Source organism: Moschus berezovskii, chromosome 8 (assembly GCF_049115385.1).
Source record: "Moschus berezovskii isolate FMDL1 chromosome 8, NW_MosBer_1.0, whole genome shotgun sequence".
Taxonomy (NCBI): domain Eukaryota; kingdom Metazoa; phylum Chordata; class Mammalia; order Artiodactyla; family Moschidae; genus Moschus; species Moschus berezovskii.
In genome coordinates this window covers 97,802,705-98,302,041 of record NC_142467.1, presented here as the reverse complement: position 1 = coordinate 98,302,041, position 499,337 = coordinate 97,802,705, and the positions used below count along the sequence as shown (strand labels likewise).

Sequence of the window (499,337 nt, the reverse complement as noted above, 5' to 3'; positions counted from 1 at the left end):
AAGCCATCTTATCCGCTGTAGCACCAGGGAAGTCCCCATCATTACATTTTGTTTAGTGAAACATTTTGGGTGGGATTCTGTTTGCCAGTGAGACTCAGCCCATCCTGCTTCTGGGAGCTTACTCTTTAGGTGGGATGCCTGCCCTCGTGAGCAATGGTGCAGGAGGGTATTTCTCTCAGCCGTTGCTTGTAAAAGTAGACGAACAAACCTGCAAGCGTTAATTCAAAAAAACCGTTGGTGAAATAAATGCTGAGACGGGCACAGACTACCAGAGTAGAATGAGGAAGTGCTGATGGACTGATAAGGAAAGATCTGCGGGGTCACAGGGTTCAGCAAAAAAAGCAAGCTGCCCCACTGACTGCAGTGTGTTATGCTTTGTGTAGAAAGGAACGGAAGGGATAAGATTACATTTGCTCTTACAAAGAGAAACCGTGGAAGGAGTCACAAGACACCAGAAACAGTGGGTTCCTGTGGCTGGGGGCAGGAAACCGGATTTTTTGTTTTGTTTTTGCCTTGACTTGCGGCATGTGGGATTTTTTTTGTGTGTGTGGCTGTGCTGGGTCTTTGTTGCTGTGTGGGCTTTTCTCCAGTTGCAGCAAGGAAGGGACTACTCTCTAGGTGCATTGCCTGGGCTTCTGACTGCAGTGGCTTTTCTTGCTGCAGAGTACAGGCTCTAGGTATACCAGCTTCAGTAGTTTCAGCGCACGGGCTCAGTAGTTGCGACTCCAGGGTTCTCACAGGCTCAATGGTTGTGGTGCATGGGCTTTGTCACTCCGTCGTGCCTGGTCAGTCTTCCTGGACCAGGGGTTGAACCCTGTCTCCTGCACTCTTTACCACTGAGCCACAAAGGAAATGGGGCATGTGGGATCTTAGTTCCCCAACCAGACACGGGAGACCTACACCCCCTGCAGTGTAGGCCCAGAACCTTAACCACTGGACTGCCAGGGAAGACCCTTTACTGTGTACCTCAATTATCATGTGATGTTTTAAATGTTAAACAGTGCTAGGGTGAGGTACGTGTGGCATGAAAGCAAAGAGGACACCAACTCAGTAATCAAGATAAATATTTAATGTAATATTTTCCAAAAACACCATTAATGTGAAAAAAATCCATGATGAACAAAATATTGAAAATTTAAGTCAAGAATCAGTAACATCAGTGCTGAGTTGTACTGGAGGCCGAGGTAAAAGGAAATACCAGAAATACAGATTCTACCTCTGAAAGTTTTCATGGTAAAGAATTAACAAGTTCACAATTTTGAATTGATCTCAGATGAACAAGGTTTAGGAGGGTCTCCCCAATCCTCCCCAGATCCCCCACCTGCCATTTTAAAATACTTTTAAAACCTTTATTTTTCAGCCATGTATGTGGCGTATGGGATTTTAGTTCCCGGACCAAGGAGTGAATCCACCTCCTTCCCGCCCCCAACTGGAAGCAGAGTCCTCACCATTGGACCACCAGGGAAGTTTCTGCCATTTTAATCTATATGAAAAGCGTCAGGCAACACCACTTGTTTGCAGTTCACGGTTGCCCTCTGGTGGCAATCAGCTTGGGCACAAAGGCATTCGAGGGCCAGAATCCGTGAGGGTCCCTGGGATCATTTTAGGACCAAGACTCAGTTTGTGTCCGGATGGTGCTCACAGCATAAAGGAGACAGCGATACACAGGCTGGCAAAGCCAGGCAGGTGAAGAAGTAGCATGGCCGGATGTGAGGGAGGACTCAGAGGGCGGGTCAAAGGAGGCTTCCAGGAGGAGGCACCAGAGCTCTGGTCAGACTGAGAAGCACCTGCCAGGTGGTGGTATCCCTCAGAAGAGGTGGGTAGCGGGCTTCAGCTGGATTCTTGATTACTTCAGGTCTTAAAATCTGTGTTCTTGTCTATCATATTATTCTTTAAATCTTTCCTGGGGCCCAAATATTACTTTGTAGAGGCAGACTGCAGGGAAGGGTGTTCAGGGTGAGGGACAGGGACATGCCGGGGCCCAGATCTTGAGAATCTGAGTACCAGGTGCTATGCGCACCTGCTCATTATCTCACTCACTCCTCATCACAACCCTGGGAAGAAGGCACGAACATTTCTATCACTATACAGATGAAGGCTGAGGCTGATTAAGCTACCCAAGGTCACACTGATAAGAGAAGCTTAAAGTGTTCAAGAAGCAAAGAGGAAGGAGTTGGCGGAGGGGCAGTGGGAGGCCACGAGGTGTTGAGGGCAGGGAGGGGACCAGGCAGATGGTACAGGGCCCAGTGAGCTGCAAGAACTTAGGCTTCTGCTCTGGGGCAGGATGTGTCAGGACTCTTGTGTTCATAGGCACTCCCTGCCTGTTGGGGTACAGTGAGGGGTGGAGGAGAGGGGGAGGAGGCTAAGGGCAGGGGTCCAGGCCAGAGGTGATGGGACCTGGACCAGGGTGGAGAATGAAGGGCAGTGGACAGACTCAAGATCAATCTTGGAGGCAGAGCTGGCCCTGTGGAAGGTGAGACACAGTGGAGGGTGATGCTCCCCAGTGGATGGTGGGAGGGGCTTAGGGGAATGGGATGAGCCAGAGACTTCATGGGGGTGGGGTGAGAGCTCTGATCCAAAGGTGACCTGAGGAAGGGTTCCAGGTAATGGAAGAGTCTGGAGTGTGGATGGCGGACATAGCCCATTTGCTGGAGGGCAAAGCCAGGGGTGTCACGGGCCCAACCACCAACACTCACAGGTCCCTTCCCACCCCCCAGAGAAGAGCTGTGCCCACAGCCCTTGTGACGCCCCACAGAGCATCTGAAATCCTTTATTGGAAGATAACTGCTGTTTACTATATAGAAGACTTGACGCGGGCGAACAGTGAAAACAGAGCCCACAGTGACTGGAGCAGGCCCCTTGGCTGGGGACCCACCCCTACCCCATGGACCAACCTGGCAACCTCTGCCCCTCCCTGGATCCCCGGGCCTTTGGCTTAATGCTGATGGGGGGCTGCAGGCAGTGAAGCCCCTTTGACTCAAAGCAAAGACTTGGATGAGGGCTGGGGGAGAGGGGCGCGGTGGAAGGGGGGTGGGAGGGCCCCTCCGGGCTAGGTTGGGCAGCAGCAAAAGCGGAGGAAGCCAGGACCTGGGGAGATGGCATCTATTTCTGTTTTCTGAAAAGGGGGCACAGGGGCCTGCGGCGGCCGGGGCAGGTCACACGCTGACATCCTTCTCGTCGCCTGACTTGGAGGTGGCTTCCAGCAAGGGGTCCCCGGTACCCGCCTCCTCCCCCTCCTTGGCCTCGCTGGACTTGGAGTTGGGGACCCAGAGGCCTGAGTCGATGCAGCGCTGCATGTGGTACTTCGCGTCCTGTGGGGAGAAGGGTGGGTGGGTGAGGCTGGGCTGCCGCCTGCTGGTGGCACAGCCCCAAGCCCACTTTCTGTTCCTTCTACATCAGAGCTGTCTGGGATGAGGGAAAACAGGTCTGTAATCTGTGCTATCCAACATGGCAGCCACCAGACATGGGTGCCTACTGAGTACTTTGAATGTGGTTGGTGCAAGGCAAGGACAGAGCTTGAAATTTTACTTTATTGATTTATTGGCTGAGCTGAGTCTTAGTTGTGGCATGTGGGATCCAGTTCCCTCACCAGGATCAAACCTGGGCTCCCTGCACTGGGAGCGTGGAGTCTTAGCCACTGGACCACAGAGAAGTGCCTGAATTTTACTTAACTTTGATTCAAATTTAACTTCCCAGGTGGAACTAGTGGTAAAGAAGTGAAGTGAAAGCCGCTCAATCATGTGTGACTCTTTGAGACCCCATGGACTATATAGTCCATGGAATTCTCCAGGCCAGAATACCAGAGTGGGTAGCCGTTCCCTTCTCCAGGGGATCTTCCCAACCCAAGGATGGAACCCAGGTCTCCTGCATTGCAGGCCGATTCTTTACTGTCTGAGCCACCTGGGAATCTGAGTGGTAAAGAACCTGCCTGCCAATGCAGAAGACATAAGAGACACCAGTTCAATTCACAGGTCGGAAAGAGTCCCTGGAGGAGGAAATGGCAACCCACTCCAGTATTCTTCCCTAGAGAATCCCATGGACAGAGGAGCCTGGCGGGCTACAGTCCATGGGGTCACAGAGTCAGATGTGACTGAAGCAACTTAGCACGAACAATTCAAATTTTTAAAGTGTAGGTCTAGAACAAGGGTCAGCAAACTTTTTTAAAAAAATAAAAAGCCAGACAGCAAATATTTTTGGCTCGCAGGTCCTGTGGTCCCTGTCAAAACCTCTCACTCCATCACACCTCAATTTTATGGCTGCAGCGCACAATCAACTACAGAGAAGAAAAAATAAACCAGCTCAGCTGCTGCGGCTCCAGCAAAAGTTTATTTACAGACGGGCAGTGGACCTTTGAGCCAAACTCTCTGAAGACCCTTGGTTTACATGCTTATCCCCATAGAAGCTTCTAGAAACCGAGCTGGTCTAGAGACTAGATCCATTTTACAGACGAGGGAACCAGTGTGGCCAACCAGTGAGCCAAGCAGCAGGAAGGGGCTTAAACAGAGGTTTATTAAGACTCAGGGTACTCATCCACCAGCGCTGTTACTGCTCCAAAGAGCTGAGGTTCACCAATGCCAACCACATACTTGGCCCTCCTCACAGATTTTGTGAGTTAATGTTTTTTGAGAGAGTCTGGTTTGATGAGGTAACTGAGACTGTGGAGTGGGCCACTCTAGAGTTGCTGGCAAAGGTGGAGCCAGCTGGGTGCGCTCACAAACAGCCCACAGGGACAGGGGTGCTCAATCGAGATGCTGGGCACATAGCAGCTGCTCAATAAAAGTGAGAAGCATGGGGCATGAAGCCTGGCTGTCTTGTGTGCCAGCCACACGGTGACAAAACCTCCCTGGCTCTTTTGAGAAGCCCAGGAGGGACACGGCCAGCAGCAACGTGGTCAGCAGGGCTGGAGGAGGTGGGGGAGACACACTGCCCCCCAGTGTGGTGGGCTTGGGTGTGTGGTTACTCACGGTGGGGTCCATCTTGCTGATGGCGTCTTGGAGCATCTGTACATCCTTCGCGTCAAAGCATTTCTGAAGTTCCTGTGGGTGCAGGGGGCGGGGTCAGGGCTTGGGTCCCAGGGATCCCGCTGACAGCCCACCTGCCACCTGCCGGGGTCTGGGGAGCCTCACCTCAGGGAGGGACTCGTAGACCTCAACGGGGTCCAGGCCGCCAGGGCCAAGCCGCTTCTTGCGCTCCTCTTCCTCGTATTCCTTCATGGCCTTCTCAATGCGCAGCTTGGCGCGGCCCCGCACACGGTCTTTGAAAGCCTCTAGCTCATCATTGAAGCCCTCCATGTACTGGCGGTCGGCAGTCTGCAGGGGAGGGAATGTGTTCACCAGGGGAGACTGGGGAGCCCAGGACCCCTCCAGAGCAGGTCCTCAGGGACGCCCCAGGGCTCCCCACAGCTGGTCCTGAACTAAAGGACGGGTACTTTGGGGCTCAGTCCTCTCCTCTGCTCTGTCTAGCCTCCTCCGTCTTCTCTGAGCTCAACCTTATAGCCCTGTGCTTACAATCACCTGACTGAATGTCCCCTTACACTGCAGACTCGTAACACCCACCTCCTCCACATCCTCCTGTGGAGTCTCGAAAGCACCTCAAACTCAACACAGCTGCCCTCAATCATCCTGCGGTCTGCCCTGAATCTCCCCCAGCTCTGCTCTTCAGGTGTTCAGGTAAGACACCCACAGGTGCCCATGACTCTGGCCCTCACCTAGGTCGGGACTTTCAGCACGTCCTGCCAGCTTGGTTCTCCAAATCTCCACTGGAGCCACCCACTACCCAGCTCCTCCGCGGACTAACCCTCTGCTGATGGATGAGATCCTGATCACAGGGGCTTGAGTCTGAGTGGACCACAGGTTGGATCCCCGAGGAGGACCACCTCCCTACCTTGATCTTGGTGAAGAACTGCCGGAAGCAGGCACGGGGGTCCACCTTGAGGCTCTTGGCCAGCTCCAGGATGAACTGCATGACGATGGTCTGGTGAGCCACCTGCTCCATGAGGGCGCATTTCTGCCAAGGAAGGACATGGCACGGCGTCACCGAGTGACAGGCTCCTTTCCCCAGCCCTCATTGTGTGAAAACACAACTTGCACTTAAACCTTATCCATGGCTTACTTGGACACTGGTCTTAATATTTAACTTCATTGTAAAATTAATGCCCTTTTACCCCTAAGAGATAATGGTATGCCTTCCTATATTAGACTCCAGACAGTTTAAAAATGCATTCTTTTTCCCTTCATGCCTACTGTAATGTTCTGAACAAACATGAATGATGAAAAGAAAATTTTAAAAAATAAGAGGAAAAAAAGGCAGTCTTTCGGGCCCTCCCAACCCCCTGCCCGGCAGTCTGCACGCACCTCCTCCACCTCTAGGTCAATGCACCAGATGACCAGGTAGTTGGCTGTCTCCTCGCACACCAGGTGGACGTTGTCCGACAGGTACTTCTGGCTGTCATCCCAGCGGCGCAGCATGCCTGCCGAAAGGCGATAGCGAGGTGCTCCAAGGGCCCCCCGGAGGCAGAGGGCCAGCCCTCTCTCAGGCGCACCACCCACCTGGGGCCCAACTCACCGAAGTGTTTGATTTGTTTCTCATGCTTTTCCACGAAGGTTTTGTGTTTCTGCTCCCTCACCTCTTCCGACTCCTCCTCCGCCTGCTCAGGCTTGGTGTTGACCATGCTCTGTGGTGAGGCGAGAAGGGGAGTGGGATGGGGCGAAGCTGTGGCCGCGGGGCGCCTCGAACGTGGCCGGGCGGGCCGCGGCCGCAACGCCCATCCCATCCACAGCGGAGGAGGTGACGGCGCCGGGCACATCGGTGTGGCGGGAGCGTGGGCGTGGCAGGTGTGGCCTCGGCCAGGGGCCTTCGGGCAGATCAGAGGGAGGGGTACTGGTGGGGTGCCTCACAGGCCGGGCCCCCACCTGCTCCCTTCCCCTCCGGCACTATCCCCCTTTCGGCCAGCATCCATCCATTCCTGGACCTGCGCATTGCTCCCCGCCCCCACCCACTGCCCGTCACGCCCAGGCCCCGCCCACCTTGCTGAAGCCATCCTTGCTGAGCGTGTCCACGTTCCAGGGCATGCTCTTCTCCTTCTTGCGCATCTCCTCCAGCTTTTGCTCCCAGCTCCGCTCCTCCTTGCGCAGCTGCTGCGCCTCAGCCTGCAGCCGCTCCAGCTCGGCCTTGCCGCCCTCGCCCTCGGCCACCTCCAGCTCCTTCAGCTTCCGCTGGCACTCGGCTACCTTGCGCTTGCACTCGCGGCAGCCCCTGTCCAGTTCCTCCTTCTCTTTCTGGAACTGCTCCATGCGCTCCACCCGGGCCTGAGGGTTGGGCACGGCCCGTCACTCTGGGGAACAGCCTGGCCCTGACCCCGGCCCTGGGCTCTCCACAGTCGCACCTGGGATGACCCCAGAGAAGGTCCACACCAACCTCCACGCACTGGATTCCCGGCTCCTGCTCTCACCCCTAAGGTAGGCCTGAGCTAGGGTGGGTCCCTTCTCTGCACAGAAGCTTCTGTGGCTGCTGTCCCCAGCGGTCCAGTGGATAAGAATTCGCCTTCCAATGCAGGGGAAAGTGGTTTGATCCCTGGTTGGGGAACTAAGATCCCACATGCCTTGGGCAACTAAGCCGTCGCGTCACAACTAAAGAGCCTGTGTACTGCAATACACAGGATCAAAGACCGTGGGTGCCACAACTAAGACTCAATGCAGTCAAGTATATAAATATTTTTGAAAATAAGAACCTTCTATGACTCCTACCTAACTCTGAGCAAAGGCCTAAGTCCTCCCCGGAGCCCACGAAGCCAAGCACAACCTGTCCGGTCTCCTCCACGGCCTCATGTCCTCCTGCCTGCCCCCTCTCTCCAGTCACACTGGCTGCTCACCTTTTCCAGAACTCACTTCAAGCCTCAGGGCCTTTGCACTGTCTATGTGTTCCCTTGGCCTGGAATGCTCTCTTCAGATCCACCCCACCTCCCCAAACCCTGCATCCTCATTATCTTCAAATGCCTCTTACAGGGAATTCCCTGGTGATTAGGGCTCTGACGCTCCAGTGCCAGGGACCAGGATTCAATCCCTGGATGGAGAACTGAGATCCTGCAAGTCATGCAGTGCAGCAAAAAAAAAAAATGTCCCTTCCAGGTGAGGCCTTCCTTGATACTGCTGAGGATCACCACCTCCCCCTTCTGCTCTGCGTGATCCTCCTCCTCAGCACGTGTCACCTGACAACATGCTGTGACAGCTCTCTCTCCCATTCTGGGTGCTGTCCACCGCCAAGGAGGCTGGCTCCACAAAGGAGGGGATCTGATCACTCTTGTGATTCCAGAGCCAGGAACCTGGTGCACAGCAGGGACTTAAGAAAGACTTGTTGGATGTAATATTTACACGCTGGAAGAAGGCCTCCCCCCTCCCCAGGGTCTCAGGCTCCCCTTCTGCCTGGAGCACTCTTGGTAACACTCAGGCACCCTACCCTGGCCACATGGTCCTCCAGCCACTGCTGTCTCAGTGTCTTACAGGCACCACCAGCTCTGTGCCCAAGACTGAACTCCCCACCTGAGCGCCCGCAAACCTGTTTCTCTGCTGTGTCCTCCCTCAGAGAAGACCCTCGCCCCGCTCCTGCCCCAGCTGAGGCCTGCTGTGAGCCACCCCCTCCCTCTCTGCAACCAAATCACCACGCTTTTCCTTTCCAGTCGTTCCTCTAATGTGCTCCGCCCGCGTTCTGCACCTGGGTCCGCAGGGCCCGCTCAGCTCTGTCTCCAAGCCAGCATGCCTCTGGCGCCCAGCGTGGTACCCACCAGACTCCTGTACACCCCCATCCTAGACACTGCTCCTCAGAACTCTTCTGCTGAACCCCAAGCTCAGTGACGGCACGTCATCTCTGCTTCCTCATCCAGACCCCTCATTGGATCGCGGGGCTCTGTCACTGTCCACCCCTGCCCCAGTTGCCCATCACCTCCCCCAGCTCCCTGCGATGTCTGCTCAACCCAGAGTCACACACTGGACCCTGAGAGATGCCATCACCATCCCCCCAATCCAGGCTCAGAAGCTGCCAGAGGAGCCCTGGAAACGCACCCATCTGACCACAGCCCTCCCTGTTCAGAGGGGACCCCAAACTCCTGCTCCAACCTGCCCAGACGGCACCAATGTTCCTTGGGGGGCTGGGTCTCAGACCAGTGCTGGCCCTTGTGGCTCCGCGAATAAACCAGCTCTCTCCTGCCTCTTAGCCTCTGCACATACTGTTCCTCCCTGCTGGAACTCCCCTCGCTCCATCTGCTTTATCCACAAGTCTCAGCTTCAATAAAGCCTTCCCAAAGTGGCGAGACCCCTAGAGTCACTGAGCCCCAAAGGCCCCTCAGTGATCATCAGGTGACGTGATGAGATGCTGGTGGAAAGCCTTGAGACCCCAGACCCAGGGTCATATCCCACAGCCACCACATAATGGCCGGGTGTCTCTGGGCCAATTCCCAAACCTCAGTTTCCTCATCTGTCAGAGGAGGACAACAGTGCCAACCTCATGAGCTTGCACTGGAAGACACAAAAGAGGTTGTACAGTCCAGAGCTGTGCTGGATGCTCAGTCAGCCCATTACCACACGGGCTACTGTCATCACTGTCTGTCCAACAGGACAGTCTCCCTCTCTGGGGATGGTACTGGGGCTCAAACAAGAAAATGCACTTCAGGTGCTTAGCTCGATATCCAGTACATGCCTGGTAACTGGGAGCAGTTGCTACTGCATCAGAGCACCCAGCTCCACACCTACTGGCAATGTGACCTTACCAAGGTCGCTTACACCTCTCCCTGCCTTGGTGTCCCCATCTATGAAATGGGTGTGTGAAATCGCTTCAGTCGTGTTTGAGTTCTTGGGACCCTATGGACTGCAGCCTGCCAGGCTCCTCCGGATTGCCATCTCCTTCTCCAGGGGATCTTCCCGAACCAGGGATCGAACCCGCAACTCTGGTGTGTCCTGCATTGGCAGGCGGGTTCTTTACCACCGGCGCCACCTGGGAAGCCCTATGAGATGGGGCCTCACAGGGTTGTTGTGAGGACTGAATGAGTTACCTCAAGGAAACCGCTGCAACATGGCACTCGGTCTATGTGTCCTACTGTCCTCACCATTGTCACAGCCAAGGTCACCAGAACGGTTTGCGAACTTGCTTCTGTGCTTTACCCTAGGTCGTACCTCCAGGCTCCAGCACAGGACCAGGCGCACATGGGTAAGAACCGGGAGACCCGAGCCCTTCTCTCACACCCCACTGGACTGACACAGCCAATCACGCATCTCACTTTTCCCATTTGGTTAAGGGGTGAACAAGACCCTTAAGGCCTTGCAGCCGCTGCTGCCTCCCTTTCTTCACGATAGGCCTGTGTCCTTCTGGAACTTTCCCCCTGCCTTTACAGGGGCTATTGGTGGTCGGCGTCACCACTGGCCTCGGCAGGCAGCAAGAACCTACCATACTGCTGGTGTCTGCTGGGCGGCCATCAAAATCCTCCGGCATCCTCTGAGCAGCCGCCAGGGAGGCCAAAGCTAAATAAAGGCCTCCTGGAGCTGCTGGGGGTGGCGGCCTGCCCAACCTGGGCTTTACACCTCCAGGAGGGGCTGTGTCAGGCTGGGCAGGGCAGAAACCTCAGTGACGAGAAGGGGCCACAGGTGTCCCTGTTTCCTGCCTTACACAGAGAGGGGGGACCCGAGGCTCACAGAACCTGGATGCTGCTCGGCTCACTGGAAGGAGCCACGAGAAACCAGGATTGGCAGCTGTTTCTGGGCAAGGGAGCCAGGGAGCTGGAACTGGGAAGACTCACTTGTCCCCTTCTGGAACCTTGGGATTATTTTTTATTTTTTACCATGAGCATGAATTATCCAAGCAATGATGATGACAGGAGCTAAAGCTTCCACAAAGCTTATTACGTTCCAGTGCTGTCCTGCAAGCAGTACACATGTCAAATTCATAAGGTGGCTCTCACAGCAAGCCTATTGGGTGGGTACTATTAAGACCACCAACTGGGGAAACTGAGGCACACAGCGATCAAAACTCACTTCAGGGGACTTCCCTGGTGGTCCAGTGGCTAAGACTTTGTGCTCTCAATGCAGGGGGCCCCAGTTCGATCTCCGGTCAGGGAACTATTAATAGATTCCACATGCTGCAACTAAAGATCCGGCACACTGTAACTAAGACCCTGTGCAGTCAAATTAATTAAAAAACCTCACTGGGGACCATGCAGCAAGTCAGTGATATTCAGAAGGAGCAGGATATGAACCCAGTCGGGCAGGCCTGCGCTCACAAGGGTACCAGGCTACCTTTTGGCTAATCCCCTCTTCCACTCTAGATATTGCTTACTCTTTTCTCCCAGGCCCCAAGCCAAATTCTTTCCAGATCTAATTTCATTTCATTTTCATGATGGTCTCATGGAGGCAGGGGGCTCGCTCCCCCAAAGCAGTGATGGTCCTAAGGCAGGGCTGGAGTCCAGGCTGCTGGTCACTGGCAGTTGACCCTCGTGCTGGAGATGCCAGGCTCCCTGCCTCCACTCATCTCCACAACAGCCCCGGGCCCTCAGCGGTTGGACAGGAAAAGGTTCTGCGCCAGAAGGGAGCAGGGCATGGTGGGAGGAGGATGCTGTATAAGAGTGGGCATGGCCTCCCAAACCAGCAGGACCAAACCTGGTGCGACAGACCAACAACAGGACAAGAATAGGTGTTCCAGAGAACGGGCTTCAGAGCTTTGCGGACAGCTTCAATATTTCATCATAAAATGCCACACATGGCAAGAGAGAAATGCTAGAACTTTCTTTTTCCACTCCAGTGGCTTGCCCACCAGGTACACTAGCCAGGTGAAAGGGTCAGTCACTCAATTGTATCCAACTCTTTGCAACCCCATGGACTGTAGTCCGCCAGGCTTCTCTGTCCATGGGATTCTTCAGGCAAGAATACTGGAGTGGGTCACTAGTCCCTACTCCAAGGGATCTTCCCCACTCAGGGATCGAACCTGGGTCTCCTGCACTGCAGGCAGATTCTTTACCATCTGAGCCACCAGGGAAGCCATAGCCAGGAGGCTGCTGCTTTAAGAAATGGGTTGGACCCAGAACTGGGACCAGATGGAGGCACGGATACTGTGTCTCAGCAGGATGAGGAAGGGTGCTTCTAGGAGTTTCTGGATAAACAACTGCGAGCTGATACATGGAAAGATAGAATGAGGCCTTCATAACTGTAAGGTTCTAGGAGGTATATGCCATAAGTGTGAGAGCACAGCAGGCCCTGGAATGTGGGTGCAGGAGCTCTGAGTTGGTGGAGCAAGAAGTTAGCACACAAGGTCTCAGGAGAGTCATTCTGTTGGCCAGTGAGCACAGGTGGGCGGCTGGGGGGGGTGTGTCGAAAGAACACACAGACTTGTGATTCTAGGGGTCTGTATTTTGGGAGAAAATAGATAAAGGAAGGGGCAGTGAATCTGGAATCAGGATGGGAGGGTTCCTGGTAACAGCAGGGTCATTGTGGGTATCTGGGAACAGCACACCAAGTTTGGGTCAGAAGGGAGATGGGGTGGGTTTATCCTGGACTTGGGTTTGAATGAGGCATTCTGAAGCTGGCAAAGGTTCCCACGGGAAGTCTGTCTTGGGGGTGGGCGGGGACTGGGTGTGCGGTACCAAGAAGGGGCAGGGGTTCTGGCTGGGCAGGAAGCCACGTGGGTAGGGTTTCCTGATGTAATGGGAAATCGGGTCTAACAGTACTGGAGGTTGAAGGAGAGCCTCCGGAATTGGAGGCTCCATCAGAGTGGAGGTGGTGGTTCATTCTGAATGGGACCCAGGTTTCAAAATTCCAGGCCTAGATGAGACTGAGGGCCCTGGGGGGAGGGGGTACCAATCTTTGTTCTAGGGGAGGGGTCCTGGGTGTGGGTTGGAGTCCCAAGCCAGGAATAGAAATCTCAAAGGAAGACAGAATTGTTTTATTCAGAGAAGTAAGACTTCTGGATCTGAACCACAAGGATGCAGAAAAGCAGGTCGCAGAATAGACTTAAACTATTGGGAACTCTAGGGTTTTGGAGGGCTTCCGGAAGGGGCCAGTGGTAAAGAACCTGCCTGCCAATGCAGGAGACATAGAAGACGCGGGTTCGATCCCTGGATCGAGAAGATCCCCTGGAGAAGGAAATGGTAACCGACTCCAGTATTCTTGCCTGGAGAATCCCACGGACAGAAAAGCCTGGCGGGCTTCTTCAGTCCATGGGGTCACAAAGAGTTGGACACGACTGAAGCGAGACTGAGCACAGGGGTTAGGAGGGGCAATGGAACAGCCAAGATCTTAACTGGGTACCCGACTAGGTTCAGGATCGATTCTGAGGTAGAAATCTGGGTGTAAATGGAAGATCCCAAGCAGGATTGGGAGGCACGTCAAAAGCTTGTCATGGCAGTCTAAAAAGATGCCGTACAGGTCAACCTGGAGTTTCAAGTAGAAATTGGAAGTGGGGGGGTGGGGGCGCCGGCATCGCGAGCAAGGAACTCAGAGGTCCCGGCAATTCTATGGCCCCGGAATTGAATCGATGAGCCCTGGGCTACTCGGAAAGATCAGGCTGTAGGGGGCAATCCCAGGTATCAGTGGCTGGGCCCCCCGGCAGTATCAGGGGTCAGAACTCTGAAGCGGAGTCCCGGGAGTGGGGGAAGGGGCTGGGCGCGCGCGCTCTACCTGGTGCCGCCAGCGGAAGAGGCTAGCGGTGTCGATGTTGGGGTGCGTCTCGTCTTCATCGTCAGACACCTCGATGTGGTCCCACACGCTGTAGTCCACCATCTTGCCTCGGGGCCCAGCCCTCCCGGGCTCTGGTGGCGGCGGCGGCGGCGGTAGCACTGAGACTCAGCCCGTGGAGCCCCGCCCCTTCCGCTTCCGCCCGGGCGCGCCCGCCCCGCCCGCGTAACTAGGGTTACGTCACATCCCTAGTAACCGCAGCAGCGGCACTAGCGACCGAGTTCTTAAAGAGCCCTGCGCACGTGTTCCGGCTCTCAGGAGTCCGCTGAGACCTCATCCCATCGGGCTTCCGGCCTCCACTAGGCCCCTCCTGGGGACTTACGGGTGGGTTCTCCAACCTCGAGCCCCCCTCATCTCCCGCTGCCCCACGGTGGGCGTTTACTGCAGCCTTGGGGGAGGGGGCAGTTGGTGAGACTGAGAAAGAGGATTGTCCTCTTAGCCACCCCACAGTGACGTCAGCCTGAGCCCACTGCTGGGACTCGGCCTCGGCGAAAAGACCTCGCTCCCGTCTCTTGTGAAGAGGGACTTAACTTTGTGCTGGAGATGGTGCCTCATAGGAAAGGACCTTCCCAGTCCAAGGAGTACAAGGCCCTGCTCTGGGAGGGTCTAAGTGAAGGAAGATTGTGACTCTGCCCTCGAGGAGTCGAGATGGGGGCGATGTGGCCCTGCCTTGAGAATCGGTATTTCCCTGACTCGGACCACAGCTTCCTCTCTCACCTCCCCCATCTTCTGCAACTCCTTAGCGGGGATTCGCTCATACACGCCACTTCTGGAATCACCCGACCGCACTTAACGGGCCTCGGGAGCCTGTCCACGGCGGCTCCCCATTCGTCCGCTGGGTGTCGCTGCTGTCTAACTAGCGGCCAGTGCTGGTGGCTCCGCGCCAGGTGGGGGAGGGGTGGAAGAGCTTGGAAGTGCGCACGCAGGGGGTCTTTCTCCGTCGAGGTACTCTGGGACTCCTCGCAGTCCCTCCCCCTTTCGTCTGGGATCCCCTTCCTCGTCCCGGACTCTTAAGAACTCCATTACACTGAGCTTGGGAGACCTCAGCCACACATTTTCATATATCTCTACCCACGCTTTGATACCGGGATAAAAGGCTGCGTTGCAGCCTAGGGCCAGGATTATCTCAGATTAAAGGTTGCGGGGCGGGGGACAGGGAGAATGGGAGGAGATTCAGCCACTTGAGTGAAGGGCGCCTCTTCCAGACTCCCCCCAACCAAGCAGCCGTTTGGGGGGGCGCTGGAGAGAAAGGAGTAAAGGTCTTTAAATGGGTGGGGTGTGGGGGATTCCCCGGCCCCGGGAAGGGGTGGGGCTGTCCGGACAAAGGCGCCCGCCCGCTGACGCCCCTCCCCCTCCTGGTCCATTCAAACCGGCGAGTAGGCGGGCGGGGGCGGGGGAGTCCCCCTTTCCTCCTCCTCCTCCAGCCCTGGCAGTTCAGCATCACAGCGGCCGTCAAGGCCCGGGTACGCGCGCGCGAGAACCTACATCCCAGCTGGGCTCCCGATCTCACACATACACACACACACACACACACACACACACACCGGCAAACAAAGGGTCTGGACACCCCAGTCCCCTCCCGCCCCCCAGGCCGGAGAGGGCGGGGCATCCCCTCCCCAGCCCCCCTGCAAGGTAAGCTTTGGACTACGACTGCGGCCGGGAGGGGGACTTGGCTCCCGGGAGGGAGGGGCTCCGGACGGGGAGGGGGGAATTCCATCGCCCCCCAAGAAAGTCAGGGCCCCCCACGTAGCCGGTTGAGGGCTGCAGGCTGGCCTCCAGGCTGAGGGTGTGTATGGAGGACCCCGAATCGGGATTCCCGGGTAGGCGCGGGGAGGGGGGGGTAGGGGTTGTCTCTACCTAGCTTCGGAGACTGGAGCTGCCTGGCCCCAACGAATCAGGGTCCCAGGAGCCCCAGCTCCCAGAATTGGGGACAGGGCGCCGGAAGCTCCCTCATCAGCGCCAGGCTTTTACTAATCTGCCATCACATCATCTCCACTCCTGGGGACTGAGACAGAGACCCCTGAGTTGCTTCACACTGTCCCTCGCCCTCCAAACCACCCACCCCCCATCAGCGCATCTCCAGCTGGATGTGTGGTATCTGTGGGGTGGGGGTAGGGGGCTGGGAATGCTCCTCTGGGCTCCCAAGCTTCCTCTGCTGCATCCCACAGCCACACACTGCTTAGCTGCGGTTGTGGGACTGGGCAAACGGCTTTGCCTTCCTGAGCCTCAATTTCCTCATCTGCAAAGTGGGTAATGACTCACCCAGGATTAGGGGAGGTCTTGTTTTCGAGTCTGCATTAGTCCATCATTTATTTTCATGCTCATTCCACACGTATTTTCCAAGTGCCTACTGTATGTCAGGGCCCTGTGGCTGGGTGGTTAGACTACAGCAATCAGAGACCAGCTGGGTCCCGGCTTGGCTGACCCTGGAGACTGCTGAGAGAGCAAGATCAGTATGTGAAAAGAGAAATCCCCTCGGTGATTTTAGACTGTGAAGACTAAAATTCCATGAGGCATGGAGAGTGATTTCGGGGAGGGTGTTCAAGATTCAGTGAGATTTTATGATTTGTACCTGCCTTCATCATTCACTTTCTGCTCCATGGGGGCAGGGCCAGTCTAGAAGAGTGCCTGGTACACAATAGGTGCATAATAAATATTGAATTAATTAAAGAAGGCATTTGATTGAAACTATTTTCATAGTGCTTTAGGTCAGGTAGGAGGCTAGTCATGAACCAATCCATCCTCTCTCCCATGTTACAGATGAGGCAAGTGAGTCCCTTAGACCCAGAAAAGGGGAAAGATATCATCAAAGGCAGTACAGGAAGTTGATGGGATGTTGTCACTCCCATACAAGTGAGGATGGCTGAAGAAATGGTTGTGAACAGCCGGGAATGGAAGAGAATAGAGACCACAGACTTGAGCACAGGTTCCTCCAGGAACCCATGACATCTATCAGCCCCTCTCCTCATACCACACAGACACAGCCCTATGTTCATCCATTCAAAGGGTATTTACTCAGTGTCTACTCTGTACCCAGTGCTCAGCACACAGCAGTGAACAGAACAAAACCCCCTACCCCGATGGAGCTGACATTTAGTAATCAGTGAAGAAACAACATAAATAAATATATAACAACAAACTGTGCTTCCCCGGTGGCTCAGTGGTAAAGAATCCTCCTGTAATGCTGGAGGTACAGGAGACAGTTTCCATCCCTGGGTCAGGAAGATCCCCTGGAGGAGGAAATGGCAACCCACTCCAATATTCTTGCCTGGAGAATTCCAAGGACAGAGGAGCCTGATAGGCTGCAGTCCAGGGGTCGCAAAGAATGGAACCCAATTGAGCGACTGAACAATTCAATTCACAAAAGAGAAAAATTGAGGAGTCCACTTTGGGATGGGTATCCAGGAAGACCTCCCAGAAGAGTTGTATTACTCCTCAAACACACACGCATTGATCCAGACAAACGTAGTCATGCAAACACCATATACAGGCTGGAGAACCAAAAGTATCTGAGGCTGCATAGCTACTGGGTGGCTGTGCAAAAAGCTGAACCCAGAATCCACATTTCTGACCAGTGTAAAATGCTGCTTCCTGCTGCATCCATGTGCATGCACCCTCCTCCCCTGTGTGCGTACACACGCACACAGAGCCAGCCTCATGCCCACATAGACAGATGTGGTATCACTGTGTCACATACACACATCCCTGCAAGTATGGTCTGATCTCATCTACACAATACTCAGACTCCCAGAGAGTTCTGCCCGTCCAGTTGCAAATGGACAGCCATGTACAAAGTCTCATGTTCACATACAGGCATGTGCACACACACATATGCCCCTTGGGGAGGGGGTGGAGCTGAGCGTCCTTCCCAGCTCCAAGGCATGGAGCTTGGGTAGTCACTGTCCCGCCTTAGGCCTGAATGATCTGGGCAAGCTGCAGACAAGGGCATTTATCCTCATCTCCACCCCTCTCTGGCCACCCATCGCCATGTCATCCTGAAGGTGGTGGGGGCTGGGTGAAGCCAGTGCTCCTGTCAGGCCAGGCCAGGAGCACTGAGTAGCTGGATGAGTCAAGAGGCCCCTCCTCAGCCTGAGCCTACTTGGCCATCTGTACCCCCTCCCCAGTGGGCTGCTGCCCAGGGTTGGGGGAAGGCAGGTTTAGCGGCTCCCCCTCCACCTGGGCACTCAGGCCAGTTTCTGAGGACCTGCCTGCCATGCCCAGGTTTCTGCCAGGGCTGATTTCTCCAAAGATGCACAAAGATCCACTGCTCCAGGCAGTGGCGGTATGCGTGTGTCTCCACCTCCACCCCCTGGCCTCCTCCACTCCTTCCTTCATTCCACAAATCCTTGTGCACCTACCACGGGCTGTTCGGGGCACTGAGCATACAGCCAGAATCAGCTACAGAATTTTGCAGAGCCCAGAGCCAGATGAAAACGCAAGACCCCTGTTTATTATTAAGGGATTTCTCTGGCAGTCCAGTGGCTAAGACTCTGAACTTCCAATGCAGGGAGAGTAGGTTCGATCCCTGGTTGGGGAACTAAGACCCCACATGCTGAGTGGCCAAAAATTATTTTTTAATTAAAAAAAATTTTTTAATGTAAGAATTTATACCACGACAAGACCACGACAGTAGCACATTAAACCTTCTAAGCATGGGGCCCTGTGTGACTGCTCAGGTCATGTGTCCATGATGCTGGCCCTAGAACAAGACAGAAAAATCCCCTGACCTCATGGAACTAAGGGGTAGGGCAAGCAAAAACATAAATATATAATACCCCAGGGGCAATGAATGCTGAGGAGAGAAACAAAGCTGAGTGAGAGGCAGAAGGATATGGGGTAGGGGGAGGCATCCATGTAGGGAAGGCCTCTGAAAAGAGCTAACTTTGAGCAGAGAGGTGAAGGAGGCAAGGGAGTCAAGCAGGTTTATTCAGCCACTCAAGAGACATTTGTTGAGCACTTGCTGTCTACCAGCATTGTCCAAGATCCTGGAGATTTAGCAGGGGTCAAAACAGACCAACATATTGACCTCATGTCTTAATCAAAGGACAGGCAATAGCTAATAAAAGAATAGGTAAATTATATATCTTGTTAGAAAGTCATAATTCTAAAACAAAATTAAGGCAGATTCAGGGAGATTGGGGGTGGGAAGAGCACAGGATATCTAAGGTGGTTTTCCAGGGGAGGGAAGATCAAGCGTAAAGGCCCTAAGATCAAAATATGCTCAAAGTGTTTGAGGAACAGGGAGGAGGCCAGTTGGATGAGGGGGAGGATGGGAGGAATCTCTCTTAATGTGCTGTTGAGTCGCTTCATTTGTGTCCAGTTCTTTGGGACCCTGTGGTCTGTGGCCCTCCAGGCTCCTCTGTCCATGGGATTCTCCAGGCAAGAATACTGGAGTAAGCTGCCATGCCCTCTTCCAGGGAATCTTCCTGACCCAGTAATCAAACCTGCATCTGTTATGTCTCCTGCACTGGCAGGAGGGTTCTTTATCACTAGCGTCACCTGGGAATATGTCCATAGCTCCACTGAATCAACAAAGGGGTAATATTATTATGACAGTGGCTGCTGTTCAGTGAGCAGGTCCTAGGAACCAGGCACTGTGCTCAGAACCTTACACGCATTGCTCCACCTCATCTTCACAACGGCCTCCTCAGGTAGATAGGAATACTATCCCCATTTCACGATGCAAACTGAAGATCAGGAAACTGAAGCTCAAAGAGGCTGGGAGACTTGCCCCCAGATAAACAGCTAATGAGGAGTGGTACAGTCAGGATCTGAATACAGGTCAGTGTTAACACTGGAGCCTAAGCATGGTCCTTACTACGTGACCCTTGCTCTGCCTCTCTGAGCATATGTGTCTGGTCTGTCTACATACAGAGGGGAGGGTGCCTTTTTCTCTTTATGCTAATTTGTTCCCTCATTTATTCTTTCAGCATTCATTGAGACTACATGCAGGGGACCATGATGAATGGGTACCATTTCTTGCCCTCACAGAGCTGTAGTGGGGAATAAAAATATAACCTCAGATGATGAGTGCTTTAATAGGGGCAGAATAAGCAGCAGTGGGAGCCCAGAACACCAGCTGATTGAGTCTGGTAGAGAAGTGAAGGTGACCTTTGAACAATATTCATACATACATCCATTTGTTCAACAGTTGTCTGTCATGAGCTTGGCTAGTGCTAAGCACTGCATGGGTGAGATGATGTTTATATTCATTTCTACCAGTTGACATTGAACTGAAGTGATATAGCTAGAGGTATAAGCCAAGAAAAAGTAATAAGAGCCAAGGTAGGGAGTAATGTGGCCAGTCCATAGTAGACTTGCTAGGAACTTAATAAATATGCTCTTGAGTCCTCAAAATAATAACCAGACATTGAATAAAAACTTATTAAGAGACTACTATGTTCCAGATTCAGTTCTAGGCACTGAGTATATAGTAATCAATAAAACAGAAAATGTATTTGTCCTCCTGCAGCTGATATTCTAGTGTAGAACAAGACCAACAATACATGTAATAAGTAAATTACATAGTATGTATTTAGGTGATAAATTCTATGAGAAAAATACAGCAGGATAAGAAAATTCAGGAATCCTGAGGGGCTAGCAACTTTAAACAGCAGTGGGGAGGCGAGAAATGCTGAAAAGATGAGATGTTAACAAAGACCTGAAGGATGTGAGGGACCTGTGGAAATTTAAGGCAGAGGGAACAGGAAGTGCAAAGGCTCTGATGCTAGAGAATGCCGAGTGTGTCCAGAAGCAGTCAAGGGGCCAGTGTAGATGGAGCAGAGTGAGCCTAGGGGAGAGTGGGAGGGATGGGGACAGACATTGTGCAGGACTCTGTGAGCCTCTTGTTGAGGACTTTGATGTCTCCTCTGAAGAAGGTGAAAGCCATGGAGGGCTCTGAGCAGAGGAGGGTCATGATCTGATGTGGGTTCAAACGGGCTCCCACAGGCTCAGATACTTTGGCCACCTGATGCAAAGAGGCGACACTCTGGAAACGACCTGATGCTGGGAAAGACTGAGGGCAGGAGGAGAAGGGAATGACAGAGGATGAGATGCGGTTGGATAGCATCACCGACTCAGTGGACACGAATTTGAGCAAACTCTGGGAAATGGTGAAGGACAGGGAAGCCTGGAGAGCTGCAGTCCACGGGATCGCAAAGAATCAGACAGGACTTAGCCACTGAACAGCAGCAGGCTCAGATGTCAAGAGCATTTATTAAGCAATTACTGAGTGCCAGACAGTTCTTCAAGAATTCAATATGGTCTGATCTCATTTCATTCTCGTAGAGAACCTGTAAGAATTATTCCATTTCACAGAGATGAAACAGGCTCAGAGAGATTAATGCACTGACCTATGGCCACATAGCCATAATTTGCAGCGCCTGGGTGCAAAGGTAGAGCGAGCAAGGCTTCCCCTCCCCCAAGCTTTTAGATAGGGATTGCCGGCAGCAGAGCGCACTCATCACCCGGAGTTGCGTCTGTGTCCCTGTCTGTTTCTATTTCCACGCGTCCCTGTCTGTCTCCGCGCGCCTCTGCCTGCGCGTCCCCCATCTGTGCCCAAACCGCCGTCTCGCTGCGCCCGGCCCCCGCACATCGGAGCTATTTCGGGTTTAGGCATAAAATCCCAACAGCTCGGAGGAGACGCTTCCTCCGGCCCCCAGCTCAGACCACGCGCCACACGTGGCCGGCTCTGGGAGCTCCCGGTCTTCTCTGAGGGATCCCCAGGCTGGGGAAGCCCCCGCAGGAGGACCGATGGGGGCTGGTGCGACCCGGGCCCGAGGCTCCCGGCCCCCCAGTGGCCAATCTAGGCATTGACACGGTTCAGAGCCCGGCCGTGCGTCAGCTGTTGCTCTGGCAACAGGCGTGTGACGTCACCAACAGGCAGTGCGTCAGTCACCCGCTGACGTCACGCCCCGGGAGAGGCAATTGGCGAGGGGCGGGGGTGGATTCCATGCTCAGCCCGCAGGGGGAGCCCCAGGGCGCTAATGGCAGACGCCTTTGGCCTGGTTCTGTAGGAGGCACCAGCCAGGGCTGACATGGCCGGTGAAGCAACCGAGGCGTGCTAGTTTGGCAGAATGAAGAGGAGTCGCAGTGTCCTGTCGGTGGCCGGAACCGGGGAGGAGGTGCGAGGGGCAGGGCGGGGCTGGGGACGAGGTTTGGGTTGGGTTGGGGGTCGGGAGCCGCCTAATGACCACAGCTGCTCACTAAGCCTGGCTCCACTTCCTCAAGGCAGCAAGTCTTGTCCCCTCGTGCCTCAGTTTACTCCCTTGACTTCATTATTCTGCTGCTGCCCGGATTAAGAGGCTCTTAGCCCAGGGGTAGAAGGCAGGGTCTTCCAGGGGTTTTCCCAACAGGGAGAGGATTGTAGGGTGGGTGCGGGGAGTTGCTGGGGTTGAGGTCTTGAGGGTCTCAGATGTAAGGAAGGGAGGAGGCCACATACATCTAGACCAAGAAAGGGCTTGTAGACGTGGAGAGTGGTGATGTGTTAGAAGGGTTTCGTGGTGAGGACGGACTACAAGCATGAGGGCCCAGAAGCCCCAGGATGGAGACATCAAAAGGGAACCCCACAAAAATTATGGCTGAGAAAGGGCACTTTTCAGATGTAAGAGCTGGGAACGCCCCCTCTGTTAGAAGGATGCTAAGATGGGAGCGGGGCACAGAAGCCTTAATCCCCATAGGCGACTCTCCCAGATGGCCAGGGAGGCACGTTACTGCGGGGAGGGGCTCAGAGCTGCCTGACCAGGCTGTACCCCTATCCCACCCTTGTCTCACTTCAGAGGCCTCGAGAGACCCCCGAGCCGGGCCGAGCCAGCATGCTGGGGTCTGACCTCCGACGCCCTCGCCGACGCCTCTCCACGGGTCCAGGCCTAGGCTGGGCTGAGCCGGAGGCCTTGGACCCTGGGGTCCCTCTGCCTCCCCGGCCCACCACTCTGCCGCTGCTGATCCCTCCGCGTATTTCCATCACCAAAGCTGACAGGTAGGCGGGAGGTGGACCAGGCTGGGAGGTGGGATGGAAGAACAGGGCCAGCTGGGCTAACTCCAGCCACCAGCCCTTTCCTTTGCTCCAAACCAGCTGAAACTTCTCCTGGAGCCTGGTGGATCAGGTTGTGACTTCCCACCGCCCCCAAGTGGCACCTCTTGCAGCCTTTAGAGGAATCCCTTCTTCCATTTTGCAGCTGCTTCTGCCAGCAAGGGGCAGGGTTTCAGAAAGGGTTTGGACGCTCCAGTCTGCAAGAATGCTCCCGTTATCAGAAAGCTGGGCCAGGTTAGGGAGTACAAGTCCCACCAATCCGTGTGCACCTTGATTTCCCTTTCTAAGAGGATGTCGTTTCTTCAAGGACAAGGGGAAGGGATGGTGGGACTGGAGGCAGTCTGGACTGGCATTTTTCTTTCTTCTGAGCCTAGCTTTACACTGAACTTCCTTGCTCTTTCTCATCTGGGGTCCTCAGAGGGTACTTCAACCCTCTTCTTGGCCCAAGGATGAATTTGAAAGCCAGACGACAGAACTAGTTCTGGCTGCTGGCGGGCCCTGCCCTCTTTGGGCCACTATTCTCTGCAGCCTCAATCTCCCCACCCACCTCTTTGTCTACTCAATCAGAGGGCTCCAGGGTCTCTGCTTGGATCATGCTACAATGATTCATTTCCAGATGAGGGAAGAAGTGACTGTCATTCTCTTCTCCAAATGGCTTAACGAACAACCCCCGCCCCCAAATCCCTCTAGCCTCCTTCAGGCCACAGATCCAGTTACCTGCTCTGGCCCACTGCCTTGGGCCTTCCTTTTTCTGCCACCGCCCCCTGTGACCTGACCCCTCCCACCAGCATTTACCCCACGCTGAGCTTTGGCCAACCCAACAACACCCCTGACCCCAAGAATTTGGTCCAACCCAAGACTCTCAAGTGATCTGGGGAGGACCCACAGCCCTTGTGAATCCCGTAGAAGCCTTTTTTGGGTATACACTTGTGGGGAGGGTCCCCGAGAGAAGTGGGGGACACAGTTCTGGCCTCTGGGACATTCAGCGGCTGCTAATGGCAGGGCGGTTCTAGCTCCGCGTTCGCCCACGCCCGGAGCCCCCTCTGGCAGGGAGAAAAGCGGCTGTGGGGGTTGGAGCTTTCTCTCTCTCTTTTTTTTAATAAGAACAGTGCGGAGGGAGGGCGGTGGCAGACGGCAAGGCCTGCCCGGGGGAGCCCTTAACGGGGTCGCACGGGGGCGGGGCCTGGTTTCGTGGACTGGCTTCCGAGCTCCTTAATCCGAGCGCGCGACGGCCGGGGCACGGGCGGGGGATGGGGCACAGGGTTGTGTGCACGGCCCTCTGCCCCGCAGCCTCCTTTATCAGGGCTCGGCCCCGGGCCGGGGCGGGGGGAAGGGAGGGCTCTCGGATCCCGCTAGCTCTTTGCTCGCTCGCGCTTGGCGCGGCGCTGGGGGAGGCGGGAGCGTGAGTCACGGCGACTCCCGATTTAGGTGCCGGAAGGGGGGCTCTGCCGGCGGGGGCAGCGGGGAGGAGGCGCGGCTGTTTACTCGCCTGAAAAGGGCACGCGAGTGCGTCCCGCGGCTGCCCGGGACCTGCCTCAGTTTACCTCCTGCAGAAGCGCTTTAGAAGAGGCAGCGACGCACAGAGCGGTGGGCGGGCAGTCGGGGTATCAGCCCCCGGGTATCCTCCCGGAGCCACACAGAAACCAAAGGGAAACACCTCAAAGTGGCCCCAGGTCGACCACATACACACACACCAACACACGTTGACTCTCTCAGACACCAGTCAAACAACAGAGGCAGAGTCGAGTGCAAAACTCCGCAAGCGCGGACCGATCACAGTACACACCCAATCGCGTGGGAACACAGGCACAGCTCCCAGGCCACCAGAACAGACCCTGTAGAGGCGCACACCCTCCTAAGAGGCAGCACACGTGCACACACTTCCTTCAGACACAGACACGCAGATACACGCACAGCGAAATCCAGATAAACAGGCAGATCGCAGCAGCCAACCACGTGCGCGCACACACTTCGAGCAGACAGCGAAAACACAGACAAACGCGAGGAAGAGGCCACGTGCGCGCACATCCCGCCCCGGGCACACACCATCGCCATCCCCCGACCCACCAACCGGAGACTCCCTGAACACCGTCGCAGCCCGCTGCAGGGACCGCGTCCGTATTACCGGGACCACTCCTCACCAGCTCCCCCTGGCCAGGGGTAGCGGCGAGGACAAGTCCGCCCTGGGCTCCGCCCCCACCATGATGGACAGACTGACTGACACACCGGCAACCAGTCGGGTGTCTCCTTCATGATCGGATTAACCGTTTAACTCTTTGGTACCCGTGTGCACCACGGCTAAGGCAGGGCGCTCTGGAGAGAGCCGAGTTCCGGCTCCCCCTCCCCGCGGGGAGCGGGGCTCTGCGTGGGCGGGAAGGGCCCCCTCCTTGGGTGGCTGCCCCCCACTGGCCGGGACGGAGGAGGAGGGGGGCGGTGCTGACAGCTGCGGCGGGCTGGGGGCGGAGAGAGGAGGGACGGGGCGGGGGAGCCTGGGCTGGCTCTGAGCGGGACGCTGAACGCCGAGAGCTCTGCTGAGCATCGAGCGGAGAGCCAAGGCGCAGACAGGAAACCTCCGCGCCCCGCCCGGGGGCGATAGGCCCGCAGCGCCCCCGGGTCTCTCCCCGGGACGCCATGGCCCCACCGAGGCCAGGCGCACCTGCGGGACCCCGGGCGCATCAGCTCGCGCGCAGCTGAACAGGGTGCATTTTGGAGAGGCCAGGGCCCCCTGGGGTGCAGGTGGGGGCCGGGGCCATGGAGCCCCCGGCCGTCCCCTCGGAGAGGAGCCTGTCTCTGTCTCTGCCTGGGCCCCGGGAGGGGCAGGCCACCCTGAAGCCGCCCCCCCAGCACCTGTGGCGGCAGCCGCGGACCCCCATCCGTATCCAGCAGCGCGGCTACTCGGACAGCGCGGAGCGCGCTGAGCCCGAACGGCCGCCACACCGGCCCATAGAGCGCGCCGACGCCGTGGACACCGGCGACCGGCCCGGCCTGCGCACATCCCGCATGTCCTGGCCCTCGTCTTTTCACGGCAGCGGCAGCGGCAGCGCGGGCGGAGGCAGCTGCAGGCGGTAAGACTCCGAGCTGCGGACGCGCGCGGAGCGGATAGGCGCGCAGAGAGGACGCAACTCTCGCCACTGACCGCAGGGGGGCGCTGTGCTGCGGGTGGGGCCAGTGTGACTGACGGGGACCGAAGGAGAGTTCTGCGGGGGCGTCCAGGACCTGGGCCCCCTGATCGTGCACCGCAAGCGAGTTGTCCAACTGAAGCTGATCCTGGGGTCAACTTAGGAGGCGCCATACTGCGTGTGTTGTTAACAGCGATCTTAGTTGAAGGCTGCAACTTTAGGTGTCTGCGGTGACAGAGCAAAACGACGGCTAGGCTGGGAACCCCTTGACCGGGCTTTCCCGGGGATGCTGTTTTAAGGGCTAGATTCACTGTGTCTGGGGAACTCTGTAGCGGGGGGGTCCCTGCTAGGATCACAATGTTTCCTGCAGACTGGCAAGCTCTCAGAGTCCTAGAGCCGGCAAGAGCCTACTGGGAGCGGGATTCCTGGACTTGCATTGCAGCTGGGGTCAGTAATCTAAAGGGGGCCTCTGAGGGAGCCCTGTTTGGGAGCTGTGCGCTATGTGGGAGCCCCTTCTCAGGGCAGGAACGTTATGGCTCAGTAGCTGCCTAGAGGGAAGGAGCAGTGTTCAGGGGGCGCATAGTCCCAACATAGGGTGAGGGAGTCCCTGCCTCCTCTGGTGACAGCGATGAAGTGTTGGCTACCCTCTCACTGACCCGAGTTGGTCATCCAGCTGTTGGGAACAGCCAGTCGTGGCTGCCTGGGTTTCTGGGGTCCTGTGACTGTCACAGCATAACTGTGCATGTTTCCAGGATAGTGCAGTTTGTGACATGCTGACTGCGTGCTCCCAGGACAGTGATTGTTGTCTGTGTGACTTGTGTGCTTCAGGGACATGGTGATGGGGAACCCTATGACTCTGTGTGCTTCCGGGTCTGTGCTTATGTGACTGTGTGCTTCTGGTACAGTGACGGTGACGGGGACCTCACGTAGCCCTGGGGCACAGTGACTTTGCAGGGTGACTGTGTGTGCCCCTGGGATGCTGTGATTATGACAGCATGGCTGTGTGTGTTACTGGAACACTGTCATTGTGCCAGCATGGCTGTGTGTGCTCACAGGACGTTGCGATTGTGTCATTGATTGTGCGTGCCCCTAAGACATGGTGACTGTCACAGAGTGACTGTGCTCCTGGGACAGTGGTCATGACGAGGTGATGGTGAGTCTCTGGGGCAGTGATGGTGACAGACCCAGGACAGACTTCTGGGACCGTCATTAAGACAGAGTGACTTAGGGCAGCGATTGTGACACAGTGTCTCTGGGATGCAGTGATGGTTGCCCTGTGATATACTCCTGGGGGCGGTGTGGTTGTGTCAGCAGGACTGTCTGTGCCCCCTGGGACCCTGTGACTGAGACACTGCTCTAGGCTGCTTGTGTGCCCGTGTCTGTGTGTTGGTGCTGTGACTTTTGGGGTGTGCTTCCGACTGCCTGGCATGCCGAACTCTAACTACCTAGTGTTCCTATGATGCTCTGGTATCTGACTTTGTGCCCTGGTGACATGTGTGACTCATGGCTTTGACTGTGTGCTTTGTCTGACTCCCATGGGAGTTTGGAACATCACTGGGACAGTCAGATGTGGGTCTCTCCCAGAGTTCCTGAGGGAGGCCCCTCTAGGCTGGGACCCTCCTATTCTGGCCTTCTCTGGGGACCTCCAGCTGGCACCACAGCCTCTAGATCACCCACCCACCTCCATTCAGGGCACACCCCAGCCTCAGCATCCCTGACCCCATCCCAGGCAGCAAGTGTCATGGATCCAGTCCTCACAGCCTGCTATTTCCCGGAGGGAATTGAAGGAAAACAAAGCTGGAATCAACAGGAAATGCCAAAGACCAGGGGCAACTTGCCAAACTGGCTCAGGTCACTGTCCTGAGACACCCACAAGGGGGTGGGGTGCAATAGGAACAGAGCGTTATTCCCTTTTTAGGCCCCAGAGATTCCGCCTACCCTGGTCTCTGGGGTGCTGACTCTCTTGGGACAATGATTGAGTGATAATAACCATCATTATCTTGGTGGCATCCAACTCATAATGGCTTGCTCTTGGGCTCCCTGCCGGGAACTTTTCCACACTTCATCTCCAGTGACCCATGAGGTGTTCCTGTTGGACACATGGGAAGCAGAGGCACAGAGGGGCAAAGCCTGTTCTTCCTACCCAGGTTCACACAACCAGGAAATGGCAGAGCTGAAATTCATGCCTACGCAGGTCCCCTCTGATTCCTGTGCATCCTGGCACAAGTGTCGTGCCCGCTCTGAGCCCCAGTTTCCCCATCTGTACAGCGAGGCTGTTCCTGGACCTGCCTTGTGGGAGTCATTTGAAAACAATACACTTATTTATTTTTGGCTGCTTCGAGTCTTAGTTGCAGTGCAAGGACTTCTCTATGGTTGCGGCTCTTGGGCTTAGTTGCCCATACAGCATGTGGGATCCCAGCTCCCTGACCAGGGATCAGACCTGTGTCATCTGCACTGGAAGGTGGATTCTTAACCTCTGGACCACCTGGGGTCATTTAAAAGAAATATTTAATTAATTAATTTGGCTGTGCTGGATCTTAGTTGCAGGATTTGGAATCTAGTTCCCTGCTGCTGCTGCTAAGTCGCTTCAGTCGTGTCCGACTCTGTGTGACCCCATAGACGGCAGCCCACTAGGCCCCTCTGTCCCTGGGATTCTCCAGGCAAGAACACTGGAGTGGGCTGCCATTTCCTTCTCCAGTGCATGAAAGTGAAAAGTGAAAGTGAAGTCACTTAGCCGTGCCTGACTCTTAGTGACCCCATGGACTGCAGCCTACCAGGCTCCTCCGTCCATGGGATTTTCCAGGCAAGAGTACTGGAGTTGGTTGCCATTGCCTTCTCCGCTAGTTCCCTGACCAGGGATTAAATCCAGGCCCCCTGCATTGGAAGTTCAGAGTCTTAGCCACTGGCCCACCAGGAAGGTCCCCTGTAGGGCTCATTTTGAGAGTTCTGTGAGACTGGGGATGTGTGTAAAGGAATTAACACAGCAAGTGCTTGGTAGATAGTCACTCAGGGACCGGGATTTGGGAGAGGAGCTGGGACCTAGGTAGACCCTGCTCCTCTAGTATGTGTTAGTTGTTCAGTCATATCCGACTCTTTGGGACCCCATGGACTAGCCGACCAGGATCTTCTGTCCATGAAATTCTCCAGCAAGAATACTGGAGCTCAGTTGCCATTCCCTTCTCCAGGGGATATTCCCGACCTAGGGATCGAACCTGAATCTTCTGCCTTGCAGGCAGATTCTTTACCATCTGAGCCACCAGGGAAGCTTGCCCCTCTAGTATGGGAGGGAAAAACAGGAACCTCAACCACATCCCGGCAGGGGCTCAGGTTTCTGTTCCACTGTGGGCCTGTGCAGCCTCCGGTGACTGGAGGGAGGGCACTGGTGCCAACAGCCTCCCCCACCCCCAGGCAGAAGGAAGAAGGGGAAACTGAGAGGCGGCCAGTGGGAGCTGCACTCGTTTGAAATGGGCATTCAACCAGCTCAGTTCCCCAGAAATGGTACACACATGCGGGATTCCAGTACTACCCACGTTAGAGTTCATGCAGCCACTGAAAAAGGGATCCGGAGAGCCCTTTAGACTTGAATCACAGGAACCTCCAAAGAGAGGGCACTCCATCCTCCATCTGAGATGGCATGCGCAACCCCCCTCCAGACCTGGGAATGTAAGAGCCTGCGCTCCCGGCGCCCTGTGGGGCTGAGTCATGGCACCACCACGATCTGTCAAGAAGCAGATGGAGCGGGAGGAAGAGGACTCTGGTGGTGAGGTGGGGGATCTTGTCGGAATTGGGTGCGAGGCCAACGTAGAGACACCCCTTTTGAGTACCTCCAGACGCTCCCCGCCGATAGGGGCGCTGCCTGGTCCCAGGAGGGGTTGGACGAAGCCGGATTGGGGTCTCTCTCTGGCCGGTGGTTTCCACTGGGGGCTTCGCCTCCCCCAGTCCCTGGCGCCCCCACATCCCTGCGTGTGTGTTTTGAGAGCAGGTTTCTCCTCGCGCCCCGCCCTCCGCGCGCCCTCTGCTGGGTGACAAGGGAGGCACAGGCTGAGTATGAGCTCCGTGTCCGGACCTGCCCCCGGGACTCTCGTCCCCCAGAGTCGAGCAAAGTCGCCGCCGCCGCCGCCGCCGCTGCTGAGGAGCCCCCGGATTATTATTGCATGTTTATTGAGCGCCCCAGAGAGCGGGCGCCAGGCCGGCTGACCGCAGACTCGCGAGTGAGGTCCTCGCCCACCCGAGATTGGGACCAGGCTACCACCTCCATCCTCCACCCCGGGCGGAGCGTGGTGGAGAAAGCCGCCTGGCGGATGCAGAGGAATTTGGCGGCGAAGTTGAGGACGCGGAGTTCCCGGCTCGCCCCCGCGCGCCCTGGCCCAAGCCGATGCCGATGAGACAGCCTCCCAACACCAACCAGCGTTTTAACTCCCGGCATCTTTGGCTTTGCAGTCCTGCCGAGGAAACCGAGAGATAAGTGATTTGCCCAAGGTCACGGGCAAGGCAGAACTGAGGTTAAAAACCAAGTCTCCGAGACTCCACACCAGTAGGTGAGATTCAGATTGTAGCCCTAACCGCTGACTCGCTGTGTGACCTTGGACCAGCATCACGGCTCTCTGTGCCTCAGTTTCCCGGTCAGTAAACGGGGGCTGAAAAAGATCTGCCCTGGGTAGATCTGGGTAGGGCTGTGGTAAGGCTGAGCTGGCTGACAGTGGGGCCATGCAGTCTGGAGCTGGTGTTTTGAGAACTTGCACTTCCTCAAAACGCACTTCCTCAGTAGAGAGAGAGAAAGGGGGCATCCCCCAAACCTCAAACCCTGGCTGCCAGGGTGCCCCCTCTCTGACCAGCAAGCTCCTCTGAGTTGGAAGAAACTAGGGCCTTGGGGAACTGCAGATTTCAGAGTGAGGAGAGAGTTTGGGGGGTACATCAAACTCTGTTTTCTTATTCCTAAGAGCCCAAATCCAGCCTTTGCCCTTGACTTGCTGTGTGACCTCAGTAAAGGATTTCCCTTGTCTGAGCCTCAGTTTCCTCATCTGCAACAGGGCCGTTCATTCCATAAACACTGATTGAGCATCTTCAGGCTGTGGTGAAGAATGCAATGAACCCAGTCCTGCCATCCTGGAGTTCTCAGACTAGCCAGTGAGGAGGAAATCGCACGGAAAGGCATTCAGTAATTTCAGATGGTGACAATGGGACATGAAGAGAAGAGGGATCCTGAAGTCAGGGAAGGCCTCTTTGAGGAAGTGACTTTTGAGCAGAGACCTAAATGAAGTGAGAGAAGATGCTTTAGGGTAACAAGCAGAGGGAACAGCAGAGGTTCTGAGGTAGGAACCTGTTTTACATGCTGGAGGAAAAGCATGGAGGGCAGGTGTGACTGGCACGGAGAGAGCACGGGGTGCTGGAAGGAAATGAGGCGGGAGGTGATGAGCAGCTCACGTAGGGCCTTGTAGGTCAGGGTCAGGGTTGGCTTTAGACCTGTTTATTTTGAATATTATTAGTTTCTTTGGCTGTGCTGGGTCTTAGTTGCAACATGTGGGATCTAGTTCCCTGACCAGGGATTGAAGCCAGGACCCCTGCATTGGGAGCATGGACTTTTAGCCACTAGACCACCAGGGAAGTCCCTAGACCTTAGTTTATATCTGACTTCCTAGGAAGGATCAAAGATCAAAGGGCTGGAAGGAAACTGAACCATGAAGGCCCTGTTGGGCAGAATTCCAGTCTCCGAATCAGACCACTCAGCACATAATCGAGGGAATTCCCTAGTGGTCCAGGATTAGGATTTGGTGCATTCACTGCTAGGGACCAGGGTTCGATTCCTGGTAGGAGAACTAAGATCCTACAAGCTGTGTGGTGTGGTAAAAAAAAAAAAAAAATCATAATCAAGCTGTGCTTCTTCCAGGCTGAGTGACTCCTGCCAAGTCACTTCCCTTTCTGGGGCTTGAGCTTCCCCATCTCTCTCTTTTTAAACACTTGTTTTTATTTGATTTCACCAGGTCTTAGCTGAGGCACACAGGATCTTTAGTTGTGGCGTGGGGGATCTAGTACCCTGACCAGGAATTAAACCTGATCCCCCTGCATTGGCATTGCAGAGTCTTAGCCACTGGATCACCAGGGAATTGGTGGGCTTGACTTCCCCATCTCTGAAATAGGCCTAGTGTGAACCCTATTTTCTCAAAGTCTGATTTGAAGAATCAGCAAAACAATGCAGGGAACCCTGAGGGCAGGTAACTATGAAGGCCCTTCATTTTTGTTTGTACCTGGACTGAAGGGTCCTGGTGGCCAGGGCATGGGTCTTAGTGGGTTTAGAGCAACAGTTCCAAACCAGGGGCAATCTGCAATGGGGACATTTTCGTCTTCGTGACTGGGTGTGGGGCTGCTACTGGCATCTAGTGGGGAGGCGCTAGACGGTCTGCTGCTGCTACTGTCTCATAGGACTGCCCCCCAGGACAAAGAATCATAGGTGCTAAATGTCAATAGTGTCAAGATAGGGAAACCCTGCACTCTCAACAAGGTGACATCACCTCCAAGGGGGTTAAATTTGGTTCTTGGAGCGGATGTGTGAAAAAAGCATTATGTATAAAGCCTGGATATACACCCAGTATATAAATAGATATACAGCATATCTATGCCATTAACATTATTGCATGGAGGAGGCAACTGTTGGGGGAGGGGAGCATCTAAAAAGACACTCAGGAGGACTTCCCTGGCAGCAACCCACTCCAGTATTCTTGCCTGGAGGATCCTCATGGGCACAGGAACCTGGCGGGCTACAGTCCATGGGGTTGCAAAGGGTCAGACATGACTGAAGAGACTGAGCACACACAGCACCAAGGGTGAGGAATCCACCTGCCAATCCAGAGGACACAGGTTTGATCCTTGGTCCAGGAAGATTCCACATGCCGCAGAGCAGCTAAGTCTGTGTGCCACGACTACTGAGCCTGTGATCTAGAGCCTGTGAGCCACAACTGCTGGGCCCTGGTCTAGAGCCCCTGCTCCGCAGCAAGAGCAGCCACAGCAATGAGAAACCTATGCACTACAAGTAGAGAGTAGCTCCCACTGACAGCAAGTAAAGAAAGCCAGCACGTGGCAATGAAGCCCCAGCACTGCAACAACAACAAAGACTCCATGCTTCCAGTACAGGTGGCACGGGTTCAATTCCTAGTCACGGAACTAAGATCCCACAGGCTATGCAGTGTGGCAAAAAATTATAATAATAATTAAATAAAAATAAATAAAAAGGCACTCCGGGGGCAGTCATGAAATAAAGAGAGACAGCCACTGACCTAGAGCCTGGCTCAGCCACTCATTGGGTGTGTGACTTTTAGCAGGTTGTTTTTCTCCAAGACTGAGATTTCCCATCTATAAAATGGGACACTAGTGTCACTTCATGGGTGTTTTGTGGGAATTAAATGAGATCATAGCTAGAGGCAGTGAATGCACAGGAAGCATTCTGAAGATTAGCTGCTATCTCATCATTATCACAATAACCATTGTCTATATCCTCTGGTTAGTACACGGCTTACACATCATAAGGTCTCCATAAATGTTTCTCCAATAATAATAATCATTGCTAGATGGTTCTTTGGGGCATGAGTTAACTATCCTCTTGGCCTGCTGACTTTCCAAATAATGTCGATATTTCTTGCCCCAACAACTCATCTCTTGATTTACTGGGCTGTTGTGTGATGAGGAGTCCAAGGTTGGACTCGGGAACAAATTTTGATGTGGGCCGTCACGAGCCTTGCTGCCCTGGTGGAGGAATTTTTGGGTAAGGCCCTACCAGCTGCCAGGACCGCTTGTTCTGAGGATCAGCCCTTCAAAATTCCCTGAAGTGTCACCGGCTGCCCCAGTGCTTGGTAGTTGGAGCAAATTTTTAAAAAGAAAAAGTAACTAACATTCAGTGAGTGCTTATTATGTCCAGACACATCTCTGAGCCTTTTACATGTCCATCCTTGAGGTGTGTCATGTTATTGAACCCATTTTACAGGTGGGGAAACTGAGGCTCAGTGAAATGAAGTGACTGGCTCAAGGTCAGATGAATAAGAAATACTGGAGGCCAGACTCAAGCCTAGGTAGTCCAGCTTTGGGCCCCCTGACTTGGGAGCCAACAGATAGAAAGGGGAGAGATTCACAGAGATGATTTAGATTTAGAGATTTGCCCCATTTTCTTATTTTAAACAAACTTCTCCCCCTTCCCTAACCCCAAAGAGTCACAGACAGGAGGGGTAGGCATTGGAATTATAACTAGTTAGCTGATTTTCAAGCTTCCCAGGTGGCTCAGTATATAGAGAATCTACCTGCCGATGCAGGAGATGCAAAAGACCTGAGTTTGATCCCTGGGTCAGGAAGATGCCCTGGAGAAGGAAGTGTCAACCCACTCCAGTATTCTTGCCTGGAGAATCCCATGGACAGAGAAGCCTGGCAGGCTGCAGTCCATGGAGTCGCAGTCGGACATGACTGAAGCGACTGAGCAGACTGAGCAGAGCTGACTTTATTCAAGAAGCTTCACCTCTCTAGTCTCAGTTTCCTCATCTGTGAAAGGGGATAATATGCCACCACAACAGAGTCACAGTGACTGCACATGCAAAGCCACCACCACTGGGCCCCATGGAAATCAGTGCTGAGGGGCGGTCAGGTCCTTGGAGCCACCTCATGAGCTGAGGGGGCCCTGATTCTAAAGAGTACCTCAGAGAGTCTAAGGAGTGGCAGGACTGGGCGAGCCTTAGGAGTGTCTGGGGCTGTAAGCAAACTCGGAGTTTCTGGGGGTGTCTTAAGAGTTATGAAGCATGTCTTAGAGGCTGTGGGGGGTATTCTGGGGCTGCTCCAAGGATTGTGGGTACATCTTGGATTCCAGGGGTAGCACAGGGTTTCAGGACTGTCTTAGGAGCTGTAGAGGAATCTAGTTGTGCCCCTGGGGTCTATGGGGCACCCCAGGATTTTGGTAGCATCCCCATAGTTATGGAAACATCCCCTGAATCCTAAGGCATCCCTGAGTTTATGTTGGGGTCTCGGCACTAGAGGCATCTCAGGGGTGCTATGGAGCTATGGGGGTGGGAAATCTGAGGGACTGTGGAAACATTCCTGAGGTCTGTGAGGGACCCTGGGATTTGGGAGGCCTTCATGGAGATCTGTGGGAATGCTCTAGCTCTGGGTGTTTGGAGGGTCTCAGCATGATGCAGGGTTGGTGGGAACATTCTAGGGGGTTTGGTGGGCATTTGAGGAACCATAGAGATTGTCCTGGGATCTGAAGGGGTTTCTCCTGGGCTCTCAAAGCACCTCTGATATTTATGGGTGCATCCTGGGATTCTTGGGGTGCCCCTGGGCATTGTGGGGATGTCTCAGGAAAAAAGAGCAGACATCAGGGGGGCTATGAGAGTGTGTGTGTGGGTCTATGGGAGTCTCTCAGGGCATCTCTGGATATTTTTGGGGGACCCAGGAATTTGGGGGTATCTCTGGGTTGTGTGGGGACATCTCAGGGATAGTAGGGGCACTCCCTGGGATAGTGGGGCTCTCAGTCTCAGGCCCCTGAGGTCTGTGGGGCCTCTCAACATCGTGGGAGGTGTGTGTGAGTGCACCCCAGAAATCTAGGGGGCATCCCCAGAATTTGTAGAGACGCTTCCGGAGATTATAAGGACGTCAGGGGAACTGCCGGGGTCCCCGGGGTGTGTGGGGTGTCCCGGCCGCGGCCGCGTGAGGGCCCCTGGCCCGCCCCGCCCCAGGGGCGGCCCCAGAGCATAGCCGGAAGGGCCGAGGCGGCCGGGAGGGGAGGGGCCCGTGGGCCCCAGGGTAGGGCGGCCGGCCTGCGTGGGCCGCGCGGGGCGGGCGGCGCTGCTGTCCAGCGCCCGCCGAGGCGGGGCCGCCCCGCGCCCCCCTGGCCATGGCGCGGCCGCGCGGCCTGGGCCGCATCCCTGAACGCCAGCTGGAGGCCTTCCCGGCGGCGGCGGCGGCGGCGGCCACCGAGGACGAGGCGTTCCTGCCCGAGCCCCTCGCCCCGCGCGCGCCCCGCCGCCTACGTTCTCCGCCTGCCTCGCCGGTCTTCTTTGCCAGCCCGTCCCCAACTTTCCGCAGACGCCTTCGACTTCTCCGTAGCTTTCAGGATTTGGGCCGCCAGGCGTGGGCCGGGTAAGTCCGGGTCGGTGGCTGTGGGTTCGAGTCCCCACCTTGGCCATCAGGCGCGAGCCGCGGTTTGGGGGGTTCGCAGCTAGCTCGCTCAGCCTCACTTTTTCCTCTTCCGTCACAGGGCAGGGATAAAAATCATCTCTGCCCGTCAGGGTTGCCGTGGAGACATCTGATAAGGCATGCAGTAGGCACTCAGTAAACGCTGTGTGCCTCCCACTTCCTGTGCAGACCTGAAGTTGCGGTCGGGCTTTGGAGCAGAGTGGAGCCCACCTGCCACCCAGGATGATCTGGGGACGTACGTTGGGTTGTGTTATCCTTAACTGGATCGGCCTGTGAAATGGGGCCAGCGCTGCCCTGTGGTGGCTGCCTTGCCAGGAGGCACAAAGAGGGCAAATGAAAGTGCCCTTCGTACCCAGACCCAGGGTGGGCCGCGGCGACGGGAAGCCTGCGGGGTGCGGAGCCGGGAGGCCACATCCGGTGTGACTCTCCGGTGTCCCGTTTATCTTGGAAACTGCAGATCAGCGGCCCCGAGGTAGGCGCGGGACTTACTCTGGGGGGCTTCTCCTGAGCCCCCATCCTCCTCCGTACTCTCCGGCCTGCAACTTGTTTAGCACCCGAGTCCGGGGACACGCTGAGGACACCGCAGGGATAGGAGGCAGCCCGGCGTCTGGACTTGGGGAAGAGATGGGGCGGGGAACGATTCGGAGGAGGGGTCGAGGTCCCCGGGAGCCTGGCTTGGGGATGGAAAGGGTTGTGGGGGGCGGGCAAACAGTGCCCGTCTCCGGTTTCTGTCTGTGTCTCTATCTTCACCTCTGCTCCGCCCCCGAAGCCCCCAATTCTTCTCCCCCGCATCCATCGCCCCTCTCCCGGGTTTGGTCACCGGACCCTGTACTGCACCCGCGGGCAAGTCGTTTCCCCCCGGAGACACGCGGCGTTCAGAGACCTCCAGCGGGCCCAGCTCGACGTCAGGGAAGCGGGAGAGAAGGCGGGGTCAGAGGCGGGCTCGGAGCCCGGGAAACCGGAGCCTGGGGCACCCTCCGAGGCCCGGGGGAAGGGAGACAAGCGGGAAGTATGCGCAGAGTTCCGCAGGGCCCCCCGCGGGAGGAGGCAGGCGCGGAACCCGCCCCGGCGCCGCGGACGAGGGGACGCCCGAACGCCCGGGGACGTCCCTGGGGGGGTCACCGGGAGGGCGGGTGTGGAGGCGGCGCCGGCAGTAGCCGCCGCAAACACCTCGGGCCTGGTGAGCAGTGCGTGCCACCCCGCCGCGCGGTCGTCCCCATGCGCACGCCGTCGGCGCTTGGCACTCATGCGCTCCAGTGCGGCACCCCGGGTCCGGCCCCGGCCCCCTGCCCTGGCACTGCCTCCCGCGGGCCCTGAGTCACTGGTCCACTTCTCCTTCAGCGAAGAGGACATCTGTTGGTACCCTCCAGGCAGATCTGTCAGGTGGGTGGCCCGCGGCCAGTCCCCTCCTTTGCCGCTGGAAGGCTCTGACTGCTTTGTGTGTGTGGTGGGGGGGGGGGGTGCAGGGGGCAGTCTGCCTTGGGGGAGTCCCCAAAGTCGTTCTCAGTTTCTGCCTAGAGCCTCACCCTCTTTCTCTGGCCCGAAACTGTCTGGGTGCTGCCTAGGGCTTCCTGCAGGTGGTGGCCCCCAGAATGGGTGCTGAGTCCTGCCCCCTTCCCACCTACCCAGAATTCCTCCACGCTCCTTGTGCCCCTAAACCTGGGCTTCTGGCATTCACTCTGGCAGCAAATATGGGTGTCCCGCGTCACCTGGGCTCCACTCCCAGGCCACTGGCTTCGAGCCAGGTCCCTCCGGCCCTGTCTGCTCAGTGCCTCCAGCCTTACCCTCTCCTTCCTTGCTGGGGCTGCCAGGCTTGAAAACCAAGTTCGGTGGGGGTGGGGAGGAGGTTCCTGCTGGAACTCCTCGGGTAGGGGGGCATTTCGAATCTGCTGGACAGCACTGGGGCAGAGAAGTGGTCTCTAGGTTCTCAGAATTCTCAGAGTACTCCAGTCGTGTTCTTGCTCTGCTGCATCAACCCCTTCAGACACCCAGACACACACATGCTCTCCCACATGGATGCACACACTCCACAAATGCAGCCACGTAAGACACACAGACACACCCCCACACAGGGTAATTGAGGTCACCGGGTGTGGTCTGTGCAAGGCATGAGCCTTGTGGCTGATGGAGCACAGGTGAGCCGTGGCCGTGGTGACAGACACACCACAGAAACCCAGATCTCACACCCCCTTGCGCTCACTACACTAACTGTGGGAGCACACTCGCACTGCCACACACACTCAGGACCGATTTCCACCTGCCCTCTGTTCCACACAGGAGAATTCATGCTCATCCCCCTGAAGAGTCGGGGCCAGTCACAGCACACATGCAGCACACAGGTACCCTCTCCCAAGGTCACACACACTTAGACACACAGATGCACGCAGACTCCAACACAGAGACCCCGCACATACACACAGATCCACACAAACAAGTGTATGCACATGGGGGCTCCAGAGCATGCACACACACCCCTGGACTCCCACATATACAGACCCCCCTTACAAACCAGCCCCACAAACTGCCGTGTCACCTGGCACCATGCGCCGGCCTGGCAGACACACACCACCGCCTGCCCCCAACCTCCGTGTGACCTTCACAAAGCAAATGCCAGGCCTTCCCATGAAGGCTGCCTGGCACCTCTTGCAAAGGAGTCAGGTGGAGTGGGGCAGGGAGCCCGGGGAGACGCCAGGCCGGGCAGCAGCCTTGTAGCCTGGTGGCCCTGGTTCAAATCGTGCTTTACCATGAGCCAAGTTACTTATCCTATTTGTGCCTCAGTTTCTATCTGTGGAAAATGGGGCATGAGGACCCGTCTGGGCATACCAGAGTGCCTAGCATGTGACATTTGATAGCAGTTGGCTACTGTGATTGCTATGAGTCTGACCAACGGGGACGTGTCTCCTCTCCTGCCCTCTCTACCTCCATTGCTTGTTTGTTTCGTATCGGCCTGTGCGGCAGAACTCCAAAGCCTGGATCTGTCCCTGGGCTGCCCAGTCCTCCAGGGGCCCAATTTGATGCTCCAGGAGCCCAGGTGGGTGGGCCCAGAGCCCTCAGAGGAGCAGAGGCAGGTAGCAACTCCATCTGAATGCCATCTGAATGTCCAGCCTGTCCAAAGGAGAGACTTGGGCAAGTCATTTCCTTTTTTCTTTTGGCCTCACTGTGCAGCTTGTAGGCTCTTAGTTCCCCAAGCAGGGATCAAACCTGCGCCCCCTGCATTGGAAGTCTTAACCACCAGACCAACAGGAAAGTCCCTGAAGTCCTTCAGTTTGCTTCCTGATGAAGTGTCTGGGTATGTGCCTGTGAGGTCAGGGCCTGTTGGCTGCCCTTGATTCATGTTTGTGGCTTTGGGTCCCATTGGGACATCACTGGAGCCACCTCCAGCCTGACTTTGGCTACTGTGAGCAGTGGCAGGTCAGGGAGGATTGAGTGCCGACAGCTCTGGGTCTGATTCTGAGGGGTGGCTGAGACACCTGCCCCCATCCCTTCCACACACACACACTCTCTTTCTGTCCCTCTCAGGCTGCTGTTCAGCACACCTGATCTCTCCTCTGTCCTTCCACAGCCCAGGGGACATTCGCTCCTGGAAGCACAAACAGCAGGGCCCCAGAGAACCTCTTCTTCCCATCTGGGCCTCTGGGCTCCTGCTTACGTGAGCTGAGTCCCCATGGGGCTGTGGGATCTGCCCACAAGTCTAGCTGGGTGTCCTCTGGGCTTGGGTCTCAAGTTTCCCCAACTGCAGCTTCAGTTCCTGGGGTGGGGCTGAGGTCCTCAGGATGGAGGTATGTGTCCCTCTCCTCCCCTCCCCAGTGGCACTCAGCAGAGCACCAAAATCCAGGCGGAGCCTTGGGAGACAGGACCTCATTGGCAGGCGGGAAGGCCACCAGCCCCTCGCTCCCTCTCTGCACCTCAGCCTCCATATTGACCCAGGACATTAATAGAACCCGACTCACAGGATTGGTGGGAGACCTGATTGGGTTCATGTGTACAAAGCACTTCGATGGTACCTGGAGGGACTTCCCTGATGGTCTAGAGATTAGCTCCCACGCTTCCAATGCAGGGGCATGGGTTTGAGAACTAACTGGTTGGGGAACTAAGATCCCACGTGCCATGTGGTGCAGCCAGAAGACAAAAAACAAAACATTGACAAACACACAAAATTACAGATAGTACCAGACACAGAGCAAATACTGTGGGGCAGATATTATTGGGGCTTCCCTGTTGGCTCAGGGATAAAGAATTCGAGTGCCGCTGGTTCGATCTCAGGGTCGGGAAGATCCCCTGCAGGAGGGTATGGGCACCCATTCCAACATTCCTGCCTGGGGAATCCCATGGACAGAGGATCTTGGCAGGCTATAGTCCAGGGGGTCACAAAAGAGTCGGATACAACTGGGCAACTAAACAACGACCTTATTATTCTTATAAATCTAAAAGGATCTAACCTGGCACTCAATACACAGCAGGTGCTCAATAAATGGGCATTATCATCAAAGGCCCAAGCTCATGATCTAAGAGTATTTTTACTCCTGTTTTTTTTTAATTGACTTTAAAAATTAACATATAGTAAAATTCGACTTTTTTTTCCCCTTCGGCTGTGCCCTGCTACTTGTGGAATCTTAAATTCTCTGACCAGGGATTGAACCCAGGCCCCTGGCAGTGAAAGCACTGAGTCCTAACCACTGGACAACCAGGGAATTTCCAAAATTCAACCTTTTTAGTATGTGTTGCGTGAGAGGTTTTTTTTTTTTTAATTGTGGTAAAATATATGTAATAAAATTTACTTTAACTTGACTGTACAATTTAGTGTCATTAAGTACACACACACTGTTGTGCAACTATTCCCTCGCCATCCATTGCCAGGACACTTTCATCTGTCCCCATGGAACACTCACTCCCATTCCCCTCCCCCAGCCCCCGACCCCTTCCATGCTACTTTCTTTTTTCTATGAATTTGACTCCTCCGGGGACCTCATGTAAGTGGAATTGTACAATATTGTCCTTTTGTGTCTGACATTTCATTTAGTGTGATGTTTTCAAGGTTCATGCACATTGTAGCCTGTGTCAGAATTTCCTTTCTTTTTTAAAAAAATTATTTATTTGGCTGCACTGGCTCTTAGTCGCCACATGCTGAATCTTTTAGTTGCCACATGTGGGGTTTAGTTCCCTGACAGGGATCGAACCCAGGGCCCTTGAATTGGAAGTGTGGAGTCATAGCCACTGGACCACCAGGGAAGTCGCCAGCTTTCAATTCTTTTGGGTATATGTACTTGGAAGGAGTATAGCTGGATCACATGGTAGTTCTGGACTTAAAAGTTTTTGCAGAGCTGTCAAACTCTTTTCTACTGTGGCTGCACCTTTTTATATTCTCACTAGCAGTGTATAAGTATTCTAGTTTCTCCAGATGCGCACCAACACTTGTTATTTTCCTTTTTCTTTTTTTAATAATAGCCATCCTGATGGGTGGTATCTCATTGGGGTTATTTGCATTTTCCTAATGACCAGTGATGCTGAGCATCTTCTCATGTGTTTATTGTCCATATGTATGTCTTCTTTGAAGAAATGTTTAAGGGTTATACCCATTTTTTTTTGCCATGCCCATGACTTGTGGGATCTTATTTCCCCAACCAGGGAATGAATCCAGGATATCAGAAGTGAGAGCTCCAAACCCTAACCACTGGACCACCAGGGAACTCCCTCCCACTTTTTAATTAGGTTGTTTGTTGTTGTTGACTTTTAGGAGTTCTTTATATAGTCTGGACATTGCTTGTGTGCTTGGTTGCTCAGTCGTGTCTGACTCTGTGATGCTATGGACTGTAGCCCACCAGGCTCCTCTGTCCATGGAATTCTCCAGGCAAGATCACTGGAGTAGCTTGCCATTTCCTTCTCCAGGGGATCTTCCTGACACAAGGATCGAACTCAGGTCTCCTGCATTGCAGGAGTTGCATTGCCTTCTTGACAGTCTGAATCATCAGGGAAGCCCAGTCTAGACATGAATTCCTTATCAAATATGTTATTTGCAAAAATCTTCTCCCAGAAATTCCCTTGCAGTCCAGTGGTTAGGACTCCCAAGTTTCCATTGCAGGGAGCACAGTTTCAATCCCTGGTCAGGGAACTAAGATCTCATGTGCCCCATGATGCAGCCGAAAAAAGATAAAAAGGACTATTAAAAAAATATTCTCCCATTCTATGGATTGCCTTTGTACTCCCTGAATAGTCTTTTGATGCACAAAAGTTTTTAACTTTGATGAACTCCCTAATTTATTTTTTCTTTTGTTGCCCATGCTTTTGATGTCATGTCCAAGAAATCACTGCCAAATCCAATGTCATGAAGCTTCTAAGAGTTTAATAGTTTTAGCCCTTATATTTAGATCTTTGATCTACTGGTGGTTAATTTCTGTATATGGTATAAGGTAAGGATCCCACTTCATTCTTCTATAAGTGGGTAACTAGATTTCCCAGCACCATCTTTTAAAAAGACTGTCCTTTCTCCATTGAATGGTCCTGGCTTCCTTGCTGACAGTCATTTGACCACATATATGTGAGGGTTTATTTCTAGGCTCTCTATCCTTTTCCAATTTATGTATTTATTTTTGGCTGCACTGGGTCTTCGTTGCTGCTCAAGGGCTTTCTCTTGTTGCGGCAGTCAGCGACTGCTCTAATTGCAGTGCACGGGGCTTCTCCTTGTGGTGGCTTCTCTTGTTGCAGAGCAGATGCTCTAGGGTGCGTGGGCTTCAGCAGTCACGTCACAAAAGCTCAATAGTTGCGTCCTGTGGGTTCAGGAGTACAGGCTCAGTAGTTGTGGTGCTTGGGTTCAGTCGTCCCGTGGCACGTGAGATCTTCCCAGACCAGGGATCCCCTGCATTGCAAGGCAGACTCTCAACCACTGGACAACCAGGGAAGCCCTCGGCTATCTTGATATTTTCAATTTACGATGGGTTTATCAGGACATATCATAAGTCAAGGAAATAACTGACTCCTCTCCTTCATCCTATACAAATAAATCATAAATAAATCCCTTAGGTTTTATTTTAAATATATGTTCCAAATACAACCATTTCTCAGTAACTCACCACAACCATCTTAGTCCAAGCCACTAATAAAACACCCCGTTTTAAAAAGTCAAAGAAGGTCTGTAGTTTATTTTTGTGTTTTTTTAAATTGCTGAATACCCTTGTAGCTCAATCAGTAAAGAGTCTGCCTGCAATGCATAAGACCTGGGTCAGTTCCTAGGTCAGGAAGATCCCCTGGAGAAGGAAATGGCAACCCACTCCAGTATTCTTGCCTGGAGAATCCCTTGGACAGAGGAGCCTGGCAGGTTACAGTCTATGGGGTCGCAAGAGTTGGACACAACTGAGCGACTAAGCATACACACATTCCACGGCATGGATCTGCTACCATTTATCCATTCATCTGTTGATGTATGTTTGGTTTGGTTGTTTCCAGTTTTTGGTGATTATGAAGAGAACTGCTATAAACACTAGGCAGCAGGCTTTTATATATATATACTCATTTTGGCTGTGCTGGGCAGGTCTTAGTTGTGGTATCCAGGATCTTAAGTTGTGGCATGTGAACTCTTAGTTGCAGCATGTGGGATCTAGTTCCCTGACCAGGGATTGAACCGGGGCCTCTGCATTGGAAACGTGGAGTCCTAGCCTCTGGACCACTGGGGAACTCCCTAGTCAGAAAGTTTTTGAGCAGACATGTTTTCATTTATCTTGGGTAAAGATATAGTAGTGCAGAGGTCAGATTGTACAATTAGGGTATGCTCAATTTCATAAGAAACTAACCACCTGTCTTCCAGAGTGGCTGTACCACTTGGCATTCCCATCAGCAATGAATGGGCGTTCCAGTTGCTCTGAATCCTTATCATCACTTGGTATCCTTGTCAGTTTTTGTTTGCTTAGCATCCTAGTAGGTGTGAAGGGATAGTCCATGGTCTTAATTTGCATTTCCCTGAGGAGGAATGATGTTTCCTGTGCTGATGTGCCATCTGTGTCTTCTCTGGTGAACTGTCCATACTTCTGCTCATTTTTCATTGAGTTGTCTTCTTTTTAAATTTTCATTTATCTGTTTTTGGCTCCACTGAGTCTTGGTTGCTGCACAAGGGCTCTTTCCAGTTGCTGTGCGCGGGCTTCTCATTGCAGTGGCTTTTCTTGTGGATCATGGACGGGCTCTAGGTGCGTGGGTTTGGTAGCTGTAGCTCATGGGCTTAGTTGCTCTGCGGTTTGTGGGATCTTCCTGGATCGGGGTTCGAACCTGTGTCCCTGCATTGGCAGGCAGATTCTTAACCACTGTACCACCGGGGAAGTCCAAGTCGTCCGTCTTATTATTATGGAATCTTCAGAGTTCGTTATGTATTCTGGATACCAGTCATTTGTCAGACATTTTCTCCCAGTCTGTGGCTCATCTTTTTATTCTCTTAACAGTGTCTTTTGCAGAGCAGTGTTCAGTGTTTTAAAAATGTTTTCTGAAGTTTGTTTTCAAAAGAAGTTTGAGTTTTCAACTATTTAAAATTTCCGGTTTCTTTCCTAAAATTGGAATCCAGGGCCCCCAGCCCCACTCTGCTTTTTATTTTGGCTGCCTGACCCCTGGAAAAATTTGCTCTAATGAGAGGAATGTGCTCTGATGGGGGTCGTCAACAGAGGGCAGCAGTTAACATATTTTGATCTGAGGAGTCCAAGACTTGGGGTAGGATTCTGACTGCACCATGACCTTGCCGTGTGACCTGGAACCAATCATCCTCTCTGAACGTTAGTTTCTTCGTGTGTAAAATGGAGGCAGTGAAGGGCCCCCCCCCCCCATCCTCCCCATCCCAGGGCTGGCCCAGAAAAAAGAGTCCATGTATAGAAGCTGGTATTGCTGTCCTTCCTGGTCTAGGAGATGTCAGATTTTTTTTTTTTTTGACCAGGCTACATGGCATGTGGGATCTTAGTTCCCTGACCAGGGATGGAACCTGGGCCCCCTCCGATGGAAATGCAGGGTCCTTACCACTGGACCGCAAGAGAATTCCCTCAGATTTATTTCTTAGCAGAGGGAACATTCAAATAAAATCTTAGACCGACGTTCAATAGTAGGACCAGAAAGTGCGGGAATAGTAGGACCAGAAAGTGCGGGGAGGATTCTATTTCCTCTCTCCCTACCCGGGTGTACTCACCAGAGCACAGCCTGAAATCTGCTGACCAGTCTACCACCCTCATTTTAACAGTCACAGACCAGAGAGGGCAGTGACCTTCTCAAGGTCACACAGCATGTCACAGGCACACAGCTCCCTACACTCATCCTCAAACCTTCGTATCAGTTGCCTAGCTGAGTTCCCTCTCCAGGGATACTGATAGATTTACAGTTGGGGGGGCTGATAGATTTACAGATGGGATCGATAGATTTACAGCTGCCAGTGTCTCTTGAGCTCCGTGTTAGGCACCATCCTGAGCACGTTACCTGTGTTAACGCTGGTTACCTGGATGACCTGAGGCAGGCAGTGGTTGCCTCCATATTGCAGAAGAGGAAACTGAGATTTGGTCTTTTCCCCCGAGTTGTACATTTGGGAAGTGGCATGGTCAGCTTTTCCCTACCTCATCCAGAGGCTCTGTCTTGCCAGTGCCAACAGGATGGAGTCCTGCTGTATCCTCTGTGTAGCTGTGTCTCTGTTATCTGTCTATATCTCCACTCCAGTGACACCAATTTCCTTGCTGGTCCTCCAACAAAAACCAGATTCTGCCACAGGGCCTCTTCACTTACTGTTCCCTCACCCTGGAGTGCTTTCTCCCACCTCCTGATCCATGGCCTGCTCCTTCTCATCCTTCAGGCCCTGCTCAGATATCACCTCCTCAGAGAGACCTGCCTCCACCACAACAGCTAAAAATCACCTTTCCAGCCGCCCACCTAGTTTTAACTCCCTGGATGGCACCATCCAGCCTATATATTCATTCATTCATAGATTGATTCATACAGTAAACATTTATTGGGCGCCCAGGCCATGTTCTTAGCCAGAGATTCAGCAGTGAACAAAGCAGACAGAAATCCTTGCTCTGTAGAGCTTAGTTCTAGAAGGGAAGGCAAACAGTGGAGAAGTAAAGCATAGAATGTGTCAGGTAAGTAGTATTTATTTTAAGGAAGGGAAATATGAAATATAAGGGCAGGGGATGACATTTCAGATGGGTTGGTTGGGGGAGGCCTTCCTGAAGAGGCGACAGTTGAGAAGAGGCCCGAAGGAGGTAAAGGGGAAGCCACTGGAGATCTGGGCCAGGGAGACAGCCTGTGCAAAGGCCCTGAGGCAGGAATGTTTCTGGAATATTCAGGGAACAGCCAGATAGCAATTATGTCTGCAGCAGAGTCCATGAAGGCCAGAGTGGGTATGGGGCAGGGCCTTGTGGGCCACAGCAAGGACTTTGGCTTTGGCTCTGAGTGAACTGGGAGCCATTGAAGGGATGTGACCCAACTCAGGTATTCATAGGCTTCCTCTGGCTGCTGAGAGAAGCAGACAGGGGTGTAGACAGAAGCTAGGGGCCAGAACAAAGACAAATGTCCTGGCCCAGGCAAGTGATGATGGGGAGGCTGGCCAAGGAAGGGGTATGAAGCAGACAGATTACTCTTCAATAGATTTGATTGCTTTGAGGTGCAAAGGAAAGAGCAGAGCAAGAAGGACCCCACAACTTTTGAGGATGTGCGGTGCTGCTCAGTTAGCCTGTTTCTAGACCAGCCCTCCCGGTGTCATGTCTGTGAGGGGCACAGATCATGGTCTGTCTTGGTCACGGCTGTGTCCTTTAGCTCTGGCAGCAAGACCAGGCACACAAAGGTGGCCTCTCTAATTTCCTGTCTCCCACCTTTTCTGAGGTGTCTGTCTCTCTTGTCAGGAATTTCCCGGGTCCCCTTATTCTTCTTGACCTCCCCCATCAATGTCATCTCAGCCCCCTGACCCCTCTTCCCGCCCACCCCTTGCAGCTTGGAGGCGGAGAATGGACCAACACCGTCGCCAGGCCGCAGCCCGCTGGACTCGCAGGCGAGCCCGGGCCTCGTGCTGCATGCCGGGGCGGCCACCAGCCAGCGCCGGGAGTCCTTTCTCTACCGTTCAGACAGCGACTATGACATGTCACCCAAGACCATGTCCCGGAACTCGTCGGTCACCAGCGAGGCGTGAGCACCCGCCATCCCCACCCCCCGGCTGGCTCTTCCAGGCCTCCTGGCCCCAGCAAGGGGGGGCGGGGGCTGCCCAACCCCCACCCCGCCCCATGGTCCTCGGCAAAAACTAAACAGCACCCTTATTCCCTATCAAGGACTCAACCCCTTGTAGCATACCCCCCCAGTGAGGCATGAGTGCCCACCCTGTCTCTGCCCCGCCACCCGGCCACTCTCAGCCCAGGCCCAGCCCCACCCCTATCCCTACAGTGCCCACCCACCCAACCTGCCCATGCTCACTCCTGTCCCTTGGTTTCAGGGGCCTGGCCCCACCTTATCCCATCTCTCCAGCAAGAAGGGAACCCCACTTGAGCCCCTCCTGGCCACCACTTCCAGAGGGTACACCTCGGCTGACCCTCTTCTTCCTCCCCATGTCTAGGCTTCCCGAAACCGGCCCCCCTTATCATGACCACCTATAGTGGTGTGTGGAGAAGGAAATGGCAACCCACTCCAGTGTTCTTGCCTGGGAAATCCCATGGACAGAGGAGCCCAGCAGGCTACGGTCCATGGGGTCGCAAAGAATCGGACATGACTGAAGCAACCGAACAACAGCATAGAGGTGTGAGCACCTCATCTCCTCAGCCCTCCTCCTCACGGAGTCCTGTCCCTGCCCAGTGAGGCATCCATTGCACCCCTTCCCCCCAGCTCCTTCCTGTGGAGCCCCCTCCCCACTCCTAGTTTCTCCAAGCTCAGCCTCTGCGGTGTGTTCACTGCCCTCCTTTTGTCTCTGCAAACCCCCCACCCTGCCCCACCTGAACCCTTCTCCCTGACCGTTTCCTTCAGAACGAGCCCCTGCACCGTGGCCATCCTTGTGAGGTATGAGCACCCCTTCCCCACCCCACAGAGCCCCCTTCCTGTCCACCAGCCTCCCGGGGCCCAGCCCCCCACAGAGTGACACCCTAGAGACTTGCTTTTCTGGTAGCCCCAGCCTGTGTCCACCCCAGACCCTTGGGAGCCCCACTGTGAGGACCCCTGACCTGCCCCTGTCCTTGCAGGCATGCAGAGGACCTCATCGTCACGCCGTTTGCCCAGGTAAGACTCTCCCCCACACTTGGGGACAAGGGCCCAGCCCCAGCTCACCTCTCTGGGTGGACCCCTCTCCTCACCCTGGCTCCCCCACCCAGGTGCTGGCCAGTCTCCGGAGCGTTCGCAGCAACTTCTCCCTCCTGACCAATGTGCCCATTCCCAGCAACAAGTAAGTGGAGGCTGGGCCCCAGGGCCTGTGTCATTTGACTCAGCACACCTGGCTCCAACATTCACAGCTGCTGTGTGACCTCAGGCAGGCACTTGACCTCTCTAAGCCTCTGTTTAGGCAGCAGCTGCCACTGAGCCAGTAAACCATTGTGATTCAAATTCTTAAGTCGGGGAAACTTTTATAAATAAAGATGGAGGGGTATGGACACTCAAGGCTGAGGTCATGAGTGGCCAGCCCCCCCCAGCCTCTGGGCCACTCCTGGCAGTGATGCCAGCTTCCTAGGCAATTAGCCTCCTGTGTTGCCTCTGTCAACTGGAAACCGCTGTAAGAAGTTGAGAAGGTGATGTATAGAAAGTGCTAGAATATTGCCCAGCACATAGTAAGTGCTCGCTGAATAGAAGTAGTTCTTATTTGGCGGAAGGGGTGAGGCTGACAGCTGCTGGTTCCTCTGGGACCCCTGTGGGGGGACAGAGTTATCCTGGGATTCAAGGAACTTGGGGGAGGGATAGTCAGGGAAGCAGGGACTTTGGAGACATGGGGTCTAACCCAACCAGCCATAGAGTCTTGAGGAAGCTGGCTCCACCTTTGTGAACCTCAGTTTCCTCATCTGTAAAATGGGTTTTTGTGAAGCTCTGTGAGAGGCAGCGGGCAGAGTAAATGGCAGCATGCCTGGGACACACAGAGAAAGCTCATAAAGAAGAAAGTCAGTACTCTTCATGGAGAGAGGGAGGTAGAGATGCGGAGAGAGCCAGGCTGAGGTTGGGGCCCGATTTTTTTGCAGGCGGTCCCCGCTGGGCGGCCCAACCCCCGTCTGCAAGGCCATGCTATCAGGTAACTAAGCCCAGGAGCATGAGAAAGGCCCCTCGTGGTGCCCCAGTGTGGGGTCCCTCACCCCCTTTCCCAGCACCCTACTCACCTGTCAGGCCCCAGTCACCTCTGGGGGTCTCCATGCGAATCCTCGCAGTCACCGCCCCGGCTGCCCCTTCCCCAGAGGAGACATGTCAGCAGTTGGCCCGAGAGACACTGGAGGAGCTGGACTGGTGTCTGGAGCAGCTGGAAACCATGCAGACCTACCGCTCCGTCAGCGAAATGGCTTCCCACAAGGTGTGTAGGACCCGCGGGGTGGGCCAGTGGCTGGGGGCGGGGTTAGCTATGGGGCGTGGTCAATGGGCCTGTGATTAGAGCCTGTGGGGTCGGGTTAGACCCTGGGTGTCAGTTATGTGTGTGTGTGTGGTCTGACTTTGTATCTCCTGGAAACCTGGTGTGTATGTGTGTGTGGTGTGTGTGTGATCTGACTTCGTATATCCTGTAGACCTGGTGTGTGTGTGTGTGTGTGCGTGTGTGATCTGACTTTTTATATCCTGTAGACCTGGTGTCTGTGTGTGTGTGTGGTGTGTGTGTGTGATCTGACTTTGTATCTCCTATAGACCTGGTGTGTGTGTGTGTGGTGTGTGTGATCTGACTTTGTATCTCCTGTAGACCTGGTATGTGTGGGGGTATGTGTGTGATCTGACTTTGTATCTCCTGTAGACCTGGTGTGTGTGTGGCGTGTGTGTGATCTGACTTTGTATCTCCTATAGACCTGGTGTGTGTGTGTGTGTGAGATCTGACTTTGTATCTCCTGTAGATCTGGTGTGTGTGTGTGTGGTGTGTGTGTGTGTTCTGACTTTGTATCTCCTATAGACCTGGTGTGTATGTGTGTGTGGTGTGTGTGATCTGACTTTGTATCTCCTATAGACCTGGTGAGTGTGTGTGTGTGTGAGATCTGACTTTGTATCTCCTGTAGACGTGTGTGTGTGTGTGTGTGGTGTGGGTGTGTGTTCTGACTTTGTATCTCCTATAGACCTGGTGTGTATGTGTGTGTGGTGTGTGTGATCTGACTTTGTATCTCCTGTAGACTTGGTGTGTGTGTGGTGTGTGATCTGACTTTGTATCTCCTGTAGACCTGGTGTGTGTGTGTGGGGTGTTTGTGTGTGTATGATCTGACTTTGTATCTCCTGTAGACCTGGGGTGTGTGTGTGTGTGTGTGTGTGTGTGGTGTGTGTGTGATCTGACTTTGTATCTCCTGTAGACCTGGTGTGTGTGTGTATGGTGTGTGTGTGAGATCTGACTTTGTATCTCCTGTAGACCTGGTGTGTGTGTGTGTGTGTGTGATCTGACTTTGTATCTCTTGTAGACCTGGTTTGTGTGTGTGTGTGTGCTGTGTGTGTGCTGTGTGTGTGAACTGACTTTGTATCTCCTGTAGACCTGGTGTGTGTGTGTATGGTGTGTGTGTGAGATCTGACTTTGTATCTCCTGTAGACCTGGTGTGTGTGTGTGTGTGTGTGTGTGATCTGACTTTGTATCTCTTGTAGACCTGGTTTGTGTGTGTGTGTGTGCTGTGTGTGTGGTGTGTGTGGTGTGTGTGTGATCTGACTTTGTATCTCCTGTAGACCTGGTATGTGTGTGTATGGTGTGTGTGTGTGATCTGACTTTGTATCTCCTATAGACCTAGTGTGTGTGTGTGTGTGTGTGGTGTGTGTGTGATCTGACTTTGTATCTCCTGTAGACCTGGTGTGTGTGTGTATTGTGTGTGTGTGAGATCTGACTTTGTATCTCCTGTAGACCTGGGGTGTGTGTGTGTGTGTGTGTGTGTGTGGTGTGTGTGTGATCTGACTTTGTATCTCCTGTAGACCTGGTGTGTGTGTGTATTGTGTGTGTGTGAGATCTGACTTTGTATCTCCTGTAGACCTGGTGTGTGTGTGTGTGTGATCTGACTTTGTATCTCTTGTAGACCTGGTTTGTGTGTGTGTGTGTGCTGTGTGTGTGCTGTGTGTGTGATCTGACTTTGTATCTCCTGTAGACCTGGTGTGTGTGTGTATGGTGTGTGTGCGTGATCTGACTTTGTATCTCCTATAGACCTAGTGTGTGTGTGTGTGTGTGTGTGTGGTGTGTGTGATCTGACTTTGTATCTCCTGTAGACCTGGGGTGTGTGTGTGTGTGTGTGTGTGTGTGTGTGTGTGTGGTGTGTGTGATCTGACTTTGTATCTCCTGTAGACCTGGTGTGTGTGTGTATGGTGTGTGTGTGAGATCTGACTTTGTATCTCCTGTAGACCTGGTGTGTGTGTGTGTGTGTGTGTGATCTGACTTTGTATCTCTTGTAGACCTGGTTTGTGTGTGTGTGTGTGCTGTGTGTGTGCTGTGTGTGTGATCTGACTTTGTATCTCCTGTAGACCTGGTGTGTGTGTGTATGGTGTGTGTGTGTGATCTGACTTTGTATCTCCTATAGACCTGGTGTGTGTGTGTGTGTGTGGTGTGTGTGATCTGACTTTGTATCTCCTGTAGACCTGGGGGGTGTGTGTGTGTGTGTGTGTGTGGTGTGTGTGATCTGACTTTGTATCTCCTGTAGACCTAGTGTGTGTGTGGGATGTGTGTGTGTGATCTGACTTTGTATCTCCTATAGACCTGGTGTGTGTGTGTATGTGATCTGACTTTGTATCTCCTGGAGACCTGGTGTGTGTGTGTATGGTGTGTGTGTGTGATCTGACTTTGTATCTCCTATAGACCTGGTGTGTGTGTGTGTGTGTGTGATCTGACTTTGTATCTCCTATAGACCTGGTGTGTGTGTGTGTGGTGTGTGTGATCTGACTTTGTATCTCCTGGAGACCTGGTGTGTGTGTGTGTTTTTGTGTGTGTGTGTGAGATCTGACTTTGTGTCTCCTGTAGACCTGGTGTGTGTGTGTGTGTGGTGTGTGTGATCTGACTTTGTATCTCCTGGAGACCTGGTGTGTGTGTGTGTGTGTGTGTGTGTGATCTGACTTTGTATCTTCTGTAGACCTGGTGTGTGGGGTGTGTGTGTGATCTGACTTTGTATCTCCTGGAGACCTGGTGTGTGTGTGTGTGTGTGTGTGTGAGATCTGACTTTGTATCTCCTGGAGACCTGGTGTGTGTGTGTGTCCCTAGGTGACCTTCTCTCCTGGGGGGCGCAGGTGGTATGTTAGTATGGTCTATGAGTGTGTATCTGTGGCTATGTGTCTGTCTGTTGGTTACACAATTGCAGTGCTGGGCAGGGAGGAGGGGAGGGGAGTGGGGGTACCCCAATAAGATCCATCAGGAGCGGCATGCACAAGTGTATCTATGGAGGGCGTAAGGGATTGCACAGCTGACAGTGTGGGGGGCTGTGCCAGGGGGGGTGTGTGTCTAGAGGTATGAGTTAGTCCAGGTGTGAGTCTGAGTGTGCATCTCCATGTGTCTGCGACTCTGTGTGTGTGTGCACTTGCAGGGCCACAGGAGAGAGTGCACGGCATCCGTGTGCAGTTGTGCTGACTGCGCACTGCACAACTCCAGGGGGCGCCATTCAGAAAGCAGGCAATGTGAATGATGCCGCCTGGAGTTGTACAGCTTGGTGGGAGGATGCCTGTCAGGAAATGAATGTGCAGGTGGGGGCGTCTGTGTTGGGGGGTGCGCACACCTGTGGGTGGAGGTTTGTCTGGGAACATGTGAGTCTGAGGGCAGTTGTGTCCCTGAGGGTATGTGTGGAGCATCTGAGACTGTGACTGTATCTGAATGTAGGTCTGCGGGTGTATTTCTGCGATGGGGTGTGTGCGTGTGGAGCTGTGGGTGTAAGTGTGCGTATTCCTTATAGATTAGTCAGGGCACATCTGCGTCTGAGGCCGTACGGGTATTCCTGTTTGTTTACAAGTGTGTCTCTGAGTGTGTTGAGTGTGTCTGCAAGTGTGTTCAGTATCTGGGTGTTTGTCCCTTAGTGTGTGCCTGCACTTCTGGTTGTGAGTCTGTATTCTGGGAACGGGTGTCTAGAGGTATTTGTACTCTGCTCAATTTTATACCTAGAAAGGTGTTGAACAACAGAATTGTGACTGTGTGTGTGTGTTTGTGTGGTTAGCGTAGGACTGAAAGCATTTGGGTGTCAGAGTGTGGTCAGGTGTGTCAAGTGTCTGACTGTAGTGGTGTGGAGTGGAATTTGTGTCTGATTGTGTGTCGGTGTGTGGAGCATGTGGTTCTGTGTGTCTGTGGCTGTGTGTCCACGGCGGAGCGGGGGCATGCCCTCTGCCGGGTGTGTGTGCCTCCCTGCCCGTCCCTGGCAACCTCACCTGAGTCCTGCCTGAGGCCCGTGGGCTCCAATGCCCCTTTAACGCCCCCCCACCCCCAGCACCACCTGACATTGCATGCAGCCTGCCAGTGCTGCAGTGAGCACGCACACGCACACACACAGGCGAACACACGGAGCCCAGAGCCTCTGAAGCCTCCTCCCAGGACCCTCGCCCTGCACCTTCCCCACATGGGCAGGGATCCCCGGCCACCTCCAGCCACTGCTGCTGCCGCAGGGGGGCCCAGCGGGGCCCACAGCAGGCGGACCATGTAACCAGGGCTGCTGCCGGGAGCGCGGAGGGGAAGGGAGCCCCCCAGCCCTGCTGGGCCGGCCCGGGCCCCTCCGCGGCTCCCCCTTCCACTGCCCAGCACCCCACCCCCCTGCCACAATAGCTGCTAACCCCGGGACTCCCCAAGCCCAGCCTCTGTGTGCGGCAGCCCTGAGCGGGGCCAAGACTCCACGATGCCCTTGGTGGATTTCTTCTGCGAGACCTGCTCCAAGCCGTGGCTGGTGGGCTGGTGGGACCAGGTAGGGGAACTCAGGGTGGAGGATGGGCAAGAGACCCAGCTCTGGCCCTCCCACCTCGCACCCTCCAGCCCCCGGTCTGGGCTTGTGTGTGCATCTGTGCACGTGTGTGGCCTGGGGATGAAGCCTGGTGACTGTGTCTCTATGTGTGGCCCGGGGCTGGGCGTGGAAGGTGGGTGGCTGGGGGTGTGGGTCTCTCTCTGGGTGTGACCATCAGCGTGCATGTGTGTGTGTTTGGAGTGGTGGGGGGCTGCCTGAGGCCCATGGGCTTGTGTGCCTAGGTCATGGACTGGGGGATGGCCCTGGCCAAGATCACATGGTTCTGATTGTGGTGGTGTGTTTTGGGTCATGTTTATGAGCCCAGAGCTGCATGATTTTTCTGGGGCATATGACCCTGAGTTCAGTGACTGCTTTATTGTGTGTGCTCCTTGATGTGTGTGTCTGGGGGCTGTGTAGCACTGTGTAAGTGGGGGGGGTCTGTGACTCTGTATGCGGTTGTGTGACTTTGTGAGTCCATCTTGTGTGTAGATGTGTGTCTCTCTGTGGGTGCTTAGGGCCTCTGGCAGCCCTGGGAGGAGTGACTGCCCCTCCCGATGTGGGCCGGGCAGGCTCACCCTTCCTGCCAAGAGTCCCTCCTGCCTTTCTGGACAGTCGGCTCCAGCTCAGGGGGCACTTTGGTGGAGCTTGGGGGTGGGGAGCCGATGCCCTTTCTCCTCATGCACAATGTCACAGCGGCTACTTGTGTGAAGAGAGATGGGGAGACCCAGAGGAGCCCCCAGGCCTGGTTCTAGGCATCCCCTGTCCATCTGTGCATCTGTCCATCTCTCTGAGGTTGGGGGAGAGGGGGCTATGATGGGAACCCCCCCTCCCCTGGTGACTGAACTAGGGTTTCCTCTGGTCACCCTTCTCCCTGCCCCGACCAAACATCTTCAGCCAGAATTTCAGGACTGCATTCCTTCCTTCCAAACCAGGCTGAGGGCTGGGGGGCCAGGACCCTGGGGTGTGGGGTCCCTGTCTGTGAAGACCTGGGCCAGGGGTAGCTCTGGGAAGGCAGGGGTTAAGGGGCCCACGGCCTGCCCCCTTTTCCCCAGCGCAGCAGCTGGTTGGAGGGGGAGTTGCTAAGGAGACTCCCATCACCATGGTGACGGGATTCTTCTGACACCCCATTGGCTCCCTGATAAGCGGAGCCCCTCCCTTCCACAGGTGCCCCTCTGGCTCCTCCTTGGGGGCAGAAAGAGGGAGTATGGTGAGAGGAAACCCCCTTCCTCAGAGAGGGAGGGCTACACTCCCCACGCCTGGGGACCCCCATCGAGAGTTGGGAGGAGAGGAAGGACTGACCCCTCCCCTCTCACAGCCCGCTGAGGGCTGTGTTGGCTGAGCAGAGAAGTGAGAGGGGCTCATGAGTTCTTCAGGGGTTTCTTGGAAAGGCCTGATCTTACCCCCCCAACCCCTGCCATCACCCCATCATGCCTTCCTTCTTGCCTCCTTCACCTTAGTTCAAGAGGATGCTAAATCGTGAACTCACACACCTGTCAGAGATGAGCAGGTCAGGAAACCAGGTCTCTGAGTACATCTCCACCACATTCCTGGGTGAGTGAAGGGCAGCATTATCTGTGTGTGTGGAGGGAGAGGGATGCATAACTGGACTGTTGGGGGGCACCCTAGACCCTGGGTCTTGTTGCACACATTTGCCCAAGGGACCCTGACTCACCTCCCCAAAGGTGAAAGTCACCATGCTCAAAAGTTCCTACACTCTGATACCCTCCAATTTAGTGAGACCCCAACTCCTGTAGAACCCCTTCATTTAAAGCTGCAAAGTCCCTCCAAACTCAGTGGGACCCCATTGGAACTCTCAAACTCAAGGACCCCAAGAAACCCCCAAACTCAAATAGAACTCAAAGACTCCCAAAATTCAGTAGAATCTCCAACTTTGAATTTCCTTGCCCCAACTCAGAAGATGCCTCAAACTCAAAGAGAGATGCCCGGACTCAGTGGGATTCTCAAATGTAAGGGAATTCCTGCCCTTACAAGCCCATAAAGACCCCCAAACCTTTAAAAATCCTCCAAGCTGAAATCTCCCCAATTCAATAGAATGCCCAAACTTGGTTCAATCCCTGCAAATTCAGTAGACCCCCAGACTTTAGATACCCAAATTCAATAGCATTCTCTTGCTTAGCTTAAACCTATACAATGATTCCCCAAACTCTGGAGAATTCCTTAACTCAGAAACTTAAAGGTAGAATACCCCAGATTCACTGGAACCCTTCAACTCACAAGGACCTCCACGGTCAGCCTTCCCCTCATCCTGAAGCCAAGAGTTTTAACTGAGACTATCCCTGACAAAGTCAGGGTAATTTCACCTTCAGAATTGATCACCAAAGTTCCCCAATTCAAGCTACCTGCCCCCCCAACCAATCTGGAAAGAAGGTTTCAGAGTTTCAAACATTCCCGCCAGTGAGTGTGTGATGTGCCTGAATGCCGAAGACCCAGCCAATAAGAGCACAGCATGCAAATGAGCCCTCTTAGGCCCTGTCATTGACTGGTGGGACCCAGGTCACAATGGGTGGCCCTGGCTGGACTCTGGAAGGCCTAAAGAGCTCAGGAAAAGAGACTTCTGGGGCTGGCCCCCAGGCAGGCTGATGTCCAGGGGGTAGGGGCGGGCCCATGGAGCCAGAGACCACCCTTCCTTCCCGCCTCCCAGTGTTGTCCACCCCCACCAGCCCTCTGGGTCACCACGGGGCTGTCTTCCCAGCCCGAGAAGGGTCCTTGCCTATCCGAGGCAGGCAGAGGCCCTCTTTAGCACCCCCACCCTGCCTCCTGACTTCCCATGCCACCCCCTCGCCAAACTTGGTGATTGGACTGGGGCTACCCCACAGCTCTCGTCTGGCCCTGGGGTCCCCATTCCAGCCCACCACCTCCCAGAAGAATTCCTACCTCCGCTCTGGTTTCCAGTCTATAAGCAACCAACAGCATGACACCAGGACTAGGTCTGCTCTCCTGGGTGAGAATTTTCAAGTCTTGAGGGGTAAGGCAGGCACGGTCTGAGAGCCAGATGAGGGAGCTTCAGTGGGGTAATCATGCTTGCCTCTCCTCTGTATTCCGCAGACAAGCGGAATGAAGTGGAGATCCCATCACCCACGATCAAAGATCGGGAAAAACAGCAAGCGCCACGGCAGAGACCTTGCCAGCAGCCCCCGGCCCCTGGGCCACAGCTCCAGCCCATGTCTCAGATCACCGGGGTGAAGAAGCTGGTGCATAGCAGCAGCCTCAACGATTCCAGCATCCCCCGCTTTGGGGTGAAGACAGATCAAGAGGAGCTCCTGGCCCAAGTGGGTGGGGCCTCAGCGGGGCGGGGCTGGAGAAGGAGAGGCAGGGTTCTGGGGGCGGGGACAGTGAAGGACTGGGCTTCGCGTCAGACTTAGATGAGGATTCCGGTATACCTGCCTTTTGTGACTCTCAGGAAAGAAGGAGTGAAGGAACCAGTATGCGCTGTGTGCCTGTCCATGGGATTCTCCAGGCAAGAACACTGGAGTGGGTTGCCATGCCTTCCTCCAGGGGATCTTCCTCACCCAGGGATCAAACCCGAATCTTCTGCGTTGATAAGTGGGCTCTTTACCACTAGCGCTTTCTGGGAAGTCCAGGAAGCAGTTTAGGAAGGAGCTAATGAGCGAAGAGGCGAACCACCTTGAGGCAAGCCTGCTGGCCTATTTTTTTTTTTTTAATTAGTTAATTTTTGGCTGCACTGAGTCTTCGTTGCTGTGCACCGGTTTTCTCTAGTTGCAGTGAGTGGGGGCTACTCTTCGTTGTGGTGCGTGGGCTTCTCTTGCAGTAGCTTCTCTTGTTGCAGAGCACAGGCTCTAGGCACACGGGCTTCAGTAGTTGTGACATGTGGGCTCAGCAGTTGTGGCACCTGAGTTCAGTAGTTGCGGATCTCAGACTCCAGAGCACTGTCTCTGCAGTTGTGGTTCACAGGCTTAGTTGCCCCGTGGCAGGTGGGATCTTCCCAGACCAGGGATCAAACCAGGATTGGCAGCAGACTCTTATCCACTGTACCACCAGGAAAGTCTTGTGCTGTCTGCACTGGCCTCTTGTCATTGATTGGAGGCTGTCCCCAGGGTGAATGCCCTCACCCTCTCTACATAGCTGTAACGCAGAAAGAGCAGTTTTGTGGAGTTTGTTGTTTTTTTTTTTTTTGGCCACACCACACAGCACGTGGGATCTTCGTGTTCCCCCCAGAGCAGGTTTTTGAGAAGGGACAGCTGTGAGAATGTATAACCGCTCCAGCAGCTGGGGGACGAATATGCTTACCAGTGGAAGGAATCTGCACAGAATCCAACAGCATCCACTACAGACCAAACCCGGATTTGCCTCCTGGCTTTTCTGTGAAATCTTAGGCCAAAGGATTCCCACATTGATTTGTACAATAGACTTGACACAAGCTCAGCGGCTCACTCAGCTGACTTTTCTTGTAACCCTCCATGTGCCAGCACTGGCCAGTGCTATAGTGTTAATTAAGCACTTACTGTGTACTGGCACTTTTTTTCTGGCCAGTAGGGCATAAGGGATCTTAGTTCCCTGACCAGGGATTGAACCCACCCTCCCTGCAGTGCAGAAGTGCAGAATCTACTGGACCACCAGGGAAGTCCCTGGCACTGTTCTGAATTCTGCAAAGACATGAAGAACTAGCCCATGTTCCTTTCCTCCTGGTGCCCTAGAGCAGTTTAACTGAGGCTGAACCATGCTTTTGGGTCAGCCACACTGTGTTCACATCCCAGCCTTGCCGCTTGTGAGATGTAAGGTCTTGGGTAAGTCTTGTCACTGCTTGGAGTTTGGGTTCCTTCACCTGCCATGTGAAATCAAGCACTTAGTGCAATGCTGGGTAGCTTATAGGCACTAAATAGACACTGGGGTTGCTTTGTTATTTTCTGGCCCAGTAAGACCTGGGTGGTAAATTCTATACTGCTGAGCACTTCACCCACTGGTTGAGTGATAATGGTCCTACTATTCAGACCAGGGTTCTGAACACCTGGCTCAAATGGTAAAGCATCTGCCTACAATGCAGGAAACCGGGTTCAATCCCTGGGTGGGAAAGATCCCCTGGAGAAGGGAAGGGCTACCCACTCCAGTATGCTTACCTGGAGAATTCCATGGACAGAGAAACCTGGCTGGCTACATACAGTCCATGGGGTTGCAAAGAATTGGCCAAGACAGAGCACCTAACACCTCTGAACTTCTAGAAAAGAGTCTAGAGGGTCCTGGCCTCAGGGGCTCCTGACCTGTGGCCTCCGTCTCCACCAGGAACTGGAAAACCTGAACAAGTGGGGCCTGAACATCTTTCGCGTGTCAGATTATGCTGGGGGCCGTTCCCTCAGCTGCATCATGTACACGATATTCCAGGTAGGGTGAGATTCCTGGTAGGGCGGGCTGAGTGGGGCCAGCTGCGAGGCAGAGGGAAGGGTGAGGAGCTGAGGGCCAGAGAGGGTCACTGTCCCCCGACCTCTGGCCCCAGGAGCGGGACCTGCTGAAGAAGTTCCGCATCCCGGTGGACACTATGGTGACATACATGCTGACCCTGGAAGACCACTACCACCCGGATGTGGCTTACCACAACAGCCTGCACGCGGCCGACGTGCTGCAGTCCACCCATGTGCTGCTGGCCACACCTGCGCTGGATGTGAGCACCCCCTGGGCACCCCGTCTCTCCAGCCTCCTCTCCCCCACTTTCCCTCTTGAATCTCCTGTTTATCTCTCTGACCCTGGGTCCCTGACCTCCATCTCTCTCTGACCCTGTTCCTCTCTCTCCTGACCCCCATCTTTCTTGACTCTCCCATTTCTCTTTTACCCTGTCTCTCTGACTCCCCATCTTTCTAACCCCTGCCTTTCTCTGACCCCCTTGCTCCCCCCGCCCAGGCCGTGTTCACGGACCTGGAGATTCTCGCTGCACTCTTCGCGGCGGCCATCCACGATGTGGACCACCCTGGAGTCTCCAATCAGTTCCTCATCAACACCAGTGAGCGGCCCTCCGTGAGGGCGGGGCCTGCTGGGCTGGAGGTGGGGCCCGCTGGGTTGGGGGCGGGGCCTATGCTGGCCCCTCCCCGCGGGGGACATCCTGGGTGGGTCATCTCTTCCTCTGACTGCCCCAACCTGGCCTGGCCCCCAGATTCGGAACTGGCGCTTATGTACAACGACGAGTCGGTGCTGGAGAATCACCACCTGGCCGTGGGCTTCAAGCTGCTGCAGGAAGACAACTGTGACATCTTCCAGAACCTCGGCAAGCGCCAGCGGCAGAGCCTGCGCAAGATGGTCATTGACATGGTGGGTGGGGACAGTGCGGACGGTCGCCTTTGGGCCTAGGGGAATTTGGAGGGTCTGGTCTGAGTCTGGGATAGACAGGCCCGGAGTAGGAAAGCCCTTTGGGAGGGGGTTGTGGGGGTTGGAATTTTTTTTTGCCCCATCCCCTGCATAATGTGGAATCTTAGTTCCTTGACGGGGAGTCAAATCTGTGCCCCCTTCAGTGGAAGCTGAAGGGGTGTCCTAACCACTGATCTGCCAGGGAATTCCACAGGGGCTGATTGTGCTCAGTGAAAACTTTGGGTTGGGTGGGTACAAAGGGTGGCCAGGCTTCAAGGACCCCCATGACAAGTCCTTGCCCACAGGTGCTGGCCACGGATATGTCCAAGCACATGACCCTCCTGGCTGACCTGAAGACCATGGTGGAGACTAAGAAAGTGACCAGCTCCGGGGTCCTCTTGCTGGATAACTATTCCGACCGTATCCAGGTGCCCCACACACACCATATAAGGACTCTTTCCCTGCCTTAGGTCTGGATTGTTGCCCCTCTGCCCCCAGCTCCCAGGTTGCCCATCTTCCTTGTCTTTTCTCTCCTCTGCCATCTAACCCTTTCCAACTCCCATCTCCCCCATCTCACCCAGTTCCCTCTTCCCTTTCTTTTTTTAAGGTAATGTGGTTTTTTAAAAAAATTATTTGTTTATGGCCATGCTGGGTCTTCATTGCTGTGCAGGTTTTTCTCTAGTTGCGGCAAGTGAGAACTACTCTCTAGTTGCAATGCACAGACTTCTCACTGTGGTGGCTTCTCTTGTTGCAGAGCACGGACGGGCTCAAGGGTGCACGGGCTTCAGTAGTTCCTGTGGCATGTGGGCTCAGTCGTTGAGGCTCCTGAGCTCTAGAGCACAGCCTTAGTAGTTGTGATGCACGGGCTCAGTTGCCCTTCAGCATGTAGGGTCTTCCCAGACCAGGGATCAAACCTGTGTCTTGAGCACTGGCAGGTGAATTCTTGACCACCGAGCCACCAGAGAAGCCCCCCTTTTCCCTTTCTTCATCAAGCCCTGTCTCCACTCCTCCCACACCTCTGTCTCCCCCACTGCCTCTTTTCCCTTCCCTCCTTCTGCCCTTTGCTCATCAGTCATCTCTCATCTCTCCCCTTCTCTCCCCCACTCATCTCCCTTTTCCCTCACCTCCTCCTCTTCCCTCCATCTACCCCCTTACCCAGCCCCTCCCCCGCCCCCCCACTCCCCCACTCCCGTCCCCTACTCTCTTTCCAAAGGGAAAGTAAGAAAGCCTGGGGCCTGAAACTGGGTCGGGGGCCATGGCCTCTAAAGGTCCCCCCACCCCACACAGGTTCTACGGAACATGGTGCACTGCGCAGACCTTAGCAACCCCACCAAGCCGCTGGAGCTTTACCGCCAGTGGACCGACCGCATCATGGCCGAGTTCTTCCAGCAGGGGGACCGCGAACGTGAGCGAGGCATGGAGATCAGTCCCATGTGCGACAAGCACACGGCCTCAGTGGAGAAGTCTCAGGTAGAGTCTCGGGGTGCTGGAAGGGAGCAGGTAAAGCCCCCCCACCTCACATCCTGGCCTCGAGCTCCAAGGCCCCCAGGAGGCCCTAAGCTGCCCATCCACAATGTCAAGTTTTTCTTTGTCTTTACCTTCTCTATCATGATGAGAAATAGGTAACACTTTCTGTTTCACAGAACAACTGAACTGAGCCTCCAGCTCCTTAATTTGTAGATTTGCGCCCAGACAGTTCTAACTCATTTGTTGCAACTGCCGTAACATCAGTAATAATATTCGTCTGACCATTAGTTACAGACCTCATTTCCATTCAGCCTCTTGGTTTCCCTGTGCTCTGGCCACTCATTTTGGGCCTGAAATTTGGTGGATTTTTTTTTTTTTTTTGTCACATGGGTCTTCATTGCTGCTTGTGGGCTTTCTCTAGCTGCAATGAGCAGAGGCTACTCTTCATTGAGGTGTCTGGGCTTCTCATTATTGTGGCTTCTCTTGTTGCGGAGCACGAGTTCGAGGTGTGTGGGCTTCAGTAATTGCAGCACACAGGCTCAGTAGTTGTGGCTCATGGGCCCTAGAGCCATGGACTCAGAAGCTATGGTGCACCAGCTTATTTGCTCCATGGCGTATGGAATCTTCCCAGACCAGGGATCAAACCCATATCCCCTGCATTGGCAGGCAGATTCTTATCCACTGCGCCACCATGAAGTCCTGATGGATTCTGAAATGAAGTGAAATGACTCAGCTTTGTCATCTGCCTATTTAACAAAAGGGACAGAAACACAGTCTTATAAAAGACAACACTTTGGGGACTTCCCTGGAGGTCTAGTGGTTAAGATTCCATTCTCCCAATGCAGGGGGGATGGGTTCCATCCCTGGTCAGAGGACTAGGAACCCACATGCTGCACAGCTGGCCTAAAAAAATAAGAAAGATAAAGCTTTTGAGCATGAGAGTTTCTCACTCTCCCTGCTTCTAGCCCCTTCCCTGGTGAGATCTCCTCTTCCTGTCTTGGTGTGTGTATGTTTCCCATGCAGGGTTACCCAGCCTCAGCACTACTGAAGTTTGGGGATGGCTCATTCTCTGTGGTGGGCCCACCCTCTACATTGTAAGGTGTTGAGCAGTATCCTTGGCTTCCACCCATGGGATGTGAGGAACACCCTCCCTTTCCTGTGGTAATAGCCAAAACTGTGTCCAGACACTTCCAAATGTCCCTTGGTCATCCACATAGCCCCCTAACCCCTGATGAAAACCAGATTTATTTGTTTTGTTATGCATTTATATGCACAGGTAACTTAACAGGAATAGTTCGTGGGCTTAGCTTTGTTAAAAGTATAAATTGTATTAGTATGTACTTATTTTTACATAGCTTACCTTTTCTTCCCAACAGTGACTTGGAAATCTGTCCACCTTATTACACATAAATTAAGCTCATCCTTTTTCACTGCTGTGTAGTATCCCCATGGGCTTCCCAGGTGGCTCAGTGGTAAAGAATCCACCTGCCAATGCAGGAGACAAGGGTTTGATCCCTGGGTTGGGAAGATCCCTTGGAGAAGGACATGGCAACCCACTCCAATATTCTTGCTGGGAAAATCCCATGAACAGAGGAGCGTGGCTGGGTACAGTCCATGGGATCTCAAAGAGTTGGACACAATTTAGCAACTGAGAATGCATGCATTCTGGGAACTAAAATCCTGCAAGCCACACAGTGAGGCAGAAAAGAAGGAGGGTGGGGCTTTCATGAATATCTGTGATTTACCACCATTTTTAAAAAGCAGTTCCCAACTGATGTATATATAGAGGTGTTTCCAGTTCTTGTTTACATCTCATATGTGATTTTTTCCCCTCTTACTTATACAAGCGTTTTTCCAGGGATGGATCTGGAGAAGCAAACTTGCTAGGTCAAATGGTATCAGTGTCTCTTATTTTTATTTAGTTTTTGCTGCACGGCATGGCATGCAGGATCTCAGTTCCCAGATCAGGGATCGAACCCTGTCCATCTCCCATGGAAGTGCAGAGTCCTAACCTTACCTGGATGGCCGGGGAAGTTCCCTGCATTGGCATCTTTTAAATTTTATCAGATCCCACAGCATGGTGGTGCCATCTGTGGTTTCTGCTTCCCTCCCGCTGCCTCAGGTGGGTTTCATCGACTATATCGTACACCCGCTGTGGGAGACGTGGGCTGACTTGGTCCACCCCGACGCCCAAGAGATCCTAGACACTCTGGAGGACAACCGGGACTGGTACTACAGCGCCATCCGGCAGAGCCCCTCGCCACCCCCTGAGGAGGAGCCTGGGGGACCGGGCCACCCCCCACCACCAGATAAGTTCCAGTTCGAGCTGACACTGGATGAGGAAGAGGAGGAGGAGGTGTGCACTGCCCCGGGTGCAGTCGCAGTTCAGGAATTGTACATGCCCCAGGATGCCTCCCCACCTGAAGACCCTTTGGAGGTTGATGGCCAGGATCCATCTGCGGAGGTGGAGATAGAGGAAATGTACTTGACCCGGCAAGTGGATTCCACAGGTAGTGTGGCAGCTGGCCAGGATGTGTCCGTGTCCCGAGGCGCATCCGTGGATGTCTATGTGGGCTGCCGCAACATCCCTGCCCTGTCTCCTAATAGCCTTGCTCCACTTGCCTTGAGGACACCGCCCCCTCCAGAGGACGACCCGGGCCTTCTGGGCCTCCCCTCCATGGCAGCCGAGGTGGGGGCCCAAAAAGAGCATCAGGCTGCCAAGAGGGCATGCTGTGCCTGCACGGGGACATCCGGCGAGGATCCCACTCCTGGAGCACTTCCAGCTCCCGGAGGGTGGGGGTCAGCTGGTGGCCCTACCTGAGCGTCAGCCCCTGTACCCGGTTGGCCTCCAGGCCACCCGCCACCACCACCACCATCACCCCCTGACCTCCTCCACTGCCTCAAAGACTCGGGCCTCCTGAGAAAAAAGAAAACAGAAAAGTGGTTTTTTTTTTTCTCTTTTCTTTTTTTCCTCTTTCCCCCCGACCCCCACCCAGGGGCCTCTTTTTGGAGGTGGGGGCTGGGGAACCAGGGGCTGAGGTCCCGGAAGTGATTTTATTTTTGGAATTTTAATTGTTACATTTTTAGAAAAAGAAAAAAAAAAAAAAACAGGATGAAACACAGCAACTGTAGACGCTCCTGTTCCCGGCTCCCCTTGTCCGGTTCCAGCCACCCCCCGACCCTACCTCGCCAGCCCCCCACCCTCGCCACCATCGCCTAGGTTCCAGGCTTAGTCTTCCGGCCTCTTGGGGCTCTTTGCCTGGTGTAGAATCTCCCTCCAGACTTCTGAATTTTAGGAGGGTCTCTAGAGCCCAGCCAGGAATAGCCATTCTGGGTGGGGGCTCTAGGGGTGGGGAGGGGTCGCCCAATGTAGGGGGGGCCCCAGCTCCAGTCCTGCTCTGGCTTTCTGCCCTCCCCTCCCCAGAAGTCTTCCGCCTCATTTTGCACAAACCTGGCAATACTGACTCGGAGCCGTGGGGCTTCAGGAGGCAAGGGGAGGGTGTCAGAGGGACATTCACACCACCAACCTGGGGTCTGAGGTTTGAGGAGGGCCTGATCCCACTGCCCCCTCCACCCTCACCCCTTTCCTCTTCCACTCTGGGTTTCAGTTTGAATTTTCTCCATTTGGAGAGGGGGGATGATTTGGAGCCGCCCCCCTTCCTTCCAGCTGCTTCTCCTCTTGTTTCTGCCTTAATGATTCCCACGGCCATAGGAGAGGGGGTTGCAGTGGCTCTCACTTGCACCTTGAGTAGGGCGGGGCCAGGCCCAGAGTTCCCGTCCTGGGTATGCCCCCTCCCCAGCATCCTCCTGCCCTCCCCCAACTCTTTGCCCTAGGAGGAAGCAATAACGGTGTACACCCACATCCCCTTTCTGGGCAGCCCACCCTACCCTGGCATCAAAGTCATTTCTCCTTTCATCCCCCACCTCGCCAAGCCTCCCCGTCTCCCCATAGCTGTTCCCTGGAGCAATACAACGGACAGATGCAAGGCCATTTTTCTTCAAGCCATGGGGGGACTATTTGGAAGGAAAGACCCCCACTTCCCCCACCCACTCTGCCCCTCAGCTTGGTTCTGCAGCTGGGCAGGACCGGCCTCTCTCATCTTCCTCCCCTCCGATTCTGAGCACACGGTACTGTAGCCCCCGGCTGCCCCCAGCCTTCTGTCTGTCTGTCCTTCCCTGTGGGGAGTACGGCCCCTTCCCACCCCCAGGATGCTGTACAGGGTTCATTTTTGTAGCGAAAGTAGTTTCAGTCCCAGCCGGCAACCGGAGGGGGCCTTTTCTTTTGGTTCTCTTTCTTTCTCTTCTTTTTTTTTGTACATACTGTAAGGTTGGTTTGTAAATTATTCTACAGAGGCAAAAAGGGAAAATAAACTTGCCCTTCCCCCACTGACTCAGTCAGGGGAAAAGAGGGGTGGGGGTCTCCCAGGGGGAGTCTCCATTCCTGCTGTATTATACAAACTGTACCATAGACCCCCAGAAGTGTGGACTCAGTGCTGTTTAACAGGGAGTCATGTGATCAGAGGGGGAGGTGAGGGCTGGGCAGCACCTGCCCCTCTCCCTGTCCCCAGGGACCCAGGGGAAGGGAGCCCAGGACGACCCCCCCCCCACCCCAGGAGCTGCTCAAGTGTTGTCCAGTTTAATGATCAGTCAGTCAGTCCGCTGATCGATACTCAACCCTTCGATCTTGTCTCCAATTAAACCAAGGCTTTCACCGATCTTCATGACTGATGTGGCTTCTTTTTCCACCCTGTTTCTCAAGGTGTGTCTTTCGAGTTGTCTGTCTGGGGCCAGGTAGCAGTAAGAAATGGACTCAGTCCCTGCCCTTCCCTGGGCAGATAGAACTTGAGGGGGTTCTGACAGCTTGGCAAGAGGCAGCTCCCAGGCCTGGGCCAGGTCCAGACACAGAGACTGCTGCAGGTTATAAAGTGTGGGTTCAGACCACACAGTTTTTGGAGGCTAGGAAACCCAGGTAAAGAATCCATCTGCTAGTATGAGAGACAAGTGTTTGATCCCTGGGTCAGGAAGATCCCCTGAAGGAGGGCATGGCAACCCACTCCAGTATTCTTGCCTGGAGAATTACATGGACAGAGGAGCCTGGCAGGCTACAGTCCATAGGGTCACAAAAGAGTTGGATGTGACTGAGCACACAGACCCAGGTAAGCCTTGTTTCTCTGAACGTGCAGCGTATCTGACACAACTCGGGTTCTTCTGGTACAATGAAGTTGTTCCTGGAAACCTAGAAGATCTGATTGACCACGCCTCCAACATCTGGTAACCAGGTCATGATAAAAGATCTTGGGTCAAATTCTGCTGTGAAGACAGTAAACTTGATGCACCAGCACAAGAGAATTGACATCTGAAAGTTCCATGAATTCTAGCCACTATGGTGTTGCAACCATCAGTGTTATGGTAAGTCACTTCAGTCGTGTCTGACTCTCTGTGACCCCATGGACTGTAGTCTGCCAGGCTCCTCTTGTCCGTGGGGATTCTCCCGGCAAGAGTACTAGAGTGGGTTGCCTTGTCCTTCTCCAGGGGATCTTCCCAACCCAGGGATTGAACCCGAGTCTCTTATGTCTCCTGCATTGGCAGGTGGATTCTTTACCACTAGTGCCACCTAGGAAGCCCCCCTCAGTGCTGCATTAAAACAAAACAAAAATTAATACCCTAAAGCCTGTGAACCTTATGCTGTGTATTAGGCAAGCTGAATCCTCCCAAGTTCACACAGGACCGGCTCGGCATTTTAGCTCTTTTTTTGTTTTTTTAACTTTTTATTTTGTATTGGGGTGTAGCCTATTACCAATGTTGTGATAGTTTCAGGTGGACAGCACAGGGACTCAGCCATACATAGCATCTATCTTCCCCCAAACTCCCCTCCCATCCAGGCTGCCACATTTTAGCTCTTGTTTTTCTGGTGTCTTCATACAAGGTTGGGAATGAGTGAGTCTCAGATATATTTTAAACAATCCGCATGTTTAAATACTGTTAATCCCACCCATGGGAGCCCATTTTCCAACCTTTATCAGGGTAATTAAGAAGCCCCGATTTCACAAGTAAAACTAAGAGTTTCTGCCATCCATTATGCTAACAAGCAAAACTTCCCTTGTGGGTAAAGACAGAGGAAGTGTTTGTGATGCAGGCTTTCAGGTTAGAATACTGGCTGCCTCTGGTGTGCAATAAACACACACACACACACACAGTGCTTAAGCCATTAAGCACGGTGGGATCAGTATATATTCACAGCATGAATCTTCTGAAACAAAATGATGGCAGCTTCCCTGGATTTGAGGAAAGATCGACAAGCCTCCCTGGTGACTCAGTGGTAAAGAATTCACCTGCCAGTGCAGGAGATGCAAGAGACGGGGTTCAGTTCCTGGGTTGGGAAGATCCCTTGGAGGAGGAAATGGCAACCCGCTCCAATATTCTTGCCTGGAAAATTCTATGGACAGAGGAGCCTGGAGGGCTATAGTCCATGGGTTCACAAAGAGTCGGACACGACTGAACGACTGAGCATGCACGCATGACCACCTACTCTGCTAGTTGTCTCTAGTGGCCAAGGACTAATTTGAACCTCAGCTCTAGCTGTGTGACCTTTGGTGTGATCTCTCTGACCGTCATTGGTAAAATGGGAAGGACAAAAGTTCCAGACTAGAGAGAGCTATCCAGTGAAACTTCGTGATGGTAGAAATGTTCTGTGTCTGCAGTATCTAACAGGGTAGGCACTGAGCCCCAGGTGGCTCTTAAGGACTTCAGGCTAGTGTAATCAAATTGGAGTTTTAATTTTCTTTTACGTTAAGTAGCCACATGCAGCTACTGGTTCCTATATCCGAATGTTCCTTATTGGCACTTAAGCAAGAGTTAATGTAGAGGATGGAATGCACACAAAGCTTTGCCTGCTTCACTTTGGCTTAAAGATTCGTGTAGATATCATGGCCCAGAGGAGCAGGGACCAACCTGGACCCAGAGGGGAGGAACGAAGCTGGAAAACTAGGCAGAAGTTGCCAGGGAATCTGAATTTTGCGCAAGAAGCTTTGAGGAGACATGGATGTTTTCCCGAGGGTGTTCCAAAAGCAAGCAGAGTCGGGGAAAGGGTGTCAGGCTGGGGGTCAGGAGGCGACAGTATCAATCCCAGCCTGCAGCAGTTAGCAACTGGCTGAGCCTCCTTGTGCCGGGCCTCAGTTTTCCCAAGTGTAAGAGGGTAGGTGTGATGTTCCATATGCCTCCTGAGTTGGGACTTGGTGACAGTCTGAGAATGTGGGTCAAAGGACAGAGGTAGCATATGACCGTCAGCTGCCTCTTTAAAATTCTCCTGTTGGGGAGTTCATCTTTCCTTGGGGAAAGATGAGCAAGGTCAGAGAAGCTCTGTAATCTGAACAGGACAGGGGCCCTGGCAAAGGGTGGAGTCAGTTCATTCTCTGAAGTTGACATCAGCCACTTGCAGGCTACAGGGTTCTGGGGCAAATGGCTCTGCCTTGCCCAGCCTGTACAGGGCCCTGCCTTATGCTCAACTCAGACTCTTCTATCAGCTTTCCAGCTGTCCTTGAGATGCACACTGTCATTTTGCAGATGAGGAAACTGAGGCTGAGACATGATCTCACCGTGTTGAGAAAATTAGGGGAAATAAGGCGGGGATCTTACTTCACCCAATGCCTGTTTGACAATGATAGCTACCTGATGTGTGCAGTCATGTCCGACTCTTTGAGACCCCATCGACTGTAGCCCACCAGGCTTCTCTGTTCATGGGATTCTCCAGGCAAGAATACTGGAGTGGGTTGCCATGCCCTCCTTCAGGGGATCTTCCCGACCCAGAGATTGAACCTGTGTCTTTTCATATCCTGCACTGGCAGGCAGGTTCTTTACCATTAGTGCCACCTGGGAAACCCCAGCTGCCTGGTACTTTTATATTACTATCGCTATTTGAGTTCACATGCACAAAATCCTGAGGTGTGGGTAATATTTCCCCCTTTCTCAGCACAGAAAACATGAGGAAGTAAAATGAAGAGTTTTCTTTTTTCACTTATTGGCAAATAATGAAAAGATGGACCATCCGGGGGGTGGGTGAAGCACTTTCATAGCTCATTAGCGCTGGTAGAAATTGGCACACATAGCTTTCTGGGAATGGTCTGACAATATTTATTAAAAACGTAGCTGCATGCATTCAACACAGATGTTGCACTTCTAAAACTACTTATCCTAAAAAACCATCTGTACCTAAAATTGCAGGTACCAGATGCCCATTCTATTGTTTTGATCAGAATAGAAACCCAGATGTCCAAACTTAGGAAGTCATTAAGGTATGTTTCCTGTATGATGGAGTAATATTCACTTATTAAAAACAATGAGTTGGGTCTATATTGAAATGACAAGATGTTCACAGTGAGAAGAGCAGGCTTCAAAATGTTCTGCATCATACCATCTTACGTATGTGCATAGAAAAGACAGTTTGTTCACCAAAATATTAAGTGTCTCCAGTGATAGGATTAAAAGAGTGTTTTCTGTTGTGTGGTCCTCAATATTTTCTGAATTTTTGCAATGGGCATGTATTACTTTTATAATCAGGAGGAAGTTATTTCATAATCATAGGAAAGAAATAGCCAGTAATTGTAATCGGGAGCCACAAAAGCATGGTAGATAAGCACACAGACTGGATTCTGGTTGCCACTGCCAGTTAATGACTTAGTTTTGAGCATATTACTTACTGTTTCTGTGCCTCAGTTTCCCTCGCTGTAAAATGCAAATAATAATCGGTTTGCCAGGCGGTTACTTTGTGCCAGGCACTGTTTATTTTACATAAATCATTGCACTTAATACTCGCAACAGCCCTTCAAAGTGTGTGCTGTTACAAAATGGGTCACAGGCGAGGAAGGAGGTAGGACTGGGCGCTAGAGCCCCGTGCGCCCCCCAGAGTGGGCCTCAGGAACTACAGCAGGCAGAAAGGTGCGCACGCGCCCACTGGGTAGGAGGCGTGGCAAGGACGCGCGGGAGGTTTTCTTCCCCAGCGCTACGATTGACTAGCTAGTTGTCAAGAAATCAGCCAACGAGAAGCACGACCGCTTAGCTTTTCGCACCTGAGGACTGAGCAGAGCTGAGGAGCTTGGACCCCGGCAGGTGCGAGAAACCCTGAGGGAACCTGGCGTCACTCCCTGCCTACCTTCCTGGGAATGACCCCTGCGCCGTTCCCACTTTCTTAGGGGGACCCTGGCATCATTCCCCTCCTCCTGAGGGGGCCGCAGCATCCTCTCGCCCTCCTGAAGTGTGAACCCTCACATCTCTTTTTTCTGAGAGCGATGCCAGGGTCTTTCCAACTTCCTTAGGGAATCCTGGTGTCGGTCCCCTCCCTGGTGTCGGTCCCCAGTATTATCCTTCCCGAGGGAGACCGACCCTGGCATCGCTCCTCTTTTTGAGGGGCCCCCTTCCATGTCATCCTTTCCTAATGGTACCCCTCAGGGTCATCCACTCCCTTCCTAAGGGTCCTCATTGCTTCTTCCTGAGAAAGGGTTTGGCATTGCCCCTCTCGTCCTGATGGTTTGTCGTCATAGCCATCCCCACACCCTGAAAGGACCCATAACCCCCTTCCCTCTGAGGGTAATCTCATCCTCCCTTGCAATTCGAGAAGGACCCTTTCAAGGGCTTCCGTGGTCCCCATACATAAAAAGTTCCAAAGCTCCCTCCTGCGCCTGGGGAGAGAGGGAAGGCAAGACTCAGTTCAGTTCAGTTCAGTCGCTCAGTCGTGTCCGACTCTTTGCGACCCCATGAATCACAGCACGCCAGGCCTCCCTGTCCATCACCAATCCCCGGAGTTCACTCAAACTCATGTCCATCGAGTCGGTGATGCCATCCATCCATCTCATTCTCTGTCGTCCCCGTCTCCTCCCGCCCCCAATCCCTCCCAGCATCAGAGTCTTTTCCAGTGAGTCAACTCGTCGCATGAGGTGGCCAAAGTATTGGAGTTTCAGTTTTAGCATCAGTCCTTCCAATGAACATCCAGGATTGATCTCCCCCAGAATGGACTGGTTGGATCTCCTTGCAGTCCAAGGGACTCTCAAGAGTCTTCTCCAGCACCACAGTTCAAAAGCATCAATTCTTCGGCGATCAGCTTCCTTCACAGTCCAACTCTCACATCCATACATGACCACGGGAAAAACCATAGCCTTGACTAGACGGACCTTTGTTGGCAAAGTAATGTCTCTGCTTTTTAATATGCTACCTAGATTGATCATAACTTTCCTTCCAAGGAGTAAGATTCAAATCACCCTCAAAATATATGGGGGGAGGGTGAAATTAGATAAAGGAACTCACCATGTACCCTGAGAAATTTTTTAAGGAACTGGAGCTGTTTCTCCTCAAATGGGAGCTGGAGGAAGGATCTAAAGTTGCCTTAAAATATTCGTCAAGAGTTTCTCATGGTTCCTGACGTTATCAGCAGGTACTTACTGAGCTGGATGTGCTGGCTGCTACCTGAAAGAGTGATTCCTCTGTTCCATGAAGTTCCAAGGAATCTGATGGTAACGATTAAACAAAGGTCAAAAGGACTTCTTGGGTTGAACTAAAATCAGAATAGGCTAAGTAGTTCTACTCTGGCACAGAGTTGGTGAAATTTACCCCCTTGGAGACCTCACCAATTCCATTCACAAATATTTCTTATACATCCATTGTGATCAAGAATTCATCTACTTGGGACTTCCCTGGTGGTCTAGTGGCTTAGACTCAATGCTCTCAATGCAGAGAGCCCAAGTTCAATACCTGATCAGGGAACTTGATCCCACATGCCACAGCTGAGTTCTCTTGCCACAACTAAAGAGCCCATGGGTAGCAACTAAGATCTGATACAGCCAAATAAATAAATTAAATAGATATGCTGCTGCTAAGTCACTTCAGTCGTGTCCGACTCTGTGTGACCCCATAGATGGAAGCCCACCAGGCTCCCCCGTCCCTGGGATTCTCCAGGCAAGAACACTGGAGTGGGTTGCCATTTCATTCTCCAATGTGTGAAAGTGAAAATTGAAAGTGAAGTCGCTCAGTCGTGTCCGACCCTTAGCGACCCCACGGACTGCAGCCTACCAGGCTTCTCCATCCATGGGATTTTCTAGGCAAGAGTACTGGAGTGGCTTGCCATTGCATTTTTAAAAGAATTTACTCAGCGTTCAAATATGGGTGAAGCTCTTGTTGTGTGCCAGTAAATGACATAGTTAACACGATGAAGAATAGAAGAATAATCACGGATACAAGGCCAAAAATACCTTGCTTATGACTTCTGCAAGCTACTTTCTCCTAGGCACTCTTCTAGGACAGTTTCTGGTTGTACATTAATGAAATGCAAAAACTCTCCACCACCCACTCACATTGACCACAGGCTGTGTGTTTTAGTTGTTCAGTTGTGTCCAACTCTGCGACCCCATGGACTGTAGCCTACCAGGCTCCTCTGTCCATGATATTTCCCAGGCAAGAATACTGGAGTGGGTTGCCATTCCCTTCTCCAGGGGATCTTCCCAACCCAGGGATTGAACCTGGGTCGAAAACCATGTCTTCTGCTCCCAGTTGTATCTACACAGTGTCTGGAACGTGGTTAGTACTGAAATATTTGTTGCTCCTGCCTCATCTCTTCACCAGGTGAATCCTTAGAAGAACTGGAAGATGATAAAAGGTGAAATATGATCAGTAAGCAGAAGACATGGACTAGAAATGAAAGAGACTCCACCTGCAATCAGTCAGTCAGTCGCCCAGTCGTGTCTGATTCTTTGTGACCCCATGGACTGCAGCACGCCAGGCTTCCCTGTCCATCACCAACTCCCCGAGTCAACTCAAATTCATGTCCATCGTGTTGGCGATGCTATCCAACCATCTCATCCTCTGTTGTCCCCTTCTCCTCCTGCCTTCAGTCTTTCCCAGCATCAGGGTCTTCTCCAATCAGTCAGCTCTTCCCATCAGGTGGTCAAAGTATTGGAGTGTCAACTTCAGCATCAGCCCTTCCAGTGAATTTTCAGGGCTGATTTCCTTTAGGATGGACTGGTTGGATCTCCTTGCAGTCCAAGGGACTCTCAAGAGCCTTCTCCAACACCACAGTTCAAAAGCACCTGCAATAGCTGAGTCTTAAGAGACCAACTCCTTGCCTAATACTATTAATCTTTCCTGATCCTAAACCTGAGAGCCAGTGAAGGCAAAGAGGTAGCTGACATCAGCACTGGGCTGCAGTTTCAAATTTCCCACAATGTTGTCTAAATCAGCTGGTGAAATCCTAGAGGATCCTGGGATGTATAGCCTGAAAAGTATCCCTGGGCGTCCTGCTTAAAATTTGGTGGTCTTCCCAGTGGCTCAGAATCCGCCAGTCAATGTGGGAGATGCAGGAGATGGGAGTTTGATCCCAGGGTAGAGAAGATCCCCTGGAAGAAGAAATGGCAACCCACTCCAGTATTCTCACCTAGAGAATTCCATAGACAGAGGAGCCTGGCGAGCTATTATCCGTAGGGTCGCAGAGTCGGACACGACTGAGCATGCAGGCACAGTACAGCAAAATCAAAGTTACAACCCTGAGGTGTGAATTTGGTACTGGGGCTCACAGGAAGGAGAGCCCTTCACTTTTTAAAAGAACTTTTTATTTTATATTAGAGTATAAAATCAACAGTGTTCTGATAGTTTCAGGTGGACAGCAAAGGGACTCAGTCATACATATAAATGTAGGAGAGTCCTTTATTTATTTATTTAATGTTTTTTACTTGCCTATTTCCTTTCCTTTTACTGATTTTTCATTCGAGGATAATTGCTTTACAGTGTTGTGCTGGTTTCTGCCTCCCTCTGGAAACTCCCTCCCACCCCCCCACCCCATCCCCCGCCCCGCCAGGTGGTCACAGAGCAGCCCTGGTTGAGCTCCAAATTCCCACTGGCTATCTGTTTTACATATGGTAATATATGTGTTTCAATTCTACTCACTCGTCTAGGAGAGTCCTTTAAATAGGTAACTTCCTGGACATATTTGAAGTTGTTTTTCATTTATAAAAATGTAATTTTCCCAGAGGTTTTGAAGAATCCTAATTTGAAGAAAAAAAAAAATAGGACCAAGACAAGTTCAGGGCATTCTACCCTCTGGGGGTCGTCCAATCTTGCTTGTGTGTTCTCTGTAAATAGTTTCTCTTCTCACTAAGGGACCACAAGAGGGAGCTGTTCTCTTTTAGACTACACTTCTGTATCAGCCCGGAGGGTCTTGGTGGTGGTGGTGGTTTAGTTGTTAAATCATGTGCAACTCTTGGGATCCCATGGACTGTGGCCCTCCCGGCTCCTCTGTCCATGGGATTCTCCAGGCAAGAATACTGAAGTGGGTTGCCATTTCCTTCTCCAGGGGATCTTCCCAACCCAGGGATCGAACCCCGGCCTCCTGCATTGCAGGCAAACTCTACTGACTGAGCTGAGGGTCTTGGGGAGCTGCAAAACCAAAATAAGATGGGTAGATTGGTGGAAGCACTGATTTTTCACAGGTTATGAGAGCCAGTGAGGAGTTTTAAGTAATGCAGGTATAATGCACTGAGGTCATTACATGTCATTCTTTTAAAAAAAGTATTTGTTTTAAATTGGAGAATAATTGTTTTATGACATTGTGTTGGTTTCTGCCATACATCAACAGGAATCAGTCATAGGTAAATATATGTCCCCTCCCTCTTGAACCTTTCTCCCACCTCTGCAATCTAACTTTCAGTTCGGTTCACTTGCTCAGTTGTGTCTGACTCTTTGCAGTCCCATGGACTGCAGCACACCAGACTTCCCTGTCCATCACCAACTTCCAGAACTTGTTCAAACTCACATCCATCCAGTCTGTGATGCCATCCAGCCATCTCAGCCTCTGTCATCCCCTTCTCTTGCCTTCAGTCTTTCCCAGCATCAGGATCTTTTCCAATAAGTCAGGTTAAAGTTAGCATTTCAGGTTTCTAGTACTCACCTCGTTCCTATTCAATACGATTATATTCATTGTTATATATTGCCAGGAGAAATATCAATAACCTCACATATACAGATGACACCACCCTTATGGCAGAAAGTGAAGAAGAACTAAAGAGCCTCTTGGTGAAAGTGAAAGAAGAGAGTGAAAAAGTTGGCTTTAAACTAAACATTCAGAAAACTAAGATCATGGCATCTGGTCCCATCACTTCATGGCAAATAGATGGGGAAACAGTGACAGACTTTATTTTTCTGGGCTTCCAAATTACTGCAGGTGGTGACTGCTGTCATGAAATTAAAAGATGCTTGCTCCTTGGAAGAAAAGCTATAACCAACCGAGACAGCATATTAAAAAGCAGAGACATTGCCGACAAAGGTCCGTCTAGTCAAAGCTATGGTTTTTCCAGTAGTCATGTATGGATGTGAGAGTTGGACTATAAAGAAAGCTGAGTGCCGAAGAATTGATGCTTTTGAAATGTGGTGTTGGAGAAGACTCTTGAGAGTCCCTTGGACTGCAAGAGATCCGACCAGTCCATTCTAAAGGAAACCAGTCCTGAATGATTCATTGGAAAGACTGATGCTGAAGCTGAAACTCCAATACTTTGGCTACCTGATGGGAAGAACTGACTCATTGGAAAAGACCCTGATGCTGGGAAAGATTGAAGGCAGAAGGAGAAGGGGACGACAGAGAATGAGATGGTTGGATGATATCACCGACACGATGGACATGAGTTTGAGTTGGCTCCGGGAGTTGGTGATGGACAGGGAAGCCTGGCGTACTGCAGTCCATGGGGTCACAAAGAGTCAGACTCGACTGAGTGACTGAACTAAACTGAACTGATATTTATTGTTTTCTTACTGTGTGCTTCCCTGGTGGTCCAGTTGGTAAAGAATCTGCCTGCAGGAGACCTAGGTTCAATCCCTGGGTTGAGAAGACCCCCCTGGAGGAGGAAATGGCAACCTCCTCCAGTATTCTTGCTTGGAGCATTCAGTGGACAGAGGAGCCTACAGTCCGTGGGGTCACAAAGAGCGACTAACACTTTCACTGTTCCAAATGTTAAATTCTGTTACTATTTCCCGTCTTAGAGAGGAGGAAGACGAGGCCCAAAGAAGATTAGCACCTAGTAAGTGACATTGCTGGGTCTTAAACCTAGCCTCTTTTCTCTATTGTTTTTTCCTTTAATTTCTCTTAAATTTTACTTTCTGCAATACTATATATTCCCACTACCATTTTATTTTTAAATTTAATTTTATTAGTTTATTTTATTTTTGGATGTGCTAGGTCTTTGTTGCTGCATGGGGCCTTTCTCTAGTTGCACCAAGCAGGAGTCACTCTCTAGTTGTGGTGCAAGAGCTTCTCATTGTGGTGGCTTCTCCTGTTAGGGAGCACAGACTCTAGGGCTCACAGGCTTCAGGAGTTGCAGCACGCAGGCTCAGTAGTTGTGGCCCACGGGTTTAGTTGCTCTGAAGCACGTGGGATCTTAGTTCCCGGACCAGGAATCGAACCCATGCCCCCTGCATTGGCAGGTAGATTCTTAATCACTAGACCACTAGGCAAGTCCCTAACATTTATATTTTAAAACCAGGATCCCTAATATTCTTCCTGTGGCAAGTTATAAATCCCTCCTTTGCCTGATTAAAAAACAACAACCAAAAAAAAAAAAAAACCCAAAACACCAGAATACACTCCCAAAGGAGAAGATTAGTCTTTGAATTGAAGGCACATTGTACTGCACAAAGCAAGATACTTTAGCATCCAGAACTATAGTGGCCGTCACAGAGCCGAATGGTATCCTCGCCATTGCCCAGCTAATTCAGAGTGGGAGGTCACTTGCTTGTCATCACTACGAGTGCATTCTGACCATCATTGTCATTTTCTCCTTCTATCCTGGGACTTCCCCTCAGTTATAGACACACTCTGTTTTCTGAATCTTAAACCCCAAGCCCTCCCTGAAGCCCTCGTTCCTTTCTAGCTGTCATGCATACGCAGGCATACTTTTTTTTGGCCTATTCTCACCCAAATGTCTCAAAAGAGATGTTCCTTTTTTCAGCATCCTTCACTGGTTCAGTGTTGTTTCCTTGGCAACAGTGCCTGTTCTAATTTTTCTTTCTCTGCTGTACATCCTCAGTCATGTCCAACTCTTTTGTGACCCCCCTGGACTGTAGCCCACCAGGCTCCTCTGTCCATGGGATTTCTCAAGTGGCACTCAGTAAATGTTTGCAAAATTTATTGCTTAACCCTCACAGTTCTACCAAAAAGGCTCTTAGTAAAGTTACTGTCCGAATGCCAAATCCAGTGAGCAATTGAACCTCTTTGTATTATTTTTTTAAAGATTTTATTTATTTATTTTTGGCTGCACTGGGTCTTCATTGCTGTGTGTGGGCTTTCTCCAGCTGTGGCAAGCAGGGGCTATTCTCTAGTTGCGTTGCCTAGGGCTCTCATTGCAGTGACCTCTCGTTGCCAAGCACACGCTCTAGGCATGGGATGTAGTTGTGATGCACCGGCTTAGTTGCTCCAGAGCACATGGAATCTTCCCAGACCAGAGATTGAACCCACCTGTGTCCCCTGTATTGGCGGGTGGATCCTTAACCACTGGACCATAAGGGAAGTCCAGCCTCTTTGTATGCAATGTGCTGTGCTGTGCTTAGTTGCTCAATCGTGCCCGACTCTTTGTGCCCCCGTGGACTCTAACAACCCGCCAGGCTCCTCTGTCCATGGGATTCTCCAAGTAAGACACTGCAGTGGGTTGCCATGTCCTCCTCCAGGGGATCTTCCCCACCCAGGGATCCAACCTAGGTCTCCCACACTGCAGGCTGATTCTTTACCAGGGAAGACTCTTTGTATTCAATAGTGTGATTCTTTTTAACTTTTGTGCTCGTTTTTCACCATTTAGCTTCTGTGACACTGTACTTTTCTTGATTTTTCTCATAATTTTATGCTGCTGTTGAGTTTCTATCAGGACTTCTTTTACTTCCCTCTACTCCTTGAATGACTTTCTCAGAATTTGCCTTTAACCCATTGTTCTTGTTCTACACCAGTGTTTCCAAATATGGTTCCTGCACAAGCCGCATCAGCATCAACTGGGAACTTGTTAGAAATGTAGTTTCTTGGCATCCAACTACTGATTGAGAGATGTCCAGAAAATCCAACATCCATTTATAATTAAAAAAAAACAAAACTAGATATGGGGCCTTCCAGGTGGCACTAATGGTAAACAACCCACCTGCCAATGCAGGAGATGTAGGAGACGCAGGTTCAATTCCTGGGTCAGGAAGATCCCCTGGAGGAGGGCACGGCAACCCACTCCAGTATTCTTGCCTGGAGAATCCCATGGACAGAAGAGCCTGGAGGGCTACAGTCCATAGGTTTGAAAAGAGTCAGACATGACCAAATCGACTTAGCACGCATAAAGCAAGGGGGAGCTTCCTGAGCTAAAAGTTTCCAGCAAAACTTAAAGCATGGATTACAGAAAATCAGATTGAATGGTGGAACATTAGAAATAGTAACGTTATAGTCAGAAATAAGACAACAATGCACACTATTACCCTTACTCATCAACAGTGTACTGAAAGTCTTAACTGGGACTTCCCCGGTAGTCCAGTGGTTAAGAATCCCCTGTGTAATGCAGAGGGTTAGGGTTCAGTCCCTGGTCAGGGACTAAGATCCCACATACCAACGAGCAACTAAGCCTGATCACTGCAGCTATGAAGCCCCAGCACTCCGGAACCCACGTGCCACAACTAGAGAGTCCGTGCACGGCAGCTAAAGATCCCATGTGCAGCCACTAAGACCCAAAGCAGTCTAATGCGTTTTTTTAAAAAGCAAACAAACAGAAAAGCAGTGCATAAACAAAGCTTATATTTTAAAAATATATTTTTCAAAATTTCTTCTTACCTCTCTATTAGTCAGGATTCTTGGTTCTAACAGAACCAAAGAAAACTAATTTTGGTTAACTTAGGCAGAAGCAATGAATTTATGGGCAGGAGACAATAAATTAACAAGTGAGTAGGAAGCTGCAGAAAAGGTCAAGATAAAAACGAACTTTTTTACGCCACAAAAAGAAGCATCAAGAAAAAGAGTGATATATTCGATTGTGTGTAGATTTTTTTTAATTAATTTTTATTTTTGGCTGTGCTAGTTCCTCTCTGCTGTGGGTGGCCTTTCTCTAGTTGCAGTGAGCAGGGGCTACTCTCTAGTTTCATTGCATGGGCTTCTCATTGTAGTGGCTTCTCTTGTTGCAGAGCACAGGCTCTAGGGTGTACAGGCTTCAGTAGTTGTAGCTCCCAGGCTTTGGCGCACCGGCTTAGCTGCTCCATGGCATGTGGGACCTTCCCAGATCAGGGATCGAACTGGTGTCACCTACATTGCAAAGCAGATTCTTAACCACTGGACCACCAGGAAACCCTCTGTGTGTAGATTTACAAAGAGCTTCTGTGAATCACTGTGCTGCACTCTGAAATTAACATGATGTTATAAATCAAATACACCTCAATTTTTAAAAAATATGTAAAACTTAAAATTAAGTTTAAAAAAGAACTTGAAGAAATAGCAGGAATAAAAGGACTTTGGAGGGTCAGCTGCCAGCATCTAGGAAAGCTGTGCTTACTCCATGACCTAGTGAGTTCCACCTCCTAGCATCCATCTGGAGAAAGGAGTCATGATTAAGAGAGGGTGTTACTGCCTTATCTGTAATTCTGAAAACTTAGAAACAACCTAAACATCTGTCAATAGTGAAAGATAAAACAGAACATCCAGTAGCTGGTAAAAGGAATGTGACATCACAGACAGAGCTTACTGAGAAAGGAAAAGCAATACTCTATATTGCAGAGTAATACAGGCACATTATGCCATTTTTCTAAGGAACTACATAAAACATACAATACTGAAGACTGCTAATTTTTTTTTTTTTAAAGATTTAGGGGGAGTAAGACTTCAGCTTTATTTGTAATGTTTTACCTTTTTAAAAAAGTATTTATTTTTGGCTGTGCTCGGTCTTCGTGGCCATGCAGGCTTTTCTCTAGTTGCAGTGCTCAGGCTTCTCGTTGCAGTGGCTTCTCTTGTTGCAGAGCACCAGCTCTAGGACACACAGGCCTCAGTAGCTGCACCTGAGCTCAGCAGCTGTGGTCCCCGGGCTCTGGAGCACAGGCTCAATAGTGGCGCACCGGCTTAGTTGCTCCACGGCATGCGGGATTTTCCCAGGTCAAGGATCAAACCCTTGTCTTCCACATTGACAGGCAGATTCTCAACCAGTGAGTCACCAGGGAAGCCCTGTAATGTTTTAACTTTTTAAAAAAGGCAGCATTTAGTATTTAATGAAAATAATGTGGCACACTGGGCTTGCACGGTCTGTCTCCCTCACCTCTGTTAAGCCTCTTCTGACACCATGTTCCTCCTTCCTCTCAGAGCTTCACCTAGACTTGCTTTTCAGTGCCCCAGGACAGATGGTTCCTCTGTCCAGAATCTAACCCCTCTTTTCCCTCACCTAATTTACACTCTGAATTTCTGTGAGAAAACCACTTCCTCAAGAATGCTTTCTCAAGGCATCTGACCTAGGTTGAGCTCGTCCTTCAGAAAGCTCACCGAAGAAATTAATTACTTATACTCAATGTGATTATTTTATTGTTGTTTAGTAACTAAGTCACGTCCAACTCTTTTTCGACCCCATGAACTGTAGACCGCCAGGCTTCTCTGTCCGTGGGATTTCCCAGGCAAGAATACTGGAGTGGGTTGCATTTGCTTCTCCAGGGGATCTTCCTGACCCAGAGATCAAAGTCTCCTGCATGGCAGGATTCTTTACTGCTGAGCCACTAGAGAAGTTGGATTATTTTATTAGCTCTATGAAAACGGGCCAGTGTCTGCTTGCTCCTCATTGTGTCTGAATACCTCACTTCATGTCTAGCACAGAGCAGCCATTCAAGCGCCATTTGTTGGAAGCATCAAAGATTGAGGGTTTGAAAAATCTGATTGAGTACTTTCCAAAAACAATTGTATCTTGAGATCACAAACCTAACACACTCCAAACCATCGTCATTTCCTTCTGTAACAGCAGATTCCTCCAAGGACCCTTCCACTTGGCTTCTTAAGCTTCAAAACCACCCAGGAGCATTCCTGATTATTCATCCATCCTATCTAACCAGTCTATTCACCTGTAGACTCTATTTTATTCCCATAGCCACCTGCCTGATTCACACCACCGGCCTGTCACCTGGCTACTGCGCCAGCTGTTTAACCTTTCCCAGTGTACCTCTATCCCCAGCCATTTCCACTTAGCTTCCAGAGCTATCAGATGCAAATTTAATCATGTCTGTCACTCAACACCGTTGTTAATATTGCTTCAGCATCTGGTTTACCTGGAGAGTAGCCAATGAACCTGGTTTACTGGGACTAAATGGTTCCTGGGATGCCAGCCTTTCAGCGTTCAAACTGGAAAAGTCCCAGGCAAACTAGGACAATTGGTCACCCTACTATCCCACTAGGCTGTAATTTCCATGAGGGCAGGGATCTTCTGGGGCTTGTTCACTGTCGGTCCCAATGCCTGGCAGAGTAAGGCATAAAATCAAGTTGTTTTTTGCAGAGATAGAAAGTGAACATAAATACTCACCTTCGGAAGTATCACCTCACACCGATCAGAATGGCCATCATCAAAAATCTACAAATAATGAATGCTGGAGAGAGTGTGGAGACAAGGGAACACTTTTGCACTGTTGGTGGGAATGTAAATTGATAGAGCCACTATGGAGAACAGTATGGAGATTCCTTTAAAAACTAGGAATAAAGCCACCATATGACCCAACAACCTCACTGCTGGGCATATAACTTGAGAAAACCGTAAGTGAAAAAGACACGTGTCCCAGTGTTCCCTGCAGCACTGTTTACAGTAGCCAGGACATGGAAGCAACCTACGTGTTCATCGACACATCAATGGATAAAAAAGTTCTGGTACACACACACAATAGAATATTACTCAGCCATGAAAAGGAACACATTTGAGTCAGTTCTAGTGAGGTGGATGAACCTAAAGCATGTTACACAAAGTGAAGTCAAGTCAGAAAGAGAAAAACAACCATCATATATTAACACATATATATGGCATCTAGAAAAATGGTACTGATGAAACTATTTGCAGGGCAGGAATAGAGATGCAGACATAGAGAAAAGACTTTGGACAGCAGGGGAAGGAGAGGGTGGGATGAACTGAGAGAGTAGCATTAAAGCATAGACATTACCATATATAACAGGTAAAACTAATGGGAAAATTTGCTGTAAAATTCAGGGAGTTCAAAGCGGTACTCGGTGACAACCTAAAGTGGGGTGGGGGAGAAGTTTAGGAAGGAGGGGACCTATGTGTACTGATGGTTGCCTGATTCATGTTGTTGTATGGCAGAAGCCAACACAATAGTGTAAAGCAATTATTCTCCAATTAAGTTTTTAAATTTTAGTTAAGTTTTTAAAAAATACTTTGTTGGTCTAGCAGCTCACATAGGGTCTAGTGCCAAGCAGGCATCCAGGTACTGTTTTTCCAGATAGGAAACTGTTTACTTGACTTTTAAACTGTTTACCCAAACTGCCTTACTGAATCAGGTTGACTTGACATCAAGACCACGGCTCTAATGCTTCTGAAGGAAACAGCACCCTGGGGTAGGTTGTGGGGCTTCTGGCAACCACATTACATGTAAATCCCTCTTCCAGATTAGATCGTCGTTTCTGGCTATGCACACTGATCCCACAGGACCTACTTACATATCTATTTATTTACTTAGGCTTCCCTGATGGCTCAAGTGGTAAAGAATCTGCCTACAATACAGGAGACACAGGAGACGTGGGTTCAATCCCTGGGTCAGGAAGATCCCCTGGAGAAAAGAATGGCAACCCACTCTAGTATTCTTGTCTGCAAAATCCCATGGATAAAAGAGCATGGCAGGCTACATATGCCTCCATAAGGTCGCAAAGAGTCAGACATGACTGAGCACACATGCTACAGTTTATTTACTTACTTATTTTAGCCGAGTTGCATAGCATGCAGGATATTAGTTCCCTGACTAGAGACTGAACCTTGAACCTGTGTCCCCTGCAGTGGAAGTGCAGAGTGAGTCTTACCCACAGGACCTCCAGGGAAGGGCTGCCATGGGACCTCTGTCACATCCCCTTTGACAAGCACACAGGTGGAGCAAGTTGTGGCTGAGAGGGACTGCTTTGCGGTACTGCACAGGTCAAGTCTGTGCCCCGCCACTTGGGCAGGTCACTTCTCTGAACCTCTTCTTCTCATCTGTAGAGTTCGGGGACTTCCCTGGTGGTCCAGTGTCTTAAGACTCCATGCTCCTAATGCAGGGGATCCCAGGTTGGATCCCTGGTCAGGGATCTAAATCCCACATGCCACAGTTGAGTTCACATGCCGCAACTAAAACATCCCACATGCCTCAACCAAGATCAGAGATCTTCCACAACCAAGATCTGACATGGCCAAATGCATAAAGGTTTTCAAAAAAGAACTCAGGCTTGCCCTTCTTAGCTCACAGCACCATTGAGGATCAAATAATGTGTAGAAATACATTGCAAATGCTAAGACTATCTAGATGTGTTTACAAATTCTAGTTTTCCCCATCCACTCAATGCAACCAACATTTTTTTTTTACCTCACCACATAGTTTGCAGACTGTTAGTTCCTGGACCAGGGATGGAGGCTGGGCCCCAGCAGTGAAAGCCCTGAGTCCTTAACCACTGGACTACCAGGGAATTCCCAGATTTATTTTCTTGTTCCATAAAAATCTTAGGGCAAGGACCAGAGAAGTGGGCAACTCAAGACAACAATTAAGACAGCCTTTAGGTGGATTGAGTGAAGCCACAGAGATGGGAGGTGAGATGTTTTTGCTGGCAGAGAAAGAATCAAATGTTCCCTCACTAAGCTGTTTGGAAGAACCTGTGAAATCCCCAACAGTTGAGACCATTCTTTTTTCCACTCCCCCAGCACAAATAGAGTTGACAGGCAGAAGAAAAGATCCAGGCCACATAATTCCTTCACACAGGCTGTTCAGAAGGAGCCAAGCTATCAAGCCCTTTGCCTAAGAAAACTCCTAAGAGCCCCTTTGTCTTTTGAATACCTAAATAAAATATTTAGGCACCTAAATAAAATAAAAGCCTCGGTCTGTGTTACTGAAGTGCATAAATATGACCTGATGGACTTTCACTGAATTTGGAAGGCGTGTTCGGGATAGTTATTGTTGAGACACTCAATTGCGACTCCATGGACTATAGCCTGCCAGGCTCCTCTGTCCATGGAATTTTCCAGGCAAGAATACTGCAGTGGGTTGCCATTTCCTTCTCCAGGGGATCTTCCTGACCCAGGGATGGAACCCACATCTCCTCATGGCAGGCGGCTTCTTTACCACAGAGCCATCCGAGAAGCCCATGTTGGGGTCTTCTGCCTTAATACAAACTGTGAAAATATAATAATATATACTGTGAATATATAAACTGTGCATGTGTGCAATTAATCTCGCAGAGCCCTAGGAGAGGTGTCAAGGAGTTGGGTCATTGTCTTCAAAGCAGTTAAAAGTGATAGACAAAGTGAGCCCTGTGTGGCTTGCTCATGGGGAGAAAGATGCCCTACAAATCAAAATTCAGCGGGGCTGAGATAACAAACTGGTTTCAAATCCAAGCCTTAAATCAAAAGACTTGAGTTCATTTCAGGAGAAGGGTCCTTTCTGTCCCCACAGGTTTGAGATCTCTGGCTGAAAGCCCAGTTGGAAGACACTAGTTAGTTTGTTCTTTATTTTCATCTCAAAGTTACAGGGCTATTTATCAACAAAATGACTGTCCGGGCAGCAAAATCCAGTGGTTTCTATGTACAGGCCCATCCCTGGGGTCCACACCTCTGGAGGGGCCTCCGCCCCCAAGGCCTCAGTGGGCTTCTTCCCAGGCCTCTAGGAAATAGTCACAAAGACACAGGGGATGAAAACCAGCCTGTCCCCGGCACCTGCTTTCATCCCACAGGGAGGTGGCGGCTGCTGGTGGGGGACCCAGGCCTAGCCTTGGGGTAGCGGGTGTAGGGGGGGCCTCTCTCTGGGGAGCCCGTCCTTCTTGCGCCCACCTCCTGGGTAGGCTCTCGTTGGACATTCCTGGGACTGCTCTGGCGGGCTCATGAGTTCCCACTCTAGCCTTCTTTTCTTTCACGTCGTGATTGGAACACCGCAGTGTCCCAGCCTCCCATTCTGGAGGCCACGATTTACGCTGTGGAGCCTCTTCATTTGTCCCAGATTTTTTTTTTGTACAGAAACAACAATACTCTGGATCGGATCTTTTTTTTTCCCTCTGATCAGGAAACAGAAGCGGCTCAACAGGTACAGTTCTGCTGGTCAATCTGCTTCCGGCAGGGTTCCATGGTGACGGCCACGCCCACCCCACTCCGGCCAGAGGTCATTCGGGTCACCTCGCTCCAGGTGTCCGTGTCTGGGTCATAGCACTCCACGCTGTCCAAGAATGTGTGACCATCGTAGCCCCCTGCAGGGAGGGCGGGAGGGATGGTCGGTCACTACTCCAAGGGGGTGGGGGTTGGGGGGGTAGGAAGGAAGGAAGCATGTGAAGCCCTCCTGCTGAAAGGGGCTAAGTGGGCTTCTCCGCCCAGGCCTCACCAAGAACGTAGATCCTCCCCTGGTGTACGGTGATTCCCAGGGCGCTTCGCCGATGCTTCATGGGGGCTACGAACGTCCACATCTCAGTCTCCACATCGTAGCGCTCTACGCTGTTGAGCTGGTCCTGGCCATCGTAGCCCCCTGCAGCATAGATACAGTTGTGCAGGACGCAGACTCCTAAACCAGACGACACAGAGAGAGGGTGACTCCAGGGCCTGGCCTTGGGGGCCCCAGCCATCACCTTCTTGGGGGGACACCCTCCCCTCTCCCGTCTCCCTTCCTCCCCTCTCCTAAGGGACCCTGTAGAAACAAAGCCAAGAGCAAGGAGCATGAGCTTTGTGAGTTTCACTCCCAGGGTTGGGAGGGTGCCCCTTCTTGCTCCCCTCCCCGCAGACCCCTCCCACCTGCTCCGCTTCGGATGGTGTTCATGGGTGTGATCATCCGCCACTCGTTTCTCTCTGGGTAGTAACACTCGGCTGAGTTGAGGCGGTTTGTCCCGTCGAAGCCCCCGACCGCGTAGAGCAGACGGTTGAGGACGGCCACTCCCACCCCGATCCTTCGTGTCAGCATTGGGGCCACCAAGTGCCACTCATCCCCCTCCGGCTCATACCTGCCACAACAGAGTAGCAATGACAACAGCAGCCCCAGCCAACCTGAGACACTGACCCCCACTGATATTCCACTGTGTTGTTTTTTTTTTAATTTTAAAGATAATTTTATTTGGCTATGCTGGGCCTTCTTGGCTGCACAAGCTTTTCTCTAGTTGCGGGGAGAAGGGGCTACTCTCTAGTTGCGGTGCACAGGCTTCTCACTGCAGTGGCCTCTCTAGTTGTGGAGCGTGGGCTCTAGAGCAGGTGGGCTTCAGTAGTTTCAGCTCCAGGGCTCCTAGAGCACTGGCTGAACAGTTGTGGCGCACTGGCTCATGGGTGCTCTGAGGTATGTGGGATCTTCCTGGACCGGGGATAGAACCCATTTCTCCTGCAGTGGCGGGTGGATTCTTTACCACTGCAACACCTGGGAAGCCCCTCACTTGAACTTTTCAATTCTCACAAGGATTCCCTACAATGCAAGTTATCAGTAGGTCCGTTTTCTAGACGAAGAAACTGAGGCTCACGGCCCTCATCTGCTCCAGGTCACCTGCACCTCTGCTGGACTCAAATGGCTCCATCAGACCACCGCCTAAGCTAAGTGTTGTATGAATGCAGGAGACACAGGGGACACCAGTTCAATTCCTGGCTCAGGAAGATCCCCTGGAGGAGGAAATGGCAACCCACTCCAGTCTTCTTGCCTAGAAAATCCCAAGGACAGAGGAGCCTGGCGGGCTATACAGTCCATGGGGTCAGAGTCAGACACACTGAGTGAGCACGCAGCAAAGACAGGGTCAGCACGCACAGCTGTACTGGACACGACTGCGCACTGCACGGGGCGCCACATCTAAGGGGGCCCCTTCCACGTTAACGGACCTCATATGTGTGCTTCTTACAACCGTTTGTGGATACATGGCAGTGAGGTGTCATGTTTTAACAAAATTAGCATGCTAACATTGCGACAGTTTCAAACTGATGGAACTTTTTCCAAATCTGCTAATAGTCATTGTATCGGTATCTGATGGCCCTGTAAACAGTTCCCAGGCCAAGACACATCATCCAGGGTCATGACCATACATCCCCCAGGGGTTTAGCTTCACCTTGAGGCTTCCACTCCCTGAAGGCAAGGCACAGAGAAAAGCACTCAACAATTGAGGGAAGACTTCCCTGGAGGTGCAGTGGATAAGAATCCACCTACCGAGGCAGGGGACATGGGTTTGATCCCTGTTTCTTCAATCAGGAAGATTCATGTGCCGTGGAGCAATTAAGCCTGTGCCACAACTACTGAGCCCACCAGCTGCAACTACAGAAGCTGGTGGACTGTGCTCCATACAAGAGAAGCCACGGCAATGAGAAGCCCGGGCATCACAACAAAAAAGGAGCCTGGCTCACAGCAACTAGAGAAAGCCTGCGTGCAGCAACGCAGACCCAGCACAGACGAAAATAAGCAAATAAATATTTTAAAAGAAAGACAGGAGGAACCCCCAGATCCCAATGGCAGGGGACATGTTAGCAGCGGAACCCCCGGATCCCACGCCTCCTGCCCCCGCCACTCACCTCTCCACACTGTTGTGGTGGATACAGCCGTGGGAGCCGCCGACGGCATAGATGTGCCCATCAATGACGCCCACCCCAATTCGGTTGCGGGGTACGCTCATGGAGGCACAGGGCGACCACTGGTTGGTCATGGGGTTGTAGCAGTCCAGGGCGCTGGAGTCGGTGTTACCATCAGGCGAGTTGTTGCGGCCGCCCACGGCATACAGCAGCCCGCCCACCACACAGCCCGCCAGGCCGCTCCGGGGCACCTGCAGGTCCGCCAGCCGGAGCCAGGTGCCATCGCTAGGGTTGTAGGCCTCCAGGTAGCTGAGCGACTGGCGGAAGTAGCCGCCAGCTGTGTAGATGAGGCGGCCCACCTTGGGCGCCCGGCAGGGCATCACCTGTGTGGGCTTGTGTAGGGTGAGCTCCTGGAAGATCTTCACCAGGTAGTCCTTGCAGCGGGAGTCTGACTGCAGGATCTCACACTTCTGCAGCTGCATCTGCAGGAAGTGGGGCGTGAGCGAGTGGCAGCGCACAGCCCGCAGCAGCGCCTGCACGTAGAAGCGCCGCTGCTCGCAGTCATACTTGACCCAGTTGATGCAGGCGTGGAAGACCTCGGACTCGCAGCGCACATTCAGGTCATCCCGGCTGATGAGGGTCGCCAGCTGGCAGTGGGACAGGTTGAAGAACTCCTCTTGCTTGGCCACCTGCAGAGGGTGACAGTGTCATGGGCTGACTTACAGGTCTCTCTCCACTCCCACCCCCCAGCCCCTCGCCAAGCCCCTGCTAGGACCCTGGACAAGACCCTCAATCTGCCTCTGCTAATCTCAGCTTCCTCAGGTGTGAAACAGGCATTCGAGGGACTTCCCTGGTGGTCCAGTGATTAAGAATCCACCTGACAGTGCAAGGAACATAGGTTTGATCCCTAGGCTGGGAAGATACCACATGCCTTGGGGCAACTAAGCCTATGTGCCATAATCTTGAGCTCTTGCTCTAGAGCCTGCGCTGCACAAGAGAAGCCACTGCACTGAGGAGCCTGCACAGCGCAATCAGAGAAAGGCCCTGCTCACTGCAACTAGAGAAAGCCTGTGAGCAGCACCGAAGACCCAGCACAGCCATAAATAAATAAAAATTTAAAGAAGAAAAGAAACAGGCATTTGAATAGTATGAAACTCTCAGTGTGCGAGGATTCAATGAGTAACACTACATGCCAAGCATATAGCAGGTAAATACATAAATGGGAAAAAGAAACAACGTACCTCTTAGGTTTTGTATCATTTTGTATCTGAACTGTAAGAATGTTACCCTTTTCTTTTTTTAATGAAATTATTTTTTCAAAAGAGCAGACTGACTACAAAGGAAATAACAACAGAATATGTTAGAAAGAAAAAAAAATTCAGGCTTGAAGAAAGCAGCCTGAGTTGCAGTGTTGGCCCACGACCGTCTAATTGTGCCACCTTGGGCAAAAATCTGAAACACTCCGTGCCCTGGTTTTCTTCCTCTATAAAAGGGGGATTATATTAATTGCTAACTCATAGCAGGGTTATTGCTAAGGTAAATGTTTCTTGTCTGGCACTGGTCTGTATAAATAATTTCAGTTACCCCACATCAGCAGGATCCCAGCTTCCTGTTAGCCCAAGCCAAGGCAACCCCCTGACACCAGTGTTGGGCAGGTCAGTGGCACAACCCTGCTCTTGGGCCACCATCCTGGAAGCTATAAGTCCTAATGTCAGAGCTTCTTGGGGCATCTGGTCAACCCCCAAGATGGTAGAGAAGGAGAGGCACGGAGACCAAGGGTAGTGTCCACCTAGCTGGTCCCAGCCACAGGAGGATGATTTTAAAAATTTCCAGGAAAGGGGAGTTCCCTGGTGGTTAGACTCAGCGCTTTCACTGCGAGGGCCAGAGGTCAATCCCTGGTCGGGGAACTAAGATCCTGCAAGCTGTGTGGTGTGGCCCAAAAAAGAAAAAATTCCAGGAAGGTGCTCCAAAGCATACCTCCTAGGATAGCTGGGAAGACTCAGAGATTTAAAGGCTAGAAATCACTTAGAACAGAGGCTGGCCCACACCAAGTGCTCAACAAGCACTCATTTTCTCTATTCACAACTTCCTCCACTTGATAATGAAACAAAGATTAGTGTGAGCACAATACTCTGTGGACTAAAGAAAAACGTGTAATGGTCACACTGGCAGTTGACAGCATGTCACGGTGTTCAATAAATATTTACTGACTGCCTGGAACATCAGGCCCTGCTCAGGGCAGCCTAGGGTGGAACTGCTGTCATAGTCACTGCCCTCTGTCCCCGCCTTTGATCCCAGGGAGCCCAGAGACCCACGAAGGTCTCATTTTCTTCACCTGTTTCCCAGATTTGTCACAGATATGTAGACTGGGAGCTCAACCCTATTTTTCTCCATCTCCTTGCCTTGACCCTTCACCTCTCAAGGGGAGACGGTGATGACCACCTGTCTGTTCCCTGGTCCTCCTAAGGCTGCTCTGAAGCCCTGGTGCCATGTCCCCTTCCCTCACTCACCTCCCCAAAGTGCATGTAGATGTATTCCCGGGCACGCTGGTGCAGCTCCGTACAGCCGATCTGCTCGGCGAAGTTGGCGATGCCGATGGCATTGCTGGGATCCAGCTGCTGCACCAGGAAGTCGCTGCAGGCACGGACCACGCTGTCGATCTGGTACATGACAGCGCCGTTCATGACATGGAGCACACACTTCTCCCCCATGGAAATGGACGCGGTGTAGGCGAACTCAATGAGCCGCTCCATGACTTTTGGGTGGATGCCCTCAATGGACACCACCTCCATGCCCTGCTCCCGCAGCCCGTTGGTGAACATGGCCTTGAAGACGGGGCTGGACGAGGCCAGCACCACCTTGTGGGCCATGAACTGGGCGGCGGGCGCGTCCTGGTACTTGACCTGCAGTGTCACGTCGCATAGTTGCTGGCTAAGCCGCAGTTCGTTCATGATGCCAAAGGCCTGCTTGGTGTGGTCCTCCAGGGTGTAGCTGAAGGTGCGGTTGCCATGCTGGGAGGGCGTCACCTCGGCCTTGCACTCAGTGGAGGCGTACATCACCGTGTCCCCTGCCCCCTCGGGGCGCTGTGATCTCAGGGGCAGGAATTGGGTATGGGCCCCGGCCCCGCTAGGCCTGGGTTCCGGCTGCATGGGGTTCCAGGTGACAAGGGACAACACCACCACTGGCACTCAGGGGCCTGGAGGGGGAGAGCACAGGGCTGGGCACAGGGCTGGGCACAGGGCTGGGGGCAAGGCCTTCTTTTCTAAAATAAAGTGACTCCTAGACCAGTTTTCCTTTCCATGCCCGGGTAAAGCAGTGTTTATTTGCGCTCCCTAACTGCCCCATGGTCCCACCAGTCCAAGGGCCCACCTTAAATCGTAGGTCACATGGTGCCCTTCCCCTGCTCAGAATCCCCACCACCACTCCCTGCGGCATGAAGAGTAAAACCAAACTCTTCAACGGCCTGCAAAGCCCTTCAGTCAGCTCCCGTCCACCTATTCCCTGTGCCTATTCTGTTCCAGCTCTCTGGGGCCCATCCCTTCTCACAGCATGTCCAACTCATCCCTTTATTCACCCCATCAACATTTCTCGGGCATGTCCTGTGTACCAGGCACTGTTCTAGGCACCAGGGACACAGCAAGGAACCAGACAGACACTGGAGCCAACACTGGGGAGGAAAGGGCTATAAGTGAAATAAGCAAGACTTTGGGGTCATGCAGAAAATGACAGCAACACTGTGACAGTGTGGCGTGCAGGTGTTTATTTAAAATCAGGTAGTCCAGGCCTGTCTTGGAGCTGAGACTAGAAGGATGAATTTATGAAGTTGGGGGGGGGGCGGGTTGTTAGCCTTCCAGGCAGAGGGAACAGTGAGTGCAAAGACTCAGAGGCAGAATGAGAGCCGACCTGGAGAATCAGGGTAGAGTGTGAGGAGAGAGAAAGTCTAGTGAAGGGAGGGTGTCTGTGAACCCTGTGGAGTCTGGAGGGTCAGGGCATGAGCTGGGTTTAAAAAGTCAAGCAAAGAGAAGGCAGGGGATCTACAAGAGGTTTTTCATCTTATTGTTCCCTGGGCTCCCCTTAGAGTCACCTCCTCTCTGTTTTATTTCCATCACACCACTTGTCAGGAGCGGAAATTAGCTCCTTTGCTTGCTTGCTGATGGATGAAGGGTCTCTCTGGCCCTGAGCCCCAGGATTCAGAGGGCAGGTAGCCCTGTGTAGGTCAGTGCCCTGCCCACCCTCTCCTGTGCCTCCCCTGCAGTCCGCCTGGGGCCTGGCACCACGCAGGGGTCAGTAAGCTGAGGCTGGCTGACTGCCCACTCCACTGTGCCTGCCAGAGCACCCTCCTCTTCCACCGTGCCCTGGACACTGCTTGGCCGCCTCTCCCCAGCCGAGGCCCGGGCCTGCCTCTTGGTCTTTAGCCAAACGGTCAACGGTGCCCCCTGGGCACTGGACACTTCTCCCCCCACCCGCCAAGAAGCGGTAAGTGGGGGACTGCGCATGTCCCGCCGGCGCAGCCAAGGCCTAGAGAAGGGAGGAAGTGACCCCGCCGCGGCCTTTCCATCGCAAGCCCCGGGGCGCAGACCAAGGTCCCCCCGCCACAAACGCCCCGGGATCCCCGGGCTTCCGTCCGAGCGACGCTTCCTGGGCCTCTCGCTCCAGGAATCACCCGCCGGTCTCGCCGTCCAACAAAAGATCCGGACTCGAGCCGCGCCCTCCTGGCCCTCCACGGAGCCGCGGGAGAGCCCGAGGCGGCCGGGCCCCGCATCGCCCAGTGCTCCGGCCCCCGGACACGGTCGCAGAGCACTCTAGACCCTCGGTGCCCTCGGCCCGGGCGCGGGCCGCTTCACTCACCCCGCCATGGCCGCGCTCGGGCTCCGCCTCCGTCGCCCAGGCCCGGGCGCCTCCATCGCAGCTCGCAGGGGGGAGGCGCGGAGCGCGCGCAGGTCACCGTGACTAAGCAGAGCCGGGAGCCGGCCGTGTCAGAATAAAAGTCCCCGCGGCCCCAGGCCTCGGGCGGCGGAGGCGGCAGCGGGCCGCTCCCCGCTTCCCCGCCCACGCTCGCTGTTGCCCAGTTGCGCTGCCCCAGAGCGGCGGTCGCAGCGCCGGCAATCGCGGCGGGGCCAAGGACCCAGCCCTGGGCGCACCCAGCCCGTGTGGTCCGAGCCGCCTAGAATCAGAGCCCCAGGTTCGAGGCCCAGCGCTTCCCTGCACCCGGGATCACCGGATACCCCTCCCCGCCGCCGCCTGCGCGTTCACCTGCGTAGCCTCCAATACTCTCACCGCGGGGTGGGGATGCCAGGGGGCGCGGCGGTGGCTCCGGGCACGTTGGTGCCACCCGCGCACCGAGCTTCCGGAAAGCCCGAGGGGCCGTGGCCTGGCCCGGGGGCGGCTCCCGCCTGACTTTCGCTGTTGCAGACCCGCGAGCGCTTCCACCGTCCGGGGCGGCGGGGGAGGGGGTTGTGGCTGGGCACCGGGGCGGCGGGGCCTACGGGGTCGCGGCCGTCGAGTAGGGGGTTAGCCTCGGGACGCCCAAGAAGGAGGCGGGGAGAGGGCGGAGAGGGCGCGGCGGGGAAGAAGTCGTGATTCCCCGCCCTTCCCTCAGGTGCCCGGCGCCCATGGGCGAGGAATGGGGCGGCGGGCAAGGGCGCACAGCTAAGCCCACCAGGCCCGTGCCCCCACCCCTTCGCAGTCCCTTCCATCCGCCGGGTTTTGTCGTCTCAGCGCGAGTCTGCTTCCCACCACCTGCTCTTCTTTTAACTCCACACGGTGCAGGCCTCACGTTCAGATGGCCGAAGGATCCAGGCAGAGCTGTCTACCTACCTACTGGGATTTTCATTGTTTTTATTTTTTATCTCCAGTCTGGAGGCGCGAGGAGCTCGCAGTTGGGAATTCGAACCTGGCTCTGCCACTCTCTAGCTCTGCGAGGTTGGACCCATAATTTAACCGCTCCATGCTTCAATTTCCTTCCTCGTAAAATGTTAATAGGGCTTCCGTGGTGGCTCAGCGGTAAAGAGTCCTTCTGCAATGCAGGGGACACAGGAAAGATCTTTGGGTCGAAAAGATTCCCCTGGAGAAGGAAATCGCAACCCATTCCAGTATTATTGCCTGGGAAATCTCATGGACAGAGAAGCCTGATGGGCTACAGTCCATGGGGTCTTAAAGAGTTGGACACCAGGTAGCAACAGATGTTAATAATACAGGCACCTACCTGGTATATTATTGGGAGAACTGAGAATGCTAGCGCTCAATAAATATGAAGGATTGTTCTTTTTCATGGAAAGTGATATTGATTTTCCATTTATGCTCTTTGTTATACAAAGTTAACTTTTAAATGTATGGGGGTTTTGTTTTTTTTTCTTTTCCCTCTCTCTTTTTCTAAGAGTCCGTCTGTATGAAACAATAGACTGAACAGATACTGGTCCAAGAAAGGATTCTGTCTGCCCCCGGGGTGAATTTGTAAGATTCTGCCTCCCTGCTCTGGGTTTGGGGTTAATCCCACGCGGGAGAAGGCTGGGGTGGGGGTTCCTTGCATCTCCTGCCATGCCAGTGGCGGTGGTGAAGCTGTGGTTCTGAGTGACTCCAGAGGTGGCGCCATAGCATAACTGCCAAACACTGTATGGGGAGTGCCTGAGGCTGTGAGCAAACCCACACCTTTATCCACATGCCAAAGGAAACCTCTGGTATATCTCAAAATTAACATCTACAAGCCCTGAGACCCAGCAGCGACATATGCAGTAATTTATCCAAGGTACCCTTGCATACATTTAGGAGGATGTATGTACACAGATGTTTATTGCAATACTGTGTTTAAATGCCAAGTGTTGGACTCAGCATGTGTGCATCCCTAGGGCCCTGGTGTAATCTGTGCTGCGAAATACTATGCAGCCAGTAAAAAGAAGCCATTAGCTGTGTAAATGTTTACCTCAATATTTTTAAATGTGAAAAAAAGTGCTCTGTAAAGCAATTATTCTTCAATTAAAAAATAAAGTAACAAAAAATGTTATGGTCTGTGCCCCCTCCCCACCATCATATATTGAAGTCCTAACATAAGAAGATGATGATATTTGGGTTTCCAAGGTGGCACAGTGGTAAAGAATCTGCCTACCAATGCAGGAGACTAGGGTTTGATCCCTGGGTCAGGAAGATCTCCTGAAGAAAGAAATGGCAACCCATTCCAGTATTCTTCCTGGGAAAATCCCATGGACAGAGGAGCCTGGCAGGCTACAGTCCATGGGGTCGCAGAGTCAGACACAACTGAGTGACTAAGCCCACATATAAAAATAAGTGATGTTATTTGGAGATGGGGGCTTGGGGAGGTAGTTAGATTCAGATGAGGTCATGAGGGTGGGGCCCTCATGATATTAGTGCCTTTATCAGAAGAAACACCAGAGAACTTAGATCTTTTTCTCCACCATGTGAGGACAGAGCCAGAAGGCAGCTGTCTATAAGCTAGGAAGAGAGTTCTCACCAGAACCTTACCACGCTGACACCTTGATCTTGGACTTCCAGCCTTCAGAACTATGAGAAATAAATTTTGGTTGTTTAAGGCACCTAGGCTGGTCCAATTAACACAGTACAAAATCTAGACATGCAACAATTTCCAAGATGATACTATTAAAAGATCAAAGCAAGGTGGAGAGCAATGCTAAAGTTGTGTAAAAAGAGAGAAGATGTATTTACATTTCAGCTCATTTACCCACAGAATGGCTCTGCAAGTTTCCCAAGTGTATATATCCAGGAGTGGGGACAGGTGCTTTTTGAATTTTGTAGGATGTGAACAAGTAAATAACTCTTTTGCTATCACACCATCATCAAACAAGTGAGCAATGGGGTGGGGTGGCTCAGGTTGCCCTGGAAGATTACAGGAGCCTGGGGGTACTGGAACCAGGTAGGAAATTAGAATCAGTTCTCAAAGCGCACTGGCATGTTACCCCAGGCTCGAGTGTTTGTGTTCCAGGAAATAGGTTGGTTTTCCCAGTGCTTACAGCGTGCAGGGACGGTGTGAGCATGGCCCATGGGAACTCAGGTCCCCTGGCTGGTCAGTGCCCCTCACCCCCACCCCTACACACCGCGTACTTTTCAGCTGCCTGCAGTTCCACTGTGTCCAGCAAGTGGTGTGCTGCAATCTGAACCCGAAGCCCCAGGCCCTTTCCCCAAACCCACCCTGCCCATCTCCAGCCTGCTCTCCACACTGAGGTTAGGAATGTGCCTGGGGACAGCTGGGAGCCTGAGACAGCTAGGAACTGTGGTCAGGACACCTGGAACCTTTCATGGGCACAGCCGGGGCCCTAATATCACCCCTGGCTGAAAATGCAGACCCTTGAACAAGGCAGTGTCGGTCTGGACTTAACAGACCTCTTGGAACCGTGGAGCCTAACCTCCTCGGCTAATATCCTGGCTCAGAAAATAGGACAAAATACTCAGTTCCTGGATTCTCTTCATCTGTCAAATGGAAGTGAGAAAACCTACCTTACAAGATTATAGGAAAGGTGAGAAAAAGACATGTCCCAGGCCTAGAATACTATGGGAGTAACTGTGCTGTTGTGTGCTTAGTCGATCAGTCGTGTCCGACTCTTTGTAACCCCATGCGCAGCCCACCAGGTTCCTCTGTCCATGGGGATTCTCCAGGCAAGAAAAATACTGGAGTGGGTTGCCATGCCCTCCTCCAGAGGATCTTCCTAACCCAGGGATGGAACCCAGGTCTCCCACATTGCAGGAAGATTCTTTACCATCTCAGCCAAGGGTAAAACCAACTGTAATTACTCTTATTATTCAATTATATTTTTATTCTTTTATGAAGGATCTGATACCACTTTCAAAAAATCTTGTTTCACAGAGGAACAGGCTGAGTCTCCTAGAGTCAAGTTTTGGGGTGCTCCATCTTTGGCCTCTACTCTAAAAGTGAACACTTGTCCTTGACTCCTTTCTCCCCCACACTCAATTCCTCAATAATTCTGTCCAATCCCTCCCAAGTCTGTGGAGAATCCATACCATCCCAGTCCTTGTCATCACCCCCCTAGGCAGTTACCATCACCCAGTTCTCCTGGCTTCACCCTCTACAGAGAGCAGAGGCATGTGTAAATACCTGAGCCTGATTAAGTCCTTCCTCTGCCTAGAACCTTCCAGGAGTACTACTTCACTCAGAGCAAAAGAAGTTTCTCCCCTGGGTCCATAAGGCTTCGCCCCCCCCCGCCCCATTCTTTCCCCGTCTTTGTTTCTTCTCTGCCTCTCCATCCCTGCTCCAGTGGCACTAAGATCTTTGCTTTTGAGAGAACACACAAGCATATTCTAGCCTTAGGACCTTTGCACCTGCTGTTCCCCCATTCTGAAATGCTCTTCCTTCAGAAGTTCCCAGGACAGGGAATTCCCTAGCAGTCCATTGTTAGGACTCCCTGCTTCCACTGCAGGGGTTGTGGGTTCATTCCAGATTAGGGAACTAAGATCCCACATGCCAAAAATAAAAGTTCCCAGGATAATAACCACCTCAGCTCACATCACATGTCACCACCTTTTCAAAAAGGCATCACCTGACCACCATCGCATCACTGTATTGTCACCGGAATCACCTCCACACTTCTTCACTCCGTTGTCATCTCTGAGTCCGACACAAGAACATCAATTCCACAAAAGCAGGGATTTTTGTCTGTTTTGTTCATTGCTGTGAAGTTTAGCGTCAATAAAATATATTTTCCTAGGTCTTTTCTGCCTCCACCATCTTCACCTTTGGCTGCTTTTTCCTATAAATTCCTTTATTAAAAAGAAAGTCTGCAAAAGAGCTCTTAGGGAGGGCAATGGCGGTCAAAGGGCGTCAGTCTGTAGCTGGCGGGGTGACCAGGGTCCCGGCGACCGTGGGTGCACCAGGGCAGCCTGTGGAAACGCTGGTCTCTAACCCATCCCGCTGGGGTGAGGAGCGCTCGGAGCGGCTGGAGCTGCCATCCAGGCCGGGAGGCAGCCAGCGGTGCAGGTCGCCCGAAGCCCCAGGGGCGCTTCCCGACCGCCGGGAGGCACCTGGGTCTCGGCAGCAGGGGCCCCGGCCGCAGCAGACGAGGCGCAGGAGCGCGTGACGCAGGTCGCGGTTGGTGAACGTGTAGATGATGGGGTTCAGGAGCGAGTTGGCCATGGCCAGGCCCAGGAAGGGGTCCGCTTGCAGGAGCACAGGGCAGGCGCGCGCCGGGCACGCCACGTCCAGCAAGAGCAGCAGGAAGAGGGGGCCCCAACAAGCCACGAAGGCCACGAGCACCACGCTGAGCGTGCGCAACAGCGCCAAGGACCGCGGCGTGTGGCGTGCGCGCATCGAGGCGCCCTCGCCAGTCCTGGGGTGCGCCCGTAGGCGCCGCGCTTTGGAGCGCACCTGGCAGTAGATCCGCGCGTAGAGCGCACAGATGGCAGCCAGAATGCCAAGAAAGGCGAGCACGCAGAAAAGCACGTAGGCCTTGGCGTAGAGCGGCAGGACCGTGGAGCAGGCCTCCAGACGGCCCAGACAGTTCCAGCCGAGCGCCGGCAGTAGTCCGAGGAGCAGCGACAAGCCCCAGGCGGCGGCCGCCAGCGCCAACGTGCGCCCCCGACGGGCGGCGGGCGCGGGTCCCCGACGCTCCATGGTGAGGAGGCGCTCGAGTGCAATGGCCAAAAGGCTCAGCACGGACGCGGAGAGCGCCACGAAGACGCCGCCCTCACGGGCGAACCAGAGCGCGGGCGACAGGCGCAGCGTGAGCGGCCCCGACAGCAGGATGTTGGCGGCATAGGCGGCGCCGGCCAGCAGGTCGGACAGCGTGAGGCTGCCCAGAAGCAGGAACATGGGCGCATGGAAGCGCGGGTGGCGTCCAAGCACGACCAGCACGGCCAAGTTCTCCAACACGATGAGCGCGCACACGGCCAGGCACACGACGGCGTCAGCACGCAGTCCCGCGCCAGGCTGGTAGCGCGCACCGCGGAGCTTGCCGGTGTAGTTGTAATGCTGGACGATGACCTCGCTCACCGGCGCGGGCCGCAGCAGCCCCAGCTCCATGGGCCGCCCGCCCCAAGGCTGCGGAGAGGTTGGGAGCAATGTCAGGCCTGATGCGCACCATCGCCGGCGGCCTGGAAAGGCAGGCATAGGCGGCTCCTGACCTGGGAAGGGGGTTCTAACCCCCTACTCCCTACCCTACACGCACGCCGGCCCCAGAGAGAATCTGTCCATGGAGACAGGCTGACACAAAGAGACAAATCATATCAAGAGAGGACAGGGTAACAGAGGCCCACATGAAAGGGACACTAATACTTCACACACAGGCACGGATATCCAGAGGCATCTTAGTCAAAAACAGAAACAGCCACACAGAGAAAGGGACAAACACATCGACAAGGACATGTGCACAGATAGTCACAAACTAGGGCAAAATGCGCAGTTACACCCTCTCAGGGAACCATGAAAGTACGTTCAGGTCTTCCCTGGTGATCCAGTGGATAAGAATCCACCGCCTGCCGGTGCAGGAGACAAGGGTTCAATCCCTGGTCCGGGAGGATCCCACAGGCGGCAGAGCAACTGAGCCTGTGCGCCACAACTATTGAGCCCACGCACCGCAACTACTGAACACCCAGCACCCTACAGCCCGTGTTCTGCAACAAAAGAACCCACGCGAGGAGAAGTCCGCGCCGGGCAACTAGAGAGTAGTCCCCACTGAACTTTTAGAGAAAAGTTCACGCAACAACAAAGACCCAGCACAGCCAAAAATAAATAAAAATGCTTTTTAAAAAAGAAAGCACAAAAATAAATTTTAAAAAAGGAAGTACATTGACACATGGACAAGGGGACACTGAAAGAGATATACAAATCCCCACACACACAGACAGGATCTTATGCCTAGTCTCACAGGCCACAATTTCACAACCTCCACCCACCCCCTGGGACCCAGAACCCCACGATCTACACGCCTCGCTGCAGAGAGGTTTTTTTCCTGCAAACTCCCCCATTCATTTGCTGCAAAACCCCAGTGAGAAGGCAGAGAAAACTCCACCCATTTTGCAGGGCCAGAGCCTGAGGGCAGCAGACGGAATTCACCTCTCATAGACTCTTGTAGAGGGACATACACGTCATTAAAGTATAATAATACCTCCCAACTGTGACTTCGCGCTAGCATACCCTGAGCGGCTCTCCCCTTAACCCCAATTTTCAGACGAGGAAACTGAGGCTCAGACGAAGTGTCTCGCAGAGAAGCAGACACAAAGATTTTCATGCTCCACACAAACACATCCACGCAGAAACTGAGTCACAGTCACGGAAGTTCCACTGAACAGATGAGAAAACCAGGGCCTGGGGAGGGGAACGGATTTAATTGGACAGGGCAGAAACAAATGCCTCCCAGACGGCTTGAGCTGCGCACAGGGAACCAGGCGCAAATACAGACTCACAGCGAGTCACGGGCTCAACCATGCTGGGGGGAAGGGGACACCAAAGACACGCAGATGAGGGTCACCCCAGGGTCACACTCCCTGCGCTGGGGACACTGCGCAGTGGTTCGCAGCCTGCGTGCCTCCCACCTCTCCTCCTTTTGCCTGGGGACAAGGGTGAGGTAGCGAAACTCGCAGTGGTGTGTCTGGGAGAGGACGAGGCGAGGGGATTCCGGGTGCCTCCCACCCTCATCCCGGGTCCCAGCATCCAGTCCCGAAATATCAGGTTTTCCCCTTCCAAGAGCCTTCGGGAAAGGCCCGAGAAATCCAAGCCAAGGGGACAAGGGTGGTGGCCAGGACAACCCCCACCCCCGGGCCGGGACGAGCCCCGCGCGCGAAAGGACCCAGTGGTGGCACTCACCCCTGCGCCCAGGTATGCGCGCTCGACAGTCGCGCGGCCGGGAGCGGAGAGCGCGGCCCCTGCTCGGGAGGCGGGGCTGGGGGCAGGCGAGGGGGCGGCCCCCAAGGCAGAGCGCTGGCAATCGCCAGCAGTTGCCCCCTCCTCCTCTTGGGGTACGGGCTGCCAGCGCGTGTCTGCCAGCCTGTACCACCCGCCGCGGCAACGGAACGCGCCCTCGGCGCCGACTGGCACTGGCCAGCCCTCGGCTCCCCCCTCCGGGCCCAGGCGGCCCTCCCAGGGACGCTCCGTCGCGGTGGGAGGATCCGGAGACACGAGCAGGGGGAGGGTTCTTCAGCCCGGGCGGCCGCAACCTGAGCTTTTTTCCCCCCAGCCCCCCCCCCCCCCCGCGCCAACACCTAATAGATGGGTCCCCTCTGTGCTCTGGGCACTGATCCCTCCTCTTTTACCACCTACCTTCTGATTGAACCTCCTGGGCTGCACCCCAAGGACGTCCAGTCGGCGGAGGAGCCCTGGCAACCCGGGTTAAGAGGGGTCTTTAGCAGCCGCAGCCTCAATTTCCCCCCCTCCACTACAGATAGAGCCGTCGGCTTCCGGGCGCAGGCCCCACCCCCTTTCCCCGCTCCCATCCCGAGTTTGGGGCGGGTGGGGGAGGGGCAGGCGCCGTCTAGATGCTGGTGGGATTCTTCTCCTCCCCAGATCAGAGGAATCTGGCTCGTAAGTCCCCCTGGTCGGCCCGCTTTCCCCACCCCGTATGTCTCGCCCTTATCACTGTCGACAATGTGATCTACTCGGTTATCAGGTTTCTGGGCTGTGTCCCCACCAGACAGTCGCCCCACAGGGGCAGAGATTTGCGTCTGCTCCGGGCACTGCCTGGACAGAAGCCCGTGCCCAATAAGCAGCCGCGGAGTGAGTGACTGAATGAATGGCTGTCTCCCTCACTTTCTTCGTGGGGGTCTCCCTTCTGATTTCTCGGGGTCTCTCCGTCTCTGTTTCTCCCCGTCTCTGTGTGTGTGTCTATCAGTCGCTTCTTTGTCTTTCTCCGTCTGTCTCTCCCACGCCTCTCCCAGGCCTCAGCTCCTCCAATGGGCCAGTCCCAGCTGGCCCCGTACCGCCACCCCCACTTCCCAGGAGCTTCCAAGCCGCGAAGCTCCCTCCGATCAGAGGCCACAGCCGGGAAGGGGGGGCTGGGCCTGGCTGCTGCGACCTTTGCTAGGACTGTGCCCTTTGCACCGGCCGCCTCAGGTTCTGCCTGCCTCGGCCTCCGGTGGGGTGAGGGCGGCCCAGAGACGATCAGAGATCAGCGGATGGATCAGATGGGTCAGAGGGGCGGCCCCCGGGAGAGAGACCCTTTGGGGCGCCCGGGCTAGGTTGCATCCTCCTGTCGCCTCTTAGGGATCCCAGTGGCTCCAAATAGAACCACTCTTCCCTGCTCCTTCCCCGGTGGGTCAGACGGTAAAGCCTCTGTCTCCAGCCTCTGCCTGGAGACCTGGGTTGGGAAGATCCCTTGGAGAAGGAAATGCAACCCACTCCAGTACTCTTGCCTGGAAAATCCCAAAGATGGAGGAGCCTGGTAGGCTGCAGTCCATGGGGTCGCAGAATCAGCAGAACTGAGTGACTTCTCTTCTCTTTGCCTGCTCCAACAGATCAGGCACTGTGGCAACGCAGCCAGGGAAGCCAGAGTTGGGGGAGCACAGAGATGGTTGTTGGGTGGGGTGGGTGTGGTAAGATTTGAGTGCTGGAGCCCCCAGCCTCCCCCACCAAGCCACTGATGATGAGCCCTGAATATTCCCCAAAGTGTCAGGGCCATGTGCTTGATAAATGACCCCCTTCTGCAAAGGGGAAGCCACACCCTAGGGTGGGAATGTGGCTGCTTCTCACCTCCCAAGTGGCAATCTCACCTCCCACAGGCCCTATATACAGTGGAGGGGGGCTTCCGGCCCCGGTCCCCGGCCCAGCACCCCCAACTTGTGCCACCTCGTGCATGAGATCCCACAAGATCACAGCCTTCTTCTGCTCCAGATGGTCCCATGGCTCCGTATGTGGCTCAGAGTAAAAGTCCAAATTCGAAAAATACCAGGCCCTCAAGGCCCACAAGGCCTGGCACAGTATCTCCCCCTTTTATCTCCGTTCTTCCTATTCCAGCCCCTCTGTCTCCCCTCAACACACATCAGTTCCTCACACTCTTTAAGACCTTGGGACTTGGGGATCAGTGTGCCCGGAGCACCCTGTCCCCAGCCCTCCCCAGGTGGTCACTTTCTCAGAGAGGCCTTCCGGCCTGCGTTCCCCTCCTCCGCAGTCTCACACTGCAGTCAGTACCGTCCGAAATGACCTTCATTATTTACTGATTCATGTGGTACATCGTATGTCTGTGTCCTGGACTCCCAGCTCCAGGAAGGCAGGGGCCCTGTCTGTCCTTCTGCCCAGTCATTGAGTAAGGACTAAGAGCTTGGAGTCTGGAGCCAGGTTCAGTTACTTTGTAACCTAGGACTCCAGACACTCTCCTTGGAGCCTTGGTGGCCTCTTTTGTAAAATGGATAATGACAGTTTCCACTCGGAGAGATGCCCTTGAGGTGGAAGGGATGGAATGGAGCTTCCAGACACAGGTGAGTGTTCAATAAATGTTGGCTAGGGCTCTAGTGGGAAAGAACCTATCGGTCAATGCAGGTAGACTTGAGAGATGGGAGTTCAATCCCTGGGTTGGGAAGATCCCCTGGAGGAAGCCATGGCAACCCACTCCAGTATTCTTTGCCTGGAAAAGCCCATGGACAGAGGAGCCTGGCAGGCTACAGTCCATAGGGTCGGGCTACAGTCCAGAGTCGGACACAACTGAAGCAACTCAGCACGCATGCACAGGTGCTACTGGGCACCACTGTATCCCCGAGAAGGAATTAGAAAGAGTTCAGCTCAGGCCCCACCCGCCCCACGTACCACCACCAACCCAGCCCGCCCCACCCCTTGCCCCCCACCCATGCCTGGTCTCTTCCCAGGGAAGGGCACCCCTGCCACAGCCTGCCCGCCTGATGCATGCCTGGGCTGGCACACTTGCCTGGCAAGTTCTGCTGCCAGGGCTGTCACCCACAGGGGCTGCTCCACCCAATCTGTACCCATTCTCCCTGAGCTGTGGCCTGGGCTCTAAAAGAGCAAAATGCCTCCCACAGCCCCCTCACACCTCCACCCATCCAGAGAGGCAGAGGGCTGCAGCACGACTTCCCATTCCCCCATCTCTATCTCCCACCTACCAGTTCTGAGGCTCGAATGTGGCTGCAGGGAGCTGCAAACTGACAACTTTCCCACGACCAAAGACCAGAGCAGTCATGCTTCCGCAAGGAGGGGAGGGGGTGGTGTCTGAAACTGTAGGTCAGAGGGCCAACTCTGCCTCACAACTATAAGATTTGTTTGCTTGGCCTCGAGGTTTCCCATTCAGATGTCTGAACTGTATAGAAACACTGTACTCGGGTGGATTAGTTTATGTCTCACAGGAGTAGAGCTTAACTTGGGAATAGCTATGTACTAGCGTTGAACAAATAAGTACATAGATTCTAGATACTGACAACCAGTTTCCATACTGTTGGAGAGGAAGCTGCAAACAAGCAATGTGGTGCTCGATGGAGTTATCATTATTAACTGTTTAATAGTTAGAGATGAACCCATTTGCAAAGTGAAAATAGAAACACAGAGACAGAGGACAAGCATTTGGATGCCAAGGCAGGGGAAGGGTGGGTGGGATAAATTGGGAGATTGAGACTGACATATACACTATTGATACTGTGTATAAAATAGATAACTAATCAGAACCAATGAGCACAGGGAACTCTACTTAATGCCCTGTGGTGACTTCAATGGGAAGGAAATCCAAAAAGGAGTAGATATATATACATAGAGCTGATTCACTGTGCTATACAGCAGAAACTAACTCAACATTGTAATGCAGCTATACTGCAATAAAATTTTTAAAAATAAATATAGGTTTGAGTGTGTACAGATTTCCTAGCTCTGCCGTGTGTCCAGAATCAGTGACACCCTAGAAGCAATGAGTACACTCAGCATCCAGATCTGGTTTCTAAATACCATTTTCCAGGAGGAGGAACCAGGGCTCCTTGGAGAAATGCCTGCTTCTAGGATTAGGGCAGAGAAGATGCACAAGAACACTGGAGCATCTTCTAGAGCCAGAAGTGGAAAAATAAAAAAGGCAAAAGGATAGGAGCCAGCCTGAAGAGAACTCCCGCTGGCCAAAGCCGGAACAATTTGAACAAACTAGACAGCAATAGAATTGAATTATAGCCCAAAGAATAAATAACCACAAGTCCAAACTGATTTAAATACATGAGTGAGTCTATTTTAACATGAGGAAGAAGGAACAACTCTTCCTGATAGAAAATTCCAATTAAGAAAAGTATAATGAGGGGCTTCCTTGGTGATCCAGTGGTTAGAACAAAGAGCTTCCATTGCAGGGGTCATAGGTTCAATCCTTAGTCAGGAAAGTAAGATCCCACAAGCTGTGGGATGCAGAAAAAAAAAAATCACTGTGCACTTTGGGTGATAATGATGTGTTCATGGGTCATGTAGATTCACCAGTGGTTCAAAATACACTACTGTCGTGTGGGATGTCCATAGAGGGAGAGGTCTGGGGGTGGAAGAGCTGGGTGTATATGGAAAATCTCTGTACTTTCTGCTCAGTTTTGTTGTGAAACTAAAACTGCTATAAAAAAATAAAATTTATTAATCAAAAAAAGGAGGGGGGATAAATTAGGAGTTTGGGATTAATATATACACACTACTATAGACGAGTTGACTCACTGGAAAAGACTCTGATGCTGGGAAAGGTTGGGGGCGGGAGGAGAAGGGGACGACCGAGAATGAGATGGCTAGATGGCATCACCGACTCTGTGGTCATGAGTTTGAGTGAACTCCGGGAGTTGGTGATGGACAGGGAGGCCTGGCGTGCTGTGATTCATGGGGTCGCGGAGGGTCGGACATGACTGAGTGACTGAACTGAACTGAACTGAACTATAGATAAAATAGATAATTAACAAGGACCTACTGTATAGCACAGGGAATTCTACTTAATATTCTGTATGGGAAGAGACTCTGGAATGGATATAACTGAATCACTTTGCTATACACCTGAAACTAACACAACATTATAAATCAGCTATGAAAGTGAAATGTTAGTTGCTCAGTTGTTTGTGATTCTTTGCGACCCTGTGGACTGTATGCCCCCAGGCTCCTCTGTCCATGGAATTCTCCAGGCAAGAATACTGGAGATCAGAGCCATTTCCTTCTCCAGGGGATCTTCCTCACCCAGGGATTGAACCCAGGTCTCCCCCATTGCAGGCAGATCCTTCACAGTCCGAACCACCAGGGAAGCCCAAATCAGCTATAGTTCAATATAAAATAAAAATTTTTAAAAAACATAAAAAGCATTTGCCTGAGAAATCCTTGGGTGGATGTGTGCTCCCAGGTCACGCTGCTGGGTGGCTTTGGGTATTTCTATTGCCAGCCTGGCCTCTGAAGGTATGTGAACTTGAAATGCCTGACTGTGCTGTCAGGAGCACAGTTTTCTTTTTTAATGTTTATATTCTTGTTTATTTGCTGGGCCAAGTCTTAGTCGAGGCATGTGGGATCTGAGCTGGGATCCAACCCAGGTCCCCTGCACTCAGAGCCTGGAGCCTTAGCCACTGAACCACCAGGGAAGTCCCTTCGTGTTTCGCTTTTTTTTCTTTCGTTTCGTTTTATGACTGAGTAGTGACACAAGGGACAGCTTACTGTTTGCCAAATTTCTTAATTCCACCTCTGGCCAGAGGGCCTTTCCCCGAGGCCTTTGCTTTTAGCTCCCCCAGTTTCTTCTGCTGCTCCTTCTGTTTCTCCTTGAATGTCTTATCTTCTTCGTCCGTCTCCTTGACTTGCTTCCTGGGCTGCTTCAGAGGCTTCTTCTTGCTACCTTTACAGCCCAATATGGTGCCTGCTGCCCCTTCCCCAGACCCTGCCATCGGAAGTGCTAAAGATTTTAAAAGGCTCTGAGAAGAGGCTTTGAGTTGGGAGGAGGAGGGGAAGAGAAGGCAGCTTCGCAGGGATGGGGGTAGGAGGGAAATCACCTCATCCCCAGGTGCTGGGCACAAATTGGGCAGAGCCATGCTTTTCTCACCTGCTCACTTCGGACCTTGTGAGCTGCCCAGGGGAAAATCTGACCTCACCCTCCCGCACATGTGTCCCCAGTTACTGCTAGGATTAAACCCAGGCCAAGGGAAGGGACGATCCCCTGGAGGAGGAAATGGCAGCCCACTCCAGTATCCTTGCCTGGGCAATCCCTTGGACAGAGGAGCCTGGCTGACTAGAGTGCATGGGGTCTTAAAGAGTTGGATATGACTGACTAAACAACAACAAGGGCTCCAAAAGCTGCAGGTGTGGATGGGGGAACTGCGTCCCCTGGAGGCAGAGGGGACAGGGGCACCCCTCCGTGCATACCTCACTTCCAAATGAGCCTTGAAACTTAGAGTCAGAACCTTCTCTCTCTCTCTCCACCTTTACACTTAGACATTCATTTCACAAACTAGGTTGTGGAGGGGAAGGGAAAGAACAGCTGGGCAGAAGGATTGAGTCAGCGTATGCAAAAATCTGGAGACTGGAAAGAATGTGTGAGTAAAAGAAATAGAAATCAGGTCAATAGGGCAGAATTGTGGCAAAAGGGAAGGAAAGAGCAGGGGTGGGGGGTGAAGCTGGGGGCGGGGCAAGGGAGGATCTGTGGACCTCAAATATCAGTCCTCTGCTGTCTGATCATCATTTTGCTGTGTGACTTGCTTAACCTCTCTGACCTCAGTCTCCTCATCTGTAAAATGAAGTCATGAAAGTCTTTTTCGTTCTCACAGTGATCTTGTGATACGAGCACCCTCATTGGTGTAAAGAGCTAACACATCGCCCAAACCCGGAGCTTAACCACTTGATAAATGTCAGACATTATTTATTTTTAACAACTTTACTGAGATATAATTCACATACCACACAATTCACCCATTTAAAGTATTCAATTCTGGGGAGATCCTTAGTGGTCCAACAGTTAAGACTAAGTGCTTTCACTGCAGGGGACCTGGGTTCAATCCCTGGTCAGGGAACTAGATCCCACATACTGCAACTAAAGATCTTGGATGCCTCAACTAAGACCCAGTACGTGTGTGTGTTAGTCACTCAGTGTGTGCATGTGTGTGTGTGTGTGTGTGATTCAGTTGTGTCTGACTCTTTGCAACCCCATAGATTATAGCCCTCCAGGCTCCTCTGTCCATGGGATTCTCCAGGCAAGAATACTGGAGTGAGTTGCAGTTTCCCTCCTCCAGGGGATCTTCCCAACCCAGAGAGCTAACCCAGGGGTCTCCTGCACTGAAGTCAGATTCTTTACCCTCTGAGCCACCAGGGAAGTCCATGCAGTCATATAAATAAATAGTTTTTTAAAAAAGAAGCATCTGGGGAAAAAATAAAGATACACATGTATGTATAACTTATTCACTTTTCTGTATATCTGAAGCTAACCCAACGTTGTAAATAAACTATACTTCAATTAAAAAAGAGTAAAAAGAAAGCTCAAGCAAACCAGGCCATTGGCAACTGGCCCTTGCCTTCCTCCCCACTCCTCATCATACCATGGCCTATCTCTGAATCTTCAAATGTGACACACTGTTCCTCATGACCAGAGAAGCAGGACTTGGGGTCAGACAGACGTGGGTTGGAATTCTGTCTCCAGTGATCAGCAGATGGATTCATTTCTGTGAGCCTCCGTTTCCTTATCAGTTAAATAGGAATCCTAATTATTCCCTCTCTCACAGGGTTCAATGAGATTGGTCATGTCAACTCTTTTTTTTAACTTGGCTACACCAGTTCTTAGTTGCAGCAAGTGGGACCTTTAGTTGTGGCACGTGGGATCTAGTTCCCTGTCACTGTTGTGCGGTCTCCAAGTTGTGTCCAGCTCTTTGAGACCCCATGAACTGCAGTACTCCAGGCTTCACTGTCCACTATCTCCCGGAGTTTGCTCAAACTCATGTCCATTGAGTCGATGCCTTCCAAACATCTCATCCTCTGCTGCCCTCTTCTCCTCTTGCCCCCAATCTTTCCCAGCATCAGTGTCTTTTCCAGTGAGTCGACTCTTCCCATCAGGTAGCCAAAGTATTGGAGCTTCAGCTTCCGCATCAGTCCCTTCAGTGAATATGCAAGGTTAATTTCATTTAGGATTGACTGGTTTGATCTCTCTGCAATTTAAGGAACTCTCAAGAGTCTTCCCCAGCACCACAGTTTGAAAGAATCAATCTTTTGGCACCTAGCCTTCCTTATGGTCCAACTCTCAGATCCATTCCTGACTACTGGAAAAAACCATACCTTGGGCTATTTGGATCTTTGTCGGCAAAATGATGTCGCTGTTTTTTAATATGCTGTCTGCTGCTACTGCTAAGTCACTTCAGTCGTGTCCGACTCTGTGTGACCCCATAGACGGAAGCCCACCAGGCTCCCCCATCCCTGGGATTCTCCAGGCAAGAACACTGGAGTGGGTTGCCATTTCCTTCTCCAATGTGTGAAAGTGAAAGTGAAGTTGCTCAGTCTTGTCCGACCCTTAGCGACCCCACGGACTGCAGCCTACCAGGCTCCTCCATCCATGGGATTTTCTAGGCAAGAGTACTGGAGTGGCTTGCCATTGCCTTCTCCGAATATGCTGTCTAGGTTTGTCATAGGTTTGTCCTTCCAAGGAGCAAGCATCCTTTAATTTCATGGCTGCAGTCACTGTATGTAGTGATTCTGGAGCCCAAGAAAATAAAATCTGTCACTGTTTCCACTTTTCCCCATCTAGTTGCCATGAAGTGATGGGACCAGATTCCATGATCTTAGTTTTTTAATGTTGAGTTTTAAGCCAGCTTTTTCACTCTCCTCTTTCTAGTTCCCTGGTCAGGGAATCAAACCTGGGCTCCCTGCATTAGGAGCTCTGAGTCTTAACCACTGGACCACCAGGGAAGTCCCTCATGTCAACTCTTTAGCGCAATTCCTGGCACTGAGTAGGGGCTGTATTTATCAGGATTTGTTGAGCTGAAAGTTCCAGAAAAAAATTAAGTCCAACTCAAAAACAACTCAAGCATGGAGGCTGTGGTTAGGAATGAACTGACTCCTGTAGCTGAAAATCTGGGGATCTGGGAGTTGGGTTAACTTCAGGGATGGCTGGATCAAGAAGCTCTGATAGCATCAGGAATCCAACTCTCTCTTGACTCAGCTGAGCTTTCATCGCATCAACCTCCCCTTTGGGTGGCAGAGAGTCTTCCTGGTGCTACAGATTCATTATTCCCACTCAGTAGCAACTTGGAAAGAGATATCCAATTGCTCTAGGGTTCCACCAGAAGTTCCAGTACTGAATCTCATGGGCCTTTCTAGGATCACAGGTCATAACTTAACCCTTGCCCGGGGTCAGGGTGAGGTGGGGATGGACCACTTTGATTGGTCAGGCTGGAGAATGTGGGCGGGGTCAACCCAAAGTTGCTCTGAGCCTGTTCATGTGGGCCATTAGGAGTCCCCAAATCTTGCTAGGTTGCTTTTCAGGAATCTGAGATAGGAAGGTCATGAAACAACAGAAAAGGCAAAAGTTAAATTCTGGGAGTTCAGTTTAGGGCCAGTTGAGTTTGAGATGCCTCCCAACCATCAGGTGGTATCACTGAGTCATCAATTGAATATGAGACATGCATTTACCTGGTGTCTTGGTGGCTCAAGTTGTTTTTATTGATTTTATGGAAATATAATTTAATTTCCTTTTGAAGGATACTCTTAAGAAGTGTAATTATTATGATATATAATTTCTCCACTGGAGTTAATCTCCTTTTTTTTTTTTCCTTTGGTTCTCTTTCTTAGAAGTTCTAGCAATTTATCTCAATTCAGCTTTCCAAATGATAAAATTCATCCAGTCATCTAGAGGTGAATGTGTGCCTACTAAGTCACTTCAGTGATGTCCAATTCTTTGTGACCCTGTGGACTGTAGTCCTCCCAACCCCAGGCTTCTCTGCCCATGGGATTCTCCAGGCAAAAACACTGGAGTGGGTTGCCATGGCCTTCTCCAGGGGATCTTCTGGACCCAGGGATTGAATCCATGTCTCTTATGTCACCTGCATTAGCAGGCAGGTTCTTTACCTTTAGTGCCACCTGGAAAGCCTAATATAGACGTAGCATTCTCTTTTCATCCTGGTTTCTTTTAGTTGGGGATTTCTTCCTGTCACGATCCTAGGAATTCTCTTTATTGTTTAATTGTTTTTTTTTTCCCAATCAGTTAATTTATTTTTGCTTGTGTTGGGTCTTATTTGCTCCTTGAAGGATGTTTGTTTCACAGCATGGGCTCCAGAGTGCTTGGACTGAGTAGTAGGTGCTTGGACTTAGTTGCCCCAAAGCAGGTGGGATCTTAGTTCCCCCACAAGGGATGGAACCTGAGTCCCCTGCATTGGAAGGTAGGTTCTTAACCACTGGATCACCAGGAAAACCCGCCAGGAGTTCTCTTTATCCCTTTCCTAAGTTAGAATTCTGTCCTCACTCTCATGTCTTCTCTGTTTCTTTGTTTATTCTTCCATTTTTTGTGGACTGCTGCTACCGTGCTGTGCTCAGTCGTATCTGACTCTTTGTGACCCCATAGACTGTAGCCCACCAGGCTCCTGTCTCCATGGGGATTCTCTAGGCAAGAATACTGGAGTGGGTTGCCATTTCCTCCTCCAGGGGACCTTCCCCACCCAGGGACCAAACCCGAGTCTCCTGAATCTCCTGCACTGGAAAGTGGATTCTTTACCACTGGGCCACCTGAGAAGCCCTTTGTGGAGTTCATCCCACAGTAAATTTCCGAAAACATAAGAGCATGAGAGAGAACATTTTTGAGCCCTTCCATGTTTTGGAATGTCTTTACCTGCGCCTCACATTTGATTGACAATTTGGCTCTATTTAGTGATCTAGATGAAATATGGTTTTCTATCAGAATTTTGAATCCATGTCCCCATTGTCAAAGTCTGTATAGTTAAAACTGGGGTTTTTCCAGTAGTCATGTATGGATGTGAGAGTTGGACCATAAAGAAGGCTGAGTGCCAAAGAATTGATGTTTTTGAATTGTGGTGCTGGAGAAGACTCTTGAGAGTCTCTTGGACAGCAAGGAGATCAAACCAGTCAATCCTGAAGGAAATCAACCCTGAATATTCATTGGAAAGACTGATGCTGAAGCTCCAATACTTTGGCCACCTGATACAAAGAGTGGACTCATTGGAAAAGACCCTGATGCTAGGAAAGATTGAGGGCAAGAGGAGAAGGGGAGGACAGAGGATGAGATGGGCATCACTAACTCAATGGACTTGAATTTGAGCAAACTCTGGGAGATAGTGAAGGACAGGAAAGCCTGGTGTGCTGCCGTTTATGGGATTGCTAAGAATCAGACACGACTTAGCGACTGGACAACAACAACCCGTTGTCTCTTTGTTTCTGGTGTCTTTGAATGTGTTGTTTGTTCTACCAGGAATGCACTTCCTTCCTCTCTTTTCTTATGTATTTATTCGGCTGTGCTGAGTCTTCATTGCCGCATGTGGGCTTTCTCTAGTTGAGGCAAGTGGCAGCTACTCTCTGGTTGTGGGGCTTCTCCTGTTGCTGAGCACCAGCCCTCAGGCATGTGGGCTTCAGTAGTTGCAGCGCTCGGGTTCTAGTGGCTGGGCCCAGTAGTGGTGCTGCACGGCCTTAGTTACTCTGCAGCACTGTGGGATCCTAATTCCCGGGCCAGGGACTGAACCCATGTCCCCTGCATTGGCAGGCAGATTCTGATCCACTGGCCCACCAGAGCAATCCCCCTCTCTTTTTCTAATTCCCACTGTCTTTTAGCTCCTATGATAAACATTTTTAGAGATCACTATCTTCATTTTTTTTTTGAAAAGGCAAAATAGCTTAAAGCACTTAATATCTAAACAAATGAATCCGTTAATTATAGTAGTCACAAAATATGCTTAATATAGAAACCCACATTTATGTCTTTAAGAAAAAGGGTAAATTGTAGTTTACCTCAAAACATAAATTAACCCACTTAAAGAATCTGCAGAGATCAAAATCATGGTGAATTTCAAACAATCTCAGAATAAAATAAACAAGTATTTTACACTATTTATATCTAAAAAATGCTTACAACTTCTCATAAAAATAGTCTGAGGCAACTATTTTCTCTTTTATTCTTTAACAGACATGTTCAATATTATGGGCGACATAGATCACTATCTTCTGAATGAAAGACAACTTCAATTCGGTGACTCTCTTGACTATTTCTGGCTATTAAAATGTGAGTAGAATTGACACATCACTTCTGTATGTCAGTCACTTCTGAGGAGGCATGAAAAGCCCCATACAGGCTTCTCCATTCTCTCTCTTGTCCCTTCACGGCAACTGAGACAGTGATTTCCTCCTGATGGTGCAGCTGCAAGATGGTGGTTATCTGGTCAACCTAGACCCCAGCACGACTGTTTGGAGCTAAGCCCCTGCAGCTCATGTAGGATGAGTAGTAACACGAGGGAGAAGTAAACTTTCGTTGAGTTGAACCACTGAACTTTGGACTTGTTTGTTACTGCAGGGAAACTTGACCTTTTCTGACTAATGTCAGCCTCTTCTGACTAATAGGCTTCCTCAGAAGTCTTCCTGAATCACAGCCCTCCAACTATACTATTTCCCACCATGGCAAGCTTTAATTTTCCTACATGACCCAGATTGTAATCATTAACTATGTAATTATTTGTGTAATGAATTCAACATCTGTCTCCTGGGACTTCCCTTGTAGTCCAGTGGCTAAGACTCTCCATTCCCAAATCAGGGGGCTGGGGTTCAATCCCTGGTCAGGAAATTAGATCCCATATGCTGCAACTACATCTCAGTACAGAAAAAAATGAAAGAAAATAAAGAAAACATCTATCTCCTTTAACTCACCTCCAGAACCCCAAGAGGAGACAAAGATGTTTTCGTTCTTGTTAATACCTAGCACAGAGCTTGACGCACAATAAATGCTCAGGATACACTTGTGCTTTTTTTGGGCTTTGTTTTCAGGGTTTTCTTTCATAGCATTGTTTTAATTTTTATTTTAATTAAAATTTTTATTGATGTAGAGTTGATTTACAATGTTGTGTTAGTTTCAGAAGTACAGCAAAATGATTTAGTTATATGTCTATATATGTATGGGCTCAAACGATCAGTCATGTGTATATGTATTCTTTTTTAGATTTTTTTTCATCATAGGTTATTACAAGGCATTGCATATAGCTCCCTGTCCTCTTCAGTAGGCCCTTGTTGGTTGTGCTGAGTAGCTCAGTCATGTCTGACTCTTTGTGACCCCATGGACTGTAGCCCGCCAAGCTCCTATGTCCATGGGATCTTCCCAACTCAGAGATTGAACCCCAGTCTCCTGTGTCTCCTGCATGGGCAGGCGGACTCTTGACCACTAGCGCCACCTGGGAAGCCCCATTTTATTTATAGTAGTGTGTATATTTTAATGTCAAACTCCTAATCTGTCCCTCCCCCCAGGATACATTTGTTGAATGAAAGAAGAGTTTGGCATTCTTTCAGCCAAAAAGGGGAGAAGGCAATGGCACCTCACTCCAGTCCTCTTGCCTGGAAAACCCCATGGACGGAGGAGCCTGGTGGGTTGCTGTCCATGGGGTCACTAAGAGTCGGACACGACTGAGCGACTTCACTTTCACTTTTCACTTTCATGCATTGGAGAAGGAAATGGCAACCGATTCCAGTGTTCTTGCCTGGAGAATCCCAGGGATGGGGAGCCTGGTGGGCTGCCGTCTGTGGGGTTGCACAGAGTCAGACACGACTGAAGCGACTTAGCAGCAGCAGCAGCAGCCAAAAAGGCAGCTGTAAACAGAGAGCTTCCCTGGTGGCTCAGATGATAAAGAATCTGCCTGCAGTACAGGAGATGCAGCTTCGATCCCTGGGTTGGGAAGATCTCCTGGAGAAGGAAATGGCAACCCACTCCAGTATTCTTTCTTGCCTGGAAAATTCCATGGACAGAGGAGTCAGTCATGGTACAGTCCGTGGGGTCACAGAGTCGGACATGACTAACACACATATACAAGCAGAGTTCATTTCTAAAACATTCTCTCATGCAACTCTCATGTAGAAGCATTAAAGACAGGACAAGATGGCTCCAACAAGGCAAGGAAGTTTGATGAGCAAAATGATCTCTCATGAGAAAGCATCTTTGCTCGTATTTGTGTTTCTTTCAAGAGTGTGTAATTTAGTCAGCTCAGCCTGGGGGGAGTTATTGTACAAAAGGGCATGGGAACTGGGTGGAGAGACACAGAAACATTCCAGAAACATTCCTGGAATTGCTAAGGAACCCAGGATGAAAGTCATGTGCTGACGCCAAAATTTAGTCACCAGAAGACAAGCCTACCTCATTGGATTCCACTCAAATGCAATCTTGTTCTTGTGTCTTAACATTACCATAGTGATTTGTTCCTTCAGCTTTATTGGGGTGTCACTGACATACAAAAAACTACTCCACTTTTTTCTTTTTTATTTCATTTTTTGCCTGCATTGGGTCTTCATTGCTGAGAATCGCCTTTCTCTGGTAGTCCGGCTCCTCCTTTCAATGGCTTCTCTGTTGCAGAGCACAGGCTCTGGGGCGTGTGGGCTTTAGTAGCTATGGCTCACCGCCCGGGCTCTAGAGAGCAGGCTCAGTAGTTGCGATGCACTGGCTTTAGAAGCTCTGAGCGGTCTTCTCAGACCGAGGATCGAACCCGTGTCCCCGGCATGGACGGGCGGATTCTTATCCACTGCACCACCAGGGAAATCCTCGTCTTTCTTTTTCTTAATTGAAATGCAGTTGATTTAAAATATTAGTTTCAGATGTACAACATAGTGATTCAGTATTTTTGTAGAATACTCCATTTAAAGTCATTATAGGGGGACTTCCCTGGTGGTCCAGTGGTTAAGAATCCACCTGCCAATGCAGGGGACAGGAGTTCAATCCCTGGTCAAGGAAGATTTCAAATGCCTTGGAGCAGCTAAGCTCACGTGCCAGGATTACTGAAGCACATGCGCCCTACAGCCTGTGCTCCACAATGGGAGAAGCCACTGCAATGAGAAGCCCACACACTACAACTAGAGAGTAGCCCGCACTTGCTGCAATTATGGAAAAGCCCACGCAGCAGTGAAAACCCAGTGCAACCAAAAATAAATAAGTATACAAAGTCATTGTAGGGGATTCCCTGATGGTCCAGTGGTTATGACTCCATGCTTCCACTGCAGCAGGCATGGGTTCAATCATTCCTTGGGTAATTACTACATAAGCCACGTGGTGCGGCCAAAATATTTCTTTTAAAAAGTCCTAACTCATTCTATGAGGCCACCATCACCCTAATCCCAAAACCTGACAAAGATGCCACAAAAAAAGAGAACTATAGGCCAATATCGCTGATGAACATAGATGCAAAAATCCTTAACAAAATTCTAGCAATCAGAATCCAACAACACATTAAAAAGATCATACATCATGACCAAGTGGGCTTTATCCCAGGAATGCAAGGATTATTCAGTATCCGCAAATCAATCATGTAATACACCATATTAACAAATTGAAAAATAAAAACCATATGATTATCTCAATAGATGCAGAGAAAGCCTTTGACAAAATTCAACATCCATTTATGATCAAAACCCTCCAGAAGGCGGGAATAGAAGGAACATTCCTCAATGTAATAAAAGCTATATATGACAAACCCACAGCAAACATTATCCTCAGTGGTGAAAAATTGAAAGCGTTTCCCCTAAAGTCAGGAACAAGACAAGGGTGCCCACTCTCACCATTACTATTCAACATAGTTTTGGACGTTTTGTTCACAGCAGTCAGAGCAGAAAAATACATAAAAGCAATTCAAATAGGAAAAGAAGAAGTAAAACTCTCACTGTTTGCAGATGACATGATCCTCTACACAGAAAACCCTAAAGACTCTACCAGAAAATTACTAGAGCTAATCAATGAATATAGTAAAGTTGCAGGATATAAAATCAACACACAGAAATCCCTTGCATTCCTATACACTAATAATGAGAAAATAGAGAAATTAAGGAAACAACTCCATTCACCATTGCAACGAAAATAATAAAATACTTAGGAATATATCTACCTTAAGAAACAAAAGACCTATATATAGAAAACTATAAAACATTGGTGAAAGAAATCAGAGAGGACACTAATAGATGGAGAAACATACCATGTTCATGGATTGGAAGAATAAATATTGTGAAAATGAATATATTACCTAAAGTAATTTATAAGTTCAATGCTATCCCTATCAAGCTACCACGGTGTTTTTCACAGAGCTAGAACAAATAATTTCACAATTTGTATGGAAATACAAAAAGCCTCGCATAGCCAAAGCAATCTTGAGAAAGAAGAATGGAACTGGGGGAATCAACCTGCCGGACTTCAGGCTCTACTACAAAGCCACAGTCATCAAGACAGTATGGTACTGGCATAAAGACACAAATATAGATCAATGGAACAAAATAGAAAGCCCAGAGATAAATCCACACGCCTATGGACACCTTATCTTTGACAAGGGAGGCAAGAATATTCAATGGAGAAAAGACAATCTCTTTAACAAGTGGGGCTGGGAAAACTGGTCAGCCACTTGTAAAAGAATGAAACTAGAACACTCCCTAACACCATACACAAAAATAAACTCAAAATGGATTAAAGATCTAAATGTAAGACCAGAAACTATAAAACTCCTAGAGGAGAACATAGGCAAAACACTCTCCGACATAAGTCACAGCAGGATCCTCCATGACCCACCTCCCAGAATATTTGAAATAAAAGCAAAAATAAACAAATGGGACCTAATTAAAATTAAAAGCTTCTGCACAGCAAAGGAAACTATAAGCAAGGTGAAAAGACAGCCTTCAGAATGGGAGAAAATAATAGCAAATGAAGCAACTGATAAAGGATTAATCTCAAAAATATACAAGCAACACCTGCAGCTCAATTCCAGAAAAATAAACGACCTAATAAAAAAATGGGCTAAAGAACTAAACAGACATTTCTCCAAAGAAGACATACAGATGGCTAACAAACACATGAAAAGATGCTCAACATCACTCATAATTAGAGAAATGCAAATTAAAACCACAATGAGGTATCATTTCATGCCAGTCAGAATGGCTGCTATCCAAAAGTCTACAAGCAATAAATGCTGGAGAGGGTGTGGAGAAAAGGGAACCCTCTTACACTGTTGGTGGGAATGCAAACTAGTACAGCCACTATGGATAACAGTGTGGAGATTCCCTAAAAAACCGGAAATAGAACTGCCATACGACTCAGCAATCACACTCCTGGGCATACACACCGAGGAAACCAGAATTGAAAGAGACACATGTACTCCAATGTTCATCGCAGCACTGTTTATAATAGCCAGGACATGGAAGCAACCTAGATGTCCATCCGCAGAGGAATGGATAAGAAAGCTGTGGTACATTTACACAATGGAGTACTACTCAGCGATTAAAAAGAATACATTTGAATTAGTTCTAATGAGGTGGATGAAACTGGAGCCTATTATACAAAGCGAAGTAAGCTGGAAACAAAAACACCAATACAGTATATTAACACATATATATGGAATATAGCAAGAGGATAATGATAACCCTGTATACGAGACAACAGCAGAGACTTGGATGTGTGGAGCAGTCTTTTGGACTCTGTAGGAGAGGGTGAGGGTGGGATAATTTGGGAGAATGGACTGAAGCATGTATATTATCATATGTTAAACGAATCTGATGTGGTTGGGGGCTCCCCACCTCAACACTCTGTGGATTTAAGAGGCCGTTTCTTCCAGAAGTATATAAATTAGCCTGGGATAGAATCTGCATGCTGAATTTACTAATTAAGAAATGAGAAACCAGAACTATAAAGGTGGCATAGAAATACAAGAAATTATTCTTAAGTAATTTTTTAAAACCTTGAACAGAGTTACAGATTTTGCCATTTGTTATAAACTTGTATATGTAATTTAACCAGAACCATGAGAAAGTTGGTATTGTGTGAATTCTGAGGCACTTTCGACATGTTGTAGGAGTGATGTGGACTTTTTTGAGTTTTACACATTCATAAGTGAATGGTCTGTATCTTGTGCCTTTGTTGGTTTTCTGTGAGCTGTAGTTTCTGGGAAATGAGCAGCTCTCATTCCTGTAACTCTTGTAATCCAGTCATTCGTGTGCCTCCTTTATGAGGATTCAGTGCGGTTGTGGTGCTGTTATCCCTCTGATAGGAATTCTAACTCGGTGTAAAGCCCCAAAGGTCTGTTAACTTATTTTTATTTTATATTGTACTATATTTTATTTATAGTGTTGTGTTTGTTTCAGGTGTATAGCAAAGTGATACTGTTATATATATATATATGAATTAACAAAAGCAGTTCCTGTCTTTTGATGGGGAGTTCGTGGTTTATAATATAAATGGCATTATTTTGAGAGAGGGATAACTTAGGTAAGGCACTGGGTTTTTTTTTCTTTTTGCAGCTTGAGGCAGTTGTAAAATAACTTAATGTAGCTTTTGCAACTGTGTATTCTATAGTATTTTTTTCATTTGGTGATATTTTAACTGTTAAGTTTATGGCATTGTGCTTTGTACCATTTATTAAATTTTATAAATAAAAAAAGTCATTATAAAATATTGGCTATCTTTCCTGCATTGTACAATGTATCCTTGTAGCTTATTCATTTTATAAGAGTAGCTTATACCTCTTACTCCCCTATGCCTATGCTGCCCTTCCCCTCTTCCCCAGCGCACTGGCAAGCACTAGTTCATTCTCCATATCTGTGAGTTTGTTTCTGTTTTGCTATATTCATTCATTTGCATTGCTTTTTTAGATTCCGCCTATAAGTTTTTGTCTTTCTCTGTCTGATTTATTTCACTAAAGCCTGATACCCTTCAGGTCTATCCATGGAGTTGCAAATAGCAGAATTTCATTCTTTGCCAGGGATGTTCTTGAAAGAGTAATGGAGTTAGGACCACTGTGATTCTTGTTATCATGGAGCTTCTGCTCTCACGGGAGATGCTCGGATTAATAAGCAATGACACAGTTGATTGTAATGATGTAAGGTGTCTCAGCAGAGAAACAATCTGCCTGCAATGCAGAAGACACAAGTTCAACTCCTGGGTCGGGAAGATCCCCTGGAGAAGGAAATGGCAACCCACTCCAGTATTCTTGCCTGGGAAATCCCATAGATAGAGGAGCCTGGCAGTCTACAGTCCATGGGGTCGCAAAGAATCAGACACGACTTAGCGACTGAAACCATCACCACAATAATTCATTTGTGTTCAGGAGGATCCTGAGAATAAAGAGAGCCTGGCCCAAGCTGGAGGTCAGGGCAGATCTCTAAGAGCAGGCGATGGGCAAGCCAAGACCTGATGAAGAGAAGGGATAAACAGGCTGCATTGGTTTCCTAAGGATGCTATTCCCACAGACCGTGTCTTGAAACAGAAGTAGATTCTCCCACAGGGCTGGGAGTTGGAGGTGCAAAGTCAGAGTTATCGGCAGCGCTAAGCTCTCTCTGAAGGCTTGAGGGGAGAATCATTCCTCATCCTGTCCTAGCTTCTGGTGATTACTGGCCTTCTTTGGTTTGCATGCAACTGCATCACGCGAATCTTGGCTTCTGTTCACATGACCTCCTTCCTCTGTGTCTGTCTGCATCTAGGTCTTCTCTTCTTATAAAGACAGCAGTCATATTGGACTTAGGACCCGCTCTAGTTCAGTATGATCTCATCTTAATTAATTACATCTGCAAAGACTATTTCCAAATAAGGTCCCAACCATAAGTACCTGGGGTTTGGATTTCAACACATCTTTTTTGGAGAAACAATACAGCCCAGAAGACAGGCTGGTCTGTGACAGTCATTGTTATTTGGAATCTGAGGTAGTGGCCCCCAGGTGGATCCAGACAAGCCTGGGGTGGCCTAGTGGGGATGCCTGGCATCTGGTTTGCTTAAAGCAGTGGGACCTTGCAGGAGGAGGGAAAAGGGGAGAAGGGGTTCAAAGAGCAGAGTCAGCACCTAACTGACTCTGTTAGAACATCTCAATTCGGACTGGCCATATTTCAAGTTCTCCATGGCCACATGCAGCTAGTGGCTACTGTCTGAAGGTACAGATGAGGGCATTTCCCTGGTGGTCCGGTGGTTAAGAATCCACTTGCCAATGCAGGGGACACGGGTTCGATCCCTAGTCTGGGAAGATCCCACATATTGTGGGCAACTAAGCCTGAGTGCCCCAACTACTGACCCTGAGCACCAGAAATACTGACGCTCATGCATCCTAGAGCCTCTGCTCTACACCAAGAGAAGCCACTGTCATGAGAAGACCTCTCACTGCAACTAGAGAGTAGCCCCCACTTGCTGCAACTAGAGAAAGCCTACACACAGCAACAAAGGCCCAGAACAGCCAAAAAATTAATAAATAAAATTTTAAAAAAAATGAGCAGTCAGCACTTTTGAAGATACAGCCTGGGTGCCAACCCTATACCAGGTGGTCCACCCTGACACAGGCAGAGGTTGTCTGGGGACATAGAGGGAAGAACCCAGGGTTCCAACTGTATCTGGCATGTTTCCTGTCATCACCTGGGCTGTAGTTGTATTTTCTGCACGAATACAGTAGCCACTAGCTGCATGTGGCCATGGAAAACTTGAAATATGGCCAGTCTGAATTGAAATGTTCTGTGGTTGTAAAACACACATGAAATGTTATCAGACTTAGAGAACACTACCAAAAAACGATAAAACAGCTCCATAATAATTTTTTATACTTGTTACATGCTGAAATGATCATATTTTGTGTATATTGGGTTAAGTAAAAAGTATTATTGGGAATTTCCTGGTGGCCACTTGGTCAGGACTCCATGCTCTCACTGCCAAGGGCCTGGGTTCAGTCCCTGGTGGTGGATTAATTGCTAAGTCATGTGCACCTCTTGCGTCCCCATGGGCTGTAGCCTGCCAGGCTCCTCTATCCGTGGGATCCTCCAGGGAAGGATCTTCCTGACCCAGGAATTGAACCCAGGTCTCCTGTATTGCAGGCAGATTCTTTACTGACTGAGCTACAAGGGAAACCCGCAATCCCTGATTGGGAAACTAAGATTCTACAAGCCATGTGCTCCTTCCCCCCAAAAAATAGTATTAAAATTAATTTCACTTCTTTTTAACTTTTTTATAAAGTTAGAATTGACATGTAACACTGTATTCATTTTTAAAGTATTTAAGTATTCATCAGTACGATTTGCTACATGTATATAATCTGGAGTGTTCACAATAAGTTGATCAATCCTGGATGTTCATTGGAGGGACTGATGCTAAAGCTGAAGCTGCAATACTTTGGCCACCTCATGTGATGAGTTGACTCACTGGAAAAGACTCTGATGCTGGGAAAGGTTGGGGGCGGAAGGAGAAGGGGACGACGGAGAATGAGATGGCTGGATGGCATCACCGACTCTGTGGACATGAGTTTGAGTGAACTCCGGGAGTTGGTGATGAACAGGGAGGCCTGGCGTGCTGTGATTCATGGGGTCGCGGAGAGTCGGACACGACTGAGCGACTGAACTGAACTGAACTACATATTCAGACTTCCCTGGTAGCTCAGCTGGCAAATAATCCACCTGCAATGCAGGAGACCCAGGTTCAATTCCTGGGTCAGGAAGACCCGCTGGAGAAGGGATAGGCTACCCACACCAGTATCCTTGGGCTTCCCTGGTGGCTCAGACAGTAAAGAATCCGCCTGCAATGTGGGATACCTGGGTTCAATCCCTGGGTTGGGGAGACCCCTTGGGGAAAGGAACAACTGCCCACTCCAATAAGGGGCTTCCCTTGTACCTGCCTGTAATGCAGGAGAACTGGGTTCAATTCCTGGGCCAGGAAGATCCCCTGGAGAAGGAAATGATAACCCACTCCTCTTCCCTGGAGAATTCCATGGACGGAGGAGCCTGTCAGGCTACAACCCATAGGGTTGCAAGAGTCAGACATGACTTAGCAACTAAACCACCACATATAGTTCAGTTTTTTTTCTTGTGATGAAGATTTTTAAGAACTACTCTCTTAGCAACTTTCAAACACTATACAGTATTATTAACTATAATCACCATACTGTACATGACATTCCCTTGACTTATTTGTCTTATAACTGGAAGTTTGTACCTTTGACTCTGTTCACTGACTTCATCCACCACTCGTTGCCTCTGGCAACCACTTATCTGTTCTCTGTATCTGAGTTTGTTTGTTTGTTTACAATTCTACATATAAGTGAGATCCTGCAGTGTCTTTCTCTGTCTGTATATTTATGCAATATAAATTTATACATATAAATATATTTATATTGTTGTTGTTCAGTCGCTCAGTCGTGTCCAACTCTTTGTGACCCCGTGGACTGCAGCACGCCAGGCTTTCCTGTCCTTCATCGACTCCTGGAGTTTGCTCAAACTCATGTCCATTGAGTCAGTGGTACCATCCAACCATCTCATCCTCTGTCATCCCTTTCTCCTGCCTTCAATCTTTCCCATCATCTTTTCCAATGAGTCAGCTCTTCACATCAGATGGCCAAAGTGTTGGAGCTTCAGCTTCAGCATCAGTCCCTCCAGTGAATATGCAAGGTTAATTTCATTTAGGATTGACTTGTTTAATCTCCTTGCTGTCCAAGGGACTCTCAAAGTCTTCTCCAACACCACAGTTCAAAAGCAACAATTCTTCAGTGCTCAGCTTTCTTTATGGTCCATCTCTCACATCTGTACATGACTACTGGAAAAACCTAGCTTTGACTATATGGACCTTTGTTGGTAAAATAATGTCTCTGCTTTTTAATATGCTATTTAGGCTCGTCACAGCTTTTCTTCCAAGGAGCAAGTGTCTTTTAATTTCATGGCTGCAGTCACCATCTGCAGTGATTTTGGAGCCCAAGAAAATAAAGTCTGTCACTGTTTCTGTTGTTTCCCCATCAATTGCCATGAAGTGATTGGATCAGATGCCATGATCTTCATTTTTTGAATGTTGAGTTTTAAGACAGTTTTTTCACTCTCCTCTTTCACCTTCATCTTTAGTTCCTCTTTGCTTTCTGCCATAAGGGTGATGTCATCTGCATATCTGAGGTTATTGATATTTCTCCTGGCAATGTTTCTGCTAACTGTGAATCATCTAGCCTAGCATTTCGAATGATGTTCTCTGCATATAAATTAAATAATCAGGGTGACAATATACAGCCTTGACATACTCCTTTCCCAATTCTGAACCGGTCTGCTGTTCCATGTCCAGTTCTAACTGTTGCTTCTTGACCTGCACACAGATTCCTTAGGATGCAGGTAAGGTGGTCTGGTATTCCCATCTCTTTAAGAATTTCCCACAGTTTGTTGTGATCCACACAGTCAAATTTATATATTAATATATACATATATATATAACTTTTTCCCCATGCTTCTTGGCTTGTGGAATCTTAGTTCTCTGACCAGGGATCACACCCATGCCCTGGAATGGAAGTGCCAAGCTCTAATCACTGGACTGCCAGGGAATTCCCCTATATCACATTTTCTTTATCCATTCATCCATTAGTGGAAATTTATATTGCCTGCTTCCACATGCTGGCTACTGTAAGTAATACTGTAATAAACATGAGGGTGTGCATATCTTTTTGAGATAGTGACATCATTTTTTTCAGATAAATATCCAGAAGTAGTTGGATCATATGATAGTCCTATTTTTACTTTTTTGAGGAACCGACATAGAGCTTTCCATAATGGCTCCACTAATTTGCATTCCTACCAACAGGCCTGAAGGGTTCCCTTTTCTCCACATTCTCACCGACACTTGTTATCTCTTGCCTTCTTGATAATCGTCATTCTAACAGGCATGAGGTGCTATCTCATTGTGGTTTTGGTAAGCATTTCTCTGATGATTAGTGATGCCAAGCACCTTTTCATGTACCAGTTAGCCATGCATATGTCTTCTTTGGAAGACTATCGATTCGGATCCTCTGCCTGTTACTGGAAAACCTGCCTCTTGGTGGGTGTCAAGCCCAAGGACACAACCAGGGATCTTTCTCAAAGCAGCAAAATTGGGGACCTTTTATGCTAAGATTATGTGCATAGGCATAAAGGGGCTTGAGAAAAGGAGAATTCAGCATAGAATTTGGACAAAGGTTAACAGAGTCCAAGCTCTCAAAGTGAAAGTCGCTCAGTCGTGTCTGATTCTTTGAGACCCCATAGACTATATAGTCCATGGAATTCTCCAGGCCAGAATACTGGAGTGGGTAGCCTATCCCGGATCTTCCTGAGCCAGGGTCTCCTACATTGCAGGTGGATTCTTTACCAACTGAGCTATTAGGGAAGCCCTAGTCCAAGCTTTAGTTATTTGAAATCAGGAGGATTAGAAAAGATCAACGTTATTATTCCTTCAGTTCAGTTCAGGTCAGTTGCTCAGTTGTGTCTGACTCTTTGTGACCCTATGAACCGCAGCACGCCAGGCCTCCCTGTTCATCACCAACTCCTGGAGTTTACCCAAACTCGTGTCCATTGAGTCGGTGACGCCATCCAGCCATCTCATCCTCTGTCGTCCCCTTCTCCTCCTGCCCTCAATCTTTCCCAGCATCAGGGTCTTTTCAAATAAGTCAACTCTTTGCATCAGGTGACCAAAGTATTGGAGTTTCAGCTTCAACATCAGTCCTTCCAATGGACACCCAGGATTGACGTCCTTTAGGATGGACTGGCTAGATCTTTGTGCAGTCCAAGGGACTCACAAGAGTCTTCTCCAACACCACAGTTCAAAAGCATCAATTCTTTGACACTCAGCTTTCTTTATAGTCCAGCTCTCACATCCATACATGACTACTGGAAAAACCATAGCCTTGACTAGACAGATCTTTGTTGACAAAGTAATGTCTCTGCTTTTTAATATGCTGTCTAGGTTGGTCATAACTTTCCTTGCAAGGAGTAAGCGTCTTTTAATTTCATGTTGACAAAGTAATGTCTCTGCTTTTTAATATGCTGTCTAGGTTGGTCATAACTTTCCTTCCAAGGAGTAAGCGTCTTTTAATTTCATGGTGCAGCCATGAAAATGACTATCTGCAGTGATTTTGGAGCCCCCCAAAATAAAGTCAGCCACTGTTGCCACTGTTTCCCCATCTATTTGCCATAAAGTGATGGGACCATATGCGATGATCTTAATTTTCTGAATGTTGAGCTTTAAGCCAACTTTTTCACTCTCCTCTTTCACTTTCATCAAGAGGCTCTTTAGTTCTTCTTCACTTTCTGCCATAAGGGTGGTGTCATCTGCATATCTGAGGTTATTGATATTTCTCCTGACAATCTTGATTCCAGCTTGTGCTTCTTCCAGCCCAACGTTTCTCATGAGGTACTCTGCATATAAGTTAAATAAGCAGGGTGACAATATACAGCCTTGACGTACTCCTCTTCCTATTTGGAACCACTCTGTTGTTCCATGTCCAGTTCTAACTGTTGCTTCCTGACCTGCATACAGGCTTCTCAAGAGGCAGGTCAGGTGGTCTGGTATTTCCATCTCTTTCAGAATTTTTCACAGTTTATTGTGAGTCACACAGTAAAAGGCTTTGGCATAGTCAATAAAGCAGAAACAGATGTTTTTCTGGAACTCTCTTGCTTTTTTGATGATCCATTGGATGTTGGCAATTTGATCTTAGGGTCTAGTTAATCTGGTGGCTGAGTGCTTGAGGGAGGTTTGAATTTTGCAAAATGCTTCAAGAAAGTGCTTCAGGCTAATCTTTACCACTGAAACAGAACTGGAAGTCTTTACAACTAATTTATTACCTTCACTGTTGTTTCTTCTCTTGCCTGATAACAGTTGTTTCTCTATCTTTCCTTTCTTTATGATCATTAATTACTGAGACTTGAGCAAGGGCAAGCTTGTAGCCAGGCTTAGATCACAAAATGCCTTAGGGTAAAAAAATATGGCTTCTCTTATGTCAAAGGGCTTCCCTGGTGGGTCAGATGGTAAAGAATCTGCCTGTAATGCGGGAGACCTGTGTTCAGTTCCAGGTTGGGAAGATCCCTGGAGAAGGGAATGGCTACCCATTCCAGTGTCCTACCTTGGGAAATCTCATGGACAGAGGAGCCTGGTGAGCTACAGTCTCTGGGGTTGCAAAGAGTAGGACATGACTGAATGACTTTCAGTTTCACTTTTCTTATGTCAAAAAGGTATGTTTGGTTCTTTTCCTCCAGGGATCTCTACCCTGTCTGCTTAAAGCCCACTTAATTTTTTTTTTTTTTTAATTTAGTGGTAGCGGGTCTTCCTGGAGAAGGAAATGGCAACCCACTCCAGTATTCTTGCCAGGGAAATCCCATGGACAGAGGAGCCTGGTGGGCTACTGTCCATGGGTCTCAAGAATTGGACACGACTAAGCCCTTGTCAGCAGCAGTGGGTCTTAGTTGCAGCATGCAGGATCTTCATTCCTTCACACAGCATCTTTTGCTGTAGCACTCGGGTTCAGTTGCCCCAGCATGTGGGATCTTAGTTCCTCATGCATGCATGCTTGCTGTGTCACTTCAGTCCTGCCAGACTCTTTGCAACCCTATGGACTGTAGCCTGCTGGGCACCTCTGTCCATGGGATTCTCCAGGCAAGAATATTGGCGTAGGTTGCCACTTCTTTCTCCACCTAATTCCTCATCCAGGATCAAACCTGTGTCCCCTGAATGGCCAGGCAGATTCTTAACCACTAGACCACCAGGGAAGTCCCTCATGCCCACTTTTTAATCCAATTATCCGCATTTTTTTTACATGGCTACTAGAATATTGAAAAATGTGCTTCATATTATGTTTCTATTGAACAATGCTGCTCTAGATTTTTTTGTGTGTGGTGGAAATTGTTCAGGAAAATAATGTTATATATAGGTATGTTCCTAGGACTTCCCTGGTAGTCCAATGGCTAAGACTCTGAGCTCCCTATGCAGGGAAGCCAGGGTCTGATACTTGATCGAGGAACTAGATTCCACATGCCGCAACTAAAGACCTCACATGCCACAGCTATCAATAATAATAAGTGAAACAAACCTGCTTGCCACAACTAAAACTCCCACATGACCCAACAAAGATCAAAGATCCTTCATGCCACAACTGAGACCCAGTGCAGCCAAATAAAGACAGAAATATTTAAAAATAGTTTCTTCCAACTGTTGTGTGGATTTGAAGGGTCAACGATGGCATGCAGGAGGCCAAGAAGGATGCAACAGTGGTGGTGGGGGCCAGACCTCGGAGGGCAGTGGTGGGAGTAAGAACGACAATAGCAGTAACAATTCACAATAAAGAGCTAGTTGCTGTGTTTTAAGCATTTTGCATTTTCATTTCATTCTTCTCCAAAGCCCTTGGAAGTAGGAACAATTACTACCCCATTTGGCAGATGAAGAAACTAAGGTATAGAGAAGCAAGGTCATCTATTTAAGACACCTGGCTGCAGCCTCTGCTCCTTTGGGGACATGAGGACAATTACGGACAGATTAGTAGGTGGACTGACAGACCGGGGAGGGAGACAATGAAGCCTGGGTATGGGGGAACCAAGGGCATGGGAGGAAAAGCCAGTGGTGGTGAAAGACAGGATCAATTAAGGGTGCACCAAACCTGGGGAGCCTGGAGGACCTCCAAGGGGGATACAAGTGGCAACTGGATGCTGGGTGGGGACAGACACCAGGTGGACAGCTGAGGTTGTGGCTATACTTGCATGAAATGAGGGTAAAGGGAAGGAATTGAGGGTCACAGTAAATCACTTCCCTCCTCCAGGAGGGAACTGTTGCAGGAAGGAGGACCCCTTCTGGGGCCCAAGAATGGGCTCTTGTCTAACACTTGGAAATGAATTGTCTGAGAAGATTATTGGCAAGGCATGCCCAGACAGAGAGCAGCAGGGTAAGGGAACTCAGGAGAATTGCTCTACCACGTGGCTCGAAGTCTCACATTTTATGGTGATGGGGTTAGTTTCCGAGTTGTCTCTGGCCAGTCATCTTGCTTGGCCCGTATTTGGTCTGACTCAGGGTCCTTCGTGGTGGTTCGAATCTCTCAGCCAAGAGGGACTTCAGCGCAAAGGATCCTGGGAAGTTGGTAGGACATATGATGGACTGGCATCTCCTCCCTCCTTTTGGCTCCTCCGGAATTCTCCTGGTTAGTTTTGGCGGCAGTGCTGTATTATTTATTGGAATCTCCTGTTGTGAGACCACGCATGCCAGTGGTTATCATCCTGCCTGGCCAAGGTGGGCAGTTTCCATCAACAGTGGTGGCCGTGGTGGGAGGGGGTCCAGGCAGGAAATCAAACAGAAGGGGGTCACCTGTGGCCACCCCAGTCAGTTTATAGCCCGCCCCCGCTCCCCGAGAGGCTATAAACTCTCCTTTCATCCCACAAGTTGCTCGAGCACCAATATATGCCAGGCCCATGCTGAGTGTTGAGGAGTCAGCAGTGACCAAGATGCACAGAGATATGTCTGCCCTCAAGGTGTGGTGGGGACAGTGCTGTAACATAATAAGAATTATATACAAATAGAAGATCAGTGCTTTGATCTGAAAGTTTGTGTCCCCCCCTCCCAAATTCATATTTTGAAATCCAGCTCCCTTATGTGAAGTTATTAGGAGGTGGGGCCTTTGGGAATTGATTGGGGTTAGATGAGGATTTGAGGGTACAGCCCCCATAATTAGATTAATGCCCTTACGAAGAGGAAGAGAAACAAGGTATTTCTTTCTGTGTGCAATGCACCAAGGAAAGGCCATGTGAGGATGTAACCAGGAACAGGGACTTCACCAAGAGCCCTGCAGCGCTGGCACCCTGATCTTGGACTTCCACCATCCAGAAGTATGTGAAATAAATGTCTGGGAATTCCCTGGTGGTCCAGTGGATAAGAATCTGCCTGCCAATGCAGGGGACAGGAGTTCAATCCCAGGTCCAGGGAGAGCCCGCATGCCATGGGTCAACTAAGCCCGTGGGCCACAGCTACTGAGAGCCTGCGTGCTGCAACTGCTGAAGCCCATCAAGCCCTCGGGCCTGCAGTCTGTGCTCTGCAACAACAGAAGCTACTGCACTGAGAAGCAGCAATGAAGACCCAGTGCAACCATTAATAAATAAAGAAATGTCTAAAAATTGTTTAAAAAGAAATATGTCTGTTACATAATCTGCCCAGTCTGCCCTATTTATTATAGCAGCCCCAGCTTACTCAGACAATCAGTTTATGATAACTGCTCTGGGAAAAAAAAAATGTAGCAGGGAAGGGAGAAGGGTCCCAAGGGCAGGGATGGGGTGGAATTTTGAAGATGGTCACACTGCAGGTATGACATGTGAGTAAAATCCTGAAGGAGGCTGAGGGAGAGCCATGCAGATATCTCAGGGAAGAGAGGTCTAGGCAGAGGCAACAGCAGGTGCAAAGGTCCTGAAGTGGGGTGGCACCTATCGAATTTGAGAAAGGAGGCAGGTCTGCACATCACACACCCTTGTCCAGATCCTTCTTCCAACTTCCTTCAGCCGGCTGGGCACACAGCCCTTGAGCTGGCCACTAGAGGCCACCCTCTCTGTGGTTTCCAGGGTCACTACACTCATTCTGCCTGTGAGGTCACGGTTGGCTTTCGCTGAGCCCTAACTGTGCCTCAAATGCCATACTAAGCACTTTAGAGAGATGAACTCAGCTGTCTTCCAAACGTTCCTCTAAGTTAGATGCATTGAAAACATTTACTGCAGTTTTATTGAGTATAAGTGACATACAACAAACCACACACTTTTAACGTGTACAATCCGTTGAGCTGGAAGCAATCACCATAATCAAGATATTAATACTAAACAAATCCTAGTTCTTTTTTTTAATCCCTCCCTCCCACGTCTCCCCACCCAACCCCCAGGCAACCACTATAGATGAGGTTGCATTTTCTAGAGTTTAAATAGAACCATAGAGTACATACTTTAAAATTTTTTGGTCTGGCGTCTTTTCCTCAGTAAAATTAGGAAGATTCGTTTGTGTTGTATTTTCGAGTCCCTTTTTGCTCCTGAGGAAACTGAAGCACGTAGAGATGTGGCTTGAAGGGGGATTTTGGGTGAGTGGGTGTCACGCACAGATTGGGCCCCCGGTGGAGGCGGTCCTGGCTGCGCAGCTCTCGGAGGGGCACTCTGATCCCTCGGGGGACGCAAGCAGGTGCAAACGGCAGAACGGTGGGTGGTCAGCCCCTCTGCGCCTGGAGGGGGCGGGGCCGGGGCCGGGAGGGGGCGGGATCGAAACCGGGGGCGGGGCGGGGCCGGGCAGGGGCGGGGTCGAAACCGGGGGCGGGGCGGGATAGGGGCGGGGCATCCCGGCTCTGGGGCCTCCGATAAGTACCTGCAGGGGCTCGGTCGCTCCTGGGCGCCGCGATAAGGCGGGCGGCGGTGGGGGTCGCGTGGCGCTGCTGGGAGGCTCCGCGCCAGGAGGCCCCGGCGCCGCCACCCGGGACCGGGGCCGGGGCCCCAGGCTGGGGGCCGGGCCGGGGCGGGGCGTCCGGCTGTGTCACGCCCGCCTCCCTCCAGGGGCCAGGGCCGCTAAAATGGCGGCGGCAGCGGTGATCGTGTCCCGCACCGGGCCCGGGGGCCTGGTCGCCGCGCCGGGGCCCCACTAGCACTTTCCTGGGCGTCCGCGTCCCGGCCGCGTCCTGGCCTCTGGGGCGCTCGCGCGCGGCCCACGGGGCCCTCGGTCCGCCCTCCCGGTGAGCCCATGAACTCCGTGTCGCCGGCCGCCGCTCAGTACCGGAGCGGGAGTCCGGAGGACGCGCGCCGCCCGGAGGGCCGCAGGCCGCGGGGACCCCGAACCCCTGACCCCAACGGCCTGGGGCCCTCCGGAGCTAGCGGACCCGCTCTTGCATCGCCCGGCAGCGGCCCGGGAGAGCCGGACGAAGTGGACAAGTTTAAGGCGAAGTTCCTGACCGCTTGGAACAACGTCAAGTACGGTGAGGAGGGGGCGGGACCCGGGGCTTTGATACTGACGTGAGAGTGAGCTGAAGTTCAGGCGGGCAGGGCTAGGAGGTCGGTGGGAGTCAAGGAGACCAGGACCCTGCCAATGCTTTATTTCCCTCCTGTGAGTCACCTGTGAGTCGTCTCCCGCCCTGCCCAACCCAGGGCGGGCCGCTGGCTGGCAGGTCCAAAGGGAAATGTGTTTTCAAGTCTCAGTCGACTCCTCAGTGTGACCTAGGACAAGGTTTTTTTGTTTCCCTGTGCCTCCATTTTCCTCCACTGTAAAATGGGTACAATAATCCAACCCGCTTTGATTCATCCTGAAATTAATGGCAGACATGCATGTGGCTTCCCAGGTGCCGCAGTTGGTAAAGAATCTGCCTGCCAGTGCAGGAGACTCAAAGGACATTGGTTCTCTCCCTCGGTGGGGAAGATCCCCTGGAGGAGGAAACGGGCAATCCACTTCCATGTTCTTGCTTAGACAATCCCATGGACAGAGGAGCCTGGCGGGTTACAGTCCATGGGGTGGTATAGAGTCGTACATGACTGAGCATGCACAGGCAATACATGTGGCTGTTACTAGGGGCCCTGCCTCCATCTGAGAGGAATGTAGCACAGATTCCCCAAGAGCCTACCCTGACATAAGAACTAGGAGAGTCCCCGTCTCACACATGGGGGCATGTAAGCACTGTTGCTGTCCTGTTAGGGTGTGTGTCTGCCAAGCAAGTGCTTCATCTTGCTGGGGGCTGCCCTATTTCTCCCCAGGTTGGGCAGTCAAAAGCCGGACCAGCTTTAGCAAGATCTCCAGTGTCCATCTCTGTGGCCGCCGCTACCGCTTCGAAGGCGAGGGTGAGCTGGTGGCCCCTGACTAGGGTTGGAGGAGGCCCCAAAGGGGTGTTTCTGGTGGTAGCTAACAAGCCTGCTCTTGCAGGTGACATCCAGCGTTTCCAGCGGGACTTTGTATCCCGCCTGTGGCTCACATACCGCCGGGACTTCCCACCCCTCGCTGGAGGCAGCCTGACCTCAGACTGTGGCTGGGGGTGCATGTTACGAAGTGGGCAGATGATGCTGGCTCAGGGCCTTCTGCTTCATTTCCTGCCCAGAGGTGAGCGGTGGCGGAGGGGGAAGGGCACAGTAGGAGTATAGCGCCAACCCCAGTTCAGCAGTGTTAGAATGGTTTGTAAACCAAGAATTTCAAGTCCTGTTAGACTTGTGTGTAAAGTTAAGTTTGGGGATGGAGTGAGAGTTGTTTATACAATAAGTTTAAGGGGGCTTCTCTGGTGACTCAGACAGTAAAGAATCCACCTGCAATGTGGGAGACATGGGTTTGATCCCAGGTTGGGAAGATCCCCTGGAAAAGGGAATGGCTACCCACTCTAGTATTCTTGCCTGGAGAATTCTGTGGACAGAGGAGCCTGGCAGGCCCCAGTCCATGGGGTCGAAAAGAATTGGAGATGACTGAGCGACTTTCACTCACTCCTGGTGGCCCAGCGGTTAAGACTCTATGCTTCCATTGCAGGGGGCTAGGTTCAATCCCTGGTCAGGGAACTAAGCTCCCACATGGCATTAGTGCAGCCAAAATGTAAAAAATAATAGTAAGTTTAAGGACTGTGAAAAGTGTAGTTAAACACGAGGTTTCTAATGGAGCATGAGTGTTGTGTGTGAATCATGGGAACTGCCCCACCCCTCACACCATCGCTATTTGACTATTTGCTGCATCCCTACCAGACTGGACGTGGTCCCAGGGCGCAGGCCTGGGCCCCCATGAGCCGTCAGGGCTGGCCTCTCCCAACCGGTACCGGGGGCCTGCCCGGTGGATGCCACCGCGCTGGGCCCAGGCCCCTGAGCTGGAGCAGGAGCGCCGGCACCGGCAGATTGTGTCCTGGTTCGCTGACCATCCCCGGGCCCCCTTCGGCCTACACCGGCTGGTGGAGCTGGGGCAGGGCTCAGGCAAGAAGGCAGGCGACTGGTATGGGCCATCTCTGGTGGCACACATACTCAGGTGAGGGCTGTGGCAGGGGACGTGGGAGCCCCTGGGTACCCCCCGGGGAACTCAGGCCTTTCCTCCCATCCCCAGGAAAGCAGTGGAGAGCTGCTCAGAGGTCACCCGCCTGGTGGTGTACGTCTCTCAGGACTGCACAGGTAAGGGCCTGGGGGCTGAGGTCATGGGGTTCTCACCCTGAGCCAGTCACTGCCTCAGCCACCTCTTAGGACCCACTTTCCTCAGAGGCTGAAAGAAGTTCTGCAGCAGAGGGACCCTTGGAAAGGACTGGAGGCCCACATTGGGTGGCGGGGCGCTGCTCAGGATCCCTTCATTCTCTCAAATCAGGAGAGGAGACTTCAGGGGCTTCTCTGAGTAATAGAATAAAGGACAGAAGGAATTCCTCTCTCAGGTCCAACTCACTCTTTTTTAAAAAAGAATTAATGATTATTTACTTTTGGCTGCACTGGGTCACTGTTGCTGCGGGTGGGCTTTTCTCTAGCTGTGGTGAGCAGGGGCTACTCTTGAGTTATGGTGCATGGACTTCCCATCACTGTGGAGCACAGGCTCCAGGCACTCAAGATTCCGTAGTTGTGGCGCACAGGCTTAGTTACCCCTCGACATGTGGAATCTGCCCAGGCCAAGGATCAAACCCGTGTCCCCTGCATTTACAGGCAGAGTCTTAACCACAGGACCGCCAGGGAAGTCCCCAACTCATGTTTACTTTGTAAACAGTGCTAATGCCTACAAAAGTCAGGTCTCTCCTCTGCCTCACAGGGTGTTCATGAGGATTAAGTGAGTCAGTGATAAACATAACTCTTAGTTGCTTCCCTGGTGGCTTAGTGTGCTAAAGAACCCACCTGCCAATGCAGGAGGGATGGTTTTGATCCCTGATCCAGGAAGATCCCACATGCCGCAGAGCAGCTAAGCCCATGTGCCATAACTACTGAGCCTGTGCTCAAGAACCAAAACTATTGAGCCTAAGGGCCACAGCTACTGAAGCCCTCACTCGAGAGCCCGTGCTCCACAACAAGAGAAGCCGCTGGCTATGAGAAACTGGTGCACCGCAACTGGAGAGCAGCGCCTGCTCTCTGCAGGTGGAGAAAAGCCAGAGCGCAGTGAAGACCCAGCACAGCCAAAAACAAATAACAGTTTTAAATTTAAAAAAAAGTAACTTTTAGAACAGAGCTTCTCATAATAGTAAGTATTCACTCAATACTAGCTCTCATTGACTGAGTGAAAGTCGCTCAGCTGTGTCTCTTTGTGACCCCATGGACTACACAGTCCATGGAATTCTCCAGGCCAGAATACTGGAGTGGGTACCCTTTCCCTTCTCCAGGGGATCTTCCCAACCCAGGGATCGAATCCAGGTCTCCTGCATTGCAGGCGGATTCTTTACCAGCTGAGCCACAAGGGAAGCCTAAGAATACTGGAGTGGGTAGCCTATCCCATCTCCAGTGGATTTTCCCAACTCAGGAATTGAACTAGGTTCTTCTGCATTGCAGGCGGATTCTTTACCAACTGAGCTATCAGGGAAACCCCCCTCATTGTTATTATGCCCTCCCTATCAGTTTAGAAAGGGAGCCTTCGTGGATTGGTATCAAGGAATCTACAGATCCTATACATTTTAATGAAAAAATATAGGTGTTTGGGGCAAGGTGTAATTTTTCACTGAGAGCCTCTTTCTTAGTCTGTTAGGGCTGGTATAATGAAAATACCATAGGCCAGGGAATTCCCTGGTGGTCCAGTGGTTAGGACTTGGTGCTTTCACTGGGATCTGGTTTTGATCCCTGGTTAGGGAAATCTGATCCCACAAGCTACACAGCATAGCCAACAAAACAAAACAGGCACCCACAGGCTGGATGGCTTGTAAACAAGGTGTTTATTTTTTATAATTCTGGAGGCTGGGAAGTCCAGGATCAAGGCACTGGCTGTTTTGGTGTCTGTCGGGGGCCTACTTCCTGGTTTGTTTCTCTGTATCTTCAGGCAGCAAAATGGGCAAGCATGCTCTCTGGGGTCCCTTTTACCGGGGCAGTGATGTCACTCATGACCTCATGACCTCCCACTTCCTCATTCCATCACTTGGTGGGGGGGTTAGAATTTCAACATATGAAATGGGGGAAGGAGCCTTCCCAGGTGGCGCTAGTGGTAAAGAACCTGCCTGCCAATGCAGGAGATGTTTAAGAGATGTGGGTTCCATCCGTGGGTCAGGAAGATCCCCTGGAGGAGGGCATGGCAACCCACTCCAGTATTCTTGCCTGGAGAATCCTGTGGACAGAGGAGCCTGGCAGGCTACAGTCCATGGGTTCACACAGAGTTGGACATGATTGGGGCATTCAGACCATTGCAGCTTTTCTCTTCAGGAAGGATTGAATGTACTTTTCTGGGAGTCAGGAGGGGGTTACATAGCCACGAGGGAGATGACAGGAAAGCAGAGACCAGCGGATGGAACTTGAGGAGGGACACAAAGGGACATCCAGCTGACTGCTGAACTGCTTGGTGCTCCTATTTCCATCTCGCAAACCCAGGTGCCAAGGAGGGGAAGACTAGTCAGGCCCGGATTGGGCAGGCACTCTGGGCTGTGGGGAAAGCTCTTCACCTCCCTCCTGGCTTTACACTCTTTGTCATAATCTCAGGACCTCAGTCGCCCTCTCTGTGAAATGGAGGTGTCCATACTTGCCTGGTGTGCCTGGGATTGTCTGAGGGAGTTTGGGGCGGGGGCTGGGGAATGCTGGAAAGCTTTTCTGCCAGCAACAGGAGTGTCATCCAGGGAGGTTGCTCAGGTGAGGTTCGTACAGTGAGACTTGATGGGCAGGTGAGAACGTGACCTGCTGCCCTGTCCTTGCAGTATACAAAGCGGACGTGGCACGCCTGGTGGCCCGGCCAGACCCCACGGCTGAATGGAAGTCCGTGGTCATCCTGGTACCAGTGCGGCTTGGTGGAGAAACTCTGAACCCCGTGTACGTGCCCTGCGTGAAGGTAGGTTCTGCCAGGCTCCCCCGTGCCTCCCCGCAGCACCCCCCTCACTGGAGCCCTGCAGACATTTTCAGCTTGGGTTAGGGGTTTATGCTTCCTTTGTCTCTTCATTGGATTATCCAGTAGTTATGAAGCACCTATTAGGTACCAAAAACCCTCTCAGCTGCTGGGGACTCAGAGGTGAACAGGCAACAGTTCATGCCCTCTGGGAACTGACATTCTAGTGGGGGAGTAACAGGCAGTAGGTGTGGAACCAAGTTGACAGCTGTGGCATTGCAACTCGTACTCTAAAGGAACCAAAACCAACATGATGAAGGGCAGGTGGGGGTGGCTGCCCAGCCTCGGAAAGCCCCTCTCTAGCCAGAAGCAAATGAGAAGCCAGGGAAGTAGTAGTCCAGGCAAAAGGAACAGCAAGGCTGCAAAGACCCCGGTGTGTTTACACTCAGAACAAAGGCCAGTGATCTCCCCACAACCCACAAGGCCCTCTACCATCTGCCCACACACTCCACCTCACTTCACTCTGCCCCAGCCACACAGGCCTCTTTTCTGTTCTCAGAAAACACCTGCCTCAGGGCCTTTGCACTTGCCATTTCCACCACTTGGAGTGCTCTTTCCCAAAACCAATTCTGAACTCCATTAACTGCTGAAACGTCATCTCTCAGTGAGGTCTTTCCTGACTCCCCCTGCTTAACACTGCAAAGCCGTCTTCCCTCCTTTTCTTCTTCTCCAGAGCACCCACCTTCTGACACACAACAGAATGTACTCCTCTTGTTCTTCACTCTCCCACACTAGAACATAAGCTCCATGGGGACAGGGTTTTGTCTATCTTGGTCACTGCCACCCCCCGGGGCCCAGCACAGGCTTGGGTTTGCACACATTGGGCCTTTGTCTTTTTTTTTTTTAATGATTTATCTATTTTTGGCTGTGCTGGCTCTTTGCTGCTGAACAGGTTTTTCTCCAGTTGCAGCGAGTTAGGGCTACTCTTTTTTGGGCTGTGCAGGTTTGTTATTGCAATGGCTTCTCGTTGGGGAGCACAGGCTCTAGGGCATGGGCTTCAGCAGTTGCAGCTCCCAGGCTCTAAAGCACAGGCTCAGTAGTTGTGGTGTATGGGCTTAGTTCCTCCGTGGCATTGGGGGGGTCTTCCCCAAGCAGGGACCTAACCCGTGTCTCCTGCATTGGCCAGCGGGCTCTTTACCACTGAGCCACCAGGGAAGAAGCCCTGGGGCTTTGTGAGGCATTTGGGTGCCTGACAGCACTGCCCTGGGCCCTCACTCCACCCCCTTTCCTTCCCGCAGGAGCTCCTTCGTTCAGAACTGTGCCTGGGCATCATGGGGGGCAAGCCCCGCCACTCGCTGTACTTCATCGGCTACCAGGGTAGGCCCACACCATGCTGCTCCATCACACCTCCACCCCCCTTTCCACTGCCACCCCTCCCTCACACGTCCTCCCCTGCAGATGACTTCCTGCTCTACCTGGACCCACACTACTGCCAGCCCACCGTGGATGTCAGCCAGGCTGACTTCCCCCTGGAGGTGAGCGAGTTGGGATCCCCAGGGTGGGGTTGCAGGCATGTGGAGGGAACCCCCGAGCCTCCCTCGTCTATCCCCCCAGTCCTTCCACTGCACCTCACCCCGCAAGATGGCCTTTGCCAAGATGGACCCGAGCTGTACCGTGGGCTTCTATGCTGGAGACAGAAAGGAGTTTGAGACGCTCTGCTCAGAGCTGACCAGGGTGAGCCGGGTGTGCTGGGAGGTGGGGGGCAATGGAAGAGGAACAGAGGCCATGAGGCCAGCAGACCCGGCCATGTTGTCAGGATTATTATCCTGCAGGAGCCCTAGAGGGTTTTTCAGCTTGGGTTAGGTCTGATTAGAAAGCCCAGCTCTGATTAGAGCAAAAAGCATCATGAAATGAAAAATTTAAGGGAACAGCTGGTCCCCAGAGGCTGAAGTGGCAGGACGTGCCTTGTCCTTTGGTTCTGTTTTTCTATCAGGGATTTACCCTTATGGTGGCAAGAAATGGCCACCAGCTTCTCTGGGTATGCACACATCCTCAGTCATGTCTGACTCTTTGCAACCCCATGGACTGTAGCCCGCCAGGCTCCTCTGTGTATGGGATTTCCCAGGCAAGAATACTGGAGAGGATTGCAGTTTCCTTCTCCAGGGGAAACCAACCCAGGGATCCTGGGATTCTTTATTGCTGAGCCACCAGGGGAGCTGCCCCACCCCACCCCCACTATCTAATTCAGTGAAAAGAGTCCCACATTCTTAGAGAAAGAAAATCCCAGGGCTGTGGTTCATTGGTTGCACAAGGTCATATGTTCATTGCTGAGCCAATCACTGTAGCCAGAGCATGGAAGGTGCTGATTGGCTGGTCTGCATCACTGCCCTGGAGGGATGGGAGTTGAGTTCAGGAAGCACCTGATAAATATGACTGTTAAAATAATTATATCTACTTGGATAATTATCATGGTTTCGGGACTGAGCTGCTCTCTCTCCTCCCACCAGGTCCTCAGCTCCTCCTCAGCCACAGAACGCTACCCCATGTTCACCCTGGTCGAGGGCCATGCTCAGGACCACAGCCTGGATGACCTCTGCTCCCCGCCCTCCCAGCAGACACTGCGGCTCCCTCGCAGTGGCCGGCTCCTCAAGGCTAAACGCCCAAGCTCTGAGGACTTTGTGTTTTTATAAAGGGAGGAGATAAGGGAGAAGACACGACACTATTTATTTTTTAATTTATGTCATGTTAGGTGTGGGAGCTTGAACTCCCCCCTGACAAGTGCAGCTGAGAGACCAGTCCAGGAAGCCTCTGGGCTGGGGCCGTTCATCCAGGAAGAGAGCCCGCACACCTGCCTCCCACCAGCTGGGCCCTCCTCATGGGGCAGGGAGGGAGGCCCCCGGGCACCCACTCAGGGCCTGACTCCGTACTGTAGTTTGCACTGGACCGTCCATGCCCCTCACCAGTCACAAAGCCCCTATCCTGCCAAGAGCTGGTGGGAGGGAGGAGGGGCCGTGGCTGCTGGGGGCTAATAAAGCCGTTTGACTTGACTGTGGCTGTTGCTGAGCCCAGCATTTGAGTGTGTCTTGAGGGGAGGTTCCCCGAGTCATCTGGGGAAGCTTGTTGAGTAGGCCTCAGCTTCTACATCTCTTAAGATGGGAAGACTCCCTGGCCTATAGGTAGATGTGGGGGAAGGGGCCCCTGCAGGCTCCCTTGAGCTCAGTGGCTGCCCTTGGGCCCCTGCTGCTTCCTCCGCTGTCTGCCCAGCTGCCGGAAGTGCAGCCGTTTGGGGTTGAGGCCAAAGGCCAGCAGTCTCTGGCGGCTGAACTCACGTCCCCCGAGTGTCACTGTGGGGCCCAGGAGACGTGCCTTCTTGCCCCTCTTCCGCCTGTGGGGGGCCAGCTTCTCCGTGGGTGTCACAGGCTCTGCCTCTTCCTCTGCTGGGGTACTCTCAGGCCGGGACCGCTTGCCACAGGCCCCATCAAGTGCCACCAGCTGTCCCGATGAGCCAGCTCTGTCTCTCTGTGGCTTCCCTGTGGCTTCCGTGGGCATCTCTGCCCTGGAGGAAGAAAAGTCATGGATCAGCCCAGGCCGGTCACAATTTTTATAGGCCCGTTTTTACAGATGAGAAAAGGGGCAGCTCAGAGAAGTGGCCAGAACAATTTGGGGGCCTGCCTGCGCTCAAACACAGGTCTGAAACCACACTGGGATTTTTCTACTCTGAAGCCGGAGTGGATGACTGATGCTCTTGATCACTGAGCCTGTGCCTACACTAAGCTCTTCACACAAACTAACTCATTTTAGCTTTATGTCAACTCTGTGAGCACTCCTGATTTATAGATCAGGAAATAACAGGCATAGTAACAGTAACAAGAGCTAATAGCTATCCAGCATTTATTGTTTTAAGCACTTTACATGAATTGATTTACTTAATCTTCAAAAAACAGAAAAACCCAGCAAGAAGTGAGCCATCTGTATCTCCATTTTGCAAATGAGGAAACAGGCCCAGAAAGGGAAAATGAGTTGCCCAACATCATACAGCTATGGCCCAGCTAAGACCTGATGCCCAGGTACTGGAAAGGAAACCCTACCCCCAAGGTCATGTGACAAACAGCTGACAAAGCATGACTCAAACCCCGGGCCTGACAGGGCTCCAAAGCCCACCCCTCCACCAGCCATACTCACTCCTCTGGGCAGAGTGACTTGAAGATCTGCCGCTTTTTCCATACGTTCCGGGCCTTCTGGCTGTACGCCCTCTTGTCCTGCAGTTCCTCCTGCTCCGACCTGCGGGCCCCCAGTGGACACATCTGTTGCTGGGTGGCCTGGATGGGGCCCATGCTTGCCTGCCAGCCTGCTTGCCCCTCCTCCCGGGGCACCCGGCCCAGCCCCACCCCATCACCTGTACATGCAGGTCTTCTTCAGGGAGCACCACCGATTCAGCTCCTTGTCGTCAGCAGCGAGGATCTGCAAGGGAATGGAGGGTGAGGTCCTGCTAGTGACCCTCGGGGGGGCCCTGACTCAGCCTTAGTCACCTCATGGGTCAAAGCAAGGTAACGCTAGTTCCACTGAGCAGCAGTGTCACAATGGTGAGAAAGAACTGATTTCTGCAGAGGCCAATGGAGGTTTTCTTGTTGGGGGCGTCAGATGGGGAAACTGAGGCCCAGAGGAGGGGATCCTTACCTCAAGTCACAAGGCCAGGAAATGGCTAATGTCAGATTACAATCTGGGCCCTGACCGGTACACTGTGGTCCCAGCAGACTCAAACCAGGGGAGGAGTCTCTGTGCCAGTGACCAGCTTTGCTAATACAGATAAGACCCAGGTTCCCAACCTTAAGACCTTAAGTCTCCTCATTTAGGAGTTGGGCATCCCCCCTCAGAACCTACTGGAAGGTTTTCAGGATGATGAAGTGAATACAGATGGTATAAGCTCAATCATCATTGGCTATTTTTACTGTCAAGCATCCACAGCCATCATGGCTAGAGCACAGTGACATTCAAAGCACATTTGTTTCACATCCAGTCATAAGGTGGGGCTGTTATAAGACCCATTTTACAGATGGGGAAACCAAGTTACAGAGCCTTAAGTCACATGTCCAAAGTTATACAGCTGGTGAGTGGCCCAGTCAAGATTTCAACTGGTGCCAAGTCTTAATGGCCACGCTGCTGCCAATATACAGAATTAAAACATATTTACTGGGGCTTCCTGTGGGCAGAGCACTGTTTGAGCCCCTGCCTCACAGAAAACCTTTGTGGCAGGCAATATTACTAATATTATTATTAGCACTGTTGGTCCTGTTGTTTTGGAGATAAAGAAATAAATAGGCTGTGTCACAGCATGGCCAGTTCTGGGCATCCCCACTTGCTTCTGGGGTACCCCAGGGTCCCACCTCCTCAGTGCTTAGTCCAAAGTCGCAGGGCACCACCGTGCGGTACTTGAAGCAGCAGGGCAGGTCATCAATGATGTCCTCGTAGTCCAGCCGGTAATACTCGTCCAGGTACTCCTCGAATGTCTTGTGCCCTGAGTGGGGACAGAGCCAGGCTATCGGGGTGTGCTGGGCCCCAGGGAGCCCCTGCCCACCCACCGGCACCCGCCTGGGCCTCACCGGGGTCAAACACAGGCTTCTCCTGTCCCACAGCCGCAGCGAAGGGCGATTTTCGCTTCTTCTTGCCCAGCGAAGGGGCCTCTCGCTGCTTCTTCCGGGGCTGGCTGGGGTCATAGTCGGCGTCCATCTGCCAGGACACACAGGTCAGGCCTGCCGTGGGACCCTCTGAGGCACCCCCCGCAGGTTCCCATGCCCAAGGCACCTACATTGAAGTCGGGGTCCTCGCAGTGCAGCTCCTGTTGGCTCCAAGCTCCACCTTGCTCCGGCCCAGCCCACGTGTCCCAGTTCCAGTCGTCTGGTTCAGGCCAGACAGGCAGGGGGTGAACAGGGCATCAGCAGGCCAAGCACCCCCACCCCCAGCCTGGTACCCCAAGTGACCTCACCTTCCAGCCCTTCTTCTTCCTCAAACTGCGGCTTCTCCTCCTCCATGGCGCCGTAGAACTCGTCCCCGAAGCACTTCTACAGGGTCGGGGCCGGGAGGGTCAGCAGGGCCCATTCCGCGCCAGACAGTGGTGCTCCTGCACCTTCTGTGACTCCCCAGCACCGCCCCCCAGGACCCAGCTCCTGATGTGGGTTGAATCCTGTGTGTCCAGGTCCCTCCACCCCCGCTTCCTAGCTCATCTTGCCCCATCGACCCTCCCGCTCTCTGCCCCCCTGTTCCACTGGCTGGTGAAGGCCAATATTGCCAACTGTGCCACTTATAAACACCTACGACATGCCCAACACTGAGCTGTGTCTCACTGCATTCTCACAAGCACCCCAAAAGACAGAAACGACTAACAAACACAGAACCTGGAGCTCAGGATTAAGGTTTAACTTCAACTGCACAGCACCCACCCACTCCACTTTTCACCTGGCCCATCTAGTCATCCTCACTCTCCCTTCCATAAACCCCCAGGCTGAGTCTGGGTCCACTTTTTGGTGCCTGGGGTCCCCACTGCGGCTCCCATCCAGGACTCATTGCCTGTTTCCATGGTCTGAACCTGTGTTCCCCCTCCCAATACAACAATCAACATTAATGGCTCAATAAATGATTTTAAAGGAAATACAGCGACCCATGGTTCCTTAAGCATTTACCAAACGAATTAGCATTTAGTATTTCTCACAGCTCTGAGGTAAATGCCTCAGTTTGGACCCACTTTACAGACAAGAGACACAGGATTAAAGAGGTCAGGTCATTTCTCTGAGCCAAAAAGGGACTGCTCACTCCAGAGCCATACTTGGAGCACTCAGTTGCACAGCCAGACTGGGGCTCTGGGGCTGCACCTGCATGAGCTGGTCGTGCCGGGCAGGGTCGAAGTCATCCTCCAGGTCCTGCTCTTCAAAGCCCAGCGTCTCGTTGCCCGTGACCTGCCGCAACCTCTCCAGCTTGGCCAGGATCTCCTTCCTCTTCAGGTTCTTCAGCTGCTTGAGTTCCTCCTGCTTCCTCGCTTTCTCCTGCAGGCGGCAGGTCAGGGGGTGTCAGTAACGCCCCAACCCCTGCAGGCCGCACAGCCCCCCAAAGGCCACCCCAAAAGTCACTCACCCTCTTCTTCCGCTCCCGTGTCTCCTCCCTCTTCTCCTTCCTGCGCTCATCCCTTCGGCGCACGGAGGAGGCGATGCTCCGAGGGTAGGTCTTGACCTGTGGGCGCCAGAGAGGATTCTGGGTTCCTTTCCTGGCCTGGGACCCTCCGGCCAGGTCCTCCCCAGCCCCCGGTCCGGCCACCCACCGAGGCAGAGTCTGGCTCCTCAAAGCGGAAGTTGTACTTGAGCTCAAAGTCCTCCTGCTTCTTCAGAAACAGTTCCCCCTCGTCTGAGGAGTCGTCCACAGCCAGCTGGACCGGAGGACCGGGGACCCTGAGGGATGAGATGGGGTGGGGCTGGGGGGTCAGCAGAGCTCCTGCACTCCTATGTACCAGCATGTTCATGCTGGTTCACAAGAATGCTTGGCTAGGGAGCCACCGTTACCCCATGTTACCGATGGGGAAACCGAGGTATGGAAATCCAGAAGCAGGGCCCCCTGGCTCCAGAGCCCACACTCTGGGTCTCTTCCTCAAGAAAGGCTGATTCTGGGGACTACCCTGGTGGTCCAGTGGTTAAGACCTGCGCTTCCAGTGCAGGGGGCACAGGTTCAACCCCGGTCAGGGAAGTAAGATCCTGCATACCGTGTGGTGCAGCCCAAAAAAAAAAAGGCTAACTCGGCTGCTGTTGTTCAATCGCTAAGTTGTGTCTGATTCTTTGTGACCTTATGGTCACAAAGCCAGGCTTCCCTGTCCCCCACTATCTCCTGGAGCTTGCTCAAACTCATGTCCATTGAGTTAGTGATGTCATCCAACCATCTCATCCTCTGTTATCCCCGTCTCCTCCTGCCTTCAGTCTTTCCCACCATCAGGGTCTTTTCCAATGAGTCGGCTCTTCACACCAGGTGGCCAAAGTATTGGAGTTTCACCTTTAGCATCAGTCCTTCCAATGAATATTCAGGGTTGATTTCCTTTAGGATTGAGTGGTTTGATGTCCTTGCAGTCCAAGAAACTCTCAAGAGTCTTCTCCACCACTCCAGGCGATCTTCCCGACCCAAGGATCGAACCCATGTGTCCTGCATTGGCAGGCAGATTCTTTACCACTGAGCCACCAGGGAAGTCCCTATTTCTGTTACCCTCTGTGTGATAAAGCAAACAGCCAGTGCCTTTTCCTTTCTGGCCAGTGCTGTCTCCAGGCCCCTGGGGGACAGGGGCACTCACCTTTCCTCCTCCTCGTCTTCCTCCTCCCCTTCTTCCTCATAGCGTTTGTTGAGGATGTAATCTCGCAGGAAGCGCTCCCCCTCGTCCAGGTCTGGGTTGTTCCAGAATTCCCTGAGGTGAGTCTAGGGGTGAAGGGTGTGTGATAAGACCAGGTCAGGGGCTCAGGGTCAGCGAAGCAGGAGGGTGGGGGCGTGGATTGCGGGCAGCCAGTGGCTGTACGTGACTGCAGCTTCACCGCCAGTCTAAGTAAGTGGGATAATCCCCATGTTATAGAAGCTGAGACCCAGAGATGTGGGGACCCCATCCTCAGAGGATGTGCTCCTAGGGACTCCTCTGGGGGTCCAGTGGCTAAGACTCCACGCTTCCACTGTAGGGGGCATGGGTTTGATCCCTGGTTGGGGAACTTAAGATCCCAAAGGCCACATGGTCCAAGGGAAAAAAAAAGGAACAGACTGTGTGCTCCTGGCTGGCCACTCAAGGGTCAGTTTCCAGGAAAAGGTTGGACGGAGGCAGACTGGGAAGTTTAGGGGGTCAGTAACCAGGGATGGGAACTCACCAGTTCTTTCAGGGTGTCAGGGTTCTGAATCTCCTTCTGCCCCTTCAGCCACTCAATGTAGTCAGCGTCCTCCTGGGCCTGAGGGATGGCCAGCAATGAGGATCTGAGGGACACCCCTGGTGCCCCCTCTCCCCACCACAGCCCCGCCCCCGTGGGACCCAGCACCCACCTTCTCCTCTTTGCTCTTAGCACGCTTCTGCAGCAAACTGGAGCCACCTTCCTTGGCACTGTCTTCATCCTCACTGTCCTCCACAAAGGCCCGGAAGCTGCCCAAGAGAGAAAACAAGCCTCAGGATGGGTGCGCTGGCCCTGCCCGTTACCCCAAAGATGAGCCCTATCTACTAATAAGCCTTGAGCTTCTCCTGAGCAGGCCAGAGCAGTGCTGTGACATATAGCCCATGATCAACCCCATTTCACAGATACAGAAACTGAGGCCCAGAGAACAGCAAATGACAGGCCCAAGGGCACACAAGTGCCCATTAAGTGGACACATTAAGTGACAGAGCTGTATTTGAACCTGGGTCTGCCAACCTCAGAGCCTCAACTCTTTTCCACTTGACAGCTCAGCCGGCTCCAGGGCTCACCTTTCCTTCAGCTGTTTCTGTTCTTCCACATAACTCTTTGATGAGGTCTGCTGCAGAGAGAGTGACAGGGGCCTCAGACCCAGTCATGGGCCCCTTAGCCCCCCAACCCTCCCCTCCAGACTCCATCCCACACACCTGGAGTCTCTGATCGGAGGTTTCCCCATCTGAATTCTCCTCATCGACATATTTGCTGGGCAAGGAAGGATGAAGGTTTCAGAACAGACTCCCCCTGGCCTGTCTGGCACTGTGGGGTGGGGGGCTCTTAAGAGCAACAGCTGGGGCCTCCCTGGTGGCTCAGTGGTAAAGAATCCGCCTTCCAATGCAGGAGGAGACACGGGTTCGATCCCTGATCCAGGAAGATCCCACATGCTGGAGCAACTGAGCCCTTACGCCACAATTATTGAGCACGTGCTCTAGAGCCTGGGGACCACAACTGCTGAGCCCACATGTCCAAACTATTGAAGCCCAGATGCCCTAGAGCCTGTGCTCCACGACAAGAGAAGCCACCACAATAAGCCCACACACCATAACTAGAGAGTAGCCCCTGCTTGCTGCAACTAAAGAAAAGCCCTCGCAGCATTGAAGACCCAGCACAGCCAAAGATAAATCAATAAAAATTATTAAGAGACAAAAATTCAAAAACAGAGCAACAGCTGGGGGGTGGGGGCAGTGGGATGCCGGCAAATCACCAAGCCTCCTGCTCTCTGGGGTTCCCCCAACTCTGGTGAGCCACTGGCTTCTTCCCACCCCTGCCCCTAAGTCCCCATGTGTCCACCTGCCCTGGGAAGGTGGAAGCAGAGGAGTTAGGCTGTCTCCTCACCCTCCTTTCTCCAGGATAACCTTCCTCTCGTAGTCCTTCAGGTACATGGGTGGCACCTTCTTTCGCTTCTCAGCTGCCGGCTCCTCTTCGCTGTCTGAGGACGATGCTGCAGGGCCGCCACAAGACACACCTCTCATCACCCACACCCAAAACCCCCTCCCTCCCCCAGGCAGAGAATATCTGTGCTGGGCCAGAGTCAGATGGAGGTTTCAAATCCCTGAGCCACCAGTTCCCTGCTATCAAACAGGCATCACACTTGTTACTACCTGGTAATAGCTGGTGGTGATCACTCAGTGAGTAATTCTCACTCAGAATAGTGCCAGACACACAGCCATTAATAGTGACAATAAGTCATAACCCTGGACACTCTTAGCTGATAAGTAATCAGTTTTTTTTTCTTTTGACTGTGCTGCGTGGCATGTGGGATCTTAGTTGCCCCACCAGGGATGGAAGTGCAGAGTCTTAACCTCTGGACGACCAGTGAAGTCCCTCTGCTAATCAGTTCTGACTTGCAGGTGAAAAAAAAGTGAAAGTGTTAGTTGCTCAGTTGTGTCTGACTCTTTGCACACTATGGACTGCAGCTTGCCAGACTCCTCTGTCCATGGGATTTCCCAGGCAATAATCCTGGAGTGGGTAGCCATTCCCTTCTCCAGGGGATCTTCCTGACCCAAGGATTGAACCCAGGTCTTCCGCATTGCAGGCAGACTCTTTACTGTCTGAGCCACCATGGAAAGAGTCATTAAATAGCCACAACAGCTTCTAAGGCAATGAGGACTCAGGGTCCCATGAGAAGCAGCCCCAGACCTGTTTGCTGATAGAAGGTGGCATCTTTCTGATAAATGCGGGGGTCCTTCTTCTTCAACAAGGAGAGAGTCCTGTAAAAGTCACGCTCTTGCTGGGGGTCAAATTCCTAGAGCAGAAAAAGGGGGTGGGGACAGACTTCAGAAGAAGGCTGTGATGGGGGCAGTAAGCAACAGGGGCAGGAGGGCTGAGAGGGTTTGGGAATTAGGGTGTAGGGAGGGGTACAGGTTAGAAGACAGGAGAATCCAGCTGGGTAGAGGCAGGTGGGGGGAGGGCTGGAGGGCTGGATCTGAGTGGGAGGGAGGGTCAAATGGGTGGGAGAGGGGACCCTGTGGGGGTGGACCACACATGAGTAGAGAATAGGAAGCAAAAAAAGGTAGCAGGAAAGGGGGTGGTGGTACTTCCTGGAATCAATAAGGGATGGATGATACAGGGGCAGGCGGGCAGAGAGGAAGGGCTGGATGGCTCGGTGAGTCTGGGAAGATCAGGGCTGGTGTGGGGAAAAGCTGGGTGCTCCACGTGGCACAGGGATGCCCCATTTTGGGAACAGAGGCAGACAGGGAGAAATGGTTAGACTGTCAGGGATGAAGGCACGATGGGGTTGGAGGTCAGCTGCCCCCTGTAAGTCCAGGCCAGGATGAGACAGGGCCCTTGGACACCTCCCGCAACTCCGGGACGGAGGCGGAGAAGCTCACCACGTGCTCGTCGCTGGAATCAGACTCGGAGCTGGAGTCGCTGCCGCTGTGCCGGTCCCCGTAGCGATCTTTCACTGTGGGTCAAAGATGCGAGGCCCCCACCCGGGTGAGCCTGGGGGACCAGATAGCCCCACCTGCGGACCGCCCGACACGCGCCGGCTCCCCAGGCGCATGCGCCCCGCACTCACGCCGCTGCAGCTCCTCTCGCTCACGGTAGCGGCCGTACCGCGCCGCGAACGCCGCGTTCACCCGCAGGGGCGACGACCCGCGCGGCTCCGGCATGGCGGCTCTCCGACCCACTGCACACGCGTCAGGAAAGCACTGCCTCCCTGGAGGCGGGGCTTCGCACAGTTTACTTTAAATAGGGGCGGAGCCTCCTGGGCCGCACAGAAGCTTGCCCCAGGCCCTTCCGGGATCCCTTGCCCTGTGACCGCAGTCCCCGCCCACGAGCCACGCCTCTGCGGGGAAGGCTGCAGCCACCGCCCATCCCACTCCCCCACCCTCGGGGCTCCCGGCACCCAGCTGACATCTGGGGGCCCTTTCTCCACTCGCGGTTTCCTGCTTCCCTTCCGTTCCGACAGCGTAAACCGCTGCCCCACCCAGCTCACTCACCCCTGGCGCCCTGGGAATTACCACTCTCTCCCCTCCTCCAAAGCATCCACGATCCGCGACCCCCAGGGCCCATCCCCACAAACATCCTGGACGCACGACTCTCCATCGCGGCCTCAAAAATGACAAGCCACCCGCGCTGTGGTCATGCACAAGTCTTAATTTAATGGATAAAAACATTAAATTACACACACAACAATATTTTCCATAAAGCTTAATAAATAACTTTTTTTTTTTAAACGCTGTACAAGGGACTGGAAATGAAGCGTTCAACAAAATATGAATGAACTCATACTACCCTTTTATCGATTTGGAACACTCCCCCCTCCCCCATGCCAGAAAGCAGTGTGCACACTTGAGGTCTCTCTCCGTAAGCCGGCCAAGGTCGACAGGTTCCAAGAGCCTTGGAAGAGATGACCTCACTCTCGAGGGCTGGGGTTTTAAACTCTCTGCCCTTGGGACTCCGTCTGTAGGCGTGGAGGAAACTGAACCGTTTAGGTGACTGTTGCCTGTAAGGAGCCCTTCTCTGCCCAACACACCGAAAGGGGTGAGAAAAAGAAAACGAGAAATGCACGTCAAACACACACACACCCCAGAAATCAACACCAACAAGCCACAAACCGGTGCCCCTCGGCGGCGGGCAGGAGGAGCAAAGGGAGAAAGTGTTTCTTCCCTCTTCTGACACAGAACTCAGCTGGGTCCTGCTGCTGGAGTGGGTGGCCCCAGGTCACAGGGGTGCCACCGTGTGCCGCTGCAGTATGTCCATGAGCTCTTGGGCCCCTCTCCCCCGTGCCAGCTCTAGGGGTGTGAGCCCCCTGGCGTCCCTGTGATGGAGATCAGACTCGGTAGCCAGGAAGCTGACCACAGGGGTGTGGCCCTCTCTCACTGCCAGGTGGATGGGAAGCGCCCCGGTGCCATCGGGTGCGTTGACATCGGCGCCGTGCTCCACCAGAACTTTTAGGGTGTCAAGAAATCCAGTGCGGGCTGCATCATGGGCCGGAGTGGTGCCTGAGGCGTCCTGGACATTGGGGCTGGCGCCTTGCTTCAGGAGTTCCAGGGCAATGGTGGGACTGCCGAACATCATGACCTGGTGGGGGGATGGGGGTAGAGAAGGGTCAGGGAGTCTCCAAAGGAGGAGGTCCGGGGAAACGGGTGACTGGAGAGAGGGGTCATTCAGGAGTTGAGAATGTCAGATATAAGGTTCTCAAGAGAAGGAGAAACTCTGGGGAACATAAACTTCCAGGCAGCTGTTGAGACCCCAGAGGACAAGATCTCCTGGGAATAAGGACCTTCAAAAAACTGGTCACCCCCCCCCCCGGCTAGGGTACAGCCCCCGTGGAAATTTTCAAGGAACCTAAGATCCTCCCCCAAGGAACCAGAGACCCTTCTTCCCACAGATGGGAAATCATCAGGAAATATGAACCCCACCAGGAAACAGACCTCAGAGAACAGTCCCCTCCAGGAAATGGAGATGGCCAGGGAATTTAAAACCCCTTCTCCAAGGAATTTCCCCCTCCCATATAGTAGGGATGCTTTCTGATGAAATGGGGTTCCCCTTTTGTAAGTCTCCCCAAGGGAACAAGGACTCCCATGTAATCTGTGACTATTACCTTATTGGTATCCCCCCTCCAAATATGCCAATATGAAAACCCCGCGGGAATAGAGATTCTCCCCCACAGGAAACTGGACACCTCTCAGAGAACCCCCAGAAAATGGGTACACCTTGGAAATAGGGATCTTTCCTCACTGCGGTCGGATCGTCCATAGATGCGCCAAGACATTGGAGCCGCCCTCATGAAACTCGGATCCAAATAAGCTGAACCCTCACCCAGGGAATAAGAATTTCTCCAGGGAAACTGAATCCTTCTCAATCAGAGAACAAGGAATCCTCCAAAGATGGAAAGCTCTCCCCTCCCCCAACCTAACCCCTTCCACCACCCACCTAAGGAAAGGGACATCAGGGAGCCAAGTCAGCCCAGAGACGCAGGAACAGACCTCAGTCAGCTACTAGCGGGAACAAGGAGAGAAGAGTGAAGGGGTCTGAGGGCCGGCCCGGGCTCACCTGCAGCGCCGTCTTGCCGAAGCGGTTCAGAACGTCTGGGTGCACCAGCTCGCGGTGCAGAAGGCGGCGCACCTCCTGCACGTCTCCTCGGGCCGCCGCCCCGCTCAGCCGGTCACCGGCGTGGACCTCTTCCAGCAGCATGTCGATACTGGCGGCCTGCGAAGCCCCCCGCCCCACCCCGCGGCGGTCAGTGCGGGGGAGCCCACCGGCGCTGTCCCGAACAGCCCTCCCGCAGCGTCCCCGGCCTGCAACGAGGCTCCGGGTTGGACTCTCCTGTCCGGGTCTCGGGCGCGACCCCCGCCCTCCCGGCCGGCTCCTCCCCCTGTCAGCCGGTGAACAGAGAGGGGCTGAGAGCCTGGGCCCAGCCCTCCGCTAGCCCGCAGGGCCCTGCCCGGCGCCCGCCCCTTGGGGGCCGGGTCTCCCCCCAACTCACCCTCCCTCCTCCTCGACGGGCGGGGTCTTTTCTGAGCCGGCGTCTCTGCTGCTGCGGAGCAGGCCGCTAGGGGGCGGAGCCAGAGCTCTCGTGACCCCGCCCCCAAACGCCGAGGATTTGTTTTCTTATGAACTTGCTACGTTGTAGCCCAGCCGCGTTGCCTGGCTCCCGACCCTGTAGTGCTCCGCCCTCCTGGCCAGCGCAGCCAATGGCCAAGCGTCGCCAGGGAGGCTTTGCGCGCCGGTGTGGGCGGGCCCGCTTCTGATTGGAGGAACTGCGGCGACCGGTGGACCGCGGACAATGGCGGGGTTTTCGGTTTTTCAAAAGCGAAGGGCGGGCGGGAAAGAGGGCCCGTTTAACTGACCCAGGGGCGAAAGGTCAGGCGCAGGGTAGCGCGGCCTGCTCCCGGACCTCGGCACTTCCGAGGGAAAGGGAGGCAGGGCTGGGGCCGCCCAGTTTGGAGTTTTGCGGTGCGATAATATTTGTTAGTTCTTAGTGTGCAGAGCGCTTTATTTCATTCATTCACCGAGTGCCGGAGCCATTCCTGGAGCTGGAGGGCCTGCATTCGAGCTACTAAGTCATTTTAGTGTTAAGCACCGTGAGGAAAATAAAGCATGGAAATGGGGTGAGTGAGAAAGGAATCACGTTTGGCTCAGATTGCGCCAGCCCTGGCACAGCAAATGCAAGGGCGTGGAAGAAAGTTCATTCTCCAGCTGCCACGTGGGTGAGCTTGGGAGGCGAGAGTCGCGTCGGAGGCTCTTAACAGAGGACTTCAACAGTGGGGCCTTCGCACATTTACTGACCCGCCACTGTGTACTAGGCACCCCAGTGGAGAGCAAGCCGGGTGTCTCCTGGCTGCTGGATGCTTACCTTTTAGAGCTGGAGACGACAATAAATATTTTCAGAGTGGTATACACTGTGGAGCTGACAAAACGAGATAAATGATAGTGTCTTGGGAAAAGAAGGCTTTGAAATAGAGAGGTCGGGCATGGCCACTCTGAGAAGGTGACATTTGATTTGAGACCTGAAGGTGAGGGAAGGAGCAATGTGTCTCTCAGGAAAAACATACCAGATGGAGGCGCTACAGATTCAAAGGTCCTGAGCTGGAAGCATGTCTAGTAAGTCCAGGAAGAGTGAGGTATAGAGAGGGAGGAGGTGAGGGCTGAACTGGCTTGTGGGCTGCGGTGAGCACTTTTACTTTTCAAAAAGAATGGGGAATTTCCCTGGGGGTCCAGTGGTTAAGACTCCGCACATCCGCTGCAGGGGGTCCAGGTTCAATCCCTGGTCGGGGAACTACGGTCCTGCGTGCTGCCCAGAACGACAAAAATCAATGAGTGGAACCCTGGGAAGCTTCTGTATTGAGGAGCCACGATCTGGTTTAGGAATTGATAGGCGCCTTCTGGTGGCTATGATGGGAACTGGCTGTAATGGGAGAGGGAAGCCCAGAGCCTGGGAGACCAAGGTGGGGCAATTGTGAGGGCCCAGATGAGAGATAACCAGGGCTGAGAAATGGATATATGTTGCCCACTCTTATCCCAGCACTTCAGGGACACCCCTGGCATCCCCAGCCCCCAGCCAAGAAGTACATAACAGCAGCTAGATTCATCTTTTTAATGCCATCCTAAAACTCAGAAATGGGCCAGCGGGGCCTCTGGGCTCAGCAGCTGTGGAGGAGGGACTCCCCACACCTCTTAAGGCAGGTCACTGCAAGAAGGCACTCATGAAGGGGACTTCAAGCCCCTCTTCTGTTTCTTCATATAAAATTGGAGGAGGGGGAGGGGTGAGAGTCTGAGAGCTGGAGACTATCACTCCTAGCGTACCAATAAAGGAAAAGGGTAGGAGCAAGCTGGGAGTAACCAATAATTCAAGGGCTGCCCTCACACACACACACACACACACACACCCCCCATCTTCCCTCCTTCTCTACTGGAGTCTGCAGTTGGGGCCTGGGAAGAAGACAGCCCAGGTTCAGGCCCTCACTTCTCCTTTCTAGCTGGTACGAAGTTGATAATCTGCAGGGAAACAATGAGCAGGGACCATCTCAGAACTGGGGGAAGGAGACAGAGGACAGCACCCCCACCCACAACCATCCCCTCCCCCAGTGCTCATGATCAACCCCACGAGTATGTAACAGGGCTAAGGATGGGCTCAAACATGGCGACTGTAATCTCAGCAACATGCCTGTTTCTAGACAATAGATGGGGCTGCTGTGTGTTCAGGTGCTTATCCAAACCCTACCACCACTACCCTGGAACTGACAAGTGTCCCCATTTTAAAGATAGGGAAACTGAGACTCGGGAGGGCACACTGACAAAGATAGGATAGACCTGGGGGCCACACCTGTCAGTTTTGGAGCCCTCTGAGACAAGATGTTTCAAAGCCCCAAGACCATCCCCATTCATCTCCTTGTCCCTGTCGTCTCAGGGAGCCGGACCGCCTTACCGCCACTCTGGGTGATATAGCGGACCCAGGGCAGGGCCTGGTAACCACTCTTCTCAATGATCTTCATGTATCGGACCTGGAAAGAGATGAAAGGAGGTGACCCAGGGTAGGGGAAGAAAGCAGGTTGGGGCCAGGGGAATGTAAATAACACAACTTCCGGGAATAAGAAAGCACAGCCTGGGAGGAATGAAGTAATGAGGCTCAGGGCAAAGATGTGGCCAGGACAGTGTATGTGTGTGGGGGAGATCAGGTGGTTCAGGACAGTGGGAAAGATGGCACATTCTAAGAGAATTGACACAATACAGTTTAGGCACAGGGCAAAGTTGGGGGAAGGGGAAGGGGACACAGGCTGAGAGCAGAAAAGGCAACACCGTGGGACTTCCCTGATGGTTCAGTGGTTAAGAATCTGCCTGCCAACGCAGGAGACACAGGTTCAATCCCTGATCTGAGAAGATCCCACATGCCCTGGAGCAACTAAACCCATGCGCCACAACTACTGAGCCCGTGCTCTAGAGCCCAGGAGCCACGATCAGTGAGGCCACATGCTGCAACTACTGAAGCCTGTGCGCCCTAGAGCCTGTGCTCCACAAGAGATGCCACCAGTGAGAAGCCCACACACCACAACCAGAGAAAAGTCTGTGCAGCAATGAAGACCCAGCACAGCCAAAAATAAATAAATCATTTTTGAAAAAAAAGAATCTGCCTGCCAATGCACGGGGCATGGGTTTGATCCTTGGTCCAGGAAGATCCCCCATGCCAAGGAACAACTAAGCCTGTGTTCTGCAACTACTGAGCCTGCATTCTGCAACTACTGAAACCCTTGGGCTCTAAAGCCCATGCTCTGCAACAAGAGAAGCCACTGCAATTAAAAATATAGCCCCTACGCACTGCAACTAGAGAAAGCTCATGCACAGCAGTGAAGACCCAGGGCACCCAAAAGTTGAAATTAAAATGTTTGTTTAAAGAAAAGGCAACATTGTTCAGGAAAAGACAAAAATGATTGTAAAGGAAGAGATGAGCCAAGCCAGGGAATGGAGGTGGTCCAAGCCGAGATGAGAGAAAGGGGGACCCACCAAGGTCAAGGAGAGGAACCACCCTGCCCCCTTCCCTCACCTGGATGCCAGAGACAGTGAAATAGGGGATCTCAAACTTCACCCCAATGGGGGGCCGGCCCTCTACTTCCTCCTTCTCCACGCTGGGGAGGCCAAAGTGGGCACGCATCAGGTACTCCTTGCCCCCCTGAGGGAACATGGGGGTATCAGACATATTGAGGGCCCCTATACCCCAGACCACTCCTCATGGCAGCCCCCTGGGGGCAGGCTTTGCTCTCAGCTCATTTGACAGAACAGAAAGTAAAGGCTCCTGGCCAAAACTTGCAGACAAAGCTTCTGACAGCAAAGCCTAGTTGGGGACCTTCTGGTGATCATCTCCCATTTTCCACGGGCCGATGAACATCCCCCAACCACGATCCCAAAGAGAGACCAAATCCTCCAGCAGCCCAAGGATGTGGGTAGCATGATCGTGTCTATTTTACAGATGGACACACTGAGGCTTCATGAGGAGAAGTAGGGTCCCCAACGCTGGGTAGCTCAGAGAAACAAGGGTGAGGAATCTAAACCCAGGGCTGGTTTCCTCAAGATCTAGGACAAGGAGAGCTTAACCATCATCCAGTTTTATCATCTGCAAAGGACAGCCACATGCATGCATATGTGGCTCTGATTTATTCTCTACTTTGCCCTCACTCTTCAAGGGCTGGTCCTCCAGTTCCCTGGCCCATCCCCGAGGCTCACCGGGAAAGACTTGATGCTCCAAATAACCATGTTCTTCTCTGGCACATACTTGGCACTGCCCACACTGGTCTTGAAACGAGGGGAGTCGGCATCGCTGGGTACGGGCACAGATATCTCTACACCGTTAGCCACCGACTGCTTTTTAAACTGCCCCTTGGCCTGTTGGTGGAGAGAATGTGGGGTGTGAAGAGTGCATTCATGCAGATGGGGACCAAGCCCCTTCCACGTGCCATTTCATCAAGAGCCCAGAAGTGGGGACCACGATCCTGTCCATCTTCCAGATGAGGGAACAGAGGCACAGAGAAATTAAGGCATTTCTCGGGAGACACACAGCCAACAGGGGGCAGAGTCACACCCACAAGAGACTCCAGCAGTTCTGCTTTTGGTGTCTCCCATTTGGAAAGTATCATATACCTTTTCTTACTTCAAAATGTAATCCCTCATGTGAGCCATTCCTAGGGCAGGCTCACCTCAGCCCATTTCACAGACAAGATAATAAAGGCTCCTGGTCAAGACTCACACACTCACACCTGCAAAGCCAGGATGGGATCCTCAGTCTATCAGAATTTTCTTTTTTTTTGGCAGTGCTGCAACATGCAGAATCTTAGTTCCCCAGTCTGGGATCAAACCCATGTCCACAGTAGTGGAAACTCAGAGTCCTAACCAATAGACCACCAGAGAATTTCTGAGTTTTCATTTGAAAGCTGGCATCTACAGAGCCCCTACCATGTGCAGGGCCCTGTTCCAAGTACTCAACCCTCTCGCTAATTTTCTAAAGTAGGAGCCATTCCAAAGGTCCATTTTACAGGTGAAGAAATTGAGGCCCAGAGAGAAAGAGCACTTTGCCTGAGTTGTGTAGCTGGTAGCCAGCACAGCACAGAGATTTGACTTGAGCCTGTGTTCTCAATCCTCACATGCTCTCCTAACAGATAATAAGTTATTACATTATAGCTAGATCCAGATCCATTTTGACATGGGCAAGCTTTTAACACAAGGACTCTAAGTGTCTTGTGCAGTGGCTAGCACCACGATAACTGCTCTTACTTGATCATCTGGTGCCAGGGGTTGGGGATATATGAGAGGTTGGATTGGCGCAGCGGACCTGGAGGTAAAACAGGGTAGGGGATATTCTTTCTGAAAGGCACCAACTTTTTAATATTTATTTTTATTTGGCTGTGCTGGGGCTTAGTTGCAGCATGTGGGATCAAGCTCTCTGACCAGGGATCAAATTCCGGGCTTTCTACACTGGAATTTCAGAGTCTTAATCACTGGACCACCATGGAAGTCACAGGAAGGCACCAGCTTTAGAGGCCCCTTCTCCTTTCCCTGCCTATAGAGACAGGGACGTTGGGGAACACCATCCCCCCCTGCCCCCCCCAGTGACTGTCACATCACAAACCAGTTCCGCTGAGACTCTAAGACTGGAGAACAAAGTTAAATCTGAGAACACAGACTCTTGAGCCAGGCAGACCCAAGTTCAACATGACCCATCCTGTCCTAGAGGAATGACATCTTAGTTCTTCTGGGCCTCTTTCCCCATCTGTAAGCAGGACTAAGGACTTCCCTGGTAGTCCAGTGGTTAAGACTCTGCACTCCCAATGCACAGGGCACAAGTTAAATCCCTGGTGAGGGAACTAAAATCCCACATGCAGTATGGCGTGCTCTCCCCCGCCCCCCCAACTTTTTTAATTAAAAGAGATTGGGGGAAAAAATTTTTTATAAGGGAGCTGCTGCTGCTGCTGCTGCTGCTAAGTCACTTCAGTCGTGTCCGACTCTGTGCAACCCCATAGACGGAAGCCCACCAGGCTCCCCCTTCCCCGGGATTCTCCAGGCAAGAACACTGGAGTGGGTTGCTATTTCCTTCTCCAATGTGTGAAAGTGAAAAGTGAAAGTGAAGTCGCTCAGTTGTGTCCGATCCTTAGTGACCCCACGGACTGCAGCCCACCAGGCTCCTCCATCCATGGGATTTTCTAGGCAAGAGTACTGGAGGGGCTTGCCATTGCCTTCTCCATTTACAAGGGAGGGGAAGGACTAATTATATGTTCTGGACAAGCTCTTGTTTGGGGGACTGGGGACATGCACAGGGCTATCTATGGCAATGTGAACAGGAGAAGCCAAGAACTGAAAACAACCCATGCAAGACGCAGGACAGAAGATTCTTATGGTGGAATATTCTACAGTCACCGAAACGGATGCCCTACACTACAGGTCCTGGGACTCCTCTTAAAAGTCGTCATTACATGAAGAAAGCAAATTATACAAAAACGTCATACAGCAAGAGTTCACGGATATAAAGGTCAGAGACTGGCAGAATGAAGTATTTGCAGTTACAGATGAGGGTGGCAAAATTACAAACAAAAGCAAAGAAACGATTTACATGAAATTTAAAATTGTGATCACCTGTGGGCAAGGATGGGGGGAGCCATGATTGGGCAAGGTGCAGGTGGGGGTTCAGAGGGGCTGGTTGAGCCAGGCACATTCAATTAAGCTGGGTGGTATGATATGATGATATGGTATGACAAAGATAACATTGATCTTTAACACACTCTATGGTTTATACACATATGTGAATATAAATGTAAATTCATAAAGTAAAATTAAATGTAAATGTAAATTTATAAAGTAGCATAAATGTATATTTTTAAAGTAAATTAAATAAGTAAAACAGATCATGTGTCACATGGTGTCGGTTCAGTAATAAGGGAAAAAAACAGAGCAAAGAAGGGAGGTGGAGAAATCAGGGAAGGCTCCTCTGAGGAGGTGACACTGAAGCAAAGAACTGAAGGAGGTGAGGGCAAGAGCCAGGGGCATATCTGGGTGGCTGGGGGCACAGTGCTCCAGGGAGAGGGGATAGTCAGGGACCATGCCTGGCATGTTTGAGAACCAGCCAGGAAACCTGTTTGGCTGGAAGGAAGTGATGATTGGGGAGGGAGGTGGGAGATATGGTTAGACTGCTGAGGGGGTAGGAGGGGCGATCTGAGCACTGTAATTATTACCCCGGGGGCCCACCTTGACCATGATCTCCACGCGGCTGTGTGAGAATTTCTCAATGACAGATTCGATCCAGATCAGCGGCTTGACCTGAAGACAGAGGAAGAGGGAGTTCTCCAAGGCTCTGGGGTCAACCCTTGCCCCCAGCCAGGGGCTCGACCCTGCCTCACCTGGGTGCTAAGGCGGTAGGACATGAGCTCAAAGTCGCCGTCGGGCGGGATGAAGGAGATGGTGCGGTCATTGTCAAAGCGGGAGAGCCGCACGCACTGGTGGAATTTCACATCCTCCAGTTCCACAGACTTGTTCTTGCTCCCTGAAACTCAGAGCCGAGTTAGCGGGGTGACACTGGAGTCCAGGGAAGGGTCCTTAACCTTACCGTCCCTGTCTACTGCTACGATCACCCCCATATTACAGATGAAGAAACTGAGGCCCAGAGAGGATGAGTAACTCACCTGGGGTCACCCAGCTGACCAGGAACAGAGCTGGGATCCCCAGGGAATCAGGCCCTTGCTGTCAGGATGTTATCCTGTGAGTGTTAGTCGCTCAGTTGTGTCCGAATCTTTGTGATCCCATGGACTGTAGCCCACCAGGCTCCTCTCTCCATGGAATTCTCCAGGCGAGAATACTGGAGTGGGTAGCCATTCCCTTCTCCAGGGGATCTTCCTGACCCAGGGATCGAACCCGGGTCTCCTGCATTGCAGGCAGAGTCTTTATTGTCTGAGTCACCAGGGAAGAAATGCAATGCTATTCTGTCTCCTACTCCTACTAGAAGATCAGCTCCATGAGGGCAGGGATTATTTTTTTCTTTTCTGCCATGTCCTTGTGCCTGGCACTCAATAATAAAGCAGAGTTGTTTGCATTAAGGCACGAGCAGCTGCAGTACTAGTCAAGACCAGTAGAGGGAAGGCGAGTACTATTTCAGAATTGACTGCAGGTCTCTGGGTACCACCCACCCCATACGAGGCGAGGTCTCAGGCTCCCCCTTGCGCCCCCTTCCAGAAACTTACGGCCAGTGAGCTCGAAGAGTACGCGGTCGTTGAGGCCCAGCCGCAGCTCTGGCATTCCCGACAGAAACACCTTGAGCTTGATAGTGCCCACGATCTCACTCAGTAGGACACTGCCGTTGGCATTGACCTGAGGATGCAAACATTGGTGATGTGGGAGGCGGTTAACAAGCATAGGGCTCCCTCTCCTGGCCCTTGGCTGCAGCGAGGGTGGGGCAGAGGAGTGGAGGCTCACCAGCAGGTTAACGGACTCTATGACATCGATGAAGACCTCATTCTTCTTGTACTTAATGCCCTCCGAGCGCCAGGACACAGCATTGGTGACAGTGGGTGGCACTCGTGACTTGCCCGTCTCCAGCTTGTTGCCCTGCTGCGTGATGTACCTGGCAGCGGGGACAGGGAGATGAGCAGGTAGGCCCAAGGATACTTCCGCGACCCTCCCCAGGTTTCTTCCACCCATGGAAGACCCACGGCCCACTCACTCCTGCAGGATTTTGCTGTCTGTGGTCTGTGGGAAGCCAAAGTCCATGAGCTCATCCAGCAGCTCGTAGACGATGACAAAGTTGTCTCGGATACTCTCCTCCTCCAGCTCCTTGAAGTATTCAGAGAATACCTGGGGGTGCGAGGAGACCAACATGCACAGAGATGTGGCTGGTGTAGCTCTTGGGCTGGGTTCCCACTCATCGAGCCAGCCACCCAATACGCAACTATTGAGTACCTACTGTATACCAGTGTCAGTACATTAACGGTGAACAAAGCCAACAAGGTCTCTGCCCTCCTGGAACAGTCTTGAGGGGGAATGGACAGGTAGTGGGACTAATATTATCCAACATGTAGAGTGCAGTAATGAGGAAAACAAGTGAAGTAGGAACCCAGAGCAGGGAGGTCCAAGAAGACTTCCTGAAGGAGGGATTGGAAGGACTCAGAATTTTTTTGTGTGTGGGAATCACGGATTGCCGTGTATCTGGTGATGTTAATGGACCCACCTCAGAATAAGGTTTGTAAATGCATGAAATAAAAGATACACACACACACACAACACAAGACACACTATGGGAATTCTCTGGCACTCCAGTGGGTAGGACTCCACGCTTCCACTGCTGAGGGCTCAGGTTCAATCCCTGGTTGGGGAACTAAGATCCCACAAACTAAGCCATGCAGCATGGTCAAAACAAAAACAAACCAAAATAACCCCATAAGATGGCAAAGGAAAACTGTTACACTACAGAAATACATCTAAGTTCATGGATTCCTTGAATTCCATCCAGACACCCTTGGGACTTGGGGGACCCCCAGATGGGAGCCCCTGGGAATTAGTAAGTATCTCCTTAGCAGAGAATCTGTCATGCACCGAACACTGGAAACCCTATCCCTCATCCTGCTCCAGCTTCTCTGGCCTTTTTTCTGTTCCCACCTCAGGGCCTTTGCACATGCTATGTTCACTGCTTAGGATACTCTCCTCACCAGGCTCCTTGTGACAGGCCTTACTCCTTGATGAAGCCACCACTATCCCTTGACCCCTGTGAGTATCAGGGTGAGACTAGCACCTACCCAGTCACTGGTTAAAACAATGTCCCCTTGAATATCCTTTACGCCTTTTAACTCCTGAGCACAGGCCAGGACCGTGCCTGCCTTATACACAGCTGTGTGTCCCTCCTCTGCCTGGCAGAGAGGAGACAAATCAATATAGATCTCTTATTGAAAAGTATCCCAAAAATCCCTCTGGGAATTCCCTGGCAGTCCAGTGGTTAGGACTCAACCCTTTCACTGCCAAGAGCATGAGTTCAATCCCTGGTTGGGAAACTAAGATCCTGTAAGCCAGGAGGTGACCAAAAAAAAAAAAGTACTTTCTCAGCCACTTCTTCAGGGTCAGCTTGCCCTCACACCTTGGGGGTGTACTATCCTTTGTTTACCAAATAAAATTCTGAGTGGTTTTAAAAAAAAAGCACTTTCTCAATCATTGAGAATGACATATAGCAAGTGCTCAAAAGATTACTATGTGATCATGTGATATGACATTAGTGGTAATGCTAACAATAATACCAAACCTTTATTAAGTACTTACTGTATATTAAGCACTGTTTTTAGTGCTCTAGAGGTATGAATTGGATTGAATTATTTTCTACAACAACCCTGAGGCAGGACTAAACCCGGCTTTTAGTATTTCTTTTTTTTTTTTTTCGGTTGTACCTTGCAGCAGGTGGGATCCTAGTTTCCTGATCAGGGAATTCAAGCCCCTTGCAGTAGAAGCATGGGGTCTTAACCACTGGACCATCTGGATTAAACCCAGGTGAGAGGCACAGAGAGAAGTAACTTGTCCAAGGTCACACAGCCAGTAAGCAGTGGAGCTGGGTCTGGAACCCGGTATCCTTGGGTTCAGATTGGAGCAGTACACCCTCTTGGAGACTTCCTTGCTTCCTGCCCCATAGGGAGAGTTGATCCCACAACAGCTGATGAGAACAGAGTCATGGGGCTTTGATGGTGGCACCCTCTAGGAAGTCAGGGAAGGCTACCTAGGTGGCATGGATCCCGAAAGAGGTGGGCAAGACAGGTGGACAGACAGACAAGCCGGCCAATAGAAGGCCAGAACCTACCTCCACTGTCTTGTAGAGGAAGGAATACACGAGGGAGGCATTGGCATTCTTCAGTGTGGTGGCCACCACTGCGGGCAGCAAGGTTAAGGAAAGGCAGCATTTTGGAGAGTTCCATTGGAGCGTAGACCCGGAAACGCCACCCTGTCCGCTCCCACTCTCCAACCTGAGCCACTGCTATGTCGTGCACCTCTCATCCCAGCCCATCATCTCTGGGCCTGAGATGCCACCGCCCCAAGTCCTCAGGGACCCGCCCGTGGCCGGATACAGTAGAGGTTGCTGTATTTGATCCATAGGAAGTGGACCCGTCCGTGACTCAGCAGTGGGGTCAGCGCGCCTTCCTCCTCCCGCTGCATGAGCAGAGGCATGAAGTGATCGATCTCACTCATGGCCACATCACCCTTGTAGTTGCGGCTGATCAGGGGCTGAAGATGAGCAGAGAAGGTCTGGTCATTGCTGGGATCCAGGAACCTTCCCCCCAGGGGCATCAGAGTGCCAGGTTCTGACCCTACTTGCTGGTTGAGGGGACATGGACAAGGCTCTGCCTCTTGGCATGTCGCTTTCCTCTTCTGCAAAATGGGCTCATGACAGCGACAGCCAGAGCGTCTAGAGCCCTCACTGACACCTCAGCCATGCTCTGCTAAAGCCTGGATGTTCGGTTACTTATGTCATTGTCACCACAACCCTGTGAGGTAGGTGGTCTCACCATCTCCATTTTACACATGGAGAAACTGAGGTATGGACCCGGTCCATAGCCAGCAAGGAAGCTGGAAACTGAGCCAAGACGCCCTGGCTCCAGAATTCCTGCTCTTGAGCAAGGTTTCACAGGCACCAAGTCAGCAAGGCAGGGGTGATGAAAGAAAAGAAAGAGGAAAAAAGAAAAGAAAGACGACTATATCCATTTATCACTCATAGCTCATATAGCTCTGCCTGGCAGGCGGTAAGTGGTTAATTTTAATAATATTTACATGAGGAGGTTGTTTAGTCCAGTGTTTAGAATGAAGCAGGTACCCAGCAGGTCCTCACGCATCTTAGCCCTCACTATGTTTATTATCAGGAATATTATTCTCATCACCACCTTTACTTTGCTGGGTTTCCCAGGTGGCATTACTGGTAAAGAACCCACCTGGCAATGCAGGAGACCAAAGAGATGCAGGTTCGATCCCTGGGCCCTGAAGATCTCCTGGAGGAGGGCAGGGCAACCCACCCCAGACAGAACAAGATGAATGGGAGGGGGCTCCAGAAAGAGACAAGGCAGCCCTACAGAGGAAGTACTGTCTTCTGACCTGACTTTCTTCCCCAAATATCAGTACAGTGGATGATGACAGTGATAGAAATAATAATTTCAATTGACTGAACGCCTAATGTTTGCAGCAGAGCCACTGTACTAAGTGGTATACACTGCATGCTAAGTCACTTCATAGGGCTGTATTAATTCTTCTTGGGCGGGGACCTCAGTTATTCCCATTTGTACAGACAGGGAGACTGAGGCTCAGAGAGGCGAAGCCCCTTCCCTCAGACACGCCTCTAGTAAACAGTGGAGGTGGAGTTCGACGCGAGAGTCCCAGGAATTGGGGGAGGGGTGTTCCCACGCCCCCAGAGCTTTCCGGGGCCTCTCTGCCTGCAAGGAGGGGCTGCCCCCTGGGTCCGAGAGGGAGCAACCTTCACCTGTCGGCCTCCCACCTCCTGCACCCAGCCTCACCTTGCCCTTGACGTCGAGGATGAAGACAGCCGAGGCGGACATGGTGGCGGCCGGCGGACCTGGGGGGTGGGGAGGGAGCGTCGGGAGGCGACGGTGGCGCCGCTTCCTTCTTCCTGCGGAAGCACCCTCGCGCAGGTGAGCACCCAGGTGAGCGCGTCTTAAAGGGGAGGGCCACCAGGTGAGCGGCGCCGTCGGCCGACGGGAAGACGCTGCGGGGGCGGGGCGGGGCGGAGCTTAAGATGTGACAACTGCCCCGCCTCACTTTCCCTTTGCGCCCTGGAGTGAGGATGGGCGGAGACCCCAGACCAGCCAATTCTCCCTCCAAGGAACCGAATATCTATCCATCCATCCATTCATCCATCCACCCACCCAACCATTCATCCATCCACCCATCCACTCATCTTGTTTCTCCTGTCTCTCCCACAACATGTCCAGCCCAATAGAGCAGGGACTTAGTCCTTTTGATATCTGCGTCCCCAGGGCCCAGTGCTGGGTGCTCAATGTATGTGTGTGTAATTTACTAATTAATACATGCCATAAATATTTGCTAATTAATTTATTCTTTCGTCCAGTGACAAGAACTATGAATTACACTCTCAGCAGGAAAAACGTAGCTGCCTTTTTTTTTTTCCTGATGGGCCAAGTGGGATATTAGTTCCCTGACCAGGAAACGAACCCATTCCCCCTGCAGTGGAAGCACAGAGGTTTAACCACTGGACCACCAGGGAATTCCCCAGGTAGTTTTTACTGTTAGTCCTAATGTTATTCTTTCAAAACTTTTTTTTTAACTTTTAAATTTTTATACAGTTTCTAAAGGTCACACTCCCTGGTGGCTCAGACTGTAAAGAATCTGCCTGCAGTGTGAGAGACCCGGGTTCAATTCCTGGGTCGGGAAGATCCCCTGGAGAAGGGAGTGACAACCCACTCCAGTATCTTGTCTGGAGGATCCCATGGACAGTGGAACCTGGTGGGCTACAGTCCATAGGGTTGCAAAGAGTCAGACAGGACTGAGCAACTAACACTTTCACTCCATTTACAGTTATTACAAAATGTTGGCTATATTTCCTGTGTTGTACAATACATCCTTGTGACTTATCTTACACCTAATGGTTTGTGGCTCCCCTTTCACCCTATATTGCCCCTCCCCTACCCACTGGTAACCACTAATTCGTTCTCTATATATCTGTGAGTCTGCTTCTTTTTTTGTTATATTCAAGGAAATGGCAACCCACTCCAGTGTTCTTGCCTGGAGAATCCCAGGGACGGTGGAGCCTGGTGGGCTGCTGTCTATGGGGGCGCAGAGTCAGACACGACTGAAGCAACTTAGCAGCAGCAGCAGCAGCATTAGTTTGTTGTATTTTTCAGATTTACATATAAGTGATATTATACAGTATTTGTCTTTCTCACTTAGCATAATGCCCTCCAAGTCCATATATGTTGCTGCAAATGACAAAATTTCATTCTTTTTTACTGCTTAATAGTATTCCATATATCACATCTTCTGTATTCATTCATCTGTTGATGGACACTCTAATGTTATTCTTTTTTAAAATGATTTATTTATTTTGTCTGCATCATAGAGCATGTGGGATCTTAATTCCCTGATCAAGGATTGAACTCTCAGCCCCTGCATTGGAAGTGCAGGGTCATAACCACTGGACTGCCAGGGAAGTCCCTAATGTTATTCTTTCTAAAAATTTCATTTTATTGAAATATAGTTGATTACAATGTTGTGTTAATTTCTGCTATACAGCAAAGTGATTCAGTTTTATATGTTATACATATATATTCAGACTATATATATTTTTTTTCATATACTTTCCATTATGGTTTATCATAGGATATTGAATATAATTCTCTGTGCGACACAGTAGGAACTTGTTTATCCATTCTAAATATAATAGTTTGCTTCTGGTAATCCCAAACTCCCACTACTTCCTCTCCCTCCCCTCCTTCCCCTTGGCAACCGCAACACCATTCTCTATGTGAGTCTGTTTCTGCTTTGTGTTTATTTATGTCGTATTTTAGCTTCCACATATAAGTGGTATCTTATGCCATTTGTCTTTCACTATCTGACTTACTTTATTTAATATGATAATCTCTAGGTCAATCCATGTTGCCGCAAATGCACTATTTCATACTTTTTTATGGGTGAGTAGTATTCCATTGTACATATGGACATCTTTTCTATCCCCTTTTGTTACTCTTATTCATCCCAAAATATTTATAAGCTCCTACTATGTGACATTACAGTACTGAAAGCGTGCTGCAGTCCATAAGGTCACAAAGAGTCAGACTTGACTAAGCGACTGGACAACAACAGCAAAATGTTGAAAAGATAAATTGTCATAATTAGTATGACTATAATTGTTATATTATTCACTCAGCATTTATTGAGCACCTACTATGTGCTGGACTGAACGTATTGAAGCTGCTTTCATTATGGTGATAACGGTTCACTCAGTGAGTAAATAGTTATTGAGTGGAGAATTCCATGAACTGTCCATGGGCTGCAAAGAGTCAGACACAACTGAGCAACTTTCATTTCACCTGTGTCATGTGTCACTAGGTGATGCAAAGCCACTCTACTGCTCTCTATCTAGGAAAAGAAAGATATACACAACTTGAAAAAAAAAGAAAGAAACAAAACAGGTGATCCCTGGGACTTCCCTGGTGGTTCACTGGTTAAGACTTTTTGCTTTATTGCCAAAGGCCTAGGTTCGATCCCTGGTCAGTGAACTAGGATCCCACAAGCTGCATGATGCAGCCAAAAAAAAAAAAAAGTTATTCCTGATGAGAATGGGTACCCTGAAAGCAAGGAGCTGGCATGTGTTTGTGTGTGTTGGAGAATGAATGGGGGACTGTGCGGCAGGGAGATCAGAGAAGGAGCTGACATTTGAGAAAGGTCTGAGGGTCTGAGGGTACATGGTGACATGAAAAGTTCACATTACTGACAGCAACTATTTGCCGAGCCCTTAAGTGTGTTAAGGGTTTCATGGGCTTCCCATCCATGAGTTTCCAGAATGATCTTAAGAGCAGGGGCAACCCAAGAGAAAAGTCCCATGGAAGAGCCTGGCACAAAGCTGATGCTAATATTGTTTCCATTGGTAGTGGTGCTGTGTGTGCTTGCTGAGGGCAAGAGCTCTGGAGCCTGCCACTTGGGATCTTGTGCTGGGTATGCAAGCAGCCAGCTGACTGGCCTCGGGCACCTGGCTTCCCCTCGCTGGATCTCGGTTTGCACATCTGTGAAATGTGGTTAAAGCTGTACTTTCCTATAACCCAAAAGAACCTACTGGATAACACAGGGAACTTTACTCAATATTTTGTAGTAACCGACAAGGGGAAAGAATCTGAAATTATATATATATATATATATATATATATATATATATATATATAAAATGACTGAATCACTGGGCTGTACACCTGAAACTAACATGATATTGGAAATCAAGTATACTTCTATCAACACACACACAAATACATAGAAAAAGAGAAAAAAATAGGGAGGGATAAATCAGGAACTTGGGATTAACATACATACACTGCTGCTGCTAAGTCACTTCAGTCGTGTCCGACTCTGTGTGACCCCATAGACGGAAGCCCACCAGGCTCCCCCGTCCCTGGGACTCTCCAGGCAAGAACACTGGAGTGGGTTGCCATTTCCTTCTCCCATGTGTGAGAGTGAAAAGTGAAAGTGAAGTCACTCAGTCGTGTCCGACCCTTAGCGACCCCACGGACTGCAGCCTACCAGGCTCCTCCATCCTATAGATAAAATAGAAAACCAAGAAGGACCTACTGATTAACACAGGGAACTTTACTCAATATTCTATGATAACTTACATGAGAAATAAACCTGAAAAAAACTGAGTATATGTATATGAATAACTGAATCACTTTGTTGTATACCTGAAACTAACACAATATTGTAAATCAACTATACACCAATAAAATTTTTAAAAGTCTTGAAAAGAAGAGGACAAAAAGAAAAAATAAAGCACAATAAAAAAAACACAATAAGAGAAAAAAATGTTCTTTCCTAATAAGATTAGAGTGCAGCTCGACTGAGTGATGACATGCAACGTGATGCTTGGAACTGTGCCTCAGATACAGCCAACACTCAGTCATGTTATTATTATCTATTATTTGCTGCTATTACTGTTTACTGTATGGCAGGTAAGGATACAGGGGCTGGGTCTGAATCCTGACTCTGCCGTTGGCTGTAAGGCATTGGACTAGTAATGGCACCTCTTGTTTCTCAGTCTCCCCTTCTTTTAAGTGGGTACAAAAGCCACAGTGCTGCTTCCTCAGGCTGCACAGCACTGACTTACAGGGCATAACTCAATGCCAGGCACACCATCAGCTATTGCAGACCCTGGGTTCCACCCCAAGGTTGTTGGTAGGGAAGGTGAGGCTGGGGGTGAGGAGGAGAGGGAAAATAAATCTCAGGCTGGCTGGAGTGATCTTGCTCTACAGAGAGTCCCTTGGGCAGCAAGGAGATCAAACCAGTCAATCCTAAAGGAAATCAACCTGAATATTCTTTGGAAGGACTGATGCAGAAGCTGAAGCTCTAATACTTTGGCCACCCGATGTGAAGAGCTAACTCAGAAAAACCCTGATGCTGGGCAAGATTGAGGGCAGGAGGAGAAGAGGGTGACAAAGGATGAGATGGTTGGATGGCGTCACCGACTCAATGGACATGAGACTGAGCAAACTCTGGGAGATAGTGAAGGACGGGGAAGCCTGGTGTGCTGCAGCCCATGGGGTGGAAAAGAGTAGGACGCAGCTGAGCCGCTGAGCAACGAGAGGGAGGGAGAATCCTGCAAGGCCACGAGGGGGCGACATTCAGCTCTTCCTTCGCCAAACCCAGCCCCGTCTTTATCAGTCCCTGAGGGTGGGATGGGCGTCCCCACAGGGGACTTGAGGAAGGGAGGAGAGAGGACAGCAGCTGTCAGAGCCACCCACTGCTTCTGGCGTCATTTGCTGGTCTTCATGTCCCCTCATAAAGAAGCAGAGGCACAGAGAGTGGAAGCCACTTGCCCAAGGCCACACAAGGGTAGAGCCAGATTTTGAACCTGAGTTGTGGGGTTTGAGAGCTGAGTCCCAGTCCTCATCCAATGGCTCTGTTATGTGAGACAGACACAAGCATTACTGTTACTACAATAGCTAACCCGTCTGTGGTGCTCACTTTACCCAGGGGCTGGCTTCCTCTATGACTCAGTTGGTAAAGAATCCGCCTGCAGTGCAGGAGGCCTGGGAGTGCAGGTTCATCCCTGGGTGGGGAAGAGTCCCCTGGAGGAGGAAATGGGAGCCCACTCCAGTATTCATGCCTGGGAAATCCCATGGATAGAGGAGCCTTGTGGGCTACAGCCCATGGGGTCGCAAAGAGTCAGACACGACTGAGAGACTAAGCACACCTGCATGCACACCCAGGGGCGCCCCTAAAAGTCTTCCAAGTGGGAGGTAATGTTTTGAGTTCAGGAACCCGGTGTCGCCATTTGACAGATATAGAAAACCGAGGCTCAGGAAGAGTGAATGACTTGTACAAAAATCACCCCCAGCCAGCAGAGATAGAGCTGGAAATTCTAGCCCTTGCAAAGCCCCACCCAAGGTTTTATGTCACCTCTGCCCAAAAGAAAGGTGTCCTTTCTGTACCTGACAGGGACAGAGAAAAGGGACAAAGGGCATGCATGCTTTGTCACTCAGTCTTCCCGACCTAGGGACTGAACCTGCATCTCTTACGTCTCCTACACGGGCAGGCAGGTTCTCTACCACTAGCACCACCTGGGAAGCCAAAGGGACAAAGTAGATGATTAAATAGTTAATTCCACTGGGGGATTATAAAAAGAAAAACGTGGGAGACCCCTGTAAATTAATGATTACTCAAAAAATCAGGTTTGCTGAACCACAGAGTCAGGTGGGCTTGCTTAGCAACATAACTTGCTTATGCAACATAACTTGCTTATGCAACAGAAGGACGAGACAATAAAACAATGGTGGCATGAGCCCCACATCCTGTCCAGTGAGCTCAGTAAGTTAGTGATCCCTAGTACATGCTCTCTGCACAAATAAACAATAATTTGTGGACCTAGTTTGACCCCGTCTTTGTGTGCATGCTCGGTCATCAGTCATGTCCAACTCTTTGGGACCCCTGGACTGTAGCCAGCAAGGATCCTCTGTCCATGGGATTCTCCGGTCAACAATATTGGGATGGGTAGCCATTTCCTCCTCCAGGGGATCTTCCTGACCCAGGGATCGAACTTCTTACATCTCCTGCACTGGCAGGAGGATTCTTTACTACTGAGCCACCTGGGAACCCAGACTTGACCATGTAGGGAAAAAAAAACCTCCCCTGCTCAACCTGAAGGAGGAACTGATGATAGAAGCATGACATTTACTCCAGAAAGACAAAGAAATTCTTCTCCATGTCCCCACTTTTCCTTTGATTATAAAACATTAAGTTCTCAGGGCATGGCATCCCCTCACCTACCTGCTTGTAAACCTCACAAGTATCCTACTCTAATAAATCCCTTATTTATCACTTTGCCACTCACTGAATTCTTCCCGTGCTGAGACATAAAGGATCGTGGTACCAGAGCTCTTCGGAGCCCCCCACCTCAAAAAACGACACGAATCAGTTTCTTTCCTACCAGCCCTTTGCTCCAGTGTTCTTGCCAGGAAAATCCCATGGACAGAGGAGCCTGGAGAGATATGGCCCATGAGGTCACATATAGTCAGACACAACCAAAGCAACTAAGCACACAGCCTCTTGCTCAGAAGGTGACCTTGGTAGAGTGAGGACTTGTCAGGCCCTCGCCCCAGCCCGGGCATCATTGAACCTTGCAAGGGCCCTTCTCCTAGGGCCCTCAGATGTTTTCAGGCAGTAAACAGAACCCAGAAGCCTGGGCCCAGCGCCCTGGAATCTGAAACTCAAGGTCTGTTCGGCTGAAAAATTCATGAATCCAAAAGCCTCAGTGGAGTCAGAGAACAGAGCAGCTCTGTTTGCCGAACCACCCTACAGCAGCTGCAACCTCTGCTGTCCCCAGAGCCGGGGGCCCTGCCCCAGTTCTTTCTAAAAGCCTACGGGGATCCTGCCTCTTTGTTGTTCAGTCACTAAATTGTGTCTGACTCTTTGTGACCCCATGGATAGCAGCATGCCAGGCTCCTCTGCCCTCCTCTATCTCCTGGAGTTTGCTCAGTCTCATGTCCATAGAGTCTGTGATGCCATCCCTCCATCTCATCCTCTGTCACCCTCTTCTCCTCCTGCCCTCAATCTTTCCCAGCATCAGGATCTTTCCAATGATCTGCTCTTTATATCAGCTTCAGGATCAGTCCTTCCAATGAATATTCAGGGTTGATTTCCTTTAGGATTGACTGGGGACTCTTAAAAGTCTTCTCCAGCACTGCAGTTTAAAAGCATCAATTCTTCAGTGCTCAACTTTCTTTATGGTCCAGCTCTCACATCTATAAATGACTACTGGAAAAACCACAGCTATAACTATGCGGATCTTCGTCAGGATAGTGATGTCTCTCATTTTTAGGTCTGTCATAGCATTATCCAGTCACCCCGTCAACTCCTTATCCACAGCACTAACGGGATCTCCCTGATACAGCTTCTTTGGCCCTCCCTCACCCTCGCATCAGCCATGGCTCCCCATTGCCCTCAAGCTGTCCTGCGTGGCAAGGTTTGACCCCTGTTGACCTCTCCCACAAAGCATGCTTGAACTCACAGACTCAGACACAATGACATCCTTAATTTCATTTCCCCTCTTTCTTTGTCTTCTTCTAGCCCATGACTGCTTAATGCACCATGCCTACCCATCTTGCTTTCTCCACTTAGTTCTCACTCAGCTCTAAGGTCTTCTCTTCAGAAGCCCTTCCTGACCTTCTCCCCCAACCCCATCTAGGTCAGGTTCCTCCCTTGCACTTTTCCAAGTCTTCCATGACTCTCCCAGCATAGCTGTGTCACACCGTATTCTTAAAAATCTGTTTAAAAACTTTTATTGTGGGGCTCCCCTGGTGGCTCGGTGGTAAAGAATCCACCTGCCAATGCAGGAGATGTGGGTTCCATCCCTGATTCAGGAAGACCCCACACGCGAAGAGCAAGCATTCCAGGGCTATTGAGCTTGTGCTCCAGAGTCCAGAGCTATAACAACCCACACAATGAGAAGCCCCATGTGCGAAACAGGAGCAATCCCCCGCTCAACACAAGCCCACGCAGCCAAACTAAATAAGTAAATAAATGAAATTATAAAGAAAAAACTTCTATGGTGGTTTTATACACACACACACACACACACACACACACACACATATATATATATCTCACATAAAATCTCATACCTTCTGATTCCACCTACAGGCTGTCACAAGAGGAGTCAAATTCCTAGAGACAGAAAGTAGAATTGTGAGTGCCAGGGGCGGCTGAAGGGGGTAGGGAGTCATTGCTTACCGTGTCGGGTGGGGGGCGCCTAGAGTTTCCATGTCAAAAAAGAAGAAAAGAGTTCAGAAAATGGATGGCAGTGATGTTATTGTAACATGTGCATATACTTAATCCCACTGGACTGGACACTTCAAATGATAGATCGGGAAAAATTCCCTTTTGCCTGCTCCCTCTCATCCTGATCCTTCTGATGACCTCTATCTTGCTGAAATCTCTTTCTGTTATTACCTGCATGTGTTTCTGTTTGAGGTATCTCTATCTCTTTCTCCTCCACATTCCATACTAAAAACAACTTGGTATTTATGCTCTCTGATAGGACCTGAAACCCTCCCCAACTACTCTGCAGGGTTACAGCTGAGGGTTTTGGAGTGTGTGGACTGAAATTCTTGTTCAGCTCAGGGCTCACTAACTTTGTGTCTCTGGGTAAATTACTTACCATCTCTGTGTCATTTTCTGCAACTGGAAAATGGTTGCAAGAGTAACAAAACATTTCATAAACATTTCTCTGTCACTTTCCCCTGTCACTTTTCCACCAGGCTTCCCTGATGGATCAGATGGTATGGCATCTGCCTGCAATGCGGGAGACCCGGGTTTGACTCCTGGGTCGGGAAGACCCCCTGCAGAAGGAAATGGTAACCCACTCCAGTACTCGTGCCTGTAAAATCCCATGGACAGAGGAACCTGGTAGGTTAAAGTCCATGGGATCGCAAAGAGTCAGACCTGACTGAGCGACTTCACATGGTCACTTTCCCCAATTGGAAAAAGGTGATAAAGATTTCATACTTTCAGGCACATACTATCATGCCTGATACTGACTAAGCTCCACTCTTGTACTAATCTGCAGGGCCACCTCCTTCTTTCTTAAACTGCTGAGATATTTTCCACTTTTAAAATGTAGCATCTATTAAGAAAGGGCAAATGTCAAGTAACTGCGAAGAAGTGAACCCACCTGGTAAACCGCAGTCCTGCTTCTGACTCCCCAGGAAGTCACGCTTTGACCCTTTCTGCTAGTTATTACCAACCACAAAGGCCACCTCTGATCCATGTTCTGTAGCCATAGGTCGATGAGCTGTCCCTGTTCTAGGATTTCATAGCAAAGTCTCTGGCCTTTTTCACTGGGGCATAATGGTTTTATATATGTGTGTGTGTGTGTGTATTATGTATACATATAATTTTATTCATCTATTTATTTTTGGTTGTTCTGGGTCTTCTTTGCTGTGCAGACTTTTCTCTAGTTGTGGCAAGCAGGAGCTACTCCCCAGTTGTGGTCCATGGGTTTCTCACTGTGGCGGCTTCTCTTCTTGTGGAACAAAGGCTCTAGGTGCACAGGCTTCAGTAGTTGGGGCACATGGGCTCAGTAGTTGTGGATCCCCAGCTCTAGAACACAGGCTCAGTAGCTGAGGCGCACTAGCTTTGTTGCTTCACAGCATGTGGGATATTCCCTGACCAGAGATTGAACCTGTGTCTCTTGCATTGGCAGGTGAATTCTCTACCACTGAGGCATCCAGGAAAGCCCCTCTCCCCCGCCCTTTTTAAAAATTCATCCATGCTGTTGCACTTTCCAATAATAATTCATTCCTTTTTCTTGCTCAGGAGTCTTCTGTGGTATGGACCATTGGGTTGCTTTAAGCTAGGGGCCATTATGAATAAAGCTATTACAGAGCTGCTGTGAACATTTGCATACACATTTTTGCAGGTCTAGTCTTTCTTTTGTTAGTGGTTTCAGTTTTATTTTTCTTGGGTAAACACTTAGGAGCAGAATGTGTGGATCACACTGTAGGTGCTGATTTATAAGAATCCACCAGGTCTTTTCCCAAGTGGCCATGCCACCTTACACCCCCACCAGTAGTGTAGGAGAGCTTCAGATACTCACCAACACTTGGTACCCTCTGTCTTTTGAGTTTTAGCTACTCTGGTGGGTGTGTAGTCGTGTATTATCAAGTTTTAAATTGCATTTCCCTGATGACCTCTTTCCTTTTCTTTGCTGCCTTTTTTTTTTTTTTAAGATCTATTTATTTATTTTTGACTGTGCTGGTTCCTCGCTGCTGCAAGCAGCCTTTCTCTAGTTGCCCCGCACAAGCTTCACATGAGGTGGATTCTCTTGTTGCAGAGCACGGGCTCTGGATGCTCGGGCTTTAGCAGTTGCAGCGGGTGGGCTCCGTAGTTGTGGTTCCAGGACTCTAGAGCGCTGGCTCAGTATTTGTGGTGCACGGGATTAGCTGCTCCAAAACACGTGGGACCTTCCAGGGCCAGGGGTTGAACTGGGTGTCCCTTGCATTGCAAGGTGGATTCTTAACCACTTGAGCCACCAGGGAAGCCTGAATGCATTGTTTTTATCCGTTTAATGCTGTCCACTTCTGTGAGCACACCACTGGGTTGCATGCCCTGCTCTACTGGAGGACATACACATTCTCCCTCATTTTATACAAGAGTTTTCAAAGGTGCAGGCAATACCTTCTGGCACTAACTGCCTGTGCACATACATGCTATGGTTTGTCTAGGGTCAGTGACAGAGAGGAATTGTACAGGGTGAGCACAGTTTGGATTTAATCTTTTTGCTAGAGAACATTCAGACCCACAGCATCAGGTCACCTCCCTTGATGTTGTTGTTGCTCAGTCGTGTCCGACTCTTTTCAACCATGGACGTCAGGCTTCCCCGTCCTTCACAATTCCTGGGAGCTTGCTCAAACTCATTGAGTCTGTGATGCTGTCCAACCATCTTGTCCTCTTCTCCTCCTGCCCTCAATCTTTCCCAGCATCAGGGTCTTTTCCAACGAGTCGGCTCTTCACATCAGGTGGCCAAAATACTGGAGCTTCAGCTTCAGCATCAATCCTTCCAATGAATTGTCAGGACTGATTTCCTTTAGGATTGACTGGTTGGATCTCCTTGCAGTCCAAGGGACTCTCAAGAGTCTTCTCCAACACCACAGTTCAAAAGCATCAATTCTTCGGCTCTCAGCCTTTTTGATGGTCCAACTCTCACATCCATGCATGACTAGTGGAAAAAGCATAGCTTTGACTATACACTTGATGTTATCAAACTCTAAAGTTCTTGCCAATCTGATGCATGAAAAACATGCATCTTTTCGTCTGTTCACTGGCACATAGTTGATGCTCAGTATCTGTTTGGCGATTGAATGGTTGGATAGGCGATTGCATGAATGACGTCTGCCCCTGGCCCACTAAAGGGACCAAGAGGGTCTCGCAGGATCCCAGATGGAAAACAAAGGTTGGGGCCCCACCCCTTCTCGAGCCCGCCCCCTCCCCGCCCCGGGTCCCGCCCCCTCCCGCTCGGGGCTCCCATTGGTGGGAGTGCGAGGGGCTGACCGATAGGAGGGGCGGGGCCGGGCCCGGGGCGGGGAGCTGCAGCCCGCGGAGCCTCCCGCCCGGCCGGGCTGGGGTCGCGCTGGCCCGGACACCCCTCCCCGCCCGCCGCGGCCATGGTGGACGAGCGGAAGGACGGATCCTATGGTAGGAGTTGCCTCTAGCCCGTGTCCGCTTCTGATGAGTTGGGGGGCCTTGGGAAAGGGACATCCGAGATCTTAAACACCCGCGCCGCAGCTAAGGGCCTCCTCCTGCTTCCCGGCCTTGCATCCTGCTCTGCGCCGAGCCCACACCCTCTGCTCCCGCCTGGTCGCCCCGCGTCCCCTCTCGGGAGCCCCTGCTACCCCTCCGGGTGATCGGCGGGGACGCATGGCGCATGCTCCGCCGGGGGAGGTCCCGTTATCTGGGCGGCTTGGATGCAGGGCGGGGGAGGGGAAGCACGGCCATCGGGGCTCGGAAAAGGACCAGAGCCTCAGCCTCTCCCGAGATCCTCCTCCTCTTCCAATTCCCTTCCTCCACTTCTTCCTCCGGCTCACACGCCCTTAGAAGTAACCGTCCTGGGCTTTCGGTCAGAAGGGGAAACTGAGGCAGGGCTCCGCGGACCCAGTTCTGGGATGGGAACCCATCGGGTCTTTCCCGCCGTCTGGGAAGGGCGGAAATAGGGGCGCCACCGGCGAAGGGGCAGGAAGGAAGCAGGAAACAATTGAGAAACTTTCCCCGCCCTGTGCCAGCGGCCGGGGGCCTTGCTCGCCTTTGGAGGGGGTCCCCGCGACAGGTACCCGCTCCAGCCAACCTCTGAGGGCGGCCTTAGCCTCTGGGTCCGTGGGATGGGGCAATGATGAGGCTTCCTCCCCACCCACGCCCTGTGGTGACTCCCTTCCCTGGGTTCCCACGGAGGGGTGTGTAGCCCTCAGTTTCTCTTTTCTCTTCTCCATTTTTGGGTCCCCTGGGCCCAGCTGGTCACACGCCCCACGTGGCACTGCCGTGGGGTAAAGGGGCCCTGCCACCTCTCCTTATGTGACTGAAACTTCCTGGAAACTGTGAGAGACCCAAGGGCCTTGGGGAGGGGGCCGGAAACCACTCAAAAATAATCAAGAAAAACACGCGGAGTAGAGCTGTGCCTCCCTCCCCCCAGGGACTGTGGCCTCCAGAGGCTGCAAAGACAGACAGATAGACAAGGCTCTCCCTGCCCAGCCCAGCCAAGAGCCTGGCAACTGCCCAGCCACTCCCTTCCCTGCTTGAAGCTGGCAGCCCCGACCTCCTGAGGGGCCCCCTCACTCTTGGTTTTGGCCCAAGCCCCAGACCCTTTGACTGCCCAGTGCTCTGTGTCCCTTGGGTGTGGCTGGCTTTCTCTGATCTGGAATTCTCCACCTGGGGTCCTGCTTGTTTGTGGGCAGCACCTTTGGTATCTTTGGTCTCTGGGAGGCGAGCCTGGGGACAGAGGGGACAATAATGTGATTCACCTGGTATTTGGCCAAAGGGAGCCAGCCATAGACCTGCCAGGACCACACCGGAGACAGAGGACTTATGTGTCCAACAGACCTTGTGCTGGGCATTAGAAGTGCATTCCATTGACAAGTATGTATTGAGCATCCTTTTTTCAGGCAGTGTCTAGACACAGAATCCAGCAGTGAACAGAATGGAAAAATTCTTGAATAAATAAGTAATTTTTAGGTTGTTGTATGTGTTGTGAGGCAATAAACAGGACATTGTGTGTGTGTGTGTCTGTCTTTGTGTGTGTGTCTGTCTTTGTGTGTGTGTCTGTGTGTGTGTGTCTGTGTGTATTGGGGGCAGAATCATCTGGGATTATTTTAGGTGACCAACGGCTGGAGACTGAGCCAGCCACGGGAAGATTTAAGCAAATTTGGTACAGGCAGAGGGAACAGCAAACTAACCACATGGTTGCTTCATGATTTCTCTCTGTGAGGTCCAGGGAAGTGTGAGATAGAGTCTTCAGAATGAGAGGCAGGTCTTGCAGCCAGGCCTGTACCTCCTCCAGAGGGGCCACAGGGTTTGACTCCTTGAAGTGGCTGCAAAGGGTGGGGGTGATGATGGGGATATCATGCTTAGTTTGTAAGTTGTTCATTCTCATCAGAACCAAAAATCTAGGGTCCTCACATTGCCCTGTGAAATCCCTGCCAGAAAACAGGGAGATTTCCCTTGGGAAAGTGTGCTTTGGAAAGAGTGGGTCCCCTATACTTCCCTTATACTTTGGCGTCTTCCTATCAGTCACTGTGAATTTAGGGGTTGATGTCAGACCGATAGAAGCTCAAATCCTGGTTGATTCTGATACATACAAGCTGTGTGGCTGTAGGTGAGTTGGTGACCTCTCTGAGACTTGGTATTTTCATCAGTAGGGCTGGGCAGACTGTACTGGCAGGTGAAAAGTGCTTTGCACAGTGCCTGGTTATCTGGAGACACTCAGGAGGCCTCTGGGACTGGTGATCCTGAGGACATGGATTTTTCTAGGATCTGATGTGGAAGCAGCCCTCTGTCAGGACGTATACTTGGATAAGACTGGGCAGGACAGAAAGCGTCCTCCCTATTACACATCATATCTAGAGGAAGGCAGCATCTCTGAGGAAGCCAGGAAATGGCTCCTGGCCCTGACGGATGTCAGCAAGGCTCACTGCCATCCTTTCCAACCCACCCTTGGCATGAGCAGCATGCAAAAATGTTCTAGAACCTAAAACAATAGACTCTGATGGGGGTTTCGCGACTGAGAAAGAAGTCACAGTGCTTGTTTTTTTTGTTTGTTTGTTTTGTTTGGCTGCTCTGCAAGGCAGGTGGGATTTTAGTTCCCTGACTAGGGATTGAACTATGCCCCCTGCATTGGAAGCACAGAGTTTTGACCACTGGACTGCCAGGGAAGGCTGCCCATGGTACTTGTTTTAAAAGCAGATTCCAAGGCCCCATTCGCTAGAGAGTTCAACTCAGCCAGTAGGAGGGCTCTGGCATCTGAGCTTTTAAAAATATTGTTGGGAGAGGTTATTGTTAATTACAGCCTTTTTGGAGGAAGTGATAATACATTCATGTGGTTCAAAAGACAAAAGATGCAAGCTTTATTAAGAAAAATATTCCTAGCTGTTATCCCTCTGATAGGAAATCTAACTCTGTGTAAAGCCCCAAAGGTCTGTTACTTATTTTTATTTTATATTGTACTATATTTCATTTACAGTGTTGTATTTGTTTCAGGTGTATAGCAAAGTGATACAGTCATATATATATATATGAATTAACAAAAGCAGTTCCTGTCTTTTGATGGAGTGCTCATGGTTTATAAAATAAATGGTATTATTTTGAGAGAGGGATAACTTAGGTATGGCATTGGGTTTTTTTTTTTTTTCTTTTTTCAGCCTGAGGCAGTTGTAAAATAACTTAATGTAGCTTTTTACAACTGTGTATTCTATAGTATTTTTTCATTTGGTGAAATTTTAACTGTTAATGTTTTTGGCATTGTGCTTGGTACCATTTATTAAATAAAAAAAGAAAAGAAAAATATTCCTCTTCTCCATCCCCCCACATCACACTTCCTTCATGCATCCGTGTTACAAAATCTTGTGTTTTCTTCCAGACAGTCTAGGCTTAGGACTTCACATGCAATTATATACAAATTCTTTATTTAGTGATATTTTTTAAAATGCCTTTTTACGGAAATGTCAGCTAGCTTCATGAGTCAGGAAGACACGTCTGTTTGGTTTGAAAGTATCCACAGTGTCTGGCACATAGCACATAGTAGGTGCTCAACAAATATTTGTTGAATGAAAGGTGTTTTAATTGTGTTCCTGTTCTACATCGTGTTCCTAGAAATCCTGCTTAATTGTTGTTGATGGTTGCAATAAGTTGTATATTTGTGGGTGGACCCCTTATATTGAACAAATCAAGGGGACTATTTTAAACTTTTTTTTTAAGATGAAATTTTATTTTTATTTATTTATGTTTGGGCCATGTTTACAGCTTGCAGGATCTCAGTTCCCAGACTGTGGACTGTACCTGGGCCATGGCACTGACAGAACTGAATCCTAACCACTAGGACATCAGCTGCTGTTGCTGCTGCTGCTGCTCAGTCGCTTCAGTCGTGTCCGACTCTGTGCGACCCCACAGACGGCAGCCCACCAGGCTCCGCCATCCCTGGGACTCTCCAGGCAAGAACACTGGAGTGGGTTGCCATTTCCTTCTCCAATGTGTGAAAGTGAAAAGTGAAAGTGAAGTCGCTCAGTCGTGTCCAACTAGTAGCGACCCCATGGACTGCAGCCCACCAGGCTCCTCTGTCCATGTGATTTTCTAGGCAAGAGTACTGGAGTGGCTTGCCATTGCCTTCTCCGACTAGGACATCAGGGAACTCCCTAAAATTTTACTGAGGTTGAAAATCCATACCTAATAGGGTACAGATCCTAAAGGTATGAGGCTCCAGGAGTCTTCACAGGTAACTAGCACCCAGTCAGGTGAAAAATGTGACCGTCTCCTAGAATCTTCTCATGATCAAGGAAAGCTTATCATTATCAATTAAAAAAATTTTCTTGGTAAAATACATAGCATGAAATTTACAATCAAAACCATCTGTAAGGGTTCAGCTCAGTAGTGTTAAGTATTGTTATTTATATTGTTGACTGTGATCTGTTTTTGTAAAGCCAATGGACGAAGAATGGTGGTGGTTTAGTCTCTAAGTTGTGTCCAGCTCTTGCGACCCCACAGACTGTAGCCTGCTAGGCTCCTCTGTCCACGGGATTCTCCAGGCAAGAATCCTGGAGTGGGGAATTTCCTGGTGGTCCAGTGGCTAAGACTCCATGTTCCCAGTTTAGGAGGCCTGGGTTCAATCCCTGGTCAGGGAACTAGATCCCACATGCCACAACTAAGAGTTCATAAGCCCCAACTAAAGATCCTGCCTGCCACAATGAAGATCAAAGATCCTGCAACTATGAGCCAGCACAACCAAATAAATAAATATTTTTTTAAAAAAAGAATACTGGAGTGGATTGCCATTTCCTTCTCCAGGGTATCTTCCCAACCCAGGAATCAAACCCTGCCCTGCAGGCAGATTCTTTACCAACTGAGCTACAAGGGAAGCCCAAGGACTAAGAATGGCTCTTATATTTTTAAATGGTTCTTGAAAGAAGAATATGTTGAGAGGCAATATACTAACCAGAAAGACTAAAAGCTTTAACACCTTGCCCTTAGGAAAAAATGTGCAGATCTCTGATAAGAACCTTCTTTCCCGATAAGGAAGTTATCTCCTGCCCCTTCCCAGTTAGTTCAGTTCAGTTCAGTCGTGTCCGACTCTTAGCGACCCCATGAACCACAACACGAAAGGCCTCCCTGTCCATCACCAACTCCCGGAGTTCATCGAGTCGGTGATGCCATCCAGCCACCTCATTCTCTGTCGTCCCCGTCTCCTCCCGCCCCCAATCGCTCTCAGCATCAGAGTCTTTTCCAGTGAGTCAACTCGTCGCATGAGGTGGCCAAAGTATTGGAGTTTCAGCTTTAGCATAAGTCCTTCCAATGAACACTCAGGATTGATCTCCTCCAGAATGGACTGGTTGGATCTCCTTACAGTCCAAGGGACTCTCAAGAGTCTTCTCCAGCACCACAGTTCAAAAGCATCAATTCTTCGACGATCAGCTTTCTTCACAGTGCAACTCTCACATCCATACATGACCACGGGAAAAACCATAGCCTTGACTAGACGGACCTTGGTTGGCAAAGTAATGTCTCTGCTTTTTAATATTCTACTAGGCTGGTCATAACTTTCCTTCCAAGGAGTAAGCGTCTTTTAATTTCATGGCTGCAATCAGCATCTGCAGTGATTTTGGAGCCCAAAAAAATAAAGTCTGACACGGTTTCCACTGTTTCCCCCTCTATTTCCCATGAAGTGATGGGACCAGATGCCATGATCTTCGTTTTCTGAATGTTGAGCTTCAAACCAACCTTTTCAACTCTCCTCTTTTACTTTCATCCAGAGGCCTTTGAGTTCCTCTTCACTTTCTGCCATAAGGGTAGTCCCCAATGGGAGAATTTTCATTATTTTGACCGCACCAGGTGGCCTGTGGGATCTTAGGTCCCTGACCAGGGAAGAGAACCTAGGCCCCTGCAATGAAAGGGCCAAGTCCTAACCACTGGACCACCAGGAAAGTCCCAAGGAAGATTATTTTAAAATAGGATTTAGAACTCATATAAGAAAATTAGTGTATTCTCTCTACTGAGGTGGGGAGGGCTGGAAATTAAAAATAAGCCTTCAACCACACAGAAGATGTTAGGTTTCTAAGTGAAAGAACTCTTCATATGCTCTCAGCTCACTGTCCTTGCCGGGGAGGTAAGGCAGCCAGAAAGACTTTCCAGAGCTTAGACTGTTTATTTCTGTGTGTATGTGTGGCATCTGTATCTTTTTAAAGCTCCTCAGGCTAGTTTCATGAGAAAAGGCCCTGTTCCTAGGATGGGCTACTGTGTTGCCTTGTAAGATGAAGCAGGTCTAACCTTGCTGGTGGGGAAACAATGTCGATGTTAGGCTGTGAAACAGCGAAGTGGGGAGTGGGGTGTATAAGGAAACAAGGGGAGTGAAGAGTAAGGGATAAATATAGCCAGAAATCTGCTTGGGTATGTGACCCGCGGACAGTGTCCAGAAGGGAAACCAGTGAGAGAAACTGCCCTCTGCCCCCCAGAGAGGAAGTAATGGCTCTAGGCCAGGGGTGAGAGGGAGAGTGGTTTTCCCTTTGTATTTTTTTAATGATTTATTATTTAAAAAAAATTGTGCTAAGTCTTCATCGCTGCGCACTGGCTTTCTCTAGTTGTAGCAAATGGGGACTACGCTTCGTGGTGGTGCACGGCCTTCCTAATGCAGTGGCTTCTCGTGCTGCAGAGCGCAGGCTTCGGTAGTTGCAGCACTGGGCTTAGTTGCTCCGACGCATGTGGGACCTTGCCGGACCAGGGATTGAACCTGTGTCTCCTGCATTGGCAGGCGGGTTCTAATCTGTACCACCAGGGAAGCCCAAGAGTGATTTTTCTTAGTCTAAAGGCTCCCTGAAGTTTTTTTTTTTTAATCTTAATAAGCGTACAGGTTCCTAACTTCCTTCAGCAAACATTTATTGTGCAGGGACCGTGGGCCAGGTTCCTAGACTCTGGTGACACAGCCCTTGTCCAGTTGACTTTGTCAAGGGACCCCCAGATAAGATACTAAGATGAATGGAGAAAATTATCCATTCAGAGAAGGGCTCTGGAGAAAAGTTTATCAGGAAGGAGGGAGGGCAGTGATCTATTGGGCCTGGAGGCATGGTTTAAAATTTCAAATAGAAACAGGTCACTCTTCAGAGGTCACCAGAGGCATAAGAAAGGGAGCCCTGTAGAACATCTCGTCTCAGGCTGTAGGCAAGGCTTGTGCAAAGGCCCAGGGGCAGGTCTCATGTATCTAGAAGGAGCAGTCAGGAGGGCCTGTGACTGGATAAAACGGTAGAATAGAAAGAGGTGAAAGAAGAGAGGCAGATATGCAGAGGACACCACCCTTATGGCAGAAAGTGAAGAGGAACTAGAAAGCCTCTTGATGAAAGTGAAGGAGGAGAGTGAAAAAGTTGGCTTAAAGCTCAACATTCAGAAAACTAAGATAATGGCATCTGGTCCCATCACTTCATGGGAAATAGATGGGGAAACAGTGTCAGACTTTATTTTTTGGGCTCCAAAATCACTGCAGATGGTAATTGCAGCCATGAAATTAAAAGACGCTTACTCCTTGGAAGGAAAGTTATGACCAACCTAGAAAGCATATTAAAAAGCAGAGACATTACTTTGCCAACAAAGGTCCGTCTAGTCAAGGATATAGTTTTTTCCAGTGGTCATGTATGGATGTGAGAATTGGACGATAAAGAAAGCTGAGTGCCGAAGAATTGATGCTTTTGAACTGTGGTGCTGGAGAAGACTCTTGAGAGTCCCTTGGACTGCAAGGAGATCCAACCAGTCCATTCTAAAGGAGATCAGTCCTGGGTGTTCATTGGAAGGACTGGTGCTAAAGCTGAAACTCCAATACTTTGGCCACCTCATGCAATGACTTGACTCATTGGAAAAGACCCTGATGCTGGGAGGGATTGGGGGCAGGAGGAGAAGGGGATGACAGAGGATGAGATGGCTGGATGGCATCACTGACTCGATGGACATGAGTTTAGGTAAACTCCCGGAGTTGGTGATGGACAGGGAGGCCTGGTGTGCTGTGATTCATGGGGTCGCAAAGAGTCAGACACCACTGAGCGACTGAACTGAACTGAACTGAAGGAAGAGAGGGAGTGGGCAGAGTGTATAGGGCTTTGTGGACCGTGGGAAGAGCTGGGCCTCTGTTTTCATTTGTTTGTTTTTATTTATTTTCGGCTGTGCTGGGTCTTTGTTGCTGTGTGGGCTTTTCTCTAGTTGCTGTCGTTGCAGTACAGGGGCTTCTCACTACAACGTTGTCTCTTGTTGCAGAACACAGGCTCTAGGGCTCAGATTTCAGTAGTTGTGGCACATGGGCTCATTAGTTGCCGTTCCTGGGCTGTAGAGCACAGGCTCGGTAGTTTCGGCTCTCAGGCTCAGTTGCTCTATGGCATGTGGGATCCTCTTGAATCAGGGATTGAACTCATGTCTCCTGCATTGGCAGGCGGATTCTTCGCCACTGAGCCACCTGGGAAGCCCTGTTTGTTTCTGTTGTTACTGTTGTTTTTGGCTGCACAGCATGGCTTGAGGGCTTCCCTGGTGGCTCAGTGGTGAAGAATCCACCTGCCAGTGCAGAAGACCCAGGTTCAATCCCTGGGTTGGGAAGATCCCCTGGAGAAGGAAATGCAACCCACTCCGATATTCTTGCCTGGGAAATCCCATGGGCAGAGGAGCCTGGTGGGCTGCAGTCCATGGGATTGCAAAGAGTCAGACATGACTTAGCCGACTAAACTATATATGTACAACTGAATCACTCTGCTGTACACTTAAAATTAACACAACATTGTAAATCAACTATACTCCAACATAAAATAAAAATTGAGGGAATTGTTTGGTACTCTTGTTGTGGATGGAGCACAGGCTCTAAGCTCACAGGCTTCATTAGTTACAGTACGTAGACTCAATAGTTAGGACTCTACATTTTTACTGCCAAGGGTCTGGTTTCCATTCCCTGGTCAGGGAACTAAGATCCCACCAGCCTTGAGGTACGACCAAAAAAAAAAAACGTTGAAAAAAGTTTGAAGGAGAAAAAGAAGTGTGTGGTATCAGGAGCAGAGTTCAAAATTTCAGCTCCTGCTGGCTCTGTGTCCCTCAGACAGGTCAGGAAGCATCACTGTGTCTCTGCTTCATTGTACAACATGCCCTCAGGTCAGGAAGATCCCCCAGAGGAAGGCACAGCAACCCATGCCAGCAGTCTTGCCTGGAGAATCCCATGATCAGAGGAGCCTGACAGGCTCCATGGGATCGCAAAACAGTCAGAGACAATTGAGCAACTAAGCACTGCATAGCACATGCCCTCAGAGCCTTGCTATAAGGATTTTTTTTTTTTTTTTTTTTACCACGAGGCATGTGGGATCCTAGTTCCCCTACCGGGGATCGAACCCATGCCCCCTGCAGTGGAAGCACAGTCTTAACCAATGAGCCACCAGGGAAGTCCATCATCATAAGGAGTAAATGAGTTCCTAAGGCTTCGCTGGTGGCTCACTGGTAAAGAATTCACCTGCCAATGCAGGAGACACAGGTTCAATCCCTGATCCAGGAAGACCCCACGTACTGAGGAGCAACTCAACCCGTGTGTCACAACTGTTAAGCCTGTGCTCTAGTCCCCGGGAGCCACAACCACTGAAGCCTGTGCTCCACAAGAGAAGCCACCGAAATGAGAAGCCCCCAGCACAGCAACTAGAGAGCAACTCTCACTTAGTGCAACTAGAGAAAAGCCCATGCAGCAACGAAGACCCAGCACCGCTAAAAATAAATACATAAAATAATAAAGTGAGTTCCTAGAAGGAAATTTCTGTTTTGATGCCTAGCACACAGGAGGTACTCAGTCTTTTGCTCCTAGCATTGTGGTCAGTAGAATCACTTCTAGTTTTCCTGCCCAGCTGCTGTCCTGAAATATTTGTCAAGGGGACTTGTCTGGGCAGCTGGGATGTCCATTACCCAGGCAGAGGTTTCTGGGAAGGCAGGGAAGGGCTGGCCTGGCTGTGTGGGGGAGGCCTTGGGGACTTGGCTTGTCTCCAGAAGCTACAAGGGCTGGGTGGCACTTGATGTCCTGGCCACTAGAATTGTGGTTGGGCAGCCTATTCCCTTATCTCCTACACCCACTGAACTGGGCGGGCTGGCCCTCATGCCCAGCAAGGGAGAGGCCCAACAGCCGCCTCTCCTCCCGGAGCCTGATCTAACGGTTTGACTTTCCATGACTTCTCCCCCACCACAGTCACATTTTTAGCTCTGCTTCTCCCAGTACCTGCCCCCAAAAGGCCTGGGTTGGAGCCAGAGGAGCCTCAGTTTGATTCAGAGCTCCGTCCCTCATCAGCTATGTGGTCTGAGCACGTGGCCTCTGTTTGCCTCCTCTGTCAAAGGGTACCATGTTCCTGGTTAACAACTTTTTTTGGGCCATGTGGCATGTGGGAACTTAGTCCCTTGACCAGAGATCGAATCTGTGCCCCCCTGCAGTGGAAGCTCAGAATCTTAAGCACTCGACCACCAGGCAAGTCCCTAGTTAGCGTTTCTTTTCTTTTTTTTAATATAAAATTTTTTAGTTATTTTTGGCTGTCCTGGGTTCTCATTACCATGTGGGCCTTCTCTAGTTGCGGTGAGCGGGGGCCACTATGTTGTGGTGCTGTGACTTCTTATTGCGGTGACTTTTCTTGCTGCGGAGCACAGCCCTGTAGCCAAGAGGGCTTCAGTAGCTCTGATGCATAGGCTTAGTTGCTCTGCAACATGTGGGATCCTCCTGGATCAGAGATTGGACCCGTGTCTCCTGCATCGGCAGGTAGATTCTTTACCATGGAGCCACTAGGGAAGCCCCTGCTAAGCATCAAGTCCTGGCAACACCTACCAGCAAATGCAAGTATGAGCCCCATTCTCCACACAGGAAAACAGCAGACTGCAAAGGGAAAGGGCTTGTCAATTTCCCCACCTGTATTGCTGGGGAATGAATGGTGTGCCTTTACCATTGTTTACCATTATAAGCAGAGCACACACGACACGCTGGCACAGACTTGGGCTGAACACCTGTTGGTTCACGGCCTAGAGATCAGGGGGCAGCGAACTTCTGTAAAGGTCCAGAGAGTGGATGTTTTCACATACAGTCTATGACTATGACTCTAGTCTGCCATTGATAACAGACAACGTGAAAGCAAGCAGCCACTGACCATATGAAAACGAATGAGAATGGCCGTGTTCCAGGCAAACTTGATTTGTAGTTGGTGACATTTTAATTTTTAAAAATTTTCTTTCTTTCTTTATTTTTGGTTGCGTTGGGTCTTTGTAGCTGCACTCGGGCTTTCTCTAATAGTGGCCCCTGGGGGCTACTCTTCTGTGTGGTGTTTGGGCTTCTCATTGTGATGGCTCCTCTTGTTTCGGAGTCAGGGCTTCAGAGGTGGGGGGCTTCACTAGTTGTGGCTCCCAGGCTCTAGAGCACAGGCTCAGTAGTTGTGGCGCTCGGGCTTAGGTGCTCTGAGGCATGTGAGATCTTCCCTGACCAGGGATCGCACCTGTGTCCCCTGCATTGGCAGATGGATTCTTATCCACTGTACCACCAGGGAAGTCTGCTGATATTCAAATTCAATGTGACAAAGTAGTCTCCTTGTGATGTTTGTCAGCCACTTGAAAACAGAAAGACTATTCTTAGCCCTGAACCATATGAAAACATGGTGGACTGATTTGCCCAATGGGGGACGGATGGTTTGACAACTCCTGCCCTAAATGGTTAAGACATGAGGACTTCCCTGGCAGTCCAGTGGTTAAGACTCCACGCTTCCGCCACAGGGGGCTTGGGTTCGATCCCTGGTTGGGGAACGCAGATCCTGCATGTGGCATGATGTGACCAAAAGATAGTAAAAATTATTCTTTTTAAAGTGTGAAAATAATAGTTAAGACGCCATAGTAGACAGAATAATAGCCCCCCTCCCCAAAGATGTCCATGGGCTTCTCAGGTGGCACTAGTGGTGAAGAACCCACCTGCCAACGCCAGAACCCTGAGGTGGGGAAGATCCCCTGGAAAAGGAAATGACAGCCCTCTCTAGTATTCTTGCCTGGAGAATCCCATGGACAGTGGAGTCTGGTGGGCTACAGTCCATGGGGTCGCAAAGGGTTGGACATGTCTGAAGCAACTTAGCACACATGCAAAGATGTCCATGTCCTAATTCCTGGAACCCTGTGGGCTTCCCTGGTGACTCAGTGGTAAAGAATCTGCTTGCCAATGCAGGAGACTCGAGTTCAATCCTTGGGCCAGGAAGATCCCCCTTGAGAAGGGAATGGCAACCCACTCTAGTATTCTTGCTTGAAGAATCCCATGCCCAGAGCAGTCTGGGCAGGCTACAGTACATAGGGTCACAAAGAGTCTGACATGACTGAGCAACTAAACGTGACTGTGTTACCTTTCACAGCAAAAGGGACTTTGCAGATGGGATTAAGTTTAGGATCTTGAGATGGGGAGATTATTCTCAGTTATCCAAATGGGCTCAAGGACAAGAGTCCTCATAAAGAAAAGATGGAGGCAGGGGAGTCAGAGGAGGAGCCGCAGCAATGGAAGTAGATATAGGCTTGATGGGAATGCTGGCTTTGAGGATGGAGGAGGAGGATGTGAGCCAAAAAGCTGGAGAGAGGCGAGGAAACAGATTCTGAGAAACTGCAGAAGGAACACAGCCTGGCCAACGCCCTGATTTTAGCTTAGTGAGATGCACTTTGAACATCTGATCTCTAGAACTGTGATAATAAATTTGTGTGTGTTTTGTTTTCAAAACAAATGAAACAAATGATCCAAATAATGAAGAAATAAACAAATGATCCAAAAAATGTGGATAATTTTTAAAGCCTTTATTAAATTTGTTACAATATTGCTTCTGTTTTATGTTTTGGTTTTTTTGGCTGTGAAGCCTGTGGGGTCCTAGCTCCCCAACCAGGGATCAAACCTGCACTCACTGCACTGGAAGGTGAAGTCTTAACCAATAGACCACCAGGAAAGTCCCATAAATTTGTGTCTTGAGCCACCAAGTTGGTGGTAATTGCTTGCAGCATCGCAAGGAAACACTAACTCAGTAGCTGGGTGGCCCAGCTCTGTTGCACATCATTTTTGTGGCCACTGGCATGTTGTTTCTCTCTGGGCCTCAGTTTCTGCATCTGTCAAATGGGAGTAGTGATAAAATCAACCTCACAGAATTGCTATAAGGGTGAACCAAGGTAAACCATGTAACGTTTTAGAAGACTGCCTGGCACATAGTAATATGGAGGCACTGGGGCATTCTACTGTTCTTATTATCTTGCATCATCGTTGCAAAGATTCAGCAAGTTTTTGTCCTACAGTGTTTGAACCAGGCTCAATTATCAAACCATTAGTATTCGCTTTGCCCCTCCCTCCACCCCACTTGGCTAATGTTAAAACAAGAGCTAATGGAACAGATCAGACGACAATACTGATTGTGCGTGCTCAGTTGCTTAGTTATGTCTGACTCTTTGTGACCTCATGGTCTGTGGCCCACCAGGCTCCTCTGTCCATGGAATTTTTCAGGCAAGAATACTGGAGTGGGTTGCCATTTCCTTCTCTAGAGGATCTTCCTGATCCAAGGACTGAACTCATGTCTCCTGCATTTCCTGCCTTGCGGGTGGATTCTTTACTGCTGAGCCATGGTGGAAGCCCCACAGTACCCATGGTCCTTCTTTTATTTCCTCAGCCGCCCACAAGGCAAGGCCCTGAGCCAAGGCTAAGCCAGGTGCCTCTCTCTGCATCTTTAATTCCATCTTATGGAAGGATAACTCAAGTTGACACTGCAAGGCCATAGCCCACCTGTCCCATCCATGGCTACGAATTCCCTGAGAGCTGAGACTTGCCCGCCTGTGCATCTTCCCCTCCCTAGCTTGGCCTCATAATGCTCCTGCTCAAACACCCTCAGTGGCTCCCACTCACCCTTCAAAACTGGAGTAGGAACTGACCACTTGCTTACCCCCGTAAAGTGGGTTACATATATATATATATATATATATATGTGGTGGCACTAGTGGTAAAGAATCAACCTGCCAATGAAGGAGATGCAAGAAATGTGGGTTCCATCCCTGAGTCAGGAAGATCCCATGGAGTAGGAAACGGCAACCTGATCCAGTATTCTTGCTTGGAAAATTTTATGGACAGAGGAACCTGTCAGGCTACCGTCCATGGGGCCACAGACAGTCGGACATGACTGAGCCACTGAATAGCAACATATATATATATATATATATATATTTTTTTTTTTTTGGCTGCTTCGGGTCTTAGTTGCAGCATGCAGGATCTTCTTTGTATCATGCTGGATCTATTCCTTATAACTCATGGACTCTCTAGTTGTGGCTCTCAGACTTAGTTGCTGTACAGCATGTGGTATCTTAGTTCCCTGACTAGGGATGGAACCCCCATCCTTTGCATTGCAAGGCAGATTCTTAACCACTGGACCACCAGAGAAGTCCTATATATATATATATATATTTTTTTTTTTTTGGCTGCACCAGGTGGCTTGTGGGAATCTTAGTTCCCTGACCAGGAATTGAACCTGTGCCCCCTGCAGTGGAAGTATGCAATCTTAGCCACTGGACTGCCAGGGAAGTCCCAGCACCAGCTGTTCTTATCTGACTGTTTCCACTCTGCCAATCAGGCTGCCATTTGGCTGACATGAGAAGATTCCAGTGCTCCTTTCTCTCTCCCCCACCCACCATACCAGTTTCACCTGCTTTCAGATGGTAGAAATATGCTCTTTCATCTTCCCATCATACTTGTTGAAGTTTTGAGTTTTATATATTTGTATGCATGATTAATCTGTGTGGAATTTGTTTTGCTGTGTGGTGGGAGTGGAATTAACTATTTTCTCGCTAACGCATAGTCAAGGCAACTGACTGATTCATCCTTTCCCTGCCCACTGGATGTTTATCATGTATTCAGTTCTTCTATGTGTAAAATTAATGCAAATTAATTTTTAAAAATACATGCATCTGGAAAACTCTAAGTTGCATTTTTTATTTTCGGTCTTAGCTATATATATGTGAATAATATGTTGCAGTATTCATTGAACAAATCCTGACTGAGTGCCTGTTCTATGTCAGGTGCAATGCTGAGTGCTGGGGACAGTGTTATGAAGAAAACAGAAACCCTTGCCCGTGTGCAGCCAACAGACATGGGGAGAGACAGTAAACTGTCAATGTGTAAATAAGTGACATGGCAGGTGGTAAGACACAAAATAAAATAGGGTAGCAGGAGTGGGGGAAAGGATGCTGTTTTAGATAGGATCATCAGAGCAAGCCTCTCTAAGGAGGTGATGTTTGAGGTTGAAAGAGGTGGAGCAGGACTTTCCCTGTGGTCCAGTGGCTAGGAAGCCACACTCCCAGTGCGGGGGTCCTGGGTTTGATCCCTGGTCAGGGGACTAGATTCCACATGCTGCAACTAAGAGTTCACATGCCTCAACCAAGACCTGGCACAGCCAAGTAAATAAATATAAAAAAGAAATGTGGAGCCAAGTGGCTTTCTCAGGGAAGAGATCTCTAGGGAAAAGGAACAGCCCGTGCAAAGGTCCTGATGTAAGAACCGTGACTGGTGTGTTTACAATATCACCAGGGGGACGAGGGCTCATGGTAGCCTGGGTCTGGGCAAGTCCACCATCCTCGGCAGCAGATACCCAGCCCAACTTCTCTAGTTTTTTTTTTTTGTTGTTGTTGTTGTTATTGTTTTGCTGGGATATTTTGGGGGTTGAAATTCAAAAAGGGAGCAAATATATATACATGTCAATCTTTTCTCAAAAATAATGAACTTTCCACATAAAAACAATTGCTGAACCAGTGTCTGTCTCCTATTTAGAAGTAGACAGTTCAATAGCAAATAGAGTTTTGTGACATTTTATGAATCCCTCATAGTCACAACTGTTGATAAAAGTGAAAAAGTTAAAAAAAAAAAAACAGAGTATGATATAGTATTATGCTCAGTCGCATCCAACTTGCGATCCTGTGGACTATAGCCCACCAGGCTCCTCTGTCCATGGGATTTTCCAGGCAAGAATATTGGAGTGGATTGCTATTTGCCATTTCCTTCTCCAGGGGATCTTCCTGACCCAAGAATCAAACCTGCGTCTCCTGCTTTAACAGGTGGCTTCTTACCGCTGAGCCACCTGGGAAGCTGTAACCAGTATAACCTACAGTATAACCAGGAGGCCAGTGAATGGAATGGAGAAGGAAAGGGGAGAGTGGGAGGGGCTGAGGGCAGGGAAGGGACAGGGAAGAGTGGGCACAGCCTTGTGGGCCATGGGGAGGACTTGGGCTTTGGCTCAGAGTGAGGTGGGAGCCATAGAGGGTTCAGGGCAGAGGAGGGACATACCCTGAATCGGGCGATCACGGCCTCCACTTGGCCTTACCAGGGAAACAGATAGTGGGGGACAAGTGTGAGAGCTCAGAAACCAGGGTGGAGACACCTGCACTCTTCAGGCAGGAAATGACAGCCATGTGACAAGGTGGGGGCTGAGGAGGGGGTGAGAAACTGTTGGATCCTGGAAGAGAAGTGCAAGGTTTCCAGCCTGAGCATCAGGAGGGCAGAGCAGCCTGGGGGACCACGGTGGCTTGATATAGCCATGCTGAATGGGAGGTGCGCCGTGAGGCCCCCTGTGCGGTGCTGAGGGGGGCACGTGTCACAGGGCCGTGCCACTCAGGGGTGAGGCCTTCCCCAGAGACCCACACTTGAGCATCTTCAGGGTGGAGCTGGAGTCTGCAGGAGTGTCCCCAGGGGACCTAGCACATCTGAAAGAGAAGAAGCTTCAGCCTGGGCACCGCTTGCCCTGGGCAGGGTGGGACCAGTTTGCCTTTGAGTTGGCAGGGACCACGGGAACCACAAGGCTCCTTTGAGAGGCCTGGTCACCCAAGGGCATGGCTTGGAGCCTCGGGCCTCGCCTGTTTGCTGAAGGTTGTGGGCCAGGGGGCAAGTGGGGCCTTGACAGCTAGAAGCCACTGGGGAGGAGGTGACATTTCTTTCTTTTTGTTTCATTGTTTGTTTATTTTTGGCTCTGCTGGGTCTTTGTTGCTGTGCAGGCTTTTCTCTAGTTGTGGCAGGTGGTGGCTACTCTCTAGTTGCATTGTGCAGGCTTCTCATTGTGGTGACTTCTCTTGTTCTAGATAGAGCATGGGCTCTAGCGTGCACGGGCTTCAGTATTTGTGGCTCCTGGGCTCTGGAGCACAGGCTCAGAAGTTGTGGTGCTCGGCTTAGTTGCTTCGAGGGGTGATCTTCCCAGACCAGGAATTGAACCTGCATTTCCCTTATCGGCAGGTGGATTCTTTACCTCTGAGCCACCTGGGAGTTCCAGGAGGTGATGTTTCTCTAGGGACAAGCTGAGCTGGTGACCAGACTCCCACCAGGGGGTACCTGACTTGGAGCAACAATTATTGAACACCAACTGTATATGACCACATTGATAACCCCATGCTGATTGTGTGCCCCACCCTGGATATCTCTTCCTGTTGCCTACACTCCCATACCAATTGTATCAGGCCATGTCACCTGTAGAGTTGATTGTAGTGTGACGTATGCAGCTGGCCTTAAGGGCTGTTGGGCGAAGCAGTTTGAACAGGAACATGATCACAGGAACATACTGCTGATGTAGGGGTGGATGGTTGGGGCAGGGGGGTGTACCCTACCAGTTTTACTCCACACTGGCCCTATACCCCCCAATTGTATAGCTCTTGATGGGCTATATACCCCATAGCACCAGTACCCCATACTTACTGTATACCTCCACATCAGTTGAATACCCCTATACTGGCAATAGAGTACATCTAGGCCAAGCACAGAGTCGGACACGACTGAAGCGACTTAGCAGCAGCAGCAGCAGCAGGCCAACTGTATGCTTGGTGTCTATCCCATGCCTGGTCTTTGGCTGGTTTTTGTTTTATTTATTTGGTTGTATAGGGTTTTAGTTTCAGCACTCAGAATCTTTCATCGAGGCACACAGACCCTTTAGCTGTGGCTCAAAGGTTCAGTAGTTGCAGCCAGTGGGTTTAGTTGCCCTGAGGCATGTGGGATCTTAGTTCTCTGACCAGGGATCAAACCCATGTCCCTAGCATTGCAGGGCAGATTCTTAACATCTGGACCACCAGGGAAGTCCCCATTGTGGTTGGTTTTGGTTTTACATTTCAGTCCCATTTCACAGATGAGGAAGTTGAGGTTCAGAGAACGCAAGGCACTGACCTGAGTATCCTCTGGCTCAGATGGGGCAGGATCATTTGAGTCCAGGGTTACCCTGTAGATGTCAGCTCCCCAAGACTGGGTTTCACAAATGCCACTGTACCCAGGAGGTGCTTAATAAATGCATGTTTTTCAAAGCAAATGCTTCAGGATTATCAGCTGTAAGAGGGTGCAGGGATGGTGAGCTGAGGTGTGTAGCCTTGCGGGCCACAAAGGAACCAGTGGGGAGCAGTGCCAGACAGGGATGTGGCATGGGCTGGGAGAAGTGGCTGTCATTTCTAATTTGGGAGTTCTCAGGAGACACGGGTGTGGAGTTTTATATGGACTGTCTCAATATTTAACTGTTGGCACTTTTTAAAAAATGCACCCACAGGTTGGAGAGCATTCAGCCCAAATGGGCTGAATAATTGGTTGTTTGGGTTCAGCCTTCTGCCTGTTTGGGGGTGCCTGGCCAGACACTGATGCCTCAGTTTCCGTATCTGCAGAATGGGACAATTATTAGGTGCCTTCCAGGGTTGAGAGATGTTTTAGGGCTGTGTCGCCTCGTTGCGGGGGCGGAGGCTAGCCCAGGCACTGGGTGAAGCCAGAGTTCCCTGGGTGGGGGCTGGGGGGGCGCGGAGAGGGCTATATCGGGCCGCGGGTGAGTGGCGGGAGCAGCTGCGGCCCCGCCCCGTTCTCTCCTCCCTCCCTCCCTCCGTTTCTGGGTCCAGTAGGTCCGAGGCAGCCGCTCCGCTAGGGCCGGTCTGACCGGTTTGGGCCGTCCCGCCTGGCTCTTTGCTGGGAGGAGCCGCCGCCGGTCGGTCCCTCGGTCCCTCCCCTGGGGACGCCCGCGCGTCCGGACCGGAGGGCAGAGGGGGAGCGGCGGCGGGAGCAGGCGGGCGCCGTCGGGGCCGGGCGCCCGCAGGGATGGGGAAGGAGCGGCAGTTTTATTACGGGAAGCACGGTAGGCAGCGCCCCCGTCCGCGCACGCGGGCCTGGCAGCTTGGAGGGGGCAGCGGGAGGACCCGGGGTAGGGGGATTAGGGGAGCGCGGAACGGCAGGTCTCAGCCTGCAGCCGCCCCGCCTCCGCATCACCTGCCAGCACCCCTCACCCCCTAGGCCCGCCCGGAGGTCCCTCCAAAACTCCCGCATCCCAGAGGTCTGGCCTCTTACCTCCTTCTCCAGATCCCATTTTTGGATCCTCCCCCTTCCACCGGACTCCCGGGCAGCCCCTTTTTTAGCCCCCCTCCCAGTCCTCCCAGTGAGTGGTCGCCAGGTGATAAATCGGGCAGTTCACGGAAAGTCCACAGTCATCTCGGAATCTTACTCCTCCGTGGCTAGAGACATCCCTGGGGACTTCTTGGGGAAGGGTGGTCTGCCAGCTTCATCTTGGACCACTTGGCTCAGTCTTTCTGATTTTCAGGAACACCGCAAAAGTATGACCCCGCCTTCAGAGGACCCATTTACAACAGGTAAGGGGTCTGGGTTCCTGGGAGGGGAGGGGTGTCGGCTAACATTGCTTCCACCCCTGTGTCTTTACACCCACACCCACATCTGTTCTCCAACAAACTGGTGATACATATTTGCAACTTAGAGATAAAAGAGTGGTAAAAGAATGATAAAGGAATTTTCGTCACCTACAGAGAGTCTTTACAAATGCATTTTTTTCCATTCAGGCAAAATACTGGAACAGACCATTTAATAGAACCAGAAATACTATAGACAATGGAGTTACGGAGAAATGCTCAAACTCACTGGAAAGTAAAGGAATGTAATGTAAAACAGGAACCAAACAGAGTTTCCCCCTCACAGGTTAGCAGAGGTTAAAAATAGACACACTAGGGTATACACAAGTAGGAATATAATATTGTACACATGAAAATTACATAATGTTATAAAGCAATGTTACTTCAATTTAAAAAAAAGATTGACACATATTCTGCTCTGAAACTAATTGACACAGTCTTTTTTGGAGGGGATTTTTTTGGCTCAGAGGTTAAAGCGTATGCCTGCAATGTGGGATCCCTGGGTCGGGAAGATCCCCTGGAGAAGGAAATGGCAACCCACTCCAGTATTCTTGCCTGGAGAATCCCATGGATGGAGGAGCCTGGTGGGCTACAGTCCATGGGGTCGGAAAGAGTCGGACACAACTGAGCGACTTAACTAACTTTTTGGAGGGAATTAGGAAATATGACATTAATAAAAAATGTACAACTCTTCCTTCCAGAAATTAAAATTATGTGAAAAAATTTCTCTCAGTAAACCTTGCCTGTGCTGTGCTGTGCTTAGTCACTCAGTTGTGTCCTACTCTTTTCCACCCCATGGAGTGTAGCCTGCCAGGCTTCTCTATCCATGGCAATTCTCCAGACCAGAAGACTGGAGTGGGTTGCCATGCCCTCCTCCAGGGGATCTTTAGAACTCAGGGATCAAACCCAGGTCTTCCAAATTGCAGGCAGATTCTTTACCAGCTGAGCTACCAGGGAAGCCCAAACCTTACCTGTGTGTGTTAGTCGCTCAGTAGTGTCCAACTTTTTGTGATCTCGTGGACTGGGTCTCACCAGGCTCTTCTGTCCATGGGATTCTCCAGGTAAGAATCCTGGAGTGAGTTGCCATTTCCTTCTCCACAAACCTTGCCTAGATGGGCAAAAACCAACAATTTGAGTGGCATCTCTGGGAACTAGTTAGATATATTACAGTGCATCCTTAGGTTATTTTATTACACAGCTGCTAAAATGTACAAGAGCCTTTCTGAGTCCTCACATGGATCCCTCTCAATATAATAGTGAAAAAAGCAAGACACAAACTGTGGGTGTATCATAATCATACCTGGGTTAAACTTTTTTTGGAAAACATTTGTACCAGTAAATAAAAAACTCACAAGAAATCATTAACAGAGGTTTCTCATGGAGAGGAGGATTATGTGGGAGGTAGTTCTTAATTAAGTACATCCCTGTATGGTTTACATTTTTTTTTTTTGGTTTACGTTTTATCATATGCATATTTAATCTTATGATATTAAAAATAGTTTAGGGTCTACTCTCTTAACAATTTTCATAATTTGTCATGCAACATTATATTTACCATGGTGTACATTACATCACTAGTCATTTTTCTTACAAATGGAAGCTTGTACCTTTTGAATGCCTTCATCCAATGCCCCTTTCCACTTCCCAAACCCTACCTCTGGTAACCACATGTCTGATCTTTCTTTCTATGAATTAGTTTCTTTCTTTTTGAAGTGTAACTGACCTACATCACTTAATTAATTCTGGGTCCATAACATAGTGTTTCAGTATTTCTGTATATTGCAAAATGATCACCGCAAAATAGCTTAAATTTTAAAAAACATTAATCCATAATGCTGGTAAGGCTGTAGCGAAATGGGTACTTAATCAAAAGAGAGCTAAACAGTGCTACAACCTGCATTGAGGATAGTGTAGCATTAGGTATTAAAATTATTTTTTATTTTTTGCTTTTTAAAATTGATTTACAATTAATAGACAATATTATATTAGTTTCAGGTGGACAATGTAGTAATTCAATATTTTTTATATGTTATGAAATGATCACTGCATTAAGACCAGTTACTATCCATTACCATATAGTGTTATTAGAATGTTTTTGACTGCATTCCCTATGTGTATTACATTCCCATGACATATTTATTTTGTAGTTGGAAGTTTGTGCCTCTTTAGAAGTTTGTAACTTTTAATCCCCTTTACCTGTTTTGTCCATTCCCCCACCCACCTCCACTCTTGAGAACTGCCAGTTTGTACTCTGCATCTGTGAGTCTGTTTCTGTTTTATTTTGTTTGTTCATTTGTTTTGTTTTGTAGATTTTACATATAAGTGAAAGCGTACATTGTTTTTCTCTGTCTGACTTATTTCAGTTAGCAGAATATCCTCCAGGTCTGTTGCATGTTGGGCAAATGGCAAGATTTCATTCTTTATGGAGGGCTGAGTAATATTCCAGGGCTATAGGTGGCTCAGCAGTAAAGAATGCACCTGCAAAAATAACAGATATTAAAAAAAAAAGATAAAATTTTAAAAAAGAGAGAAAGTATCCACCTACAGTGTAGGAGATGTGGGTTCAGTCCCTGGGTTGGGAAGGTCCCCTCGAGAAGGGAATGGCAATCCTCTCCAGTATTCTTGCCTGGAAAATTTCAGGGACAGAGGAGCCTGGCGGGCTACAGTCCATGGGGTCGCCAAGTGTTGGACACGACTGAGCGACTGAATGCGCGCGCACACAGACACAGACACATGAGCAGTACTCCACTGTATTCATATGCTCCACACCTGTATCCACTCAGCTGTGGGTGGGCACTTAGGTTGCTCCCATATCTTGGCTATTATCAACAGTGCTTCAATGAAAGGCATTAGTAGTTAAAATTCACCGCATTGGTACCACTCAGGAACATGTGTCCAAATAACACATGGATGTGGTCCATTTACAAGGCAGGACAGGGCTTCCCAGGTGGCTCAGAGGTAAAGAATCCACCTCCCAATGCAGGAGACTTGGGTTCAAGCCCTGGGTTGGGAAGATCCCCTGGGGGAAGAAATGGCAAACTATTCCAGTATTTTTGCCTGAAAAATCCCATGGACAGAGGAGCCTGGCGGGCTACAGTCCACGGGGTCCCAAACGGTTCTACACGACTGATGACTGAGCATGGATGCATGCACTAGGCAGCTTGGGTCCATGATATCCAGGGCACCAGTACTCCCACGCTGATAGGGTCTCTTCCTCCACAGAGGCTGCACAGATATCATTTGCTGTGTCTTCCTCTTCCTGGCTATCGTGGGTTATGTAGCTGTAGGCATCATAGGTAAGCGAAGGAGGGGATGGGATGGTGGTTCCTGGGTGGGCAGGCAGGCCATAGGCTCTGGGGCAGAAGTAGGGCTGGTGGTGGAGTCCCATCACCTCAACATTCCTGGATCCCTCCACAGCTTGGACCCATGGAGACCCTCGAAAGGTGATCTACCCCACTGACAGCCGAGGCCAATTCTGCGGGCAGAAGGGCACAAAAAACGAGTGAGTGTGGCTCCTTGGGGCCTACTGGGTCTGGAGAGAGCTTCCTCAGTACTGGGGAGAAGGTTCTAGGCTTCCCTCACCTCCATCCATCCACCAGTCCAGTCAACAAGTGTTTATAAAACTTCCACCATCCCCAGCCTCTGTTCTAGGCCTTGGGGTCAGGGCTGTAAATGAGACATTCAAGTCTTGTCCTCTGGTGGCCCACATATTAGGGGAGAGACAGAGAAGGGACAGTCCTAGATCTGATGTCAGTGAGGTGAATGGGCAAGTTAGTTCAGAATGAGCTGTGCCATTCCCTGGCTGTGTGACCTACAGCAAGGGTCTCAAACTCTCTGGGCCTCATCTCTGAAATGGGGATCCTGACTTTCCCACTCTCATGGGACTCTTCTGATGGTTAGATGAGCCAGTACATGTCCAGTGCTTAAACAGCACCTGGCATGAAGCTGCTGCTGCGGTTGTTATTGTGGTTATTTCTGTTTTCATTAAGATATTCTGTATAGGCTGATGGAGAAGTCTTGACAGTTTCCATCTCTCTTCCCCAACCCCAGGAACAAACCCTTCCTGTTTTATTTCAACATTGTGAAGTGTGCTAGCCCCCTGGTCCTGCTGGAATTCCAGTGTCCCACCCCCCAGGTAACTTCTCTCTCCGCCTGTTTCCTGTGCCCCGCTTACATCAATCAGGTCCTTTTTCCTCCTCTAGTAGTAGCTTCTTTCCCAGCCCTCTTTCTCCCCTCGATGAATAAGGGGGAGGAGTGTGGGACCTCTGTCCTAAGAGGGGATCAGGTGTCTGTTCTGACCCCACCCAACCCCTGCCTCCTGCCCCTCCCAAGATTTGTGTGGAGAAATGTCCCAGCCGTTACCTCACCTACCTGAATGCCCATGCATCTGAGGACTTTGAGTACTACAAGCAGTACTGTTTACCTGGCTTCCAGAAAAACAAGGTAAGTGGATAACTGCCCAGGGAGCCTGGGCAAGGGCAGGTCCAGAGTGCTGGCCTGCAGGATCGGCCACTTGCTGTCTCTTGGCAGGGTGTGGCTGAAGTCCTTCGAGATGGAGACTGCCCCGCTGTCCTCATTCCCAGCAAACCCTGTGAGTCTGGGGTCCCATGAGCTTGGGAGGGGCCTGAGGAGGTTTCAGGGGCTCCACCTGACTGGTCCCATCTCCAACTCCATGTAGTTGCCCAGCGATGTTTCCCGGCTGTCCATGCCCACAAGGGTGTCCTCATGGTGGGCAACGAGACGACCTACGAGGATGGGCTTGGCTCTCGGAAAAACATCACGGAGCTGGTGGAAGGCGCCAAGTGAGCACCTCGACCCACCATGCCAGCACTGTGCTTTCCTGGGGGGTGGGGTGGGGTAGGGAACAGGGCATCCCCTGGGGCTGGCCCAGTCATGGATTGGGATCCTACCTAAGCCTTGTCTGCCCTCCCCCAGGAAGGCCAGTGGAGTCCTGGAGGCCCGGCAGCTGGCCATGAGGATATTTGAAGATTACACAGTCTCCTGGTACTGGATTATCATGTAAGTTGAGAAGGAAGGTAAGCTAACCTATCTGAGATTGGTGAGGGGATCAGGATTCACTTATGTCCCCGTTTTATCCCCCAGAGGCCTGATTATTGCCATGGTGCTGAGCCTCCTGTTCATCATCTTGCTCCGATTCTTGGCTGGCATTATGGTCTGGGTGATGATCGTCATGGTGATCCTGGTCCTAGGCTATGGTAAGTCTCTCCCTCGCTATGTCCTTCCCTCCCCACTGTCTGCAAAGTGCCTGTGCCCTTGGAGCTGTCATTGACCCATCAAGAATCTTCTCTTGGGACTTCCCTGGTGGTCCAGTGGTTAAGACTTCATGCATCCAATGCAGGGGGCATGGGATCAATCCCTGGTTGGAGAACTAAGATCACACATGCAGTGCTAAGTCGCTTCTGTCATGTCTGACTATTTGTGACCCTATGGACCATAGCCCGCCAGGCTCCTCTGTCCATGGGATTCTCCAGGCAAGAATACTAGAGTGGGTTGCCATGCCCTCCTTCAAGGGATCTTCCCAACCCAGGGATTGAACCTGCATCTCTTAGTCTCCTGCATTGGCAGGCGGGTTCTTTACCACTAGTGCCACTTGGGAAGCCCAAGATCCCACATATCCCACAGCCAAAAAAAACCAGAATCTTCTCCTGAGGAAATTCCCTGGTAGTCCAGTGGCTAGGACTTGCGCTTTCACTGCTGGGCCCTGGGTTTGATCCCTGATCACAGAACTAAGATCCTAAAGGCTGCAAGGCATGACCAAAAAAAAAAAAAATTTTGCGTGAGCCATCAGACATTCTCTATGTCTTTCACTGGGAATATTTGTGAAGATGTTCATCTCGACATTGTTTATGAGAGCAGACACTTGGAAACAACCTCCATGCTCATTTGTGTGTGATGGGTTAAATCATAATGTTCCCAAACAGGGCTGGATCTGTATTTTGTTGACAGCAAAGTCATCATCAAGTAGACCATCTAACACAGTGGTTAAGGCCACATGCTCTAGCACCAGAAAGCCCAGGGTCTGAATACAGCCTCTTCCAGTTCCTTGCTCTATGACCTTGGGCAAGTGACTCAACCTCCCCATGCCTCAATGTCCTCCTCCATAAAATGGGAATAATTAGTATTTACTGGTTCAGAGACTTGATGAGAAGAAGATAGGGTGTGAATGAGATGGGAAAAGGCCCTGTGACCTGTGGAACTCAGAACACAGTGCTTCATGTTCTGTTTATTCATTTAAATTTTGCCGGATATGCAACCTAAACTGGGGACACAGATATTAAAATATTCATGTTTTCATTTTGTTTTTATTTTGGCCACACCGTGCAGCGTGCAGGATCTTAGTTCCCCAACCAGAGATCAAACCCATGCCCCCTGAAGTGGAAGCTCAAAGTCCTAACCACTGGGCTGCCAGGGAATTCCCAAATTAGTGGTTTCTAACTCGGTGCTGGCAGTTTAGGTGGTTAGTTTTTTGTTTTTGTTTTTTAAATAGTTATTTTTATTGCCTTTGTTACTTGGTGACTCCATGGTAAAGAATTCACCTGCAATGCAGGAGACCTGAGTTCAATTCCTGGGTTGGGAAGATCCCCTGGAGAAGGAAATGGTGACCCATTCCAGCATTCTTGTCTGGGAAATCCCATGAACGGAGGAGCCTGGTGGGTTACAATCCATGAGGTTGCAAGAGTTGGACACGACTTAGCCACTAAATCACCACCATTACCATTTTGTTACTACCCTTGGCTGTGCTGGGTCTTAGATGTGGCACAAGGGATGTTTTAGTTGTGACATGCGAACTCTTAGTTGTGGCATGTGGAATCTAGTTTCCTGACCAGGAACTGAGCCTAATCCCCCTGTATTGGGAGCTTAGGGTCTTAACCATTGGACCACCAGGGAAATCCCTGGTGACTAGCTTTTGTACGTTATCTGTACTGTATAATTTTCTTCTACAGAGAGCTAAAGAGAATGCTGAAAATCCCTAATGCTACCCCACTGGATGTTAGCACCCATGTCCCTCCCTACCTGTGAATCATCGTTACAGGGTGGCAGAGGGGTCAGGTTGGAGGAGGAAATGGCAACCCACTCCAGTATTCTTGCCTGGAGAATCCCAGGCTCCAGTCCCTAGGGTCTCAAAGAATCGGACACGACTGAAGCAACTGAGCATGCAGAGGGGTCAGGAAAGCCTCAGGTCACACGGCATCCTGATACCTGCTCACTCATTCATTCATCCATCTTGTATTGAATGACTATGTCCTGGGCAGTTTTCTATGTCCTGGACTTACAGCAATGAATACACCAGGACAAATCTTACTCTTGTGGAGTTTATATTTCTGGGGGGTATGGGCAAGATGGACAAGAAGCAAACCAGATAACCTCTGGGATGTCAAAACAGTGAAGGGGGATAAGAATTTGGAGTGTAAGAGGATATTATTCTAAAGGGGAGAAAGGATCCTAGAAGGTTGCATGAGAAGGTGACTTTAGAGCAGAGGCTAGAAGATGTAAGGGATCCAGTTGGGGAGAGACTGAACCAGGCAGCAGGAACAGCCAGTGCAAAGGCCTGAGGCAACAGCAGCCCCCTCTCAGCCTTGGTTTTTGTTTTCTGTTAAATGGGTATGATTGTACCTGCTTTGCAGCGTTGGGGGAGCAGTGGTTGGGCTGAGGTCAGTGGTTCCCCTGTGCAGGAATACTGCATTGCTACATGGAATATGCTCGGTTGCGTGGTGAGGCCGGCTCTGACGTCTCCCTGGTGGACCTTGGCTTCCAGACGGACTTCCGTGTGTACCTGCACTTGCGGCAGACCTGGGTGGCCTTCAGTAAGTCTCAGCTCCCCACTCAGTGAGGCCTGGGTGGGAGTGGGGAGCCCAGGCAGGTGGCAGACTTGAATGCACCTTCTGCCCCCCACAGTGATCATTCTGAGCATCATTGAGGTTATTATCATCTTGCTGCTCATCTTTCTACGGAAGAGAATTCTCATTGCCATCGCACTCATCAAAGAAGCCAGCAGGTGGGTGCTGGGATGCCAGAGGGTCAGGCTGGGGCAGTCGCGGGGGCTGCTCGGGCTTTGATGTCTGTGTCTCTGCTCCTTCCAGGGCTGTGGGATATGTGATGTGCTCCTTGCTGTACCCACTGGTCACCTTCTTCCTGCTGTGCCTTTGCATCGCCTACTGGGCTAGCACTGCTATGTATCCACCATCAGACCCTGGTCTCTGACCCCAGGGATGGCTAAAAGTGCCCAGCTTGCCTGGAGATGACCCACAGCCTGGGGGCAAGGCCAGAACCTGGTGTGGGAATGGATTCTTTTTACATGCACCCCTGTGGTCCCTAAGCCCTGAACTTAGGTTCCTTAACAAGCTTCTAGCTTCCTGTCCACTTCCAATGAAGCTGTCTATAAGATCTTCAATGACACCAGCTGCCCAGTTGCTGGGAAAACGTGCAACCCCGAGGTGAGTGTCCAAATAGAGGGGTGGCTGTTTCTCTGATAGCCCACAGATGATCTGAAATCTCTTGTTCCCACTTGGGGACCATTGAGCAAACATTTGACGCCTGCTGTATGTCCTGTGACAGATGCAGGGGGCATGGGGAGGAAGAGATCCAGTCTGGCCCCCACTACCCCCTGCTCCCTAAGTGCTGATCCACTCACTTTCCCCCCACCCTTGACTTTGTCTCCTGCTACTGCACCCCTCTCTTCACCCAATGGTGGCCAGTTCTTGCTTCCAGAACCCTGTCCTTGCTTTTCACAAGCCCCTCACCTGCCCTCTGTGGTCTTCATAGTGATCTCTGCCACTTGTGATCTGTCCACATGGCCACTCCACTGATCCTCATGATAGTTTATCCTGCCTCCCTGATGCCCACTGAGACAAGGATCTCTGAACTTTTTGCAGGCCCTTCTTGTGAACTCCCAGTTCCTTAACTCAGTTCCTCATGACTCCTGTCCCACCCCATGGTCCACCTGACCTGGGCCTGATGCCCAGAGCCCACTCTGAACCACAAGGCCCTATGATGTGACCAGGCTCTGCATCCCTCCCACAGACCTTTCCTTCCTCCAATGAATCCCGCCTGTGTCCTGGAGCCCACTGCCAGTTCGCCTTCTATGGTGGTGAATCGACCTACCACCGGGCCCTGTTGGGCCTGCAGATCTTCAACGTCTTCATGTTCTTCTGGCTGGCCAACTTCGTGCTGGCACTGGGCCAGGTCACGCTAGCAGGGGCGTTCGCCTCCTACTACTGGGCCATGAACAAGCCAGATGATCTGCCTGCCTTCCCGCTCTTCTCTGCCTTTGGCCGGGCGCTCAGGTGGGGACCCAGATGGACTGGGGGTGGGGGGTGAGATGGAGTGGAAGAGGCCTGGCCCGGCCAATGACCACCCCCTCGGCTCAAAGATATCACACAGGCTCCCTGGCCTTTGGCTCCCTCCTTCTGGCCATCGTGCAGGTCATCCGAGTGATGCTGGAGTACTTGGATCAGCGCTTGAAAGGTATGGCCCACAGGTGGTTGACGTGATTCCCACGGGGGGCGGGGCTAAGGGGGTAGATTGGGATTGATTCTTGGAGGGAGGTGGGGCTAAATTAGTGGGACAGAGAGTGGTTGCTGCCTATGGGGCTTTCGTGATTCGTTCCTGTGATGAGGAATGGCTGAAAGAGCCCATTGAAAGTTCTTTCCGTTGAAGGGGTGGGAACAAGAGGCGGGGCCGCCATTGGTTCCTGAAGAGACGGTCAGGCTGGGATTGGTTGTACTTCGGGGTGGAGCCAAGGAGGTCTCAAAGATTGGCTCCTGCCTGGGAGGTAGGGCCAGGGTAGCCGTGTGGGTTGTCACTTATTGCTATCTTCGAGGCTGCCCTGAATGCCTGTTTTGGGGGACTGGGCTGAGAGTCACTGTTGGTTCCTACCAGCGTGCGGGGCAGGACCAAGGGTCCTGAATCAAGTCTCCCTCTCCTTGTCTATTCGAGAAGGGGGCTTTAAGAGTCCTGGACTCTGCCAAGTGTGTGAAACAAGGAAGTAGGGCCTCCTACCAGGCCGAGTGGGGTTTCCTCTCACCTCTGCATCTCTCTCATCTACCAGCGGCAGAGAACAAGTTTGCAAAGTTCCTCATGAGCTGTCTCAAATGCTGCTTTTGGTGTCTGGAGAAATTCATCAAATTCCTCAACAGAAATGCCTACATCATGGTGAGTAGGCCTGGGACCAGGAACTAACCCACCAGCTGCTGCTAGCTGGAGGGGCCCTCATTCCCTGGCCCGGTGGGGCTGATCCATTGCTCCCACCTCCCTCCAGATTGCCATCTATGGCACCAACTTCTGCACCTCAGCCAGAAACGCCTTCTTCCTGCTCATGAGAAACATCATCAGGTCAGGGAAAAATACCCTTCTCTGGCCACCTCCCTCCTCCCCCAGGCCCTGAGCCAGCATTCACGTCTGCTTCTTACTGTCCCCTGTAGGGTGGCTGTCCTGGATAAAGTCACTGACTTCCTCTTCCTGTTGGGCAAACTTCTGATAGTCGGTAGCGTGGGTGAGTGCTGTCTGGCTGCAGAGAGACTGTTGGAGGCCGTTTGTGAGCTGCTATTGGCCCCCATGTCTTCTATGATAACTGTCTTCTCTGGGGTCTTCTTGGTTGGGGGGCGGGTGGCATTTCCTTTATCCAGAACCCTCAACCATCTCTATTTCCTTCTGCTCTCCAGGGATCCTGGCTTTCTTCTTCTTCACTCACCGAATCAGGATCGTGCAGGACACAGCACCACCCCTCAATTATTACTGGGTCCCTGTAGTGGTATGAACCTTTGGGGGTGGGCAGGGGATGGGGAGAAGGAAACGTTGGGACTCGCCTGGCCTCCTCTGACTGGACAGATGTGAATGGAAGCAGAGGTGGGGAATGGTTGATTAACTCAGGCCACAAACATTTATTAAGTACCAACCATGTTCCAGGGCTTTCCTGGTGACTCAGTGGTAAAGGATCCGCCTGCAGTGCAGGAGTCAAAGGAGATGCAGTTTTGATCCCTGGGTCAAGAAGATACCCTGGTGGAGGGCACGGCAACCCACTCCAGTCTTCTTGCCTGGAGAATCCCATGAACAGAGGAGTCTGGTGGGCTACAGTCCATAGGGTCACAAAAAGAGTCAGACACGACTGAAGCGACTTAGCACAACCATGTTCCAGGCATGACCTGGGAGGGCTTCCCTTCAAAGGCCTTACAGTTAGGAGTAAATAGACATGGGACCTCCCTGGTGGTCCAGTGGTTAAGACTCCATGCTGCCAATGCAGGAGGCATGGGTTCGATCTCTGCTTAGGGAAGTAAGATCCCACATATTCCACATGCCCATGATGATGCCAATTAGATGTATGCTTGCAAAGTTGTATGTTCCAGAAGAAGAATTACAGGGAACCAAGTGTTAGAGCTTGCAGTGGATGATGTGGGCAGGTGTGGGAGTCTAGAGGGCTTCCCCATGGAAGTGATGTCATGTCTAAGATCTGAAAGAGATGCAGGCAATATTGTGGCAGAGGGGATAGACACCTGAGGCCCTGAGGCAGGTCTGTGCCAGGAACAGCGAGCAAATGAGTGTGGGCGGTGTGGAGGGAGTGACGGCATGAGGCGGTGGAGGTCGGGCAGGCAGGGGATGGGGCTGTGGTTAGGGGTTTAGGTCGTCACCCTAAGAGTAGTACAGTCTCTGAGTGTGGGACTTGGAGCCCAGTGGCCTCGGTTTTTTTATCTTAGTTCTTTGTTTGCTAGTTCTCAGTGACTCTGGGCGAGTTATTTAATCTGCTCACTCTAGTCAATCAATGTTTATCAAGTACCTGCCAAGGCCCTCTGAGTTTCCAGGTTGCTGGGGGATATAAATGGGACAGATGCAGTCTAGTAGGGATGTGGGCATTACAGCTGTCATGCGCTGGGGACTTCCCTGGCGGTCCAGAGGTTAAGACTCTGTGCTTCCAATTCAGGGGGCATGAGTTTGATCCCTGCTCGGGAACTAAGATCCCACACCCCTTGTAGTGCAGCCAAAAAAATTAAAAAGAAAAAAGAATACTGGCAAAACCTATCATTCCCTAAAAAATGCAGCCAAAGGCTTTAAATGAGGGGCTGGCTTATCAGCAGGGAAATGGCACGCTGCTAGCTGGGAATGGATGAGGTGGTGGGTGGAGGCTGCCCTGGGCAGAGGGGTGGCAACAGCTTGTCTGTTCTTCGCCCAGACGGTGGTCATTGGCTCCTACCTGATTGCCCATGGCTTCTTCAGTGTCTATGGCATGTGTGTAGACACACTTTTCCTCTGTTTCTGTGAGTAACCCCTCACCCCCGACCCTTGCTGGGCCCTGACTCCCTTCTCCCCTTTGGGCAGAACACCTCCCTGCGATGGGGCTACACATCTGCCCACCTGGTGCCCGTGGCCTCCCCAGAGCCTGACTGTCCCTAGGGCCCCGGGCTGCCCCACCTCCCACCCCCCCAGCTTCTCCCCGGCGTTCAGAGTTGCTCCATCCTCTTGTCCCTTGGTCAGGCTGCAGCTGGAACACTGTCCCTTGGGCCCTCGGCTTTGGAGTTTCTGGCTTTGTGGGGGACATCTGTGGCTGCCACTAACTCTGGTCTCTCCGTCTATTTTTTGGTTTTTTGTTTTCTCTTTTCTCTTCCTCTCCTCCACGCCTGCTGGCTTCCCTGAACTCCCCCCTCCGCCTCCCTCATCCCCTCCCTGACCACCCTTTCCCCCCTTGCTGGTTCCTGGGGGAGCCCAGGTGAGGACCTGGAAAGAAATGACGGCTCTCAGGAGCGACCCTACTTCATGTCGCCCGAGCTGAGAGACATCCTGTTGAAGGGGAGTGCGGAGGAGGGGAAGCGGGTGGAAGTCGAGGAGTAGAGAGGGAGGCTGGCTTGTAGATCAGGGCGGGTGCACGTGGGGCTTTCGGACCTGGGAGTGGGGATCAGCGTGTGTGTGTGTCCCCCGTTCCCACCCTGCTCCAGTTTTGCCCCCTCCAGCCCCAGCGCCTCTTGCTTCCTAACCTTCTGAGGCTTCTCTGTGGCCCACCCAATCCCCCGGTGCCCCCGCCCGTGGGCTCCCCTCACGCCGCCTGCTCTGGGGCCTCTCTCCGCAGTGGAGGACCTGGAGAGGAATGACGGGACACCCGAGAGGCCTTACTTCATGTCTCTCACCCTCAAGAAGATCTTGAACAAGACCAACAAGAGGCAGGTGGAGGCCTAGAGGCCCCGCCCCACCCTCCCTGGAAGTTTCGTGATGGGTGCTGGGCAGCTGGGCCAGAACCCCCAGCCACGGGCTGGCCTGAGGTCCTATCACTGCCGCCCCCGTCCTGCCCCACCCATCACCCAGTTCCCACCGGGGAACCTGCAGGATCTGGGGCCATCGCCTTCCTATGCCAAGGGCCAGTCGGAGTTTTCTCGGCGCCTCCCCCCTCACTACTTCGCCCCCCACCAGCCCGGATGAGAAGCCAGGTGGGGCTTCTTAATATCCAACATGTGAGGGGCCTCTGGGCTGCCCTGCGGTTCCTGCCCCTTAGGACAGTATTTGGTGGCTGCAACAGGGCCACTGTAACCTGCGTCTGCTCTTGCCAGGATGCCAGAACCCTTTCTCCAGGCTGAACAACTGGCTACTGGCCACTGCAGGCATTTTTTTTTTTTTTAAACCTGGACATGCATTAAAGGGTCTGTTAGCTTTTTCTGTCTTCACGGCTGAAATGGGGCTGGCTAAAGAATGCTGATGTCCCCTCCTCGGGTGTTGCTGTGTGTGCCCAGGTAGGGGTGTCTCCTGGCCAGGGAGGCAGTAGCTGGGGTGTCGAAGGGGTGGAGAAGAGGGAGGTAGGTTGTGGGGGTAGGGAGACTGAGGGTAGGCTGGTGGGGAGCAGGGAGGAGTTTGGTAATAGCGGCTTAATGGAAACCGGCTGGCTGGCTGAGTCCGGCCGAATCTCCCCTTTTCTCTGCCACTTATTGACACATCTCTCTTTTTGAGAGAGAAAAGAAACTGAATCCACCCAAGGGACGATTTTGAAGGGGGGATGGGGGTAGATGCCTTGGGAAAATGGGCACCCCCCCCACCTGTCACCCCTCACTTTGAGGAGCCTTTTGCCAAATGTGTTGAATTCAGGGGAACTGGTGTGCCCGTTCTCCCTTCGCCATATCTCAAGGCCCCCGGATCCGGGATCTGGAGAAACCCCAGCCTGGGGTTTCTTGTCTCCTGTGCCTGCCTGCCCCCTCCCCCATTCTGTCCGCACACCCCCATGTGTAACTGCATTCCAACCACTAATAAAGTGCCTATTGTACACCGCCTGGGCCTGGAGTGTTTGTGGGGGAGAGTGGGAGGCTGGTGGGGGGAAGCCCCAGCTTCAGCCGCCCTGAGATCCTCTGAGCTGGGGCAACTCTCTCCAGGGGGAAGGAGGGAGGGCAGGAAGCCCGCTGTCTGCTGGCCTCCGACTGAATTCTACCATGCGGCCGTTCAGGTTTCTCCCGAACAAATATCCCTTATTAGGCTCTGATCCCGACTCCAGAAGGCGGCAGTGACCTGCCCACCTCCTCGGCACAGTGCCTGGACACGTGCCCCCAGGCAGGCTTTGTCCTGGGCCCAGCACTTGGGCACCACAATCTAGTTTAAGTGGCTTCAGACCTGCTAAGCCTCCCCCACCCTGCTCGCTACTGCCCCCTGGTGCCAGCTCTTACTGTCACCTCTGGGCCAACTGCTCCACCTTAATTTTTTTTCTGGCCCCAACGTTGTATTTTTTGTAAATAGCTACCATTTTTGGAGTTCTCCTTATCTGCACACATACAGCCCCCACTCATTAAGGCCGGGAAGTTTGGCAACGTCTCTGAAGGTGGCCCAGCAGGAAAGGGGCTGAGAAGTTTAAGTCTCATTGCCTCAAAGCCCTCAGCTTCTATCCTGTACAGACACTGTTTGCTTGTTCACCGTAATCTTTTGGGTTTATTCCTTTCTTACTGCCATCTCTTGTTAACCCCACCTCCACAATAGCTCCTAAACCTGCTTGTGTGTTAACTCGCTTCAGTTGTGTTTGATTTTTCACAACCCTATGCCTGCAGGATCCCTCAGTCCGTGGACTTCTCCAAGCAAGAATACTGGAGTGGGTTGTCATGCCCTTCTCCAGGGGATCTTCCCAACCCAGGGATTGAACCTGAGTCTTATGTCTCCTGCATTGGCAGGCAGGTTCCTTACCACTAGTGCCACCTGGAAAGCTGCCAAACCAGCTTACATCTCTCCATATTTCCAGCTCCCAGCCCTCATTATCAACTCATCTGCCCCCATTCCTTCAGTTTCCCCCACAGGCCCAGAAGGGCGCCTTCTAACATCTAAGTTGACACCCTCCCTCTGCTCAAGAACCCTCCACGGATCTCTTTTACTGAGTGAAAGCCAAAGCAACCCACAGGACCCTGCCCCATCTGCCCCCTTAATGCGCTCAGGCTGACCTCATCCAGCCGCCCTGCCCCGGGGCTTATGCCAGAAACTATACCACCTGGCTCTTTTCACAGCTAGTTCCTTATCCTGCTTTCAGCTCAGGTGTCGTCTCCAGGAAGTTTCCTTGCTCATTGAAAGCTGTCTTAGCAAACTTGTGGATACCAAGGAGGGAAGTAGGGTGGGATGAATTGGGAGATTGGGATTGACATAATTATACTTTATTCAGTTCAGTTCAGTCCCTCAGTCGTGTCCAACTTTGCGACCCCAAGGTCTGCTGCACACCAGGCTTCCTGTCCATCACCAACTCCCAGAGCTTGCTCAAACTCATGCCCATCGAGTCGGTGATGCCATCCAACCATCTCATCCTCTGTCATCCCCTTCTCCCCCTTCAGTCTTTCCCAGCATCAGGGGCTTTTCCAATGAGTCAGTTCTTCGCATCCGGTGGTCAAAGTATTGGAGCTTCAGCTTCAGCGTCAGTACCTCCAATGAATATTCAGGGTTAGGATTGACTGGTTTGACCTCCTTGCAGTCCAAGGGAGTCTTCTCCAACACCACAGTTCAAAAGCATCAATTCTTCAGCGCTCAGCTTTCTGTATGGTCCAACTCTCACATCCATACATGACTACTGGAAAAACCATAGCTTTGACTATACAGACCTTTGTCAGCAAAGTAATGTCTCTGCTTTTTAATATGCTGTCTAGGTTGGTCGTAGCTTTTCTTCCAAGGGGCAAGCATCTTTTAATCTCATGGCTGCAGTCACCATGCAGTGATTTTGGAGCTCAGAAAAATAGGCTGTCACTGTTTCAATTTTTTCTCTATTTGCCATGAAGTGATAGGACCGGATGCCATGATCTTAGTTTTCTGAATGCTGAAGTTTAAAGCCAACTTTTTCACTCTCCTCTTTCACTTTCATCAAGCGGCTCTTTAGTTCTTCTTCACTTTCTGCCTTAAGGGTGGTGTCATCTGCTTATCTGAGGTTATTGATATTTCTCCCAGCAATGTTGATTTCACCTTGTGATTCATCCAGCCCTGCATTTCGCATGACGTACTCTCCATACAAGTTAAATAAGCAGGGTGATGATATACAGCCTTGACATACTCCTTTTCCAATTTGGAACCACTCTGTTGTTCCATGTCTGGTTCTAACTGTTGCTTCTTGACCTGCATACAGATTCCTTAGAAGGCAGGTCAGGTGGTCTGGTATTCCCATCTCTTGAAGAATTTTCCAGTTTGTTGTGATCCACACAGTCAAAGGCTTTGGCGTAGTCAATAAAGCAGAAGTAGATGTTTTTCTGGAACTCTCTTTTTTGATGATCCCTGTTTATCACAGAGAACTCTACTCTATGCTCTGTGGTGACCTAAATGGTAAGGCAATCTAAACAAGAGGATATATATAATACACATATATACGTACATAACCTCAGATATGCAGATAACACTACCCTAGTGGCAGAAATCAAGAGGAACTAAAGAGCCTCTTGATGAAGGTGAAAGAGGGTGAAAAAGCTGGCTTAAAACTCAGCATTCAAAAAACTAAGATCATGGCCTATGGTCCCATTACTTCATGGCAAACAGATTGGGAAAAAATGGAAACAGGTACAAACTTTATTTTCTTGGGCTCCAAAATCACTGCAGATGGTGACTTCAGCCATGAGATTAAAAGATGCTTCCTCCCTGGAAGAAAAGCTATGACAAACCCAGAGATCATATTAAAAAGTAGCGACATCACTTTGCCGACAAAGGTCTGTATAGTCTTTTTTTTCCCAGTATATGCATATGTATACATATATACATACCAGTATATGTATATGATTTTTCGGGTAGTCGTGTACCTTAGAGTTGGACCATAAAGAAGGTTGAGTGCTAAAGAATTGATGCTCTCAAACTGTGGGTATAGAGGAGATTCTTGAAAGCCACTTGGACTGCAAAGAGATCAAACTAGTCAATCCTAAAGGAAATCAACCCTGAATACTCATTGGAGGTACTGACGCTGAAGTTGAAGCTCCAGTACTTTGACCACCTGATGTGAAGAACTGACTCACTGGAAAGACCCTAATGCTGGGAAAGATTGAAGGCAGGAGGAGAAGGGGATGACAGAGGATGAGATGGTTGGATGGCATCACTGACTCGATGGACATGAGTTTGAGCAAACTCCAGGAGACAGTGAAGGACAGGGAAGCCTGGTGTGATGCAGTCGATGGGGTCACAGAGTTGGACATGACTGAGTGACAGAACAGTATATATGTATGTACATATCACCCTACTGTACAGCAGAAACTAACACAACACTGTAAAGCAACTACTGTTGCTTAGTCTCTAAGTTGTGTCTGACTCTTCTGTCCATGGGATTTCCCAGGCAAGAATACTGGAGTGGGTTGCCATTTTCCTTCTCCAGATCTTCCCCACCCAGCTTCCAAATCTAAGTCTCCTGCATTGACAGGTGGATTCTTTACCACTGAGCCACTAGGGAAGCCAAGTCATGATCTTATCTGCCCCTCTATCAGAGATTTAATAGGGGCTGCCTTAGAAGAATGAGATACTCGAAAGCCAGTTTTTCAGAAATGTAATCTTGGGAATACCCTGCCTCCTATGGGTAGTTAGAATTCAGTGCTTTCACTGATGGGGGTCTGGGTTCGATCCCTAGTCAGGGAACTAAAACCCTGCAAGCTGAGTGTCTTGGCCAAAAAAGAAAATGTAACCTTGGGACCCTTCTAAGAGAGCTCTAAGGACTTGAGAGTCAGAAAACTACAAATCTTCCTCGTTCTGCCACTTGGTAGCGCTGTTAGCTTGGTCAAGTTGCCCTACCTCTGTGCTGCTGCTGCTGCTAAGTCACTTCAGTCGTGTCCGACTGTGTGTGACCCCATAGACGGAAGCCCACAGGCTCCCCTGTCCCTGGGATTCTCCAGGCAAGAACACTGGAGTGGGTTGCCATTTCCTTCTCCAATGTGTGAAAGTGAAAAGTGAAAGTGAAGTCGCTCAGTCGTGTCTGACCCTTAGCGACCCCACGGACTGCAGCCTACCAGGTTCCTCCATCCATGGGATTTTCTAGGCAAGAGTACTGGAGTGGCTTGCCATTGCCTTCTCCTCTGTGCATCTTCCCTCAAGTGTCACACAGAGGCATAGCTGATCTCTGCTGCTGCTGCTGCTAAGTCACTTCAGTCGTGTCCGACTGTGTGTGACCCCATAGACGGAAGCCCACAGGCTCCCCTGTCCCTGGGATTCTCCAGGCAAGAACACTGGAGTGGGTTGCCATTTCCTTCTCCAATGTGTGAAAGTGAAAAGTGAAAGTGAAGTCGCTCAGTCGTGTCTGACCCTTAGCGACCCCACGGACTGCAGCCTACCAGGCTCCTCCATCCATGGGATTTTCTAGGCAAGAGTACTGGAGTGGCTTGCCATTGCCTTCTCCTCTGTGCATCTTCCCTCAAGTGTCACACAGAGGCATAGCTGATCTCTAACTTCCGGCTAAAGCCAAGTTATCAGCTCTATTGTTATGGTGCTCTGGAACAATCTAAGCTTATTTTAGCTAATTTTGTCTGAATACATGTCCCATTAATTTAACCAAAACTTTCTTCAACCTCAAGCTTTATTTTAATAAGACCTCCAAGTTGGGGTGGGGTGGGGAAGGCAAGATGCTGAATGCCTATCATTTACGTGAAAAACACTGATAAAAATAAATAAAACATCTCTGTAGATACACCAAAAAACTTTACAGTGGTTGTCAAGGACAGTGTCCGGAAGAGGCAGACTGACTCCGTTTTCTTACATTCTTTTGCACATTTGACATTTTGTATCATGTGAATAATCATTGGTTTAAGACCCTAACTGTAAACAAAAATGAAAAGTAACGGGTACAGCATGCACTCATTCTGTAATATTTTACACCTTACCTTTTTAACAATAACTATCATTTTGGGGCATTTGTTCTGCGCAAAGAATTGTGCTAGGTGCTTCTAAGAAAAATCATCACCATTTAGAAGATAACGATACGGAGGTCCAGAGACGTGTACTATTCTTGGTCACACCCGGAGACTCAAACTTCGGGCGACCCTGGATCTTGCATTCTGAATAAACTAGCTGCTCCTTCTTTACATTTTGCAAGGAAGTTCCAAAATTAGGGTATGAAGTCTAAAATGACTTCTCGCCTTCTCCAGGAAATTTTTTGAACCACTCCTTGTTCCAAATCTCAGCAGTGTCTGAAGCACGGCCTCGCACCTATCAACCTAATAACGACGCCTGTTGAGCGCTAGCTTGACCCCGACGCTGAAGGGGAGCGGGGTTTAGTTTAGGTACACTGTACAACAGGGATCTCACAAAGCGCTCGGGAGGAGTCAACGACACCAGGCTTGTACAGAAAAGGCGCTGGGTCCCGGATAACTTTACTTATGAGTCCCAAGATGTGGTTGTCCGAGCAACTGTCGCAGCCCCGCTCTCCCCCGAAAGACCGGGAAACCTCCAGTCCGGTCTTTCTCTGGATCGGGCGTCAGTTTGTCCATCTGAGAACGGGGGACTGGAAGATCCCGACCGACTAGGCTTTGCTCTTCGGAGGCTCGGCAATCCTGCTGCGGGCTACATTGGATAAAGTTTTAACACCAAAGACCCGAGGTGTTCGCTCGGACCAATCCAGGGACAGCAACGAGGAGCTCGGCCCGACCGTTGCTCGCACAAGCACCTCGAGTCTGCTCGGCCTCTCGTGAAGATGCGGACAGTGTGGAGAAAGTTTCGCCTGAATGCCTCGGTTGGAAACGATCAAACCGGTACCGACACCCAGCCACGACGACGATGCTGATACACCTGACTCTAAAGGTTGTTTCCGTCAACGTACTTCGAGTGTAAGATGGCGTTCGCGCAGGCGCGTAACCTAGCAGCGGCAGGAGGCTCCGCCCTTCAACCTCCGTCACCTGGTGATGGCTTATCAAAAACCGCCATTGAAAAAAAGAGCGCCGATATTGTCACATGACTCAGGCCTACCAATAAGACTACGGAAAGGCCCAAAGGTCCTTGTCACGTGGCCAAGGAGAGCTCTGAATTTGCCACTGTCACATGATCAAGCAGAGGCGTGGAAAGGGGCGGGGGAACCGTCCCGACGCCACGTACAGCTACGTTTCTGACACGTGACTAGGGCCCGCCTCCACATCTCTCTTTGTCCCTCCCTCCCTTTCCGGCTGGGCCTGCGTCGAGCGGCAACGCAGCGGCGAAGGGGCGGGGCTCCGGCCTGTCACGTGCTCCCTCACCTCCCTGGCGCGCGCCCGCCCGCTCGCCCCCGGCCCCGGCTCCTCCTCCTCCTCTTCTCGCCATTGCAGTTGGACTCAGCAACCCGGTGCGCACCGCGTGGCTTTTAGGGGGAGACCCCGGTGGGCTCTGGCAGGAGGGCGGCGGCTGCGGTTGGAGAAGGGGACGCGGACGAGGTAAGCGTCAATGTGGCGGCGGCCGGGCCCGCTCCCGCCTCTCCTCCTCCCCCCCGTCAGTCCTCCCACTCGGCGCGGGCTCCGCTAAGGAGTAGCCGTGACAAGGCCTGAGGCGCCCCGCGCTCCCCGGCTCCACTGGTCCTTTCGCCCCGGCGCCTGGTTCATTCCTCCCTTGTCAGCCTTGCTCCCGCGTTCGGCCGTTACTCTCCCCCATTGTGCGGAGGAAACAAAATGGCGGCGGCGGCGGCGGCGAGGGCCCGGTGCGCGCGCATCCGCCCCCCCTCGCGGCCCCTCGGCCGTCGGCGGCGCCTCTCGCGGGGGGTGCGCGCGCACCGGGCCCCCGGCCGCCGCCTCCCCCGGGCTGGGCTTTGTCTGTTGCGGCGCACGCGCGCACGTGCCTGGAGCACACACCCCCTCCGGCCCGGAGCATCCTGACCCGCGATGCAAGGACGACCCCCCTTCCACCTCTCCTTCTCTTTGTCCCAGTCCCGCCCCGAGTTCCAGGAGGGTCCCAGGTTCCCGAGGCGGGAAACATTTTCTCCTTTGTCCTTACGTGGGGCAGAGAGGCAAACCCTTTCTCCTGGAGCCCCGTACTTAGGTGGATTGCAGGAAAAGCTTCTTGGGGTCCCCAAATCTCTGGCTAGCCAGCCCTCCTCTAGATTAAGAACCAGATCTAGCGGAGGACTTAAGCTTTCTCTCTTCAGGCGATTCGTTGATGTTGACTTTTTTTTCCTCAGACTGTTTAGGACTTGCATTCTCCCCAAAACTGATCTGGTGCGATATTTGAGAGTCCTGTGATCTGGGACCGAAGCATGAAAGCTTGAAACCTGTTTCTGTCTTATTTTCTCAAGTAGTTGAGGGACAAACTCCTAGGGTTGCTCTTGAGGTTCTGTCCCGTAATACTGCGCCTGGGGGTATTATTCGGGGTGTACAGTCATCTGCATGCTCTCCCCCAGTCATTGTCTAAGAGAGTAAGCCATCTTTTCTTAACATTTCCAGAACTGGTTGAAAGTTGCTTTGGATTCTGCCTAGTGGACTTGATTGACCAGCAAGGAAGCATCAATTAACTTTTAATGGACTCAGGTATTCCAGGGATTCTGAATCTTTCGTTATTGCCTAGGATTGTGATCTCTTTAAAATGAGTGGTCTGGTGGCATATTTGGAATCCATGGGAGAACACAAGGTGCTGCAGAAGTTGGTTCTCAAAATTTAGTACTTACTCTTTTCTTCAAGTATCTGTGGTTGGGAATCTCCTCGGGTTGCTCCCAGCGGCTGCCACTATGCTTTGTGTGTGGTCTCGTGGGATGTGGCTACAGCAGCCGCTCAGACTGTGAATGAACTGTGGGAACCAGAAGCTCATTCACAGCTGGAATAGCGGTGGAAAGGCCCCAGGGCACAGGCAAGTGCTACTGTTCCAGACAGTAGTCCTGAGTAGTTTCTTGGCCATGTGGACAGCTCTTGGTCCCTGGCTTTTGTGAATAGAATCTCTGCAGACCCTAGCGCTGTCTGAGTTGATTGGAGGCTGGCAATTACTGCCAGAGGTGGCCTTGCCAACTCTGGGCACTGATTTATCAGAGGCTCCCTACCCTACTGGAGCCTGGGCCAGCCTGGGACTCGCCCTCTGGAGTGGAGTGGTACCTAACCCTTTGCAGTTTTTGTTTCCTTTTCCTGATTGGACTTGTCTAGTGCCTGTAGGGAAAAATTCCTTTTCTTCTAGGGTACTTGAGGAGATGTCCATATTATTGCGAGTGAGAAATCTGAGACTGTCTTTTGTTTTTCTTAAATTTTTATTATTAGAAAAAAATAACATTGGCAAGAGTGGCTGGTAATATTTTGATGTCACAAATATGGTGTCATGCTCCCCTGGTTAAGTTCGCCAGGTAAGGACAAGTGGGGTGAGTCACTGATGAAGGAAGAGCTGTCTGCGAGTCGTATAAGCCTCTTTTTGAGTAAGTACAGGCAGCATCTTGTCTGTCTTTGGGTTTTAGCAGGATGCGAGAGTTGGAAATGTTCTTGCTTTTGAGAAAGGCTTTAGAGGCAGCTCCCTCTTAACTTTACTTGTCTTTCTCTCAAGTTCCTGCAGATTTCACTTTTACATCTTAGAAGAATGATTCTTTTCCCCCAGAAATTTGGGTTTTTTCTGTCCTTGGACTTGCCCACGTGCTACATTTTGTCATCAAGTTGCTTTTTTAACTGTGTGAAGTTCTGAAAGATGTGTAAAATGTCACCATCTAGTTTTAGCAGATGTGGTCCACAAAGTGGTGATGATTTTATTTGAATATTGCTTTCATTGAATCTTCTGAAGAATTAGATTTTCTAAGCTTTGTATATTGGCATCTTTTTATTTTAGCAAAGACCTGGGCAAGAAAGATTTGATTTCTGCTTCCAGTGGAAGGATTTAGAATTAGAGGCAGCTGGTGATTTGACGGGGTTTCCCTGATGTCTCAGCAGTAAAGAACCCTCCTTCAGTGAAGGAGACGTGGGTTGGATCCCTGGGTCGGAAAGATCCTCTGGAGGAGGAAATGGCAACCCACTCTGGTATTCTTGCCTGGAGAATCTCATGAACAGAGGGTTACAGTCCATGGGGTCACAAAGAGTCAGGATTTAGCAACTAAACAACAAGTGACTGGACAGGAGTCTGTCTACACACTATTGGTTTGTGAAATGGGCTCAGGGTCCTGAAGGGACAAGGGTGGCTTTAGTGTCTTGCCCAGCATTTGAGAGTTTGGCTGAAACAGCTAGCTTCCCTCTTTGTCACTTAGGGCAGTTTGGTGTTGCCTCTGAAGTGCTAGTGCCATGGGAATAATAGTGAATGCAGGGTGGGCATGTGTTTGTTGTGAGTGTGCTGACTTTTTAAAGTGAATTGGTTCTTGCCACCTTGAAAGTGAAAGTGAAGTCGCTCAGTCGTGTCCAACTCTCTGCGACCCCGTGGGCTGTAGCCCACCAGGCTCCTCCGTCCATGGGATTCTCCAGGAAGAATACTGGAGTGGGTTTCCTTTTCCTTCTCCAGGGGATCTTCCCGACCCAGGGATCGAACCCAGGTCTCCCGCATTGCGGGCAGACGCTTTAACCTCTGAGCCACCTGTTCTGCTAAATCCCTGTGAGATTTTTCCTAGACATCATTTGATTAGTGATCCTGTTACCAATTACAATGGGAGATTCAGTCAGACTTTTCATCAGCTGTTTTCAGATGTTTTGTGAAATAGTGTCTAGTTGAAATTTAATTTTTTTTCTTATTAAATGTCTGTGTAGTGAAGAAATTGAAAATGTAGCTACTGGTTTTAATGGGGAAATGAGTTTATTGAGGAATGGCTATTTTCTTGTCAGTATATAATCACAAAGGATTATTTAGTTACAAAGTTGAATGTGTGTACCTTTCAGTTCAGTCGCTCAGTCCTGTCCGACTCTTTGCGACCCCATGAATCACAGCACGCCAGACCTCCCTGTCCATCACCAACTCCCGGAGTTCACTCAAACTCATGTCCATCGAGTCGGTGATGCCATCCAGCCATCTCCTTCTCTGTCATCCCCGTCTCCTCCCACCCCCAATCCCTCCTAGCATCAGAGTCTTTTCCAGTGAGTCAACTCGTCCCATGAGGTGGCCAAAGTATTGGAGTTTCAGCTTCAACATCAGTCCTTCCAATGAACTTTTACTAGTCTGTAAATTTGCTCCAGATTTTTTTTTAGTAATCTTAGATGATTCATGAGAAATGGTGCTATTGGCAGTTTGAGGGGCAGGGTAATTTTCCTTGAAACGGCCATTCATATTATTTCCATTAGGATTGTAGTTCATGCTCAAGGATAAAGTCTTATTGGAATAATATTCCAGGCCACTTGGCTTTTTTGCTGCTTTCTTTTGAACTGACTTCTTCCTCTTATCAGAGTGTACATGAGGTACGTTTGTGTCTAAAGGGTGCATGTTGCAAGTTGGGATTGCTTTTCCATGGTACATGTAAAGGTTTTGCCATGCACCATGGCAGCACCTGGTGGCTCAGACGGTAAAGCATCTGCCTGCAGTGCGGGAGACCCGGGTTCGATCCCTGGGTTGGGAAGATCCCCTGGAGAAGGAAATGGCAACCCACTCCAGTATTCTTGCCTGGAGAATCCCATGGGCGGAAGAGCCTGATAGGCTATAGTCCACGGGGTCGCAAAGAATCGGACATGACTGAGCAACTTCACTCACTCACTCAATCCTTACTATGTATTCATAATTCCAAAAAAACTTTAAATTTCCCTAATACGGAAATGACCAGCCTGGCTGCATGGCTTATAGTGGCACTTAATGTTTGTAATAGCCAAGAATTGGAACCCACCCAGTTGTCCTTTTGTGGGTGAATGGTTCCTTATCGTGGAATACTACATGGCAATAAAAAAGAACAAGATGTCAGTACACACACAACTTGGATGAATCTTGCGGCAGTCATTGCATGAGACAAGCCCATCCTAAAAGGTCGTAAGCTCTACAATTCCATTTATATAACATCTTTGGAATGCCAAGATTACAGAAACCTTCAGTGGATTAGTGGTTGCTAGGGGTTAAGCACGGGAGGGGGGCGGTTGCCCATACACAGTGTGTTCACTGTTACGCGGTGAGTGTGACTATACACGGTCAACAGGAGTGGTCCTTGTGGCAGCAGCAGTCTGTGACTGTGTCAATATCAGTATTGTGATAGTGCTCCCGCTCTGGCAAGATGTTGCCATTGGGGGAAACTGAGTGGAAAACGTGGGAGGTGATTCTGTTCTTAGAGCTGCATGAGAAGCTACAAGATGAAAAGTTGATTTTAAAAAAGAAACCCTTGGGACTTCCTTGGTGGTCCAGTGACTGGGACTCTGCGCTTCCACTGCAGGGGGCATGGATTCGATCCCTGTTCAGGGAACTAGATCTCACATGCCACAGCTAAGACCCCGGGGCAGCCAAATAAATAAAATATTTTTAAAAAGAAACCCTTACGCATTAAAATAATTCACAGTCTGCATGTTATGTTAATATTAACATCCTTTGAGATGCAGTCATTTTTTTTATTTTTCCTTAATTAGAAACTGATTTAGAAAAATCTGAGACTTTCCCCATGGGGACACGTGGGAAAGTTGTCTCTGTTCTCCCCCTCAGAGATTTCTGACATGACTTAACTTTGCTGCCTGAAGGGCATATTGCAAAGAGAGTTTGATAATCCCCACTTGCAATCCTGTTAAACCTTTTTGCTGTGACATGTCTTCTCACAGGCAGATTTTAGAAAGCATTTCTATTGGTTCATCCAAGAGTAGCTGAAATGACTCCTTCAGCATCTTGGATTTGTAGTTTTACAGCTGATCGGGCTTCCCAGGTAGCACTAGTGGTAAAGAATCCACCTGCCAATGCAGGAGAGAAGAGTTGGAAAGATCCCCTGGAGGAGGAAATGGATACCCGCTACAGTCCATGGGGTGGCAGAGTCAAAATTGACTAAGCACACAACAACTGGCAGGGCATTTTCCCACCATGTCTCCTGTAATCCTTACTGTTTGAGACTGGGAGGTGTAGGTGGTGTTTCAGTCTCATTTTTGACCCAATTCTGAAAAGCTAAAGTGTTTGGGTGTTCCACAGTGTCACTGGGCCTGGAGGCCTAGGTCTTACAGACCAGTTAAAAGTTCCAGAAACATTTTGGGAAACAACCTGCATCTGCCAGTTAAAACCTTTTTTAATCAGTTACCCATTGCCATCACCACCATTTCGTGAGCAAAAGGGATGTTTTAACACTGAACATATAGAAAGAAAATAAGATTAAAGGACACTCCTTTAAATGGAAAATATTTGTGAGATTTCTTTGCCAGTCCAGTGATTAAGACTCCCAGTTTCCATTGCGAGGGACACGGGTTCAGTCCCTGGTTGGAGAACTAAGATCCTGAATGCCATGTTACACTGCCAAAGAAAGAAAATATTTGAGAAAAATCTTTACTCCTAACTTCATACCTCCCTGCTTGCTGTGCTCAGTCATGGCCAGCTCTTTGTGACCCCATGGACTGTAGCCTACCTGCTAGGCTTCTCTGTCCATGGAATTTTCCAGGCAAGAGTCCTGGAGTGGGTTGTCATTTCCTACTCCATTATACCACCCTGCTACTGCTGCTGCTGCTAAGTCGCTTCCGTCGTGTCTGACTCTGTGCGACCCCATAGATGGCAGCCCACCAGGCTCCCCCGTCACAGGGATTCTCCAGGCAAGAACACTGGAGTGGGTTGCCATTCCCTTCTCCAGTGCGTGAAAGTGAAGTCACTCAGTTGTGTCCGACTCTTAGCGACCCCATGGACTGCAGCCTACCAGGCTCCTCCGTCCATGGGATTTTCCAGGCAAGAGTACTGGAGTGGGGTGCCATTGCCTTCTCCGTATACCTCCCTATGGACCAGCAAAAACACGGTTGCAGACAGAGCTGGGAACCATCACACTGAATTTAAGGTTAGTCTAGAATTTAAAAATTCTCAGAATGGCGTCTGTAATCAGATTTAGATTGGCGTCTTCTGGCTGGGTTGCTTTGTTTAAGTTATTTTCCATATGTCCTTGATGATGTGAATCTGTAATAGTTTTTTAAGGAGTCACTGAAGAGTTGCATATGTGTATTATTTCACTTCTAGTGTAGGATTGTATCTCCAGAGGTCCGGGAACCAGCAGCTGAGTTGGGTCCTGTGTCTTTCAAAACCTGATTAGGTCTCTTTAAGAGGAGTATCTAGAGAAGGAAACGGCAACCCACTCCAGTACTCTTCCCTGGAGAATTCCATGGACAGAGAAGCGGGACAGGCTGTAGTCCATGGTATCACAAAAGAGTAGGACACGACTGTGCAACTAACTTAACTTTCAAGAGGAGTATCTAGTTCCAGACCACTCCCCAGAGTGACTGGGACTCTAGTTTTGTGAAATACCCTGGATGGTGGTGGGGGGTGCAGTTTACTCTGCAAGATAGGTGGGGGCCATGCCTGTTAGGGTGTTGTCACCACACCTGTTCTTTCATTTCCACAAATGTTTGTTGGTCCACACATGCTGACTTGGGCACATTTCTTTCCCAACTAACAGTGTCATGATTGGGATATTCCAACTAGTGAGAGGTCAGAAAGATGGTCATCTCACTGCAGGTTGTGGTTTAAACTTCTGTAACTCTGATGCTGTGGGTGGGCTGCTTTTGAGAGCAAAAGAAAGAAGCCTGCTCGCTCTGTTAGGACATCCCAGACCACACGGGTGGTTTAAGATCCTGGTTCTTCGCTCTTTGCTCATTCTTGTCTTGGGTTTCTTTTCAGAGAAGCTGGGGGCTGGTAAAAATCAGGCTTCACTTGGACCCGGTTTGAATTCTGACTGAGGTGGCAAGAGCAGTTCAAAGCCTGTCTTTAGATTGTCAGGGGGCAGTGGAGTGTTGCTTATGGGTGGGTATTGTGGGCTTCTTGTCGGCACAGTTTTGAAAAGGAAGGATGGATTCTCTGGTATTCAAGACCAGAGCAGCTGGCTTCTGATAGGCTGATTTGGATGACAGATCTGGGTTCACACAGAGACAAGCAAGGTCCATTTTGTTGTTCAGCAAAAAAGCATTGACTCCAGTTTTTTTTCATTTTTATTTATTTAAATATTTTTGCCCATGCCTTGTGGTTTATGGGATCTTAGTTCCCCGACCAGGCCCTGAACCCCGGCTCTCGGTGGTAAAAACACAGAGTCCTCACCACTGGACCACCAGGGAACTCCTGCCTCCAGTTTTTAAATGTAGTCCAGAATAGGTAGTCTTAGTCACTTCAGTCACTATCGCCACTAAGCTCTGGCCCAAAGGAGGAGGCCCGGGGCTGAAAGGATCGCAGATGGTCCAAGAGTGGCGGTCACAGCCTGCATCAACCCAGTGAGTCCTTCTTGGGCCTACCTTTCAAGGGAGGCAGCTGCTGGAGCAGAGGCACAGACATGCTCTGAGTTTGAGCAGTGAAGACAGCAAATGGGAACCTCCCCGCAGTACGTTTGCTGAATACAGGAGCATTCGGGGTTGGCAGATGTCCTTGAGGGCTGATGTTCTACACAGTGACTGTCTTGTTCTTCAGTGGTCCAAGGGTGGTTTTCTCTCCGGACTGTCTCGATTCATCAGATAGCATTTTTCGAAGAGATCCTCTGAATCAACTCCAGGTGAACTTTGGTCCCTTTGGATGAGGGAATTGGGGTGTGGATGTCTCCAGTGGTGTCAAATAAGTATCATTGTGGACTCACGTGCTGAATCCATTTTACTCGTATATTTGTAACATTTTCTTAGAAGATTCAGACATATAAAAAAGGTGACACCATTTTACAGTCAGCGCTTGCCTGTTTATACACCCGAGATCTGCCATTGACTTCAGTTGTGTTTCACGCTTCTCTCCTTCTCTATTCTCATCTTTCAGCCACTTTATTTTCATTGAAATAGAGTTAATGTGTGTGCACATGTGCTCAGTCCTGCCCAACTCTTTTGCGACCCTGTGGACTATAGCCCGCCAGACTCCTCTGTCTGTGGGATTTCCAGGCAAAAATACTGGAGTGGGTTGCCATTTCCTCCTCCAGGGGTTCTTCCCAACCGAGGGATCAACCCTGTGTCTTCTGCATTGGCAGGTGAATGCTTTACTACTGCACTAACACTTGGGACGGAGAAGGCAATGGCAAGCCACTCCAGTACTCTTGCCTAGAAAATCCCATGGATGGAGGAGCCTTGTAGGCTGCAGTCCGTGGGGTCGCTAAGGGTCGGACACGACTGAGCAACTTCACTTTCACTTTCCACTCTCACACATTGGAGAAGGAAATGGCAACCCACTCCAGTGTTCTTGCCTGGAGAATCCCAGGGAAGGGGGAGCCTGGTGGGCTTCCGTCTATGGGATCATACAGAGTCGGACACAACTGAAGTGACTTAGCAGCAGCAGCAACACTTGGGAAGCCCTAGTGTTAACGATATCTATTTTTATGATACTTTTAAAGGTAGCAGAAAGTTGTGGTCTTTCTTCTAGATCTTAACTGGAGTCCGGTATTTACAGTTTTTTGGGTTTTTTTTCTTTTGAGGTAAATGCACAGATCTTGCATATATCGTTCAGTGGATTTTGGTCAGTGCATATCCCCCACAGTATTATCAAGATGCAGACTGTGACCACCACCCCAGAAAGCTCCTGGCACCCTTTCCAGGTGTCCCTGCCACCATCCCACGGAGGCGATTGCCAATTAGTTTGGGTTTTTTGCTGCGTTGGAGGACTTCATACAGGCCTTTTTTTGTTTTTGATACTCAGTTGCCTCAAATGTAGCTAGTGGGAGCCCTCACGAGTCAGCTCCTTTGTCCTTTGGACATGCCAGCAGTAATCACTGAGCACTTCCTTCCCTTTCTTTTCTTTTTTATCCAACTCTTATTTTTTGACCATGCGACACAGCATGTGAGATGTTAGTGCCCCTTCCAGGGATCAAACCTGCGCCTCCTGCTTTGAAAGTGAAGTCTTAACCACTGGACTGCCAGGAAAGTCTCTTCCTGGCTTTCTGATACTGCATTTTGACCCAGGCTCACCCACCATGATTCCGCATCAGGTGCTGAATCAACTACTTCTTCTGGGAACTCCTTTTAGAAGATTTTAGAACATCAGTCCTGCTGCTGCTGCTAAGTCGCTTCAGTCGTATCCGACTCTGTGCGACCCCATAGACGGCAGCCAACCAGGCTCTGCCATCCCTGGGATTCTCCAGGCAAGAACACTGGAGTGGGTTGCCATTCCCTTCTCCATCAGTCCTACAAAGCCCTTAATAAAAAGGTCTTCGACCCCTGGGATCTTGGTTTAAACCCTCTGTTACTTTTAAGCCTCTGTATCTGTTATCTGTGGTGGAGGAAGACTGAGATGAAGAAGTGGCAGGTATCGAGTAGTGCTGCATCGGCTCCTGGCACCATGTTGGATTCGGAGGGAAGGCATTTGTCCTTCAGGGTGGCCAGGTCCCCAGGAATGGGGGGCTTGCCTGCTGTGTTCATCACCATCCCAACCTCTGGCTCAGGGCCTCGTCCAGGGGAGGTGCACACAGTGTGTTTCTGACTAAGTCAGTGCAGTGTTAAACATCATCTTTCTTTATCAAACTGATGACATTTCAGTGTAGATTTGGCCAGGACTGGTGACTGTTTACCTTGGGCTTCTCACCAGTCAGCTGTGATTTCCGACAGCCTGCTTCTTGTCGGTTTAGAATTTATTTTCTGAGATTTGGCTTACATTTTAGATTACCTGCCATGGCTGCACTTCTGTAAGAATTCTTCAGTTTGCTATACACTTAAAAAAGAACTATTACAGAAATTTTCAGACACGCACAGTGATCCCCATTCTACCCATCTCCATCTTCAAAAGGTATTAACGTTTTCCAGTGTTGGTTTGTCCTGTTCCCTTCTCCACTCCCCACCTCACCCCTAGAGTTGGGTTGTTGTTTTTTTTTTTTTTATATTTATTTTTATTTATGTGAGTGCACCGGGTCTTAGTTGCAGCATGTGGGATCTAGTTCCCTGACCAGCGATTGAACCCAGGCGCCCTGTATTGGGAGTGCAGAGTTTTACCTTCTGGATCACCAGGGAAGTCCCTCACTGAAGTATTTTAAAACAAGCAAAAACCAGGTGTGTAGTTTAAGCCATAAATTTATATTTAATGTGTATCTGAGGTAAAGACGTTCTTTTCAAACACAGCCGTAGTGTCATTCATTCCTTAACTAGGATGTGCTTTTGCATGTGCTTATTATTAGCCCCCACAGCAACCTAATGATGTACTTCTTGTCTGTAGTAGAAGTCAGTGCTTTTTTTTTTTTTGAGCGTCTGTGGGATTTGTGCTCTATGCTTTCCATAGGCCAACTCATCTAATTTTCACACTCCCCTTGAAGAGGTAGAGGGGTAGATTCTGTGTTGCAGGTTGAAGGAAGCTCCAGGGAACTTGAAGGCCACACAGGTAGTGGCAAAAGCTCCCATTTGGTGACTACTGGAGTGGCTTACCAAGGGCTCAGGCACAGCCAGGGCTGAGCCTGGGGACTTGTGGTCCTCTTCCTTCCCTCCCTCCCCGTCATGAAGCATCAGACCCCATCTGTCCTCTTGCCTGACTCTACAGGAGTGTCACTTCTCATTCTACCCTTAGATTTTAAGGTTTTAGTTGGCAACCCCTAAGTTTTCAATGAGATAGTTAGCTAGTCCTAAAGCATTATGGGAAATTCCCATTTGGGCTAGTCCTGTCAGAGTTTATCCTTGAAGAGATGCTGTTCTGAGATGAACCTGCTGCGCTGGCTGGTAACAACCGGTATGGAAGGAAGGGGCTAGCTGTTACGTGGTTGGAGAATGGGTGGAGTCAATCTGTTGCCTACTCTGCTGATGAGGCTTTTTGGGTTGTTTACTCACTTGGAAGATTTCAGTGTGGACCAGACTGTTTGCACAAAGTGGGAATTGAGTAGGTTGTAGTCAGCATGTTATTTAGGGTCCAAAATTGTTACTATAGCTAGGTTTGTCTTGGAGACTTGTGTTGTCCTTTTCAATTGTCTCAGCCACTCCAGAGCTGAACCCTGGGGGTGGCCAGGTGCTTCAGAAGGTTCTTGCCTCGCCAGTTTACAGCAGCCATCTGGGGCCCTCTGTTTCCTGCTCTCCTTCCATGTCTTCATGACCCTCAAGGGTCAGAGCTCGCTCCTTCCTTCCTTCTCTTTTCCTTTTCCAAACACCAAGATTTTGCTGAACATTTTAACCCATACCATTTGGGGAAGACTTGGTAATAGGTTTATTTGTAAAACTTGGCATACTTCATATAGAGAAATGTTGAAAGGAGATTTTTTAAAAGTAAAAATCATCTTGAGTGTGGGCCTGAAGTCAAACGTGGCTTCTAGAAACCAGCTGTTTTCATTTTGGGGGAATTTTATAATTAGTTGTTTGTACCTTGGGTTAGTGATTACTTGAAAATAGAGATGTGTCCTGCTGTGTTAACAGACTCTTTCTTGAGGCAGCATCGCTTTCCTCCTACGGGATTATCTGACTGCTCAGACTCTTCCGCCGACGAAATACATGAAACTAAAAAAGATTTTCTGATCTTATAGATAGTTGAAGTATTGATAACAGCAAGGAAATCTGTCACAGTTTGAAAAGATAAGCAAAAATTTGATTTCCAGACACTACAGATAAAGAGAAGTAAAAATGGTAAGAAATTTATTTTCTTAATCATAGATAAGTGTTTCTTCGTTCACGTACAAAAATGTTTGTGGTGTTGCCCCAAAGCATTTGATTCCTTTTTTTTTTTTGAAGTATAGTTGACTTACAGTATGTTAGTTTCAGGTGTACAGGAGTCACTTCATATTTATATTCCATTTAAAGTTATTATAAAATATTGGCTACATTCCCTATCCTGTGTATTTTGTCCTTTTAATTTATTTTGTATTTGGTAATTTGTACCTCTCAGTAGCCTTCACCTGTCTTGCCTCCCAAAAGCATTTGGTTTTATAATCATCTTTCATTAGACTCTTTGAAGTGCATAGTGTAACAGTTCTAGTAATACAGAAGTGTATCATGTGCTCCCTTCTTCCGGTGGCGTCGAGAAAGCACAACTGTTGTGTTTGGTTGTCCTTCTCAGATCTTCAGATGCGGTCATATAGTCTCACGTGTATAATTGTGAGCTGCACAACTGAACAGATAAGCGTCAAGCTGCTTGGTCTCCTTACATTGTTTTTAACTAAGTTTTCACATCTCCAGCGTCCAGTGAGAATTTTTGTGAATGATGATCGCCATGTGATGGCAAAGCACTCTTCCGTTTACCCAACACAAGAGGAGCTGGAGGCAGTCCAGAACATGGTGTCCCACACAGAGCGGGCGCTCAAAGCTGTGTCGGACTGGATCGATGAGCAAGAGAAAGGCAGCAGCGACCATGCCGAGTCCGAGAATGTGGATGTGCCCGCGGAAGACGAGGGCAAAGAAGGGGCTGGGTAGGTTGGCTTTGTAAGGTTTTTCCTTATATCTAGGGAGACTGGCCAGTGCGGTGTTGAGCCTCTCCTTTTTCTAAGAAACTCCAGCCTTTCCGGGGCCCCTGGGTTCTGGCCAGCCTGAATTTCACTGGGCCTGTGTTGGGCTGTTTTCAGGGAGCAGAAGACAGAGCACATGACCAGAACCCTGAGGGGAGTGATGCGTGTCGGCCTCGTGGCAAAGGGCCTACTGCTCAAGGGGGACTTGGACTTGGAGCTGGTGCTGTTGTGTAAGGAGAAGCCCACAACCGCCCTTCTGGACAAGGTGGCTGACAACCTGGCCATCCAGCTCACTGTGAGTGTGCCCACTTCCACTGGGGACACAGGGTGCTCAGGGGAACATGTGACCAACTGTGCTGTGCACTGGGGGGCATGCTCCACACCCAGCCTCGCCCCTGCCATTCTAACATTTCTGTAGCTGCCTGGCAGGATGCTGCAGAGCTGCCCGGCGGCCGGGCTGGGCTGGGCCAGGAGCCTACTGTGCACCAGGCGGCACTGGGCATGACCTTCACATCCAGACTCCAGCAGTGGATGGATGGGCGGGTGGCTGCAAAGGATATTTGGTTATCAAGTCTTTCTCCATAATGCAAACCTGGACTTTAAAAGAGTTGTTTTTAACCAATTTATTTGCCTCACTACAGAAGTACTATATAAATAGTAACTGTGGCATTTCTTGAGCATTGACTGAACCAGGCCCTAGGCCAAACAAGCTCTGCACACGTATCATTTCATCATAATGACTGAGGTGGGGCTTGATCATCTTAAGTACTCTAGTAGATGTGACTGAGGTGCAGGGAGCTCAGTAACTGACCCCGTGTTCCCAGCTGGTGAGGTGTCTGGGCTTTAGAATGTCTGTGTGTCACTGCCTCTCAGTGCCTCCTAGGGATACTACCCTGGATTCAGCCAGAGGACAAGAAAGGGAGAAAGTAGAAATTCTCACCCCATAGATACACTGTTTATTTTCCTATGTAAATCTCCCTTCTGTCACATGTGACTGACCCTTTGGGATTCAGGACAGAGGTCAGAATTGAAATGAGCAGCTAATGCAGTGTGGAAGGGCTTTGGGGAGCTGTTGAAAGGGAAGGCAGCCCTGACCTTTCTGTTTTAGTGGTAATTTTTTAAGTTAGTTTCTGTCTTTGTCTATTAAAAAATATGTCAAGTGTAGAAAATTAAGTTGATGTAAATGTTTCTAAAGGAAAGACCATTTTTGTAGAGTGTTTATAGATACAAAGAAAGGTGTTTGTTTTTTTTAACCCCCTTTTTTTTCTTTTGGCCACACCATGCGGCATGCGGGATCTTAGTTCCCCTACCAGGGATCGAACCTGAGCCCCCCCCCCCCCCCGCATTGAAAGTGAGGAGTCTACTACCAGGGAAGTCCCAAGAAAATATGTTTTTATCATGTAGATGAGTGTTTTTTGACTGGGCTCATTTTGCACCCCGGGGGACATGGAGTGGGTTTAGAGGTAGTTTTAGTTGCCTCGGCAGAGTGGCTGCGGTGCTGCTGGCCTCTGCAGGTGGAGGCTGGAGAGGCTTTCCGAGGCCCTCCAGTGCACAGGACGGCCCTGCCGCTGAGAGTGATCTGGCTGGTGCAGCTGATAATGCTGAGGTGGAGGAAAGTCAGCTTGGATTCTCTACAGTGCCTTTGTTCTCCCTGAAACTTTTTTTTTCTCTTTGACAAAAATCATAAATACTCAAGTTTTCTTGATCAGGGCATATAAACTGGTAAAAAGAAGAAAGCAGAAGTGAATGTCGTTTCATAGACCCACGTAGCATGCATTTTCAGCAAGTATGTGCTTTCATGGTTGCCATATGAACCTGCTTTATCACATAGTTTCCATTTCACGCCCTGTGATAGCTGCTTGTCTGTGTGTGGAAACAGCGGTGGCTGGCTGCCCACACTGTGCTGGGTGCTGGTCTTTCTATGCCACCTTGGGTGTCGGTCGTGTCCCTAAGTCCATTTTACAAATCAGAAACCACAGTCTTGATGAGATAGAGTGATCTGTCGAAAGTTACATGACTCCCAAGTGACACAGTGAGGATTTCACACCACCATCTCCTCCCGGACCCTAAACTCTTAACGTTGTATTATGAAGCTTCCTCTGCTAAGTAGTCATCTCCTCCTTGGAGTCCCTGGAAGATGGCCAAAGACCTGTCCAGTAAGAGGGTGTTCTGACCCCTAGTGGAAGGCACTGCTGTCAGTCACAACCCAAGAAGTTGGCCTGTAGTCATAATCGGGAGTTCAAAAGAACTGTTGATGGTCTTGGGAAGCAAGTGTTTGACAGTTGCATTTTCTTTTATAGGCTGTCACAGATGACAAGTATGAAATACTCCAGTCTGTTGATGACGCTGCGATTGTGATAAAAAACACAAAAGAGCCTCCATTGTCCCTGACCATCCACCTGACCTCCCCTGTTGTCAGAGAAGAAATGGAGAAAGTATTAGCTGGAGGTAGGGAGGCTGAGAAAGGCCAGCAGGGCGTTGGCACTGTGGTATCCCCTCACTGTTAAAATGTACTATGAAGTGTTAGATCGCTCTGATAAAAGGCTAGCGGTGTAGCTTTGACCACCTTTACTCGAGCTCACGTCTCCCATTGGATTTCGGTCCTGGGAGTTTGAAAAAACAGTTGCACTAAAAGTGAGTAGTACTCTTCCGAGAGGATTGCACTGTCTTTGTTTGTCTTAATCCTTGGATGTTCTTATTGGTGTTAAAGGTGTTTTTTCGGTTGAGCCAGTCTCTGGCCTTGGAAAAGCGTGTCCCCGGTGACTATAGGGTTTTTAAAGTACTGAAGACAACCAGATGGTTTCTGCATGAGTATCACACTGGACTTGTGCAAACAGCTTGTGTTGCAGTAGGACCAGGGCCTCTTCGTTTGTTTTCTTCCACTGGCTGCTGTTACCTGTGGCCGTGATCAAGATGCAGAGAGCTGGGGCAGAGTTTTGGATAAAGTTTTTTTTTAACAGTGGAGTGATTTTCAGACCAAATCCTGGAACCTCGGACAGTGCTAACGCTTTCACGATTCCGAGTCCGCCCAGGGCCCTTGTGCTTCTCTGGGTGGATGGTTTTCAGTCATGACTGAAAGTCAGGGTGACTGGCCTTATCCAAAGCCCTGACGCACAGGTGGTGGGAGCGACAGACGCCCCGGCTTTGCTGCAGCACAGGCTCACGCACACCCTTGTTGAGGTGCCTCAGTGCCCTTTGGTTCCGATACCTGGTTCACCACCAGAGCCCTTCTAGTTTTATCAATTCAGGGACGCTGGACCTTTGACCAACAGGACTGACTCTGTCAAGGGCTGGGGCTGGGGCAGTCCCGCCTGGTGGGCGGAGGTGGTCCCCTTTGCCGTAGTTGCCTCAGGGGATGACCTGTGGGAGGCAGAGAGGGAGTGCATTTCTACTCCCCCTCCTTTTTTTTTTTTTTCCGGTTTTGGTTTTGGTTTTTCCTTTTTGCTAATGACTTTTTTAGCATAGCTCATCTATCGGGAGATCCTGGGGAGAGGAAGCAAGGTAACCGTCTATTAGAAGATAGGGTCCACCTATCTGTCCCCCTCCCCCATGGGATTGTTCCGTTTAGAGTACCTTCCCACTTTGTTTTTGTTTTTCTTTTTTTTTGCTTTTTGTTTTTTGTTTTTTTTTCTTTTTTTTGGAGGGGGCCTCTGATTTTTACAATCTCCTCTCGGGGCTGAGTTCAGTGTGCTCGAGCATCTCCCTCCCTGGTCAAGGGTGGAGAGGACTTGAGATTCTGGGAGCCTCAGCGGCCCTTTAGGAAGCTGCCACATCCCCTTTCCACCTGACAGAAACCCCTTGGTCAAACTGTACCTTGTCTTCTTATTCCATCCATGAATAGAAACGCTATCAGTCAACGACCCCCCGGACGTTCTGGACAGGCAGAAATGCCTTGCTGCCTTGGCGTCCCTCCGACACGCCAAGTGGTTCCAGGTTTGCATTTTGTTCTTCTATTTGTCTTTCGGTAGAGAATTCCTAAGTTTTAACTTGGCTAACTTTCACCATAAAGTTTTGGTAACATTGAAGAGCGCTGTGCTGAACTTAGCACCTGCTGGCGTGCGGTTGCTAAAGGAGCACGCATAGACAAATTTGACACACCCCCCCAAGGAGGCTTGTGACCGAGTAGGTGGGGAGCTGCTGCTTTGTGCCAAGAGTAATAACATTATTACCGTCCACTCGGTGGAATTGCTGCCGACCACACACTTGATGGTCGTGAACGTTCACTTTCGTTTACCCTTGACAAAGTAGCACCCTGAGACTTGTGTTTTTCATGTTTGCCTTGTGTTCAGGGAGGTGCCTTGGTGTAAAGAGCCTGTGCTTTGTTCCTCTAGGCCAGAGCCAACGGGCTGAAGTCATGTGTCATTGTCATCCGGGTCCTGAGGGACCTGTGCACCCGAGTGCCCACCTGGGGTCCCCTCAGAGGATGGGTAAGGCACCTTGGAGCTGTAGCCACCTTGGGTCATGTATGCAGAGACTTCCCAGATCCCAGGACTGTGTTGCTGATCAGCGGGCTGGCGTGGCCCGTTGGGGTGTGGTCGATGCATCCCATCAGAGCTGCTTGTTGAGCTCATGTGGAGTGCCACACCCTGGGTGGGGCTGAGAGCGAGACCGGGAACCCAGAGGAGGGTGCACAGCTCAGCCAAGCGGGGGTCAGCGGCGCACTTGCTGGGACAGGCTCCACTCTGTGTAGATGCTTTTGTAGCTGCTCTGAGACAAGGGTCAGCAGACGGAGGCCCACAGGCCTGTTTTGGCCAGTTGCCTCTTTCTATAGTCTATGGTGAAGAATGGCTTTTTTTTTCTTTTAGTTATTTTTTAAATGGAGGATAATTGCTTTACAGTGTTGTATGAGTTTCTACTGTACAGCAACATGAATCAGCTATAAGTATACATACATCCCTTCCTGGTTCTTATTTTTTTTAAATGCTGCATTTTAAGTACCTAAGTACACAGCTTCAGTTCTTGGCCCCTACAGCATAAGAGACTTAACATCAATACCTTTACGGAAGAGTTGGTGGAGCCCCATTCCAGGTGTGCTGTCTTGCGCTTGTGAATCTGGCCTGTGAACTTGGAGGGCCTTGAGTCTGATATACACACACACACATAGGGTGACACTGCCTCAGAGTCAGCCTGCTCCCTCCTGGACTGGGTAACTAACTAACTGTCCCTCTTCCCTTTCAGCCCCTCGAGCTTCTCTGTGAGAAGTCCATCGGCACAGCCAACAGACCCATGGGTGCCGGCGAGGCCCTGCGGAGGGTGCTGGAGTGCCTGGCTTCGGGCATCGTCATGCCAGGTTGGGGCCTTGTGCTTTGCAGGTGGCAGGGAAAGGAAAGGACAGGGACCGAGGCCCCGAGGCCACTTCCCGGCGGGTCCCCTGAGTGGGTTAGGGCAGCAGCATCTCCGTGTCCCCCCAGGGGTGAAGCATGTGACTACCCTCTTGCACCATCATATCCAGCCCTGTGCCGGCTCCGCAGCTGTGACTCCGGGCGGATCCGGGGCAGTAGTGACCCACTCCCACGCGAGCTCCTTGCTCTGAGACACAAGTGGCTTATTTCTCTCACGGGCTGGTCGCCGAGTGGGTCACTGAGCCCGGCGTGTTTTCCAGAGCTGGGTGTGGATGGGGCGCGGGGGGTAATGCACTTGGTTCCCTCAGCCCAGCACCACGCTTCTGAGATGCTAAAAGATAATCCTCTGCATATCTTCCTTGTTTCCTGCCTTCAGATGGTTCTGGCATTTATGACCCTTGTGAAAAAGAAGCCACTGATGCTATTGGGCATCTAGACAGACAGCAACGGGAAGATATCACACAGAGTGCGCAGGTATAGTCGTCGCCATTGCCACGTGAGCCCTTACCCAGTCTGTAATCGCTGGCTTCCAGTTCCGTTACTGGGTATTCTCAGGGTAGGCTCAGCTTGGGGCCCGAAGGTCAGGGGCTCGGGCCTGATACAGGGCGCCCCAACCTGGGCTGCTTCTTTCCCCTGGCGCCACGCGAGGTTGTCACCTGCCCCCGCTTGGCCTGCTCGAGTGCTGTTTTCAGACACCCGAGTTCAGCGGGGAGACGTATTTGCTGTGTGGACTGCTCCAGGGGTCCTTCCCTTGCAGGCCCACCCCGTGGCTCCGTGTGGCAACCAGTCCCCAGGTTGGGGTCTCCTGTATTCTTTTGAGGGGGGTGGTCACAGGCTGGCCTTCCCCCACAGCAAGGCTGGGCCCTGGCAATCAGGCCCTCCCCTGGCTGGCTGAGGACCCCTTGCTGTTATAGGGGAGACCATTAGCAACCCCCTCAGCTCCCACCCCTTCCAGGAGGCATTAGTGAGCGCACACATGAGGGCTGGGAGTGCAGGGCGGCTGAGTCAGATTCCTCTTTCCCTTCTCCAGCATGCGCTGCGACTAGCTGCATTCGGCCAGCTCCATAAAGTACTGGGTATGGACCCTCTGCCATCTAAGATGCCCAAGAAACCAAAGAATGAAAACCCAGTGGACTATACTGGTAAGGAGGCCGAGGGGCCTGGGCCCAGGCAGCGATGTCTCATGGACTCCTGGCAGAGGACAGGCTAGAGTCTCAGCTGCTGCTGCCCTCGTCTCGTTTCAGTTCAAATACCCCCCAGCACCACCTACGCCATTACGCCCATGAAACGCCCAATGGAGGAAGATGGGGAGGAAAAGTCTCCTAGCAAAAAGAAGAAGAAGATTCAGAAGAAAGGTACAAGCATTCATGCATAGTCTTTGTTTTAGCCACCATCTGGCTTCATTGAAGGTTTAGCCCAAAGTGGTGACATACCTGCTTTCGTTCTGTTTTTCAAGAATGATTGGTTATGGGGTTCTCACAGCAGGAATGCTGGAGTGGTTTGCTGGTCTCTCCTCCAGTAGAACACATTTTGTCAGAACTCCATTATGACCCATTGATCTTGGGTATCCCTGCACTGCATGGCTCATGGCTTCATTGAGCTGTGCTAGCCCCTTCGCCATGACAAGGCTGTGATCCATGAAGGGGATTGATTAAACTTAGCATGGGCATGGAACACAATTAAGGTGGATGCACCTCAGCTGGTGACCACAGTCAGGGTATGTGTCTGGATAGCAGGGCAGGCAGGCCACCCGGTCTCCTGCCGAGTCCACCACGTGTGTGTCGGGGGGCAGTCAGGAGAGTGTCCCTGTCGGGGTGAGAATTGACTGGCATTCTAGAGCGGCATTGCTATGTTCTCTCTAGAGGAGAAGGCAGAGCCTCCACAAGCAATGAACGCTCTGATGAGACTGAACCAGCTCAAACCAGGGCTGCAGTACAAACTGATTTCCCAGACTGGTCCAGTGCACGCCCCTATTTTCACCATGTCAGTGGAGGTGGACGGCAGCTCCTTCGAGGCCTCCGGACCCTCCAAAAAGACTGCCAAGCTGCATGTGGCTGTGAAGGTGAGTGTGGCCGGCAGTGCGGTGGAACGGCGAAGCGCCTCCCTCAGCTTTGCACCCATTAAGGGCCACCGCCCCCTGTTTTAAGCATGAGGCTGAGGGAGGGAATGGGAACACTGAAACAGAGGCCTGACCAGTGACCAAGTCACACACGGCCAGAATGCTGTCATTGATGGGCGCAGGGCCTCCAAATGTGGGTGGGGTGGTCTTGGGAGCTTCAGGAAAGTGCCTCCAGTTGGCTGGATGCCTCCCTAAGAGCTGCTGATTCAGGATGCTGGATGTGGGAGAGTTCCTGTCTGGGTGAGCCCTTCCTCACTGGGGACACGGGGTCTCTCCCCCTGCAGGTGTTACAGGACATGGGCTTGCCCACGGGTGCTGAAGGCAGAGACTCCAGCAAGGGGGAGGACTCAGCTGAGGAGACGGAGACGAAGCCCACTGTGGTGGCCCCTCCACCTGTGGTGGAAGCCGTCTCGACCCCCAGTGCTGCCTTCCCCTCTGATCCCACCACCGAGGTGAGCACAGGGTGGGTGCTGTGAGGCCCCACGGAAGTGGCCTGGGGTCCTCTGAACAAGGACGGTCACTGGTCCTCATTCTCTTCCTCCAGAAGCTTAACAACCTTCCAGTCCAGGGCCCTGGGGGGTGAGTTGAAGTGTGAGCTATCAAGGCCTGTGCTGGCGTTGACCCAACATCGGGGGCTGCGCCCGAGAGGCCTGTAGTCGAGGCTAGGCTGTTTACCTGAGAGAGACGGTGTGGGTGGAGGTGGTCCCATTGCTGGCAAACCCATGGATGATTTCCAGAGGGGTGGGCGACAGAGTGAGTGGAGCGGAGGGCCTTAGACCCTCAACACAGGGGCAGCTGCCACCTGTTGGAAAGATATTAGCTGAGTTTGTTGGTGTTCTTTTCTGTTTTCCCTGAGAACGTAAAACAGCAGGGGCCGATCCTGACCAAGCATGGCAAGAACCCTGTTATGGAACTTAACGAGAAGAGGCGTGGCCTCAAGTACGAACTCATCTCAGAGACGGGAGGCAGCCACGACAAACGCTTCGTCATGGAGGTGAGTGGTCCCATGGGTGGTTCCCATGGAGACCTGGGGTCTTTGGAGAGGCCCCTGCCCCAAGGGCAGTGTAGGGTCACCCCTGACAACACATCTGTTCTCCCCAGGTCGAGGTGGACGGCCAGAAGTTTCAGGGTGCTGGCTCAAACAAAAAGGTGGCCAAAGCATATGCCGCCCTGGCTGCACTAGAAAAGCTGTTCCCTGATGCCCCTCTTTCCTTGGAGGCCAACAAGAAGAAGAGAGCCCCTGTGCCTGTGAGAGGTGGCCCAAAATTTGCTGCTAAGGTGAGTGTTCAACCCTGAACTCTCTGGGTGTTCTCTCCTTGGTGGGTGTTCTCTGGTCATTTGAGTGGGAGATGAATGTAAGCTGTATGTCTTTCCTCCCATCCAGCCACATAACCCTGGGTTCGGCATGGGGGGTCCCATGCACAATGAAGTGCCCCCACCCCCCAATCTCCGAGGACGGGGAAGAGGAGGGAACATCCGTGGTCGAGGGAGAGGGAGAGGATTCGGTGGTGCCAACCATGGAGGCTACATGAATGCTGGTGAGGACCCTGTCCTGTGCTGTCCCCAGGGGCATGGCCTGCTCCCTGCAGTAGGTGGGGACACCCCCCCCTGCCCCGTCCCCAGGGACTCACTGAGATGCCGAAAGAGGCAGGGGTGGGGCAGACCCATCTCCCACCCTGGTGACCCTGTCCATTCCTTTTCAGGTGCCGGGTATGGCAGCTACGGGTATGGAGGCAACTCAGCAACTGCCGGCTACAGTAAGTGTGTGTTTCTCTTTGTCTGAGTTTGGGAAGAAGCTGCAGTTTAGCTCCGGTGGCCTGAGTTAGAGCAGGGTGGCCCAGCAGCATTAGCAGCAACAGACTCCCTGAGATTCATGGGCGGCTGGCACCTGTGCTTGGTGTTAGGGCAAGTGGTCCTCCAGCGCCCCCATGCTGCAGAAGCGTAATTTACTCTCTAAGTGTTAAGGCTCACATTTGTATAACTGGCAAATTCGTTAAAAATCAAAATTTTAAATTTCTCTGCTTTAAGCCATGCGAAGCACCAAACCTGTGAATACGCTTTTCCTGACAGTGCACAGCTCTTGTCTTGAGAAGGAGCCTTCATTGGGGGGTTACAGGAGCAGAGAAATCTAAAACATGAATTTCAAATGTGGCGCTCTGTGCCCTTTTTCAAAAGAATTCTAATTTTTTTTCTCTGCTCTGTCTCCCCCTTTTGTAGGTGACTTTTTCACAGACTGCTACGGCTATCATGATTTTGGGTCTTCCTAGAGCATCTAAAAGTATTGCACACAAAATCAACTTTTTACTCCAATTTTCTCGAACTCCAAAACCCAAAGTGTCCGTGCTGTGCCCTGTGCTTCACTGGGTTTCTCAACCGTGGCTTGTCACCGCAGCTTGTCTGAAACTCTTAGCCTGCAGAATTTAAGACAATGGCAGTTTTTATCGTGATTTGCCTTTGAACTTGGTCCTATTGAAGTTCACAATAAGTGGAAAAACAATTTTTCAGAGAATGTGTTTTTGTGCAGAACTGCACAGAATTCTAGAGCCAGCGTTGGTCAGCATCAAGGCAAAAGCCCACCTTTGCTTTTTATGGAAAGCATTACTTTATTTAAGAGACAGATAATAATGCATTTTAATCTACCTTTGTCTTAATTTACAGCAGGTTTTGTATGAATTTTTAACCTTTTAACAAATCCCCAAATGTCTTTGATGCCTTTGACAGTAACAGTTTCACCACATCCGAATCCAGAGCAATCTGCCTTTTTTTTCATAAGCATGTGAAATATTGGGAACGTTGGGAAATTGTACATTGTGCTAAGTTAACCTCTTCCATCTTTTGTAACTGCTCTGGTGGGTTCTTGTTCCGGAGTGTGATATTCTATGGCTGCTTTAGCTAGAGGTGAACTCTCAAAGGTATCAAAACTGTGCTTCCACTCTTAGTGCAAGAAACAGACAGGCTTTAAGGAAATAAGAACGTAGAATTTTGCAAGTCCTAATCATCGCTGCAAATGCATGGGATTCTTAAGGATTTTTCTTTTTTTTCCCTTTTAAATGGGGCTTAAAAACCATCCAAGTAGAAAGAGCCTAATACACAGCGCCTAATTCTCCAGTGAGGAGCCAAGCCCCCCAGCAGGCCCTGTGCTGCCAGCCTGCTCCCACAACAGGTTCCAAAAGGCCTGGAAAGCTACTACCCTCTCACCGGAAGTTGCAGTCTTGAACTGGGGGCTTCTCCCTGCATGTAGAGGCGTTCTGGCTCTTGAATGAGACCCTCGTTTCCTGGCGGGAGTCCTTCTTAGAAACGAGTGTAGTTTTGGTTCTGATCAACAGTTCTTGCAGCAAAGCCTGCCTCCACATTGACTTGCAAGATTTTGCGTTTATTCAGGCAAAAAACTGGTCCAAACGGTTACTCCATAGTTTGTTCCCAGGGGTTTGAAACATTCAGTGAAACTTTTGAAAACTTTGATTGCATGATGTATTTTTTTTTTAGAACGTTATTGTTTGAGAATAATGTCTTTTTATACCAGGAAATAGTTATCCTGAAATGACGTTGAAAACTTTCCCTCCCCTTTATTATTTTTTTTTTAATCAATACATGTTAAAGTAACAAGCCCTCAGTCCTTGGCGTCTTCATTCATCCCCACGCTGGCGGAGGGGCGAGGAGGCGCTCGGTGCAGGTGGTGGGCTTCTGAGAGGAGGGGGGAGTCTCAAGGGGGTACTGCCCCTCCTCCAGGAACCTTCGCAGGTTTTCTCTCTTGCATTGGGGTCACAGCCTGCTCCTTGGTGTTTCTGCCTTCGGGTGGGCTGAGTGGAGGGGTCTCGAGAAAATTAACTTATGTGGCAAATTAGCTCTATCCAAATTATTGTCCATACCACTCAAGACACAGTGGTACGAGGCGTATATCTTCAGTGCGTGGAAGGTCCTTGAGAACTCCCAGATTCACCTCATTCAAAAGACTGGAGACCATTGCTGCTAAATATGGGAGGGAAGGACTGGGTGTGTGGGAGCGTTCCCTCCTCCTCCTCCCCCATCCCGGGCACACACAATGGCTGGCTGTGTCAGGGGCAGCAGCCAACCAGAGGTAGTGTGCCCGGGTCTGCCTGCCCCAGGGGCTCTGCTGCCCCTGCGTGAACGTCGGGGATTCCCTGGCTGGGTTGGGGAGCCACCCACATGACCTGACCTCCGCCTTCCATCACCCTGTCTTATCAGGCCCGTCCCCCGTGGGTCCATCTGAGTGTTGGGGTCTGTTAACAAACCAGGGTCTGTACCTAGCGACCAGCATTGGAGGGGCGGGTATCCATCGTGACATTCTCTGCTTCAGGGCCTGAGAATGTGGCGGCCTCGCTGCACACTTGTTAGTCCTGCCACTGGGTCCCACCTGTGCCCGGCAGCTGTGCTGGGAATGGGGGGGTGCCCTGTGGGAGGCCTCACCTGGGCGTTGGGAACCCAACTCTGGTGTTTGATTTCCCCATGAGGCTGTGGAAGTCATAGCCGGGAGACATCCCAGGTCATTGGTCAGACCAGCAAGTCTTCCGTGAATGATTCTGGCTTTAGGAGCATCATTACAGAATATCTCCTGAGGTCACCCAGGGCTTGGAGTGCAGAGCTTCTTCCCAGCACAGCGGGGAGTTGAGGGGTTGAGGGGAGGAGGACAAGGTGGGAGCTGGCTGCTTCTGTGGGGCTTTGCTTTTCCTGTCACTGTTGGGGACGTCTGGGTAGCAGCAAGCTAGTCGTGTCATCCCGCGCTTGGAGCCCATCTCACTGTAATGTTGACATCTGCTGCAAATGCTGCTGTCGGCCTGCTGCCGTGCCGCTGCTTGGCAGAGATCCATTGTTGTCATCAGCTGATGGGTGAGTGGAGCTGAAGGCTGGGGCCAGCCCCAACCAGGCTGCCTGATGGACTGGAGCCGCCACTCCTCGCTGTCTTGCCTCCGTCCCTCTGTCCCGGCCTGGGCCATGGGCTTGTGGGTCAGCCTTGAGAGCCCGCAGCTGCGACCGCCCCCCTCCTGCCCTTCACCGTCTCCCCTTCTCCGCCTGACCTGCTGCCTTCCTGTTTAGGTCAGTTCTACAGCAACGGAGGGCATTCGGGGAATGCCGGTGGTGGCGGCGGCGGGGGCGGTGGTGGCTCTTCTGGCTACGGTTCCTACTACCAAGGTGACAACTACAACTCCCCAGTGCCCCCAAAACACGCCGGGAAGAAGCAGCCGCACGGGGGCCAGCAGAAACCCTCATATGGCTCAGGCTACCAGCCCCACCAAGGCCAGCAGCAGTCCTACAGCCAGAGCCAGTACAGCAACTACGGGCCCCCACAGGGCAAGCAGAAAGGCTACAATCATGGACAAGGCAACTACTCCTCGTACTCCAACTCCTATGGCTCCCCTGGAGGTGGAGGCGGATCCGACTACAGCTACGAGAGCAAATTCAGTGAGTTGGCTGGCAGAGAACATCCCCAGGCATGGTGGAGAGCCTAGCAATGGTGGTTACAGGGCAGGCGTTAGGAAAACCCTGGAAACAAGTCTCCCAGTCCGAGTCTTTGCTGTGCCCTCCCTGTTGCCTTCTCCGTGGTTCCAGAGGCTTGGGCACCAGAATAGATAGAGCCTGTGAGGCCAGGCCCGGAGAAGGCAGTGGCAACCCACTCCTGTACTCTTGTCTGGAGAATCCCATGGATGGAGGAGCCTGGTAGGCTACAGTCCATGGGGTTGCTAAGAGTTGGACACGACTGAGCGACTTCGCTTTCACTTTTCACTTTCATGTATTGGAGAAGGAAATGGCAACCCACTCCAGTATTCTTGCCCGGAGAATCCCAGGGATGGAGGAGCCTGTTGGGCTGCCGTCTATAGGGTCGCACAGAGTTGGACACCACTGACACAACTTAGCAGCAGTAGCAGCATCAGTGAGGCCAGGCCTGCTGCTATGAGCTCACCTCTAGGGCCAGGCTCTGGAGACGGCCCCCAGCAGATCCTCAGTTACTGCCCCCTTCCTTCTTCCACTTCCTGTGGAGACATAGCACGACAAGACTCGGGGAATCCTTGGGCTGTCCTTAAGGAAGCTGTGCTGTCTGTGAGTGGACCCAGCAGGGGTCACTGGGTGCCGAGTGGGAGAAGGGAGGAGGCAGGATGGAATTGGGCTTCAGAACGTGGTGACATTACAGGTTTCCAGTGACCCCTGGCACTTCGTGGTTGGACTGGTTGCCGGGTTTAAACAGGGATTTCTGTGAAGGCCTATGGTCTCAACCAAGGGTCTGCCACTGCCAGGGCTATAGCACAAAAAAACCTAGCTAGAGTGCCCAGCCACATCGTGGCCACAGCCCCTTAACCAAACTGTCTTCTCTCCTCCAGACTACAGTGGCAGTGGAGGCAGAAGCGGCGGGAACAGCTACGGCTCTGGCGGATCGTCCTACAATCCAGGGTCACACGGGGGCTACGGAGGTTCTGGGGGCGGCTCGTCATACCAAGGCAAACAAGGTGGGCCTGGGGGAGCAGGTGGCACAGTGGGGTGAGGGAGGTGTAAACTCAGAGCCCGCAGGGCCCATGGGGGTTCTTAAGACCTGATTTTATGTTACCTATTAAAACTTTTTGGCCACATAGCATGTGGGATCTTAGTTCCCCTACCAGCAATCAAGCCTGAGCCCCCTGCCCCCCGCTAGGAAAGTCCAGAAATTGCCCTACTTGTAAATGTTGGCACCAGCAGGGGAAAATGCTGAGGACAGTGAGGGCCAAACAGCCTGCTGTGTGAACTCTGGTTGGGGGTGGTGAGTTCAGCTCCCATGGCTGACACATCTGTGACTGGGCAGATCCGTACTCCTTGTAAGCCCTGCTTGATAGTCCCACCTCTCAGGGCTCATGTGAGAACTAGACCCACTGACCCTGGAAAGGTATTTCACAAAGTGGCGCTTCCAGGGCCACTCTGCTGCTTCATCTCACGGACAGACACAGCTCTGTCTAGTGTTGGCTGACACGTGGGCACTGACCACGGGGCGGGCTTGTGCCCCTCGCTTCTGACCCGTTCCTCTCTCCCTTAGGAGGCTACTCATCACAGTCGAACTACAACTCTCCAGGGTCCGGCCAGAATTACAGTGGTCCTCCCAGCTCCTACCAGTCATCACAAGGGGGCTATGGCAGAAACACAGACCACAGCATGAACTACCAATACAGATAAAGCCCCCGAGGGGGTGAAGATTTGTACCTTCTGCACTTACCCTCCCGTTGTAAGATTCAGTTTTATGCATCACAGTTAACATGTCAACTGGCCTCTCCAGGCCCCTCAGCCCTCCCCTGTCCACGTTGCCGTGTTGTGAGGTGCAGCTGGTCACCCCCGTGACCCGTCCTGTGACCCATATTTAGCCGTGTTTGGGACTCCATGTCTTCAATGGTTGTTAGTTGCCATTACAGTTTTGTCTGAGTAGAGTTTTTTGAGTTCTTGCAGTTAAGTATCCCTCTGTCTATTTACGATTGGTGTTAGTGTTAACTCAGTTTGTCTAATAGTCACGGAAGGGATACGTCATCTGTTAATGCTTTTGTGAAGTGAGTTAAACGAGCTTTCTGTATTTTAATGCTTTAGTGTTTCAGTTTTATAAGTGAAGATTTTATTTTAAAAACCAGTGGGAAAGAGTGGGGTTTCTTTTTTTTTTTGGTATGTCTGCATCATTCAGGCAGTACATCTGAATCGAGCTGAATGTAGACAAATAAAGAAAAACAAAATTCTGCGCCCATCTTAGCCCTGGGTGTCTGGCCCACCCACAGCAGGATGGGCAGGGTGCCTCCACCCTGTTCCCAGCGCAGGAAGTCAGGGTGTTGGGGGCAGGGCAGCTCCTGGTCACCAGAGAAGGCCAGGGCCTGTGTCCTGGGAGCTTGGAAACCCAGTGTTGCAGTGGCTCTGTAACCTCCATTCTCCCAATGGCCTGCAGGGTGGCTTCCGGGGGCCTACACTGCTGTTTGGGTTTTGCTCACACATAATTGGGCAGGGTTTATTTTCTGCTCCATGAATTCTAACAGTTTTTAAGTGCAATTTCAAATCACCGTGGAGTAAGGTGATCTTATACTTCGGTACATGTAGCTGACTTTGAAGAAGCCCAGCTGAATCTGGCTGAAGGTTCCCAAGGTCTGGGGAATGCAGCCCCAGAACCATCTCTGCAAGGAGGGCACTTCGTGTCTCCAGCAGGCCCCCCACCCCCCTGGGGCTTGTTCACTGAGTACACTTTTGGGATGCCTCTCCATCTTGGGCATTTGCACAGTGTTTGGGGGACATTTGTCACCTAGGGGTCATCAGTGTGCAGGTGGAGGAGTGGCGCCCCCCTCCCCAAGCAGCCCTTCTCAGCTCCGGCCCTGCCCCAGAGAGTGGTGTCACCACCTGTCTGGAAGGAGACCCTCGGCGAGGCCTGGAACTGCCTCTCTGCAGAAACCCATCTAGTCTTGTCACCTCTCCACCCTCAGACCGTGTACTGTTCAAGTTCTGAGCCCCAGGTGGCACCTTGGCCTCCCACGCTTGGTTAACCTTGGCCATTGGTAGAAGTGTGAACCATTCTTGACGCAGAGTCACTCAGCAGAGGCAGAAACCATCCAGCATGCCTTCAGAGGATAAAGATTTGCCTCCTTCGGGAGGTGAAGGAAAGGTGATTGCACTAAGTGAAAAAGTATCGTAAGAATTTTGTCAACTGCCAGAGCAGAGGAGGCCCTGGATATCAAACGGTCCAGCTTGGAGAATGGGGCCTGAAGTGCCCTGGTATCCCTTCAGGATATGTGCTAGTGGAGACTGATTTAGGGGCGCCACAGAGACCCACACAAGATCCCTGGGATCCTGTGTTTGAGATAATAAAGGTGTGGACGGAAGCTGTGTCATGCGAGGAACACTCCCGTACTGCCTGCCACATGACTTCAGCTCTGGACCTGCATTCTCCACACAGGTTTCCCCATGGGTATCCCAACAGCATCTGCTGCCACCATTCACGTTTCTGGATGCTGACACCACAAAGGAAAGCATCTCAAGATCAAAGAAGGCAGCAAAGGAAGATGTCCCTGTGGTGACACGTCCTCAGGGACTTGGGACTTGCTGCCATGGTCCTCTTTTGGGGGAAGGGCCAGGGCCTGGGTGGCTTATCTCTGATGGAGGCCTGACCAAGTCCCTCCCACAGTCAGCACAAGTTAATTGGGAAGAAGCAGGATTGCCCTCTTGCCTCCTCCAGCTCCTGGTGGCTCCTGGCATCCCTTGGCTTGTGACAGCATCATGCCAGTCTCCGCTTCTGTCTTCACATGAACTTTTCTGTGAGTCTTTGTGTAAGGACACCAGTCACTGGATTTTGGCACACCCTGGTCTAGGATGCATTCTTGCCATGAACCTTCAAAAAAAAAATCTAAAAAAGATGTGTTCCCAGGTAAAGTTAGATTCACAGGTATCAGTGGTTAGGAATTGCACAGGCCTTTTTTGGGGAACACTTTTCGACCCAGTATAAGGCTGGGTAAAGGTTCTACCCTCCATTGCTGCTGTCCCAGCCCTGGAAGCTTATCAACCACAATCAGGATTACTGTAGTCAGGTGTGGACAGCACAGAGCCAACAGCATCTTTTCAGCAAGGTGAGTACCTGTCTGAGGAGCCCACTTGCAATCACAGATCCCTCGTCACCCTGAGTCTGCCTAGGGACCTTGATGGCGGTGATGCAGCTGACCATGGACAGTATCCCAGCCCTTGGAACCTACCACCCCAGGAAGCTGGATTCAGCAAGATGTGGCTGTACCTTAGCATGGAGAAGGCCTTGCTGCTCACACCTCACCTCTTCAGAGCTGCTCCAGGCTTTCCCAGGCCTGTTGTGCTTTAAGCCTTGGAGGCCAGTGTGGAGGAGGTGGTCTCCAGCTCATCCTCTGTTATGGCCATGGTAGGCAACAGCTGGCTTATGGAGAGACACGCTGGCCCACGTGTTCCTGGAGGATGGTGTCATGTGTCCTTGAGTCAGCAGCAGGAGCCTCAGCACAAGGATCGATTGGTGGTCCACACCCTCAGCAAGTTGATCAGGACAGGGAACTTGGTGGATAGGCCATGGGGGTCAATGACCTGGGACCAGACACTACCCTGAAGTGTGCTTTTGGAGGGAAGGTAGGAAGGGAGAAAGTATTAACACCTCATGGTGGTAAGAGATGATGTCACAGGGAAGGACAGGGCCTTGCCAGGAATTTGAACTGATCACAGGGTGTAAGTACTGGGGACTAGTGACCTCAAACAAAAGAGGGCCTTTACTAGCAATGGTGGAGACAAAAATCAGGGACATACACCTCTGTAGATTTACAGTCACTGGGGCCCTGGTTGTGTCTAGGTGCAGCTGCTCTCTACCCTGATGGGGAAACATTCATTTGTTCTCTCTCTGACCATTAACCTGTTTTGGTGTAGAGCTGGGCTGTCCAGCCTGAGGATTCAGTATCCAGGTGTGAGCCTCATGGGGCTCTTCCCTTCACAGGCCTGTTCTAAAACTTCTGGACACAATTTTGGGCAGCAATGCAGCACGCATTTTTGGCTGAAATGCTCATTCTAACCCACTCCAGAATAAATGAAAACTTACTGTGCTCATTTGTTTCATTCACGCAACGTGTTTATTGGGTATTGCTTATGTTTCAGCCGTGTACTGAGCGCTGGGAATGTGGCAGTGAACCTGGTCCTAGCTCTCAAGGAGCATCCAGGCACCAAGAGGGCCCTTTCCCAGCTCGGGTAGAGTGTTAGGGGAGGGCATTCTGTGTCTCAAGTGAGACAATATGGTTGAGGGGGACCAAAAGGTGTGTGGAGGAGGATTAGCTAAGGGACTTGAACGCTCAAGAAAATTCTGGGAGGTGTCAGTGGAATTTAAGGAGCTAATACTCAAGTGAGTGAGCATTTGTGGTCATTAAAAGGGAAAAGTGTGGCTTGATGTGAGCCTGGAGCCATCCAGTGCAGAGGATAGTAAGCAGAGTTCTCAATCTCATCCTGAGGACAGCGGAGAGCTGTGGAAAGATTCTGAGCTAGAACTCGGGCAGAGTGGTGCTCCAGAGCAATTCTTTTGGATATTGAGCAAAGAACCTGTGTGTGGTAGAGGTGAAAATAGAGGCTGAGACCGATAAAATGGCTTGAGTTCTGCAACAACTGAGCTGAGGTTCAGAGTGATACAGTAGCAAAAGTCCACTGGACTTTGCAAGGGAGCACCTTCCAGACCCAAGAGGGGTTAAAACTGCATATCCTAAACAGTTGACTGGGACAGAGAGTGATGATGCATTATAATCTTGGCCCAAGATAAGGAGAGGGGTCCAGGCTCACCACTCTATTCTACTGTAGGGGGAGACAGTGGCCATAGAGGTCATTCCACACAGGTCAGAAGTCCTGGTCCATGGCCTTTCTGGTGTTTCCCAAAAAGCTGGTGTGCACCCAGGCTGTGGGGGCTGAGACTAGCACACAAGCACTGCTCCCAACCCCGTCTGAATGAATCAGAAAACATCGTCCAGGCTCTTGGGACAAATTACCCGACCCCAGGACTGCAAGGACTTCTATTTCAACCTTAGAGGTACCCCTAACTCCACTCCAGAGCAAACCCAACTCCTGCCGTTCTGCATCTGAGAACTCCATATGCTACTCCATAATGAGAATCCCCTACACCCAGTTTTGGGGGCTCCTCTGCACAATTGCGTCGACCCCCAGGAGAGAAGGGTTGGGGGATTCACGGAGACTTTCTACCTGGGAAAGTACATCGGCTTCCACTTGGGTACAGAAACCACCCAAGGTTCGGACTTTCCAAATTACCCTTTAAAAAATGACCTCTTGCAAGCTCTTAGAACCGCCTCTTGAGCACAGTCGCTTCAACAGGGCCAATCAACAATCCCCGCTCCGAATAGAGGCTTTCCACAGGCTCTGCCTCAACGTTCGGTGCGTCATCACTCCAACGCTCCCAATTGGACAGTTCCTCAAGCTCCTACCTATTGGGTGAGCCCTTCGTGCGCGGCACGCGGCTTTTAATAGGCCGTTTCTTCAGGCTCCGCCCCCAGGCCTGCAGCTTCCCTGGCCTCCGGGAAACGTGCGTGGCGCTGTCCAGAGTGCTGAAGTCGCGCACCCTGCGCCGCCTCAGGACGGCCTAGTGGCGCCCTCCAGGCCTCCCTGCTGAACAGCGCTGAAATCTGAAAGCAAATGCCACTGAGCCTCGGCTGCAACTTACCTCCAACCCCCGATTTTACCTCAAGGGATAAGAAAAACTCTCTAAACCCTTCGTTAAGAAACCCTCACTTTCCTATCTAGCTCAGAGAAACTCCAAAGTCCCCACTGCTAACCAGAGGCCTTGTACGATCTCATGCTGTGACCTCTCCACCTTCTGCTCCTTCCCTCGCTCCCTGCAGCCACGTTGCTCTCCCTGCCACACCGCAAGTGATCCAGGTACATTCCCACCTCAGCAGGTAATTTGCTCTCATGGTTCCCACTGCCTAAAATGATCACTCAGAACTCCTTTGAGTCCCTCTTCATTTCCTTCAGGCCTTGACTCAAATCTCACCTTATTGAGGCTGATCTAGACCACTCTACTTAAAATAGTCACCTCCCAACTCCTCTCCTTCCCTCATTATTTCCCCAACACTCTTCATTACCTGAGACTGATATGTTCTACAAATTTTTCTTGTTCATACTTTCAGGGCATGGATTTTTTCTGCTTGTTCACTGCTATGTTACCAGCAGTGAGAACAGTGCCTGACAGAGTGGGTGCTCCCTAATATTCATTGCATGTATATTCATGTGTGTATTTTGGCATTTACTGTTTACCTTCATCATGATGCTCTGCCCCAATTTAAAGATGAAGAAACTGAGGTAGAGTGTCTATCATTTGGCCAAAGTCACCTGGTTTCTGAGTGTCAGAGCCTGAATCCCCTCTTCTGGTTCTTCTGGCTGTAACCCTTTCATCTCTGCCCTGTGCTACAATCCCTAATACTGCCTTCTTCAGGAAAAGAAGATGTATAAGAGGGTGGCTTCATGGGGATCAGACAGAACTAGATTTCCTTCTTTTTAAAAACTATTTACTGTGCTGGGTCTTCATTGCTGCTTGGGCTTTTCTCTGGGGCTACTCTCCAGTTGTGGTGTTTGGGCTTCTCATTACAGTGGCTTCTGTTGTTGTAGAGCTTGGACTCTAGGACACACAGCTTCAGTAGTTGCAGTTCCTGGGCTCTAGAGCACAGGCTCAATAGTTGTGGCACATGGGCTTAGTTGCTCCACAGCATGTGGGATCTTCCCAGATCAGGGATCAAATCCATGTCTCCTGTATTAGCAGGCGGATTCCTTACCATCAGGGTAGCCCCAAAGCTAGATTTCAATTCATGTTCCTTGGTTACTACTCATGTGGATTCCTTACCACCAGGGTAGCCCCAAAACTAGATTTCAATTCCTGTTCATTGATTACTACTCATGTGACCAGGAGTGAGTTAGAAAATATCTCTGCCTCAGTGACTTTATTCATAAAATGGAGATAACAGTATCCACCGTGTTATACTGTGAGAGTCAAATGAGGCAATGACAGCATATGGTTTAGCAGACACCTGACACACATTGGCACTTGCTCTGTTAGTGTTGGCAATGTTGGTTCTTATTATTATCTGGCAGAATTAAAAAGAAATACTAAAAAACTAGGAGATTGAGGCTAGAAAGTCTATAGGAAGAATGTTTCAAGAAGGTGGAAGTGAAGAATAGATGCCAAACCTCATTGGGAATAAAACAAATGCATGTTAAAAAATGGCACTGAGTTACCAGAGTTCTCCTTTTAATGCAGCAGGTGAGGAGAGAGGTTGGTGAGGTTGTGCTTCTGTCAGTGTAGTTGCCACAAACCCTATAGAGGGTGCTTGCTAGGATCTCATTATAGTCTTTGACCTAGTCATCCAGCTGCTAGAAAATTTTCCTAAAGATATACTTGCTGCCATGTGAAATGGCTTAAATACAAGATTATTCATTGCAGCCTTGTTTGTAGAAGCAAAAGATTTTACTCACAACCCAAGTGAAAAACAACCCGATAAGCAAGAGGTGGACTATGCATGCTCTGGGATACTGGGCAACTTTCTAAAAAATGTAAGAATGGAAATTCCCAGTCAGTCCAATGGTTAGGACTCCATGCTTTCACTTTGAGGGCCCGGGTTCAATCTCTGGCCAAGGAACTAAGATCCCCTCCAAATTTTTGTTCAGTTCAGTCGCTCAGCTGTGTCCAACTCTTTGTGACCCCATGGACTGCAGCATACCAGGCCTCCCTGTCCATCACCAACTCCCGGAGTTTACTCAGACTCATGCCCATTGAGTCAGTGATGCCATCCAACTATCTCATCCTTTGTTGTCCCCTTCTCCTCCCACCATCAATCCTTCCCAGCATCAGGGTCTTTTCAAATGAGTCAGCTCTTCGCATCAGGTGGCCAAAGTATCAGTTTTTTTCAATGAATAAATTTTATAAAGAACAAGGAGACAATATACTGACATGAAATAGCCTCCAGTTCAGTTCAGTTCAGTCGCTCAGTCATGTCTGACTCTCTGCGACCCCATGAATCACAGCACGCCAGGTCTCCCTGTCCATCACCAATTCCCGGAGTTCACTCAAACTCATGTCCACAGAGTCGGTGATGCCATCCAGCCATCTCATTCTCTGTCGTCCCCTTCTCCTCCAGCCCCCAACCTTTCCCAGCATCAGAGTCTTTTCTAGTGAGTCAACTTGTCACATGAGGTGGCCAAAGTATTGCAGTTTCAGCTTTAACATCAGTCCTTCCAATGAAAACCCAGGACTGATCTCCTCTAGAATGGACTGGTTGGATCTCCTTGCAGTACAAGGGACTCTCAAGAGTCTTCTCCAGCACCACAATTCAAAAGCATCAATTCTTTAGCGATCAGCTTTCTTCACAGTCCAACTCTCACATCCATACATGACCACGGGAAAAACCATAGCCTTGACTAGACTGACCTTTGTTGGCAAAGTAATGTCTCTGCTTTTTAATATACTATCTAGGTTGGTCATAACTTTCCTTCCAAGGTGTACACAAAAAGTGAAGTGCATTCCCTATAGTAACTAGCAATCCTGATTTTGTGAACAAAGGGATATATGTAAATAAGTATGTAACAATATTTGCTTCTCTCTGCATGAAAAAAAAAAACACTAGAAGGACATAAGAATCTGATAAAACATGTTACTAGGAAAGGCTGAGTTGGAAAGTGGGTGGATGTGTTGGAAAGTCTGTGGGGGATGATGTGGGACTGAGTTTGTTTACCTTTTGTGTTTTGAGTTTTTTAATACACTTGGACATGTGGAATATTAAAAATGCAGAAAAGTGTATAAAATACAAAAGTGCAGTTCAATGAATATTCTTGTATTTACAATCTCCAAAGATCACTGTTTTGTATTTTTGTTCCATATGGAGATTTTATATATACAAGTGCTCAGCTCAGCTGTGTTGAATCTGCTACCAAATCATTACCAAATAATGAAAGATGTCAGGAAATGTCTCAAACATCTGAAAAGGCATTCAACCTCAGTAGCAATCATGGAATGTAAATAAAAGCCAGTGGAGAGACCATTTCACAGGCACCTTATTGGCAAAACTGAACAGTTCTATAAACATAGTTGGCAATTTCATCTCTGGTTCCTCTGCCTTTTCTAAAATCAGCTTGAACATCTGGAAGTTCACAGTTCATGTATTGCTGAAGCCTGGCTTGGAGAATTTTAAGCATTATTTTACCAGCATGTGAGATGAGTGCAATTGTGTGGTAGTTTGAACATTCTTTGGCATTGCCTTCCTTTGGGATTGGAATGAAAACTGACCTTTTCTGGTCCTGTGGCTACTACTGAGTTTTCCAAATTTGCTGGCATATTGAGTGCAGCACTTTCACAGCATCATCTTTTAGGATTTGAAATAGCTCAATTGGAATTCCATCACCTCCACTAGCTTTGTTCATAGGGATGCTTCCTAAGGCCCCCCTGACTTCACAATTCAGGATGTCTGGCTCTAGGTGAGTGATCACACCATCGTGATTATCTGGGTCATGAAGATCTTTTTTGTACAGTTCTTCTGTGTATTCTTGCCACCTCTTCTTAATATTTTCTGCTTCTGTTAGGTCCATACCATTTCCGTTCTTTATCAAGCCCATCTTTGCATGAAATGTTCCCTTGGTATCTCTAGTTTTCTTGAAGAGATCTCTAGTCTTTCCCACTCTATTGTTTTCCTCTATTTCTTTGCACTGATCACTGAGGAAGGCTTTCTTATCTCTCCTTGCTATTCTTTGGAACTCTGCATTCAAATGGAAATATCTTTCCTTTTCTCCTTTGCTTTTCGCTTCTCTTCTTTTCACAGCTATTTGTAAGACCTCCTCAGACAGCCATTTTGCTTTTTTGCATTTCTTTTTCTTGGGGATGGTCTTGATCCCTGTCTCCTGTACAATGTCACGAACCTCCATCCATAGTTCATCAGGCAGTCTGTCTATCAGATTTAGTCCCTTAAATCTATGTCTCACTTCCACTATATAATTGTAACAGATTTGAACTTCCAGATGTTCGAGCTGGTTTGAGAAAAGGCAGAGGAACCAGAGATCAAATTGCCAACATTCGCTGGATGATCAAAAAAGCAAGAGAGTTCCAGAAAAACATCTATTTCTGTTTTATTGACTTTGTCAAAGCCTTTAACTATGTGGATCACAATAAACTGTGGAAAATTCTGAAAGACAAGGGAATATCAGACCACCTGACCTGCCTCTTGAGAAACCTGTATGCAGGTCAGGAAGCAACAGTTAGAACAACAGACTGGTTCTATATAGGGAAAGGAGTACATCAAGGCTGCATATTGTCACCCTGCTTATTTAACTTATATGCAGAGTACATCATGAGAAACGCTGGGCTAGAATAAGCACAAGCTGGAACTAAGATTGCTGGGGGAAATATCAATAACCTCAGATATGCAGATGATACCACCCTTAAGGCAGAAAGTGAAGAGGAACTAAAGAGCCTCTTGATGAAAGTGAAAGAGGAGAGTGAAAAAGTTGGTTTAAAGCTCATCATTCAGAAAACTAAGATCATGGCAACTGGCATGGCACTTCATGGCAAATAGATGGGGAAACAGTGGCAGACTATTTTTTTGGGCTCCAAAATCACTGCAGATGGTGAGTGCAGCCATGAATTTAAAAGACGCTTACTCCTTGGAAGGAAAGTTATGACCAACCTAGACAGCCTATTAAAAAGGAGAGACATTACTTTGTCAACAAAGGTCCAACTAGTCAAGGCTATGGTTTTTCCAGAAGTCATGTGTGTATGTGAGAGTTGGACTATAAAGAAAGCTGAGCGCTGAAGAATTGATGCTTTTGAACTGTGGTGTTGGAGAAGACTCTTGAGAGTCCCTTGGACTGCAAGGAGATCAAACCAGTCCATCCTAAAGGAAATCACTCCTGAATATCCATTAGAAGGACTGATGTTGAAGCTGAAACTCCAGTACTTTGGCCACCTGATGTGAAGAGCTGACTCATTTGAAAAGATCCTGATGCTGGGAAAGATTGAAGGCAGGAGGAGAAGGAGACAATAGATGTGGTATCATATGATTTTATTAGTGGAACAGACAGCAGTTTCTCCCATAACTCCTTGGTGCTACTGAGTTCTTTAAAAACTATTATGAAGCTTATATTTGAGTGAGTTGTTAGAGTTTTGAAATTTTAGACAATTCCATGGGTCAGTGATCCATGACTAGTGGAAAAGGATAATTCAAAAACATCATCAGTCTAGTATGAAAGATTCCAGAAGATTAAAAAACAATCATTAGTATACTGAGATGAAATCAACTCAAAACAACTACAAAAATAAAGTATATATTTTCTTTTATCATGCTGTAAAATATGTCTGTAAGTATACATAAGAATGAATACTAAACATCACTTAATATTAAGAGGTTAAAAAACATTAAGAGGTTAGCACTATTACATGGGACAGGCATGGGAAAGATAATTCAAAGAATACATTTTATCCATATTTTTGAATGATGTATTATCTATTTTAAAAACTTAAATAAATCTACTTTAAATAAAATACAATCATAAGTCAAGTTTATTAAATTCTCGACTCATTGGAAAACACCCTGATGCTGGGAAAGATTGAGGGCAGGAGGAGAAGGGGATGACAAAGGACGAAATGGTTGGATGGGGAAGTAAGTAGATTTCATTTGCATGCCATAACTAAGGCTCCTGCATGCTGCAGGATCGAAGACACTGCATGCCACAACTAAGTCCCAGTGTAGTCAAATAAATAGATCAATGTTTGGAAAAAAAAAAAGTGGGCATTGTCAATGTACAGAAGTCTTTAAAAGCATAATATGACTTACAGGCTATGTGATATACACTCATCAGTGATGGAAGGTTCTTTTTAAAATTTTTTTGCTTATCTAGCTGCGGGGTCTTAATAGCAGCATGTGGGATCTTTTTAATTGAGGCTTGCTGGTTCTAGTTCCCTGACCAGGGATGGAACCTGCACCTCCTGCATTGGGAGCCTGGAAGTCTTAACCACTGGACCACCACAGAAGTCCCTGGAAGTTTCTTAAGATTGGGGAAGTCATCCCTGGGAGCTCAGTGGTAAAGAATCTGCCTGTTAATGTAGGAGATACAGTTTTGATCCCTGATCCAGGAGGATCCCACATGCCAGGGAACAAAAAATCCGCGGGCCACAACTATTGAGCCTGTGCTCTAGAGCCCTAAAACTGCAACTACTAAAGTTTGTGCACCCTAGAGCCCGTGTTCCGCAACAAGAGAAGCCACCCCGATGAGAAGGCAGCACCCCACAACTAGGGAGTAGCCTGAGCAGCAGTGAAGACCCAGTGCAGCTACAAATAAATAAATAAAATTATATTTTAAAAAGATTGGGGGGTTTCCCTGGTGGTACACTGGATAAGAACCTGCCAATGCAGGGGACACGGGCTCAATCCGAAGCCCAGGAAGATCCCACATGCCACGGAACAACTATGCCCATGTGCCACAATTACTGAAGCCCAAGCACCTAGAGCCCCGTGCTCTGCAACAAGAAAAGCCACCAAATGAGAAGCCCACACACCACAATGAAGGGCAGCCACTGCTTGTGGAAACTAGAGAAAGCCTGAGCACAGCAATGAAAACCCGATGCAACCAAAAATAAAAATTAGAAAATAAATTATTAAAAAAAGATTGGGAAAGTCAAGAGGAATGGGGCAGTGAGAATATAACCCAGTCATGGGTATATCAGATGAATGTTGCTGACAATGGCGATAACAAATGCAAAAGCCCTAAGGTGGGCTTTATTGGTGGATGTTTTCCAGACGTGGCCTCAGTGAGGACTCCACCACACTGAGAAACCGGTAGCATTAGCCCAAGGCTTCTAGATCTGCGTTTTGCTGAGGTGAGTCCAGTTTAGGCCAGTGGTCCTGAAAGAAAGGCTTCTAGGGCAAACCCGCCCTCTGCTGGCAAGAATAGATACCAGCTCCGTTTCCAATCCTAAAATTAATAAAATATATATGAGTTGGATATGACTGAGCCTCAAACACTTATTGGACTTCCCTGGCTCAATCAGGTAAACAATCTGCTTGCAATGCAGGAGACCCAGGTTTGATTCCTGGGTTGGGCAGATTCACTGGAGAAGGGAATGGCTACCCCCCTCCAATATTCTTGCCTGGAGAAGTCCATGGACAGAGGAACCTGGTGGGCCACAGTCCACGGGGGATCGCAGAGTTGGACAGCACTGAACGACTAACACTTTTACTTTCACATTGCTGTTATTATTAGTGAAATACAGCCAGTGCTTAATAAATTCGTGACCCATCCTCTCTCACCCCTATGCGGCATGGAGGCTGGCACTAGTGGGGATGTATCTATAGAAATGTTGAATAAATGGTCGAACAGTCTCCCCTTCTGTAAATCTGTCGTTCTGTCTTTCATTGCATAAACTGATGCTTATTAAGTATGTACTATGTGCTATGTCCTGTTCTAAGCCCTTGGAGCAAGGCAATAATCAAGACAGACCAAACAGAGAATCCCCTGGTTGTCCAGTGGTTAGAACTCTGCCCAGGTTGGAGTCCTGGTTGGGGAACTAGGATCCCGCAAACTGTGAAGCGCGGTCAAAAAAAGACAAAAGACTACGTAAGGCACGGTGTAAAAATCTATATACTTAGATCTTGTTATTCGACATTAAAGACATCCTTATGTTTAGGTAATATAATTCGTGTCGTTTGATGGAGGATACAATCAGACCTTAGAGAGGCTCTGACTGCGAGGAAGTGGCAGGAATGGGCCTCCAAACCAAGAAAATTTTAACACTTTGCGGCTGTGCACTGCCGCAAAGAAGAGAGAGAAGCGGGACGGCGTCCGTTTCCATGGTTCATCTGACGCTGTCCGCAAGCTTCCGCCCTAGTCGCGCGCCACGTGACCTCAGCCAACATGGCGCCGCCCAGGATGTTCCACTGCTCACGTGGTTAAGGTAGGCAAGATGGCGACAGCCTCCAGCCAGACTTCGCTGGAGTCGGCCCCGCGGATCATGCGATTGGTGGCCGAATGTAGCCGTTCCAGGGCCCGAGCCGGGGAGCTGCGGCTGCCACACGGGCCGGTGGCTACTCCAGTGTTCATGCCAGTGGGCACGCAGGCCACTATGAAGGGCATCACGGCCGAGCAACTGGACGCGCTGGGCTGCCGCATCTGCTTGGGCAACACCTACCATCTGGGTCTGAGGCCGGTGGGTGGGCTGCGCCTCAGCGGGGCGGCGGCTGCAGAGCGTGGAGGAGCCCAGGAGATTCCCTAGACCTGAGCACGCCTCCCAAAGTCTATCGACAAACGCTTATGGAGGGTCCCGGGTGGCCCAGGCCTTGGGCAGGGCGTGAGGGACCAGCGAGGATGGAAGCTGGCCAACCCTGTCGCCCCCGACATTTGAACCCAGGGTTGCACTCACCCCTAACCTGATCCTTTCTTCTACCAAACCAGGGCCCAGAGCTGATCCAGAAGGCCCAAGGTCTCCACGGCTTTATGAATTGGCCCCACAATCTGCTGACGGTAAGGCGGAGTCGAGGCCGGGGTTCGAGGGCATTCCTTGGGGTAGATATCCTCCATCCAGTACCTGACAGCCCTGCGGTGTGATCTCCCTCAGGACAGCGGCGGCTTCCAGATGGTGTCCCTGGTGTCCCTGTCTGAAGTGACGGAGGAGGGCGTCCGCTTCCGCTCCCCTTACGACGGTGATGAGACCCTTCTGAGCCCAGAGAGGTCCGTGGAGATCCAGAACGCACTAGGTGAGCGGATCCTGGGGAGTCGCTCCTTCACCTGGTGGAGGTGAAATGGGCCTGCTCCTTCGGTGAGGCTTGGATTTGGGCAAGGCCCTCACCCTCAGTTTAATCACCCTAAATAGGGATAGTTTACAAAGCTAATGGTGTGATTTCGGTAGATCTCTTATCGCAGTGCCTGACTTACAGTAGCTTTTAGTGTTGTCTTTATTGCGGTTGTTTCCCTTTGTTATTCTTGTTCACTTGCTCAGTCCTTCCCAGCTCTGAGACCTCATGGACTGCGCCAGGCTTCCCTCTCCTTCACTATCTCCCAGAGTGTGCTCAAACTCAAGTCCATTGAGTTGATGCCATCCAACCGTCTCATTCTCTGTCACCCCTCCTCCTCCTGCCCTCAATCTTTCCCAGCATCAGGGTTTCTTCCAGCGAGTCAGCTCTTCCCATCAGGTGGCCAAAGTACTGGAGCTTCAGCTTCAGCATTGGTCCTTCCAGTGAATAATATTCAGGGTTGATTTCCTTTAGGATTGACTGATTTGATCTTGCATTCTGAGGGACTCTCAAGAGTCTTCTCCACATGGCAGTTTGAAGGCATCAATTCTTTGGTGCTCAGCCTTCTTTTTGATCCGACTCTCACATCCATACATGACTACTGGAAAAACCATAGCTTTGACTATGCAGACCTTTGTCGGTTGATTCTCTCAGTAAATTAGCTGGGCAAAGATATGTTGAAATAATGGGGGTGACGAGGCTTTAGACCCCTTCCATCTCCATCAATAACCTACATTTTTTGATGTAGACAATTAGCATTTCTCAATCTAAAGTGCTATGAAAACAGGTTCAAAACATTCCATCTTCCAAGCAGATTGATGCTTTTAGATCCCTCTATCCAGATATTCTGTGGTTTCTACTCATAGCTATGGGCCTGGGTTCTGGTACCATACTACCTATGGAGCTTGCAGTCCAAAAAGGAGACAAGGAATGATGAAAATGTCTCAATTAGAAAGACAGAGGGCCTTTCAATCTTTGTTTGGGCATGTGCGATCTTTTTTTTGTGGTTTTTTCAGTTGTGACATCTGTAATATTTAGTTATGGCTTGTGAACTCTTAGTTGCAGCATGTGGGATCTAGTTCCCTGATCAGGGGTGGAACTCTGGCCCCCTGTATTAGGAGCATGGTGTCTTAACCACTGGGCCACCAAGGGAAGTCCCTCTTTCTTCATTTATTAGCCAGATTACTTCAGTAAAGAGAAAAGTTTCTCACCTACTCCTGGGAGACCAAGTATGAATAATTTCGGTCATGTAGGAAGAGTAGGATTCATTCTTTTCCCTCTTACTAGTTTTCATGGGTTGATTACTTAGCACTCTCTATTGATGACAAACTAATGTTTAGTTTTTAAGGATTGCCCTGAACTCATAGGTTTACATGTATTTGATACATCTCACCGCATTGCAGTTAAAATCCTTGTTGCTTCTCTCATAGGCCCATCTTTGGCTAGCATGGTACACTGTGCTTTTTTCCTATAATGACACATTGTGGCAATATTTTGTTGAGCTTTTCTGATCTATAAGTCCATAGTCTCTAATCTGAAATTCTTGGGGCCAGATAGGTATCAGAATTCCTACATTTTAGAAAGATAATAGAGGATACATACCGTTCATTACACAGTACTTCAGTGAGGCCTGGGGCAGTACCCTGTGATATTACACTTCATTTTTTTTTTTTCTAATTAAAAAATTGTAATAAGATGCACATAACGTATATTTACCATCTTAACCCTTAAATGTCCAGTTCATTGGTGTTAAGTACATTGACCTTGTTGTGTAACCATCCCCACCATCCATCTTTAGAACTTTTTCATCTTCCCACAGTGAAACTCTTATCCCCATGGAATACTCACTCCCCATTCTCCTTCCTCCAGCCCCTGGTACCTACCGTTCCACTATATGAATTTGACTCCTGTAGGAACCTCGTATAAGTGGAAAGATACAGTATTTGTCTTTTTGTGATTGGCTTATTTCACTTGGCATGATGTCCTCAAGGTTCATTCATGTTACATCGTGTGGCAGAATTTATTCCATGGGGTGTCTCTATCCCATTTTGTTCATCTGTTCAACTGTTGATGGACCCTTGGGTTGCTTTCAGCTTTTAACTCTGGTGAATATTGCTATTGTGAACTGACTGTGCAAATATTTCTGAGACCCTGCTTTCAGTCCTTTTGGGTATATATCCAGGAGTGGAATTGCTGGGTCATATGGTGTATACACTTTACATTTATTGCATTAACATTTACGAATCTTTGTGGTAAATTGGGTTGTTTAAAAGATGACAACTGTGTCAAGTTTTGCTACCACATGAGTATCCCATTAGCACAAGAAAAATCCTTTGATTTTTGAGAAGTTTCTGGATTTTGGAAAGAACCTTAACTTGACCCCTGTTGAAGGATGCTTAGATGCCCAACACACCATGAGGAATCACTTGGTACACACGTCGTTTTATGTATTCTTTTTTTAAAAATAATTTTTTTAATTTATTTTCTTTATTTTTGGCTGTGTTGGGTCTTCATTGTTGCAAAGGCTTTTATCTAGTTATTGGGAGCGAGGGCACTCTCTAATTGCAGTCTGCTAGCTTCTCATTTCAGTGGCTTCTTTTGTTGTGGACAGTGGCCTCCAGAGTGCAGGCTTCAGTAGTTGCGGCACATGGGCTCAGTAGTTGTGGCTTTCTGGCTCTGAAAGCCAGAAGTGCAGGCTCAGTAGATGTGGTACATGGGCTTAGATGCTCCCCAGCATGTAGAATCTTCCCGGACCAGGGATCGAACTTTTGTCTCCTGCATTGGCAGGTGGATTCTTTACCACTGAGCCACCCTGGAAGCTTCTTTTTTTTTTTTTTTGGAAGCTTCTTGTTTTGTCCTTAAAGGATGAATTTGCAGAGGTGGGAATTTTTTTTTTTTCCACCACACTATGGGGCTTGTGAGATCTAAATTCCCCGACCAGGAATCAAACCTGGGCCATGGCAGTGAAAGCACAGAGTTCTAACCCCTGGACCACCAGGGAATTCCCCAGGTGGGATTTTATTCTATATCCAGGGCAGGGTTTTAGTTGGCAGGTGGCAAAATCAGATGTGGATTTTGTTTTTTAAATTTTGTTTATTTGGCTGCATTGAGTTAGTTTTAGCAGGCATAATCTTTGTTGCATCGTGTGGGACCTTTTGTTGTGGCTCACTAAGTCTCTAGCTGTGGAGCACGGACTTAGTTGCCCCAAGGCATGTGGAATCTTAGTTTCCTGACCTGGGATCAAACCCTCATTCCCTGCTTTACAAGGCCGATTCTTAACCACTGGACCACCACGGAAGTTCCCAGGTGTGCATTTGTTTTTTTTTAACATTTTTATTTACTTTATTTTTGGCTGCACTGGGTCTTCATTGCTGTGCAGGTTTTTCATCGACGAGCAGGCTTTTCACTGTGATGGCTTCTTTTGCTGCGGAGCACGGGCTCTAGGGTTCTTAGGCTCCAGGGCAAGGGCCCAGTAGTTGTGATGCACGGGCTTAGTTGCTCGGCGGCATGTGTGGTCTTCCCGGACTAGGGATTGAACACATGTCTCCTGCATTGGCTTGGCAGGCAGATTCTTCACCACTGAGCCATCAGGGAAGCACCCCCGCTACCCCCCACCCCAGATAGGCATTTTGAAATACTTCCTTTGGTTGCTGTATAAACAGATTGGGTGTGGTTAAGTGGAAGTCAGCAAGACCTGGAGAGGGACTTATGGGGTCCCACTCATCCTCAACATGGGGACTTTCCCAGTGACTGTGGTCCTGTCTCTCCAGGCTCAGACATCATTATGCAGCTGGATGATGTGGTCAGCAGTACTGTGACGGGGCCCCGTGTGGAAGAGGCCATGTACAGGTGTGTGTGGGGGGTATGTGTGTGTGTGTGTGTGTGTGGGTGGGTGGGTGGGTGGGTGGGTGTGTGGAGGGGGAGGGCTTCCTGGTCCTGCAGACCCTGCCCCTCAACAGGTCCCTAGAGCTCATGACCAGGGTCCTCTTGCAGATCAATCCGCTGGTTGGATCGGTGCATAGCAGCCCATCGACGGCCAGACAAGCAGAACCTCTTTGCCATCATCCAGGGGGGGCTGGATGCGGATCTCCGAGCCACGTGCCTTGAAGGTAAAGCCGTATGCCAACAGGACCAGGGCTTTTCTATCACAGAGAGCCCCACATGGGCCTGGCATGCTTAGAGAGTGGTGGTGTTTTTTTGTTTTAATTTTGATCACACCCTGGGGCTTGTGGGGTCTTAGTTCCCTGACCAAGGATCAAACCCTGGCCTTTGGCAGTGAGAGCTCGGAGTCCTAACCACTGAATTGCCAGGGAATTCCCAAGAGTGGTTGTTACTAGGTAAAAGAGCATTCTAGGTGGAAGGAATGGCTGCAGCAAAGGCCCTGAGCATCATGGAACAGTGAGCGTTAGGAGAATAACAATAGTTATCAATCTCCCAGGTGGCGCTAGTGGTAAAGAACTCTCCTGCCAATGCAGGAGACAGAAGAGACGTAGACTCAATCCCTGGGTTGGGAGGACCCCCTGGAGGAGTCCATGGCAACCCATGGCAGTATTCTTTCCTGGAGAACCCCATGGACAGAGAAGTCTGGTGGGCCACAGTCCATAGCGTCGCACAGAGTCAGACACGACTGAAGCGACTTAGCACACAGAACACATCAGTTTCCAGGTGTTCACCAGGCATTCTGCCAAGTGCTCTTCATGGATTGTCCGATGGAGTTTTCATAAAGATCCTGTAAAGTGGGGACTTGCAGATTCTCACAGAAGGGGAAACTGAGGCACAGGGCTGTTAAGTTCCCACACTCTCAGTCACACAGCTTGGACGTTTCAGAGCTGGGGTTTGTACCCAGACTTGGGGCTCTGCAGCCTACAGTGTTAACTCATGCACTGTGCTGCTCTGACCCTGGGTAGCAGGTCAGGAACAAAGGGTTGGGCCCGAGGCATTGTGCCGACAGTGCAGGGCCTGGGACACCACACTGAGGTGCTGGGGAGCCATGGAGGGCTGTTGAGTGGGAGAAAAACCCCATTGGGATGGGAAGCATAAGGTCCAGAGAGGAAGCTGGAGGAGTTGCCAGGGCGGCGGGGTGGGTGACAGAGGGCTTGAACCAAGGCTGTGGCCTTCGAGACAAAGGGGAAGCAGAGATGGGGGTTCAGAGGCAGTGAGGTGTCATAGGCAGGACTGCATTCTGGAGTCCACAAAACTGGATCCAACCCCTTGATCTGTTGCCTCACAGCTGTGCACCCTTGGGCTAGTGGCTTGACCTCTCTGAGCCTTTCTTTCTCTGTAAAAATGGAAACCCATTCCCAGTGGCAAGGGGTCAAAGTGATGAATAAAGGGGAAATTTGTTCAAGGTGTCCCGCCTGCACCTGGCATCACTATGTACTCTTGTGAAGATTGTGTATTTTTTTTTTAATTTAATTTTTTGGCCGTGGGATCTTAGTTCCCCAACCAGGGATCAAACCTGTGCTCCCTGCATAGGAAGCACAGAGTCTTAACCACTGGACCTCAGGGAAGTCCCAGTTTGCCCACCTCTCATATCCAAAACCTTCAGGGATTTGCAGTTCATTTGGTGGCAAGACCAGACCTCTTGACGCCAGTTGTTAGGAGTCTACACATTTTGCTGTCAAAACATTACAGCATTTGATGGCAGGCTGTTATTCCTCATGTAGGATGTGCACGGTTGTAAAATCTGGAAAATTCTGAAACATAGCTGGCTTTGTCTTGGGTTTCGGCTGAGGCAGTGTGACTGAAGGGGAGCCTGAGCTGTCGCAGGCATTCTATAGACAGTAGCTGACATCACCAGCAGCCCCAGGACACACAGACACATGCACACACACCCACTCTCTCCTGGGGGTGAAGAGGAGGAGACTGAGGCCTATTTCTGTCTGCCTGATCACTCCTGTCCTTGCCCCTCCACCCCCAGAGATGACCAAGCGAGATGTGCCAGGCTTCGCCATCGGGGGCCTGAGCGGGGGCGAGAGCAAGGGCGAGTTCTGGAGGATGGTGGCGCTGAGCACGTCGCGGCTGCCTAAGGACAAGCCCCGCTACCTGATGGGGGTCGGGTGCGTGGAGGAGAGGGGGATGCCTCCCACCCCCACCCCTGCCTGTGGGAACCCCTGCCCCAGGGTGTCAGGGGCCGGGGAAAGACACAGCCCTGCCTGGGAGGGGACTTAGCCCTCTGCTGGGGGTGCAGGTGCCCATGTTGGGAGGAGGGGCGCCCTGGGAGTGTGATCAGAGCTTGAGGTTCTCTGCTGCCCCCCCACCGCTTGTGTCCCCATCGCCCCCCCCAGCTATGCCACCGATCTGGTGGTCTGCGTGGCTCTCGGATGCGATATGTTTGACTGTGTCTTCCCTACACGGACAGCGGTGAGGCCCGGGGCAGAGGAAGAACTGGGGAGGGATTCGGGGGCGGGGCTGAGGTAGAGGTGAGGCCGGGCAGGGGAAAACCTAATTGACTCCCCTCCCTGCTGCCAGCGCTTCGGTTCTGCCCTAGTGCCCACGGGGAGCCTGCAACTGAAGAAGAAGCAGTATGAGAAGGACTTCCGCCCCATAGACCCAGAGTGTGGCTGTCCCACCTGCCAGAAGTAGGAGAGGATGGAGCCTGGGGGCAGGAGTGGGGGCAGGGCGGGGGTGGGTGGGACTTGGCCCCACCGAGCCCCCCCCCCCCCCGCGCCCCCTTCCTCTTGTCCCCAGGCACAGCCGGGCCTTCCTGCACACCCTGCTCCACAGTGACAACACGGCGGCCCTGCACCACCTCACCGTTCACAACATCGCCTATCAGGTGGGCCTGCGGCTGAGCGGGGCAAGGCCAGGGGTGGGGGTGTGCTCCTGGTGGCTGGAGGCTGATGGTTGACCTGCCTCCCGCCTTGCTCCCACCCTGCAGCTGCAGCTGATGAGCGCTGTGCGAGCCAGCATTGTGGAGAAACGCTTTCCTGCCTTCGTGAGGGACTTCATGAGCGCCATGTATGGGGACCCCACCCTCTGTCCCACCTGGGCCACTGAAGCCCTGGCCTCTGTGGGGATCACCCTGGGTTGACCCTGCTTGGGGGGAGGGAGGGAAGAGGAGGGGATGGAACATATTGAAGGACTTTTTTTTTTAATTACAACATAGAGTATGTCTGTGTCTTCTTGGGGAAGTGGCCTGTCTCGGTCCCCTTTCTGGTCTGAGTGTCACTGGGGCCTGTCAACTAAAAAAAAAGATGCACAAGGTGAAAGTTGTGAGTTAACCTTTCTTTGGGTCAAAATGAGGACTGCAGCCCAGGAGACAGAACCTCAGATAGCGCTGAGAGACTGCTCGGAAGAGGCAGTGTAGGGGGAGGTCAGTATATATGATTTTGGTGAAGGAGTTCTTCAAGGCATTCAAGCACTGATTTTACAAGAGGTTTTCTGCAAGTAAGGAGGAGCTGATGTCACCATGAAGGGATTTAGTGCTTTTCCAGATCTGAAGAGATGCAAGGATTGGGATCATGAAATCAATTCCTGAAAATATCTGACCTGTTCCATGTTTCCCTGGAGCAGAGAGTGCCTTGTTCTCTGGCCTGAACTCCCTTCTGCTGCTGCTAAGTCACTTCAGTCGTGTCCGACTCTGTGTGACCCCATAGACGGAAGCCCACCAGGCTCCCCATCCCTGGGATTCTCCAGGCAAGAACACTGGAGTGGGTTGCCATTTTCTTCTCCAGTGTGTGAAAGTGAAAAGTGAAAGTGAAGTTGCTCAGTCGTGTCCGACCCTCAGCGACCCCACGGACTGCAGCCTACCAGGCTCCTCCATCCATGGGATTTTCTAGGCAAGAGTACTGGAGTGGCTTGCCATTGCCTTCAGGGCAGGTCAAAGGTCAGCAGCTGCAACAGCACAGGATCCAGTCTCCGCAGAGGCAGCTGGCAAATGTCCTTGGCAAGCGACAGTTGCAGGTCCCCATCATGGTAATAGATTCAGCCATACTTGGGGCGGCATCTCATGACCATTTCGTCCCATGCTACTAGGAATGCTCTCTGGAGAAGATTTTATTGATAAGCCACTCAGCGTGCTATTACTGGACTAGGTCCTAATAGTCAAAGCTCTCTGTACACCTGTCTTCTAGTTATGGTCCAGGAAAATATTCCTTCTTACTGCATCTTCCCGTAACTAGAGTTACACTCTTTTAATAGTTGAAGGTATGCAGAACTATATGTTTCATCAACTGCTGAAAGTCATCTAGTCATCATTATTTTCATTGGAGGCTCAGTTACATATTTGATAATTGTAAGAAACAACAATTTTGAAAAACTGGCAGACACAAATAACAGAGCTAGCAACATTGGGCTTCCCTAGTGGCTCAGTCGGTAAAGAATCCGCCTGCAATGTGGGAGACCTGGTTTTGATCCCTGGGTTGGGAAGATTCCCCTTCTGGAGGGCATGGCAACCCATTCCAGTATTCTTGCCTGGAGAATTCCATGGACAGAGGAACCTGGCAGGCTGCAGTCCATGGGGTCGCAAAGAGTCACAACTGAGCTACTAAGCACAGCTAGCAGTATTATCAAAGTCATAAAAGAATTAAGGGCCTGACTTCCTGCACACCCTGAACTTCTGTTAGGTGCAACCCAGTATATTCTTGGGCTTTCCCAGTGGTTCAGCGGGTAAAGAATACACCTGCAGTGCAAGAGACAGAGGAGACCCAGGTTCGATCCTTGCGTCAGGAAGATCCCTTGGAGAAGGAAATGGCAAGCCACTCCAGTATTTTTGCCTTAAAAAATCCCACGGACAGAAGAGCCTGGTGGTTTATAGTCCATGGGGTTGCAGAGTCAGACATAACTTATCATCTAAGCACACAGTATATTCTTAGGTCATTTTACTTAGTCTGTTCTGTACCCATCTTTATTATTTCTAGGTAAATGACATATTTGCACCGTCCTTAAGATTCTCAGCCCAATTTCCTAGTGTTGCTAGGCTGATTAGCCTAAATTTAAGGATATAATTTAATTGTTCCTAAGATAAAGGGGGGCCTAGACTGAGCGACTGAACTGAACTGAACTGAATACTTAAATGACCCCAGCCTGCTGTTAATGATATAGATCCATCCCATTATGGGAGTTTTCCTGTAATAGATGAGATGTTACAGTTTTTGATTGAGACTCAGGTTTTCATTCTGATAGAGTTTGAGTGTGCCTAAAAGAAAATTTAAATCTATGGCCAGGGTCAGAGCAAGTATCATTAATTGGCCAGGTGAGAGGATCCCATCTAGTAGTAATATCATGAGTAGAAAGAACAGGACTGGACTCTCCTAAAATAAATTTCCTAAGGTCTATCTACTCAGAGGCTTGAGGGGGAGAAACCCACCAAGGTAATCCAGAAATACTAGACACAGGTAATTGGCCACAAACCCAGTAATTCCATTGATTTTTAAAACTAGCACAGGATCCTGTCCATGAGAGAAAACATTTGATTTATATGCAAAAGTCCAAGAAGTCAAGAAAACACTATAAATGATCATACAAATCAGGTCTAGCATCTTGGGCAAGCTGTCTGCTTTTGATGTTGTCTTATCCTGGTAGAGTGGACCAAAGGACCTTTTTAGCCTCTGATAAAAGGTCCTTCCACCCAGGTTGGAGACAGTCCTTTAAATGATGTCTTTTTCCAGTCTTGGTTGCAGGTCATGAGGCATCTGATCTTCATCCAAAGATTACTGAAATCAGCTTCAGAAACAAACTTAGAGTATCCTTTAATAATTCAATTATTTTACATTAATATAGCATAACAGCAAAGAGCTATCCAGAAGATGAGTCTTAGTAGATACAGACCTCCAGTAACAAAACTAGGGTTTAACATTCATTGAACCATCTTTTTCTCCCTAAAAATACCCTCATTTTTACCAAATATGACCAAATTAAGACTAGTTTGTTTGTGAAACAAGTCTGATTTCAATAAACTTTGCCTGATGATTTATATAAACATAATTAATGAAAGACTTCTTTGTTTTTTCCTTGCTGAAACTTATAAAATGAGTCTTGGACTGAACTTTAAAAAAAACCTCTCAGGGCTAGAAAAATCATGCCAAAGGCTAATCATAGATTTCACCTAACAGGTTTAAGTGATTTCCTCCCTTCTCAAAGTCTCCAAAATTCCTTGAGATTTCTATATCTGTTAGTGATGATGTAGCCATTCTAACTTACCTGATAAAGCTAACTGGAAACCTAAAAGTTTCTGATCTCTGGAGGGGTCAGATAGAAAGGTAAATGTTTCAATTTTGCTTACAAAAGTATAATTTTACCAAATTGCTATAGGTTGTAATTAGTTTGAGGGGGAGATTTTCCTTACACCTGGAAAACACAGATTCAAACCAGTAATTTTTCAGATAGAAACCATAAAAGTTACAAGCATATTCATGAATTCATTCAGTCCTTTTGTTAATCTGTGAAGCCATCAGGTTTCCCATTAGAATCCTTTCATTTCTTACCCAGTTCAGCATTATGGTTTGAAAGTCAGAAACTTGTATTTATCCAAAAGTCCTTTCTGTAAATCTTAAAAGAGGATGCTGCTGCTGCTCCTGCTAAGTTGCTTCAGTCGTGTCCGACTCTGTGCGACCCCATAGACGGCAGTCAACCAGGCTCCGCCGTCCCTGGGATTCTCCATACATTTTTGCAAAAAAACATCAGAATAAAACCGTAACTGTCTATAATGGTGGAAGACTTAATAAGGCGTGCTTAAAATCTGATTACAGTGCAGTTGACAAAGAGACTTGGTTATGGCTGTGACAACACTTCAAGATAGTAACTAGAATTATGACTGATAACATTTTACCAGGACATATCAGAATTTTACACACTCCATGTAATTTATAGGTTATCTTAATATAGATAATGTAGCATTTACCACACTATATAACCTGAGGAGATTGATTACTCAATTGATTACTTCCCATGCACTTCAACCTACCAAATGAGCCTAATTAGTTTAATATCTCCTTTTGGAATGTTTCAGGGGGCCCTCTGAAACATGCCAAAGTTAGCTAGAAATCAAAATAATTTTAATTAAAATTTGATATTTGGGAAACTAATCAAAAAGTTTTAAAACACATGGTTAAATGTCACCATGTGACAATACTTATTCCTTAACCAAAGTAACCAGAGATCTCGAAAGCAAGTAAAAATCACTTGAAGGCAAAGAAATTAATAAAATCTGTTATCAAAAATGTCATTCCAAGAAAACTTTTCTTTGAACAGAAAGAAAAAGTTAAATCCAAGCCTTTCGCATACTCCCAACAAGAGTCATTTACCCAATTAAATTCAATCCACTCTTAGGAAATCCTGATCATGCATAACTCTTTTCAGTATTTTTTTATTCCTCACACCTTTTACTGAAAACAAATATCTTAATTTCCTTAAAGTTTTTTTCCACATTGAGTTCTTGTGGACAAACTTGTAACAGGTAGAATAAGATATTATTTGACCTCCAGTAAACCTAGGTACAACAGGAATATTATACTTAACACTGGTAACTCTAGACATGTGTATATTAATCAAAGCAACAAAGTTAAGCCATCTTCAGTAGCAAATATCAACTCAGTACTGGATTATTTCCCAGATCATGGATCCTAAAATTTATCTTGTTCAATTTTCTATAGATTTAATTTGTAAGTACTTACTTTCAAGTCAGTTAAAATAGTTCATTTACAAGTGAACTTTTACATAAAGACTGAACCAAAAATCTAAGTCTTTTCTTCTTGAGTTCAAAAGGCATTTCCCCTGCTCCCCACTTTTTCTTTTCCCTGAGGGCCTGGGCAAAGGGGAGAGAAATACCATTGCTTTTATTTATTTACTTTTGGCTCTGCTGGTTCTTCACTCCTGTATGAGGGCTTTCTCTAGTTGCAGAAAGTAGGGGCTACTCTTCGTTGCAGTGCACTGGCTTCTTGTGTTGGCTTCTCTTGTTGTGGAGCAGAGGGATTTTCATTCCAATCCTAAAGAAAGGCAATGCTAAAGAATGTTCAAACTACTGTACAATTGTACTCATTTCATGTGCTAGCAAGGTCATGTTCAAAATCCTTCAAGCTAGTCTTCAGAAGTATATGATCTGAGAACTTAGAGTTGTATAAGCTGGATTTAGAAAAGGCAGAGGAACAAGAGATCAATTGCAAACATCCATTCGATCATAGAAAAAGTAAGGGAATTCCAGAAAATGTACTTTTGCTTCATTGACTAGGCTAAAGCCTTTGACTGTGTGGATTACAATGAACTAGAGAACTCTTAAAGAGATGGGAATACCAAACCACCTTACTTGTCTCCAGAGAAACCTGTTTGCAGGTCAAGAAGCCACACTTAGAACCAGACATGGAACAATGGACTGGTTCAAAATTGGGAAAGGAGTACATAAAGGATGTATATTGTCACCATGCTTATTTAACTTATATGCAGAGTATATCATGAGAAATGCTGGCATGGATGAAGCACAAGCTGGAATCAAGATTGCCAGGAGAAATAGCAACAACTTCAGATATACAAATGATACCACTCTTATGGCAGAAAGTGAAGAGGAACTAAAGAGGCTCTCAATGAGGGTAGAAGAGAGTGAAAAAGCTGGCTTAAAACTCAACTTGCAAAAATCTAAGATCATGGCATCCAGTCCCATCACTTCAGGCAAATCAGTCAGTTCAGTCGCTTAGTCATGTCCAACTCTTTGGGACCCCATGGACTGCAGCACACCAGGCTTCCCTGTCCATCACCAATTCCCAGAGCTTGTTCAAACTGATGTCCATCAAGTCCGGTGATGCCATCCAACCATCTCATCATCTGTCATTCCCTTCTCTTCCTTCTTTCAATCTTTCCCAGCATCAGGGTCTTTTCCAACGAGTCAGGTCTTTGTATCAGGTGGCCTGATAAGACTACTGGAAAAATAGATGGGGAAAAAGTGGAAATAGTGACAGATTTTATTTTCTTGGGCTCCAAGATCACTACACATGGTGACTGCCACCATGAAATTGAAAGACAGTTACTCCCTGGAAGAAAAGCTATGGCAAACCTAGACAGTGTATTAAAAAGCAGAGACATCAGTTAGCTGCAAAGGTCTGTCTAGACAAAGTTATGTTTTTTTCTAGTAATCATGTATGGATGTGAGAGTTGGACCATACAGAAAGCTGAGTGCTAAAGAATTGATGCTTTAGAATTGTGGTTCGGGAGAAGACTCTTGAGAGTCCCTTGGACTGCAAGAAGACCAAACCAGTCAATCCTAAAGGAAATCAGTCCTGAATATTCTTTGGAAGGACTGATGCTGAACTGAAGCTTCAATAATTTGGCCATTTGATATGAAGAGCCAACTCACTGGAAAAGACCCTGATGCTGGGAAAGATTGAGGGCAGGAGACTCAATGACATGGGTTTGAGGAAACTCCGGGAGATGGTGAAGGACAGGGAAACCTGGTGTGCTGCAGTCCATGAGGTCGCAAAGGGTCAGACATAACTTGGCGACTGAACGATAACAACCTAAAGACCTGTTCCACCAGTTTCCCTGGTGCACGAAGGGCCTCATTCTGCACCCTGAATTCCCTTCAGGGCGGGTTGAAGGTCAACAGCTGCAACAGCAAAGATTCAATTTCTGCAGAGGCAGATGATCAATGCCCTTGGCAAAGGTGAGTTTGTAGTTGACAGACACATAGTCCCCAGTCCCACCCCCACTGACAATAAGTAACCATAGCAGCACTGGTGTCTGGGAACCCAGCTTGTAGGTAATGCCTAGAGTCGGAGCTGCATCCCTTTCCTGTGACTCAGACCCCCAAGCCATCCTGGGGGGTAGGTGGCATGAAGATTCTTGTCCTCCCCTTTTTATAGATGAGGAAACAAGTCCAGAGAGGGGGAAATCCCTTGCCCAAGGTCATCATTAAGGAAGTAGCAGCTTGGCTCCAGAGGTCTGGCTCTTAGCCTTGACTCTTCAGACTTGTGGCTTAATTTCATTGTCAGTAAACACAGTGATGATAATACATGTGATCCAGAAGGTGCTTAAAGGGCTTCCCAGGTGGCTTAGGGGTAAACAATCTGCCTGCCAATGCAGGAGACATGGATTTGATCCCTGGGTCAGGAAGATCCCTGAGGAAGATCTCCAGGAGAGGGAAATGAAATTCCACTACAGTATTCTTACCTGGAGAATGCCGTGGACAGAGGAGCCTAGCAGGCTACAGTCTATGGGATCGCAGGAGTCAGACACGACTTAGCGACTAAACCACCACCACAGTATTCTTGCCTGGGAAATCCCACAGACAGAGGAGTCTGGCAGGTTATAATCCATGGGATCGCGAAAGAGTTGGACACGACGTAGCTGACTAAACAACAGCTAAGAAGGTGCTTACACCATGCCTGGCACTGTTCTAAACAGTTGTCAAATGTATTTAACTTTTGCAACCTTATGGTTTCCCATTTTACAGATAAGGAAACTGAGAAATGAAGTCACTTGATCATTATCTCCCATCAAAGAAACAGGCCCAGGATCTAATCCAGATATGGCCAGTTATAGAGCTGGTGCTCTGAGCTGTGGTGTTTAAATTGAAAAGTAACACGTGTAGAAGGATGTACAGTCATATATCATAAAAATTCAACACTTTTTCTCAATTTGTGTATCCATAAATTTTCCATGTGTACATTTTTTTAATGAATGTCAGCATCTTTTACATGCTTTTTCTTTTTTTTTTGGCCAGTAAACAACTTAGTCTTTTATTTGCTCAAGGCCAGCTGTTAGAAGCACTGAGGCCCCAAGACTTCCAGACGGGATAGGGGTAGGGGAACCATCTTGCCTCCCAGGCGCTGCCTGCTCCATACTGCTTCCTGCAGGAGATAGGAGAGTAGATAAAGTGTACCCTGCGCCATCAAGTATCGCCTCAATTTTGTGTGTCAGTCGCTCAGTCATGTCCGACTCTGCGACCCCATGGACTGTAGCTCACCAGGCTCCTCTGTCCAAGGGATTCTCCAGGCAAGAGTACTGGAGGGGGTTGCCATTTCCTTCTTCATGTACCTTGCTTCCCCCCGCCCTTTCTTATAGTATGCTGCTGCTGCTAAGTCACTTCAGTCGTGTCCGACCCTGTGACCCCATAGACGGCAGCCCACCAGGCTCCCCCGTCCCTGGGATTCTCCAGGCAAGAACACTGGAGTGGGTTGCCATTTCCTTCTCCAATGTGTGAAAGTGAAAAGTGAAAGTGAAGTCACTCGGTCATGTCTGACTCGTAGCGACCCCATGGACTGCAGCCTACCAGGCTCCTCCATCCATGGGGTTTTCTAGGCAAGAGTGCTGGAGTGCCCTGCCATTGCCTTCTCCGTCTCATAGTATACTGTATCTCAAATTGTTTACACTTTAGTACATGAAAGTTTACTCAGTTTTGTTTTATGGATGCTACGCAGTGTTTATTTAATGAGCTCCATGGATGAGCAGTTAGGGTATTTCAAGTTTCTGCCACCGTGATCAAGGCTGCAGTGCCAAACACTGTCAGTCTTTTTGCTTGTCTCTGAGACTTGCAGTTTTGGGTCATGAAGCAGGCAATACCACTCTGTCATTCTTTTACCCCTGTTTCTCCACTTTCCTGTTACTGCCTGGCCCAGTCAGACTACTTCCCCATCTTCTTTGCTGCTAACTCCTTACTGAGCTACTTCTCTCTGGCTTGTCTATGCCCAGAGTCATCAAATCACTTGTCTTAAAGTTCGTTCCTGGCCTCTTTTCCAGATGATCAAGAGTCCCAGTTTTCAGTTCAGTTCAATTCAGTTGAGTCGCTCAGTCGTGTCCGACTCTTTCCGACCCCATGAATCACAGCACGCCAGGCCTCCCTGTCCATCACCAACTCCCAGAGTTCACTCAAACTCATGTCCATCGAGTCAGTGATGCCATCCAGACATCTCATTCTCTGTCGTCCCCGTCTCCTCCCACCCCCAATCCCTCCTAGCATCAGACTCTTTTCCAGTGAGTCAACTCATCGCATGAGGTGGCCAAAGTATTGGAGTTTCAGCTTTAGCATCAGTCCTTCCAATGAACACCCAGGATTGATCTCCTCTAGAATGGACTGGTTGGATCTCCTTGCAGTCCATGGGACTCTCAAGAGTCTTCTCCAGCACCACAGTTCAAAAGCATCAATTCTCAGAACCCTCCATTTTGCCTGCAAAATAACGTGGCTTTTCCTAGGGAGAGGATCCGTTGAGTTTCATTGGGTACTCGAAAAGATCCAAGGTGGGCCAAGGTTGAAGAGGTAGGGGAACAACGTTAGAGCATTAGCCGCATCAAGAGAGGCCTGAACAGAAGGTGTTCCAAGGAGCAAGCACGGCGTTTGCAAGGGCATGGAGACATGACTTAACAGGAATGAAAGTGGGATCCACCGTGGCCTCGCTAGACTACCTCTCCGTAGGAACCACTAACCGCTTGACTTTCAAAGTATATTGGGACCGTCAAAATATGTTGGGACCCCGCGCAGGGAGCTGATTTACAAGCTCGCGGCTGAGATGCATTCTGAGACTTGTAGTTTTCTTTAGAGCACAAGTGACTATCAGCGATGAGTCCTACCACAAGGCGGCGCGCGTTGCCGCGTACTGTGGACCTATTCTCTGCTCCAGAAGACCCTACTTGACATACAACATTCACAAGCTAGAACGGGAGGAGGTTCTTTGATGGACAGATACAGCTTTCAATCAGAGTCAAGATTTGGATGTTAAATCCCACCCTCTTTGGATTATTGGGTGATGGAAGGGAGTGATATTTATATAAACCAATGGGAAATTTTTAGGGAACTAGATAGCGTCAAGCGAAGAACGATCCCTAGTATCATTGGCCAGCCTTGTTGACTGGTAGGTCTGCTTGCCAATAAGACTGGCGGATGTTCCTATCCGGGAACACCCCCCAGTAGGCGGGGCCAACATGCCTTTTCCCGAAACACCGCCTCCCGGCCGCAGACAACTCGCTTGCCGCTGCTATTGGCTCTTGAACAATAGCGACAGTTCTTGCGCCCAATGAATCAGAGAATAGGCCCTAGGGGGCGGGCTCATTCGGGCATCGGCCCATGCCTCACTTTCATTGGCTTGTGTGCCGGAGTGACAGCCCAGCCGGCCAATCGGAGTTGGTGCAAGGGTTTTTGGCGCAGCCCCAGGGCTCCGGCGGGAGGTCGGTCGGGTCGGGTGTCGCTTGAGAACCGGATGAGGCGGCGACCGTGAGGCCGAGCCGGGAGCGGGCGTCGCGCCGAGGCCCGGGCGGGCGGGGAGCAACGGCTGCGGACGCCGCGGGGCCGCGTCGTTGAGGGACAGGGGCGGGCGAGGAGCGCGGGGCGCTCGGGCCGGGGCCACCGGCGCCATGGGCAACCGCGGGATGGAAGAGCTGATCCCGCTGGTCAACAAGCTGCAGGATGCCTTCAGTTCCATCGGCCAGAGCTGCCACCTGGACCTGCCGCAGATAGCCGTGGTGGGCGGCCAGAGCGCCGGCAAGAGCTCTGTGCTCGAGAACTTCGTGGGCCGGTGAGCGAGCTCGGTGGCGACGGCGGGCGGGCGGCGGCCTACGGCGCGGAGGGCGGACTGGGAATGGCGCGCCCTGCGCCGCCGGCGTAACTGCGGCGCTTGCGTGCCCGCGACCGGGACGGGGACAGGGGGGCGGGCCCTGTGGGACGCCCTGGGTGGAGGGCTCCTTGCAGGGGCTGCGGAGCCGGCCCAGACCTAAGGGGCGTCCCACGCGCTGGGGGGCGTGGGCCAGGAAGTACAGTGCAAGACCTCTGTTTCTCTGGCCCCAGCTCTAGTGGGTGAATTCTACCATCTGGTTGTCTGTCTGTCCTGAACCTGTCTCCTGGATATTTACTGGGCCGATCCCCGTGGTCTGGCCGGGTGTTCATTGATTTGGAGCAGTTCCTGTCGTCTGGCTTGGTGTCTCTCTGCCCTGGATAGACTTCCCCGCCACCACCATTTGGCTGTCCATCTGTCCAGGACTGCAGGGCAGCCCCCTGCTGCCTGGCTAGCTAGCCAGAAGGCCCTGTCCTGTCTGGTTGCCCATCCGTGCCCCTCACAGACTTAGCTCTTCCTCTGTTGGATTACCCAGCTGGCCTGTGCTGTCTGACTGGCTGGCTGACCCTCAGAGACCATGTTGTCTGGCTCTCCTGGGCTGCCTCTTCAACTTGGTGCCTGGTGAACGCTGGCTCCTCGCTTCCAAGTGGATCCTTTTGTCTTTGTGTCCTGGTGTCAGTCCTTCTCGTCTCCCTGACCCCACTTCTGGGCAGGGGATGAGAGGAGCTTGCAGAAGAGAAGGGGGCTGAAGGGTGAGACTTGAACTCCTCTCCTCTGAATTGGAAGTAGGACCCTGGGGGGCAGACTTTCTCCAGGAGTCTTTCCTGGCTCATGTCAGGTTGCCTGCAGGGCCCTGGAACATAGGGACCAGCCCCCAAGCCAAAGCTTGCGTGGTGGGGGTCCTCCTTGGATTCTGAGAAGGAACTTCTGGCCTGATCAGGCTGCAGTGGCAAGAGCTGGGATATAGCCTTCCCTGGGAAGTCCCGAGAAGTTTCAGTTTGCCCATCTGTCCAGTGGACAAATTCCACTCTGGGCTGTTTCCAGAATTCACAAAGCTAATGGAGGAGAATGGGCCCTGTGGCCACTGAGGGTGGTTACCTCTCCCCTCTCCTCCCCCCCACCTCTTTTCCTTCTGCCTCCCAGATGGGGGGCCACTTCTCCATTCTGGGAAGGACTCCATTTGCGACTGTGGCTGCCAGATGATAACGTCATGGCGGTTGGTGGTTTACTTGTGAAGTCTTGTGTCTGACTCTTTGCGACCCCATGGACTGTAGCCCACCAGGCCTCCTGGTCCATGGTATTTCCCAAGCAAGAATACTGGAGTGGGTTGCCATTTCCTCCTCCAGGGGATCGTCCCGACCCAGGGATCGAACACGTGCCTTCAGCATTGCTGGCAGATTCTTCACTGCTGAGCCACCAGGGAAGCCCTGATAACATCACAGTCATCATCACGTTCTTCTTTTTGTTGTTGTCAGTGTTAAAGGGTTCATCTAGCAGCCCCCAAGCCGAATTTTCTCTTGGTTCAGCTCAGAAAAGGCTTACTGTTTGCCCAACGCCACCAGGCTGGTGCTCAGTGGAGCCCAGCTGGGTGCTCAGCCCTGCCCCACCTTCCCAGTGGCCTGGGGATTTGCTCCCAGCGGCATGAATTTCCTCCTTTACTGCTGTATCTCTGGTGAAATGCCCTCTTTCTGCTGTGGCGGAAAGGTGTGGACTTGGATCAGCCCAGCCTAGGTCCCCTGCTTGTCCATCTTCCTGCCTACCCAGGCTTCTGGTGGGTGTCTGCAAAGCTCTGTCCATTTCATCTGCCTCATGACCCTGCAACAGGTTGTTTGACCTCTCTGAGCCTGAGGGCTGATGGACCCTTAACAGGACTTGCAAGGATGCAGTGACATGGTGTGTTAACAGTGCTTACTTACATAGTGCCTGGCGCCTAGTGGGTCTCCTTGGATGGGGCTGTTGCTCACTAGGCTGGTTCCATTCATGGGTGTGTGTATGCTTAGTTGCTCAGCCATGTCAACTCTTTGTGAGTCTATGGACTGTAGCCCTCAGGCTTCTCTGTCAATGGCATTTCCCAGGCGAGAATACTGGAGTGGGTTGCTATTTCCTTCTCCAGGGGATCTTCCCGAGCCAGGGATCAAACCCAGGTCTCCTGCCTTGCAGGTGGATTCTTTACTGGCTGAGCCACGAGGGAAACCCTGGTTCCTTTCATATCAGTAAGCAAAGCTAGTCAGAATTAAAGTGCTCTGAAGTTACACACTGGAATTCACTGAAGCCTCATGAGGCTGGCACCACTACGATCCCATTTTCCAGAGCAGAAAACTGAGGCCCACAGAGCTGAGCATTCTTACAAGAGGTTGTTCAGTGAAGGACCAAGGTTTCTGGGTTGGGGAAACCCCATCTCTCTCCCATTTCCACCTCTTCTCGATCCCTCTGTTCCTCACTGTTCCCTCCCAGCCACCCTGGAATCTGGCTACTGCCAGCTGCTACTGAGCTGGCTCCTGTGGCAACCTCCTCCTGAGCCTGTAGCGTGGCATCGGTCATTACAGGCATTGACTCAGGGCTCAAGAACCAAAGCTGTGAAAAGGCCTCTCTTTGGATAGGGGGTTCTCAAACGAAACCGACTTCTTTTTACTTATGAAGCGTGGGTAAGGCTCCTCAGCTACAAAGCCCTGACACAGGGGGATGGCAAGCAGGCCTCACTTTAAATCCCCCTGCCTGCTTCTTTCTGTGACTGGCTAAACTGTACTGCAGCCAGGGACCCCTTTCCTCCCGTGTACATTAGACCCGCACAGAGCATCTCCCTGCTGGTTTCAAGGGACAGACAGGAGAGCATGTCTTGAGGCTCTCTGTGACTAGGGGCAGCATGGCTGCTCTATTTCCTTGCCTCCTCCCAGTGGGTTTTTTAAGATCACGGTCCGAGTGAGAATATACCTGTTAGCTCAGCTTGGGAGACAAGCAGGAGAGGGAGGCAGAGGTCAAGTCCTCCAGCTGAGTCTCCCAGGCTTCGACTCGATCCTGTGAGTCTTTGCTTCTGAGCCTCAGTCTCCCAAGCTGGGAAATGGGGCTGTTAACAGTGTCTACTCATGGGCCCCATGCAGGCCACCAGGTTGGGGGTGCTTCACCTCTTGGGCATTGAGGGCGGAGTGAGGATTTAAAATCTCTTAACAACATTTTTTTTTAATTAATTAAAAATTTTATTTATTTTTGGTTGCCCTGGGTCTTCATTGCTGTGTGTGGACTTTCTCTAGTTGTGGCAAGCGGGGGCTGCACTTCACTGTGGTGCACAGACTTCTTTTTGTGGTGGCTTCTCTTACTGTTGAGCACAGGCTCAGTAGTTGTGGTATGGACTCTGTTGTCCCCTGTGGGCAATTGTGTAGAATCCTCCCAGACCAGGGATCGAACCTCTGTCCCCTGCATTGACAGACAGATTCTTAACCACTGGACCACCAGGAAAGTCTGAATTTACAGTTTTAAATGGAAGGTCAGGGAAGGTGACATTTGAGCAGAGACTTAAGGAGGTAAGGGAGGACTCACCAGCATAATCTGCAGGAAGGCCATCCAGGTTGTGGGAACGACTGCCGCAAAGGCCCTGAGGTGGGCGAGTGCTGAGCACAGTGGCAGAGGAGAGCAGGTGAGCTTGGTGGGACTCTGGGGTGGGCTGCGCTGGGGTGCACGCCGCCTGGAGCCCTGGCGGCCAGGGATTGCTCTGGGGAGAGGGAGTGCTGCTGGTCATGCTGTTCAGATACTTCTGGACCTGGTCCTGGGCAAGCTGCGGGCCCTCACCTTTGATTTCCAGCGTTGCCTTGATAATGTAGTGCTTATAAGCACATGTGGGCCTGGTGCCATTTTTCTTATAACAAGGAGTAGCTGCCCACAGGTGCAACCGTTTCCAGCTGCATTGCTATTCCGTCTTGGGTGATGGATCCCTGCAGGGAGACGAAACTGTGCCAAGAGGCCACCCCCGGGCACACAGTGGGTACTGGGTGAATGCATGTCAGGTGAATGTTGGTTCATGTTCCTGCCAGACTGAGGGGTGGGTACATGGTTTGCCCTTTGGGCTGGTTTATCCCTTAACAGATCTTGGGGGTTCAGAGATGCTTGAAAATGACAGCTGCTGTTTCTAAGGCCCTTCCTGTTGGGCAAAGCCAAAGTGCTTTTGCCTGTGTTGTCTGTAGTACCCAGGCCAACTGGATCAGGGAGAGTACCAAGGCGCCTGTGGGAAGGTGGTCGTCCACCAGCTGAATGACCTCACTTCTTGGCCTCAGTTTCCTTGTCTGGAAAATGGGGATCATGTGCTCCCTCTCTCCTGGGAGCAGACTGAGATTTCAAACGAGCTAATCCTTGTGAAAATATTAGACTGGTGCCATTTTGTACAGTCCTGGGTCAGGACTCTCAAAGATCAGTTGTTAATTTCTCTTTTCTGAAAGAAAAGGAATTCATGATTATGTTTTTAATACAAGTAATGCCTCTTTTTCGGAGAAGGCGATGGCACCCCACTCCAGTACTCTTGCCTGGAAAATCCCATGGACGAGGAGCCTAGTAGGCTGCAGTCCATGGGGTCGCAAAGAGTTGGACACGACTGAGCGACTTCACTTTCACTTTTCACTTTCATACATTGGAGAAGGAAATGGCAACCCACTCCAGTGTTCTTGCCTGGAGAATCCCAGGGACGGGGGAGCCTGGTGGGCTGCCGTCTTTGGGGTCACACAGAGTCGGACATGACTGAAGTGACTTAGCAGCAGCAGCCTCTTTAGCACAGACACTTATTAAGCCTCTGTCAATGTAGTTTGAGCTGTGGGGATGAGTTAGAACCAGCTGGTGAACCAGGTCCTGAAATGCTAGTGGGAGCCTGTTCCTCTAAGTGGGAATGGTGACTGTGAACAAGTACTTGGCCATGAGAGTTTCTTAACGTTCGTTCCGTGTATGATGGTGGGAAGTCGGGAGCAGAAAGGCCCAACAGTAGCCAATTGACTCCTAGCCAAGGTGTCCAGACACAGCCCACTGCAAAACAGCTACTCAGAACGATCTCAAAGAGAATTTGTCAGAAGGAAAGAGGGAGGGGAGAAGGGGGCGGCAGAGGATGAGATGGTTGGATGGCATCGCGGACTCAATGGACGTGAGTTTGAGGAAACTGCAGGAAAATAGTGGAGGACAGGGAAACCTGGTGGGCTACAGTCTGTGGGGTCACAAAGAGCTGGACACGACTTACACAACAGCAGCAACGACAACAAACAGTATGTGAGACCCATTAGGGCCCAGACCAAGCGGACGTGTGGCCCTGTCTTATTCCAGACAGGCGTGTTTTCATAGTAAAAAGCCTGGGAAAATGTACAGCTCCAAACCCTACCTGTGGGTTGTCTCCCCATGTGATTATTGGTTCTTTTTTGCTCTTTGGGGGTTATGTTTATCACCAGGGAAGACAGATTTCTCCGGAACTCAGCTGTGGGCTGCTCAAATGCTTTTCAGAGTTATTTGTCTGGGATAATAGCCCTCTCTAGGTACATGGATTGAAATCCCCTGGTGATAAGTCCGGTTGATTGTGAGTGAGGGCAGAGGATGGCTTCACTGACGGTTCTAGATTTGGCGTTTTCAAAGGTAGGGCGAGTGGAAGGGGCTGTGCATTTGGCTCAGAGACCCATCTGCCAAGCGTTTGCCCAATTTGAATGAAAATGCCTGAAATTACAGGCCCCTCCACTGCAGGAAAAAAATGGGGACATCATCTAACCCTTAATTTACTGGGGTTGCCAACCGCATGCTGTAATTAAGCCCTTATTGTGTGAAAGCTTCTGAAAAACGCAAGCCAATAATGAGATATTTATAGGCCATTAGCAACCATCTGAATAAAGAAAAAAAAATCGCCTTGCCGCTGAAGTAAAATGGCACTAGGGAGAAAAGACTCCTACTTCCCAGTGTGTTTGTGGTTTCTGTTAGTATTGGCAGCGAGGTGCCTGCTATATGCTGGCATTTTTTCCCTTTGCAGTTGCCCTTACCTTGAACAGGGAGCAGGGTGGCCCTTTCGGTTTCACCTGCTGCTGGCTGTTCATGACCCAGGAAGGACTGATGTTGGTGAAGACTCACTGGGTGCCGGGGCCCAGGGACTGCGTGGTCTCAGCAGTCCTGGGGGGCAGATACTGCTCTTCGCATCCCTGCTTTGCAGGTGGGGAAACTGAGGCCTGAGAAGGGAATTGGCTTGAAGTCACACAGGGAGGAGGCAGGAGTAGGGCCCGAGGCAAGCTTGCGTCCTTCAGAGCCCACTGCCCAGTGGAGTTGGCAAGGTGTGGGCATAGCTTTTGACAGTCGGGTCATTAGTGGACGCTACGATGCTTGTATCAGGGTCGGGCTGGGTTGTCGAATGGAATGACTTCTGGTGTTCAGGATCTTTGGAGGCTATTAGCCATGTGTCCAACAGCTTGCAGGGTGCTGGGGACCCAGTGGGGACCGAGATGAACAGAACCCAGCAGAATGGTTAAATTAACAGCCACATTCTAAAGATAGAGAACTACAAGGAAAATGATAGCAAGGAGTGAGAGAGTGGCTGAGCGGGGGCTGCTTCAGATGAGGAGGTTGGGATGGGCCCTGCCATGGAGCCAGCCCCTGAAGACCCCTGGGAACGGTGTCCCAGGCAGAGGGCTCCGCAAGTGCCTCCCTCAGATGTGGAAAGGGAACTGAGTCGAAGGCAAGACCACTGGGCATGTGCTGCTGCTAAGTCACTTCAGTCGTGTCCGACTCTGTGCGACCCCATAGACGGCAGCCCACCAGGCTCCCCTGTCCCTGGGATTCTCCAGGCAAGAACACTGGAGTGGGTTGCCATTTCCTTCTCCAACTGGGCACATGAGGGTCAGGAAACTGCCTGTCAGATGTCTGCTTTTCCTGAATTTTAATTGTAAAAATAGAACACTGAAGACCACATTCTCAGAAAAAGGGAAACCCTGACCTAGGAGGAAGAATACACTGCCCAGTCTGTCCCTCCCTTCCCGCTCCACATGGGAACACCATTGTCAGCTTGGTGTATATCCTGCCAGACCCCTCTCTTGTTTACATACCAGTGGACGTGCTGGTACTTAGACAAAATACGCAGCACTGTTTGGGGTTGCTTCTTTTTCAGGCACATCTTCTTTCCAGAACTGGGACTACCCTGTATATCTTTCAGTAGCTTGTTTTTCCATCGCTCAGTGCATCTTAGAGGTCCTTCCCTGTTGGAATGTTTAGAGCTTCCTGACCTTCCTAGAGGGGTGAGGATGAAGGCGGGGGCCCAGTGGGAGTCACTGCAGCCGTTCCGATGAGAGAGGACAGCTCTGTCACGAGTGCTGTTTGTCACTATCCAGGTGGGGACCTGGGCACAGTCACCTCACCTGCTTCGAGGCCAAGGCTTGATCTGTTTCCTGGCGAGGAAACTGAGTCACCGAGGTTTGCCCCAGTGGCCAGAGCTCAGAGGCTTCAGCCTCATGCGAGTCCCCTTCCCCCAAGGCCTGCTGGCCCGTATCTAGAGTAGCATCCTTACCCATGGCTTTGTTGGACTCCAGTTACCCTTTCCCCCTTGGTTCCATCTGTACAAGGTCCAGTTTCCACTCCTTCTGCACAGTGTTTGTACTTGACAATGGCCTCTGGTACAAGGCCAAGTTTCGAAGAGTAATCCAAGCCCTCGTGGGGTCCCTGCAGTGCCCACTGGGGCGTCCGGTGCCCGGGCTCAGCTGCCCGAGTCGCCCCCTGGTGGAGGTGCAGCGCGGCCCTGCTGCTCCCCTGCGCTGAGTGGACCTTCTGTGCCTTTGGCGCGCTCGGTGTGGGGCAGGCGCCGTGTGCTATTGGTAGGCCGCCTCAGCCTGGCCCCATCTTACAGACGAGGCACTTGAAGGGGTGGAAGTGGGGCAGGCCAGGAAACGACAGAAGAACCCTGTCCTTCCCCACTTGTTCACTCTACCCATATCTGTTCTCAGTGGAGAGTGGTGCCCCCGTGGTGAGAGGCCGAGTCTGGGTTTGAATGGGGATGTCACGGTGAGCGAAGCCCGAGGGGTCCTTCTGTCAGGAGGCACTTCTCAGTGAGAAGTGAGTGGAGGCAGAGGCCCCTTAGGGAGCCTTGGCATTGGAATGGTGGTGAGGGAGTACTTCTTAGAGGAGGCAGTAGGCCTCTCTGCCTGGACAGGTGAACAGAGACTTTTGTGCCCATCCTGCCTGGCTTGGGCCCTGGCTCAAAGCTCAGGGCCTGTTTTCCACAGGGCACTCTCCTATATTTTTCACGGCTGTGCAGTCCTCCACAGTACAGAGACGCCTGTAGTTTATTCACCAGCCTCTTGGTGATGGATGCTCAGGCTGCTTCTGTTCACCCACTCCCAGGATTTGCATGTGGACGTGGGGCACCTGTGTAGGACATGGGAGAGGAGCATGTGGGGAGACTGATGGCCAGGCCTGGGTGTGGAGGCCAGGATTCCTCCCAGCAGCTGCTTCCCCTGGGTTGAATGAGTGGACGCGGGATTGACCAGAGAGTCCTGCCTGATGCCCCTGTATCGGTGTGTCCTCACCGCTGTTCACCCCTCCCACGCACTTCCACAGCCCGGACCGCTGCCCTGCTCCCCTGGCATCTGACCCCCCGCCACAGCATCCAAACGTTACCTGTATAACACCTAAGTCTGGGCATGCCCCTCTTCTGCCTACCACCCTCTGTGGCTCCCGTCTCACTTGGGGCAGAAGTCCAAGTCCTCCGCTTGCCCCCAGCACCTCCCCACCCCCACTGCTCCCACTCTCCCCCAAGGTCATCCTAGCAGCCGCATGGCCTCTTGGCCAGCCCTCAGCGCCCTCCCCCAGGGTTGCGCCTACCCAGGGCCTTTCCCTTCCTTCCTCCACATCTCCTCTTGGTCCAGAGTTCTCCACGTCCTGCTCTGCTCTTCTTAGGTGGATCCTTGCTCAAACCTCACCTCTTGAGAGGCTGGCCCTGACCTACCCCAGTCACTCGACTGCCTGCCCCAACACGGTTTCTTCAGAGCTCTTATGGGGCCTGCAGCGCTTTCGTTTGTTTGTCTCCTCACATTGCAGACGGCAGGCCCCTGGGGCAGGGATCTCTGGCTGGCACAGAGTAGGAGCACGAATATTTGTTGCATGAATGTCCCTCCAAACCAGAATTGGATCAGCTTCACTGCACAGATGTTCACTGAGAAGGGATCCGAGGACAGCCCTGGGACGTGCCTGTGGGGGCTCACAGCCTGCCCGTGATGTGTGGGACCGAGAGCAGAAGAGGGATTTGGGGTGCTCCAGGGGGACAGAAGCACGTCTATCCCCTTATAAGGAGAGCTCTGGTTTGCAGAGTAATAACAGGGCTAAGGCGGCAGGGCCAGCCAGGCATGGCTGTCTCTCTGGACTGACTTCCTAGCTATGAGATGGGGCCAAGCTGCTCCCTGTTCCCGACCCAGGGATGTGGGAGTTAAGACTCTGCACAGTTTCCAGTGAGCCGCCCCCTCCAACTCTTGCTTCCTGCTGGGGTGCCTGGCGGCCCTGGCAGGAACGGGTCCCCCTTGGTCCAGACGCTGACATCTTCTCACAGCGGGGCCCCAAGGTTTGAAGGAGGTTTCCCCTGGCTCACATGGTAAGAAATCTGCCTGCGGTGCAGGAGACCCGAGTTCAGTCCTTGGGTAAGGAAAATCCCCTGGAGAAGGGAATGGCTACTCACTCCAGTGTTCTTGCCTGGAGAATTCCAAGGACAGAGTAGTCTGTGGGCTACAGTTCATGGGGTCCCAAAAGAGTTGTACACAACTGAGGGCCTAACACTTTCCCCACCCCCACCTCCATCCCCCTGCCCGTTCTTGATCCAAGTGCCTGCTTGGATCAAGAACCAAGGAAAAGAAGTCGCTGGAGTCTGGCAGCCCCATGAGTGTCTGTGCCAGATGCCCAGTGCCAGACCCCTCCCAGCACCCCCTGAAAACTCCCGGGGGATTCCAGTCATGTGCTGGAACACAGTGGAGAACCGTTGCTCTGTTTGTCACTGGAGACCTTCTCTGACTAAACTTGAACCTGCCCGGACCACAGACCCAGACGTTGTGGACAAGTGGCCATCAAACCTATCCAGGGCCCCAGTGACACCCTCACACCCATGGAAGAGGTGGAGGCGCCCTGAAGACTCTGCCCCAATGACACATTTTCCCAGCGATAAGAGTCTGTAGGGACTCACAGGCCGGCAGGCGAGTCTGCAGAGCGGGCAAGAATAGTCCCAGCTGGGGTCACGCCCGCCTGCCGGATGATACTGCCTGGCACGGCTGGCCAGCCCTGGAGGAAGCCCCACGCTGGGTGTGGGACAAGCCTCTTCTGTCCTAGCCATGGGGCCTCTGTCTTCCGTGCTGATGGCCAGGACCCTTCTGGAGGGTCACAGACGCCCCCTTGCCTAGAAAGCCCCCAGCAGGCCCTGCAGCCAATGGCTTGAAGGACGATACCCTCAGAGTGGTTCTTTTCTGGATGGTGGGGCAGTGGAGACCCAGGGATCTATAAATCAAGATCGGGGGCTGTGAACTGCAGCCTGAGCTCGGGGGAGGCTGCCCGTGGTTTGGACTGACACGTCTCTTGTCTTGCAACACTTATTTCCTCTCGTCTCAGCGGAAGCCCTTTAGACGGAAGTGGGCTGCGGCGGCCTCTACTCTGGTGGGACTGCCTGTCACAGGTCACCAGGGAGCTCAGAGTGGGCCACTTTCTGAGGTGGGGAGGTCCCACCTGGAATTCCCTCGGGCAAAAGGATGTCCTGGCTTGATTTTTAATTACAAGAGTTCTTGGACTGTTTGTGGAATACGATTCTCTCCTATAGGAAGACTAAGGCAGGGGCTCCTATTGCCCTTTGCTTGGAACCACCTTCATCAGCTTGTGGCTCTTGCCAGATGCTTTTTGATTATTTTTAATGTGTGAGTGTCCCCGATTCCCCCCTCACCCCACCCCCTTAAATGCCACAATTAAGTCTATCTTGGTTTTCTTTGTTTTTTTTTGGTGCCTGGTCCTGGGACTTGCAGGATCTTAGTTTCTGACCAGGGATTGAACCCAGGCCCGTGCACAGAGAGCGCTAAGTCCTAACCACTGGACCACCAGGGGATTCCCAAGTCTGTCTTTAAATAGTCCAAAATCTCACCAGAATGTATCCCCCTCATTCCAAGCTGTTTGCTGCTCAGTGTCTCAAGAGGTTTTTGCCTTGGTTTTGTTTTTAAAGGAATTTTTCATTTTGAAATAATTGTAGATGTACAGAAAATAAGTAAGCTTTAAATTTACAGAAATTGTGAGGCTAGTACAGAGAGCTTCCCTGTACTCTTCACCCATCTTTCCCTAATGTTAACCTCTTACCTTGGTGTGATAACATTTCTCACAACTAAGAAGTTAACCTCGGGACTTCTCTGGTGGTCCAGTGGTTAAGAATCCGCCTTCCGATGCAGGGGACTCAAGTTCAATCCCTGATCAGGGAGCTTAATCCCACATGCCTCATGGTCAGAAAACCAGAACAGAAAACACTCTTGTAACATTCAATAAAAGACTTTAAAAATCGTTAAAAAATATAGTGCACCATCCAGCTGATTCAGAGTTGTGCAGTGATCACTGTTATCTAATTTCAGAACATTTTCTTACCCCACCCCCCCAAAAAAAAAACAGAAGAAAAACTGTGTGCTCATTAAACAGTCGCTCTCCACTCCCAGTTCTTGGCAACCGCGCCCCTACTTTCTGTGAATTTGCCTGCTTTGGACGTTTCTGTCAATGAATCATGCACTCTGTAGCTGTTTGTGGCTGGCTTCTTTCATTTTGCATTAATGTGTTCAGGGTTCATCCTTATTGTAGCATCTCCATTCCTTTTTAATGGCTGCTTAATATTCCACTCTATGGTTACACCACTTTGTGTTTATCCAGTCCTGAGTTGATGGACATTTGGGTCGTTTCCACCTTTCGGCTTATAGGAATTGTACTCTGCTAAACATTTTTGTACAGATTTTTGGGGGGCACATATGCGTTCCTTCCTTCTTTTGTTGTACCTAGGAGTGGAAGTGCTGAGTCATATGGTAATCTTGAGAAACCCCTAGACAGTTTTCCACAGTGCCTGCATCATTTTGCATTCTTACCAGCACTGTAGGAGGGTTCTGGTTTCTCCACAACCTGGTCAGCACTTGGTATTATCAGCTTCCTAGTGGGTGTGAAGTGGTTTTTGCTCATAGGTGTTTTTTTTCCTCATTTCCCTGATGAGCTTCTCATGTGCTTGTTGGCCGTTTGTATGTCTTCTTTGCAGATATCTCTATTCACATCCTTTGTCACACTTTTAAGTTATTTGTCTTTTTATTATTGATGTGTAAAAATTCTTTACACCTGGTGTCAAAATGAGACCTTCTGACATAAATGGTTTGCAGATATTTTCTCCCATTCTGTGGGTTGCTTTTTCACTGTCTTGTGCCCTTTGAAACAGAAAAGTTTTAAATTTTGATGAAATCCTATCCTTTTTTCCTTTTATGTATTTATTTGACTGGGTTGGGTCTTAATTGCATCCTGTGGGCTCAGTAGTTGCGGCTGTTGGGCTCTAGAGCGTTCAGGCTTAGTTGCCCTGTGGCACGTGGGATCTTAATTCCCCGACCAGGGATGGAACCTACGTCCCCTGCATTGGATGGTGGCTTCTTAACCACTGAACCACCAAGGAAATCCCCTATCATTTTTTTTGCTTTTGTCACCTATGCTTTTGGTATCATACCCAAGAAGCCATTGACTAATCCATGAAGATTTAGTTCCGTATTTTCTTTTAAATATTTTGTAGTTGTAGTGTTTCCATCTAGATTTCGGATCCATTTTGAGTTAACTTTTGTATATGGTGTAGGGGAGAAGTCCGATATTCATTTGCTTGTAGCTATTAATAGTTGTCCCAGCACCAGTCTTTTCAGAACATTCTTTACTCATTGAATATTTTTGGTGCCTTGGGTTTAAAATCATGTGGCCATTTGGAGTTCTCTGGTGGTCTAGTGGTTAGGACCTGGGGCTTTCTCTGCTGTGGCCCTGGGTTCAGTCCCTGGTCGGGGAACTAAGATCCCCTAAGCTGCACAGTGCACAGCCAAAAAAAGAAAAAGCTCAGTTGACCATAAATGCAGAGAGTCCAGAGTGTATTTCTGGACTCTCAAATATTCTGTTGATGGCTCTGTCTTCCCTTCTGCCAGTACTACACAGTCTTCATTTCTGGACCTTTGTGATAAGTTTGGAAATTGGCAAGTGTGAGTCTTATAGCTTTGTTCTGTTTTCAAGCTTGTTTTGGCTAGTCTGTGTCCCTTGCACTTCCATGTGAATTTTAGGATCAGTTTATTCATTATTGCAAAAAATGCTGTTGAGATTTTGAGGATTTTGTTGAATCTCCAGGTCAATCCAGGGAGTATTGCCATCTTTACAATATTAAGTCTTCCATTGAGGAGGGATAAATTAGGAGACTGGGATTAGCATATACACACTACTGTATTTAAAATGAAAGGTGAAAGGAGAAAGGGTTAGTCGCTCAATAGTGTCCGACTCTTTGCGACCCCATGGACTTCAGCCCACCAGGCTTCTCTGTCCTTGGAATTCTCCTGGCAAGAATACTGGAGTGGGTAGCCATTTCCTTCTCCAGGGATCTTCCCGACCCAGGGATTGAACCAGGGTCTCCTGTATTGCAGGCAGATAAAATAGATCACTTAATAGCACAGGGATGCCTACTCAGTATTCTGTAGTAACCTATATGGGAAAAGGATCTGAAAAAGAATGAATATATGTATAACTGATGCATTTTGCTACATATTTGAAACTAACACAACATTGTAAATACTCCAATTAAAAACAAAAAAAAAGTCTTCCAGTCTGTGAACACAAGCTGTGTTTGCATTTATTTAGGACTTTAATTTCTTTCAACAATATATTTTAGTTTTCAGTGTAGAAGTTTCGTGCTTCTTTTGTTAAATTTATCCCTAAGTACTTAATTTTTTTCATGCTTTTAAATGGAATTTCCCCCTTCGTTTCATTTTCAGATTGTTCACTGCTGGTGTGACTAATTTTTGTATATTGATGTTGCATCCTGCAACCTATCTTTTTTTTTTTTTTTAAGTTTTAAGATTCCTCAACATATTCTGTAGACATGATCATGTCATCTGTGAATGGTTTTCCTTCTTCCTTTGGATGCCTTCTTTTTCATCCTGACTGCTCTGTGTGGGCCGCCCCGCTCTGCCATATGATGTTGAGCAGAAGTGAGAGTGGGCATCTTTGTCTTGTTCCTGATCTGTGTGGGAAAGCTTTCAGTCTGTCACCATTAAGTATGACATTAGCTGTGGGTTTTGTGTAGATACATCTGTCCTTTATTAAGATGAGAAGAAGAAGAAGAAAGTCACTCAGTCGTGTCTGACTCTTTGCGACCCCATGGACTGTACAGTCCATGTAATTCTCCAGGCTGGAATACTGGAGTGGGTAGCCTTTCCCTTCTCCAGGGGATCTTCCCAACCCAGGGATTGAACCCAGGTCTTCCGCATTGCAGGCAGATTCTTTACCAGCTGAGCCACCAGGGAAACCCATTAAGATGAGGAGGTTCCCTTTTATTCCTAGTTTGTTGAGTGTCTTTTTCACGAAAGGGTGTTGAGTTTTGCCAAATGCTTTTTCTGCATCTATTGAGATACTCATACAGTTTTGTAATTTATTCTGTTAATATGGTGGAATTTAAAAAATAATAATAATATTTCTTTACTTATTTTTGCTGAACTGGGTTTTTGTTGCTGTGCAAGCTTTTCTGTGGTTGCAGTGAGTGGGGCATGGGGAGGGCTACCCTCTAGATGATATACCCTCTAGATGCGGTGCTTGGGCTTCTCACTGCGGTGTCTTCTCTTGTGAAACCCAGGCTCTGGGACTCAGGTTTCAGTAGTTCCAGCTCCCGGTCTCTAGAGCACAGGCTCAGTAGTTGCGGCACGTGGGTTTAGTTGCTTCGAGGCATGTGGGATCTTCCTGAACCCATGTTTCCTACATTGGCAGGTGGATTCTTTACCACTGAGCCATCAGGGAAGCCCAATATGGTGTATTATATTGATTCATTTTTCCGTTTGGACCAACACTGCATTCCTGGAATAAATCTCACTTGACTATGTCATATTTTTTATGTTACTGGATTTAGTTTACTAGTATTTTGTTGTGGATTTTCTTGGGTGTCTTTATTCATAAGAGATACTGATTTGTGGTTTTCTTGTGATATTTTTATCTAGCTTTGGTATCAGGGTAATGCTGCCCTCATAGAATGAACTCAGAGGTGTTTCTATTTTGGGGAAGAGTTTGTAAAAGATTGGTATTAATTCTTTACATGTTTGTGAGAGTTGACCAGTGAAGCTGTTTGAGTCAGGCCTTTCTTTGTGGGTAGGTTTTTGCTTTACTTGTTATGGGTCTATTCAGATTTCTTTCTTCATTTTTTTATTTTGACTGTAATGTGGGGCATGTGTGATCTTAGTTCCTCAAACCAGGGATTGAAACCATGCTCCTTGCTGTGGAAGCATGGAGTCAACCACTGGCCCTCCAGGGAAGCCCCAGTGGAAGATCAGTTTTAAATTAAAAATCTTTCTTCTTTCTAAAAACAAATTTAAAAATGGTTTTTAATTAGAAAAGAATCGTGAAGCTTTCTTGAGGTGTGACTGACGTGTAGAAGCTTGCGATCTTCCCCTCTGCTGCCAGTGCTTCCATCCGCATGTTTCCCTCTGGGGGCTGCTTCAGCTGTGCCCTAAAGATTTCTGATGGTGTGCTTTCATTTCCGTTCATCTCTGAGTATTTTCTAATTCCCTTTGTGATTTCTTCTTTGACTCACTGGCTGTTTAGGAATATATGGTTTCGTTTCCACATATTTGTCAATTTCCCAAACTTTCCTGCTGTTACTTTTTTCAAACTTGCTGCCAGTGAGGTCACAAAACATACTTTGTATGATTTCATTCAGGCCTTTCACAATTACTCAGAATCGTTTTATGACCTCAAATGTGGCCTATCCCTGAAAACCTATTCCCGGTGCCCTTGATAAGAATGTGGATTCTGCTCTTGTGGGTGGAGTGCTCTATACACGCCTTGAGGGCTTGTTGGTTTATGGTGGTGGTTGTTGGTTTATGGTGGTGGAGTTTACATTTTCTTATTTCCTCAGCCATCTTTTGTCCAGTGATCTTTTCTGTTTTTGTTTTTTTGGTTTGGACTCACCTCATAGCATCTTTCAGAGAAGGCAGTGGCAAGCCACTCCAGTACTCTTGCCTAGAAAATCCCATGGATGGAGCAGCCTGGTAGGCTGCAGTCCGTGGGGTCGCCAGGGGTTGGACACGACTGAGCGACTTCACTTTCACTTTTCACTTTCACACATTTAAGGAAATGGCAACCCACTCCAGTGTTCTTGCCTGGAGAATCCCAGGGACGGGGGAGCCTCGTGGGCTTCCGTCTGCGGGGTCGCACAGAGTTGGACACGACTGAAGTGACTTAGCAGCAGCATAGCATCTTTCCTGGGCTTTCCTGGTAGCTCAGATGGTAAAGCGTCTGCCTACAATGTGGGAGACCCAGGTTCGATCCCTGGGTTGGAAAGATCCCCTGGAGTAGGAAATGGCAACCCACTCCAGTATTCTTGCCTGGAATGTCCCAGGGACTGAGGAGCCTGGTGGGCTACAGTCCATGGGGTCGCAAAGAGTCGGACACGACTAAGCGACTTCACTTTCTTTCTTTCATAGCATCTTAGTTTCCCAATTGGGGATCGAACCTGTGCACTCCACAGTGAAAACCCAGAGTCCTAACCACTGGACCATCAGCAAAAGTGAAAGTGGTCATGGGCTTAGTTGCTCTTAGTCATGTCCTACTCATTGTGACCCCATGGACTGTAACCTTTGTGCATGGAATTCTCCACGCAAGAATACTGGAGCGGGTAGCCATTCCCTTCTCCAGGGGATCTTCCTGACCCAGGAAGTGAACCCGGGTCTGCCACTTTGCAGGCAGATTCTTTACCATCTGAGCCACCAGGGAAGCCCTGGACTACCAGGGAAGTCCCTGTTACTGAAGGTGGGGTGTTGACGTCTCCAGCTATTATCATTGACTCGGCTGTATTTCCCTTACTCTGTGCTGTCTTTACAGCTGTGTAGTATTCCTCAGTCTCACTAAATCCAGTCACTCTCTTGCATGAGGTATTTTTTCCTCCCTTAATTGAAATATAGTTGATTAACAACGTGTTAATTTCGGGTGTACAGCATAGTGATTCAGTTATACACACAGAATATGCAAAAAGAATATATTGTTCTTTTTTAGATCCTTTTCCATGAAAGGTTATTATAAGATATTGAAAGTAGCTCTGTGTTCTATACAGTAGGTCTGTGTTATTTATTTTATGTATAGTTGTATGGATATGTTAATCCCAACCTCTTAATTTATCTCCCCCCTCCCACCCCTCTGTCCTCTTTGGTAATCATAAGTATGTTTCTGCTTTTAGGTCGTTTCTTGTTTTCTCCAGCTTGGAGGTCGACAGATTTGTGCATCTGCTAGGCTAAGGGCTGATCCCTGGAAGGGGGCTTCTGTGCTGAAAAGGGGGCAGACTTAGAATCTTTTTGCCAGAGACCTTCTGCGAGTGCCAGGGGGTGACATCCCCTTCCATCCCCATCCCCTTCCCCTTGTGAACGATCCTATGGAACAGGGCCCCACGTGTGCCAGGCACTGGGCTTCATGTGACTCGTCCTTCTAGCCCTGCCTGCCAAAGACCTGATGGGGCACGCACTGTTTTTTATGCTCATTTTATTGTTTAGTTGCTAAATCATGTCCAACTCTTTTGCGACCCCATAGACTGTAGCCTGCCAGGCTCCTCTGTCCATGGGATTCTCCAGGCAAGAGTACTGGTGCAGGCAGGGTCTTGTGGGCAGTGAGGAGGCGGACACTGCTTCTGTCCCAGGTGTGCAGGAATCTACAGGTGATTTTTTGTTTGTTTGTTTTAATCTGACTGTGCTGATTAAGTTGCAGCACGAAGGATCTTTAACTGTGGCATGTAAGATCTGGTTCCTTGACCAGGGATCAGACCCCAACTCCCCCAGTCTTGGCCGCTGAATCACCAGGGAAGTCCCTCCAGGTGGATTTTAAGCGTGTGCATAATGATCTGGCCTGCGGTTTGAAAAACCCTCTTTGCCTGCTGCCTGAGAACATCAGGGATGGCCTGGGGAGACAGGGGCGCAGGGATGTGACTATGACCTTGGGGACTTAGTCTAAGAATGTTGGGACTGAGCAGAGAGAAGGGGGCGCATCTGTGTATGTCGAAGTCAGGATTCGCTGAGAGAATTCACTGAGGATTCGCTGGGCTCTAGGGAGAGGGAAGGAGAAGACCACCTGGGGAAGGGCGGGAAGGCCTTCCTGTTTTGTGTGATACTATGCCCCTGCTCTGCCTTGGCCAGCTCCTCAGTGTGACACCCCATCACGCAGGGAGATGAGGGAACATACTCATCCCCAGAGGCCAATCGTCTCCCCTCTTGCTCTTTTATTTCGTTGTTAGATAATTTGATTTATTTATTTGGCTATGCTGGTCGCTGCACTGGCTTTTCTCTGCTGCTGCTGCTGCTGCTAAGTCGCTTCAGTCGTGTCTGACTCTGTGCGACCCCATAGACAGCAGCCGACCAGGCTCTGTCGTCCCTGGGATTCTCCAGGCAAGAACATTGGAGTGGGTTGCCATTTCCTTCTCCAATGTGTGAAAGTGAAAAGTGAAAGTGAAGTCGCTCAGTCGTGTCTGACTCGTAGCGACCCCATGGACTGCAGCCCACCAGGCTCCTCTGTCCATGCGATTTTCTAGGCAAGAGTACTGGAGTGGCTTGCCATAGTTGAGTTCTGAGAACCACACTAATCAAGTTAGTCACAGACTAGTGCAAGTCAACAGGGGATTACTTTCTAGTTGCGGTGTGCAGGCTTCTCGTTGCGATGAGAAGCTTCTCATGGCTTCTGCTGTTGCACAGCACAGGCTCCAGGGCTCAGTAGTTGTGGCACATGGGCTTAGTTGCTCTGCAGCATGTGGGATCTTCTCGGACTAGGGATCGAACCCGTGTCCCCTGCATTGGGATTCTCCCCCACTGAGCCACCGGGGGAAGCCCCACCTTCTTGCTTGAAGGAAGCCTGCAAGGAGGATGGTTCTGGAATGCCGAGAGTGGGGTGGGGTCTGCCCTGCCTTCCTTTCCATGCATTTACCAACACCCTGCCCCTGGGGTCGGTTGGGCCCATCTGGGTGGTGGACCTCTGCAGAGCTAGAAATCCCATGTGGCTGACCCCCGCCCAGGGGCTGCAGTTTCCCAGCAAGCACCCAGTATCTCCGTCGCACCTGCACTGTCTCCTCCCATCCCCACCACATCCTATTTTACAGATGACACAAGGCCTAGGAAGTGAGTGACCTTGCTGCCAAGGTCATACAGGTCAGGTTCCCCTGCTGCAGTGTAGAGCAGCCGGGAGGTGTCAGAGGGCCCCCCAGGAGGTGGAGTTGAGAGCTTGGTTTTCCAGTTACCCGTGGTTTCCTCATCGCCCTTAAAAATGCAGCTTGGCTGACCAGTGGCTTTGGAGCCTCACTACAACTGAAAAGTTACAAATTAGAATTCTCTGGCCATCCAGCGGTTAGGACTTGGGGCGTTTACTGCTGTGGCCCAGGTTTAGTGCATGGTTGGGGAACTAAGATTCCGCAAGCCTCATGGTTTGGCCAAAAAAACCTTACAAATTCATATTTGCTTGTTATAGTGTAGTTGTTCGTTGTTCAGTCACTAAGTTGTGTCCCACTCTTTGCAACCCTACGGACTGCAGCACGCCAGGCTCCCCTGCCATTCACTATCTCCAGGAGATGCCATCCAACCGTTTCATCTTCTGTTGCCCCCTTCTCCTCCTGCCTTCAATATTTCCCAGCATCGGGATCTTTTCCAGTGAGTCAGCTCTTCGCATCAGATGGCCGAAGTATTGGAGCTTCAGCATCAGTCCTTCCAATGAATGTTCAGGACTGATTTCCTTTAGGATGCAGTGGTTGGATCTCCTTGCTGTCCATGGGACTCTCAAGAGTCTTCTCCAGCACTGCTGCTGCTGCTAAGTCACTTCAGTCGTGTCCGACTCTGTGTGACCCCATAGACGGAAGCCCACCAGGCTCCCCCGTCCCTGGGATTCTCCAGGCAAGAACACTGGAGTGGGTTGCCATTTCCTTCTCCAATGTGTGAAAGTGAAGAGTGAAAGTGAACCAGCACTAGCACAATTCAAAAAATTATAAAATGGGATTTTCTGGTGATTTCAGTGGTTAAGACTCCATACTCCCAATGTAGGTGGCACAGGTTCAATCCTTGGTTGGGGAACTAAGATCCTGTATGCCTCATAGCACAGCCAAGAAGAAAAAGTTACAAAACACCAAAATCCAAATGGCATCAGAGATTATAAAATAGATGGTTTTCCATTCTCACTCCATCAGCGACCTCTATTAAGAGCTCAGGGTGTCACCTTCATGCTCAATGTCCGTACACAGGCAGAAAGAAAAAATTGGAGCACACAAACTGTTCTGCCCATCGCACTTTGCTTTTAGCGATGTGGCCTGGATCACTCTCTGGGACAGTTCCAAGGCTGCTTTAGCCAGTTCCCTGCTGATGGACCTTTAGGTGGTTGATGGGCTTCACTCCAGAAAGCACTGCCGCAGGGAGTAGCCGTCCTTGCAAACCCGCTCAGGGAAACCCTAGGGCCAGGACAGGGGCCATCAGAAGAGGACAGTCAGGCCTCTCACGGAGGTGACATCTGAGTTGAGTCCTGAGTGACCAGAGGAAGCCAGGATTGTGGAAAAACTGGGGAGGGGGAGTTGGAAGTCATTCCAGGTGGAGAATGAGCATGTGCAAAGGTCCTGAGGCAGGAATTGCTTTGGCCTGCTTGCTCTACCTTTATCACCAGTGTGGCCAGAAGGAGTGAGCGAGGTGAAGGTGGGGGTGAGGGCAGAGAAGTGACGGGATGGTTGCTCAGGGCTTAGAGGCTACTGCGGTGGGAGGGGGGGGTGTGCTTTGAGCAAAGGTGGGGTGTGATCTGACTCATCCTGTGTTGAGTTTTTCCTTTTTGTCCTTGTTCAGTCGCTAAGTTGTGTCCGACTCTTTGAGACTCTGTGGACTGCAGCACGCCAGGCTTCCCTGTCCTTCCCTGTCTCCCAGAGTTTGCTCAAACTCATGTCCATTGAGCTGGTGATGCCGTCCAACTATCTTGTCTTCTGTCACCCCCTTCTCCTCCTGACTTCAGTCTTTCCCAGCATCAGAGTCTTTTCCAATGAGTAGGCTCTTCAAATCAGGTGGCCAAAGTATTGGATCTTCAGCTTCAGCGTCAGTCCTTCCAATGAATATTCAGGATTGATTTCCTAGTAAGAACTCTTGCAGACCTTTCAATCTACCTTACCTCACTTGACAGATGAAGAAACTGAGGTGCACAGGTATGACCTGACCTGCACATGTTGTCCAGAGTGGATGTGGCCCCATCTGGATGCTAACCGGGGTCTGAGAGGCTCAGAGCCAGGACTGCTCAGTCCCATGGGCCGCTTCCTGCCTTTGCTCCTGGCCTGGCCATGAGGGCACAGAGCAGGTGACCTGATGGCTGAGTGCCAGGGGCGGGGCTGACTCTGGAACCTGCTGGATTCCTGAACAGGGAGGAGCCTGCTGGGAATATTGTGAAGGGTGGCACCTGGGAGTGGGATTGTGAAAGCCAGTGAGGGTGTCCACGACCTGTCCCATTGTCCCATTGCCATCTGAACCTCAGTCTCCTTACCTGTACCATGGCAGGTTTGGACCTTCATGCTGTAACATCGGTCCCCTGCCTCATGCCAGGCTCTGTGCCTCGGAGCTGGGGAGAGACTAGGGAATGTGCCAGATGGAGGACCTTTGCCCCACGAAGCTGCCACTCTTATGAAGGGCAGTGGGTGGGAAGGGACAGACCACAACCATGTGAGCAAATCAGCAAGCTGGAAGGAGGCAGTTATGAGTAGCAATAAGAATTGAGCAGGATGGTGGGTGATGGAGGGGGAGCTGCTTTATATCGGTGGTGGAGCAGGGAGGGGAGAGGCCAGGAGTTGCCAGCTGACCGTGTGAAGGCTGCAGGGAGAGGATTCCAGGTCCATGGAGCGGCGAGTGCAAAGGCCCTGAGGTACACTGTGCCTGGTGGGCTTGGTGAACATGGAGGAGGCCAGTGTGGCAGGAACCAAGTGAGCAAGGGGATGATAGGCGGAGGTGAGGGCAGCAAAGTGGCTGGGAAGATGGTGCCAGGAAAGTCACCTGGGCTGTAAGAAGGATTTGGACTTTTTTCCCCCTTGGCCGTGGTCTACGGCACGTGGGGTCTTCATTCCCCAACCAGGTGTCAAATCCATGCTCCCTTCATTGGAAGCATGGAGTCTTAACCACTGGACCATTAGGGAAGTCCCCAGGACCTGGACTTTTAACCTGAGTGAGGTAGGAGTCCTGGGAGGGCTCTGAACAGAGGGGGGTCATGCCTAACTTGGTGTCCACAGGTGGCCTGTGGCTGCTCTGGGAAGAACAGAGTGTAGGGGTGAAGGTGGGCAGGTGAGCGGCAGCCACTGGTGGGCCAGGCAGAAGGCCTTGGATATGGAGGGAAGGGGCCCATTCGGGCTCCATTTGGAGGGGGAGCCAACAGGACTTGCCTCTGGGCGGGGTGGGAGACAAGAGGCAGGAGGGGTCCTGTGGTCTGAGTCAGGGGTGTAACCACACTACCTGCCCCATGGGTTGACCAGAACACACAGTGGCACCTGCCTTGGGACACTGAGGGCAGGCAGGTGACCGATGGCTACTATTGGCTGGTATCGAGAGGGGACATGGGCGAGTCAGGGAGCAGGGCTGGGACCAGTGGGGTGTGCACAGGCTGGATGCTGTAGCCTTGGAGACTGATTCGTGATGACCTCTGTTTCTGTTCTAGTAATACCACAGAGAAGCCCCCTGGCTGGGTGAGGGGGGCAACTGGGGGCTCTGCTTCATTGGTGTCCCACCCGGGTTCCCCTCCTGACTCTGCTGCTTCCGTTCTGCGTGGTCTGGGCAGGTCCTGAAACAGAGCCTCAGTCTGTCTGCCTGTGAGATGGGAGTCTCGACCCCGCCACCATTCCTTTGGCATTTCCAGAGGGTTTGTTGTCATTTAGTCACTCGATTCTGGCTGTCCGCCCTAGGTCTAGGCACTACTTATTTTCTGCTTGTTCTGTGTCTGAACCCCCCAGACTCTTCACTTTGTCATCCAGTTAAATTTAGCTTGGTACCCATACTCTCTCTTGCTTTGATGCCTTACCTTTCCTCTTTGCACCCTTTGGACTGTAGCCCTCCAGACTCTTCTGTCCATGGGATTTCCCAGGCAAGAATACTGGAGTGGGTTGCCATTTCCTCCTCCAGGGGATCTTCCCAACCCAGGGATCAAACCCAGGTCTCCTGCATTGCAGGCAGATTCTTTCCTGTCTGAGCCACCAGGGAAGCCCAGAGGGTTTACCGAGATGTTACTCAGAATGGATTAGAGCTGCGCTGGGTGGCGAGAGGCGTCGGTATTACTCTGGCACGTGGGGCTCCTAGCCAGGAGCTCTTCCTGTGTCTGGCATTGGGCTGATGTCTCTCAGCCACACTGAGGCTTAGGGTGACCCCATGAGGATTTTTTTTTTTTGGCTGTACCTTGCACCATGCAGAACTTCTCAGACCAGGGATCAGACCCACGTCCCCTGCAGTGGAAGCGTGGATTCTTAACACCTGGACCAGCAGGGAAATCCAGCCTGGTGAGGATTTGATTATGAGGGAGGGATGGATTCCAGTCTGGGCCCTTGCCTGGGCGCTCACAGGCTCTGGATTCGGGCTGGTTCATCCACTGCTAACTTCTCTGTTTTCCGTCTCTGGGGGTCTTCTTGGTTTCCATTGTTCCATGTCTCCACCCTTCTGGAGGTGGGGAGAGGGGTGGAAGTCAAAGGGCTGCAGGAGAGGCCTTGTGTTCCCTTCAGAAGTAAATAAACAGCCTGGGCTTCCAAGTGGCCCACGGTTCCTCCTGCTGCTGTGCCTTTCCCTCTCTGCCCCCGTTGCCTTTCCAAGAGCCCGCAGCACCTTCCAGGGAGAGGCGGCCCGTCTCAGAGCCCGGAGACTGAGGCTCCAAGAGGGTGTCGTGACTCGTCCCAGGTCGTGTATCCTGGTGATGGGTGGTGTCCTTCCATCCCATAGCAGCAGGACCGGTGCCCGGAGAGGACAGAGCCTTGCCCAGGGTGGGAACAGACCTGGGCGTTGAGTCCAGGTTGTCTGGCCCCAGAGTCCATGCAGCATTGAATGAGCACCTGCTTTATGACAGGGCTTCCCAAGTGGCTCCGTGGTAAAGAATCCACCTGTCAAACAGGAAATCCTGGTTTGATTCCTGCATCAAATCAGGGAAGATCCCCTGGAGGAGGAAATGGCAACCCATTCCAGTATTCTTGCCTGGAAAATCCCATGGACCGAGGAGCCTGGCGGGGCTACAGTCCATGGCGTCGGGAAGAGTTGGACACCACTGAGTGACTAAACGACAACAGCTGTGCGACAGGCAGTGTTCTAGGTGCTGTGGATCCAGCGGTGACCAGTCTAGGTGAAGTCTTGTCCCAACAGAGTCCTGGCCCTTCACTGGAGGCCCTGTTGGTGGGAGTGGGAAGTGGAGCGTGTGCATTTGGGAGGGAGAGGTACAATCCGCTGCACCTGCAGAGCCTGAGCGGAAGGGTTTCCTGGCAGAAGGAACAGTCTTTGCAAAGGCTGGGAGGCCAGAAGCACAGGGGAGAATCCAATGGCTGAGGGGAGAGGGGCTCAGCTGAAATGGGGCAATCCTGGGGAGATGGGCAGGTGAGGGACCCTGTCAAACCTGGGATCAGTCATGTGACATCTGCAGGAGGAAGGCTTGGAGGCCCAGGCCTCTGTCTTAGGAGGATAACCACCTATTACCTGGGAGGGGGAGGGGTCAGATGCCTGCTGCCAGGGCTGGGCCCAGTGGATTAGAGGACAGGGATGGTGCTGAAACTATCAGAGTTAACATTTATTGGAGGGCGTCCCTGGTGGCTCAGTGGTAAAGAATCCACCTGCAATGTCAGAGATGCAGGTTTGATCCCTAAAGCAGGAAGATTCCTCTGGAGAAGGAAATGGCAACCCACTCCAGTATTCTTACCTGGAGGATCCCATGGACAGAGGAGCCTGGTGGGCTGCTGTCCATGGGGTCACCAAAGAGTGGACATGACTGAGCAACTAGACAGCAACACTTCCTGAGCACCTTCTGTGTACCAGAATGAACTCCAGACCCTGTTCTGGGCCACTGACATGGGGAGGCAGACAGGATGCATATAGGTTGCATGGAGAGTGTGTGTGCTTGGGAAGAAGGCTGGGGGCGGCGGGGGCCTGGACCTGTGAACGAGAATGGGAGAAATCTCCCCAAGGAGGCATCGTTTGAGCCAGAGCTTCAGGGAGCGAGTCATGGGTGGAGGAGGAGCCTGTTTGCCTGGTACCCAGCTGCCCTTTGAGATAAGTGGAATTTTCCCATTGTGCATGCATGCCCAGCCACTGAGTCGTGTCCAACTCTTTTGCGACCCCATGGACTGTAGCCCACCAGGCTCCTCTGTCCATGGGATTTTCCAGGGAAGAATACTGGAGCAGGTTGTCATTTCCTTCTCCAGGGAATCTACCTTACCCAGGGAAGGAACCTGCAGTCTCCTGGATTGGCAGGAGGTTCTTTCCCCATTACTAACTAGGAAACCCAAATCAGGCTGGGAAGCCGGCCCAAGGTTACACAGTACGAAGGGCAGCCTGGGGGTGCAGTGGCCCTTGCAGCAACAGGGAAGAGAGAGGAAGGGCATGAACACTTTGAATCAGAGGGAGGGACTTGGTGTGACCAGTGGAATGTGGGGTCTGGGAGGAGGAAGCCAAAGACTGAAAGTCGCCTCTTGAGAAGTGGACAGTCAGTGTTGCGGCAGAGGGGCCGGAGGGGGTGAGGGGTGTGGCTTCCTTCCACCACCCGGACCAGGAAGGCCCCAAGAGTGCCGCTGCTGCTGGGTGCCAGGAAACCCTGTGGGTGGGCCTTAGGGCACAGCTGGACCTTAGGCCTCTCCCTGAGCCCTGGGAGATTTCGGGGCGGGGGCTGCTTTTTTTTTGTTGCAGCACTTCAGTTGCATGGCATGTGGATCTAGTTCCCTGACAAGGGATCAGACCCAGGCCCCCTGCATGTGAGCGCACTGGACCACGGGGAAGTCCCTTTTTTGAAGTTTTTTTTTTTTTTTTTTAATTGGGTTATAGCTGACTAATGAACATGTTGCGATAGTTTCAAGTGAACAGCGAGGGGACTCAGCCATTCATATACATGTATCCATCCTCTCTGGGGACTGCTTTTCAGGGACTGTTGAGACCGAGGGTGCCTAGTGCAGTCTGAGGCTTCTAGATACACAATCAGATGGATCCCAGAGCTCCTGGAACTCTCACCCTGGTGTGCAAGGACCCCGTGCCCACCCAGCCTTGTCCCTCAGCCTTCTCCCACTCAGGCTGTGCCTCCTCTGGCCTCTACTCGTCCCTCCCACTCGCCGCCTTTCCCCAGTGAGGGCCTGGAGCACCCATCACACTGGCCCTCATGTTCCTCTGAGGCTCTCATTGTCTATAGTCCGTGGTGTAATCATTGTGCTCACGGTGCCTGGGCCCCTGGACGCACCCAGAGTGGTCACAGGACAGCATGTGCCAACAGCAGGATCGAAAGCCTAGTCATGGCCGGGGAGATGCCTGCAGCTTCCACAGCTCAGACCCCACGGGCTTCAGTCCACACTCCTGGGTGCCGAGTGACCTCAGTGCCCAGCCTCTTTGCCTAGTGACTTCCATAAAATGAGCTCACAGACCCACCTCGTCAGATATTGTCATGGTTAAATAGCCCGGAAAGTCCTCAGCTTCTTGCCTGGCGTACAGGGAGCCCTCGACAAATGTGAGCTACTCTTAAAATAATTTTTTGGAGTCAGTAGTCCATGTGGATGATGCAGAATTCAAAGATGTTTCAGAACCTGCCATGACTCTCTCTCCCAACAGGCCCTTGGCCAACCTGGGCTCTGATTCGAGGCTTTTTATTTACTTAGAAAACACAGACTCTCTTCCGCACCTTTTGTTTTCCTTACTTGATACACCCAGAAGGAAGTTCCATGTCAGGAGATAAAAAGCTCTTTTTTGTTGTTATTCTTGGAGTATGTATTTGTGGATGTGTGTGTGACTGCAAAGTGACATGAATGGGTCATCATTTATTTAGTTAGCCCCCTCCATGGGCTTTAAAGTTCTTTCTGGGTGTTGTTTATTCGCTAAGTTGAGTCCGATTCTGAGGCCCCATGGATCATTGCCTGCCAGGCTCCTCTGTCCATGGGATTTCCCAGGCAAGAATACTGGAGTGGGTTGCCATTTCCTCCTCCAGGGGATCTTGCCAACCCAGGGATCGAACCCATGTGTCCTGCATGGCAGGCAGATTCTTTACCACTGAGCCACCAGGGAAGCCCTTCAAAGTTCTTTAGATCTGAGCTATTCCCCCTCTGGGAAACTAAAAAGATAATAATGTGTCTGTGGGCAGATTTTAATGGAGTGTTTTCTCTGTGCTTGAGTGTCTGAATCTTGGGGAGTGCATCTTCCTGGACCTCCTTGTACTCATGACCTTCCTGGACTGAACTCAGATGTGGTACATTGTCCTAATTGTAGATGTACACCTTCATTGTTTTCATTTTTGAAATAAATGCATGCATTAGTCAGATCAAGATAGAGGGTGTTATCATCATCTCCAAAAGTCTCCTCCTGCCCCTTCTAGTCCTTCCCCACCCCACCTCCCTTACCAGGGGAGAAGGGGAACCAAGTGCTCTGATTTCTATCAGCGGAGACTCGTTTTGCCTGTTCAAGGTCAGGTCTGCCCTATGACTCAGCAAGAGAAACGAGGCATTCATCAACGAAAGTCTCAGGTGAGAACATTCAGAGTGGCTTTATTTGTAATGGCCCCGAACTGGAAGAAGACCCCTAAAAGCCACATCAGTTAGTGAGTGGATGATCAGACTGTGGTCCGCTCCTGCAGGGTCTTCCCGGGTGGCTCAGTGGTGAAGAATCCGCCTGCCAAACAGAAGACATGGGTCCGATCCCTGGATGGGGAAGATCCCTTGGAGAAGGAAATGGCATTCCATTCCAGTATTCTTTTATGGAGAAACGCATGGACAGAGGAGCCTGACAGGCTACACTGCATGGGGTAGCAAAGAGTCGGATACAACTGAGTGACTATAACAGCAACAGCAACAAATCTGCATCAGTTAGTGGATGAACAGACCAGTGCATCCAAGCAGTGGCGCACCAGTCAGCAAGGATCAGGAGCCAGCTCCAGTCGCACACAGCAGCGTGGGGGAGCCCACCCGTGGGACCTGCGGACTGCATTCTCATGCTGTTCCTGTCTCGTTTGCTCACTGACCAAAGCCCTCTTACCCCCATGCTGTGTCTTCTCTGTCTCCAGCACCTCCATTTTTGGGTTGGTGTGAGTAATACTTGAGTGAACAAGCCGGTGACCTTGGCCAGGTTGCAAATCCTCACTGATCCTCATTCTCCTTATCTGCCAAATGGGAGGATGGGAGTCACATTCAGAGGGTTACATTGCATGAAGCGGGCGTGACGGGCTGCGAGCAGGGCAGGAGTGGCCCACAGATTCTTTGTCCTCCGGAGTGTGGCTCCACGGGTAGCGTGCAAGGTGTGGAGGGTTTTGAACATGCTCCCAGGGTCTGTGGGCTTCATCCTCTAGGGACGCGTGTGTGTCCTTGGGATGTTCTCCTCTTCCTCCACGGTTCTTCTTCATCCAGCCTGTCCCCCTGGTCATGGCTGGCTGGCCCCTCAGCTCCTCTGGATTCTGTCCAGTGTCTGTTGAATGCCTCCTGGGCCCCTGCTATCTCCCAAACTAGTCCTTATCATCACTCACCTTGACCAGTGCAGAAACCTCCTGCCTGCCTCTCCACTCCCACCCTCCTCCTTGAGGCAGTCACCAAGTTCAGTCACTAAGTCACATCTGACTCTTTGTGACCCCATGAACTGCAGCATGCCAGGCTCCTCTGTCCTCCATTATCTCCTGGGGTTTGCTGAAATTCACGTCTGTTGAGTCGGTGATGCCAACCAACCATCTCCCCTTCTGCTGCCCTCTTCTACTTCTTTGCCTTTAATCTTTCCCAGCATCAGGAGAAGGCAATGGCAGCCCACTCCAGTACTCTTGCCTGGAAAATCCCATCGACGGAGGAGCCTGGTAGGCTGCAATCCATGGGGTCGCTGAGAGTTGGGCTTGACTGAGCAACTTTCACTTTTCACTTTCATGCGTTAGAGAAGGAAATGGCAACCCACTCCAGTGTTCTTGCCTGGAGAATCCCAGGGACAGAGGAGCCTAGTGGGTTGCCATCTGTGGGGTTGCACAGAGTCGAACATGACTGAAGCAACTTAGCAGCAGCAGCAGCAGGGTCTTTTCCAGTGAGTCAGCATTTCGCATCAGGTGGCCAAAGGACTGGAGCTTCAGTTTCAGCATCAGTCCTTCTAATGAATATTCAGGATTGACTGGTTTGCCCTCCTTGCTATCCAAGGGACTCTCAAGAGTCTTCTCCAGCCCCACAGTTCAAAAGCATCAATTCTTTATAGAAGTGGCCAGAGGGGTCTTTTAAAGTCACATACCTTTAAAAGCAAATGAGTTAGGGAGTTTCCTGGCAGTCCAGTGGTTAAGACTCCGAGCTCCCACTGCAGGGGTTGCAGGGTTCAATTCCTAGTTGGGGAACTAAGATCCTGCATGCTGTGTGCTGTGGCCAAAAAAAAAAAAAAATACAAAAACCCTGACTGTCCCTAAACCCCATCAGGTAGCTTTGCTCTGAGAATGATGACCTCTGATTGTGACCTCCAGCATCACCTCACCCTCCCCTCTCTGGGCCTGTCCATTCATCTTGCACTGGCACCCTACTCTGCTGCTTGTCAGTAGTACCCCATCAGAGCTCCAGAACCAACCTGCCTCTGCAGGATCTCTCATCTCGAAGGCCCACCTGCCATGTGGTCACTGCCAGGGCCCTATGTCCAGCCAGAGGAGGCCCTGCCTGAGTGTGGTGACCCCACCCACAGTCCGATGGGGCTCAATCCTCACAGTGCATGGTGTGTGGCAAGGGTACGCTTCCTCCCTTATTCCACCCACTGGATGAACAGGTTCTTCGCCTGTGCTGAGAAACAACGCCCTCCTCTGGGGCTCTGTCCGGTGTTCCCAGTCGGACAGAGGTGCTGGGGTGCTTCTGAGACACTGTCTATCACGGTACTGGGGAGCTGGGTGGCACCACGGATGTTTGCCTAGTGTTCTGCACAAATTTCAGATAATCCAAATGTTTACCTGGGTGCAAACTTGTTTAAAATTCCCTGAGCCTACAGCCTTTCTCCATTTTACACAAAAGAGAATCCTTTGCATGCCCCTAGTGACCTCTGACAGAGAAGGCAATGGCAAGTCACTCCAGTACTCTTGCCTAGAAAATCCCATGGACGGAGGAGCCTCGTAGGCTGCAGTCCATGGGGTCGCTACGAGTCAGACATGACTGAGCGACTTCACTTTCCCTTTTCACTTTCACACATTGGAGAAGGAAATGGCAACCCACTCCAGTGTTCTTGCCTGGAGAATCCCAGGGATGGGGGATCCTGATGGGCTGCTGTCTATGGGGTCACACAGAGTCGGACACGACTGAAGTGACTTAGCAGCAGCAGCAGTGACCTCCGAAAATGTTGCTTCTGCTCCTTTGCCCACCTGGATCCCCTGCTCTCCCATTGCCTTTATTTAAAAACTACATATATATATTTATCTGGCCGTGCTGGGTCTCAGTTGTAACTCGCAGGCCCTTTAGTTGCGGTGTGCACTCTCTTGCTTGCAGCATGTGGTTCTAGTTCCCTGACCAGGGATGAAACCCAGGCCCCTTGCACTGGGAGCACGGAGTCTTAGCCACTGGGCCACCGGGGAAGTCTCTGTTGCCTTCCTCAGTGGTTCAGGGTGGTTTCCCGCCTCCCCGCCCTGTGTGAAACCAGGTGTAAGTCAGTGCTGGCAATGCCTGAATTCTTCCATGGTAAAATCCATAGCATATTTTTTTAAAATAAATTACTTTATTGAGGGATCATTTACGTGATAGGAGATTCACCCGTTTCAAATGCAGTGATTTTGTAAGAAACTTATAGTAAGTATTAGCAAACAGTACCACAGTCCACTTTTAGAATGTGTCCATCCCCCAGAAAGCTCACCACTGTTTCTCATCCCCACGACTACCAGTGATCCACTTCCCACCTCTTTCAAGTTGTCTTTTGGGGACATGAAACACATTGTAATTTTTTCTAAGTCTTTTTTTTTTTTTGAATTTGTTAAAACATTCTGGTGTTTATTTTTTTTTTTGTTGGAGCTGCTGCTGCTAAGTCACTTCAGTCGTGTCCGACTCTGTGTGACCCCATAGATGGAAGCCCACCAGGCTCCCCTGTCCCTGGGATTCTCCAGGCAAGAACACTAGAGTGGGTTGCCATTTCTTTCTCCAATGTGTGAAAGTGAAAAGTGAAAGTGAAGTCGCTCAGTCGTGTCTGACCCTTAGCGATCCCATGGACTGCAGCCTACCAGGCTTCTCCATCCATGGGATTTTCTAGGCAAGAGTACTGGAGTGGTTTGCCATTGCCTTCTCCGTTTTGTTGGAGTGTAGTTTATTTACAGTGTTGTATTAGTTTCAGGTGTACAGCAGAGACAATATTCTGTTTTATGTTTTAGTATTTTGGCTGTGAGGCAAGTGGGGATCTTATCTGGCCAACCAGGGATCAAACTCGCACCTCCTGTGTTGGAAGGCAAGGTCTTAACCCCTGGATAACCAGGGAAGTCCCAAAACACGTCATATTTTGTCATTAAATAACTTTCCTTTTATTTTAGTCTTTATACCATATGTATGGCATTATATTACTTTAAAACATGTAGGTCAGAAATGTACTGATCTCTGTTGATATATGACAGAAACCAACACAATATTGTAATTATCCTTCAATTATAAATAAATAAAGAAAAAAACTGCAAAAAAAAAAAAATGTACTGATCTCTTTTGAGTCTGGGGGAGATGGTCCAAACATTTGTCAGGACAAGGGGCCTCTGAGCATGCTGGCACATAGCCAGCCGAAGGGAAAAGGGTTCACTTTGTCACCAACCTTCAATCTAGTCCCTCCCCTGTCCCTCCATGGCCTCAGGACCCTCAAGGCCAGAGCATTCCCTGGTGCCCTGCTGGGGTTGATATCTTTGCTGAAGTCACTTCGTTTGCAAGAGGGGATTGCTTCACCATGTGTGGTCACACTTCCTGCCTCCTGCTAGCTGGCCTTGTGAGTAATTTCTGTCCATTTCCCCTCCCACAGGGACTTCCTTCCCCGAGGTTCAGGAATCGTCACTCGGCGGCCTCTCATCCTGCAGCTCATCTTCTCAAAAACAGGTACGGTGGGACGGCTGGCAACCCACACAGGAAATGAGTGTGGCGGCTGTGCCTAGTGGGAGCCAGGGGCTTCTGAGGCGTCTCAGGTCCTGGGTGGCCGTTGGGTCTGCATTCCCTTTTCCCCAGTGGGCAGGGAAGTTGAAGCATGGTTCATGGAACACCTCCACCCACCCTGAGCATCAGCTGTGACTAGGCCGCCAGGTGCCACATTTTTTGCTCTATCACAGATGACACGTTCTTGCTGGACACTTTCAAAATCAATAGCAGACACTGTGACACGTCAGCCCGAAAGGTTTTGGTGCACTCCCTTTGCAATAAGGACACCCTCTTACACTCAGAACCACACCCAGGAAAAGTCATCATTTCTGCACGTTCCCTGACCCCAGTCCATACTCAGGTTGTCAGTTGTACTCCAGATACCTTCCCTGGCTGGTTCTCCACCTGCTGGGATCAGTGCAGTGCTGTCTTTCATTGTCATGTTTGCTCTTTTCGTGAGAGCAGCATTCTCACCACTTCTTGTTTTTAATCTTGTTTTTTCACGACTTCTTTCTGAATTACAGCACTGACTTTAGGGAGAGACCTGGCCTGTCGCATATAGAATGGCCCACATGTAGACTTTTTTTCTATCCCCGCCTCTGTGGTCTCTGTTCTTCCTACACAAATCTGATATGACATGGGCATGTCTCCCAGGATGATACGCACCTAGCTTCCTTGTAAAAGCATCTCAGGTCTGAGGCTGGAAGGGGTGAAAAGGGCCGTTGGAGGTGGGACCTTTCTTCCCTCCAGAGCCCCCAGGAGTCTTCCCTACTGACCTGGAAAGTCAGCCACAGCTGGTTCAGCACTTGGGGTGTCAGCGTCACCACAGGCTGTGTTAAACACCCCCACTCTGGGGAGGCAGCTGACATATACCCATTTTAGACATGGGAAAACTGAGGTTTAACCAGGTGCCTTTCTGGTGGGCGCCAGACCTGGGATGGGCACCCAGGCAGGGTCAGACCTCGGACTCCACGGCTCAGCTGACCCTAGTCCTGCCCTCTCATCGTCATCCACCCAGTCTACCTGCAGGAGGGCGTGACACTAGTGAGAGACGGCAACAGATTGGTTCAGTGGCAAGCCAATCGGCTGCCGCCTCTGGGTTCGAGTGTCCAATCAGCTGTGCCAGGAATGCCAGTGGCAGAGCCTGAATTGTGAAATGTCAGTGGGATCCCAGTCACATAGGGCTTGGCACATTGGGTTTCTGTTGCACATTCGGTGGGTTGGTGGGTGAGGGTAGTGAGAATCTTCATTTTCAATGAGTTTCCAGGTCATGCTGATGCTTTTGGCCTCTGCCTACACTGGGAAAACCTCTGTGCTGGTTTGTGGGGTCTGAGAGCTAATACTGCCCAGGTTCAGACCCTGGCGCTATAGCTTACTGGCTGTCTGGCCCCTGGGGAGGGAGTGCTGCTCACAGCTGTGCTTCCTGTCTGGACAGTGAAGATAATAATAGTACTGCCTTTGTCAGTTGCTGTGAAGACCATGTTATTCAATACACGTATAGCCCCTAGAACAGTGCCAGGCACACTGCAGGCCCTTGCCATGTGGTGCCATCCCAATGGCTTCGGCATAGCTTGCTGGGAGAACAGGTTGGCTGGCTTCCTGCACTGGAAGGTCACAGGCTTTGTCATGGCAGGAGGGCTCCCCCATCACCTCCCCAATGACTGTCAGCCAGCAGTGGTCCAGGGAGCACTGGGCTGCCTGCCACAAACTGGTCCCAGGCTGGGACACAGTGGTGAATAGGACCAAGGCTGCTGCCACCACCTGTAGCCTCTCCTCTGTTTTTTAATGTCATTAAATTAATTATTTACTTTTGACTGTGCTGAGTCTTCGTTGCTGCGAGAGCTTTTCTCTGGTTGCAGCGAGCAGGGGCTGCTTTCTAGTCGTGGGGCTCTCTAGAAGCCCCGGCTTCATTGTGGCCTGTCTTGTGTAGCACGAGCTCTTGGCTGTGCGGGCTTCAGTCGTTGCCTCCCTCAGGCTTCAGTAGGTGTGACTGGCAGTTTCTGGAGCACAGGCTCAATAGTTGTGGTGCACGGGCTTAGCTGCCCCGCAGCATGTGAGATCTTCCTGGACCAGGGACCGAACCCGTGTCCCCTGCATTGGCAGGCGAGGTCTTCACCACTGAGCCACCAGGAAAGCCCTGTCACCTTCCCTCTTGATGCTTCTGTTAGTGCTGGCGGTCACTGCGGGGGGACCCTTGGGTGGGGACCAAGAGGGAGACACATAGGCATGGCCCTCCCCAGATGGAAGTGTGTGTGGTGGTGGTGAAGGGAGTCTCACAGGACTTCTGTGACAGGAGGTGATGTGTGAGCTGAGGCTGACAGGTGCTTGGGGGTGTGTTGGGGAATGGGAACTCTCCTTCACAGCAGAGAGGGGTTGCTTGTGAAGACCCTGAGGCAGCGATGCCCGTTGTGGCCAGCTGGAGGAACTGAAAATTCCTTCTAGTGGCGGGGAGGAAAGAGAAGCATGTGACAAATGACAGTCCCAGGAGAGCACACATCTGCCCACAGCCTGACCCGGCATGATGTTGAAATCACCATTCCTGTCGTCCCACTTCACAGAGGAGGGAACTAAGGCCACTTGCCTGAGGATACACAGGGAGGCCGTCTTGAAAGCCCAGTTGTGAACTCATTTTTAGGGGTGGTTTGACCAGATCCTGTGGCCACAGGTAGAGAAGAGATGACAGGGACCACCAGCTCTGGGGCAGGGGTCCCAGGAAGGGATGGGGTGGGAGCCGTGGAGATGAAGACACTGGTGGATCCTGGTGGGCTCGGGGAGAGAAGTCTGGGGTGCCCCACGTGGGCGTGCTCCTTTCTGTGCCCCAGCTTGCATACTCTACCCCCACCCCCATCTGACCATGGCATTCAAAGTCTCTTAATGCAGATGTGAGCTAGGCCTTGGCCGGATGCCAGGGACGCAGTGTGAGTGCTCTGAGGGGCCCGGCTGACCCCGAGCTCAGCCTGTTGGGTACGACAGACATGGGGTTGCTGTGGCCAGGCTGAGAGGGGAGAGCGCAGGGGATTGTGGGAGGGTATATCAGGCATTGGGCTTCCTTGGTGGCTCAGTGGTAAAGAATCCATTTGTTAACGCAGGAGACACGAGTTCCATCCCTGGGTTGGGAAGATCCCTTAGAGAAGGAGATGGCAACCCAATTCAGTATTCTTGCTTGAGAATTCCTGTGGACAGTGGAGCCTGGTGGGCTACAGTCCGTGGGGTCACAAAGAGTCGGACACAACTGAGCGACTAAACAACAACAGCAGTATCAGGCACTGGATCTGCATTGAGCCAGGGCTTGGGGAGAACATTCCAGGCAGGGCAGCAGCTGTGTTGTGAAGCTGTGAGATGAGGCTGGGGAGGGGCCGGGAGGCAGGTGTGGTGAGAGATCCAGACGCTGGGAACCTGAGTGGTGTTCAGGGTGTGGAGAGACTGGCTTAGCCCACTGACTGACTTGTGGAGGAGGGCCAGGCAGAGGCAGGAGAGCAGGTGGGGAGGCCGGGGGGGCGGTGAGCCTGGTGTTGGGGCCCGGGCCAGGATGTTGCTGTGGGGGCAAGGGCAGAGTCTAGAGTGACCTCGAGGTGGGGAGCCCAGGTCCCTGGACTGGGGGAGACACCCTACCGCTAGGGAGGAGGCTGAGCACAGTGCGGGACACAGTTGTGGCTTTTAGAGATTCCTGGGGCTCACACAGGGCTGCGTGGCTCCCCGAGATGAAAGTTTTGTTCAGCTGGTTCTCAGAGACAGAACTCCAGAGACAGGCTGCCACCCCTTCTTGTCCGGGCCCTCAGGCAAGTGGCTTCCCTCTCTGTGCCTCAGCCTTCTTATCTGTAAAATGGGGGTGATAGTGTTGACTGCCTCGGGGCCCTGGCACCCCATGAGACTGGTGTGGCTATCGCCTCTTACGGGGTCTGAAGTTCCTGGTACTATAAGGTTCTAATCCTCTGACTCCTGGGACTCCCCTGGTGATCCAGTGGTTAAGACTCCTTGTTTCCATTGCTTGTGGGCCTTTTGGCTAAGATCAAGTGAAGACTCCTTGCTGCCACTGCAGGGGGCACGGGTTTGGTCCCTAGTCCGGAAACAGATTCCACATGCCATGTGGCCTGGCCAAAAATAAAAGAAAACCAAAAACTAATTCTCTGACTCTTGCAGCTCACAGAGGTGCCCTATTTCTCCTGGTCCACACCAGTCTCAGTGAGCCATTATTTTAATGGGCTTAGTTTAAAAATTACCTCAGACCGCAGCCACCAGGAAGTTCAGTGGCTTGTGGGTGAACCCTGCTCCTCCTTGCGAACCGCCCCTGGACCTCGTAAATCCTGAACGCTGGGGACTGTGCTTGTGTGGAATGTGCCCAATCAGGGCCTCCAGAGCCTTCCGTCCCAGCTCTGACCTTGGCCGCTGCCCACCAGAGCCAGAGAGATGTCAGGGCTTGGCTCTTGGCCTCCTCCTTGAGGCTTCGTGGCCCCCACGGGACCGGGCTGGCCTCTGAAACCTCACTTCCTCCTGGTGCCACAGTCTTGCTCCTCTTCCTCCAGACCAGTTCAGTTGTTTCTGCCTCTGGACCTTCCCCCTCACTGCAAGCCCTGCCCAGAACACCCTGCCTCCTCCCTCTCCTCTGGTGAGCCTCACCCCAGGCCCCACCGCAGTCACTGCTGCCTTGGTGATTTTGTTTTTGTTTTAAAAGATTTGTTTATTTGTTTTATTTGTTATTTTTCTTTTGTTGTTGTTTTAAAAGGTTTGTTTTATTTGTTATTTTTTGGCTGTGCTGTGTGCAGGCTTTCTCTTGTTGCTGAGCATGGGTTCTAGAGCACACAGGCTTCAGTAGTTGCAGCTCTCCGGCCCTAGAGCACAGGCTCAGTAGTTGTAACACGCAGGCTTAGTTGTCTTGTGGCATGTGAAATCTTCCTGGACCAGGGATCGAACCCGTGTTCCCTGCATTGGCAAGCGCATTCTTAACCACTGGACCACCAGGGAAGTCCTCGTATTTTCTTGACGGTCTGTCTCTCCGTCTCAACATCAGTTGTGCCAGAGTAGGGACGCTGAGCTGCTTTGTCCATCACTCTTCCCCCCACCCAGCATAAGGTCTGGCACCCAGGAGGTACTCCATCAGCCCGGGGCTGGTGCCTAACTGTGCCGTAAGGGCTGCTGCTGCGCTCTTTCTCCGATGGGAGAGCACCCGTAACTGTGTGTGTAGCACCTTTCCCCACCTACCCTGGCTGCAGCAGGGCCCTTTCTGTAAGGCCTGTAGACCCTGCAGCAGTCAGGGCATGACCTTGTGTCTTCAGGTGGAAAACAAGCTGGGAGCTGACGAGGGTCAGGATGGTAGCCTGGGGCTGTCACCTTCTGCTGCTGCTAAGTTGCTTCAGTGTCCAACTCTTTGTGACCCCATGGACTGTAGCCTGCCAGGCTCCTCTGTCCATGGGATTCTCTAGGCACGAATACTGGAGTGGGTTGCCATGTCCTTCTCTATAGGATCTTCCCAACCCAGGGATCGAACTCGCGTCTCCTGTGTCTCCTGCATTGACAAGCGGGTTCTTTACCACTAGCTCCACTTAGGATGCTCCAAGGGCTTCTCCAGGTGTGTTTTTTTTTTTTTTTTCCCGCATCAACAAACAGTTCTCCAGTTCTTAGTAGACTCTTATCAGGTATCCTTCAGTTTAACTCAGTTCTTTTTTTCTTTTCTAAGTCTTTTTTGAATTTGTTACAACATTGCTTCTGTTTTATGTTTTTTTTTTTTTGATGGGGAGGCATGTAGGATCTTACCTCCCTGACTAGGGATTGAACCCACCTCTTACCCCACCCCACCCCTGGCCCCCCAGCATTGAAAGGTGAAATCTTACCCACTGGACCTTCAGGGAAATCCGCAATTTAACTCAGTTCTGACACTCCCTCCCTGGAAATAGCATCACATCCCACAGGTTAAGGGCTCAGTCCCACCAGACTGTCCCCTCGTCCCTGCTTCCAGTGCCAACCCCAAGTCCAGGCTGTCACCTGTGTTTCTGACCCACTGACTGTAGATCAGAGGTTCCAGCGTACCCCTCCTTGGGTTTGATCAGTTTCCTGTAGAACTCAAAACATTTTACTCCCAGAGGGGACAGAGGGAATTGCTGCATGAGGCAAGGTGTGGGGAAGGGCAGAGATTCCTTACCCTGTCTGAGTTCATACTCTCTCTCCCTGCGCCTGCTCCCCAACCTGGAAGCTCTCTGAATGCCATCCTTTTGGGGTTTTATGGACGACATCAGAATTGATGAAATCGCTCCCCTTAGTGCTTCAGCCTCCAGTCCCCATCCTCTTCCCAGAGTCAAAGGATAGACCTAAGATTCCAACCTTGTTTTTTTCTAAATTTTTGTTCATTTTTTGACTGTACCACGTAGCTTGCAGGATCTTAGTTCCCTGACCAGGGATTGAACCCTTTCCCCCTGCATTGGAAACTCGGATTCCTAACTCCTGGACCACCAGGGAAGTCCCTGTCCTGTGTCACTGTGGGGAAAGTGAGATGCTCTCCACCTGGCTCTCATCTTCCTGTCACCTCCCCAAGTAACGTGATGATGCCTGGTTCGCCCTGTCCAGGCCTGAGGGCCTTTGGCTGTTTTGTTTGTTTTTTAAATATTTTATGAAGTTTTAGCATACCATATTCTTAAAGATATACAGTAAATTCTTTTTTCTTATCATACATCTCTCCTAAATTTTTCTCCTTTCGTTTTCTTTCTGTATCCTTGATCTTTTTTTTTTTTTGGCCACAGCACTCGGCTTCTGAGATCTTAGTTCCCAGACCAGGGATCAAACCCATGTCCCCTGCAGGGGAAGCTCGAAGTCCCTGTCCTGTTTCACTGTGGGAAAATTGTAGTGTTAAATTTAATTTTGAAATATTTTATCAGATGTTGGCACCCCATAGTCTTAAAGACATACGCTAAATGCCTTTTCCTTTATCACGCATCTCTCCTGTCTTTTTCTTTCTCATCTTCTGTCTGTACCTTTGATCTTCCCATACCACTTGGCTTGTGGGATCTGAGTTCCCAGACCAGGGATCAAACCCAAGCCCCCTGCAGTGGAAGCTCAGAGTCTTAACTGCTGGACCACCAGGGAGGTCCCCACTTCATGATTCTTAAGCAATGCCAATCCCTCGAGGGCACCATCTTGAGGGGCGTTCCTGGGGGATGCCCGAGGTGGGGGATTGACTGTTGAACACAGTGGGGACCCACATGGGAGTCATGGAGTAGGGAATGCTTTCTTAGGCTCTGGCACCTAATGCTTTGCAGCAGGCCGCTCAGTAATTAAGTTTTAAGCTGTTACTATGCACTGGGTGCCAGGGAGAGCAGAGACCAGAACCAAGTCGCTTGCAGTCCCCTCTTGCAGCTCAGTCCCCTCCCACAGCTCTGGCTTTAGGAGGGCCACAGAGCAGGTGGTGTGTCCCCATGAGGAGCACCTTGAAGGGCTGGGTGCTGGTGCTGCTGGAGCCCAGGTGGTCCAGCTGGGCCTCCCTGAGCAGCTTGACCTGAAGGAGACAGCGAACAAGTTCTGGGCAGAGGGCTGGATCTCCTCCTCAGAGAAAGACTCCAAGTGCATTCATTCACAGACCCCACAGGACGCAGGAAGCTGGCCCCTCGGAGTTCACAGCTCGACGGCTGGACGAGGGCTCTTTCTGCTGTATTCCAGGCCTGGGGCCTGATCCCACATGCCTGGCCCTCCTGCTAGGGAAGTGCTGCAGGGCTGCGGTGGATAGGTGGCCGTTGGGGCTGTCAAAATGTTATTGCAGGGACCAGGGACCCAAGGGACTGGCGGTGTTATCTGAGCATTAGGAAGGGAAGGTTTGAAAAGGCTGCAGCCACTGTGGGGACAGAGGGACCACCTCTGTAGGAAGGACTGGGGATCAAGGCAGGCAGAGCCCTAGCGGTAGCCAGGGTGGCAAAAATTTTCTCCAGCATCCAAGCATTTACAGAGCTATGGAGCCGCAGGCTGAGCACTCTGCCTGTTTGTCATTTTTTTAATTTTGTTGTCATTAAAAAAAAAACTGTTTGGCTGCATCACTCTGCATGTAGGACCTTAGTTCCCCGGACAGGGATTGAACCCATGTCCGCTGCGTTGGAATTGCGGTGTCTTAACTACTGGGCTGCCAGGGACATCCCTACCTGCATCATATCTTAACTTTCCTTATGGGGAAACTGAGGCACAGAGGGGTAGCCTGGCCAGTGGGGACACCCCCATGCTTTCTCTCCCTTCCCCCTAGACCCTGCTGGGTCCAGAGCCTCCTCAGGGCGTGGGGGAAGGTTTTCATTTCAGAGAGATGAGGTGGATACCACCTCTGCCCACCCCCTCTAGGAGGCCCCTCCTGGTGCCTGGTATGTTGGGGTTCTTGGCTGAGCTCCCCAAGCACCTGCTGGGACTTGCTTGTGCCAAGCCTATCTCCCCCATCAGACCAGGCTCCTGGCTCTGGGTTGGGCCTGTGTTGATAAGAAGTACATTGGGAAGACAGCAGGTGACCCCACCAGACCCTGTTCCTGTCCAGCCTCCTGGGTGTCCCACTCGGTGACCGTGGGGGTGCTGGGCCACCTCCCGGAAGCTGAAGCAGGGGCCATGTTGCCCTTCCAGCAGTCATTTTGGTTGTGCGTGTAGCTGCAGAGCGCCTCCTGTGTGCTCAGAGCCCTGAGCCCCAGGACACAGAACAACAGATTCAGATCCCTGCCCTGTCGATCGACCTTCTCCTGGGGATCAGAGGAAATACACGGGCTGACAAGGTCCACCATATTAGAAGGTGGTGGGTACTTGGAGGATCCTAAGGAAGGGAAAGGGGAAAGAAACCAAGGAGGTTTGTCGTCTCACTTGGGAGTGGGAGAGGGTGAACACTTGAGCAGCAACCTGCAGGAGGAGAGGAAGGGGCCCATACGGGTGTCCCAGGCAGAGAGAAGAGCCAGTGCAAAGGCCCTGAGGCAGGAATTCAAGGGCTTGGCGTGAGAAGCCGAACACGCCCACGTGGCTGGAGGGGCGTGAGTTGAGATTAGCAGTTGGGGGGAGGAAACTTAGTGGCACTCTGTGGTGTTGGTAGAGACTGGGTCTTACTGGGGTGAGGTGGGAGCTCTGGAAGATTTCAAGGAGAGGTGGCCGGGGTCTGGCTTTAAGAGGGTCAGTGCTTGGGGGTGGTGGGGAAGCAAGATTATAGGAGCTTTCTTACCTTGGTCTGATGCTGGAGTCTGGCACGTGGACCTCAAATGACGAGGAACCCAGGGAGAGAAGGCAGGTGGTGAGGGATGGGCCTGGCTGACTCCTGGACCTTCCGCTTGGGCACAGAGGGTATGATTTCTGCTGTCCACTGACCTTGTGGGGAAGATGTCATGGCTTTCCAGTACATCGCCTGCTCATCTTTGACTCGCACAAAAGGGCTGGCAGAAGGGAAGGCTGCCAGCACCTACTGGGTCCCCTAAACAGAACCCAGAGCGACATGGCTCTGACAGGAGAGGAGGTCCAAAATGCAGGATGGCGTGTGTGGTGGCGTGGAGTCAGGAAAGGCTCCTGAAAGTGGCAGCAGGCAGGCAGGCCCTGGAGAAGGAGGAAGTGAGCTGCAGCAGGCCTGGCAGGGCAGAGGTTTTGCAAGGGACAGCACCTATGTCCTGGTCCCCAGCCCTGTTACCAGCCTCCATCCCCCTGCACTCCTGAAAGGGGGAGGGATATCTTGCGAATGCTGAGCCCTGGGCCTTGAGCCGGAAGAGAACTGAGGTTTGCTGTGGGGGTTGGAGGACCGTTCCATTTTTGGAGGTGGCTGCAGGAAGAGCAGCCGAGAGTAAGCCAGTATTTCCTCCTGTTCCCGTGGAGGGCTGTCCTTGGGAACTGGGTCAGCTGATGGGGGTGGGGTGGTTGATGCCACACCCTCCAACCACTGTGCTCAGTGCCCTGCTCTCCGGTGACCAGTGTCCATATTGATCTGAGCCCACAGATTCCCCCGACCCCTGCAATGGAGGTTAGAGAGGTGAAGAGTCTGCCTGTGGCCTCACGAAGCCCACATGACTTGAGAGCCACTACCTGAAGACAGATTATCTGAGCTCCAAATCCCAGCTCCACTGGTGAACTTGAGCCAGCTTGCTTCACCCCGCTCTGGCCTCAGTTTTCCCATCTGTGATATGGGCATCGTGGAGATGCATACCTGCTAAGCTGCTGATTTGTGAAGAGCAAATGGGACCACAGATGGGGCCTGGCAAGAGCAAGCAAGCGTTTGTTAGGTGACAGGTGGAATGACAGCCTCCTTGTACTCATGACTTTCTGCTGTGTTATGCCTCTGGGCAGAGATTCTCGACCTGCCTGGCCTTTCTCTGTTGCGGGCTCTTTCTCCGTCCTTTGATTGGATGCAGCTGTAGCTGTGTCTATGCTGAGATTTGTGTAGCCAGGTCTCCTCCTGGTGGACATGGAGGCTGTTTCCAGTTTTTACGCTGAGAAGCAGTCACACCTTCACATCTCTGTCATGAACTAGCTCTCTAGGCTGTTTGCAGCCAAACTTACTTCCCTCTTTGTAGTGTCACTTGCAGGAGCCGTGATCTCTGGGCCTAGAAAGTTCCCCCGCTCCAACGTTTACTATGAAATTCAGACATATGGAAAGTCAGGAGTTGTACAGTTACCATGCATCAACTCAGCACCTGTGTCCTGCGATGAAAGTTATTTTTCTTCCTGCTTTACCCACATCTCTGCTTTGGATTTCTCTACCTTGATGACAGGACCAGCACTGTCATTAGTCAGGTTGTTTCTTTTTTTTAATATATATTGATTTTATTTATTTATTTGGCTGCATCAGGTCTTAGCTGCAACACGTGGGAATCTTCATTTGGGCCATGTGGGCTCAGTTGTCCCGAGGCTTGTGGGATCTTGGTTCCCCAACCAGGGATTGTACCCGCATCCCCTGCGCTGGAAGGTGGGTTCTTAACCACTGGACCATCAAGGAAACTCCTCTAGTTACCTCATTTCCCTTCATCTCAGTGTCAATCATGGCCTTCAGACACCTCGGGCTTAGAAGGCCTGAAGAGGCCAGAAAGCATTTCTTCTGAGAGGGTCATGTCTAAGGGCCCCATGAACAGCCAGGAAGGAGGGAAGGACAGTGAGAAGGGCTTTGGTGAGGCCCGCCGTGGTGGAGGTGCCTTGGGGAAGGAGAATGGTGAGTCCGAGGGACACATGCCGGGGATCTCACTACCCTGGAGGGAGCTGGCGGCTTAGCATCCCACCAGGACAGAGGCTTTAGACTGTGACCCACACGAGGGAGGGTCTGTGTCATCACCCAGGACTATCTCATGTATAACACCGGAGCAAAAGCTTCATCAGTCATCCATCCCTGTGCTCCAAGGGATGCAGGTTGATAAAGAATAAAGAATAATTGATGGTCACACCCAGTTGTTGGATGCTAGGTTTTGTGGGGCTTTTTATTTTTGTTTTACTTGTAATATGTCATGACTTAAACTATGTAGTTCTGCAAAATGCTTCATGAGAATGTGCATTCCACAGAGTCAGCATTTTTGCCACTTTTGCACCTTGTGGAGTACCCGAGGTCTGGAAGGGAGTGCGATCTGTAGGAGGGCCCCCCCTCAAATACCCATTCGAGAGAATGAATCCATTGCTTCCATTTTCTGGAGGGCCTGTGAGTGAGCCTTCACTTTCTCTACTTGACAAAGCTCTTTTCCCAGGAGGCCATCTGGTTCCCCCCCACCCCCCACAGCGAGACTGCTTCTCTTTCTGACTTGGAGCATCTTTCTCCCCTTTTCAGAATATGCCGAGTTTTTGCACTGCAAGTCCAGAAAGTTTACAGACTTTGAGGAAGTCCGGCAGGAGATCGAAGCGGAGACTGACAGGGTCACGGGGACCAACAAAGGCATTTCCCCAGTGCCCATTAACCTGCGGGTCTACTCGCCACACGGTAGGAAGCAAAGACCCCTCACTTAGGCCAGGGGAAAGCTGACAATGGGCCAGTCACGGGTCTGAGCGGCCTCACTCTGATGAAGAATACGCCCCCTCCTGGTTTTCCTCACACATAAACAGAGCCCTCTTGATCCACATCTGATAGGAAATCGACCTCTGCTCCAAGAAAAACAGCACGCCAGGGAGACTGTCGGGAGTGGTGGGTCTGGGGCGAATTAATTGCAGCTCGTATATCCCTTTTAAGGGAGTAACCACAGCTTGGTTCCCCGGTAAATCTCGTCCATCCAGTGATGCCAGCCCAAGGCAGCCAGGTCTTCTGGTTCCTCGAGAGGAGGCAGAAAACCAGATATTTCTGCATAAGGTCCAGATTTTAAAACTACATCATGTAAACAGAATAGGCAACCTGTAGCCACACACAGCCTCTTGACTCAGCAGCATGGACTGCTGACTTAAATGGCTTTTGATGAATATTCCAGCAGACTCTTAACACCTCAGTATAGGTTCTTTGTGATTTTTTTTTTTATATGAACTTTTATTTATCTTGTTTTAAAATTTTTGGCCATCCCACAGCATGTGGGACCTTAGTTCCCCAGCCAGGGATCGAACCCGTGCCCCCTGCATTGGAGGGGTGGAGTCTTAACCACTGGACCCCCAGGGAAGTCCCTGTGAGTTTTTTCAAATATTTATTTTCAAATAAATGATTCCTGTACGCAGTGCATATTCAGAAGTTATAAAAAAGGTATATCCAGCAAAAATCTACCCTACTTTCAAAGTTGCAGATATATTTCATGTTCTTCAAATGATATTCAGTGCATACATCGGCAGTTATGAATATATGGGTACATCACATGTGTGTTTTGCTACTTAAAAGTCACTGATGTTTCTTTTCGTGTATGAGTGCATCTCAGAATTCATTTTTATTTTTTTGGCCGCACCACATGGTATGTGGGCATGTGGCATCTTAATCACCTACCAGGGATCGAACCCATAGCCCCTGTATCAGGAGCACAGAGTCTTAACCACTGAGCCACCAGGATAGTCCCTCAGAGTGTGTTTCTTACCAGAGAATCTTGTTTTTTGCTTTTAATAATTCCTTGATATTGACTGAATCAATGTGCTGAAACTTATTTGACTTTTGAGAGCAATTCCAATCTACACGTGCAAGTATACAGATTTAAAATTGTATCACAGAGAATAATTATAAATGGAGCATAACCTTTAAAGATTGTGAATCACTGTATTATATGCCTGAAACTCATACAATATTGTACTTTAGCAATACTTCAACAAGAAAAAAATAATAGAGTGACTTCATTAAAAAAAAAAAACAACTGGGACTTCCCTGATGGTCCAGTGGCTAAGATTCCGAGCTCCCAGTGCAGGGGTCCCAGGTTCGATCCCTACTTGGGGAACTAGATCCCACATGCTGCAACTAAGACCCAACGCAGTACAATAAATATTTAAAAGCAAAACAAAACTGTCTCACTGAAATAGAGTACAGAGAGAGTGTCCATAGGATGGGACCCTAGGAGGGAGTTATCGAGTCAAAAGGGGGGCTCCAGTTGAAACACAGGAATGATCCTGAGACCTGACGCCCAGCACTGGGGGAAGCAGGCCAGGTCTCTCCAGGGCTGTGCATGCCTCTCCCGCTCCCGGCTCATGACGGCCTGTCTCTCTGATTTCCCCTGCAGTGTTGAACCTGACCCTCATCGACCTCCCAGGCATCACCAAGGTGCCCGTGGGGGACCAGCCGCAGGATATCGAGTACCAGATCAAGGACATGATCTTGCAGTTCATCAGCCGGGAGAGCAGCCTCATCCTTGCTGTCACCCCCGCCAACATGGACCTGGCCAACTCGGACGCCCTCAAGCTGGCCAAGGAGGTCGATCCTCAAGGTGCCTGCCAAGCCCCATGGTGGCAGCTGCCTCTGCCCCACACTTCTCTGCATCTCACCGTGCCCCACGTTCTCAACTCCACAGCACTGGCAAGCTCTGACTCAGTTTCCCCCAGAAAAGGCCTGGGACACTGCATTTCCCATGAGGGCCCGCCGTCCTAGGAGGGTGTCCACTGGGAGGCCAGTGTGTGGCGGGCGGCATTCCTGGTTGGCAGGCTGGTCCTTGCTTTGCCTGCGCAGAGAGCTGGTGTGGGGAGTTGGGTGTAGGAAGAATGCAGGCCTCTTTGGGCACAGATGGGAGTCCAGATCCCCCTTCGAGAAGTTAGTCTTCCCCCTTGAGGCTTGGTCCCTCCTATTGAAATAAGAACTGCATTCCTGGCTTAGAGAGCTGCCGAGAGGACCAAGGGTCTCTGCATCGGTGCCCAGGGGCCAGCGGGAAAGGTGGAAGGATGACAAGTTAGTGAAACCAGTGGGGCAGTAGGGAGTGGTGGAGACTTGGGCATCTCTGGGTCATCTCTAGCTCCGGGCATTTGTTCAGTAAATGTCAATTAAGCCCTGGCTGTGTGCCGGGATCTGTTACAGCCTTGGGGACCCTGCAGGGGACACAGTTGACAGGGAGCCCTGCCACCAGTGGGAACAACAGACTCCCAACAAGGAAATATGCACATGGGATAAATTCAGGTAGTGGTAAGCACTGGGAGAAAATGGAGCCCATTGAGAGAGGCTGGGGTGGAAGGGGGCGGCCTGAGGCCTCTGAAAATGGGGGGTTTTGGGCAGGACCAGAAGTACGAAAAGAGACAAGGTCCAGGAATACGGACGGTAGATGCTGAAGAGGCTGGGGTGCCCAGGACACAGTGGGAAGGCCGGTGTGGCCGGAGCAGAGGGAGCTAGAGAACAAGGTGGGGAGGGTGCTGGGGCGGCTGGGCCAATCTGTGGGCTGTGTGGCTTTGGGCTGCAGTGGGGAGTTGGGTGCATTCTGATAGTGGGGGGCGGTTAGCAGCGTCTGACACACACACACACAAATACATTTTCCGAACTGTCTGCCGACTGCTTGAATCCCACAGGATTCTGGAAGCAGTTAGGGACCAGTGAGGAGCTGGGGGAGACAGGCTCTGTGACTCACGCTCCCCAGTTCACAGGCCTGGGAGGTGGTCCTTTCTCGTCCTGGACCGCGAGCTCCTCGAAGCTCAGGGCTCTGCCAGCTCCGCCCCCAAGGTCATCCAGGTTCACTTTTCTGGGAGGGCACCCCCTGCCCATAGCCCCTCCAGGCCCTCCTGTCCCCCGAGTCCAATACCAGGACATGGATGTGACTATGACTGCAGAGGCTGATCAGGCAGCGCAGAAGTAGGGGTGAAAATGGTTGAGCATCATTGGTGAACTTGTTGATGACCTTCTTCCAGAAAAAAAGTAGCTCTCTAACTTTGAAAGTATTTGTGATGGTTACCCTTAAATGTCACCGTTGTGAAACATCAGACCCTAAACTGTGACAGCTCCTCTCCCCCTGCAGATGCTAGTGGCCCCACTTGGCAAACATTATTTCAGAGTTTGTTCTTCCACATCAAAGTGTTAGTCACTCAGTCATGTCCAACTCTTTGCCACCCCATGGACTGTAGCCTGCGAGGGTCCTCTGTCCATGGGGTTCTCCAGGCAAGATTACTGGAGTGGGTTGCCATGCCCTTCTCCAGGGGACCTTCCCTACCCAGGAATCTAAGCCGGGTCTCCTGCATTGCAGGCAGATTCTTTACCATCTGAGTCACTGGGGAAGCCCCATAAACTAACATGTTAAAAAATGGGATGAAAAACAAAATGGGATGACCTTCCTTTGTTTTCTGTTGTGTGAGTGTGTTTGCCTGTTATCATAGGGACATAGGTCGGTAGCCATCCATCGGGCAGCCTACTGCTTCCTTTCTTTTGTTCTTGAACATTTGGGTTGTTTCTGATCTTTGACCTCCCCTCCCCCAATCACATCCCTCTACCTCGGGCTGCGTCTCCCCTCCCCACCCCACACAAGCTTTGTGGGTGTTTGCAGTGGTGGTTCCTTTGACCTCCGAAAAGGTGATGCCAGCTCATGATCTCATAGCAGAATGTGGGCAGGTGGGCACACCAGGGCACTTGTTTAATGCCACTTTAGCACCCCCACCCCACCCTGAGATCTCCCTGGGCTTCCCTCTGTCCCCTGCATGTGTCTCTCTCTCTCACACACTCACACACACACGGCTAACATAGAGGGGGCCCTCAGGCACCAGTGGAGGACAGTTGATTGGCAGGGTTCCCTTGATTCAGGGCAGTTTGGGACAGTTTGGGATGAGGAGGAATTCCATAGGATGGTGTCCACAGTGTCATTCTAGCCGTGCAGATGAGAGGTAACCCTGGAAAGAGTTGTCTCAGGTTGGCATGTTACATTGGAACTCTGCATACCACTCAGAAAGTATAGCAAGGAGATATTGACCCTGGGTTCATGTTTGGTAAGGTTGCCCCCAGATTCTGCAACAGCAAGACTGGTCGTACCCATGACCGACGATGGCCAGCGTTGGTTGATTGAACATGCACCCTGTGCCAGGTTTATTGTCGTGGACACGCCCCTGAGATCGGTGTGTTACTGCCTTCATTTGACATGCAGGAAACTCGGGTCTAGGCAGGTGACGTCATAGCTTCTCTCAGGTCACACGGTTTGGAAGTGGGGACCCAGCTGGACTCCAGGTGGCCTGGGGTCGCCTGAGCTCCCTCCTCGTGGTGCCCTCTGACCTCTGTGCTCTTTCAGGCCTGCGGACCATCGGCGTCATCACCAAACTTGACCTGATGGACGAAGGCACGGATGCCAGGGACGTCCTGGAGAACAAGCTCCTCCCCTTGAGAAGAGGTGCGGCCCAGGGGGGTTATGAGGCGGGGGTAGGGGGTGATCAAGATGGGTGACCTTGAACCACAGGAGAGCTGGGGCACCTCTGCTTTTGGAAAACGATTCGTTTTGGTTGTTGTTTTTCTTGAAACCTCAGCAAACACTCACAAATGCATTCACCATCCCACTTTCCCACTGCCCAGAAGAAACTGCTTCTCAGTCCCCTTGCAGACCCTTCTTTTTCTCTGCCCAAGTGAACACACGTAGCTTTCTCTTTTTTTAAAAGATTTTATCTTTTGGCTTTGCTGGGTCTTCATTGCTGCATGTGCGCTTTCTAATTGTAGCGACAGGCAGGGGCTGCTCTTCGTTGCAGTGCGCAGGCTTCTCATTGCAGTGGCTTTTCTTGTTCTGGAGCACAGGCTCGGTGGTGCACAGGCTTCAGTAGTTGTGTGACATGGGCTTAGTTGCTCCGTGGCATGTGGGATCTTCCTGGACCAGGGGGTCGAGCCCGTGTCACCTGCATTGGCAGGCAGATTCTTAACCACTGGACCGCCAGGGAAGCCCTAGCTTTTTCTTCTGATGTGTGTACATTCTTTTTTCATTTATATGGGAAACAACTACTCATTTGGGGAACAAAGAGAAGTGTCCAGGAAAAGAAAACTGAAATCACCCATCACTAGGCTTCTCCCCATAGTTACTGCCCTGGCTGTCCTTCCTAAGAGTTCCTGAGGATTTGTAACTTTTCTTTTTTTAGATTTATTTATTTTTTGGACAGAGACCATTTTTTAAGCCTTTACTGAATTTGTTACAATATTTCTTCTTCCTCTTATTTTTTTTTTCTGTTTTGGAATTTTGGCTGCGAGGCATGTGGAATCTTAGCTCCCCCGACCAGGAGTCAAACCTACATCACCTGTGTTGGAAGGCAGAATCTTAAGCACTGGACGCCAGGGAAGTCCCTATACCTTTTAATGTTCAGTACTTGCTATCAAGCATTTTCTCACGTGGAGAGAAAACTGTGAGGTGTCCCCAGACCATCCTTGTTGCTCATCACACACGGCTAATCATCACTATCCCGAATATCCTCTCCTGTTGTTCTTGGCTTCCTGGGGGATCGTGAAGCGAATCTAGGCACCCTGTCATTTGACGCGTAAACACCTGCGTTTCTGTTCCAATGACTCCCCCTCCAGCCACTTGATCTGTGCGCCTCACTCGAGATCTGGCCGATTATAGTTCCTTGCAAACCAGTAATTAGATCTAGACAGAGGCTGATCAGTCTCGTGTTTAGTGGAGTTTCAGATTTAAAAAAAATTTTTTTAAATTTATTCTCTTTTATTTATTTTGGGCTATGCCAGGTCTTCCTTGCTGCACGGGCTTTCCTCTAGTTGAGGCTAGCGGGGCCTACTCTCCAGTTGGGATGCTCGGCCTTCTCATTGCTTCTCAGTGGCTTCCCTTGTTATGGAGCACAGGCTGTAGGCATGCAGGCTTTGGTAGTTGTGGCCTAGTGGCCCCGAGGCATGTGGAATCCTCCCAGACCAGGGATCGAACCCGTGTCCCCTGCATTGCAAGGTGGATTTTTAACCACTAGACCACCAGGGAAGTCCCTGGATCCTTCTTTTTTAAGTTAACAAAGGGAACCACAAAACAAGCCAGACACCATCTCTGCCCCTTGCTCTTTGCCCTTCACACTAATCTGGTTTCGCACCTTGCTGCCACTGATCCTCCATGTGACCATGTGGGCAAGGGGCCCCTCCTTGGCCTGCCTCGCTTCCCTCATCTGTAAGGTGGACTTGATAGATCCAGAGAGGACAAGAAACCGTCAGGTCTGCACAAGACTTGGCAGGATAGTTGGCCGGTGCTGCACCCCTCCTCTCCAAAGAAACATCGGTCCTCGCTGAGAGAAGGGGGTGCAGATATGTGTGTTTATCACTTCTGACCTTTCGCCACCTAGGCCCAGTTCACCTTTCCACCTTTCATTATATGCTCAGCAATAAGCACATCTGTTGTCTGAGCACCTTCTGCATTCTGCTTCCCACTACACCCATTTGTGCGCCCGTGTGGGGGTGCCTTGTGTCCACACTCGGGGCTCCTGGCTGTTTGAATCCCCCTTCCCTCATCCTCTTCCAACTCCTTTATGTCAAAATATTGTAGATCCTCTTTTCAAAGTAGTTTTCTTATGCTAATGGTTTTTTGTGTTTAAAAAAAATTGCCAAATGGTATCTTAAACTGTCGTTTCGGAAGCTGGCTCCCAACCCCCTCCTGTATAAGCCCCACTTCTCTTACACTTACAATTAACTGTTGCTTATGTTTTGTTCAGGCAGTTTTAACACAAATGCAGTACTTCTGAAAAACCACCCATTCAGGTACTTTTGTGTGGAAATCTGTGAATCCCTAGTGAGTTCATTTTGGTGCCACCAGACTTTGTTTCTTTGCCAGCAGTTGTTGTTGTTCAGTCACTAAGTTGTGTTCGACTCTTTGGGACCCAGTGGACTGTAGCACGCCAGGCTCCCGTGTTCGCTACTGTCTCCCAGAACTTGCTCAGACTCATGTCCATTGAGTCAGTGACGCCATCCAGCCATCTCATCCTCTGTCGTCCCCTTCTCCTCCTGCGCTCAGTCTTTCCCAGCATCAGGGTCTTCTCCAGTGAGTTGGCTCCTCGCATCAGGTGGCCAAAGTATTGGAGCTTCAACTTCAGCATCATCCTTCTAATGAATATTCAGGGTTGATTTCCTTTAGGATAGACTGTTTGATCTCCTTGTGGATCTTAGTTCCCTGACCAGGAGTGGAACCTGTGCCCTCTACGTTGGAAGCACAGGGTCTTAACCACTGGAGCGCCAGGGAAGTCCCCAGATATAATAGCTTTAGAATAGGTATTAATATCTGGCACGATTGGCTTTTCCCATTGGCCTTCTTTTTCACATACTGTGTTCTGTCTTTAAAGCTCAGATTATGGATTTCATCTCCTCCCGAGCTTTTCTCTTTCCAGTCCCTCTCACCAGGCTGAATGTGATCTCTCCTTCCTCCGAACACTTGCGTTCTCAGCATTGCCTCTGAGTAACTCATAAGGCTTGTCACCTCATCTGTGAGTGACTTGTAGGATAGGATCTATGTCTACACCTGCATATTGCCCAGCCCCATGGCTGGCCTGTAGTGGGCATCTGGGTTCCTGGGCTTGCCTGGCACTGCCATGACCTGACCCTCTCTCTCCACAGGCTACATTGGAGTGGTCAACCGCAGCCAGAAGGATATTGAGGGCAAGAAGGACATCCGCACAGCACTGGCGGCTGAGAGGAAGTTCTTCCTCTCCCACCCAGCCTACCGGCACATAGCTGACCGCATGGGCACCCCACACCTGCAGAAGACTCTGAATCAGGTACGGTGAGGATTTTGTGCAGTTGCTTAGGCTGTGCACTGCCAAACAGCTGCATTCCACGGTGGTGCTGGCGTTAGTCTGGAGCGGCACTCATTTTAGCAAACTTGAGTCCAGTGAGCATTTGAATCAGTGCCTGGAGAAGAGCCGGTGTTGGTATTATTGCTGCCATCACTGCTATTGTTACCGTTGTTTTTTAAAATGTTTATTGAAGTATAGTTGATTTACAGTGTTGTATTGATTTCTTCTGTACAGCAAAGCAACTCAGTTATACGGACATATATTCTTTTTTTTTTTAAGTAGCTTATTTATTTGATTTATTTTTGGCTGCACTGGTCCTTGTTGCCATGCGGGCTTTTCTCTTACAGTGCTGAGCAGGGGTCGACTCTGGTTGTCGCGCGCGGGCTTCTCGTTGCAGGGGTTTCTCTTATTGCGGACCACAGGCTCTAGAGCACTGAGCCCGTAGCTGTGGCTCACGGGCTCAGTTGCTCTGCGACATGTGGTATCTTCCCGGACCGGGGATTGAACCTCTGTCTCCTCCGTTGGCAGGTGGATTCAAAAGGATACAGTGAAGCGCCGTGTGCCCCCTGCCTCTCACCCACCACTGTTAACACTGCCTGAGCTTCTCTCTGTCCATGCGTGCAGAAAGGACCTCTGAGAAGCACATTTCCCCCTTTATCCATAGGCATGGATGCCCCCATTTCCTTTTCTTTTTTAACTCAACAGTATCTCCTGGGGCTGTGTCCCTATAGAAGCCTTCTTCACTCTTTTTCGTGGCCCTGTAGAAGCCCCCGAACACATGGACCCTCATCTGTTTATCCAGGCTCTCTTTTTTTTTTTTTAAAGCCAGAACATTTATTGTGCGACTAATCGTTGAAATCCTTAAGATGAACTGGATGCTGCAGCAGTCGCTCGCTTGGGTTTAGGTGTTGTTCCTTCACGGAATCCATGCCTGAATCTGCGGTATACAATTTTTAGGTGCCTCATTCGACCAGTCCCAGTGGTATTTCGTCGTTTAGCTTTAGCACTCCAATTATACTTTCTCTTTCGCTTGGCAGGGTAGCCACATTTGCCACAGGTCGACTTCTGAAGGTGGTAGGCCTTAGAGCCACAGCGGCGGCACAGCGTGTGCGTCTTATTCCAACGCTTTCCAAATGATGATGTTCCCTTCATCATCTTGCTTCTGCCACCGAGACCAAAGAGCTATCCAGGCTCTTTTTGGAGAGCCATGTGGCTGGTTTCTGAGGCTCCCAGTCAATAAAGGGCTAATGTTTACACTTGATCTTAGCCAAGAGGCGAGATGCTATTGGGCTGCTGCTTAATAGCATGGTTTTACATGTGTGCCAGATTCTCCCAGAGTGAAATCCCCGATGTGGGGTTATGCAGCTGCGGTGTAGCAGGCAGTATGGTCCTCCATGGCCTTGGGGTTATGAGTTATCCCCCTTCGGAGCTATACGGTAGCACCTCAGGGTAACAATGTAAAAGTTCTTCCCACCTGCGATGGGACCCAGTGCCGGGGGAGGGCTGTATTCTATCCTGGGGAAAAGGCATATTTCTCTCTCTCTCTCTTTTTTTTGTTTTTGTCCACACCACATGGCAAGTGGGATGTTAGTTACCTGACCAAGGATCGAACCTGTGCCCTTGCAGTGGAAGCACAGAATCTTAACCTCTGGACCACCAGGAAAGTGCCGGGAAAGGCATATTTCTGATTGGGGGCACTGACTCAGGACAAATCCCCAGATAAAGGCTAGGAACACTTCAAGTGTTAGGAAGCAGTGAGGGCTGGCAGAGGGCAGAAAGACAGAGCATACCTCTCAGGAGAATGAACAGGGAAGTGAGTGTCTGGTGGGAGGGGCCCTGCAGGAAAGGAAGCGGGGTCTGCCTGGGCAGAGGGGCGGGGAGGGGAAGGGAAGTAAAACTGCCCGAAGCTGCCTGGGGCCTCCTCTGAGAGCCCAGCTGGCCTCCTGGGAGCCTGGGCCCACATCCTAGTGCTTCCCAGAACGGGGTCCCCCCGCCCCTCTATCGCCCCATGAGCTAAACAGGGTCATGCCCCAGAAAGGCGACAGGGACCAGAGTGGACTGCCACCCTTGGGGACCTGAAGCTCCCCCAGGAGGGGCCCATGGTCACAGAGGGTTTTGGGGTGACCGTCAGATTCATGCCACGGTGCATGAGGCTCCTTCATACCTTTTTCCTACCTCGATAGATAGTTTGTCATTTCTTTTGTCTTGTGGGACAGATGGCCATACAGCAGTGCATTTCCATTTGGGTGGTTTGAGTTGATTTTATAGCTTTTATTTATTTTTTTCATTCCTTCTCTCTTTCTCTTCTGAAAGAGTATTTTTAAAAAGACAGTGCGGATACAGTGAATGTTCCACTTCCTCCCATGCCGTGACAGGCCCCCCCACTACCACCCCCAGGCGGCCCGTGTCACCACTTCCTGGGCTTCTTTCTCAAGACTCTATAAACACTGGAGGGGCTGATGTGCCTGGACTGCCGGCCTCCCTCCTGCCTGCTCATCCCACGTGCCCTGCCTCCTCTCTTTTCTTGTTCTGTCCTTTCCATCTTCCTTGTTGCCACCTCAACAGTTAATATATTTACCCGCTGCTCTGTATGTGACTTGTTTCTGTTTTGGCCATGCCATGTGGCATGCTGGATTTTGGTTCCCTCATCAGGGATGAAACCCATGCCCATTGCAGTGGAAGCGAGGAGTTCTAACCACTGGACCATCAGGGAAGTCTCTATGTAGGTTTTTCTTGAACAGCTCATCTCAAAGCTCACTACCTAATCGTTTCTGCACTGCTGCCTCCATTTGAAGTTTGTGAATAACAAACAAGTCCCCATGGTTAAAAACCAAACAATAGAGGGGGGTCTGCGGGAAGGGTCTCATGACCCTCGTGAACCATCCTGCACTCTGTTTGTGTAGATGAAAATGTGTTCTCACCTTTTTCAGTGAACTGTTTCTGTCACAGTTTGTAGGGCCCATTCCTGTGGTCCTTCCATACACCATGGCCTGTCTGTCAGTCCTACGGTGCCTGGGTCCTGCAGTGGCTTCGTAGCCTTTAAAACTTTATTTATTTGGCTGCATCAGGCATGCAGGCTTTGTTGCCCCACGACCTGTGGAATCCTAGTTCCCCAACCAGGGATCAAACCCCTGACCCCTGCAGTGGAAGGTAGATTTTTAACCACTGGACCACCAGGGAAGTCCCTCCTAGACTTTGTTTTGCTTTCCAGTGAGCGACACTGGCTGTTCATGGCCAGCAGCTGGGTCCTGCTCTCTTGATCCATGGTGTGCACGGTCCAGTTGATCTGCCCTCTCCCAGGTCCCCGTGGGCTGTCTGCAGCCTTGCACTGCTGTGGACCAGGCTGTGTCACCTTTCCCTGCTGCTCGGGGTTCCATTGGTCCCTTGAGGCAGTGGGTGGAGCAGGTCTGCCCCTTCTCAGCATCCTGCCTATGCTGACCTCTGACCTCTCTCCTACAGCAACTGACCAACCACATCCGGGAATCGCTGCCGGCCCTGCGCAGCAAGCTGCAGAGCCAGCTGCTGTCCCTGGAGAAGGAGGTGGAGGAGTACAAGAACTTCCGGCCCGATGACCCAACACGCAAGACCAAAGCTCTGCTGCAGTACGTGCCCCTCCCCAAGCCTGGTGCTCGAGGGCCTCCTCCCAACCACAGGCTCCCCACCCACCCATCCATCCATCTGTTCAGCAAACCCTTCACCAGAGCCTCCTGTGTGCTGGGCCCTGTCCTGAGCACCAGGGTTGCTCCAGTGTGTGGGGCAGACACCCCATGTGCTCAGGAAGGGGAAGGGAGAGGGATGAGACAAGTAAATAAGAACATGTGAATAATCTGTGAAATGGCAAAATGTCAAAGTGGGGAAGGGGCTGGAGAGTGCCAGGGTAGGCTTGGGGTGCTGTTCAAAATCAAGTGGTCAGTGAAGCAGGCAGAGACCTGAAGAGGTGAGGAAGGGGCTGTGCAGTCCTGGGGGTGGAGGCCTGGCCAGTGCAAAGACCCTGAGGCAGGATTGCATCCAGCGTGTTGGAGAAGGCCCACGTGGCTGGAGCAGACAGAGTGAGGGGAGAGGCCCAGGAGGGGACAGGGTAGGGCCTGTAGGGCCTGCAGGGCCTCGTAGACCACGGGGAGGACTTAGTTTTTGCCCTGAGTAAGGTGGGAGCCTTGGAGTGTTCTGAGCCCTGGTAGGACCTGGCCTGACTCAGGTGTTCAAGGCGCCCCCTGGAGGCTGCAGGGAGAACAGACATGGGGGAGGGTGCCGTGCCTTGTGCCAGCTACTCCTGGTTCAGATAGTTCAGTTCAGTCGTGTCTGACTCTTTGTGACCCCATGGACTGCAGCACACCAGGCCTCCCTGTCCATCACCAACTCCCGTAGTTTCCTCAAACTCATGTCCATTGAGTCGGTGATGCCATCCAACCATCTCATCCTCTGTCATCCCCTTCTTCTCCCGCCTTCAATCTTTCCTGGCATCAGGGTCTTTTCAAATGAGTCAGCTCTTCGCATCAGGTGGCCAAAGTATTGGAGTTTCATCTTCAACATCAGGCCTTGAATGAACACTCAGGACTGATCTCCTTTAGGATGAACTGGTTGGATCTCCTTGCAGTCCAAGGGACTCGCAAGAGTCTTCTCCACCATCACAGTTCCAAGAGCATCAATTCTTATGGCACTCAGCTTTCTCTGTAGTCCAACTCTCACATCCATTTGTGACTACTGGAAAATCCATAGCCTTGATTAGATGGACCTTGGTTGGCAAAGTAATGTCTCTGCTTTTTAATATGCTGTCTAGGCTGGTCATAACTTTTCTTCCAAGGAGTAAGCATCTTTTAATTTCATGGCTGCAGTCACCATCTGCAGTGATTTTGGAGTGCCCAAAAACAAAGTCACCCACAGTTTTCACTGTTTCCCCATCTATTTCCCATGAAGTGATGGGACCAGATGCCATGATCTTAGTTTTCTGAATGTTGAGCTTTAAGCCAGCTTTTTTACTCTCTACTTTCACTTTCATCAAAAGGCTCTTTAGTTCTTCTTCACTTTCTGCCATAAGGGTGGTGCTATGTGCATATCTGAGGTTATTGACATTTCTCCTGGCAATCTTAATTCCAGCTTGTGCTTCATCCAGCCCATTGTTTCTCATGATGTACTCTGTATAAAAGTTAAATAAGCTTAACTTATTTAAGTGACAATATACAGCCCTGAACGTATTTCTAGGACAGTGCAGAGGACTGGGGGAAAACAATTAGAAATGCTAAAGATAACCATAACACTAATAAATATCTTAGTTCTTTACCACTCACTTTGTCACAGCCCTAATCAGCAATACTCTTGAGATACTTTTTAAGGGCTGGGCTGCATTCTAAGGGGCCAGGCGTGGTTTTACCACATTTCATGAATTATGTGTGCACTAAAAAAACTTCACTTCTGTGAAAGCAAATTTCAGGTGGATTACTGTTCACTGGCAGCATGTTTCTTTTTTTTGTGGGGTGTCCAAGCTAATAGTGCATTTTGAGATTGATGCTTTTTTTGAGTTGATGAAATCTTGAAACTCCTTAAATATCCTTACAGTGACTCTACATGGAGGTACTGTTAGAATCAGCACACTTTGGAGATGGAGAAACTGAGGCTTAGAGGACAAACCCCCCTGTCCAAGGCCTCATAGCCCATCAGTGGTAGAGTCTGCCTCAAACAGACTGGGAATTTGTAGGAACCGGAGGAAGCCACCCGAATGGTGTGGACGGGCTCCGTTTATATATCACAGTCCTGCTGGATCAGGCCAAACCTCAGGGCAGAGGTTGCTGAGCTGTGATTCCCCCCTCCCCCACACCTGACTCTTTTGCAAAAGGGAATGATAACTGCCCCTTGCGTCCCCAGTTCAATGAATGAATGAACATAGTAGGCCTGTGGAGGGGACCTGGCATGTAGCGAGTGCCTGCCCTCGGCAGTGCCTGGATTTTGTCTGTTTGTGACCCACACGTACATTTTGTTCCCAAAAAAATAAAAGGAGGAAAGTAAGCCATGGCTTGACTTGGGACATAATTCCAGAGCTGTGTCAGTACCTCTGCTTTTGACGTTCAGATTTTCTCTTTTCTTATAGGATGGTCCAGCAGTTTGGGGTGGACTTTGAGAAGAGGATCGAGGGCTCTGGAGACCAAGTGGACACACTGGAGCTCTCCGGGGGCGCCCGGATCAATCGCATCTTCCACGAGCGATTTCCCTTCGAGCTGGTGAAGGTAGCGCTGCGAGGGCTGGGCCCTCTGCTCAACCTTGACCCACCTCCTCAGTTGACCTTAAACCTAGCTTCCTCCCAGGCCGCAAGATCTTGAGCTCCCACCTGCAGACCCCACGTGCCTCCTTCTCTGAGCTTAGTGATATCCAGCAGAGTCACATGAAAAGCTCCATCATTTCCCCCTGAATACATGCTCTTTGCAAAATACATAGAACATACATGTAAATTCACCTGGGAAAATGTCCCCATTGAAAGGGAAAAAGACTATGGAGCCAGCCTGGGCACCAGAACATAACAGTTGTTATAAACTCTTTCATATGAAATCATACATGCCCTTTGAGATGGGTGTCTTTGCAGAGACAGATCTTCAAGGATATTCACAAAATGTCAGCTCTGGGTGCTGGAATTAAGAGGTTTTTCTTTTTGTTTTAATTGCTGGAAGTTGTACAGGTTTTACAGTGAGCACATACCATCTTGTAAAAACCAGTCACATTCTTTTCAGAAGAACAAAAAAGCTGAAAGGAGAAAAATACCCATAATCCTAACATCACGGACAATGCCTCTTAATACCTTGATGCGTGTCCTTTGAGAATTATTTCTGTGCAGATGCAGGCAAAAACCCTGCCCACATCACCAAACACGGCACATAGCTTCATCCTTACCAGTGTGTGCGTATGAATTAAAAAAAAAAACAAATTATGCTTCCTTATATGCTTTTTTCACATAATTGCCATCTTTCCAAGTTAGTGTATACATTTCACGCACCGTCAATGGCAAAACACTATCTTCTTTTTTAACTAGTCTCCCATTTGGGGGCATTTAGGTTCAATGCACATTTTTTTTTTAGCACTTACAGATTGTTTTGGGAATGTAGTTTATTCTTGATTGATTGCTCAAGATAAATTCCCAGATCACTTAAAACTACTTGGTGGCAGTAGAAGTATGTTTTTAGAGGTTTTTAATTTGTCCTGCCACATAGCCCAGAAGCGTGTGTGTATAAGTCGATTTTTCTTCCAACAGAGCAAGAGTGTTAGTCTCAGAGCATCCTTGCTGAAACTGAGTTTTAACGTTTTTAAACATTTTTGACCAATCAAATACCCTACCATGTGACTACAAATGGTACACAGGAGGTAACATTCCCCAGATACAGACCTGAATTGGGGGGTCCCCTAGGTACCTCTTTGCATGTGTTTGGTTTGTCTTTTCTCAGATGGAGTTCGATGAGAAAGACTTAAGACGGGAGATCAGCTACGCCATTAAAAATATCCACGGAGTCAGGCAAGTTCCACGGGGAGAGGCGCCATGTTCCCTCCATCTCCATGGTCCCACCCTAGAGCCAGTTAGTCCCCCTGAACCTCTGGGTACCCCAAATGTGAGGACTGAAGGGGGGTTGCAATAGTTGTAAGTCTCCCTCTGGGTCTCCAAGGGTACCCGAGGTGGATGTGCTCAGTTCTGTTTATCTATTGAAGGCCCCGGGGCTGTCTGCTGCCCAATGTTCAGCATTGGTTCAAGGGCCCAGTCACCAGCCAAGGCAGAAAGCTCACTGCACATTTGCCCTGGGGGGGTGGGGAGGGAGTCAGAGCTGCGGCACTGGGTCATAGGAACCAAGCACTTATTTGTCCCTGTCACGGGGGCCCTGTGACCCTCCTAGGTCCCCAGCGGTTTGCAACAAAAGTCACAGCTCCCTTGCTCCAGTCTTGCATGGCCATGGGGTCCTCAGATCGCAGTGGGTGGGGGGGTTCCAGGTGGCGGACGCAGGCATCCGACCCTCTGACTTGTCTCATGACCTTGGCTCTCCCGGGAACCTGGCCCGTGCCTGTGAGATTGCTGACCGTGCTTTGTTTCTCTCCGACTTATCTCCCCTGCCCCCGGGTTCGGATGCTTTTAGGACCGGGCTCTTCACCCCGGACTTGGCATTCGAGGCCATTGTGAAAAAGCAGGTCGTCAAGCTGAAAGAGCCCTGTCTGAAATGTGTCGACCTGGTTATCCAGGAGCTAATCAATACAGTTAGGCAGTGTACCAGTAAGGTATTGGACCCTTGGCAGGGTGACTCCTGGCCTTGTGGAAACGGGGCTATGGGTGCTTGGTATCAGGCTCCCAGTGCTGCTCAGCCTTTGCCCCGCTGGTCTCCCCCACCCCCCACCCCCTTACCAGATTGCCTCAGTTTCCAAGAATGTGGCCTCTTCCCAGAGGCTGGGGCGGGAGTGTTTCGGCCTGGGTGCAGCCCGGTGGGGGGCCAGGCCTCCAGTCTCCACAGACTGGTGGGCAGGGCTCCCTGGGACCCTGATACCAAGCTTAGCATGTGTCTGATGGGGGTTTCATTGGGCTGTCGCTTTGCTGTCTTCTGGGGAGCAGAGAGGGACCTTGAGTCACCTGCTGGAGGCCATGCTCCCTGAACCTCCCTGCCCCTCACTCCTCCTTGACAAATACCTGGTGCTCTCAGGCTTTCCCGGAGCCAGCCAAGAAAGGCCCGAACACCACCCACATAACGAGCGCCCAGGCTTGGGCTTGGTCCCTGATGGCTTCTACCAGCTTCCCCACCCCTCCCCAGGCGCGGGGCTGTTCCCCCAGGCCTCCAGTCCTCAGATCCCCTAGGTCACCTGCGCTTGTGTGCCGGTGTTCATGGGCCGCTGCCCCAACTTGAACAGGACACATCGGCGCCCCTGTGGGCCTGGTTCCCCGGGCCGCACAATTTGGCCAAACAGCTGAAGTGCTTCCTGGTGGGTGGTTTGTGCTTGCACGTCCACCATGGCCGAGGAGCTCTGGGTCGGCCTTCCACGGCAGGAGTTTCTGCTTGATTCTTCTGTTCTCAGTCTGGAAAAGCCCACATTTGCTTCCTAAGCTTCTTCGATTGAAACAGGAAGGAGAAAGAAACCCCAGTGGTTCGGAGATGTTCACACATACAAAAATTCAAGGCCTCCGCACCCTCTTAGCTTTTCAGATGTTGGCTCTGACCTGTAGCACTTTTATATAGTCAAACCCTGCCCACCCCTCGGACCCAGGACGCCTCCTGATCCGAAGCAGCTTCCGGGGCAAATGCGGGCACAGGCTCCTCCGTGCATGTCACTAACCAGCTGACTCTTGTTTCTTCTCTCTCTGTCTCCCGTCCTGCGTGTGTGGCCTGCACTGCCCCTGGGTGTCTTTCTACCTCGTCCCGCCCTCCGCATGACCCAGGACGGGGCTCTTCACCCCCGACATGGCCTTTGAAGCCATTGTGAAAAAACAGATTGTAAAACTCAAAGAGCCGAGTTTGAAGTGTGTTGACCTCGTGGTCTCAGAACTGGCCACGGTCATTAAAAAGTGTGCCGAGAAGGTAACAGAAGGTTTCGTTTTTCTCACCTATGCATCTGTTCCCCATCTTCTCCTTCCCATCATTGAGCGTTCACCCAAGCAGCTAGGAAACTCTGCCTTGGCAGGAACCCTCTTCCAAGGGCCAGCGGCCGCTTGGTGACATCTCGGCTTTGCCTCGGTTGACCCAAGGGGGTGGTCCAAGCACACGCGGGGTCCACCTTTGCAGTTTGGGCCTCCAGTGGGGCTGGAAGGCCTTCGATGTTGCCAGATGCACTTACTCACCCGCAGCAGGGATCAGAGTCCATGCCCAGCACTGGACTGCTTTAAGAAAGGGGGTTTTCAAACCAACACTGAGGCAGTGAAACACTTTGCTGGTGTGCTGGTCTGCATGTTCTTATATCACCGGCATTTAAGAAATTTTCAGAATTTCTTGGTGGCGCAGTAGTTAGGACTGTGATTCTGCTGCGGGGGACTTGGGTTTGATTCCTGATTGGGAAACTAAAACCCCACAAGCTATGTGGTGTGACCAAAAAAAAAATTTTTTCCCCCAACTCATGAACTTTGCCCAAACTGTGAAAGGTGGGCTTCTGTGCATTGGTTTGGTTGCCACTGCAAAGGCCAGGGCAGTGGGGATGTCGGAGGACTGGATCCCTAAGGCAAGATGCTTGGGCATGGTTTTCTGCCAAGGGAGTGCCTCTGAGGTAGATGGCCCACATGCTGCCCCTCGCCCTGGTGACCCAGCGGCTTTGATTCCACTGTGTCCTCGCTCTCACCCAGCACTTCAAGGCAGGTGGATGGCTGTCACTCGCTTTCTCTGCCACTTGCCACCTCAGAATCGCATTCTCTGAAAAGCATCTCTGCTTGTGCGTGGGCATCCACTCAGGCTCTCTGGCCCACCGTCCCCCCACCGCCCCTTCTTGTCTCAGCTGCAGCAGCTCTGAGATAGGAGCAGGGTGGGGTCTCGGTGGGTCTGCCCCATGCCAGCCCCCCAACCATGTTCTCCATTTGGCTCACATTATGTGCCCCCCTACGAGGACCCCGCCAACGTCACCACTCTGCTTTCCCCCAGCTCAGCTCCTACCCGCGATTGCGAGAGGAGACAGAACGCATCGTCACCACTTATATCCGAGAACGGGAAGGGAGGACCAAGGACCAGGTACTGGCTCTTGTTTGATATATTTGTAATTTATGTGCAGCAGATCGTGGTTGTGCAGTTACCTGAGTTTTGACAAATGCATACAGCAAGGTGGTCTGCCCTGGTGACTCAGGGGTTAAGAACTCACCTGGAAGTGCAGGAGACATGGGTTCGATCCCTGGGTCGGGATACGCTGGAAAAGGAAATGGCAACCCACTAGAGTATTCTTGTCTGAGAAATCCCATGGGCAGGGGAGCCTGCCAGACTACAGTCCATGGTGTCATCGGACACAACTGATCAGCTAAACAGCAACATACAGCAAGGTCACCCCCACTTCACTCCACATGCAGAATGGTTCTGTCACCGCCCCCAGAATTCCCATCGTTGAGCTCCTTGGTTGGTGCCTCCCCAAGCCTCAGGCCCTGGTGACCACCAGGCTGCCGCTCCCTCTGGTTGCCTTTTCCAGGATGTCATGTGAACAGACTCCTGCTGTCATAGCCTCTTGATTCTGTCTCCCCTCACTTGGCACCATGCCCTCATGATTCATCCCTGATGTTTGCAGTGTTGCCAGAGTGTCTCCTTGGACGGCCGAGTGGTGTTTCATGGCAGGGGTGGACCACAGCCTGCTTGTCAGCGTTCACCCAGCAGAACACCTTTGGGTGCTTTATCTGTTTTCACATTGTCTTGAGAAGACCATGCAGGCACACCTGAAGGTAGAGAGTAGGACATCCCCACACAACCACAGTCCAAGTCTCACCTGTCACCTGCGTGGCCTGGGGCTGTCAGTCTGCCTTCATGTGGCCCAGTGTCTGATCCAGGTCATTTCCGCCAACCGCCACCTCTTCCCAGTCTGCTGTTATCCCTTTCTCTCTCTCTCTCTTTTTTTAGGATTTGCCACATTTTTAAAAATTGAAATGTCGTGGCGTACAACACTGTGTCAATCTCTGCTGTACAGCAAAGTGACTCAGTTATGCATATATACATCACTTGGCTCAGATGGTTAAGAACTGCCTGCAATGCAGGAGACTTGGGTTCCATCCCTGAGTCGGGAAGATCCCCTGAAGTAGGAAGTGGCAACCCACTCCAGTATTCTTGTCTGGAGAAGCCCATGGACAGAGGAGCCTGGCAGGGGCTATACAGCCCATGGGGTCGCAAAGGGTCAGACACAACTGAGTGTCTAACACTTTGACTTTCATGCGTTCTTCTACGTATATGTTTATTCACACACACATATATATTCTTTTCCATGATGGTTTATCCCAGGAGTTTGGCAGCTGTTTGTTTATTCAAACTGGAACCAAAATAAACCCACCTGTTGTATCTGGTTGTGGGAGCACCTTATTGAGGATGGTCTCTCTCCCCTTGACATTGGTGGAGAAGAAACATTTGTCTCCAAAATCCGCATGCCCAGCCTGCTTTATCCCTGAGGGTTCAGAAGCACAGTGGAGGGACAGAAAGGGCCGGGACTGTTTGAGGGCTGGTGCCTTGTCTGAGATGACATCCTAGCTGGCTGGTGTGTGTCTGTGTGTTTCATGTTAATGTCCTTACCTGACCAAATTACCACTGCTGTTTGTTTTTAATTGTAAAGAAGTGTAGTTGATTTACAATGTTGTGGTAATTTATACCAAGCAGCAAAATGATTCAGTTATGCATATAAGTCATTTTCCATAATCTTTCCCATGACAGTTTATCACAGGATTTTGACTATAGTTCCCACCTTTGCTGTTTTAATGAGGCACTTAAGCCAAAAAAGTGAAAGTGTTAGTTGCTCAGTCGTGTCTGACCCTTTGCGACCCCATGGGCTACAGCCCACCAGGCTCCTCTGTCCGTGGGATTCTCCAGGCAAGAATCCTGGAGTGGGTCGCCATTCCCTTCTCCGGGAGATCTTAACCGGTGCTACTCTAAATGTGACAACATATTGTGACTTGTTTAAGCCTTTTCTGTGGGCCCTTATTGCCTCGCTGCATGCCTCAGAGGCCACCCTTATGACCACCACATTGCTCTGTTGGCACAGTCTTTCTCGAGTGTGAGGCCTTGGGGTCTGGAAGCATCCACGCCCCCTTTTCCATGCCAACGGTCCCCAGGCTGTGGGAAGAGGGTGGGTGCCCTGCTTGGAAATGGTGCAGTTCCAGCTCCCCCTGCTGGTGGGTGTGGGAATTGCTCTGACAGCAGTTCCTCTCTGGCTTGGCTCTGTACTCACAGCAACCCACCCCTCAATTTTCCTCTCAGATTCTTCTTCTGATTGATATCGAGCAGTCCTACATCAACACCAACCATGAGGACTTCATTGGATTTGCCAAGTATGTATTTTTCAAGGCAGCAGCTGGTGGGGCGGCGGCACCAGTATCCCCTGTCAGAGTCAGGCCCTGAAAGAGGCAGTTGAGTGAGATTCCCCCAGTGGGCTGAGGCCCGAGGGTCTCTCTGTCAGGGGGTCCCTGGGTGAAATGAGGGGCCATTGGAGAACATCTGGAAGCTTTCTGAGGCTAACAGCAACCTCCAGTCTTGTCCCAGTGCGCCTGTGGTGGAACACCCCCGTGGTTAGTTTAAGGAGGAAAGGACAGCCCTATGACCAGACCCTTCAGAAAAGGGCAAGAGTAACCAGAGTTCAGTGCTTCCCTTGCTGCAGGACTTCTCAGAGCCTTTTATCAACTCGCATGCTGCTTTCCCAGACTCACCCATACTCACTGGGTCCTTTTCCCTAGCGTCTTAGGGCTTCAGGGGCTCAGGGCTCCAGAGGCAGCCCTTTAGGAAATGCTGCCAGGATGTGCATGGCTTCTGTTCACATGCTGTAGATTGAAAACCAGAACCTTCCAGGGTACCCAGACAAGGGCCCAGAGCAGGGAGCTCTGATTTCTGCAGAATGGAAGACTAAATGCTGGTGGCCTCTGGGCCCTTGCCTCAGCAAGCTGGAGTGTCACAGAGGTTGTTCTGATGGCTCACAAAGGTCTTTTTTCCAGAGCCTAGTAGAATAACAGGTGGCTGGTAGCCAGCCTCCTTGTATTTGTTTAGCACATATCGCTGGTGTACTATCTCTATGCTAGGCCCTGTGCTACAGCAGGGAACAAACATGGACCCAGGTCCCCACCCTTAAAGGAAGGTCCTGTGCCAGAGATAGACGTGCACCCAGGCAGTTAAGATACAGTGTGGTCAGGCCAGGGTGGGGGCTGGGCGTGGCCCGTGGGAGTCCAGACGGTGGCCTTAGAGATGCAGGGAGGCCTCTTAGGGAGTCAGGCCCTGCGGAGCCCAGTCCTAGGCTCACAGGCTGGGGGAGAGCGTCTCCCGTCCGGGTGTCTGTGGGGCAGGCCTTTATCAGTGCACTCAGCCGTTCTCTTGTGGGCACGTGGTCGGTGAATGGGGTGGATGAGTGAACTGGGGGCATTGTCAGAAGGCAGTCCCCCAGCCCAGGTGAGCTGAGGGTCCTCTGCTGCGCTGTCCCTTCTGGGGGAAAACAGGGGCCCTGGCCGGGGGCTGCCCCTCAGGATGGGCTGAAAACGCTGGTCCCCCTCCTCGGGTTGCTGCTGTTCTCCTCACCTTGATGTCTCTGCTTCTCACACTTCATCCACAGTTCCTTCTCACAATCTCTCGTGTTTTTCCTTTGACCACTTCACTCTTTCCTCTGGATTCCTGGGCCTTCCCACTTCCCCCAGCTGTTACTATACTGAGCAGCTGGTGACCGGGTGGGTATTGCCTGCTGTGTGCCTTTTCCCTGGTGTGTGAATGGGGGCCGACCTGGCTGGGGGCGGGGCCCAGGGTGCCAGACTCCTCCCGGCCCAGGCCCCAGCCCTGGGTGGGACGTCTCAGGGGCTCCCGGAATAGCCATGGAGCATTGTGTGGGGCCTTTGGACTAGGACAGTGAACACGCTGGACTTAGGCCTTGCCCTTTCAGAGTCCACAGGCTGGGAGCACACTGTTAAGCCAGTTCTCATAGGAAGATGAGATGTGGGAAGGAGGGCAAGTGGAGGGGCTGTGGGAGAGGAGACCTTCCCAAAGAAGTCATGACAGCCAGCTGATGGGGATGGAGGGGGGAAGAGAGCAGTAAGGAGAGGGAAGGATGGCTGAGTAAGCACGGGAGGCCAAGGCCTCATTGCCAGGAGGGACTGCAGGCCAAGGGGAAGACTTTGGACTTTCCTTGTGACACTCCTATGCACGCATGCATGCATGCACACGCACTGAGGCAGTGGCAAATCTCTGACTGGGTGAAGGCAATTGAAAAAGGCAGCCAAGGGGGCTGCCAGGCATGGGTAAGACCCAGGAAGCCCTCAGGAAGTAACATATCTGGGACCTCAGCATCACGCAGACACTGAATGGCTTAGCTTTGTGTCTTCAGACACCATTGATCAACCTTTCTGTGCTTAGAAGTTCTGGGGTGCTTTCTCAATGCCCTCTAAACACTTAAAATAGGGCTCAGAGAAAAAGTCATTGTATCAGTAGTAAATATACTGAACCATAGTCTGATCTCCTAGGCTGGGCGGCCCTGTGCTGGAGCCGTTCAGGACCTGGTGCTGGGTCAGGGATAGAAGGAGAAAGCAGGAAGAAGCCTCAAGTTTGACCCCCAAACACTGAAACTAGTTTGAAGCCAGCATGGCTACCTCCCAGCCACCTGGGAATCCAGCCTCCCATAGCCCCTCTTGGAGGCTCTGGGTCCCAGTGACTTTTCAAAATAGCTGGCACTCTCAAGAGTGGCCAAGGTCAGGGCTGAGAAGTCATGGTTTAACTTGCTACGTGTTCTTGTTCATTCCCCAAGCCTGCGCTCTTTCCTTGGACAGCCCTTTGTACACAGGGGGTTTCTTTCTGCCTCTGCCCAGAGCTTGTCCCTTGGCTTCCTTTAGGGAGAGAACCCTACCGGGGCCACAAGGGCCTTTTGTCCCTTGTCCCTCTTGCTCCTCATCCCTCTGGGCATCCCGCCGCATGAACCCTCTCTGTGTTTTCGGTTTCAGCGCCCAGCAGAGGAGCACACAGCTGAATAAGAAGAGAGCCGTCCCCAACCAGGTAGCCTGTCCTACTGTGGCCTGCGGCGCCTCCCTTGAGGGCGGGAGGGCACTAAAGGACCACCAAGCCCAGCGATGGCGCCTGGCTCAGAGCCTGTCCTGCCAGAACCCCCCAACCCCCGACTCCCAGCCTCTCGTGTCCACTTAGGTTTTGATAATTTGGGAAATGGATCTTTGAGTGCAGCTCTGACAGGGTCTGGGCGCAAACTGCTCACATGCAGAAGGCCCTATCTGCCATCCAAGGCCATGGCTAGAACTTGACACTAAGCAGAGAGGCCACCCAGTCCCCCTGTGTCTGCAGGAAAATTGGGTTCCTGCCCCAGCCCCAGAGACTTGGAGGCTATGGGAGAGGGCCAGGAGTGGGCAGGGAGGCTGGTTGTGATTAGCAGTTCTGGAGCCCCTGGAGGTGCTTTCAGCCTCGTATCTGGGGAACCCAGAACTGCTTGAGGGATTCTCTACCTTGATGTCATACTCTAACCAGAGGCCTTGTGAAATAAGGATAGCTTTATATATGCCAGTATTAGGTGGCCTCCCCTTTTTTTTCCCCTGCTTAAGAAAACACATCATCTTTGCAAAAATTTCTGCCAGTGTCCCCTGCCTTCTCCACACCGGGTGGGGGTGGGGGTGGGGTGCTGCTGTTCATCACGCGCGATGACAGAGCCCCCCTGGAAAGAAGGGATGTAACCACTGCATGTTTTTTTGCGCTTGCCATAGGTAATTCATATGTTGTTGCTTTTTCGTTTCGGGAAATGATAATGAATTAAATATTAACACCATGAATATAATTAATAGCATGTAATTTTTTTTTCTTTTGCTGTTTTCTCTCCCCTTGCTCTTCTTTCTCCTCGTTTTTGTGCTTTTCCTGCTTTTTCTCCATCCCCTTACGTCCCTTATGTCTCTTTTCTTCCGCCTGCTCTTCTTTGATTTACCCACAACCCTAACTTTGCATTTTCAAAGGGGGAGATCTTGGTAAGTACTCACTTAGTGTGGTAGCAAACGTTAGAGAACCTGGTAGTGGTGGAGATGCTGCCACCCTATAATATTCCGCCCCCCCGCCCCAAAAAATAACAAAACCACTAAAAATCCAGCTAACCTAAAAAAAAAAAAATTCCCCTGCCATGGCCACTGCATGCCAGACTTTGTGTTGCCCTGGGCGTGAGCTGACTCACACAGACACTAACCTGCCCACTGCCTGCCTCCAGCACCCACCCCTCCAGCCCATTCTGGACACATTTTCCTCATTTCCTGTAGGTCAGGGATGGCAAATACTCAGCAAACACCCCAGGCCTCCCTCCCATCACACCTCTGGCCAGGGAAGATTTTGTTCAAGCCCTGCTAGAGAGCTTCTTCTTGCCACTGCCACTGCTCTGTTCCCAGACAACACCCTGCAGAAATGTCCCCCTCCTGCACTCAAGGCAGATATTACTAATTGGTCCGGCACTCTTTCCCTCCTGCCTATCCCCTCTAATGTGCCCCTGGCAGACATCACTAATCAATCCTGGCTTTTTTTTTTTTTTTTTTGGCGAAGCATGTGACAGATATGATGAACTAGTTAAGGAATTTTTTTCTTTCCCCATGTGATAGCTTTGCACATGACACCCCTTCTGTCCCCATGATGACAGACATGGCTAATCGGTTGGGGGACTCTCTCCTGGATGCTGCCAATCTCCTCCTGCCTCCATAGCAGATATGATGAGTGATTAGGCTGTTCCTCTTGCCACCGTCTCTTTGCTGATGGTAGACATCACTAATTGATCCTAGTATCCTTTCCCCCTGTGCCTAGAGTGCCACCCATGGATTGGTGAATGGTATTTGCCATCCCTGTTTTAGGTATCACCTCCTGTCTGTGTGTGACCCAGCCCAGACCAGCAGTGAGCAGGCACTGCTCACATTTGAGAGCTGAGCTCTTTTCAAGGTGCCCGCCCTTTGGGCAGCCCTCCACCCTGGAGATCATGGCTTGGGCCAACGGCCCTCACTGAGCCTTCCTTTTCCCGGCTACTCTCCCACCACACTGAGCAGGCCCTATGGCTGCCCCACTGGTGATCCCAGGGCCTTTCAAGTAGCTGAGCTGACCCTGTACCAGGGTCTGGAAGATCCAGAAAGACCCCAAAGCTTAGCATGGTTGGCACAGCCACAGGAGGAATGGATCGTCCTTGGACCCTTGGTTCCTGCTTTCCCATGTGTCATAACACCTCTCCCCCAGTCCCCTTTGAACTTGAATGATTTCCTCCCTCCAGACAGACCAGGACCATGTTTCTCCCCACACCCACACCCACACCCTGAGAGGTTTAGTCATTCTTTTCCCGTTAGATTCCACACCCCCAGCCATGAAGCCCAGCTCTGCCCTGTGCGTGGCTGTGGCACCTGGATCTTCCAGCTACGATTCTCATCCCTGCCCAGACCTTTCACCCGGGAGGAGGTGGGCTCCGCTGCCCTGCTTGCCTGCTGCCCATGCCACCCCTGGCAGCCTGTCCTGCCCCCAGCATGCCTGTGCCCTGGAGCATGGGAAGCCTGCCTGCCTCTCTGTCTCCCCAGCTGACCCTAGTCCTGCCCCCCTCCTTTTTCTGAGCCCAGTCCCTTAAGCACAAATCACTTGGGTGAGAAGGCCCAATCGCCCCTTCTTGCTCTAGACTCAGCACCTATGTCTGCCACCAGCAGCTTGCTTCTCCCCAGGGGGTGGGATTTTTGTCTCTTGAGTCCTCTTGGGCTCCTGCACAAGCAGTTCTCAGGGTGGCTCGAGGGCAGAGGGACTTGGGGGCGCAGTGCTTCTCCAGACCCCGAGGCTCAGATATGCCATTCCTAACATGGCCACAGCCCTTGCCACATGCCCTGGAGCCGGTCAGGGGCCCCATCTGCCGGCTCTGACCTCAGCTGACCGAGGGTGGAGGCAGGCAAGCCAGGCCACAGAGGGGAGGGGAGGGGCCCATCTGCCCCCTTGGGGACAAGGCTGGGCCTGAGAGTGCAGGGGCCTCGCCAGGTGAGGGTATCTCCTCTGCGGAGCACCCAGCAAGCTTGGCCTCTGCCCCCATCTCCCCCACACCTGTCAGTCAGTGGGTTAAGTTTAGAAGCACCCACTCTGGGCCGGGGCTAAGACAGGACAGGCCTTAAACTCCCCCTAGGGAGAGAGGGTTGTCGTGGACAGACCCCCACGCAGCTCCGGAGCTGGGCGTGGTTGCCAGATGCAGGGGTTCCTTCCTGGGTCCTTTGTGGGATGGCCTTGGGCCTGAGTCTGGAGACCTGCTGTCCCACTTTGCCTGGGACTGAGGGCGTCCTTGGGACTGTTAGTGCTCAGCCTAGGGACCTCCTGGGCACACCAGGGTGAGTCAGTCACCTTGTTGCCAAGAAGGAAACCATGATCTTGTCGGGGCTGACAGTCTCTGCCTGCTCCCTGGTGGCCACAAGACTCCCAGGTGCTGTCTCGTCATCCTAGGGAGAGAATAGTCTGTACCCTGGGCCTTAGCAAGGGCTGCCAGCTGGCATCTCACGGGTCACAGCCTAGGCAGGGACATCTCTGCAGTGCAGGGGTCCCTGGGTGCTCTGCGGCCGCCTCTGCCTTCATGGTCCCTGAGGCTCAGAGCTCACTTCCAGGTGGGCCTGGGGACAGGGCAGAGTAGACAGGACGAAGACCCTGTTGAGATCCATCCATAGGGGAGGCATGGGAGCCCCAGAGACAGCCTCACCCCACCGTGGGGGGCACAGTGCTCACTCTTCCCATTCAGCCCTGGCCACTCGCAGCCCACCTCCTGCAGCTTAGCCATTTGTTGCTGCCTCGGCCTCAAGCATCCCTACCCACCCCTGCTCATGCTTCCCACTGCCACAGGGTCCCCAGTCCAGAGTGGTGGGGGGCTCCAGCCCACAAGTGCCTCCATAGCCCAGAGAACATGAGAGTGTGCCCCACACACACACACCAGGCTAGCTGCCTGCCTTTAGCTGTCAGGTGAGTCCCTCACACAGGCCTGGGTTCTGCCCCCTGCTCAGATGACAGCTGCAGCCAGAGGGGAGCCCCATCAGGGGTTCTTCCAGCCCAGGACCTGAATGTCCCAATCAGAGAAAAGTGGGACCACATGACTTGAAGCAGAGTGTGGGGCATAATCCCTGGCAGGTCCCCTGGGCTCAAGCCCTCTGAGTGGAGGCATTCATTCATCCTGGTGTTCTGGAAAGAGCCTGTGGAGAGGGGAGTCCTGGGGCAGGGCCTGGCCTGGCCTCCTGGTCAGAGCAGGACCCTGTGCCCTCCGAGTGCCTGAGTGAGCCAGGCAATGGTGACCAGCCTCTGCCAGTTGGCCCCTGAAAGGAGAGAAAGAACTGTTCCATTGCCCAGCAGTCCCTACAGCTCTCCATCAATGGCTGCCTTCCAGGGGGTGTGAGGGGCAGGGCCCACGGGTGTCTCTAGTACCCGTGTCTCAAGGCAAGTCTGATTCCGTCAGTGTCACATTTCATCCTATACATGATATGGCCCACCCATAAGCCTGGGATCCCCCTCCCCTAGGCCCCTTCTAGCTGGGTGTACCTCTTGCCACCTGTGTTAGTTTAATCTAATCCCAAGGGCAGAGGGGCTCCCCAGGGACCCAGCTGCCCAGCAGCCCAGGGCCTGTGAGTCAGTCCACGTCTTTCCATCGAGCGCCCCACCTTGGTTTCCAGTGGGTAGCACTTGGGGCAAGGCGGAGTGGAGTTGGGTTGCCTGGCTGTGGGCTGGAGGTTTCTCTGCCGTGGTGGCCTGGTTTTTCTGCCTTGCTGGGGGCGGGGGCAGGCCGGGCTGGGTGGTGGCCGTGGTCCCCTGCTGAGCCTGGCTGGCCCTCCATCCTCCCCAGGTGATCCGCAGGGGCTGGCTAACCATCAACAACATCAGCCTGATGAAGGGCGGCTCCAAGGAGTACTGGTTCGTGCTGACGGCCGAGTCACTGTCCTGGTACAAGGACGAGGAGGTGAGTGACTGGCTGGGTGGGTGGGGCAGTTGATGGGCGCTCTCCACACCTCCTGCCTCCGGGTGGCGCTCTCTCAACTTACTGTGGATTCGGAAAAGACGGCTTGAGTGCCCCTGTGATTAGGATGGTATCGGCCAGGTCTGGAGGGTGTGCAAAAGGCTTCGAGCCTCCTTTCCCAGCCCCTCACAACCCACTGTGGGGTCAGGCCTGATGGAGGCTGGGCTCCCTGAGGAAAAAAGGGACATGGGCGAGGGGGAGCCACCCACAGGCTCCAAATTGATCCCACCCTCCAACAGCATCGCAAGGGGAGCTCTCAGAGGGGTCACACACTGGGGCCAGGGACTCAGATTCACAACCAGCCCCTTAGCTTCTCTGCGCCTCAGTTTTCCCATCTGTGAAGTGTGGCATGATGGTCCTTGCATCTGTGAGGTGCTCGGTCCCATGTCTGTCTTGAGATTATTCCACATGGGCTCATCCTTCTCAGAAGGATGAGGGAGGCCTCTGGGAACAGCAGCAGAACTAATAAGCACCAGGAGCGGGTTGCACACTGCCTATGGGCCTATGGACAGGGCTGTGAGTGAGTGCAGCCCCTGCTGACGCAGGCTCCGTGGCCTGGGCCACCGTGTTTCACTCCTGTCCCTGGAGAGGCACAGAGGCTTTCCTTGTTGTCAAGGTGATGTTAGGTGGCTATCGTTTGGGGTATGTGACAGAGGCCCCAGATGAAGGTACTTTCAGAGATGGTGTGTTTCTTCCCCACATCCCTGTGAGCTCTGCACCCCTGTGCTGTTAGGCTGTACCGGGGCCCAGGCTCCACCTCCCCCATTGCCACCTTACCACATAGCTCCTCCCTGTGGTCCCAGACTGCTGCCCTATGCCCATCACCATACGGCCCTGATATCACTCTGCTTACATGCCTGTGAATCTTGTCATACAAGCTGTATGTTTAGCTCACGTGTGATGGCACAGCCTCCAAGGTGCCCTTGGAGGAGAGGCTGGGCATCACTGATCAATCAGCCCTGGAGATGCCCCACCTGGCTCTCCTCTCTTGGGGGTTTTGGGATGACCCCCCATGCCTGGGCCTCACTGGCAGCGCGTTGAAGGAGCCCACCATGGTCACCTGGGGAAGGCATTCTCTTCCTCCTCAGTCAATACTCACATTCCTTTTGTCGGGTAAGGAAACTGAAGCTCTGAGCAGTGACTTGCCCCCGTGTCACAGCATGGGGAAGGGTCCCTGGTCCTCAGCCCCACACCTGGACGCTTCCCCTCCGCCCAGACCCGAAGCAGTTCCGACAAGAGGCGGGAGTCTGAGGACAGAACGCCATCGCCCCACTCCCTGTGAGGCCTGAGACTCACTCCGGGAATGCCGCGAAGCTTTGGGAGGCCCGGGTCCCTGAGGGGAGCCTGTCTGGGGGGCTGCTTCTGCAGCCCTGGAGTGGGGGAGCTACGGTGTCCGGGGCGCCTTCCAGGGCCGCGCGGTGGAGGGCGGGCGGGACCGGGCAGTCCTCAAGGAACCTGCGTGGCCACATCTGCGCCTCAAGATGGCCGGGGTGAAGCGGGGGTGGGAGCAGCGCGGGCGCGTTCCCTCCCTCTCTTTCCGCCCGGAGTCTGAAACCCTGTCATCAGCTGTCAGCTGGTCTGCACCTTTGGGCTTTGGGGGGTCCCCAGGGCAGGAGTGACCTCGGGTGGTTGGAGAGGGGCGTCCAGGCTGAGACCCCAGCCTGGCAGTTTGCCGCAGGGCACCATCACAAGCCTGGCTTTTACCTTCAGGAAGGGCCCTTCGTTCCTTCTTCATCTCAGGGTTGAAAGTGGGAGCCCCAGACCCTCCCAAGGGGGCCCCAGAGCAGAGGCTAGGGCTGTGTTGGGAGGAGGGTCGAGCGCCCGCCGGCGGTAATGAGAACCAGCAGTCCCGTGAATGAGGCCCTGTGTGCGCCCCAGACACAAAGCGGGCTGAGATGGGGAGGGGCGGGCGCGGAGTCCCTTCTGTCCGTCCCCTGCCCTCTCCCCCTCCCCGCAGTCAGGATCCCCAGCAAGGACCCCGAGAATCCCACCCCACCCGGAGTGGCCACTCCCGGGATCAGGCCACCTTCATAGAGAAGCCTCAGAGAGAGGCAAGACACCAGGGTTACTTTATTTAAAGAATAAACAAGAGATGGTAGTTCCAGGAGGGTAGGCACAGGGGACCGATTCCGCCAGAGCCCCTAGCCCCCCAGCCAGCGTCGGGGTGCCCTTGGTCTTTTCCTGGCACCTCTCCCCCCACACCCGCCCAAGCCCTTCTTTATTCCAGATTCTTCTGTCCAGATCTCCACCCCTGTGGGGAACAGGGCAGTGGGCGATGACACTCACCTCCGGGTGTGCCTCACTGTGGGGGTGGCAGCGAGTTTGGAGGGGGCCCATCCTGACGCGCCGCTCGCCCGAGCCCAGCCTAACCAATGTGCAGACTACTGTACACATTCAGAGCCCCCTGAACAGGTAGTCTGAACACTGGGTTGGCGGGGCCGGCTGTCCATCCATCCCGTGGGCCCCCTGGGCAGCGGCAGGGCCACCGCGCCTCTGGCACCTCTGAGGAAGCCACCCGCCCGCGACCATCTGCTCGTCTCTTCTGACGTGGCATGGCTGGGGCCAGCGCGCATCTGGAGAAAGTTGTGGGTTTTCAGGAAATCCTAGGGAGGCGGTGGGGGTGGGGGAGGCGGGGGTGGGGGCCGGGAGGGAGGGTCTGAGACCAGGGCCTCTGCCAGCAGGAGAAGGTCTCTGAGGTGGGGGCGGGGAGCACACGCGCCTCCGTGTCTGTGTGGTGTGTGTCTGTGTCGTGTGTGTGAGTGTGTGTGCGTGCCCGCAGCATCAGGAAGGCGGCCGCCCTGCTCTGGGCGGAATCACACTATAAACAATTCCAGATGCGGCATCTTGCTCAGGGCCCGAAAGGACTGTGACTCAGTGACTTGGCCTGGCCGGCCGACTGGAAGCTTCCTGCCTCGTGATGACACGATAGGGTGGGGGCAAGCAGAGGTTCTTCCACAAATTTCTGGGCCAGGAACTCAGACCCCAACCCCTTGTGAAGCCCCTGGAACTCTTCCCTGAGAGGTTAGAGGGCCTGCCCACACCCCCTGCAGCATGAATGGGGGGTGCTCACATCCTTGGCCGCCAGGCTCCTCTTCCTGCCTCTCACTGTGGCTCAGCCTGGAGGAGCGCTGCCCTGCTTCCTTCTTGCATGGAGCCCCGTGGACTGACTGACCTTGGAGCACAGAGTGACAGACAGACAGACAAAAGAAAGCCCCTGGTGCCTAGTAAGCGCTGATTCCAAGGTGGGCATGTGCTCAGAGTTTACAGTGTCTGTCCGGAGTTTTCAAGAGGCCAAGGCTCCTATCCACCTTTTTAATTTGTTATTAATTTTTTTTTACCGTGTCGCAGGGCATGTGGGATCTTAGTTACCTGGATCGAACCCATGCTCCCTGTATTGGAAGCATGGAATCTTAACCCCTGGACTGCCAGGGAAGCCCTTCCTACCAACCGTTGTCAGCTGAAGAAACCGAGGCAGAGGAGGGACAATGAGTGGGGCGGGGCCCGGCCCTTCTGACCTCCTAACACCCCAGTCAGGACTGAGCCCCCGCACCAAGCCTGCCCCTTCAGTAGTCCTGAAACTCCAGGCGGCCCTCCACCCACCGGGGAGCCCCCAGCTCCCTTTCCCATCACCACTGTGGCCGCTTTTGAATTCAGAAGCAGCGTCATTGTGGGGCTTTGTTCTGATACCTTCCAGAGGTCAGGGATAGGACGGCTGTGGTGTGAGGGAGCTGGTCTCTTCTCCAAAGATGTCCAGGATGTCAAAGGCCAGAAGGGCAGTGGGGAGAACCTGGCTTCTGAAGTCCCATGTGGCCCACTTCACTGCTGTGTGCCCTTGGGTGACCACCAGCCCTCTCTGATCACACTGCTTCCCAGGCAGGGATGTGTGAGAGGGTTCCATGAGCTGCTGGACACAGCATGTCTCCTCAGCCCTTGAGAGCTGCTGTGAGTTGGGAGTTGGGGAGACCCCGATGCTGTGCTTTGGTTTTCTGATGTAGAAAACCCAGTTAATACGCTGCCACCTCCACCCCCAAACGAAAACTAATAATGATGCGTTTGCAGGGGCATATAGTAGGTGCCTAGCTGACATCACTGGAGTTCTGGAGTGTGACTCCCAACTCTGAGACTCACCAGGCCCAGAACCTTGGCCAGGAGATGCGCCCTTTCTGAGCTGTTTGCTCAGTAGCCAGCAGGACCACCGTGCCTGGCACTCAGTGGGCACTTTCTGAACAAGGCCAGACAGGCTTTGGAACTCAGGCCTCAGCTCGAGGGCACCTCCCTTTCCAGCTTTGCCCAACCCCTGCCCCCATTGCCTGCCCTTCCATGCCTCGGTTTGTCTCTCTTGAAAATGGGATCATAGTGGTAACTCACTCGCAGGCTTGTTGTGAAACTGTAGGGGACTTAACGGTTACATTCACTTAGTGGCTGGGATCCAGGTACAGTCAGAGCTGGCAGGTTTGAGCATCCCCTGTGTATCAGCAGTGAACCAGACAGGATTTCCCACCCTTGAGGATTCAGTGGTCCCAGTGACTAGGTTGATAAGCAAGATATGTGCTGTGTCATGTGAGGAGAAGCACCAGGGCGACAAGTGGAGGGCGAGTCTGGGGTGGGGTTGGAGCAGGCCTTGCCCTCTGCACAGAGGTGTCCAGGAGGGAACTATGCGGACACTGAGGGTGGAGGGCAGCCTTCCATGTGCAAAGGCCCTGGGGTAGGAGCCCACCTGAGATGTTCAGAGAGAGTCAGAGGCCAGCGTGGCTGGGTCAGGTGAGCGAGGGGAAGGTGGGTCAGGGTAAGTTCATCTGGGGAGAGCGAGCCACATGGGAGGCGTTGGATGTTGGCCGTGGTCCTTGTGGTAGAGTCCAGCCAAGGCTGACCCCTCCCCTTCCTCCATCAGGAGAAAGAGAAGAAGTACATGCTGCCCCTGGACAACCTCAAAATCCGTGACGTGGAGAAGGGCTTCATGTCCAACAAGCACGTCTTCGCCATCTTCAACACAGAGCAGAGGTGAGCCCACCCAGAACCCAGGTCCCGGGGAGACCAGTGGCCCCATTCAGTCATTCTGCAGCATCCGCAGAACACTTGCTGTGAACAGTCCCTACCTGGGGTCTCAATGGTCCAGAAAGGGAGTCAGTCAAGAAACAGAAACGTGCTTCTGTGGGGCGGTCAGGGAAGGCCCTTCTGGGGAGAGGTGAGAACGAAATGAGCAGAGCCATGGTGGATTCTACGTGGACCAGGGATTGGACCTGGGGCTGGTACTCACGGACGCCTCCTAGTGGTCATGAGAGGAACAGGCTGAGGAGGCGAGGGTGAGGGCGGGAGACCAGGGAGGAGACACCCGCCCTGGCCCAGGTGGGCAGTGGTGGGGCTGAGGACACAGAGGAGGAAGGGATGGGTTCCAGCAGAGGGACCAAACTCCTAGCGGCTGTGGGTATGAGAACAAGAAGGCATTGCCCAGGGACGGAGCTGCCGTTGGCTGACATGGGGCAGGCAGAGGCAGGAAAGGCTTGGGGCCAGTCAGAGGCTGGGTTTGAGCGATGCTGAGGGAGAGGGGCCCGTGAGACACCACGTGGAGTGTGAGGGAGGCAGCTGGGAAGGTACAAGAGACTGGTGTTCAGGACTGCGCTCTGGAAAGGAATATGAACTGGGGATTCATTGCTTTGGTGGTTGGTGTTTCAGGTCTAGCAGGGTCAAGATCCCAGGGCCAGTGTAACAGAGAAGAGAACAGCCCAGGAGACTCTCAGTAACTTTAGCAAAAGCCAAGGCACTTCTCTCAGCTCAGGAATAGACCCAGTTGGCAGGGAGTCTGAGAGCAGGAGGAACAGCTGAGCGTGGACCCAGGAGGGGCCCTGCTCAGATTCACACCATCACGCAGGGACCCCCTCAAGCCAGGGTTCAGCCAGAGCCTGGTTGTTCTTCATGACTGGCCAGCAGGCACTGGCTTCCTCTCCACTGGCCCCTGGACCACCTTCCCCACTACTCATTCACACCCACTAGTTCTAGCTGAGCCACCTGGCTTGTGCAAGAACATCTCCTTCCTGCTCCTTTCTGGCCTGGCCTAAAGCTCTGAGATCCTCTTTGACCGTCAGCTGCCTCCAAAGTCTTTTATAGCCCTTTTAGGCACGTTCCTCCCACTCCCCACCTCCCATTTCTAAGAAGCCCTAGGGTATGTGGGAGAAACTGGGCTCTGCATTGGGACAGAGCTGTTCCTGGCTGCAAGATGCCAGGCAGCCAACACACTTCTCTGGTCCTGTGATCTTCTATGCAGTAGAGTAAAGATATTGCCTAATATATTATTGAGGGGTGAGTTCAGGAAACAAAGAATGGTAGTAGCAGAAACAAGATAGAAGTTTGGTGTTTTTTTTAATACAAGTCAAGTTCAGACTTTACCATCAACGGCAGGTTGGACAAGCCCACAGGCATCCAGACCCCGGCATTCTTCTTATTTCTCAGCTTTCCTCCTCTTTGTCCAAGATGGCTGCCCAGTCTCCAGCCATCATGATGATGTTGCAGGCAGCAGGAAGGAGGAGGAGGAGCAACAAAGAAATGCCCTGGGAATCTCAGGGCAGCCACTCACTGACTGCTGGTTGGCCTGAGGACTGTCGTGAGGCCGCGTGTGCCTAATCTGAAACCCAAACCTCACTGGAAGACTTTGGGACAGCTTGGCCGTCTCAGCCACACCTGCCTTGTGGGACAGGGTGACATGCATGTAGCATGGATCCTGGCCCCTCTATAGAGCGAACACTGGCCTTACATGCTGGTTAGTGCCCATCTGTTTCCCTCATCTCCCAGCCTTGTGGCTCTGCACCTTCTGCTCACAGACCCAAATGTGCCCAGCAATTCACAAGCCTTCACTGGGAGTCTTGGTCCTGTCCCTGGCCAGCTCTACCTCCCTTCTAAGAATCTGGGCATGTGCTAGACCTTCTGTGTCCAGTGCAGTAGCCAATGCCTACTTGTGACTATTTAAATATAAATCAGTGGGGAAAAAATCTTAAGATCACTTTCTTGGTCACCCTGGCCCATTTCTTGTGCTCAGAAAGAAACTAACTACATGTGACTCATGGCTACTTTGTCAGTCAGCACAGGCAGAAAATGTTTCCACTATCACAGAACATTCTTTTGGACAATGCTATAGTCTTTCTACCAGGGCTTCCCTGGTGGCTCAGAAGGTGAAGAATCCACCTGCAGTGCAGGAGACCCAGGTTCAATCCCTGTGTTGGGAAGATCCCCTGGAGAAGGGAATGCAACCCACTTCAGTATTCTTGCCTAGAGAATTCCATGGACACGACTGAGTGACTGACACACACACTGAGTCACCTCTCTAGAAACACTTTGATGGGAGTTCCCCAACTGGCGGAGAGCGTCCTGGGTCACTTCCCCACCCCACCCCCGCCAGGAGCGCATCAGTAGGGGAGTAGCTGAGCTCACAAACAGAACACCAGGGATGCTGCTAGTTGCAGGCTCTCACGGAGCATACACCCTGCTCTCATCACGGTTTTGGGTGTCACAGGCATGAACTCATGAAACCTCCATCTGGCCAACGTGGTGTAGAGGCCGCTGCCATCCTGGGGCCTCTGGTCGTGAGTGCCTGGGTCAGGGGTGAATCCCCGTCAGTCAGGCCAACCCCAGAGCCTGCACGCCAGATCCTTGTACCTGCTGGGCCCCGGGCAGGATTAGCCACGGGCCTTTCCCTCCCTCCCTCACCCCGCAGAAATGTCTACAAGGACTTGCGGCAGATTGAGCTGGCCTGTGACTCCCAGGAGGATGTGGACAGCTGGAAGGCCTCATTCCTCCGAGCCGGGGTCTACCCAGAGAAGGACCAGGTAAGAGCACCCTGAGCTGACCCCTCCCTCCCGAGAGAAGAAGGAGAGCCAGCATCTCACAGGCTGGGTCATTTGAGGCTGTTTGCCAGAACTCTCTGAAGGCATGTAGCCCATACCCCCTTGCTCTCTGTTTTTTAAATTTGTATTTATTTATTTTGCTGTGCCGAGTTTCATTTGCAGCACATGGAATCTAGTTCCCTGACTAGGGAGTGAATCCGAACCCCCTGTATTAGGAACATAGAGTCTTAGCCCCTGGACCACCAGGGAAGACCTCCCATGCTCTCTTGAACAAACAAAGCAGAAAGGGGGTGGGGGGGTCCTGTCATCAGCACGTAGAAGATTCTCCAACTGAAGTCAAGGACAGGGATACACAGGGATCCTGTCTGCTTTATTCTCTCTCTCCTCTTCCTGTCCTGAGGCAGAGTGAACATGGCATCAAATTAATGTGTTGTCCCATTCCCCAGCTGAGTGTCTCTAGCCCACCTTGGGCCGCAGTCACCCCAGGTCCAAGCAGCTCAGGCCAGGGGCAGGCAGGGCCGCACGGTGCCAATGCAGCCATCAGCGGCCAGCCCTAGGGAGTCAGTTGCGGGTGGGAGAGGGCAAGCAATTCCCAGAGGACGGGGGCGCTCCCCACCCTCGCCTCAGACCACGGTCACTACCTCACCACCTCTCCCCGCTCCTTGCAGGCAGAAAACGAGGATGGAGCCCAGGAGAACACCTTCTCCATGGACCCGCAGTTGGAGCGGCAGGTGGAGACCATTCGCAACCTGGTGGACTCGTACGTGGCCATAATCAACAAGTCCATCCGTGACCTCATGCCAAAGACCATCATGCACCTCATGATCAACAATGTGAGTGCCCGCCCCTCCGGGGCCCACCCAACCCTGCAGCCAGACGTGGCCTGAACACACTCTATACCAAATTAAGTTAGGGGCTCCCCCGGCAGTCCAGTGAGCAGCACTCTCTGCTTCCACTGCAGTGACACAGGTTCGATTCCTGGTTGGGGAACTAGGATCTCGCATGCTTCATGGCCAAAATAAAGGAAAAGATAAAAATTAAGAGACTCACCACCTGATTCAAACATCACAATCAGGACCCCCTAGCCTGTCTTGGGAAACGGGAAGGTACAGGCCATCTGGCCTACACCCCCGCTCAGTCGGGTCATTGAAGCTACCACCACACGTGTGCACTTTCTCTGAAGTGTTTTAGCTTTATAGTAACCCTAGGAGAAGCGACTACTGTCATCCCCATTTCAGAGACAGGAAAACAGAGGCCCAGAGAGGTTAAGAAACCTGTTCCAAGTCACTCAGAAGAGTGAGAGGTAGGATTCAAATCCCAGCTAAATCTGTCCCCACTGTGGCCTCTAATGGCCTGTGCCCTGCCTGCCTTCACCCTGCTACCCCAGGGCTCCTGAGCCTCTCAGGGCATCCGGCATCTCTTGAGTGAAATATGGCTACACTAATGTCTCCTGCTGCAGGCTGCTGGGACGGCTCAGGCCCTGGGCTCAGCACTAGGCACTTAGCTGTGTGTGTAGCCCAGGTTCGGTTTGTCTTGTGACTATAAGAGCGCATAGTAGGACAATGCCTAAAGCAAAAAGCTCGTGTCCCTTCCCTTTCACTCTGTTCTTCCCAGTCTCCTCCTCATGGCTGTCCTGGTACATTCTCACATATGGATGGGATTGGCAATATATAGGGTGCTGCAGCTGTGCAATTTTAAATGCATGTATGCTTTGATCCAGCAGTTCCACCTGCAGTAATTTCTCCTCACAGAGACATTTGCCAGCATGCAAATTGAGCACATGCATGGTTATTCTTTTCAGCATGTTTTATAGTGGCCAAGAAATAGAAATCTCTATCCATTTCTTAGAATTCATTAAGTAAATATCCATTTTATTGCAAAAAAATACCCAGAAACAAAAGAATGAAAACTTTCTCCAGGTCTGTACTGACTTTATTAAAGTGGAAAGGTATAGAGCATATCAGAATGATCAAGAGGGCTCTGTTTGTGTAAAACAGATGGGAAATCTTTGCTATATAGAATATGCCTAGGAATCTGGAATTTTGTACAGGACCGTAGGGACCCTGGAAGGGGAACTCAGGGTTCCCCTAAAGAGACCAGAGTGGACAAAGGAGATTTTTCACTGTATTTTTAAGTGATACTTTTTTTCCTTACTCGTTTTTCAAAATTTAAATGTTTGAATAGCTAATGCATTTACATGGTTTGCAAGTGCAAAACTATCCAGCACTCTCAACTTTGTGTGTGTTGAAAGTTCATTTGAGAAAACCCACCTATATATATATTCTTTTTCATGTTCTTTTCCATTACAGTTTATTATAGGATATTGAATATAGTTCCCTATTGTATATACAGTAGAGCATTGTTGTTTATCTATTTTATATATAGAAGTTTGTATTGGCTAATCCCAAACTCCTAATTTATCCAGCACCACAACCACCAATGTCTATTTGGTAACCATAAGCCTGTGTCTGTTTTGTGAATGAGTCCATTTGTATCATATTTTAGATTCCACATGTAAGTGTCTTACTCTCTGTCTTTCTTAATATGATGATATCTAGGTCCATCCATGTCGCTGTAAATGGCATTATATCATTCTTTTTTGATCACTGAGTAATATTCTACTCTGTGTGTGTGTACCACATCGTTATTCATTCATCTGTTGATGGACATTTAGGTTGCTTCCATGTCTTAGCTATTATAAATAGTGCTTCAGTGGATATTGAGGGTGCATGTATCTTTTCGAATTATAGTTTTCTCTGGATGTATGCCCAGGAGTGGGATTGCTGGATTATATGGTAGTTCTGTGTTTGGTTTTTGAAAGAACCTCCATCCTGTTTTCCATAATGGCTGCACCAATTTACATTCCCACAAGGAATATAGGAGGATTCGTTTTTTACACACCCTCTCCAGCATTTATTATTTGTACACGTTTTGATGGTGACCGTTCTGACTGGTGTGAGGTGTACTTCTTTGTAATTTTGATTTGCAGTTCTCTAATAATTAGTGATGGACATCTATTCTTAACAAGACAATTGTAGAAGGGGACTTTGGTTCGAGATCTCATATATCCATTGAATCGATATTTCTGTCTCAAAGCCACTCTTGCCCTTAATGGAGAAGCTCTGGAAGCATCCCCTCCAAAATCAACAAGTTGGCCATTTCCACTTTTATTTAACCTTCTTTCCACTCGCCAGTGCATTTAGACAAGAAAAATAATTTAAAGGTGTGAATGTTGAAAATGAATGGGAAAAACTGTCCCTATGTAAACATGAACTTGTGTACCTAGAAACTCCAAGAAAAGTAACTGAAAAACTACTGTATCTGTAGGAGGATTCAGGAAGGAACAAAGGATAAAGTTAATGAACAGAAACCAGCAGTTTTTAAACAAAAGTCATTTTCAAGATATAATGGGAGAAAAGATAGCTATTAAAGATAAGATTCTAGGAATAAGTTTCACAGGAATCTCATGATTGAAAGAACACTGGCAAGCACCCCTGAGAGACCCAGGGGACAACTGAGTAGAAAACTCACCTCCCTGTAAATACTGCCCATGTTCCGTAGTAAAGTGAAAGACTTTAAAGAAGAGCATGGTGAACCAAGTCCATCACAGCAGCTGGCTGAGTTCTTGGCTGGTGTGGTGGGAACCTCTGACCTCTCCAACCCTTGCCCCCAGACGAAGGCCTTCATCCACCATGAGCTGCTGGCCTACCTATACTCGTCGGCGGACCAGAGCAGCCTCATGGAAGAGTCAGCTGACCAGGCCCAGCGGCGGGATGACATGCTGCGCATGTACCACGCACTCAAGGAGGCGCTCAACATCATCGGGGACATCAGCACCAGCACGGTGTCCACTCCCGTGCCCCCGCCCGTTGACGACACCTGGATCCAGAACGCCAGCAGCCACAGGTCCGTGAGGCTGGATTGCCCACAGACGGTACAGCACCCAGTGCTGGCCATGGTGTGGGACTGCCACCCCTGCCTAGCCTGAAAGGACAGGGGGGAGTAAGGTTAATGGCCTGCCTGTCTCCTGATGCCTTCTGTTGGTTAAGGCCAAACAGAAACCAGAGAGGGCAAGGGGCCTGGGCAACCCTGGCCATACAGGTGAGCCTCCTAAAGCACAGAGCACAGCTGAGAACAGCTGGTGGGAGAGGACCGAGAGGGACACATGGAGGGCGTAACCAGTATCCCCTGACCAGGGACACCTGACCAGTAACAGGGCAGCTGGTGGGAGAAGAGCAGATGGCCCAGAGAAGTCTCAGAAGGTGCCGGTCTTTCCAAGCCCTCAGGGAGCCTTGAGGTTCCTGGGAGAGCAGACCCAGCCTCCGGCCTGAGATGCCACACTCAGAGGGGAGCCTATGGGGCGCGTGGACAGGGGCCCATGGACCTTACAACCTCTGGAGGCATGCTGGGCTCTGGAAGGAGTTTTGGCTTCAAAGGGTGGATTGGGGTCGGTGGGGAGGCTGGAGTGGGGCCAGTGAGAGGGAGACCAGAGGGAAGCAGGAACCCTTGTTGACCGAGGAGAGGTGCTGGACCCTGGCTCAGGTCCTGGGGGTGGACAGAGCGGCCCAGAGCATCTGTGCTGACCTGCCCAGGACCAGCTACTCACTGCATCTGGTTGGGTGGTAGCTGGTGCCAGCCTGTGTTACAGAGGAGGATGCCCTCTGGCCAGTGCCCCGGCCCCACCTTGGGCTTCTGCGCCCACACCCATGTGGCCGGTGCGCCCGCCCACCAGCTTCACCTCACACATCTCCTCCCTCCACAGCCCCACTCCGCAGCGCCGGCCCGTATCCAGCGTGCATCCCCCAGGCCGGCCCCCAGCAGTGAGGGGTCCCACCCCGGGGCCACCCCTGATTCCTGTGCCGGTGGGGGCAGCTTCCTTCTCAGCGCCCCCGATCCCATCCCGGCCCGGCCCCCACCCTGGCGTGTTTGCCAACAACGACCCCTTCTCGGCCCCACCTCAGATCCCGTCTCGGCCAGCTCGGATTCCACCCGGCATTCCCCCTGGAGTGCCCAGGTAAGGCTAGACCCCCTTGCCACTCGCCACCTAGAGCCACCTGGCTGTGCCCTGCAGGGAGCAAAGGAGTCACCAGCATCCCTGTGGGGCTCACAGGGAAACTGAGGCCCCGAGAGGCCTAATTCACAGAGAAACGGAGTCCCGGCGACTCCCAAGCTCCACGCCCGTCCTCTGCATGAGCAAGTGGGCCCCCTTCTAGCTCGGGGCCCCTCCCATGGGACCCCTTCTTCTGGTTTTGACCAGTTTCCTGAGGACACGCACATCAGGTGCTGCCCGTCCCCTGCTCTGCCCCTCCCTGCCTGCCAGGCTCTTTCTTCCCCTTTTCTCCCGTGAGCTGTCTGTGGTCCAGAGTGGGTGCGGGTGCTGATGCCCTGGTTTGGCTCATTCCTTCCCAGCACCAAAGCAGCCATCATGCAGCACCCAGGTAGGTGCTGGCCTACCTGTGCTCGTCGAGGTCAGGGCTTCCCACCACCCCAGCCAAGAACTCAGCCAGCTGTTGTGATGAGTTTAGAAGAGCATTCATCATGCTCTTCTTTAAAGTCTATAACTTTACTACGGAACATGGGCAGTATTTGCAAGGGGTGGGGGAGGTGGGGCCTGGGTCCTCGGCCTTGCCCGGCTTCTGGCCTCACTGCCCTCTCCCCCCTCCTGTCTTTATTCTCTTTGCAGCAGAAGACCCCCTGCTGCGCCCAGCCGGCCCACCATTATCCGCCCAGCCGAGCCATCTCTGCTCGACTAGGCTGCAGGGGGTGGGGGGCATGTTCTTGGGAGTCCTCGAGCAGGACCCTCGGTGCAGGAGCTTTGGTGGTCTAAGCCCACCTGCCGCCCCTAGCCCTCCAGTCCCCAGGTGGGACCAGGCTCCCTGCGGGCAGCCCCTGGCTCTTCCCTAACCCTGGCCCTCATCCCCAGCTGGACACAGCACTGAAAGGAGGGCCTCTGGAGCCCCAGAATGAGGGGTGCTGGGGTATTGCACTTTGGGAGATGGGGTCTCAGGTACCAGAGGAGACAGCTGCATCCTGAGTGCCATCTTGAACGAGGGAGCCAGGCTGGCGTGGGAGGCGGGGTTCACCCGGGGGTTCTCTGGCCAGGAAAGCCTGAGTGGACCAGGCCTAAGAAACGGCACCGAGGTGTCCATACCCCCTAGGCCTCGCTCTGCTTCTCAGCAGCTGGGGCTCCCAGTGGCAAGCCAGGCCCCACGGGCCCAGCACTACCTGCCCGCCTGCCCAAGTTGTACATATTCCTTCCTCGGCCGCATTAACCGCACGGCCCAGCCTCGGCTGCCGGAGGTGCCTTTGCCAGGTCCGGAACACTCGGCCCCGGCCAACCTCTCTCCCCCCTGGGCGCCCCCCTTCTCTTCCTGGGTCCCCAGGGAAGCCTGGGTTTGGGGCTGAATGGGATAGGGAAGCTTGCGGGGGCCTCTGGGTTCCTACCCAGGCCTCCCCCACGGGTCAGGCTCCGGGCGGCCTCTCCGTGAGCAAACCTCGCTCGCTCGGTTTGACCACTGTAAGTGCCTGCACTCTGTATCCTATTAATAAACTAAAATAAAGGGAAGACACTTCTGGTGGCTCGTGTGTGGGCCTTTTGTGTTGCCATTCAGGCTGAGGGGGTGGGTGGCTGGCCTTCCCCCTGCCCCTCCCACCACGGGTTCCCTCCATACCTCACTCATAGGGCCTTTGCTGTCAGGTGGAAGGGTTCACTTCTACTAGAGGGGAGAGCTTTTACTTTCCTAAACACCTCAGGAGCAGAAGCAAATATTCCCCATCCCCTTGTGCTTCCCAGGTGGCACTGGTGGTAAAGAACCTGCCTGCTAATGCCGGCGATATGAGAGAGACCGGTTCAATCCCTGGGTCAGGAAGATCCCCTGGAGGAGGGCATGGCAACCCACTCCAGTATTCTTGCCTGGAGAATCCCATGGACAGAGGAGCCTGGCAGCCTACAGTCTATATGGTTGCAAAGAGTCAGGCATGACTGAAGCAACTTAGCCTGCACACACACATCCCATCCCCGCACACAGACGCTTGGCTGGAGCCCCTGACACAGCACTGATAACAGGCCAGGATGGGGACCTGGGACAGGTGTGCGACTTACTGAAGGGAGAGGGTATCCTAGCCGCCCACCTTATACTGTGCAGTGGTCAGGCTCCTCCTCACCCTCATAGTCTTGAGGGCTTCCCCCTTCACCCTCTTGGGGGCACAGGCCTTCCGGCTCAGCCCGGGTCACAGTTAAACTTTGCTTTCTGATTTTTTCTCTTGTGCCCAGGCGACCACCTCCATCGGCTCCTGCCCGGCCTTTCTTCTGAGCTTCGTGGGAGACCCCTCCCGCCCATCCGGCTGCCCTCTTGGGGGGCAGGACTGTCCTGGCTGGTGTCCCTGAGCCCCAGTCACCAGGCACTGTGATTTTTTTTCTGACCATAATTTATTGACTCTGGTGCCCAGACCACCTTTTGTTCCAGGAGGCTCCCGGGCCATCCCTTGGCCCCGCCTGGGGCCCCTGCAGGGAGAGCAGGAGGGCCAGGTGGTCTTACAGACTCCACTCCCCGAGTTCTGTAACCAGACCTCACACCCAGCCCACTCCCTGCTAGGCCGAGGGGTCAGGCCCCTTCCTGTCAATAAAAGTGACTGTTCTGGCAAGAACACTGCAGCCATGTCTTGTTCCCCCTGGCCCTGGCACAGCAGGCCACCCCCAGTAGCAGCACAGGCTCGGGTGGAGCCACAAGCAGGCAAGTATAGGATCCTGCAGCAGTCAGCCCCCTCCTATCGGGACCTGACTTGGAGGCCAGCGGGAGGAGAACGGGGAGTTTGCTTCCTGGGCTGGTGCAGACTGGAAGACTCAGGCTAAGGCACATTACAGTAGGGGACAGAGGCAGGGCCAGAAAACCCCAGGGTTGCCTTCGAACCCTGCAGTGCCCCCCATGCACCATTTCTAGGAAAACAGGTACAGCCACTGAGCCATCCCTCCTGGAGCGACCCACACCTGCAAGCCAGCCAGTGCTCTCCACCCAGGCCCGAAAGGGTAGAGACATGGTGGGTGCCCCACCTCAGGGCTGGAACTACACAGCCTCCCCTTGTGTAGGAAACTGAGTTGGGGAAGTGATGCCCCTAAGTCTCACATGCATGCGTCCTGCTGCCCCTCCTCTCCCCTGTTCTTCCACAGCAGCAGGCTACGTAGGCACAGGCCGCTTGTCCTGAAAGAAGCGCTTGAGCGTGCAGACTTGCAGCACGGCCACAAGCAGCAGCACGGCCACGTTCACGGCCGACCAGAAGTTGACCCGCTCCAGGTTGCCTTCTTGCAGGTTACGGTCACGTGCCTCAAAGGCTCGCAGCAGAGTCAGCACTTGGATGCTGCGCTCCAGCCGGGTCCTCATGGTCTCGATGGACTCCTGTGGCAGAGAGGGGAAAGGCAAGGCTTTGTCCTGCATGATGGGAGTGAGAGTTCGTTTGTGGTGGAGACAGCTGAGAGCACAGATGCAGTGGCCAAGCTGCCTGAGTCTCAAGCCCTCTGCCAGTCGCTGGCTGTGTGACCATGAGCAAGTAAACAACCTCTCTGGGCCTCAGTTTCCTCCTCCAAATTAAACCTCAGGGTTGTAAGAAATGAATGCCTAATTAGGCATAAAGAGCATACTAACTAGTAATTAATAAAAAGCAGTAGGTGAAGCCAGACTGCTTGGGTTCAAATATTGGCTCTGTTGCTGGCTGTGTGGCCTTAGGAGAATTACTTATAGCCATCCTGTTCATCAGTTTCCCCAACTGTAAATGGGGGATAATTAGAGCACACTCCCTACATATAGGTGGCTTCCCTGGTGGCTCAGATGGTAAAGAATCTGCCTGCAATGTGGGAGAACTGGGTTCGATCCCTGGTCTGGAAGATCCCCTGGAGAAGGGAATGGCTACCTAATCCAGTATTCTTGCCTACGAATACAGTGGTTATGGAGACTTCATGAGTAATTTAAGCCCTTAGAACAAGGTTTATACCTAGAAATGTTCTACTGTTATTACGTTGGGGGCACCAGTATGTAGGGGGCTTCCCAGGTGGGGCTAGTGGTAAAGAACCTGCCTGCCAGTGCAGGAGACGTAAGAGAAGTGGGTTCGATCCCTGAGTCAGGAAGATCCCCTGGAGGAGGGCACAGTAACCCACTCCAGTATTCTTGCCTGGAAAATCCCATGGACAGAGGAACCTGCTGGGCTATTGGCCACAGGGTCACAAAGAATTGGCTATGATAGGACTGAAGCAATTTAGCATGCATGCACCAATATGTAGGGAAGGTGGGGTCAGGCCCAGGCAGACTCCAGCCAAGGTGAGAGGGCAGGGAGCAATGCCAGAGATCTGGAAAGAGTGGCCCCAGCTCTCCTGGGCGCACCTTGATGTCCTCCATCTTGACATCCAGAATCTCCTCAGGCTCCACAGCCTCTGCCCAGCCCTCGACCTCCTCCTCATCCTGCAGGCTGTCAAAGATGAGTTCAAAGAACACCAGCTTCTCCGAGATGGTGCTGAAGGAGTTGTCAAAGCACAGCTTGTAGTCCCCGGCCTCCGTGGGCTCCACCCTGGGCATACAGACACACATGACCCTGAGTGGCCGACCAGCTGGACTTTTCGAGGCAGGCAGGGTGGTAACCCGAGGCCACCGGCGAGGGGCAGGGCTGTAACTGAACCCGGACAGCCAGCGGGACTTAACTCACGTGTGCACACCGTCTGCCTTGCGGGACTCGCTGACCAGCAGCACTCCCTGAGGGCTCTCCAGACTGAAATCGACGTCCAGCCCAGCACCTCCGATCACCTGGGGGGCAGGTAAGAGCAGGATAGAGGGCTAGGGCTAAGCCAAAGGCACCTGCCAGAGAACGTCAGGGCTGGACCGACCCGCACAAACCCATACCGACCACCACCCAGAGGTCTACCGGAGTTCTGACACCTACACCTTCAAGCCAGTCTTGCCTCACTCCCGTCCCTCTGTCGCGCCCCTTGCCTTGGCTCCGGCCCCACTGGTTTGATGCCCTCTTTTATATGGCCACGCCTCCCACAGAGATCACGTCCCGACTTGGCCATACCCCAAATGAGACGACGGAGCCCTGCCTTCTTTCCTTAGCCCAACCTCCGAGAAATTATCAGGTTGACCACGCCTTTTTTTGTAGAGCATCCTGGTCTTCCAACCCCCTCAATCCACCCGATTCTTTTGACCACGCCCACTCGCTAAGGTCCTGCCTTCTGACCGGCTCCCTCGTTCTCCCGATGGCCCCGCCTCCCCGCTGCCCAACTCTAGCCCCGCCTTCTATCTCCACCCCTTCCGCTCCCACGCGCTGTCCCCGCCCCTCCGCCTCGCTCCCCCTGGCTCCGCCCCCGTGCTAGGGCTCCTCCTCCTTCCCGCTTCAAAGCGTGCATAGCGTGCTCTGGTTTGGCCACGCCCCGTGTCCGTGCCTCCGCTCGCTCCCCAGCCCGGGACCCTGTACCTGGTACTCAGTCTCAAGGCTTGCGTTGGCCGGCGCGGACTGATAGAAACACTGCTTCCGCCCCGCAGGCAGCAGGAACGTGAACTCGCCGTCCTGGATCGGTGGGGGTCCTGCCCCTCTCACGCCCACTGGCGGCAGTAGTAGCCACAGGGCCAAGCCTAAGGCCGCGCCGGCCGCCATCATCCGGGTCACTCTCTGGTCTGCTAACCGGTTGCGGTTCCTTTAAGGAATAGCCCTGTCCCTTATGCTACTCGGCGGAGTTCATTGGCAGCCGCTTCTGTCCGTTATCCGAAGCCCGCGGAACCAGGAGTGAAGGACCCCCGGAGAGCCTAGCTGCCCGAATGAATGCCTGATGCGCCTGGAAACACTCGATCTTTTGCAGATTTTTCTTTGTAAATCCTCCTTTATAGCCTCAAACACTGTTTGGAAAAATTACAAAAATAAGACCACGGTGGTACATTCTCCTCAGGCAAAAGTTAAGACAACTGTGATGGAGGCAGCTAGGTCCTGCGGTTTTCCCAAAGTACCCCGCGCGCGACGACTGTTCGAATCAGTCCGGGTGTAGTGTGTCGAGCGTAGAAGCAGCGTGTGTGCCTGCACGCCACCCGTAGGGCTCGTGTATTAAAAAGCTCAGCTAGGGTGGGTGGAGACTTTTCTATTAACGTGGGTTCTTGCCGGTCCCAGGTCCTTGAGTTTGGCCCCAGGTCCGATGCCTAATCCTTCATTCCTTGGCGACTTAGAACCGTTGCTTTATCAGTCTCCTTGTTTTTAAATCGGCGGTGATGAGAATTGAGATGAGGCCTGGCCCATAGTGGGTCCTCTGCATTTTTTACATATTGTTTACTCGGGGGCTTGGCCTCACCCTGCTCGCGAAGGGTCTCAAACTCGACAGCCCAGGTGCTTAGCGTAAGCAGAGAAAAGCAGAGTGTGGGCTTTCAAGGCAGATTGCCTAGTTCAGCCCATGCCCCATGCTTTACTTGAGGCATCACACTGCTGGGCCTCACGGGATGATACTAGTCCTTGACTGGGCTGTTGTGAAGATTAAGTAAGATGATTATGTAGTGCTTAGTGCATCCATAGGCCCTCAGTTCAGTTCAGTTCAGTTCAGTCGCTCAGTCGTGTCCGACTCTCCGCGACCCCATGAATCACAGCACGCCAGGCCTCCCTGTCCATCACCAACTCCCGGAGTACACTCAAACTCATGTCCACAGAGTCGGTGATGCCATCCAGCCATCTCATTCTCCGTCGTCCCCTTCTCCTCCCGCCCCCAACCTTTCCCAGCATCAGAGTCTTTTCCAGTGAGTCAACTCGTCTCATGAGGTGGCCAAAGTATTGCAGTTTCAGCTTTAGCATCAGTCCCTCCAATGAACATCCAGGATTGATCTCCTTTAGAATGGGCTGGTTGGATCTCCTTGCAGTATAAGGGACTCTCAAGAGTCTTCTCCAACACCACAGTTCAAAAGCATCGATTCTTCGGCGATCAGCTTTCTTCACAGTCCAACTCTCACATCCATACATGACCACGGGAAAAACCATTGCCTTGACTAGACGGACCTTGGTCGGCAAAGTAATGTCTCTGCTTTTTAATATGCTATCAAGGTTGGTCATAACTTTCCTTCCAAGGAGCAAGCGTCTTTTAATTTCATGGCTGCAATCAGCATCTGCAGTGATTTTGGAGCCCCAAAAAATAAAGTCTGACACTGTTTCCCCATCTATTTGCCATGAAGTGATGGGACCAGATGCCATGATCTTCGTTTTCTGAATGTTGAGCTTCAAGCCAACCTTTTCACTCTCCTCTTTCACTTTCATCAAGAGGCTTTTGAGTTCCTCTTCACTTTCTGCCATAAGGGTGGTGTCATCTGCATATCTGAGGTTATTGATATTTCTCCCAGCAATCTTGATTCCAGCTTGTGCTTCTTCCAGCCCAGCGTTCCTCATGATGTACTCTGCATATAAGTTAAATAAGCAAGGTGACAATATACAACCTTGACGCACTCCTTTTCCTATTTGGAACCAGTCTGTTGTTCCATGACCGGTTCTAACTGTTGCTTCCTGACCTGCATACAGGTTTCTCAAGAGGCAGGTCAGGTGGTCTGGGATTCCCATCTCTTTCAGAATGTTCCACAGTTTATTGTGATCCACACAGTCAAAGGCTTTGGCATAGTCAATGAAGCAGAAATAGATGTTTTTCTGAAACTCTCTTGCTTTCTCCATGATCCAGCGGATGTTGGCAATTTGATCTCTGGTGCCTCTGCCTTTTCTAAAACCTGCTTGAACATCTGGGAGTTCACGGTTTACATACTGCTGAAGCCTGGCTTAGAGAATTTTGAGCATGACTTTACTAGCGTGTGAGATGAGTGCAATTGTGCGGTAGTTTGAGCATTCTTTGGCATTGCCTTTCTTTGGGATTGGAATGAAGACTGACCTCTTCCAGTCCTGTGGCCACTGCTGAGTTTTCCAAATCTGCTGGCATATTGAGTGCAGCACTTTCACAGCATCATCTTTCAAGACTTGAAATAGCTCAACTGGAATTCCATCACCACCACTAGCTTTGTTCGTAGTGATGCTTTCTAAGGCCCACTTGACTTCACATTCCAAGATGTCTGGCTCTAGGTCAGTGATCACGTTATCGTGACTATCTTGGTCGTGAAGATCTTTTTTGTACAGTTCTTCTGTGTATTCCTGCCACCTCTTCTTAATATCTTCTGCTTCTGTTAGGTCCATACCATTTCTGTCCTTTATCGAGCTCATCTTTGCATGAAAAGTTCCCTTGGAATCTCTAATTTTCTTGAAGAGGTCTCTTGTTTTTCCTTTTCTGTTGTTTTCCTCTATTTCTTTGCATTGATCACTGAGGAAGGCTTTCTTATCTCTCCTTGCTATTCTTTGGAACTCTGCATTCAGATGCTTATATCTTTCCTTTTCTCCTTTGCTTTTCGCCTCTCTTCTTTTTACAGCTATTTGTAAGGCCTCCTCAGACAGCCATTTCGCTCTTTTGCATTTCTTTTCCATGGGGATGGTCTTGGTCCCTGTCTCCTGTACAATGTCACGAACCTCCGTCCAGAGTTCATCAGGCACTCTATCAATCAGATCCAGTCCCTTAAATCTATTTCTCACTTCCACTGCATAATCATAAGGGATTTGATTGAGGTCATATCTGAATGGTCTAGTGGTTTTCCCTACTTTCTTCAATTTAAGTCTGAACTTCGCAATAAGGCCCTCAGTAAATGTTAATTTATATTCTAGGTTTATCTCCTTGCTTTGGGCATACTGCCAATTAATCTCTCATTCTGGTTTAGAGAATTTGGAGGCAACCTAAGCAAACAGATAAGAAAGATGTCATTGGAGAAACGGACTGTAGAGATTCCATCTAAACATAAGAAAAAATGTTCAGATTGGCAGTGTTGAGTTGTTCAAGATAGGCCTGAAAGAGGTTGGCAGGTGGTGACAATTAGGCTTTGAATACAGCTGGTGGCTGTCAACTACACATTTGGAGAGCTTGGGGAAGTAACACTTTGTAATGTCAAAGTTTATGTATGGTCATGCTTGGTATTCCTTTTGCGGGAGGAGGGCAGGGGTACACCGCAAGGTATGTGGGTGTTCCTAACTGTTGCAAGTTTTTCTGTCATTCAGAGTTACTACTTGAACATTTTGAACATTTTGTGGAGAATGGGTGTTAAATTTTTGTTAAGGATTCTTTTTTAACAAGGGTAAACTCATATTAAAAAGAACCATTTTAAGTAAACAACTCAGTGGCATTTAGTTCATTCACAGTATTGTGCAACCACTACTTCTACTCACTTCCAAAACATTTTCATCAGGAAGGAATCCCTGTACCCATTCATCAGTTATCCCTCATTGTCTCCTCACCCCAGTCTGGTGATCAGTCTGCCTCCGTGGATTTGCTAATTCTGGATATTTCATGTAAATGGGATGTTTGACGATTAGTGTCTGCCTTGTTTTTCTTAGCATAATGTTTTATGGGTCATGTGGTAATTCTATGCTTAACTGTTTGAGAAACTGCCAAACTTTCCCACAGTAAAGTTGCACAACTTTACATTCCCACCAACCATGTACAAGGGTCCCATCCCAATTTTCCTACATCCTCTTAAACATTTGTTATATTCCATTTTAATTTTAGTATATTCCTTCTAATGTATGTGAAGTGGTATCTCATAGTGGCTTGTTTGTTTGTTTCCCTTTTGAGGATGAGTCCATTTTATTGAGGGGCATTAAGGGAGGGTCTTAGGACTGGGAGGACAATGAGATCTAGCATCCTTCTCCTAACTGGGATCTCCTCAATTTCACAGTCGCTGAAAGCTCAGTGGGTAGGTTTGTTTGTTTCGTTTTGTTTTGTCATGCCACATGGCTTGCAGGATCTCAGTTCCCTGACCAGAAACTGCACTCTGGCCACAACAGAGAAAGCCTAGAATCCTAACCACTAGGTCACCAGGGAACTTCTAAAAGCTCATAGTGGTTTTGATTTGCATTTTCTTAATGATACTGAGCATCCTTTTATGTGCTTATTGGTCACTTGTATTTCTTCTTTGGAAATATCTGTTCATGTCTTTTGTCCATTTAAAACTTGGATGTTGTTATTGTTGAGTTATAATATTCGTATATTATGGAATGAAAAAGGAAGAAAGAAAAACCTCTCCTGCTCTTTGCCAAACTCCGCTGGAGCACATCAATACTCCATCTAGGTATTTATAACTCTGCCTTAGCCTTCTCTTCCTATTTGCATCAAGCCTAGAAATTGACCAGAGATGAAAGAGTTCAGTTCAGTTCAGTTCAGTCGCTCAGTCGTTTCCAACTCTTTGTGACCCCATGAATCACAGCACTCCAGGCCTCCCTGTCCATCACCAAATCCCGGAGTTCACTCAAACTCATGTCCATCAAGTCGGTGATGCCATCCAGCCATGTCATTCTCTGTCATCCCCTTCTCCTCCTGCCCCCAATCCTTCCCAGCATCAGAGTCTTTTCCAGTGAGTCAGCTCGTTGCATGAAGTGGCCAAAGTATTGGAGTTTCAGCTTTAGCATTAGTCCTTCCAATGAACACCCAGGATTGATCTCCTTTAGAATGGACTGGTTGGATCTCCTTGCAGTCCAAGGGACTCTCAAGAGTCTTCTCCAGCACCACAGTTCAAAAGCATCAATTCTTCGGCGATCAGCTTTCTTCACAGTCCAACTCTCACATCCATACATGACCACAGGAAAAACCATAGCCTTGACAGACAGACTTTTGTTGGCAAAGTAATGTCTCTGCTTTTTAATATACTATCTAGGTTGGTCATAACTTTCCTTCCAAGGAGTAAGCGTCTTTTAATTTCATGGCTGCAGTCAGCATCCGCAGTGATTTTGGAGCCCCAAAAAATAAAGTCTGACACTGTTTCCACTGTTTCCCCTTCTATTTCCCATGAAGTGATGGGACCAGATGCCATGATCTTCGTTTTCTGAATGTTGAGCTTCAAGCCAACCTTTTCACTCTCCTCTTTCACTTTCATCAAGAGGCTTTTTAGTTCCTCTTCACTTTCTGCCATAAGGGTGGTGTCATTTGCATACCTGAGATTATTGATATTTCTCCCAGCAATCTTGATTCTAGCTCGTGCTTCTTCCAGCCCAGCGTTCCTCATGATGTACTCTGCATATAAGTTAAATAAGCAGGGTGACAATATACAACCTTGACGTACTCCTTTTCCTCTTTGAAAGAGTAAGGTCTTCTTGAGTCTTTCCTAATCATCTGTCCCACCCTGGGTATGCACAATGCTCTTTAAATTCCCCAGTATATATGGGTGCTTTTGAATGCCTTAATTACCCAAAGAAACTCACCCAAGTTTTTCCTCCCAGCTTTTGTCTTGTATGTTATTGTCTTCCATTGTAATCTTGTACACCAGAGAGCTGTGAGTTGTTCCTTTACCTTACAGTGTTTTCTGGGAATACGTTCTGAGTTAAAGCACACTGAGTCAGTCCTTCAAGTTACCCCCAGACATGTCAGAACACACACACACAATACTGTGAGAATGAGGGCTGTTCTGCTCCCTCAGAAACTGGGAACCAGGGCCCCATGCTGGGGACACAGGGGGCTATCTTCAGATCCTCCACTGTGCTGGGCAAGGAGATGAGGAAGGGTATGGAAAACAGCACAAAGCTTTCCTGCCACGTTCAACTTGCCTCTTCTTGATTTGCATTTCCTTGGTTGACACAAATGTTTAGCTGTTTTCCCACGTTCAGATAAAATTGATTCTTACCAGTTTTGCTCAATTTGTTGATGTTTTGGATGAGATAAAGGCCTATAGAGCTACCAACCCCACATTTTTCATGCTGTCTGGGTGAATGGGTGATTCTTGTTTTCCCTCAATTAAGTAAAATCCTTCCTCTCTCCCAGTATTCAACAAAATGTACCCAGTAGACACTGTCAATGTCCTGGGAGCTGTCACCTCAGTGCTGCTCCACTAAACGATTTCAGGCCCTCAGAGGTGCTCAGAAGTCAATGCTTGGCGTAAGGTTGGTAAGGTGACTTATTTCACCTAGGGCGAGTCGGGGAGAGCTTCCCCAAGGAGGTGGCACTGAAGTTCAGATTTGAAGTAGTAGGGAGAAGAAGAAAGCAGAAAAAAAAAACAGTTTTCTGACATCAAAAGCACTCAGAGAGTTCAAGGGGCAGAAGGGGGATAAAGGTGGGATGGGTGGGAGGAGTAGCCAGAGAAGAGATGGGAATCTTGGGCAGACAGCCCCTCATACAAGGCCCCTCTTTCCTTTGTAATGTTGGCCCAGAATCTTAGCCGGGGGTTCTTATGACTGTGGGGAGTTGGCCGACTGGCTTCTGGAGGTCAGGGATTCCCCTGAAATTATAATCGAAAGATTACAAGAGCGTGTGTTGGGCAGTGTGTTTTCCCCACCAGAACTGTTCTCTGCCATACTCTGTACTGCTTCACAGTGGGGGTGGAGGGGCAAGGGGGCTAATATCTCCACATAGGATCAATGTGGCTGCCATTTCCTCTGCATTCCAGGTGGCTACCTTTTCCTCTACTTTCCAGTTGAGTTTTTACCCTGGTAGGATATCTAAAGGCTGCAGGAAAGGAAGGTCTAGGTGTCTGTTCCCTGGCTCCTACCTTTTGGTCTGCATCTTTTGACAAAAGCCAGTAACTCTAGTTCTCTGCAAGTTCCAGGACCCCTCCCCTTCCAGCAACTTCAGGCCTGGCTGCTAACAGTGACCGTAGGAAGTCACCATCCCTCATTGCTCCCCTTTCACCCTGCTCATGACTCCTCAGTTCTGTCTCTTAAGGGCATGATCTGTGTGAGAGCTGACCAATACAGGTATGTGTATCTCTGTTACTGAATTCAAAGTTCCAGGTTATAGATCCCTGCATCACATTAGATGCTCCCAGGATGAAGTCTTCACTTACATCCAAGACCCTATCCCCTCTACCTACGGTGCCATCCTTCCATCTCCTTCTCAGGCTTTCAGAGTCAGATGTCACCTCCTGCCAGAAGCCTTCCTTAAACTTCCTGAAGCTAAGTGAAGAACCTTCCACAGTGACAAACTCCAACATGGCACTTCACCAGCCAGACTGTCACTGTCTGCTTGTCTGACTCACTGAAGTCTCAGCTCCCAAGTGCAGGAGCTGTTTCATTCACCATGGCGTCCCTGGTACCCAGCATGGTTCTGAGCCCTGGTGATACTCAGTAATCAGCTGATGGCATAAATAAACCAAGTATCATTCCCAACTCTTGTCTCATACACACGCAGAAAAGAGCCACAAAATTAGACTGAGGGAATGTGTTTTGGCTTTCAAGTCAGACAAGCCCAAAATATTTATTGTTCACTGTGTGCCAAGCACTGATGTAGGCATTGGGAAACTGCAAGAGATACCACAGGCTCCGTCTCTGTACTCTGGAGGAAGATATCTGGATGAATTCAGTAAATTCAAGCATGTTCTATGAACCATGCTGACCTAATCTAATTGATATTCACAGAATATTACACCAAGCAACTGCAAAGTGCATTTTCATTTTGAGTGCACATTGTATGTGGATATACACTGGGCCACTGAAAAAAGTATTGGGCTTCCCTGGTAGTACAGTGGGTAAGAATCCACCTGTCGATGCAGGGGACACCAGTTCAATTCCCTGGTCTGGGAAGATTCCACATGCCTTGGAGCCCACGTGCCGCAACTACTGAGCCAGTGCTCTAGAGTCTGCGAGCCACAACTCCTGAAGCACACGCACCTAGACCCCACGCTCTGCAGCAAGAGAAGCCACCACAGTGAGAAGCCCTTGCACGGCAACCATGAGTAGCCCCCGATCGCCACAACTGGAGGAAGCTGGCAAGCAGCAATGAAAGCTCAGCACGGCCAAAAATAAAGAAAGAGTACCAGTTAAACATATGGTAACTGGAGGAAAGGACAAAATAAAGATAACACCACGAAGCAATGAAATAGAAAAAACTGACAGTAGAGAAAAACAAAGTCAAAAGTTGGTACTTGGAAAAAGATTAAAAAACTGAATAACTCCCAGAAAGACTAATTAAGAAAAAAAAGAGAGAGAGAAAGCTCAAATTACTATTAGGGATCAAAGAGGAGACATCACTACAAACCCTACAGACATTAAAAAACAAACAAGGAAATACAAACAGGTTTACAGCGATGAGTTTGATAATGTAGATGAAATGGACGAACATGAAAATACACTCATGCTACTTGCAATCAAAGAAAATTACAAGGTACTATCCTGGAATTCAGAAAGGGGATTTTTCTTAAGTTCAGAGGGATCTGGAAAGATTTCCTAAGAAATTAGCATTTAAACTGAGACACGGACTTCCCTGGTGGTCTGGTGGTTAAGAAACTGCCTGCCAATACAAGGAGCACGGGTTCAATCCCTGGCCTGGGAAGATCCTGAGTGCCACAGAGCAATTAAGCCCGTGCACCACAACTACTGAAGTCTGAACGCCCTAGAACCCATGCTGCACAGCTAGAGAAACCCCCATAGAAGAAGCTTGCACACCAGGACTAGAGAGTAGCTCACTCCCTGCAACTGGAGAAAGCCTGTGCAGCTACAAGGACCCAGCACAGCCAAAAAATCCCCTAAGACCTAAAGGAGAAGTGGGATTTGACCAGGGAAACAGAATTGTGTTCCATGCTGGGATGATGGCATACATGCAAAGGTCCTGAGGTTGAAATCAGCTTTGCGTAGCCAAAGAAAAAAGTCCACTCTAATGATCCTTTTTAATGTTGGCAACTACACACTTGCATCCTTCCTGGGTGTAAACCGCCAGGTGGGCCTGGTAGACTTGACCAGAAATGTTTAGAGACCAAGGTTGGTAAGACAGACCTTTGGAAATTTCCTGGCTATCAATAGGAGGCAATTTATGCTGCAAACAATGTCATTTCTTCCATTCTGGAGCTAATATTTCCTTTCACCTGACTGGCGAAGCTCCTGAGACACAGGAGCTTGTGTGGCCTCACCCTATGAACACTCACACTTCACGAACCAATATACTTTGTCCCATAAGTTCTTTAGAGCTAGTGTCCACGAGTCTTAGCCCCATTTTTCCAGGAGGCAAGCAGAGGACTTGCCCGGAAGTCCAGGAAGGACTGTGCCTTGCCTGAGGTCACAGAGGCCAAGCCCTAATCATCATGCCCTACCAACTTCCACCCCACACATTTCAACTTTTGGGCACATGTTGGGCCACCTTTTGTGACTTGGCTTGGGTTTCCCATACAACCCACGTTCCCTGTGCTTCCTCATGCCCAGTTAGGGAAAAATAAACACACACACACACACACACACACACACACACACACACACTGGACCATCTCATCCACCTTTTCCTCCCATCTGCTAAACCTGGGCCCCCAAGGAGCAGTGAGGTGCCAGGCTCTGATGAGCGTCTGTGGAAGGGGTGGGGAGGGGAGAGAGTCCCTTTCGGTGCCCAGTGTGTGTGTGCAATTTCCTGCCAGTGAGGAAACACTCAGCTCAAATCAGCCCTGGTTCTCCTTTCCCTGCTCTGGCCTCACAGGAGGAGCTGGCAGCAAGCCGTGGGCCACCCTAGCCTCCGCCAGATTTCCTGACCAAACGCGGGAGGAGAGATGCCCTGGATTGTCCTGCTGTTTGCAGCCGGTGAGCTGATGTCCCTGTGCCACCCCTCACACTGTTCCTCTCCCTCCATCCACCACCTTGTCTCTGCTGGGGGGCGGCGGGGAAGGGTGTGTGCACACAGATCAGGAGCTGGGGAGGCTGAGCCCTGACGGATTTGCCCAGAGCCTTGGAAATGCCCCCGGAGCATGGACGTCTCTGGTGGGGCCTCAGTACCCTCACATCACAGGTATTATAAACGCCACCCCACTGGAGACAGCAGTGCCCACACCCCATGACTCAGCCCTGCTTGGTCTCTGCAGGTTTCTACCTCCAGGACTGGGGCAGCAGGAGGCTCTACCAGTGGGTCGGTGAGCGTGGGAGGGAAACTGGATAAGGAAAGGCTTGTGTCGACCTCACCTGAGCCAGACACTCCACGCGGGAACCTGGGTCAGCTGGGGAGACACTGGTCCCTCCTGCAGGAAGCCGTGCCCTGAAATCGTATCCCTCATCACAGCCTGGGAAACAAGATAAAATCACTCTGCCCTCCCCTTCTCCCCTCGATCACCCCCACCTCCTGCCACCTGGACTCCTTGAGCACCCCACACCCCTTCCAGCCTCCAGCCTTTGCCTGAGATGGTCCCTCTGCCTAGAATGCTTGCTCCCAGCTCTTCCGTGCTGTGTCTTCAGGGAAGCCCTCTCTGGCTACGCCATCACCCTCGTCTCCTTGAGAATGTCAGCTCCCCAGGGCAGGCAGGCATGTCTTGTCTGTTCATCTGTGTGTCTGTCTCATCCACTGCTCTGTCCCCAGAGCCTAAACAGGTCCTGGCACATGGTCAGTGCTGTTGATAGAAGTAATACGAGTGTAATTGTGATGCTGTGTAACATCCACAGCTATTGTAATAGAACGACTCCAACAACATGACCTCTCACCATGTGCTGGGCGCTTGATCCTCTCAACATAGCAGTAGGGTAGGGACAACTAGGGGCTTCCCAGGGGGTGCTAGTGGTAAAGAACCTGCCTGCCAATGCAGGAGACACAGGTTCGATCCCTGGGTCAGGAAGATCCCCTTGAGCAGGGCATGGCAACCCACCCCAGTATTCTTGCCTAGAGAATCCCACAGAGAGAGAAGTCTGGCAGGCTGCGGTCCATAGGGCCACAAAGAGTCAGACATGACTGAAGTGATAGCACGCACACACAAGGACAACTAGCCTCCAGTTGTACATAAAAACCAAAGCCCAGAGAGGGTGAGCATTTGCCCAAGGCTACACAGCCAGGCTGGCCTCTGCTCTAACCACCCACCCACCTAACCTCCCCCATCTTGCTTCACAGGCTCCTTGGCGATCCCGGCGCCATCCATCATGCTGGTACCCCCACACCCCAGCAGTCAGGAGGACCCCATCCACATCTCGTGCATGGCCCCCAGGGGTTTCCCAGGGGCGAATTTCACACTGTACCAAGGTGGGGAGGTGGTGGAGCTCCTGAAAGCCCCCGAGGACCAGCTCAGGGTCATCTTCAACCTGAGCGGTGGCAGCAGGGAAGTTCGAGGGGGACCGTTCTGCTGCCAGTATAGTGTGCTTGGCGAGAATAGGCAACCCCAGCTGTCGAACCTCAGCGAGCCTGTGCACGTCTCCTTCCCAGGTGAGTCCCTCCCATCGGCCCTCACTGCCCAGGCTCCATCTTCTCATGGCCAAACCTTTGTAGGCATTCTTTTCCCCACCTGCGAGTCATCACTCTTCCAACTTGCCAGGAGTTTCTTTTCCTTGTTTAATCCTCAGTCACTATATGCAATGGAGAAGGCAAAGGCAACCCACTCCAGGACTCTTGCTTGGAAAATCCCATGGATGGAGGAGCCTGGAAGGCCACAGTCCACAGGGTCACAAAGAGTCAGACACGACTGAGCGACTTCACTTTCGCTTTCACCATATGCAATGGGTACAGTCATTCTTCCCATTTTCCAGATAAGGAAACTGGGGCACAAAAGCTGAAGAGGCTGGCCCAGGTCACTCAGCCAGCAGGCGGCAGAGGTGGAGTTCCACTGGCCTCTGAAGTCCAGACGTTAAACCTCCACCCTTAGCAGCACCTTTCCTTACTGGCCACAATATTTATGAGTATCTGCTATGTACCAGGCACTGTCCTTGGCTTTGCAGGCTCAGCAGTGAATGAAACAAAAGTCCCTGCCCTCTCGCACAGTACGAGGGGGTGGCAGTGGACATCAGTTGATAAATAAGGAGTTTTGTAAATATTCAGTCAGCTAGTAGGGGACAAGGGAAGTGACAGGGATGAAATACAGCTTGGTGAAGAGCATCTTTTTTTTTCTGGTTGTGCCACATGGCTTGCAGGATCTTAATTCCCCAACCAGATAGAGAACCCAGACCCCAGCAGTACAAGTGCTAGAGTCCTAACCACTGGACCACCAGGGAATTCCCAAGGGTGTCATTTTAAATAGAGAGGAGAGTGATCAGGGAAGGTCTTTCTGAGGAGGTGATGTTTGAGCCTGAAGGATGAGGAGCCAGCCACATGGCTGTCTGGCACAGGAGGGTTCCAGGCAGAGGAAGCTGGCTGTGCAAAGGCCCTGAGGCTGGAGCGTGCCTGGTGTGTTTGAGGGACGTGGAGGTGCCCCATATGGCCGAAGCATAGCAAGCAAGAGGAAAGTGGGGGGAGATGAGGGCGGGGGGGGGGCAAGGAGGATCATGCAGGGCCTTGTGGCTGCAGCAAGGACTCGGGCTTTTTGTCTGAGTACAACTGAAGCCCTGGGAGCTCTGGTCTTTCCAGGAGTGGGGGCTGGATCAAGGAGTAGGAGGGAGGAGCCTCGGGGTAGACTCCCTGCGTCACCAGCAGTCAGAACTTTCCTGCTGCAAAGAGAAGGTTGTAGCCAGTAGAGACCCACAGGCTGTGGTGACAGAACACTCTCTGTGTCCTTCCCCAGACTCAAGTTCCGCTATCAAAGGCCGCCTTCTCTCACCTTGGTCCTGTGGTCTCAGAGTAGGGTGGAAACAGCTCTCCTGCCCCAGATGAAAGAATGAACAAGGGCTAACACTGAGAACACCCAAGTGAGCGCCTCTCCTCCCGTCCTGGCTACTTCCTGACCTCCACTGGGCTCTGGGCATCTCCTCCTGGCTCCCCTGAGAGATTCCTTGCCTCTCTCCAGGGAGGGGCAGCCAAATCTCTTGCAGAGACATAAACTCTGGAGCTGGGGCTTCATGCTTCTGTGGCTACCTCTGTGTGGGCCTCAGAGTCCACCATGTGGCTGGGGATGGATGTTGTGTGACCCTGTTACCCAGCCAGCAAGACTCTTCAGACCACAAGTAACTGAAAACTGAACTCTAATTGGCTTCAGCAACAAAAGGGGATTTGTTGGTTTACTGAACTGAAATTTGTTCATGGCACTGATTTCCGGCATGGCTAGCTGGATCCGGGTGCTCAACGATGTCAGGAATCGTGTGCCACTTCTCAGCTCTGCTTGTCTTATTCTTAGGCAGGCTCTCCCTCTCATGATGTCAGAATTGTATACCTTGGAGCTCCAGATGTATATCCTACCAGCTTTGCAATGCTGACTTGAGGAGTAAGCCTCTCTTCCCAGAAATCTAGCCAAAGTCCAGAAATTAGTTTCACTGGCTCAACTTGGGCAACATGCCACTCCCTGAACCAATTAGATTAGCCAGGGGTAGGGAATATGCTAATTGACCAGACAGATTTGCTAGATCCCCAAGGTCTAGCTATCAGTTCAGTTCAGTCACTCAGTCGTGTCTGACTCTTTGCGACCCCATGAATCACAGCACGCTCCCGGAGTTCACTCAAACTCATGTCCATCAAGTCGGTGATGCCATTCAGCCATCTCATTCTCTGTCGTCCCCGTCTCCTCCCATCCCCAATCCCTCCCAGCATCAGAGTCTTTTCCAGTGAGTCAACTCGTCGCATGAGGTGGCCAAAGTACTGGAGTTTCAGCTTTAGCATCAGTCCTTCCAATGAACACCCAGGATTGATTTCCTTTAGAATTGACTGGTTGGATCTCCTTGCAGTACCTAAACCAAATGTTTTCTGGGGTATAGGGGGAGGGCTGTCTCTCTAAAGGCAGCCCGGATGTATGCCAGGAGTCCCACTTTCTCCCTGCACCCCCACAATTCCATGGCCTACCCAATCTCTTTTTTCCCATCTTCCTCTAGTGCCCACCTGGATCCTGGCACTCTCCTTGAGCCTGGCTGGAGCCACTCTCCTCTTCGCTGGACTGGTGATCATTGCCTTGATCATCAGGAAAGGTAACAGCAGGCAGAGAAAGCGTGGCTCACCAGAACTTGCAAATGCACTAAACTGCACTCCAACTCACACCCATTTTTAGGAGCACAGAGGCACGCAATTGGGAGTTCTTACTTCAAAAACTTATCAGTGAGGAACCTTTCAGAATTTCAATGACGGTGGTGGGCAGGGGGGAATATATATATATATATATATACCATATATATATGGTAACATGTCCATGATGTAAAATTTGCCATTTAACCCTTTTTTAAAATTTATTTTTTATTACAAATAAAAAAATCACAAAAAAAAATAAAAATAAAATTTATTTTTTAATATTTTTGGCCATGCCGTGGGGCTCGTGGGATCTTAGTTCCCCAACCAGGGGTCAAACCTGAGCACCTGGTAATGAAAGTGAACCACTGGGGAATTCCTTTTTTTTTTAAAAAGGTTTAGTTCTTAAATTTTAACCTCTACTGCTCTACAACCATCACCACCATCTATGTCTTCATCTTCCTAAACTATAATTCTGTCCCCATTAAATACTGACCCCCGTTCCCCCTTCCCCAGCCTCTGGCACCCACTGAAATCAGTATTTAAAAAGAATTTTTTTTTACAGTTTTGTACCTTGCTTGAAGTTTTTTACCAACATACATGACTCATGTAATTGGGAGGGAAAAGCGTCTTCGGTAGCTCCCCTGTTGAGAGGGCATTTGCCAGGGGAGAAGGCAAGGCTGGGTGGCAAACCTACAAGACGCCTTTTTGGTTTCTTAGCTTTTTATAACCAGGAACAAAATCTAACAAATGCTTTTTGTTTGTTTGTTCCCAGTTAAAGTAAAAAACTTGAACAAGAGACGGTGAGAACATCCCTGGAGACCCTCAGAGGGTAGTTTTTTGGGGAAAAATTTCAGTCCCAAGGCAGGAGTTTCTGATGGGCACTGAAGAGCTGGCCGGGTTGAGGGGCAGAAGGGTACTTTCAGGGCGCCATCTTAAACAGCGCCCTCTGGTGGATGGGCGGGTTAATAAAAATAGGTGATATTTAGGAAGCGCTTTAGGTGTGCTCCGCGCTGTGCTCCACTCTGTGCTGGGCACTCTGGACCTTGAGTTCACATTATCCTCTCATCAGCCCTGGAAATAGGCTCTATGAATGACCCCTTTTAACAGATGAGGAGACTGAGCCTTCCTCGCATTCCTGTATCGCCAGTTGCCAAAATTTGTTCAGTCATCATTCTAGAAATCCATAGTGCGGGGGAGGCAAGTGGGTGTCCCCTGGCGTTGTGCAGCCCCCAATGTGTAGCCTGAAGACAGTGGCCCTGGTTCTTGGGCATCAGAAACTATCCACTGGCCCCAACCTCGGTTTCTCCCCTTGGAGAGGGAGGCGAACACCTTGCTGCCAGGTGGCAGAGTAACCCCAGTGATCAAATCCTGACTTCACCTGGCTGTGGGGCTCCTGCAAAAGAATTTCCATCTGAGGGGTTTGGGGCGGGGAGAAGGTGGGTAGGGAGGAAGGATCAAACTTGGGGCCAGGGCTACCCGGAAGGAGCCTCCTGCCTGAGACAAGTCATCACTTTCTCCCGAATCCCTCTGCAGAGAGCGAGAATCCTGCTGGGTTAACATCACCACCACAGGTCTGTGCCTCCCTGTTCCTGTCCTTGCCTGGGCAGAGTCACTGCCTCAAAATGCTGTCGGGTCTCACTACTTGCTGCTGAACCACATCCACAGCTGTTCACTTCCCTTAGAATCCAGAACGCTCGCTCCTCCTCTTTCCCTTCCTCCTCCCCCCTCATTTCCCTCCAGACAGTTTTCACCTGTCTTTTTTTTCTTTTTGGTGCAAACAGCTTTCACCTCTTACCTTTCCCTGCCCTATCCTGAAGCCGTTCACTCATCCCACCCTCTGCCTAAAATATTTTTCCTCCCTGCGTGGTCTCCATCTAAAGGTCAGGCTTCCCTGACTCCCTAGGCAGGATCAATTCTTTCTACTTACATTCCCCCAGCACCCTGTCATTCTTCTTAGCCCTCAGTAGACACAAACTAAGTAGTCATTGCATGCTTGGGTGTATGATACTCACCTCCAGTACTGGACCATCAGCTCCAAGAGGGTGGGGAGTTGAACTGTCTTGTCCATCACGGGGGCACCCAACTTTCCCAGTGCCTAGCACAGCCCTTAATGGAGCCCCACTTGTGGTCCAGAATGTGCTGTTCTGCCGGCTTCCACCAGGGGGGCAGAGAGAGAGAGCCTGCCTGTGAGGTGTGATGCCCAGGAAGGGGCCCTACACACAGAAAACTCCACTCTCTGTACTTCTTTCATTGTTTCCCGTATTCATTGAGCATCTACTATGTGCTAAGCCTGAGGGCTCCCGAGATAACCAAGACAGAGGTGATTTCTGTCCACAAGCCTATACTCCAGTGGGGAAACAGCCCATGACAGGCTGGACACTGTCTGGATTGGGAGGGTGGTCCCCGGAGGAAGTGGTGTTTAAATCAGAGAACTATAGGGGGGAACAGGGAGTAGCTGGGTGAAGGGTGGGCAATTAGTGGGAGAGCTCAGGATAGGGGGAGATGAGAAGTATTCTGGAAAGCAGGAGATGAGATGAGGCACCCATTTTCCAGAGGGCAGCCAGAGGTCACCTAGGAGAATTCTGAGCAGAAGAGGGACACAGTTCAATTTGCAGCTGTTCACTCTGCAGAATGGGCTGGCAGGCGGACAAAGAGATTGCTGGGTGATGGACTCCATGCCCTTCCCCTGGGTGGATTTAGGGCCTATGGCCTTGTGGGGAGGGCCTGGGAAGTGGGGGGTAAGCAAGAAATGTGAACTGGCCCCCACCCTGGTCTTCTTCTCTTTCTGTTCCAGACATGTCCTTCGACAACTCCCTGTTTACCATCATGGTAAGTCATCCCATTTCTTGGATCCAGTTTTCTGCTTCCTGTTCTGACCACAGGAAGATGGGGGCTACCAGGGGGGCTGGGCTGACCTGTTGTCTCTGGACTTCTAGGGCCTTGGAAAAGCCCAGAATCACTGAGCAGGGCTTGTTTTTGAGCTGAGAGTTGGTTCTGGAAAATCCCAGGGGATTGGAGGTAGCCACGCTGTCCAGGGCTTTGTCGGGCAGTGGGCAGGCCCCTGGTTGTCAGCACTGCCTTTGCACTCACAGTGGTAACAAAAGACGACCTGGAGTCATGGAGCCTTATGACAGTCTGGTATAAAGAGAAGACTACCTTCATATTCAGTTTCAGGAATTTCAGCTTAGTTGTCCAAACATGTATTCCCTTTTGGGGGAGGAGTGTCTCAACCTTCACACCCACCCCTGCTCCTCACCTCCTGTGTAGCAAGGCACTGCTCTCCCAGATCACATAGCATCCTGGCTAGGATCTGAAACCCAGTCTGTGGATCTCCTCTGCACAGCTGCATTTTGTGGTGGCCTTGGGGTAATTATTATTCAGTAAATTAGAGACATCTGACCCATGGACACCATGGATGAAGACAACGTCCAGCTAGGGGAATACCCTGGCGGTCCAGTGGTTAGGACTCTGCACTTCCACTGCAGGGGCCATGGGTTCTATCCCTGGTTGGAAAACGATCCTTCAAGGTACGGTGTGGCCAAACACAGAAACAAAAAAATGTCCAGCTAGCTTCTCTCCATGCAGAGATGGGTACAGGTCTGGGGTGCAGGTGGTCCCACTTGAGGTGGCCTCAGGAGTCCTATTTGTATGAATGGATGCTTTGGGACTGTAGTGAGGGAGTCTGGGGTGGAGTCAGTTGGCTTGGGGCGCCACTGTAGGAAGTAGCGGTGGGGGGAGGATTGGCTGGGTTTGACATAGCCCTCCTGGGCATCTGGAAAAGAACAAGATGAGACCCTTCACCCCCTGAGCTTCAATTCCACAGGGGGAGACAGACGATAGCACATGGGGTAGGGGGTGCCCAGGAAGCTAACACATTCAGATGGGAGATCTGGGAGGTCTAAGAGATAAGTGACAAGCAGGAGATAGCTGTGGAGGATTGATCCAGACTCAGGGCACGTTCTCCACACGGCCCAGTAGAACTGGGGTGCAGAGGAGTGAGGGGTAGAGGGGGTTCCTGCGCAGAACTTTGACTTTTATCCCAAGTGAAGTGAGAGCCCTGGAAGGTTTGGAGCAGAGACATGACCCACTCTACGTGCCCACGGGCGCCCTCTGGTGGCTGCAGCGAGCACAAGCTGTGAGGGCCGTGGGATGACAGGAACCCGGGGACCAGGCGCAGACAGCTCAGATGGTTCAGGCGCCAGACGTAGTGGGTAGTTTGGTCCAGCGTGCTGGCAGCGGAGGTGGGAGGCGCGAACAGATGCAGGTCAGATTCAGAGGATGGGAAACACGGCACTGATTTCGGAGTAGATGAGTGGGCGGAGGGAGAAGGAAGCGTGGTGGAGTCCTTGAGAGACAAGAGAGGGGCCACCTCACCCAGTGATGCTCCAGAGCAGATGGAGACTGGCCTCAGTCACTGGTATACAGATGGTGGGAAGGAAGGCGCTTGGCACCGACCTGTCCAGTCCTCTGAGGTCTCAGTTCAGGGAACAAGCTGTTAAGAAAAACCTGGAGGGTAGGGCACGTTCTAAAACCCTCCCTGAGAAGCCACACTGCTCAAGGCACTAGCCTGGTGATTTCTGCTTCCCTCCCCCCCCTTTTAAAAGGCATTTAAAATGAAACGATGCGAAGACAGAAAAAAAAAACAAGGAAAAAATAACTTAGTATCCTAGTCCTGGAGACTTTAAATATAAATGTATATAGACTAGGAAATACATCCAAATGTAAAAATTATCTATAATCTATATTCATAAAGTTCTTTTCTATTTCTTAATCCCTCTGCACCCACTGGTCTCCACTTTGCACACACACATGCAGGTAAACGACCATTAGGAACTTCTTGCACATACAAGCAAGCAAAGGCAAAAATAGCAAAGCTGTATTCTCACTCTTTTTAACACAAATGACAGCATGCTAACCACACTGTTATGCACTGATGGTTCTTTTCTTTAACAGTAAGTTCTAGTGATTTTTTCTAGGTTTTTAAAAGAATCATTGTAAAATATAAATGAAATGTACCATTTTAGTCATTTTTAAGTGTACAGTTCTGTGGCATTAAGTATATTCCTATTGTTGTACAACTGTTACCATCATCATCCTCAGAAGTGTATCTTGGAAACAAACCCTGTCAAGGAATTCCTTGGTGGTCCAGTGGTTAAGACTCACCATTCTACCGCAGGGAGCTCAGGTTTAATCCCTGTACGGGGAACTAAGATCCCACAAGCTGTGAGGTGCAGCCAAAATAAAACAAAATTCTTTGCCTATTAAACGACTCTCCCACCTCAGACCCTGGCACTCACCATTCTGCTTTCTGTCACTTTGGTGGATTTGCCTATTCTGGATTTTTATACAGAAATGATGCCATACAGTGTTCATCTTTATGAGTCGTAGCCACCCCAGGAGGAAGGGTACTGCCACTCTTCCCCATTGTACAAAAGGGGGAACTGAGACATAAAGAGATCGATCACACCACTAGGAAGAGGTGTAGCTGGGATTTGAACCCAGGCTGTCTGGTTCCCTTCTCAATAGACAGCAAAACAGGACAGATGGCAGGATCAGGGGCCTGCAACTGTGTTTGTGTGCAGATGTGTCTGTGTGTGTGTGTAGGGGGGCAGTGAGGTGAGACCTGATGGATTTGTGGGAGTCTCAGCCTCAGAAAATGGGGCAACTCAAGATCCAGAAACCCCAAATTACTTCATTCTCTATTTTTCCCTCTACGGACAAAGAAAATGACTTCAGAAGAAGATGCAGCCAACGTGGATGCTCCTTCAGGCTCCACTGAGACACTTGGACCCCGGAAGAGGCCCACCTCCACGTCATCCTCACCTGAGCCCCCTGAATTCAGCACATTCCGGGCCTGTTAGGGGAGCCCCTCTCTCTGTCTGCGTGGCCTCTGTTCAGCCCTCCCCCTGGAGCTGGCCAGGCTGTGTAGGGCCTCAGGTCCCTCCACAGGACTACTTTGGGAACTTCTGACTGCTGCTTTCTCAGGGAACTGAAGAAACAAAGGGGATCCCTAGCTTTGGGACCTTCCTCGCAGAGAAGCAGGAGTGGGAGAGGGGGTGAAAGCATCGACCTGGAGGGTGGACGGAAAGCAGGAAGCATCTCAGGATTTCCAGCTTCTCAACCTACCAGGGGAGGAGATGCTAGGATCCCTTCTGGCCTTTAGCTGGGCTGTTATGAATCTGAGCCTCACACACCTCTCCAGTTTCCTCCCTCCCATCACACCTGACTTGGCCAACCTGACTGGGTTTTTGGAACATAGGGTACCCTGGGTGGGGTACATTCTGTGTGCCCTGCTGGCATGCCTAAGTTATTAATTATAATAATTTTGAGCTGTTCCCAAGGTCTCTATGGAGTGTAGTCCTTCAAGCCCAGGACCTCTGATGTCTAATCACTGATTCCCGGGGGAAAGGGAGAAGTACCCCTCAAGTATATGCAGTCAGGGTGGTGTCTGGGGAGGGCCACGGGGGTGTCGGGAGAAGAGATCTACGTGAGGCAAGGGGCCTCAAGCTCCTTTGGAAACCCTGAAAGAGAATGGGGCCCTGGAGTAGTGGATTCACTGGCCAGTCATCACTGGGGGAAGGAAGAGTGAATGAGGGGGTCAGGGGATAGGGGTGTCCGAGTTTTTTGTGGGTAGAAGACAGTGAAGGGCCAAGAACGGAGGAGGAGGGCACTGGGGGAAGGGGAAAAGAGAAAGAGCCGTTGAGTGCCGGAGAGCATGTTAAAGACGCGGTTCAGAGGCCAAGTCCCGGCTCAAACTGCTCTTCAAGCGGGCGCGCTGGGGGTGGGCCCACAGGCTGGGGCGTGGTCCTACGTCTGTCCCCGCCACTCCAGCCCTTCTCAAGAAACCAGAGCCTCGCAAAGCAAGGCCTGGTGTGGGGGGAGCTGGACCGGTATAGGGGCGGGGCCTCTCCGAAGTTGGACCCGCCCCTCTGCGTGCCGCCTCACAAAGCCGGGCGGGACCGGGGGCGCAGCCGAGCCGCAGGCGTCAGACCCGCCCCCGCCGTTTCCCCCGCAAGAAAGCCGCCTCATAGCGCGGCGGCCGGCGTGGGGCGGGGCCCGGGGGCGGGTCCGCAGGGCCGAGCACCGCCCCCTGGCGCGAGCTCCGGGCCCCGCCCTTCCTGGGCCTCCGCCGCCGCACGGAATTACAAAGCGCGTCGGTTCGGGCCACGCCAAGCTGGGGGCGGGGCCCTAGGTCTAGGGGCGTTTCCGCGAGGCCGAGCATCACCCCTGACGTACGCTCCCTCCCTGCAGTTCCTGGGCCGCGGAGTCACCTCACAAAGCAGCGCCCCTTCGCGCGGGGCGGGACGGGGTGAGGGGGTCCGGCCCCGCCCCCTAGCGTGCTCCCGCCCAGCGCCCAGAGCCGCCTGCAGGGGGCGCTGCGCCACGGTGGCCGGGCCGCAGCGGCGGTGGCGGCGAGGCGGCGCGTGGCCGGCAGGCGGCGCTGCCCGGCTCGGCCTCGGCCTCGGCCTCGGCCTGCTCGGCGGCGGCGGCAGCGGCGGCGGCCTGGGCCCGGGCGCGGCGGCGGCGGCGGCGGCGGCGGCGGCGGCGCCTGGAGCCGGATCTAAGATGGCAGCAACGGCGGCGGCGGCGGGGCCGGGCGTGGGCGGCGCGGGGGCGGCCGGCACGGGTGTCACGGGGCCCTGCGGGGCCGTGTCCGTGTTCCCCGGCGCCCGCCTCCTCACCATCGGCGACGCGAACGGCGAGATCCAGCGGCACGCGGAGCAGCAGGCGCTGCGCCTCGAGGTGCGCGCCGGCCCGGACGCGGCGGGCATCGCCCTCTACAGCCGTGAGTGCGGGGCCCCGGGGCCGGGCTGCGCGCGGGGGCTGCGCACGAGGCCGGCCGCGGGGGGGGGACCCTGGCCGGGAGGGACGCGGCGAGGTGCCTGGGGTTCCCAGGGTGAGGGGCCCTGCTCCGTGGGGGCCTGATGTGGGGTCTGTGGGGCCGAGCCGAGGGAGCTGGGTGTGTGTGGGGGGCCCCCGAGTGAGGGCCGTGGAGGAACGGTGTCAAGGGGCAGAAAGAGAAAAGAGGGCGTGCGTGGTGGCCAGAGGTGAGGTGCCCCGAGTACGGAGGGAAGCGGGAAGTGGGGGAGTAGTGAGGGCCCTGAGATTGGGAGAGGGTGGGCAGGAAGTGGGGGCCGAGAGTGGAAGGTAAGAATTCTGAAGAAGCCGGGGGTGTGGGGGCTGGGTGGGAGGGCAGGGGGCCTGGGCGTGGGAGAGATGGGAGTCTGGGGGCGGGTGTGGCCGCCGTGGCGGGGAGGAGGGGAGGAGTGTGGACGGCCTCGGGCCATCCAGGGGACCCTCTGGACTGCTAAGGACGGTTGGAAAGTGGTGCCCAGTCTAGGGCGGCCTGGAGGACCCTGTTCCAATCATCTGGAGGACCTGGCATTCCCGACCCCCGAGTGGGAAACTTGTAGATCTAGGGAGAAGGTCCCTGCGAGGGTGGTGGGAGCCGCTGAGTGTGCGCCTCGTAGAAACGTGGACGGCTGGGGCCCCTTCTTGATGCCCAGCTCCGAAGTACGATGTAACACTGCCTCCTCCCTCGCCACGGTCCCCCGATCTTCCTTTCTGGGGATGTGAGAAACTGGTTACATTTTCAGAAGCTAGTTTCTAAACTGACATTTCGGTGTGTGTGGGGGAGAAAGATCTCAAACGTGTTTGCCGAGACCCCGCGTCTTTGTAGTTCATCGTTTCTCTTCCTCCTGTTACTCTTATCTGTTCTCTCTTGTTCTTATCTGTTCTCTTCTCATTCACGTTTTATTCTTCTGTTGCACTCAGCTTTGTCTCTCCCGGTCGCTTGCTCGGATGTTCTCCTGGTGTCACTGAAAAGGCTTTTCCTGGTCGTGGTTTGTGTGAGCTTTTTGCCACTTTGGGCATGGGGTTTTCCGAAGGGAAGTGTGTGGAGCAGTTGGTTCCCACACAGAATTCCTCCCACCCAGCATCACATCTCTTTTTGCTCCGACAGAGCTGGGTCTTCTTGGACCAGATGAGGGGAGAGAAGAGTATGCCAGGTGGGTATCAGTGCTCAGGACAGACACTTAAGCTCGGAAGGGCCCCCCAGATCATAAACACTGCCGTTCATTCTATATACATGAATGGGCACAGCACCAAGTAAGGCATTGTCTCTCAAACTAGGGTCCCAGTGCTGATCCTCAAACGAGCTCCAGGGGAGTTGCTTTTTCTTTGGTAAATAAATTTCTTTTGATTTTAGGACAGACTTAGATTTATAGAATTTATAGAATTACTAGGAAGATTGTACAGAACGTTCTCATATACTCTCTTCATATCTTTCTTTAGGAGAGGTTTATTAGTTAAATTTTTTAATGTGGTTTTTAACTTACTTTTGGCTGTGCTAGGTCTTCGTTGCTGCGCTGGCTTTTTCTGTAGCAGTGGTGAGCGGGGGCTGTTCTCTAGTTGCGGGGCTCAGCTTGTTGCAGAGCATGGACTGTAGGGCACCTGGGCCTCAGTAGTTGCAGCACATGGGCTCAGTGCTGGCTCCCAGGCTCTTAGCGCGCAGGCTCAGTAGTTGTGATGCAGGGATTTAGTTTCAAGGCATGTGGGATCTTCCCGAACCAGGGATCAAACCCATGTCTCCTGCATTGGCAGGCAGATTCTTAACCACTGAGCCACCAGGAAAGCCCCTCCAGGAGAGTTTTTACTTTCCTGCTTTTGTTTTGTGGATACACTTGGAATTGTTACTAGTTATAATAAGGGAACACTTCTGTTTGGGGAGGTCATTCATAACTGAAGTGATCTTCAAGAGGAGAATGTCCGCATTTCTCACACCAAGAGTCTCAGTCTGGAATGACAAAGTCTCAGGGACCTGAGATAATTTCTGTCCCCTTTATGCCCAAGTCACCCTGGCATGGAGTGGAGAGCATGGTCTCTGGTCTTGGCTGAGCCTGGTTGTATTGGTTTCCCAGGGCTGCTTAACAAACGGAGTGGCTTAAACCAACAGGAATGTATTCTCTCATAGCTCATGGGCAGAAGTCCAAAGGCAAGGTGCTGGCCGGGCCACATGCACTCCAGAGGCTCTAGAGGAGAATCCTTTCTTGCCTCTTCCAGTGTCCAGTGGCTCCAGGCATTGCTTGGCTGGAGGCCACAGAAATCCAGTCTCTGCCTCCATCTCCACATGGTGGCTTCCTTGTGTCTCTGTTTCTTTCCCTCTAAGGTTACCTGTCACTGGATTTAGGGGCTTCCCAGGTATCTCAGTGATAAAGAACTTGTCTGCCAATGCAGGAGATACAGGAGATGCCTGTTCAATCCATGGGTTGGGAAGATCCCCTGGAGAAGGAAATGGCAACCCACTCCAGTATTCTTACCTGAAAAATCCTGTAAACTGAGGAGCCTGGCGGGCTACAGTCCGTGGGGTGGCAAAGGGTCGGACATGACTGAGTGACTGAACACGCACACATGAATCTGGAATCTAAATCCAGGATGATCTTCATTCAGTCAGTGGTGGGTGCTAAGTCATGTCTGACTCTTGCGACCCCATGGACTGTAACCTGCTAGGGGAATACTGGGGTGGGTTGCCATTTCCTCCTCCATGGGATCTTCCAACCCAAGGATCGGACCCATGTCGCCTGCATTGGCAGGTGGGGACTTTACCACTGAGCTACCTGGGAGGGCCAGGATGATCTTAGATCCTTAATTATGTCTGTAAGGATCCCTTTTCCACATGAAGTCATATCCACAGATTCTGGGGGTTAGGGCTTGGGCATATGTGTGGGCTGGACTGGTGCCCGGCAGGTAGTTGGGGAGCTCTGTGCCTCGGTCTCCTGAGTGGCAGGATGGAGGTGATGACAAGACTTGGTGGCACAGCGTGTTTGCTCAGGGAACGAACTCTTCTTCCTTGGAGGCAGCCTCTGCTCCCGTAACGGGCTGTTGAGGGCCTCAGAGTTGGCAGCCTCAGGGCGAGGCAGTGCTGCTTCCCAGTTGCTCTAAAGTCTGCCGGGGGAGTGCAGAGTCTTGGATGGGCGAGCAGGCTGGGCCTTCTGGGCGTGGACGGCTGGCCACGGTGCCCTGGGAAAAGGCAAAGGTGGTCTGGCCTCTGGGGGGACTTGGGGGCAAACCGCGCTATTGGGAGCCTCAGGCCTTCTCTTGGAATGAACTTCCATCCCTGGACTCAGCATTTCCCAAACTGGACCCTTCTGGGACCTGCATGCTTTGGCCAGGTGAGAAGGCTTCAGGAACTCTGTTCTGCTCACCTGTCCTTCATGAGGCGGGGTCCTGTGAGCCACTGGAGACCCCCAGATGCCTGGCATTCGAGTGTGTGTGGGGGGTCAAGGCAGGGCATGAGGGTGGCGGTGGACCAAGACAGCCACATGAGTCTCCCTGTGCCCACGTCTGGGAGGCGAGAGTCTTGAGCACAGAATCGGACTGGTGTGAATCGCCGGCTGCTCAGCCTTGAACTTGCCATGTCACCTGTCGCGACACCTGTTTCCTTACCAATAGCGACAGGTACCTGCACATGACCTCACTTTCCTCCACTGCAGAGAGAATAGTGCCACCGGGGGCCTGGGAATATGGGGAAGTGGAGCAGGGAGTCCGGCCGTAAAGGGTAGGCTGGTCTACAGATGTTATCACCAGTGATGCTATTGGTGTGGAATGGTGAAGAGCTGGCTTTTCTAGTAGAAAGTCCTGTGTGCTGTGGGGCTGCCCAGCTGCCTCCCACCCCCAGCAGATGGGAGAAGGACCCCCCACGGCTGCCACCTCTGCCTCAGGTGGCAGGGCTGGGAGATGGGCTTCCCTGATGGCTCAGTGGTAAAGAATTCACCTGCCAATGCAGGAGACGCGCAGGTTCAATCCCTGGGTCAGGAAGATCCCCTGGAGGAGGAAATGGCAACCCACTCCAGTGTTCTTGCTTAGGAAATCCCATGGACATTGGAGCCTGGAGGACTGCAGTCCATGGGGTCGCAAAGAATTAGACACGACTTAGTGACTGACCAACAACAGCAAAACGGACATACAGGAGGACATGTAGCCATATTCCTTGATGTTTGCATCCTCCGTGTGGGAAAGAGGACAGTTGAGGAAGGCTCTGGCTCAGTCACCCTGTGGTGAATGGTGACCCTTCCCCACCCCACCCTCTTTTCTTGGCTTTGTGACATAGTTCCACAACCAGGGATCGAACCCCTGCCCCCAGCAGTGAAAGCACAGCGTCCTCTAACCACTGGACCTCCAGGGAATTCCCTCCCCACCCCTTCTTGCCACTTGATGTCACCCTGGCTCACGTCCATGGCATTGGCTAAGTGGCAGCTCACATAACCGGACCACTTTCCTCGGGCAGAGGTGCATCTTCCTGGGCCTTGAGGAAGCTTTGGCACGGGGCCCTGGAGTGTCTGGATGCAGGCTGCCTCCTCCACTGCACTCTGTCCACGCCCAACTTGCCAGGAGGCAGCTCCTTGAGAAGCCCGTCATGGAGTGGCTGGGGCCGTGAGCAGAACAGACTCAGTTCCTCAGCCCCTTGGTGGCCTTCATGGAGATGACAGGGCTGCTTTTCTCTTGGTTCTCTGGCTTCTCCCAGCCCCATTGGCTAGGAAGGGACATATAGCAGGGCCAGCTCTGATGGGCTAGATTTCAGTTTGTGGGGGGACCTGCCAGGGGCTTGGAAACCCCAGAGGAAACCCCTCTGTGAAAATAAGCTGCAGGTTCCAGAATCAGGAACCCTGTGACTTCCTTCAGTCACGCTCCTGGTAGCCCCCACCCCCGACAGCTGGGGGCAGTTGGGGTGGTGAGATTGTGGAAAAGTTGGTCCTGTGTGCAGCCTTTCGGACATGCAGTGTCCAGCTTGGGGGACAAAGGTAGTCACATCAGAAGGCATTTATGTTTTCAGAGGTGCCTACCAGTTACTACTGACTGCTGTCACTTATTGAGCACTTTCTGTGTGCCAGACGTGGATAGACCCCCATGCTTTGACTTTGGAGGCACTGGGGAAAGGATGGTAGTATAAGGCAGGACCTGTGGGCCAGTGGCCAACTTTTTAAGCAGTCAGAGCTAAGGGAGGTTTGTACATTTTTGAAGTGTTGATTAAAAGGAGAAAACCCAAGGAAAAATATTTAACGAAGACCATCAGTTCAGTTCAGTTCAGTTCAGTCGCTCAGTCGTGTCCGACTCTCCGCGACCCCATGAATCACAGCACGCCAGGCCTCCCTGTCCATCACCAACTCCCGGAGTACACTCAAACTCATGTCCACAGAGTCGGTGATGCCATCCAGCCATCTCATTCTCCGTCGTCCCCTTCTCCTCCCGCCCCCAACCTTTCCCAGCATCAGAGTCTTTTCCAGTGAGTCAACTTGTCGCATGAGGTGGCCAAAGTATTGAAGTTTCAGCTTTAGCATCAGTCCCTCCAATGAACATCCAGGATTGATCTCCTTCAGAATGGACTGGTTGGATCTCCTTGCAGTATAAGGGACTCTCAAGAGTCTTCTCCAACACCACAGTTCAAAAGCATCGATTCTTCGGCGATCAGCCTTCTTCACAGTCCAACTCTCACATCCATATATGACCACGGGAAAAACCATTGCCTTGACTAGACGGACCTTGGTTGGCAAAGTAATGTCTCTGCTTTTTAATATACTATCTAGGTTGGTCATAACTTTCCTTCCAAGGAGCAAGCGTCTTTTAATTTCATGGCTGCAATCAGCATCTGCAGTGATTTTGGAGCCCAAAAAAACAAAGTCTGACACTGTTTCCACTGTTTTTCCATCTATTTCCCATGAAGTGATGGGACCAGATGCCATAATCTTTGTTTTCTGAATGTTGAGCTTCAAACCAACCTTTTCACTCTCCTCTTTCACTTTCATCAAGAGGCTTTTGAGTTCCTCTTCACTTTCTGCCATAAGGGTGGTGTCATCTGCATATTTGAGGTTATTGATATTTCTCCCAGCAATCTTGATTCCAGCTTGTGCTTCTTCCAGCCCAGCGTTCCTCATGATGTACTCTGCATATAAGTTAAATAAGCAGGGTGACAATATACAACCTTGACGTACACCTTTTCCTATTTGGAACCAGTCTGTTGTTCCATGTCCAGTTCTAACTGTTGCTTCCTGACCTGCATACAGGTTTCTCAAGAGGCAGGTCAGGTGGTCTGGGATTCCCATCTCTTTCAGAATTTTCCACAGTTTATTGTGATCCACACAGTCAAAGGCTTTGGCATAGTCAATGAAGCAGAAATAGATGTTTTTCTGAAACTCTCTTGCTTTCTCCATGATCCAGCGGATGTTGGCAATTTGATCTCTGGTGCCTCTGCCTTTTCTAAAACCTGCTTGAACATCTGGGAGTTCACGGTTTACATATTGCTGAAGCCTGGCTTGGAGAATTTTGAGCATGACTTTGCTAGCGTGTGAGATGAGGGCAATTGTCCGGTAGTTTGAGCATTCTTTGGCATTGCCTTTCTTTGGGATTGGAATGAAGACTGAGCTCTTCCAGTCCTGTGGCCACTGCTGAGTTTTCCAAATCTGCTGGCATATTGAGTGCAGACCATAGAGTCCTGCAAAAACCTAAGATACTTACTTTCAGTCTTTCACAGGAAAAGCTTGCAGACCCCAGGGATAAGTGAATGAAACAGGCAGGAGGAGGGGTAACTTGGGAACTCAGCCCCAACCAGGGTTGGTAGATCTTCTGCAGCTTAAGAGAAGCTAAAAAGCCCTTCTCTGTGTAGGTCTGTTTGTTTTGATTGTGAAGTGTCCTGATTGATCAGGCCATATGGAGTATGCTTTCTGGACCATGTGGGCCCATGTGGGCCAGTTAGCCTGACAGGTATGACCCTTCTGTGTGTTACCACTGGGCCTTAGAATAGTTCTGGGAGGTCAGGTATGCGCCTCCCATTCTGTTGTTGGAAAAGCAGGGGTGAAAGGGTTATGGCTGGCAGATAGCAGAGCTGGCTGTTGGATGCTTTGCTCTGTGCAAAGTGGTTCAGTGGAACCGGGTGGTCAGGATTCAGTTTATCCATGCATTAACAGAGACCCAGAGTAGAGGTGGCTTAACCATGCTGGCAATTCATTTCTTGTGCTCTGGTCCTGAAGCCTTGGAAGCTGGAATCCAAGGGCTGTTGTGGAAGCTCTGCTCGAGGAAGTCCTCAGACCCAGGTCCTTCTAGCTAACCCTGTTCCCACATTCCCAGGGTCGAGTCTTGTCATCATGGATCAGTATGGCAGCAGGAGTCCAGCTATTACACCTGGTTTGCAGACAGCAGGATCAAGGAAGGGGCAAAGGGTTCCAAGAACATTGCCAGGCATCTGTTAGGGAAGGTTCCCAGAAGCTGGCCCTGGTTGCTTCTGCTTGCATCCTATTGGCTAGAATGCAGTCAACATGGCCACTGCTAGATGCAAGGGGACCTGGGAAATGTAGTCTTTAGTTAGAGGGACCCTGTCCTCAGCTCATTTCAGGGTTTCTCTTTCAGTGGGAGAAAGGGAGAACAGATACTGGGAGATAGTCACCTTGGCCATAGTAGGTAGGATGTGGATGTAGCCACCATCATTGGGCAGAATACTCCTGGTTTATGGAAGGATGCTCAATGAGTTGGGAACAGCAGCCTGGTGTGAGTAGAATGGAGGGACTAAAGGATGGGTAACAAGGTTGGGCCCAGGTCACGTCTCCCAAATGACAGAGCCTTTTCCTATAGGTGGTTAGGAGTGCCCTGCCATTTTTCACGGGGGCCTAACATAAGGATGGTATTTCTGAAGATGCTTCTGACAGCAGGTTATGGTGTAGACGGGAGCAAGGAGAGAAGCCGCGGAAGCTTGCCGAGAATGCAACAGAAATGTAATCAAATAGTTTCAGCTTAGTCTGCCCCTGAAGCCCATTAGAGACCCAGAGTCCTGTTATGGTACAAAAGATGAATTCCGCCCTTAGGGCAAAGGGCAGATAGTCAAGGCCATGACCCTCGGCCAGGGGTCATGAGTCACCTAGCCAAAGGGTTTGCTCTACTCTGTGGTTAAATAAAAGGAGATTCCTGATATTTTTTAAAAATCGGGTGATTTCCCATCAAAATCTGGCTTGTACTTCTGAAAAATCAATAGGGCTGCAACTCTGGGCCCTCACACCCTGAGGCTGAGTTGGATGGTAGCGCTGCCTTCAGAAGGGGCCTGTGCCCCACATGGCCAGAGCCCCTTCCCTGCTGGTGGCTGCCCCATCACAGGTCTCACACCAGTAGCCATCTGCCTTCCCACTTGTAGTGTATTGTTTTTCTGGGTGTCCATCAGGTATGGGCAAATGTCTCTTAGCCTTAGCCCTCGGCCTTCTTCAGCCCCGCCCCTCCCTCTAGACAGCTGTTACCCCAGATCAAGCTGCCCTGGCTTCTAGTCCCAGGCCCTGCCCACTGACTGCCTCCCAAGCCCCTCCCCTCCCTCACCTCTGCCTGCACCTGTGTAGGCCCACAGGCCCTCATTGGCAGTTTGGAAATATAAAAGGTCTGAAAACCTGACTTCCTGCTCATTTGGCAGCAAGAGCTAACCTGACCCAAACTCGGGCAAAACCCCAGCCCTGAGTTGCCACATGGGGCCTTTTATACTCTCTCGGTATCCAGTTGAGAATGACTGTTCCCACTTAGGGCTTCCCAAGGGCACAGTAGCAAAGAATCCGCCTGCCAAGCAGGAGACGCAGGTTCGACCAGGTAGGGAAGATCCCCTGGAGAAGGAAATGGCAATCCACTCCAGTATTCTTGCCTGGGAAGTCCCATGGACAGAGAAGTCCCATGTGGCAGGCTACAGTCAGTGGGGGTTGCAAAGAGTCAAGCAGGACTGAGCACTGCACATTCCCACTTTGCCTGCAAAACAGTGCTTGGTTACAGATGTTGCCTATACTCTGCTAGGGATAATTCATGCTGTCTGTGCCTTGTTAACATTTTTTCAAACGTGAGGAGCTTGTAATCTGAAACTCACTGGCCCCCTGTGTTTCAGGCAGGGCCTAAGGGCCTGCCTCCTTACATCCTTTACGTGAGGTCACGGGTGGAAAGTGGGCCACACCGTGAGCAGCACCTGGCGAGCAAGCGCAGCCTTAGGTGTGGGGGTTTGGATGAGGTGGGTGTGCAGGGCCTTTTGGCACAAGGAGGAGTGTGATGTGAACTTCGGATTCTGCAGTGCATTCTGAACTGGTTAGATCTAGCAGAAGGAGGGAGGCAAGATAACTGGGCGGCAGGCGAGGCTTCTTTGCAGGGGAGCCTGGGGAGGCAGGCACCACCTGAGGAGGTGGTGAGTTTGCCAGGATGTCGGGAGAAATACCTATCCCAGATGGGGGAGTGGGAGGGCTAGACTTGGGCTGGACTTGGCTGCTCCTGTGGAGAGTGGAGGCTGGCAGGGGCTTTAGGCAGCTCAGAGCGGAGGCTCTTAACCTGAAATCTTTGGATGGTCCTGGTGGGTTGGTGGGTGTCCCATGATCTTACAACCCCTTGGAAGTTGCATGCAGTTTGCATAAAGGTAGACGGACAAGAGTCAGTGGCTAGGACCTCAGAGGAGCCTCCTTGATTCTAGAAAAGGGGTGACAGCACCTCTCTGGAGGGAACACTTGTAAAGCGCTCATTAGCTCCGTGTGCTTCCAGTGAACTGGGGCCATGGTGCGGCTCTTGGCTCTCTGTGCTTCTTTCGAGGGAGAGGCTCCCTTGCTTTTGATCCCCCTCAGAGGGATTTGTGACCCAAGAAAGGCTGGTGGCCACTGAGGACAGTGGCAGATTGTGGAGTGAAGTAGTCAATGGGGGCCATGTGTGTCTGTGTCCTCTCCAGGAGAATGACCGTGAATGGCAGGAGTTGCCAAGGGGAGATTACTGGATTTCTGAGCAGGAGGGACAGCCCACTTTGGGTGCTGCAGTTGGGGAGGGGACCCAGGCAGATGGCAAGTCTGAGGAGGGCCTGGTAGTGGAGGCTGGGGGGAGAGTGGGGGAGAGACCTGACCCGGGACGGCAGGCCCACCACCAGTTCTCTGAAAATAGGGAGACTCGAATTTTCATACACTCAATCCGAAGCACGCATTCAGAGTGACCTTGCTGTCTCTGTATTGTAGTCATTACCATTTGTTTAACTTTATTTATTAATTTTAAATATTATTTCTCCGACCAGACTTCTGATAACAATTGCAGTGTGTTAGCTAGCTGTCGTGTAACAATAACTAGTTAATGAACGAATGATTGGCTGCACTGGGTCTTCGTTGCCATGCACGCACCTCTAGTTGCAGTAAGGTGGGGGACTGCTCCCTAGTTGCAGTGCTCAGGCTTCTCTTGTTGCAGAGCATGCGTGGACTGTCGGGCACTCAGGCACAGTAGTAGTGGTGAAGGATCAGTTGCCCTGCGGCATTTGGGATCTTAGTTCCCAGACCAGGGATAGAACTCGTGTCCCCTGCATTGGCAGGCAGATTCTTAACCATTGGACCACTAGAGGAGTTCTTAACTTTAAACAGCAAAAGTTTACTGAGCGTCCATTGCGTGCCAGGTACTGTTTGAGGAGCTGGGATTAAGCTCGTGGGCCCACACTTGTGGGCCTTGTGGGGTGGGAGTATGTGTGACAAGCGCTGTCTCAGCAGTCTCCCACAGTGGTCAATGCCTTGAAGGTAAACCTGGCTGAGGCTGGAGAATGCTCGAGAAGGGGCTGCTCGAAGTGGGGGTGAGTGGGAGGTGCGGGTTGGTCGGGGATAGTCACCACTCAGAATGGGGCATTAAAGCTGCCAAGAGAAGTGCATCGGCATGACCCGGACTCTATGCCTCAGTTTCCTCCGCTGTGAAATGGGGATCTTGGTAGCATCTGCCTTGGCGAGTTGTGAGCTAATAGAAGTAAGGTGCTTGAAGTAGTATCTGCTGCTCAAGCAGGCAGACCTGGGGAGTCAGCCTGTGGGCCTGCATGGCCAAGAGCAGCCCGTGGCCAGTGTGGCTGGAGCAGGGTGAGTGTGGGGAGGGGTGGGTCCAGCAAGAGGCTTGGCGTTTACCCCCAGAGTGTTGGGGAGGGGAGTGACACCCGCGGTGGTATCTGGGTTCAAGCCCTCCCCCACCCCTTAGTGCCCTCCCCCATCCTTTCCTAGCAGAGCGATCCTGGGCGAATGACTCAGCCTCCCGGATCTCAGCTTCCTTGTCGGTGAAGGGGGTTTCACTTGAGGGGTTTGGCCGGTGGTGGGTGGTCACCTGTGCCCGGACTGCAGGCCCTGTACACATCAGACGATATCCCTGCCCCCGACTCAATTCTGGTCTTGGGAAGCAGAGAGAAGGCGGATGAGGAACCCCTTCTCCCTGCTTGGGGAGGGGCCGGAGCGTGGCCTCGAAACCAACCTGAAGAGAAGGGGGCAGGAGGCCGCCAGCCTGACAGAGTTGAGGTGGGAAGGAGGGAGTCTGGGCGCAGGAGCCACGGTCTCGGCTGGGCTGGGGTCGGCTCTGGGGCAGCGGGGGTCTGTATCTCTGGGCCAGTCCTGCTCTCCTGGTCAGCCAGGCCAAGGGACAGGTCTGCTTTGCATTTCTGGGCTGGAATGCTCACCCTTCCCCCTCCCAGTCTGCAGCAGCTCTCACGGGTCAGAGGCATCTGGAGGTCATGATTAGCTTAGGCCACAGAGTCTCATCTGACTTGACCTCATAACCCCAGGCAAGTGACCCTCCTTCTCAGTTGTTCCCTCCTAGAGTGGAGAGTGGTTTTGGGGGCTGGTGGGCTACAGTCCATGGGGTTGCCAAGAGTCAAACACGACTGAGCGACTGAGCATGCGCACACACAGATTCGCCCCACGTGTACAGCAGGTGAATAACACAGTGTAAGAGATCACTGGTCTCCTAAACCTTCCGTGTGGTCTGGAAGAGACGTGTCCCAGGTAGAAATGATCATGAAACCCCCAGATGGGTATGGGGCAGCTGGGAAGGCCTTAGAGATCCTGCCCCAGCCCTTCCTGGTCCCACATGGCTCGCTTTGTGTGTTCACCCTCCTGTGTGCTCACTTCCGGGACTTGCTGGGAAAGCGTCAGGATTCAGGGTCCCAGGAACACAGCAGGGCGGGGCTGCTGGCACCCTTTATGTCTGCTCCGAGAAGCCACGGCACCTTTTGGTTTAAGATCCCCGAGTCCCTGACTTCCCCCACACCCACCTCTTTTGTTCTCTGAAAGCCAGTTATTGAAGGAAATTGAGACCAGGCTTCACCCAGGTCTGCAGGAGTTAGATAGGGGGGCCCTGTGACCCTCAGGCGTCTCCTGTGGGGTTGTGTTTGAGATCACTGGCTTTCATTGTTTAATCAGCATGCACAGACTCCCGGGCCTAAGGTGCACTTGACATGGTATGCACCCCAGTAACTGCCGCCCAAAGTCAGACCTAGAACTTGGCCTGCAGTCTCTGGGTGGGTTTGGTTTGCTTGGCAGGGTATTCTTGAAAACTGGTCCAGACGGGTGTGTGTCAGGGGGTACTCTGTCTCCTCCCCTCCCCCACTCCTCACAGAATAAGGGGAGAAGCTCTTTCACGCCCTCTTTTTGTCTGTCTCTTTCAGTTGATTCATCACCCACAGCTTTGGTGAGAGCGGGTCTGAGCTGTTTTCTTTAAGACTGTTGGGCGGATTTGCTCCTCCGCTAATTGTGTTCCCGTGGCTGGCGTTCGTCTTGGCTGCATGTGATACTCACGTAACGGTTTTGTGTATAGAAACCTGCCTAACAACACAGGAGCTGGTGAGAGTCTAGCTGCAGGGACCCCGGCAGATCTGAGCTCTAATGAAAAAGGAATGTTCCGTCATCCCCCCAACAGGGGGCACGTGAATACATGATCAAAGGCAGATTGGGGGGCCTCTTGCAGATCCAAAAGGGGCATTCCAGCGAGCTAGCCACATTCTTCCCTGAGCTGGAGGGGCGGGTGAAGGCAGGCTGGGGCTTCCAGCCTTCTTTCATGTGTCCCAGACGCCCCCTCCTCAGAGCCTGTCTGGTCCACACCGAATGTGTGACTGGAGGTTGGCATCCCTAGTGTTGCATGAGTCTTGGGTTGGAGATGCTGGCTGGTTGCCTGGCCTTGATGCCCCTCCACCCCCACCCCAGTGACCTGCTTATTGCTGCTTTGAGGCCCTATCACAGCTGTTGTGGGCTGAGCAGCGGGTGGGCGCCATGTCAGGCTCTTTACGTTCATTGACTTGCCTGGCCATCAGAACAGCCCCATGGGGAGCCACTCACTTCCTAAGAGGGGAAACTGAGGCACTTGGTGGTGGCTGGCTGTTGGATGCCAACCCGGCTTTGGCCCTGATGTCTCCCCGGGGGCGCTGGTGAAAGTCAGTGCCCTAGAGGAGAGGCAGACCTGGCCCTTGGGGTGTGTGTTAGGGAAGTGGCCCTGGTGGATTCTTCTGGAGCCCAAAGCCGGTCTTTCCTCATTCCTGTCTCGTTGCCGATCCATCGTGGGTTGGGCAGGCTCTGTCCCCACTGGCCCTGGCCACATCTGGAGTCACATCTGGCAAGGCAGCTGCTGGCAGGCCAGCAGGAAGGGGCCCTCCCTCTGGACTCACACATCCGGTTCTCTGAGCCCAGAGGCAGGGCCAGAGGGGCTCCTGGAGCCCCAGGGGCCTGGCGGAGGCCCTTCTGGCAGCCACGCGGCCCCAGGACATCCTGTGTTACCTCTGGGCCAGTGGTCAAAGTGTTTACTTTGTCGATGAGCCCTCCACCAGGACTGCAAGTGGGCCTCAGCCCCCCAGCTGGTTTCCTGCATCACTCTTCCACCAAGGCTCCTCTGCCCTGTCCTCCAGCCTCTTCCGGTTTGGCCTCCCTGGAGTCACCCTGGGCTGAGGGCTGAGGTCCCTCAGCTGGCTGGAGGAGGAACACGTTAGCATTCCCCAGACACTGACTGGCTTGGCTTCCTGTGCTGAGCACATGGTCCCCGGCAGCTGTGGGAACTAGTGTGTGGGGTGTCCCAGCCGCTCTGAGGGTGGGTCCCCCTGCTGCCCTTGACCAGGCTTCCCCTGTGTGCCCCAGTCCTCATGAAGCACTGCCCTCCCAGTTCCTGTAGTCACAGGTGGTGGAGACCTTCATGACCCCTCTCAGCCCTTGGAGTCTGGCTCTGTTGCAAGCCTGTAGTGGGGACTCTGGGGGATGGTGCCTGTCAGCCGTGGTCAACCAGCCGGGCCTGGCTCTGCGAGGCCCAGGGCCCACGTCCTTCCCTGGACCCTGAGCATGGTCTCACAGCCTCCCAGGCCCAACTCACCTCCCAGAGACTGGGATGGGGTTCAGCTGTCTTTCATGAGCAGCCAGGTCCCCAGGTTGGGCGGCTTCAAGCATGTCAGTTCTCTGGACCTCAGTTTCCCCTCTTGAACTTGAGCTCAGTGAGGAAGGTGGTGTTTGGGAGCATTAGCTGAGGCCCTGACTACATGAGGTTTCTGCCTGGTACCATGTACAGCAACTGCTTCAAAGTTCCTGCCAAAGAAGAAAGGCTCAGCGCTAGAGGCCAACAGCACAGCCCCTGGAGTGAGGGGCTGGGGCTAATGGGTTTGTTGCCTCCCCCCACCCCTAATTATCCTCTAAGCCCCCCTGCTTTCAGGGGCCGAGGAACCGTGCACAGCTGCTGTTCCTTTTGTAGCTCACAAAGCGCGAGGCTGCCGGCTGATTAGCATGGATGGGGAGATATTTGCATGTAATGGCTCCCGCCCAGTCAGAGCCCTGAGTAGTCTTTTCAGAAAAGCCAAGCCCTTTCTTTGTCTGCTGCTTTTCTTGGAGTTGCCCTTCCACACACCCCGCAGTTAGACTCGTTTCTGGGGTCCCTCCAGACCAGGCCTACAGGACCACAAGCTTCCAATCCCTAAAGGCAAATACCATCCACCACCCCACCCCCAGCTCCCATGAACCAGCCCTTTGAAAGGGGTCCCTGCTGATGCCCAGAAGCCAGTGCTGACTTAGGAGGTTTGGGGGACTCTAGTGTGGTGCCTCTTCTTCAGCCTGTGGTCAGCCCCATGGTGGCGGAGGGAAGGCGGGTGGCAAGGGGTGGGCCAGCAGTGGTGGCTGGCTATTGTTATTGTGAAATATTGTCACAGGGATGAAGGCTAATATAGCAGACATCAGGAACTGCCCATCTCCACCTGAAGAGAGAAGCAAGTGTTGCCTGTAGAGCCCAGGGCCCCTGTCTTGTCTCCTGAGATAACCTTGTGGTCAGCCAACTCTGGTGGTCAGCCTTCATGAGTGGCCTAAGGTCCCACACCTAAAGTCAAGACCTTCCCAAGCACAGCGTGAAGCTGGCACCTCTCAGCCTCAGCCGATGGCTGCTTCAGGTCGAAGTGACCTGTGCTGAGCCTGGTCTGGGTACCCCATAGGGTTGATTCAGTGGCCAGGTGCCTGGTCTGGGCCCAGCGTGGCCTTGTGTCCAAGATTCTCTCTGGGAGTCCTTCTTTCCCATCTTTGCCTCTGGTCAGAGGGCCTTGGGGATGTGGGGCCCCCAGATGGATGTCGTGTGCTCAGAACACCTGCTGTGTGCTGTGGTCTTGGGCTGGGCACAGGGTGTGTTAGTCCTTGTGACAGTGCTGATCAATGCATTATTTTTCAAGACCTGAAAGCTTGGAGGGCTGGAGGGTGGGGTCCAGGTGGCAGAACCCGGGTTCGAATGTGGGCTCTGGAGTTCTGGGATTTGCACCACTGTGTGACCTCCTCAGCAGGTGGAGAGGGACTTGCCTTGGGTTTCCTTCCAGGTCTCAGGAGGCCTCGGGCACCCTGGCCTGGCCCAGCCCACTGCCCCTCCTCCGTCACACCCACTAAGGGGAGGGGAGAGCGGGGTGCTGGCCCAGGCTAGGAGAGGCAGTCACCAGCTGAGAAGCCAGTGTCCTCTATCCTTTAGCCCTAGTGGGACACTGGGGTCACAGGACCTGAGGCTGCGGCGTGTGTGTGTGTGTGTGTCTCTGTGTCTGTGTTTGTGTGTCTCTGTGTGTGTGTCTCTGTGTGTGTGTGTCTATGTGTGTGTGTGTGTCTGTGTGTGTGTCTCTGTGTGTCTCTGTATCTGTGTGTGTATCTGTGTGTGTCTCTGTGTGTGTGTGTCTCTGTGTCTGTGTGTGTGTCTGTGTGTGTCTCAAGGCCCGGTTCCCCTCCCCTCCCCCACTGTCACTATTGCCTTTGTGTGCTTATCTTTCCGGAACATGATGGAAATTCACGCTGCTCAGGAGAGTGAAAAGTCCGTGTCTTCCTCCCTCCCCATCCTAGCCACTGCTCATCTCTGTCATGACCTACCCACGCGGGTTTTCGGGCACACACACGGGCTTGTGTGCACCCATCTCCCCAGGAACACACCAGCTCAAGGTTGTCCACGTTTAAACCATGAGAGGGGGGTGCCTGTTGAAAAGTACACCTCCCTTCCAGAGGCAGCCCCTGAAGTCATTTCGTGGTGTTTCTTTCTGGACAGGCCTTCCCCGCACCAGCTCCCCCTGCTCGTTTTTACACCCATGGCGCGTGTATTTCACACCGTGTGTCCCTAACCTGTGGCTTGGTCATCTTAGCATGGTGGCATCTACAGATTGAAATCTGTGTCTTTTCCTGGGCCCTCCTTCGCTCGTTCTGTAGGTACGTCAGTTTTCTGCTGTTTAGAACAGTCCTGTATTTAAGTGCATCTTCACAGACATTTAGAAGTAGAGCTATAGGATAAGGTCCTGCAAGGGAACTTGTAGGTTAGAAGTCTTTGGTCATGTGTGCTGGGAAGAGACGCCAGACGAGGGCTGCCCTGGGGCACTGGGGGCTCTGGGTCCCTGCGGGGAGGGGCTGGGATTCACCCAGCCAAGGTCAGGCCAAGGTCAGGCCCAAGAGCCTTTGGTGACCTCATGCTCCTCAAATACCCCCGGGCTGGGCAGTGTGGCAGCAGCTGCTCTGAGCGTCTCCGAGGACAGCACTGGAGCAGCCGGCTTAGGTTACAGCCAGAGAGGGGGGCCAGGCGGGGCTAGGATTCCCAGAACCATGGTGGCTCCTGATCATGAAGTGCTTAGTATACTCATACTCCCCTGCCCTGTTATCTCGGGGAATCCTCACAGCAGAGACAGTTTTTTTAAACTAATTTTTAAAAAATTAATTTGTTTGTTTTTGGTTGCACTAGGTCTTCGTTGCTATGTGTGGGTTTTCTCTAGTTGTGGCGAGTGAGGCTTCTCCACGTGGTGGCTTCTCTTGTTGCGGAGCACGGGCTCTAGGCACATGGGCCCTATGCGCAAGGGCTTTAGTATTTGCAGCTTATGGGCTCTAGAGCGGGGACTAGAGCGCGGACTCGGTAGCTGTGGTATGTGAACTTAGCTGCTCTGCCGCATGTCGGATCTTCCCAGACCAGGGATCCAACCTGTGTCTCCTGCATTGGCAGGCCAATTCCCGTCCACTGTACCATCAGGGAAGTCCTAGGAAGGGTTTTATCTTGACTTTGTCCCCATTGCACCCCCATTGCACAGATGGGGCTCCTGAGGTTGAGGGTGAAGGTAGGTGGTGGGGCTGTCTGCCAGTCCCTCCCTGTGGGCTGTGCCATGATGTCCAGTGGACAGATGAGGAAATGAGGCCCGAGGTCACGTCTTGAGGGCAGCCCGTTAGGCCCTGAACTTGGGTCTTCCTGGATGTCCTTTTATTTATTTGGCTCCCTGGGGTCTTCGCTGTGGCCTGTGGAATCTTCTGTCTTCACTGTGGAGTGTGAACTCTCAGTTGCCGTGCGTGCCTCGAACCCTGGTCCGCTGCGCTGGGAGCTGGTGGCCATTGGACCCCCAGGGAAGTCCCTTGATGCCCCCATTTACACCAGTGCCCTCTTGGCCTTGCCCCCACTGGGTGCCTGTGGGAGATGGGAGGCTCTTGGAGGATGAGCCCTGCACCCCCACGCGGTCTGGCTTGGCTTGGATGTTGCCACTGCTCCGAGGCAGCCCATGATCCATGCTGCACGGGGCATCGTGGATATCCATCCCCCGAGTTCCCCCCAGCCCCTCTTACCCTGCCTTCTCTCTGCTGCCACCTGCCTCCCTGTGGTGCCCAGGAGCACGGGAAGGCAGGGCCCGGCTGGTTTGTTCACTGCCGTGCCCTCGTGCCCACAGTTGGCACTTAGCAGTCTACAGGCTAGGCTGCCCAGTGAACCAGCCGATGGCCCTGAGCAGACGGGCAGGCCGCCAGGGGAGCCTCGGAGAGCACTGATTGCTTGCCTGTCCTCCTCTTGCCCCGACTCTCCTCTCTCTCTGCAGTGTTTTTCCTCTGGAAGGTGAACAGCCTGTGTTTTATTTGGCAGTAGGAGGCGATTTCATAAAAGACCTCACATTCGGACAGGCATCCCCCCCACCCAAGTCTGCCAAGATAAATAGCTTTAATTATTCCTCGCTTGTGGCTGTAATAGTTTTCCCACTAGAGAGGCAGGGACTTGAAATGTGGCCCTTTTGTGTGTGGGTTGCTCCCTTCCACCAGCTGGCGGCTGCTTTTCCGTCTCGCTTTTCTGTTCCCTAGGAGGCAGAGAGCGCCCCTCATTCTCACACCAGGACAGACGGTTCTGTGGGAGGAGAGAGCTTGGCTCCTGGCATTTATTCCCATTCTGCTGGGCACTTCTGACACAAATCTGTCCAGCATGAAGGGCTCAAGGCCCCCCTGCTTGTTCCAGACCAGACGGAAAGGGGGACAAGGACAGGGGTTACCAGAGGGCTGCCCAGTGCCCAGCGCCTTCCCCAGGCCACTCACGCCCTTGACCTGGGCAGCTGGATCCCCCATTCTGACTGCTTCCTGTGCATAGGGAAGTGGCCTGGCCTCCCTGACCCCAGGCCCTGGGGTGGCTGTGCAGGTCAGCATCCTCAGATGCTTGGCCAGCCACGTGCAGAGCCCTGGGTTTAGCTTGGCCAGGAAGTGCTAGAGAACCTTTCTGGTCCCCTGGAAGAGGTGACAGGAATGCAGGGAAAGAGAGGCAGGGTGCCTGGGAGGAGTCAAGGGACCACGAAGGCTGGGGAGAAGGCCCATGGTCTGGGAGGTGGTAAGGTCAGCAGGGCCCCATGGGGAGATGCAGGGGTGTGCCAAGCCATCCATGTTAGCAGGGCCTGGCAAGCCCCATAAGGAGTTTGACTTTGTTCCAGAAGGTTCTGGGGAACCACGGAGGAGTGTGGGCAGGAGAGAGACCACAGCAAGCCGGCTGCATTGGAGGCTGTGACTGGGACATGCCTGGAGGCTCAGTGTGTCCCCGGGTCATCTGGTCAGTGTCTTTGAGGCCACCAGCTTCTTTGAGGCCTGTCTTGAGTGCCAGGCCCTGGGTTAGGCCCAGGAGTGAGGGTGGGGAGTAGGGCGTTTCCTTCAGGTCCGGGGCCAGGGAGCCCCTGTGCCTCAGTGTCCCCCTCCGCCCCCCGCCCCATTCAGCTGCTCCAGGTTCCGTGGCGCTGTCCAAGGAGCCAACAAGAAGGGGCCTCAGGGTGGTGCTGTGCTGGGCGGGGAGCAGGCAGCTTGTCCCCGATAGCTGCTTGCTTCCCAGCCTCTGTCTTCTCCTGCCTGGGCGGCAGCCGCCCCTCCATCCCTGGCCTCCCCTGGCACGGGGTCCCTTTGGGTGGTGCCCAAGGTTGTGGGTTCACCAGGGTTCACTGGGGCTTCTCTCAGCTCCTCCACAGCCTCCCTGCAAATCACTCGTCTTGCCTGGGAACCCCTGCAACCTCCCTGGGCTGTAGCCAGGATTCCCAGTCACCTGCCATTCTCCCTCCTGGGCTCCTGCAAGGGAGAACTTCATGCCTGTGTGTGTCCCCTGCTCTCAATACTCACTCAGCACTTGGATCACCGCCAGGCAGTTCTCCCACACCAGCTGGGCCTCCTGCAGTTCAGCTTCATTCTGACCCTGTCTCCCTGGAGGTAGTGTCAGATCACACAGGTTGAGGGCTCAGTGCCGCCAGACTGCACACACCCCACTTGAGACGCCAGACACAACCTCAGTTTGGGTCACCGGTGTTTCCAATCAACTTGCTGTATCAATTGGAGGTTCCTAGGATCTTATCCTCAAGTTCGATTAACTTGCTGCAGCAACTCAGGAAGAGACTGCGCTTACTAGACGACTGGTTGACATGAAAGGATACAGCTCAGGCACTCCAGATGGAAGAGCCAAGCAGGGTGAGGCGGGGGGTGGGAGCAGGGGGGTGCAGACCTGCTGTGCCCTCTGGGGTTGGGGTGCCAACGTCCTGGCATGCCACATGCTTGCCAACCCAGAAGCTCTCCTTTACCCTGTCCTTTTGGGGTTTTTTGGAGGCTTCATTGTATAGGTACGATTGATTTAATCATTGGCCTTTGGAGGCTGAGGAGGGCGGACTGAGAGTTCCAACTGTCAGTTGCTAAGCTGGTCCCGTCATGGCTTTCTAAAGTCACATACCCCCGGGTGCTTGAAGGGGGCGTCATGTGAATCACAGAAGACACCTTTATTGCTCTTTTGTTTATTTAAACTTTTGTTAAAAAATAATGTTTATCTGCTTATTTGTGGCTGTGCTGGGTCTTTGTTACTGTGTGGGCTTTCTCTAGTTGCAGCAAGTGTGGGCTCCTCTCTGGTGAGTTGTGGTGCACGGCGTCTTCCTTGCAGTGGCTTCTCTTGTTGCAGAGCACAGGCTCTAGGGCGCGTGAGCTTCAGTAGTTGTGGTTCCCGGGCTCTAGAGCACAGGCTCAGGAGTTGTGGTGCTCGGGTTTAGTTGCTCTGCAGCATGTGGAATCTTCCTGGACCAGGAATTGAACCTGTGTCTCCTGCATTGGCAGGCAGATTCTTTACCACTGAGCCACCAGGAAAGCCCACGTTTATTGCTCTTAATCACTTGAGAAGTTGCAAATTTTAGGAGCTCAGCGCCAGGAAAGACGACTAAATACATGTTTATTGTTAATCAGCATATCATAGCTCCCTTTCCTCTGTTTTCCCACGTGCCGTTTCCTCTCGCTGAAGAATTTGTTCCCGTCTCTCTCCCTGGCCGAGTCAGGTGCCATCTCTAGCCTCCCACAGTACCCCTGCGTCCCTGGCCTCAGTCCCCATCCCCTGGGGATCCTCGTCACTGGCCACCCGGCTCTCCTCACCCTCTCAGGGCTGGGGAGGGTGTCTCCTTGCACTCCATTGTCAGCTTTGTGATACAGTTTTATTGACACATAGCCATGCGCCTTTGCTCCTTTGCGTAGTGTCTGTGGTGAGGTTGAGTCACTGTGTGTGCGTGCGTGTGTGCTCAATTGCTCAGTCAGGTCCGACTCTTTGTGACACTTTGGACTGCAACTTGCCAGGCTCCTCTGTGGGAATTTTTCAGGCAAGAACACAGGTGGGTTGCCATTTCCTCCTCCAGGGGATCTTCCTAACCCAGGAATTCAACCTGTGTCTCCTACATCTCCTGCATTGCAGGCGGATTCTTTACCTACTGAGCCATCAGGGAAGCCCCTGGGTTACAGTAGCAGAGGTTAAATGGCCTGAAACATGTTGGGTCCTTTACAGATAAAGTTGTGGCCACAACTCCCTAGTGCTGGCTCAAGGAAGCGCGGAGAGGTGGTGTGCGCACCACCCAGGGGCGCAGACCCAGAGCCAGTAGGCTCGGCCGCTCGTGTGTGGCCTTGAGCAGGAAACCCGACCTATCTGAGTGAGCCCCGTTTCTGCTCTGATCCTTTGGGGCAGTAACAGGAGATACAGGGGTTTAGTGAAGAGTCCATGGAAAGTGCAGGAGCAGAGCCTAGTGCCTGGGAAGTTGTCTGATATGTTAGCCCCGTCTCACCTCAGCAGGGTACAGGTGGGTGCTGGCCCTAGCAGCTTGTGGAAACTCGGCCTTTGTGACTTGGGTACTCGGGGGCCTTGCTGCCCAGAGAGCAAGACTGATAGCGTGTTTTCCCAGGTCCCCCCCCGACACCCCCAGAGCGCTGCATTCCCTGTAGATTGTCCCTGGTGATTCCAGCCCCTCGACCCCTGGCCCTGGAGCCTCAACGGAACAGATTTCGCAGTGTGGTGGGTGGGAGGCCAGCCCAGGGTGTCAGGCCTGGTCTAGGAGCAGGGCAGGCATGCTTTCAGTGGCTGTGGCCTAATACTCCTTGATCTGAGTGAGTTTGATTCCCTGTTGAGAGCCCATCTTGGTGAGCGTCCTCGGAGCCTTCATTTCTCAGCCCGCCTGTCCCACACTGCAGGGAGGAGGGACACGGGCCCTGCTCAACTTGGCTGGGAGGGTACCCCGCACACCCTCCCAGCCTGAAGCCCCCTTCGTAGTCCCCCCCCGCAGGTAGATCGACAGGGCAGCCTGCCAGCCCTCCTCTCTGCTCTGTGCCCACCAAGGTGATGAAGGTGGTGTGTTCTGGGTCGGTTTCTGGAAACAGAGCCCAGAGACCAGTTCTGCCTCTTCCACAGCTCACCCGCAGCTGGGTCCAGGCCCTGTGGGCTCCAGGCCCCTTTCCTGGGGGAAGAAGCCCCCTCCTGGGAACCCCTCCCCCTGGGGGTCCAGGAGGCAGGCTGTGCCTGAGCTCCAGCCCCAGGGAGGTGCGTGGAGAGGGGAACCATTGGCCCAGCGGCCAGCTCTGTCCATTGTCCTGAGGGCCCCTCCCAGTGAGGCGGGGAGAGGGGAAGTGCAAGTGCAAAGGTCGGAGCCCTGCCCACTGTGGGAACTGGGGCACTAGTGTGGCCTTGGGAAGGGGCTGGGAGGGGAGGTCCTTGACTGCTGGTCCAAGAGCTCTGACTTCTGAGGTTTTTAAAAAAGATAGGAGCTTGATTCAGCCTTTTTTTTTTTTCTTTTGGTTTTCGGATATTTATTGACCATCCCCTGCGTACAAGGGACCGACCTGTGGTTGTATAGCTATGATGTATACAAAATGCTGGTCCCGTGGGCTTTGGGGGGCCCACGCCTGATGAGACCGCTCAGGCTGTCCTTCGCCCTGGCTTCCCTGTCCCAGGCCTCTGAATGCAGCCAAGCTTCCCTTGGCCACAGGTCCCTGTGGTTGCCTGCCTGGCGCCAGGCCGCCAGGCAGATGCTTGGGTTGTCAGGCTGTTTTGGTCTGGCAGAAAGGGAGACAGGCCTTCCCTGGTCTGTTTGCCACCACGCAGGAGTAGCTGACAGATTGGCTTTTATTTTCTGACCCAGGAACGGGCATGGGTACCGCGTCACGGTTTTAGGTCCGTTCCTGAGACCCATTTACAGTTGGACTTAGAAGCACCTTGCCTTGGGCCCCCTGTGGGTGTGGCCTGGCCGTGACCCTGGGGCTACCCCCCAGTCCCTTCTTCCCTCCTGCCCGCTGTCGGGAGGCTACCCCAGGAGGGGGCCCCTGGCTCCTGAGACGTGAGGGGGTCTGGGGGAAACCCAGGTTGTGGCCTCAGGAGCCCCTCCAGGCTGTGGCCCAGACTTTGGGCTCAGACCAAACCAGGGGTGAACAGGGGGCCCAGCAAGCACCCGTCGGCCCTTCATATCCAGACTCACGTATTGGGAACGTTTTGCTTTTTCTATTGAGATAAAACTCATATAACAAAAAACAATTCAATGGCTTTTATTGTACTGACAGTATCCGGTAACCACCACCTCTATTTCCAAAATATTTTCATCAGTCCAAAAAGAAAACCTTGTTTCCGTTAGGCAGTTATTCCCCATTCTCCCACCCTCAGCCCCTGGTAGCCACCAGTTTGCTTTCTGTCTCTGAATTGACTAATTCTGGATGTTCCAGATAAATGGGATCGCACACCTGTGACCTTTTGTGTCTGGCCTCTTTCACTCGGCATCGTTTCTGAAGCTCGTCCACGGGGTAGCAGGTGTCAGGACTTCATTTCTTTCTATGGCTGAGTAATATTCTGTTCTGTGGATGGACCGCATTTTCTTTATCCAGTCATCAGTGGATGGATGTCTGAGCGGTTTTGAATAATGACACTTTGAATATTTGCATACAAGTGTTCGTTTGAATATCAGCTTTCAGTTCTTTGGGGTATATACCTAGGAGTGGGATTGCTGAGTCAAATGGTAATTCTGTGCGGCTGTTCCATTCTGAGTTCCTACCAGCAGGGTCTGAGAGTTTCAATTTCTCACCAGCATGTGTTATTTCCCACGTTTTGCTTAAAATTGTAGCCATCCTGCTGGGTGAGCAGTGGCCTCTGATTATGGTTTGAGTTGCAGGTGCCTAATGAATAATGCTGTGCATCCTTTCACATGCTGGTCATTTGTATATCTTGGGGGAAACATTTCTTCAAGCCTTCTGACCATTTTTAGAATTGGGTTATCTTTTAGTTGTTGAGTTCTTTATATATTCTGGACAATAGATTCTTATCAGATATATGATTTGTAAATATTTTCTCTCATTCTGTAGGTTGTTTTTTCACTTTTTTGATACTGTCCTTTGATGCGAAAAGCTTATTTGTGTGTGTGTGTGTGTGTGTGTTATTAATTCTTTTTTTTTGGCCACAGCACATGGCTTGTGGGATCTTAGTTCCCTGACCTGGACCCATGGCAGTGAAAGCATAGAGTCTTAACCTCTGGACAGCCAGGGAATTCTTCCAAAAGTTTATAATTTTGATGAAGTCCCATGTATGTAGTTTTCCTTTTGAAACTGTTTGCTTTTGGCGTCGTCTTGAGAAATCCATTGCAAAATCCCAGGTCTCAGAGCTTGACCCCTGTCTTCTCCTAAGAGTTTTACAGTTTCCACTCTTATGTTTGTTTAGGTCATTGATTCTTTTGAGTTGGGTGGTGTTTTTTAATACGTGGCGTGAGGTAGGGGTCCAGCTTCATACAGGAGACCCAGTTGTCCCAGCACCATTTGTTGAAGAGACTATATTCTACCCCCTGAATATTCTCAGGACCTTTGGTAAAAATCAAATGACTATAAACAGAGGGTTTATTCTGGAGTCTCATTCTGCTGACATAACAGTCCATGCCTCTCCATTTGCCAGTGCTGTTCTGTTTTGATTATTGTACCTTTGTAATGCGTTTTGAAATCTGAACCTGTGCATCTTACCACTGTATTTCCAGATTGTTTTGACTGTTATGGGGGTGATTGGGAACACTTTGCCACAGTTGTACTCATGCTTCTCTCTGTAAATATATTTTGTTGTTGTCGCTGTGGATTTGATGAGCCCCTTGAAAGCAAGCTGTGGACATCACAAGAAACTTCACTGTATTTCTATATGTATCTTTCAATAAAAGGGGCATTCCTTTACAGAATAATGCTCTTGTCACATCTGGATCTTTTAAAGTTACAGCACCTGGGGACGCCCCTGCTGCTCCGGTGATTGGGATTCTGAGCATCCAGTGCAGGGGTTGCAGCTTTGATCCCCGGCTGGGGAGCTACGATCCCACATGCTGAATGGTGCAACCTCCCCCCCGCACCACCCCCACTAAGAACAAAGCACCTGTAGTCCACACATGTCCCCAGTAGAGCTTCATCGCTGCTGAGAGGTTTTCATTCGGCTGCATTTCAGGGTCACAGCTGGCACTTGCTGGTCACGTCTCTTTAGTCTCCTTCACTCCAGGATACACGTGTGCTCAGTTGTGTCCGACTCTTTGTGACCCCACAAACTGTAAGCCCACTACGCTCCTCTGTCCTCAGAGTTATCCCAGCAGGAATACCGGAGTGGGTAATCATTCCCTTCTCAAAGGGGATCTTACCGACCCAGGGATCGAACCCATGTCTCCTGTGGCTTCTGCACTGGCAGGTGGATTCTTCACCAGTGAGCCACAGGGAAGCCCTCACTCCAGCTCCCAGCAATTTTTGTCTTTCTTTTCATCTTTGGCCGTTTTGAGGCGACCCAGGAGGTTGTCTTGCAGACTGCCCTGTGAGCTGGCACTGTCTGTTGTCCCCTGGTGATGGGACCAGGGTTCTGTCCCGCTGCCCCAGGGGACATATCTGGGGCACAGCATTGGGTCATTTTGTCTCCTGGTGATGCGGTGTCTCACTGGCTGAGGTGGGGCACCCCACGCTTTTTGGGTGAATGACCAGTAACAGTGATAGTGGCGAGTACAGGGATGCAGCGCTTCCTGTCTATGTGTTGGGTCTGACCCCTGCCCACTGTTAGTTCTGCTTGACAGATGAGAAAACCGAGGATTCAAATCTGCCTGGGTGACACCTCAGTGGCATAGGTGGGGCGTGAATGCAGGCTATCTGGCTCGCATGGCCACACTCCCCATATATGCAAGAAAGGGACTTCCCTGGTGGGGGGAGCCTAGTGGTTAGGACTTGGCACTTTCACTGCTGTGTCCCTGGGTTCAATCCCTGGTTGGAGAACTCAGCTCCCACAGTGGTAAAAAAAAAAAAATTCAAGAAGGAAAAGGACTCAGCTGGAGGAAGCAGAGGCGCCATGGGGATTCTTGACTCCCACCCACCCCTGCTTGGCTCTGAAGATGCCCCCACATGACGCAGAGGGGCTGGTGAAGGAAGGCCCAACCCCATCATCTGGATGCGGGGCACCCTGCTGCGTTCCCATGACCCTCTGACCCTGCCAGATTGCCCTTTGCTCCCCTGTGTCTTCCCACCTTGGGGCCACATGGGGTCTGGCACCAGGAGATGCTCCCTCCCGGAGAGGTGCGTGCCCCCGGGCCCCCTCAGTGCCTATGTACCTCCTCCCCCCACCTCAATCCTGGTCGCCCTGTGAACCACTGTCTTCTCCTGCTGGACAGAGTGCATCCTGGGTCCCCGCCGGGGACGCTCATAGGCCACTGCCTCACCCTCAGTGTGGGCTGGGCAGGCAGGGCACACGGAGCACTTGGTGGGGAGAGGTTGTGGCACCCTGGGAGGATCTGGGGGGCATGGGAAGGGTGGCCTTGGGACCTGCCAGCTCACGCCCACCTCCCTCCCCTCGCAGATGAAGACGTGTGTGTGTTCAAGTGCTCGGTGTCCCGGGAGACGGAGTGCAGCCGGGTGGGCAAGCAGTCGTTCATCATCACCCTGGGCTGCAACAGTGTCCTACTCCAGTTCGCCACACCCAGCGGTACGTGTCCCTTCTGCCCTGTGGCTTACGGGATGCCCAGAGCCGGGGGGCCTAGGCTCCCAGCATGGCTGGGGGGCACCTGGAGCTGGGGTGAATCAGAACCGGGTCATCTGACCCAACGAATGACCCACCCACATCAGAAATATTCCCCAACAGAAATATGTCCACAGTAAGAGTATGTTCTTGCTTGGACACTGCCCCAGACCTCGCCGGTTCCTTTGGGTCCTTCTGGGCTCGGCTCCTATGTCCCCTCCTCTGAGAGGCCCATCCTGACCTCCCGGCCACCCACCAGGCCTCTTGGAGGGGCCCCTCAGGTGGGGGTCAGGGGCCCAGATGCAGCAGTGGATGGGGTGGGGCGAGTTCCAGAGGTCCAAGTGCAGAGGAGATGCTGGAGGGATCCAGGCAGACCCATCTTGGGGGCACACAAGGTTACTACTGGACTCGAGGAGCCCCAGGCGAATGGTTCTGAGAGGTGGCCCCAGGCTGGAGACCCCTGGAAGGTCTTGGTCCCTGCAGAGCTGTAATCAGTGAGCCTGATGGTCAGCGCAGGGGCTGGGGTGGGAGAGCCAGAGTGGGGAAGCCATCTGCCCCTGGCCACCCACTGCAATCCCAGAACACCTTACCTGTCTCAGTACCTCTGATGGAGTGGGGAGACGTCCCCGGTCCAGACCCTCAAACCGCCTAGCTTCTTGTGGCCCGGCTTCAGAGCTGGGAGCTGGCCAGGTCGGGAGAAGGCAGCCAGGTGACTGACCACCTCCCACCGGAAGCATTTTTAGGCTCCACCCAAGTTCCTTCTTTATACAAAACCAATCCCAGTTCACTGTTTAAAAAAATAAGTTACAGAAACACCACCAGGGTTATTAGTAGATGTTCATGTTATAAATCCCCCTTATCTGTTCTATGGATAGTTGCATTCTAATTTTTGCCCTTACACATCCTATCAGTTTCTTAAATCGTGGTCAAGGATACATAACCATTTTACCATGTTAACCCTTTCTGAGCATACATTTCAGCAGCAGAGTGCGTTCCGTCACCACTGTCCAGCTCCGGAACTTCCTGTATCTCCCCACACTGTGTATTTTAAAGATACCATCTTCTAGTTCACTTTGTTAAAATACACAGAAATTTACCAGCAACCACGTTCAAGTGTCTGGACTCCAGAGCTGTTACAGCATGTTCACACTGTGGTGCGCCCTTCCCCCATCCATTGCCAGGACTCTTTCTTCTTCCTAAACCGAAGTTCCATCCCCAGTAAACACTCACTCCCCCTTCCTTCTCCCCCAGCCCCCACAGTACCACCTGTCTTCATGATTTGATTTTGTTTCTTATTCTTGATACAATTCTGTGGTCGGTATTTCATGTTGATAAACACAGTTCATTTGCATAATATCTGGTTCTGCCAACCGCTGGTGACTGGTCCTCTGACGTGCTGCTCAGTGTCCCCTGGGGTCCCTCCAGTCCCCTCTGACTGGACACTGGGGTGATGTCCCTGTGTCTATTTGCCACCCACAGACACTGTCAGGTGCTGTGGGTGGACCTGTGCTTCTTTACTGGGGTAAATCCTAGAGATCTGATGCCCGGGTTACTCTTTGAAAGCTTTGGCCAAGCTGCCCTTTGGCAGATGTGCGCCTGGGCCCACTCCCACCAGCCTCAAGGAACACGATCGCCCTTGACACCTGCCTTCTCCCATGCCAGCCACCACGTGGCCCATGTGGCTGTCCTTTTTCATTTCCTTAAATTTCAACATTTCGGGGGGTGGGGATTTTCAGATCACTCATGCTCAAGGTAGAAAAGTCAGGTGCATGCCTAGACCAAACCCTCTACCCCTGAGTGGGCCACGCATGACCTGGCTTCCCCCTTCCAGATTTCTGTTCCTTCTATAACATCCTGAAAACCTGCCGAGGCCACACCCTGGAGCGGTCGGTGTTCAGTGAGCGCACAGAGGAGTCTTCTGCTGTGCAATATTTCCAGGTGGGTACACGGTGCTTGGGCCAGCCTGCTGCCCTTGGTGGTCCCCGGAGGCTGCATGGCACCTGGGTTCCCGTCCTGGCTCTGCCACTTGCTCAATGAGTAACCCTAGACGAGTGTCCTGTGCTTGCTTGGGCCTCGGTTTCCTCATCTGTGAAACAGAGATGCCAGTGCCTGCCTAGAAGGGTTGTTGGAAGGATTTGAGTGCAGATGAAGCTCAGGTTCACAGGCCTTCTGAGTAACAATAGCACAATTACCGTGTCCTGAGCACGGAGGGCATAAGGCACTGGCTCCAGCGCTTTGATGCGTATGGAAGCACTTGAAACCCTCCCAGTAGCTCTAGGAGGTAAGTACTATTGTTGTCCCCATTTTACAGATGAGAAAACTGAGGCTCAGAGAGGTTAAGTGACTTGCTCCAAGTCACACAGCTATTATGCAACAGAGCCAAGATGGGAAGCCAGGTCTGCCTGCTGCCCCGGCCCAGGTGCCACGCTGCCTCCCGACCGCCTGGTTGTCTTACAGAGAGACCCCGCAGCACCTCACCTGCCTGGCGCTCTGAGCCCTAGGGTCCTGTTTGACCTGCTCCTCCGCTTCTTTGGGTCCCCTGAGATGGGGCAGGTGGCCCTCGATTGCAGAACCCCGCCTGTGGCGTGTCTGAGTTCTGGGTGGCTTCCGTGGCCCAGGAGCCATCCAGCTGCATCCTTTGGCCACAGTGACGGTGGTGGGGCGCCCCCCCCCAACGGGGGCCGCCTCCAGCTTCCCGCTCCCCTGGAGCAGCTGGCTGCGGAAAGGGATGCGGCCTCCCCAAGTTGATCTCTGCCCGAAGCCGACCTTCCTCTGTCGCAGGGTCAGCCGGGGCCTCGGCCGTCTGCCGGCTGCGTGCCCTGTGCCATTGGCATGTCTCTGTTCCAGTTTTATGGCTACCTGTCCCAGCAGCAGAACATGATGCAGGACTATGTGCGGACGGGCACCTACCAGCGCGCCATCCTACAGAACCACACAGACTTCAAGGACAAGGTGAGCCGGCAGGTCTCATCTGCCCTCCTTCCCTTGCCCTCAGGCTGCGCACGTGCCTCACTGCCCCAGTGGCCTCTTCTCTTTTTCCTCTGCTCATTGATTTTGTCTTTTCTTTCTCGGACTGTAGAAGCAGAATCTACTTTTTGTAGAAGTCTGGTGTGTATCAGACGGGCACGAAAGGCCTCTGTCATTTCCCTCTAAAACAGCCACTGCCAACAATAAAGCCCTCTTCCAGATGCTTTCCCCTTGCATATATCTATATCAGCATATATATATATATACACACATTAGGGTTATAATCTTTTTTTAAAAATATTTCTTTATTTATTTGATTGGACCAGGTCTTACTTGAGACACCCAGGCTTTTTGTTGTAGCGTGTGGGAACTATTTTTTTTTTAGGTTGTCGCATGTGGGATCTAGTTCCCTGACCAGGGATCGAACCCGGGCACCCTACACTGGGAGCACGGAGTTGTAGCCACTGAACCACCAGGGAGGTCCCTCAGGTTATAATCTTTTTTTTTTTTTTTTGAGTTGTTTTTTCTTTTTAGTTTATTTTTTTAATTTAAGGATAATTGCTTTACAAAATTTTCTTGTTTTCTGTCAAACCTCAACATGAATCAGCCATAGGTATACATATAACCCCTCCCTTTTGAAACTTCCTCCCATCTCCCACCCTGGGTTATAATCTTTAAAAAAAAAAAAATATATATATATATATATAAAATATGGAGAAGGAAATGGCAACCCACTCCAGTATTCTTGCCTGGAGAATCCTGGAAAATAGATAGAGGAACCTGGCAGGCTACAGTCCATGGGGTCGAAAGAGTCAGACACGACTTAGCAACTAAACCACACACAAAATAGGATTGTATTCCACATTCACTTCCTACAAAATACTTTTCCCCCACCTAATGTTGTGTCTTGGCACGTACTATTAAGTTACATGGATGAAATAGAATCTAGTCACTTCCTAGTTCCTTTTAAAATCTTTTTACTGTTACTCACTGGTAGTTGGCCCTGGAACAGCACGGGCTTGACCTGCACTGGTCCACTCATCCACAGGCTGTTTTTGATGGATGTGAACAACCATGCTCACGATCCACATTTGGTTGGATCCATAGATGTGGAGCCGTGGACACGGAGGGCCCGCTGAATGGTTATACTCAGATTTTCTATTGGGAAGGAGTGTTGCCATCCCAGACTCCCATGTTGTTTGAGTCAACTATATGCTCATGATTAAAAAGAGACCAGATTATATATATTCAGAGGGGAAAGTTGATTCCTTTCTCTTCCTGTGGCTTAGAGTTTGTTTTCCCTTTTTTTTTTTTAATTTATTTTTGGCTATGCCAGGTCTTAGTTGCAATATGTGGGATCCAGTTCCCTGACCAGGGGTTGAACCGGGGCCCTGCATTGGGAACATGGACTCTTAGCCATTAGACTGCCAGGAAAGTCCTCTGGAGTTTATTTTCCCTTGCCACATGGAAGTTTGTGGTTTTCTGTACACATCTAGGGGGTTCTCTCCACGTGATTCACCTGCATCCACCTTTTCCAGCGCCTAGGTCATGCCCCCCCCCCACCATTGCTGAGAATCCCCTCCTGTCACTGAGCACCACTACCTCCCGCCCTCCCCTGGCCCAGGGCCTGAGCCCCTGCAGCCTGGGGAGGAGTCATCGTCAACATGGTGGCCATCTGTGTGCCCTGGCGGCTGGCATGGGCCACACTGGGGCAGTGCTCGTGGCCCGGGAAGCCCAAGTTACTTCAGCGAAGCCCCTTCCAGCTCCTCCAGCATGCAGATCCATTTCCTTGTTCATCTAGAGCTCTGAGAGGCACTCAAGGTCCACCCCCCCACCCGCCGACAGCACCAATGTCTCCATCAGGCACTCAACCTATGCCCAGCCCCACGCCCAGAGCAGGTCTCCTTTAGCTCACGCGTGTCACCAGCAGACCCGTTTATCCCAGCTTTCTGCTCACGTGGTGGCAGTCAGACAAATCCGGAATACGGGGTAGCCTGCCATGCTGTGGCTTGGACGCCGAGAGCCTGTGCTGCGGGGCCCAGCAGCCCTGGAGAGGGCACCCAAGTGGGAACCGTTCCCAGGTTTCCTCTCAGGTTGTGGGGATGCCCTGTAGGGCCTGGGGTCGGGGGCTGCCACTTTCTGCCAGCTGTGTGGGCCGGGCCAGTCGGCCCTGTGTCCGAGTGGTCCTGCTGCCTGCAGGGCTCAGAGGTGTCCTGACCTAGTGAGCCCTCACTCCCACATGCCCCATAGATGGCCCAGGCCATGCCTTCTTGAACTGGATCTCAGAGAGGGTACTGGTTCTGACATCCCCGCTGTGCTCAGAAGCAGAAGCTCCCCTTCTGCCACCTCTGGATCCAGACCGCAGGCTTCCGCTGGGAGCAGGCTCAGGGGGCAGCTGGCCATGTGGAGGGACAGCAGGCTGCAGGGTGGGAGCGGGCTCAATAGGTGGGTGGGTGGGTCTGCAGGGACCGAATGCCCCGTGACACCCCCATCCTTACTGTCATATCACTTCACCGCCCCCTCCTCCCCTAGATCGTTCTTGACGTTGGCTGTGGCTCTGGGATCCTGTCGTTTTTTGCCGCCCAGGCTGGAGCAAGAAAGATCTATGCAGTGGAGGCCAGCACCATGGCCCAGCATGCCGAGGTCAGTGCCGCTGGGCCCCCAGCCTGTCTTCGTCCCCCTATTCTGGGCCTCTTCAGCCTGGTTGGGAGCCCAGGAGACTGACCCCTGGATCCAGGGAGGCCTGGGGATGTCACTCTCTACTTGGGTCTCTTGTCCCCCAAACTGAGTGGTTTCAGGGGCAGGGCTCGCTGGGCCTCAGAGAGTCTCTCTTCCGTGATGAGTGGTTGCCCACCAGATTCGGGGGTGGTTCGGGTCTTCGGGGCAGGACTATGCAGTCACACAGACCAGGGTGGGATCTTGGCCCCCGGCAAGCCGCCCTTCTCTGTGAGCCCCCCTTGAAAGATGGACAACAGGAGTTCATTTTGTTGGTTTATGTTGTTTGGCACTGAAGCCTTCATTCAGAGTTTAACACCTAAAAACTACAAAGACAAACAGTGGGGATAGCTCCCTCCCCCACCTCCAGCTCCCAATCACCTAGACCTCCTGGCAGAGGGAGAGATATGAACTCAGATACGAACCCCCGTGGGCTCTCCACCTGCCCCTCCCATACGAACATCCACACCGCCGTCTGGCTTCTGGCTCTGCTCTCCTTATGGTGCATCTGGGTTGTATCTGTCGTGTACAGAGCTTCACCCCTCTCTCTAGTGGCTGCCGAGCCTCCCTTTGCCTGGCTGGGCTGCTGTGTGTGGGCTGTAGTTGACACTGAGGCTGACACAAACCAGTGCCGCCCGAGGCTTTGTGCCTGCATCCCCTCTCGTGGTGAGGTTGTGTCTGCAGCACACACCTCCCAGCACTGGGGATCGCTGGGTCAGAAGGTGTGTCCAAGCTGACGTTTGGTGGCCCTAGCCAGGCCTGCTTGTCCTCGCTCCTGAGGTGACAGTAGGGGCTGGGAAGCTGCAGGAGGGCCGGCCCGAGAAGGGTGGGGCTGCAGTGACCTCCTGGCGGGCCAAGGCTGCTCACAGCTGCAGTCAGCATGTTTACCAGGGAGACAGCGGGGGATCTGGTGGCCGAGTGTGGACTGAGGCCCTCCCTGAGAGGACCTCTGTGACCCCTGTGGCCTGCCCACTCCCAGGTCTTGGTGAAAAGTAACAACCTCACCGACCGCATCGTGGTCATCCCTGGGAAGGTGGAGGAGGTCTCGCTGCCTGAGCAAGTGGACATCATCATTTCGGAGCCCATGGGCTACATGCTCTTCAATGAGCGCATGCTTGAGAGCTACCTCCATGCCAAGAAGTACCTGCGGCCTGGCGGTGAGTGTCCCTGCTGGCATGGGCTGTTGCTTGGGTCTGGGGCCCCAGGGCCCCTGCGGGGGAATGCCTGGCTGTCACTCGGTCAGTGCAGGTGTGCCGCAGTGCCCGCGGGCCTGTGCTGGCAGCCTGGATGCCTTCATGCCCAGTGCCTACCCTGACCCAGCCCCAGCTGACTGGGCCCCAAATGAGGCCACTCATTGGGCTGCCTCGGCATCTCGTGCCCTCGGGGGACAGTGCCCAGCTGGGCTGTGGTTGGAGCCAGAGTTGGTTTCTGCCGGCACCTTCCCTGAGGAGCCACCCTGGCATCTTTGTCCCTAGCCTTATAGACTTGCCCTCAGCCTCACAGAGCCCTTCGCTCCTCAGGGCCAGGAGGCAGTGGGGGGTGTGGGGGGTGGTGTGAGTGAGTGGGGTGGGGTTTCTTGGCACTGGGGCGCAGCTGTGTGGCCTCTGTGTCACTGGGGTCAGGTCTGTACTTGGCCACACACGTCTGCCGCTGTGTCCATTCTCTGCTTGCCTCTGGCACGAGTCTCCATCTGTGTGTTTTTGTACAGGAAAGGGGCTATGTGTGTGTGCTTGCGGTACAGGGTGACTGTGGCCAGGGCAGAGAGTGGAGGCCAGTGCGCCTGCGGGCCCTGTAGGGGCGGGTGCCGGGCTGTGGGGAGCGGGGAGGGGACCGCTGTTCCCCACAGCTCTGTCCTGCTCTCCAGGTGTATGGGCAGCCAGGCTGCCCTGAGGCTCGTCCTCTACCTGCTCTTCTCATGCTTGGCCCTGGTGGTGGGCCACGCTGGCCAGGGTAGGAGGGTTTGGGGGGAGTGGAGCTGGGTTGACGCGCAGCGGTGGCCCCAGCAGAGCGTGGTCTCCTCCTCCTGGGACATTGGGCTCTGGGGTTCCGTGGGCAGCTCCACACTCACCCCACTGGTCAGGCAGCCTGCCCAGCCCCTTCCCCTCAGCCTGCAATAGTATGGCTTGGTTCCATCTCAGGGAGCTCTTTGAGGGCATTAAAAGGAACTCCCCCAACCCCCACAATTGCGCTTCAGCTACCTTCAGGCAAGGAGGGCACTTGCCCATGATGCTCCAGGGGCAGGTGGCCTGGCTTGGGGCCTCTGGGCCAGAGAGCACCTCGCCTTCCCCACCCCACGGCTGCAGCTGAAGGAAGGCAGATTCCTGGTGCCTCCTCGGATAAAAGGAGGGAGGGAGCCCCGCATCTGGAGACCAGGTGCCTGAGGGCCCCAGACTCAGAAGTAGGCAAGAGCTCCTGAGCCCTGACCCTCCTCCCACTGGCCCTGACTCACCCGTCTGTTCCTTGAGTCAACAAATGGAAGCCCCACCCTGTTTCAGGCCATGCACGTGGCCCACCCTGCCTGGCAGAGGCCTGTGCAAGGGGATTCTGCTGAGGCCGTGGTGGCGTGGCCTGGGGTTCACCCTCGCCCTGTCCAGAGCACTTGGCTTTGTTTTCCCCACTGCACACCAGTCCCAGAGACACCGTCCAGCTGATGGAGCAGGACCCCTGGCAGGTGCCGTCCTGTCTCCCAGCTCTCGGAAGGCTAGGCCTTCCTGCTTCCCTGGCCAGCTGTCCAGGTTCAGTGAGGAGGTGGGTGTCAGTATTCCGTGGCTGCTGGCAGAGCAGGCGCTCGGTGCCTCTGCACTGCGTGGATGCATGAACGAGTGAGTGAGGGAGTGAGGAGCTGGGAACGCCCAGAGTTGGGGGCCGGGGACCCCCTGAGGCTCTGCCAGGCCCTGCTGGATGTCCCACCCTGATGCCAGCACCTCTCCCTGCCCCCACTCCCAGGAAACATGTTCCCCACCATTGGAGACGTCCACCTGGCACCCTTCACAGACGAGCAGCTCTACATGGAGCAGTTCACCAAGGCCAACTTCTGGTGAGTGTGCCCCTCGGTGTCCTGCCTTCTCAGGGACAGCCCCACCTCTCTCTCATTCCTTCTCCTTCATAGGACCTAAAAGACTTGGGCCAGAGGAGGGCTAGCTGGGAGAGAAGGCAATCTGGCCCGCCTGTCTCCTGCAGCTGGTGACCTTACCATGGGGGGGCGGGCACTTTCTGCAGGTACCAGCCATCCTTCCACGGAGTGGACCTGTCAGCCCTCCGAGGTGCTGCAGTGGACGAGTATTTCCGGCAGCCTGTGGTGGTGAGTGGGGGCACCCAGGGCACTCCTGGAGTTAGCGCTGGGCATGGCCTCATCTGGGGTAACAGGAGGGAAGCTTTCTTGTCAGGCCTGTGCAAGCTGTGCAGCGTGAGGGAAGCCACTGAAGCTCTTGAGTCTCTGCCCCTGCAGGGGGCTCTCACACGGGGATGTTGGGAATAAAGTAGCAAGGCATGCAGAGTACTCAGCTCACAGCATGCAGTACTTGTTATCAGATGCATTGATCCTTGATGAACTGATTCTGTTTGATTGACTTTAATTATTGAGATCAAAAAAGTATAAAAGTGGACAGCCTCCCACTTCTGTACCCTAACACACAGTTCTCTTTCTTATAAGCAAACAGTCTGTTGTATATCTTTTAGAAGTCTTATACCTAAACGTGCATATACAAATATATATATATTTTTCACCCTTTTTTCCTCTCTGAGTATAGCATAATCAGTGTGTTGTTCTTAAGTTTTTCTGTGTTCAGAGAGCATACGCTGTATGCTTTCAGTCCTTTGAAGTTTGTTCAGAGTTGCTTTATGCCCAGTATGTGTTCTTTCTTGGTTTATGTTCCCTGTGTACTTCCTTGAGAAAATGTGTACCAATCACTGGTTGAGTACATTGTTATATTAATATCAATTCAGTCACATTTGTTAATCATGTTGGTCAAGTCTTCTCTGTCTCTACTGATTTTTTTATTTGCCTTTCCTGTCTATTACTGATTGTAGATTTATTTTTCCGTGCAGTTATGATAGTTTTTGCCTGATTTTTTTTTTTTTTTACATTACTGTTATTAGGTGCATACAGTTTTAGGATTATTTTTATGTGTTCCTGTTGGATTGATCCTTTTGTAACTGTAAAAAGTGTCTTTATTTTTAAAACGTCTAGTAGCACTGTTGCCTTAAAGTCTGTTTTTTTCTGGTAATAGTTTAGCTACTCAGGCTTTCTTTGGTTAATCTTTATATGATACATATTTTTCCATCCTTATACTTTCAACCCTTTTATAACCCTATTAAGGTTTATCTCATGTAAATAGCATGTATTTGAGTTTTGTTCTTTAACCAAATTGATGGTTTTTGTCTTTTAATTAGAGTGTTTAGATTATTTATATTTAATGTAATTACTGGTCTTTATGGCTATAAATCTGTCATCGTACTATTTTTTTATTTATCCTGACTCTTCTTTCCTTTTAACTCTTTTCTTACTTTCTTTCGTCTTAATGAGGTATATATTCCCCCCCACCCACCCCGATTGTCTTTCACTGGTTTGCAGGACTCTGGGGCAGCGTTACTTTAAACATTGCCTCTGCCCCGTTTCTTCTCTTGGCTCTCTGATTATGTGTATGTGAGACCTTTTCACCATGTCTCAGATGATTCTTGTACTCTTTGCTCTTTTCTGTATTTTTCCATCTTTTTTCTCCCAATTAATTGCATAATTTTTACATTGTCTCCTTATCTGTCTCCCAGTTTCAGTCTTCTTGACGCTATGTCTAATCTGAATTTGTTCTTGGTTTTTCTTTGGAAAAAAAAACATTATTCTTGTGATGAGAGCTCTCAGGATTTAACCTCATAACAATTTTCATATGTATAGCAGAGTTAATTGTATTTACACGTTGTACATTCCATTACTGGTACTTATTTTATCCTACAACTAGAAGTTGGTAGTTCCTTTTGATTGCCCATCCAACACTCTCTCCCTGATTTTGTAAAATTTCAGTTCTAGAGTTTCACCTTGCTTATTTTTTATTATTTCAGTTCTCTGTGAAATTTGTTCCCTCTCTTTCCTTGAACATGTTAAATATACAAGTCTCTGGTCACTTTTAGTATCTGGAGGATAAGTGGTAAATGTATTTCTGCTCTTTCTTCTCTTGGTTTTTGGTTCTTTGTTCTGTCTGTTGGTGTGCTTGGTCCTTAAGTGTCAGAACAAAACATTATAGAGGCTCTGGAGGATAGTTTCTTTCCAAGGCTTTGTTTTTCTTCAGGCCAGTAGCCATAGGGCCGCAGCGCCTTGGTCCTGGGAAGCATGTAAGACATTCGGAGGCTGCTCTACAACTCTATTTGTTGCCGTACTGCCTGGCTTCCCTGTGAGGCAGCGGTTCTCAAACATTTCAACCCAGGACCCTTTTACATTCATAGAAATGTAGGATCCCAAAGAACTTTTGTAAATGTGTGTTATATATATATTTTTTAAACAATTTTTTAAAAAATCTGTTTTTATTATTTTTGGCTGTGCTGGGTCTTCCTTGCTGTGGATGTTTAGTTGTGGAGAGCAGGGGGTACTCTGTAGTCGCTGTGCGTGGGCTTCTTATTGCAGTGGCTTCTCTTGTTGCGGAGCACTGGCTCTAGGTCACTTGGACTACAGTGGTGGCGCACAGGCTTTAGTTGCCCTGCAGCATGTGGAATCTTCCCAGAGCAGGGATCAAACCCGTGTCCCTGCATTGGCAGGTGGATTCTTAGCCACTGGACCACTAGGAAAGTCCTAAATATGTGTTGTATTGACTGATATACTGCCAATATCTATTGGTGTTAAAAACTAAACTCAAGAAATTTAAGAATGTACATTAAAGGATGACAGTAAAACCCATTATATGTTGATATAAACAGGGTTTTTGGAAAAGAAAACTATTTTCTAAAACTTTCCAGCAAGAATTAGTGTCATTTGAAATTTGCCAGTCTGTTTAGTGTCTGGCTTAGCAGAAGACAGTTGGATTCTGCTGCTTTTGTTGTTGTTACTGGAGTCTCCTGCTGCATTCAGGCGGTTATGGTGTCATAGGTGAGTGAGTGAATGAAAAGGACAGAAAACAGCTTAGTGTTATCGTGAACATGGTTTTGACCTTGAAGGGACCATGTTTTGAGAACTGCTGCTTCAGGGTAGTCTTCATGGTTTTAGTGAGCCTGGTGGTTCATAGGGCCTCTGTCCTAGCCTCCCAGTTCCAGTATGGTGCTGAACCATATTTAAATAAAAAAATTAAAAGTTGTATTAAAAAAAAGATAGCTCATTTTAAAAAAATCTTACTTCTATTTTAATGGGGCAGTAAATGCATTTGTTCAATCAGCCATCTTTAGTCAGTATTTTTTTTAAAGAAGGCAGCTTATTTAATGTAATTATTTGGCTGAGTTGCATGGTCTTAGGGATCTTGGTTCCCTGACCAGGGATTGAATCTGTGAGCCCTGCAGTGGAAATGTGGAGTCTAAACCACTGGACTGGCGGTGAAGTCCCTTCGCTTTAGCTTTTTAATCTCATAGAAGCATCTTTCTGCTTGGTTCCCTACCTCCATCCCACATGTAGTTCAAGAGCTGGCAAATGCCAAGAACTGAAATCACATGTGCAGTGTCCACCTTGAATCTCCACATTTCCTTTTTATTTAGCATCTTGGCCCCTTGAGTCCTAGCTGCCTCAGTAATCCCGAGTTCCCATTTGGCTTTTCCAACACAGGGAGGCCTCCGAAGGGCCCCACCCCAAGAGGAAAGGCACATGTCAAAAAGCACCTCTCCTCTCTCTAAGGTCTTGGCCCCAAAGCTATGGCTGCTGTGGTTGCTCTCCAGTGATTTCAGACAGCTTTTTTTTTTCTTCTTCTTTATTCAGTTCATATAGTTCTTGGCAATCTGACATGAAATCTCCGTCATAGCTGAGTGGGATGTCAGCGTAGTTCTCTCACTTGATTTTTGTGAACTTGCTTAACAATGTATCTTGGCGATCTTTCCCCATCTATTCTGAAGAGCCCTTTCGTCCTTTTTCACACGTGTGATCTTTTGCTGTTTGGGCATCGCTAGTTTACCTTCCCGGGTGTTTCCGCTCTTGGCAATCTGTAATTCCGGGTGGAGGTTTTGCACATGTGCATATAGATTTGTAGGTTACAGTCCCTGAAGTGGAACTGCCAAGTCTTTCACGCAGATGAATAGTTGTCATTTTGAGAGCTGTCACCTAATTGCCCTCCATTGTGTTAGACCAGTTCCTCCTCCCCGCAGCATGGCCGAGAAGGGCAAACTGGTTTGAGCCAAATGGCCTAGAGGCTGCAGCCAGACTCAGGAAGAGGGGTGGGCTTCCCCCTCTCCTCAGAGCCCCTGGGCCTGAAGCCAGGTCACTCCTCTGCTCTCTCCCAGGACACATTTGACATCCGGATCCTGATGGCCAAGTCCGTCAAGTACACGGTGAACTTCTTAGAAGCCAAAGAAGGAGATTTGCACAGGTACCAGCAGCCCTCCACCCCTGGCACCCCGTCCTCCTGGGCTCAACTCCTTCTGGAGGTCAGGGCCACTGCTGGCTCCCTTGGGCAGAACCCTGCTTCCCAGGCTGGGCGGGCCAGGGCCCCCACAGCCAACCGCCACACACCCCTCTCCTCTCCCGGAAGCCCTGGTTCAGCTTCCCCGGCAATCACTGCCTCTGCCTTACAGGATAGAAATCCCTTTCAAGTTCCACATGCTGCATTCCGGGCTGGTTCACGGTCTGGCTTTCTGGTTTGACGTCGCTTTCATCGGCTCTATGTGAGTGCAACGAGCAGAGCAGCTGCCCACCCACCCCCAGCCCCAGGTGGTGACTCCAGGCCTGGCTGGCTCCGATGATGCACTGGGGGCTGGGAGGACCTGACTCGACTTCGCTGGGTGCTACTGCTCCTTGCAGAAGGCCATGGGAGCTGGCCTTTGAGCAACAGACTACTGTGGGGGAGGGGGGTCTACCCTGTTCAAAGTGATTGTTCTTCACAGAACCTGATTGTGTCTCTCAGCAAGTATGTCAGGGCAAGTGGGCGTAGGTAGACCTTCCTGGACAGCCAGCCTGTCTCCATTCCAGGGGACCCCAGGGTGGTGGGTAGGTGCCTGGGGAGCTCAGAATGCAAAAGGCGGGGGTCTAGCCCAGTCAAGGGCGTGCCTGTCCCTGCTTGGCAGAATGACCGTGTGGCTGTCTACGGCCCCGACGGAGCCCCTGACCCACTGGTACCAAGTCCGGTGCCTGTTCCAGTCACCACTGTTCGCCAAGGCCGGGGACACGCTCTCAGGGACATGTCTGCTTATTGCCAACAAAAGGTGGGAGCAGCCGCCAGGGGCTGGGGGCGGCAGGGGCTCGGTCCCTCTAGGCAGCCAGCTCACGGCCGCCCTCCCTGCCCCCGCAGACAGAGCTATGACATCAGTATTGTGGCCCAGGTGGATCAGACAGGCTCCAAGTCCAGCAACCTACTGGACCTGAAAAACCCATTCTTCAGGTAGGGCGGGCCCTGGGCCTGCGCGGGGGGCACCCTCCTCGCCCGCTGCCCCTCGCCCTGCCCATGGGCCATCTCTGCCACAGATACACAGGCACGACACCCTCCCCCCCACCTGGCTCCCACTACACTTCCCCCTCGGAGAACATGTGGAACGCTGGCAGCACCTACAACCTCAGCAGTGGGATGGCCGTGGCCGGTGAGCAGCCGCTTGTGCGTGGGGTTGGGGTGGAGGGCAGGGTCCTTCCCTGGCCCCGCTGCCGGTGCTGGCCCATGGAGCCCTCCTGCCCTGACCTCTCCCTCTCTGGTGCAGGAATGCCGACCGCCTACGACCTGAGCAGTGTTATTGCCGGAGGCTCCAGTGTGGGCCACAACAACCTGATTCCTCTAGGTGAGCCGACAGGGGTGGGTGAGCTTGGGCCTCTGCCTCACCACCTTTGCTTCTTCCCCCGGGGCTGAGCTCCGCCCCACCAACTGCCTCTTCACCTTGCTCTGCGGGCGCCGCACCCACCCTCCCCACACCCGTGTGAGCGCCCACCACACCGGGCACGTGGGCCGGGCAGGCTGGGGGCGGTGACGCCATCTCCTTTCCTTCCTTCCTTCCTCCTGCTGTGCAGCCAACACGGGGATTGTCAATCACACCCACTCCCGGATGGGCTCCATAATGAGCACGGGGATTGTCCAAGGTAATGGTGGGCGGGGGTCGCAGGGCCCCACGGGCGTATGTGTGCCTGGGTGCCCGCCTGCCCTCTCGCCTCTGCTCTTTCTCTCTGACTCTGCCATGGGTCCGGGCGGGCAAGGGGACGGAGGTGGCCCCTCAGTGCCCACCCCCTGCCCCACAGGGTCCTCCGGCGCCCAGGGCAGCAGTGGCGGCAGCTCCGGCGCCCACTACGCGGTCAACAGCCAGTTCACCATGGGCGGCCCCGCCATCTCCATGGCCTCACCCATGTCCATCCCGACCAACACCGTGCACTATGGGAGCTAGGCCCCTGCGGCGCGGAGCGGACTGACAGCACCAGGAAACCAAATGAAGGCCCTGCCCCACCCCTCCCCGGGCGGCTTGCACCCCTGTACTGGAGAGACCCTCACACCCGGCCACAGCCCTCTTTGCTATGGGAACTTGAACACTTTTTTACACGACGTTGCTGCCGCCGCCGCCCCTACCCCACTGCCCACCCACATCTTGGCCCCAAGCGCGTGTCGCTGCCATATTTTACACACGATCATGTCGTGGGAGCTCTGTGCCCCGCCTTGCCCACCCCACCCCCCCACCCCCCCCCCCCCGGCCCTCTCCACCCTGACCTGGGTTTGCCATCTTCTGTAACAGGCGTGTCCGGGCCTGACAGCTGCAGGCCTGGCAGGGAGGGAGAGGGGCAGTGGCCGCCCCGCCTGGTCCCTCGGGCCGGTCCCCTGCTTGTCTCCTGCAGGGAAGGCAGTCCTGGCCCCTTGCTGGAGGGGCCTCCCCTTCAACTACCAGGCCTTGGTCACCACAGGCGTGACGTGCTGCTTTTTTTAATTTTATTTTTTTATGAAAAGAACCAGTGTCAATCCACAGACCCTCTGAGAAATCAGGCCGGCCGGGCCGAGCCAGCAGCCCCTCTCCCCAGCTCAGAGGCTCAGTGGCGAGGGGCGGCCCTGCCGAGTCTTCAGGATGGGGTGGGGCCGGGCCTCCGGAGCCCAGGGAGCCCCTCGGCCCCCTCCCACCAAAGGGTTCACCTCACACTTGAATGTACAACCCACCCGGCTGTCGGGAAGGCCCTCCGTCCTCAGCCCCTGCCTCTTGCTGCTGTCCTACCCCTGAGCCCCTGTAGGCCCCGCCCCCACCTGCGCCCAGAGCTAGAGGGTGGCCTGGGGGCCTGGGCCTGCAGGGCAGGGTCAGCATCAGCCGCTTGGGGCAGACGCAGAAACCTCAAGGGTCTGTCGTGGAAGGCGTCCTCTTTCCTTGTAGCTAACGTTAGGCCTGTGCACCCCCTTCAGTATTGGTAGATGCTCCTCCCGTCCCTCCTACTCTGATGGCATTCTGGTCCCTCCCTAGCCTGGGAAGGGGCCTTGCAGGGACCTCTCCAAAAAAAAAAGAAAAGGAAAAAAATAAAAATAAAAAAAACCCACGTAAATATATGTTTCAGCACAGGCAGTTTTCTTCTAATTCTGCTCCTGTTTCTAACAACCCCAGACTTGGATGTGGCGGAGCTCAGGCTCAGCTCAAGGCCCTCTCTCTGGGCACCCCAGGAAGAGCAGGTGCAGCCCAGGCTGGGGTGGCCCCCAGGGGCAATGGCTGCCCTGGAAGCTCCCTGCTCTGCCCCTCTCCCGCCTTTATATAAATTCTCTGAATCACCTTTGCATAGAAAATAAAAGTGTTTGCTTTGTAAGAAAAGTCTGGAAAGTAGTGAAATGATCTCGAGGTTTCAGGGGAGCCTTCAGTCACCATCTCTTGGGCCTGAAAGAGAGAAACTGAGAAGTGGCCCTGTGGCTTCTAACCTTGGGGGGGGGGGCGGGGCAGTTGGCGCTGGAGACCCTGCCCCAGCTGGGGACAGAGCTGGGGACAGTTCCTCACCTGTAGGTTCAGCCTTCCTAGGCTGCCACGGACCTTGGCAGGGTGGGTGGCAACATTGTGGCTGGAGGCGGAGGGGTGGCTTGGTGGGGAGATGCCATGGGCTCTGGAGGCAGCGGCTGGAAGAAATAAAACTGATCCGAGAGCCCTGGGTCAGCATCGGAGCCGGCGAGCCAAGTACCCGGCACGGGCCCAGCCTGTGACCACCGCAGCCCAGTACCTTGCAGCCCATGGCCAGGAGGGCGTGGAGCAGTACCACCACAGACAGCAGCACCCCGGCTGCCAACCGGGAGTCCTCACGGACAACGGGCCAGAGGGTGAACACCAGGCCGGCGGCCGACAGGGCCAGGGCCAGGGCCCCGGAGAGCCACTGCAGCCATGGGACAGGGACGAGCCATAGGACCTGGGGGCGATATGGCAGCTGGCTCGCAGGTTGTCCCTGGGGCGCCCGGGGCCCACCCATCCCTGGGCCCCACTCACCACAGTGGGGATGAAGACAAAGAGGGAGTAGCCGTAGACGCACACGGTCTCCAGGAAGGTATAAAGCCCCATGCGCTCCCGGACACCCTTGCGCCACCGCAGGAAGCCCCACAGCGCCAGCGGCACCAGCCACGCGTAGCAGTAGATGGTGACGCTGGCCACGGTCACTGTGGGCCAGTCGGGTTATCACTCCCGGGCCCCATGGCACCCCCAGCCCTGCCAGCTCCCAGGCCTTGCCCACTTCACTTGCCTTTGTGGAACTGTGGGCTGTAGTGGATGGATGGGTCCCTCCTCTGGGCCAGCAGCAGGGTCAGGTTGCCAGTGATGGCTAAGACGAAGGCCAGTGTGGCACAGATCCAGAAGGGGCCTGTGGGTGGAGCACGGTCAGGGCCCCAGGATGGGAACTCCCAAGACTAGTGACCTGCCCCATCCGGTCCCAGCCTCTTTCCAAGCTCCAGGCTGCCTCCACCCCCACTGCTCCCTTGATATGGTGTCACACTAGTGACAGACTAGCAGCTGAATCCAGCCTTCATCCCTCATCTCCCTTGGCCTTTCAGTGCCCTTTGATGTAGCTGATCCCCCTCCATCTGGAAACACTCTCCATGTGGTTCCCAGGATTTTACACTCTCGCTTTCATCTCATCTCACTGGCAACTCCTCGGCCTCTGACTCCCTGAGCTCTTTAACAATGAGGGGCCCACCCGGGCCAGTTCTCAAACCTCCTCTGTGTTCATTCACTCCTTTTGTGAGCTCGTCCAACCTCAGGGCCTTCTGCCACCTCTGCCCACAACCCCCAGTGTCCCAAGTCTGGACCTCTGCCCTGAACCTGGGGCTCCTATTCAATGTTCCGTTTCACCTAGCATGCCCACTCTTTCCCTTAGAATCTACTCGTCTTTTACCATTGATAAATGGAATTCCCTCTTTCTGGGGAAATTGTTAGTCACTCAGTCATGTCCAACTCTGTGACCCCATGGACTGTAGCTGCCATACTTCTCTGTCCATGGAATTCTCCAGTGAGAATACTGAAGTGGGCTGCCATTCCCTTCTCCAGGGGCTTTTCCCAATCCAGGGATCGAACCCTGGTTTCCTGCATTGCAGGCAGTTTCTTTACCATCTGAGCCACCAGGGAAGTCCCTGCTTTCTCACAGTCCAGGCAAAAGCTGGGAAGCATCCTTGTCACCTCTCCTTCCACCCCATGTGAAGTGTGTCAGCACACCCTGTTGGCTCCATCTTTCACATTTGCCAACATCTAACCCCCACTCTCTACCCCCGCAGGCCAGGTCCAAGATCCCACACGCGACTCCTCCCTGGTCCTCCAGCTTCTGCCCTTGCCCCCGCCAGGTCCTGCAGTACCAAGGGCACTTAGCTAATATCTGGTCTCACCAACGCACAGGAGACCCATGTGATCTGACCAGTCACCTCTAGGGCCTGCTGGCAGCTCGTTCCAGTGCAGTCAGTGCTGCCCTGCAGTGCAAGCCTGTTTCCGCCACATGCCTCTTCTGTGATATTCTTCCTCCGAGTCTCACCACCCTTAATCCTGACACCAACAAGCCTCATTCCTTCACCCTCCTCAGAGGGGCCTTCCCTGAGCAACCCACACAGCACAGCAGCTCCCACCCTCTAAACCCTCGGCTTCTCTTCCCAGCCCCTCCGCCCTCTGCTGCCTCGCTTGGCCCTGTCTGCATGAACGGAGCATCCATTTCAGTTCCACCTGAGTGACTCTGCTTTGTGCTCAGCTGTGTACCAGCGCCTGGCCCTCTGTCAACACGTGTTGCATCAGTAACTGAACTGAACGCACAACCTCACTCACCATATAGGTCTGGCCGATTCCGCAGCTGGTGCCGTACAAAGCTGTGGCCGGGCCGGGGTAGCAGCGAGCCTTTGATCCGGTCCAGGACCTGGGGGGCAAGGCCAGGACCTAGGACAGAAGCCCTTCTGGGTCTCCTCACTACTCACAAAGGAAAGAGGGTCACCCTCCTTAGGGGCTCCTTCCCTGCTGACCTCCCGCCCCCTCTCTCCATGCTCTCATGCCTCTCCCGTGGCCTGGAGCCCCTGCCCTGGGCAGCCCTACTCAATACCCCAGTGTCCCCCTACTCAAGGACGCTTCGGGCCTGCCATGTTTTTCTTAGCTTCCCCCTCCTCTCTGCTTGGCTGCCCTGGACTACCCTGCTCTCCACCGCCTCCTGCCCCCAATAAGAACTGTCAACAAATCCTGGGTAATTTCCTTCCCCCAGCTCTGCCTACGTGTTCCCTACTCCACAACCCTGGCTTATTACCATCTCCCACTCTGGCCTCCAGTTTCATGTTACTCAGTCCTTTCCTGCTCTGAACCCTTCCGTGACTCCCTAGCACCTTTAGGATAAAACCCAAACTCCTTAGTATAGCTCATGAGACCCTTGGTGATCTGGTCTCTCTGCCTGGCCCCCACCTTGCTCTCCAGACTGAGTGAGAGGCAGCCTCCGCAGTAGTGGTTGCCTTGTCTCGCCTCTGGTCCGCTGCCTATGCTGTTCCCCGTGCCTGGAACGTACTTACGCTTCCCTCCACTCTAAGTCTACCTGCTTGTCTAAGTCTCAGCAAATCTGTCGCCTTCTCCAGGGGGCCTTTCCCTGTGCATCATGTCACATGTGTTCCCCGTGTTCCCAACAGTCCCACTCAGTCCCCATCCATGCAGTGCACACAGTCATGTCTACCAGCCTGGGTGGGAGCTGCTCTCCCAAGTGCCTATTGCCAGCAATGGCCCAGGGCCTGGTGCACAGTAAGTTCTCAGTGAATAGTGGCTGGACCCCATCCCACCAGCTTCCCTGGTCTGACCTGTGAGGTGTCCACATCAAAGAAACTCTGATAGTAGCCAAAAGTCCAGAAACCAGGCTGCTGCTTCTCCTCCTGTAGGAGCTGCACAGTGCAGACTTTCAGTGCTGGCGGTACAGGGGTGGGGGTGGAGGGGTGCGCCAGAGGGAGGGTAGGAGGGACAAGACGGAGGCAGGGCACAGGGACTTCTGGGACTCACCATGGTCTTGTCGCTCTCCTCAACCTCATCCTCAGCTCCATAACTGCCGCCTGAGTCCATTGCCACAGCCACGTGCCCCTTAGGGCTCAGCTGATCACTTCTGGTGGTGGTCTCATTCGGTGTCTGGGCCAGCAGATTAGTAGCTTCCTCGAACTCTGTAGAGAAGGAATATGGGACACAGGTGTATTTGGGAGTCGAGGCAATTTCGTTTCACCCACAGCTCGTCTGGGGAGACTGGCGTGCTGCAGTCCATGGGGTCGCAAAGAGTCAGGCATGACTTAGTGACTGAACAACATCTGGGAGCCAAGAGTAACCATCCCCACCAAGGTGTTACCCCCAGCCCAGAGTTTCCTCAACTGTGGTGAGTGGGAAGGACGCATGTTCTCTCCTTCCTAACATAGGACCACAATGAGGGCTGGCTCAGGGACGGGGCAGAGCCTCAGATTTGCGGTCTGAGTTTAAGGTGGGAGCGGTGCCAATGCAGGAAGGAGATGCAGGAGACCCGGGTTTGATACTTAGATTGGGAAGATCCCCTGGAGGAGGAAGTGTCAACCCACTCCAGTATTTTTGCCGGGAGAATCCCATGGACAGAGAAGCCTGGCTGGCTACAGTCCATAGGGTCGCAAAGAGTCGGACATGACTGAGAGACTAAGCACGCACGGGGTTCGTAAGGAATGGGTTTCATGTCTGGGTGGTTGTTCACAGCTGACTGGGGTTCGGGTTAGATCTGAGTTGGAAACTCGATGGGAGGTTTCGGCTAGTGGAAGGCACAGGATTCGGGCCGGGTCGCGGCTGCACTCACCATGGAAGGCCAGCTCGTCAGCCGCTGCCATGGTCTCTCAGGGTCGTCACCGCATTCCTCTGAGGATAGAGGCCAATCAGACTCTCTCTCGACACCAGTCGGCGCCCCTTCTGGACGCCAGCCTCAACCCCAAGCCCGACCTGGCGGCTACCGCACCCACCTGAACGTGAACTCGCCTCTCCTGCCCCACAGGTGTACCCACGCCCCCCTTACCTGAGGCGATCTCAGCCGGCGGGGCCCGAGCTCTCTGCGCCTGCGCGACCCGCCTACCCGCCGCAGATGACCCCACTCAGATCTGACAGCAACATCCGGCGTCGGTCCGTCTGCTCTCCTTTTCCGATGGGAACGACTTCCGGTACTGTTGACGCTTGCGCAGAAGAGATTCCCCGGGCCTTCTGTTCTGTATGCTTGGTGTTTCTCTTCGGAGAGCGGGCGCCCAGCCGGAAGACAATGGCGGCTGCCGCTGTGAAGAGATTTTGGTCCCGAAGCCGTAGAGAGGCGGGTGACGCTGCAGCCGCAAAGCCCGGCGTGTGGGCGCGGTTGGGTGAGTAGCGGCGAGCGGCGAGAGGCGGCGGGGTGGGTGGTGCCAGCGGCCGGGCGGCTCTCAATGCTCTTTTTTCCCCTCAGGCGCTTGGGCCCGCTCTCTGCTCCAAGATTACGCCGAGGCCTGCAAGGACGCGGCGGCGGCGGCGCGGGCCCGGCCCGGGAGGGCGGCCGTGTACTTGGGGCTGCTGGGTGGCGCGGCGGCCTGTTGCTCCCTGGCACCGAGCGAGGCAGCCTTCGAGGAGGCGCTGCTCGACGCGTCGGGGACCCTCCTGCTGCTGGCGCCCGCCACTCGCAACCGCGACTCGGAGGCGTTCGTGCAGCGGCTGCTCTGGCTGCGGGGTCGCGGTTGCCTGCGCCACGTGAGCCTGGGCCTCTGCTCGCTGGTGTACGAGGCGCCCTTCGACGCCCAGGCCAGCCTCTACCAGGCTCGCTGTCGCTACCTGCAGCCCCGCTGGACCGACTTCCCGCACCGGATTCTGGATGTGGGCTTCGTGGGCCGCTGGTGGGTGCTGGGGGCCCGGATGCGCGACTGCGACATCAACGACGACGAGTTCCTGCACCTGCCGGCGCACCTGCGCGTCGTCGGGCCCCACCAGCTGCACTCGGAGGCCAATGAGCGGCTCTTCGACGAGAAATACAAGCCCGTGGTGCTCACCGACGACCAGGTGGACCAGGCGCTGTGGGAGGACCAGGTTTTGCAGAAGGAGAAGAAGGACCAGCTCGCCATGAGCCAGGCTGACTCTCTGCTGCCTTCGGAGGTCGCGAGGTGAAACTCAGACCCCCCGGATCCCGACCGGGCTCCCGGCCACCGCAGAATGCTGGCCCGGGAATGTGCAGTTGGTGCGTGTGATCCTCAAACGCAGAGTAGTGGAAGTAAATTATTAGCAGCGTTCTCTCTCTGGGTTTTCACAAAACCGGGGGCCTCCTCTCACCTGTTATCCGTGAGCAGACGGCTCATTGAGAGCCTCCTTGGTCTAGGAGTTGGGGAGAGCAGAGAGACGTGCCATGTCGTGTTTATCATTGCCAGAGTTGGTAAGGAACTTTAGACGGAAATAAGTCTTTTTCACGGGGCTTCACGGTTCTCCTGACTAGGGTAACTTGCAGATTATCGTTTTAAAATTTGAACTAAAATGTTTATTCTCTGTTTGCGTGAGTGACACGTAGTTTTAAATTAAGTTTTAAGTAATTGTAGTCTCAGAGGAAATTGGAACAATAGAGATATTTTGTGTAAAGGTTCACCAGCTTCCCTCAATTGATAACATTTCACACTGTCCTTATTGTTCCGTTGCTAACTCGAGTGGGACTCTTGTGACTCCTTGGATTGGAGCCCACAAGCCTCCTCTGTCTGTGGGATTTCTCAGACAAGAATACTGGAGTGGGTTGCCATTTCCTTTCAGTAACCTTGAAAATACAGAATAATTTGGAAAGGAGTATGTTAACGTCTATAGCTGGGTTGAAATCATACTTTTAAAACTAATGATTCGAGAGTGAGACTGCCTCTGTCACTGATGGGGCCTATGACTAGTTAATCAGGAGATGAAACAACCATCTTTGTTGTTACGTTGTGTTTATCTGTTTTGCTGTTACATTTTGGTACTTGGACCTTCCTATCATACTGTAGGGTGCATTGGACACATGGTAATATTTATATCCTTATTTGGGGGCAGAGGAGCGTCTTTAAGCCAGCATGTCCATTTTACAAAGGAAAAATTTTGTTATTTTTCCAGAGCTGTGGCAGACTTCATGATTGAAACTAAATCCTAACCCTGTGACTTAATCTTCAAACTCATGGTATTATCTTTGACCCTAATAACGTGCTACCAGAAACTACTGAATACTGTTACCACTAGCCGTAAATAAAACCTAAATACAGAAATAAGTGAATATAAACAAAAAGCAATGAAAGCAAAAGAGAAATGATATTTTAAATTGTAATCCTATACCATTACGTACTGAAGGCTCTGGACCTGAATCCTGTTGTCTTTGTTCAAGAGAGGTTTGAGATGCACTGGTACCAAAATGAGACTTGCTCTTTACCATGATCAGGAAGTATTTAGAAAAAAGAGACAGACTTTCCTGGTGGTCCAGTGGTCAAGACTCCAAGTTTCCAATGCAGGGGGCACAGGTTCCATCCCTGGTCAGGGAACTAAGATCCCATGTACCTCAAGGCATGGCCAAAATTATAAAAAATTTTAAAAAGTATCAAGAGGATTGCTCATCGTCATTGAGATGGTTATTAAATGACACTCAAAGCCAGGGAGTCCTACCACATTTGCTCCCTGCTTCAGTAGCTCTGGTGTCCTGAGTTTGGTAAGAGGCATATGGATTAGAGAGGTTAGATTTGACAGGGGCCTGAATGTTCTTCATGCTCAGCACCTTAGAGTATACACAGACCTCCAGAGGATGGTCCAGCTTAACCTTCATTAACTGTTCAGTGTTAAGCTTCCAGTATCCCTCAGTGCTCAGCCCAGCGTGGGCCCCAGCAAATGTTTATACTAGACATGCCCATAATAGGTGGGAGTTGGTGTGATCCTACTAGGGAGGGGAAAACAGACCGGGGACTTGGCTCCCCATCCTTTGGCCAGTCCAGAGTAAGAGACCTTCAGATCTCAACCCTGCTCAGGGCCTAAATAGCAAAGTAGACATAGTGTCTCCATTTGCATAAGGGCAGTAGAATCTGAGGAAGAAGAAGTGGGTTTTGAGGGAATTCCTGTCGATCCAATGGTTAGGACTCAGCTTCCACTGCAGGGGGCATAGGTTCAGTCCCTGCTCAGGGAACTAAAATCTTAAAAGCCACACAGTGCAGCCAAAAAAAAAAAAGGTTTGAATCTCAGCTTTTACACCTAACCAGCTGTGTGATTGACTTGGGCCATAGCAATTAGGCAAAAGTAAGAGTTAATCTAAGTTGGAAAGAAAGAAGTACGTATTTACAGGTGACATGATGATGTATATAGAAAAGCTACCAAATAAACTGTTTGAATAAATTCATTAAAGTTGCAGGATATGGAAAGATGTGTCTTGGAGAAATTAAGAAAACCATCCTATTTACCATCGCAGCAAAAAGAATAAAATACCTAGGAATGCATTCAACCGAGGAGGTGAAAGACCTGTATAAGACGTTGAAGGAAGAAATTTTTTCTTTTTTTGGCTGTGCCGGGTCTTCACGGTGGCTTGTGGGCTTCTCTAGTTGTGGGCTCCAGAGTGCATCGGCTCAAAAATTGCAGGTTGAGGGCTTAGTTGCCCCAGGCATGTGGAATCTTAGTTCCTTGATGAGGGATCCAGTCTGCATTCCCTGCAACTAAAGAACCTCTAGATCAAGGTGAAAGAGGAGAGTGAAAAAGTTGGCTTAAAAGTCAACATTCAGAAAACTAAGATCATGGCATCCGGTAATAGATGGGGAAACAGTGGAAACAGAGACTATTTTGGGGGACTCCAGAATCGCTGCAGATGGTGACTGCAGCCATGAAATTAAAAGATGCTTGCTCCTTGGAAGAAAAGCTATGACAAACTTAGACAGCATATTAAAAAGCAGAGACAGGGTACTTCCCTGGTGGTGCAGTGGTTAAGAATCCACCTTCTAATGCTGGGGACACAGGTTCAATCCCTGGTGGGGTAAACTAAGATCCCACATGCTATGCGGCAACTGAGCCCTCATGCACTAGAGCCTGTGCTCAGCAATGAGAAGCCTGAATGCCACAACTGCAGAAAGTTTGCGCACAGCAACGAAGACCCAGTACAGTCAAAATAATAAATTTAAAAGTTAAAAAATAAAAAGAGACATTATTTGCCCACAGAGGTCAGTCTTGTCAAAGCTATGGTTTTTCTTGTGATCATGTATAGATGTGAGAGTTGTACTATAAAGAAAGCTGAGCACCTTGATTCTTCTGAACTGTGGTGTTGGAGAAGACTCTTGAGAGTCCCTTGGACTGCCAGATCAAACCAGTCCATCCTAAAGGAAATCAGTCCTGAATATTCATTGGAAGGACTGATGCTGAAACTGAAACTCCAATACTTTGGCCACCTGATGTGAAAAACAGACTCATTGGAAAAGCCCTTGATGCCGGGAAAGATTGAAGGCAAGAGGAGAAGGAGACGACAGAGGATGAGATGGTTGGATGGCATCACCGAGTCGATGGACATGAGTTTGAGTAAGCTCCCGGAGTTGGTGATGGACAGGGAGGCCTGGCATGCTGCCGTCCATGGGGTCGCAGAGTCAGACACAACTGAGCGACTGAACTGAATATAAATTGGCCACAGATATACATGTGTCGCCTCCATCCTGAACCCCCCCTCCACCTCCCTCCCCACCGTATCCCTCCAGGTTGTCACAGAGCACTGGCTTTGGGTGCCCTGCATCATATATCAAGCTTGCACTGGTTATCTGTTTTACATATGGTAATGTGTATGTTTCAGTGCTGTTCTCTCAAATTATCACCCTCTCCTCCCACTGAGTCCAAAAGTCTTTATGTGAAGACGGATTCTTAACCCCTGGGCCACCAGGGAAGTCCCGGAGAAAACAAATTGAAGATACAAATAAATGGAAAGATAGTCCATGCTCATGGATTGGAAGTGTAACTGAGCAGGACCCTACAGGGCCTTCCTGGGACAGACCCCACCATGTCCTTTGCCTGCCTTGTCTGTAGAAAAACTTTAGCCTCCTTGGCTTTCCCCAAGTTTCAAAGAATAAATTCTATTAGAAGTGCAGAAATACAGAAACACAGGGAAAGAGTCAAGCAAGACAAAACAATAGTTTCACCATTAAAGTCAAGGACCTTTAGTTCCTCCTCAAGGGCTATAGATAATATTCTGAGGCATGTCCTTTGAGCTGTTTTGCAGATACTGAAATGCGCACCAGGGGGAAGAAGTTAACAAGAAGGTTGATGATGTTGACTCCCCATTAATCAGTCAGAAGAATGTTCAATACATCTGACCTTTAAAAATCTTTCCCTGAAAGCCTTCTTGGTGTTTAGGCCTTCTAAACTTTAGCTGCCTGGGGGAATCCCCTGGCGGTCTGGTGGTTAGGACTCCAAGCTTCCGTTGCAGGAGGCCGGGGTTCAATCCCTAGTCAGGGAACTGAGATCCTGCAAGGGGCACAGCAGTATGGCCAAACAAATAAGTAAATAATAGAATAAGATAAACATCTGGCTTCCTGAACTCCTTGCTTGGGGCCCTGCAGTAATCTCTGTGCTTCCCTTTGCCGCAAAGGTGCATCAGTAGGTTGGCTATACGTGTGGGCAGGTGACGCTGTGTTTGGTTCAGCAACAGAAGAATTAGTATTGTTAAAACTAATCCCTACTGAAATTTGACTGACATTCTTCACAGAACCAGAACAAACAATCCTGACGCTTGTATGGAACCACATAAGATCCCAAATAGCCAAAGTAATTTTGAGAAAGAACAAAGCTGAATTTATCATACTGCATTTTTAACCTGGATTTAATACTGCATACTACAAAGCTATTGTAATCAAAACAGTACAGAAACAGATCAATGGAACAGAATACAGAGCCCAGAAATAAACCCACAGATTTATTTACAAATGCTCCTTTGTTGTCAGTTAATTTACCACAAAGGAGCCAAGAAAATACAATAGGGAAGGACAGTCTCATCAATAAATGGTGTTGGGAAAACTGGACCACTATCTTACACCATCCACAAAAATTAACTCAAAATGGATTAAAGACTGAAACATAAGTCCTGAAACCATAAAACTAGAAGAGAACATAGGCAATAGCTAGCTCTTTAGCATTAGTCTTGGGGATAATATTTTTAAATTGTCACTAAACAAAGGCAACAAAAAATAAACAAGTGGGACTACATCAAACTAAAAACTTGAGCTCAGAAAAGGAAAACATCAATAAAATGAAAGACAGTCTATGAAATAAGAGAAAATATTTGCTAATGATGTGTCTGCTGAGGAATTAATGGTGGCTCAGATGGTCAAGAGTCCACCTGCAATGCTAAGAGACCCAGGTTCGATATCTGGGTCAGGAAGACGCCCTGGAGAAGGAAATGGCACCCTGCTCCAGTATTCTTGCCTGGAGAATCCCATGGACAGAGGAACCTGGTGGTCTACAGTCCATGGGGTCAAAGAGTTGGACACGACTGAGCGACTAACACTTTCACTTTAAACTGCATGAAGAACTCATATAACTCAATACTAAAAACGAATCTCGTTAAAAAATGGGCGGAAAATCTGAAAGTTTTTCCTTAGACATACAGTACCTGGTACATGAAACAATAGGTACATGAAAAGGTGTATGCTAATCAGGGACATGGTATTCTAAACCCCAAAGAGATAACACCTCACACCTATAGAATGGCTCCGATCCAAAAGAAATAGCAGGTGTTGTCCAGAATGTGGAGAAAAGGGAATTCTTAAGGCACTGTTGGTGGGAGTGTAAATTGGTGTAGTCACTAAGGAAAACAGTATGAAGTTTAAGAAATTAGAAATAGAACTACCATATGATCCAGAAATTTCACTTCTGGGTATTTACAGACAGAAAAGGAAAACAATTGAAAAGATATATGTGCCCTTATGTTCAAGGTAATATTATTTAAAATAGCCAATATATGGAAGCAACCTAAGAGCCCATCCATAGAAGAATAGATAAAGATGATGTGCCATGTATTACATTATATATATATGTATATATAGGAATGTTAGCTGTTAAAAAAGGAATTCTTGTCATTTGCAACAACATGGATGAACCTCAAAGGTATTATGCTAAGTGAAATGTCAGGAAAGAGGCAAATATATAATCTCACTTAAATGTGGAATCTTTAAAAATAAAGGAAAAAGTATCTAGCTCATTGGTACAGAGAACAGGTTAGCGGTTGCTAGGGGCAAGGGGTTAGGGGTTGCACAAACATGAGTGAAGTGGGCTAAACTGTACAATCTTCATGTTATAAAAGCAGTCATGGAGGCTTCCCTGGTGGTCCAGTGGTTCAGAATCCGCCTGCAATGCAGGAAACACAGGAGATTTGGATTCCATCCCTGGGTGAGATGATCCCCTGGAGGAGGAAATGGCAACCCACTCCAGTATTACTGCGTGAAAATCCCAAGGATAGAGCAGCCTGGCGGGAATTGTCCAAAGGGTCACAAAGGGTCAGACATGACTGAGTGGCTAATCACGTATTGGGAAGATTCCACATGACCCAGGGCATTAAGCCCATACACCACTACTACTGACCCCACATGCAGCACCTACTGAAGCCCACCCTGGGGCCAGTTCTCCACAAGAGAAACCAACCCAATGAGAGGCCTGTGCTCTGCAATTAGAGTAGCCCCTGCTTGCTACAAATAAAAGCCCTTGCAACAGCAAGGACTCAGCACAGCTAAAAATAAATAAAATTTTTTAAGCTGTCATGGGAATGTAATGTACGGCATGGTGACTAATAATGAAGAAGTATTTAGATTTCAGCTTTTACACTCAGGGGATCTGGGACTGACCTGAAGTAGGTGAAATGCCTTCTCCACCCCTCAGATTCTTTTTCTGTAAACCTACTCGAGGTTGTTAGCAACATCAGAAAGCCCTTGGTGCCTAGCAGGCCACTCCTGTACACAGTGGGGCTCAGTGTGGAGGAGGAGGCTCTGAACCCACCCTCTGTCTGCCCAGGCCAGGAAGAGACCACAGCTCCCAGTATTACCTGCAGCCCCCCACACAGGGCTGCCCGGGGAGGTGCCTGGTTAGTGGAGGCCCACAGAGCCTGGGCTTCCCTGGTGGCTCAGAAGGTAAGGAATCTTCCTGCAATGCAGGAGACCCAGGTCCATCACTGGGATGGAAAGATTCCCTGGAGGAGGGCATGGCAACCCGTAGTCTTCTTGCCTGGAGAATCTCACGGACAGAAGAGCCTGGCCAGTTACAGTCTACAGGACTGCAAAGAGTTGGACACGACTGAAGTGACTTGGCATGTACAGAGCCTCGAGCCTGTGTGTTCTTGTCTCTAGGAGCCAAGGAAACACTTGACTGATACAGGAACATTTTCTAGTCCTCTCTTTTCTTAAGATTTATTAATTTTTAAAAAGTATTTCAAAATATATTTATTTAGCTGCACTGGGTCTTGGCTGCGACATGTGGGATCTAATTCCCTGACCAGGGACAGAACCCAGGAACTCCGCACTGGGAGCTTGGAGTTCCAGCCTGTGGACCACTAGGTATGTGTGTGCTGAATCGTGCCTGACTGTTTGCGATCACATGGTCTGTAGCCTGCCAGGCTCCTCTGTCCATGTAATTTTCCAGGCAAGAATACTGGAGTGGGTTGCCATTTCTTCCTCCAGGAGATCTTCCCAACCCAGTGATTGAACCTGTGTCTCTTATGTCTCCTGCATTGGGAGGGGGATTCTTTACCATTATGCCACTTGGGAAGCCCACAGACCACAAGGGAAGTCTCTTAAAATTTTTCTGGATGCGGGCCCTTGTAAAAGTCTTTATTGAATTTGTTACATTATTGCTTCTGTTTTATGTTTTGTTTTTTCCCCTGGAGAGGCATGTGAAATCTTAGCTCCTCTACTACGCGAGCACAAGGTGGCGCTGGCGAGCTGTAGGCGGCGGATCCGCTGTGCCTCGCGTAGGCCACCTCCTCAAGGCTCCAGGTCCCAGGTCCTGTCTTCTGGGGTCCCACAAGTGCGCTGGGTGCCCTCAAGTGCAGGCCCTCGGGTGATCATGGTGATAGGCAGGATCTCCCACACACCAGATCCCCAAGTTCAGTTCAGTCGCTCAGTCGTGTCCGACTCTTTGCGACCCCATGAATCACAGCACGCCAGGCCTCCCTGTCCATCACCAGCTCCCGGAGTTCACTCAAACTCGTCCATCGAGTTGGTGATGCCATCCAGCCATCTAATTCTCTGTCGTCCCCGTCTCCTCCCACCCCCAATCCCTCCCAGCATCAGACTTTTCCAGTGAGTCAACTCGTCGCATGAGGTGGCCAAGATTGCAGCCAGGAAATTAAAAGACGCTTACTCCTTGGAAGCAAAGTTATGACCAACCTAGATAGCATATTAAAAAGCAGAGACATTACTTTGCCAACCAAAGTCCGTCTAGTCAAAGCTATGGTTTTTCCCGTGGTCATGTATGGATGTGAGAGTTGGACTGTGAAGAAAGCTGATTGCCAAAGAATTGATGCTTTTGAACTGTGGTTCTGGAGAAGACTCTTGAGAGTCCCTTGGACTGCAAGGAGATCCAACCAGTCCATTCTAAAGGAGATCAACCCTGAGTGCATTGGAAGGACTGATGCTAAAGCTGAAACCAGATCCCCAAGGATCCCTCCAAAAAGCTTGGACATCTGGTGGCCATCACACACACCAGGAGAACCTGGGGTTCAGAATGTCACTGCCCACTGTCCCCACAAGGGCATCTCTTCTTTAAGCACCAAAACCTGGGGACAGCCCAGCTAGGGGCCTTTTCTTTCTCATCTGTGCCCTGGCTCCCACACCTCCCTCAGGTCTTGTCCTGTGATGAGTTTCCGCTTCCTGGAGCCCTGGCCCCCACCTGTCCACCTCCTCACCTGCCTCACATTTTCCAAAGTTCTGGCAATGGGGCCTCACGGCTTTCCCTGTATTTTCTTTTACGTGGATTTTTTTCCCTTGGAGCTAGCCCAAGTCTGCCAGGGCAGGGCTTCTTTCTGTCTGACCATCACCCTGTGCCTGGAACAACCCCTGGCACCAGCAGGTGCTCAGCGAACACTTCCCAAATGCACCAACATGCCCAGGGGTGGGAGTGGGGGGGCCTGGAGCCGGTTGTCGGCTGTTAATCCTGTCCAGGCGCACTGCTGTGCCTGCTGCTGTGGCAAGACCTATTCTCCAGAGGGCGCTGATAGCCTTGGGCCCACAGTGCCTCCAGTTTCAGTTCTTTGCCTCCCCAGCAGCTTCTAATTCAGGTACGTACTCGGGGGAACTTTCTCAACTGTCAGCCCTGCCTTTGGGGGGCTGGCTCCTCTCATTAAGTGTAGCTGGAGGTAGGAGCCCGCTGTGAGGGCTCTGGGCTAGAGGTGCTGCAGGTGAGTGGCTGGGTCACCATTCATTTTTCCCCTCATTTTCTTGAAAAATTTTTGAGTTCTGCCCCTAGGCCACAGAAGCGGAGCCCAGAACAAAGGTCACCTCCGAAACTAACTGAGCCCCTTTGTAACCCTCGCCAAAAGACCCTGATCATCACTAACAAGCTTCCTGACTCCCAGTTAGACAAAGATGCCCACTCTAGTAAACACCCTACAGCGCCCCAACCAATCACCTAATGCCAACCTTCCATAGCAATTTTGTCTTGAGGCTATAAAAAGTTCATGTTAACTCATGAAAACTATCGACTCTCCCTGCTCTGTCAGGAGTTTGGCCTGCTGCGCTCTGGGTGCCCTCTTCATCTCTGCTCTTTGTTCTTAGTAAACACCCTCCCTTATGAAATGCTCTGTGCCTGGAAACTTTTCCAACCCACGCTCAGACGGCTTCAGTGTATTTATGTGTGTATTTGGCTGCGTTGAGTCTCAGTTGTGGCATGTTGCATCTTTATTGCATTATGTTGGATCTTTCCTCGTGGCTTATCGGCTCAGTAGTTATGGCGTGGGGCTTAGTTTCTCCACAGCAAACCCCTGTCCCCTGCGTTGCAAGGCAGATTCTTTTTTTTGTGTGTGTGCTTAATGCTTTCTTTTTTCTTTTTTTTACATTTTTTTTTTTTATTGGAGGCTGGACAGGGAGGCCTGGCATGCTGTGATTCATGGGGTCGCAAAGAGTCGGGCACGACTGAGCGACTGAACTGAACTGAATTATTTTACAACATTATATTGGTTGGTTTTGCCATGCATTGACATGAATCCGCCCCGGGTGTATATGAGTTCCCCTTTCTGAACCCCCCTCCCACCTCCCTCCTCTCCTTATCCTCCCTCTGGGTCATCCCCACACACCAGCACCGAGCATCCTGTATCATGCATTGACCCTGAACTGGCGATTCGTTTCACATATGATGATATACATGTTTCAATGCCATTCTCCCAAATCATCCCACCCTCACCCTCTCCCACAGAGTCCCAAAGACTGTTCTATACATCTGTGTCTCTTTTGCTATCTCGTATACAGGGTTATCATTTCCATCTTTCTAAATTCCATATGTATGCGTTAGTAGCAAGGCAGATTCTTAACCACTAGACCACCAGGAGTCCCTGGGCCACCATTCTTGCTGCTATTTCCTGGTTCAGAAGACAGGCCTGGCCTGGGCAACCTGGCCCCAGGAGCTCAGCGGGCATGCGAGTGGGGTTTTCCTTGGTGAGTGGGACAGGAAACCACTGCAGTGCCTGGTGCTGGGGTCCCCTGAGGAGTGATGACGGAGGATACGCTCGTGGCAGTGGGCACCATGGCATGAGGAAGAGCGCCCTGATCATCCAGCTCATTGAGGACCACCCCGTGGAGGACCACCCCACCATGGAGGTGAGCCAACTCTTGTCCACAGCCTGGCTCCTGACAGGGGCTTGTCCTCCACCTGCTCTGCAGGAGGGGTCCCCTTGTCCTAGGTCCTGGGAGCACAAGAGGAGCGAGGGAGGGTCCCCTCTCAGGAAGGCCGGCTGTCTCTAAGTTCCTACTGAAAGCAAGTGGTCACTGATGGGGAGACCTGCCTACTGGACACAGTAGGCCAGGAGAGTCAGTGTCATGGAGACCAGTACATGAGCACCAGGGAGGGCTTTCCTCTGGGTGTTTGCGCCAGCAATACCGAGTCCTTCAAGGGCAGCCACCAGCCCTGGTGAGCTGACCACTGGCCCTCAGGGGCTTCCTGTCCTCTCTCTGTGGCCCCAAGTGCAGCCCAGCCCGCAGCCTGCCCACTGGATCATGCCTTCCCCCTTGTAGAGAGCAGATCAACTGGGTGAAGGACTCACATGACATACCTGTGGTGCTGGTGGGAGCAAGTGTGATCTGGCCACGGTACCGTGGAGTCTCAGCAGGCCAGAACCTCACCCAAAACTGCAGCGTCCCCTGCAGTGATGCACTGGCCCAGATACACCAGGTGGAAGCCCCCCTCCCTGTCCCCCATCCAGCCAGGGCCCTGTACCACCCCCACTGCCTGGGAGCAGCACTCACTGCCCCTTCTCCATCCAGGGCGGCTGCTCTACCTCTGGCTCCAGCTAAGGGACCCCCGGAACCCACTGTGATTCCCGTGACCCAGCAGCCTCTCAAGCTGTGAGTCTCCCCAGGAGGCAGGGGCAGCGAGGGAGGCCAGGACCCGGGTCTGGGCTGACACGGCTCCTGGGGGAGGTGGAGGTCCCCAGAGAGAACTGCTCTGAGCCAAGTGGGAGCGGTGACCCTTTGGCCCTGGGCCATGGGCCCCCAGAGTGCCCCAAGGTCCCGGTCAGCCCTGACCCCTCAGTGGGCAGTGGGAGGGCTGCTGAGGACACGTATTCCAGTAGGGCGCCCCTGGAGCCTGACAAGCAGGACCCAGCTCCCCATTTGTGGGGTGAATGGGGAAGGGTCTGGGATTCTGCTCGAGGCGGGGGCAGTGTTCCCCCTGAGCCGGTGCCCTCTTCCTTCCACACACTGGTGCATGAGATCCAGCAGCACGCCCACCCGAGGAGGGGGCCCCAGGCTGCCTGAGCTCAGGTGCTACTCCCCTGACAGGTGTGGAGGGGCACAGAGGTTTCCAGTGTGATGTGGGAGGGGGTGCACGAGGTGGGTGTGGGGAGGAGGAGGCAGGGAAGAAAGGAAGTGCCACTGCAGGCTGGCCGGCCCAGGCTGGTGGATAGAGTGACTGCCGACACAGTCTGCACAGACTGTCATGAACTGAAGCTCCCTGCCCGCCAGCTGTGGCTCTCCTGGAGCTCAGTCCTGGCCACCGGGCACAGGCTGAGTCACGTCAATCATCCGATGGTCTTGATCCTGGGGTTTGGCTGAAGCTCGGAGTCAGCAGTGCCTGGGGCCTCCCACGAGGCAGCTGGGAACCTCAGTTTTGTCCAGCTGGTGCCCCCTTTGCCTCTGGGGGCCCTGAGAGCATCCTTCGGAGATGTCTGGGTGCTACAAGAGCCAGCCAGTGTAGCACTTAATGCATGAAAATATATTAACCTTTAACCAGCAAGGGGGGAAACTGAAACCAAAGTCTGTCCGTCCCCTGGAGGGAGACCTTCATAGGGAATGGCTGGGGGTCAGGGAGCCCAGTTGGACCCTGGGTGAGGTGGTATTTGCTGAGATTTAGGGCCCCCAAAAGGCAGTCACTGACTTGGACACAGTGTGTCACGTCAGCCCAAACAGCAGGACCCTCTGCTCTAGCCCCACCTCCTCATGCGTGTGAGGGCAGAGGTGGCCTGTTGCTCCCAGGGGCTTCTCAGTTCACCAGAGGGACCTTGTGGGGCATGCTCAGGCTGCGGGAGACCACATTCAGCTCCGAGAGGGCTCACCTTGCCTTGAGCCAGAGTTTCTGACTGGCCAGGACAGCCCCTTTAGTCACAATCCAGGCTAGGGGGTGCTCACACAGCCTCTGCCCTCCTGGGGCCCAAATTCAAGCCCTTCAAAATCAGGGACTTGTGCTATATGGGGTTGGGGGTAGGGCCCATCCTCCAAGAAGCTCAGCATGAAAAAGCAGGGCATGTTTCTGGCTTCTGGGGGCCTCAGAGCCCCCGGGAGCCTCGGGATCCCTGTGCTCACAGTCACCTCGTCCTCTGGAGGCCCCTGAACGTCCAGGCTCCCTGTGGACACAGAGATCAGAGGGTCATGCGGATGTGTGGGGCCTTGGCTCAGCTCTTGGGGTGCTGTCCTGGCTCCATCATGGCCGTGCTGGTCACTCTCATGGGAGGGATGTTGGCTGCAGCTGCCTCAGGACACGAGGGGTGTCCTGGGCCCAGCGGCGCTGTTGTGGTGCTGTCTTCAGCAGGCTGGGTGGAGGCTGCCAGGGCCTCAGTGGGGTCACAGGGTCAGGCCTGTTGTGTGGCTCTGGGGGTGGCCCAGGCAAGGACTTGAAGGGGAAGGGACCCAGCATTCCGGCTCAAAGTCGAAGTCTGGGGGCCACTGTTGGGAGCCAGCAAGAGAGACCCCGCCCATTACAAGGTCTCGGCTTGAGGAACTGGCACGCAAGGCCGTCCAGACCTCTGGGGATTTCTTGGGGCCGCCCCATCATCTACTCCCGGGCCTCCGTCTCTTCTTCTTCTGATGCTTGGTAGTCCTCTGTGCTTTCTAAGAATTCTGACTCCTGCTCAGATATCCCCCTTAAAGCCTTTGCATGGCAGCAATACAGTCCCTGAGGGTGTATGGGCCCTATAAACAGGCCAGGAATGAAAAAAATTTTACACAGAACATCCTAACCCTTCTGGCCCTGTTGGGGTTATAATTGTCAATTTAGAATTTGGAATGCTTAGGACTGCACAAAGTGCCCCCGGCATAAAACTAAGTCTGCTAACAATAGGCCTAAGCATTTCACAAGCAATATAGATACAAAGCCTTTCATGAGTTTAGAAGGGCCCCTTAAAGTGAGATCTGGAGGGAGCTCATGAGACTCTTGGCCTTCAAGGTCACATACCAGTGCTTGCTGATATGTCTCCCTGCCCCCTGTCCGTGGTGTGCCTGGGAATACACTAAAGGAATACATAGAGATAAAGGTTTATAACAAAATGAATAAGCATAGAGTGTTAGTGTAGAAAATTGTTTCTGCAGAGATATGGGGGTAAGCCCCCAAAACAGATACCCTGCTTCCTAGGGAGTCACAAAGTTTGCGCAGAACTGAGACTCCCCAGATAAGGCTTGCTAATAGTTTTTACAATTGATTAACTGCTACACAGATAATACCATTTTCTCGTGCCTTGTGGCCTTGATGTCTTAAAAGCCCATTGTTGGAAAGTTATGCGTAAAGGTGCTGACTGTTCTAGAAGATGGTCTATGACGGCATATCTGGCACAGTTGTATCAAGACAATCCCCTCTCCCTTTTTAGTACTGCCGGTTTTAGGGTATATAAGCACTGATGTAAAAAATAAAGCAGTCTTGATTCTGCACTCAACCAAGACTCGACTCGCCTTTTTTTTTCTTTCTTTTCTCGCCAACGCCGCTCATCCTGAGGGTACCCCTGGACTCTGCCAAGGCTGGACCCCGGCAGGCCACCTGCCTGTGGCCTCACAGATCACTGGGAGGTTTGGAAGGGAATTGTATCGCCGTGGCCACAGGCGATCCTAAGGGCTGTCCTGGGGGTGGGGGTGGGGGGCGGCCAGGCAGGCCAGACTGGGAGCCTCCAGGCCCCCAGAGCCAGGCCTGCAGCTGTGGCCTCCTCAGGGGGCTGCTCCTTGGCATTTGGGACGGCCTGGCCAGGTGAAGGTCCCGGCTGCTCAGGTGAGCCATGGAGGGCTAGCCCTTCCTCTCCACGGTGTGTTCCGATGCTGGGAGGGGTCGGGAGAGGCCAGTCACTCCAGGCCCAGGGGCCACATTGGGAATTCCTCAGGTTTAGCTGTAAGTGGACAGAAAGAGTCAGCTTCTCCTCCAGGATGTTTGGTCTGCACAAGGTGGGCCCGTGGGCCAGGCATGGCAGAGCTGGCCCAGCTTTGAGAACAGCCCTCTAGGCCACCAACCTCTGGGCTCTGTAGTGGCTGCCCAGAAGAGCAAATGGCCGGGGGTGAGGGGAAGGCCCGGGGCTTGCCCACCCCCTACTGCCTGAGAGGGTGACTCAGGGGGAGACCAGGGCTGAGCCCACCTGGGCAGGGGCAGGTCATACTTCATCCTGGTAGCTCAGCCATGGAGGCCCACAGCTGCATGAGCACTGCTTCATCCTTCAGGGCCCAGGCCCAGGACAGCGTGTACTGTAGGAACTCCTTCAGGCCTTCCAGGGGCAGCTTCAGGAGGTGTTCCAGGGGTACGGGTGCCGTCAGGTCATCGGGTGACCCATAAGGAAGGCTCGGCCCCCACATTGGGGGGTCCTCCCTAGGGGGGCGGCTGTGTTCCGCTGTGTGCCACACCTGGGGGTCCATCTGTCCCGACAGAGCCCCAGGGAACGCCCCGCCCAAGGGTGCTCACCACAGGGCACCCTGACTGCCTTCATGTGTCCGGCACTCCCTCCTCCGCGGCCTGTGCTCCGCACTCAGGCCCACTTCCTCCTGTGCACCTTGAGGACAGTGCAGGCCATGGCCACGAGCAAGTGCCCACCCTCCAGGATGTGGGCATCCCAGAGCCTCAGGGTTAGCGGAAAGGGGATCCTGTGGGGACAGTGGACATGGGAGGAGCCACTAGAGCAGGGGATGGGGGGTGGTCCTAGCACAGGGTTAGAAGCCCCATCTGCAGACGCCAGATGCTGGCTCCGGGTGCGCAGACGCCAGACGGCTGCACAACCGACCACGTGCAGAAGCGTGGCCGAGAAGAGCTACCCCACGCCCAAGGTCAGGGCCGGAGGCCGAGTGGAGCTACCCAACCCCGAGGTCAGGGCTGGCGGCCGAGAGGAGCTACCCCACGTTCAAGGATGTTTTGTCCAGAAGACTAGAAGAAACACCCCTCAGAGGTCAAGAACATCCACTACCAGCTGGGTCAGGAGGTTTTGTAGTTGGCCACGAAATAGGGTGCACCCTACAATGGACACAGTTGAAGAGCTCCCTGAGGACAGCTGGAGGAGCTTTCCAATTCGAAGCTGGAAGAAGAGGCTTTGCCCACCTCTGTGATCCCAAGGAGGAGCTGATGGTGGAACTGCACCAATCCTGGGTTAAGGAACAGCATCTGTGTACCCTGAAGGCATACGGAGCAGCCTATGAACACGCTCCCCAGAAGGTCCTGGTGGTGAAAGTGTGCCAGGCCTGGGCTGAGGAGCAGCCTCTGAGGACCTTGAAGGAATCCGGAGCAGCCAATGAGTATGATTTCACTGAGGACCTGCCAGTCAACCCAGCTTGTGACAGGACCGAAGAGACTCCATGTGTCTCCAAGGTGGCCCTTTCAGGATGTGAAAGTGACTGCTTCCTGGAAAGTATCAGCAGCAGTGAAGCTGAAGAGAATGCAGCCTCTCCACACGACTGCTGCCCTCAGACACCAGATGAATACCTGACAGATAATGAAGGTTCAGCGACAGTGAGCAAGAATACTGAGATGTCAGATAACTCTCCTGTTATCTCTTTGGAGAATGACAAAAATGTCATCAATGATGATGAAAAAGACCAGGAGGAGCAAGTGTGAACATCGGCCTGGGGTGGAAAGGCTCTACGCTGAATCCCTGAAGACCTGGACCCCATCCTAGACCCCAGAGGGATGGAGCCCACACAGCACCAGGAGCCTCATCTGGACCAGATCATGGGAGACCTCACTGCTTCTCTCCTGAGGGCCCTCATTTAGCACAGCTTCAATTGTTTTGTTGTATAGATTGAGTATTAGTTTTATCTACAAGTTCTGTATGTATCTGTATGTTCAATATTTATAGGTAAGGTTTTTCATTAAAGTTTTTAAATCTAAAAAAAAAAGAAGCCCCATCTGCCTCTGGTCCCTGCAGTCCCACCGTTCATCAGACAAGGTCCCAGAGCTGCTCATCTGTCCCTAGTGGGACAAAGGTGCTCCCACTAGACCCCTCAGGGTCCTTAGGGCCTGACGGCACACCAGCTAACCCTCTCGATGGGGACACCTCAGCAGATCACGATGATGGCTCAGCTGCACCCCAGATTGACCCACCCTTCCCGAAGGGAGCCAGGTGGAAATGGCGGGCCCCTGGGACTTCAAGGTGCCCTGGGCCCACCAGGAGGACTCTTGGCTGCCCCTCGGGGCTCCTCAGGAGGGTCTTGGCATATCTGAGGGTGGGGTTTGTCCCTCCCTGTGCATCAGGAGTTGGGGACAGGGAGGCCTTGGAACCCAGCGTCCCTGTGCAGCCTTACCTGGTTGATGAAGCAGTGCATGAACCACGTGGGTGTGTAAATCCCCACGGACATCTGCTCTAAAGCAGGACAGGGGCTGCTCAGGGCCTGCCTGCTCTGCTGGAAACCTCCCTATTTGAGGGCTCTGTACAGCCACCCTCAGGGGTGGTGGACATGCTGTCCATAGGCCTGCTCAGCCCGAGCTCACCCCTGGCCGCCCCCAGGAGAAAGTGAATGAAGCCTGCAGGACGCCAAGTCCTTGCAGTGGCCATGGGACAGCACCTGTGGGCCGGGCAACAGTTGTACTCACCACATGTCCCTTCAACTTGGGGAGGGCTCTGCTGAGAATGTGCTTGTGATGGGCCTGTAATCTTAGCAATTTCAGGAATCCAGGGATGAAGAAGCCTGAGGAGTCCCCAGACCCCCACAAGTCAGAGCCTTGCCCAGAGGGGAGTGGAGTACCACAGGAGCCCCCAGCGGTGACCCCCGCCGGTGGGGCCCTCTTGAGCCCTGGCTGGACATGCTCTTCCCAGGCAGTACAGCCCGTGAGGCCAGGGCACAGGCCCTGCTACTTGATGCCCAGCTCAGATGGTGCCCTGGGCAGAGGGGTGGGCAGACATCTGGCCCTGGCATGCCATCCCCACAGCAGCCACAGTGGGGGATGGCGGGCCTGGTATGGAGGGGCAGGGAGTGTGGCTCCCAAGGGAGGTGGGGGTGTGTGCCTGGCCATTTCCTGGCCTCTGAAACCAGGCTGGGGGCAGAGGAGGTGGTGCTGCTGCCTGGGCTTTGTCTGGCTGTGGGCCCGCGGGGTGCCTGGTGGATGGCAGGCTTGAAGCAGAAGGACCAGCAAGGAAGGAAGGGAGAGTGGTCTGCATGAGGCTGGGACTGAGGGCCGAGGCTCCAGAACCCAAAGGGCAGCGTGGGGAGCCAGTTCCCTTTGCTGATGGGGAGGTAGCCTGGGCCAGGGTCCCCACCAGCCCCCCTGCAAAGAGACCCCAGATCTTGAGGCTTGCCCAGCCGTCCTCGACAGGCACCTACCACAATGGTATGCTTGACGTCAGTCATCAGCTGCACCAGCGCCCAGAAGGCATCCTCTTAGTTCAGGAACATCAGTAGGACGGCCGCGACCTTGTTCATGCCCTGGAAGTACCCCACCTCCTGCAAGAGCCAGACGTGTGTGGAGGACCCACCTGTAGGCCACTCTGTCCCCTCCTGACACTCCCACCTCTGCTCCTGGATGCTCCTGATTCGTGACCAGCAGGAAGACCCCCTGGAATGGGCAGGGCCTGGGCGCACAGATATTCTCAGTGTCATCCATGGAGTAGGCCACCAGCTGGGGAACAGGGCCTGCTGCCTGGGGAAGGGGACTTGGGGGCTTCTTTCACACCGATGCTCTTAGCTTTATATTGACTCACGACAGAGCAAGTGTGTTTAAGAAATGAGCCCCCAAAGCCAAGGAGTCCTGGGGCCACCCTGCTTTGGGAGTGGCAGGGCTCCTCAGTGGAGACATCTCACTGTGAGAGGAGCATGAGGGGTCTGGGGTCACCACTTGGGCAGCACAGCCCACTCCTACCTTGCCTTGCTATGGCCAGACCCCTCTTCTCTCTGGGGTGGGGGCTCTGAAGAGTGTCTCTTGGTCCAGAGTGAGATTGATCTGCAGGCCAATAGCCTGCAACCTGAATTGGTCATGGTAGAACCCTCTCTTGCCTGCCCATACATTTTCCCTGGCTCAGTGTCTTCAGCCCACTCCCAGTTACCTGGACTGGAACAGCTTGTTCAGAAAGCATTAAGTGTTGGGAGATGTGATCTCTGGGTGCGTATTAGGGGATTACAGTAAATGCTTCAGGTGTAGCAGCAGGCTCGAGGTCACGTGTAAAAAAAGAATCCCACTTCTTTTTTTCTTTTTGCCCCACTGCTTGGCTTGTGAGATCTTAGTTCCTTGACAGGGATGCAACCTGGGCCCTCTGCAATGAGAATGTGGAGTCCTAACTACTGAACTGCCAGGGAATTCCCAAGAATCCTTGTTTTTAAAATGCATACTAGCAGCGGTGGGTTGGGGGGGGTTCCCTGGCCGACTAGGGATTAAGAGTCTGTTCTTCCACCATAGGGGGCATGGGTTTGTTCCTTGGTCAGGGCACTAAGCTCCCACAAGCCACATGGCATGGCCAAAAAAAAAAGCATACTGAGAGCCTAGCGACGGGGTGAGGCCAGAGGTCTTGGGTCCGCTATGAAAAGGCATGTGCTGGTCAAGGATGTGGTGAACGCAGGAGATGGGATGGGGCTGGGTCCCTAAGTGATGGAATTTGGGCTTCACCAATCTATTTTTACAAATGATAGAAACTGTAGAAGTATGTAAGCAACACCATCACGATGGGGCGTCATTTTGACCCCTCTGGACGGCATCGCCGACTTTGTGGACACGAGTCTGAGTGAACTCCGGGAGTTGGTGATGGACTGGGAGGCCCGGCGTGCTGCGATTCACGGGGCCGCAAAGAGTCGGACACGACTGAGCGACTGAACTGAACTGAACTGAACTGAAGCCGAGTTCAGTCCATCTGAGCGCCTGTCCGGCCAGGTCTCCGCCGCCTGGAGCCCCTCCCCTCCCGCGGTGCCCCGTCCCACTCTCCCCTCCCCAACCGGCACCCGCCGCGAGCCCTGCACTTCTGCCCGGGCTCCTAACGTGCCTACCGCGCCCCGCTCGAGGCTCAGCCGGCACGGCCAGGACGGGCGGGGGTCGGCACCCTGCCGCCCCAGCTCCAGACCCAGGTCCACGGCCTCCCCGCCAGGAAGCTGGGGACCCACTTGATTCCGGATCGCTCCCAGAAGAAGAGGTTATTCCTGAAGGTGCGGTTGGTGCCTGCGTCTCCGTGCCTGGCGTCAGGACGGCACCGCCCGGCCTGCTCGTGTATGCACTGTGGGCGGGGCCGAGGGGCGGGGCCAACGGCTGCCGCGGCGGGGCGGGCGCTGCGCGGCGGAGGCACCCGAGCTGTTTTCTGCAGAAAGCTCATCCCGCTTGATTCTGAAGCCAGCGGGGCTCACGAGTGACGCCCCCGTCCAAGGCCCAGAACCCCGACCGTTAACAAGGTAACGCCCACGCCCTCTGGAGCCCTCCCCCGTGTCCCCTAGAGGCCTCCCAGGTGACAGCTCCCGCCAGGCCCTGAACCTGGTCCGGGGAGGCGGCTCCCAGGTGCGGGGGAGGCGGGGAGGGCGGCAGGGTCTCTGCTTCCTGACACCCTCTGGACTGTCACTGCCATCAGGCGGTAACAGGCGGGGCGGGGCGAGAAGGGGCCGGGATGGGGTGGGCGTGGCGAGAAGGGGGCGGGATGGGGTGGGCGTGGCGAGGAGAGACTCCAGTTCGCTGCCTGCCTTCTGATAGTCACCTACTCCTCTTTTGGCACCAGCCCGACTCAGGGGGCTTGGGCTCCCAACACCCTGCCTCTAAAAACCACCCAGGAGGAGCGTGGAGCCCCACCGCCTGACACCTCCATCCCCCACCCTTGGGGATGGGCCAGGGGTCCCCAGGGGCAGCCCGCCAAGCTCCTGATGGCCTGGCCTGTTGCCCCTGTTCAGGTGGACTGGCTGCACCTGGTATTTCCTGATGTTCTCCGCCTTCACCTTCTCCAGGTCCAAGAGCAGAGACCAGGCCTGCCCTCGCAGTGGTGGAGGGATGCCCATGGACACCCTTTGGCATGTCTATGGGGGAGAAGCAGCCCTGAGACAGATGTGGGCACCATGCCGGGGAGGAGACGGAGCGAGAGGCCTGTGGAAGGTGCTGCAGAGGGGCAGGGTCTTCCTAGAGCTGGGCCTGATCTTCCCAAAACTGGGAGTGGAGAACAGCCCCGACTGCCCCCTCCCTGTGGGGTCCTGGGCTGGGCTGGCTGCCGCCCTGGCATCAGAGTCTCCCGAGCCTTGTGGGGCCCAAAGGCTAGCACCCTGCAGGGTCAGGATACTCAGCTTTGTACCTTCTTGCTGCCCTGGTATTTTTGCCAGCTCCTCAGCTTCTTCGCCCACTTGTCGGCTCCCTGGAGGTTCTGGGCTTTTTGCTAGAAAATAGGACATGGTGGTAGTGTTCTAGCTGCCAGCTCCCTAGGGTGGCCCGAATGGGCGTGAACTCAAGGGCCCCCAGGACAGGCACAGACCACTCACAGACCAAGGACACTTTGACGGCTCTGGGGTGTGGAGCAGCAGGGAACCCCAGCCGCACCCGTGACCACCTCCCTCCTCTGCTGGTACAGTACGCATGGAGTCTTACCCACACCGAATGAGTGCTGAGGCCACAGATACTGAAGCCCTGGGTGCTGAGACTAGGTAGGTTTTCCTGATTGGAAGGCAAGAGAAACAAGGTGTGAGGTACTGACCCAGCTGGAGGCCCAGAAGGCCCCACTCACCCCCCTCAACCGCCAAGTCTCAGTCCAGGAGACTCGAGGGGAGGGCTGATCCTCCCAAGGGTGCTGGCTTCAGGGTGGGCTGCATTCTGGAGACGCTCTAGGGGTGGGGGTGCTGTCAGGTCATCAGGGGACCCAAAAGGAAGGCTCGGCCCCCATATTGGGGGGTCCTCCTGTGGGGGGCGGCTGTGTTCTGCTGTGCGCCACACCTGGGGGTCCATGTGTCCCAACAGAGCCCCAGGGAACGCCCCACCCAAGGGCGCTCACCATAGGGCACCCTGACTGCCTTCACGTGGCCAGCACTCCCTCCTCAGCGGCCTGTGCTCCGCGCTCAGGCCCACTTACTCCTGTGCACCTTGAGGACAGTGCAGGCCATGGCCACGAGCAAGTGCCCACCCTCCAGGATGTGCGCATCCAGAGCCTCAGGGTCAGTGGAAAGGGGGGGATCTGTGGGGACAGTGGGCATGGGAGGGGCCCCTAGAGCAGGGGACGGGGGGTGGGTCCCAGCACAGGATTAGAAACCCCATCTGCCTCTGGTCCCTGCAGTCCCACCGTTCATCAGACAAGGTCCCAGAGCTGCTCATCTGGGTGGACAAAGGTGCTCCCACCAGGCCCCTCAGGGTCCTTAGGGCCTGACGGCACACCAGCTAACCCTCTCCGTGGGGACACCTCAGCAGATCACGATGATGGCTCAGCTGCACCCCAGGTTGACCCACCCTTCCTGAAGGGAGCCAGGTGGAAACGGCGGGCCCCTGGGACTTCAAGGTGCCCTGGGCCCCCACCAGGAGGGTTCTGGGATGCGCCTCAGGGCTCCTCAGGAGGGCCTTGGCATATCTGAGGGTGGGGTTTGTCCCTCCCTGTGCATCAGGAGTTGGGGACAGGGAGGCCTTGGAACCCAGCGTCCCTGTGCAGCCTTACCTGGTTGATGAAGCAGTGCATGAACCACGTAGGTGTGTAAATCCCCACGGACATCTGCTCTAAAGCAGGACAGGGGCTGCTCAGGGCCTGCCTGCTCTGCTGGAAACCTCCCTATTTGAGGGCTCTGTACAGCCACCCTCAGGGATGGTGGACATGCTGTCCATGGGCCTGCTCAGCCCGAGCTCACCCCTGGTCCCAGGAGAAAGTGAATGAAGCCTGCAGGACGCCAGGTCCTTGCAGTGGCCATGGGACAGCACCTCTGGGCCAGGCGACAGTTGTACTCACCACATGTCCCTTCAACTTGGGGAGGGCTCTGCTGAGAATGTGCTTGTGATGGGCCTGTAATCTTAGCAATTTCAGGAATCCAGGGATGAAGAAGCCTGAGGAGTCCCCAGACCCCCACAAGTCAGAGCCTCGCCCAGAGGGGAGTGGAGTACCACAGGAGCCCCCAGCGGTGACCCCCGCCGGTGGGCCCCTCTTGAGCCCTGGCTGGACATGCTCTTCCCAGGCAGTACAGCCTGTGATGCCAGGGCACAGGCCCTGCTGCTTGATGCCCAGCTCAGATGGTGCCCTGGGCAGAGGGGTGGGCAGACATCTGGCCCTGGCATGCCGTCCCCACAGCAGCCACAGTGGGGGATGGCGGGCCTGGTATGGAGGGGCAGGGAGTGTGGCCCCCAGGGGAGATGTGGGTGTGTGCCTGGCCATTTCCTGGCCTCTGAAACCAGGCTGGGGGCAGAGGAGGTGGTGCTGCTGCCTGGGCTTCATTGACTGTGGGCTTGTGGGGCACCTGGTGGATGGCAGGCTTGAAGCAGAAGGACCAGCAGGGAAGGGAGAGTGGTCTGCATGAGGCTGGGACTGAGGGCCGAGGCTCCAGAACCCAAAGGGCAGCGTGGGAAGCCAGTTCCCTTTGCTGATGGGGAGCTGTCCTGGGCTAGGCGCCCCACCAGCCCCCTGCAAAGAGACCCCAGATCTTGAGGCTTGCCCAGCCGTCCTCTAGGCACCTACTGTGCATGGCGTGCTTCTCACCAGTCATCAGCTGGAACAACCCCCAGAAGGTGTCGTCCTCGTTCAGGAACATCAGCAGGATGGCCACGACCTCGTTCGTGCCCTGGAAGTAGCCCACCTCCTGCAAGAGCCAGACATGCGTGGAGGACCCACCCAGAGCCCACCACTGCTCTTGGATGCGTCAGCGCCATGGCCTGCCATGGCCACCAGGGGTCCCTCCCCTTCTTGTATTCCATAGAGGTCTTTCTGCCAATGGAAACCCACCCCCAGGATGGGAAAGAGGGGCGTCCCAGTGACTCACAAGGAACCTAGCCTGTAGGCGACACTGTACAGTGAGAGGTTCGCATCTTCCCCTGGTTCCTCTGGAGACCTTGCATGGCCCTAAAGCCAGAAGGGGCCAAGAGATGCCAGGAAAGACAGGGCAGGACAACTCCCCACCCTGCATCCCAGGGGCACAGCACCAGGCCTGCCTGACTCAGTGGGATCTGCCTGGGCCTCACCTCATACCTGGCTAGGATCCTGCCTGGGCCACCTGGTCCCGTTTGCGGTGACCCCCACCTGAGCCATACCCACTCATCCTGGGGAGGATGTCCACTCAGGCTCGCTCTGCTCAGCCTTGGCTGTGACCCCTACCTGGAATGTGAGTGCTCTTGCAGCCCATGGTTCCCGCTGGGTGTACCTGTGCACACCTGGCAATGGGCCCCACCTGGGCCTCACCTGCTCGTCTTCGGCTATGATCCCACCAGGGACATCCCTGCTCTTGCTGGCCGTGTGGGCTGTCATGGCCCATCTGGGCCTCACCTGCTGCGTGCTGACTGTGCTCCCCACCTGAGCTGTACCTGTTCCTACTGGTGACCATCCTTACGTGGCCTTCCCTGGTCTACCCGGGAAGGGTCTATCTTGGCCTGGCCTCCCTTGCTTATCCGTGGCACTGATTCCTCCTGGGACATACCAGCTTCTGTGGGCTAGGATGCTCACCTGGGCTGCAGTGATTCCCACTTGGGAATGTACCTTTTCTGATGGGTGATGATACCAGTTCTACCTGGCTAGGATCCCTGCTGGGTCTCAGCTGCCTGTCCTTGGCTCAGATCCCTGCCTGGGTGCACCTGCTCTTGTCTATGATCCCTGCTGGGGTCTCAGCTCATATTTTGTTATAATTTCTTCTCGTTCCAAGGCTAGTAGCATCTCCAGATTCTCCATGTTGGATGCTGCAAAACAAAATCCATGTATTCCAGTGCCCTAAAGAGCTTCAGGGACCCAGCAAGTGGAAGTTGGCTCCCTGTTGGCAGCTTCCTGGTCATAGGGGGAGAAATCAGACATGAGTGTCTCCTCAGTGGGTGGAATCCCCCTTGGCGATCATGGCTTGCATCCACACCTAATGCTTCCACTTCTAGACTTCAGGACAGGGGTAGACCTTTCTCCAAAGTCCAGCTTTAGAAAACAAGGCCAACAGGCTCAGGGAGAGCTGCCCAACCTCATCAGCCATCAGGGAGATGCAAATCAAGACCACAGGGCACACTACTTCTCACCCATGGAAACTTTATTCCCAATAACAGGATGTGGGGAGACTGGAACTCTCCTGTACTGCGGGCAGGAAATGGTGACCCCAGCTACACTGTGGATGGGTGAATGAAATCGGGCACAAGAGACCATATATTGTATGATTCCATTGATCTGAAGTGTCCAGCATCGCCAGGTCCATAGAGACAGAAACTGGATTGGGGGTCCCCAGGGCAGGGGGCTGGGCGAGGGGTGGGTATTTGCTGATGGATAAGAGACTTTTACGAGGTGACAGGTGGATGTAGTGGTGACGGTAGCAGGAGTCTGTAAAGACCTCTGAAGGGTCTGCTGCTGCTGCTGCTACTGCTAAGTCACTTCAGTCGTGTCCGACTCTGTGTGACCCCATAGACCGAAGCCCACCAGGCTCCCCCGTCCCTGGGATTCTCCAGGCAAGAACACTGGAGTGGGTTGCCATTGAGCTAAAGTGGATGTGTGAATTTCAGAGAAAGCTCTTTGAGCCGGATTTGCCCCAGGAGCCCTGAAAGTGTCAGTGAGAGACTTCACTTAGATTAAAACACAACCAGGGGTGCTCATGTTCTAGGGCAGCAGCCCTGAGCTCCTGCCCATGGGGCTCTTCCTGGGACCATGCCCCCCTCACCGCCCCTGCCCACCCCACCTCCCATCCCCCCACCCCCCACCCCCGCCACAAGATGGCCCCTCTCGGGGGGCAGAGCAAGGACTGGGGACCAAGGGCACTAGGAAGAGACACACCTTCTCATAATGGACCTAATTCACTGATTCTGGCTGGTGATTCAGCTCAGGCAACACACCAGCCGATCAGAAGGGTGTTAGTTTGGGAAAAGAATGACTTATTTAACCTCAGGCAGCCTCTCTGTGCTGCTGAGACCACCCTTCAGTCCACAAGGCTGAGCAAGGCCAAGGGGGAAGGGCCTCAGTTCCTGGACTTGCACAGAAAACCATCCTGGACATGGCTGGAGAGCATAGAGCTGGTGACACGTGGGGAGGATGGGACAGTGCACTGCACGGGGGGAGGCCCTGCGTCCCCACCCTGCAGCCCACGGGCCAAATGAACTCACATGGCCAGCTTGCCCGACCTGGGGCAGGACAGACAGGATGCCTCGGGGGTTCAGGACACGAGCACAGGCTTGGACCCCCCCGGGCTCTGGAGATGCCAAGGCTCTGCCCTTCTCCCCTCATCCTCCTGCATCCACACCCCCACCCCTGCATCCCCCCACCTCTGCCCCCCAGCTTCCATCACTTCTCCATCCTCCCTACCCCTCCGTCAGCTGCTGTACAGTCCTTGGCCAGCCCCTCGCTTCAGCCTTCCTCCTCCCCTGCCTCAGCTCCTCTGTCCCATCCACACCTCCTCCCTCCTTATCCATCCTCCTGTAGTCTTCTGTCCTCTGCCTCCATCTTCCATCTCCTCTATCTCCTCCTGCATCCTCTCCCTGCTCCTTCGTGCTCTCCTCTGGGTCAGGTGTGGAAGCTCTGAGGCTCCTCACAGGGACATGGGGACCTCTGGCTGCAGCCCACTCCCTCCGTGGAGCCCCGAGGGGACTGCAAATCCTGGCTGTTGTTCAGTACTGGGGGCTCAGGATCACCTCTGCCAGGAAGGATGGAGTCACCCACCCGGGGGCCTCTGTCCCCAAAGAATCTACAAGAGACGAGGTGATGCTTCTACCCATCGGACCTCTCACTGCTCGAGCCGTGTCTCCTTGATGGAAATGCACCCAAGGACAAGGCAGAAGAGATGGAACAGGGCAGGCAAGGGTCAGAGCAGGTCAGAGACACAGGGTCCTCCGAATGAACACCTAGGGACGTGAAACAGAGTGGGTGTGGGCAGCAGGCAGAACTGAGGGGTCGCTGCCTTTCCACCCCACAATAGGGGCCAGGTCAGAGGTCAGGGGCAGCACTGAGCCCATGCACCTGAAGGCCAGGCGTGAAAGAGGAGCATCTTGTCACCAGGCAGGGGAAGGTGACGAGGGACAGGTGTCACCCGGCACCAGCAAGTGCAGGTCCTAACCAGTAAAAGCAGGTAAGCTTAAAAAGCTCAAAATTTAAAAGCAGGGCTCCGGCTGCGGTGCGAGAGTCATGGCGGCCTCGGAGGCAGTGGAGGCGGATCCTGCGGCTCTCCCCTTGGTTGCCCCGGCTGTCCTGGCAGCCTCAAAGAGTGCCGCTGCTGCCTCGGGTCCTTGCGGTCCCCCCAGACAGCTTAGAGGCAGCCAGCCTCGACCCACGGTGGCGAGGCAGCAGCCCACGGGTTCGGTGTTGCTGGCTCCGGAGCTCATCCAGCCGCCCGTGAGTGAGCTGTCCTGGGCCGTGAGGACCAACATCCTGTACACGCTGCGCAGCTGCAGCGAGCTCCTGCCCAGCAGCCCCGCGCTCAACACGCACCTGGCCAAGAGTCTGTAGGATGGCATAGTGAATCCAACAATAAAAGATCTGAAAACTGTACCAAAATTCTGCTGCTGCTGGTAAGTCGCTTCAGTCGTGTCCGACTCTGTGCGATCCCATAGATGGCAGCCCACCAGGCTCCCCCATCCCTGGGATTCTCCAGGCAAGAACACTGGAGTGGGTTGCCATTTCCTTCTCCAATGCATGCAAGTGAAAAGTGAAAGTGAAGTTGCTCAGTCATGTCTGACTCTTTGCGACCCCATGGACTGCAGCCTAGCAGGCTCCTCCGCCCATGGGATTTTCCAGGCAAGAGTACTGGAGTGGGTTGCCATTGTACCAAAATCCTACTGTTGTCCAATTGAATGATGCCCTAGAGGCCCTGACAATTTTCTCAATTTTCTTTCATAAAACAGCATTTTATGAAAATGCATGCTGAAAAGAAGCATAAATGTAGTAAGTACAGCAATTCATATGGCACCGAGTGGGACCCGAAAAGACATGCAGAGGATTGTGGCAAGACCTTCCAGTGCACGTGTGGCTGTCCCTATGCCAGCAGGACTGCGTTACAGTTCCCCCATCTACTGAACTGGCCATGAGATCCCTGCAGAACACAGGGATCCACCTAGTACAGAAAGGAAAATGGAAAACTGCCTGCGCAACCAGCAGTTGTCCAGTAAGATTGTTGATTCACTGAGCAACCAACCAATTCCATGACCAGACGCTCCAGAACTAGAAAACTTCGAAATCAAGCTGGTGGCTTCTTTTGAAGACTCTTGCAGCTCTGATGCCAAACAGTAGACTCTTCCAGGAGCTCCAAGGTGCCCTCAGAAGTTGCTTTTACCAAAGCCCAAAGCGGCTTGGGTTACACTCCCCGTCATGCAGTTTTCTCCCGTGCCTGTCTTCGTGCCTGCAGCCGACTCCTCGGCCCAGCCTGTGGTGTTGGGTGTCGACCATCAGGGCTCTGCCCCGGGGCCGTGCACTTACTCACCTTGTCTATCGGAACCCTGATCCTTGGCCTGGATTCGGAGGCCTGCTCTCTCAAGGAGAGCCTCCCTCTTTCAAAAGTTGTAAATCCTGTTGCTGTTGAGCTGATTAGTACAGGTGTTCAAGTGAACTTGGGTAAAATTCCATTTAACCCGTTACAAGAACCCGGGAACACAAGTCAGAAGAACAGCATTTCTTCCATCAATGTACAGACAGACCTGTCCCACACCACACCACACCACAGTTCATGCCATCTGCACAGTGGGCCAGCCCTGACTCTGTGTCATCCTACTCGCAAACTGATTCGACATTTGGTTTCCAGGTTTCCCTTCCCATTAGGGTTCAAACTCAGACTTTTTCGCCCAGTTCTAAGGTAACCTTATCTATCACTGCTCAGACTGCTGCATTTATAGATGCCAGTTTCCAGCCAGGTGGGATCTCCAGAGAAACTCAGACCAGTGGAATGCAATGTCCAGCAGATGACCAAATACAGATGGACCAAGCTGTAATGAGTGGAGACATTTTTGAGAGTGTCCATTCATCATATGGTGGGTCTACAGACAATATTATAAGCAATAGCTTAGTAGCAGAGATTGTAACTCATGACTTGTAACCTCAGAACCACCCTAAAACTTAAACTCAAAATATTGAGAAATCCGCACCAATTATAAACTTCAGTACACCGAATAGTATGCTTTCATCACAGAACATGACAGATAATCAGACCCCGACCATGGATTTATTAAGTGATCTAGAAAACATCTTGTCAAGTAACCTGCCTGGTCAGACCCTAGACAATCGTAGTCTTTTGTCTGACACAAATACTGGACCTGACACCCAGCTCCTATCTGACCCAGCCCAGAATCCTGCAATTGATTTTGATATCGAAGAGTTGAGCCTCAAATATCCAGACACAAACCGAGGACAGTGAGCTTAGCACCAGGACCACTGAGCCAGTCTTGGAATCACTGGACATAGAAACCCAAACTGACTTCTTCCTTGCAGACCCCTCTACCAAGGCCTACAGTTGTAGGGGAAACTGTAGCTTCTTAGGCCTTGAAATCTTTGACATGCAGAAACAGATGGACCTGAACTTCTTTTTAGACAGTAGTCCTTGTCTGCTGCTGGGAAGTATCCTGAAAGATTCCAGCTTTTCCTTGAGTACTGATTCATCTGACACAGATACCCAGACTGACGGAATCTCCACTGCTAAAAACCTGCCTGCCCTGGAAAACAAAGTTCAGTTGAACAGTGCCGAAACACAGACCACAAATTCTGGCTTCAAAACTTTGGGGAGCTTATTCTTCACCAGCAATGAAACTCGAGCAATGGATGACTTTCTTCTGGCCGATCTGGCCTGGAACACAGTGGAATCTCAGTTCAGCTCTGTCGAAACCCAAACGTGTGCAGAACTACAGCCAGTCTCCAACTTCTGAAAGCAGAGTCCACATGGATGGATTCATGGCTCCCTTCTGGATTTAGAAGATGAAGGAGGAGGACAACAGTATTAATTCTACTGAATATAGTCGATGATACAGTAACTTCGATTCTTTGAGGTTCTTTGCCTTTTTGTACTTGTAAACATGAAATTTGTGTGAAAATTTGTGAATATATTAAAAAGTATAAGATGTTGATCTAAAAAAAAAAATTAAAAACAGGGAGGGAATCCCCTGGCAGTCCAGTAGTTAGGACTCCATGTCTCCACTGCCACAGGCCCAGGTTCAATCCCTGGTTGGGAAACTAAGATTCTGCAAGCATGGGGTATGGCCGAAAAAATATATATGTGTGCGTACATACAGATATATATAGATAGCTCCAGGGAATCTTCTCAACCCAAGGTCCTAACTCAGGTCTCCCACATTGCAGGCAAATTCTTTACCAGCCGAGCCACCAGGAAAGTTTTATATAGTAGGACCTTGTTTATCCATTCTATGTATGGTAGTTTGCATCTACTTATCCAAAACTCCCTATACATCCCTCCCCCGCAGTTTGTTTATTTTTATCGTCCACTGTACGCCATTGTCTGGACGTGCCACCGTTTGTGTATCTGCTTGCCTATTGTAAAGGGTATCTTTGGAGCTGCTTTTGTGGGCAGATTATCGCAGACGCTACAGAGCGGCTCAGGATGGGTTGTGGCATGAGATGACCATCAGAAGGCGCCAGAACCTCTTCTCTCTCACCAGGGCTGCACCAGTTGTTTCCTCTGCATCCTGACCCATGGTTACTGCACTAGAGTAGACCTGGTCTTTGCCTCCAACTAGGGTTGATCGGGTGAGCTTCCCCTATGGATCAGGTGGTAAAGAATCTGCCTGCAATGCAGGAGACCCAGGTTCGATCCCTGGATTGGGAAGATCCCCTGGGGATAGAGAAGGAAATGACAATCCACTCCAGCATTCTTGCCTGGAGAATCCCATGGACAGAGGAGCCTAGTGGGCTACAATCCACGGGGTTGCAAAGAGTTGGAAACGACTGAGCAACTAACACTCATGCACGCGCACGCGCACACACACACAGGGTTATGGGGAAACCACTGGTGGGAGAAATTAGTTGGACTTGTTTCCTTTGGATTAAAAAGCAGGGTTTCATGACTGGATGTGGTCCCTGGAAGGGATGGAAGGAGGATAAATGGGCCAGGGTATAATCAGGGTGTATATGGGTTGGTTTGTAGTTCAGCATTTATGGGGCTTGTCCAGAATCTCACCCCCAAAGAAGCTAACTGAAGAGTCAGCTGGATCTGCCATCTGTAGAGATGAGCTTGGCATTGGGGGGTGGGGGGTGAGGAGCAGGGAGGAAAAGTAGCCCCAAGCCCGATTCCCTGGGATGGCAATCCCTGACCCAAGGATGCTTGTGTCTAGTTGGATGAGAAATCAGGGGCCCGGCAGGAGGGAGGCGGCTTGGGATTCTGGGGTCTGAGGCCCCCTCCACTTTATATAGTGACCATGTTCAGTGGCTGTTGAAGGCAGTGGGTGGACCTGCCTTCCCAGGCGTGTGCAGCCTGCCTTGTTTTTACCCTGTGTTGTCAGGGCACTTTAGGGAAGACAGCACCTGTTCCAGAAATACTGACCGATCTTTTTCAGAATGTATTTATTGAGGGCTCAGAATAAGAACTTCCCTGGTGGCTCAGACGGTAAAGAATCTGCCTGCAATGCAGGACACCTGGGATTGATCCCTAGGTCGGAAAGATCCCCTAGAGGTGGGCATGGCAACCCACTCCGGTATTCTTCCCTGGAAAATCCCCATAGACAGGAGCCTGGAGGGCTACAGTCCAGGGGGTTACAAAGCATCAGACACGACCGAGCAACTAAGCACAGAAAAAGGAATCTTATGCCTACAAATATTTATTTTTTAATTCAATGTTTTTTCGGCTGTGCTGGGTCTGCGATTTCTGTCCAGGCTTTTTCTCTACGTGTGGTGAGAGGAGATGGCTCTGCAGTTGCAGTGTGCAGGCTTCTCACTGTGGTGACTTCTCTTGCGGAGCACAGGCTTCAGTAGTTGTGGAGCAGGGCTCAGTCGCTCCAGCATGTGGGATCTTCCTGGAGCGGGGATTGAACCCGTGACTCCTGCACTGGCAGGCAAATTCTTTACCACTAAGCCACCTGGGAAGCTCACAAATAGGTTTTTAATTATGAATTCATAATAAATTATTACACACTAATTCCTATTGAGACAAAATTAGGCAAGAGGAGAAGGGGACCACAGCTGATAAGATGGTTGGATGATATCACTGACTCAATGGACACGAGTTTGAGCAAACTCAGGGAGCTGGTGGACAGGGAAGCCTGGTGTGCTGCAGTTGATGGAGTCACAAAGAGTCAGACATGACTGAGTGGCTGAACAACAACAAAGCCTTGTAAGTGTTCCCATAAAAACTTGAGTGAAGCTGGAACTTTACATTTATGTACTTAGCCATGCCTCACTGCATGTGGGATCTTAGTTCCCCCACCAGGGATCAAACCTGTGCCCCCTGCAGTGGAAGCACAGAGTCCTAACCACTGGACTGCCAGGGAATTCTGGAAGCTGGAGCTTTTGAACTATTTATCATTCCTTATTTCCTAGTCTCTTATCCTCAGCCCCTTTTAAGGAAAATGATATCAGCTCATTCTGGTGAATCCAGAACAACATGGACAAAGATAAATGGACTCAAAAGAGGACTTAAATGAAATCTAGCTCATGTCCATCCCCCATGGCACTTGGGTTCCTCAGACTCTCACACATCCTTATCAATAGAGAAAAAACTAGAGACTTCCCTACCGGTTCATCAGTTATGACTCCATGCTTCCACTGAAGAGGGCAGGGATTCAATCCCTGCTTGGGGAACTAGTGGTTACCAGTGATTACCAGTGTGGAGAGGGATGGGGTAAGTGGCAACATAAGGGTAGGGGAGTAAGAAGTACAACTAGTATAAAATAAGCTACAAAGGGACACGAGATGCAGGAGACATGGGTTCGATTCCTGGGTCGGGAGATCCCCTGGAGTAGGAAATGGAAACCCACTCCAGTATTTTTGCCTGGAAAATTCCGTGGACAAAGGAGCGTGGCAGGCTGCAGTCTATGAGTCGCAAAGCATTGGACATGACTGAGTGACTAAACTCACATGCACCGGAAATAAAGCCAATAATTTATAACTATAATGAAGTATAACATTTAAAAATCATGAATCCCTATATTGTACACCTGTAACATAATATTATACATCAACTGTAATATATATATATATATATATATATACATATATATATATATAAAACCGGGGGGACTTCCTTGGTGGCGTAGTAGATAGGAATCTGCCTGCAAATGCAGTGGACATGGATTTGATCCCTGGTCCTCACGCGTCGGTGCAACTAAGCCCATGTGCCACAATTACCGAACCCACACTCCAGGGCCCATGAGCCACCACTACTGAGCCTGCATGCTGAAGCCCGTGCACCTTGGAGCCTGTGCTCAGAAACAAAGAAGCCAGCACAATGAGAAGTCCATTCACCACTGGAGAGTAGCCCCTGCTCACTGCAACTAGAGAAAGCCCACAGGCAGCAATGAAGACACAGAGCAGGCGAAAAGAAATACATAAATAAAATAAAATTAAAAAAAAAAGAATTTCCTGGAGGTCCACTTGTTAGGACTCCAGGATTCCACTGCCAGGGACCCAGGTTCAATCCCTGGACAGATCCCACAGGGTATGCAATGTGGCTTAAGAAAAGAAAAAAGGGTACAAAACATACAAACAAAAATCTTACTTAAATACCCACCTGCCTCCAGGGGTCAGAGGTCATGAAGATTGATGGGGAGTTCAATTGCTGGGGATTGCTGGGAATGGAGGAGACCTGAGGGGTAGGCAGGGGTGTCCCAGGCAGAGGACACAGTGTGGGTGGGCTAAGACCAGCAGGTCACGTGGTCTTAAGCCCTGGTACCAAGCTGGACTTGGTCCTTGGTAGCTGGGGTGGCCTATGCATTTTGTAAAAATTAATAACCCTTTGTTTTATAGTTCTAGGTTTACAGAAACACTGAGAAATGAATACAGAGTTTCCATATACCTGCCCAATTCCCCGACTCCTCCCCGCCAGTTTCCTCAGTTAACATCTTGCAGGAGTGTGGTGCAGCTGTGCTAAAGAATGAAGACTGATCTTCATTGGATGTGAGTTTGAGCAAACTCTGGGAGACAGCAGAGAACAGGGAAGCCTGGTGTGCTGCAGTCCATGGGGTCACAGAGGGCTGGACACAACTGAGCTACTGAACAACAACAACAAGACTGACGCATCATTAGTTAAAGCCCACAAATCAGAGTGGATCTCCCTCTTGGTGCTGTGCAGTTCTGTGACTTTTGGAAAATAATGATGACCATCCACCCAGTATTGTACGGAAGAGTTTCACTGCCCTAAAAATCCCCTGGGCTCCACCTGTTTCTCCCTCTGTCCAACCTCTTGGCAACTACTGAGATTTTACCATCTCTGTTGGAGAAGGAAATGGCAACCCAGTATTCTTCCCTGGAAAATCCCATGGACAGAGGAGCCTGGTACCAGAATGTCCTATGGTTGGAGTCATATGGCATACGGTGTTTCCTGACTGGCTTCTTTTACAAAGCAAATGTGCACTTAAGACGCCTCCATGTCTTTTCGCGGTTTGATAGCTCTTTTTCTTCTTTTCATTTTTCAATATGCTCTTTTGTTAATTGTGGTGAAATATACATAACATTTGGGCTTCCCAGGTTGCTCAGTGAGTAAAGAATCCATCTGCAAGTGCAAGAGATGCAGGAGACATGGATTCGATCCCTGGGTCAAGAAGATCCCCTGGAGGAGGGTGTGGCAACCCACTCCAGAATCCTTGCCTGGCGAATCCCATGGACAGAGGAGTCTGGCGGGCTATAGGGTCGCAAAGAGGTGGACACGACTGAAGCGACTGAGCCTACACTCTCGCATACATAATGTTTACCACTGTAATCATTTGTAAACGTCCAGTTCAGTGGTGGTCACAGTGTAAATACACTCACACTGTGTATGGCCATAGTCAACCATCCATCTCCAGAACTCTTCTTATCTTGAGAAACTGAAACTCTGTCTTCATTAAAGATAAATAGCTCATTTCTTCTTTTATTTAAAAATTTTATTATGGTAAAACTTTTGTTGTTGTTCAGTTACTAAATCGCATCTGACTCTTTGCGACCCCATGTACTGCAGCACGCCAGGCTCCCCTGTCCTCTGCTGTCTCCCAGAGTTTGCTCAAACTCATGTCCATTGAGTTGGTGATGGTATCTAACCATCTCATCCTCTGCCGCAACCTTCTCCTTTTGCCCTCAATCTTTCCCAGCATCAGGGTCTTTTCTAATCAGTTGGCTGTTCGCATCAGGTGGACAAAATATTGGAGCTTCGACTTCAGCATCAGTCATTTCAATGGATATTCAGGGTTGACTTCCTTTAGGATTGACTGGTTTGATCTTGCAGCAAAATATACATAGCATAAAATCCACTGTGCTAACCATTTTTAAGTGTATAGTTCAGTGACATTAAGTACATTCACGTTGTCGTGCAACTCTCCCCACCATCCATCTCCAGAACTCATCTTTCCAAAGTGAAACTCTGTCCCCTTTAAACATTCACTCCCCAACCCCTCCCCCAGTCACTGCCCCCTCGACCTACTTTCTGTCTCTAAGAATCTAGGGACCTCCCATAAGAGAAATCCTACAGTATTTGTCCTTTCACGTCTGGCTTATTTCACCGAGTATCATGTCCTCTAGGTTTGTTCATGTCGTAGCAAATGTCAGAAGTTTCATCAGTCATTAAAAATTTTTGAAAAATTATTTATATATTTGGCTGTTGCGGGTCTTAGTTGTGGCATGCTGGATCTTTGATCTTGGCTGGGGCATGTGGAGTCTTTTTGGCTGTGACATTCGAGCTCTTAGTTGCTGATTTAGTTCCCCAACCAGGGATCAACCTGGGGCCCCCTGCATTGGGAATGAGGAGTCTTAACCTCTGGACCACCAGGGAAGTCCTAGAAATTCCTTTATTCTTAACAACTACTGATAAAGAAGGACTTATTTCTGTCACACTGATAATTGTTTTCTATATACCTTACAGCTCTTTTGTCTTTCATTTCCTGCATTACGTTTTCTTTTGTGTTTAATTTTTTTAGTGAAACATTTAAATGCCTCTCCTATTTCCTTTTGTATATAGCCATTTTCTTTGTGGTTACCATGGGGATCCCATTCAACATCCTAAAGTTATAATACTCAAATTTGGATTCATGCCAGTTTAATGTCAATAACACACAAAACCACCTCTTCACGGCTCCATCCCACGTTTTTCAGTTGTTGGTGTCACAGATCGCATCTTCAGACGTCGTGCGTCCAAAAACATCAACCAATAAATGTTAAAATACATTAGCCTCAAGACTTCCCTGGTGGTCCAGTGGTAAAGAGTCACCTTGCAATGGAGAGGACACGGGTTCCTCCCTGATCTGGGAAGATCTCACATGACATGAAGCAACGAAGTCCCTGTGCCAGGATACTGAGCTCTCAAGCTGCAAGTAGTGAAGCCCACGCACTTAGAGCCCATACGCTACAACAGGAGAAGCCATTGCAGTTAGAAGCCCTCATACCTTGACTAAGACCCAGGGCAGCCCTCGTTCGTGTCTGACTCCTCACGACTGTATCCGCCAGGCTCTTCTGTCCATGGGATTTCCCAGGCAAGAATACTAGAGTAGGTTGCCATTTCATTCTCTAGGGGATCGAACCTGCATCTTCTGCATTGGCAGGCCGATTCTTTATCACTGAACCACTAGGGGAGCCCTAGGTCCCAATGACCATAGATTATATTTAGGTTTTCTGCCATCAAAATGCTACATCTTTTTCAAAAAGCAAGATTCCTAATTGTCTCTACTCTTGAGACCACAGCTTGGAGGCTGTTCTACTCCAGCATGTAGTTGCTGGAAGATACTTTCACCTGTAGGATTTCAGGTCATTCTTCTGTGAAGCTCTGCTTTGAAATGCCAGCTTGCAAAACAGTTGAGACCTATTAAGAAACTTTCTGCTCTTAAAACATAGTAAACTTGATCTACACAGGCAGAGATTGTTTAAATGGAGATTTAAACTGTGCAGGTACCTTTTTCCCTCGCAGGTCTGCCTTGGTCCCTGTGCAACCTTGTTCCTGGGGAGATGAAGGTGATGCTGGTAGGGTACAACGTTACCATGGAGATGACTGGGACTGATCCTATGAACCGTGTTCTTGGAGCAATGCAAGTGACATTGGTAAGGTATAATATTACCATGGAGACAGCTGGGCCCGGTCCGCTGAGCAGCAATCATTCCAGCTATTATTCTGGCAAAAAGGGTATGAAGAAATTAATATGCCAGCAGCTCCAAGGACACGTGACTGCTACAAATTCTGTGCTAGTCTGCGTTTCTACGGTCCGTGAATATCTCCTGGAACCACTGTGAAGATGCAATCTGCAAAATCGCCAGAGAGGCTATCAGGAAAATCTTCCAGTTCACCCTCTGTTGAAGGTTTGTTATAGATCCACAGCCTGATAACATAGAGATGTTTCTGCCCTTTGTCTTGAAGCACAAACACAAAAGAAGAAAGAATAAGAACAAAAAAGTTCACCTCAGAAGTTCATACTGGGGACTTCCCTCGTGGTCCACTGATTAAGAATCCAGCTGACAATGCAGGGGACACAGGTTTGAATCCTGGTCTGGGAAGATCCTACATACTGTGGGCTGCAACTGCTGGAGCTCACTCGCCTAGAGCCTGTGCTCTGCAACAAGAGAAGTCACTGCAGCTAGAAGCTTGCACGCCGTAATTAGAGAGTAGCCCCCGCTCACCACAACTAGAGAAAGTCGGCACACAGCGATGAAGACCCACGGCAGCCAATTTGCAGCCAATAAATAAATAAATAAAAATTTTAAAGAGAAAGTTTATATTTGTTCCACAAGTCAACTTGAAGAAAAATCAGAGCAGCTGGGGATTAGTCTCTATGTGCTTTTACGCCTAGATTTTTGAGCAAAATTTTAGTTATATTTCAGTGGGCTCACTGTTTCATCTACTGATTTTTCTCAAAGTAAATTTTATATCGTTAGCATATATGGCAGCTAGTATCACTTGCTCTAATTAGAAGATAAGAGTAGAAACAGTTATGATGATAACCACTGTGGAATCGGCATGGCAGTCCCTTGAACAGTTAAAAATAGATCTCCCACATGATCCCGCAATTCCACTTCAGGGCATGTACCCAAAAGAACTGACAGCAGGGTCCCCCATACACCTGTGTTCATAGTAGCATCATTCACAACATGAAGGCTCTCTTCTGGGTTGTGGGTGGCCTGCTTCTCATTCAGTCCTCGCATGGTGTAAAGAAGATGGGAGGGCTCTGTTGTTGTTCAGTGGCCCTGTGTTGTTCAGGGCTCTACTGTTGCTCAGTCGTGTCTGACTCTTTGTAACCCCACGGACTGCAGCATGCCAGGCTTCCCTGTCCTTCACCATCTCCTGGAGTTTGCTCAAACTCTTGTCCATTGAGTCAGTGATGCCATCCAACTATCTCATCCTTAGACACCCTCTTCTCCTCCTGCCTTCAATCTTTCCCAGCATCAGGGTCTTTTCCAGTGAGTTGCCTCTTCTCATCAGGTGGCCAAAGTATTGGAGCTTCAGCTTCAGCATCAGTCTTTCTAATGGATATTCAGGGTCAATTTCCTTTATATATATTTTTTTATTTTTTTCAATTTCCTTTAGGATTGAGTGGTCTGATCTCCTTGCAGTCCAAGGGACTCTCAAGAGTCTTCTCCAGCACCACAGTTTGACAGCATCAATTCTTTGGGGTCTCTTTTACAAGGGCACTAATTCCATTCATGGGGGATTCACCCTCCTGACTTAACCACTTCCCAAAGGCTCCACCTCCTAATACCAGCATCTTGGGTGTTAGCATCTTAACATATGAATTTGGAGGGATGCATTCTGTTAATTGCAGTGGTTCATCATCTTCAGAGGAAGAGACTTCACTATGGACAGCAGCTATGTTAGCAGCCAGCTGATTCATGCTGAGCACCCAAGTTGTCATCAGAGGCACATTCACAGCCTGATTCTTGACAATATGCCAAGTGCCTCAATACTGGAAGATCTTTTTTTAAAAAAATATTCTCCACTCTGCATCCAATAAAATCTCTGGCACTGGGAGGCAGCAAAGAGTTCCAGTCCTGCTCTCATGGAATTTATCATTTTTTAAAAAATTTTATTTATTTGGCTGCTAGTATCACTTGCTCTAATTAGAGCAAGTGAATACCGCTGCTTAGAATGTGGGTGTGGACATGCTGCAGAGCAACTAAGCCCATGCACCACAACTACCGAGCCTGTAGTCTAGAGCCTGGAAGCCACAACTACCGAAGCCCACGTGCCCTAGAGCCTGTGCTCCATAACAAAAGAAGCCACGGCAATGAGAAGCTGGAGCCCTGCAACTAGAGAGTAGCTTCTGCTCTCTGCAACAAGAAAAATGTCCGAGGAACAACGAAGACCCAGGACAGCCAAAAATAATATCTATAAATAAATTCAAAAAATATATTTAAAAAATAGGGACTTCCTCAGTGGCCCAGTGGGTAAGGCTCTGCACTTCCACTGCAGGGGGCTTGGGTTCACTCCCTGGTTTGGGAACTAAGGTCCCACATGTTGTGACTCCTGAGCCTACAGGCTCCAGAGCCCACACGCCACAACTAGGGAGTCCCTGTGTCACAACAAAAGATCCCACATGATGCAACTAAGACCCAATGCAGTCAAGTAAGATAAAAAAATGAATAAATATTTTAAAAAACACAAAAAACAAAAATATGGACTTCCCTGGTGGTCCAGGGGTTAAGACTCTACGCTTCCAGTGCAGCGGGTGTGGGTTCAACCTCTGTTCAGGGAACTAAGATTCCCATGATGCAGCCAGAAAAAAATTAAAAAAAAAAAGAAAGACTAGCAGACTTTCACACACTTGGGTTGGGCCCAGTGCACCTGGACACACAGGTTCAGCTGCTAGGGAGGCCAGATGACAGCTGCAAAACCACTTCTGAAACATGATCCCCTGGAAGCTCAAAATCTTATTTATGCAGAAACCAGCTGTGCTCACACACTGGCTCTGTCTCTCCAGTCCCCACTGACCCCACTCTTTGCCTTAATGCCAGTTCCTTCTTTGGGCGTCACCTGCAGCATCTTTCTAGCTAAGGACACCTTCCCAGTTCCCAGTTCCTTGCTATACATCCTGCCTTCAGAGCACGTGCTGCAGAGGGGATTGTTCATTCAGCTTTCTCACGCCACATCCCCAGCCTGACACACAGACATCAGGGACCTGGTTGGTCTTCTATACTGGGGAGATATCTGCTCAACTCCAGCCACCATACTAATTAAAAAAAAAAGTTCTAGACTTTTTATTTTCAACTTCAGAAATACATTGCGTTATTACTAATGTTTAAAAAAATTCAACATGCATTTATTGTTTTTTCCTTTTTTAATCTTTACTTTTGAATTTTTATATTATTCTGTCAACCTTTTTTATTATTTTTAAACTTTTCTTAAAAAATTCTTCTTTTTAGTTTATGATTGTTTTTTAATTGTTTTTTGACCATCTGGCTGTGCAGCATGGCATGTGGGATCTTAGTTCTCCGACCAGGGACCAAACCCGTGCCTCTGCAGTGGAAGTGCACTGGATCACCAGGGAAGTTCCCTCAATGTGCATTTAGATTTAGTCACAGTTATATAAAATCCTAAAAGATGGATGATGCTGTTAAAGTGCTGCACTCAGAATGCCAACAAATTTGGAAAACTCAGCAGTGACCACAGGAATGGAAAAGGTCAGTTTTCATTTCAATCTCAAAGAAGGACAATGTCAAAGAATGTTCAGACTACCCTACAATTGTGCTTATTTCATATGCTAGCAAGGTAATGATCAAAATTCTTCAAGTTAGGCTTCAGTAGTACTTGAACTGAGAACTTCTAGATGTATAAACCGGGTTTAGAAAAAGCAGAAGAACCAGAGGTCAAATTGCCTACATTCCTTGGATCATAGAGAAAACAAGGGAATTCCAGAAAAACATCTACTTTTGCTTTATTGACTGTTCGAAAGCCTTTGTCAGTGTGGCTCACAACGAACTGTGGAAAATTCTTAAGACATGGGAATACCAAACCACCTTACCAGCCTCCTGAGAAATTTGTATGCAGGACAAGAAGCAACAGTTAAAACAAGATATGGAACAATGGACTGGTTCAAAATTGGGAAAGGAGTACGTCAAGGCTGTATATTGTCACCCTGCTTACTTAACTTATATGCAGAGTACATCATGTGAAATGTTGGGCTAGATGAATCACAAGCTGGAATCAAATTGCTTGGAAAAATATCAACAACCTCAGATATACAAATTATACCACTGTAATGGCAGAAAGTAAAGAGGAATTAAAAACCCTCTTGATGAAGGTGAAAGAGGAGGGTGAAAAAGTTGGCCTGAAATTCAACCTTAAAAAATAACTAAGATTATGGTATCCAGTCCCATCACTTTATGGCAAGTAGAAGGGGAAAAAGTGGAAGCAATGACAAATTTTATTTTCCTGGGCTCCCAAATCACTGTGGACAGTGACTGCAGCTAAAAGACACTTGCTTCTTGGATGGAAAGCTATGACAAACCTAGAAAGCATATTGAAAAACAGAGACATCACTTTGCCAATAAAGGTCTGTATGGTCAAAGCTATGATTTTTCAGCAGTCATGTGGATTTGAGAGTTGGACCATAAGGAAGCTAAGTGCCAAAGAATTGATGCTTTCAAACTATGGTGCTGGAGAAGACTCTTGAGAGTCTCTTGGACTGCAAGGAGATCAAACCAGTCAATCCTAAAGGAAATTAACCCTGAAAATTCATTGGAAGGATTGATGCTGAAGCTCCAATACTTTGACCATCTGATGGGAACAGCAGACTCATTAGAAAAGACCCTGATGCTGGGAAAGATTAAAGGCAAAATGAGAAGGGGGCTGGCAGAGGATGAGATGGTTGGATAGCATCACCGACTCAACGGACTTGAATCTGAGCAAACTCCAGGAGATAGTGAAGGACAGGGAAGCCTGGCGTGCTGAGTCCATGGGGCTGCAAAGGATCAGACATGACTTAGCGACTGAATAACATTAACAATTGTACATTTGTTTTCTATACCCATGAATCTGTTTCTCTTATGTAAATAAGTTCATCTGTATCATTTTTTAAGATTCCACAATAAGTGATATCAGATATTTGTCTTTGTCTTAGTTCACTTAATATGATAATATCCAGGTCCATCTATGTTGCTGCAAATGGTATGATTTCATTTTTTTAATGACTGAGTAGTATTCCTTTGTATATATATACCACATGTTTATTCATCTTTTGATGGACATTTAGGTTGCTTCCATGTCTTGGCTATTGTGAACAGTGCTGCTATGAACAGTGGGGTGCAGTTATCTTTTTGAATTAAAGTTTGCTCTGGATATACGCCCAGGATTGCAGGATTACATAGGAACTCTTTTTTTTTTTTAAGGAACATCCATACTGTTCCTTAAAATGTGGCTGTAACCAACCTACATTCCCACCAATAGTGTAGGAGGGTTCATTTTTCTCCGCATCCACTCCAGCATTTATTATTTGTAGACTTTTTGATGATGGCCATTCTGAGGTAATATCTCATTATAGTTTTCATTTGCATTCCTCTAATAATTAGTGATATTGAACATCTTTTCATGTGCCCGTTGGCCATCTGTCTGTATTCTTTGGAGAAACATCCGTTTAGATCGTCTGCCCACATTTTGATTGAGTTGCTTTTTTGATGTAGAGCTGCATGAACTATTCGTTGATTTTGGAAACTAATCCCTTGCTAGTAGCATCATTTGCAAATATTTCCTCCCATGCTGTAGACTGTCTTTTCATTTTGTTTATGGTTTCCTTTGCTGTGCAAAAGCTTTTAAGTTCAACTAGGTCCCATTTGTTCATTTTTGTTTTGATTTCCATTCATCTGGGAGATGGATCCAAAAAAATATTGCTGAGATTTATGTCAGAGTGTTCTGCCTAGGTTTTCCTCTAGAAGTTTTATAGTATCTGGCCTTACATTCAGGTCTTTAATTCACTGCCAGTTTATTTTTGCATATGATATTAGACAGAACACACTTGATAGTTTATGCTAACTCAGTGACTCATGGTGGACCCCTGGATCATTTACGCTAACTCGATGACTCAGGGTGGGTGCTGTTCGAGCCAGAAAGACCAAACACGTAATTAGATAGTTAGGCCTGGAGTCACAGGATATTAGCCTGACCTCCAAGGAGGGTAGGTGGGGACAGGGGCAGGAGACTGAGCCACTTGGGCAATGATCCGATCATGTAAGGATTCAATCAGTGATTCCTACTTAATGAAACCCCCGAAAAACTCTGCACACTGAAACCTGAGTGTGCTTTCTAGGTTGGCAATAATGTCTGTGAATATTGCGGATGGGTGTGTCCGGAGGATAATGAATCCCTGAGGACATCAGAAACTTCTCGATGTTAATTCTCCAGTGTCACTGCCATGGTCAATGCCGAAGAAATATTTGCATATTTTCCTATATGACCTAAATGGTTTTTTATTGTTGTTTATCTTAATTCCTTCCTCACTATCTTCTTTGGTGTTTGATGGATTTTTTTCCTAGTGGGCCATTTTCATTCCATATTCCCTTCGGTCTGTCACTCATCCTTTCTGCCATCTCTTGCCCGAGACGTTTTATTCATTTGGCCACACTGGGTCTTAGTTGCGGCACACAGGATCTTTGTTGCAGCATGCGGGATCTTTTTTTTTAAATATAAAGTATTTTTAACACTTATTTATTTGGTTGTCAGGTCTCAGTTGCAGTGCACAGACTCTGCAGTTGTGGTCCGTGGGCTTAGTTGCTCCGTGGCATGTGGGATCATAATTCCCTAGGGATTGAACCTGCCCCCTCTGCAGTGGAAGCAGGGAGTCTTGGGATTGAACTCAAGTCCCCTGCATTGCAAGGTGTATTCTTAACCACTGAATTGCCAGGGAAGTCCCAAGATGCAGGATCTTTAGCTGTGGCACGGGAACTCCTGAGGCACGTGGGATCTAGTTCCCTGGCCAGGGATTGAACTTGGGCCCCCTCCATTGGGAGCTCAGAAGTCTTAGCCACTGAACTACTGGGGAAGTCCCTTGATGTCTTTATAGCTTTTGACAGATGCCACCAGGAAATTGCCCCAGCCTTGGCACTGCTTTGACGGGAGTGAAACAGAAACACGCCTCTGTACTAGTCCCTGTGGGGAGCGGGACTGAGGGCAGGTCATATGCACAACAACATGTTCTGAGAACAAGATCCACATTGCTCCCCACTCCCCACCTGGGGGCAGCATCAGACCCACAGGTTAAGGTCTCTGGTCGACAAGACTGCCTCCCAGTCCCTTTGATACCAATTGCAAGTTCAGATTGTCCTCTGTGCTTCTGACCGACTGGCTGTAAATCAGAGGTACCCATGACCCCTCCTTGGGTTCAATTATTTTGCTAGAGCGGCTCACAGAACTCAGAGGAATATGTTACTTCCTAGATTACTGGTTTACTACAAAGGTTATGAAAGGATCTGAATCAACAGTTGGATGAACAGATGGACAAGGCAAGGTCCTGAACACAGGAACTTCTGAGTTGGGGATTTGGCAATCTGGAAACTCTCGGAACCCCATCCTTTCAGTTTTTATGGAGGTTTCATCATATATGCAGGATGGAAGAAATCATTGGTAGATGGTGATGGATTCAAACTCCAGCGTCTCTCCCTTCCCTGGAGGCTGGTGTGGGGGTTAGGAACCAAAAGTTTCAACTTTTTCATCACAGGCTTGCTTCCCTGGACAACCAGCTCCCATGCTCGGGTGCTTTCGAAAAGTCCTCATTAACATAAACTCAGGTGTGTAGAAAGGCACTTATTAACACTGTCAAGACATCTTTATTGCTTTTACTGTCTAGGAAGTGCCGAGGGTTTTAGGAGCTCTGTGCCAGCACCTGGGATGAAGACCAAACATATTGTTCTTACTATTACTCACAATATCACGGAACACAGTTTGAATGTAGACCTAATGAGCAATTCCAGATGAACAGGATTGAGGGTGAGAGAAAGTGAGGCGGTGAGGAGGACATGAACTCTGGCCTGAACACCTGGAGGGTTGGAGCTGCTGTGGATGGACAAACAAGGCTGTTGTTATTATGTTTCAATTTAATTTAGCCTTTTTTTTTTTGCCACTTTGTGTGGCTTGTGGGATCCACGTGCCTGGACCAGGGATTGAACCTGGGCTCTGGGCAGTGAAAGTGTGAAGTTCTAACCACTGGACCACCAGGGAAATCCCTATTACTGTTTTTTAAATGTAAAGTACTACCTTAAAATAATTTAAAATCATTCATATTTTGATCTTTCTTCTCTTTCAGTAAACACCTTTCAAATTCTAAAGCAAAGGATCCTATCCATGGCTCATGCAAAACCCATGGACTGTAGCCCACCAGGGTCCTCTGTCCAAGGGATTCTCCAGGCAAGGATACCGGAGTGGTTGCCATTTCCTCCTCCAGGGGATCTTCCTGACCCAGGGACTGAACATGTATGTCCTCCATTGGCTGGGAGATTCTTTACCACTGAGCCGCCTGGGAAGTCCATTGGTAGCTCAGATGAATTAATTTATTTAAGGTTTGCTGAGCACCTACCTCACACCAGCAACTATTAATATCACAGACACATGGGATAAGTCAATGAGCAATTCAAAGACCCTTGCTCTCATGGAGCTCAAATGATAGGAGGGGTGGGGGAGCACAAAGGACAGAGGAGATGACAGTTGGCATAGTTAATACGCTATTTAACAATGTTCTTATTTATTAAAAAATTATTTATCTGTTTGGCTGCACTGGATCTTTGTTGCAGCATGTGGGATATAGTTTCCCAACAAGGGATCGAACCCAGTCCCCCTGCATTGGGAGTGCACCATACCACCGGGGAAGTCCCCAAATACACTACTGACACAGTGAATAAGGAAACCAGCGAGCGTGTTAGAAGGTGCTAAGTGCTATCGAGAAGCGGGGCTGGGAGAGTTAAGTGCTGACAGAGGGGCGGAAATACCCAAAAGGGTGATCGGAGACGTCGAGACTGGAGCAAAAGTCTAAAGGAACTGAGGGAGGGCCTTCTCTGGCAGTCCAGTGGTTATGATGCCCTGCTTCCACTGCAGGGGGGGTGAAGGTCCAGTCCCTGGGGAACTAAGATCCATCCTGCAGCACAGCAGCTAAAAATAAAAAAAATTAATAAAGGAACTGAGGGAAGAGCAATGATTTCTGGAGAGACATTGCTCCAGGCAGACAGACAGCAGGGGCAAAGACCCTGTGGCAGGACGGTGCCCAGCAGGCTGGCGGGATGGTGAGGAGGCTGGTGAGCCGGGAGAGCATGAGTAGTGGGGACTGGTGGACTTGAGGGTACAGGGCCTTGCGGGCCACAGTCAGGACTTCAGCTGAGGTCAGTGTAGCAACTGAGGCTAATCCTTCTAGCCTAAGTAGATTCCAGAGCCTCTGATTTCAAGAAATGCTATCTTTTTTTTAAAAAAAAATGGAGGATAATTTTGCTTTACAATATTTTGTTGGCTTCCGCCATACAGCAACATGAATCAGCCATAAGTATACATATATCCCCTTCCTCCTGAATCTTCCCCCACCCCATTCCACTCCTCTAGGTTGTCACAGAGCACCCAGTTGAGCTCCCTGTGCCCACAGAGCAACTTCTCACTAGCTATCTGTTTTACACATGGTAATGTAGGTGTTTCAATACTACTCGCGCCTCTCCTTCCCCTGCTGTGCCCATAAGTCTGTTCTCTATATCTGCATCTCTTTTCCTGCCTTGCAAATAGGTTCATCAATGCCATTTAAGAAATGCTGTTTTTACCTTGCCCTAGTTGTGGTGCTGGAGAAGACTCTTGAGAGTCCCTTGAATAGCTGACTGGAGATCAAATCAGTCAGCCTTAAAGGAAATCAGTCCTGAATATTCGTTGGAAAGTCTGACGCTGGAGCTGAAGCTCCAATACTTTGGCCACCTGATGAGAAGAACCTACTCATTGGAAAAGACCCTGATGCTGGGAAAGATTGTGGGCAGAGCAGAAGGGGGCAACAGAGGGTGAGATGATTGGATGGCAAATAATGCCATTTTCAGCAATACAGATGGACCTAGAGTTTGTCCTACTGAGTGAAGGAAGTCAGACAGAGGAGCAGTATCGATGGCATGCCTTACACACGGAGTCTAAAAAGAAATGACACAAATGAACTTATTTACAGAAAGAGACTCACAGACTTAGGAGAATGAACTTATAGTTGCGGGGGGCAGGGCAAATAATGGGGGGGAGGGATAATTAGGGAGTTTGGGATGGACATGTATACAGTGCTATATTCCAAATGGAAAACCCACAAGAACCTACTGTATAGCACATGGAACTCTGCTCAGTGTTATGTGGCAGCCTGGATGGGAACGGAGTCTGGGGGAGAATGCATACATGTATATGTATGGCTGAGTCCCTTTGCTGAAACTGGACCTGAAACTATCACAACATTGTTGATCGGCTATACTCCAATACAAAATAAAAAGTTGGAAAAAAAAAAAAAGACCTAATGAGAAGTCCCAGGGAGAAAATCCAGAGGAACCCAAGATAGTGAAGCCCTTCCCAAGGATAAGCAGCATGGCTGATGCCCCACCCCGCCATGGCTTTCCCAGGGGCCCCCTGCTGACAGGTGTTGATGCACAGGTCATGTTGGAGGAGGCTTGGTTTCAGCAGAGCAGAGACGGGTTTTGTTTCTCCAGTTCGGTGTTGGACAACCTGTTCTACCACAGTCTGGCGGATGCCACGCCCTGGCATTTGCACTGCAGAACGAGGTCAGTGGAAGAAAGGGAGAGGATGGTGTGGGAAAGGCAAAGAGGAGGCAGATGGAGGGGGGGCCAGATGAGAGGGCCACCTGGTTCTGTCACACCTAGGTCGGCTTTATAATGTCTCTGCCTTTCAGTATGCTGTCTAGGTTGGTCACAGCTTTTCTTCCAAGGAGCAAGTGTATGTGTATATCCTGGTGTTTACCTGTTTCTAGTCTGTTTTGATGATAGATGGCTAATGTTATGTGTCAACTTGACTGGGTTTTGGTGCCCAGTTCCTGTGTGGGTGTTTTTGGATGAGATTCACATTTAAATCAATAGACCCTGAGCAAAGCAGATTGCCCTTCATAATGCAGGTGGGTCTTGCATAATCAGTTGAAGGTATGACTAGAACAAAAGACTAACTCTCCCAAGCAAAAGGGGATTCTGTTCGCAGATTGCCTTGGGGGTGGAACTGCAGCATCATATCTTTTGGGATCTCCAGACTGACGACCCATCTTGCAGATGCTGGATTTGCCAGTTTCCTTAATCATCTGGGCTTCCCAGGTGGCTCAGTGGTCAAGAATCCGCCTGTCATTGCAGAAGAGGTGGGTTTCCATCCTGGGTCAGGAAGATCCCCTGGAGGAAGAAATGGCAACCTACTCCAATCTCTCTTGCCTGGGAAATCCCACGGACAGAGGAGACTGGTGGATTACAGTCCATGGGGTCGCAAAAAAGTCAGACATAACTGAGCATGCATGCTCCTTCTGCTTGATCACCTGAGCCAATCTTGTATTAGTCTGCTCAGGCTGCTGTACCAACATATCATAAACTAGGTGGCCTCCAAAACAGAAAAACATTTTTTTTCACAGTTCTAGATGCTGAGACATCCCAAGATCAAGGTGCCAGCAAATTCAGTTTCTAGAAAGGGCTCCCCTCCTGGCTTGTAGATGGCCACCTTCTTGTTGTATGCTCACATGGCAGACTTAGAGATGGAGCTGGAGGGAGAGGGGAGAGACAGAGAATAAGATTGTTCCCTGGCGTCTTCTCTTGTGTGTATGCATATTCAGCCGCTAAGTTGTGTCCAACTCATTGCGACTCCATGGACTATAGCCCACCAGGCTCCTCTGTCCATGGAATTCTCCAGGCAAGAATACTGGAATGGGTTGCTATTTCCTTCTCCAGAGGAATCTTCCTGACCTAGGAATTGAACCTGTATCTCCTGCATCTTCTGAATTGGCAGGTAGATTCTTTACCACCGAGCTACCTGAGACAGAGAGAAAGAATAAGATTGTTGTCTGGTGTCCGCTCTTATAAGAACACTAATCCTATCATATCAGAGCCCCACCCTCATAACCTCATTTAACCTTAATCACCTCTTTCTAGGCCCGCCTCCAAATACAGTCACAGTAGGAGTAACAGCTTCAACATGTGAATGTTGGGGGACACAATTCAGTCCACATCAAATCTCTTTCCATCCATGTACACATCCTATTGGCTCTGTTTCTCTGGGAAACCTGGACTATGGAGGTGAGATGAGATCTTCTAAATAAACCAACCCAAGCTCTCTGAGTCACAGACCACCGAGCACAGGTGATGCTGGCCACTAGGGTTCCCCTTCCCTCTCTGGCTCTGTGTGTCACCTGCAGGCAGCTGACTCCTGCCCCACCGCTAGCCTACATTTTCTTTTGCTCCCGTCACTGGCAGCAGTGGTTAAGGGCGTGGCTACCAGAGTCCATCTACCTGGCTGTGACCCGGCCAGCTCTGTAAGGACAGTGTTGACCTTGGGTAGATTATTACCCTTTTCTCTGCCTCAGTTCCCACTATAATGTGGGGGCAATGGTAGGAGATGCAGCGAGGGTCATGTACGTGTATGGATATGGATGCATAGGTTTTAGATGAACAGGCTTTAGTTTTCAAAGATTTATTTGGCTATGTCAGGTCTTAGCTGCGTCACGTGGGATCCTTCACTGTGAGGCATTGACTCTCAACTCATGCCGTGTAGGCTCAGTAGTTGGGGTGCACAGACCAGGGATCGAACTCACATCCCCTGCACTGCAAGGGGGATTCTCAACCACTGGACCACCAGGGAAGTCCCCAGACTTTATTTTTCAGAGCATTTTTAGGTTGACAAAAAATTGAGCAAATAGTACACAGTTTCCATATATCTCCTCTCCCCACCAACCCTCTATCCCATAGTTCCCGGTTTCCCTTATTATTAACACCTTGCATTCATGTGAAACACTTGCTACAGCTGAACTTGGTTACAACCGAATCAATATGGATACATTCAGTTCAGTTCAGTTCAGTTCAGTTCAGTCGCTCAGTCGTGTCTGACTCTCCGCGACACCATGAACCACAGCACGCCAGGCCTCCCTGTCCATCACCAACTCCCGGAGTTCACTCAAACTCATGTCCACAGAGTCGGTGATGCCATCCAGCCATCTCATTCTCCGTCGTCCCCTTCTCTTCCCGCCCCCAACCTTTCCCAGCATCAGAGTCTTTTCCAGCGAGTCAACTCATCGCATGAGGTGGCCAAAGTATTGCAGTTTCAGCTTACTACTGGCTAAAGTCCATGGTTCACATTAGGGTTCATGCTTATTGTTGCATATTCCATTTTTAAAAAATAGGCTTAATTTTTAGGGCAGTTTTAGGTTCACAGCTAAACTGAGCAGAAAGTACAGAAAGAACAGTAGAAGTTCCTTACAGGCCCTGTCCCCCTCACATGCACAGCCTCCCCCACTGTCAGCAGCCCCCACCAGAGTGGTACATTTGCTGCAGTCGTTATACCTGCATTGACACATCACCATCATCCACAGTTTATATTTGGGAAAACCCTGTGTTGCGCATTTTATGGGTTTGGGCAAATGACACATGCCCATCACTGACTGTATCATATAGAATGGTTTCACTACCTCTATCACCCCCAACCCCAGGGGGAGGGTCTCCGTTTACATTCTCCGGTTTTGCCTCTTCCAGAATTGTCACAGAATTAGAATCACACAGTATATAGCCATTACAGACTGGCTTCTTCTTTTTTTTTTTGGCTTATTTATTTTTAAGTCTCTTAGTCGTCTCTGACTCTTTTCGACCCCATGACTATACAGTTCATGGAATTCTCCAGGCCAGAATAAAGGAGTGGGTAGCCTTTCCCTTCTCCAGGGGATCTTCCCAACCCAGCGATCAAACCCAGGTCTCCCACATTGCGGGTGGATTCTTTACCAGCTGAGCCACAAGAGAAGCCCCAGACTGGCTTCTTTCACTCAGAAATATGCAATTAAGGTTCCTCCATGTCTTCCCCTCCCCGACCCCTGTTTTTTTGGCTATGCTGCGAGGCATGCAGAATCTTAGTTTCCAGACCAGGGATCAAAACCAAGCCCCCTGCAGTGGAAGTATGGTTGTGGGAAGTGGGAAGTGGGCTGCCTGGTTTGACCTTCTATCGGGGACCAGCCTCGATATGACCCAGGGTATCCTCGGGATGAACGGCGTCGGCGTCAGAGAGAGAGAGAGAGAAAGAGAGAGAGACAGGGGCTGATGATTCCTTGGTTTACGCTGGAAACCAATAAAACCCCAGCACTGGGCTTGCTCTGTTTACGTAAGCCGCAGGCGCCCTCTCGAATCACTGGAGGCACCCCACCAGGGCACCCCCTCGAGTGAGTCTTAGAAGCCCAGGCAGATAAGTAAACTCAGAGGGCCCAGCGCTCCAAGGATCTCAACCAGAAAAAGGAGAATAGAGAAAAGGATGGAAAAAGAGAAAGAACGACACGGGGAGACCAAGCTTCAGTGAGCAAGGCCCAAAACTTTATTTTCCAGTGCTGCTTTTATACCCTAAGTTATGCGCATAAGAAACAAAGAAAGGGAGGTATAGATTCACACCAAAATCACGTGGGGTCAGCAGTCTTGACCCTTATCAGGATCAGGGCTTATTTTTGTATATCTCGTGATAAAAGTTTTTAGGTGGTTTACATCATCTTCTGGCCAGGGGGCCTGCTAACAGTTTATGGCCCTCTCTCCTAACAATAGGTTAGTTAGCAAGTAAAAGACTTTTCTTTTAAGGTGACTTTCCTAAAGTTAGGTGCTAGACACATAACAAAGTTACATTCCTATAAGGCACCGGTGTAGTGAGCTTCAAGAAAGGAACTTATTAACTTAAGATCTGATGTGGTTAAGTCAAAGGATTAATATATTTCCAAGGATACAATAGATAGAGGAAACTGCAGCAAGCATTGATTCAACAATGAAATCTTTTCTAGTACTATTCTAGTGATTTTAACTTCTTCAACAGATTCCTGTATTTTAGGAGCCCGGACAAACTTGTCATGCAAGTTAGAAAGCTATCAGAGGGGCTTGGATTGGAACACTCCTATTAAGCCGAGGAGAACTTTTAAACTACAGCTCTGAATTAATGTTTTCAGAGAAAGGTGGTTGGGGGGAAGCCCCTGTAAGTATTAGAGGACTTGGTAAGAGGCGTAAGATAGTAAAGCAGTCAGACTCCAGTTTTCTTTGGGGTAGATGCTCAGGTAAGTCCAGGGGGTTCCTCGAGCCCTGATTAGCCTTTGCCCATCAGGCCTCTTCCCCAATTGACCTTTGCCATGGGTAGGATTTCCCTCGCTGGCTCCCGGCAACCTTCTTTCTCTGTAGTGCTAACATTCCATTGTCTGGATTTATCACAGTTTGTTTATCCATTCATTTATTGAGGGGCATCTTGGCTGCCTCCAAATTTTGGTAATTATGAATAAAGCAGCTAGAAACACAAGTGTGCGGGTTTCTGTGTGGACCAAAGACCAAGGCATTTTTTAAATACCTTGGAACAGGATTGTGAGATGATGAGTATATTTGGTTTTTCCTTTTACTTACTTATTTTATTTTTGGTTATGCTGGGTCTTTGTTGCTTCATAGGCTTTTTCTAGTTGCAGCAGGTGGGAGCTACTCTCTAACTGTGGTGTGGGGGCCTCTCATTGTGGTGGCTTCTGTTGAGGATCACAGGCTCCAGGGTTTGCGGGCTTCAGTAGCTGTGGCACACACGCTTAGTTGCTCCACAGCATGTAGAATCTTCTTGCACCAGGGATCAAACCCGTGTACCCTGCATTGCCAGGAGGATTCATAACCATCTGTGCCCCAGGCAAGTCCAAGGATATGTTTGGTTTTGTAGGAAATTGCCAAATAGTCTTCCAAGGTGGTGGTACCAACTTGCATTTCCACTACCTCCACATTTACAAATTCCCAGCTTAGGATAGCAGCTGGCACCCAGGAAATGCTATGCAAGTGTTAGCTGTTGTTGCTCATATTAATTTCTGGTCCCTCAAGAGCAGCTTGGCTTGCTAAGCTCATCCTTTCAACACCTTTGAAAAAGGATTCCCACTTGTGTCTTTGTGTCTCTATTTTTCCCAGCAGAGGAAGAGTGTCTAACCAGTCTGGGGTGGGGATGGAAGCTAAGTCTAAGCCAAGTCCTCCTGAAAGACGCCAGGGAGGGAGGCAGAGAGATGGCATTCAAGGTGGGGTTGTTGTTCAGTCACTCAACTGTGTCTGACTTTTTGCAACCCCATGGACTACAGCACGCCAGGCTTCCCTGTCCTTCACTGTCTCCCAGAGTTTGCTCAAACTCATGTCCATTGAGTTGATGATGCCATCCAACCATCTCATCCTCTGTCGCCCCCTTCTCCTCCTGCCCTCAGAGACTAGAACAGGACAAAAGGGGACCTGCATTAGGTGTGCAGGGCTGCTATTCCCAAGCAGGTAGAGGAAGATTTGCAGTGGGGAGTGAGGTGGGCAGGAGAGGGCAGAGCCTCGTGGGCCTTCTACATCACAAAGCCAGGGCCTATTTCTCAGCCATTCAGGGTTTATTTAAAGTAAGCAGGTGCGGACTTCCCTGGTGGTTCAGTGGTTAAGAATCCGCCTTCCAGTGCAGGGGACAAGCTTGCAATGCCAGTTCTCAGGCCCTGCCCCAGGTCTGCTGACCAGATGCTCTGTGGGTGGGGGCCCCTTGCCTGTTTGTAGGCCCTCAAGAAGATTCTGATAGACACACTAGTAGTGTGTTCTCTTGTACACGTTTACATCTGGCTGGCTAGTCACTTCAGTCATGTCCGACTCTGTGCGACCCCATAGACGGCAGCCCACCAGGCTCCGCCATCCCTGGGATTCTCTAGGCAAGAACACTGGAGTGGGTTGCCATTTCCTTCTCCAATGTGTGAAAGTGAAAAGTGAAAGTGAAGTCGCTCAGTTGTGTCCGACTAGTAGCGACCCCATGGACTGTAGCCCACCAGGCTACTCTGTACATGAGATTTTCTAGGCAAGAGTACTGGAGTGGCTTGCCATTGCCTTCTCCGACACGTTTACATCTAGAGTTTAAAAAAATGGTCATGCTGAATTAATCACGTGGCTACACTAGTTGTAAATTACTCACCAGACTCATCCTCGCCTTTCCTATTGGTAGGCAGGTGGGATAAGTATCTGAGTCTGTGGATACTTGCCACTGAAATAATTGCTCCCTCACCTGTTCACAGACTGAACAGATGGCAAGGCTCACCTGGGGCACTTTCTTCTTTTGGTTGCACTGAAAGACTTGCAAAATCTTAGTTCCCTGACTAGGGATTGAACTCGTGCCCTCAGCAGTGAAAGCGTGGCGTCCTAACCACCGGACCACTGGGGAATTTTCACTCTTTGGGCACTTTTTTATTTATCTTAGATTGGGCGAGGGCTTTGTATCTGCGCGTTGGTTTTATCCAGTTGCGGTGCACGGGCTTCTCACTGCAGTGGCCTCTCTTGTCGTGGCTCATGGGCTCTAGAGTGCACAGCTTTGGTTGTCCTGAGGCATGTGGGATCTTCCCAGACCAGGGATTAAACCTGTGTCCCGTGCACTGGTAGGCAGATTCTTAACCACTGGACTACCAGGGAAGCCCCTTGGACATGTTCTACTAAAAAAATTTCTAGAGCTCCACCAGATAGGGTCTCAGAACTTACAGAAAATTCTCCAGGCTTGTGTTTTGAACTAATCTCCCCTTGGCGATTCACCACACAGGTTAACGTTTCTTTGTCTGTTTCTTTAGAACAGAAACCTCCATGGGGGCAGAGGAGTTGCACAGTACCTGAAAATAAATTAAGCAATGGGTTAAATCACTTTTATTGAATTGTCTCCTAAAAAAAAAATCACTTTCATTGAACTCCTTCCCAGGTGGCCTAGTGGTAAAGAAACTGCCTGCCGATGCAGGAGATGCAAGAGACTTGGGTTCAGTCTCTGGGTTGGGAAGATGTTCTAGAGAAGGAAATGGCAACCTAGTCCAGTATTTTTGCCTGAAAGATTCCACTGACAGAGGAGCGTGGGGGGCTACAGTCCATAAGGTCACAAAGAGTCAGACACGACTGAGCATGCACGCACACGTAAACACCTCCAACATGACTGTAGCTCCCAGAAGGAAAGACCGCTTTCCTTTTGTTTTTCAAATTTGGCTGCACCAGGTCTTAGTTGCAGCATATGGGATCTAGTTCTCCGACCAGGGATCGAACCTGGGCCTCCTGCATTGGGAGCTCAGGGTCCTAACCACTGGACCGCCAGGGAAGTCCCCTTCTTTCAATTTTCTTCTAGCAACTAAGGTATGATTATGACAGAGAAGGGACCCAAAATATTACAAGATGTATCTTCTTCAACTTGCTCATCTGTTCATTTGCCCAGATTTGCAGAAGCACCAGAAGTCAGACGAAGGTAAATAAGTGGATGTGATACACAGTTTGTGGCATAAAGCTGAGGGCAGAGAGTTCTGCAGACTGCAGAATATTGTGCATTGTTTCTCTAGATCTTGACAGAGGGTGATGCCATTAGAGTTAGGCTGTCCCCTCTTACTGATTGCATTGGGAAGGAGGGGAAGCTGCAATTATTGAGTGCATTCCTGGATCTCACAGTGGCTGCTGTTGACTCTGCAGGGGTAAATACCCAGGAAGGCCACAGAGAGTGTGATTACACACACACACAGTCACACAAGAGCACGAGAGACCAAACAACCCAAATAAATATGGCAGGCCACGGAGATCTTTTTTTTTTTACATTTTTCAAGCAACAACAAAATAATTTCTTTTGCTCAGTTCACTGCGTAACAATTTCTACCCAATCCATTACACAAGAATCTTTTTAAAAATTAATTTTTATTGGATTATAGTTGATTTACAAAGTTGTGTTAGTTTCAGGTGTACAATGAAGTTTCAATTATGCATATACATAGATGTACTCTTCTTTACTTCTTTTCCCATGTAGGTCATTAGAGAGTACAAGTATAGAGTATTATCAAGTTCCCTGTGCTATACAGTAGGTTCTTACTAGTTACCTATCTTATAGTACTGGGGATATGTCAATTCCAATCTCCTAATTTACCCTTTCCCTCCCCTTTCCCACTTGGTAATCGTAACTGTGGTTTCTACATCTATGACTATGTATGGGTGGAGCCTGTTTTCCTTGTAAACTTTATCCTAAGCTTCTCCCTTCGTCCTCTGGATAGAAGTTTCAACACACTGGAGAAAATGCAGATTTTCATTTGTTATTTAGTCCCTAAGTCGTTTCAGTCATGTTTGATTCTTTGCGACCCCATGGACCAGGCTCCTCTGTCCGTGGAATTCTCCAGGCATGAATACTGGAGTGGGTTGCTATTTCCTTCTCCAGAGGATCTTCCTGACCAACCCAGGGATCGAACCTGCGTCTCCCACATTAGGGGCAGATTCTTTACCGCTGAGCCACTGGGGAAGCCCCCCAAAATAAGACATACCTATAAAAGACCTATAAAACTATGAAAAGTGTGGGTAGTGAGTTTCCACCTGTAGTTGCAGAAAGTGACATAGTTTGCTGCAAGTGTAACACGATATTCTTGATCATCTGCTGAGCTGATTTAAAACTTGGGCTTCCAGCTAAGAGAAATCTATTACCCTGGGTTTGTAATTTGGAAGGATGGCTTCTTGTTTTCTGCACAGCACATCTCATTGCTTGATTTGGGGGAACAGTTTTCTTGTGATGCCCATTTTTCAGGGCAGTAGGTCATGTTTGAGGAATAAATAAATGTTTGGTTAATAAATTAGCAGTTTTATGCCTAAGTAAGATCTGAAGAGATACTCAAGTATTTCCTAAAGGAAATCAACCCTGGATAGTCATCGGAAGGACTGATGCTGAAGCTGAAGTTTCAATACTTTGACCACCTGATGCAAACAGCTGACTCATTGGAAAAGACCTTGATGCTGGGAAAGATTGAGGGCAGGAAAAGAAGGGGGCGACAGAGGATGAGATGGTTGGACGGCATCACTGACTCGACATGAATCTTAGCAAACTCTGGGAGATAGTCAAGGACAGGGAAGCCTGGTGTATTGCAGCCCATGATGTTGCAGAGTCAGACACAACAGCAGCATTCACTTTACTGTGGCAACTGAGGAGTATGCATTTCACATTTTTACCCACTGGATGTGGGTGAGCATTTTATTTCAAGACCTTGATGTTGAGTCAAAAGAGAGAAGTCCATTTTCTCTGTAATGGTTCATCTTGTGTGTCTGTTTGGCTGGGTCATGCCACCCAGCCATTTGGTTAAATACCAGTTCCTATGCTGCTGTGGAGATTTTTATCAAGATGTGATTCATGTTTAAATCGGAGTCACGATGTGGAGTCAAACTGTGGACCCGCCATCGTATAGATGGGCCTCATCCAAACATATATAAGACAAAGACTGAGGATTCCCAGAGAGGAAGGTCTCAAGACTGTGGCACAGAAACCTTGCCCGAGTTTCCAGCCTGCTGCCCTGTGGGATTCAAGCTCAAACATTGCAGCATTCTCTCTTCCCTGAATTCCCAGCTGTTGGTCTGCCCTACAGATCATACTTCAGACTGGCCAGATCCTACAAGCCCTGTATGCTGGGAAAGATTGAAGGTCAAATGAGAAGGGGGTGACAGATGATGAGATGGTTGGAATGCATCATCGACTCAATGGACACGAGTTTGAGCAAACTCCGTTAGACAGTGAAGGACAGGGAAGCCTGCTGTGCTGCAGTCCATGGAGTCACAAGGAGTCCGACACGACGGAGCGACTGATCAACAACAGTCATGTGAGCCAGTTCCTTAAAATAAACATCATTCTCATTTATCTCTATAAATATATATTAATATATGTGTGTTCTCTTTCTCTCCATATGTATATATACTTCATTTCTTCAGTGCAACAGAATCTATAGGATGTATGTATGTGTGTGTGTATATATCTGGGATTTCCCAGGTGGCTCAAGTGGTAAAGAACTCACCTGCCAGTGCAGGAGATGTGGCTTTGATTCCTGGGTCGGGAAGATTCCCTGGAAAAGGAAATGACAACCCACTCCAGTATTTTTGCCTGGAGAATCCCATGCACAGAGGAGCCTGGAGAGCTACAGTCCATGGGGTCACAGAGTCAGACATGATTGAGTGACTGAGCATGTGTGCATGTATATCCAACATCCTATTGATTCTGTGTCTCTAGAGAACTCTGACACATCCTCTGAGCCATGTGGGAAGCTCCTACCTAATAGGGCCACAGATACCAAAGGGAGCAGATGTGAATGCAGACTCTGAGACTGCTAAGACCAAGTGGGAATTCTATTTCTGCCGTGTGGGGAGCGATGCTGCAAACATCTGGACTCCTACACCCCTTCGCATCCTTTCGCAGCACAGCTTCCTCACGCCCCTATCTGGCCCTGTCCTGCCCACTGGGGAAGGGAGGGGCAGCTATCATTGTAACAGGCAGCATATGGGGAGAGTGACCGAGACCTGGACACAGGAATGAGGGGTGGAGACTAAAGCTGTGACTTCATGCTAGGCATCTCCCTAGTGGCATCTGAGATGCCACGGGTGTAATACTGAGGGCTCAACAAGCATCTCATAAACTCTGATTTTGTGTGAGAGGCAGCATGGGCCACCAGAGAATGCTCCTTCAGCCTCTTTTCCATGCGCCAGTCACTAGGCGCTGTGCTAGGTGCTGGAGACAGACACAAAGCTTATGTTCCAGCATGCAGGATGAGTGCAATGGAAAGAAATTACCTGGGGATGTAGGAGGTCGCATCTATAACATTACAGAGATTCTCTGGGAGACACAGCCATGCAGGGGTCAGAAGCACATGCGCAAAGGCCCCGGGGCAGGAATCTGCAGGTTTGAAGAATATTAAGAATTGCCCATCTGCAGTGATTTTGGAGCCCAAAAAAACAAAGTCTGACACTGTTTCCACTGTTTTTCCATCTATCTCCCATGAAGTGATGGGACCAGATGCCATGATCTTTGTTTTCTGAATGTTGAGCTTCAAGCCAACTTTTTCACTCTCCTCTTTCACTTTCATCAAGAGGCTTTTGAGTTCCTCTTAACTTTCTGCCATAAGGGTAGTGTCATCTGCATATCTGAGGTTATTGATATTTCTCCCAGCAATCTTGATTCCAGCTTGTGCTTCCTCCAGCCCAGCGTTCCTCATGATGTACTCTGCATATAAGTTAAATAAGCAAGGTGACAATAGATGGAAAAACAGTGGAAACAGTGTCAGACTTTGTTTTTTTGGGCTCCAAAATCACTGCAGATGCTGATTGCAGCCATGAAATTAAAAGACGCTTGCTCCTTGGAAGGAAAGTTATGACCAACCTTGATAGTATATTAAAAAGCAGAGACATTACTTTGCCAACCAAGGTCCGTCTAGTCAAGGCAATGGTTTTTCCCGTGGTCATGTATGGATGTGAGAGTTGGACTGTGAAGAAAGCTGATCGCCGAAGAATTGATGCTTTTGAACTGTGGTGTTGGAGAAGACTCTTGAGAGTCCCTTGGACTGCAAGGAGATCCAACCAGTCCATTCTAAAGGAGATCAATCCTGGGTGTTCATTGGAAGGACTGATGCTAAAGCTGAAACTCCAATACTTTGGCCACCTCATGAGACGAGTTGACTCACTGGAAAAGACTCTGATGCTGGGAAAGGTTGGGGGCAGGAGGAGAAGGGGACGACGGAGAATGAGATAGCTGGATGGCATCACCGACTCTGTGGACATGAGTTTGAGTGTACTCCGGGAGTTGGTGATGGACAGGGAGGCCTGGCGTGCTGTGATTCATGGGGTCGCGGAGAGTCGGACACCACTGAGCGACTGAACTGAACTGAACTGAACTGAAGAATTGCCCACGAAGCCCTGCCCTCCCTGGCTACTGCAGATCTCCCCCCACAGAGCCACAAGAGCTGTCCTCTATTCCATGCTCCTTTCCCTCTGCAGGGTCTTTGCATATCCTATTTCTTCCGCTGAGTGCCCTCCTCCTTTGGGTCTTGGCACATGGAGAGTTTGATCTGACTTCTCAATCCCAGGAAGACCCCATATTATGATCTCATCAACCCCGGGGCTTTTCTTCCAATGCACTTAGATCTCTATCAAGTATTATTAGTGTGATCGGTGTGGGAGACCGTTAGCTGAACTCATGGACTGTCTGCTCCAAGGGCCAGAACCCTGCCTGCTCAGTGCCTCACCGCAGGACTAAGACCAGCTCAGCGTTTTTGGGTTTTACGGCCGGGTCAGGTCTTAGTTGCAGCACGCAGCATCTTTTGTTGCAGGGCACGGAATCTCTAGTTGTGGCTCTTGGGCTTGTTTGCTCTGCAGCATATGGGATCTTATTTGCCCAACCAGGGATCAAACCTGCCTGCGTCCCCGGCATTGCAAGGGGGACTTTTGTTTTCTTTTTAAAAATTTATTTTTCATTGGAGGATAATTGCTTTACAATGTTGTATTATTTTTTGTGCAAGGCGGATTCTTAACCACTTGACCACCAGGGAAGTCTCCTTCTCC

At 51.3% G+C, this 499,337-nt stretch overlaps 19 protein-coding genes and 2 pseudogenes across 56 annotated transcripts; 10 read left to right on the top strand and 11 right to left on the bottom strand.

Moving 5' to 3' along the window:
• Positions 1-1,054: 1,054 nt before the first annotated feature.
• CDC37 (cell division cycle 37, HSP90 cochaperone) lies at positions 1,055-13,842 on the bottom strand. Of its 2 annotated transcripts, none has more exons than XM_055430627.2 (8): positions 13,653-13,842; positions 7,026-7,307; positions 6,565-6,853; positions 6,354-6,469; positions 5,884-6,006; positions 5,127-5,309; positions 4,965-5,036; positions 1,055-3,311 (listed from the first exon to the last, which is right to left on the bottom strand). In XM_055430627.2, the coding sequence occupies exons 1-8, from the start codon at positions 13,752-13,754 to the stop codon at positions 3,156-3,158; spliced, it is 1,323 nt and encodes a 440-aa protein (XP_055286602.2). In that variant the 5' UTR covers positions 13,755-13,842; the 3' UTR covers positions 1,055-3,155. The 2 variants fall into 2 exon arrangements, with proteins under 2 accessions (XP_055286602.2, XP_055286603.1); XM_055430628.2 differs by having other exon boundaries at positions 6,565-6,673; positions 13,653-13,840.
• Positions 13,843-25,273: 11,431 nt separating this feature from the next.
• Positions 25,274-66,541, top strand: PDE4A (phosphodiesterase 4A). 5 transcript variants are annotated; one of them, XM_055429503.2, is made up of 15 exons: positions 25,274-25,805; positions 46,965-47,156; positions 48,194-48,230; positions 48,323-48,393; positions 49,175-49,224; positions 49,385-49,497; positions 55,504-55,597; positions 57,113-57,336; positions 59,306-59,404; positions 59,517-59,681; positions 59,918-60,017; positions 60,168-60,322; positions 60,664-60,786; positions 61,646-61,828; positions 63,948-66,541. In XM_055429503.2, exons 1-15 carry the CDS (start codon positions 25,492-25,494, stop codon positions 64,644-64,646), a joined length of 2,619 nt encoding a protein of 872 aa, XP_055285478.2. In that variant the 5' UTR covers positions 25,274-25,491; the 3' UTR covers positions 64,647-66,541. The 5 variants fall into 5 exon arrangements, with proteins under 5 accessions (XP_055285478.2, XP_055285479.2, XP_055285481.2 ...); XM_055429504.2 differs by lacking the exon at positions 25,274-25,805 and adding an exon at positions 35,576-35,969; XM_055429506.2 differs by lacking the exon at positions 25,274-25,805 and adding an exon at positions 36,360-36,498.
• Positions 66,542-85,500: 18,959 nt separating this feature from the next.
• KEAP1 (kelch like ECH associated protein 1) lies at positions 85,501-94,049 on the bottom strand. Of its 3 annotated transcripts, none has more exons than XM_055429966.2 (6): positions 93,772-94,049; positions 91,029-91,714; positions 88,522-89,207; positions 86,782-86,987; positions 86,378-86,554; positions 85,501-86,246 (listed from the first exon to the last, which is right to left on the bottom strand). In XM_055429966.2, exons 2-6 carry the CDS (start codon positions 91,665-91,667, stop codon positions 86,080-86,082), a joined length of 1,875 nt encoding a protein of 624 aa, XP_055285941.2. In that variant the 5' UTR covers positions 91,668-91,714; positions 93,772-94,049; the 3' UTR covers positions 85,501-86,079. The 3 variants fall into 3 exon arrangements, with proteins under 3 accessions (XP_055285941.2, XP_055285939.2, XP_055285940.2); XM_055429964.2 differs by lacking the exon at positions 93,772-94,049 and adding an exon at positions 93,367-93,729; XM_055429965.2 differs by lacking the exon at positions 93,772-94,049 and having other exon boundaries at positions 91,029-93,348.
• A 3,231-nt stretch (positions 94,050-97,280) lies between these two features.
• Positions 97,281-101,863, bottom strand: S1PR5 (sphingosine-1-phosphate receptor 5). 4 transcript variants are annotated; one of them, XM_088839016.1, is made up of 3 exons: positions 101,303-101,431; positions 100,634-100,804; positions 97,281-99,538 (listed from the first exon to the last, which is right to left on the bottom strand). In XM_088839016.1, the coding sequence occupies exon 3, from the start codon at positions 99,518-99,520 to the stop codon at positions 98,324-98,326; it is 1,197 nt and encodes a 398-aa protein (XP_088695142.1). In that variant the 5' UTR covers positions 99,521-99,538; positions 100,634-100,804; positions 101,303-101,431; the 3' UTR covers positions 97,281-98,323. The 4 variants fall into 4 exon arrangements, with proteins under 4 accessions (XP_088695142.1, XP_055287211.1, XP_088695143.1 ...); XM_055431236.2 differs by lacking the exons at positions 100,634-100,804; positions 101,303-101,431 and adding an exon at positions 101,756-101,863; XM_088839017.1 differs by lacking the exon at positions 100,634-100,804 and having other exon boundaries at positions 97,281-99,591; positions 101,303-101,638.
• A 5,201-nt stretch (positions 101,864-107,064) lies between these two features.
• On the bottom strand, positions 107,065-107,298 carry LOC148777151 (translation machinery-associated protein 7 pseudogene; annotated as a pseudogene).
• Positions 107,299-131,633: 24,335 nt separating this feature from the next.
• ATG4D (autophagy related 4D cysteine peptidase) lies at positions 131,634-140,260 on the top strand. 2 transcript variants are annotated; one of them, XM_055430408.2, is made up of 10 exons: positions 131,634-132,255; positions 133,025-133,108; positions 133,191-133,364; positions 133,988-134,228; positions 134,337-134,401; positions 137,089-137,219; positions 138,512-138,590; positions 138,672-138,748; positions 138,828-138,947; positions 139,721-140,260. In XM_055430408.2, the coding sequence occupies exons 1-10, from the start codon at positions 132,024-132,026 to the stop codon at positions 139,901-139,903; spliced, it is 1,386 nt and encodes a 461-aa protein (XP_055286383.1). In that variant the 5' UTR covers positions 131,634-132,023; the 3' UTR covers positions 139,904-140,260. The 2 variants fall into 2 exon arrangements, with proteins under 2 accessions (XP_055286383.1, XP_055286382.1); XM_055430407.2 differs by having other exon boundaries at positions 131,635-132,255; positions 133,988-134,261.
• On the bottom strand, positions 139,918-149,327 carry KRI1 (KRI1 homolog). Of its 2 annotated transcripts, none has more exons than XM_055430405.2 (19): positions 149,178-149,327; positions 148,990-149,063; positions 148,298-148,403; positions 147,494-147,599; positions 146,809-146,863; positions 146,674-146,723; positions 146,259-146,355; positions 146,090-146,167; positions 145,534-145,655; positions 144,523-144,649; positions 144,339-144,434; positions 144,080-144,250; positions 143,197-143,272; positions 143,020-143,108; positions 142,814-142,940; positions 142,598-142,728; positions 141,610-141,674; positions 141,396-141,494; positions 139,918-140,769 (listed from the first exon to the last, which is right to left on the bottom strand). In XM_055430405.2, the coding sequence occupies exons 1-19, from the start codon at positions 149,269-149,271 to the stop codon at positions 140,430-140,432; spliced, it is 2,103 nt and encodes a 700-aa protein (XP_055286380.2). In that variant the 5' UTR covers positions 149,272-149,327; the 3' UTR covers positions 139,918-140,429. The 2 variants fall into 2 exon arrangements, with proteins under 2 accessions (XP_055286380.2, XP_055286381.2); XM_055430406.2 differs by having other exon boundaries at positions 146,674-146,720.
• Positions 149,328-149,743: 416 nt separating this feature from the next.
• CDKN2D (cyclin dependent kinase inhibitor 2D) lies at positions 149,744-152,222 on the bottom strand. The gene is made up of 3 exons (XM_055430762.2): positions 152,094-152,222; positions 151,661-151,816; positions 149,744-150,685 (listed from the first exon to the last, which is right to left on the bottom strand). Exons 2-3 carry the CDS (start codon positions 151,799-151,801, stop codon positions 150,326-150,328), a joined length of 501 nt encoding a protein of 166 aa, XP_055286737.1. The 5' UTR covers positions 151,802-151,816; positions 152,094-152,222; the 3' UTR covers positions 149,744-150,325.
• Positions 152,223-153,690: 1,468 nt separating this feature from the next.
• Positions 153,691-164,788, bottom strand: AP1M2 (adaptor related protein complex 1 subunit mu 2). 3 transcript variants are annotated; one of them, XM_055430760.2, is made up of 12 exons: positions 164,614-164,787; positions 163,180-163,336; positions 162,915-162,982; positions 160,803-160,933; positions 160,556-160,703; positions 160,324-160,450; positions 159,487-159,635; positions 159,335-159,406; positions 156,326-156,484; positions 155,649-155,774; positions 154,536-154,611; positions 153,691-154,105 (listed from the first exon to the last, which is right to left on the bottom strand). In XM_055430760.2, the coding sequence occupies exons 1-12, from the start codon at positions 164,653-164,655 to the stop codon at positions 154,083-154,085; spliced, it is 1,278 nt and encodes a 425-aa protein (XP_055286735.1). In that variant the 5' UTR covers positions 164,656-164,787; the 3' UTR covers positions 153,691-154,082. The 3 variants fall into 3 exon arrangements, with proteins under 3 accessions (XP_055286735.1, XP_055286736.1, XP_055286734.1); XM_055430761.2 differs by having other exon boundaries at positions 159,487-159,629; positions 164,614-164,785; XM_055430759.2 differs by having other exon boundaries at positions 159,487-159,629; positions 160,324-160,703; positions 164,614-164,788.
• An 11,608-nt stretch (positions 164,789-176,396) lies between these two features.
• SLC44A2 (solute carrier family 44 member 2 (CTL2 blood group)) lies at positions 176,397-210,499 on the top strand. Of its 3 annotated transcripts, none has more exons than XM_055430026.2 (22): positions 176,397-176,527; positions 196,138-196,186; positions 199,463-199,536; positions 199,658-199,742; positions 200,291-200,375; positions 200,573-200,683; positions 200,771-200,831; positions 200,919-201,042; positions 201,176-201,259; positions 201,344-201,456; positions 203,935-204,066; positions 204,158-204,257; positions 204,343-204,435; positions 204,612-204,696; positions 205,283-205,545; positions 205,632-205,726; positions 206,310-206,413; positions 206,520-206,593; positions 206,683-206,753; positions 206,923-207,011; positions 208,425-208,509; positions 208,959-209,309. In XM_055430026.2, exons 1-22 carry the CDS (start codon positions 176,497-176,499, stop codon positions 209,078-209,080), a joined length of 2,130 nt encoding a protein of 709 aa, XP_055286001.1. In that variant the 5' UTR covers positions 176,397-176,496; the 3' UTR covers positions 209,081-209,309. The 3 variants fall into 3 exon arrangements, with proteins under 3 accessions (XP_055286001.1, XP_055286000.1, XP_055286002.1); XM_055430025.2 differs by lacking the exon at positions 176,397-176,527 and adding an exon at positions 195,449-195,678; XM_055430027.2 differs by lacking the exons at positions 176,397-176,527; positions 208,959-209,309 and adding exons at positions 195,452-195,678; positions 209,316-210,499.
• A 6,357-nt stretch (positions 210,500-216,856) lies between these two features.
• On the top strand, positions 216,857-245,040 carry ILF3 (interleukin enhancer binding factor 3). Of its 4 annotated transcripts, XM_055429457.2 has the most exons (21): positions 216,857-217,041; positions 218,041-218,124; positions 229,068-229,167; positions 229,717-229,946; positions 230,100-230,277; positions 232,283-232,430; positions 233,824-233,915; positions 234,314-234,409; positions 235,161-235,272; positions 235,701-235,798; positions 236,355-236,466; positions 236,569-236,679; positions 237,187-237,386; positions 237,728-237,895; positions 238,300-238,437; positions 238,545-238,721; positions 238,828-238,981; positions 239,147-239,200; positions 242,499-242,864; positions 243,779-243,904; positions 244,462-245,040. In XM_055429457.2, exons 3-21 carry the CDS (start codon positions 229,165-229,167, stop codon positions 244,596-244,598), a joined length of 2,700 nt encoding a protein of 899 aa, XP_055285432.1. In that variant the 5' UTR covers positions 216,857-217,041; positions 218,041-218,124; positions 229,068-229,164; the 3' UTR covers positions 244,599-245,040. The 4 variants fall into 4 exon arrangements, with proteins under 4 accessions (XP_055285432.1, XP_055285433.1, XP_055285431.1 ...); XM_055429458.2 differs by lacking the exon at positions 218,041-218,124 and having other exon boundaries at positions 238,312-238,437; XM_055429456.2 differs by lacking the exon at positions 218,041-218,124.
• Positions 245,041-257,841: 12,801 nt separating this feature from the next.
• On the top strand, positions 257,842-266,175 carry QTRT1 (queuine tRNA-ribosyltransferase catalytic subunit 1). Its single transcript, XM_055430947.2, has 10 exons — positions 257,842-258,117; positions 258,363-258,431; positions 258,526-258,664; positions 262,471-262,549; positions 262,694-262,809; positions 264,621-264,759; positions 264,988-265,063; positions 265,172-265,281; positions 265,391-265,478; positions 265,581-266,175. Exons 1-10 carry the CDS (start codon positions 257,875-257,877, stop codon positions 265,731-265,733), a joined length of 1,212 nt encoding a protein of 403 aa, XP_055286922.1. The 5' UTR covers positions 257,842-257,874; the 3' UTR covers positions 265,734-266,175.
• A 9,625-nt stretch (positions 266,176-275,800) lies between these two features.
• Positions 275,801-364,704, top strand: DNM2 (dynamin 2). Of its 12 annotated transcripts, none has more exons than XM_055431408.2 (22): positions 275,801-276,135; positions 308,511-308,584; positions 320,346-320,495; positions 322,189-322,392; positions 325,153-325,251; positions 328,437-328,597; positions 332,075-332,217; positions 334,698-334,833; positions 336,040-336,107; positions 336,718-336,856; positions 339,190-339,276; positions 341,485-341,555; positions 342,903-342,932; positions 344,193-344,244; positions 345,201-345,212; positions 349,052-349,165; positions 354,114-354,223; positions 356,928-357,039; positions 357,726-357,890; positions 360,731-360,963; positions 361,820-362,071; positions 362,744-363,635. In XM_055431408.2, exons 1-22 carry the CDS (start codon positions 275,975-275,977, stop codon positions 362,808-362,810), a joined length of 2,640 nt encoding a protein of 879 aa, XP_055287383.1. In that variant the 5' UTR covers positions 275,801-275,974; the 3' UTR covers positions 362,811-363,635. The 12 variants fall into 12 exon arrangements, with proteins under 12 accessions (XP_055287383.1, XP_055287388.1, XP_055287382.1 ...); XM_055431413.2 differs by lacking the exon at positions 362,744-363,635 and adding an exon at positions 364,331-364,704 and having other exon boundaries at positions 275,802-276,135; XM_055431407.2 differs by lacking the exon at positions 336,718-336,856 and adding an exon at positions 338,004-338,142 and having other exon boundaries at positions 275,802-276,135; positions 362,741-363,635.
• LOC148777150 (large ribosomal subunit protein eL37-like) lies at positions 329,477-329,770 on the bottom strand. The gene has a single exon (XM_088839013.1). The coding sequence runs from the start codon at positions 329,768-329,770 to the stop codon at positions 329,477-329,479; it is 294 nt and encodes a 97-aa protein (XP_088695139.1).
• TMED1 (transmembrane p24 trafficking protein 1) lies at positions 364,468-367,825 on the bottom strand. Its single transcript, XM_055431421.2, has 4 exons — positions 367,513-367,825; positions 366,748-366,845; positions 366,429-366,612; positions 364,468-365,450 (listed from the first exon to the last, which is right to left on the bottom strand). Exons 1-4 carry the CDS (start codon positions 367,693-367,695, stop codon positions 365,232-365,234), a joined length of 684 nt encoding a protein of 227 aa, XP_055287396.1. The 5' UTR covers positions 367,696-367,825; the 3' UTR covers positions 364,468-365,231.
• Positions 367,826-377,491: 9,666 nt separating this feature from the next.
• C8H19orf38 (chromosome 8 C19orf38 homolog) lies at positions 377,492-388,212 on the top strand. Of its 4 annotated transcripts, none has more exons than XM_055429516.2 (7): positions 377,492-377,625; positions 378,914-379,222; positions 381,748-381,840; positions 382,650-382,677; positions 383,411-383,448; positions 384,672-384,706; positions 387,601-388,212. In XM_055429516.2, exons 1-7 carry the CDS (start codon positions 377,595-377,597, stop codon positions 387,736-387,738), a joined length of 672 nt encoding a protein of 223 aa, XP_055285491.1. In that variant the 5' UTR covers positions 377,492-377,594; the 3' UTR covers positions 387,739-388,212. The 4 variants fall into 4 exon arrangements, with proteins under 4 accessions (XP_055285491.1, XP_088695129.1, XP_088695132.1 ...); XM_088839003.1 differs by having other exon boundaries at positions 387,595-388,212; XM_088839006.1 differs by lacking the exon at positions 383,411-383,448.
• Positions 388,213-389,173: 961 nt separating this feature from the next.
• CARM1 (coactivator associated arginine methyltransferase 1) lies at positions 389,174-433,210 on the top strand. Of its 3 annotated transcripts, XM_055428882.2 has the most exons (16): positions 389,188-389,663; positions 416,501-416,626; positions 418,491-418,597; positions 419,507-419,611; positions 422,159-422,269; positions 423,321-423,498; positions 425,288-425,378; positions 425,561-425,642; positions 429,746-429,831; positions 430,037-430,126; positions 430,526-430,663; positions 430,750-430,839; positions 430,923-431,035; positions 431,150-431,227; positions 431,454-431,522; positions 431,679-433,210. In XM_055428882.2, the coding sequence occupies exons 1-16, from the start codon at positions 389,444-389,446 to the stop codon at positions 431,819-431,821; spliced, it is 1,827 nt and encodes a 608-aa protein (XP_055284857.1). In that variant the 5' UTR covers positions 389,188-389,443; the 3' UTR covers positions 431,822-433,210. The 3 variants fall into 3 exon arrangements, with proteins under 3 accessions (XP_055284856.1, XP_055284857.1, XP_055284858.1); XM_055428881.2 differs by having other exon boundaries at positions 389,174-389,663; positions 431,454-433,210; XM_055428883.2 differs by lacking the exon at positions 431,454-431,522.
• YIPF2 (Yip1 domain family member 2) lies at positions 432,338-437,993 on the bottom strand. Of its 3 annotated transcripts, none has more exons than XM_055428884.2 (10): positions 437,889-437,993; positions 437,676-437,734; positions 436,874-437,028; positions 436,678-436,758; positions 435,677-435,764; positions 434,118-434,234; positions 433,868-434,034; positions 433,608-433,790; positions 433,391-433,521; positions 432,338-433,273 (listed from the first exon to the last, which is right to left on the bottom strand). In XM_055428884.2, the coding sequence occupies exons 2-9, from the start codon at positions 437,704-437,706 to the stop codon at positions 433,408-433,410; spliced, it is 936 nt and encodes a 311-aa protein (XP_055284859.1). In that variant the 5' UTR covers positions 437,707-437,734; positions 437,889-437,993; the 3' UTR covers positions 432,338-433,273; positions 433,391-433,407. The 3 variants fall into 3 exon arrangements, with proteins under 3 accessions (XP_055284859.1, XP_055284860.1, XP_055284861.1); XM_055428885.2 differs by having other exon boundaries at positions 437,836-437,898; XM_055428886.2 differs by lacking the exon at positions 436,678-436,758.
• A 72-nt stretch (positions 437,994-438,065) lies between these two features.
• TIMM29 (translocase of inner mitochondrial membrane 29) lies at positions 438,066-442,100 on the top strand. The gene is made up of 2 exons (XM_055428887.2): positions 438,066-438,219; positions 438,303-442,100. The coding sequence occupies exons 1-2, from the start codon at positions 438,126-438,128 to the stop codon at positions 438,989-438,991; spliced, it is 783 nt and encodes a 260-aa protein (XP_055284862.1). The 5' UTR covers positions 438,066-438,125; the 3' UTR covers positions 438,992-442,100.
• Positions 442,101-453,600: 11,500 nt separating this feature from the next.
• LOC129558078 (USP6 N-terminal-like protein) lies at positions 453,601-463,493 on the bottom strand. The gene is given in 13 exon segments (XM_088839317.1): positions 453,601-454,013; positions 454,259-454,359; positions 455,637-455,674; positions 456,007-456,060; positions 456,194-456,397; positions 457,030-457,360; positions 458,788-458,897; positions 459,481-459,678; positions 459,948-460,028; positions 460,726-460,817; positions 462,294-462,414; positions 463,011-463,083; positions 463,423-463,493. Coding segments are annotated over 13 exon segments (1,605 nt in total). The 3' UTR covers positions 453,601-453,882.
• A 685-nt stretch (positions 463,494-464,178) lies between these two features.
• On the top strand, positions 464,179-468,761 carry LOC129558072 (ATM interactor-like; annotated as a pseudogene).
• The last annotated feature ends 30,576 nt before the right edge of the window (positions 468,762-499,337 follow it).

Excerpts from the sequence above, each read along its gene's own strand:
- CDC37 (XM_055430627.2), bottom strand. The coding sequence starts at position 13,754 with ATGGTGGACTACAGCGTGTGGGACCACATCGAGGTGTCTGACGATGAA. Across the intron at positions 6,007-6,353 it reads TTGACCTAGAGGTGGAGGAG|AAATGCGCCCTCATGGAGCA; the intron begins GTGCGTGCAGAC and ends CTTCCTTGGCAG. Across the intron at positions 3,312-4,964 it reads TCAGCAAGATGGACCCCACC|GACGCGAAGTACCACATGCA; the intron begins GTGAGTAACCAC and ends TTCTCCCCACAG.
- PDE4A (XM_055429503.2), top strand. The coding sequence starts at position 25,492 with ATGGAGCCCCCGGCCGTCCCCTCGGAGAGGAGCCTGTCTCTGTCTCTG. Across the intron at positions 55,598-57,112 it reads CATCTCCACCACATTCCTGG|ACAAGCGGAATGAAGTGGAG; the intron begins GTGAGTGAAGGG and ends TGTATTCCGCAG. Across the intron at positions 61,829-63,947 it reads CCTCAGTGGAGAAGTCTCAG|GTGGGTTTCATCGACTATAT; the intron begins GTAGAGTCTCGG and ends CCGCTGCCTCAG.
- KEAP1 (XM_055429966.2), bottom strand. The coding sequence starts at position 91,667 with ATGCAGCCGGAACCCAGGCCTAGCGGGGCCGGGGCCCATACCCAATTC. Across the intron at positions 89,208-91,028 it reads TCTACATGCACTTTGGGGAG|GTGGCCAAGCAAGAGGAGTT; the intron begins GTGAGTGAGGGA and ends CACCCTCTGCAG. Across the intron at positions 86,247-86,377 it reads GGGGAGGATCTACGTTCTTG|GGGGCTACGATGGTCACACA; the intron begins GTGAGGCCTGGG and ends CCCTCCCTGCAG.
- S1PR5 (XM_055431236.2), bottom strand. The coding sequence starts at position 99,520 with ATGGAGCTGGGGCTGCTGCGGCCCGCGCCGGTGAGCGAGGTCATCGTC.
- ATG4D (XM_055430407.2), top strand. The coding sequence starts at position 132,024 with ATGAACTCCGTGTCGCCGGCCGCCGCTCAGTACCGGAGCGGGAGTCCG. Across the intron at positions 132,256-133,024 it reads TTGGAACAACGTCAAGTACG|GTTGGGCAGTCAAAAGCCGG; the intron begins GTGAGGAGGGGG and ends ATTTCTCCCCAG. Across the intron at positions 138,591-138,671 it reads GTACTTCATCGGCTACCAGG|ATGACTTCCTGCTCTACCTG; the intron begins GTAGGCCCACAC and ends CCTCCCCTGCAG.
- KRI1 (XM_055430405.2), bottom strand. The coding sequence starts at position 149,271 with ATGCCGGAGCCGCGCGGGTCGTCGCCCCTGCGGGTGAACGCGGCGTTC. Across the intron at positions 146,168-146,258 it reads CTAAGAGCAAAGAGGAGAAG|GCCCAGGAGGACGCTGACTA; the intron begins GTGGGTGCTGGG and ends GCCATCCCTCAG. Across the intron at positions 142,941-143,019 it reads GCGAGGACCCCGACTTCAAT|ATGGACGCCGACTATGACCC; the intron begins GTAGGTGCCTTG and ends GTGTCCTGGCAG.
- CDKN2D (XM_055430762.2), bottom strand. The coding sequence starts at position 151,801 with ATGCTGCTGGAAGAGGTCCACGCCGGTGACCGGCTGAGCGGGGCGGCG. Across the intron at positions 150,686-151,660 it reads TCGGCAAGACGGCGCTGCAG|GTCATGATGTTCGGCAGTCC; the intron begins GTGAGCCCGGGC and ends TCCCCCCACCAG.
- AP1M2 (XM_055430759.2), bottom strand. The coding sequence starts at position 164,655 with ATGTCCGCCTCGGCTGTCTTCATCCTCGACGTCAAGGGCAAG. Across the intron at positions 154,612-155,648 it reads TCACTGTCTCTGGCATCCAG|GTCCGATACATGAAGATCAT; the intron begins GTGAGGGAAGGG and ends ATCTCTTTCCAG. Across the intron at positions 154,106-154,535 it reads CTATATCACCCAGAGTGGCG|ATTATCAACTTCGTACCAGC; the intron begins GTAAGGCGGTCC and ends GTTTCCCTGCAG.
- SLC44A2 (XM_055430025.2), top strand. The coding sequence starts at position 195,642 with ATGGGGAAGGAGCGGCAGTTTTATTACGGGAAGCACG. Across the intron at positions 201,043-201,175 it reads GAGCTGGTGGAAGGCGCCAA|GAAGGCCAGTGGAGTCCTGG; the intron begins GTGAGCACCTCG and ends GCCCTCCCCCAG. Across the intron at positions 205,727-206,309 it reads CTTGGATCAGCGCTTGAAAG|CGGCAGAGAACAAGTTTGCA; the intron begins GTATGGCCCACA and ends CTCATCTACCAG.
- ILF3 (XM_055429456.2), top strand. Across the intron at positions 234,410-235,160 it reads GGGGTCCCCTCAGAGGATGG|CCCCTCGAGCTTCTCTGTGA; the intron begins GTAAGGCACCTT and ends CTTCCCTTTCAG. Across the intron at positions 237,896-238,299 it reads CCTCTGATCCCACCACCGAG|AACGTAAAACAGCAGGGGCC; the intron begins GTGAGCACAGGG and ends GTTTTCCCTGAG.
- QTRT1 (XM_055430947.2), top strand. The coding sequence starts at position 257,875 with ATGGCGACAGCCTCCAGCCAGACTTCGCTGGAGTCGGCCCCGCGGATC. Across the intron at positions 258,665-262,470 it reads GGAGATCCAGAACGCACTAG|GCTCAGACATCATTATGCAG; the intron begins GTGAGCGGATCC and ends CTGTCTCTCCAG. Across the intron at positions 262,550-262,693 it reads GTGGAAGAGGCCATGTACAG|ATCAATCCGCTGGTTGGATC; the intron begins GTGTGTGTGGGG and ends GTCCTCTTGCAG.
- DNM2 (XM_055431407.2), top strand. The coding sequence starts at position 275,975 with ATGGGCAACCGCGGGATGGAAGAGCTGATCCCGCTGGTCAACAAGCTG. Across the intron at positions 332,218-334,697 it reads AAGACCAAAGCTCTGCTGCA|GATGGTCCAGCAGTTTGGGG; the intron begins GTACGTGCCCCT and ends CTTTTCTTATAG. Across the intron at positions 360,964-361,819 it reads CAGAACGCCAGCAGCCACAG|CCCCACTCCGCAGCGCCGGC; the intron begins GTCCGTGAGGCT and ends CTCCCTCCACAG.
- LOC148777150 (XM_088839013.1), bottom strand. The coding sequence starts at position 329,770 with ATGATGAAGGGAACATCATCATTTGGAAAGCGTTGGAATAAGACGCAC.
- TMED1 (XM_055431421.2), bottom strand. The coding sequence starts at position 367,695 with ATGATGGCGGCCGGCGCGGCCTTAGGCTTGGCCCTGTGGCTACTACTG. Across the intron at positions 366,846-367,512 it reads GCCTTGAGACTGAGTACCAG|GTGATCGGAGGTGCTGGGCT; the intron begins GTACAGGGTCCC and ends CCTGCCCCCCAG. Across the intron at positions 365,451-366,428 it reads TCAAGATGGAGGACATCAAG|GAGTCCATCGAGACCATGAG; the intron begins GTGCGCCCAGGA and ends TCTCTGCCACAG.
- C8H19orf38 (XM_088839003.1), top strand. The coding sequence starts at position 377,595 with ATGCCCTGGATTGTCCTGCTGTTTGCAGCCG. Across the intron at positions 379,223-381,747 it reads TGTGCACGTCTCCTTCCCAG|TGCCCACCTGGATCCTGGCA; the intron begins GTGAGTCCCTCC and ends ATCTTCCTCTAG. Across the intron at positions 382,678-383,410 it reads AAAAACTTGAACAAGAGACG|AGAGCGAGAATCCTGCTGGG; the intron begins GTGAGAACATCC and ends ATCCCTCTGCAG.
- CARM1 (XM_055428881.2), top strand. The coding sequence starts at position 389,444 with ATGGCAGCAACGGCGGCGGCGGCGGGGCCGGGCGTGGGCGGCGCGGGG. Across the intron at positions 416,627-418,490 it reads CCAGTTCGCCACACCCAGCG|ATTTCTGTTCCTTCTATAAC; the intron begins GTACGTGTCCCT and ends TCCCCCTTCCAG. Across the intron at positions 430,840-430,922 it reads CTGAAAAACCCATTCTTCAG|ATACACAGGCACGACACCCT; the intron begins GTAGGGCGGGCC and ends TCTCTGCCACAG.
- YIPF2 (XM_055428884.2), bottom strand. The coding sequence starts at position 437,706 with ATGGCAGCGGCTGACGAGCTGGCCTTCCATG. Across the intron at positions 435,765-436,677 it reads TTGATGTGGACACCTCACAG|GTCCTGGACCGGATCAAAGG; the intron begins GTCAGACCAGGG and ends CTTGCCCCCCAG. Across the intron at positions 434,235-435,676 it reads GAATCGGCCAGACCTATATG|GCCCCTTCTGGATCTGTGCC; the intron begins GTGAGTGAGGTT and ends CTCCACCCACAG.
- TIMM29 (XM_055428887.2), top strand. The coding sequence starts at position 438,126 with ATGGCGGCTGCCGCTGTGAAGAGATTTTGGTCCCGAAGCCGTAGAGAG. Across the intron at positions 438,220-438,302 it reads CGGCGTGTGGGCGCGGTTGG|GCGCTTGGGCCCGCTCTCTG; the intron begins GTGAGTAGCGGC and ends TTTTCCCCTCAG.